At 45.5% G+C, this 576,716-nt stretch overlaps 1 protein-coding gene across 3 annotated transcripts; it reads left to right on the top strand.

The window, feature by feature from the left end:
* The first annotated feature begins 100,702 nt into the window (after positions 1-100,702).
* SARNP (SAP domain containing ribonucleoprotein) lies at positions 100,703-533,019 on the top strand. Of its 3 annotated transcripts, XM_069230611.1 has the most exons (11): positions 100,703-100,832; positions 123,880-123,979; positions 130,501-130,547; positions 231,745-231,818; positions 262,954-263,005; positions 263,805-263,878; positions 279,053-279,081; positions 305,480-305,514; positions 317,206-317,274; positions 496,136-496,219; positions 532,864-533,019. In XM_069230611.1, the coding sequence occupies exons 1-11, from the start codon at positions 100,800-100,802 to the stop codon at positions 532,903-532,905; spliced, it is 639 nt and encodes a 212-aa protein (XP_069086712.1). In that variant the 5' UTR covers positions 100,703-100,799; the 3' UTR covers positions 532,906-533,019. The 3 variants fall into 3 exon arrangements, with proteins under 3 accessions (XP_069086712.1, XP_069086713.1, XP_069086714.1); XM_069230612.1 differs by lacking the exon at positions 317,206-317,274; XM_069230613.1 differs by lacking the exons at positions 100,703-100,832; positions 123,880-123,979; positions 130,501-130,547 and adding an exon at positions 179,284-179,425.
* Positions 533,020-576,716: the final 43,697 nt, after the last annotated feature.

The following is a 576,716-nucleotide window of genomic DNA, read 5'->3' as shown; positions in this document are numbered from 1 at the left end:
TGTAATTTGGGAAGCAATGTGGTGACAACCTTTCTTCTCAGGTTTTTACACTGCTGGACCTTACATATTTCACTGTTCACATGTGGAGACCACTATAGGTGACAGAGCAGCTGTGAAGAGAATGTAAAGATGCGTGTCTTTTTATGGACACTGAGATGGCAATTTGAATAAAAGCCCTCATTTTAGCATTTGGTAGCTAATGCGTTGCACTTGGTTGCAATGTGATGATGCACTTCTTTGGTGCACGAATTTTTGACTGTGGTGCACAGAGATCATTCGATGCTGACCATGGAGGAACAAAATTAGAGGGAACATTGGTCACAAGCCTGGAATATTACACGTTTGTCGTGCACTGGTGAGACTGTTTTTCAAATATTTAGTTTGATGTTTTGACATGAAAGGGGATTGTGATATAACTCACAAAATAGAAGGATTAATGGAAGTTAGTGAACTTTAAAAGTGGAGGGGCACATAGTACATTTTACAGCAATAACGTTCACATAAATTGGATAACAATTCAGACTCCGAAGAAGCAGTAATTATTCCAATACTTTTGTGGTTTGCCAAAAATGGCTTCCCTTCACCCGGGGTCTTAGGATTCATCCTCCCAAGGGAATGTTGGATAAGGAGTTTGCTTTGAAATTAAAGTCCTCTGAAAGATGGCTAAAAATCGGTAGGGATTACACACAGTCAGGAAAAGCTAATTATGAAAGTTCAACTGGTCTATTGTTTTTTCCAAAAGTATGTAGTATTTCTTTCACTTCATTTTACTATTTTGACCCTTCCAAGTAAATTACCCACTGTATACTGCTGCTGAGGTAAGTAAATCAAAGGTTTACATAGCTTACAACTATAGAGTGTAGACAGCAAAACCAAAAACATCTTTCAGGATTACACAACAGTGACAGTTCTCATTTACTTTGACATCATAGGATCAGATAACAGAATGGTTGCACCTGTTTAAACTGCTCCAGGCTTAGACAGCAGAAGTGATAATTTTGTAAAAGGTTATTAATACAGATGATAAAATACCTCATTACAAAAAAATACCATCATGACAAGAAGTGCCCTCAGGTGTCAAGAAACTACATTCAGAAATAAGGCTCCAATACTCAGCATCCCTATTATGCCAGCTTGATAAACGTCACTAGCGCCAATCGCCCAGGAACTCACATGAAATCTGTCTCCAACACAAGACCCTATTGAACCCTTACTCTCCTCCGAATTCCATTTTCCTCCAAATCAAGTACAGATTCCCCTTGAACTTCTCCCACATTTCCCAGTTGTGGTTCCCTGGGCCATCATGATGAATTCCATGCAAGGTTTTAAATCCTGTTCAACCATCAGCTGCTATGGATTTCTATTGGATGCTATGGCTCCTTACCTGGTCTACCTGTCTTTGCTTTTGGGATAAATCTGGTGACAAGTAAACTAGCATGTTCCCAGTGTAACACATTGCTGACATATTGTATGACCTATCTTATCATGCTGAAGTATTATAATTTAGTACCCAAATGAGGTGCATTGGTTTCAAAGCCTTGCAAAGAAATAACTAAATGTATCTGTAACATTTCAATGAGTTGTTATATGTAGATCACATGAGATTTAATGAGTTGAATTTCATGTGATCCACATATAACACCTAACCCCAAAGAGCAGGTTAAACTTACTCACACACAGCACCAAAGCCATAAAGTTGCAAAGCTGTCCCCAACAGCACAATTGCTTCTATAGTCCACAATAAAAGAACATGCAAGTCTGTTGGCACTCTCATAAGGCATGAAAGCCATCACTCCTCACGTACAGAAATAACAAAAAATCACAACCAATCAGAGAGTGTATCTGTATTCTAATGAGCATCATGCGGCTACACTGTCCTGCATCAGCTAAAGTAATGCCCCCCAAAAATAGCATATTCTATTCCTCACACAACAATCTCCAACAGCTCAAAAGAAAGTAAAACATAGGGCACTGAAGCCACATTAATGGCAATAGATGGTAACACCATGGCTCAGACAGAAAACTACATTTCAATCTGATAAAATGAGATTGCCAAAAAAATTCAATAGTTAATAACACTGGTTCCTCATATAAACACACCCCATGAAGACTCACTGCAAAATGGAAAACTTATTTGGTATACATCACACTAAACATTACATCACACGGATTATCACTGAACAGACCACACCGCACAGATGAGACCCAATGGCTGCCTCAATGATTACAGTGAACCATAAACTTGGAAACGATGAAGAACACACAAATTAAGAAAAGCTGCAGTCAGAGTAACATCCCAAGCAACTAACAAATGGATACCCCATGGATGAGCCTGTTATGGCAACACCGTAAGGTATCACCGGTAGCTCGGAAGAACAGGGAAGGCCTTCAAGGATTTTGAGCTTTCTCAAGCAGGATAAAGGCAGTTTGCTCTACCTAGGGAGAAGTAGGCGAGGGATAGAGGCAGCTCTCTTCAGCACCTGACAAGATCAACTCGGAGTCTCAGGTCTTCCAAGGGAGTCAACTTGAATTTCTTACATAGTAAGATGTTCTCCTTTACTACCTTGATTATCAATTAGAACTCTTTTTTTGGCCTTGAAGATTTCCAGCTAGTCAGAGAACCCTAAAACATTGCTCCAATCATACCTCCGATTCCAGTGGTTCTTCTTGATATAAAATGGAAGACTGAAGAGCTATTGCCAAGGCAAAGGTTTACATCCAAAGTAAGGACATTTTCTAGTCAGGCGGTGTGTAATGCAATCAGCAACACTGGCCCTGAAGCAATTCTATTATCTCCATAGAGCATATTTGACCCAAAAGAGACTTAGCAGGTTCTACCTCAAGCGACAGGCTGACTGTGTACGGTGTGGTGAGTCCCCTGCCGATTTTATCCATGCCAAGTGGAGTTGTAGAGTATTGCACTGTACTGCACATGAGTCATACGCTTGCTGACCCGGATAACTGGCACACGTCTTCCCAAACGATCCTACCCTGCCTCCTGAGCCTTCTTCTGCTCCCCAAGGAGGGCGGAAAAATGAGTTACAGGTTTGCTTTCCTTGGCTTGGTGCTTGCCATTTATTGGGCATGGGTGGTGCCCCTGACACATAACAGATGGAGGACAGACGTACTGGAGTGGGCAGTAGCGGAGGAGGTGCACCTTTGGAGTGTCCACATGAATTAACACGTGGAGAGGAATCTTGGGAAATGGATCATGATGGAAGATTGTGTGGGGGGATGACTGGGAGGAGGTGATAGAGGATCCACCTGAGGGATCACCAGATCATGCACAGACTCTGCCCAAACAGATGTTATACAGTCAAGCTGTATCACCTGGCGGGGATCACCCCTCTGTGGTGATCGAGACACAGGTTGAGTGAATTGTGGGATATGTCCCTGAGTGAGTGTGTTGTGATGGGTTTGAGCCATTGGGTCTCCGTCGTCTTCCCTTGCTTTCTGACCCCCCCCATGGCTTATAGGATCTTTCTGAACAAGTCCCCTAATAGGTGGACATGGCCCTCTTTTGGAGCAACCGAGATCCTCCCCTCCCTCTACCTGCTCCTCTACCCTCCACCCCTGTCGCTCCTATCTCTAGATACCTACCACTGAGTGTCACTGTTGGTGGAGAGGAGGAGCAAGTGTAACAATACTGAAAATAATTTATGATTAAGAAATGTTAATAAAGAAATACTTAAAGAAAACTCATCTTGGCCCTCTGGTCATTTTGAAGTGCATGGTCTTTTACGCATTGAAAGCTAGCACCACCAACTTGTCAAATGTTTCTTTGATGTAGACAACTGGTTGTACACTGTTGCCATATTTGCTCAGAAACTGCCTTCCACCAAACAGGACAGAGGAAGGAGTGAGGGCAGCCATGTCATTGCCATTCCAGGAGTTAGTAAGGCATAGTTCATCTTTATAAAACCAGTTTTAACTGAGATCAAGGTGGTTCTTTGCTAGACACTGGCTATGTAGATTTGAAGTGCCCTAACTCAGACTATGGAAAAGGAATTACCTGACAGAGAAATGGGGACTTCAGATCATAGAGGACACGCATGTTCTGTGTCTTACAATGGAAACCAAGATGTTGGATCTTCGAGTTCACAGTAGGCGCAATTATACACACTCAAGGAGAAGTGAAGCTTCCCCATTAAGGGAAGCTAAAAGAAATGTTAAACTCAAAACCAGCAGGCAATTCAACCAACAACGAGTCAGACGTGAAAAGTATTGCACCTCTGATCTACTTAATCAGTGTCGCCAACTATCAGTATACCTGCATCTTTGCCTGAGGAGGGACTAATTACCATCTACAAGATAAAGGGTGAATCTTAAGTGCTTGACTCTGCCCAAGGAATAGTATTCAACAAACCATGGAGCACCTCTCAAGGAGGAAAACAGAGCTGGAAATGAAGAAATACGTACAGAAGGGCACGCTTTGACTGTGCCCTGTTGATACTCGACCCACAAGCAATTAAAATGAAGCACAACACAAAGTAACGTGTTAACACCTTCTGGTGCCTGAATACAACCATAGAAATGTTTCTAATGCCAAAATATATAATGCCCCACTGACCAAGGTTAAGTTAGGTTTGACAAAAGAGGGTGGCATTCTGTGGCAGGGCAAGTGGGTGACACATACAACACTCCTACTTAGAACAGCCTTCATCGCTCGCTACCCATTTTCAGTTGTTAGGTTAATACATGTACAGGGGGGTGGGACTGTTGATTTAGTTAAGGAATGAGGAAAGAACAAAGTGGGGAAGGGGGGAAATCATCTGATGCCTCTGTCAAGGAGAGCCTGAGCTACAAAGGAAGGAAAGACCAAACAATACAAATAACTCCAGCTGAGAGAGAAAATTCAAGGAAACAATGTCAGTCACGGCATACAACATAAGGAGATTGAATAGTCCCACCAATCGGACAAGAATTCTACATGAGTTACCAACATAGATACTGCAGAACTTAGTAGAAGGTAGTAGCAGTGGCAATCCTCCTTAATCAGGACTGTAGCTTCCAGGTAAAAGGCCACACAAAGGACAAGGTGAGACGGTGGGTGGTAATCAAGAGAACACACACCATAGGGGCTACTTCATACTAGTCTCTATTTACTGTTCCAAATCGAGGCCAATAATAACTCTTAGGACAGGCTGTAAGAGTTACATCAGAACTAATCAATTAATCTTAGAGCCCATTCATCGATAGAAAATGTGACACAAGACCCCATCACTCTCAGACAATGCTCTTTTCAACACACAATAAACAGGACTGACCAAGACAGGGGGAGATGGGGGGAACATAATGAAAACCTACTGAAGGATCCAGTAGTAATAAACAGCATCAAATAATGAATAGCGAACTACCTAGCAGGCAATGATATGGTGGAAAATAAGCACAGCCACAGTGAAGGACACCCTTAAGGCAGTAAAAAGAGACAAATTCACAGAAGAAGCAGCTAGGCCTAAAAGGAGATTAGCCCTGATAACCCAACTGTGGACATACCTGAAGGAAGCAGAAAATACACATAAATACAAACAGACACAATCTCAGAAAATATGGAGGATGGTGGTGGCACCAAGGGGACAGATCAGAAGCCTGCAAGTAGATTGGACTAATTATCTTCTGAACAGATTGGACCAAACATTTTATTAACTAGGCAGGAAACCAGGACGTCTGTTAGTTAACTTCAGATCAAAAGAAGCATGAAAAACTATAATGATTGCTCACAACAGAATAACTCTTTAAAGGCATTTGCAGACTACAACATTCTAAAACATTAGGATCAGACAGCTTATGGGAATTTTTCTACCAAACGGTTAGGTCAAAATTACAGTCCTGCTAAAAGTCTTTCAGGCAATGCACTGGTATGGAAATGTGAGACCAACGATGTTGGAAGCAACTATAACACTAATCCCAAACTGGGCAAACCATTAGATAAATGCACCTCATAAAGGCCAATATCTCTCCTTAAATTAGATGCCAAAATATTCAAAAAACTGTGGCACCCCATCCATCTGCAAGAGGTTATTAAAAATCTTGTACACTCAGACCAGTCTGGATCTAGTATAGGAAGGTAATTAAGTAAAACCACCAACAAGCATTAGCAAAGCCAATATGTCTTGCCCTTGAGACTATTGGCTTTGTTAATATTTTTAGCCATGTTGAACAGCATTGTAGCAGACCGAAAAGAAGACCTAATGATGAAACAATCACGTCATTTTGTGGGCATGTGCATGCATTCAAAGCAAAGGGCAAGATTTTATTCGTATTTGTTTTTATTGCAATTGAAAATGTTACTGTAGGAAAGTACCATCTTGCCTGGCATGTTACCCCCATATTTCACTGTATATATGTTGTTTTAGTCTATGTGTCACTGGGGCCCTGCCAGTCAGGGCCCCAGTGCTCATAAGTATGTGCCCTGTATGTGTTCCCTGTGTGATGCCTAACTGTCTCACTGAGGCTCTGCTAACCAGAACCTCAGTGGTTATGCTCTCTCTGCTTTCCAAATTTGTCACTAACAGGCTAGTGACTAAATGTACCAATTCACATTGGCATACTGGTACACCCATATAATTCCCTAGTATATGGTACTGAGGTACCCAGGGTATTGAGGTTCCAGGAGATCCCTATGGGCTGCAGCATTTCTTTTGCCACCCATAGGGAGCTCTGACAATTCTTACACAGGCCTGCCACTGCAGCCTGCGTAGAATAACGTCCACGTTATTTCACAGCCATTTACCACTGCACTTAAGTAACTTATAAGTCACCTATATGTCTAACCTTCACCTGGTGAAGGTTGGGTGCAAAGTTACTTAGTGTGTGGGCACCCTGGCACTAGCCAAGGTACCCCTACATCGTTCAGGGCAAATTCCCCGGACTTTGTGAGTGCGGGGACACCATTACACGTGTGCACTATATATAGGTCACTACCTATGTATAGCGTCACAATGGTAACTCCTAACATGGCCATGTAACATGTCTAAGATCATGGAATTGTCACCCCAATGCCATTCTGGCATTGGGGGGACAATTCCATGATCCCCCGGGTCTCTAGCATAGTACCCGGGTACTGCCAAACTGCCTTTCCGGGGTCTCCACTGCAACTGCTGCTGCTGCCAACCCCTCAGACAGGTTTCTGCCCTCCTGGGGTCCAGGCAGCCCTGGCCCAGGAAGGCAGAACAAAGGACTTCCTCTGAGAGAGGGTGTAACACCCTCTCCCTTTGGAAATAGGTGTGAGGGCTGGGGAGGAGTAGCCTCCCCCAGCCTCTGGAAATGCTTTGATGGGCACAGATGGTGCCCATCTCTTCATAAGCCAGTCTACACCGGTTAAGGGATCCCCCAGCCCTGCTCTGGCGTGAAACTGGACAAAGAAAAGGGGAGTGACCACCCCCCTGACCTGCACCTCCCAGGAGAGGTGCCCAGAGCTCCTCCAGTGTGTCCCACACCTCTGCCATCTTGGATTTAGAGGTGCTGGGGACACACTGGACTGCTCTGAGTGGCCAGTGCCAGCACGTGACGTCAGAGACTCCTTCTGATAGGCTCTTACCTCTCTTGGTAGCCAATCCTCCTTCCTTGGTAGCCAAACCCCCTTTTCGGGCTATTTAGGGTCTCTGCTTTGGGGAATTAGTCAGATAACGAATGCAAGAGCTCACCAGAGTTCCTCTGCATCTCCCTCTTCACCTTCTACCAAAGGATCGACCGCTGACTGCTCAGGACGCCTGCAAAACCGCAACAAAGTAGCAAGACGACTACTAGCAACCTTGTATCGCCTCATCCTGCCGGCTTTCTCGACTGTTTCCAGGTGGTGCATGCTCTGGGGGTAGCCTGCCTCCTCCCTGCACCAGGAGCTCTGAAGAAATCTCCCGTGGGTCAATGGAATCTTCCCCCTGCTAACGCAGGCACCAAAAGACTGCATCACTGGTCTTCTGGGTCCCCTCTCATCCTGACGAGCGTGGTCCCTGGAACTCAGCAACTCTGTCCAAGTGACTACCACAGTCCAGTGACTTTTCAGTCCAAGTTTGGTGGAGGTAAGTCCTTGCCTCCCCACGCTAGACTGCTTTGCTGGGTACCGCGTGATTTGCAGCTGCTCGGCTCCTGTGCACTCTTCCGGGATTTCCTTCATGCACAGCCAAGCCTGGGTCCCGGCACTCCTTCCTGCAGTGCACAACCTTCTGAGTTGTCCTCCGGCATCGTGGGACTCCCTTTTGTGACTTCGCGTGGACTCCCGTTCACTTTCCTCCCAAGTGCCTGTTCAGGTACTTTTGCGTGTGCTGCCTGCTTCTGTGAGGGCTCCCTGAGTTCCTGGGCGCCCCCTCGGTCTCCTCCTCCAAGTGGCGACATCCTGGTCCCTCCTGGGCCACAGCAGCACCCAAAAACCTCCACCGTGACCCTTGTAGCTAGCAAGGCTTGTTTGTGGTCTTTCTGCGTGGGAACACCTCTGCAAGCTTCATCGCGGCGTGTGACATCTGTCTTTCCAAAGTAGAAGTCCCTAGCTCTCTTCTTTCTTGCAGAACTCCAAGCTTCTTCTATCCGGTGGCAGCTTCCTTGCACCCTCAGCTGGCATTTCCTGGGCTCCTGCGCACTCTCGACACTGTCGCGACTATTGGACTTGGTCCCCTTGTCTTACAGGTACTCAGATCCAGAAATCCACTGTTGTTGCATTGCTGGTGTTTGTTCTCCTTGCAGAATCCCCCTATCACGACTTCTGTGCTCTCTGGGGGTAGTAGGTGCACTTTACACCTACCTTTCAGGGTCTTGGGGTGGGCTATTTTTCTAACCCTCACTGTTTTCTTACAGTCCCAGCGACCCTCTACAAGCTCGCATTCCACTTTTGGAGTATATGGTTTGTGTTGCCCCTATACCTATGTGCTCCTATTGCAATCTATTGTAATTCTACACTGTTTGCATTACTTTTCTTGCTATTACTTACCTAAGTTTGGTTTGTGTACATATATCTTGTGTATATATCTTATCCTCATAAATGGGGTACTCACTGAGATACTTTTGGCATATTGTCATAAAAATTAAGTACCTTTATTTTTAGTACTTCTGTGTATTGTATTTTCTTATGATATTGTGCATATGACACCGGTGGTATAGTAGGAACTTTACATGTCTCCTAGTTCAGCCTAATCTGCTTTGCCATAGCTACCTTCGATCAGCCTAAGCTGCTAGAAACACCTCTTCTACACTAATAAGGGATAACTGGACCTGGCACAAGGTGTAAGTACCTCTGGTACCCACTACAAGCCAGGCCAGCCTCCTACAGTTACTAACTGATGTGGGTGAAGCAAACCGAAAAATAGACCTTGTACAGATGGTGGCAAAACACAAAACTTGTTAGAGGAATAAGATGTACTGCAGGAGTGGAGTGTGTTACAGAACAAGGTGTTACACAAATTTCCAGGGTGTGATCTCAGCCCCAGTGGTGCTGGTGGTGCCCCCAGTAATGGGCTGTGTTGCCCTTGAGGATCTTTGAGTCCAAGAAAATGTTCTTTAGGTCTTGTCTCCAGACAGTTCAGCTGTCTAGTTTCAAAGATCAAAGGTCAGCTCCTTGATCTAGATGGACTGCTTCTTGTATATCTATTTGCCTGCTCTTAAGTGATGAGTTTCATCCTATTCTTAGTTTCTCCTATTTCTGGAGCATTTCTTCTCCATTGTGTTCTTATTTAATAACGTGTCCTTCAACTGCTGAGCTATTTTTCATGGATTTTACCACTCCTGGGGACAGCATGTCTTTCCTTACTCTCTTCCACACTGCTGCCCGTGCAGTCTGCTTAGATCAGTGTCACCCCCATGGTGTCACCCCGTATGCTCTTGCTGATTGATGAGTGTAGCCGGTTACATGCCAGGGGATTTCCTTAATAGAAGTCGCACACATGCCAACATTTTAGAGTAGGCGAGTGGGAGATTTCTATAAAATAGTCGGGAAAATGTATTTTCCCAATTGACTTAGACTGAAGCAGAGCCAATTTGTGTATGTATGGTGACGATCAGCATTTCATTTTTGTCAGTTTAATAACATAACACAAACAAAACAGAGTTTTTGTATGCACTGTGTAGAACTGCCAAAAGTAAAATATTGAGGCCTGTCACACCCTCTAATCCCCCGCTCCAAGGATTAAGGGCAAAGCGTTCTGGCTCAGGATATATATTTTTAAGCTTAAAATGCCTTGTTTCCAGCAAATCATGGTTCGGGAACCCGAATGGAGGAATCAGAAGGCGGAACCCTAGCCATGAAATCGGTAGCCTGAATCAGGAGAGTTGGCATGTATGAAATCAGAATGTCCTATGGTTTATCCTGACACAGATTAGTAAACATTCAGTTATGCATGTAAAGAAGTTGGCTTTCATTTGTCTATAAAAAGAAGTTTGAAAGCAGAGCAAGTAAAGCTGCATCTGTTTACTGCAACCACAGAGGGGTTCTGTAAATTCACTTAAAATACCATACTTTCGAGCACTCTGTTTCAAAAGTAATTACTATGTGCAAAGTGACAAAATAGAAAAACTTAAAGGGAATCTTACGCCCCTAAAGAAAATATTGTGTACATTGGGAATAGAGTTAGTGTTTCTTTTTAATAATTTCTTTACGTTAAAAACTCCAACAAAGAATAAAATATTAATAATTAGGCAGGGACAGAAGCTGTACACAAAAGATTAGAAACAAGATCACAATGCAAAGGGGAACATTGGTGATCATTACAACCCTGGCGGTTGGTGTTAAAGCGGCGGTAAAACCGCCAACAGGCCGGTGGTAAAGATTTTGGAATTATGACCGTGGCGGAAACCGCCAACAAAGACAGCCACTTTAACACTCCGACCGCCACGGCGGTACAGACAAACAGCGCGGCGGTCACCGCCAACAGACAGGCGGAGGACAATGTACCGCCCACAGTATCACAACCTACCAATCCGCCACCTTTTCCGGGGCAGATTTACCGCAGATAAAAACACGGCGGAAACAGCCATTTCAAAGGGAAAACGCTCACCTCTACACACTCCAGCCGGAACTCCATATTCTGCCAGCGATAGTCTTCCTGCTCCTATACGAGGATCAACAACGACGGCGGCGAAGACCACGGTGAGTACTGCACCTACGACATAGGGGAGGGGGAGGGAAAAACACAGGGACACACACAACCAACATTACAACCCCCACCCACTACAACACACACATCAATGCATATCCAAACATTACAGTAACAACCCCCAACCCCCCCGGAAGAATGCAAAAACAAAAGGAAATGAGTTGAACCATTGTAATATATCAAAATACAGTAACCAAATATATACATATATATACACATTAAACAAAATATACACCACGATTAGTAGTGCAGGTAATGCACCATTCATTGTCCGTGGACCACTGGGCCCAAAGTGCATGGGCGAGGCCCACACTAGATACCTGATCAAAACGGAGAGAACACTGCAGGGGCATCAGATAGAAATACAACAGGCACCTCAGGGGGAAGGGAAGGGAGGGCACCTCAGCCGGACGAGTGCACCAGGCCATATCCACGAGGGGGCTCCATGCCCATTGATGTATCCTGGTGGGTGGTTTGCCCACTGTACCAATCTGGGGAGTGCAAAGCCACAGTCTCTCAAGTCTCTACAATGGGTGGTTTGCCCACTGTACCATCCTGGGGAGTGCAAAGCCACAGTCTCTCAAGTCTCTACAGTGGGTGGTTTGCCCGCTGTACCATCCTGGGGAGTGAAAAGCCACAGTCTCTCAAGTCTCTACAGTGGGTGGTTTGGCCGCTGTACCATCCTGGGGAGTGCAAAGCCACAGTCTCTCAAGTCTCTACAATGGGTGGTTTGGCCGCTGTACCATCCTGGGGAGTGCAAAGCCACAGTCTCTCAAGTCTCTACAGTGGGTGGTTTGGCCGCTGTACCATCCTGGGGAGTGCAAAGCCACAGTCTCTCAAGTCTCTACAGAGGGTGGTTTGGCCACTGTACCATCCTGGGGAGTGCAAAGCCACAGTCTCTCAAGTCTCTACAGTGGGTGGGTTGCCCACTGTACCATTCTGGGGAGTGCAAAGCCACAGTCTCTCAAGTCTCTACAGTGGGTGGGTTGCCCACTGTACCATCCTGGGGAGTGCAAAGCCACAGTCTCTCAAGTCTCTACAGTGGGTGGTTTGCCCACTGTACCATCCTGGGGAGTGCAAAGCCACAGTCTCTCAAGTGGATGCATGTCTCCACTGGTTCTGGAGGGGGACTGGTGCTCAGAGTGCTTCATCCTGTGCAGGACAGATGGAGTGGATGCATGTCTCCACTGGTTCTGGAGGGGGACTGCTGCCCAGAGTGCTTCATCCTGTGCAGGACAGACGGAGATGGATGCATGTCTCCACTGGTTCTGAAGGGGGACTGGTACCCAGAGTGCAGCACTCACCCCGTGACGGTCCCAGTTGCGTCACTGCCCCTGCCGCTAATGGGACAGCGGTGCTCGCCTTGGCGGTCTTTGCCCTGTTCAGCGGTGCTTGAGTTGGCAGTTTCTGACCTGTTCAGCGGTGCTTGCCCTGTTCAGCGGTGCATTCCATGGCGGTCTCTTTGCCCTGTTCGGCGGTGCTTGAGTTGGCAGTTTCTGACCTGTTCAGCGGTGCTTGCCCTGTTCAGCGGTGCATTCCATGGCGGTCTTTGCCCTGTTCGGCGGTGCTTCAGTTGACAGTTTCTGACCTGTTCAGCGGTGCTTGTCCTGTTCAGCGGTGCATTGCATGGCGGTCTTTGCCCTGTTCAGCGGTGCTTGAGTTGGCAGTTTCTGACCTGTTCAGCGGTGCTTGTCCTGTTCAGCGGTGCATTGCATGGCGGTCTTTGCCCTGTTCAGCGGTGCTTGAGTTGGCAGGTTCTGACCTGTTCAGCGGTGCTTGCCCTGTTCAGCGGTGCATTCCATGGCGGTCTTTGCCTTGTTCGGCGGTCCCTGGCCTGTTCAGCGGTGCTTGCCCTGTTCAGCGGTGCTCGCCTTGGCGGTCTTTTCCCTGTTCGGCGGTGCTTGAGTTGGCAGTTTCTGACCTGTTCAGCGGTGCTTGCCCTGTTCAGCGGTTCATTCCATGGTGGTCTTTGCCCTGTTCGGCAGTGCTTGAGTTGGCAGTTTCTGACCTGTTGAGCGGTGCTTGCCCTGTTCAGCGGTACATTCCATGGCGGTCTTTGCCATGTTCAGCGGTGCTTGAGTTGGCAGTTTCTGACCTGTTCAGCGGTGCTTGCCCTGTTCAGCTGTGCATTCCATGGCGGTCTTTGCCTTGTTCAGCGGTCCCTGGCCTGTTCAGCGGTGCTTGCCAAGGCGGTCCTTCATTGCCCAGCAGGCCTGTGGCTGGCGGTCCTTCATGGGTCAGCTGGGCTGTGGCTTGCAGGGCCCTCCTGGCCAGTGACGATTGGGCTGGCCTCCTGGGCAGTGACTCTGGCGGTGGCCTCCTGGGCAGCGGGGATGATGGCGGTCTTCTCCGCCGTGCTGCTCCTCCCAGACTTTGGAGATTTCTTCTGCCCCTTCCCCACCTTGGGAGGAGTCACAGCTGAGTCGACACTACCCCCGGGACTCTTGTGAGTGGCTTTGCTGGCTGGAGTCTTCCCCCTCTCCCGCCGGGCACTGTCCAACTTCTGGTGCTGGCTGGAGTCTTCCCCCTCTCCCGCCGGGCACTGTCCAACTTCTGGTGCTTCACAGGGGGGGACTGGCTGTGCTGTGGCTCCGTGCCACACTGGCTGGCCAGTGCACTCCACATACCTGTAACAGGCACCACTGGTCCCGGCGATTTTTTGGCTGAGGTGCTAGTACAGGACCTATGAGTTGGAGGGGGGGGGGGTGAAAGAGGTCAAGGTTGGCCAGGAAAAGTTTCTTAGGAACACTGGGACGGGTAGCTGAAGGGGGTTTGGGCGTGGAGGAAGAGGTAGTGGTTGTAGGAGGTGTACGTTTGGTGACTTTGGGTGAAGGTGCATGGGCTGGAGGCTGTCGTGAGGTGGATGGCTGTTGGGTGGGTGTGTGACTGCGTTCGTGTCTCTTCGGAGGGGGCGTCACAGACACACTGGGAGAGGACACAGGGGACGTGTAAATGGGAGTGGGGGTGGTGAGTGCAGCGGGGATGATGGCGGTCTTCTCCGCCGTGCTGCTCCTCCCAGACTTTGGAGATTTCTTCTGCCCCTTCCCCACCTTGGGAGGAGTCACAGCTGAGTCGACACTATCCCCGGGACCCTTGTGAGCGGCTTTGCTGGCTGGAGTCTTCCCCCTCTCCCGCCGGGCACTGTCCAACTTCTGGTGCTTCACAGGGGGGGGTGGGGACTGGCTGTGCTGTGGCTCCGTGCCACACTGGCTGGCCTGGTGGCCGGTGCACTCCACATACCTGTAATAGGCACCACTGGTCCCGGCAATTTTTTGGCTGAGGTGCTAGTACGGGACCTATGAGTTGGGGGGGGGGGGGGCGAAAGAGGTCAAGGTTGGCCAGGAAAAGTTTCTTAGGAACACTGGGACGGGTAACTGAAGGGGGTTTGGGAGTGGAGGAAGAGGTAGTGGTTGTAGGAGGTGTACGTTTGGTGACTTTGGGTGAAGGTGCATGGGCTGGAGGCTGTTGTGAGGTGGATGGCTGTTGGGTGGGTGTGTGCCTGCGTTCGTGTATCTTCGGAGGGGGCGTCACAGACACACTGGGAGAGGACACAGGGGACGTGTAAATGGGAGTGGGGGTGGTGAGTGCACGTGAGCGGGGTGTGGTGGTGGGTGTGCTGGTGCGGGACGTAGTGGCTGTAGTGGTAGTGCATGCAGGTGAGAGTGTAGACGAGACTGGGAGGGAGGAGGGAGACGACGAGGAGGGGGACACAGTGGAGGCAGTGGATGCTGGTGTGTCTGTATGTGTGTGATGCTTGCATGAGTGCCTGTGGGATGTGTGGTGCTTATGTTTGCCTGAGCTTCCCTTGTGTGGTGAGGTGTGAGGTGTGTGCATGGTGGGCTTGGGATAGGCTGGGGTACAGGGGATTGGGTCTGGGTGGAGGAAGTTGGAGGGGGGAGGCTAGAGACAGGGACAATGGCTGCCATCAGTGCTGAGGCCAGAGTTTGCAGGGTTTGATGAAGGGCAGCCTGACCAGAATGAATGCCCTCCAGGAATGCATTTGTGTGTTGCAATTCCCTTTCTACACCCTGGATGGCATTCAAAATGGTAGACTGCCCAACAATGAGGGACCTGAGGAGGTCCATGGCCTTCTCACTGAGGGCAGCAGAGGTGACTGGGGCAGGGCCTGAGGTGCCTGGGGCGAAGGTGATGCCCACCCTCCTGGGTGAGCGGGCACGGGGCGAAGGCTGAGGGGCTGCTGGGAGGGCGGTGCTGGTAGGGAGGGTGGCGGCTGTACCTGTAGAAGTGGGGGGCACAGATTTTGCCGCTACCACAAGGGAGCTCCCATCGGAGGATGAGTCCGTGCCGCTGGTTGCTGATCCTGTCCCCGCCGTGAAGCTCCCCTTGCCCTCCGTCCCACTGGTGTATTCCGAGTCCGTGGTGTGGCCTTCCATGGCCATGTGGGATGCAGCTCCCTCGTGCTCTGGTGCCACTGTACCTCCGCCTGATGATGCTGATGCACACAAGAACAGGGAGACCACAAAAAGGGGGGGGGGGGAACGACAGAAGAAAGACAGGCTGAGTGCATGGCTTACCGCTACCGTTGGTGGACAATACAGACACAGCAGTCCCCTGCACTACGTCGTGCTGTTGGGCTCTACAGATGCAATTCCTGGGATATATCCTACATGGCTATGGTCGACATCTGCACACATAGATGACACAGGGGCATGTATACCTGTACTTGGCACTCTACAGAGGTGGGGTGGTGTGCCACATGGCCTGCATTACGGAGGGGCCTAGCCTACAGAACTCGCCGTGGCCTAGGGAAACCCACAGCCCTCCTCCCCCACCCAGACACCTTCACTGCGCGCAAAGTCCACTGAATGATGTTGTACTCACCCCCTTGTGTCTGCTGTGATGTCCTCAAGCGCCCATCCAACTCAGGGTAGGCCACCGCCAGGATCTGGAACATCAGGGGGGTCATGGTTCGACAGGCACCTCTCCCACATTGGGAGGCCATCCCCAGCTGAGCCTCCACCGTCTTCTTGCTCCAGCGGCGAATGTCCTCCCATCTTTTCCGGCAGTGGGTGCTCCGTCTGTGGTGGACCCCCAGGGTCCGGACGTCCTTGGCGATGGCACGCCAAATAGCCTTCTTCTGGTGGGCGCTGACCTACATGACATGTACAGGGGAAGAAGAGAAGTCATTACCAACTGCACCGTCGAAGTGAGTGGCCCCCATCTTGCCATGTGGCACATGCATTCACAGTCCTTCATTCACGCAGAACTGTGCCCCCTTCATTCTTACAACCAGCCCTCTCCACACAGGCATAGCCTATAAAACGTGCTCCCTGTGTACTTACCTGTTGGTCTGGAGGACCGTAGAGTAGCGTGTACTGGGGGAGGACCCCGTCCACGAGCTTCTCCAACTCCTCTGCAGTGAAGGCGCACTGACGCACGAGCCATTGTCTCTTCCAGACCGAGGTCACAGCAGCACTTGCAGTGTAGGTCCTCTCCTGTCGAAGATCAGGTATCGAGTGATTGAAGAGATAGAAAATGGCGGTCACGTCCGCGGCGGTGCGTACCATCACCGCCGGCGTACATCGTCATTGTTCCCTGGGACCCATAGGGTCCAATGTTAACCAATGCAGCATTGCGCTGCAGTTTTCGACCGCCTACCGCGACGGTGTACAACGCCAGCGCAGTTACCTCATATCCCATTGTCCCACTTTAGAGGTCAGGCAGCCGCCATTTCAGGGGCCCACATGGCCTAATTACCAACTGCGTCACACAGACCTAGGCCTTGTCGCGCAACACAAATACAGCCCAGATTTTGTGTATGAATGGTGTTCTGTGTAGACTGTGGGTACATACCTCTGAGTTGTTTGACTCTTTGGTCGCTGTTGTCGTTCCTAGGCACCGTCCGCTGGGACATGTGAGGAGATGCCGGAATCCTCCGGTGTACCGACCGCTGGTGGACCTGTCGACAATGGAGGAAAGACATTTGATTATCACCTACAGGTTTGACCGTGCCACAATCCAGGAACTGTGTGCCCAGTTGGAGCCAGACCTGATGTCATCAATCCGCCATTCCACAGGGATCCCCCCTCAAGTGCAGGTGCTATCAGTGCTCCATTTCCTTGCAAGTGGGTCATTTCAAATAACAGTGGCCATGGCATCAGGGATGTCCCAGCCTATGTTTTCCAACGTGTTGTCCAGAGTGTTGTCTGCCCTGCTGAAACACATGCGGAGCTACATCTTTTTCCCTCAGGTGGAGGATTTGCCTACAATTAAAGGTGACTTCTATGCCCTTGGACATATCCCCAACATCATAGGTGCCATTGATGGGACCCATGTAGCTCTGGTCCCCCCCACAGGAGTGAACAGGTGTACAGGAACCGGAAGAGTTATCATTCCATGAATGTACAGATGGTATGTTTGGCAGACCAGTACATCTCCCAGGTAAATGCTATGTTCCCTGGCTCTGTGCATGACGCCTACATCCTGCGGAATAGCAGCATCCCTTATGTGATGGGGCAACTCCAGAGGCACCGGGTGTGGCTATTAGGGGACTCTGGTTACCCCAACCTGTCATGGCTACTGACCCCAGTGAGGAATCCCAGGACCAGGGCAGAGGAACGCTACAATGAGGCCCATGGGCGGACTAGGAGGGTGATCGAACGCACCTTCGGCCTCCTGAAGGCCAGGTTCAGGTGCCTCCATATGACAGGTGGTTCCCTATTCTACTCACCAAGGAAGGTGTGCCAGATCATCGTGGCCTGCTGTATGCTTCACAACTTGACTTTGCGACGACAGGTGCCTTTTCTGCAGGAGGGTGGTCCAGATGACGGCGTTGTGGCAGTTGTGGACAGTGATGAGGAGGAAGAAGAGGAAGAAGACATTGACAACAGGGACTCAGTTATCCAGCAATATTTCCAGTGACACACAGGTGATAACACATTCCTGCCTACTACAAGTACTTTCACACTTCTACCTCTATCCTGTCTGTCGATTTCAACCAATATATGGTAACTGAGTTGTACATTTCCCTTACGGTTTCACAGGTGTGGTTTCCAACGTGTGTCATCTGCTTAGATTCCTCATGGACTTGAGATGTGTGACATAGGTATGTTGACATTACATTTGAAAACGCATTTTGTCACTGTCATTGCTAATACACATTTTCGAAATCACAGACTGACTCCAGATTGTTTTGTGGTTCAAGGGTGGTTATTGAAGTGCTCAATATTGGAGGGGGGTTGTAAAATGGTGAGGGGTGATGGTGGAGGAATGTCCATGGCAGAGTCCAGTCTATTAGTCTCACAGGTGCATTGCCCATATGGGCATAGGAAATGGAGCTGGGGCAGTTCCAATATGGACAGGGTTACAAAGTGGGACAGTAGGATGACAATCAGGGTGGTCTCATGTCTTGGCGGGGGTCTTGGCATCGTGCTCTGTCTTGTTCCTGGATCTCAGGGACCGTTTGCGGGGTGGTTCTCCGTCTGCAGGGGGTGGGGTGCTGGTGTGGTGGTCCTGTGGTGGGGCGTCCTGTCCACTAGCGCCGGCGGAGGTGGTGGGCAGTTCTTCGTCCATGCTAGTGTCAGGGGCCCCTTGGAGTGCCACAGTGTCCCTCCTGGTGTTAAGTATCTCCTTCAGCACCCCTACGATGGTGCCCAGGGCGGAGCTGATGGTTCTGAGTTCCTCCCTGAACCCCAAATACTGTTCCTCCTGCAGCCGCTGGGTCTCCTGAAACTTGGCCAGGACTGTTGCCATTGTCTCCTGGGAGTGGGGGTATGCTCCCATGATGGAGGAGAGGGCCTCCCCTAGGCCTGTCCGCCCCCTGTCTCACAGCAGCCCTCCCAGTTCCCTGTGTTCCTGGGCCTCCGTCCCCTGGACTGTGTGCCCACTACCACTGCCCCCAGGTCCCTGTTGTTGTTGGGGTGGTGGGTTATCCTGGGTTCCCTGTAGTGGTGGACACACAGCTGATTGACGTGTCCTGGGGACGGAGGTATGGGCCCGCTGGGTGGGTACTGTGCTGGTGTTACCAGAGGGTGGAAGGTCTGTGGTGGCCTGTGACTGGGTGTGGGGAACCGACTGTCCCGAGGCCCACGATGGTCCGGGCTGGTCATCTGGATCCAGTTGAACAGAGCTTCTGTCATCACTGTGGGCCTCTGCTGTGGGTGGGGTGGAGATGTCTGGACCCTCCTGTCTGGTGACGTCGGGTAGTGGTCCTGCAGGGGTGTAAAAGCATGATTATTGCATCTGTGTGTATCATGGTGTGCAATGGGTGAGTGACCGTGTACCCCAGTGCTAGCATTCCTGTGTACGGGCTTGTGTGATGATGGTTGAGGGTGGTGTTATGGGTATGTGCCGTGGGCATGATTAAGTGATGGGTGTCCATGCTTTGTTGTGTCATGCAGGGCTTGGTGTTGGGATGGGTGGTTTGTGTTATTAGTACATTTGTGAGGAGTTGGAGTGATAGGGGAGGGGGCGAGGGTGGGGGTCTGTGATAGCATGCAGGTAGGGTGGGGGATATGATAGTTAAGATTTGACTTACCAGAGTCCATTCCTCCACAGACTCCTGCGAGGCCCTCAGGATGCAGAATAGTCAAGACCTGCTCCTCCCATGTTGTTAGTTGTGGGGGAGGGGTTGGGGTCTGCCGCCAGTCCGCTGTACCGCGATGTTGTGTCTTGAGACCACGGAACGCACCTTCCCCCGTAGGTCGTTCCACCTCTTCCTGATGTCGTCCCAATTTCTTGGGTGCTGTCCCACTGCGTTGACCCTGTCGACTATTCTTCGCCATAGCTCCATCTTCCTAGCTATGGAGGTGTGCTGCACCTGTGATCCAAATAGCTGTGGCTCTACCCGTACGATTTCCTCCACCATGACCCTGAGCTCCACCTCCGAGAACCTGGGGTGTCTTTGCCGTGCCATGGGGTGGTGTAGGTAATGTGTGGGGTGGTGTATGTGGTGATAAGTGTGGTGATATGTAGTGGTGTGTGGTGTTTTGTGCGTGGACGTAGTGTGTGTGATGGTGTTGTGTGCCTGTGGCTGCTAGTTTGTGGATGGTGGTGTCTCTCTCTGGCCTTCTTTCTGAATTTTTGGTCGTAGGGGTTTGTGGGTGATGTGGGTGTGTGTTTTATATTGTATTGGGTGTGTGGGAGTGGTGTGTGTATGTGTATCAGGTGTGTGTATTTTGAATTGTCCAATGTGGCTGTGTTTTGTAAGAGTGTGTGTATTTTGAGCGCACCGGTGTGCACCGCCAATGGAATACCGTGGTTGAAAGACCGCCGCGTGGATTCGTGGGTCGTGATAGGATGGGCATATTTCTGTTGGCATGACGGTGGAGGTTTTGTTTTTGCCAGTTTATCACTGACCTTTGGTGTGGCGGACTTGTGTGGGTGTCTGAATTTTGTCGGATTTCGGGATGTGGGTCGTAATAGCTGTGGCGGAAGTCCGCGGCCGCGGCGGTGTGTTGGCGGTCTTCTGCACGGCGGTAAGCGGCTTTTACCGCCAATGTTGTAATGACCCCCATTGTGTTTTCACACATACTATCCCTATCACTCGCACACATGCACTTTGATTTTCAGATAACATGGCCAGTAATTCCCTTTTCACCAAACATGGATGTTTAATTGTACCAATCAAAGCCCCTCACTCCAAACAGTCCCCTCCTAACCAGTGCAGGTGGTCATTTTAGTAAAAAACACAGGGCATATTTTCCCTGGAGACATCTAACCACCCAAAACGAAGAATGTATTTCAAACAATTTTCTTCCCCTTCCAATAGCCAACCAGTGTATGACCTCATCACATGCTTAAATCAGCTTGTATATATGCACATAAGCAGATCCTAAATTCAGGACATGTACCAATGGGGTAATGTGCCTGCTGCAGCTGTGTGAGCTCTCTAAGGGCCATATGTACGAAAGCTTTTTCCCATAGACACAGAATGGGTAAAATCCTTGCGTACATCTGGCCCTAAATCCTTCCTGGGCTACATGAGTGGGCCTGTGGCAGTGGGTTAATTCTACATTTAAAGAACTCACACCTATTGCAGCTCCTGTCCTGATTCAATTGTCCAAGTGCACTGGAACTTTGGCGTAAGCCCTGATTGAAACGTTTCTGTTCTGTTTAGGAACTATTGAGGGCTAGTCACAAAGGTAAACTACAATTTGTGAGTAATTTACATGTTTAATTTACTTTTACACTTTTCAATGACATTACTACTTTTAGCTGTTCACAAAATCCAAGTGTAAGCTTACATTCAAGGGTAGCCTTACACATCTGCATCCCCTGAAAAAGGGGTGGAGTCAAATTTACAAGTGTAAGTTGCTAAAAACTGACAACATCTACTCTGGTCTGTGCTACAGACGCAGGTAACCGAGGTAATTTCATTGTGAGGTTATACACAGACCCCTTCTCAGTACCCCCATTTCGTCTTTGTGCTGCTTTCAGTAACATACGTTTCTGTCATCACTTCAACTTCATATATTTTTACTTATAATTTTACTTCTAAGTGTAATAATTGTGGTTAAATGCATTTGTACAGGTTTTATTTTCAAGCATAGTGTTTTTCCCCCAGCATGTGACTCTAATTCCTCAAGTGTGTTCTGCTGGAGCTGCTTTAGAAAGCAGAGCACCTACCTGGTTCACGCTCACACGTGCAAAGTTTTTTACACCGCAGCCCAGAGACATCAGAGTGAAAAGTTTTCAAGCTTACGCATCAAGAATTTTCAATTCTACTAAGGACACGGAGGCAAGGATTATGCTTTTCTTTTCTTTACTACAACTTTCACAACAAAATCAACAAAAAAGTACATTACCTATGTGTCCCTGTATACACTTATCACATGCCCCAATCACAGAAGAGTAACCCCTATAAGTATGAATGACACTATATTGTGTCTTCTTTCTTTGTAGAACAGTCTCATAAGTACAGAAAAACTCCAACCAGAAAGTGCATAGTCACCAACAGGCTTGTGAGATCCAAATGCAGAGCAGACAACTTTCCAAACACTGTCCGACCAAGACGACCCACAGCTCAACTGGAGCAGGAACAGGCCGGCAACAGGAAACTTCCACAGGCGATGGAGACATCAGTAACCGGATTCTTTCTCGTGGAATAGACCAACAGATTTAGCCTGGTATGAGCATGCCAACCATTATTCTGGTAGTTTCCTGTAACAAAAAAATCACTAATTGTAAAGCTTGTGGAAAGAAGAAAATAATATAGAATACTGTATAAACTCTTCACAGGGTGGGGAAAAAATCATCATAATGTGTATCACAATTATGAACAACCTTGTCAATTAAACTCAAATAAATTAAATTTAAGGGTGGGATAATCCTCACTTCCGTTTCCTTATTAGAATTGAAAATTCTTGATGAGTACGCTAGAAAATGTTGCATTCTGTGTCAGGACCGGAGGCTCCAATTATGCTAGTTTAAAGCTGCAATACCACCACAGACGCCACATCAACAACAGGATTATAATAAAACTTTCGAAATGTAGGTTCAGAAGACCAATCTGCAGCTCTCATGATGTCCTCTAAGCGAGAACCTAAGGCATACAATTTTGACGCCATAGCTTCCCCAGAGGAGTGACCTCCAAAATCTGAAGTGTCAACACCAGCTTCCAATAATAACCATTGCATCCACCTGGCTAAATTAGCTGCTGATACTGGTTTAAAAGGTTTCTGAAGAGCAATGAGCAGTTGGCCACCAGAATCCTGCCTCAGATCACAAGTAACAGCTTTATATTCCTTCAAACATTCAACAACACATAATTGAGAATTATCTGAGAAAATCAGATAAGTTACTGGAATTAGTTTTGTTAGGGGAAGTAATAGTGAATGTCACATCTTCCGGGGAGAATACCCTGCATGTCAAATCTAGAGCACGATCACCAGATACTCTCTTGCATGAGATAATATATAGTAACAGTTAATTTAGCTGAGATTTGTTTACAAGACAATTACTTGTTTGCCAGCCACTGTTCTAGGCACTTGAGCACGACATTACGATCCCAAAGGGACGAATATTTGGGTTTAGTAGGACTGGACAATCGAATACCCCTCATAACCTTGCAAACCAGAGGGTGCTCACTGACCAGTTTAGCATCAACAGGTAGATGACCAGCTGATCCAGCCGAATCTAATTCTGAAAGAAGATTTAGCACCATGCAATATTCTGCCCCCACAGGATCATCACCCCGTTTGTACACCAGCTACACTATCTCCTCCAAGCAGAGGATAACGCTTGTGGGTACTGTTGGAAATGGCCCTTTCTGCAGGGTTATCCTCAAACGTTTGCCTTTCTCCTCCTATTGTTTTTGTTGGCTGTAGTACTCTGGGCACTTTACCACTACTAATCAGTGCTGAAGTGCATGGGCTCTTGCCCCTAAAACCTGGTATAATGGGCTTACACCTATTTGGCTTATTTAATTTACCTGTAATTCGCTTGTAAAGTGGTATACCATATACCCAGGACTTGTAAATTAAATGCTACTAGTGGCCCTGCAGCGCAGATTGCGCCACCCACAGAAGTAGCCTTTCAAACATGTCTCAGGCCTACCACTGCAGTGCCTGCATGAGCAGTTTACTGCCACACTGACTTGGCAAGTCAAACTTTTTGCCACAGCCTGAACTCCCTTTTTACTATACGTCACCCCTAAGGTAGGCCTTAGATAGACCTATAGGCAGGGTGCTGTATATGTAAAAGGTAGGACCTATATTTTTATGCATTACTTGTCCTAGTAGTGACAGACAACCTTTTTCATTTTGCACTGCAGTGAGTGCTGCTCCTCTATTAGGGTTGCATTGGGAATTGCCATATATAGTCTAAGTGGTAATTCTAATATGTGAGGAGTAGCGTGGGCATGTTAAATATGTTTGGAATGGTAATAACAAATCCTGCTTACTAATGTAGGTGGATTTTACATTGCAATTTTGGAAAAGCCACTTTTAGAAAGAGGGCATTTCTCTGTGCTTACAACCCTTTGCTGTCTGACTCCAATCCGCTTCTAGGGCAGGGTGATAGCTCCACTTTTGGCTCTCCAGACAGCCATCCATCAGGGAAGGTTAGGTGAGACGGGGTTACATCTGCATTCATCTATATACTGATGGTCTTCCTGGGCTGGGTAGAGGGGGAGGCAAGGCACACTTTACACTTGAATGGATTGTGTCCTGCATTCACACAAAGGGGCTTGTTTACCCCCAACTGATGTCTGGAGCCAGAGTAAGGGGGAAGAAAAATTCTTGGAACTGGTCAGATCTGGATGCTGGGCACCTGGAATATAAATACAGTGGCTCTTTCCCCATGATGAGAGAGCACTTTTGGAATGGGGACTGAACCTCTGTCAGAAGGACTGCTGGACTACACAAAGAACTCTTCTGGACTGCTCTTCTGTGGTTGCTCTGCTACCTGCTAATGCTGGGTGGCAAAAAGGACTCCCTGGATTGTTTTTCTGCTTGTTGCTCTGCTGCCAGTTGCTCCCCGGCTTTGGGGTTCCCCTAACAAAATTGGATTGCCAGGAGGAACTGCCACCTACTTGGCTGTGCTGTCCTGCCTGCCCCTTTTGTGCCCCTTGAGTGCCTCCCAAGGAGCCCAGTGGAGGGAGAGCTCTGTTTCCTGCTCCCTGGTTTCTCCTGCAAAAACAACACACAGAGGACACTCTCAACTTTCACTCCATTTGTGCACGCAGCACGTGGTGAGCACTTTGGATCATCCCTTTGCATGTAGCACCTGATGAGCATATTTCACGAAGTTCTGAGTGCGGGTGCTACATCCTTCATCCTCCCCTGTTATGCCAGTGTGGGAGAAGTGCAGTTCATAATCAGCGCTCTAGGGAGCGCTTTATAGTGTGGATCTGCTTTATGTTTTATGGTGTGGTGAGTGCGTTTGGTATCCAGCTCGCAGCAGTGAAGCGTTTTTGCATCCACAGAACGGACCCCTGCAGAGGTACCGCAACGGGCAACCTGAGGTAGAGCTTCCCATTCAGTGGCATAAACTCCTCCCTTCGGTATAACTTGGTTGGTCGTCTTAAACCCCCCATTGGGACCCTCTTCTATGAAGCTGCTGTTGTATGGGGAGAGGATTTCCTTCTGTGCCTACACGTCGGAGGACAGGATTGGACCTCAGGAGTTGCGCCTCCCAGCTGAGTTCTTTCCCACCAGTTGTCAAAAGTTCCACTGACACAGCCAACTCTGCCCCTCATGGCTGACAGCTGCCCCCATTGAAGAGGGAAGCGAGCGGGACCCCAAGGAAGCGAGGACCGCTCTGAGGACATCGGCCCTGGGGGGGGAGCCTTGCAACTGACTTGCGCTGCTAACAGGTACTGTCGGGCCGCATTTTTCCCTTGTAGTGACCTGGCCGTTGCCCAAGGGACAAAACTTGGGACATTTGCAGCTGCTGCCCCACACACTCGCGAAGCAGCAGCACTAACACTGGAACATGGGGGTGGGTAGAGCGGTCTCCCCAACCCATATAGCAGTTTGTGGGTCCCCCGTGGGGACACCCTTCTTCTCTGTTGTGGAGGATGTAATTGAATTGGGGTATTGTAGAATTCTAGTTTAAAACCTAGAATGGTCTCCAAGACCCAAGGATCTCGAGTAATTAGTCTCCAGCTGCCTGGGAATAGGCCCACTCTTTCCCCCAAGGTTACTTCTGAATAAGAAATAATTCTCACCAGAATATCCTGCATCTTGGATCACTCCTTGTTGTCTACGACGGGAGCCTTGCTGGAAGTGAGGACGGCTTCCTCTGGAATGAGTGGGATAGAAAGTGATGTCTGTAGACTCTCCATACCAGCCACCTCTACCTCGAGGGTAGTAACTTTGTTTAGAGCACTGGAAGAACCTTCGCCTGGCGCACGCCCTCCACAGCACTCAGCCCTGACAAAAAGGCCTCTCTTTAAAACATCTTATGGGACATCTCAGCTTTTTCGATAGTGGAGTAAGTGGAACAAAATCTGGCAAGTTCTTTAGCAAAAGGACCTCCAAATAACAGACCCTTGACTACGGGCCCACTTCTGACGTTTATAGATCATTAAGCTTTGTGTCTATTTGTATCAGGATAGATCTCTGATGATCTGTAGATATTGTGCAGTTGGTGTTTCCTAGATGGCATATAGCTCTCTGCGCCCAACCAACTAAAACATCAGTATCTACTGGGGAATGGGAATCTTTGGCGTTCTAAGCCAATTCTTGAATTTTTGTTCAGTGGCCAGCCATGTCCAGGAGCTTGACCTGGCAATTACACCACATTCTGTCCAGGCCCTTAGCATATTTCTTCATGAAAGTGACCATAGTTGAGTCTACTCCTGAAGTGTCAGCAACGTTTCCTTCTCAACCTGGAAGAGGACATTCGGCTCACAGGTGGGCGCGAACTTCTTTGTCAAAGCCCTGACAGAGATGAGACTAGACATATTTTCACACTTCTGTATGGGTAGTCCACTTGGAAGCTCTTGGATGAATTATTTCCATTGGATCTAAAGTAAGAACACAGAGAGGTTTAGAAGAAGCCACATGCTTCTTTTTACTGGGACCGGGCTTGTCTGCGTCGTCACTGTCCTCTGAATGAGAAGAATCAGATCCTTGGTGAAGGATTGTGAGAGGGAGGGGACCCACCTTGCCGAGGGGCGCTATAGTCATGTTCATTGTCTCTCTTGCAACGCAGTTTATCAAAGGCTTCTGCATGGGCCTCAGACTGAGACTAGGCACTAGCTTTGCCTTTTATCTGCTGTTGCAGATCCATCTGCAAAAGTAGGGGGCTCAGGAAGCCAACTTTGCTGGCGAGCGTAGTCACAGAGCTGTCCCGTGAAAGGACCTAGGGCCTGAAGTAGGGCATCATTAACAGACTGCTGCACCCTGCATTCTAGTGCTTCAACCAAATTCATTTCCAGTTGGTTGCCTGCTTTATCAGGGTATTCTTTATAAGCCTCAGAATGTTCCCACTGTGCCATTCTATTGAAAACTATTATTATTATGTAGACAAGAAGAATTCAATTCAATTCTAAAATTCTTATATAGCGCAAAGCCACCAATAGGTTTTCCAGTGCTAAAAATACATCTCAGGTTGCCAGCCACACCAAAAGGACTAAATCCTATGCAGCCAGGTTTCAAGGCCTTGCGGAAGGACAGTTCATGGTCAAATTGGCGTAGCTCTAAAGCAAGAGTGTTCCATAGTTTAGGTGCCAAGTAGGCCATAGAATGGCCTCCCCAAGGGGACCTATGGATTTTAGGAACATTCAGGAAGTAGGCTGCAGAAGATCTAAGAGGTCTGTGAGGGATGCAAAGAGAAATCAAAGATCTAAACAAGCGGGGGCCCTACTGTGAAGTGCGCTATGCACAATGCAAAGGGCATTAAATTGCATGTTTTGCTCCACCGCAAGCCAATGTAGTACTGCTAAAGTTTTTGGGCGGACTGGTGTCTCAGAATGTTCATGAGGAGGCAGACGGCAGCATTATGTACCACCCGCAACCTACTTATCATGTACTGAGGTGAGCCAAGATGTAAGGCATTGCCATATTCAAGGCACACGATGGCCAAGAGCCTGGACAATCAATCTTCTGGCTAGAAAAGGAAGAAGGTAAAAGACTTTCCTCAACTGCCTTAGGACCCCGAAGCAGTTGGCAACAAGCTTTTTTATTTGATGATGTATGGTAAGGCTGGAATCCAGCCATATCTCAAGGCTTTTTATCAAGCTTTTGGGGTCGGGAGGTTCCTCAGACAATCCAGTAGGAGCATAGGAGCCCTGTTATAAAAAGTTATTGCCCAATAACATGACCTTGATTTTGTCTTCATTAAGTTTTAATCTACAATTGGCCACCTCTTGAAGGCAAGGAGTCAGTTCAAGAAGGAAATTCAAGAGAGAATTCAAGAGGGAAAAGGGGTGGGGTCACCCCTGCCAGGCAAATTGGTCTGCCTCAAATAGAATGTGGAGGGAGCTACCTTGATACACATTCCAGGCTATGTCTGCATCAAGAAATATAACCCTGTGCTCCAAGGCAACTAGGGCGTTAGTGGAGCAAAACTCAGGCCGCACACGATAATAGATTGGCCCATTATGTATGGAGAAGCAACGCAAAAGCTCAGAATCAACTTTTATGACTGTTGCATGTACTTCTGCACAGACACATAGCAGCGCTGGTGTGGAAACAGACAGAGGACAGCACTCGTCAGAGACGAGACAAGTCTGTTTTCACATGACAGAGGGCGAGAGAGGCAGCAAGAGTTGAGTAAGTGAGCATCAGAAGACGCAGGAAGAAAAAAGGAGGCACACTGAATTGTACGGTGCGTTCCATTAACGAGCACAGTAACCAAAGCCTTTCAACAACTATATAAACTTGCAACATGTAAGCAGTAAAATGCGGAATAAGAAAAAAACAATCTGTTAGCGGCATTGATATTCTGTAGCAAAGCGCTGTTAAGGGATAATACAATGCAATCAGAATTCAAACGCAAATAAAGGTACTTTTCTGGCTGTGAAGCAGCAAAGAAAGAGGACACAATATGGTGGCATTCATACTTATAGGGGTTACTCTCCTGTGATTGGGGCATGTGATATGTGTATACAGGGACACGAGTAATGTTGTTTTTTGTTGTTGATTTTATTGTGATTGGCTGCTGAGATTTGTAGTAAAGATAAAAGAAGCATAATCGGAGCCTCCAGTCCTGACACAGAATTCAAAGCGACCTTTCATGAAAGCCAGCTGTCTGATGCTGCATTGCCATACTTGAACTGACACGCCCGGCTGAGTACACCCCCAGACCCATCTCTGTAACATGGTAAAGCAGGCCTCCCACAGCGTGAGAGCTTATATTCTCTGTGAAACTTTCTTTTTAATACCTTTATTGACTTCATTGTGAACTTGTATTTCCCTGCAGAACGTTCAATTTTATTAAACTTTATAAACTTTATTGTTTAGTTTAATTTGCATTCTCAGATTTAGCAGGTATTTCTGTGCATTATTATTTAGAAATTATTTGTAATTTAAAATAACAGACCCCTCCCAAAACGAGGGCAAGGATAACAGGAAGGAAATATTCAGGCACTATTTTAAAAAATGTTACTAATAAATCAGTGAAGTTTGTTGTCAGTGCCTCAATGGGCTCCAATGTACAGAACATTAGTAGAACAATGAAAGATATTATTACACTGTTCCTTACTTTTCCAGCAGGTAAATATTCACACCCTTATGAGGTACAAAATCCCTCCAAGCCCTTGATCTGAGCAAAGAAGAGCCAACCCTTTATAATGAATAAGGGGCTGTCAGATATAGCACGTGCCCCTGCTCACATGAGTTCTGACATTGTCAGAGAATTTATAGAAACTTTGTATGAGGACTGTGGTGGTATGCAAATCCAAAAACCCTCCAAAAGTCGAGTAGATAAATGTCCTAGAAGAATTCTCTATAAAAGATAAAGATCCTCTATAAAACTAAGCTGCTGATGAATCCAATGCATCCGTCAATACCCGGAGTTATACTCAGACACACAAGATGATTTGGACCTTAATTGGTTTAGCCCCATCAAAAACAAAATAAAAATATTGTTAAACATTTCTTTATACCCCCATCAAATATGTGATGCTTCAGGGGAACAATTGTTTGAGCCAGCCCCCGCTCAACTATCTGTTATCAATGGATTGGTCAACAGTCGCTCACGGGGATGAGTATATTCTCACTAAAATTAGAAGTCCTTTGCATAAGAAAATCAGAAATAAATTGAGGTCTGAATGCCCAACATCTTTATTTGGTGACCAGATTTTAATGACTTCTGTGATGGATCCAAGTTATTAACTTTCTTAAACAAATATGGGAAGGACCCTAAGAAGGGAATTGACAGAGTCTGGTTGGCTTGTCAAGTTAAATTGCTTTACAATAATGGGCTTATTTCGAACATTTTCAAGATGTCTGAATACAGCAAAGGAGGATTCCAAGACAATTGATACATCAGAACTTTCTAACTCAATGCAACAAGTTTTTTCTCTCATAGGCAGTACAAACGTTGCAATCTCTCCAGAAAGGTACAAGGGATTGCTGCTGAAGCTGGACTCCAAGTTCATGGAATTAGCTTTAAAAACATCTCCAAACATGTTAATACATTGAGCTCCATATATAAAGTATAGCTATCCCTTCAAAAACGTTTTTGGGTAACAAGTTTTATCTTGGATCAGCAGAAAATGAGATAATTTTCACGGTTGAGGCAAGTCTTAGTTGTACATCAGTTGAGGCCATTTCTGGTTCCAGTATAACAGGCCCATCTTGCATCCCCTAAAGAATTCAGAGGCTATACCAGATCAAACGTTGCCAACATTTTCAGAGGCTATACCAGATCAAATGTTGCCAACATTAAGTGTCAAACCATTTCCAGTGGTGGTCACGGGTGTCAAGATGGCGGTCGCACTCTAAGAGTGCTCTGGACCCCTCTGTCATCCGCTCGTGAGAGGCCTGCTGTCCCTGTGCCTTTCCGCATACCTGAGGGCCCCCCGATGTCGAGAGTGTGAGGGGGCAGTTGGAAGCATGCCCCTTCTTGAAGAAACCGCGGCAGAGCCGCGGACGGGCTCTGCTAGCTGGGACTGCCGCGGCTGGCCTGCCCACAGCCTTGGTGAGCGAGACGGGCAGGTCTCGGCGGCTGCTGAGGACGGCTGCGGTACCGGCAGGGGCACGCCTGGTGCTGGAGCGGCGCTGCCCTGGCTGGTGGTCTCACCACATCCGGTGGCAGGAGAGAGGGGTGGAGTCTTGGCCCCGGGACCGTGACATGTGATCCGTGCCGCAGCCCAGGTTGAGAGGAAGAGCAGTGCAGCAGGAAGAGGGGTTGGAGCCTCCCTGTGCTTGGGCCTGGGACGTTGCCGGCCCCCCTTGGTTTTAGCCTCGGCGGCGACAGAGAGGGTCTCCTGGCCCTCAGAGCTGTGGGCGGCGGCCGGTGCTGGGCTTAGGGCTCAGGAGAGTATCCGGGTGGCAGTGGAGAGCCCGGGGCACCCAGAGAGAGACGGCGGTGCAGACGGGGCCCCACTGGTGGTGAGGGCCGTGGCGGCGGAAGGAGAGTTGCCCCACGAAAGACGCGGCTGGATCTGAGGGGCCAGCGGCGGAGGACGAGTGGGCTGGACGCACCCAGTGGGGAGCCTCGACGGACCTTCGGAGGCGACCCTGGGGCCCCTGGCCCCTCTTTCTTTCCTCCCCATTTTCTCCCCTACCCACTTGTGGAGGCGGGGCCGTGCGGGATCGTCGGCGGCCCCCGGGGGGGCCTAAGTGTGGAGACAGAGACCTTTGAAGAGCTGCGCAGCCCGGGGCGGCATGATTGAGCCCTAGTGAAGGGTGTGTAGTACAAAGCACACCGACTAGAGCATGGAGCGGTGAACAACTGGTGAGTCCAGATTGGTGGTCGGGTGTGAGCGGTTCTAGGACTGCAGCTGAAGTGAAGAAGACCTGGGGCCGGGCGGGGCTCCCCGAGATGTAGGGGCTGTGACCCGCTCGCCTGCCTAGGGGTACCCTCCGGGGCCTGGAATGCACAGCTGGGGACCCCGCATAAGTTTCCCTCGTGACTGAATCAGCGGAAGGGGTTTGGTGACGTCGGTGCAGCCCTGATCACATACCTGATATGGGGAGAGACAAGGCGGGCAAGCAGCCTCCGCCATCACAGCAATGTATAGACCAATTTACTAGGCAAGGATCTTCTTGTGCGGAGAGAGAGCCAGAGCCAGAGACCACAGCGGCTGAGGGAGTGAATTCAATTCTTCAAGCTATCCAGACCTCGCAGCTGGCCATGGAGGCCAAGGTCATTGAAGTGAAGGAAGACGTGGGCCTCTTGCGACAGGACTTGCGGAAGGCGGTGGGCCGCATCAAGGAGGTCGAGGACCGCGTCTCCCAGGTTGAGGATGAGATCGCGGACCTTAAGATGAAGGTTGCCCAGCTGCAGACCCGTGCCGGCGAACTGCACCACAGAGCAAAGGATGCAGAAAATTGCTCCAGACGTAATAACCTGCGCTTCGTGTGTTTCCCGGATGGTGTGGAGACAAGCTCCGCGATTGAATTCCTGGAGCATTGGATTCAATCATGGGTCCCGGAACAGCAGCTCTTCCTGTGGTTTGCTATAGAGCGTGCCCATAGGGCTCTGGCGCCTCGGCTGCCGCCGGGTGAGCCCCAGAGGCCAATAATAGCAAGATTCCTCAACTTCAAGGACCAGGATGTAGTCCTTCGAGAAGCTAGGGCCCAGACGGACCTTTCGCTGGGACAATCATAGGATCCTGATATTCCCAGACTATGAGGTGCAGGCCAGGCGCCGCTCGTACAAGGGAGTCAAGCATAAGTTGCGGGCAATGCAATTGACATATATACTCCTCTTTCCTGCGCGGCCAAAGGTCATAATGGACGGGAAATCCTTTTTCTTTGACTCGTCGGAGGCCGCATGGGAGTGGCTCACGGAGGAGCGCAGAGTGACTAGGAGGAGCCCCCAGGCCAGGGAATGGACCATCGCGACAAACCCAGTTGGCTTCCCGGGAGCGTGGGGGAGCCGCAGGCACACCCGGTCCCGTCGGAGGAGGAGTGGTCTTCGTGATGATTCAGCGGAAGATGTTCAGCCGGACTTGACCCCCTCTGGAGGAGAGACTGCGCCGTAAGGCCCTGAGAAGAGGCCGACTCCAGATATAGAGGGGGAGCGCCTGAGCCAATCTCCCTTGCTCTCTTGATTCTGACTCTGTGTAATTGGGAGAGCTTGAGCGCGCGCTCCCACCCGGAAGTGAGGCGAGGGGCAGTGGCTGGCCACATTGCAGAACTCCGACTCAAATGGAGGGGTCCACCACTCCACACCTACTGTAATCACTCTATATCGACAGTTTAGGGAGGCAGATGCTTCTGGGGTTGAAGTATGAGGGGGAAGTTGGGGTGGGGCAGGGGTTGGTTAGCTGTATTTTGTTATGGTTGACCTAGTGTTTTACTTTTCAGGGATGGCTTAACAGGTCACAAAGAAAATGTCTGACGTACGCAACAGGACACACTGTCATTGATCCCTTGCTTATGTCCGAGTATTATCCTGGAATGTAAACGGGCTCCTGGATAAAATCAAACGGTCAGTGGTGTTTAGCACCCTCCGTCAATGGTCCTATTGCAGGAGACCCATCTACTTGGTACTCGATGCCCCATGCTGATGAGAGGGGGGTACGACAGGGTCTACCACACGGGTTTTTCCAGAGGCTCAAGGTGGACGGCCATCTTACTGCACCGTTCTTTACCCATGGTGGTTGCTACCTCCCACTCTGATCCACAGGGCTGATATGTGGTAACTTCCGGCTGTTGGGAGGGCGCCCCATCAATATACTCAGTCAGTCAGTCAGTCAAATAACTTTATTCGGCAATTGCCATAAAAGTACAAACCAAGACACATTTCCCAATCTATAAATAGTAAAATAAAACTTTAAAACCATTACTGGAAGCACCAGATGAACATCCAATCTAAAACCCCTTAACATACATAGATAAATATACTAGACATGATTAAAAATCACAAAGTCAGAAAAGTACAAATGTTAGCGTTAAAAAGATATACTATACGTACATAAAATATTTTAAAAGGAGTAGGCCTTTTCCTAATACGTAAAGAAGCTGTGACAAAGTCTAATACATGGTGACAAATTTGGATATTAGGCAATCTCTGAAGGTATAGCAGGGCTTCCTTATAATGAATAGGTCTAAAAAGACGTAACGTGGGTAAAATAAAGGCCCCTCTAGGTGCAGCATATAAAGGGCAAAAAAGAAAAAAATGCAAAGTGCTCTGGGTTGATTTGGAGTCACAGGGACAAAGTGGTAAATCCTTTTTCCAGAAACATGGTTCGGGGAAAGCTACCTTAAAATGAATTAGATTAAGTCTAAAAAGTGTTAAAAAGGAAATTATTCTAAAACTTGAAAACCAAGACAAATAGGGTTCAAGGCATGGAACAGTCACAATCCGAGAATAAGAATTGAAAGATTTCAATTTCAGGGAACTATAAAATCTCAGCTCTGATATGTGCTTGGAATAAGTAGACTTCAAAACAGACCTAGAGTTTGTGGTTAACAAATGGGGATCATCAAACATATATCTAAGCCCTAGGTTCTCAAAGGAGTTTTGCAGAAACATAAGCCAGGGAATCCTATTTGAGTTTTCCAATTGAAGACAATCAGAGATACAGTCTTGGACCAAACTTGCCATAGGGTTTGACCAACATCTGATCCAGAGCAGTAGGGGAGCCATAAAGACCCTGTCCTCCAAAAAGCACTGACCCAGTTCTTCATGGCAGATTATATTTGCGGTGCATTTTGGAACCAACAATAATCTGCGCAGGAATTTATTTTCTACACTCTGAAGAGACGGTATTTTATTATAGCCCCAGACGCCTGCCCCATAAAGGACTGATGCAGTGCATTTGGAATTATAAAGAGTTTTCAACTGAGCAGGGGGTCTGTGACCTAGTTTATTTGAAAAGCGAAAAATTGCTTCATTGTTCCTTATCAACTGTTGGAGCTTAAAATTAATATGTGTCTTCCAGGACAAAGAAGAACTCATGTACATGCCTAGATAACAAAATTCTTTGACCTTATTAAGAGTGTGCCCTCCCATAGAAAATAGTTTAGACTTTGTATTGCGTGGGCCACAAGTCATAACAAAAGTCTTGGGGTAATTTACTTTCAGATCAAGATTTAGCATAAAATCATAAAATACATCCAGTAGTCCCTGTAAACCGTTTGCAGTACGGGCAATTAAAACTGCATCGTCAGCGTATAATAAAACTGGAAGGTGTCTCTGACCCATCTTCGGTATGTCCTTTGCATGTTTTAAAAGTGAATCATAGAGCCCATTTATATAAATCAGAAAGAGAAAAGGGGCTAAGATACATCCCTGCCTTACGCCCCTAGTTGACGGGATGGGGGAGGTTCTCTGCCCATGTGAGCCGACCTGAACATAAATTGTTAGGTCTGTGTGTAGGCGTTTAATAAGCTCCAATAGAGGCGGATCACAGCCTAAGGCTTCCAAAATTTGCCATAACTTTGACCTATTAACCATATCAAAGGCACTGGTTAGATCAATGAAAGCCATGTGAATAGACTCTTTTTTGACTGTCACATATTTGCTGAGTATCAGCTGCAAGTTTAAAACTTGCTCAACTGTGCCTACACCAGGTCTAAAACCAAATTGAATAGGGGATAAAATCTGGGCCTCGGACACCCAGTCTTCTAACCGGGAAGAGATCACACTACCTAAAATCTTTGCCGTCGAATCAATAAGAGAGATTGGTCTGTAACAGGAAGGATCTTGTCTATTACCTTTTTTAAAGATAGGAACAATAATGGCCGATTTCCATGAAAGGGGCACATTACTGTTTACCACACTATTCAAAACATTTGTAACTAGCGGACCCCAAAGATCAATTTCTGATTTAAAAAGATCAGCGGGAACCCCATCGGGGCCGGGAGCTTTTCCCTGCCTTGATCTATTAATAGCATTTTTGACCTCGTGGAGGTCAAAAATAATGTTTGGGGCCTTAGTTTTGGAATCTAAATTGAAAAGTGCAGAAGGATTTACATGCAAATTCTCATAGGTTCCTGAACAGAAGACTTTCCTAAAATGAGTTAACCAGACATCCTCAGCAATAAGACAGTCATCGGCCAAAGAGTGGTGACCAGAAAAGTAGGAGTGATTAATCACTTTCCAAAATTTAGAAGTGTCCTTCTGCTCAGATGCAGCCAAAAGATCGCCCCAGGCCCTGGACCTAATTTCTGATTTCCGTTTGTCAATGGCAGCCTTATAATCAGCTCTGGCTATTTTAACTAATTGACGGGAGAGAGGAACTGCTTTAAGTGCATCTTTGAGTTTTTTGTGGGCAGATGAACACGCAGAGTCGAACCATCTGTGGGCCGCCGGCCCCTTCGCAGGCCTGTCCACCGCCAAGGCGCGTGAAATGTCAGTGCTTAAAAATTCAAATTCACGCACTATGCGGTCAGAATCTAACTGCTGGGAGAGACACATATGAATCGAGTCAGACCTACTTCTTACAATTTCCTGGTTAAAAAGTTTTGGATCTATTTTGTCCCATTTTAAACGTATGCCACAGTTTGGATTATAAACAGTAGCAGCGCCCATGCTTTTATTATTGGGTGCCTGAATAATTTTTAGGTCCAATATAATGCTAAGGGGGTTATGATCGCTCGCACAGTGGGGCGTAATCTTGAATTCTTGAATTACGTAAAAATCAGAGGAGCTGATAAGTATGAAGTCGATAATACTCCCCCTCAAATTCCCTGTAAAGGTTGGTATATTGCAGGCGTCGGGGGCCAATTTCTCGGTAACATGAACCAAGTCAAATTTACAAGTAAAAAGGTTTAAGGCATCTCCTTCAGATGTATGGTTAAAATGAATTACTGACTCTCTGCCCTCAGCAGGAAAGGCACACAGGTCCATGTGTTCTTTGCTGCACAGAGGAGTGTTGAAATCGCCCACCCATATAATAATTAGATCACTATTCTGCAAAGCATGTGAAGAATCTATAAAGTCCGTTACCTCTTCCAGATGACCCATAAGGAGGCCCCGAGGGATATTGTTATAAAAGTTTAAAATAAGGATATCCTTTTGGCCACAACTAGAGACTAGGACAACCATAAAATAAAGGGAAGACCAGATTAAAGACACATTTAAAAGCGGAAGATGTACGGAAACGAGAACTAAAAGGCCGCCACTAGCTCTCCCCATCTGGGAGGTTAATGCCGGCTGACACAGAGAGGTGAAACCGTTCAGGAGGAACGTATTTTTGGACCAGGTCTCCTGTAGACAGATTATATCGTAGGAGGAAATGAAGCTCTTCCAGTCCGAATTGTCAGATTTGGATCGCAGCCCTGCTATATTCCAGCTAAGCAGAGTTAATGGTCTAGACACAGGACAGGACATTAGAACTTTAGTATTTATAGGAGCTTTCAGGTCCAAATCAAGCTTTCCTGTGTCCCAGATACATTCAGCGTGGACGTTCCCAGCCTTCGGTCTCTCCTTTTTAGAAGAACAGGGGTGGGTCACCGATAGTCAATCGTTCGCGTCAAGGTGACTAAGAGTCGAGAACCGGTTGCTAGAGGGTACATTTACCTGTAAATGAAGCCTTTCAACATCTGGTCTGCGAATACTAGAATTAATGACAATGCGGTTTGGTAGGAGCACAGGGTCGTAAAAATGATACAGGGGATGTATTTGAATCCTGTTAGTTGACATTTTACAGTAGTCCAAATTGGTCAAAAAATTGTCTACTGAACGAGGATTAGCAAAATTTAAAACAACATAGTCTCCCTCCTCCAATACCTTGGAATGTCCTACCCTCCTCACTCTTCGGGCCATGAGAATCTTATCATTGTGGAAACAATTGGGTTTGAAATTGAAGTTCAACCAGTGACCAGCTTTTCTAATTAGGGAGTGGGTATCTTCTTGTTTGGAGCACTCCAGAGGAGGAACATTTGAGAGAACCAGAACGTACGGGTTGCAGGCAGGTGGTAAATGTAAAAAGTCTGCATGTTAGTAAGTTTAGTAGGACCTTTGTCATGCGTCCTAGAGGAATAAACTTCCCTTATCGGCCCTGATGCAGGGTTGTCAGCAAAAGATCCTTGACCAGAGACAGTTCGTGGATCAAGCAAAAAATTACTTACTCCTTGGGGTACCAAAGTAGGGGGAGGAGTAGATTGATGGGCTGGTTCGGGGCTATGAAGTATTCCCGTGCATAGAGGACCTGGTTTTAAAAAACTAGATAAAAACCTGGTCACGTCGTTACAAAAGCAGTCGAGCTTCCTAGCGATCAAGGTGGACATTTTTGCCTCAAGAGTTGCGCAAAAGGATTTGAGTGTCAAGTCAATAAAACTAGAAAGATCTTCAGGAGCATCCTTACTCAGAGGGCATTCGGGGAAGGAGACCAGGGTGATTGGGGGTTGGTCACTATGGGCCGGGGAGGTAGGTAGATTCTTTTTGGACCCCGGGGCCTTTTTTGTATTTTTGAGCTTTTTCCCGGCTCTCCTCTTCTTCAAAGGGGGAGAATCGGCCTGAGAGCAAGAGCTTTCAGGAGGAGGAATAGCTAAAAGGAGAGAAGAATTGATTTGGTCGGTAATGGGGAGTGTATCGGCGCCCAACTGGCTGGTATTCAGAGGCGAGATCAATGATGAAGGACCAGGCCTTGGAAAAGTGGAAATATGGACGGTAGGTTCCAAGTGGGGGTGTTGAACAGTACTTTGGACAGCCCCAATCCTTTCTTCTACATGTTCAAGTTCGGATTCAATGGCCCCCATCACAGAAGATAAATAACTAGTAATGGAGGACTGAAGGGAGCTGGACCCGGCTTCCCCCTTCTGAACATTAGACTTTCTTTTCCCCATATTTGATAACAAACTCACACAGTATCTGAAACAACACCCCGATGGAGTTACCACAGGCAGAAGGAGGGGGGGCCCAGCCCGGCCTCTTCCGGTTGATGACGGGCGAAGGACGGGCCCGCCCTTGGCCCGGGCTTTGCCCGGGCGCCGCCCCGCGCGCATCCCGCGCAGCGGGAGCGCGATAGAAATATAAAGGGCTCCTGCCCCTCCTTCACTCACGGCGCTTCCCGCGACGGCGGGAGCGCGATTGCAGAATTAAAGGGCTCCTGCCCCTCCTTCACTCACGGCGCTTCCCGCGACGGCAGGAGCGCGATAGAAATATAAAGGGCTCCTGCCCCTCCTTCACTCACAGCGCTTCCCGCGACGGCGGGAGCGCGATTGCAGAATTAAAGGGCTCCTGCCCCTCCTTCACTCACGGCGCTTCCCGCGACAGCGGGAGCGCGATTGCAGAATTAAAGGGCTCCTGCCCCTCCTTCACTCAAGGCGCTTCCCGCAACGGCGGGAGCGCGATAGAAATATAAAGGGCTCCTGCCCCTCCTTCACTCACGGCGCTTCCCGCGACGGCGGGAGCGCGATTGCAGAATTAAAGGGCTCCTGCCCCTCCTTAACTCACGGCGCTTCCCGCGACGGCGGGAGCGCGATTGCAGAATTAAAGGGCTCCTGCCCCTCCTTCACTCACGGCGCTCGATAGAAATATAAAGGGCTCCTGCCCCTCCTTCACTCACGGCGCTTCCCGCGACGGCGGGAGCGCGATTGCAGAATTAAAGGGCTCCTGCCCCTCCTTCACTCACGGCGCTTCCCGCGACGGCGGGAGCGCGATAGAAATATAAAGGGCTCCTGCCCCTCCTTCACTCGCGACGGCGGGAGCGCAATTGCAGAATTAAAGGGCTCCTGCCCCTCCTTCACTCACAGCGCTTCCCGCGACAGCGGGAGCGCAATTGCAGAATTAAAGGGCTCCTGCCCCTCCTTCACTCACGGCGCTTCCCGCGACGGCGGGAGCGCGATAGAAATATAAAGGGCTCCTGCCCCTCCTTCACTCACGGCGCTTCCCGCGACGGCAGGAGCGCGATTGCAGAATTAAAGGGCTCCTGCCCCTCCTTCACTCACGGCGCTTCCCCCATACTCAGTGTTTATGCTCCCCCGGTAGCGCTACAGTGTTTTCTTATGACCCTTAGGGACGTGGTGGCGGGGCTTCCCCGGGACTGGATTTTTTGGGGGGAGACTTCAACTCCGTACTGAACCCACAATTGGACATCATGGGGCCTTTGTCCTCGACTTGGGCTGCCAGAGCGTCAGGGTTGTTTATATGGGTGAAGGGTCTCGGTCTCTGTGATGTATGGCGGATATGGCATCCCCGTTTGCGGCGGTACAACCACATGTTGGCAGCACACCACACGCATGCCAGGATAGACCTCTTTCTTGTTCCGGCCCTCGACGTGCTTAGGGTCACGGGGTGGAATTGCACCCCCATGGGGTCTCGGATCATGCGATCTTGCTTCGACTGGATGACACTGATGCAGGTAGGCACCCGATGTGGCGGCTCAATGCCTGGTTTCTTCAAGATAGCGATTATGTCCAGGCTATAGGAGTCTGCCTGTTAGAATATTTCTCTATTAACCTTGGCTCGGTGTTGTCCCCGGGTACGCTTTGGGCTGCCTGTAAGGCCACTCTTCGGGGGCACACCAAACACCTTCTTCGCGTGCAAGAACGGGCGCGTAGTCAGACGGTGTCAGTGCTGGAGGCCCAGGCGGTGCGTCTGGAGGGCCAACTTGCTGAGGCCGAAAATTAAGCACTCACGAGGCAGCTCGCCCTGACTCAGCAAGAGAGGAGACATGTTATTCTTCAGACGGCAAAGCACGTGTGGCAGGCTTCTGTGGCTCCGGTTTATGGGTGGGGGGACAAACATGGTAAGCTTCTACCCTGGCTAGCAACTGGCCCGTAGCAGGGAGAATCGTTCCGGAAGTCGTGGACGAGTCAGGAACGGTTTCACGATCACCGTGTGAGATTGCACAGAGCTTTGCCGCCTACTATGCAAGATTGTACGAGGAGTGCCACAGAACCCAGGTGGAGAAGGATGCTCCTTGTTATATGAGATATCCTTTCCGAAGATCTCAGTGACGGACAGGCAGGACCTGGACAAGCCTATAGGCGTTGAGGAAATCGGAGCCGCTATTTCGGAGTTAGCTACGAGTAAGACCCCAGGCCCTGACGGGTTCCAGCTGAGTTTTACAGCAAGTTTTGGGATGTGCTCGCCCCTTACTTGCTAGCCATGTTTGAGGAGGCGGAGAAGACCGGGGGGTTCCCACCGGGGCTTGATCAGGCAACTATTGTAGTAATTCCCAAGACGAAACCCCCATCGCGGAGCTGCTCGGAGTACCGTCCCATCTCACTCCTTAACACAGAGATCAAGATTGTTTCCACAGTACTGGCTGCCAGATTGAGGAGAGTTTTGGCCTCACTGATACACTTGGATCAGTGTGGTTTTATGCCGAATAGGAGTACTAGGCATTGTATCAGACAACTGCATGTGGCTCTGGCTAACCGGGCCCTCTTGACCCCTCCGCTGGCACTCCTCCTTGTGGATTTCGAGAAGGCGTTTGATACAGTGGATTGGTCCTATCTCTAGGGGGTGCTGGAAAGGGTTTCAAGCGTTGGTGAAGCTCCTCTACTCTAACCCCACAGCCTGGGTGAAGGTGAATGGGGCGGTGTTGTATTAATTTCCCATCCAGAGGGGAACTCGTCAGGGCTGCCCTCGTCAGGGCTGCCCTCTCTCCCCGCTTCTGTTCACGCTGGCAATGGAGTTGCTGGCGAAGCTGTTAAGGGAAGATCTTTTGACTGACGGGTGGGCCTGGCCCACCGGTCAGGAAGACCGCATTGCGTTATACGCAGACGAGGTACTGGTGTTCTTGGCAAATCCAGCTAGCAGCGGGCCTCGGGTTTTGCGGCTCTTAGGCCTGTTCGCAGAGGCATCAGGTCTGTTAGTTAACCCCGGTAAATCTCTTCTGGTGCCACGGAGCCCAGACAGGGACAGGTATGATTGGCAGCATAATATTCCCCTCCGGCGTAACAGTTTCCGGTACCTCGGAGTGCATGTAGCGATCATACCTGAGCTGGCTTGGTCCCTTAATGTGATACCCTTAACTCAAAGAGTCAGGGAGGACCTCCAACGCTGGCAGTCACTGCCCCTCAATATTTTGGGTTAAATTGTGCTGTATAAAATGATGGTGCTTCCTCGGCTCCTTTATATGCTTCAAAACTTTCTGCACCATATTCCTAGGAGGTGGTGTAATGAGATGGAGGCGGTGGCCCAGCGGTTTCTTTGGTGTGGTTCGCGCCCCCGGCTAGCACTCCGTACTTGTCAGGGTGATGTCTACGAAGTGGGATTGGGGATGTCCAACCTCCACCTTTACTACTTGACAATGCATTTATTGGTCATCCATGACTGGTTGGGAGGGGGCTGGTTGGATCCTGCGTATCAGTTAGAACTCTTGATGGTGGGATTTTCTGGTCTGTTGGGGATACTGTATGGTGACCCCCCTGCCGTGTAGTGTTTCGGAAGTGACTCGGGTGGTGTTGACGGGGTGTAGGGCCACGCAGCGAATGACGGGGTGGTGGCGCCGTCTCACCCAGCAGACACCGATGTGGCAGGGACTGTGGCTGGGGGAGGTCTCAGCACTTCAGGGGTTCCACAAATGGGACCTCATAGGTATCTCCCAGCTGGGTGATGTTTAGGCTGGGCTGCTCCCACATGCAGTCCTTTCAGGACCTTCAGGAGCATTGTGAGCTTAATAAGTCCCAGTTTCACAAATATCTGCAACTCAGACATGCACTGCAGGCACATATTCGGGCGGGACGAAACTCCCAGAATTCAGCCCGTAGAGGCTGAGATTTATGAGGGCGCTCTGGGTAAAGCAGGGGGGGGGGGTGTTACGCATCTACCGCTCATTAGTTACTAACACAACCCAGACGCTTGATAAGATGCAAGAGCAATCCCCGATAGATGATGGAGACTGGAGGGAGGCGTTGATGGCCCCGCGGTCCCTGACCATGAACTCCTGGCTCCGAGTGGTGCAGACATACTTTCTTCATACGGCATACCTCACACAACAGGTTGTATAGAGCGGGCCTTAGCCCAAGGCGGAAGGTTCTCGATGTGCAAGCCCCAGTGCAGACTTCTTTCACATGGTGTGGACTTGTCCTCATATAACCAAGCACCTGCGGGCGGTGGTCAGAGAGATCTCAGGAGTTATACAGGTGGAAGTTGAGGTTGCTCCATTACTAATTCTCCTGGGTGTGCTTGAAGGGGTGGGTTCCAGCAGAGCGCACCGGACATTTGTGGGAGTGGCCTGCTTGGTGGCCTAGAGGAACATTGCAGTGAACTGGAAGGCCGGGACCGCCCCTGCGATTGTACAGTGGGGAAGGGGGGAGGACTGGTGCGCTCAGCAGGAGAAATTGGTCTACGAAGCATGAGGATGCCCAGCCAAGTATATTAAGGTGTGGGGGAGCTGGGACGGGGCAAGGAGCCTAGTTTTATCATAGGGGGATGTGTGCAGCTCTGCGAGTGTTGCGATGATTCCAGTATGTACATCAGTTTGTCATGCGTTGGATTTGTTAGTGCGTTTTTCTAACTGTGACGAATGTACTAGTGACCTGTTGGGATTTTATGCCGTTCTATATAAAACTAATAAAAATGGTTTACCAAACCATTTCCAGTGGTACTGGGGGAGAGGACGGGGGTCAAACTGCAATGTTTTACCAAGCATGACTTCAACTGTCCACAGGTGTCCTGGGTTTTATCGATGGCTATGGGATTCCATATAAAGTTTTCCCAATACAATCATGTGCTTGGTATCCTTCGTCGCAGGCCCTTAGACACTGCCTTGGCATCACTGACTCCCTTGTTATACAGGAGGAAATTATTTTATTTCGGAAACTAAAATAACCAATGCTGCTGTATGTTCCTGCTATGGGAGCTACAAGTATGGAAACACAAACGTACTTTGTGACAAAAATGAAGGCAAAGGCTTCCATGCTCCAGCCAGGCCTCAAGTCCTTGAATTTAAGGTGTTCAAACTACAGAGGCAGGCACCCAGATCATGTTCATGTGGACCAGGTGCACCTAGGCTGCTTCACCCTAGGCCATTGCCTCTAAACCATTGACCAATGGATGCTAATCAACCACCTGAAGCTCAACCTATCTAAAACAGAGATTCTCACAGGTGAAAAAAATACCTATTCAGAAAATTACAAAGAATGCAGCAGCGATCCCAGTACTCCACCAATGCCCCACTTCCTGTCCAACCTGCAAGAAGATACACATTGGTAGAATGTCCTTCTCTGTTTAAGCAGACCAAATCTGAAGCTAACATCACACAGAGATAAGCAACAGCCCAGACCACATGGAATTCATGAAGGCAGTAAAAACGTTATTGTTCCCTAATAGATACTATCCTTACCGTGAATCAGTGCCAGGCCCTAACAATCCCACAAACTAAAGTCTGTCACCCCCAAATAGAGGGTAGGCAGCATCAAATAAGAAAGAACTGCTGTCCTCTTGGCTCCAATTCAAGATTAGGAGCATTTCAAATATCGCTGCAACACAATAGGTGCATCCCTATGGTTATCATGCCTCATAGCAAATCACTCACTAAGGCCACACTATAAAACCACCCTGTAACAACTAAGCACAATGATGATTTGCAGAAGTGTAAGTTTCTATATCTCTCACTCATCTTCATTCCAGCCCCACCTTTGGAAAACCTACATACATGAGACATAACAAAAGGAGCATGTCACCGGTCCTCATCGCTCACACCAATCCTGTCTCTATTGCACACATGTAGCCTCTCATAACATTGAAAAGAATACATATTCAGCCTGGAATGTGCACTAGATAGCTATACATAGCCAGCGAATTTCACTTAATGAAAAGTTTTATTTAGGATTATAAGGAAATGACTCTTTGAGCATGATGACCCCCAAAAGTTTGGACTGATGCTGGTTTTTCAACTCTGAGAGTGCACTGAGGCCTGCTAACCAGACCTCAGTGCCACTGTTCTATCCCTTATAAAGTCTACATTGAATTGATCACCCCCAATTTACTTATAAGTCCCTAGTATATGGTACCAAGGGTACCCAGGGCATGTAAGACAGAGTGTCCCCCCAGCGATGGAGCACTGGTTGTGCCACCCTGTGTGCCACAAAGTACAAAATGGCTCGCAGCCTGGACGCGCAGTTTACTGCTAGTTTGATTTTGCCGTGTAAACTAATGGCAAAGCCCTCACTTCCCTTAACAATATATGTAAGTCTCCCCTAAGGAGGGCAGGGAGCTATATATTATTAAGTAGAACAAATGTTTTTAATCTGTCTTGAAAGTAACACTTCTAAATTGTGGTTTTGCTGAGGAAAAGTTAGAAGCCCCAATGGCTAACACAGAGTTACCCGCAGACCCCTCAGCCTGGCTAACTTCTGAATGAGAATACTAAAATGGGTATCAACTTATTTGTGGCATTAAATTCAACTTGTTGCCCATGTCAAAGTTAATGTCATTTTCAAGGAAGGCAACGTTTTCTAATTTGCCACTCTGTAGCCCAGTTTGCCTAGTGACACCACATTGGTAATGGCCAATAGACAGCTTTCTGCCCTTCTGTGTAGTTGTGCGAACGGCTCCCAGGCTTAGGTACAATGGTAGCCTGATACAGAGGAAGGTGTTGGCCCAAAAGGTGAGCTTCAAAGATGAAACCGGCGTTAGTAGTCAAATGGCAATTATACTCCTGAGGGGTTGCCCTTTTGTTCAGGTAGACAGGCTGGCGGAGAGAACAGAGAGGGGAGACCAGTGCCCAAACTAGTTTTTCCTGTGGGGGTATGGCCCACAGGTAACTGATGGAGCAGAAATGTTAGTGGCATCCTTCACATCACAAATGTCATCAGAATATGACAGTTTATGCCGTATGTTAATCAAAGTACTAATGGTTAGAACATAGACATTGCACTGACAAGTTTTATTAATGTGCATTCATTTATAATGTAGAGTTCAACATAGGGGGCATTGAAATTAAATCAATATTAAATTGATATTAATATGTAATTTAGGCTCTAGGCTAATAGAATATATTGACGCAGTATTTAATTTTTAATGATTAATGGTTTAAATATGTGTGCAAAAATAGAGAAATGTAGCTCTCCATGATATCTATTGAAATGCTTTATCAGAATCCTTTGCTCACTTAAAATTAAAGTAACATGCATATTATTGGAGCATTAATAATGATGAATTTATAAGTTGCATATTAAAGGTATTTTATTAAATCGTATTAACGAAATGTATTACTGTAATTCTCTTGTGTTAGCCTAAGTGAGTCCTGCTAAGTTTGTATTTCCTGACTGTGCAGGAAATGTTGATTCATTTTTTTTATATGTGAGCATTATTTCAGACTTTGTTTTCCATAAGATGAATGCTTTTGGTAATAGGTTCCACTGTTTAGGCATAGAGAGTAATGTAATTGTGATATCGGAACATTCTAATTAGACAGACTAACAAATTATACAACTGTTTCAACCTTGTATGGAGTCGCCCGGATGGAAGATTTACCCAGGACTTACTTAGGAAAGGACATGGATGTTTCAGTTTGGAGTCATGTGATCAATTACTATTGGATGATGTCCCTTCAACGTAACATGGACTGATGATACTTTTGGTGAATCAAATTGCTTTATGAACTTTAATATACTGATGAGCAGTTGGACTTTGGTCAAATGCTGTCAGAAACCCGACTAATGCAGATGTCTGAAGATGAGCTGCTGAGCCCCTTGGAGATTTATTTTCCTCTCTGCATTGTCCCTTTGAGATGCCCCGTTAACACTTAGATTTTTTCTCTCTAGCACCTTTCAGAGGACTCCTGACCGAGCTTCTGACATGCTGACACTTTCCCTTGTTATCTATCTTTTGCCCATTTTAGTTAGTTCCTGGTTGCCAGGGTTTTCCTTTTTCAAATTTCTTTTAATCCTTTTTTGTCTTTTGCCTACATGTGTTCCGCCCCACACATTTCAATCCCTAATTCGCCATGGTAGGATTTCCCCTTGTGCTCAGCTGAAATTATATTTTAATGTCTTTGAAACTGATTGATGCTTGCCTAACCTGAGCAACGCTTACTTTCTATCACGTTTCAAAAAAACGGGGCCAACCCAGTAACCCTGGGACCTGGGCAAGTAATCAAATAACAACAACAAATGGTCTGCCCGAGGGAAGTGTAATCCTCAACTACCACAGAAGTGGTTGTATCACTACAAAAAAACTCTAACTCAGTACAGTTTATTCATTTCCGTGTCCATTTTATTAGAAAAATATATTTAAATTGAACAGAGATCAAGTACTCTATCTGGTGCTCCCAAAAAGGGACAGCGTAGTGAAAGGGAATAAAGTGTCAATAAGGTGCAGCAGTGCCATTTACAAGGTAATAAAACAATGTGGCTAAGATTCTTGTAGTACACTTATGAACACCCCTAATGTAGGTGTCCAGAATCTACTGACATTTTTCAAAGTACAGACCGCATTACAATTTTATGTTGACGTTTCGTCCTCACATATGAAATTTAATTAAAGAGGGTCATCATCAGGACAGAATATTATTGTTGAAAGCACCCCTCACCACTTCATCAATGTACATCCACTTATCATTTCTCTGTTATATTACAAAATAAGTTAGGTGGCGAATCACCAATTTGCTGCCTTATAGCTTTAATATGTCATACTGTAATCTCTTTTGTGGCACGGGACCTATTTAGTCTAAGTGCCCGTAAATGAATAAGTTCAGAGTCACTTTCAGTGGCTGGAACAAGACCTCTCATTCAGACCCTTTCCTTCTATTACGTAACTGGAGAAACATGGCCAATCTCAAATGATTTCACCGATTGTCTATCTTATCTGAATAGTGGGAAGTGTGATGTCAGAGTTTTCCTTTTTCCAAATTCTTTTTATCCTTTGCCTACTTGTGTTCGGACCCACAAATCAATCACTAATTCGGCCATTGTAGGATTTTCCTTTGTGCTCAGCTGAAATTATATTTTAATGTCTTTGAAATTGATTGATGCTTGCCAAACCTGAGTTATGCTTACTTTCTATATCATAGCTGTTTCTATTGTTTTCTGAATTTGCTATTGAATGATTAGTATTATTAATTTAATATTTGTTTGACTAAACTTATTTCGTCACCTTGGGCAATCCCTGGCAATAATTTATCTTTATAATTTTATCCTGAGTGTAATTTACATGTCTTTGAGATTCGATTTGTAATAAATCTACTTAATTTTATTTCTGACTGGAGTTTTCATTATATAGCCAAATGGATCATACTGTTTAAATTTATTTTTTGTATTGAAATCGGTTGAATGGTTCTACCACACTCAATACCTGGGTCCAAAGGTTCGTCAGCCTCGATGAGCATTGAATCCTGCAAAGGATGAAAATGCTCCACATAGCCACACCTGTAGGGTGGGCTACCAAGAAACTAACATCCAAGGGCTCAGACATCTTGGGAGTGTGCAGAATAGTGCACCCTGGGATTGCTAGATGCCTCACATAGCTGGAAATTGTCAGAGGGCAGGAGAGATTCTGGTAGCCCATTGGCTAGTGACTGTATCACCCCCCAGGGTACTTTCTGGGCATTAATATGGCAGCTCCGGCACCCTGAAGATCAGATCACTAAGGAACTGGAGAGAGGACTGAAAAATGTATGCTCTGCTGACCCTGAGATCTGGCAAAGAGAATCTGCATTGTCTTCTGGACAGCACCTGCAGCACCTTGGGCTAGCAAAGCGAGGACTGTTCCTGTGGCTCCTGGCGTAAGGAAAAGTCACTTCCAAGTCCCAGTCCAAAGTCGTGACTAGGCCTTGGTGGAGTGAACAGAGTCCGGCTTCCTGGAATTCCACAGAGGTGAAAAAAAACCTCCATGAAGGCATAGTTCCGTGCCCCACAGAGTCCTCCTGAATGCGCCCATCTCAGAAGCACTAAGCAGGGTAAGGCCTGGTCAGCCAGGCCTGACCCAGCTTAGGGCTTCCAAGATGGGTGTATTCAGGAGGGCCGGAGGCAGTGAAAGCTGTAGTTTCAGGCCTCTTGTGCACTGGCCTGACCCTTCTGCAGTGCACACGGGGCAGGTCAGTGCACAAGAGGCCTGAAACAGCAGCTTTCTTTCCCTCCCTGCGGCCCTGCGCTGAATTCAGGCAAGGGCTGTAGGCAGCGAAAGCTGGCAGGCCTGTCGTGCACCGGCCTGCCCTGTGTGCAGTGCAGACGGGACACGCAAGTGCACAAGAGGCCTGAAACTGCAGCTTTTAGACCAAGGCTTTAGGCAGCGAGCACCGGGTTAGCTCTGCTCCGATGACAGGGCTAGCGGAGTTTCTTGGATAACGCTGCACTCCAAGCGGAGTGCGGAGTTTCCGAAACTCCATTAGTTTCACCAGCGGAGCGGAGCTCCCCGCATAGGACTAGTCGTGACATCAAGGGTGAGTCGGCTGACCACCTGGAACCAGGACCATCAAAACTGAAGCAGCCCAACTCTGCAAGTCAGTAGCCACCTCTGGAGAATCACTTCTGAGCGCTGATGGGCACCCCAAGAGACCAATCCTTGATGGCGAAAAGGTGCACCCAAATCTGCTGGGCCCAAGAGTGTCATCTGAGTCCAGATTGGTTGCCCAATAGTGACACTAGCCTCCACCAAAGGATACCGCTGGACCCGCTCTTGATGGAGATTGGTAGCCCAACAGCAGCTGGCCTACTTCTTGCTCAAAGAGGACTTTGAGCGACAATCACCCCTGTGGCCAAAGTCACCCTACCCAACTTGTGGACCGAACAGAAGCTGCAAGGCCACCCCCTGTGACTGCACAGCACCCAGAGCATTTTTGAGCATCCTCCATCTCTTGCATCTTCAGCATCAGGAGGTCTCCCTTAAAGTCTATGTCGGTTGTGGTGCAAAGTTCAGAACCATACTGGAGAACTCTTTGGTGCCCACGTAACTGTCAACATACTCCTTGGTGGGCCCCCTGATCTTGGTCACCCTACTCAGGCCAGAATAGCTGAATTCAACTCTTTCAAACTTTCAAAGGTTTTCAAACTTTTCTCAAGTTTCCAAACTTTATGGTTACCAGTGCTTGTTTGCAGTGGTGACTAAAAGAACTGAAATGTATATTTATTTTAAAAATCTATATCTTCAGAACAATCTGGTGGATTTTGCTCATGTTGGTCTCTAAAAATTCATAAAAATATCATTTAATTTAAAAAATTGATGTTGGATTTCTTTCATGTTGCGTGATTTTTTTATTTTGTTGTTTGTTGCGTCTAAATGCTTTACACTAGTTCCTTTGTTTAAGCCTTGCTGCTTGATGCCACAGCTACCCAGGGTTGAGCTAAAGGTTTTACAATCGAGGCTGACTGGATGCAAGACAGTTTTTGTGAATGTATTACATGGTAAGGTTGCACAACCATACCATATAATGCACACAAATCCTCACACTGGTGCCTAGCAGTGGGATCCAGGACTTGTGTTTAGTTGTACCAGATAATAATTAATTTGGTAACAACCAAAAAATCCGGCAAGTTGACATTGAGAAGGAAGTTTTAAAAGTTTTGCCAAGTTTTGTATATCTAAGCCACCATTTTCCAGGAGTTTACTGCCTAGCAGTAAGAGGTCACAAAGAGGACAATAAGTTCTCAAAAGATGGTAAAATTATTTGCAAAGTCTCCAAAGATAGAAAACATGGAAATCGGCTTGGCCATCTTGCCCACACCAAGGATTAACAATTTGAGGGTGCTGTGCAAGAATAGCAAAACCAGCCCAGGAACCACTGCGAAGAGGATGGACCTGGACAACGCCCTCAGAGCCTGGGAGGAAGACAGGGGAGCCCAAGCTCAACTGGCACAGGAGATCACCCATGACAGTGGGGACGAGGAAGATGGCAGAGGTCTCTTCGACATGGAGGGGGGCAACAAGAGTGTGGCCCCCCCACAATACGGTCAACATCAGGAAGTGAGAAAAGCTCCACTTCAGTGAGGGGGCCCAAGGACGTGGAAGCATAGCTCAGCCTCCTAGGGATCCAAGAGAGGAAGCTCGCTCTGGGAAAAAGGAAACTGGCCACAGCGGAGAAAAAAGTCAAGCTGGGGTTAAATCCCCAAGGCTATGATGACAGCAAAAAAGGAAGCAGAGGTAAATGCAGAGGGTGCCTATGATCCCAGGTTGCCCAAGGGTATTGTTTCTAAATATGTAGAGGGGGTGCTATAGACAAAGGGCTGGCATCCTATGAGAAGGCTCTCAGGATGGGAAGGTGGGTACCCAACATTGGAGGTCCTTGTTAAGAGAACTAGTTCCAGCAATAAGGAGAGATAGGCTGCTGACACTGGAAGATAAGGTGGCAGAGTCATACACGAACATGAAGGGGGCACTGATCAAGCTATTTGGTTTAACCTCAAAGGAGTACAGACAAACATTTAGGAACACACACAAGGAGTCAACTCAGACATGAGTGAACTTTGTAGATGCCTTTGTGAAGTCACTGGAAGGCTGGATAAAGGGTAACAAAGTGGATACCTATGAGGGGGCTCTACACTAGAATTTAGTAGACTCTTAAGCTATCTAGCCCTAGCGGGCTGGAGAAGATAGCTTTTGAATGGGTATGCACCAGGTTGCCCAAGATGTCCCAAGGTGGTGATCACAAGAAAGGAGGCAAGGACAGGCCCGGTCCCACTTCAAGGGAAAGATTGGGCCAAAAATTAAAGAACAGAAAGTACCAAAGAATCCCCAAAAGCAGCCCAAGGGGGAGAGCCCAGAGCCAGGTCTCATTCTAAAGGCAGGGGTACCTGGGAAAGAATTTTGATTCTACAAAGGCAGGGGTGTTCTATGACTTTAAACAGCCAGGGCACAATAGGGGAGATCCTGTGTGCACCAAAAGGTCATCCACTGGTGACCATCCCAAACGCATGCCAAGTGCAGGTATGGAGGTCAAAGTTGTCCTTGAGGGTTGCAAGAGATACACTAAAGCCACTTTAGTTTCCATGGGTAGAGAGGAAGTTGAACCTTTGGTCCACTGGCACTGAGGGATACAGGTGCCAGCATAACCATGATCATGCCAGCTGGTTTTCCCTGGGCAGATCATACCTTATGGGGTACGCCAAGTAGGTAACTCTGATAATGTTACAAACTCTCATCCTATAACTATGATAGACTTTGAGCAGGGAGGGATTACTGGCCCTAAGAAAGTAGCTGTATTACCCATGCCATCCCAGTGGAGTGTTTGCTGAGCAACAATCTTGAAACGTCTGCGAAGGCAGAGCTGGAGAGAAGGACTCATCCAGCAATGTTGGGTCTCTCTTAGTGGGTATGTGTCTTCACTAGAGCACAGAAGGCCTTAAAGGAAAGTCAAGGAACTTTTGAAGCCTGGAAAAAATTAGCCTAGGTCTTATTTCCAAGAGGAAGGGCAGGAAGTCTGGCAAGGTCACTTCCCAAAGTTCACAGGCCTGAGAGGAACCTAACCCTCAGGGAGAAGGCCTGGTGTCAGAACTGAATCTTTGAAGGATTTGCCTGACCTGGCAGAGCTCCAAGGAGCTGGTGGACCCTCCAGAGAGAACTTGAGACAGGGGCAAAAGATGTGTCTCACTCTCCAGGGCCTGAGAGAGCTGCCTGTCAATAGGAGGAAGGTGATCTTACTGAAACCCATAAGGTGTACTGGGACAAGGGAATCCTGTACAGTGAGGCAAGGGACCCTACACCAGGGGCAACCAGGGGAGTGGTGGTTCCCCAACAGTACAGAGAGTTCCTCCTTAACCTAGCCCCTGACATCCTCTTAGCTGGACATCTGGGGCAGACCTAAACCTGGGAAAGGTGGGTCACTACTTTTATTGGCCTTAAATGTCAGAAAAGGTGAAGGAGTTTTGGTGCTCCTCTTCTGTGTCACCTGTCAAGCAAGTGACAAGGCATGTGGCAAGCCAAAGGCTCCTCTTTTACGATTGCTTGTGGTGAGAACTCCTTTTGAGGGGAGGGGAGGGTGATACTTAGATACCCTGAAGCTATTCCCTATAGGACAGTAACTGTTCTTACAGTAGCTAGAGCCTGCTTGGTATCTTCACCGTGGTTAGATTCTCTAAGGTGGTTATTTCTGATAGAGGCACAAATTTCAGGTCTGTTTATCTGAAAGACACATGGGATGAGTATGGAGTGATTTATACATTCACTACTCCTATCATCCTCAAGGTAATGGTCTTGTACAAAGGTTCAACAAAACCATGAAAGGCATGATCATGGGTTTAACTTAGAAGCTCAGAAGTAGGTGGGATGTTATCATACCAAGCCTGCTGTTTGCATACAGGGAGGTTCCTCAGAAAGGAGATGGGTTCAGTCCATTTGTACTACTCTTTGGATACCATGTAAGAGGTCCTTTGAGTTTGGCGAGAGATGGATGGGAGAGACCTTTCATAGACCCCAAACAAGATATATTGATGTATGTACTAGGCATTTGCTCCAGAATGGCTTAAGTACACGAAGAAGGCAAACAGAAACTTGGAGGCCAGCCAGGAGCTTGTCAAGCACTGGTATGACCAAATGTCCTCCATGGTTTAGTACCAGCCTGGACAACTGGTGTGGGTTTTAGAGCCGGGGGCTCCCAGGGCGCTCTACGACAAATGGACTGGGCATTATCCTATCTTGGAGAGGAAGGCTGAAGTAACATGTCTGGTAGACTTAGGGATCCCTAGAAACCCTCACAGGATGATAGATGTGAATAGGCTCAAGCTCCATCATGCCAGAGCAGATATCCTGATGCTAATGGTGACAGATGGAGGGGAAGAGGAGCAATGTGAACCTCTCACTGACCTTCTGTCCACCAATGTCAAAGATAGATCATTGGAAGTAGTAGTTCTCTCTTCCACTTTTGACACAACAACAGCAATAGAGCTGCTGTAAACTGCTCAATCAATTTGCCACTTTTTTCACATTGATCCCCAGGGCTGACAAAATAGCATAACCATGAGGTACACACCGGTGACAGCTTGCCTGTCAAAAGTAAATATACAGATTGTCAGATCAGGTCAACGCTAGCATCAAAGCTGAGGTTGCAAATATGCTAGAGTTGGGGTAATTAAGCCCTCTAGTAGTTCATGGGCTAGCCCAGTAGTTCTGGTGCCTAAGGAACACTCCAAGGGAGGAAAGCCAGAAATGAAATGTTGTGTGGACTACAGATGCTTGAATGCTGTCATCAAGACTAATGCTCACCCCATACCAAGAGCTTATGATCTTATTGACCAGTTGGGGGCTTCAAAATATCTGAGCACCTTTGATCTGATTTCAGTTTATTGGCAGATAGTCCTCACACCAGGAGCCAAGGAGAGGTCTGCTTTTTCTATCCCTGAAAGCAGACAGCCCTCACACCAGGAGCCGAGGAAAGGTCTGCTTTTTCAATCCCTGAAGGCCACTTTTAATTCAAAATTATGCTCTTTGGGCTGAATAATGCACCTGCCACCTTCCAGAGGTTGGTGATAGAGTACCCTCAGATTTGGAAGAATGTAGTGCAGCTTATCTGGATGAGATTGCTGTGTTTAGTTCCACCATGGAGGATCATCAGGTCCACCTCACGGAAGTGCTTCAAGCCCGACAACAAGCAGGGCTGACTATCAAGGCATAGAAGGCCCATATAGGGCAAGGTTCTGCTGTGTACCTGAGCCACCAGCGGGTGGAGGCCATGTACAACCTCTCCAGCCCAAGATACAGACAATTCTGGCCTGGGATGCTCCTAAGACTCAGACTCAAGTCTGAGCTTTTTTGGCCTGACTGGGTAACACAGAAGATTTGTCAATGGTTATGTTGCCATAGTGGCACCTTTGACAGAGCTAACCTCCAAGAAACAGCCAGAAACATTATCTGGACTGTGGAATGTCAAAAGGCCTTTGATACCCTTAAGGAACCTTTGTGGTCAGCAGCTGTCCTAATGGCACTTGATTTTAGCAAGGAATTTGCTGTCCAAACTGATGCTTCAGAACATGGGATAGATGCAGTACTATTGCAGCTGAATGAACAGGTTAAGAATCAACTAGTTGCCTTCATCAGCAGGGGACTACTCTCCAGAGAGCAGCAGTGGAGTTTCACTGAGAGGGAAGCCTTTGCTGTGGCTTGGTCCCTGAAGAAGCCAGGACTTTACCTGTTTGGGACTCACTTCAGAGTTCAAAGTGACCACAGACCTCTTAGATGGTTGATGCAGATGAGAACAGAGAACCCCAAACTGTTGACATTGTCCATCTCTCTACAGGTATCGAATTTAAAGTGGAACACAGATCTAGGGCTGATCATGCCAATGCAGATGACCGGTCAAGGTTCTTCCACTTAGATTATGGGTGATGATAGGTAGTCTAATCTAAATAAAGGGTCCTGGAGATGAAGGCTTGCCAAAACAAGACCGGTGTTAGCTAATGGCCTGGAGGTAGTGAATTTGAGAACAAATACTTGGATACAGCACTCACTTGATGTCATAATCCCCATCTCTGCTCTAAGTAAGGGTAGGAAAGAGAAGTCCGCCCCATAGTTCAATGAACAATTAATGCTTCTAAAAAAAGGATTGTGACGGGCCGGCGAGAAACGGCCCGTGCACAAAGCCGACTTGTGCTGATGCTGCCCGTGGTGTTCTGGAACAGGACGGGCGAGCACCAATGGGAGGCGATCCTCGTCCGTGATATCAGGATTCCAAGCCAGAACCCGGAAGGAAGAGGTGGAGAAAAGGCCGGCGACGGCGTCCGGAGGGGTCGAGGGAGTTGAGGAGGAGAATTGCGAGGAAGAGCGAAGTGAGCCAGGGGAGACCTACGAGGAGTTTGGAGAGTGGTTTCTCCCCAGCCGGGGAGAAAAGAATGAAGAGGCAGCAGACGGAGGTCTGCAACCCGCGGTGGCCCGGAGGCGAAACCCTGAATCCAATTCTGGAGAAGCGTGGCTTACACAGGTGCGTGACCACGCCATTATAGGAAGAAGCCGGGGAAGGGAGGACGGGAGGAGCGGGATCAGTAAGCGTGGGGGAGTGGGCGGTGGGAGATAATCTGATGGGGAAAGAAAAGGGCACGTTCTAGTATCACTGGTATGTAGTAAAGGGACATTTTTATAATAGCACTCACTAAATAGAAGGCACTCACACTTATAAGTAAACAGAAAACAGGATAAAACAACGAAAGCAGAAAGGGCTTCCGAAGAACTATACAGAAAGCAAGAAGAAAGGAAAAGATAGTCAGAGGCTACGGGCAGAAAGGAAAAAGCCAGAGGATACCAAGATACCAGGAAAGAGCGGTACCGATGCTGAGACAGGACAGAGACAGAAGGAAGACAGTGAGAAGAGTAAACTATAGAGGCAGAAAGGAAGAAAGAGGTAGGAAAGGACGCAAAGACAGATAGTGAAACCAACCACTTATCAATACTTTTCTTCTTCTTCTATGTGTCTACGCATCCCGGGAGCCCTAAAAGAGAAGAAAAGAACCAAGTCGTCAAAGACCCAGGGAACTGGATCCAAAGCCCATCTGAGAACGACAAGAAACACAGCGAATAACCCTATTCCTCATTCACTATATTCATCAATAAATCACTTACCTACCTGACTCCTGAGCTACGTGTTATTCTTTACCGAGGCCTACCACAAGGATGTAAAAAGTTGGAAAGAAGATGGAGAGATCAATATGACAATGATGCTAAGACTGCCTATCGAGCGGCCACTCAATTTTACCCTCTAGAGATCAGAAGGGTCAAAGCTGCCTATTACAAAGACCTATTGGGCAAGGCATCGAATGCCCGAGGGATCCGTTTTGGATTGTACAATCCCTTAATACCCTTAAAAAGAGTAAACTTCCCTCATTCCCTCAGAAGAGCACTGTAATGAACATGCAGCCTACTTTCAGAATAAAGTGTCTGGAATCTATACAGAACTACTAAAGGGAAGAGAGGTATCCCCCACAACTGTAGGAAATGCACCCTTAGTAGAACATTCAGGTAATCTTTATAGCTCCCCCTCATCACAGACAATATTCTCCTCACCTCTCTAGGGACAGTAAAATCGGGCTCCCCCTTGGATGTGACCCCTCTGCATATCTTCTTGGAAGGAAGACAAGAAACACTACCTGTTATTTTAGATCTCTTACACCTTTCTGTTATGTCAGGCTTAGTCCCTCGGGAATGGAAAAAGCGGTAGTTAAACCACTGTTTTAAAAAGTTGGTCTTGAGCCTGCCCTACCTGCAATCCATAGACCTATTTCCCTGCTGCCTTTTTCTTGGTAAAGTTCTTGGGAAGCATATTAACAAGCACCTCTCTAATCATCTAGAGACAAATTTGCTACACAATCCAATCCACAATGGTTTTAGTCCAAAACAGAGTACGGAATCGGCCATACTGCTGGTTATGAAGGAGGTCAAAAATGAATTCTCGACTTTGTAACTGCAATCATCCTCATCAACTTGAGTGGAGCGTTCGATACTGCCAACCTTGACATCTTAGGCTGAGTGAAATAGGGGTAAAGAAGGATGCCTTAAAATGGCTGAATTCTTTTCTTAAAGACGGATCTTTTCAGATATGGGATCCTCCATGCTTCTCTGAAGTTTTCCTCCTTAAATATGGGGTGTCGCATGGGTCTGCTTTAAGCCCCATGCTCTTTAACATCTATTTGCAACCATTGGCAGCCATTGTTAAGGAATTTGCGGTATCTATCATCTCTCATGCTAATGATACGCAGCTGGTGGTCTCCCTATCCCCCAGTAATGAAACCCAGCATCGACTGGGGCATTGTCTAGAGAAGGTCGCCCAATGGATGGCAAGCTGCTCCCTGAAATTGAATGGAGACACAATGGAGCTACTTATGGTAGGGAAAAGTGCATCTCTTTGTAGTCCTCTGACCACATTAGACCAGCCAAAGAGCCTAGGGTCCCCTCCTGTGCCTTCAAATCCTATAAAAAGCCTAGCAGTATGGCTTGACAGTTCTCAGTCAATGGAAGCAAAGGTAAAAAATAAAAAATAAACTTACTTGTACATGTTTTGCCTTGCTGAGAATGCTGCACAAAATACTGGACCTCCTATCTTTGACATCTAGAAGAATCGTGGTCCAGGCACTAACATTGTCACACCTGGACTACGGAAATTCCTTGTATGTAATCCCACCTAAATCAGTCCCAAAGAGTGGTCCAAAATGCTGCGGCCAGGACTATGTTTGAGCTGACTAAGTGAGCCTCTGTGAAAGAGAAATCGGCCTGTTTCCATTGACTTCCAGTGGAAGAAAGAATAAAATGTAAGGCACTGTGTATCACTCATAGAGCAGTCAATCACAAGGGTCGAAGATGATTAGGGATCTTCTTACTCCCTACACTCCTAATTGGATGCTAAGGTCCTCCTTCACTGGTCTGCTGAAGGACCCTTGGATTCAGAGGGCCAGAAAGGGGGGATCTTTCTCTTACATATCCCCATAACTATGAAATACTATACAGAGGCGATTGAGAATGGAATCCAACAAAATTGCTTTCAGGAGACTTCCCCTCGAGTCTACCGGATCCGGGAGTGTCATCCGAGTCCAGATTGCTTGCCCAAGAGGGACACTAGGCTCCATCTAAAGATGCCACTGGACCATCTGTGGATGGAGACTGGTAGCCCAACAGCAGCTGGCCTTCTACTGTCTCAAAGAGGACTTTGAGACACCTAGATCCCGCTGCCCAAAGTCACCCCACATGGCCCAAGGAGTAACCGCAAAGGACACCACCATCGATCGCTCACCACCCAGAGCATCCTTGAGCATTCTCCTTCTCCTGAATCCTCAGCATCAGGACAATTCTGTTAAAGTCTATGGCGGTTGTACTGTAAAGTTCAGAACTGGACTGGAGAACACTTTGGTGACCAGGTAACTGTCTGAATACTTCTTTGTGGCCCACCTGACCTTCTACCTGACAGATTTGATTGCCCTAGTTGGTCCAGAGTAGCCAAACACAATTCTTTCAAACTTTATGGTTACCAATGCTTGTTTGCGGTTATAACTAAAAGAACTGACATTTTCATTTACTTCAAAAATCTATATCTCCAGAACCTAACTAAGGATTTTGGTAATCTTTGTCCCTAAAAATTCATAAAATATAATCTTTTTTTATAAATTGGTGTTGGATTTCTTTCATGTTGTGTGTCTTTCTTATTTTATTGTTTGGTGCTTCTAAATGTTTTACACTAGTTCGTTTATTTAACCCTTGCTGCTCAAAGCCACAGCTACCCAGCGTTGAGCTACAAGTTTTGTAAATGTGTCTGACTGGACCCAAAACTGTTTTGGCGAGTGTATTACATGGTAAGGTCTCACAACCACACCATATAATACACCCAAATCCTGAAAAAGAGTTAATGCTCCAATGGTGTAAACTATCACATTTAAAGTATATATCTCAAATATTCTGAAGTGCATCAGTTAAAACATTATGAAAACCTTCACTAGTTCAAAATGATTGTTATTCCATAAGACATGACATACCTTTATGCATTATTCAGGAAGGGCTGGGAAGTGCATAAAAGGTCATAATTTCAAAAAGCAACCTAATGAGTTTCAATACTTATGTAGATGCTGTTGTATGTTAAATGCTGTAAACGTAACTTTTATTTAAATGTATTTTTTCATTTAAGAAATGTATATTTTTATTCTACATAGCACTTGCTAGACCAGATTGTACAATTTTACAGCATTGAGAATATTCTCTAATGATATCCATTTACCAAGAACTGAAAGACGAAAGACAGACATGCATCCAGCTGGACTTTAAACTCATGCACTGTGGGTTTTAGATTTAGGAGCCATTTATACCAACCTAATACAGATGTATATGTGTGTTACCATTATTTGAGATTGCATTTATGTAGCACTTCATACCGGCTGATGAAAAATAAAACAATCTAATTCTAATATTTGTGTTGTAAGGTCATGCACAGTTCCAGCTGTATGTACTTTTTTTTGGAAGGCAAACATACCTCAGGCGTATCAATGCCTGAATGTTTAATTATCCAGCTTTTACTGCAGCAAGAGCGTTGGAGTGCACCGCTGCTGCATTGCTGTTGATTGGATGGCACGTGGTAATTGTAGCTGTTGGAAATGGCCCTCTCTTCAGGGTCACCTCTAAACATTTTGCCTTCCTCCTACTTTTTGCTGGGTTTTTGCTTGTTGCCTTCAGAATCTGTGTACTTTACCACTGCTAACCAGTGCTAAAGTGCTCATGCTCTCTCCCTAAAACATGATTTTATTGGCATATTTAATTTACATGTAAGTCCCTTGTAGAGTGGTATACCATATACCCAGGGCCTGTAAATTAAATGCTACTGGTGGGCTTGCAGCACTTATTGTGCCACACACTTAAGTGGCACTTTAAAACATGTCCCAGGCCTGCCATTGCAGACCGACTGCAGTGTGCCACTGCCATGTCAATGTGGCATTTAAAACTCCCTGCTAAGCCTTAAACTCTCCTTTTATTACATATAAGGCATCCCCCTAAAGTAGGCCCTAGGTAGCCATAGGGCAGAATGCTGTGTAATTAGGACTCTTGGTTTTATGGTATTTATTTTTTTGACATTTCCATCTCTATTTATCCATAGTAAATTTCCATATTTAATTAACCGAAAAATATTTACATTCTCATTTGAATGTCTGCCAGTTTTCAATTAAATTAAGAGCCACAGATGACAAATCAATACACTTTTAAGAAAATATTCAACTTTTAGTATCAATCTTATGCATATATGCAGCTCTTTGAGCATCATTATTAAAATTCTTTATTTTTTAAACTACTTACCTGTCAATCCACACAGCTATTGGTGTGACAGTTGTTACTGACAGTATTTAGAATTACTCAAGACAAAATCATGATTTCCGTTTTCATCCACATTTTATAATAAATACAGACAAGAAAATAAATTGCTTTCTGTCTGTATTTATCTGTAAAAATCAGTGAAAACGGAAAACAGGAAGCCTTACGTGAAATTAAAAAGTATGACATGTACTTTTAAGTTCTACATGTCCTAGTAGTGAAAAACTCCCAAATGTGTTTTTCATTACTGTGAGGCCTACCCCTCCCATAGGATAACATTGGGGATTTCTTATATTTAATGAGATGTAATTCCTAAACCAGAAGTGGTAGATATATCATGTTTGGTATCTATGAACTTGTAATGATAAACCCTCTTAAATGGTAATGTCGAATTTATCATTACAAGTTTGAAAATGCCAATTTTATACTACTGATACCTCCAGGTGAGACATGCCTTACAATCGGTGCTCCCAAGGGGGATGGAACTCCCAGAAGCCTCTCCCTTAGAACACAGACTACTAGAAGAATTATTGCATAAAAAAGCCAGCTTTCTCACCTGCAAACAATACTGAATAACTTGCAAGACACATTCAAACATCTTAAGCTCCAGTTGGAGTGGGATCTGGGCGAGCTGGTGGATGAAGAATGGGAGGGGGCCCTAGCATCCCAGAGGGAGGTAGGAAATCACTCCAGGTTCCGTTTGATTCAGTTGGAAATACTCCATAGAACATACCTACCATACACACTCAGGTTCAAAATGGACAGAGCATTGGATGTCTTGTTCCTAAGGAGATGCAGGCTAGAGGGGTCCTTCATACATATTCTCTGGGAGAGCCCGGATATAAGACACTAATGGTCCTCGGTGCTTGCATGCCTCAGTAATCTCCTGAAGGAGAATCCGTCTCCATCAATGAAACAGTGTCTACTAAATATATGGGAGCCCATGGATCTTGGGAGATCAGAGAAACTACTGGTAACATTGGGCATGGTGGTTGCAGAGAGAAACACTGCCAGGTTATGGGGATCCCCAGAGGTACCAGTGTTGAGAGACTGGAAAAAGGACAAGGACTGGTGTATGTTAGCAGAGAAGGTAACCTTTGTGAGTCGGGGGTGTCCAACAAAATGGGGAAAGGTGTGGGGGTGATAGAATGGGTACAGGGGTGGACTGTGTGCCTTACCCCCCCCCCACGACCACACCATGCGCCCACCAGGCATGGACAGCATGCTCCTAAGGAGAACCCCTAAAGAACGGGGACCGGGTTTGGGACTTCCAGGGAGAGAGGCAGATATGGGAGCCAAAGTTATGTCCTGTTTATACTGCTGTGTGTCGAGAAATATTTATAATGTACCATTTATTCTTGCCAAGTTTCCAATGAAAATAATTTAAAAAAAAGAAAATGCCAATTTTAGAAAGTTGGTATTTTCCTGACCTTAGCCCTCTGTGCCTGCAGCCTGCCTTAAGTCACATGACTAGGTGTAATTGACAGTTGACATTTTGTTAATTCATCTCAGACAGTCACAATTAGTGGGTTTAGCAGAGCCTGAATGGGTCACTAACTGACTTAATGCGGGGTGGAGCTAAGCAAAGCCCCACTTACACCTGAATAGGCTGGGCTTTGCCACCACACAATAGCCTTAACTACCCTGTATTGTCAGTGCAGCCAGCTAGGAGCCAGGGCAGGGGATGCAAGAAACTCCTCAAACTTCAAAGAACTCTTCTGGAAACCTCCCCTAACTTCTAGGAGCAGGACATCAGGGTATAAAAATAGGACTCTCAAACCCAGTCTTCTGTTCACTACTTGACCTGCAGAAGGAGTCTCAGAGGACTGCCTTCTGCTGTGACCTGTTGTGCATTCTGCTAGACTGCTGCTATACCTGAAAGGACTGCTTTGCTGCCTGGAGTCTGCCTTGAACCTTCAGAGGCCAACCCTGCTGTGGAGCTCTGCATCTTCACCTGCACCCAGGACTGCAGAAGTGACTCCAAGGGCTAGTTTAGCTGGCCTCCTGTTCAGAGCTACAGGGACATAACAGGCTCCCACCATCTTGAACCCACACCTGGACCCAGCCTGAGTGGGTCTTAAAGCCCCAAGGAGTCTCTATCCCCTCCTGGGCCCTTGGTTGTGGTGCTAAAGGTGCCTAGGAGGCCATTTTCTAAAACTGACGACCTTAAATTTTAAAAAATCATAACTACAGTTCTACTAGTTGGATTTCAATGGTTTTGGTTTCAAATATTGTGTTAATGTTTGGTCTATTGTTCTAAATTGGTTTAGAGTTTTTATTGTGTTGGGTTGTCACTGTATTGCTGTTTGTGTACTGCATAACTACTTAACACATTGCCTCTAAGTTTAGCCTGATTGCTTTTTGTGCCAAGCTACCCAGGATTAAGCATGGGTTAAATTAGTGACTTTTCGTGGTTCACCCTGCAAGGGAGTGTGGCTGTTGCTTGACCAGGGCTTACACCCCAGTCAACCAACAGCCCAGTTTCTCACAGCAGTTTTCATTCCTGATGCTTTCTTCATACTGGTGTACTAGACACATTAAAGGGCAGATCTACTAAGTTTTGGACCAAATCAGTGAAGCAACTAATGTTGCTGCACTGCTTTGCTTCAAAGGGCGAGGGAAAAGTAGTTTCATAGCTATTAACCCATTCGCTGCCAGGTCTTTTCCCCTCCTGTACCGAGCCTTTTTTTGGCTATTTGGGGAAGTTCGCGCTTAGGCCCTCATAACTTTTTGTTCACATAAGCTACCCACGCCAAATTTGCGTCCTTTTTTCCAACATCCTAGGGATTCTAGAGGTACCCAGACTTTGTGGGTTCCCCTGAAGGAGACCAAGACATTAGCCAAAATACAGCAAAAAAATTGTTTTTCAAAATAAAATGGGAAAAAAGGGCTGCATAAGAAGGCTCATGGTTTTTCCCCTGAAAATGGCATCAACAAAGGGTTTGTGGTGGTAAAATCACCATCTTCCTAGCTTTCAGGAACAGGCACACTTGAATTAGAAAACCCAATTTTTCAACACAATTTTGACATTTTACTGGGACATACCCTATTTTTACTATTTTTTGTGCTTTCAGCCTCCTTCCAGTTAGTGACAGAAATGGGTGAGAAACCAATGCTGGATCCCACAAAGCTAAACATTTCTGAAAAGTAGACAAAATTCTGAATTGAGCAAGGGGTCACTTGTGTAGATCCTACAAGTGTTTCCTACAGAAAATAACAGCTGATATCAAAGAATATTGAAATTGAGGTGAAGAAAACCAGCCATTTTTCTCCACGTTTTACTCTGTAACTTTTTCCTGCGATGTCAGATTTTTTAAAGCAATATACTGTTACGTCAGCTGGACTCTTTTGGTTGCGGGGATATATAGGGCTTGTAGGTTCATCAAGAACCATAGGTACCCAGAGCCAATAAATGAGCTGCACCTTGCAATGGGTTTTCATTCTATACCAGGTATACAGCAATTCATTTGCTGAAATATAAAAAATGAAAAATAGGTATCAAGAAAACCTTTGTATTTCCAAAATGGCCACAAGATAAGGTGTTGAGAAGCAGGGGTTATTTGCACATCTCTGAATTCCGGGGTGCCCATACTAGCATGTGAATTACAGGGCATTTCTCAAATAGACGTCTTTTTTACACACTGTCTTACATTTGAAGGAAAAATGGAGAGAAAGACAAGGGGCAATAACACTTGTTTTGCTATTCTGTGTTCCCCCATGTCTGCCGATAAAAATGGTACCTCACTTGCTTGGGTAGGCCTAGCGCCCGTGACAGGAACTGCCCCAAAACACAACATGGACACATCACATATTCACAAAGAAAACAGAGCTGTTTTTTGCAAAGTGCCTAGCTGTGGATTTTGGCCTCTAGCTTAGCCGGCACCTACGGAAACCTAGCGAACCTGTGCAGTTTTGAAAATTAGACACCTAGGGGAATCCAAGATGGGGTGACTTGCAGGGCTCTGACCAGATTCTGTTACCCAGAATCCTTTGCAAACCTCAAAATTTGGCCCAAAAAACACTTTTACCTCTCATTTCGGTGACAGAAAGTTCTGTAATCAGAGAGAAGCCACAAATTTCCTCCACCCAGGGTTCCCCCAAGTCTCCCGATAAAAATGGTACATCACTTGTGGGGGTAGGTCTAGCGCCCGCAACAGGAAAAGCCCCAAAACACAACGTGGACACATCACATTTTCACAAAGAAAACAGGGCTGTTTTTTGCAAAGCACCTAGCTGTGGATTTTGGCCTCTGGCTCAGCCAACACCTTGGGAAACCTAGCAAACCTGCGCAGTTTTGAAAACTAGACACCTAGGGGAATCCAAGATGGGGTGACTTGTGGGCTCTGGCCAGGTTCTGTTACCCAGAATCCTTTGCAAACCTCAAAATTTGGCCAAAAAAACACCTTTTCCTCTCATTTCGGTGACAGAAAGTTCTGAAATCAGAGAGGAGCCACAAATTTCCTTCCACCCAGAGTTCCCCCAAGTCCGATAAAAATGGTACCGCACTTTTGTGGGTGGGCCTACTGCCTGCGAAAGGAAATCCCCCAAAACAGTATCTAGACACATCAAAATTATCAAATACAAAACTACCTGTTTTTGCGGGGGGCACCTGCGTTTTTGGTCCTGGGCTCAGCAGCCTTCTAGGGAAACCTACCAAACCCAGACATTTCTGAAAACTAGACACCCGAGGGAGTCCAGTGAGGTGTGACTTGCATGGATCCCCCAATGTTTTCTTACCCAGAATCCTCAGCAAACCTCAAATTTAGCTAAAAAAATCAAATTTTTCCCACATTTCTGTGTAAGATCACCGCACTGGGACAAATTTCATACCACCCAATGTTCCCCTCAGTCTCCCGGTAAAAATGATACATCATTTGTGTAGGTGGGCCACGTGCTTGTGAAAGGGAAGAGCCAAAAACATGTCGATATTGAGGGGGAACCAAAGGGGGTCCAAAAGGGCAGTTTGCAAAAAAACATTTTTAGGCTGACAAGTACAGCAGAATTTTTATCGATATAGATGAAACAATGCTGGGTGGTAGGAATTTTGTGGATTCCTGCAGATTCCAGAAGGTTCTATCACAAAAACGTGGGGAAAATGTGTGATTGTTAGCAAAGTTGGAGTTTTGCAGGGGATTGTGTGTACAAAAATGGTGCGGGTGCATGTGAAACACACCACCCTGGAATCACCCAGATGTTTAGTTTCCAGATGTGTCTAGGTCTTGTGGATTTTTCTACATGGCAGCGTCCCAAAGTCCATAAAGTGCAGCCCTCACCATTCCAAGTGGGATGATTTTGAGAGTTAGCCGAGCTCTCATGGCCCAAATGTAAAAATAAAACCCAACATAATCAAATGTCTTCTTGCTTGCTGTGGGATAAGATGTTTTAGAATGCGGGGGAGAGCTGAAAGACTGTTACCCCCTTCAGTTGGGGTGGGGGCGTAACCAGGCCCATACTGGTTGGTAGCCACCACCCTGGCATCTAGTAGACTTTCTGCCCCCCTGGGGTGTGGATCAGGGGTAATTGCCCCATTTGCCCACTGGTGGGCAGAACAACTTTGGCCCCATTTATTTGGGGTGGGGGTATGGCCATACCCCCACCCTCTTATTTAAAAAAAAAAAAAAAACTTCCCTGGCCTCTGGTGGGCTTTCTGCCCCCCCCTTGGGGGCAGATGGGCCTTCCAAAAATAGGCCCATCTGCCCCCACGGGGGCAGATATAGCCAGCAGTAATGTGCCCCCATGGGGAGCGACCCTTACCTAAGGGGCTGCCCCCCTAAAGAAAACACATGCATACACACACCAATCCCTGGTGCATAATTGGTTTCTGGCCCCCTTGGGGGCAGATTGACCTAACAAAAATCATCCGATAATTTGCCCCCCAGGGGAGCGACCCTTGACTAAGGGGTCGCTCCCCACCTCTAAAAAAACAAACAAAACATTTTTTTTATTCCTTGGCGCCTAGAGGTTTCTGCCACACCTGGGGGCAGATCGGCCTAATAACAATAGGCCGATCTGCCCCCAAGGGGGCAGAAAGGGCCTAAAATAAATTCCCCCCCCCTCACCAGGGAGCGACCCTTGCCTAAGGGGTCGCTCCCCTTGCGTGAAATTGGCGCAAAAAAAAGATCCCCGGTGCCTAGTGGTTTCTGCCCCCCTTGTGGGCAGATTGGCCTAACATAAATCAGCCGATCTGCCCCCAAGGGGGGCAGAGATAGTCTAAATACAATGTGCTCCCCAGGGGAGCGACCGTTGGCTAAGGGGTTGTTCCCCACCTCTTAAAAACAAAACCAAAAAAAATATATATATGTATTCCTGGCGCCTAGAGGCTTTAGGCCGATCTGCCCCCAGGAGGAGCAGAAATGGCCTAAAATAAATTTGCCCAACTCCCCCCGGGGAGCGACCCTTGCCTAAGGGGTCGCTCCCCTTGCATGACATTGGCGCAAAAAAAAGATCCCTGGCGCCTAGAGGTTTCTGCCCCCCCTGGGGGCAGATCAGCCTAATAACAATATGCCGATCTGCCCCCGGGGGGGGGCAGAAATGGCCTAAAATAAATTTGCCCCCCTGCCCCTGGGGTAGCGACCCTTGCCTAAGGGGTCGCTCCCCTTATGTGACATTGGCGCAAAAAAAGATCCCCGGTGCCTAGTGGTTTCTGCCACTCTTGTGGGCAGATTGGCCTAATAAAAATCAGCCAATCTGCCCCCAAGGGGGGCAGAAATAGTCTAAATACAATGAGCCCCCCAGGGGAGCGACCCTTGGCTAAGGGGTCGCTCCCCACCTCTAAAAAACAAAAAGAAAATGTATTCCTGGCGCCTAGAGGCTTTAGGCCGATCTGCCCCCAGGAGGGGCAGAAATGGCCTAAAATAAATTTGCCCAACCCCCCCCGGGGAGCGACCCTTGCCTAAGGGGTCGCTCCCCTTGCATGACATTGGCGCAAAAAAAAGATCCCCAGTGCCTAGTGGTTTCTGCCCCCCTTGGGGCCGATTGACCTAACAAAAATCGGCCGATCTGCCCCCAAAGGGGGGGGCAGAAATGGTCTAAATACAATTTGCCCCCCAGGGGAGCGACCCTTGCCTAAGGGGTCCCTCCCCATCTCAAAAAAAAAAACAACAAAAAAAAAAAACACACAAAAAAAAATTGCGCTGGCGCCTAGAGGTTTCTAATAACAATAGGCCAATCTGCCCCCAGGGGGGGCAGAAATAGCCTAAAATAAATTCCCCCCCGGGGGGGGCCACCCTTGCCTAAGGGTTTGCTCCCCTTCCGTGAATTTGGCATTAAAAAAAAAAAAACTCCTTGGTGTCCAGTGGTTTCTGCCCCACTTGGGGGCAGACTGGCCTCATAAAAATAGGCCAATCTGCCCCCAAGGGGGGCAGAAATGGCCTTAATATTACTTGCCTCCTAGGGAGAGACCCTTGCCTAAGGGGTCGCTCCCCAACTAAAAAATAAAACAAAAACAAACAAAAAAAAGATCCCTGGCGCCTAGTGGATTCTACCCCTCATAGGGGCAGATCGGCTTAACAATAGGCTGATCTGCAGGCCTTGAAAAATATTGCCCTCCTGGGGAACGACCCTTGCCCAAGGGGTCGCTCCCCTCATGCCAGTTTCCAAACATAAAGAAACCCCTGGTGTCTAGTAGGCATTTCAAAAGCCGGATCGCTTTACAATCCGGCTTTTGAAATACTGAGAGACTTCCAAGGGAAGGAAATTCCTTTCCTTCCCTTTGAAGCCTCTCAGGGCCCCATCACATGATCGGAAGAGAAATGCTTTGCATTTCTCTTCCGATTGCAGCGCAATGGGGAAGTGGCCTCTGATGAGGTCAGTGCGCATTTGCGGGTGGGCGTCATCAGACGTCACTGGGGGGGTCAGGGGGGTCGGGGTGGAAGGGGAAGGGCTTCCCCTTCCATCCCTGCCTTTGAAACCCACAGAGGGAGCGCTAGCGCTCCCTCTGAGCTCAGTACCCAGGACGTAATGGTTACGTCCTCGGCACATGAGCACTGTGCCGCGGGACGTAATGGTTACGTCCTCGGCACATGAGCACTGTGCCGCGAGACGTAACCATTACGTCCGCGGCACAGAAGGGGATAAGATAGGGTGTTGTGTTTCTCTTCCCTAACAGCTGGCTCGGTTCAAGCTGCTACATGCTGATAATCAGACTCTTGCCCTATAGTGAAAAGGCATGTGCATTCTGTTAAGCATAAGTTTTGTAATAGATTGGGACCCTTCCAGTACAACAGCTATGCTTTAATACATTTCCTACTTTGCATGTGTCCTGTACCGCTGTACACTTCCTCCGCTGTAACACCTGTTTCAAGGAGGCATACTTTTTTGGAGAAAAGTCCTGTCACCAAATGTTTTTAGTTATATATTTGCATCAAAATTCAAATGTGGAGGCATGGAAATGCCCATGTACCACTCTTGGAATGCCCACTACTTTTTATCACTATAGGCAAATTGGTACTGCAAATCAAGATTTGCATTGGAAAGTAAATCTCACTACACTTTACAATGAGTTTTCATCACTTCTGGGATGCAAACTCAGCACAAGGTGTTAGTAACTCTGGGTTTAAGTGTCCATGTTAGTTCCCATATTGTTAATAGAACAGGAAAGAGTTAAGCAGAGCTGAGTTGTGCAGAGCAGCAGTTAACAAGTGAGAAATTAACAGAAATCTGACTTGTTTAAATGTTGTTTGAGAAACACGTGACGCACTTTCAGTCAGCAGTCCCAGCTCAGTCAGCACAGCCCACAGCAGCTGGGGATATCTAAACCCCTTTCAGCCCAGCGGTCGTTGTGCACCTGCCAAGGTTTATGTTCTTCACTGAATTGTTATTAATTAATGGACTCCTATCATGGGAGGTGTCCTTTTTAGGTCTAAGCACTATGGATATTGCAATTCTTTAATTGTGTTATGTTTTTATTGTCATTCATGCTAGCTGCTGGTAACTATGTTAAATAAATAGCTAGATGGAGAATGCATTTTTGCTTAATCTTCCACTCCCTAAGAGTGTTTGCTATTTCTTGGATCATGTGTTTCTTTAGTTTTGTGGAATACTCTCATATGGTGCATATTTTTTACTAAGTTGCATCCATGTGTTTATAATGGACTGTGATTGAGAGCTCTGGAGTTGAGGCTGAAGGTGGTGAAAGTTTCTCACAGTGGCTGTCACTGGGTCAAAAAGGTGCCTGGTCCTCCAAACCATGGCCTCTTCTCAGAGTGCACAAAGCAATTGTCATGTATGCCAGTTGCAACTTTAATTCTATACAAATGTGTGTGAAGGAGATAAACAGCGCCAAAATAGTTACAAGCTGTAAATAACAGCAGATGTATTGCTTACAGGTGAGTGGGTGTGTTGAAAAGGTTTGGTGGTGGTGAAGTGAAGGATATGCAAGGAAGTATATACAGGGAAGAATAAAAAGATGGTGCTGAAAAAGAAAGAGCTGAGGTGTGAGATACGCAGATTTAAGATTTCAGAAAGATGTGAAGAGCACAAAGACACGGGTGTCTAAAAAATATTATAGAGGAATGTGGTATGAAGGTGTAAGGAAACGTCTCTTTTTGAATGGTCACCCCCAAGGTTTTTGACTGATGCTGGTTTGTGGACTTTGAGAATGCATTGAGGTCTGCCAAACGCCCACAGTGCCAAAACACTGGATCTCCGTTAACCCACCCCCTGGCCTGCCTCTGTTCCGACGCCAAGATCCTCCTCCACCTCAACACCGGACATCTCAGCAACTGCTGCATCATCTCCCCAAAGGACACCCAAGGACCTTTCACCTGCAGGAACTGCAACTTCAGCGCCAGCCTCAACAAGCAGAAGGTACCCTCCACACACAGAGATACCAACAACCTCCACAACCCCATCAACTGCCTGCTCCTGAACATCTGCTCCCTTCACAGACACGCTACCAAACTCTGGGATTTGATTGACACCGCTCAACCAGACATCGCCTTCCCTTACAGAGACCTGGACCAAACCACCTCGGGACCAGACATCGCCATCGCCATTCCTGACGGATACAGCATTCTAAGGGGGGATGGGCTCTCCCGCCCGGGTGGAGGGCTCGCCATCGTACACAAGTCCTCACTACAAGTCAAGGCCATCCCAGAAGAACAATGCACCACCACGGAACACCTTCACTTCCTGGTCCACTCCAACCACAACTCCTCCATCACCGGCACCCTGGTATACAGGCCACCTGGCCCCCGCCCAGTTTTCATAGACGACGTTGTAGACATCGCTACCCCCCTGGCCCTGGTGTCAGATGACTACCTCCTCCTTGACTACCTGAATTTCCACCACGAAGACCGCACCAATCCAAACACCACCGCTTTACTCGACAACCTCGCCACCCTCAGCCTCAGACAGCTGGTCTCCACACCCACACACATCTCAGGAAACACACTGGACCCCATCTTCACCTCAAGCAACCAGATCACCATTGAGACCATCCAAACTCAGACTGGACCGACCACCACTGCATTCACTTCACAATCACCACTGTCAGGAAAACTATTGCCAGTGTTGTTAAGTTCTTCCCTCAGCAAAAAAGATTCCCCTTTTTCTTGTACCCACGTTGGTTGCAGCAGTTTCCTCACTCCTGGTGGCTCTTGCGGAGGCGGTTCTTAGAACTAGCTTCTTCAGGTTTAACTGCCACTCAAGATGGTGGCCGCAAATCTTTGTGAGGTCAGCGCTCTAGTGTTTCTACCTTAGTCTTGTGCTGAAACTTCCCTCCAGCTGTTTCTCTCTGGGTCCTGTGCACTTCAACTGTCATCCTGAGGAGAATGAGCAATGTTCCTGAGGCGCTTTGTTTCATAGACAATTCTTCCAGTTTTTAGTAATTAATTATTTTTCTTGTTACGGTGTGCACACCAGCTACTTTTTCCCTTCTGGAGAAGCTGAATTTCTTCCTTATTCCAACAACTGGCTATTAGCTTTCTGAGGAGAATTTGTTTTAGCTTAACAGAACTTCAAGCAACTGTAGTAAGGAATCCTTTTGTATGATTTCCAGACTTCCCAATATATATATACATACATGTACATATATATTCAAAAACTCTTCGTCTTGCAGACTTGACAGTCTCAGAGACAAACCTCAGTGCTCAGACTAATTCCTAGAGACTGTGATTGAGAAAACTGAACCTTGAGAAGGAGTTTTCTTTTCCTGTAAGAAATTAGTAGATTGTATTTTTATGAACCTTTGAACTGTTCTCCAGAAAACCTTGGATACCTCTGACTCCTGGAGAAAAGAAGATAGTAAGTTAACATTGTTCTCTTAGAGAGAGGCTAGTCTCTCAAAAGATTCACGTTAGAAGAACAATAGAATTGTGTGAATGTGAAAGGATGAACAGTTGAATGCGCAGTAGGAATGTACTTATCTATGCTCTTATCACCCTACTGTAGGTCATTCCTTTAAAGAAATCCCAATAAGAAGAAAGGTGCAGGTTACAGAAGCACACACTGAATATCCTATCTTCGAGTGGGAAACACAGGCTGGAACTGGATCTGGAGGCAGTCTCTCTTCTTCTATTCCCATTCCCCTTTCCCCCTAGCAGATGCAGGGTTCAGATAATCAGTAAAGTCTGAGCACGAGGCAGTCTCTCTTCTTCTATTCCCATTCCCCTTTCTCCCTAGCAGATGCAGGGTTCAGATAATCAGTAAAGTCTGAGCACGCGCCTGTTGGAGGGAGTTGGGTAAAAGGCATCTGCTCCTGTGGAAGTTTGATTTAATGGGTAATCTCCTGACAACCGCACTCAGCAACCACACCCACACCCCCAGAGGAAACTGAACGAAATCACCAACAAGCAACTCACCTCATCTCTCGCCAAATCGCTCCCTTCGATGATGCAAACACAGCAGCGTGCAATCTCAATGCATGGATAACTGAATGCGCCGACACTCTAGCCCCCCTCTGGCTGACATCGGCCAAACCCATACCTAAGAAAGCCAGCTGGTTCACCACCGAACTCAAAGAATCAAAGCATACCCGCAAACGTGTAGAGAAAAACTGGAGGAACAGCCAAACCAGCAAAGACCTCGCCTCCTTCAGAGCTGCAACTGCTGAAAAATCAAGAACGCAAGGAAGGACACACTCCAGGAGCACATTAACTCATCCGCAAACAACTCTAAGGAACTCTTCTCAGTCACTAACGAGTTCACAGATCCCCTCTCTGAAGTCAACAGCATCCCCCGTCACAGGACCTCTGAGACAAACTTGTCACCTTTTTCCACCGCAAGATCCAGGACATCTACAACAGCTTCCTCCCGAAAATTCCTGGCACCAGAACCTGTGACCCACTGGAGTCAACTGCGGAGTCCTCCAAGGATCCTCACTGAGTCCCACACTGTTCAACGTATACATTGCCCCTCTCGCAGCTATCATCAGAAGCCACAGTATGAACATCGTGTCATATGCCAGAGACACACAACTCATCATTTCCCTCACCGAAGACCCAGACATGGCCAAAAGGAATTTCCACTCAGGAATGGAAGCCGTCGCCACCTGGATGAGAGAAAGCTGCCTCAAGCTCAGCTCCGACAAGACTGAGCTCATCATCTTCGGAAATGTCACCTCAGCTTGGGATGACTCCTGGTGGCCCGCATTCCTCAGCGCTCCCCCTTCCCCTGCACCGACTGAGCATGCCTGCAACCTAGGCATCATTCTCAACTCCTCCCTACCCATGACCCGCCAGGTAAACTCAGTTGCCTCCTCCTTCTGGCACACACTCAGCAAACTCTGGAAGATCTTAAGATGGATCCCAGCAGTCGCAGCTTAGTCACAAGCAAGCTCGACTACGGCAATGTCCTCTACGCCGGCACCTCGACTAGAAACATCAAAAAACTACAACTCATGCAGAACGTCACCGTCAGTCTCATCCTGGACTTCTCACGCCGAGAACACATATGCCAACACCTGCGGAACCTCCACTCGCTCCCGGTTGAGAAACGAATCACCTTCAAGCTACTCACCCACATGTACAAGGCCATATACAGTGGAGGACCAGGCTACCTGCACCACCGCGTCTCCTTCCACATCCCCGCCAGATCCCTCTGCTCCACCCAGATGGCCCTAGCCACCATCCCTCGCATTTGTAAAACCACAGCCAGAGGACGATCCTTCACCTACATTGCAGCAAACAACCTCCCCCTGCACCTCAGACAAAGCCCATCGCTCACCATCTTCAGGAAGAACCTCAAGATGTGGCTCTTCGGATGAGGCCCTCCTCTTCACCACAAAGCCTTGAGACCCTCATGGGTGAGTAGCTGCGCTTTACAAAAACTGATTGATTGATTGATACATTGTATACGTTGTTCACATCAGCTGACAGTTTACAAGCAATGCTGCAAAATAAGTGAGTTATCACCAGACCGGTTAAACATTTAATAGCAACTACAAAACAGTGCAGAAGTAATTGATCAAAATATTTACTGTGTTTCAAGAGGTGCGACTAAGGCTTCACCTATAAAGATACCCAAGTGGAGATTCCTGTTGAAATGGATGTGAAACTACCTGCAGCAATACACAGAGAACATTCCACAATTAAAAGATCATAAAATAAGCTGACCGCTAACATTTGGCTGCTTGGGTATATCCTGCCTGGACACACAGGAGACAAAGGCACAGACAGACAAACTGCTAAGCCAGCACAGGCACACATACTGCTACACATACAGGCACACACACTCTGCTAGACACACACACTCTGCTAGACACATGTGCATAAGCAGGTACACACTGCTAGACAGACAGACACATTATTACACACATAGGCACAGATGCATAAACACTGCTAATGACACACACAGCTAAACACACTGAAGCACATACACATTCCTAGACATAGTTACACTGCTGAACAAGCACATACACACTGCTCAAAACACTTCAGCACACACAAACACACAGCTAAAACACACAAAAATACACTGCTGGACACACGGGCACAGAAAAACTGCTAGGCATGCATTGGTGCACACACACACACACACACACACTGCTAGATACACATGCACAGGCATGGACACATTGCTAGACACACTCAGGCACAGACACATTCACACTCCTAGACACACACACATTGCTAAACACAAATACATTTTGCAAGAGACACATACACACTACCACAAGCACAAAGGCACACACAATCCTAGATGCAGGCAAAGACACATTCACACTACAATACACACATATACACTGCTCAACACATATACACACTGCTAGACACATGCACACTGCTAAACACATACAAACACAGATACATTAAGCACACAGACACCAACACACATGCATTGCTAGACACACATGCAATGCCAGACACACATGATAAGCCAAACACTCATTGCTAAGGCAAAACCACATACCCAGATAGACACACAGCAATATGGGTACCGCAAACCACACAGAGGTACAGACACACACAAGGCAAGACAAGGCATACAGGAATCAACACACACATACTGCCTCAAACATTAATATTGCTGTTTTTAAGGTTGTTTTTCAGATGCTTGGTGGTACATACTGAAATCCCACTCCCACAAAGGCAGGTGCCGTGGAAAGGCACATAAGGCTGGGGAAGAGTTGGTTATAATATTATAATATTGACACGTTTTGTACACAGTGCTTCTTACCACGGTTTGAGTTTTCTTAATACTATGGATAACAAACTAAGTTACTATTAGAAGTGCAACTTTACTTAATTTACTTACAGTGGATTGATGAAAGGCTAAATTGCCCTTGACTGGAGCTGAACATGTGATCCACAGAGTCATTCTGGCCTATAGGGCAGTCTGGCACTGTCAGGTGAGCTGGTCTGACAGGCTAGTGTGTAGGCAGATTTTTTTGTTGTTGGCTGGCTTCTGGACTGATGAGTTGGTGCATGCAGCCATCCATACCTCGCAAAACACCTATACAGCATTTCATTACAAGTGCATCACTTCCCTTATTTGTAGAATGTATACCACTTTTTAGGTTTCACATGCAATGGTACACGTACTCACCTGCAAGGGCTATTCTATTGTATACAACAAGGGCCTTGCAGCCCGCTCATTTGCTTACCATTCATTGGCTCCAATATCACTTATTTGCTGCTTTCTAATTGGCAAGCGTGTGCTGGCTTCACTTCTTCTTTCAACTGGAGAATGACCAAAGTACTGAGTGATTCAGCTTGATTGCTGTCCTTCCGCTGATCACATTGTAATTGAGGTATTTTTATTTTTCTTCCTCCCCTGTCGTCCTTGTCCATGGTGATTTTCCCTCCCTTCCCCATTGACCAGGTTGCCTCTTCCCCTCCCATCCCGTTGTCTGATGTTTATTCCCTTCTCACCACAATGCCTCTGTTTGTTACTATTTCCCCCTTTATCCCCCATTTTCTGTGTTGCTTCTTCTGCCTCCCACGCCCCTGTTGTCTGTGTTACCCACCGCCCGCCCACCATAAGAACAAAAGTGCCATGGTGCTTTTTTTGTTCCATTCTCCTTTCCCTCTCACCCTCCCTCTTGTTATCAGTGTTGCCCATTCCTTAGTTGCCAATGTTGCTCATCTCCAATTACAATAGGAAAACAAAGTTCTATAATGTGGCCAGAGGGGGCGTGTCTTAGCATTTTTTAAATAGCTTTTAGGCTCTAACCACATGGCTAAAAGACAGTGCTTAGGCAAGACCTATTGGCTTTACCAATGCTTGTTTTAAAATGTTTACTTTCCTCTTCTACAATGTTGGAACGTATGGGCAGTGATAAGCCTCCAACTGTGTCACAGTCTCCGCCGCTCGAGTATGGTGGCACAGCAGCAAAACAGCAGGTAGTGGCACACTATATGAAGCACAGACTTTTAGTTCATATCAGTTTAAGCTGTGTCCATAACTACTTAGGCCACGCCCCTTTTAGAGACATCTCAGTTTTTTCATTCCACTCAAATCCATGTTTTTTCTTGTTGATGATTACCTGCTTATCTTTCATGTTAATCCAGTTCTTGGACAGATATAACTAACTTATATACACTATGGCCCTCATTACAACCCTGGCGGTCGGTGATAAAGTGGCGGTAATACTGCCAACAGGCTGGCGGTAACTACCGCCAAATTATGACCATGGTGGTGAGAACTCAGATAGACAGCCACTTTACCACACCGACCGCCAGGGTAGAAACAACAGCCACCACGGCGGTAGCCGCCTACAGCCAGGCGGAAGTCAATGTATTGCCCACCATATTAAGAGACACGAATTCGCCACATTTTCCGGGGCGGTACCAACAACATCAAAAGCCTGGCGGAAACAGACCTCACAAGGGTAAGGACTCACCTTTGGAGACACAGGAAACAACCACGCCGCCATGGAGCCTGAACTTCTGATCTTCCCAATGATTTTCTACGTCCTGCTCCACCACTAACACCAACGATGGCGAAGATGACCACGGTGAGTATTGCCTCCTAGCACACAGGGGAGGGAGGGAGGAAAAAGAGAGTGACACACACACACGCAACACACACACCCCCACCCCCAACACCATACACACAATCAGATGCAATAATAAAACAAATATATCCCGTACCCCAGGGGGCAACATGCCCTGTGCTTGGTCCTGGGGAGTGCAGGGCCACAGTCTCTCAAGTGGATGACTTGCCCACTGGTTCTGGAGGGGATATTGTGCCCAGTGTTTCTGATCCTGTGGAGGATGGGGTGAGTGAGTGTCATACCCACTGGTTCTGGAGGGGGCATCGTGCCCTTTGCTTCTGATCCTGGGGAGGATGGGGTGAGTGGGTGTCATACCTACTGGTTCTGGAGGGGGCATCGTGCCCTGTGCTTCTGATCCTGGGGAGTGGAAGGTCATAGTCTCAGCTGGGTGTCACACACACAGGATTTGCAGGGGGCAGGCCGCACAGCAGCCCATGGAGGCAGGGCTACAGATCGTCCACCGGTGGTGACGGATGCTCAGTGGTGGTGCTGCTGATACTGATGGTGGTTGTGGGGGGAGGCTAAAGTCCATCCTCTGCAGCTTCAGACGGCTGACCACTGCTGGTGGTGGTGCTGTTGCTGCTGGTTGTGGGAGAAGCTCCAGCCCATCCCCTGCAGCCTCGGACGGCTGGCCACTGCTGGTGGTGGTGGTGGTGCTGCTGCTGCTGGTTGTGGGGGGGGAGGCTCCAGCCCATCCCCTTCAGCCCCGGACGGCTGACCACTGCTGGTGTTGGTGGGGCTGCTGCTGGTTGTGGGGGGGGAAGCTCCAGCCCATCCCCTGCAGCCTCGGACGGCTGACCTCTGCTGCTGGTGCTGCTGCTGGTTGTGGGGGGAATCTCCAGCCCATCCCCTGCAGCCTCGGACGGCTGGCCACTGCTGGTGGTGGTGGTGGTGGTGGTGCTGCTGCAGCTGCTGCTGGCTGTGGGGGGAAGCTCCAGCCCATCCCCTGCAGCCTTGGACGGATGACCACTGCTGGTGGTGGTGGTGCTGCTGCTGCTGGTGGTGGTGGGGGAAGGCTCCAGCCCATCCCCTGCATCCTCGGATGGATGCACCACCATGGTTGGTGATGGAGGCTACAACTGAGTATCTGCACCAGGCCCCTTGTCCTTCCTGTCTGCTAGTGCAGGCCCCTTGCCCTTCCTGGCAGCAGCTGGGTATGGCTCCGTGCCCTTTTTGGGCAATTCTTGGGGCAGGCTCCTTGCCCTTTCGGGCAGCACTTGGGGCAGGCTCCTTGCCCATCCTGGCAGCAGCTGGGGATGGCTCCTTGCCCATCCTGGCAGCAGCTGGGGATGGCTCCGTGCCCTTCCGGGCAGCACTTGGGCCGGCACCCTTACCTTGAGGCTGCCTGGTGCCCTGGATCCTTTCCCACCACGAGTGGGTGTGGAGACTACAGGGCCCGTGGACTGGACGGCTGAGGTGCTTGCCTGGGTTTTTGCCTGAAGTGTCCGCCACCACCATGAAACTTCTATCGGAGGAGGTGTCTGTGTCAGAATTGCCCCCTCCAGTCTCCGTCGTGGTGCTCCCCTCGCCCTCCGTCCCACTGGTGCCCTCAGCGTCGGTGGACTCTGCCTCCTGGATGCAGTTCCCTCCGTCGCTGGTGCCTCTGCTCCTTCCACCAGATGATGATAATGCACAAACAGACAGGAAGACAAAACAAAAAGTGTTGGGGGGGGGGAGACAAAGGATACAATGGGTCAATGGCTGCACCAACACCACCGTTGGCGTACACACCACCGTCACACACAGGGAACAGCCCTACGCACTATGCAATGATCTACCAGTAATAATGCGAACCACCAGGGCAAGGGGAGGGGCACATACCGCCAACTGCAGCACACCTGGGACCCACACAGCCCTGAGCAGTAGTGGATGCCTGCAAGCTAGGTAGTAGGATTATTACTTCAGAAACCTGCCCAACATAGGACCTACTCTGCAATGGCAGGCCTGGCCTAGGGGCACCCACTGACACACATCCCCCACCCGGGTACCCCCTACCATGCGTAGGTTGTAATGATGGGAACTGTACTCACCCCCTTGTGGCTGCTGTGATGCCCTCAAGCGCCCATCCAGCTCCGGATAGGCCACCGCCAGTATGCGGGCCATCGGGGGGGGTCAGGGTCCCATTCCTCGTTGGGATCCCCAGCTGGGCCTCCGCTGTCTTCCGTGCCTAGCGTCTCAGGTCCTCCCACAGTTTCTGACAGTGGGTGCTCCGCCTGCCGTAGACCCCCAGGGTCCGAAAGTCTTTGGCAATGGCACGCCATATACCCTTCTTTTGATGGGCGCTGACCTGCAGAGAAATACACACAGGAAAAGGAATCATTCAGACCGTCCTGCCTGTTACACTTACGGCCCACCATACCCCTTCACATCACCATTTGCACACACACATAGGGCCCAGCACACAAGCTGCATGCTGCCCAGGGGACATCCACCAACCCCTCCTACATGAGACCCTGCACACACACCACTCCATGCATTCATGCCCCATGCATCGTGCTCACAGTGTACTCACCTGTTGGTCTGGAGGCTCATACAGCAGTCTGTACTGGGGTAGGACCCCATCCACCAGTCGCTCCAATTCCACCGAGGTGAAGGCAGGGGCCCTTTCCCCAGTCACACAAGCCATGGTAGGTTCCAGGCACAGGTCACAGCAGCACATGCAGTGAAGGTCCCCTCCTGTTGAAGGTCAGGTAGCAGGTGAGTGATCAGATAGAAAATGGCGGTTACTTCCACAGCGGTGCATACCGTCACCGCCGGAGTACGTCACTACTGGCCACTGTAACCCATAGGGCCCAATAATAACCAGTGAGGAGTTGCACTGCAGATCCCGACCGCCTACCGCAACAGCGCACAACTTCAGTGGAATTACCTCACTTCCAACTGCCCCTCCACACAGGACAGGTGGATGCCATTTCGGGGGGAGGGGGCCAGGCTCTGGATAATAACTGCGTAACAGTTTAAAATTGGACATACAGGACAAATGCCATTTATACATTAAAAATGAACATCATGCATTGTACTGTTGTGGCTACGATGTACAGTTTGAGACGGCTCCTCACTCTTTTACCACATATATTGCTACGGCTGCGGATGAATAGGAGATGGAGACATACCCCCATGTACAGACCCTGGTGAACTTGGCAACAATGGAAGACAGGCACATTATCCTCACCTATTAACTTGACAGGGCCACAATAATGGAACTGTGTGCCCAATTGGAGCCTGACCTAATAACTGCAATCCGTCACCCCACTGGGATCCCCCCCTGTTGTGCAAGTCCTATCTGTACTCCATTTCTTGGCAACTGGCTTTTTCCAGGTGACAGTGGGCTTGGCAGCAGGAATGTCACAGCCAATGTTCTCAATAGTGCTGGCCAGAGTGTTGTCTGCCCTTATTAAACACATGTGCAGCTACATTGTTTTCCCCCAGGTGGAGGATTTGTCCACAGTGAAAGCTGACTTCTGTGCAATGGGACAGATCCCCAACATCATTCAGCAATTGATGGTACACATATTGCATTTGTTTCCCCACCCCCAGCAAAATGAACAGGTGTTCAGAAATCGAAAGAGTTTTCACTCAATGAATGTCCAGGTGATGTGCTTGGCGGACCAGTACATCTCCCATGTCAATGCTAGGTATCCTGGGTCGGTGCATGATGCCTTTATCCTGAGGAATAGCAGCATCCCAAATGTGATAGGCCAACTACAGAGGCACAGGGTGTGGCTAATAGGAGAGCCCTTGTTCCCACCCAGTAGATGTTGTTGTATGGGTATGGTGTGGGCCATATGGGGTAGTGTGTGGCTAAATGTTGTCCCTCGATATTTGCAGGTGACTCTGGTTACCCAAACCCATCATGGCTACTGACCCCTGTGAGGAATCCTAGGACAAGGGCAGGAGAACATTATAATGAGGCACATTGGTGAACAAGAAGGATTATCGAATGTACCTTTGGCCTCCTGTAGGCCAGGTTTCGGTGCCTCCATCTAACAGGTGAATCCCTGTGCTACTCACCCAAGAAGGTCTGCCAGATAATAGTGGCATGCTGCATGTTGCACAACCTGGCCCTGAGACGCCATGTGCCTTTTCTGCAGGAGGAGGAGGCTGGAGATGGCCGTGGCAGCAGTGGACCCTGTGGACAGTGAGGATGAGGAGGCAGAGGATGAGGACAACAGAATTGCAGTGATTCGACAATACTTCCAATGACAAGCAGGTAAGATAGTGTTACTTCAAATTTCATTGTCAATTATTTGTATATCTTTGGCACTGACATGCTGTTATTTCCCACTTCTATGCCCATTTAGTGTAACCTTTGGCAACTAATTTTTCAGATGTTGGTGCCCCACTATCGCTCTTGGTGTGATCACTGCAGCCAACTACAGGTCTTTCATATTTGAACATTACTGTACATTTGAATTGCAATGTTTGAACCTGGTTAAACAAATACATACTTAAATAAGTTTGACATACTCCATACTTGTATTTTTTCAAAGGGTGTTTATTTAAATGCTATGAAATAGAGGGGCAAGTGCCTTGGGATGGGGTGATGATGGAGGAAAGTCCAGGGTATTGTTCCAGTCTATTTGTAGCACAGGGGCATTGTCCAAGGGGACATAGGAAGGGGAGCAATGGCAGTTCAAGGTGGACAGGGTGACAGAGTGGTGACAATCAGGAGAGTCTCATTTCCTGGCGGGGGTCTTGGCAATAGTGTCTGGCTTCTGCCTGGATCACAGGGAACGTTTGTGGGGTGGTTCACCTTCTCCAGGGGGAGGGGTGCTGGTGGCCTGTTGGTCCTGTGGCGGTGCCTCTTGTCCACTAGTGGCAGCTTAGGTAGAAGGCAGTTCAGATGTCTGGCTAGTGGCAAGGGCCCGCTGTTGTGAGGCTGCCTCCCTCATAATGTTGCCAATGTCTGCCAGCACCGTTGCTATGGAGACCAGGGTGGTGTTAATGGCCTGCAAGTCCTCCCTGATCTCCTGGTACTGTCCCTCCTGCAGCCGCCTGTTCTCCTACACGTTGCCAGGATCTGGCCCAGCGTATCCTGGGAATGTTGGTATGCTCCCCGGATCTCAGTGAGTGCCTTCTGGAGAGTCGGTTCCCTGGGCCTGTCCTCCCCTTGGCGCACAGCGGTCCTCCCAGTGTCCCTGTTGTCCTGTGCCTCTGTCCCCTGAACCGTGTGCCCACTGCCACTGACCCCAGGTCTCTGATTGTCTTGGGTATGAGGTGTGCCCTGGGGTCCCTGTAGTGGTGGACACACTGCTGATTGACGTGTCCTGGGGACAGAGTATGGATACGCTGGGTGGGTGCTGTGATGGTGTTTCAGGATGGGGGAGGTTCTGATGGGCCAGATTGGTCATCCAGATCCAGGCGACCAGAGTTGCTGTCATCACTGTGGGCCTCTTCTGTTAGGGGACTGGATAGTGATGGTACCTCTTCACCACTGACATTGGCTGGGGTAAATGCAGTGCTATTGTTTCTGTGTGTGACATATTGTGCAACAGTGGCTTGCCCTCTTTGGTTGTATTTGCCCTGGCAGCTTTCACTTGTGTAAGTTCGTATATGGTGGGCTAGCTGATTCTCTCTAGAGTGATTGCTTTGGTGATAGGTGTCCATGCAAGTCTGTGAGTGGTGTCCATGCATTGGTATGGCATGCAGGGCTTGGCACTGGGATGAGTGATATGTGATGGTGGGGTGTGTGGTAGGTGGTGGAGTGATGGGAGTGAGGGTGAGGGTATGTGATGGCATACAAGTAGGGGGGTGATAGTAATAGTGAGTCGACTCACCAGTGTCCAGTCCTCCTGCTACTCCGGCCAGGCCCTCAGAATGCATGATTGCCAAGACTTGCCCCTCCCATGTTGTTAGTTGTGGGGGAGGAGGTAGGGGTCCTCTGTACAGCGAGTTGGTGTTTTGCAGCAATGGAACGTACCTTCCCCCGTAGGTCGTTCCACCTCTTCCTGATGTCATCCCTGGTTCTTGGGTGCTGTCCCACGGCGTTGACTCTGTCCACGATCATCCGCCATAGCTCCATCTTCCTTGCAATGGATATCTGCTGCACCTGTGCTCCAAAACATTGTGGCTCTACCCTGATAATTTCCTCCACCATGACCTTTAACTCCTCCTCTGAGAATCGGGGGTGTCTTTGTATTGTCTTGGATGTTGTGCGAGTTGTGTGGGTGAGGGTGTATAGGGTGGTGTGTTGGGGTGTGTGATGTGGGGTGCATGGGTGGTGTATAGGTGATGGTGGTGTGTGGCTCTGGTCTTGTCTGTGGTCATGGTGTCTGCCTTGTGCCAATGGTTTGTAATCGTAAAGGGTTGTGGGTAATGTGGGTGGGTGTTTTATAGTGGTGTGGGTGTGGTGTGCATATGGGTGTCAGGTGTATATAGTTTGAATTGTCCAATGTGGTGTTGTTTTGTATGTGTGTGTATGTGTGTATTTTGAGCGTGGCGATATGTACCGCCAATGGTTTACCGCCATTGAATGTCCAAAGTGGTGATTCGTGGTCAAAATGTGATGGGTGTTGTTCTGTTGGCATAACGGTGTGGGTTTTGATACCACCAGTTTATCACTGACCTTTGGTGTGGCGGAATTGTATATGTGGCTGAATAGTGACGGATTGGTGTGTGTGTGTCATAATATGGGGAAATGGATATCCGCCGCCGCCACAGTATGTTGGAGGCAGTCATTGTGGCGGTAAGTGGGATTTACCGCCAATGTCATAATGAGGGCCTATATGTCTTGATTGATAATGTAGCTCCACTACAAAGCAAAAAGAAACAGGCCATACCCTCTGCACCATGGTACAAGAAGTCCCACTATGATGAAAGAAAAGAACTAAGAATCCTGGAGAAGAAATGGAGACACTCACCCTCTATCAATAATCTTACTTTCCTTCGATATGCAAGATCATCACGTTATCACAAACATATCATTAGGGAAAAATCAAATGACTTCAGAACCCTCCTTAACTCTGCCGAGACCAGAACAAAGAAACTTTATGACCTTATCAAAACCACGACACACCTAGGAAAGCAGAAGAATTTGTACAATTGTATAATGAAAAAGTTAAATTGCTCCTTGATCATGATTCACATCCAACCCTACATGAAGTATGCTGATCCGACGCCCATGGCACACTTTTGACGTTGTTACTGAGGATGCCCCTTTCAAGAACATCTTGAAAACCAAACCTTCAAACCACTCTCTTGACCCTATCTTAAGAGACATTGCAACTGATATCTACACTTACACTCTCCCCTACTGGACAAATCTAGGTAACCTCTTTCACAGCCTAGGGTCCTTTCCTGATACCCTCAAAACGGGTGAGGTGACCCCACTGTTACTCTATCCAAGAAGGGATGATGTCTCATCACATAAAACTGAATCCCTCTAAAATTGAATCCCTTCTTATTTCTTCCTCCAGTGCTCCACCTCCTGTTCAATCATGGATGGAGAGTCTAAACATTCTTAACAGTAAACCTATCATTGTTGACAGTTCTAGATCTCTAGGTGACATCTTCGATAACAGACTTAACATCCAATCACAAATCTGCACCATGGCCAAGAATGCATGCTTCCAACTGCATCTTCTCTTGGGGAACCGATGTTACATTCCTGAACAAGATCTGAAACATAATGTCCAATCCTTTGTACTGTTCAGACTGGACTACTTGCAGGCCTACCCAAGACCCACTTATCTCCTTTAAAATCCATCCTCCACTCGGCTGCATGCTTCGGCTATACTGCCAGAAAAAAAAAGGCCACAACACACCTATGCTGCTATCTCTTCACTGGCTTCCTATAGAAACCAGGATTATAATCAAGACTTCTTGTATCACCCACAAAGCCATTCACACTTCCACCACTTGCTACCTAGCCAACAAACTCAAAATATCAGGGGGCTCTAGACCGTCACGAAATGCTGAAAATCTGCTGTGTGAATCTCCAGCCTTCAAAAGGGAATGATTCATGGTGCAATCTTTTTCAGGCAACGCAACTAGAATTTGGAAATCCCTACCTCCAAACCTTTGCACCACCACCTCTTTTCGGATCTTCAAAAAGGACCTTAAAACTCATATCTTCCAAAGACATTTTAGGTCGAGCCTAGGCAGCGCATGCGTTGTCTCTGTGAGACATGTTGTATTCAGTATAGGGGCTTTAGCCAAGCCCACTCTTGCCATTCGTTCTTTGTTGTGCTTGGCTTAAATGGTTCACTTTTATTGGTGCATTGTGCTAAATGTCCCTTCTTTGTGTGCTAAGTTCCTGCCCAAGGAGCATTCACTAAGAGAACATTTTTGCTGTCCATCACACTACGTCACGCTTCCTCCTGTTACAGCATTTGATTGCACCTCCTCCATCCGGTTTCAGTTTTTCTTTTAATCAGAGCCGCAATCCTTTCTCCTCGCGGCTTAGCACAATGCTTCATGTTCAAAGGTATGTTTTTTTTTTAACAGTTGAGCCTTGTTAGGGTTGAGCCTGCGAGTGCATGCGCTAGCACGTGCATCTCGCTTGCGAGACTCTGTGTTGAATAAAGGACTTGAACACACGTCTTTTCTCCATTTCTTCTCATGTTTTCTTTTGTGTTTGCTTGTGGGCGCTGCTGTCAAACGATGACAATTAACTTGCTATCTAGTTCTCATTTCATGCTGCACTTCTGCTGGCTTCTAGGTGCTATAAATAACAGTTGTTACTATTTAACGACACTCCGTTATCTGACCTAAGAAGGCTGAGAGGTGGATTCTGGTTTGTCACACCTGAGGGCCCTGCAAACATCATTTGTAAACCTTTAATCCACTAATCTATCTTTAAATCACTTAGCCTTGCTTTGCTGGCCACATTTCAACCGAGCCAGAAGGGTTTGTCAGGTTATCAGGTAATGTGTGTCTGGAGACTTGTGTGGAAAGTGCGTGACTGAAGGTAGAAACGCACAGATTTATACTCAATACCACGGTCCATTCCAGTCCATGCGTCCCTCCATGCATCCTGTTTCTACTGATCCCTGGTGTACCATTTCCGGTGCTTGCCTGTGTCTGCTGCATACAAAGATGGACTCATTAAATCTTCTAGACTATCAGTTTTCCCACTTTCGCTGATTAAATCGTGATTAATTTATAGACAATGGGGCCACTCCTTATGCAAACGAGAACCAACATTTACTCCTATTTTTTGACGTTCCTGCAAGAACACGGTTTAAAATTATGGGAGACGGTTTATATGCATTCATTAGAGAGAGACAGGCACGAATATGCATTAAAATGAAACCCTTTACTGAAACCCGCATTGGCATTTCAATGGGCTTCTCAATCTTAATGTTAAGCCGCTCACCTTCCAAGCCTCACTCTGCCCTCATTGAACGTTGCACTGGATCAGCTGGCACCTCCTCCCCCTTGCAGCTTGGAATTCAAATTGAATGAATGAATTAATTAATTAATCTTTATTGCCTGATTAATTAAAATCATTACAACATATTAAAAAAAAAAAACCTGAAACTATAAAATAAATAGCAAGAAATACCCTTCCGATGCCAAACAGATGCCTAATCATAGCACCTTCTATAAAAAAACTATAAAGTACTATAATATCCAGAAAATTGCCACAACCTGGGGTCCCCAGATGTTAACCACAAGCTGTTACGCAAGTAAATACCCTTAGTACAACCTTTTGCAAGCGCCAACCAATTGTTCGCCTGTTGAACCAGATCCATTTCCAATATCCAAGACCATTAGGTGACGGGGGATGACTTGGGCGGCAGGAGCAATCTCGTCAGAGCCGTTTAATGGTGATGGGGCCAATTTTATCATCTAATACATCCAATTCATTGGGACCAGCGCTGTGAGCTTGATCCCCTACATATTTTATGTCTACATACAGATTTCTGACATGCCTTTCCCAGTTGCTGGCCAAAATCACGTTAGTGTTTATTTCGGAGTCGTAAAGCAATGTGCTAATGAAATCCCAAAATTCTCTACTTTCGGTGGATGGAAGCAATGATACCAGATGTTTCCAGCGTTCTTCCGTCTCTTTGGTCTTCAACATCCATAATAATTTTTTATAATTTTTCCGTGACGACTTTCTTAGTGCATCTGGGGCCAGAGTTCTGAGCCTCTTGGAATGCCTTTCTGCCTGCCGATATCTCTTTTTATATTGTGACCTGTCCTTGGGTACTAGCTGCTTTACCACCCTGTTCTGTATACCCCCAGTTTGACTGGCCGGCACTCTATTGCAGAGGTGAACATGAGGTTTTTTAAGCACCAGCCCCCACTGATCTATTATTTGACCAACCCCCTGATGAAGGTTTATTGGACCATTTGCCTTCTTACAAGCCTCATATTTTGTTTTACAGGGAGAAGACCATCTAATACGTTTTATAGTGGGGCCTTCTGCGGGTTGGCGACCACTTGCTTTATACAGGTCATGTCTCGTGGCCTCTAGATCAACTTTTATTTCTACCGGGTTGTGGTCACTTTCAGATCTGTAAATCACCTTGTGGCTTAGGTACCGGCTGAGGAGTGCTGGGCTTAGAAAGATATAATCTATTGTGGATATGTCTCTAAAAGTAGGAATACAGGTGCCCACTGCTATATTGCTACGATCAGTTGTTTTTATGTCATATTCATTAAAAAAAGCTTCTAAGGCCAGTCGTATGGGATCTCGAGAGTGACCCCTTTCCTTGTCAAGCTGGCAAGTATTAAAGTCCCCTGCCAACACATACTCATGGCCTGAATGATCATGGACAAACTCTTTCAATAGGGCTAGCGCAGATTTGGCTATCATCAATTTCTTATCTTGGTAGGGGTTAATATATATGTTTATCACTGTGACCAGAGTGATTTTTTTTACATAAGGCTAAGCCGTGTATTGTTAACAGAAGCATATTGCTAGTAGATTTCTCCCACATTACTAGTTTAATGGCCAGATCTAACTCAACATATGTAGCAAGGCCTCCAATACATCTACCAAACATTTTTTTTTTATAAGCCAGGGACTGAAATGCTATGAAGCCCTCTATAGCCAGCGGTTCTGCCGACCATGTTTCTTGAAAGCACATTATGTCTGCCTCATTTGCAAAGGTCTTGAAGCCAGCGCCGGTTAGTAATGAAGCCAGGCCAGCCACATTCCAGCTGATTATTTTAATTGGATTAGATTCAAATTTATTGGAAGTGCGTACAGAGCTAACTGCACTTCTAGATTTTGGTAGACAGTGCTGCAGGGAGCCAATCCCATCCTTGCGCCCTCAAAGTATCATGGCACTCATTTAGCCCACCAGATTCAGCCCTACCTATATTCTTAGGCCCATCCTGGTTGGAATCACCAGTTTTCCTTATCAGAAGTATGGTTATTTTTTTCCCTGAGAATAGTGGATTCATAACCGAGGTAACTCTCAATACATTAAGAGTTTCTCTCCCCAAAGATGGAGCTTGATTTCCAGCGGATGAGGCTCGTGGGTACCAATCTCTGACTTCCTTGCTAATTCTTATGCCCCAATTTTCTAAAAGGCATTCATATTCAAAGATTCTATCAATATTACTTTGTGCCGACCATGTGGTCAATGTTGACTCAAGCTCACTAATCCATGTGAGAGTGCTAAAGTTTACCTCTATTAAGTCTTCTGACATTAAGTTTGCAAATGCCGATATGTGATGTAGTAATCGTAGGATATTCGATCTATTGAGAATATCCCATGACCCCTGAGTGGCATATGATGGAGTAAAAATTTTGGTCGACAGATCCGTATGTTCTTGATAGATTGCAGGCTTTATCTTTAATACCCTAGTATATTCACAATCTGATTCCAGACGAATTTGACATCTGTTCTCACTACTCCAGACCCCCTCCTGGCCTGGCCTTAAACTTCCTGTTGATTGAGACCCCCTCTCAGCTGGCCCCATGGCCCCATGCAGTTCAGAGGTGGTGTCTACAAAGCTCAGATGCTGGTCGGTTGTATTGTCACTATTACTTTGTTTATTCAGACCTGCGACCCTGTTGGAGACACATTAACAAATTATTTAACTCTCTCTGGATTTCCTTCAATAATGCTGCTCCCACCCTTCATACCCAAAAGGTGAGGCACAGGGGTGTAATCAGTCACCTGTGCTATTTCCGTACTCCCTGTAGATTCTTTTCCCATCACAGGCGGCTCCCCTCCAGCTAGTGAAGGCCCCTTTGTTAGCCCTGGGACTGTAATTCTAACAGACCTAGCACCTACTATAGATGGTACTTGACTAGGTGCTGTGTTAGAGACACCCAACCCAGAGTTGATAAGTGGGGGCTTATAGATTTCTTTATTAGCCAAAACAGCCTTATTGTCATTGATTTGGGGTTTAAACTATATATTAGATGAGAAATCTTCATCTACAGGGCGGGCGCTCAGTGTGGAGGTGGCTACTGATCTCTGCATAAAATTTGGATAAGGGGCCAATGTATCTGCGGGGTTGCTAGTTTCGTTAAGTGGTCTCTCAGTCGGATTCCATCTAAGGTTTTTTTTGTGGATTTACATTGTTTTTTTCAATCTCTTCTTCTGTCTTCTTGACAAGAATGGCTGTTGACCATACCCCAGGCTCAACTTATGCGACTTGTTCGACTCTGTCTTCACAGTTTTCGCTTCTTGTCTACTTTTCCCCACAGGAATTGTGGGGGAAATTTGCAACACCATTGGGGAGGCTCATTTTGGGACTCTTTCGGGCCTATCTCTGAGGTTGGCTCTTCTAAGCTATTGTTTTCCACAGTAATGGAAGAGTGAGGTGGACACACCATGAGAGGCGAAGATTTTTGCAGCTGGTCTGCAGATTTAACAGCTCAGGGCTTTTTTTCTTCACAGTGATTACGGGAGATAGCGGGGGCACCGTAGGGAGAAGGTCAATTCTTACATCATACTTTATACTAGCCGACCCCTGAGGCTTGGATGCAGGGGGACTCCCCTTACGGGTGTCCTGCTTCTTGCCTCCAGGTGGCATACAGCTAGTTGTTTTTTTCCTTTTCTCTGACCCCCGCAGATCTGCAAGATTGAATTAGACTGGCTAACAGCTCTGGCAGGGTTGAGAGTTTATCCAGAATTGCTTCTGTGTGACTCCCATCCTGTCCCTTCCCCATTGGGCCACACTGGTCCCACCCTTCTAGCTTCCCCAATAATGCATTAAATTTATTATCTATCAGAAGCCCATTCTGAGCCATAATATGGATTAATCTTCATTTTATGGGATTGCCATGTCAGCGCCTTAACTGCTGCCAGCAAAGAATTATTGATAGTGGTTATAATGCAGTCAGTACTGTCCCCTGCCTCTCGATCTACACTGGGTACGTGATTTCCTTTTATTTTTTTCCCCAGGATTTCTTCCATAATCCTCTTCATATGCTTGTTTGTTGGGGCAAGGGTCTTGCAGGCGCAACCCTTCCTGAGTCAGTGAGCTGTATAAAACCTGTGGGACCCACTCAAAGCCCCATTCAGGGGAAGATGCGGACCAGCAAGTATCTGTTGGTTCTTAAGCCAACCGGGCCACTGATTGGGTTGGTGCAATATGATGAGACTCAACAGGTGACTGCCATCGACTATCCCTTACATGAATATCCAACCCACTGCATGGCAATCCTGTCGTTGGTGATAGGCTCTTTACTTTAGCTTGATGTTTTTGTGGGGTGCTGATATTATTGCCAATGATAGTTCCAGGGGTATCATGCTGCTGATTCTTGTTCTGAGTTGCCGGACTACCTCCTGTTGCGGTGTCCGCCAACTCTATCAGTTCCCCAATGAGTGAGGCATCCAGGCTGCTGTCTGTGCCTACAATGCCACAAGGCTAATTTTGTACTTGTTCTAATTACGTAGTCTTGCTTCCTGGATCGGACCATAAATCTTGTGTCCCCTTGTGGGAGGTGAAAACCACTGTTTCCCCTGCAATACCTGGATCATCCCCAGTTCTTGTAAAATAGTCATAGATGTATGATTGATTGACATCTCGAGCCTTTTGCTTCAGGCTTTGGTTTTGGGCCCTTCTGGTACTCCTGGACAAATCATTGTTGTGCGCCTTGCGGCTGGCCAGAACTGTGGGAGCTATAAGCTCTAAGGAATTCGCCGGTACTAAGGACTCCTTCTCCAGCAACATCGGGCCTCTTGGACATGGATCAAGCAGACTAGGGGGGTTATTGCGGCACCAGAGATTTTTTTGTTGCTTTTTTCCCATATTATGATTAATACTCAGGCCCAGAGCCTTGGGGGGACGTTTTGCCATGAGTGATTTCCTCTGCTGCTTTGGTTTACTATGATCCTTGTATCTAAGAAAAATTCTAAGTGCCAGTTTCCAATTATCACCAAAAGTCCTATGGACCCTCTGTTCTTTCGGGCCCTTGGGTGTGACCTCCTTTAACAGTTTTGCCCGCTTCATCTGCAGCATTTGCTCTCTTTATACTATTTATGCTGTTTTATGGCTCGGTTTTTATACTCTGATGTCCTCACAAGATAGGCACAAGCAAAAATCGGGCTGATGCTGCTGAGGCAGACTTGTTGCCGATGCTTAAGGAAAGGTAACACCACCTCCAAGCCTGGTGACTGAGCCTGGGCCTAATCTAATGTTGACTTAGAGCTCCTGCAGCTAGTTGCTAATAAAATACTAGTGATGGTTATTTTGAGCCTTATATGAGTGCTGGGTGCAATTTACAATGTGGTGTGGAGTGCTGTTTTCTGACAGTTGCCAAGGAGAAGTTCAGTCGCCACAGGCATAGAAGTACTAGGCGCCGCCACACCCCCTGCACTTACTGTCATTCCCCTTGTTTAACACAGTTTTCCTCAGACCCAAGGGGGGCACGAGCATGCTTACTTCTTTCTTCTTTCTTTCCTTTTCCCTTCTCAAATCTCCAGATAGTCTAACTCTCTTACTTGAAGAGTTGGACTATATCTGTGTCCAATGAGAGCACAGGCAAGTGTTCAGATCCACCAACAGGAAGAGACTAAATGCCACCACACCCCCTACTGCTTGCTGTCGCTTATTGCAGTGCTTGATTCTTAATCTTCCTTTCCACTACATTACTTATTTAATACTTGCTCAGTCCAAGGGGGGGCACGAGCATGCTTATTTCACCCTTTTCCTACGCTCCTGAATACTCTTAGCTTCTTGTTTACCAGAAAGTTGTGGGTATAGCTGTATACTGGCAAGCACACCTAGAGTACAATGAGTGTGCCTGTACCTACTCCCAGACTCCAGTCGTTACCACAGCTCCTACCTGGACTTGCTTGTTGCCTCTGTGGTTTCCGTATGGATGTGTGTAGATAATGGCATGTGGGTTATCGCACCTCCACAATGATTGTTGAGGTTGTCGCTGACTCTCTCCTTTACCAGACCAGGATACCCAAACCAGGTCACCTATTGAGGGAATGCACTAGCACCCCTGCGTGGCCCCTAAGTGACCTGGACCAAGGATGGTGGAAGGGGGGTCACAAAGGGTACTGGAGATTGAGGAGCCCAAGGCCTAATCTCTTCTCTTTCCACAGCCCACTATTCGCAAGTCCACAAGTCCAAAGAAGGGCCTAATGGCATCCCCTGGGGGGCTGTGGGCTGTGGGCAGTGGTTGAGGCTGACAGCAACAGCAGTAGGCAGCAGCAAACAAGCAAATAATGGACAGTAACCAACATTGCGAAGTCCCGGGCCAATCCTCCTCACCAGGCACCAGCACCTGGAATCCGACTTCCAACACCTGCAGCCTGATTCCCAGCGCAAGCCGCAGAGGGTCCACAGGCCAGCTCCCTGATTTGAAGCGGCAAAAAGTGGCAAGCGCCGGTGCAAGCCGGCCCCTTCGCCAGCCTCCTCAGCGCAGAAAAGCTCCCCCAGCGCCCGGCCTTACAGTATGGGTGCCGGGTGTTGCCGCGGGACGTGGTGCTTGGTTTGGCAGCCGGGGGCCGGGTTCCGGACGTTGCAGCGGGACGTAAAGCTTGGGTAGAGCTTGAGACGGCGGCCGTCAGCGCGTGTGTTGCGTTCAGAGCAAGTTGGAGTGAAATCGAATTGAAGCAATAATTATGTATTTTTTACACTTTACACTTTTGATCTTTGCTGGCAGGTTTCCTGAGGTACATGTTAATTTCATGAAAATCTAGGTCATCAAAAGATGGCTGTTTCACCTGCATCATCCCTACACAGAGGTGCTGTGGCAGTTTCTTTATGTTTATGACTAAAGGCCAACTTTGCTATTCAACCAGGTGTTTACCTTTCACTCCTCGTAAGCCTTGCTTTGTTTTTGTCACATGACTCATCTGTCACTCTCTAAGCCTGACATTGTTTTTGAATGTTTGTCCATTAACATAGTAATTACATTCCTGCAATTGCAAATTACATTACTTTTTAGGTCCAGCATGCTGCAGATAGAGGAAGAAGGTAAATGAAGTGCTTTAGCAGTGAAATTATGTGGCAGGTAAACAACAAATTATGAGGCATGGTTGACCAATGTATGTGGCAAGAAAAGTCCAGTTATAAATTTACACCACCAATAGCTCTAACTCAAGCAAACGCGAGACCTACTGTATTGCAAATGCTTGTTCTCAATAGCAATCCTTGTCAATGCCCCATACCAAGCATATGTCCTCACAATGTATAGCATGACCTTGACTGTTGCATGACACCCTCCTGAGCTATAATTGACCTTTCGCTCCAACTCTGTAAATATGTAAAAATGTATCTCTGTAATACACCCTATTCGTTTTATCCTTTCCATTATGTAATTTTGTTTTGATTATGTCCTTTGTGTTACTGAAAACCTGGAAAGAGAAGGCCCATTTTTGCTAAAGCAAGAGTTGGGAGGAAAACGTGCAGAATCATATGTGCTCAGAGAGAAATACAGGCCCCGAGTGTTCATGGCATCCAAGTAAAAGGCCAGTGCAGAAGACAGAGAAGAGAGACAAAGGCATAGTTATCCACAAAGCAGCTACACGTAGAAAGGCCTAGAAGCTTGCAATAATATAGTTACAGGAAAGGCACGCACTTCAAATCCACGTTAATGAGGAAAGGGAGTTTCTGGACAGGAATGTAAAAGCTTTGATGCTAGAAGGTCAGCAGCTGTGTGAGGGAGGCCAGACAGTCGGGGAGGGCTCCAAGCCTGGAGTTAGGAAAGGAGGAGCTACAGACAGCCTTTAGAACGTGAGATAAAAGGTATTGCTGTTTTTCAATAAATGTGCACGTGATAGATATGTAACCTTCGCTTTTCTGCAAATGTGTAATTAGACGCTTTCTCATGAGAAATGCGGCTTTATGCTGACGAAAGGAATGACACAATGTACCACGTGAGCGCTTAAATCAAAATGCATGACAAGTGATAAGATGCATTCAAGGTAGCAAAAGTATATAAAAAGGGCTGCTTGAGTTGATGATTTCGAGGGCAGTTTCAGACTTAGAGCTGTGCTGTCCTCCCGGCCGTTATTCATAAATGCTCATATTACTTGCCAAACTGAATCCTGTCTTTCTTTATTCGTGACCTGCCAACAACATTTGGCGCAGCCGAGCCAGGAGCCCTCCTTCTCTTCTCCGGACGCAGCTGAAGGAAAATCTGTCTGTACTGCTTGAATAGAACACTGCGCGCAACATAAACAGGTGAGATTACACCTGCCTATTCAACCAGGCAGTCGGAGATTCCAGATGTTGCAGCCCTAAAGGGGTAAAGAGAGGTCGGGCTTGTACCTTATTATTTTTAATTGCATGATTCTTTTTGGCAACTATAATATGACAAAATGCATGCATGATTTATGTGGGGCTTAAATGTTTTAATGCAATATTATGCTGTGTGCTAAAAAATAAATTGTGATTTCCCGGTTAGACCGGAAGACTAGCTAGGGGGTTAAAGCAATGTTTTGATGGTATGTTATTACTACACTGTGATTCCCTGGTCAGACCAGAAGACTAGCTGGTGTAATAGATAGTTGTGCATTACCCAGGGGGGTAGCCCCTGGAAGACTTTTAGAGTATTACCCAGGGGGGTAGCCCCTGGAAGACTTTTAGAATATTACCCAGGGGGGTAGCCCCTGGAAGACTTTTAGAGTATTTAGAATATTACCCAGGGGGGTAGCCCCTGGAAGACATTTAGAGTATTACCCAGGGGGGTAGCCCCTGGAAGACTTTTAGAGTATTACCTAGGGGGGTAGCCCCTGGAAGACTTTTAGAGTATTACCCAGGGGGGTAGCCCCTGGAAGACTATTAGAGTATTACCCAGGGGGGTAGCCCCTGGAAGACTATTAGAGTATTACCCAGGGGGGTAGCCCCTGGAAGACTATTAGAGTATTACCCAGGGGGGTAGCCCCTGGAAGACTATTAGAGTATTACCCAGGGGGGTAGCCCCTGGATGACAACAGTGTATTACCCAGGGGGCAGCCCTGGACGAAAGTAGTGCATTACCTAGGGGACAGCCCCTGGAAGAGACATTCATTTGGGAATGCCTAACAGATATTCTGGTTAGAACAGAGGGGTTAGAGTAGGAAATAGTGAAGTGGACCGAGTAACAAGTGTGCACATTTTGCTCTGATTGAGTCACACGCCCGGTTCACCAGATTCCCAGATTTACTAACCTCTGGAAGGCGTCTTTGAGGGGAAGCGACCAGGGCTGAAATATTAGTGAGAGTCTGAGTACAGTCAGACCCCTGGTTGCAGACCTGCAAAGCGCAATAGGGACTAGTGAATGCGTTTTATGAGTAATGAGTAAAAAAGAGGATAAAAATAATACTGTGTTTTCCAATCATAAAGGACAGGTTATAGAGAAGTGGCAGGTGTCCCCTCCAGTTGTCACGCAGTCAGATATAAGTGAAGAGGAGAGGGTGCGAGATCTCTGCCATATTTTTGACATCCCAATAGACACCCTTAAAGAGTTCTGTGAAGGGGCAGTAATTAGTGAAAATAAAAACGCAGGAGGCCCGAATAAATAACACCAAAGCAAGTAAAACTTGATAATAAATCCCTATGAGTGAGGCTAATAATTCTCTGTGGCAAGAAACAGATACACTTGAGCTAAAATTAGTATTTAAGTGGGCTCACGGTCAACCCCCATGCCCATGTAACACCCCGAGGTTTGAAATAATAACTCAATCACCCCTTGTATTAGAGGCTCTTCTTGATACATTCCTCACAGATATTCGTACCTTCACTACTTTAAATAATGAATGGCTCAACGCACCCCCGAGCACCCCAAATACTCATCTACATACATGACAACGTGATAACACGCATTGCTTCTGCTACTAATCCACTTAGACCACCCATAAATTCACCTACCCCAGACATCACCATAGAAGAAGTGTTACACAGACTAGCGATAAGCATGGCTGATGTCCATAGATACGGTCTTACAACAATATATGTGAAGTCTGGTAATACTGAGTAGGACTGACCTTACACAATACTGTTATAAGTTAGTGGCATAGTTAAAATACTCATAGGATAACAGACAGGGAAAAAAGAGCGATGGATTCAGGAAGTAGGATGTAACTGGGAAAATACGGGAGAAAATGCAATTTTGTTTTATAATGTATTAAAGCGAGGCCTTCCCACTGATATTATGGAGTGGTGGGAATAGAAGCTAAGCCGTGGCCTGAAATACAGGTCCACATAATACATTATTTTAAGCAAAAACAAGAAAAAGACAAGGAGAGGACAGAGCAAGCAGAAAGGGCCGCAGTGAAGTTGGTGCAACAGAAGCTTAAGAAGCCAAGCACAGAAGGGGCACTCGTGACTGTACCACCAATGTCCGTCACTATGCCAGTACAGGTGCAGACACCAGGGGGATAACCAGTAAGTGACATAAAGAAAGGACAGGGAGGAGGATGACACCAGACAGAGTACAGAGTATTAGGAATATGTCTAAGCCCACAACCACTAAACAGATGCAGAAGTTTTTAGGACTCTGCAATTATGTGAGACAGTGGATATTTGATTATGCCACCCTAACTGCACCACTTCTCACTGCCTTAAAAGAGTCCCCCGCAAATGCAAATAAAGTAGACTGGACCGAAGACAGGGAAACAGCCTTCCTGGAGCTAAAAGAAGCAATTACAAATGCTCCAGTGTTAGCCACACCTGATTACAAAAAACATTTCTACCTCTTTTGTCATTGTAATGGAAAAACAATGACAGCAGTACTGACTCAAAAGACATCTATGGGGCACGATTGCATTTACGCGAATTGCAAGAACAAGCACTACCTTATGAAAGGGAGCTGTGGGAGCAGCGAGGGTGTATACAGTCACCAACAGATTTTATATATAGGCAAGAAAGTACAGGCAAGCCAGTGATGCCTCAAGCCCTGCTGGATATTGCCCTTGATCTACTACACCTCCCTGCACACACTGCCAAAGAATACCTTCTTGCCACATTACAGACAGACTGGTTCATTCCGCAGTTATTTGAAATGATTACGAACAGGACGGCCTATGCCAACTCCCTTAACAATAGCTCGACAGCGAACAGATGCTCAAAAGACAGCTGAAGTCCTAGGACAGGAAATGAGTAGCTATCTATCTCAGTTATTGAAGTCTGTCAAGTTCTTCTCTAAACAGGTGGCATGACAAGAGAAGTGCACCAACGCAGCCCAGCAGACCAGTCCAATATCCGTGGGCCAGCAAGTGTACATCCGCAATTTTGTGCGACGATGGAAAGACAGCAAGTTCGAGGGCCCTTACTTAGTGACCCAGAGCACCCCCACAGCGGTGAAGGTGGAGGGCAGGAAGCCATGGATACACCTATCAGACGTTCGATTGTCCCGGGCTTCATGTCATACATCACCATCTTCACAGGAACATTTACAGCAAGACGAAGGACAGCGTCCTTCCTAAAGAGGCCAGCAGAACTTCTACTCGACACTACTAGTGGACAGTTATGTATTTCGATTTTGTTTTTCTGTTCATGCTTTGTTATGTTAGCAATTACCTTTCAATGGTATCTTAGTCCACGCATGTCAATGTGTCAGTATACTAAGCACTTGCAGAGAGAAGTATATAAATATGAAAATATATCTCACAATATTCATACTAGCCTATTAGACAATGTATGGTATCAGCACATGACAGAGATAGGCATGCAGACTACTAATGAATCATGTTTCGTTTGTTCTTTGATTCCACATGCTAGTGACACAGATAGGCTACATTCATCAAAAGAAGTATTTCCAAATATTACTCGATGTTTATTGCACTTGTACCTTTGTAGGATGAGAGCACGAATGCAGCCCTTACAGATAAGACAGGGAGCATTTCTAGTAAACACCACACAATATGAGGAGGAATTAGCCGATATAACAAATATCTTGACAGATCGGAAGGAATTAGTGGTGAAATTAGGAAGGATGGCTGAGACGGGAATAATGAAATATAAAAGTAGGAATTGGAAGAACAAAATAATAGAACAGGGATTCCTGGGAATATCAAGATCTACACTTTTCTGTAAACATTATTCAGCTTCACCCATGTCCCAAGATTGTCAGGAAAGACCATATTTTCGAGTAAATGGATCAGTGTATGTTCATGGTCAGTGGTACCACGGTGCAACATTTGGATGTAGAGCTCTCTCTCTCTGGAAGGGAAACCAGACTGATAATAGCACCCAGAAGAAGTGTCAGGCTATATGGGATAAAAATATATATAGATTAACATGGGTAGAAACACCAACAACTCTCCGAGCAGGCAGAACACCAATTGTTTTCTTTTTATGTTTCAGAGGGAATGGAACAGTCCCTGTGGGAAGGAACATCAATTGCATCACCACCGAGTACAATGCTGATATGCAATGGGGCACCTCCAGTCTGATGGACTATTATTGGCAATGCGGAGAATGGCTATATTCACGACTTCCTTCCGGATGGAAAGGTCTCTGTTCCTTAGTAACTGTGCACACCCCCTCCCTGGTGATACCAGGGGTGGACATCTCAAATTTTAGATCACCGCATGAGCCGTCCAACGACTTTATTGTGTCATCGGAAAAAGAGGTATGCAGAGTATATGGGTACTACAACCTGGGAAGACATTCCACAAGAGCACAGGCTGTTTAATGATGCCCAATTGTTCTTTGGGAGCATCTTTCCCTTTGTTCAAACAAAGGCCACGGCCCGCTGGCTGCAGATAACACGATGGGAACTGATGAAGACAATCAATGCACCTGAAGATGGATTCAGTGCAGTCAAGGAAGAGATGCGGGCTGTGAGAGTGATGCTTATGCAACATCGGTATGTGCTAGACTTGATGACGGCCATGGAGGGTGGGGTCTGTGCCAAGATCGGAACTGCCTGTTTTACATGCCAACGATGCAGACAATGGAACAATCACAGAGACCATGCAGACTCTACATAACTTGCGGAAGAAGATGGCAGACGAGGGGGGTGCCCCCAATGAATGGTTTTCAGGGTGGTTTGCATGGATACCATCCTGGTTATCAGGACTGATTAAGGGGTTATTCCCGATACTTGTGGTGATGTTATTGATGTTCTGTACCTTTCAGTTAGTGGTAGGATGCTGCAAGAAGGTTAGCCAGAAGATAGGTGGGATGTTCACTAGTTGGGCAGCCAGTGACGTAAAGGAGGATGAGGATCACGTATATATCCAAATGATTGAATGTAGTAGAGAGGGAGGAATAGTAGTTGAAAGTTCAACTAAAGGGGGGAATGTTACTGAAAACCTGGAAAGAGAAGGCCCATTTTTGCTAAAGCAAGAGTTGGGAGGAAAACGTGCAGAATCATATGTGCTCAGAGAGAAATACAGGCCCCGAGTGTTCATGGCATCCAAGTAAAAGGCCAGTGCAGGAGACAGAGAAGGGAGACAAAGGCATAGTTATCCACAAAGCAGCTACACGTAGAAAGGCCTAGAAGCTTGCAATAATATAGTTACAGGAAAGGCACGCATTTCAAATCCACGTTAATGAGGAAAGGGAGTTTCTGGACAGGAATGTAAAAGCTTTGATGCTAGAAGGTCAGCAGCTGTGTGAGGGAGGCCAGACAGTCGGGGAGGGCTCCAAGCCTGGAGTTAGGAAAGGAGGAGCTACAGACAGCCTTTAGAACGTGAGATAAAAGGTATTGCTGTTTTTCAATAAATGTGCATGTGATAGATATGTAACCTTCGCTTTTCTGCAAATGTGTAATTAGACGCTTTCTCATGAGAAATGCGGCTTTATGCTGACGAAAGGAATGACACAATGTACCACGTGAGCGCTTAAATCAAAATGCATGACAAGTGATAAGATGCATTCAAGGTAGCAAAAGTATATAAAAAGGGCTGCTTGAGTTGATGATTTTGAGGGCAGTTTCAGACTTAGAGCTGTGCTGTCCTCCCGGCCGTTATTCATAAATGCTCATATTACTTGCCAAACTGAATCCTGTCTTTCTTTATTCGTGACCTGCCAACAACATTTGTAAATAAGTAACTTTCATGTAATGCTCTTCCGTTCTATTGTAAAGTGCTCTGACACCTCTGGGTAATGCCTGTGCTATATAAAAATGCATACATAAATAACCTCACAACACAAAGAAAGAGGAGGTCTAGCTATAACCCCATTCATCCCAACAGAGATTGTCATTAGTCCATAATGTCACCCATATGACTCCAGAGCAGGGGTCTCCAACATTTTCTGTAATAAGGGCTACTTATGTGCAAAGAAAAATCATCCTGACCTAATATTATTAGTGATCATATCAGACAAGATTACATTTTTTTTAAACCAAATATCAGCTTATATATTCTAAAAATACACACAAATACACTCTTTTCGATTGACTGGACTGCATACAGGCAGGCTACTAACAGGCAGCTGGAGAGCTACCAGTAGCTCACGAGCTACTCGTTGGAGAAGTCTGGAGTGTATCTCCCTCACCTTGGGCCATATGTACGAAAGCTTGTTCCCATAAACACAGATTGGGTAAAATCCTTTGGTACATCTGCCCCCTTGTCTTTCGCGTGGATCCTTCTTCTCTTTCAACTGCCCGCTCCAAAGCTGCTGTGGGCGGTGCCTTGATCAATCACCTGCACTAATGTTGTCTAGTACACGTGAATCTTCTCAATACTCTGAGCGCTGCGCAGGATCTTCTGGGACTGGTGTTTCATGCTCATAGTGGTTTGTTATAAGTGGTCGACGGTGTGAGCAATGGGGCCTCTGATTGGTTCAGATGCTGAACACGGACGGCGGTCATTGGTGGAAGTGAGCAGAGTGCAGGCGAAGCAGACAAGATGGCGGACACCGTGGAACTCCACAAGCTGAAGGTGCGTGAGGGTAGTGCGAGTTGTTTCTCCGTGGTGTGGGGATATTCCTGTACTTGAGCATACCTGCAGTGATCTCGTGAACTTGGGCTACCCAGGGGATATTCTTATATGTGTGGTGGTAAAGGGGCTGTTGGCACTGGGTGCAATGAATGAGTCTGTCTTTGGAGTGTGAGCAGCATCATTGTAATGTGTTAAGGGAAAGCTAGTTCTTGGTAGCCTTATAGTCTCCCTTATGTGTGTTGTTGTAGGGGCGATCGGTATGCTTGGTTCGTTCTCACAGTTGTTGAAGGGATAGGATGAGCTATCTCCACTCGTTGACTTGGGGGTAAGATAAATATATCCGCATATTAAATTACTCGACCTGATTTGCCTTTAAACAATTTTAGCCGCTGTGTATGGCTGAACTCTATAGTGGGAAGGTGGCAGTGTACGGTAGGAGAATATGGGGGGCTCATTCGCTGTATGCTGTACTGGCAGGGCCCCCCTGCCTTCTCTTGGTATGTTCGGAGAGAGCTGCCAGTGTCTGTCCAATGGTGTGAGTGGCAGCCTGCATGTTCCTTGTTGAGTGAGACCTTTTCTTGGGATTAGGAGCGCTAATTTTCAATTGGTATTCAGAAGTACACCTTTTGCTTGTTGGGGCGTTTCGCAGAGACCAAGAGACTTTTCGGAATGTGCATGGTGATAGTGGGGGGAGGGGTAGCCTATAAATCATATAATGCATTTTTAGGGCTTTATTCCATAGCACCTTTCTTCCAAACCATGCCATACTAAAGATGTTACACTAGATTTGTAGGCTTAATCAGCCGTGAATACTGTGTCCCACCGTAATTGCGTTCCAACTGCCGCCCGGAGTAAGAAAATAACAACTCACTTAGTGAAATCGTGTTAAGACCAATGATCCTGCCCGGTAACCACCTATTTCCCCATCAGTTAAAGAAAAGGTCCCAATCTAGGCACGCCCTTTACTAGTTCTATGGTAATATTTAGGGTCCTTAAAATGGCCAGATAGCTCATGCTAGAAACGTCAAATCTGTTTTGTCATTGTACCTGAATGTGCTAGAAATAAACACTATGTTATAAATATGAGCAGGGCCCACAATACTGGGATTGGTAGCCGCCCCCCGCCCCCCCGCAATCGTGCCGTTGGAAGTCCTGCTAGTTGAAAACTAATTGAGACATGATTTTTAATCCTGCCCTTCCCAATTGACTACATTATATTCTGTTGGTCAGTTATATTTTGAATGTATTCCTCTGCCTCATTTTTTGCACGCCTGTCTTTGAAAACAAACTGAAAGTTACATGTAAGTGTGGTGTAACAAAAAAAAAAAAAACTAGACTGGATGCTATCTGGGGAAGGAGAACCGTGTCCGTCTCATTGTCTCGCCAAAATGTGACCTGGTGGTAAAGTAATTGCCCTTGGAGCAAGTTGTACTTTGTCTCCTTCATTAGCTGCTCTAAAGGGGTAGGTGCTTCTTAAGATGCGCTGCGCAATACCTTTCCCCTTTGCTTTGCAGGACTCAAAGAGTGAGAGTTGAACACTGCTGGCCGACTCACTGTGCCCCAAAGTCGGCTTAAAAAATGCTTGTACACCAAATATGGCGAGCTCGATGTTATCAGGGAGAGCTGTTTTTAGCACCTACTGGCCCGGCCTGACGAGAGACTCGCTGACAAATATAAGGTGTTCTGTTCATTTCATAAAGTGAAAGAGCAATAAAGATGCCTTCAAATTTTGTTTTTTTTATCTTGTCGCATTTGCTGTGTGTTCAAATACATAGGTCATATGCCAGATTATGTCTTCTTACAAATTGCTGCTTATTTTATTATGGAGATTTGTGTTTACAAAAATGTCTGACATTTGTGCTGGGGTGTAGGCAGTATCAAATTAAAGGTTATAGGGTGGCAGTTATTTTCTAACGCACAATATTTAAGTAGTTTTTAAATGAACTGTACAAATATTCCAAAATATATATTTCAGTAGTTAGGAAACCACTTTTTAAATGCTGAAGTGTGTTGAAAGCACAGATTTTAATAGGATCAAAACTATTTGTGGGCTGGATTTTATATTATGCCTCGATCAAAAGTTACTTTATGAAATCAGACAAGAGTTTTTGTACAATATACATGATGAACATACATATTTGAAGGTCCTCTTATATGTGAAAATGACGACTATAAAATAAAATATTTGCCTAGGATCACGCAATTTGTGACCAGTTTATATGACAAGAGCATTAGTTACCTGCAGATTTAGTAACATTTTTATGATTTTTCGAGGCCTGCTTATGGATACTCTAATCCTCCTTATGAGTATTTGCTTAGCAAAAAGTGGGACATTTAGTGTCACACAACAGGTCTGTGTGAGCAATGAGACAGACCCTTCAAAAGTAGAACTAACCATCAGGAAATGGGGCGATGTACCACCCTTCTTGGGATGATGTGGAAATCAGTAGCTATTTGGGATATAGCCACCATTGTGACTCTCTTTTACCACTTATGTCCCAGGACCACAGTACTAGTGCACTCAATTTGTATAACCAGGTTTCTCCCTTTGGGCACTTGACTCGCTCAAGATAAAAGAAAAGTAGCAAAGGCTTACCGTAGGAGCTGGTGGGGTGAAAAACCTCAGACACAAAACCTATCAGTAAATAACATTAACAAACATGAAGGTCTGGTCAGTATTTACCTTCAAGAACGAAAGGGACTCTACCAGATTTGTAGATACATTAGTTAAAAGTAAGATAAAAACAAAGCGTTGTGGGTGCAATACACCCTTAAATGTTTTTATAGTTGTAGTATTGTATAAAATTGGCCTGTGTCAGTGTTATGCTGTGGTGCTGCAGACATATTGCTACTGCCATGTTAAGGAATCCTGGAAGATTTTACTCGTGAACCACATTTTTTATTTTTTGGAAAGGAATAAGAAATAATTACAATCATACATCATTTAAGCCCACAATATACACCATCACAAAAGGAAAAAATTAATGCATAGCCCAGTTAGCCTGGAGGAGGGGAGCTTCCCTTCTTGTAAATTAGGGGGAGAACCAGATCAAATTGAATATTAATGGGCCAAAATCCAATCCTGAAATTGCCTCCATATTGCCTTCCCTTTATTCCTAGCCCCCCTCCCCTTGCGCTCGTATAGTGCCATTTCCAAATAAAAAACAGATAATAATCTACGCAGCCATTGCTGCCAGGACGGTGGGCGTGCGTCCAACCATGCAGAAGATATATATATTCGATAAACTGCCATGGCCACACAGATAAATGCTCTATGGTGTCCCTCCGTTTCCATCGTGACCCCTAGAGTCATAATCTCTGGGGTAAGGTCTAGATCATGCCCCAAGATCCCTTTCAAAACAGATTGAATACCATCTCTCAAAGTAGTTAGCTCCCCACAAGTGGCAAACATATGTACAGTATCTGTTCCGAATGTCCCGCATCTCGGGCAATTTGTTCCTGATGTGCTCCCTCATTTGGCAAGATGTACTGGGGTATGGTATAAATCGAACATGGTCTTATAATGCTGCGCTTGTAACGACGAGGAGAGTAGAATGGTATGTCCCAATTCTAGTGACTTAAAGAAGTTGCTGCTCCCATCGACCAACTTGTCTATCCACCTCTCACTGTACTTCTCCAAGTCATCAGATTGTTCTGCCATCATCAGTGAATATATTGATCTAATCGATATATCGGGCTTCAGCAGAATGTCATCCAACAGTTGATTGCTACCAAATCCCTGCGCCCCTCCTGTTTTTTTCCCCAGATAGTCCCGTATCTGTAGATATTTAAAGAAATCCCTTTGCTCTAAATCATATTGCTCTTGGAGATCTCCAAACGTCTTAACCCCAGTATTGTCAAAAAAGTCCCCTAGCCGTTCTATGCCTAGGGACGCCAATTTTTCCATATATCTGTCCCTAAACACTTCAGGAAGCAGTGGATTATTCTTTATTATAGTGTAAAGATTAAATCTACCAAGCCCATTCTTTTTTTTGCCATAATCGCCAAACTTTATAAGCCGCCTCTAATACCTTATATCGAACTTTCTTATAAAATCCAGGTTCATGAAATGTTAGTAAATAGCCATTGGCTGCTATTCCCACCCGTAATTCATAGATAATAGGACTGTCTTCTGCCTCGCTCTCCTCTTTCTTAATCCTCCATAATGGGCGCATATACTGAAAAGCTGCTGCCATTTGGTATTATTTCATATTGGGTAAGGACCATCCCCCTCTTTCTCGTGGAAGAGTCATATATTTGCTTGCCCTTCTACACTTGCCATATGCCCAAATAAATCTCATGATCAATCGGTCCATCTCCTTAAATCTAGAATTTGTAAAGCTCAATGGTACAGTGCGAAATATATACAAAAGTTTGGGAAGGAGGATCATTTTAACCAGATTGCATCTCCCCATTCTAGTCATATGTAGATTATTCCATCTGCACATATCCTTTTTAGCTTTCATGAGTATTGGATCTAAATTCAAGTTAATGATCTCATCTACTTTTGGTGTAATGTCAATACCCAAGTACACTGCATGTTCAACCCTCCGATTATCCTGAGTGTTCACATATTGATTTGTCAATAATTGCGTTTTAGTTCTATTTAACAAATATCCAGAAAACCTACCAAATTTCCTTGTCACCTCTTCAACTTCTTTTAATGCCAAGTCCGGATTGGGAGTTATAATGGCTATGTCGTCCGCATATGCTAGGACTTTTGTATCCCATCCATGCCTACATACCGGTGGAATCCTACTGCTCTCTTCCAGCTGTCTAAGCAAGGGGTCTATAGAGCAAACAGCGGAGGGCATGGACAACCTTGCCTGGTACCTCTCCTCACCTGAATACATTCTGACTGTCCCCCCATTAATTGTATTCTCACTCCCGGTGACCTATATACAGCCTTTACTGCTAAAGTAAATTTCTTCCCAAAGCCATAGTGTTCCATTACATACCAAAGATATTTCCAGTTCACCCGATCAAATGCTTTCTCCGCATCTAATAATGCGACTGCCATGGGGTCCTTTGCCATTGCTGTAGCATCAAAGAGCGTGACCACTCTTCGAACATGGTCAGTAGTATCTCTCCCAGGGACAAACCCATGCTGTCTAGGTGTAACCAATTTCTTGATCACCGAAGATAACCGGGCGGCCAGTATTTTTGAGTATATTTTAACATCGCTGTTAATTAGTGTAATTGGCCGATATGAAGCCGGATTCTGTGGAACCTTCCCTTTCTTTAACAAAAATCACTATATTAGCCATATCCCATGATGGTGTGGGTTTCCCGCCACTCTGTACCTGGATAAATAGCTCCATCATTATCGGGAGCAGTAATGCTTTAAAAGTTTTATAGAATTCTAAGGGGATCTCATCTGGAACTGAGGCTTTCCCAGTTGCAAGCTTGCTCAGTGCCTTATCTAATTCTGGGTTACATATTTGTTTTTCCATATCTAGGTGGTCCTCCTCCGTTAGTCTTATGATCTTATTAGTATTTAAAAATGTTAACATTTCTATATCTGAGAATACAGATGTGTCATTATATAATTCTGCATAATACCTCTGAAACACCTTCCTGATTCCATCCACATCTGAAACTATCTGTCCTTGCCAATCTCTAATCTCTCTGATGATCCCGGCTGCTGTTTTCTGTCTTGCCCTTATTGCTAGCCGGTGTCCTGATCTTTCTCCATAATCATATCCATCTGAACGTTGCACAAGGTTTTTCCCTGCTATTTTTTGTGCGGTAACCTCATTGATTGCTGCTTTCGCTATGGTAACCTCTTCCTGAACCTTATTTATGTCTTCCCCTGTTTCTTTGGCCAAAATCAATTGTCTTTCTGCATTCCTTAGTTTAGTCTGCAGGGCATTTATTCTAATTTGGGATTTTTTCTGCCTCTTGAGGGTGAAGCTCAGAGTTTCCCCTCGTATTCCTGCTTTCAAAGTATCCCAGACCATCTCTACTGAAGCTGACCCCTGATTAAATCCCAAAAATTCAACTATCCACTTTCTCATATAACTACAGTATTCAGGATCCTTGAGAAGCACTCTTTCGTATGTCCACCTCCTGACCTTATGCTCAAACCCATCCAGCTCTAAGTCAAATACTAATGGATTATGATCTGATATAATTCGTGGATATAATTCCATCCTTCCACTCTTTAAGAATTCAGTTGATATTAAAAAATAATCAAGTCGGGCTAGCTTTACATGAGGAGCAGAGTAGTAAGTATATCCGGGGTCTGGGCTACATAGCTTTATCCAAGCATCCACCAGACCTAGCTCTTTTTGGATACAAGCCATTGCCCTAAATACCCGAGGCTTACGTCCCTGATATTTCTTGGTTGTGGGTGTTAATAAATTCTGCAATCCATCCCAAGAGCCATTAAAATTAAAATCACCACACAAAATATAGGGAGGAGACCACCTTGTTAACTCTATAGGAAGTCTATCCAATACTGCTGGGTCGTCCCTAACTCCCCCATAAACAGAGCAAAGTGTAAAGCTGCCCTTCCCATAGCCACACTCTATGATCACCCATCTCCCGTTCCTATCGGGCTTCTGTCTAATGAATTTTAGTTTATTAGTCCGATCTAAAATTGCCACCCCTTTAGTTCTGACATCTTGTCCTGTGCAAGAAATCATTCTCATACAAAGTGTCTTGAGAATTTTGGAATTTTTATATTCGACATGTGTCTCTTGCAGACAATAAATGTCTGCCTTGAGAATTTTTAGATCTTCGGGAAGCTTTCCTTCTTTTACAGGGATCATTTAACCCACATATATTAATTGAAGCAATTCGTAGCCTAGTCATTTTCTATATTTCTTCTTTCTTTTTCCCTTCTTCTCCTCCCCCTCTTTCTTCAAAGTCGCGCTGAGTCCTGAATTCTCTTTCCAATTTCCTCCCCCTGTTCCTATCCTTTTGCTTCTCTTCATTTTGCTCCTCTCCCCTCCCTTTGGCCTTTCCTTTCCATTTTGCTCTCTTTTTCTCCCTGCCCCCCTCCCAACCTTTCCCCACCCCCCATCATACTGAGCAATCAGGCCCCCCATGGCCTGATCGTGGTGCTGTGCGAATGTGGGCCTACCCACCCACCCATCCCCCGATCTCCCTTTTGGCCCTCTATATTCTTTCGCTTCAATTTCTGAAGTGAAAATTTTTACTTTCCCATTCATTACTGTTTTAAGTCGAGCAGGGGCCAACAAATAGGCCTCCCCTCCTTTGTCTGAAAAAGGTTTAATGAGCTGTCTGAGCCGCCATCTCCGTTCGACAGTTGTGTGGCAAAAATCTGGCCGGATAAAAAAGGTAACCCCTTCCACACTGCGTGGGTTATTAGGGCGAGCTTTCTCAAAAATCTCTTGTCGCAATAGGTAGTTGCCAAAATAAACCAAAATAGCTCTAGGATACTTAGATTCTGCCAGCTGAGCTCCCTCCCGCCGAGTTGCCGGAAACCTATGGACGCGCTGAAGCTCATTCTCCCAGTCCCAATTACCCAATTCCGGGAAAGCCCCACGTAGGAGCTTAATCATATAACTCCGTATATTGTTTCCTTCCAGCCCTTCGGATATACCCAGAAATCGTAAATTGTTTCTTCTCAGTCGATTTTCAAAGTCCTCCAATTTCCATATTACATCTGTCAATTGATCATCCGTTGCTGCACTCTGCTGTTTTAGGGCATCGACATCCTCTTCAACTGCCCCTATCCTTTTGTCCATCATGCATAGCTTAGCTTCAATCTCTGAGCACGACTTTGCAACCTTGCGAACTGTTCCCTGCAGTCGTTTCGTAGCTACTCTTGCGCGCCGGCTTTCAATCCTGGTCTCTGTTTGAAATTCTTTAATTGAATTATATATTGACTGAAGCATCCCTGCCTCGGCGCCCACCAAACATACATTTTTTGCAGAACTTCCTGTATCTCCTTCTATATTGTTCTTGTCCGGCCCCTGTTCATTTATGGTAGGTGTGTCCATTAGTCTAATGCCAGAATAGTCCCACTTTAGAGACCTCCCCCCCGTAGCTGTCATATTTTCCAAACCCTCTTGAAGATTGGGCTGTGGTTTGGTGCATTTCCGCTGCCTACGTAGCTGCCGTACTGTAAGCTCATTGCTTGATGATTTATTTCCAGTTTCAGAGGTTACACTACTGCCGGATTCACTAGAGCTATGCTCACCTCTGCTGAGAGCGGATTTTAGATCTTTTTCAGTTTCCTTATTCCACCCTTTGGGATTTAGTGATATCTTCTGCAGTTCTCCAGTATCCAGTGTAGGTCTTAGGGTATTTGTGCCCCCTTCCCTGGTTTGATTCTCCGGTTGTTGCACTAGAGGCTGTGGTTGTGGTTGTGATTGAGGCTGCTCCTTTCCGGTGTTGGAGCCCAGCACCTCCTCTCTTATTCCTGTATTACTATCTCTGACCTCTGGCAGATCCTTACTACCTTGTGTATCTTTGATAAGGGGTTCATTGTTTTCAATAAGTCTTTTCGCTACTAGTGTCTGACTGGATAGTTCCTACTGCTGATGGACTGACTTCGGAGGGGAGGATTATATGCTCAAGAGAGCTGTCTCGTGCCCCTCCTGTGAGAAAGGTCATAATAATAGATTGACTTTTATCTTTTCCATTAACTTCAAGCGAGGGGGTAATACTGTCGTTCGTCTTTGCTTCTCTCCCTGTGCCAGGCATATTTTTCCCAGTTGATTTACCTATTGTCGACATGAGGCGCCTATTCGCTCCAGCTAGATCTCCTTTATCTCTTCCAACACGTGTTATTTTAGATCCATCCGACTTGTCCCCAGAATTCCGGGTGTTTTTAGGTGCCATACTTCTTTTCAGGGAATAGGGCAATGATCTCATAAATCCTACCCTTCCAGCTACTACTGCTATCACGTCAAATATTGCCCGATTAATTGCGCTCCTTACAGGTTGTGAGGGAGTGGGAGTGTGTAAATACATGAATGTACCGACTTGTACATCGAACAACATTGGGGAAAAAAACCTTCTCCTTCTCCTCCTTCTTCTCCTTCTCCTTCTCCTTCTCCTTCTTCTTCTTTTTTTTTTTTTGATTCCACTAAATATATCTCAATATTCTCTCCCCTCTGGATATAAGACACAAGTTACTTTGATTAGTTGTCAGAGAGCCTCTATTAACGCCCTGGTGCCTGGCTCTCGTAATTCTCCCACTCCTCACTTGCCTGGGTATTGTCAAACAGTGCCCATGGAGGTCGCTCCCTCGCCGCGTTCGTCGTTTTGGAGCCCAGCTCCGGGCTTCCAGGTTTAAAGGGCCATCACGGCCCAACCTCGAGAGGAGTCCAAACCACAAACGGGGCTTGAGCCGTCATGCTGCTCGCTCCGTCCTGTTTACTCAGCGCTGTTCGAGGTGCCGCAAGCCAACACCTCCTAGCAGCCTCCGTTGTAGGCAGCTAGCGGCTCCTTTCTCCGTGGTGCGCGGTCCGCACCGCGGAACCGACTGCCGCCTCGGGGTTCCAGGTGTGCGGGGCAAGCAAGCCTCGCACTCACTCAGCAGCCATATTGCTCTGAACTCCCTGAACCACATTTCAAAGAAGTCCGTGGTGCACCTCCAAACATTTGCTGGCAAATTTAGTTTTGACCCTGGACACTACTTTCAAGTTAAGGCAGAGTCAAGTGTCCCTGGAGATCTACACTTTAGTAAAGAATGAACTACTTTTATCTAAGTGGGGTAGATGCATTAGGCCAGTTTCCTTTATGGGGTTTCAAAAGTACATATAATTCTACAGACTTATATTGCTAAATCTACGGTTGCTGGCAAGATTTACCAGTAGCAAAAGCCTGGGCATGGGCACTACAGTTAACTTCACTAGGTCCTTCAAAAAATTGTGATGTGGCTTTTGAGTGCAGTTTAAAAAATGTATCTGTCCAGAACAATTTGGGCTAGAATGAGTGTTTAATATGTTCCAGAGTAGGGTCTTCCTCCCCTAGTCAGAGGAACCAGATGCAGAGACACTTTCCGGATCTTCTGAATCAGAGAAGAGGTGTAAATGTATAATCTGGTGGGGTGACAGTGTAGGCTCAGCCTGGCAAGAAAGACACGCAGCTTGGATATTTTAGTTGTTCTTTCATCTTAGTCTGGTAGGCGGTAGGGATCCTATGGCTTTTAGGCAATCTCAGTATCCAGAGCTGCCAGTCAGCTGTGTACTTGTGCAACTCTTGTTGGAATAAGGTCTGCTTCTCATGAAGCACATCCACGGAAAACAAGCTAAGATTCACACAGGCTTTCCACACTTGTACTGAGTCCAGAGGAAAAGTAGCTTCCCAGCAGAACTTCCACTCCTATCATGTTTTTTTTTTTTTTTTTTTTCCTGCAGCTCTACACAGCCCTCCTGGTATTCAAGGTAGGACGCAAGAGTCAACTGGTAGTTCTGCTTTGTTTACAAGTACAATCATTCTTCAAACCCTGGACACCTTCACCCATAAAGATTATAGTTTTCATGTGAGCGACCTGGCAGGAGTGAGGTGGACATGCTCTCTTGTCTAATGTGGACATAAAAAGGCCATCATCTTGTGTAAGGAGCAGTTCAAATACACCCCAGCATTTACAAAGTCCATTGTACACTACTCACACACCCTTCATACATCCACCCTTGATGAAGACACAACCTTAGTTAGGGGTAGAGCTAGTAGATAGTCTCACACACAGCTATCAGGTAAATTTCTGATGCCACTACAGACCGTGACTGCAAATCCTGGGTTGATGTGGCAGTTACTACTTTGGCTCAAAAGGCTTACTTTTTTGTTTACCCAAAGTCATCAAAGCACAACTCTGATCAACGAAAAAGTAATAAATGCGTCCATCAAAAGGTCTTTCCTCCCAGCTGCAATGCGTGTGTTTTGTAGTGTGATAGAGACTGCCTGACCTTTTGTGTGTCAGCTGCCTGACTTTGTTATGGGGGGGTGAGGTGTGTTGAAGGCAGGTTATGTTTAATGGGGGTGCTGTTTGCTCTTGATAGTTTATGGCTTCTTGTACCTGTTGGTCAAAGAAAGGGTATGTTTGTGCTTTGTAGAGAGAGATTTGGTTATTCGCAATTGTGGACTTTACCTGCCCAACAATAAATTGGAGATACCATTTGAAACGAGTACTGTGGCCAAAGATTTTTTTTGGGAGGGGTGCAGGGAGTGTGGGGGGGGGGGTCGCTTTTTGAAAGTGTTTACTTAAATACAGATTGCGTCTCACAACAGCATTGCCTTTTGCTAATACAGCCTTCAACAAAAACGAAATGTAAACCTAAATAATGTATTGTAGGCATAGGAGAATGTTTTTTTTTTTTTTTTTTTTTTTAAACATTTTTTCACATGTTGAAACATGTAGCATTGTAATCTTTTCATTAACTGATTGGACCGAAAGAAAATAATTTATCTATCAGGAGTTTTGAATTAAGCTTTGCTGCTGCTGAATGGTGATACTTTATCCCCTTCGCTGCCAGGCCTTTTCCCCCTCCTGTGCCGAGCCTTTTTTTGGCTATTTGGGGCAGTTTGCGCTTAGGCCCTCATAACTTTTTGTTCACATAAGCTACCAACGCCAAATTTGCATCCTTTTTTTCCAACATCCTAGGGATTCTAGAGGTACCCAGACTTTGTGGGTTCCCATGAAGGAGACCAAGAAATTAGCCAAAATACAGTGAAAAGGTTTTTTTTAATATATTTTTTTTAAATGGTGAAAAAAGGGCTGCAGAAGGCCGCTCGTGGTTTTTTCCCTGAAAATGGCACTAACAAAGGGTTTGCGGTGGCAAGATCACCATCTTCCCAGCTTTCAGGAACTGGCAGACTTGAATTGGAAAACCCAATTTTTCAATACAATTTTGACATTTTACTGACATTTTACTGGGACATACCCCATTTTTACTATTTTTTGTGCTTTCAGCCTCCTTCCAGTTAGTGACCAAAATGGGTGAGAAACCTATGCTGGATCCCAGAAAGCTAAACATTTTTTAAAAGTAGACAAAATTCTGAATTCAGCAAGGGGTCATTCGTGTAGATCCTACAAGTGTTTCCTACAGAAAATAACAGCTGAAATAAAAAAATATTGAAATTGAGGTGGAAAAAAACAGCAGTTTTTCGCCGCGTTTTACTCTGTAACTTTTTCCTGCGATGTCAGATTTTTGAAAGCAATATCCCGTTACGTCAGCTGGACTCTTCTGGTTGCGGGGATATATAGGGCTTGTAGGTTCATCAAGAACTCTAGGTACCCAGAGCCAATAAATGAGCTGCACCTTGCAATGGGTTTTTATTCTATACCGGATATACATCAATTTATTTGCTGAAATATAAAAAGTGAAAAATAGGTATCAAGAAAACCTTTGTATTTCCAAAATGGCCACAAGGTAAGGTGTTGAGAAGCAGTGGTTATTTGCACATCTCTGAATTCCGGGGTGCCCATACTAGCATGTGAATTACAGGGCATTTCTCAAATAGATGTCTTTTTTACACACTGCCTTACATTTGGAAGGAAAAAATGTAGAGAAAGACAAGGGGCAATTACACTTGTTTTGCTATTCTGTGTTCCCCCAAGTCTCCCGATAAAAATGGTACCTCACTTGTGTGGGTAGGCCTAGCGCCCACGAAAGGAAATGGCCCAAAACACAACGTGGACACATCACATTTTTCACAGAAAACAGATGTGTTTTTTACAAAGTGCCTACCTGTGGATTTTGGCTTCTAGATCAGCCGGCCCCAGGGGGGCAGAAATGGCATAAAATAAATTTGATCCCCCAACCCCTCCCCCCCCCAGAAATGGTCTAAATACAATTTACCCCCAGGGGCGCGACCCTTGCCTAATGGGTCGCTCCCCATCTCTAAAAAAAAAAAAAAAAAACATTTTTTTAGCCCTGGCGCCTAGAGGTAAATGGCCTAATAACAATAGGCCCCTCCAGGGGTTGCCTAAGGGGTCGCTCCCCATCTGTAAAACAACAACAACAAAAAAAATCCCCGGTACCTAGTGGTTTCTACCCCCCTTGGGAAGGACCCTTGCCTAAGGGGTCGCTCCCCATGCGTGAAATTCGCGGGAAAAAAAACAAACTCCCTGGTGTCGTAAGAATAGGCCAAAGGGGGCAGAAATGGCCTAAATATAATTTGCCCCCTAGGGGAGCGACCCTTGCCTAAGCGGTCGCTCCTCACCTCAAAAATACAAAACAAAACACAAAAATAAAAAAAATGATCTGGGTCCTAGAGGTTTCTGCTCCCCCCCCCCCCCCCCCCGGGGCAGATCGGCCTAATTGTAGGCTGATCTGCCCCCAGGGGGGGGGGCAGAAAAGGCCATTAAAAAAAATGCCCCCCCCCCCCCCCCCCCGGGAGCGACCCTTGCCCAACGGGTCGCTCCCTCATGCCAATTTCATTTTTAAAAAAAAAACATCCCTGGTGTCTAGTGGGCGTTTTGACAGCCGGATTGCTTGCAATCCGGCTGCCAAAATGCTGAGAGAGACTTCAAAGGGAAGGAAATAACTTTCCTCCCCTTTGCAGTCTCTCGGCCTCCTCCACGTGATCGGAAGAGAAATGCTTTTGATTTTCTCTTCCGATAGCGCTGGAAGCTGAGCTTCCAGCGCAATGGGAGGAGTCCTTGTGACAATCCTCGCGCGCTGATGTCTCGGGAGTGGAAGGGGAAGGGCTTCCCCTTCCATCCCAGCCTTGGGGTGGGGGGTGGGGGGGAACCCCACAGAGGGAGCGCTAGCACTGTGCCTCAGGACGTATCCATTACGTCCTGGGCACAGAACGGGTTATGGCTTATTCGCTCAATCCCGTACCATTTCTGCAATTAATGAGTATATTGAATTATGTTTTTCTATTGCTATTTTGTCTTCAGTTTTTTTTATTTTTTCCCACACCTGACTGTAACTTAATCATTTGGACATGAACCCTATTTCTAATTTATTCCATCACAAAGCGTGCATATATATATATTTTTTCCTTCCCTTCAGTAGTAGTGATGACAAATTTCCTAGCAGTCGTAATGGAAAGTTTCAATTCTATTAAGGACACAGAAGTGAGGATTAAGCTTTTTATTTCTCCATTTATTTGTCCAGCAACCATTAAGCTCTAACTTGACAAACTACAAGTTCCATGAGTCTTTGGGAGGAAGCAAAACTTTCATCCAATAGGGGCACTGCATTGTCCCTTAACTACCACTGAGGATCGTCTTCTCTCCTCTTTCTTCATGCGAACACAGCAGTCTCCTTCTAAATCACTCTTGCTTATTTTACAATCAAGTAAACAGTAATCATTTAGCCAAATTATGAAAGTGTAACTCATCACATTGCAAACGTTATCAGAATCAAAAACATCAATTTTGTCCAGACTTCAACCGAACTATGCACACTAAGAAGCCCACCTTACAAACGTTAACATTTTATCTCACTGGGTGGATATATAATGTAAAAAACAGAAAGGGAGGTATGGGCTAATACTTGCCTCTGTGACCTTAATAGAATTGAAACTTTCCTTTACAATTGCTAGGAAACTTTTCATTCTACGTCAGGACCCGGAGGTGAGGATTAAGCTAGTTCAAAGCTTATCCACCACTAATGTTGCCAGATTGGTTTAAAATAAAACATTTTAAAAGTAGAATTGGAAGACCAGTCTGGAGCAAAGGGAAAATGCTTTAGAGGCTATAGCGCCCCTCGCCGAATGCCCTCCAAAAAGAGAAACATCAATCCCCACTTCCTGCATGTCCGATCTGGCAACAGTAGGGGAAGAAACCACTTTGTGAGGTTTAGTTAATGCAATTACGAGCTGTCGCTCCCCTGGAGGACAAATACCTTCTGTCATTGACTCCTATGCTTTAATCGCCCTCACTTCACACAATTTCAGAACATCTGGAAACATTGGGTAGGACACAACTCTTGAACCACTTTTTGTTCTTCAAGAAATATGGAAAGTGATCCCATCCGGGGTAAATACTCTACATGTTATGTCCAGAGCTCGTACATCCGAAACTCTGCGGCACGAAATCAGGCATAACAGGGTAGTCAACTTCGCATAATTTGCTTCCTTGATAAATATATATTAGAAGTCCAGGATTTGAACAAACAAAGGATCCTATTGACGTTCCACAACGTGGAATATCTAGGTTTGGGACGAACTGATAGTCGGATACCTCTCGGAAGTTTACAAACCAAAGGGTGTTTCCCCACCAGACATACATCTGTTGGGGAAATGCCCACCGAAATAGCTGAGCGAAACATATTAGTAGACCTGTAGGCCATACCTTCTGAGGCCAAGGCAACCAAAACATTTAGTATATGGAGAACATTGGTCCCCAAGGAATCCAATTGTCGTCGTAAACACCAACCCAGCCATCAAGACCATGCAGATCTGAATCTTTTATATGTGTTATCTGTCCAAGCTTTGGTAAGTAAGCTAGCAGCTTCTTGTTCAATTCCTGGCACTTTCCAATGTTCCCTGTAATCCTCCAAGCCATTAGACCTGGGGATACTAAATGGTGACGACTGCCTTGGGGATCCCAGAGGAGATCTGGAAACAGGTAGAGAGATTTGAAAATCACAAAGTTCCATCAGAGCTGGAAATGAAACTTGAGACCTCCAGATTGAGGTGATCACTACCACATCCGCTGCTTGGCTTCAGACTTGAGTGCAGAGACGCATCGGCATTGGAAATGGAGCGAAGGCTTATCCGAACACCTTGCTCCAGTCCTGGAGAAAGACATCTGTGAACGATGCATTTGGGTCCGGATGCCAGCTGCAATATCAGTCTCTCTTGAAGTCCAGGCGAGAGGCAAATAGGTCTGTGAAGAAGGGGCCAAAAACGATCATGGATCTGACAAAACACCTCCAGATGGAGTCTTGAAAGACTGGGATATCGCCACTAAAGTGACTTTTATTAGGAACTGTAGGCAGATGAGGCGACTACCTCATACACAGGATATGATAACCTGCCAAAGACAATAGAAATAACCTTACCTTAGAGGTCGGGCCGTTCTGGGGCCATTAATATCAGCTGCTGAAGTCAAAGAAGCGATTAACTCATTAGCTGTAATTAAGGTTACAGGTCATGACAATTTACCTTTGGAGCTATAAAAGACCTTATTTAAAGAAATTAAGCAGGATCTGCTCTTGATCTTTTTAATAGCACAGACAGGGGAGATCCCTCTATTTTGGGAGGAAACTAATATTGTGGTATTTAGGAAGAAGGGGAAACCCCGGTTAAATCCAGGGTCATACAGACCAATCTCCATAATCAACTGCTGTGCCAAAATATTTACCAAAGTGTTGGCTAATCGCGTAGGCATAGTTAGTTTCTCTCTAGTATCACAATGATAACCTGGCTTTGTCCTGGGCCAGGGAACAGTAGACCATGTCAGGATATATTGGTGAAGCCACTAAGACCGAAATCGGCCTGGTGCTGCTAGATGCGGAAAAAACATTTGATTGGGTATCACGGGGATATCTACGGGCAGTTCTTGAATGGCAGGGACTTGGCCCTTGATTTAATAAGGCTATCAAGGCACTATATCAGACCCCTAGTGCAAGACTCAGAATTATGGTGAGTGAGTCGGAAAAGACTATCCATGCTGTCCATTATTATTTGCTCATTACATCGACTGCTTTATTAGTCTTCTAGTGAGGAATCCCCAGATCTTTCTGGTGGAGGTGAATCAGTTAACAAATAGTCATGGCCTATGCGGAGGACATAGTGTTGACTACCTCTAATCCCTCAATAGCCTTAGCGGAGATAGAGAAAGAAACAGATTCCTTTGAGGTGTACTCCAGCTATAAAGTCAGTGTAGCTAAGACACAGATTATATGTACCAAAGGAACTCGTCTCAGTGAGGTGAGCAAAATGTATATCTTGGGGTGTGGATTTCATCAGATGTAGATCACTTGGCTAGCCTGAATTTGGCTTCTCTCCTAGACCAGATAGGATAGGAACTTGGGCGAATCATTAGTCTACACCTCTCATTGGTAGGGCATTGCATTGTGCTAAAAATGGCAATTTTACCCAAGCTGTTTGTTTATTTAGAGCTATCCCCCTGGAGGTTAGCAAATCTTGGCTAGCTACATTTAAAAGTGTATGTTATTTTCCTCAGAGAATTTAGAAGGCATAGAAGAACTTCTAAATTTATGGTATTGCCTAAGGACCGTGGGGGCTGGGCTGTCCCCAATTTTACACTGTACTATTAGTCTTGTATGCTTCAACATGTGGATATATTGCAAATTTAAACCCAGCAGAATCTCCATCAGTTTATGAGCTAATACTGGGAACGCATGCCAAAGGCTGGCTCCTGAAAAATATTGAGCCCAGTTAATATGGAAAAAACATAAGTCAGAGTTTTTACACAGGGCATGCAAGGTCTGGCGAGAGGTCAAAAGAAAAGTTTGGCTTGTAATTACTATACACCTCTGTGGGGGTCACCGGCCTTACTTGAGCTGTTTCATGACTCACTAGGAAGACGGTGGGCACAGAATGGGGTCATGGTGCTGGGGAATATTTTCGAACATGGGCAGATGCTCTCCTTTTGGGATCTTCAAGAAATGTATGACCTGAGCAGGGCAGACTTTTTTAAGTTTCTCCAGATATGGGACTTTCTTAATAAACTGGATCAGACCCAGTTCTCACCAAGCCTGGTCCCTTTATTTGATGCTGTGGATAAAGAGGCTAGAATCGAGACAATCTATTTTCTATTGCAAGGTTTGCCAGATGATGTGGAGGCTCAAAATGCTAAATGGGGAAGGATACCTCTGGGAGTCATTAGATCTTGGCAGCAAAACACTGATTACAGTGGGGATAAAGAGACCGCACCATAAAACCAGATTTTAACTTTATTGTACTCCAGCAAAGATGTATAAGTGGGGTAGGAGGTCTGACAACAGATGTCATTGGTGCAAAGCTGATCCAGCTGACATTGTACATATTTTTGATGCCCATATCTGGACCTCTTCCTACAAAATATTGGCTCTGTCATGGACACGCCCATAGGGCCACATGTGCAAATTACTTCTACAGTGATGTTCTTAGGTGTAGTTAAAGATTCTTCTAGCACTAAGATTTTGTACAAAGAATCTTATTTTCCTTTTATTGCCATGCCAATGGTGCACATGTGTATAGCCTCTGATTGGTTAATTTTAGAGCCCCCTGTGTTTGCAGAATGGAGAACCAGACTGCTGTTCATCTGTAATGTGTAGGCCAATTTGTATGAATGTAAGGGGCGGAAGGCTCAAAGGCAGAGGGGTCAGATACGGTCTCCTATTAAATGCATGAGATTTTGAACTAGGTATTCCTATTAATAATTGTGACAGAAGAGTTTTTCTCTTATTCACTCACTGGAATCTTACCTGCGGTTACCATTTTTTCTGCTACTTAGCCAGTGCTGAGACGCATTTGATCGTACCTAAATAACACTCTGAATGTTTGCTGTTTGCACTTTTAGGGCAATGTATGCTATGTACTTTATGAAGAACTGCCAGTGTTCTGATGTTTGGTAGGAGGTGGGCATGGTGCTAAGATTGACTCGGACATGGGAGATATTCTAGTACCTTGCACCATTTGTTTAGGCAGATACCAAGCGCCATCCGAGGCTGCTGGGATACTTGCCCTTTCACTTTCATGTACTATTATAATACTGTACACTGAGGACTTTATGAAGATTTGTCACTGTAATGAATTTTGATCTATATATCAGGAAAGCTATTTATGAAATTAGGCTTGGTCTGTTTGCCTGCTAATCATTTTCTGTGTACTGTATCCAATACCTGTTCCTCTCACCCCTTGCTAATAAAGAATGGAAAGTCTGTGCTTTACTGTTTGAATAGCCCTCCGTGATTTTGAAATGCCCAACTTGTACTGTACTAGGTCGTATTTTTCAAGGAACTAATAATTATTTTCATTGATGAGGAGGTTGCCGACTTTCCTTGGCCTTAAAGTCATATGACATGTATCATAACTGCCCTGCATGTCCAGACCAGAGTTAATGGAACTGGCAGTTGTCTGAGTTCACTGGGCATCAGTAGTTCCCATTCTGCAGCGTCCTTGCCAAGTTTGAATATAACTATTATCTTTTCTGTGGCATAGACTGGGAGCAATGAAATCTGTGTTATGGAATTTTCTTAGTTTAAGACCACAGACTAGTTCCTCTTTTTCCTGTATGCCCTGAGGTATTTACACTCCTTGTATGAGACCATTGCTTTAACTTGCAGGGAGTTCCTATCACCAAAACAGACTTGAATGTGGGAACCTCGGACCCAAAGGCTGGCTTGCCCTTCAGGTCCCTTTTCTTGTCATAGAGTAAGGTCGAAATGTCAAGCTAGGTGAAATACTTCCTTCAAACCTCCACTGGTTCTATGAGAACTTGCATTTCTGTAGAATTTGCTGATGGTGGTTGGTTCTCCTGAAACATTGACATCCCCAGTCTTTGGCGGGATACCAGTGCAGTAATGATGTCCAATTAGATAAAGGTCCTTGTGGTCACGGGTACAACCAAGCCCTCTTAGGATAAGATCTAGAACAGTGATACTCAAAATACGGCCCAGGGACAGCATGCGGCCCCCTGCTCAACAGCAAGACTGGGCTGCTGTTTACTCAACTCTGCACAATTATTAAAAAGATGTTAAATTAAAGGCAAGACTTTATTTAAATTTTAATTGGAGCTAAAGAAAGGATGTAACTAGGTTGTCCTGCCCCTTTTAGGAACACCTTCATTTTTGAAGACATATTGCAGCAAAATTGAAAAATTATAAGGTCTCTTCAAAAATCAAAAACTGTATTTCATTAACATGCAGTCGTTTCAACTTAGTACATCAGATTATATCAGTGCACTGTTAGTATTTTCTTTTTAACTTACAGCTTTCAAACATAAATTCACAAATATTTGTCCCCCCCACCAAAAGCAAAGGAGGTGTTGCTTTCATTTACTGTTTCGTTCCATACACATTCAGCCTCTGAGTAAACTCCAGAATGGAATGACAGGTGTCAAGATATAGTAGTCAAGCAGCCCTGGTGTGTTTGGGTGGTGGCTGGTGGTGTATCTGGAAGTCTCCTGTACTGCTTCCTGCTCCAAGGCTATCTCCTCTCTGTAAGTGCTCTCAATGCAGCTGCCATCTGCACAGTGTTGGGAGGTGAAATCAGTTTGGTAGAGGGAGGAGGCTCAGGAGGGGAAGTAGTTTGCTGACTACCTAATTTGGCTGAGACTATGCCCAGGTAATTCATAACACGGGAGCCTGTGGGGCAAGTCTCTGGAGTCACTTGTGTGAACTGAAACGTGGCCCCTTGATCAGTGTTGAGGGAGAGAGTGGCTCAACCTCTGTGCATCTGGTCTACAGAACCTGACCCAGAAGAACTGAGAGACCCTCGCCTTTGGTGGAGTGGTGGCTGGGTTATGACCTGTTGTCAAGATTCTAACTCTTCTTCCAGGTGATGACATTACAGTTTCTCTATAGGGGTCAGTACAGCCTTATATTCCATGAAAGCCAGCTCCTTCCATGCAGACTTTGTACTGGTGGTGCAACATAGAATGCAGGCATACACCAAATGTCCGATCTCCAGACGAGATGCAGAGCTTATGCAGGTTAGCTGTTGCAAATAGTTGATGGCACAACACCATGGTTTCAATTGGGATCATTGTGACAAAATCTACCCACACTGAAGGAAGAATTGAATGGACTAAAAAAAAAAAAACGGATCCAAACGTTCAGAAAAGACTCCCAAGTAAAGTGGTTTGTGGGAAGGCACAGAATGCAGTTGACTAGAGAGAGTAAAGCAGTATCTGATACACTATTTGGCAGTGGAGGATGGCTAACTGGCGGGGGCATGTAGTGGTGCCCAGACATGGGTCACTTGCTCACTGAGCCACTGGATTCAAGCTAGCCTGGCTGATTAGGGGTGATACCCCAAAACCGGTCCCACAATGCTTGTTTGTTGTCCAGGGTGGACCTCGCCTGGTAGTTTGGGTTGGACTGTTACCATCGAGAGTAGGGTCAAGACTGATTTGTAGATGACTGGGTCTAAACTGGGATGGCATGGTGAGCAAAAGAATGATGGATTTAACCCAAATCTTTGACTGGGGGTGAGTGCTTGAAAAGTTTCAGCACTCTGTTCATCATCCTTTTGTGTTAATTCAAATAATTGTCAGTATCTAGATTTTAGCTGAAATACATTTTTGTGCTCTTGGTGCCTTACAGAGATACTTTGCCTAAGACTCTGAGAAAGAAGAATTTCTTCTTGGAGACATTGTTATACTTTTCTTTCTTCTGGAGCCCATCGTCCTTGTTCAGTGTGAGATTTGACTTTTCTTGTAGAACCTAATCTAACCCCGACCCTCCTTACTGGCACTGACATGATGACTGACCAGAAACTGTAAAATAAAATTAAATGTCACAAGTAATTTTACTCCTAAATCCCCAGAGCTGAGTGTAGTAGAGAGGAGTCCCCCCCCCCCCCCCCCCCCGCCCTCAGATCCCTAGTCATAGAATAACAGCACTGGGACTGCCTGTTTATACACAAATAAACATTAGGCCAACCCTTTTGAATACATGCTATAACTAAACCCTAAATTACTTGTATTTTGACATTGAACCCTGCTACTCTGTTGGTGTGCCAAACTATTCTTCGTTGCTATTGTAGACCACTAGATGCACAGTCAGTCACCCTTGCCCCATGTGCGCAAATTCATTTATTGACAACAAGAATTAGCAGAAGATTTCTTTGGAAAAAAATACAAATTATATCATAATGAAAGGTCATGAATACAAAAGTAATGCATCACATCCAAAACACAATAGCCATTTATTGTAAACATCACAAATCATAAAAGCCATCATCAGATGGAGAGGTGTCAAAGCAATTCCTGATGGGACTCATATAAATTATTAAACTGTACACAAAAGACAAAAACATCCAGTCTCTGCAGTATGATGGTTCACTGGGATGTTTTGTCAAAACCTCTAAGTAAGGTTCAACTTCCACAGGACGGAAAGAGAGATTAAATTTAGCGACTGATGTACTTTAGAGTCTACCAACCTGCTTAGTAGGTGGCACAGACAGTTCATCCTGTGTAACTATGGAGCTGCTAGAACACAATACTTATAACTATACAATCCAAGTACACGCTACAGTACAATCATCATGTAGTTTCAGCAATAATACTCTTCATAATATCACACCTTGTTGGTCCCACTGACTTGCAGCTGAAGGCTTGATGTTATCTCTGTGGGGTTACTCCTGATCTTCATACTCATTACATATTGACTCAACCCACATCAGTCTAGAGCACTTTGCATAAAAATAAACTAGCCAGTTCATTGGCTGATGTAACTGACGTCCCAGCAAACGTAATCTTGTACATTTTCTGCACAACCTCGCCTCTGAGCGTGGGGTGTTTCTTGTCACTCAAACAAGTGCTTTGATAGAATCCCAAGTTACTGGATAAAGTGTCATAAACGCCACTATTGTGTATTCAGGTAATACATTTTGCCCATGCCTGGGTCTCCAGTACTACTAAATTAGGGAGGGTTTTTGTCCTCTGTAGTTAAGAAAAAAAGCATATGAACGGGGTTTGGCCTGGGTTTCTTGGATCCCTCAATCAGTCAGCCATGTCACCTCCTCATAAGCGAGGAGTTAAAGGACAGATGATGTTCCCCTCAATAACTTAGCCACAAGAGGATTATTTATTTTCCTAAAGTCATATGGGTCAGTGGGAAAGCATGTTGTCCACCTTTTTTATGTTAAGCATATTCCCTTAATATAAAGGTTACCCAATGATAAGACTGATATTATCCACTAAAGGAGAAAGGTGACAAGTTAGAGGGGCAAAGAGCTTGTAATTGAGGATGAATGTCTATCCCAGGTACATCCAAGGTGTTGAAACATCCAGTCTTGCACGCCACTTCGATATCCAGGAGAACCCCGTTCTCACACTCTCTTCGGTCATACCAGCTCACAATCTTACCGTTAATGTTTATGAGAGAGACCGATGTGAGTGGAGTTGACTTTGGGAGGATTAGGCTAAATCAAATGTAACAGTCTGTCTTTTTTAATAAGGTATTCACTTCTTTGCTAATTGGAATTTCTTTTTTAGTTGGCTGAACTGAAGCAGGAGTGTGTTAGCCGTGGCCTGGAGACAAAGGGAAACAAACAAGATCTCATTAACCGCCTGCATGCCTATTTTGAGGAACATGGTATGTCTCAGCATTCCTACTGTGTGATGTTCATGGCACATGTGCAAGCTTTGTCTCATCAACGGCCTTATGATAGAAATATTACATTGTGTGTGAAATTTTATTTTTTTTCTTTGAAAGGTGAGCTCTTGGTGCATGAAGAAAGAGCATTGAGGAATGTAGTAGATCAGCATATCTGCTGTCACAGGTGTTCTCTTCTTTCAAACAAGTGGGGCTCTCTTGCATCTGAAAGTGGCTATGGTTTCAGGGGGTACTGCTGTGCTGCCATTCCGGAGCTATCACCCCAAGAAATGGTCGCTAGAATAGTATTTAAAAAAAAAAGGACATTAAATTGTTTTTCTTTAGTCTATTACATGTGTTATAATGATGTTTTAGAGGTCAGCTGTGCTTTTGATCAGAGCTGGGAGGGGTTGCTTTTGCTACCGCTTACCACTGTCAGGTGAGGTGGGTTGGCAAATTAAGTTTGCAGGCAAGGATGCAAATGTAGTGTGTAGATGTGTTTTTAGAATTTTGCAGAATGGGAGCATGTTGTTGATAGGGTGTCTGATACACTGGTAGTGTCTGAGGAGATGGGTGTTTATGGTGCTGTTTTACTTCATTTATGTTGCGGAGTCCACTGTTCTCAAATTCTTCTGGCAGGTAAATTAAAAATGTTATAATCACAGCCTGGAAAGGAAGGGGTGCACCACTGGTTATATGGCTTTCAGAGAACCATTTTGCTAAGAGCAGTTTGAGGTGCAGTTAGATAAATCCAGGCAGGGATGTTCCTCCCCCTTAAGCTGTAAGCTCAAAACTAAAAGTTAGAGGCTGCATGAGAGATTTTACTCTAGAACTTTTCAAGGAAAGAGAACTAGTATTTGCAGGGACTTTTGCTGGCCCGCTCCAGCACCTCTGGGGCTGTGTGGCAAGTTTTTTTTTTTTTTTCGCAGTTTTGATTCCGCTCATTGTCCCCAAAACTCCTGCAATATGCATTTTCTATGTGCCCTACTGTCAGGCTCTCTGTGCTTTGCCTCTCCTTTCCTAACTTTTTGTAGTCAGATGCGTGGAACCATTCCACCTTGTCCTCTCAACTCTTTCTTGAGTCCCTTTACCACCTCTCTTGACCCATAATAATGCTTTTAAACATCCTGGTATTACATACTATTCAAATAATAGCAATCACACCACCAAATGTTGTTTTGGAAAGTGTGACCTTTGCTGCAAGAGGTATAGCTTGTGGCCTCATTGAGGATATGTTGGTGGTGCAGCTTTCAAATGAAAAAGTATAGATCTCAGCAGCCTGTTAAGCATTGTTTAACCTCAACGGCAGCTATAGCTAATGTCTTGACTGATAAAGCAGTGTCAGGGATGGAATAGGAGAGGCTTATTCAACATCCAATCTTCTGAAATTTCTAATTTTCAGAAGTGATTTTTCTTAGGATCCCACTCTTCCTTCCATAGATTCCAGTCTTGTACTTGCCTGAACATTGGGATGGGCTATAATAGCAGCAGATTCAGGGGCTGGTCAAGGGGATTGGTGTCAGCATGGTGTGTTGCAGTAACAATAGAAGAGTGCACAGATGTCTTCCTGGCCAGTATTGTATTGCTTGGAATTTTTAAGTTTGTAGAAGGTTGCAGTCTTCCGCTTATTCAGAAACCAGTATACAGCCATATTCAGTCTACATACAACACACCTTACATGGATTTGTCCTCCTTTTGCATTAGCAAACAGTTGAACTCATACAAAAAAAGCAGCGGGATGGGGACATTGTTCATAGAATGGCATCAGAGGACATGCTCCTAATATTTACAGAAGAAGGTTGTAGACTTGTGATCCATTCTGAGTGGTGTGGGTGTGGATTGGAGTGGTGTGGACTAAACTGGAGTGGTGTGGGTGTGGATTGGAGTGGTGTGTAATGGAGTGGGTGTGTATTGGACTGGAGGTGTGTGGATTGGGCTGGATTGGACTGGAGTGGTGTGGGTGTGGATTGGAGTGGAGTGTGTGTGGCCTGGACTGGAGTAGTGTGGTTGTGGATGTGACTGGAGTAGGTGTGAACTGGAGTGGTGTGGTGTGAATGGATTTGACTGGCCTGCAGTGGTGTAGGTGTGGATTGGACTGGAGTGGTGTCGGATTAGATTGGAGTGAGGTGGATTGAAGTGGGGGGGGATTGGATTGAAGTGGGGGGGGTATTGGATTGAAGTGGGGTGGATTGATGTGCATTGGAATGGGGTGTGGGGGGGAATTTTGGTGGATTGGAGTTGGGTGGATTGGATCGAGGTGAGGCGGATTGGTTTGTAGTGGGGCAGATTGTTTTGGATTGGAGTGGGTTGTTTTGGTTAGGAGTAGGGCAGGTTGTTTTGGATTACAGGGGGGGCAGGTTGTTTTGGATTACAGGGGGGGCAGGTTGTTTTGGATTACAGGGGGGGCAGGTTGTTTTGGATTACAGGGGGGGCAGGTTGTTTTGGATTACAGGGGGGGCAGGTTGTTTTGGATTACAGGGGGGGCAGGTTGTTTTGGATTACAGGGGGGGCAGGTTGTTTTGGATTACAGGGGGGGCAGGTTGTTTTGGATGGGAGCGGAGCAGATTGTTTTGGATGGGAGCGGAGCAGATTGTTTTGGATGGGAGCGGAGCAGATTGTTTTGGATGGGAGCGGAGCAGATTGTTTTGGATGGGAGCGGAGCAGATTGTTTTGGATGGGAGCGGAGCAGATTGTTTTGGATGGGAGCGGAGCAGATTGATTTGGATGGGAGCGGAGCAGATTGTTTTGGATGCACATTTTTGGATTGGAACGGGGCAGATTGAAGTGGGGCAGATCAGAGTGGGGTAGACTGCGTTGGGGCCAATCGGAGTGGGGCAGATTGTATTAGGGTGGACTGGGTGGGAGTGGGGTGGACTGGATGGGAATGGGGCGTATTGTTTTGGGTTGAAGTAGGGGGGAGTGGAGTTGGCAGATTGTTTTGGATTGGAGCGGGTGCAGAGGGTAGTTGGGCCGATTGGAATGGGGTGGACTGGAGCAGATTGTTTTTGGGATTGTGGGGCAGATTGTTTTGGATTGTGGGGCAGATTGGAGGGGGGCATACTGTTTTGGATTGGAGTGCAGCAGATTGCAGTGGAGCAAATTGTTTTGGATTGAAGTGCAGCAAATTGTTTTGGGTTGGAGTCAGGCGGATTGGATTTGGGCAGATTGGATGGGGTATATGGTAGTGGGACAGCAGGTTGTTTTGGATTGGAGCGGGCCAGCAGGTTGGTTTGGATTGGAGCGGGCCAGCAGGTTGGTTTGGATTGGAGCGGGCCAGCAGGTTGGTTTGGATTGGAGCAGGCCAGCAGGTTGGTTTGGATTGGAGCGGGCCAGCAGGTTGGTTTGGATTGGAGCGGGCCAGCAGGTTGGTTTGGATTGGAACGGGCCAGCAGGTTGGTTTGGATTGGAGCGGGCCAGCAGGTTGGTTTGGATTGGAGCGGGGCAGATTAAATTGGGATCGGTTGGAAGGATTGTAGTGGGGTGAGGTGGACTGGATTTGGGTGAGTGGTGTGGATTGCGGTGTACTGCACGATTCTGTGTTAAAGCTTAATTAAAAAAATTACACATAATGAACAATGTTGCTTTGCAATATTTCAAACAACATAATTGTTATCTTTTTAGAAGAGTGCACATGAGCAAGAACAAAAGAAAAAAATGAGTGGAAAATGAGAAAAGGTGGCTTGGCAAAATAAAAGAAAGTTAACTATAAAAAAAAAAAAACTTTGCAATTTTGCTTGTCCTGCCAGGTGCTAATTTGCCAGTCACAAGCCCTTTGTTTGAAGGGCCCTGATAAAGTTGAATTAATCAGTGCCTGGTCCCTGCGCTACAGAAAGGAACGGAAGTGATGTCAGGCCTGCAGTGACAAATTACGAGGCTGTAAAGAAGAGTTTCACGCAAATGGTGAGCAGGCGGGCTCCAACCCCTTTACTGTACAAAAGAGTCTCGCAAATGAGGCGCATGCGCTAGCGTGTGCACTCGCAGGCTTGTCCCTAAAAAACCAAGTGCATCATACAACGATGGTAGGATTGCTGCATGTATCCTTGAGGTCCCATCCATTGACAATAGGGGCCTACAATGAAATCGCCATTTAGTTCTATTATCCTTGTTATTTTTTATGGAAAACTGATTCCGAAGAGTAGGATTGTTTATCTCCTACTCAAAAGCATTCCCTTTTATGTGTTTGGCATGGCAAGGATCTTCACCACTTGACCTTCCTTTAAAATATTGCATTTCACTGCCTTAGGCTTTAGTTAGTGCCCACTCCCACAGTTGTTTAATACAGTATTTTAGCCTCTTGCGCTCTGGGGGCATATCAACCATAGCTACTTATGACCACTAGATGACTGTGTGATAGAGAGTCAGAAATAAATTCAAGTTCAGCAGCTTACCACCAAATATCCACATTTCTAGTACAAACTATAGAAGCTTATTCAGCGCAAACTTTCATAGCTATTTCAGCAATTCTCCCTCACCAAAATTTCCAGCATCTAATTGAATTATTCCATTGTCACCCACATAGTCTTCTGCTGCAAAAACCTCTCCTCTCTTTCTGACAGGTCAAGTGTTATTAGACCTTTAAGCACTGATTACTCACGAGGGCACTAAGACCCACCTTTTCTCTCCTGTCTTCACTTCTTCTTTGTTGAAGTAACAGTACTCCAATCCCTCCTTGGCAGAACTCTGCTCTTATCTGCTTTAGTTGGAATCTTCCATTCCAAATATATTCTGCATGAGGTCTTTCTTCCTTGTGCCTGTGGTATCTGCAAGTTAGGGGGTGAGATGACTGTGTCCAGCTGTTAAACAGCACTTTATGAAAGTCAACATATTAGAACATACTGGATCTTCTAGTGGGTTTAAAAAAACGTTTCTTTGGCCACCATGGACATTTTATTCAGTGCTTTTAAATGGAAAGTTAAGATTTTAGTTGCCACTGCATCTGGTGGGCGAGTGAGCAGAGTTTCTGCCTTTTCTGCCATCTAGTCAGTCTTCTTACTAGTCTTATGTGTTAAATTTACCTCCTCCTGCTAAGCAATCCAGGCATGCTCTATAAATTGCTTTAAAGTTGTGATGAATATTTTTGTGACGTGGAAGGGTGATGTAAAACTTTATAGAATATCTTGGTTCTATTTTGCATTAGTTTGTGACCAGATGTCTTCACTGGTTCTTGACCTCACACTTCATTCCTGTAGAAGTAAGGGAACCACTCTGGAATGAATCCTGTAACTGAGGATTCATCCCCCTCTTTATAAGGCATCAGCTGTGAAGTATATCTAGTCGCAAAGGCTGCATTTTTCAGGGGGTACAGCTTAGATACAGACATGACCCAAGCTGCTCAGGGTACATATCATTCGGGGTAAAGCATTGACTGTTAAAATAATCCAGACATCCAGGCTATATTTCTCTAGGGACAAAGCTTTGATTGTTGACTGAATCTTATTGGCAAAGCTGCATTTTGGAAAGGGTAAGGTATTGAACTTGAAGTAAAATACAGATTCCCCAGTTGCTTTTCTCTGGAGTGTGTTCAATGTTAAATTTGGGTAGGTGCCCTTGCTGGAGAAAACAACATTGAGAATCTATCATAGTTTTCTATCTTGGGTACATTGTCTGGAACCATAAATGGGCCTGCCCACCACCACAGTTTTTAAAGGTTGCATTTGCACTTAGTTGCTTCAGAATGGCTTTTGCAGTGCCTAATGTTTTTTCGAAGTACTTTTGTGAGAGAGCACAAAAGTGATGGATGGAAATACAGCAGTCAGTCTGAACCATTTGTAATAACTCTGGACATTTGCTATAATATTTTTCCGCCATTTCAGAGAAGGCTAACCACATGCAAACCAGTGTTGGCGTTTCCCCAAAAATGAAGCCAGTGTTCAACTACAAGCTACAATCCTTCTAAATGCAAACACAAGCATCTCCAGATGGGTCTGCCTTATTTGCCTTCATTGGTGACGTGCCACTTCAGTTCTGTGTAGTACAGTGAGCTCGCTACTCACTTCTGGGCTTTTTTGCATCATTAGGGATGACTGATAGCATAGAAGGCCCAAGGTTTAGACTGAACCTCCCATTTTAATGATAGACTATGACTGATTTTGCATATGGGGTGCTCTCCTATGGTTGTGCAACATGTTGTAACATGGTAGAAAGGCAAAATACCTAAACTAATTTTGAGTGGTTACAGTTTGTTTAAGCATTTCCATCCATCTCTATTTTTACTACTTACCGACTTCTAAATAGGGCTGACAATTGAAAGGGACAAAGCTCTTATGGATTCTGGGCCCTCCTATTTATTTTCTTTTAACATTTTCCATCCGTTTTCTGAGATATTCATATGGCATGGTAGCAAAGCATAGAAATCCATGGAGAGATACCAATGTTGTAGCAGTATTGTAATAGGTAAGTTACTTTTCCTTAGAGAATCATATTGTTAAAGATACATGGGTTTGGAAGGATGTCATGCAACCATCTTCGAAGTCTCAAATTGCATCTGCAACTATCTAATGCACTTTCTTTCTGCTTCCCAGCGGATGAGACAGCAAACGAAGAGGATGTACTGGGAGAGGATACTGAGGTAACAATTATACATTATTTATTTGGTTTGTTGTTTACTCTCCCAAGTCAGAAAAAACATTTCAGCAATAGATAGTCCTTCCTATGTGCTGTTCACTGGGTAGAGCCATTAGGAGACTGTGGAAAATAAACTTCTTGGGTGCTTGCATGGTACCTGCATTAATGCTACACCTACCTATTCCTTCCTATACATGTGCTTCCGAGCCCCCTTCCTGGCAGTTATTTCAGCTTAGCAGTCAGCCTCTAGCCTCTTCCGCCCCTTGTTCCAGTCTCTGGTAGGGGAAGCAAGGGGGAACAAATAGCACCATTCCATCGAAAATATACGTATTTGTAATCTTACTACTTCATCAAAAGGTATTCCATCTGAATTGATTAAATGTAGAAAATATCTCAGCAAATGTACAAGGTCTGGAACACAGCTTTACAAGATTTTTTTAAAATATATTTCTAGTCAGTGAAACAATCAGAAAAATAACCAAACAGGCAAAATTCTTTATTTGTTTTTATATAGTAATTTTATTATTCCACTCTGCTTTTGGCTGAGGCGCCACATGAAGACAATGCACTAAACAAAAAAGTGGAAGAAGTGTCCAATATAACTACACTATAACATAGTGAAGACCCAGCCTATGCCTTTAAGTGTCTTGAAAAGCTGTACCTGGCATTTAGAGAGTTCGTCTTTTGAAACAAAAGTGAAGGAACAAAATAATTACCTGTAATCTGTGTTGTTTTTTATGGGAGTCTTCATCACAAGCACTCTATTGTCCCACCCATATGTAGGACCCTGCGGCATGTACACAATAATCTATATATAGCTATAGATATAGATAGAGAGACATAGATTATGTGTGTTCAAGCTGTTGCTGTAGGGAAAATGTGAATACATATTAATTGTTTTTTTTTCATCCTAAGAAAGGCTATTTATTTTTTCTTTTAAAATGCATCCAGTTGTTGAAAAATGGTCTCTACACTTAAAATGACTAGCAAATGTCTCTCACACATCTTTTTTTCAAAAAGTAAAAAAAAGGAAATGCACAACAGTGCTAGCAGACAGGCTTACACAAGCAATGTCAAAAAAGTGTCACTGTGCCTCATCAGTCCTCCGGTGTCCCATAATGTTCCAGAGGTGACAGGCCAGTTCATTGCTTCCGCTCTTTCAAACGGAATCCTAAAGCATTCAGAATATTTTGTTTTGGCTTTTTCTCTTCAAAAATCTTTTAAAACCTTGTTTAAACCTCCTTACTTGATGTCCTTCAAGACTAGATACGTTTTTCACTTGTTTTCTTACTGGAATCTTTCATTTTTCCAGTCACAATGCCTTTGCATTTTGTGAAGTGCCCTGACTGTGGCAGGTAAAACGCCCAGTCATACCCCAATGACGCCTTTATTATAGGTCTACCAGAGGATCATCACCCTGAAGACTGCAGACACTGTCGGAAGATGTCTAGGAGGTCTCTGAAGGACAAGCATAGGAGTAAGCTGCCCGGCATGCAGGAGAGACTCCAGGAAGCAGCTTCAGGGCGTTCTGAAGGGTGAGGAGAAGTTTTTCTCATCTACCTGTGCACCTTCCTCACGCCCAAGAGACTGCCCAAGATGTAAATCCAAGGAGTGTAGTCGAAAGGAGAGAAGATGACGTTCCTGTTTGATTTCGAGATCTGGTACTGTGACAGCATGCTCAGCATCAAGACTTGGGACTTCCAGGACGCAGATTTCCTCAAAGTGTAGAATACTTTGTAAGTCAACTTCAAGACCTCACTTGATCTTGAGTCAATTTTCGAGGTCTGTGCGACCTCCTTCAACCTTGACACCTAAGAGACCCTCTCCATCGATGGGATACCAGCAGCTTCTTCAAGACCACATTCTGTATCTCCTTCAGATTTGAGGCTTTCAGTAGACTGGCACCATCACCTCAGAAAGAAGAGTTCCATGGTCTTCTGACTTTAAGTACTCCAGAGTGTACTCTTGCACCAGAGAAGTCCTGTCTGTGGTCAGTTTGTCGCCTCTTCACCCTCCACGGAGATAAGTCTTGTTGCATTTTTTGCAATTTGTTGCATTTTTTGCAAGAACTACCTGCTACTCCACTATCTTTCGTATCACCACAGCGACTAAAGTCACCAGTGGTCCCTCGGGTAACACTGGTGCCTCAGAAGTGTGCACCTAAGTAGACTTGGCGCAAAAGGAGATTACACACTAGATCTAGCTTCCTTTGACCTTGTGGAGTGGGCTCTAGGCTTACCTTGCAAAAGCCTCCAGGCCTTTTCATAACATTAAACAATACTAAAAATTATCCATTTGCCTACGGTTTGTTTAGAGGACACAGACCGGTCTGAATTGTACCGAAATTGAAAGAGCTGCCAAACCTTATGAATGCCTTTAGTGTTATAAAAGGGATAAAATAGTATCCTTTTAATGGACAGGGTTTATGGCACAATATCAATGCTGGGATGATAGACTCAGGAAAAATGTAGCCAGGAAAATAGTCTGATTAATGTGAAAGTAAGAAATCAGTTTTGGGGTGAAGAAAATGAGTACCTAATGTAACTTTATTTCTATAAAATAGGGTGTATTCATTGTCAGTATTCAGAGCCTGAAGCACCCTTACTCTCCCTTTAGAGGTAATAGACAGAAAGTCAGTCTTCCAGTAGAAAAATGTTTCAAGGCAGCCTTATGTAAAGGCTTAGATTGAGAACGCATTAAATTGGAGAGTAATACATTCAGCTCCCAGCCAGAAGGTGTTCTAATTAGGTTGAACAACCTTCTTAAGACCCTCCAGAGAAATCCTTAATCATTAGATTAGTGAAGAGAGCAAATGCACATTTATTTAAAAAAATAGAAGCAATTTTGTATCCGATATAGAAGAAAAGACAATGCCTATTCTTCCTGGAAGGTTCTCAGTGGATACACCAAATGGAGAATCTCTTCCATTTGAAGGTATATAAAAATCTTGTGGAAGCAGCATTGCCTCTCTAAAAATTTCCATACAAACATTCAGCAATTAAAACTGTCCTTACTAAAGCACACTAGGAACCAGGGGGTCTATGTCCCTTAGAGTGGCAATTGCCTGTTCAGTACCGCATAGCGTTATCTATTTGCCTCTCCTGAAGAACAGTGGGAAGGTTTGTTTGTAGGAAAGACTCTGTAATGTGTAATGTGGACCGATGTTCCAAACACAGTGTTCATAGCATCCTGGGAGAGTGGCCAGTATGTGCATAGATTCAGATGGCAAGATCGCAAGATTGGAGAGAAAGAAAACAGCATGTTTATCTTTCCCTAAATAATGCAACAGTCAATGAAAAACCATTGTTTAGTACCTATTTGAGATGCTCCTCACTCACTAACACTAGTTAATGGCATGCTTCATCATCGGGTTCCCACATGAGGTGCTAAGTGCACCTATGGGTGCTTCAACGCCTGGTTCAGTGAAGTGACAAAAGGATGATTTTAAATTGCCTCCAGGGTACCAACCACTGAAGGTATTTTTAATGACAGTCCCCTGAGAACATTTTTAAAAACAGTGGTGGATGTGTAATGAAATATTAGTGATCTCTCACATCCTGGGCTGACATGTTTTAGCCATTTTATTCCAATGCCCACAGGGTAATTTATGGCTTTCTTTTGCACCAGTGCCGCATGCGTGATCAGACATACAGTATTTTAATCACAGATCTTAATTTACAATTGTCTGTGTCACTCCTTCAGTTTCTGTTGTGGATATAAGAGAAGAAAGGCACCAACAGTTAAATGGTAGCAGTGTGTGACAAGGAACATGGGTGCGGCGCTTGCAAAGCGCTTATGCCATACACTATGCTCCAAGCATGCTGGAACTTACGTATTCCACCAGAAACACTAATAGTGCATTTCTTTATCTCACTACAATAGTATTCATGCCATGAATTATTTTTGTTCCATTGTCAAAGCCAGAAACAAGCGTTTCCCAGCATTGTATTAACAGCGATGTTTATTTTTAAAAGGCAGCGCAATGTCTTTAAGCATGCATCGCGTACAGGCTTACAGTGTCAATGACTCAAATCGATGTAAAGCTTGCAACAATATACATGTGTTTTAGGTGCGTTTGAGTTGCCCAGAAAGTGCAAAACATACTTATTGTGTATAATTTGCTCACAACCTGGAGGCTCCAAGGGGATGGACCCTCTAGCCACACACGGTCATGGACACAAGTATATTCAGACATTGCTCTTCTCCTTTAGGGTATCGTCGCCCCTCCCCACCTTACTTCGTCAATGATACTCACTCTCTAAATACCTGCTTGATTCCCTGTGAACTCAGTATCTTACTCTCCCCATATCCACAACTGGCTAAATACTTTTAGCTGGCAACCGAGAGGAAAACTTCTGGGTGCGTGTCTTAGCACCATACGTCGAAACATGTTCAATGGAACATGGTCCTGGGTGTGGCTTCGTACTGTCTTTTATTCCCCACAGAGGGGTGTCAATATCTTCGATGTGGCACAGCATTTGACTAATCTTTATAAATTAAGTGGTTGCAATAAAAAAAAAGTGTACATGTTAATGACCCTTCGGGACTCATCATTGTTAGAACATTCTGGCATGTTTATTAGGATAGGTTACCCTGTGGGATAAACACATGTGTAGTTAAATGCGGATTGTTGTGTATTGTGCATTTTCTTCTACATAGTTAAAATCCACATGTATAGTTGGATTTGGATCGATGTTATATGTAGTGCATTTTCTTCTTCATAACTAAAAAATGCAAGTACTAAGATTAATCTTAACAGACCGTGATGGTATTGTTTAACAGGTCATGACTTGCACTTTATGTTCCATCTGGGCATTTTTTTTTAAAATGGGACCTGCTTATATGCCATTTAGTGATGAAGTTCAGTTAATTTGGCCAGAAGAGCTACCTATACAAGAGGGGGTGATGTGTGTTTTAGGTGATTATTAAATACATGTTAATATTTCTAAACCCTTCTGGTTGTCCTAGAGGATTGGGTACAGAACTAAGCCAGATTACAGTGCTACAGTATTGTGTTCCACTGGATGTTATTATTCAAACCTGTTTTGTGTGTGGCTAGCCGATATATCCAGCACTGTTCTTTCTCAAACACTAGTTTCTCTATATTGTTGGTGTTAAACTCTAGCTGCTCTATAATGACCCATTTAATGTTATTGGTAGTGTGACCTAATCCCAGGAAATGATCTGTCATTTTTGTAGTGTTCCGTTTGCACCGGATGTTGCTGCAATGCTCACATATGTCTTTTTTTTTTTTTAAACTTTTTTAAAAAAATTTTAAGTGATTCGGACCGTGCCAAAGCATGTGAATTAGGGTGCCTGTGTTCCACACTTGCCAGCATACATCTGATTTGCGGCCACCCCAGGAGTTCAGTTTTTCTGTTGTGTAGTTCAGAATGTCAGAACTTGCAGTATTGCTTCCTGCACAGATATGCACCTAAAGGTTGTGCTGTGGAATACCTCTTCCAGTATCCTATCTGAGAGTACCCTCCCCAGTTCAGTATCCCATCTCATCTGCTGAGGTGTTTTCCCTCACCACAGAGATGCCGAAGGTGTCCATATAAGTTCTAAGTCTCTTTCACTAGATATGAACCATTTTTCAGAGGGGGTTCAAAAGTATGCCAACCAAGTGCCGATTTTGTTGCTAAGCATCCAGTAATGAAATTTATAGTAATGGAGTTGCTTCGTTTCCAGGAGACTTTCTACCTTTTGTATGAATACCCAGAGAGAATCCAATGGTGACTCCATCACTGGTTTGAGTCCAGATCATACTAAGCTAGTAAAAGACCTGTTTATGTAATTCCAAATCCCACTTGGGAAGCCATTGGGTTTTATTTGGGCATGTTCTAAAAAGTTGATGTGTGTATCCATTTCACTTTGCTGTAGTTTAATATGTATAAATGACTGTGCAATAGCAAGCATCTCTCAGTAAGTGGAATGTTTGTCCTGTGAAACTAACCAGCATCTAATAGTGTTTGAATTGCTTTGCCAATACTTGTTTCTAGAAGGGATGGCCATCTTGTAATCATTTTGGAAAATAAACTTCTTCTTTTCCACTGGCTGCATCAACTTTTAATTGAGACAATTTCCATCTTTACAGATGGGAGATGCGCTGTTTGCCTTACCTCAGAATACTCTACAACAGCCATTTATTTATGCACAACATATCCACATCCTAGAGGTTTCTTGAATGAATACCGTTATTGTCCCCACATATTAAAGAACACTTTTCTACAGATTAATTATTTTTGAGAATTCCCTTTAATTACCAGTGTAAATAGCAGTAATACCGAAGACCGAACTTAGTGTAAAACCCTATACCAGTCTGTAAACCTTCTCTTCATTCAGCCTGTAAAAGCTTAAGATCATCGTTTTTGCCACTAACTGGGAGCAGTCCAACGTCATCTTCATGTGAGGAACAGATAAAAATGAAGTTCTTGAATGAGCTCGAAATGAGAAAACATGCAGGCCTATCTATTCATGATGTGTAAAGTTGTGTGGTAAAAAATCTATCTGAAACAGACGAAAGAAGATATAAACTCTGTTCTCCTCAAATGATTTAAACTTTAACCTGTTAACTTGATAGAATAAAGAACACACACACTTTAATATTTGTCATACGATCTTCAAAATGACAAAGTGGAACTACTAAAGTCATAACTTATATATTGTAATGATTTACATCCTTAAAAGAATGTCTTTAATAAAATCCAGATTTTACAGTCCCTACCTGCGAGGAAATTCAATGCTCTGTCAAGACACAAGGCTCATTTTATAGCACAAGTTCAGAGGCTGTGTCTTTGTGATGCAGGTTGGTTGACATCCTGTAGTAAAAACGTTTGGACTATTCTCTTTCTTACTGAATAACCTCAACAACACTCATTTACCCTCGCCTGCAACATGATCTCTCTTACACAGTGAGCAGTTATTGGAAATGAAACGTGTTTGTCTGTTTTAACATTCATATGTATTAATTCAAACTCATTATATTGAGACGCATAGTCCTTGAAAAAACCTAATTTAGAACTGGTATGAAATCTTTGCGATCAAGCGGTCTGAATTAATGTTTACTTTCTTTTGTACTTTACTTTGTGTTAAGATCACTTTGCAGTGAGCGTGTACTCAGCCTGGCCCAGAATGTGTGTTACTATTTCCATTGCAAGCAGTTTCCACCTCAAACTGAAGTGCTGTATTTGAGGACTTTTTATTTTATAGAAGAGCACGATACGTTGCTTGGCTACCCCAAGCATGTGTGAGGAGAAACCAGTCTTGAGATCCTAGTCCCTTTTGTAGATCAAAACGTAGGCCAGGGAAAGTGGCTTGTATGGGCTGCAGGGATAGGGAACAGCAGGACTCCCTTAACTTGACTGAGAGCTGCTTTTCCATATTATCTGAACGATTGGGCAGGACCACCAAATGTGGAGGTCCTGCCCCCTATCCACTAAGTCCTTCCAGTTCTTGTCTGACGCAAAGGCAATGTTGCTGGAAATCACATTGGTGCCATGCACCATGGGCTCACCAGTTTGTAATTTCCCTGTGCAGGATACTTTAAAAAATCAGAGGGATATTGGACTAATGAGTCAACCAATCCTCATCTTTGTACTCTCTTCAATTCTTTCCCATCGTTGCTGGTAGCACCACTTCTTTATTGGCTCACCCTTTTTTTTATTGGTCAGTATATGTTTGGGATAAGGTCTAGAGCCAGAGTAGGGCCAACTGTTTTTCAAAGTAGGTGAAGGGCTTAGTGGCTTCCAGTGCATTAGTGGCGTGGATACTCCAGTGACCAAATAGACGGTACTGAAGCCTATTTGATTCTGGTATAGCACAGTCTGCTTTGCATTGAATTAAGGATTTGATTCAACTGTGGTGAAATAGGTCTGACAGAATTCTGCGCTCTTTTTTGTCACATGTTCTGTTCCTTCAAAGCTGGAGTGTAATCAGTATTATGATGTATGGTGGTATGCGGGGATGGAAAGGAGTTCAAGCCATCCCTTTCTGCTATCTGGTCCCATACCTAGAGTACCATTTTCACTGAAGTTAACATAGACATTATGCGGACGCTGAGCTTTCCACAGCCAAGGTAAGTTGCACAGGGGAGCACCCCATCCATGAAGAGCCATCTGTTCTCATTCTGCCTATCTGCTCACTTCAGATTAGTATTGAGGGGTGTGGCCTTTTTTCTCTGGGCCATCAGAATTTTATTTCACAGCCGTACCTATCCATTTATAGGAGGGGCTTATTTCTAAAAAAGAAAATTAATTGTGGGTCATTGGATAATACCAGAGTACATATTTATTTAGGTGTGCTGAGTTCACTGACCGAGGGCACATCACATTCTAGTCAGTCATTAGATTCCTGAGAGTTAAAATACAACCATTATTTATACAACCCACCTAGTCAAAGTTGAGGCCTGTACAAACATAATGTTTTGTGGCTTGGTGAGCAGCCTGTCAGAGCAAGGCTTACAAGTAGAAACTTTTCCTGCTTCCCAAGATACGATAATTAGTAAAATGCTCTACTTTAGTCTTATATAGTGATGTTGAGCAATGTGTAGGAACAGAAGAAGGACACTACTTTAAGCTTGCACGTAAACATTCCTCATCGTGCCTTGTCCTATTTTTAATTCAGTCTTCAGTGTTTGATTTACCGAGAGCATATTTGTTATGATTTCTGTGATGTCCTTACCCAGGACTGCCATTAGGGTTGCCATACTGTCAGTATGAGGCTTTATAAGGGTGGATTTCAGTTAGTCCAGACAGTCTTTCAGGTCTCCCTTTTGTGATTGAGTCAGAGCATGTCCTAGCCACTTTCCTTCTGCAGCCTCATCCTTTAGCTTGCTAGAAGGAACATGCCGTGTGTGGGTTTTCTCGCCCTGCAGTCCTACAATATCACCATTTGCAAGAGTGGCAGAAGACCTCTGCAGTTGCTGCTAGGTATGTGTGAGCGATGAATTCCGCTCCGCTGGCAGTGTTTGCAGAGAATTGCCCACTCCACGCCCAAAAACTCAGTGGAGTGGCACGGAGCAGAGTTTTTCTTTGCGCTCGTCAATTGTAGGTTGGTGAGCGAGAAAAATCAAATAAGTCGCGCTCACGTTGAGGAATCTGCCATTTGAGTAGAACATCTACTCAAGTGGGAAAAAGAAGCAGCCCCCTCTTGCGCTGCGCAGTGTGCCGCTTGCGCTGATTTCACAGTGCAGGACAAACTCCCGGCGTTAAAAATCAGTGTGAGCAGTGCAACTTACTGCACTCTGCCTCTTGCGGAACTCTGCATAGCGCAACAGTTTTTTCTACATGTCGCAGAACTCCGCCCAGGCCTACTGCTGGGTAGGTTGTAGAGACCTTGAAGATAGTACGATGCAGCTGTCGAAAACCGTAAATAACTACAAGATTTACTATTGTGGTCATTGCCAACAGAGGGCAGTGGAAAACCCTACAGAGCGCCACCTGGTCTGAGCTCCCTAGAGTGTCACTTTTCAAGCCAGCTATATATCCACAAGAAAATTCTTCAAATCCTTTCTATCTGTATACATCTCTCCTGCGTCACCTGGAGTCTTAACTGCACAGTGTCACAGAGATGTGCACCCAAGGATGGATCAGACCTGAACAGGAATAGTTATCAGGGGTGTGGAATTTATTAAAATATCTACTTGTCCAGGGGACAGGTTGCTTCTCAAATCTACTTGTCCTGTAAAAAGATCTACTTGTCCCTTTGGTGCCATGTAGTATGGCGACAAATTATGGCAGCAATCTCATTATGTAATAGCTCTGATAATAGCCTCTCTGATTATGCCAGGGCTACTACCATGGTAGGGCTTGAATACTTGCAGTTTCAATCCCTACTGTAGCAATTTCCTTATTTTGTCACCTTTCTGCATATCTGCATACTGGGACTGGAGGAAGCAGTAAGCAATAGTTCAAGGGCTGGAATGCCTTTGAGTCTCAAACCTACTAACCTGCATGTTTTAAAGACTTTCACCAGCTTCTCTCTAATATTTTCCCATAATAAGAAAGGTTGGACATTTACTCCTGACAATGGCAGAATTAGAACTTCTTCCAGGGTTGGGAAGAAAGTGGCCGGAGGGAAAATGAACTTGCAAATGCTCAATAGATTTTCACATGAGCAAATACGACATATACCATGGGTGCACTTTTGTGACTTTCTTTAGGAATTTGGGGCCACATGCAGGTAGGTTCAGATTTGCGACCCGCAAATTGCGAGTCAGAGCAACTCGCAATTTGCGAGTCGCAAATCCGAATGTAGGATGATGTCCCTGACACCATCTGTGATTCGCAAGGGCTTCGCAAATGCCCACCTAGTGAATAATCATGAGGTGGGTCGCAATTTGCGACCCCCTTGCAAATAGTGGCCCTCGCAAGGATGACAGCAGACCACCATGTCTGTGACTGCTTCCTTAAAGGAAAATGAGATGCATTACAAAAACGAAAAATGAAACGTTCTCTGAAAAAATGTTTACATTGACATTCACAATGGGGAAGGGGTCCCACGGGGACCCCTTCCCTTTTGCGAAAGTATTAGCGCCCATTTGAAATGGGTGCAAACTGCGATTGGTTTGCGCCCGCGTTCGCGGTCACAAAACAATCCTACATTGCACTGCGAGTCGCAATTAGGAAGGGAACACCCCTTCCTAATTGCGAGTCGCAAACCCGTTTTGCGATTCGGTAACCAGGTTACTGAATCGCAAAACTGGGTTTGTGCATCGCAATGTGCTTTTTGCACCTCACAAACAGCGAAAGTCGCTGTTTGCGACATGCAAAAAGCTACCTACATGTGGGTCTTGGTCCCTAATTAGGTCTGGTGTTAACAAAGACATTTTGTTTTTATTAAATTTCTATTACTCTCTCTTTCGGCTGGCTTTACTGTGAGTGATCGCATTCTGCTCTTCCACAAGGAGCATATTGGCACGCAAAGTAGTTTTGTTCAGTGTCAGGAACTACAGTGACAATCAGTGACGTAACGAAACTGGAGGGTGCCCCTTTGCAAAGAACATGGAGGAGCCCCCTCTCCAGACTCACTCAGGGCAGGTGCTGTGCTGAAGGGGCCCCCTGGAGGGCAGCTGCGGGGCCTTTGTTATGCCACTGGTGGCAACGTGTGCTTTTAGAGTTCAAAAACGTTTTTTTTTTTTTTTTTTTGCCAGTGTTTGTTACAATGTTGAGGGCCTGGTAGCTCCCACAACAATAAAGTGTTACAAAAGCCATGTCCAAACAAGACACGCAGGGATGAAACTAAAATACTTATAAAAATATGTCAGATCAGTTGACTTTGTCAATGTTTGTTTATTTTCATGCTTCCCATATTCGTGTTGAAAATGGTTACACTGATTTTCCATTAGAAATATTTTTGGGAAATACTAGCATGCATCAACACATTTTACTAAATGACACTTCATTTGCATCTAATCAGAGAGCATTCTGGGAGCATTATACTTAGCCTCATAGCCTAAACTTTTCAAACATGTGTATACACGTTTTTCTTTTTTTTTGTTGTACTGGAACCAACGTCGGTAGTGAAGTGTGACCTTAAAACATTTATTTACAGCACTCACCCTAATAATGAAGGCTTTCAAATAATGAACCATAAATACAAGTTCGAACAGCATTATCTTTTGGAAACACATTACCTTAACTGCAGAGAGTTCCACTGTCTGTAAACAGGCAGCCAAAGGGTTTGTGCTGCAGAGGGTTGGGCCTACTTGTCCCAAGGACAAAGTAAACATAAAAACTTGTTGCCCTTGACCCCAAACAAGATGTCCCGGGCGTCGGGCAATAGGAATTCCACATCCCTGGTTGTTATCAAAAACGCTTACATGTGGAAGAGCCTTTAGAGTTCTTGGTTCACAGCTATGGAAGCTCTTTGTTCACTTGCTCCTGGTGGAAGACAATAACTTTCTGCAGATTGCTGAGAACTTGTGTTAGTGGTATGGATCTGTGTTCTGTTTTCTTGTTTGTGTTCCTGTTATCTTCAGACCTGTGATGATGGTGTGGTTAAAAAAAAAAAAAAAAAATTGTATAATTCCCACGTGGCAAAGTCAAGGTGAGCAAAGGGGTGACAAAGAAGGCTCATTAAATAACTCTTATAGATGATCAGTAAACTGATATGAAGTATGAGTTAATCAGCGCTTTAGCAGTGCAAAAGACCTAAATAATAATTATGTGTATATTTAGTATATGATATATCTGCTGGGGTGAAATTTATTTGGCGAAAGTGAATATGCTTAGTGGGAAGTAGATAGAACCATAAGTGGAGATAGTCCTGGAGGAGGAATGGGCAGTGGAGAGCCTGAGTTTCAGACAAATTCAGCATGAGGCAGTGTAACAATGATGCAGGATAGGGGAGCAGTTGCCGAGCTCATCCTGTGGGATTTGTTGGTGACTTTTGACACAGAGTATAACACAGTACTGCCTATTTGCTTCCTCAAGATTGGAAAGTTCATGACTGGCTTGTCTTATTTACAGGGTCATAAGCAGTCACTGTGCCACCCTTTACTCCTTATTTTAATACAGTTACTTGCAAAGTCCCACAGAGCTTTTCACTCAGCTTGACCCAATGGTAAGTTCTGTGTGGTACCTCTTATCAAACTGGATTGTTTTTATTAGCTTTCAGATGATGTGCTATGTGGACAACTCCCAAATAATACTAGGATTGGCTGTAGAGAATGAAGGTTACCAGCCTAGGTTCAAATTGTGCATATGCGCAGTAGCAGATTAGATGCAGATTACCTTCTATTCAGATAAAATTGCAGTTCTGATGGTAAAAGCGACTGGTTTAGTGATTGGTGGTCACCAGTCTTGGACATTTGTCACATTGTGGTAGAGAAATGTACATAATCTTGGATTTGTTTTCTATAATTAGCTTGTTTTCTCTGGTCAAAGCAAAAGTGACTTCCTCCTGTTTTTATCATGTGAAAGGTCTTAGAAAGATTCTTCTGATGCGTCCCTTGGAATCTAGTTTTTCCATTTCTAAGGGGTATTATTAGTACTCAATTCGATTATTTCAATGCATGTAAAGGGCTTGTGCACTTGTCACAGGGCGTCGTATCCCAATACCTCCTTCATGCACCTCCTTGATGCACAGGATCATTCTTCCTCACCATTCTTGTTGTAACCTGTGTTTCTCTGCAAAAAGGCTTATTGGCTAACCCCAAGGCTCTCAAAACCAGCTCCAAGTCTATGACTAACAAATAATGTATCTTCTGAAAATCCCAAGACCCAGCTATTTCGTAATTAATCTGCTTGAACCTTTTTTTGTATTCTTCCCAGTGTGGGTCTCACTCTCCACCTGAATACCTTCAGCTGTAACAGAGCACATTATAAAACTCATCCAATTTAAATTCAAGCAGTCCACTGACGAGTGGCATCTAGACAATCAGATATACGATATTGCAGAAAGGGTGAGAAAGTTGGAAACTATTTTTTTGTGTGTCATCGACATCTAGATGGTATGAGAACTAGAAATGGGACAATGACACCAAGGAAGTTGCGTAACTAGAGAAAAGGAGACTAGCGAAGATGGCTTATGGGATGTGAATCCATATAATTGCCTTTCCATGGGCAATGACCATTTTGAGAGGTGGGAACAAAACTATTTGGGTGCACGGTCCGCAATGCCAAGGGTTCCTATGCTGTCCGATAAGGTAAGGTGGCCTTTGGTGTTAAAATTATATATCCTGGAGTACAAAAAAGGATGAGAGTGGTTGTGGTGGGTGGAGGTGACTGTCATCTACATGTGTGGTGGCTGTCTCAGTGGAGTCAAATGCCCATAATCCAGTTGCCAGTGTCTTGAATAATTGTTAGAATTGAGTCAGGCGATTAAAGATGATGCTTTCAAGTATTCTGGAAGTTGGAACACTGGGCGATAGTTGATACAGGAGTGGGTAGCTGCTGCTGCTGTTTTTGTGTGTGTGTTTTTTTAATAGGGGTAGAGCCACCACATTTTCTTAAAGTGTGAGGGGTAGATACCGGAAAAGAGTAAGTAGTCCAATAGGAATCTAACACAAAGAAGAACATTTGAAGTTAGAGCAAGAGGATGTATCATTTGAAGACTGTAATGGTCAGGTGGGGTGCACCAAGTGAGTAGCAGATTTGAACATTGGAATAAGCTGTGCGGGAGATGCAGGGGTAAACTCATAAAGGGTAGCAGAGTGTACATTTGGAGAGTAGAAGGGATGCGGAAGGAGGGCTCCCATGTCTGATTGCGGTCATTTTTGAAGGGATGCTGGATGCAAAGAGAAACGATGTAGAACTAGTTGGTCTGCGTGCAGCAATAATTTTGTTATTGTATGTTTGTGTAGAACTGAAAGGCTTGAAAAACTGTGCCCATTGCTCACGTGCTGGAAATCGGGGGTGTGGAATTCCCATCGTTCGACACCAAGGTCATTGTGTTTAGATTCAAGAGCAGTTCTCCGGTTTAGTTTGTCCACTGGTCAAGTAGGCACTACAGCACAAGCCCTTTGGCTTCCAATACACAGTACTAGAGTATGGATCTGGGAAAGTGTTTTTCTGCCACAAAGGCAGGACTTCTATCCATTTACATAAGGTGTTCAAAGTTGTAAATATGATTCACTATTACAAAGCCTGTGCTATTATAGCTTTTGCACTAAGGAAGCACTTTGAGAACAGCTTCCATTACTGACATTAGTTTTAGTGTAAAGCAAATATATTTGCAAATTATAATAATCCGAGGCTACGTGGAATGCTCCCTGGTTAAATGCAAATAGGTGCAGAAGCGTAAAAACAAGATTGGCGTTTGATTTTAAAATAAAATGTCCACAAAAAATATGCATTTGGGAAAAAAAATGTTTTGCTAAATTGTGTAGTTTTAAGTACCAATCCAAGCATCATTAAATAAAACGTGTTTGATACGTGAAAGTACTTAAATACAGGTTTGATAATTGTGAATCGTTGTGGAGCTATCTTGGACAACATGAAAATAAATTAGGGACCGAATTAGTAAAGAAAATCATAAAAGTAAACCCACAGTCTGTCCTTTCACTGGTGCACATTTACCACTTTAAGGAGTTTACAAACTTAGGCCTGGAAACTCATAGCAACGTTTAGTTAATTCCATTTTAACAAATCTAATGAATATTTGCTCATGAAAAAATCTACTGAGTGATGGCAATTTCATTTCACTACACCTACTTTTCTCCACCCTGGAAAAAGTTTTTCTCTTGCAGTTGTCGAATATATTTCTAACCTTTCCCATTCTGGGAAGAGATTGGATAGAAGTTGCTGAATCCCTTTAAGTTTGTGTGGTGCACAGGGCATTCCATGGAACTTCTACTTCCCGCCTACTTCCAAGCCCTCTTGCGAAAGATGGCAAAGGCAGAGCCTTGGTAGAATTCAAACCCAGGTGTAATATGAGCCTTACAATAATCTGAGACGCTGTTTGCCGAGCTATGATATAATATGAACACTGCCTTAATTTGTCACCCTAATGTGTGGCAACAAACGTGACAAACTGATATTTTTCGTTTTAACTAGGCAAGTAGTTTGTCCCTTAGACAAGTAGATGTTTTAGAAAAGTCCACGCCGTGATAAAAACAGCAGCTTTAAAAATCTCCTGTCTCATTCAACTCGGTGATAAAAGCTTCGGGAACATGGATGAAGCCATCTTCAGAACACTGCTGAAACTCTTTGATTAAGGTGCTAAAGCAATGGGAACATAGTTAAAAGGTAACCCTTCTCTCTTGCTGTAGAACTCATTTTAGTAGGTCCTTAAAATTTGTTTTGTTTTTTTATAGACTCTTCCACAAATGTGTTCTGTAATCACTCACACATTATCATTTTCACAATATTTTGACTTCTAAATCGAACAGTCTGTAACCATTTAAGGAAGATGACTTGGGTCATTGTTCTCAGCAGACAAGTGGGGGTTATTCACTTATTGCAAGTTCGAATCCTGTCTCTTGTCGGGTAATACATACCAATGTTTACTTGAGAAGATAGTACTTAGAAGCTACAAAATGGTGAAATGAAGCACCTGAAAAAATCCATTTATTTGAGTGATTATGACTTTTTTTTTGTTTAGATCACTTCATACCACACCTCTTTTACAGCCAGATTCCAAAGCTCTGTGGTTCAATACAATTATTGCATAAAGATCATGGAAGAAGTACATTAGGCTAACTTACCAATTTAGATTACTAGACCAGCATGTTAAAGAACTTTCAAGGCCTGAAAGGTGAAGAGGTTTAGGAAGTAGACCGATTTGGCATTGTGAAGTGCTGTGTCTAGTTTATCTAGGACCTGTTTGTATGAATGCCGTTTTTCATAATCTTATTTTTGTGCCACTTACAAAGGAGTGTTGTGCATTAATGTTTGAAAGCTTTGAGGCTTTGGGAGCTAATGTGCACCAAGGACAATGAGTCTAAATCTTGTCGAAGGGCCTGATTACATTTTGTCCATGATGTATTCCTCTGGAAAGGGGGGTGGGGTTGTTGTGTATGTGTTCCATGAATGCAGGAAGAGAGTCAGTAGATAGGTGGACAGTAACCATAAAGAGAGTAAAAGGGATGACCTGTATGTTCTTGATGGCATGATCAGTGGGAACGTGGTAGAACCTTACTCCCTGGCCTATGGAATGGCTGCATTACAAATCAAGAAGATGGCAACAATTGTTAAAGTTGCAGAATGAAGTAGAGCTCACACCCTGACATTGGGTGACTTCTCTGAAAATGAGCTGCTTTAAAGATTTGACGGGTTTCCCCAGAATTGGCAATTAAGAGCAGTACAGATTTTTGACATCTGGCACACTTCATCAATCAAAGCTGAGGAGTAGCAGATTATCAACCTATGACACCTGGGTCATCAAAATGTTTTTCACACAAGTGTGTACATAGGGTAATAACTATGATTTACGGCAGCCTGTTGATGTCAGGGTTTTACCGTAGCGTGTTGGTGTAAGGGGGAACCTTGGTTATGTGCAACCAGATAGTCAAATAACTGTCAAATAATTATTAGCTGTGATGGCCCTTCTGCAAATGCCAGATTTAAATTGATCCAATTTAATGTGCTTTGTAGAGCATACTTGACACTGTTGAGGCTTCATAATATTAATCCAGTAATAACCAATCTTTGTTGCTTAAAAAAAAAAAAAAGGCGGCAGACTTTATACACTTGTTCTGGACTTGTCTTGGAACTTTCTAATTATTGGAAAGCCATCACAGATTGATCCTCTGACATACTTAGCAGGCATCATGTATGGCATCCAAAGACGTGTCTGCTGAGGCTCATAGCAAGGCTAAATAGAGCAACTTTGGAGGCTAGATTCATAGACTGGGTAGTGCTGCTGTCAAAGTGATATATAACCATGGTTTGTAAGTCAACAACAGCACTGAGTTTGTAAATATGAGTAAAAGCATTATTGAAGTGAGCTGAATTGGAAGGTGAGGCTAGAGGCTGTCTTACTAGTACTGAGGCAGGCCACTATACACCAAGGCGAAAAAGCATTGGATGGCCTGTTACTAGCCCTGTCAGAGGAGAATGATAGACCCCTGTGATGTGCATCTATATTATGATTGATTCTAACTTACCCTTCCACACGATGTGAACGTGTTCCAGCCATTTCTTTGTGGCTGATTGTTCCTCCCCCCTAAACGCACCACAGAATATATCAAGATTTCAATTATACAGCGGGCATTCTAGAGCACAAGACAGGCCCCTCCTGGATGAAAGAACTGTGGCAACATATTCACAAATAAGAATCTCCAGATACTGGTAGTAATAAATATGGGCAAACTTGATGTTGATATCAAACCCCAAAAGAAAAAGACCATTGATAGCAACACAACGAAGCATTGCTTATGTTATTGGCAAATGTTAATTATTGTTATGATGATACATATGCTTAATATTCTGTTCACACAATTCTGTAATGGAAATGTACATAGCTTTATTGTTAAATGTAATGATCAATTTTAAAAAAGTAATGTGTGGTGAAATAGGAGCTGGAAGGGGAGGGTGTATTGAAGTTGATAGCTGACCTCCAGGTTAGTCTTTCACAGTGATGAGGGGGTGCTGGATATTATTGAGTCGAGGACATTGTAAAGTTCTTAGGCTGTTAGGACTTTGGTGATAAAAGGGGTAGATGTTTATTGTTAAATGGGCTTTGTAAAAAGATGGAGGCTGGAATAGGGACAGTCATTAGTACAGTACTGCCTTGGGGGATATGGGAGAAAGTGGTGTGTTTAGTGTGGTGAGCTACAAGAGTGACTGTTTTTGAGATGAATCTGAATTTCATTGATGCAGGGAGGATGGTGGTAATCAAAGTATTCAGCGATTTAAAAGTTCTTGTTGCAGGCCATAAGGACATTCCAGAGAGGAAAATGGACAAGAGTAATTGCTAGAGTAGATCTCAATGTGCTCTATTTGTTTGAAATTTTATTTTGGAGGATTGGACAGATTGTAATGGGACTGGCATGCCAGCAGTGAGGAGACAACATGGATGGGATACACAGAGCAGTTGTATCGTTATGTGTGGCGGTAGAATGCATCTGTGACACTGGTGACCTCAGATTTAGGGCCATGTAAGAAAAAAAACATAGGTGTATGTCTGATTATTGGACCCAGCTGCTGACAGAGGCTCCTCTGGTTCGAGGAGATGTGATATAAGTGTCAGCAGTAGAGTTTGTGTAGAGCAAAATTACATTGTGGAGGAGAAGTACATTAGCAGTGACAACACACACCTGTGTCAATATGCTTATGGAGAATATTCATATTAGAAGAGGACTTCATTACACACAAAGGAGGGCACAGAAGAATTATCAGTTGTGCTGGTGGCAAAACATGGAGGGGTCCTGGCCATGAACCCGAGATAAACCTGAAGATGCCCAAATAGATAAAGACCGTGCTGTGGACCTTAGTGGTAACACCTGGCTATCACACCCTATTATGAAGACTTTTAGAGGGAAATTGGCAGCCAAAAGTCAGTGTCACATCATATGACACTGCATATTCTTCCTAGAAGGCAACCTAAAAAGAAAACATTTTGTTCATGGGTGATAGAGAACTGCTTAACATTTAAAAAGTGCTTGCATACCTCTCCATCTCCTTTGTATACAAAAATAACATCCTGAAAGGGTTACCATTTCCTTTTAGCTCTTTAATGACAGTCAGTTCTATTAGTTTAGGGGCTGCCTTCACCTGAATAATTTCACTATTTCTGCAATCAAAGAATCGTTGGCATTTCCTAAAAAAAAAAAAGAATCCGAGGCTTCTTCTGTCTTGTCTAGTATTTGTGATAATGGACTTGCTTTGTCCTGTAGTTTATTTTGATGAAACTTAACCGATTTTTCATGTCCCTTTCTGGGTTTTGACCAATTTTCAATCTACCTTGCCATTTTTTGGATCCAAAACATGAGTGACATGACACACAGATCTTGTGCTCAGTTATAGGGTACTAAACACTCAACACAAGTGCGTTCTGCTGGTAAGGCTCAGGGGGTTTATTTGTTTCAACTGAATATATTGTGGCGCGCTGTCCACCACTCTTGAGAACAGGGATGATGTACATCTCCAGACTCAAGCATAATTGAACAGTTTAAACCTGCTTACACCGGCACTGCAGTGACAGGCCTGAGACATCTTTGCAGGACTACTCATGTGGGTGGAACGCTCAGTGCTGCAGGCCCACTAATAGTATTTGATTTACAGGTCCTGGACACGCACTGTATTAGAGACTTACTAGTAAATCAAATATTCCAATCATGAATAAACCAATCACCAATACAATTTAGACAGAGAGCATATGCACCACCTTAGCACTGGTTAGCCGCTTTTGGAAATCTCAAGCTGGAAAAATTGCTTTTACTGCCTCTTCTCTTTTGGTGAATTTCACATACTTTCCAGTTTTATTTCACAACGGCTGATTAAAACGAAACATCTGCTGTTTATTGGGAAAAACAGCAAAGGGTGCTTCTTAACACAATGGGTATTTGTAATTACAATGGGTATTTGTAATTTCAGTGGGTGTATGCGCAAAATACCCCTCTATAGAAGTTCAGATCTCTTTCTGCATTTGGAGTTTGGGTGTATAGTCAGGTGGTTTCCTCTACTCAATGACTATCATGTCCGCTTTTCAAAGTACTTAAAATACAGCAAAAACATTACATTGCGTAGCATCACGTGGCATGATATGAGAAGCGTATCAGAGCTCCACATAAAAGCATAGCATTCATTAGTTGCTTTAGAAGTTGATAAAAACAATATCTACAACAAGAGTGCCATTAAATTTAGCAGCAGCATTGACTCTTGTATTCAATGCTTAGAAATTGCACCACTTTGGTAGCATGTGCTGTATAAGATCAAATCCTATTATTATTACAAAACTTAACACTCATAATATATTTATATGTAGATATGTGATTGAAACAACATTTCAGATGTGTGTGTACAGGAAGTTTGTCTGGCTTCATGTAATGGATACTTTTTTTAATCCATTAGAGTGGATTTTTCATTCAGTGCTGAAATTGGAAATGACTGCTGTGACGCTTTTTGTTTTTACTTTACTATAAGCTATGTTGCACAGCAGCCTGTGTTGCTGTCCATCATTTCTAACAAACATTGAAAAAGCCACTATGTCTGGCATAGACAACACCTATTGGCTCTTCCGGTGCTTATATGTGTTCGCTATCTCCATTTCATTCTGGAGCTACATCTTTAACTGTGTTAGACAACTTTCTGTAAACTGTCTGAAGTTATACTTGCATATCTCTCCCTTGAATCTTCAAATGCCTTCCCTTTCTTTAAAGGGCTTGAGACAGGAAAATGTGATTCTATTTCCAAAATTGTAATATCTACCTCAAAATATTAGATTATGGCTGCCTTAAGGAAAACTCCTATGACCACAAGATGTGAAAATTGATGTCACTGAATTCTAAAACCACCTCGTGACTGCTCAGTCATCACATCCCTTCTGTTCCAGTGTAAATCCCTCTCAATGGCAACCCTTAAGAAGGGCAATCTCCCTCCTGTAATGTTAGTAATCAGGTGATAGTTCTGGAGGGAAAGCAATAAATAATACAAAGCAGAATATAGAGCACCAAAAAGACCTACATAATGTACCCCCAAAAAATAGGTGAACTCAAAGTCGAAATAATTTCATTGAAAGAACCACAAACCATTCTGTGATTTTCATCACCGAATCACAGGACAAAGAAGAACACCTACAATATTAGAGCTATTTCTATAGATAGCTCTATGAGGCTAATTTGCATGGCCTGGAACTACCGGTACTTGGGGATGATGAGCACTTACTGCAGTTGTTGCAACAGTAAGTCAGGCCTGCTGTTTCGAAGGTGAATCTATAGACCTGAAAGTCGGTAGGGCCTTCAGCCTCTCTAGCAATGGTTTTAGGTGTAGTTTCAACTAATGAAGGAAAGGTTCTTTTGGCTGCCACAGTCTGGTAGACAAGAAGACAAAGTTATTCTAGCATCTACTGGCAAGACATGTATTAAATGCAAGTGAAGCAAGTAGAAAGGCCATATCAGATTACATACAGTCTACGAATGAACTCTATATTTTGGAGCAAATTCGCACTTCCTGTATGTTCTTTGAGAGCGTCAAAAAGAGACAACAATGATAAGGTAGATTATGAGATCGATATTCCAAGCTTTTTCATACTGTAGGCCAAATGTGTTCCTTTGTCTCTTTTACATCTCTAAATCTGATATTATATCAAACCCCCCAACCAAAAAAACACCCCAGCATAGTACAATTTTTAAGCCTGGCAAAAGCATACATATTTTGTTTGCTCAAGTTTGATATTGACTATCTACACCAATTTAATTGTACCACAAATAAATGGACCTGTATATTTTGCAGCAGAAGTTTTTTTTCTGTTTAAAAAAAAAAAAAAAAAAAAAAAATGTATTAACATTTTCTGCTCAACAGTTCGTCACCCTTAGAAATCACATTATACCAGAAACATTCAAATGGTCATCAGATGCCCTGGCTTTTGAATTCTGTGAGACCACACCCACACAACGACTTTTAGTCCCACCTTATACTTTATAGATGGCAATCCCCCCCTCCTTTCTGTTTATGGCATACCTTGGTAAAGTACCCATGGCTGCTATACATTTCTTCTCAATTTTTTAGGGCAGTTTCTTCCTTCATAGTTTTTCCACTACCATGCACCATTCCATCTCTATCTTCCAATCGTTGAGGTCGCTGGGAATTGTCGCACCCCACGATCTGGTAGTATTCCGCTTTGCCACAATTAGGCTTATGTTGCAGAATATCTATGTATACTTGGATATATCAGTTTGCCCACCTCTGCTAATGCATCCCTGTCCCATAGGGGTGCTTCGTTCTCCAGCATTCACTCCCAACCCAGGTGTGTGTCCTTCCAGACTGTTAGACTGTATGTGTGTGTGTTATCTCACCTCCACCTCTCACTGCTTGGTGATGGATAAGGTTGAACGGTATCCCATCAGGTCCATCATGTGCCTGTCTTCTCTTAAAGCTGGTTCCTCTTGTGTTAACCACTCCTAATAAGGCCGCCCACTTATAATTTTGAACATCCGTGAGTGCAATCCCTCTGTCGTAGATGCCTTTCGTCAGTTTGTGGAGTACAATACGTCCCATAGCAGATACTGAACTGCTGCTTCTACTTCTATAAAGAACCCCAGGGAACTATACACAACGTATTTTGGAGGATGTGGCGGAACCTGGGTAGGGCTTTTATCTTGTACCACCCGGCATAACCGTTGCAAGTACTGCCAATGTCTAACATCGTGTGTGAACCCCTTGGTCGAAGAGAATCGTTTGGACTTCCCTCGGTTAATCCTGTACCCTGAATATTTGCCAAGGATTGTTACTATTGGTAGCAGCCCGTCAACTGTCAAGTTGGGTTGTCCCAGCTAGAGAAGTACATTGTCTGCATAAGTAGACAACCTCATTCCCCATGCCCCCATCCCACCATAGTGAGGGGATTAGTGGGTTGGTTCATACCCACTATGCCATATTCCAGCGCCAGTGCAAAAATCATGCAGGGTAGAGGGCATCCCAGTTTTGTTCCTCGATCAAGAAAGTCATGGACAGGCACCATTAACACTTAACAGTTTAACTCATTTCTTAAAGTGAGGCCCAGACATCAGCCTCTTCAAGACCTCAAATGTGTAAGGCCATTCCAGGGTGCCAAACTCCTTGGCTGTGTCTAAAGAGAGGATCTCTGTCGCTTACACTCCACCCCTTCATATATTCCATGCTGCCATGCAGTATCTGCTGGTTGAGTTTGATGTTTTTATGGGGCATGAACCCTGGTTGATTGGGTGTACCAGGGTGGTGATTACTCGGCTCAGCCATGTTGCTAATACTTTTGCCAATACTTTTGCCAATACTTTCTCCTCAACTTTAAATAAGGAAACAGGCCTGTAGGAGGCACGTGTCTCTGGTTGCTCATCTCCTTTAAGTACAGTAGTGTATTTGTATAGCACTTGCTACCTACTGCATACAAGGTGTTGAATCGCTTTACCGCGTGTAGCATGCTACTCAAAAACCCAATGTTAGCGGTTAATCCAGTGGCTATTATGATTAGTTATGTGCTCTCATGAAAATATTGCATGTACTTTACTCCACACCTAACTGGTAATAATATAATCTATCAGTAAGAAAGAGATCATTAATGGGCTGTGTGGCTTCAGGTGGATGGTTGTTGACATAGATAGGTTAATGGAGATTAGGTAATCTTCAATTACGGGGATAGGGTTTCAATTACGGGGATAGGGTTTTAAAAGCAGAGAGGCTGTTATCTATGAAATGTATTAGCCAATTGCAGAATTGCAATAAGAGGAGTGAGGCAGACAGGATGAGGCAGAGGCAAAGCTGTACTCAGAAATAGAAGGCATGAAGAGGCTGGAAGGTAAGAGGGTCACTAAAACAAAGAAATTAGAGGAATCAAGGAAAAGTAAGTGAAGGTCAATTTTTCATGGAGGGTCTTAGGCGTATAGTGGCAGAAGGCGTTCTGAGATAGCTAGCAACAGGAGGATGTAAGCTGTAGAAAGAAACCACATTATACATAGTGCTACATAGCTGAGGCAGGCAGCTTAAATGAATGATTCCGCCGTGGACATCAGAGCCACAGCATGTTGTCAAGCCTAAAACAGTTCTTTTAAACATAGTCTAGAGTATCCCAACCTTGATACAGGGCCTGTATGCTGTACAAGGGGAGTTGGTGCTGAAAAAAGAAAAGGTCTCAATTAAAGCTCTAACCTCAGTGTTCTGTAATACGTTTGTTTTCACTCACAAAAAAATTGTAATTTGGCATAGTTGGGAGTGTCTTCTCAATACACAGTCAGATTTATAGCGTGTCACTTAATCCCATCCAAGTGTATGTTGTACGCGTTTGTGTATGTGGCCAGTTTAGTATATGCATTGTATTTTTAAGCAAAGCAGAGAGATCGAGTTCTGTGGGTTCCATTTTAAAAACCTGTGGGAGTGTATCAGGAGTGATGCAAGAGGGAGAAGACCCAGACAGTGAAGTGAGGACGAAGAAGATAAAGCTACTGTAGATTGTGACAATTGCGGCGGGTTGCAAGTCATATGGAAACATACACTTCTTAGCAGCCTCTGTAATCATTTGTAAGATATGAGGAGTGAGTATGCTAGCCGTCCATTTGCACATCCCCTCGGGGGATGTTTGGGTTTGGTGGCTTTCTCTACTGCAGGTCCCTAATAGGCTTGGTGACCTCATCAGCTCTTATATCCTCTCCCACCTCCACCCAGTCCTCCTTCTGGAATCTGGGCAGAGTAATGTTAGCCAAGAATTCTTATATTTCAGTAGATGTCACTGTGCTCAGGAACCTGTAAAGGTTCCAGTAGTACTTAGAGAAGGTCTTTGATCTGGTTATCGTGCACTGTAGTGTTCCCCGGGACCGAGTTACCATTGTGTTTGCTTCGTCTTAGTTGAGCCAACCGTTTCAGTGCCTTCCTTCCAACTTCCTACAGCCTCCTTTGGGAGAACAGGGCTCCTCGGGGTAGCCACCACCTGGGCAAGGGAGAGGGCCTCCTGGGGGTCACTCCTGCACTGGAGTTCCGATCCTTCAGGTCCTGGGGGCTGCGGGGGCAGGGTCTTTTCCAGGCGTCGGGATCTGGGAATCAGACAGTCGCGGTCAGGGGGAGCCTCGGGATTCCCTCTGCAGGCGACGCTGTGGGGGCTCAGGGGGGACAACTTTGGTTACTCACAGTCTTGGAGTCGCCTGGGGGTCCTCCCTGTAGCGTTGTTTCTTCACCAGTCAAGTCGGGTCGCCGGGTGCAGTGTTGCAAGTCTCACGCTTCTTGCGGGGATTGCAGGGGTCTTTAAATCTGCTCCTCTGGAAACAAAGTTGCAGTCTTTGTTGAACAGGGCCGCTGTTCTCGGGAGTTTCTTGGTCTTTTGGAAGCAGGGCAGTCCTCTGAGGATTCAGAGGTCGCTGGTCCTGGGGAAAGCGTCGCTGGAGCAGTTTTCTTCTGAAGGAGGGAGACAGGCCGGTAGGGCTGGGGCCAAAGCAGTTGGTGTCTCCGTCTTCTCTGCAGGGGTTTTCAGCTCAGCAGTCCTCTTCTTCGTAAGTTGCAGGAATCTGATTTCCTAGGTTCAGGGGAGCCCCTAAATACAGAATTTAGGGGTGTGTTTAGGTCAGGGAGGGCAGTAGCCAATGGCTACTAGCCCTGAGGGTGGCTACACCCTCTTTGTGCCTCCTCCCAAGGGGAGGGGGGTCACATTCCTATCCCTATTGGGGGGATCCTCCATCTGCAAGATGGAGGATTCCTAAAAGTCAGAGTCACTTCAGCTCAGGTTGCCTTAGGGGCTGTCCTGACTGGCCAGTGACTCCTCCTTGTTTTTCTCATTATCTCCTCCGGCCTTGCCGCCAAAAGTGGGGCCGTGGCCGGAGGGGGCGGGCAACTCCACTAGCTGGAATGCCCTGTGGTGCTGGAACAAAGGGGGTGAGCCTTTGAGGCTCACCGCCAGGTGTTACAGCTCCTGAAAGGGGGAGGTGATAGCATCTCCACCCAGTGCAGGCTTTGTTACTAGCCACAGAGTGACAAAGGCACTCTCCCCATGTGGCCAGCAACATGTCTCGAGTGTGGCAGGCTGCTAAAACCAGTCAGCCTACACAGGTAGTTGGTTAAGGTTTCAGGGGGCACCTCTAAGGTGCCCTCTAGGGTGTATTTCACAATAAAATGTACACTGGCATCAGTGTGCATTTATTGTGCTGAGAAGTTTGATACCAAACTTCCCAGTTTTCAGTGTAGCCATTATGGTGCTGTGGAGTTCGTGTTTGACAGACTCCCAGACCATATACTCTTATGGCTACTCTGCACTTACAATGTCTAAGGTTTGGCTTAGACACTGTAGGGGCACAGTGCTCATGCACTGGTGCCCTCACCCATGGTATAGTGCACCCTGCCTTAGGGCTGTAAGGCCTGCTAGAGGGGTGACTTATCTATACTGCATAGGCAGTGTGAGGTTGACATGGCACCCTGAGGGGAGTGCCATGTTGACTTACTCGTTTTGTCCTCACCAGCACACACAAGCTGGCAAGCAGTGTGTCTGTGCTGAGTGAGGGATCCCCAGGGTGGCATAAGATATGCTGCAGCCCTTAGAGATCTTCCCTGGCATCAGGGCCCTTGGTACCAGGGGTACCAGTTACAAGGGACTTACCTGGATGCCAGGGTGTGCCAATTGTGTAAACAAAAGTATAGGTTAGGGAAAGAACACTGGTGCTGGGGCCTGGTTAGCAGGCCTCAGCACACTTTCAAATCAAAACATAGCATCAGCAAAGGCAAAAAGTCAGGGGGTAACCATGCCAAGGAGGCATTTCCTTACACAAACCCCCCCTCCCCCCCCCCCAAGCGAAAGAGGATGAGACTAACCTTTCCCAAGAGAGTCTTCATTTTATAAGTGGAAGAACCTGGAAAGGCCATCTGCATTGGCATGGGCAGTCCCAGGTCTGTGTTCCACTATAAAGTCCATTCCCTGTAGGGAGATAGACCACCTCAACAGTTTTGGATTTTCACCTTTCATTTGCATCAGCCATCTGAGAGGTCTGTGGTCAGTTTGAACTACAAAGTGAGTACCAAAGAGGTATGGTCTCAGCTTCTTCAGGGACCAAACCACAGCAAAGGCCTCCCTCTCAATGGCACTCCAACGCTGCTCCCTGGGGAGTAACCTCCTGCTAATGAAAGCAACAGGCTGGTCAAGGCCATCATCATTTGTTTGGGACAAAACTGCCCCTATCCCATGTTCAGAGGCATCTGTCTGCACAATGAACTGCTTGGAGTAATCTGGAGCTTTTAGAACTGGTGCTGTGCACATTGCTTGTTTCAGGGTGTCAAAGGCCTGTTGGCATTCTACTGTCCAGTTTACCTTCTTGGGCATTTTCTTGGAGGTAAGTTCTGTGAGGGCTGTCACTATGGATCCATATCCCTTCACAAACCTATAGTACCCAGTCAAGCCAAGGAATGCCCTGACTTGAGTCTGGGTTTTTGGAGCTGCCCAGTCCAGAATAGTCTGGATCTTGGGCTGGAGTGGCTGAACTTGGCCTCCACCTACAAGGTGTCCCAAGTAAACCACAGTTCCCTGCCCTATCTGGCATTTGGATGCCTTGATAGAGAGGCCTGCTGATTGCAGAGCCTTCAAAACCTTCTTCAGGTGGACCAGGTGATCCTGCCAGTTGGAGATAAAGACGGCAATATCATCAAGATAAGCTGCACTAAAGGACTCCAACCCAGCGAGGACTTGATTCACCAACCTTTGGAAGGTGGCAGGGGCATTCTTTAAACCAAAGGGCATAACAGTAAACTGATAATGCCCATCAGGTGTGGAGAATGCTGTCTTTTCTTTTGCTCCAGGTGCCATTTTGATTTGCTAGTACCCTGCTGTTAAGTCAAAGGTACTTAAGAATTTGGCAGCACCTAATTTGTCTATCAGTTCATCAGCTCTAGGAATGGGATGGGCATCTGTCTTGGTGAGAGAATTGAGTCCTCTGTAGTCCACACAAAACCTCATCTCTCTCTTTCCATCTTTGGTGTGAGGTTTGGGGATTAAGACCACTGGGCTAGCCCAGGGGCTGTCAGAGTGCTCAATTACTCCCAATTCCAGCATCTTGTGGACTTCCACCTTGATGCTTTCCTTAACTTGGTCAGACTGTCTGAACATTTTGTTTTTGACAGGCATGCTGTCTCCTGTGTCCACATCATGGGTACACAGGTGTGTCTGACCAGGGGTTAGGGAAAAGAGCTCAGCAAACTGCTGCAGGACCTTCCTACAGTCAGATTGCTGTTGGCTAGAGAGGGTGTCTGAATAGATCACTCCATCCACTGAGCCATCTTTAGGGTTTGATGAGAGGAGATCAGGGAGAGGTTCACTCTCAGCTTCCTGGTCCTCATCTGTTACCATCAACAGATTCACATCAGCCCTATCATGGAAGAGTTTTAGGCGGTTCACATGGATCACCCTCTTGGGGGTCCTGCTAGTGCCTAGGTCCACCAGGTAGGTGACCTGACTCTTCTTCTCTAGCACTGGGTAAGGGCCACTCCATTTGTCCTGGAGTGCCCTGGGAGCCACAGGCTCCAAAACCCAGACTTTCTGTCCTGGTTGAAATTCAACCATTGCAGCCTTTTGGTCATACCAAAACTTCTGGAGCTGTTGGCTGGCCTCAAGGTTTTTACTTGCCTTTTCCATGTACTCTGCCATCCTTGAGCGAAGGCCAAGTACATAGTCCACTATGTCTTGTTTAGGCTCATGAAGAGGTCTCTCCCAGCCTTCTTTCACAAGAGCTAGTGGTCCCCTTACAGGGTGGCCAAACAGAAGTTCAAAGGGTGAGAACCCTACTCCCTTCTGAGGCACCTCTCTGTAAGCGAAAAGCAGACATGGCAAGAGGACATCCCATCTCCTTTTGAGTTTTTCTGGGAGCCCCACGATCATGCCCTTTAATGTCTTGTTGAATCTCTCAACAAGGCCATTAGTTTGTGGATGATAGGGTGTAGTGAATTTATAAGTCACTCCACACTCATTCCACATGTGTTTCAGGTATGCTGACATGAAGTTGGTACCTCTGTCAGACACCACCTCCTTAGGGAAGCCCACTCTGGTAAAGATACCAATGAGGGCCTTGGCTACTGCAGGGGCAGTAGTCGACCTAAGGGGAATAGCTTCAGGATACCTAGTAGCATGATCCACTACTACTAGTATGTACATATTTCCTGAGGCTGTGGGAGGTTCAAGTGGACCCACTATGTCCACACCCACTCTTTCAAAGGGCACCCCCACCACTGGAAGTGGAATGAGGGGGGCCTTTGGATGTCCACCTGTCTTACCACTGGCTTGACAGGTGGTACAGGAGCCACAAAACTCCTTAACTTTCTGGGACATGTTGGGCCAGTAGAAGTGGTTGACTAGTCTCTCCCACGTCTTGGTTTGTCCCAAATGCCCAGCAAGGGGAATATCATGGGCTAAGGTCAGTATGAACTCTCTGAACGCCTGAGGCACTACCACTCTCCTAGTGGCACCAGGTTTGGGATCTCTTTCCTCAGTGTACAGGAGCCCATCTTCCCAATAGACCCTATGTGTTCCAGTTTTCTTGCCATTGGACTCTTCAGCAGCTTGCTGCCTAAGGCCTTCAAGAGAGGGACAGGTTTCTTGCCCCTTACACAACTGCTCCCTTGAGGGTCCCCCTGGGCCTAAGAGCTCAACCTGATAAGGTTCTAACTCCATAGGCTCAGTTCCCTCAGAGGGCAGAACTTCTTCCTGAGAAGAGAGGTTCTCTTTTTGTTGTTGTGTTGCAGCTGGTTTCCCAGCTGACTTTCCTTTCCTCTTGGTAGGCTGGGCCCTTTTTCCAGACTCCAGCTCTACTTTTTCACCCTGAGCCTTGCACTGTGCCCTTGTCTTGACACACACCAGTTCAGGGATACCCAGCATGGCTGCATGGGTTTTCAGTTCTACCTCAGCCCATGCTGAGGACTCCAGGTCGTTTCCAAGCAAACAGTCTACTGGGATATTTGAGGAGACCACCACCTGTTTCAGGCCATTGACCCCTCCCCACTCTAAAGTTACCATAGCCATGGGATGTACTTTAGTTTGATTGTCAGCATTGGTGACTGGATAAGTTTGTCCAGCCAGGTATTGACCAGGGGAAACCAGTTTTTCTGTCACCATAGTGACACTGGCACCTGTATCCCTCAGGCCTTCTACACTTGTCCCATTAATTAAGAGCTGCTGCCTGTATTTTTGCATGTTAGGAGGCCAGGCAGCCAGTGTGGCTAAATCCACCCCACCCTCAGAGACTAATGTAGCTTCAGTGTGATACCTGATTTGCTCTGGGCACACTGTTGATCCCACTTGGAGACTAGCCATTCCAGTGTTAGCTGGAGTGGAGTTAGAAGTGGTACTTTTCTTGGGACAGGCCTTGTCTCCAGTTTGGTGTCCAGGCTGATTACAGCTACGACACCAGGCCTTTTTGGGATCAAAGTTTTTACCCTTGTACCCAAAATTGTTTTGTGAAGAGGCTCTGGGCCCACCCTCCTGTGCAGGTTTTTGGGGGCCTGAAGAAGACTCTTTACTATTTTTGTTTTTGGATGTCTCAACACTCTTCCCCTGGGGAGGCTTTGCGACCCCTTTCTTTTGGTCACCCCCTGTGGAAGTCTTGGTCACCCTAGTCTTGACCCAATGGTCCGCCTTCTTTCCCAATTCTTGGGGAGAAATTGGTCCTAGGTCTACCAGATGCTAATGCAGTTGATCATTTGAACAATTACTTAATAGGTGTTCTTTCACAAATAAATTGTACAGCCCATCATAATTATTTACACCACTGCCTTGAATCCAACAATCCAGTGTTTTCACTGAGTAGTCCACAAAATCAACCCAGGTCTGGCTCGAGGTTTTTTGAGCCCCCCCTGAATCTAATCCTATACTCCTCAGTGGAGAATCCAAAGCCCTTAATCAGGGTTCCCTTCATGAGGTCATAAGATTCTGCATCTTTTCCAGAGAGTGTGAGGAGTCTATCCCTACACTTTCCAGTGAACATTTCCCAAAGGAGAGCACCCCAGTGAGATTTGTTCACTTTTCTGGTTACACAAGCCCTCTCAAAAGCTGTGAACCATTTGGTGATGTCATCACCTTCTTCATATTTAGTTACAATCCCTTTAGGGATTTTCAACATGTCAGGAGAATCTCTGACCCTAGTTATGTTGCTGCCACCATTGATGGGACCTAGACCCATCTCTTGTCTTTCCCTTTCTATGGCTAGGATCTGTCTTTCCAAAGCCAATTTTTTGGCCATCCTGGCTAACTGGATGTCCTCTTCACTGGAGTTATCCTCAGTGATTTCAGATGTGCTGGTCCCTCCTGTGAGGGAAACAGCATCTCTGACTAGTATATTTGGAGTCAGGGCTTGAGCAGCCCTGTTCTCCCTAAGTAGGACTGGAGGGGGGGAATTCTCCTCCAAGTCACTATCTTCATCCTCTGTGTTGCCATCCTCAGAGGGGTTGGCTTTTTCAAACTCTGCCAAAAGCTCCTGGAGCTGTAGTTTGGAAGGTCTGGAGCCCATTGTAATTTTCTTTATTTTGCAGAGTGACCTTAGCTCCCTCATCTTAAGATGGAGGTAAGCTGTGAGGTCGAGTTCCTCCACATTCATCTCTGCACTAGACATTATGCTTCTAAAAGTTGGAATACTTTTTAAGAATCTAAAACTAGTTCTAGGTTCTAATTCAATCTTTCACAAAACTTTTAAACTCTAAAAGGAATGCTAAACAGGGACTAACACAAGGCCCTAGCAGGACCTTTAAGAATTTAGAAAAATAGTTCAAATTGCAAAAATCGATTTCTAAATGACAATTTTTGGAATTTGTCGTGTGATCAGGTATTGGCTGAGTAGTCCAGCAAATGCTAAGTCTTGTACCCCACCGCTGATCCACCAATGTAGGAAGTTGGCTCTGTATGCACTATTTCAAAGTAAGGAATAGTATGCACAGAGTCCAAGGGTTCCCCTTAGAGGTAAGATAGTGGCAAAAAGAGATAATACTAATGCTCTATTTTGTGGTAGTGTGGTCGAGCAGTAGGCTTATCAAAGGAGTAGTGTTAAGCATTTGTTGTACATACACACAGGCAATAAATGAGGAACACACACTCAGAGACAATTCCAGGCCAATAGGTTTTTGTTATAGAAAAATATATTTTCTTAGTTTATTTTAAGAACCACAGGTTCAAATTCTACATGTAATATCTCATTTGAAAGGTATTGCAGGTAAGTACTTTAGGAACTTTGAATAATTACAATAGCATATATACTTCTTACATAAAACACATATAGCTATTTTAAAAGTGGACACTTAGTGCAATGTTCACAGTTCCTGGGGGAGGTAAAGTAATGTTAGTTCTTGCAGGTAAGTAAACCACCTACGGGGTTCAAATTGGGGTCCAAGGTAGCCCACCGTTGGGGGTTCAGAGCAACCCCAAAATCACCACACCAGCAGCTCAGGGCCGGTCAGGTGCAGAGTTCAAAGTGGTGCCCACACGCATAGGCTTCAATGGAGAAGGGGGTGCCCCGGTTCCAGTCTGCCAGCAGGTAAGTACCCGCGTCTTCGGAGGGCAGACCAGGGGGGTTTTGTAGGGCACCGGGGGGGACACAAGTCCACACAGAAAGTACACCCTCAGCAGCGCGGGGGCGGCCGGGTTCAGTGTGCAAACAAGCGTCGGGTTTGTAATAGGAATCAATGGGAGACCAAGGGGTCTCTTCAGCGGTGCAGGCAGGCAAGGGGGGTGCTCCTCGGGGTAGCCACCACCTGGGCAAGGGAGAGGGCCTCCTGGGGGTCACTCCTGCACTGGAGTTCCGATCCTTCAGGTCCTGGGGGCTGCGGGGGCAGGGTCTTTTCCAGGCGTCGGGATCTGGGAATCAGACTGTCGCGGTCAGGGGGAGCCTCGGGATTCCCTCTGCAGGCGTCGCTGTGGGGGCTCAGGGGGGACAACTTTGATTACTCACAGTCTTGGAGTCGCCTGGGGGTCCTCCCTGTAGCGTTGTTTCTTCACCAGTTGAGTCGGGTCGCCGGGTGCAGTGTTGCAAGTCTCACGCTTCTTGCGGGGATTGCAGGGGTCTTTAAATCTGCTCCTCTGGAAACAAAGTTGCAGTCTTTGTTGAACAGGGCCGCTGTTCTCGGGAGTTTCTTGGTCTTTTGGAAGCAGGGCAGTCCTCTGAGGATTCAGAGGTCGCTGGTCCTGGGGAAAGCGTCGCTGGAGCAGTTTTCTTCTGAAGGAGGGAGACAGGCCGGTAGGGCTGGGGCCAAAGCAGTTGGTGTCTCCGTCTTCTCTGCAGGGGTTTTCAGCTCAGCAGTCCTCTTCTTTGTAAGTTGCAGGAATCTGATTTCCTAGGTTCAGGGGAGCCCCTAAATACAGAATTTAGGGGTGTGTTTAGGTCAGGGAGGGCAGTAGCCAATGGCTACTAGCCCTGAGGGTGGCTACACCCTCTTTGTGCCTCCTCCCAAGGGGAGGGGGTCACATTCCTATCCCTATTGGGGGGATCCTCCATCTGCAAGATGGAGGATTCCTAAAAGTCAGAGTCACTTCAGCTCAGGTTGCCTTAGGGGCTGTCCTGACTGGCCAGTGACTCCTCCTTGTTTTTTTCATTATCTCCTCCGGCCTTGCCGCCAAAAGTGGGGCCGTGGCCGGAGGGGGCGGGCAACTCCACTAGCTGGAATGCCCTGTGGTGCTGGAACAAAGGGGGTGAGCCTTTGAGGCTCACCGCCAGGTGTTACAGCTCCTGCAAGGGGGAGGTAATAGCATCTCCACCCAGTGCAGGCTTTGTTACTAGCCACAGAGTGACAAAGGCACTCTCCCCATGTGGCCAGCAACATGTCTCGAGTGTGGCAGGCTGCTAAAACCAGTCAGCCTACACAGGTAGTTGGTTAAGGTTTCAGGAGGCACCTCTAAGGTGCCCTCTAGGGTGTATTTCACAATAAAATGTACACTGGCATCAGTGTGCATTTATTGTGCTGAGAAGTTTGATACCAAACTTCCCAGTTTTCAGTGTAGCCATTATGGTGCTGTGGAGTTCGTGTTTGACAGACTCCCAGACCATATACTCTTATGGCTACCCTGCACTTACAATGTCTAAGGTTTGGCTTAGACACTGTAGGGGCACAGTGCTCATGCACTGGTGCCCTCACCCATGGTATAGTGCACCCTGCCTTAGGGCTGTAAGGCCTGCTAGAGGGGTGACTTATCTATACTGCATAGGCAGTGTGAGGTTGGCATGGCACCCTGAGGGGAGTGCCATGTCGACTTACTCGTTTTGTCCTCACCAGCACACACAAGCTGGCAAGCAGTGTGTCTGTGCTGAGTGAGGGATCCCCAGGGTGGCATAAGATATGCTGCAGCCCTTAGAGAGCTTCCCTGGCATCAGGGCCCTTGGTACCAGGGGTACCAGTTACAAGGGACTTACCTGGATGCCAGGGTGTGCCAATTGTGTAAACAAAAGTACAGGTTAGGGAAAGAACACTGGTGCTGGGGCCTGGTTTGCAGGCCTCAGCACACTTTCAAATCAAAACATAGCATCAGCAAAGGCAAAAAGTCAGGGAGTAACCATGCCAAGGAGGCATTTCCTTACACCAACCAAAGCATAGAAGAAGAAGTTTCCAAAAACTTTACCACATCAATAGCTGGTAGGGCTACTCCCCATTTCTTCTGAGCTGAGGACAAGCTTAACTCCGAGGTATCTAGTAATGCCTGATACCAAACAGCAATTTCTTTATGGACTAAAACCTGAACTAGTTTCCCTTCCCATACGTTCTTCGTGCCCCCCTCATCTTGGAGAGCAGCAGCCCAACTAACTAACTAATAATATTTAAACTTCAAGATCTTGTGTTCAGTTAGTTCCTGGAGCCTGCTCCAAGACACCAGCCTTGAATCTTCCAAAATTTGTCCCCACCGCTCCACCCCCTTCAATGGGAGCGCTAATTTATCAGTAAAAAATTCAGGGGTGCCAGGTGAGTCCCAGACCGGAGCCAAGGAACTATAATACTTAATTCCTAAAACTTGTCGGACCATCCACCACAATCTGGCAGCAGCTCTAAGGATCTTCAAACGGATCTTTTTAAAGTATTTAGGGTGACCAAACTTATACAGGAAATGCCTACCGGCCTCTAGCAGTTCCTGGAACACCCCAAAAACCTGTATACTCCAAACTGTCGTGTAGCAATACCCGCACATTCTTCAGATGAAAAGCCAAATAGTACTTATAAAAATATGGAGCCGCAATACTCCCTTTTTCTTTTTTCATACATCATTTTTGCCAGGCAATCCTGACCCCCTGAGATGACCACACAAACGAGTTTGTCTGCCTGTATCTTCCTAAACCAAGACTTCCTAAATTCCAAAGGAATAGTATTGAACAAAAAAAGTAAACTTTGGGAGGATAATCATTTTAAGTATATTGGTTCTCCCAATCAAAGACAATAGAAGACCCGCCCAGGTTCTAAGCAATCTGCGAGTTTCCATACAGATCTTATCAAAATTAATCTGAGCTAGTTCTTCAACACAGGGAATAACTTGGATCCCCAAATATCTGATTTGTTGTTTAACAAGGGAACTATTATAAGAGGTGTTCTAGCACATAATCTCGGTTTTCTCCGCATTTACTGAGTAACCCAACACCCTACCGAAATCCTCTATACGCTGTATAATTCTAGGAAAAACCTGAGTCAGGTCACGGGTGTAAATCATAAGATCGTCAGCATATAGGGCGACCTTTTTTTCCCCACATTGACATTGGAAGGATGAAATCTGATTATCGGCCCTAATTGTTACAGCCAAGGGCTCAATATATAAGTCAAAAAGAAGGAGGGACAGTGGACATCCCTGACTCGTCCCTCTCTTGGTCTTAAATATTGGGGATATTTTATAGATAACCAGAATACTGGCAACCGGGGCGTTATATATAGCCTGAATCGCTCTGATTAACTTTGGACCCAGGTTATATTTCTCCATAACAAATTTAAAAAAACGCCAATTCACCCGATCAAAAGCTTTCGCAGCTTCGAAGGTGAGAACCGACAAAGGGACTTTACCCAAAGTCGCCAGGTCTACTGCACCTAATAAATCATGAGTTAACTCATGCAGATGTCTGCCCCTGATAAAGCCCTTCTGATCCTCATGAATCAACCTACTAATCGACTCCTGGAGTCTTATAGATAAAACATGAGTATTAAGTTTATAGTCTGAATTCAACAAGGATATCGGCCTATATGAACTGCATCTTGCTGGGTCTTTCCTGGGCTTTAAAAGAAGGCTTATCACAGCCTCATCCCATGACCTCGGCATAGCAGCACCTTCCAGTAAAAGCAGATTAAATACCTCCACTTGAATTGGCACCAACTCATTGCATAGTGCACAATATAATTCGTTGGGCAGACCATCCGGGCCTGAGGCCTTCCCCTTCTTTAAATAATGTATTGCTGCCTTTACCTCCCCCCGGTCTACCTTCCTCACCAGTTGTAACTGCTCCACTTCCGTTAGCTTGGGAAGATGAACCCCCTCCAGAAATCCCCTGCCGGCTTTATCCGACAAATGCAGGTCATCGGTGTAGAGATCCAGAAAGAACGCTACAAAGGCCTCCTCTATCTCAGATGCGGCTGTGCTTAAGGCTCCGGTGAACTCTGACTTAATGCACGCAATGTGATTTTTAGATCTATCTGACTTAGTTTTCCAGGCTAAAAGCCTCCAGCAGCTTTCCTCATACTCATAATGTGCATACCGACTGCAGTCCCAACTCCTTAAATTTTTCTTCTCGAGAAATAGATGAAGATCTGTTCTAGCGGTGTCCAATTGGGCCTCCAAGGTGACTAGCTGACTTTCCTCACCTGGGAGGATATGAAAAACTGCCTCCTGCAGAAAGGCTATCTGGGATTCAAGTTGCTTTAGCTGGTACTTTTCCTCTCTATGTTTAAAGGTAGCCAGACTGACAAGCCTCCCTCTAATAAATGCTTTATAGGCATCCCATAAGGTCTGCAAAGTGGTTAAACCATGATTAATCTAAAAAAAAATCCCTAGTGTCCCTCCTCAGACCATCGACCACCAGCTCGTCCAAAAAAAGAGCTTGATTAGCTGTCCACCTGGGAGTGGGTGGTTGGCTCTTAAGGGAGTCATGCAATTTTACCGCAGAATGATCGGATAGGTGAGCCGGGGCATGGGCAACGTAACTCACTGCATCCCTTAAATTATTCTGTACTAAAAAAAAATCGATCCTAGAGCGATGGCCATACTTTTTGTTATTTAACGATAAGCTTAGACCTTCCCCACCTTTCTGATGCCAGATATCACACAAGCCCAGGTCTGCCATTGCTTGTTTTATACAGGAGCGAGTTTTGAAAGAGTTCACCCTCGGTCTTGAGGTGGACTTGTCTAGCCTTGGGTCCAATAAAACATTAAAATCCCTGCCTATTATGATCGGATGTTTTGCAACCAATAGGTGACTGTACAGTTCCTGGAAAGGTGCCGGATCGTCCGCGTTAGGCCCATAATATCCTACTACCGTAAGTCCGATGCCATTCAGGCCCGCCTCCACAATCAACCACCACCCCTTAGGGTCTCTTATAATATTTACCACGTTTTCCTTTACCGATTTCTTTATGAGAATCACCACCCCTTTCACAGCACGACTGATTTGTACGCGCGTTGAAACCCACCCAGTTCAGGCGATTAAGACAGTTATTCCACTCAGAGTGTAATAGATGAGTCTCCTGTAAAATGACCACCTCCTCGTCTATCCCTTTTTAGAAACTCAAAGATTTTTCTCCTCCTCCCTATAACCCGTAAGCCATTAATATTCCATGAAAGAAATTTCATCATGACCCTTTTGTCGCTAGCCATTATTTGCAAAAATGTAAACAGGAAAAAGACTGGGATCTAAATAAACTAACAGACCCTTATCTAGGCTCCCCACAACATACCTGAGGACATTTGTGTACCCAATTTTTTATTTTTCTCCCCTTGCTCCCCACCCTGTGTCAGAGCCCCACCATTCAGTGCCCTCCGCTGGTCCCTCCCCCCTAAACCCAATTTGGGGGTGCGATATCTTGGCACCCTAGAGACCTAAAATTGAGAGAGCAGTGCGGCGGCGCTTCCCCGAACCGTAGCCGATGATCGCCTCGCCTCGCATCCCGATTGACTTCTGCTGGCAGATATCCCTGCTGACCGGCCAGATTTTCATCTACAGTAATGATGTTGGTGTACAAAAAGAACATGCACCAAGTGAAGGCTATACAGCCGATGTTAACTCATGTCTTTCCCTGATATCCCCTCCTCTTAAGCCAGGCCCCATCCCTGCTTTCTTAGGAGCTCCAGAAAATTAGCTGCCTCCTGAACACGCTGAAAACAGTTCGCCTGACCTTTGTGTAAAACTTTAAGTTTTGCAAGTTGCACAATCCCGGCTGGAGACCCCAAACTTTTGAAGCGGTCTATTAAACCAACAAATTCACGGCGCCGATGTGCTGCTGCCGCCGCTGACATGTCAGAGAAAATACGGAAAGTAAACTGGTCGTCTGTCCTGAACTCTCTTACTTTCCTAGCATGGGAGAGAATTTGCTCCTTGATTCGAAAATCTCCAAAATTAACCAGCATGGTGCGTGGGTATTTGGAATTGGCAGGACGGGTGAAAGGCACCCTATGAGCCCGCATAATAGTGAGATCCCCTCCCAATCGCGCCCTTTCCAGGAGGACAGTTTTATGGATAAGTTCTGAGACTATGCTTGACACCGATGAAGCTGTTTCCAACCCCTCTGGGACCCCTACGAATCTGAGGTTAGAACGCCGGGTCCTGCTTCATCAAGTTTAAACTGCAGATCTTCCAACTCAGATTGAATCCGAGACATTGTCGATTCTCTACGAATCTCAATGTCCTCCAAGTCTGAGACCCTTTGTTCCACTTGTGAGACTCGAGAGGTAAGGAGAGTTAGATGGGTATTTAATTGAGTGAACTGTTCTTTCGTCTCTCTACGGGCCTCTTCCTGGGAGAGTTTTATAGCACCAAGTTCCCCTAGAATCTGGCCCATTAAATCCTCCATCGTTGAGGGGGGCCTTGGTTCCCCCTGCTGTATAGGATGGATTTAAAGGGTAAGGAGAGGATCCAAGGAGTTGTGATTCAGCATTAGTTTTGTCCTTGACTCCAAATGCCACGGAGGCTTCTACACACAACCCTTCTGGGACCGGATCTGGAGCCACGGGCAAGGGGTCACCTATACTTAGTTGGATTCCTCCGCTCAGGAGAGCTCTCTTCCCCTCCCCTCCTTCCTTTGCCACCCCCACACTAGAGATCAGTGCGCCTTTAACATTACTATTTGAAGTTACGAATAAGGGGTATGCAGGCCTCTGCAGTAGTTCCGGATTAAGTTGAGGAGGAGTTAAAGGGCGATTCAGGGGGAGCTCACCTGAAGTCGTCGGAAGAGGAGATACAGAGGAGAACTCAGAGCCTACTCCTGTCAGGAGGGTAGAAGGAGGTTGAGACGGTTGTTGAAGGCATGGCTCCTTTGGTCGTAGTGAACCCTCAGCCGGCGATTCGAGGTGCTGTCGGATATTAAGCTCAGGCGTGGAGATTGGACCTGAAGAGGAGAGTGGAAGGTTCACAGTCGGAGGGGATTCTCTAAAAGAGTCTGTCAGATCTCGTTGGTTAAAACTTTGCCTGTGCCTTCCTGCGGCTGGAGACTGGGTCTTAGATTTAAGACTTCTCTGGGGTTTACCCATTGCTCGAGATTGACCCTGTATCTTGCTCCATGCGTTTCATTGTAGAGATAACCAAGACAACAAAGGCACATTTGATGGCACATTTGGTGGCTCAAAACCAGGACCGGAAGGCCAAGATGAACAAAGATAAAATGAGGAACCAGGGAGTCACAACCCGTGACCACAAATATAGGCCATCTACCTTGGTGCCCCTATGGCCAATTGAAAGTCTTTCTGGCTAAAAGTCACTGGTGAACTCTTAAGGATTGCTGGAGGTTTTTCCCTTAATTTTGTTTTTTTTAAGCCTTAATTGGAGTTCAGGGCCAAAACTAATTCACCATTTCCAGGGGAAGCTCTCTCACTCTACCCCCACCAGCCACAAAGCACGTTAACACCGTATTTCTTTTTTTTTTTTAAAGGGATAGAGAAACCTCCCCTCAATATGCAATAAATAGAATTATGAAAGGACTTGCCTCATATCGTTTTCCCCACCGCCTCCTTTATGACCGTAGGGGGGAAGAACCTTCACAACCTTACCCCCGAAGGAGCCATGCTCAGCTCCTTTCTTCTGCCGGCATTTTCCTGAGCCCAGCACCTCAGGGGCCTAAGCGACCCGGTCCCCCAGTCCACAGGACGATTCCTGTATCAAGAGGAAGGAGGGGAGAGTCAGAACTCCGGTACAACCGATCCGGCGTGCCTTTTTTTTTCTCTGTATCCTTTGCTTGTTGCTCGGCGCCCGGTAGGGCTCCCTCAAGCCTCCCAACCTCTGTATATTGCTCGCCAGCCGCAGGAGAGGGGAAGAGCAGTGCCGCTGTCAATACTGCGGGGCTAATCCTACAGCGCGTCCTGCCCCATTCTACTGCTCCATCAGTCTCAGGCGCGGGGCATGACGGGAACCGCCTCCGCCATCCGTCACCAACAAGTTCCTTTATTCTTGTTGTATTATAGTCCTGTTGTGACCCATTTCTTCCTCCCTGAATGTTAAGTCTTCGGTCTTGGGTCTTAACGATTTCTGCCTTGAGCATCAGCTTGTTTCCTTTTTTCTTTTTTCACCTGATGTCAGCAAGATTACCTGCCTCCTAAGGACTATTTTAAAGGCTTCCTACCTGCATAAGCCTGAAGGGACTGCAGTAAGTATGTCCTTTAAAATGCTGCTTGCAGCTTGCCCTGTAAGCCTTCTGTCCTTTAAGTACTGTGTCCAATTGCCAGCTTTTCACATCCTGATTCCTCTCCCTCTACCCAGAGCATCTGAGATCCCTTGCACTTGAAATCTCACTGCCTGGAAGCTACCATCTTTATCCTCATTGTATGTCTCTTATCTAGAGTGTCCATTACTATGAGGTTAAGGTCTCCATCCAAGATGCTGTCTGGCATCCTCAGCCCCAGGACACCGTTTGCGTTCAGTGCTCTGGATTGGAGTTTGTGAGGAAGATACACCGAACAAAGGTTCAGGGTAGTCCCCTTCCAAAGCACTGTAAATGCAGCATATCTGCCTGAGTTACCTGCACATGCTCTGCAGCTGATCCCATTGAGATGTGTTTCCTGGATCATGACTCTATTGGGCCCATCTCTTTTTATGTATTCAAACACCTCACCTCTTCTGAACTTGCTTCCCTCTACCATTAACGTTCCGGGTTAGACTGTCTAGGTGTGTTGGCCCATTTTGTTTGAGTGGTTTCGTATGGGTCCTAGACTGGCTCCAATCCCAGCCCCTTCCTCTCTCAGAATTGCTGGACCCTACTTCTAGGAGGGCTAGGTCTCTGGTATTAGGTGACTGAGGTGACATTCTGTAGGTAGAGTTAACTATAACTACCCCTTTCCTGTGTCTCTGCATTATAGGTTTCTAACTGCCTGTGCCTGCAACCCCAACTGGCAGAGTGCCTTTCTTTCCCCATGCCCCCTCTCAACATGTTAAAGAGCAATCTTAATCTTAGCAATTTATTTTTTGCTCCTCCGCCATCAATCAGCCCTTCCTCTGCTATTGTTTGCAACCTGTAAAATCCTTTTGCCTGTGTAATTACCTTGTGGACTGCCTTTCACAAAGAAGGGCGTACCAGGGGTGAATGTAGGTCCAGCATGTGTGCTTCTATAAAAAGTTATGCAGTTCCTTAAGGGTAAAGAAAGGAGAATCTGGTACCTTAGCAATCACGGAATCGGAGGGGGGGGGATAGTTTCCTTAGGAACAGGAGCCCTTACACACCCAGATGGTGTCATATCTCCTCACAGGGTGTGCTCCTCATCAAGCCGGAGCTTCAATGCCCCCATGAGGGGGCACTTTATCGAAGCTCTTTTGTACCAATGCCTTAAGTGAAGTGAGGTGTAGGGCCGCTCGTGTAGATTGGTGTAGTGAAATATACTTGCGTGACAAGGAGCGTGATAAAATAGACTGAGTTGTCCTAAAAAAAAAAAAAATGATCAGTAAGTCTACTTGTCTAATTAAAAATGTGGTGGCTATCAGCAGAGGCAATGATCTCTGATAGCTCAACAGGTCTTTACCATTAAGAAACTGCATACCCTTTGTTAATATACTGTATGGACTGCCTTGTGGCCACGCTCAGGTACTACCTTTTGCCTGGACTCCACACACTCCCGTCCTTAATGAGTATTCAGCATCATTCACCCATTCATCATGGGCCAGCTGGTGGGGGTGATGGTGTATTTGTTTCTAGAACTTATCAGTGTTGTCCCACCAAATCCATTCATCTTCCCTGACACGGGGGTGGGCTTAGCCTGCTCTGTTGTGCCATTGCTCTCCTCCTCACTGCCAGTCTCCATCCCTCGATCCACTCTTAGGCTTCCACGGGATCTGAAAGTTAAAAATGTTACTGTTAATTGACATGTAGCTGGGCTGGGAATACCATCATATACTTGATGTCTCTTTCATGGAGAGCTCTTTTTACTTCCCTGAAGTTTTGTATCTATGTTCTCCTAATGTAGTTGTCAACAAAGAGAGGGATCGGGAGCATTAAAGGTCCAGTGTACATGCTCCCTATACATGTAATCAACAACAAAAGGTACACTGTTCCTGACTGTAGGGTGAACAATGAAAGTTTAGGAGCTAGAACCCTCACACACCCAAGAGGGTGTCATGCTTCATCATCGGGAAGCTCCTCGTCAGACCGGCCGGTGCAATGTCTGACGGGCTCCCCTTTCGGGGGCTCTTTGCCGGAGATCTTTTATGGTATGTGGTGGCTGCCGTTGAAGTTGTGGAGGTCAGACACTATAACTGGCAGGAGAGTGAACGGAATTTAAGATTGATTAGAAACCCCTAAACTTATTCTGTTTAATATCTATCCAGAGGGGTTACGATCAAGATTAAAAACACTATTAAGTGGAATCTGAGAATAATGCTCGACCACTTAAGAAAAGCCTAGAGTACTGGGAAATTGTCACCTCCCCCTAGGATCTGGTCAACATGTTTCGCGTAATATTGGTCGTGAAAGATCCTCTAACGCTTCATCAGGACCTACATCAAACTAGACTTCTCCTGGCTATATACCAAAAAAAGAAAGAAACACTATCTAATTATGTGTATGGAAGGTACATAGCAGTCACTTACATTCATGTGAACTGTCTCGTCAGTAGTCTGAAACAAAAAAGGTCACCCTAGAAAACAAAAACATATAATACACACAAAACTGAGAGCACGGTTATTTAGCCTACACCCCCAATGTGAATCTGTGCAAAAAATGTGGTGTCAAAAATAAAAGAAACACACACAACATTTGCTTACCCGCCCTCTTCGTGTAGGGGGCCCCTTAGGGAGTAGCACGGTCCAGCCTATAGCTTCTGGTAGGAGTAACGAGTTGTTAGTACAAGAAAAATTATATAAATAAGTCAACCATAAGAGGGGGACGAAATCTGCAGTAGAAAAAACCTTTGCAACAAAAGGTGTTGTCATTGAAATAAGTTAATATACTGTGCAATGTTAAATTACATCATTCTAACATCATCATAGTTACTAAATCTCATATCTGTAACAAAGCCATATGTAAATTCCTTTAGTTTTTCACGAATATCTGGTGGGGCAACTGAATCAATAAGTTAATGGTAATAGTCTGAATCAAAGGGTATTCCGTCCATCATTTCGGATAGAGCAGTCTCACTCTGACAAAAATTGATTGTTTTTGTTCTAAAAGTACAGAGCTAGTCTTTATCGAGCGCTATCCTCGAAATAAAAACCCCCCCACACTTACTTTGCTAACGGCGTCTTCAATTTGAGACACCTACCCGTCGGCGTGCTCACCCTGGAAGTGGAGAGCCGATGTTCGGTCGGCACATTATAAACGCGGTTTAGAAGCTAGTTGCTTCCGCGTTGTTTCAACGTAGGCTCGTATTTATTTCGAGGATAGCGCTCGATAAAGACTAGCTCTGTACTTTTAGAACAAAAACAATCAATTTTTGTCAGAGTGAGACTGCTCTATCCGAAATGATGGACGGAATACCCTTTGATTCAGACTATTACCATTAACTTATTGATTCAGTTGCCCCACCAGATATTCGTGAAAAACTAAAGGAATTTACATATGGCTTTGTTACAGATATGAGATTTAGTAACTATGATGATGTTAGAATGATGTAATTTAACATTGCACAGTATATTAACTTATTTCAATGACAACACCTTTTGTTGCAAAGGTTTTTTCTACTGCAGATTTCGTCCCCCTCTTATGGTTGACTTATTTATATAATTTTTCTTGTACTAACAACTCGTTACTCCTACCAGAAGCTATAGGCTGGACCGTGCTACTCCCTAAGGGGCCCCCTACACGAAGAGGGCGGGTAAGCAAATGTTGTGTGTGTTTCTTTTATTTTTGACACCACATTTTTTGCACAGATTCACATTGGGGGTGTAGGCTAAATAACCGTGCTCTCAGTTTTGTGTGTATTATATGTTTTTGTTTTCTAGGGTGACCTTTTTTGTTTCAGACTACTGACGAGACAGTTCACATGAATGTAAGTGACTGCTATGTACCTTCCATACACATAATTAGATAGTGTTTCTTTCTTTTTTTGGTATATAGCCAGGAGAAGTCTAGTTTGATGTAGGTCCTGATGAAGCGTTAGAGGATCTTTCACGACCAATATTACGCGAAACATGTTGACCAGATCCTAGGGGGAGGTGACAATTTCCCAGTACTCTAGGCTTTTCTTAAGTGGTCGAGCATTATTCTCAGATTCCACTTAATAGTGTTTTTAATCTTGATCGTAACGCCTCTGGATAGATATTAAACAGAATAAGTTTAGGGGTTTCTAATCAATCTTAAATTCCGTTCACTCTCCTGCCAGTTATAGTGTCTGACCTCCACAACTTCAACGGCAGCCACCACATACCATAAAAGATCTCCGGCAAAGAGCCCCCGAAAGGGGAGCCCGTCAGACATTGCACCGGCCGGTCTGACGAGGAGCTTCCCGATGATGAAGCATGACACCCTCTTGGGTGTGTGAGGGTTCTAGCTCCTAAACTTTCATTGTTCACCCTACAGTCAGGAACAGTGTACCTTTTGTTGTTGACTCCTAATGTAGTTGGCCATGTTACTTTGCTGCTTGGAGGATGGCATCTTGGCCCAAAATACTGTAGATGCATGAAGTGATCAGGTGTGGCAGGGCACCTAGTCTTGGTAGTGGGATTGAGGTCCTGTGAGCTCCCTTAATTGAGAAGAATTTAAGGAGTCCTTTTGGTTTGAGGGTGTGAAGTATAAAATCTTCAAGGGATAATTCAAGATTGGGGGGGCCTTCCGCCTGGTCTGGAATTTCCACCTCTGTAATATTATTCCCTCTGGATCCCTCCAGTTTTGCTTGTGTTATCACATTTTCCTTTTGGGAGTCTGGCTACCGCTGCTTACACCACCTTGGTTTCCATCTGTATCAAGGTTAAGTTCTATTTTTTGTCGGTGACTTTGTTATTTTCCTTTAAATAGGATCTGAGCAGATTAACTTCAACAGTGACAATCTATTTTGGGTTCTAGCCTCTGTTTTACTCACTGTATCGCAGCCATGATGCCTGATATGGATGACTCTGGATCTTCTCGGTTTCCATGCATTGCGTTTGTGGCATCCTCTACCCTCCCTGAAGGAGTCACCCATTGTTTTGGTGTCCTCAAAGACCTATTTCTCTCATTTACTTAGTTGCCACTTTGTTCTTGCTTCCTTTGCCCTGGTCCATCGCCAGTCACGTTCCGGTATTCTAGCATGCCTAGGTTCCTTATGTGTGCCAAGGTTCCTCTTTCTTCCTTTGTTTGCGGCTTAAGGAGGGTGTGGGTAGGGCACAACATTTGTGCTCCCACCCCGAGGGAGCCTTTCTGCTCCTGCCAAGTGGGAACTCAGAAGACTCACCTAGAGGTTGGGCAGGGAAACAGTGTCCTGGTGGATGGGATCCACGGGACACTGTCACAGACTTCCCGTGGCCAAATCAAATTATTGATCACATACCTGTGCATGACAGGGGCTTCTCGTGACCAAGGCTGCTAGTCAGCCGAAATGTGTTGAGTTTAATAAACTTACTCCTTTTGACCTCCTAAGAGTGCAGCTGTCATAAAATAAATTTGTTGCTGATATATATATATATATATATATATATATATATATATATATATATATATATATATATATATAAAATAGGAAAGCTGATTAATGTAGCACCATGTAATTTGAACACGTCCTTGAAAATATGAAGTATTAATGAATTAATGTATTAATGTCAGTGGGGTTTGTGGAAATTTATCGTAAAAGGATGTATGTTTCGGTTTCGGCAATGGTAGAAATGAACATTTACATACACAGTGGCTTTGAAAAAATGCAAAATGGATATTCACTTTGTAAACATGAAAGTATTGCACTTTGGAAATGCGTTTTTGGAGATTGATAATGGGACCTTGTAACTTTAAGGCCAAAGTATAAAAGGGTGGCCTTTGCTACCACGTGGTTATTTTCAAATTTTGACCAATCAAGTACCTATGATTAAGGCTTGTATGAAACAGCCGAAACGCGTCAGGAAAAGAAAGCTTGATGTATTGTTTGATATTGGGGAATAAAGTGCCTCCTTTGGCTGCAATCATGTGAAACGGCGTATCTCTGTTTGGAGAAAGTTGTTCGGATTCGAAGTGGGGTCTCTGTCCCCACAACGCCGTGGCCGCCCTGCAAGGATTAGGCTTCTGCGGAGAGCGTATGTTGGAAAATATATATATATATATATCAATCAGGCCTCGTAAAATCATAAAAATGTTACTAGACCTGCAGGTCAAGTAACTTAAATAATCTACTCGACCTAACTGTAATGTACTTGACCCTCAAATTATGTGATCCTAGGCAAATAGTTTATAGTCTCCTTTTTCTTGATTCTCACATATGATTGCACCATCAAATATGTGAGCTCAGCATTTCTGCTGTACAAAAAAACCTCTTATTTGATTAAGTAGTCTAAGGTTTGCTGCCTGTATCACAAGAATCTAGCTGACATATAGGGACACATGACCCATGACTTGCTCTTAGTTCACTAACAGCATTGCTATCATGATAGGAGTGTTTCTCACTTTATTTAAATGCTCACTTATAATAAATGTGTTACTAAACCGTAATGTGGTAGCATACTGTCATTTACATACAGCATATTTCCAAGAAATGTCCAAAAACCTTTCCACTAACTTGCAGCTTTACTGATAAAACTATATTTTGTATTAACAATCTGGGTTTCAGAAAATATACCCTTTGCACAGCAACACGTAAAGTATCCTATGAAAAGCCTGACACCCTGTATCCTTTTATTTGACACTTTAAAAAGCAAGTCACACAGTTCACCTTTCAAAGTCCTGGAACTCTGCAGTCATAAGGAAAATTAATTTTAAGATAAACTTACTTTTGACCTCTGTCTGTGAACACAGAGCAAATGTAACATAAGAACAAGATTTAAATGCATCTTTTATTGCTCCTCCACTTTCTGACTGAACAGAACACATGTTCTTTGTCAACTCGCCAGAAGGGGTGTGTAAGTCCTAAAAATCCTCGACCTGATCAATTATGACCTGCCGTAGCGAGTGGTCGAGTTGATTTTTTTGAGCCCTGTATATATATACACACACACACACACACATATATATCTATATATATTTTCACTGAAATAAAACAAAGGTTACAGGGACGTTAGAGTTAAGTTGGTTTTAACCGTACAAAACCATAGAAATTCAGCAGTTACAGTTGTATTTGTTAAGAAACTATCACTTGTTGCCTAAAGTTAGTTTCTTCAGATAAGTATAACTATAATTGGTGAATTTGTATGGTGTTGTACAAGTAAAATGTCAATTTAACTATAACTTCCCTCTGACCTTTGTTTTTTCAACGAATATATATATCTCACACATCCAATTATATCCCCTTCTGTCTGCCAACCAGCATATGGTAACAGTTGGAAAGGTATCAGAATGACAGTGTGGTGAGAAGGAGATTGAGAGCCTCCAGCTTTGGGGCTAACGGAGTGAAAATTGGAGACCTGCTCGCATCTCTGCTCGAGAAACCTTTCTGCCAATCTATACATGACTGCGTCTTGGAATATTTCCACAACATGCAATTGTCTAGACCAGGTTGATGGCAGTGGGGAAGTCTCGAAACAGCGGGTGAGGAGGTAAGTTACCGAGCAATGCGCCTTTCTGCCTAGGGTGTGATGAAGGCTGTTGTACTAATGGAATCCCCTTGATAGCTAAGAAGCTTATTTGGTCTTACTTGATGGCGAACCCGTATCATTGTGCAAGTAGTGAATGAATTATAAGTTGCCATATGGGTTACGTGCCCTGGATGGCGGTGTATTGTTTCCCATCATAGCTGTGTGTCAAAAGTCTTCGGTTTGAAAAAAGACAGGTATGCTTTTTAAATATATATTTTATGGCAGCTGTGACCTTCCGCAAAACCTGGCCGTTTATTTTTGTGTAATCAAAGTATGCTGGCAGAGTCACAAACCACAGACAGAAGAATCATGGGCTATTAGCCTTCTATAAGTCTTCCACTTGTTGGTCTTTAGCGCCCCCTTGTGGATACTCTTCGATAGTAACGTCCGTCGGGATCCGCGGTTTTCAGTCGTGGTGCGCGAGTGCAGCAACAAACCGTCGCTGCGTCTAGAAACACAAGCTGCGCAGCGCCTCGAACCGTTGAGAAATGCGGTATGGGGGAAGTGCGGAAATGCAGAAGCCCAAGGTGAGCGCTCTGTGCTGTCCAAAAATACTTAGTCTGGATCCTAGCAGACTGAGCTGCGCGGGAAGGCGCGGGTTCGCACTGACGGAAACGGCACGGAATTAAGGGCGGGTATCTTCGAAGCGCGTCATAATTGTTTCTCAAGCTAAAACCACCTCAGCTCCAAAACGTGTGAGCAGTGACCTCAGAATAACATGGTCTTGTGTCTTTTATGAACTCTACCTGTTTATTGCACGTCTAGCCTATTGTGGTGGATCACACTTTTTTTTTATTATTGGCCGAAGTTATTTCTTTGGTGAATCCAGTTTTTACACGCAAAGAAAGCACCTTGAGCCTCATGGTGCACATAGAGAAGGGAACAGCCGTTGACTGTGAAGCTAGCAAGCATCTCAGATGTATGAAATAAGCCTTTTCTTCATGGTCATGTCAGGCTTTTAAAAAAAATTCGTAGACCCTATATTGTTGGTAGCTTTGTAGCTCTGTGCATTTACCCCTGATAACCAGTAGTGAAGTGCCCAATCGCCCCTTTTAAACATAGTCGAATTTAGGTACTTATAATTGGTATATTTAACTTGTCTAAGTCTCGAGTATATGGTACATAATGTGCCCGTATCCTGGAAGTTTAATGCTGCCAGTGGGCTGAAGCACCTATGGTGCCATCTATAGTGGCAGTTAAACCTTAACTCCAGGACTACAGTTGTTGCCTTACTGTAACAGTGCTAAACATGATCAGTGACTTTTCAAAACCCTTTTGACACATTAAAACTTTAAATGAAGATTTTTAAGTCACCCCATGAAGGCCTTGTAGCCCACAAGACAGAGTGCATGCTATTTAAAAGTAGGACATGTAGAAATGTGACGTCAACATATCCTTACAGTGATTTGCAGTTCAAAGCTATTTTCACTGTAGTAAGGTTGGCTGGTCCTTAGAAAAACACAGGAAGCAATATTAATGACTAAGACTGTTTCTTGGAAATGGTACGGGCTCCAAAAATAATCAAACAGCTATTTTTAATGTTTATTCAAAAGTCAATTTAGTACTGGAGTCAAATTTTCAAAAATAAACCTTAAGGAAAAAGGTTAATTGGTATAATCTGCTGGTTAGCTTTTAAATAGGTTTAAAATATCTCTAGATGGGCCAAGTGGCTGACTTCAGGCATAGAAAATTATACTTTCCCTGTATAGAGTCATATTTTATCAGGTCGAGTTATTTTTAGGACCTACTCGCCCCTTCCGGTAGTTGACAACAAATAGGTGCCCTATTCAGTCAGAAAGTGAAGGAGGGCTTTAAATCTTGTTCTTGTCACATTTGCTCTGTGTTTAGAGGCAGAGGTCAAAAGTCAATTTGTCTTACAATTAATTTTACTTCCGACTGCAGAGTTTCAGGATTTTGTCAGTTTGTACCTAACACAACATTTAACCTCTTAAATGCGGGCGTCGGCCACTGGCCGACGCCCACACACCCTCCCTGGTGCGGGTCACGACCAGTGGCCGACACCAGGAAGGGCATTAATAAATCCTCGGGTGCGTCGCACCCGAGGATTTTTTTTTTATTTTCCCCCCCCCCCCCCGGGAGACACGGAAGCTACCGTGTCTCCCCCCGCCCCCCACCCGCCCCTTTGTGACGCGTTGCAAAGGTGTTTTCCCCATGAAAGCAGGAAGCAGCCTTGCGGCCGCTTCCTGCTTTCATGGGGAAAACGGCCTTTTTCACGTTCGGGAAGGCCTCGTAAGAAAGGGGAGAGTCTCCCCTTTCTTACGAGGCCTTCCTGAAAGTGTTTCCTGGCCCCCGATCGCCTTCCTGAAAGTGTTTCCTGGCCCCCGGTCGCAGCTGTGCTGCGATCGGGGGCCAGGAAACACTTTCAGGTTTCCTGGCTCCCCCGATCGCAGCTGTGCTGCGATCGGGGGGGTCAGGAAACATTTTGAAAAGGCCTCGTAAGAAAGGGGAGACTCTCCCCTTTCTTACGAGGCCTTCTGAAACTGTTTCTGGCCCCCGATCGCAGTGCTGCGATCGGGGGCCAGAAACAGTTTCAGAAGGCCTCGTAAGAAAGGGGAGAGTCTCCCCTTTCTTATGAGGCCTTCTGAAACGGTTTCCTGGCCCCCGATCGCAGCACAGCTGCGATCGGGGGCCAGGAAACCCCACTAGACACCAGGGATTTCACTTTTGGGGGGCAGCCCCCCCCCGGAAAACGGGCCGCCCCCCCCCCCCCCCCCCGGCATAATTTTCCTAAAAAAATAAAAAGGTAGGTGCCCCCTGGGGAGGGGGGGGGGGGCGCGATCGCGCCCCCAGGGGATTTTTTTTTTTTTCAAAAAAAAATAAAAATAAAAATAAAAATGAAATGACAGGGGGTCGCCCGTGGGCCCCCAAGGAAACCATACAACAACTAAAAAAAAAATATATGTATATATCTATATCTATGTAGATAGATATATCTAGGTACATGGATATATCTATAGATATATCTATGTAGATATATATTTATATATATATATATAGGTAGATCTGTATCAAAGAGATTTATAAAGCGCGCTACTCACCTGTGAGGGTCTCAAGGCGCTGGGGGGGGACGGGGGGGAGGGAAAGGGGCTAGGAGGTTCACTGTTCAAAAAGCCAGGTTTTGAGGCCCTTCCTGAAAAGAAGTAGGTTTTGGGTCTTGCGAATGTGAGTTGTGAGTGCGTTCCATGTTTTGGGTGCAATGTAGGAGAAGGATCTGCCCCCGGTGGTGGTGTGTTTGATGCGGGGGTCAGAGGCGAGAGAGAGGTCAGCTGAACGGACGTTTCGTGTGGGGGTGTGGAAGGTGACTCTCGTTGAGGTAGGCAGGGCCTGTGTTGTGGAGTGATTTGTGTGTGAGGATGAGGATCTTGAAGGTGATCCTTTTGTCAATGGGGAGCCAGTGGAGGGATTTGAGGTGTGGAGAGATGTGTTCGTGTCGGTGGAGGTCGAGGATGAGTCGTGCTGCTGAGTTCTGGATGCGTGTAGTTTGCACTTGAGTTTTAGAGTGGTGCCGGCGTAGAGGGCGTTTCTGTAATCAAGCCTGCTGCTGATGAGTGCGTGAGTGACAGTTTTTCTGGTCTCTGTGGGGATCCATTTTAATGTTTTTCAGTATACGGAGTTTGTTGAAGCATGAGGAGGTAAGAGCGTTGATTTGTTGGGTCATAGAGAGGGAGGAGTCTAGGATGATGCTGAGGTTGCGTGCGTAGTTGGCGGGGGTGGGTGCAGGGCCTAGCGTGGTGGGCCACCATGGGGGGTCCCAGGTTTTTTTGGTGAGGGCCAAAGAGGATTATTTCGGTTTTGCTTGAGTTGAGTTTCAGGTGGTTGGCTGTCATATATACATCACTTTTGTCAATATGTGTGTGGTTTCCCTGGGGGGAAAAGGGTCCGACTTGTCTAGTGGCAGTTTTAGTGCCATAAAGAAGCGCAGAAGGTTTATATGCCTACTGCAAAGAGCACATCTGTATTTTATGTAAATAGCTGAGTACATTAGTAAAGTCTATGGAGAGATGAAGGGCACTTTTGCTGGGTGGTAATGAGGGAATCCGAGGAGGAGGGAGTGGGAGCACCAATAATGATTGTTGGACTGGGCGCAGGAGGTGCTAAAGACTGTGACGAATGGTATGTGACAAGGTGTTTTTTGAGTGTCTTGAAAGTACGTGCTGATTGAGGGAAGAAGCGCAGGTAAGGTGGCCTCTACTGTTGCACGTATCTCACACACACCATCGATTTTGTGACTGTCTACGTAGGCTAGTGTTTTAGAGCAACAGTTTAGCCAATAGCAGAGATGGCATCTTGATGGATGACTGCTGCCTGCACTCGGGTTATAGAGGACCGCTCTGACATAGGATCAGAGACTGAGACATCAGATACTGAGACAGCATCTGAGGGATAGGACAATGGCGCAGACTCTGGGAGTGATTTTTCAGTCAGAGGAGTCCCATTCGAAAACTCCTCTTCCAGTACATTATGAGGGAGGTGATGAGGACAGTCCTGCTGTCCCTTCGCAAGCTGTTCGTGCAACTGGGTAATAGTGGGTTAGGCCAACCCAGAGAGCAGGTGAATGCGGCGGCAAGCAGAGAGAGAGTGCTCTCTTGGGAGCTCACCAATTTAGTTCAGCCCCAAATTCCACCACCCAAATCATATTGTGGAGACATCAAAATTGTCTATGGCAAAACAAACTGGTTTTGTAAGGCAGGCACCTGTGTTTTTGGTCCTGGATTCGGCGGCCATATAGAGAAACACACTAAACCCAAACATTTCTGGAAACTAGACATTCGGGGGAGTCCACAGAGGTGTGACTTGTGTGGATTCCCCAAAGTTTTCTTACCCAGAATACCCTGCAAAGCTGAAATGTTGAGAAAAAACTCTATTTTTCTCGCATTTCTGTCACACAAACTACAGGAATATGCTGGGATCCACAACATTCCTACCACCCAGTGACTCCTCACCTGTCCTGATAAAAACACTACCCCACTTGAGTGCCTACACCTAGTGCCTGTGTCAGGAATGGATCACCCCAGGGTCAACAGCTGCCTCACGTAAGGACCAACATTGACCGTTGTGTGATCTATTCCTGTCGCAGGCACCAGGCCTAACCACACAAGTGAGGTATCATATTTATCGGGAGACTTGGGGGAACGCTGGGTGGAAGGAAATTTGTGGCTCCCCTCAGATTCCAGAACTTTCTGTCACCGAAATGTGTGGAAAACGTGGTATTTTAGCCACATTTTGAGGTTTGCAAAGGATTCTGGGTAACAGAACCTGGTCCGAGCCCCACAAGTCACCTCATCTTGGATTCCCCTGGGTTTCTAGTTTACAAAAATGTGCTGGTTTGCTAGGTTTCCCCAGGTGCCGGCTGAGCTAGAGGCCAAAATCCACAGGTAGGCACTGTTTTCTATGAAAAAATGTGATGTGTCCACGTTCTGTTTTGGGGCATTTCCTGTCGCGGGCGCTAGGCCTACCCACACAAGTGAGGTATCATTTTTATCGGGAGACTTAGGGGAACGCCGGGTGGAAGGAAATTTGTGGCTCCTCTCAGATTCCAGAACTTTCTGTCACCGAAATGTGAGGAAAACTTGTTTTTTTGGCCACTTTTTGAGGTTTGCAAAGGATTCTGGGTAACAGAACCTGGTCCGAGCCCCGCAAGTCACCCCTCCTTGGATTCCCCTAGGTCTCTAGTTTTCAGAAATGCACAGGTTTGGTAGGTTTCCCTATGTGCCGGCTGAGCTAGAGGCCAAAATCTACAGGTAGGCACTTCTCAAAAAACACCTCTGTTTTCTTCCAAAAATTTGGATGTGTCCACGTTGCGCTTTGGGGCGTTTCCTGTCGCGGGCGCTAGGCCTACCCACACAAGTGAGGTATCATTTTTTTTGGGAGACTTGGGGGAACGCCGGGTGGAAGAAAATTTGTGGCTCCTCTCAGATTCCAGAACTTTCTGTCACCGAAATGTGAGGAAAACTTGTTTTTTTAGCCACTTTTTGAGGTTTGCAAAGGATTGTGGGTAACAGAACCTGGTCCGAGCCCCACGAGTCACCCCTCCTTGTATTGCCCTAGGTCTCTAGTTTTCAGAAATGCACAGGTTTGGTAGGTTTCCCTAGGTGCCGGCTGAGCTAGAGGCCAAAATCTACAGGTAGGCACTTCTCAAAAAACACCTCTGTTTTCTTCCAAAAATTTTGATGTGTCCACGTTGCGCTTTGGGGCGTTTCCTGTCGCGGGCGCTAGGCCTACCCACACAAGTGAGGTATCATTTTTATCGGGAGACTTGGGGGAACGCCGGGTGGAAGGAAATTTGTGACTCCTCTCAGATTCCAGAACTTTCTGTCACCGAAATCTGAGGAAAACTTGTTTTTTTAGCCACTTTTTGAGGTTTGCAAAGGATTCTGGGTAACAGAACCTGGTCCGAGCCCCGCGAGTCACCCCTCCTTGGATTGCCCTAGGTCTCTAGTTTTCAGAAATGCACAGGTTTGGTAGGTTTCCCTAGGTGCCGGCTGAGCTAGAGGCCAAAATCTACAGGTAGGCACTTCTCAAAAAACACCTCTGTTTTCTTCCAAAAATTTTGATGTGTCCACGTTGCGCTTTGGGGCGTTTCCTGTCGCGGGCGCTAGGCCTACCCACACAAGTGAGGTATCATTTTTATCGGGAGACTTGGGGGAACGCCGGGTGGAAGGAAATTTGTGGCTCCTCTCAGATTCCAGAACTTTCTGTCACCGAAATCTGAGGAAAACTTGTTTTTTTAGCCACTTTTTGAGGTTTGCAAAGGATTCTGGGTAACAGAACCTGGTCCGAGCCCCGCGAGTCACCCCTCCTTGGATTGCCCTAGGTCTCTAGTTTTCAGAAATGCACAGGTTTGGTAGGTTTCCCTAGGTGCCGGCTGAGCTAGAGGCCAAAATCTACAGGTAGGCACTTCTCAAAAAACACCTCTGTTTTCTTCCAAAAATTTTGATGTGTCCACGTTGCGCTTTGGGGCATTTCCTGTCGCGGGCGCTAGGCCTACCCACACAAGTGAGGTATCATTTTTATCGGGAGACTTGGGGGAACGCCGGGTGGAAGGAAATTTGTGGCTCCTCTCAGATTCCAGAACTTTCTGTCACCGAAATGTGAGGAAAACTTGTTTTTTTAGCCACTTTTTGAGGTTTGCAAAGGATTCTGGGTAACAGAACCTGGTCCGAGCCCCGCGAGTCACCCCTCCTTGGATTGCCCTAGGTCTCTAGTTTTCAGAAATGCACAGGTTTGGTAGGTTTCCCTAGGTGCCGGCTGAGCTAGAGGCCAAAATCTACAGGTAGGCACTTCTCAAAAAACACCTCTGTTTTCTTCCAAAAATTTTGATGTGTCCACGTTGCGCTTTGGGGCATTTCCTGTCGCGGGCGCTAGGCCTACCCACACAAGTGAGGTATCATTTTTATCGGGAGACTTGGGGGAACGCCGGGTGGAAGGAAATTTGTGGCTCCTCTCAGATTCCAGAACTTTCTGTCACCGAAATGTGAGGAAAACTTGTTTTTTTAGCCACTTTTTGAGGTTTGCAAAGGATTCTGGGTAACAGAACCTGGTCCGAGCCCCGCAAGTCACCCCTCCTTGGATTCCCCTAGGTCTCTAGTTTTCAGAAATGCACAGGTTTGGTAGGTTTCCCTATGTGCCGGCTGAGCTAGAGGCCAAAATCTACAGGTAGGCACTTTGGAAAAAACAGCTGTTTTCTCTATAAAAAAAATAGGATGTGTCCATGTTGTGTTTTGGGGCATTTCCTGTCGCGGGCACTAGGCCTACCCACACAAGTGAGGTATCATTTTTATCCGGAGACTTGGGGGAACACAGAATAGCAAAACAAGTGTTATTGCCCCTTATCTTTCTCTACATTTTTTCCTTCCAAATATAAGAGAGTGTGTAAAAAAGACGTCTATTTGAGAAATGCCCTGCAATTCACATGCTAGTATGGGCACCTCGGAATTCAGCGATGTGCAAATAACCACTGCTCCTCAAAACCTTATCTTGATCCCATTTTGGAAATGCAAAGGTTTTCTTGATACCTCTTTTTCACTCTTCATATTTCAGCAAATGAATTGCTGTATACCCAGTATAGAATGAAAACCAACTGCAGGGTGCAGCTTATTTATTGGCTCTGGGTACCTAGGGTTCTTGATGAACCTACAAGCCCTTTATATCCCCGCAACCAGAAGAGTCCAGCAGACAAAACGGTATATTGCTTTCAGAAATCTGACATCGCAGGAAAAAGTTACAGAGTAAAACATAAAGAAAAATGGCTGTTGTTTTCAGCTCAATTTCAATATTTTTTTATTTCAGCTGTTATTTTCTGTAGGAAAACCTTGTAGGATCTACACAAATGACCCCTTGCTGAATTCAGAATTTTGTCTAGTTTTCAGAAATGTTTAGCATTCCGGGATCCAGCATTGGTTTCACACCCATTCCTGTCACTAACTGGAAGGAGGCTGAAAGCACCAAATATAGTAGAAATGGGGTATGTCCCAGTAAAATGCCAAATTTGTGTTGAAAAATTCGGTTTTCTGATTCAAGTCTGCCCGTTCCTGAAAGGTGGGAAGATAGTGATTTCAGCACCAGAAACCCTTGGTTGATGGCATTTTCAGGGAAAAAACCACAAGCCTTCTTCGGCAGCCCTTTTTTCCCATTTTTTTGGAAAAAACAAAATTTTCACTGTATTTTGGCTATTTTCTTGGTCTCCTCCAGGGGAAACCACCAACTCTGGGTACCATTAGAATCCCTAGGATGTTGGAAAAAAAGGACGCAAATTTGGCGTGGTTAGCTTATGTGGACAAAAAGTTATGAAGCCCTAAGCGCGAACTACCCCAAATAGCCAAAAAAGGGCTCAGCACTGGGGGGGGAAAGGCCCAGCAGCTAAGGGGTTAAATAGCTAAGTCAACTGTACAAACACCTAAAAATATATTTCAGTAGTTGTGAAAGCTTGTTTGTACTGTGTGATGAAAAAAATGTTTTAATAGGATGAAAACAAATCAGAACACTTTACTGCGTGATGTGCAAAGAACAAGTGTGTTTTCTGAAACCCAATTTTCACAGATTTGTTAATACATTATATAGTGTTATTAGTAAAGCTGCAAGTTATTTGGAAGGTTTTTGAACATGTCTTGGAGATTTTCTGTCTGGAAATGACAGTGTGCGACCACATCGCGCTTTAGTTATATATTTATTGATTGAATGTTTCGGCATAAACCCTCCTCCCCTGGTAGCAATGCTATTAGTAAACTAAAATGCAAGTAATGGATCATGTGTGCCTTGTATGTGGGCTAGATTCTTTTTATACATGGAGCAAACATTTAGTCTTTTTAATCAAAGTTTTTTTTTGTACAGCAGAAATGCTGAGCTCACATATTTGAAGGTACACTCTTATGTGAGAATAATGTGAGAATAAGGCAAAAGGTGTCTCTGTAAACTAAAATATTTGGCTAGGATCACACAATTTGAGACCCGTTTATGGGTCAAGTACATTACAGTTATGGTTGAGTAGATTATTCAGGTTACTTGACCTGCAGCTATAGTAGCTTTTTTAAATGCTTTTTCGAGGCCTGGACTTGAATTGGCAGAGACAACTCCTCTGAGCTCGGTAGAATACGCAGGCCTGCTGAGCCTCACATAACACTCGAAAGGGAGTGAACAGGATGCCAAGACAGTTCTTGTGTGTCCACGGTCTGATTGCTGAAGAACTCGGCATTTGTCCAACAAGGCATTTGTCTCTTGGTTTATTGTGAGTACAGTGGCTGCCCCTAACTGTATTTTGGTGTTGGATGTGGGAGTACACTAGGATTACCATAGAACACTACCCTTTTATGCACCCAATCCTCAGAGCCCAAGTTTAGTATGTTGCATCTTGAAAATGCCCAAAGTAGGTAGGGCTTGCCCCGGGAAAGTTTACCCCATTGGTTAGGACATGCCCATGTGCAATATCCACTCAATAATTAGTGTTAAACATAAATGTGGCACCTCCAAGCACCCACCCTGGAACACTTCCTGGACCTGCGGATGATCAGAAGAGGATTGGACCCGCTGTCTGAGACCTGCGAGTAGCCCCTAGGGAATGGACCTGCGCCTCTTGTACCCAGGGCAAAGAAATAGGCTCCAAGGGTCATAAGGCTGACAATCTGTTCAAATTACAGGGACACAATAAAGCTACAAAAGACCTTTTCCTGAAAGTACCCAGCTGTCCAGTGGCAACAGGACCTGGATTGGACCCTGCAGTTGGCCTTTGCCTGGCTCCAAGTGAGTCTTTAAGTACCTCCACTGAGGTCCTGGGGCTTTCGAAATGTACTCCTTTGGTAGATTGAGACTTAAAGGACTAAAACCAGAAGATAAAACCTTTTCAGGATGAACCTGGTTGGTGTATCCGATCCACGCCCCATCCCGGTCAAATTTATCCTAAAGCCTGGTCTACAGCGGGCATTGACTAGCTATTGGTGCTTTGTGCTTTTTGGCAGAATTTCTAGCTAAAACTGTAAAACTTAATATCTCTGGTTCCTTTTATTAAATTTTTCAAATTTTTGTTGTGATTTTGTTTATTAATTTTTACTCTATTTTTCTAATTCGGTTTGGGATTTTTTATTGTATCGCATTTAGACTATTTTAGTACTACATGAATACTTTACACATTGCCCTAAATTCACATGTTTTTCTATGCCATAGCTACCAGGGGATTAAGGTCAGGTTGATTTAGTGACTTTTAGGGTACACCCTGGCAAGGGTTGTGATTATTCCTTGATGTTGGTAGTCACCCACTCAGAATAGTACATTTTTTTTTTTTTATCCGACTTAAGGAATTTGGGCGCAGAGATTGATAAATCCCAAGAAATTTCTTTAAACTTTCTTTTAGAGGCATATGTATAGTTGATTGAAGGGGCCAGTTTTCTTTTAAAGATTGCTAAAACAAATTCCATGGCGTTTGAACACATTAGTCAACACCGCCTTTGGAAAGTTATTTAATGTATTTGTATAGATGAAAACTTGTTACAAATGTTCCACATAGGTAAGTAGGTGAACCTGTGTTTACTTAAGGATGAATCATGTGCTGGTAAAACCACTATGGGCAGCAGCCTCAATCATGGCTTTCTGTTTGCACCTGCTTTTTTCAGTTTATTCTTAACAGACCTACCTTTCCATTTTGGGTCTGCTAATATTTCGCTCTCTGAACTACAGATCTCATTTGCCCTGGATACATACAAATAATTTAGTTGTTCTATAGGAGACCATATATGACCTGCAGCGATCATTGAGCTGTTTACCATCTTTTGTTCGCGATAACTGTCTCACAATAAGTCTGTCGCAAACTAACATTTTAAAGCTTTTTTGGAAATAACACAATTTTAGCTAGTTAAGCAAAACGTTTAACGTCGGGGTTGTCAAAATATACAGATGCCTCAGTGTGACTTTCACTTCATTATTGAATTCGACACCACAGTTGGTTATAAGTGAGCTGAAGATGTTCAGAGGCTGCAGCTGTTTAGAAATCTTTAGCAAATGTTTCTGTTGTTTGGTAGCTGAACAATTACTATAGACACCTACTTTTACGGAGCAGTCGTCCTATTACCATTAGTAAGTAAGATAGGAAAAAAGGTTCTTGACTTTTGGCTCTCCAGATTCCTGGGTGGGTGTCAGGCCTAGTTCGGAATCAGAAACCACCATGTTTGCTGTACTGAATGATCTCTATCTGAACCTGAATTAAAATCTCTTCACATGCCTCAAACTACTTGGCTTATCAACTGCTTTTGATCTGGTTAAGACTTCTATTCTAGTCAGGCAGACTTAGCAGGTGGGTCTAAGCTGGAACAGCCAAATCGCAGATTGTCTCCTTTTTGTTAGAAAGAATTAAACAGTAATCTCTTTCCCTAGTATAGCTTAGAGTCATTACTGGTGAGCTGTACTGCCCCATAGGCCTCCACTTTATTCTATTCTGTTCAGTATTCAAATCTTGCTTTTATACAACATTAAAACATTCAGTGCAGTCATTTACGCTGACAACACCCACCATTTTTGTTTTTAGACTTAATAAACCCCCTTTTCAAATCGAAGCTATCAAAACAGGACACCTGTCTGTCATCCTCCATGTAATGCACTGCATCTTTGTTTTTATCTTTTTAAGACTTAATAGCTCAAACTGAAATCCTTCCTTGTCTTCTGGCCTTCGATTTTGGGAGCCATGCTGATTCCATTGAACAAGATTAAAGCTTTAAGATTTGGACTGGAAAAGGTCTCACTCTAAAAGCTCAAATTAATCTTGTGTCCACTGCTTTATTTTTTTATTTTTTATTTTTTTGGTCGATGAAAATGCTGAAGAAAATCCTTCCTTTTGTCCCCTCTTGAAAGTACCAGTTGGTTATTCGGCCATCATTTCTAGACTGGATTATGGCAGTGCTTGCTCTCTTGCCCTCCCATTAGTCCCTTTCTGTAGATTGCAAAGAGTTCTGAGTGTGGGTGTCAGACTCGTTTTCAATCTGCAAAAATTCGACAGTGAATGAAATGCGTGCCAAAACTTGCATTGGCTTCCACTCACAACGCAAATATAGTTTAAGGCTCTGTGTTTTTTTGTCACAGGGTCTATTATGAGGCCAGATCTCTGTTTATTATTTTTTTTCTTCCAGAATCTGGTAACCTGATATTTCCCTAAGCAATCCTTGAGGTTATATTACTTTGACTAGCCAGCTGCTGGTCCTGCATTTCTCAAAAACTAAAATGAGTAGCTGAGTTTTTACTATTGTATGCCCTGTTTTGTGGAATTGACCCCCCCTCCCCCCCCCCCTCCCCTTAACATTGATGCTTCGAATAATCAAAAACAAACTTTTCTTCTTTTTTTGGGGGGGGGAAAAGACTCAAAACCTGAACTTGTTGACATTTAGTTTCCAGTTCTAGCATCATGAGTCCTTCAGTCGAAATCCACTGTTCAGGGGTGTGGAATCTAATAAAATATCTATTGTTCATGGGACAGGTTGCTTCGTAACTCTACTTGTCCTGTAACAAAATCCACTTGTCCCTTTGGTGCAATGTAGTGCGGCAAACCATGGCAGCAATCTCATTATATAAGGGCTCTGATAATAGCCTCTCTGATATTTCAGGGCTCATACTGTAGTAGGGTTTGAATACAAGCAAATCCCTTACTTTGCCACCTGTCCACAGATGTACATACTGAGGCTGTAGGTAGCTGTAAGCAATAGTTTCAGGTTTGGAATGCCGTTTTAAGTGTGCAAGCCTACAAACCTGCATGTTTTAGGGGTTTTTACCAGCTAGTCTCTTGATTGTTTTTCAGACTGAGAAAGCTTGGACATGTATTCCTGACAAGTGGGGAAAAAAGTAATTGGAGGGAAAGTGAACTTTCTCAACAGATTTTCAAATAAGCAATTCTAGGTGTACTTATTTGCTTGCGTTAAAATATAGTTCACAAATATTTTCTAGGAATACCATTTCCTGGCCAACTTCTGTAAATTCTTGGTAACTCAGAGTTGTAAATCTACACTAATGCAAAGACATGTACCATGGGTGCACTTTTGTGACTTCCTTTAAGAATTGGGCCTCTAATTATGTCTGGAATTAACCAAGTCATTTTGTTTTTAATTATAATTGTCTGTCTGTCTCTCTCTGTCTATTGGCTGGCTTCACTTTGAGTGACAGCACTGTGCTCTTTTACAAGGAGTATATTGGCACACAAAGAAAATTTGTTCAATACCAGGACCTACTGTGGCAATGTGTGCTTTTTGAGACCAAATAATATTTTTGCTTTTGCAAACGTTTGTTATTATAGTGAGGGCCCAGCAGCTCCCACGGCAATAGCGTTTTTACAAAAACAATGTTAAAACAAGACATGCATTGACAAAATTAAAAGACTGACAACCAATGTTAAACCCACTGACATTGACAATGCTTGTTTATTTTCATGTTTCCCATAATCTTGTTGAAACTGGTTACACTGATTTTTCTGTTATGGACATATTTTTTTTTAGAAATACTAGCATGCATCAACACATTTTTATGATGCTTCAGAGAAATGGTACCTAAAATTTCACAGCAGCTTAGCAATACATTTTTTTTCTCATTGCATTTTTAATGAACATTTTGATATCAAAGAATCCTCAATATTGCTTTTAAGCTTCTGCAAATATTTGCATCTAATCGAAGCATTCTGGGAGCATTATACGTGGCCTCAAATTGTTCAACTTTGCAAACGTGTGTACACATTTTTATACTGCAACTACTATCAGTAGTGGTATCTGAGCCTACTATATGACCTTAGCGGGTGCTCGCATTATTAATAAAGGCTTTGCATTAATGAACCATACATACAAGTTTGAACATCATTAACATATGGACACAAATGTTACCTTTAATGTAAACAATGCCCTTCCCTGACCCATAGTGTGGTACAGTAAACTGGCAGCCAAGGGGATGGTGCTGCAGGGGGTTGGGCCTACTTCTCCCAAGGACAAAATAAATGTGAAAATTTGTTGCCCTTGACCCCAAACCATATGTCCTGGGGGCTATAGGAATTCCACACCCCTGACTGTTTAATAGAAGTATAGTCACCTTCTATATGCAGTGGCAGAATACAGTAACATGCTAAATGCTAACCTCAGTTTGATTAAATGTGATGTTGATGTCAGGCATTTAACCCAACAGCCATTTTTCCGATTATACTTGAGAACAGTGGATGTTGGTTTTCTAGCGGGCTAAGCATCTAGAGCATTTTTATAGGGCACTCCGTGCCTGGATCACCTCAGTTATTGTGGGATGATTTAACTGTAAAGCATTGCCTCATAGGTATTATAAATGAGCAGCAGCCTTAGTGAACAAATATAAAGTACACAGGCCGATACAGAATTTGCTATTAGGGTAAAAAAAGTTAACTGTAAATAAAATCTGTTTTGAGCCGGCTCAGGACACATTTAGCCAAGGTGAAAATACATTCACATTTAAAAGTTTATAAGGCTCTAAGATCTCTGAGGTTTTCAATGGTTCCAGTAAACCCAGGTGCTCAAGCAGGCTTTATGTTGTTCCAGTTTAAGCATATCATGATTAATTCACTGCTCCCTGAAGGTTGTTTGGGCTTGTAAGAACACAGGTTATGTGGGCTAGAGAAAGAAAGACCTTTAGCTATGTGGTATAGATATGCCTGAGCTTGGTTGATCTGCTATGTCTCCTCCTAAACTCTCATCTGATATAGTGCACAAACTTTACGCAATGAGATAAATTTGGATGATCCAGGGATTTCTGATCAACTGTGTCTATAGCCCGTTTTCTTACATAAGCATTTAGATGATTGCAATATTTATGCCTAAATTAACTGGAAAGATTACTTTTGAAATTATTTCAGTGTGTGCAGTGGGTTTGCTGTATTTGAAGTAATGGAAGAATGTCACACTCTGGAAATGTTCTTCATATACTTTTGCTGATAAATCATATTTGAGTTTCTCTTGAGAGGGCCCAGCAACTTTAACTACTCCGTGGGTAGTTGTGATACATGTAGTCGTGGGGAATTTACCAGTAATCACTATGGTGGAAATACCTTTCTTTTCTCCATATATTGCTTTTATACACATTTTAAAATGCTGTAAATGTTTAGTAACTAGCCAGTTTTGAAAATGTAAATTAAAGCTGTGAAATGTCAGTACTTTTTAACTGTTGTTCATTGAACTCTAATACCTTGTGGGTTTTTTAAACCTAAATACAATAGTGAATTTTGAACCTGAAGCAGCCTGCTCAAATAAAAAAACAAAAAATAAAAAAACAACACCCTGCAGAGGTATAATCCTCAATTTTGCAGGCATAATTGTAGTTCTGGTGCCTGATTGGTACAATTAGATATTTGTAAATCAAGCGTCTGGAACGTAGCTTCCTAAGCTGTCAATTTACTGTAGCACTTACTCTCCAATTAGCCCTGGGAAAGAAGGTAAATGCACTGATATCTTGCAACAAAATTATAATAAGTCGTTCACCAGCTACCTTTATTGCTTTACCATATAGTGCTGGATAGAACTTAATTGTGGACTGATGAGGCAGCTTGGAAACAAATTCTCCCTCTGTCTTCCGCAAGTGCCTTTGATCTCCTCTCTCAAGAAGCAGAGTACAGTGTGTGTCCTTGTAGCTCCTCCTACCAGAGGTATGGCTGTTGACATTGCTCCTGAAAGGCAAAGTTTGGTCTAAGCACTGTCTCCTTATTTCTGCTTGGTATGCACAAGCCTCATGGGTGCTTACTTTATAAAAAAAAAGAAAAAACCTGGAGCTGGCAGCAGAGACACCTTAAATGATCTCAAATCCAGCACCCAGAACCTTCTGTAACAGTCCTCGCTCCCTAGAGAAAGCTCTTCGAAGGTCCTCCAACTTCATGTTTAAATTAGATCATACCTTCAGCTAAGCCAGATAGAAGTTCCCCTGTAAAACCATAGGTGTGTATCTTTCTTTATTTAGGAATATAAAAAAGCAAAATGCACTCTTCTTCACCTGCAAAGTTTCTCTCCTCCATTCCAGGACACTTGCTGCAGTGAGCAACCTATGAAGGTGTCAGATAGCAATGTTAACCTCTTCAACACACTACCTCCCTGGTGCGGGTCACGACCAGTGGCCGACACCAGGGAGGGTTTTTTTTTTTTTTTTTTTTTTTTATCCCTGGGAGACACGGAAACTCTTCCGTGATTCTGGGTAACAGAACCTGGTCAGAGCCCCACAAGTCACCCCATCTTGGATTCCCCTGGGTTTCTAGTTTTCAAAAATGCGCTGGTTTGCTAGGTTTCCCCAGGTGCCGGCTGAGCTAGAGGCCAAAATCCACAGGTAGGCACTGTTTTCTGTCAAAAAATGGGATGTGTCCACGTTGTGTTTTGGGGCATTTCCTGTCGCGGGCGCTAGGCCTACCCACACAAGTGAGGTATCATTTGTATCGGGAGACTTGGGGGAACGCTGGGTGGAAGGAAATTTGTGGCTCCTCTCAGATTCCAGAACTTTCTGTCACCGAAATGTGAGGAAAACGTGTTTTTTTAGCCACATTTTGAGGTTTGCAAAGGATTCTGGGTAACAGAACCTGGTCAGAGCCCCACAAGTCACCCCATCTTGGATTCCCCTAGGTCTCTAGTTTTAAAAAATGCACAGGTTTGTTAGGTTTCCCTATGTGCCGGCTGAGCTACAGGCCAAAATCTACAGGTAGGCACTGTCCAAAAAACAGCTCTGCTTTCTGTCAAAAAATGGGATGTGTCCACGTTGTGTTTTGGGGCATTTCCTGTCGCGGGCGCTAGGCCTACCCACACAAGTGAGGTATCATTTTTATCGGGAGACTTGGGGGAACATCGAATAGCAAAACAAGTGTTACTGCCCCTTATCTTTCTCTACATTTTTTCCTTCCAAATATAAGAGAGTGTGTAAAAAAGATGTCTATTTGAGAAATGCCCTGCAATTCACATGCTAGTATGGGCACCCCGGAATTCAGAGATGTGCAAATAACCACTGCTCCTCAAAACCTTATCTTGAGCCCATTTTGGAAATGCAAAGGTTTTCTTGATACCTATTTTTCACTCTTCATATTTCAGCAAATGAATTGCTGTACATCCAGTATAGAATGAAAACCAACTGCAGGGTGCAGCTCATTTATTGGCTCTGGGTACCTAGGGTTCTTGATGAACCTACAAGCCCTTTATGTCCCCACAACCAGAGGAGTCCAGCAGACATAATGGCATATTGCTTTCAAAAATCTGACATCGCAGGAAAAAGTTAGAGTAAAACATAAAGAAAAATGGCTGTTGTTTTCAGCTCAATTTCAATATTTTTTTATTTCAGCTGTTATTTTCTGTAGGAAAACCTTGTAGGATCTACACAAATGACCCCTTGCTGAATTCAGAATTTTGTCTAGTTTTCAGAAATGTTTAGCTTTCCGGGATCCAGCATTGGTTTCACACCCATTCCTGTCACTAACTGGAAGGAGGCTGAAAGCACCAAAAATAGTAAAAATGGGGTATGTCCCAGTAAAATGCCAAATTTGTGTTGAAAAAATGTGGTTTTCTGATTCAAGTCTGACCGTTCCTGAAAGGTGGGAAGATGGTGATTTTATCACCAGAAACCCTTTGTTGATGCCATTTTCAGGGAAAAAACCACAAGCCTTCTTCGGCAGCCCTTTTCCCCCATTTTTTTGGAAAAAAAGAAATTTTCACTGTATTTTGGCTAATTTCTTGGTCTCCTCCAGGGGAAACCACAAACTCTGGGTACCATTAGAATCCCTAGGATGTTGGGGAAAAAAAGGACGCAAATTTGGCTCTTTCCAGGCATGGGTCACTGCCTTCGTGTGAAGCAGCAGTGCCTGATCCTGTCGAGTGTCATGTAGCAGGGCCTCGGGGGGGCCTCCTGCCCTATCAGATGTCTTTCTAACCTATATGCTGGGTCCTGTTGGTCCCCAAACATCCAGTCATTGACCAACAAAAGGTGCGATGCCTAGTAATACTTCTGAATGTCCGGTATTGCCAATCCCCCCTCTAATGGTCCCCTCGGTGTCCCCCGCCCCCACAGCAATCTCCGCAATGCTGAGGCGATTGTGCCAAACACGTCACGCGGAATGCTATATGGGGTGTTTTGCAGGACATAGAGGAGTTGCGGCTGGCTCATCTTAAAAATCGCTGCTTTTTTGCCATCAAAGTCAGTGGGTCACATCTCCTTTAAGTCCCTCTAGTTGGACAGTCAAGTTTTTCCTCAGGAAGTCTCCAGGGGCCCTAGGTGTATATGTTCTTAAGTAGCTAAAGCTCCCCGTCTCCACCAGGGCCCCACAGTCTCCTGGGAGGCTGGGTTCCCCTCCCACCAGGGGATAAATCACCGACTTGGACCAGTTTATTGTGTTTCCAGAATGGCCGCAAAGATTCTAAATATTTGCATGAGCCTACCTACCGTCAGTGAGGTCCGTGAGACATAAAGCAGGGTATCATCCGCATATAAGGATATACGTTCCTCCCAGCCTCCCGATGTTTGGATTACAGTCACCAAAGGATCCTGACCGATCCGTGCTGCCAATGGCTCCAATGCTAGAGCAAAGAGCAGGGGGGGGCAGCGGCAACTCTGCCTGGTACCCCTCCCCAACTCAAACTCTCGTGACACTACTCCGTTAACCTCCAATTGCGCCTTTGGGGCGGCACACAGCAGCCTGGTCCATTTACTGAACTGCGGCCCGAACCCCAGTCTCTCCAGGGCCGCAAACATATAGTTCCACTCCCAGGAGTCAAGCACCGTTTTGGCGTCCAGCACCATCAGGGCTGCCTGATCTGCCTCTGGCTCCGCGGACAGATGTAGCACTCCAAACAAGCGCCGAAGATTAAGTCTTGTGCTTCTGTCCGGCATGAAGCCCGACTGATCCAGGTGCATTAGGTATCCGATTACTCGCCGCAACCTATTAGCTTACACTTTGGCTAGTACCTTGGCTTCCGTATTAAGGGGGGATATCGGTCTATATGAGCTACACGCCTCCAGAGGCCTTCCTTCCTTATGAATCACCACAATTGTTGCTGCCCTTTGGTCTGCTGGTAGACAGCCCTTGTCCCTGGCTTCCTTAAACATTTCCAGTAGTGGACTGGCAATTAGAGTGGCCATTCCCTTGTATGGTTTGACTGGGATCTCATTTGGGCCCGCGACCTTCCCCATCTGCAAGTCTTGCAATGCCAGGGTCACCTCTTCCTCCGTCATAACGGCTTCCAGTGCGTCTGTCGTATTTATTCAGTACCGCTAGTTGGATATCCCTGAGGAAATCCTCACAATCCTCAGCTGACATTTCTGTTCTGGAGGCATACAAGTTTTTGTAATAGTCTGCGAAGGTCTCTGCTATGGCTGCCCCAGTCGTTTGTGTGACCCACACTGAGTTCCTCATCTTCAGTACCCATGTATGTTCTCTGTCCCTCTGCTCGAGCCAAGCTAGCAACCTGCCCACCTTGTCGCCCACATCATACAGTATACGCTGGACTGCTATGGCATTTTGCTTGGCTTGGCTTCTTTGCCAGAGCTCTCAGCTCCGATAGTCGCAATTGCTCACGATCTTCTGGATTGTCGAAGCTAGAGCTGTCACTTCCTAGCTGAGTATCTCTTTCTCCGTGGTAGTGCATGATAGCCGCGTCTCCTTCTATGCCACCCCCAGGGCCGCCTGCGCTTGTCCCCTCAGAACTGTCTTGAAGGCTTCCCAAAATGTCCCCACCGACGAAACTGAATCCTGATTCTCTGAGAAGTAAAGGGTTGCCCCCTCCTGCAGGCTCTCTCTAACCCCCAGCTCCCTCAGACCCCAGACGTCCAGTCTGCCCAGCAGCGTATAATCCCCTTGTGGGCCCAGCAGTTTAACCCCGAGTGGAGAATGGTCAGACACACCCCTCGCTGAATAGTCGAATCGCGGAACTGGTGAGCGTGCGCACACAGATTGAAGATGTAATCCAATCTGGAGAAACTCCTGTGGGCTGCAACCTGTATGTGTATTCTCTCGCATGTGGGTTGCCTTCCCTCCAGAGGTCAGTCAGACCCAGTGCCCCAGCAAACTGGGAAAGTATCCCTGAGGCCCCACCCCCCTTTCCTGGAGTCCCAGATCTGTCCAACTCAGAGTTCATGGTCTGCTACAGGTCACCGCTCCAAATAAGGATCCCAGAGGGTAGGTGTAGTAGCAGGTCCCCCACCTCTACAAGAGTCGCTGCCTGTGGTCGAGGGGGAAGTTATACGGAGCACAGGTGGAGCGTAATGCCCTCAGAGGTCCCCGAGAGAGCCACGTAGCGGCCCATGTGATCATATCACAGCTGGTGCATGATAAGGGGTATCATTTTTTTTCACCAGAATGCCCACTCCCCTAGCTTCAGTAGTGTACCCTGCGTGTGCTTTGAGGATGTAGCCAAATCTGGCCAGTGCCTTGTAGTGATTGCCTCTCAGATGTGTTTCCTGATGTAGGACCATGTGTTGGGAGTGATGCTTTATATGCTGTAATACTAAAGTTAGTTTTATCCTGCTCCCCCTGCCCATTTATGTTCCAGGACCATATGGTCAAGTTTTGTACCGGACCACCCATCTCGCCCCGATGATTCTATATAGAGTCTGGCCCTCCTGCCACTCTATGCTTCCTCCTACGCCCTGCCAGGGAGATCCCTCCCTTTGAACCACATTGTGTGAACTCCAGATGTCCCCAACGTATGGCACTAAGAACATAACTATCCCTAAGTCCTTACATAAAACCGCTTGCTTCCCCAACTCCCCCTTCCCTGCTACTCTGCTCCTTGAGCTCTGAACTGCCCACCCCCCAACTTCCAGAGTGCCTGTCGCCCTAAACAAACTAAGGTTCGCCAGGGGTGTGCTGCCGCCAATGAGGTGTTGGTCAGCAGTTCTTATGTGGGCACACGCCCAATGTCTCCTTCCTTTATGCTGGCCGTTTGCCATTACCCTGGTCGCTATGAATCAAGACTCCCTCCAACCTTCCTTGTCAGTTCCTTCTGTGCGAAGGAATTTAGGCACTTCATTGTCTGCCTGATCTAATTGTTCTCAGTCCCCCTTCTTGAGTTGGACGCTTTCCATTCATCTCATCTGGTCCGGGTTTCCTCGTTCCCGTTGCGCCATTGGAGCGCAAGCTGTCCTTCCACTCCTCAGCTTATTTCCTGGTCTCCAGCCCTCCAGCCAGTCCGATGCATCTTCAGGGGTGCCAAACTACCAAGTCTTTCCCTCCGCTTCCACTCTCAATTTTGCCAGGCATAAGATCATATATCTTGGTTCCTTGGCCTTCAGCGCTTTTTTTATTTCCTCAAAGTTTTTCTGTTGGCGCTGTACCTGGTGGGTAAAGTCCGGAAAGAAACGGATAACAGTGTTGTCATGTCGCAGGTTCCTGAAGGTTCTAGCCGCCTGTAATATGGCATCTCTGTCTCTGTAATTAAGTATCCTGGCGACTATTGTCCGTGGTGGTGCTCCCGGTTTGGGTGGGGGTTGGGGGGCCAGGTACCCTGTGTGCCCTTTTCACCGAAAATAAGTTTTGGCTTTTTGGCTTGTGCTTGTTTAGTACTAAGACCTCCCACCCTCACGTTGTTCCTTCTGAATCATCCCTCCTGATCTTCCAGCCTAGCTTCCATTATTTTGCTCTTTTCGATGATTGACTGGACCTGCTCCTCTAGTCGTTTGGTTGTAGCCTGTAGGCCATCTGTGTGGGGTTCTGCAGCTGCTACTTCCGCAGAGATCTTTGCCATGACCGCCCTGAGGAGGTTAACATCGATCTGGACTGTCTAGTTTTGGTTCTAGGGGTGCAGTGGAGCCCCGGAGGTCCTGAATGGCTGCCATGATTGTTCTCAGCGAGGGCTCTGTCCGTGGTCCCTGGACTCAAGTCTTCTCTGGGGGCTCCACCGTACCCCCCCTCTCCCCACCTTGGGGGGAGCTCCCCTCCGCCTCCATTCGTACTGCGTACCTATCCAGGCTGTTTGTTTGTAGCTGCTTGAGAGTGCGGCCTTTGACCATAGTCCCCATCATCTGTATCTAGCTTTTATGGGCACAAGCCAAGGCTGCGCGCCTCCCTGCTGTCCCCTTTGAACTGCCTCGCTGATCAGGCGCTCAGGATGTCGCTTCCACTGGCTTACGCTTTCCACCGGGTGCTCGCCCACTTGCCACTTTGTGTGTGTCCGAGTCTCTCTTAGGCTCACCACAGGCCCCGGGACCTTCACTATTGTGCTTTGTTTATCTGGCAGGCTCCCTGTGTCCTGTTCCCCCATGCCGCTTGCCCTTCCTGCAGTTTGGTGGTTCTCTCCCTTCTAATTCTGGGGGTTTCCGCAGGATTCAGGCCATGAGAAGCATTGTTCACCACTCCGTCTCACTGTTGGGTCCCCTCTCTTGGCTGTTTTGACGTCATTTGTGTCCCCAGGGCCTTACTGTATAGCTCTCTATGTCTAGTGGCCCCAGGTTCTCTCCCCCCCCCCCCCCCCCCACCCACACACACTTTGGAGGTTCTGGCAATAATCAGGCCTGTACCCCCCCTCTCGCTGCTGGGGGGCTTGTCCACAGTCTTTAGGCCGCACGGGGGGTTCACTCTTAATGCCACCGCCCGGCCTGCATCAGCTTGTGCCCTCTTTTAATTATGCCTGTCTTCTCTGCCGCCTGGGATTCTTTGTGTGGGTTCCCGGGCACCAACCCCCCGTGTTGCCTCTGTTGCCTGGGGGGGCCTCCCGGCAGCCCACCTCTCTTCTTCACTGGTCCTGGCCGCCTTCTGGTTGGTTTTCCCCCCATCCCCCAAACACACACAGGAGGGCGGGAGGGGTGCTGCTCACCTTATCGCCGTGCGGCTGGCTTCGTTGTCGGACAGGTATCTGGCTCACCGCTCCCGGCTGCCTTGGCAAGGCTGGGCCAGTCCCACCGAAACCCAGGGGTGGATAGTGAGGCAGGCGGCAGCAGCGAGGGCCCTCTCCTTTTGGGCACCTCACTGTGATCAGGGCTAGCATCTCTCTCCCCGAACGTTGCTGGGCCGTTTTGCTCTGTCTGCTATTTTGAATTGAGGCAGTCGGAGCTGCTTCACCACCTGCAGCTCTCAGCCAGCCTCATCAATAGCTGGGCCGGTGCTTCCAGGATCGCGGGCTCCTGGCCTGCCCTGAGCCCGTGGTCGGCAGGGTATTGTCGGATTTGGGGGGGTGTTATACCCTGGCAGGGCCGCCTTTGTTGGTGCCGCCACCACTAGTGCGAAGAAAATTTAACTGCTTATAGAAGCGGCCCAGGGGAGTTATCAGGAGCCTAGTCTAATATTGCTTTAGTGACCTCATAGTCTCTAGTTAACTCTTCCGAATTGTCTCTTTTGGCTGTGGATAGCCCCAGATTGTGCACTGCTGTAATATAAGCTTCCGTTGTCTCCTGAGGGACAGGATCTTACTGATTCAGTTCTGTGTAAAAAAAAAAAAAAAAAAAAAAAAAAATGAACAAAGGCCCTTATATTATCTTAATTTTTATTGAGAATAGTCCCCCCTCTTCCAATGAAGGGGCCTTTTTAGAAGCTACCTGTATCCTCAGCCTCCTCACAGAAAGCGAACGTGTCTTATTGGACTGTTCATAGATTCTTTGCTGCAAGCACAACAGTGCATTCAGACTTTTTTGTTGCTAGAAGATAAATCTTTCCCTTTAAGGGAAATGGATTCTCACAGATCTTTTTAAGGAACACATGTTTGAATGTTTGAATGCCGATCTGACTCCGCTCTTAAATTTATTTATAAGGAGGCTGTGTATCTCTTATTAGTTTATTGCTGCTCCACTCTCAGCAATACATGGCCCCCCCGAGGACAGTTTTAATGCATCCCATACTTTATTTATTTGTGGTCACATCGTTTGTGCTTTTTCTGCAAAGTACTGCATTATTGTTTCCCTCAATTCCTAATTAATAAGCCTGTCCTTTGGGAGGGGTTTATCAAATTTCCACGTAGGGTGCCTGTTAGGGGTTACATGTCTCTTACTTACCATGCCACTGTGACATGGTCCAATATTGTTATTGTGCTCTGTATAATAGAGCTTGTGACTTCCACTGTATCTGATGTGCCCCACATCAAGTTGATCTATAAGTAGGATCTCTGGGCATGGGAGAAGACCTTCTACTCTTGCTTATCCGGTATACCTGCTTGTTCACAGGTCCATCAGGTCAAGGTTCATCATCCCCTTCTGCAGTATTGTTGACATTAAACCTTGCAAACATCTATCCTGCGTCAGTTGCCAATTTAAAGTCACCCATCAAAATCAGACTGATCGGGTAACCCCTTATCATCAGAAGTTAGGCAGGTAGTGGTCCTGGCCCTTGTTGGGAGCACACTGGTTAAAGATATTGTAAGCAAGCCCCTGGTGTTGCCCTTTAGGTATATATAGCATCCCAAGACAATCCTACAACCAACTCCATCCCTAATGGAGGAAAAGAATAGAAACATCCATAATGCGATGACGAGACACATTGTAACCTGCATCCCTTCAGGGGCCTTCCCCGACCGTTTAATGATTCCTAGAAACTCCTCCCATTATTATCACAATTAATAAAAGTATTAATTGATCCTGTATCTCCTGGTTCTAGAGTCATTTTGATCCAATTCTTTTATGGATACCCCACCATCCTCATTATAGCAGTGTACATAGTGTCCAAGGGTAATTAGGTTAAAACTGGGCATAAAAGTATTTAGTGTCAAGGTCTGAATGCACACACCCAAAAATTGGTTGCATAAAATGTTCAGGATAGTAATATCGTAGGTGAAGGCTCCATGTCATTTACGTATTGTTCATTGAGCCCCTTTGGGTTGCTCCCATTTTTCCTTGGCTTTCCAGGGTGTGTTGTTCTCCTTTGTTGGTGAAAGTGGGTGCTCTTTTGACAGTCCAAAGATTTGCTGAGCTTCGTCTTGGCTTGAGAGAGATCTTTATATGTCAAATTTTGTTTCTGAAAGAGAGCTGGTCATATTTCTTGGCAACCCTGACTATTCTATATTTTAACTGCGAGTAGCACAGTTTTGTTGTAATGTTGCTTGATCTTGCCCTAGACACAGGTCTTGGTACTCCATCTCTGTGTTTGCAAATGTTGGGGATGTCAAACGTTTGACTCTGAGAATGAAGCGAAAAGGCGTTTTTGCAAAACTGAATCGCAGTGTTGCCTTTCTCATTCTCCCTGGCATTGAAGATGTCGCACACGGTTTGACTTTGTTTTCAGTTCAAGCACCAGATTCCTGCATTTTGTTTTTTAAGAGTGCCTGGCTTAAGCCAATTATGTAATTTTTTTTGGGTAGCCAATCCTCCAGGGCCGTTCTTTCTTTGAAAACGTCAGACATCACAGATGATAGTCTGCTTTAAGGGCTTGCATGGCATAATCACCATGTTTAATAGTTTGTAGTGTAAGTCATCTAGGCAGGCTTGTAAGTCTTATTTGGTAATAAGTGCCTCCCCTTTTTTTTTTTTTTTAACTTTTTTTTTTTTTTTAACTGTATTTTTGTGTTCACAAACACGAAACAGAACAATTGTGTCAAGGAGAGGCAGTTCAGTGTAACTAAATCACAAACACTGTGACCAGTTATGGAACACAGAATTAGATTAACCTAAAGACAAGTCTGCCCCAGTGCACATTTGTCGTTTTAAGCAAATCTGTTGTCTGATAGGGAATACAGACTAAAAGTTTTACCATCACTAGACTGACGGGACAGGAGCTCATTGGTCGGGTGTCATACTCATCGAACTGCAGGCCACGCCCCCTTCCCGTTCCCCTTTGGAAAATTCTTCCATTTTGTGAAATTTAAAATGGTTACACAGCCCCTGATGGTGTCTTCTCCAAGAGTTGGGCTGACTCACTGCGCTTCTCATAGTCAAGTTTCTCATGTTGCTGTCACATTTTCATTTTGTCCTTCTAAATTACCCTCAGACCTATGATATTCCAATTTTGGAAATAGGTTTAATGACCCCACAATTGTGGTCATGCAGAATTTATTAGTTAAAGGAGAACTGTTCCTTTCCTGAGAGCTACACACCATTCTGAATTTGAATTCTTTGAAATTCCAGAGTAGGGGTATCTGGTTTCTCTAGAAGACCATCTCCTTTACATGAAAGATCTGGGGTTTGTCCCTTTCGTTGTCTTCCCATTCCTGCAGGGAAAAAAAGAATTCAACTTATGTGGGCCATATCAAATGAAGTAGCAGAGTAGCCCCCTTTTGGCAAGTAACAATTAGCATTGCCGTATCATGGTGGTGAAGATATTCATCAGATGGGAGTGGCCTATAGTAGATCTTTTTTTTTTTTTTTCTCAAAATTATATGTGGTTCCCTATTTTATGCATTTCTGATGGGTCACGAGTGCTCATCTGAGGGAGATGATTTCCTTCTTTTTTGGTTCGTGAAAGTTCTTTCCTCTGTTACTTCTCATTAAAGCTCCAAATCAAAACTAAAGTGCAAAGCCTAATTTAAGGGTAGCACACAAAGTAGCACAATATGGTAACTAACAAATATGCCCACATCGATGTACTCTGCAATCATGCAGATGTGCATATAAGCATGTTAAAATTGGCCCTGACGTGTATACAACATTGAAGAGCACTATGCTCCATTTCCTTGGTGACATTCTCTCGGACCAGAAGGTTTTGGTCTGGTGTTCCCTCAATAGTCCATAAACGGAACAATAGGTTTTTAATGGGGGCTTAATGCCAAACATCCAGTAAACTTGGAAAATGGAATCGGGTTAGGAAATGTAGTACCTTGTGCTGTTTAAATGCAGACTGTAGTCATGGCCTCAGGTCCACTCTTGCTTCCCAATGGGTTTAGTGAGCTCTCTCATAGTATACACGCCAACTGCCGGATGCACATTAACCCATGTGGCTGCAGCAAACGAGTGCAATTTTACTTGCTCTTCTTTTCAAACTTTGACATTTTTTTTATGTATTGATTTTCATATGTTAACAAAGTATATTATTTCTGTTTTGTAATCAATGCATTTTGTTTTTTTAAGGGTTTGGTTTAGGCCCTTTAGCATGCATACCATTTAGTATGTTTTCAAGTGACTTTACCAACACCAGTATGTTCTGTATGCATGTATTTTCTCCCCCTTCACCGTCCTCTATAGTCTTCTTTCATCAACTCAATGTGTGCCCATCAGGGGTCCCATATTTTATTAACATTTCTGGGGCATCCTCTCCCTTCATATACCATTTCTTTCAGCTTCTATACAATTGTCCATTGTCCAGCGTTTGATTCCCGCAGTGTTTCATGATGCCTTGCTTGGCCACCATGAATCACAGGACGCATGCAACATCTTGTAGCTTGTTAGTCTTTCTCCCCGAATCCCCAGATGGTTTGTTTAGGTGTCAGTTGTATCATTTTGCCTATTACTTCTGACATTATCTCGTCTAAACCTTCCCAGAAGTGTTGTATCAACTTGCACTTCCACAAACAGTATCATCCTTTTTTTACAATTAAAACATGTGCCCATGGGGGGACAGGCCTATCTTATGGAGACATTTTCTATGGCAGTACCCTCTGTAGAGTTTTGAACTGGATCAGTCAAAGCAGATCTTATCCCTATTTCTCTTGGGTGTCTGAGTGTATCTTTTTAAGTCTTTGACATCCATCTCTTGCTGGACCCTTTTCCATTTTTCTCTCAAGTGTTGTAGATTATATTAGGTGTTTTTGATAAGTGTTCTCGTAAATTTTGAAGACTGTGCCATTCCTCCAAAACATTTCTGTCTAGGACGATCTCATCGTAGATTGTTATCCCATCTTTCTCTAGTGTGTTGAGTGTGGGCAGGTATCTAAATTATTGTGATGGATGGAGTTTGTATTCCTCCAGAAGTTGTTTAAAGTCTTTTATCCCCTCTGTTGCTAACATGTTACCAAGGTTGAGTATGCCTATTTATCCCCTGTTTGGGAATCACTTTAGGTGCCACATTTCCCATTAGTCCTCCCTTTCACAGAGGGGTTTTTAGGGTTCTCACCTTGATTCATCCTAGAGCCGCGGTTGCTTTTTTTCCAGATTAATCGCCACCATCTGTGAAACCTAGTGTAGGAAAATACCTTTTTGTGTGATCACCCCAATTTTCTGGACAGATGCTGCTGTTTTTTCGAGTCTCTAGTGCACTGGGCACTGCTGTCTACACCCCAATACTTGTGCTCCGACTCTCAAAGTATGTGTACAATTGTCTAATACCTGATTGGCTTATATATCTTACCCATAAGACCCTAGTATATGGTAAATGGGGTACTTAGGGCTAGTAAGTTGAATGTCACTAGTGGATTGCAGATCTTAATTCTGCTACCACTACATTGACGAGGTGAAAACATGACTTTAGGCCTGCCACTGAAGCCTAGTCGGTCGCCTTTAAACCTGTCAAGTAGACTTGAAAAAAATCAACCATTTTACCAGGTCTTCATATTAGTAAGCCACCCCTAGGGAAGGCCTGGCTAGCCTGCAAGGCAGCGTGCCTAATATTACTAAGAAGGGCAGTTTTTTTTATTTTTATTTAACATCTGCTAATGGTGAAAAAACACAAAATTGCCATTTTAATTGCAGCAAAGCAAGTGGTCAAATTAGCTATCATGGAGTTTCACTACCTGCCGCGCTAAGTGCTAACTTTCATGAGGGACCACCAAAGAGATTACTCCAAGGTATCAAATTAATTGTTACATTAAACCTGCCTCTTTGCTGAGATCGGATCTAAGGTTACTTTTAATTGAAAGGTGACTTTAGGAAGTCACTGCTTTGTTGCCCAAACCTATTGTAGTATTTCCTGTCTATCTGTATCAGTTGTCATCAGAGACAACATGCTACCCCCTGCTACAGAACATATAGTGCTCCCAGGAACAGGGAAGGAGGTGTGTCCTCCAAGAGAATGACTTCTTGCGGTAGCCACAGATGGCCCAACCTCAAAAAGGCTGCTGCCTCAGTGAAACAAATGGCGATTAAACCTTCTCCTGCCCACTCCTTTGTGTAGGCAGGAAGCTGGTTTCTCTACCATAAGGGGAAAACCTGTTGTAGTGCTTATTTTTCAGGAGGAGTGACTCATTATGCTGGGTATTCCTGGGGGGTGTGCCCAGAGCTCCTCACAGGGAAGGCAGCTTGCACCATCTTGGTGAGGGGTAGAGAGGTGTATCCTGGGATTGTTTGATTTCCAAGCTTCCTGGAAATGACGTAAAGTTGTGAGGGTTGCCTTGTGAGAACTACTGCCCCATTGGTTAGTGTTCCCTCCCCCTCCACAAACAAGAAGGTGCCATAAAATTTGCACCATAGACACAGTACTCAGATCACTGCTGTACTGACAAGAAGACAGAAAGATTGCCCTGCTGCTCCATGCACCCAGCAAAGAGAGACTGCATCAAGAAAGGATATCACCTACTGAATTCAAGGAACTAGCAAAGAGGACTGTACCTGCTGTACTCACTTTGGAAATAAGGGCTCCACTTGTACCCCAAACTGAACCCCCCGCTGCTCCCTGGTCCCAGCAAAGCGAGGCTGCGCCCAATATTAGACTGCACCAGCTGAACCCAAAGGACTCTCCAAGAGAACTGTCCTTGCAGAAAAAGGATTTGCGTGGGCCAGTACAGAAGAAGTGACTCAAAGGGCTCGGTGGTAGCCCTCTGTTCAGCTCCATTAAAGCTGAAGGAAGGCTACACTTGTGATAGCCCAGCTTCCCAGGATCACATGCCCTCTCCTGGATGCCAAACTGACTACTGGGAGACTTGAGTCCTGACCCTGCCCTAGGTGTCCCCCAGATCTGTGGGACCCACAGAAGTTTTTGAAGGGGATTGTTGTCCTTCTGCTAGAAAGACAACCAATAGAGACCACTGTAACCGTCAACCAGTCAGCCAGTTAACCAGTGTCAGCTGAACCCGCACTGTACTTCACAGAGGCTTTGTGGTAGGTAGAGTGCTGAGGCCGGAGACGACCCCTGAAGTTCATGTACCTTGATGTGGCTCCAGGACTATGCGTGACATCTCTTCCACAGCTCCAGCATCTTCAGCATCCTGAGCTTCCTGCATCCTCAGCATCAGTACCTGCGCTTCGCTGGAGCTGCAATCCTGGTGAAATGTGCAATGATAACTCTAAGACTGCTGGACCTGCTGGGGAACTGTCTGTGTGACTAGCTTGCACCCCATGTCGCCAGTACAAGAGAGGGATTGCTAGTTGTGCTACCCATTGGCTCAAGTATCAAAACGCTGATTTACTGGAACTTAAAAGAATGTACTTACCTTTTTAAAAATCATCTCTGGTTTCCTTTGATGGATTTTTGTCATTGACGTATGCCCTACATAGTCCTCCTTTGCTCTGATTAATCAAAATATGACTGCTAATCTCAAATCCATTGCTTCTCGTTTCCATTTCCCTGCTAAGTTTATCAAAAGAGGTGCACCCACTGTAGCGCCTTTTCTCACATCCTTATGTAACTCCTTCCTGATTTCCAGCACTGCCCCATACCATAAGGAAAAAGAGGACCAATAGCACCATTGTTGACACAACCTAATGCAAAACCATCAACTATGCCTAATTATTGGCCATTTTCTTTGTTAAGATAGTTGCCAAAATCACCAAAACCATTGTTTGTCTTCAGTTATCATCCTATATTGGAACATCACTTAATTTGCTTGTAGTCAGGGTTGTGGCCAAATTGAAGCACAGAAACTGTACTTTTTACATGAAGCGCTGATATCTGAATTATTATAGGTATTGGAGATGTGGCTGCCTTTATTCTTTTAGAACTCTCAGCTGCATTTGATACCAAATCCCATGACATTCTTCTCAATCGGTTCTGTGATATTGATGTCCAGGACACAGTATGTTAATGTTTTCCCTTGTTTCCTGTAGACTGTGCTCAAAGTGTTACCCTTGCCTCTTTCCACTCTACATTTAAAAGCACTAAGTGTGGTGTTTCACAGATATCCTCCATTAACCCCCCTCTTTCTTCTTATGAAATAAAGTTATTTTTTTATTATAGAGATGACATGCTTTAGACTGAATGACACTGTTCAAACAGTGCAAAGCCAATTTAAAAACTCTCTCTCTATGGTAGCCCAGTGGATGAGTTCCAAGTCTTACACAGATAACACCAAGGTGCTTATCCTTGGCAATTTTTCAGCTTGGACTTCCAGTTAGTGGCCTGTCACACTTGGGCAATCTCCCATTCCTACCTCATTCCTTTCCATGCGAAACCTATTTTTGATCATAATCTGTTGTTTGAAGCCTTTATTAGTAAATTCATGCCCCTTTGTTTTCTTATGATGAACATCTGTAGGAAAATGCTCTCTTACCGAACATTCCAGGAAAATGTTTGGGTCAAGTGCTCATTCATAACTTTAAAGCTGGACTCCTGTAATTCATTGTTTGCTGGTCGCCCATGCTATTACATCATCGGGCTCCAGTTGATTTAAAATGCAGCTGCCAGTCTGGTCCTAGAAGTGTGCACATATTTCTATTCATCTGTTCAAATTACATTGGTTGCCAATCAAGAAATGCTGCTTGTCTACATCTGTTTTTCACCAAGCTCTTTCTTCCACTGATTATGTAGCTTCTTCACCAATAATTCTGCGCTTCAGCTGATTACACTTCATTCACATCCCTAAATTCTGAAAAACATGCATGGGAGGCTGCCCCTTCACGGGTAGTGAAAGCTAAAACTTAAAATGCTTTTCCTCTCAGCCTCAGAACTGAAAAATACTCAACAAAGTTTTGTTATTGATCTCTGAAAACACAACTATTTTACATGAAGTTGAAGTTAATTGGCTTTCAACAGCTTTATCAGACCAGCGCCAGGACACCCTTCTCCTGGGTATTCCTGCTTTGTACAGTTTAGTTCAATTCAGTCTGATGATTAAACTTTGTACCACCCTTGTGTTTAGTCTAGTGGATCGGGCTCATATAAATCCTGTTTGTCCCAGGGTCATCAAGTTCGCTATTTTACTGTAATGAGCCTGTTCATAAGTATTTATCCTCCACATTAAGTGTAGCTACTGGTGGTAGGAAGAGCACTTAATTTGTGGTTTGCCCTCTTTGTGTACCACCAGAGTTGTTGCTCGTCTGAAGTCATCAGAGAACCTTGCAGCTTTTTTCTCATTTGTCAACGTATCCAGTAGATTGGTCTCTAGCATGGAGGAGAATGTCTTTAACAGTTCTCCTGGTAAGCTGCACGGGCTTGGAGTCTTCTCTGTACTTAATTATGTAATAGTGGCCTCCACAGTCTTCTAGGGGTATTGGACTATTGTGCTACAAGATCCTGTGTAAATCTTGGGATTTTTATTTGTTGGACACAACTCAAGTCTTGGGTGTTTTCCTCTCACCTCTGTCACACTGTATAATTCTTCATACTGTTTGACAAACATCAGGGTGTTATCACTGTCTTCTTTTATTTTGGTCCATTCTCTAGTTCTCACTGCCTCACCCCATCAAGCTCCTTTCTGCTTTCTATCTAGCCACGCCAGTAACTTGCCTGCTTTAATAACAGACTAATTTAGCTTTCTCTGAGCAACTAGGTAGTGGGCCTTGGCGTCGTTATGTACCATAGATTTGCACTCTGCCTAAATGAAGGACAGTTGCCTCTAGGTCAGCGGATCTTTCTGATGGCCTATCTCCTTTTCTTTTTGTCAATTAATCTTCTGAATCTCTCAGTTATCCCCATCTCTGTGTCAGTGTTGACTTGAGCTATCCCCCGTTCTCTAGCTACTGCCTTGTAGCCTCCCCAAAAGGTCTCTGACCTTTTTACCATCTCCTTGTTTTTCTCGAAGTATCTAATTATGGCGTTTCAGAGTGCCTGTTGTCACTTTCTTGTCCTGGAGATCCTATTCATTAAGGCTCCATCCCATTCCTCCTCTCTTCACTCCCCTTTGTATTGTTCGTTTTAGTGCTGAATGGTTTAAAACTCCTTTTGTCTTAAACTCCCCCCCCCCCCCCATAATTCTCTGGAGTTCCATCGAAGGAATGAATAGGTACCACATTCTATCCCACTTTACTGTTCTCTAAGGCACTCTGTTCCATACAGTGCCACACTGCGGCACTCCTCTCCATGGCACTCCATCCATACAGTGCCACTCTTCTCTACAGCACTCCTTTCCGTACAGTGCCGCTCTTTGCCACACCACTCTGCCGTATGCCACGCCAAACAGCAGCCACACTGCTGTACAACATGGCTAAGAGACATTGGTAAAGCCAGAATCTCTCGCACAGGATAGCATTATTGACTTTACCAATACTTGTAAACTGCAGTAATGAGAACGTCAGCCACACGCTACTCCCACGTGTTTCAGCATGCTAAGCCCTGCCCACCAGTAGGTTTCTCAGTTTCTTTCCTCATTCCATGCCACTCCGGGAAAGGGGGAAAGGGCCAGCCAGCCCAGAGTTGCAAGTTCACTTTACCTCCGTTGTGCCCTTGCTCCTAGGTACCTTCCAAAGGCCCTACCCACTGTGTTGATTCTTCCTCCACCTGCTCTAATCTGCCTGGACACCTCCCACAGATCTTCTGCTCTGCTGACCATCAGCACTTTCTCCCCTGCTCCAGCCAACCACTGGTGTGCCCAGAAACGTTTCATGTCCAGGGATATGTGTAGGCGGTGCTGTTTGATTCAGGCCAGGTAGGCCATCTTCAGTTGTCTGTTCCAAGGAATTTATACCTTCTTTTTTGTTATTTACTGCACTGTCCCCTGGTTCCCCGACATGAAAGGGAATTTTGGGTAGCTCATGTTGCAACAGATTTCAGATTTTAAGGTATATTTGGGTGTTTCAGAGCCTCAGAGAGCTCTGTCCGCCATCTTCCTCAGCTCGGTCCACAACCACATAAAGTGGGATTTTTGTAAAGTAGAAATAAAGGCTAGTATATTTTCCTGCATAACAGTATGTTGTGTGCCAAAGCAATCTGTGTGAGGTTCCTGCTGGGCGACCTCAGTGCAGTAATCTCCAGGCATGATAGCTAGCTTCCTTCTTCAGCATGAGAAAACATAGTTTGCTCTATGCTGGAAGACAGATGGCTACACACACTGAGCTAAGTGATTTGCAAGGATTCTTCTCAGAGCTAATGTTTTATGGCAATCTCTGTTAGAATGTGCATAGAGCATGTTTTTCACAGCACTGCCTTGGGCTGAAACTGCTTCTTCTTCCCAGGGCTTTGAAAAGCAGCTGGAAGGGATGATTAAATCATATGACTGCCTCAAACATTATGTAGTCTGCTGCCTGGGTAGGTGTGGCAAATATGGGCTGTCAGGAATTCACATGTCTGTGGCTTTCTATTTCTCCGGATTAATAGAAGTAATGCACTGTAATACTCTGTGATCAGGCCCTGCTACAGATTTTACTGAATCCTGTGTCCTCCTGCAATGAAATGCACTCTAAGGGCTTTAAATTATGCCCACGTGCACTAACAGCTATTATGACAGTTTTTGTTTTTTTATCCATAATCCTTACTTTCTCTACATTGCTGTCCTTTTAAGTCTACACTAACCATCTGGATTGAATCAGTAACCTCCTTCTTTCTACCAAAAACTGTTCTAATTATTCATCAACCATTAGTATATTGGATGACTCCACTGACTGTCTGGATATGGTTTGTTAATTGCTTCAAGAAGCTCTGTACTTTAAAAAGAAGTTTCCACTAGCTGGCTCACTTGCATACTTCTGGCCTTGAAACGCTGGTCATATTTGAACAACCCTCTCCGAAATTTCTGCTTTGCACAACAAATAACTAGAAGGTGCCAGACCAATTTACCCATACTCCTTTTACTCCTGCACTAGACCTTCTTTATAGCATCATTTAACAGGCAACATATTGTGCCTGCAGAGACATCACCATCTAACCAATTCAGTTCTAGCACACTACTGTGCCGGAACCAGATATAGTCCTTATGAAAAAATATATCTAGTGGTGTTGAAACAGTTTTAAGAGTAGGTTGATAACTCGTCATATTAGGAAATAATTTTTCCTTCCAGTAGTTTAAACATCTCACTTCATTTTTAGGTCTTGGCTAGACAGCACATGTGTTGTCTCGAAGAGATGCATTGTCTTCAATCTTTGGCCTTCAGCCCGCCCATAAGCTTACCATGTGCTTACTCCATCGTCTGCCTTGTATCTTTTGTCCCCATTTGTCCATGGCATGCATGAGTCATACCTCCTCTTGCGTTTAGCCCTCCCCCAGAGCATGGACCAAGTACTTGCCTCCATCCACTGCTCCCGTTTTACGAGCTACTTTTTTCTTTGTGTTTGTGCTCTCCATACGAGTCCTCCTGTTTTTACAAGCTCCATCACTTCCCATCCGGGCTTCACTTTGAAATGCTCTTTTTTTTTTTTCTTTCGGTTCTTTCTTAAACAACGGCCAGGTTTCACTATATCTAGCAAAAGTAAAAGGGACCCTCGCTATTTCAACAATATCGGTCTGTGTTTTGAAAACATACCAAAAAAATAAAAGATTGCAATACATGTATGAAGTGGCATTATGCATTTCAATTTGAACGTTGTTTTACACTGTAGTGGGTCCCTCCAGTGCCTGAAAACTGAATATTGCTCACCATATCCCATCACATTCTGTTTGCATAATACACTGCAGGCTGGGTCATAAAGCTTTTTTAGGTTTCGATTGCACATCATTTGCGCTGTGCTTGCGAAATCTATTGTATTATTTTTTAAGAATCTTAAAAGGGGCTTAGAGCCCACCCAACACTTATGATGGGCTGGCTTCCACATCACACTACTTACCATTGGCTGGCTCCCATGTGTATCTCATTTCCTTGCTTCCTGTTGGTCAGCAGCTCCTGCTAGCCTAGGCTGTTTCCTACTATTTGGATTCTTTGACTCTTTGTCCAAGCTGTGGAGCTTCTTGGACCAAGTACTGCTTCGGGTGGCCAGTGTTCTTTCACTGGCAAGCAGGTACTCCTTTTTTGTATTTTTTTTTTTTTAATGTACTTCTGCACGTCTGCAGTCTCTCTCTTTCAGCTGTGCACTCCTTCCATCTCCCAGTCTGTGTTCTGTTTTTAGCCACCCCCGGTGTTTTGCCTTGTGCTAAAGGATTTTATTGTTGTAGTCCGCATTCCTTGTTGACACTGCCGGTTTACAGCCCTCAGGTAGGTTCAGACACCTTCTTTGCTTGCATCGCCGCCTCGGGTTGTAAAATGCTCTCTACATGTCGTGTTCCAGGAAGAAGACCGCAAGGAGCCCAACAGCTGCTCAACAGCCCTAAAACGAGTACAACACTGCCTAAGTGATGGCTGTCTACTGGCAGCTAGGGCAGCCATCCCTCCTTTCATCACATGCTCTGTCTACTCATACTCTCCCTCTGTTCCTAGCAGGCCGTCTCTCGCTTCCCTATTCCTCTTTTCTTCACATGGCCTGTCTCTTTTCCTCGTCCCTGTCTTCATTGCGGGTTTGGTCGCTCGCCTCCTCATCCTGTTCATCTTTCTTCACAAGCTCTTTGACTTTTCACTCTTAGGCATGACTTCTTGCGAGGAGTGGATGGACAAACTGTATAGCGCCAAAATATCTTGAGCTATACTTTTGGTGCTGTACACTACACACATTATAGTACGGTCAGATGAGGGCTTCTCCGCTCAGTCAGAATCCCTAATATATGAAGGAGACTGCGGGAGGGGGTAATCACGTGACAGGCAGATGTGCTCTACACGGTATAATTCTGTGATAGGCGCTAAAGAGCGAGTCCCCATCTCGGCCGCATGCATGGGATAGGGCAGATGTCCAGACTGACTGTTGGCCACCTTCGACAGGCTGATCGGGCTGGGGCATATCCAGTCATGTTTGTAAGTGCCTAACCCCTCTCTCCCTCAGTGTTGTCAGCAGTTCTTCTACAGGTCTTTATTTCTCCAAGGTAACGTTTTCTTTTCGTTGTAATTTTGCAGCAAAAGGAGAGAGAGGCAGAGATGCAGCTAAAATTACAGATGGCGTAGAAGAGAGAAAATAATAAAATAAACAATAATTGGCAGACAGTAGGTTTCACCTATACAAACTTTATTGGCTTTGTCAGTGATTGTTAATATGTTGCACAGCAGTTGAGCGTCCATGCAGCGTGGTCTAATGTTACAAAAAAAAAAAAAAAAAAGACGCTGTGATGTGACCTGCATTGATTGCATCGTATCATTGTTTTTTACAACTTTAAGCAGTGTTGCAAAGAAATGCAACATGAAAAAAAAAAAAAAAACAATGCCAAAGCCATTAGATTTTGCATAGGCAAAACCTATTGCCTTTGCCAGTGCTTGTTACATGACTTTCAGCCATCCTGCTGTTCAGCATGTCGAAAAGAGATTGACTTTGACAACGCCAGTATCTTTCAGATTGCCAAGACCATTGGCTTTGCCATTGCATGTTAAGCTTAGTAATCATGAGGCAGTTAATCTTTTGCAATGAGATATTTCTGATTCATATCTGTTGCTGCTTCAATCCCTAATGCATATTGTTCCCTGATTTATATCACACAGTAACAAATCCATTCTTATCACTGTAGTGATTCCTTGCTCCTCAGCTTTCTCATTCTACTTGTAACAACCATCCAAACATCAGTTTAAAAAAAGGTGTTTGCATACCTACATTTCACGGACCAAATCCATCCAGACTGGCCTTCTCTCACCTCAGTTGATCAGAGGCAGAAGCAATTCTAATCTGAAACGAATTCCCCAAAACACAATTTACACACGCATCTTTTCATATTCACTATTTACACTCATTCAAGGCTTAACTTATTGTCGCTTGGCCATCCCCCACCACAGTTTCATACTGGACATCATCAGTGATAATATGGAGACGTCTGTTTTTTCATTGTAGGGTCATGGGTAAATGAACACTCACAAGCTGTCATTGACTGAATAGCTCTGTCTGGGTATGAAATCATCCGAGAGAACAGATCTAATAACATTGGTGGGGGTGTTGTCTTAATTTATTGAAAACATTTTGAAATCATTGAAATAGCCTGAAATGCCACAAACAACTTTGTGATTAATCTGCGCACCATCTACTGTCACCTAGAGCCAACAAAACTTTCATTGAAGAATTCAAGGAATATATAACCTTCATGTAAGAGCTGAAAGAATACATAACAGAGCAACTACAGTTGAACTCCCATAATATTTTCCTTGCGTACATCAAATGGAACAACCCTTTTGATTCTCACACAGCAGCATTAATAAAGCTCTCCAGCCATATTAACCTTTACCAGGCTTCGCAGAAAAGGTAAAACTATTGATCTAGTATTTTAAGATCCATTGTCTTTCAAGTGCCATTCCTCCAGAGAGAGAAAATGGTCTGATCATTCTTTTATCAAAATCACCTTCCACTTTATCACCAATACACTGTCTCTTTGTGCTCAGAGTTCCTTTTACAAAAATAAAAACTTCAAAGGAGATGTGGTAACCAGCAGTCGGTAACATCGCTAGTTTAGATTTCTTGGCCAATGTGAAGGTCTACAAACAACAAATTGGAATCTTTTCCACTTTTGTGTAGGGTTAAATCTGCAGCGACCAAAATAAATAATTGAAGTACTTGGTTGTCAGTCAAACTATTTCAAATGATAAAGTAATCTCTGAAAAAATTAGAGAACCTGCGGCTCAAAGAAGTCTCTTCCTTTTCCTTCATACCTCAAAACAGTGAGAAGAAAATGCAAACCCATTACCAAAGCTGTATTTGTGCAAGGCAAAATAAATAATTGCTGAACTGTTTTAAGTGGGTGAAATTAAGCTCTACACTAGTTGTTTCCAACCTTTTGACTTCTGTGGAGCCCTACTTTATCATTACTGTAACCCGAGGACCCCCACTGAATTATTATTGGAATCCGGGGACCCCCGATTGAGTCATTACTGAAAGATGGGGACCTAATCTGTTCATATTATTTAATTTTCTAAGCAGTCGCGGACCCCCTGAGGAGGCTTCAAGGACCTCCAGGAGTCCCCGGACCACAGGTTGGGAACCACTGCTCTATACCTTCAAAAATCACTTCTTCAACCACAATCCACCATAGCTGAAACTTCTTTTATGATAAGATCACATGCATCGAAAACTCAGTTTCTTCCTCAGAATCTGCCACTCACATCTTTGCACTACTTTTGTTTAAACCTTCTAATGGAATACCTTCTCAGCGATTTGCGAGGATGATCTAAAAAATAATTAAAACTAACTTTTCACCTTGATGATGCCATTCACTCTTTCAAAGAGTGATGTTATTTATTCTCCAACCTGTATTGTTTGGTGAATGCTTCCCTCCAAGACAGTGTCTTTCCTGACTCACTGTAAACGGGTATGATTAACCCCATTAAATAGAATTGCAGACAGATCTAAATACATTTTGCAAATGTCTGATTTGTAATTCACCTTCACTAATTTAAGAAGATTCTTGAAAATTTAGCATTAATCCAGCTCAATAAATGCATTGCAGACCACAGTCTCTTTCCTCCTTAGTAGTCTAGCTTATGGTGCGGATACATCACCAAAACTGATACTCTGAAGAACCTCAATGTCATTCACTCCCAACTTGATGAATGCTCTATTTCTTAAATCATTTGGTGGCATTTGACACAATTGATCACAAGACTGTGTTGGAGATCTTCGAGGTTTGTATGTACACTAGGACTATATTATTAAAATGGTTTGCTTCCTTTTTTCCATTAATAGGAAACAGTTGGGATTGGGAAACCTATCTAAAGATGCTTGTGTGTTGTCCCTTATGGCTCGATCCTAGCTTTGATGCTGTTTAGTCTCTACAAGGAAGATCTCAGCGATTCAAGATAAGGCCTACAAAGAAACCTAGTCAGCATAAATGTAAAAACTGGATGTCTGCTAATCTTCTAAAGCTTAATCAAGGAACATAATGTACCTTCTAATTAAAAGCACACACCACAAAAATAAATGAGCACTGGCTTGCTGAACTCAACAGTGATGAGTTCTCACCAACTGTTGTCATTGAGTTGAAATCCTTGGGATTCTGGTTCAGCACTACACTTTTCTTTTTAAACCTGTTTTTATTGGATTTTTCAAAAAGAAGAGGGAAGGGTAGATAAGGGAGTTGAGTACAGTACTGTCACAGATTTCAAAGTACAACTTGTATTATAATTTGAAAATTTCGAATGAAGAACATTTAGAAGTAACAGTAGGCTGTACATCCGTCAGTGCAACTGCTCTATGTCATATGACAGTGTGTTTTACATGTGTAGATGAGAGGAGTGCGCAGAGCAAGTGAATATCTAACTAAGGGAAGCAAAATATATTTTGGGAAAGGGGGGAGTGAACATGCGAAGGTGGTGATCTGGTATACCTGTGGTCATGAGAGGGGCACTGGGCAAAAGAGTAGGATAAAATAGGAGACAGCAGTATGTCGTAGTAAATAGAGGGATACGCAGGAGGAGAATGATATGGACAAGAAGGAGCTATGGGGATGGTGGCTAGATGTGAACATAAAACAAAATGTGTGAACAGTGCACAGTTGGGGCATGCTTAGTGGAGTTGCAGCTGTGACAAAGCATGCCTTGGTAGCTTCAGGGCAGTAAGTGGTTGCTATGCACTTTCTGTTGAAAATCTGTTCCTAGGGTACCCCATTGCAGGGAGATGGGGTATTTTTGGAGGCTGAGACCTTCCCACATCAGAGCGCCTCCTGTTCAGCTGCGCCCTACTTGCTGAGGGCTCCATGCCAAGCCTCCACCAGTGGTTGGGCTAGGGAGCACCAGTGTATTGTAAGAGTGCATTTAGCAAGGAGGAGGGCCAGGGCTGTGAATCAGGTACACACTTTGTCTTTTTGTGCACTGAAGGATACCAAGAACGCATGCTTCCTATGTCTGCAGATCCGTGACCTCTTGTAACATAGTATGTATTGAATGCCAGAATCCCTGTAGTGCATTCAAGACCATAGGATAGGCTTAAGGTCTGCTTCTAGGGTGTGACAGCAAGAACAGGTGATGTGTGCATTGAGGTAATATCTGTTCGGTCGCGCAGGGGTAAGGTAGGCCTTGTGTGGGAGATTGAACTGGATGTTCTTGAAACATGAGTTAAGTGAAACCTGTTGGGGGTGTAGTAATGCTTGCTCCCATTCTTTGTCATGTATGTCCCTCCCGAAGTCTTCCTCCCATTTGTTTTGCAGTTCAGTAAGAGGAACATCCAAGAGTATGCGGATGGCTTTGTGCAGCCAGGTGACAAAATGTCGGCCTGAGCCCATTGTCAGGATAGTCTGTCAGACTGAATGAGTGGGGGGTTCTGGATTTGAGGCACCCCACAGGGCACGCTAGGTACTACATAGTTGCCAATATGTAAGGAACTGACCAGTGGTGAGATTATATTTGGTGGCAAGTTGTTCAAAGGAGGAAAACTGGCCATTGGAATAGAGATCACCATCTCTGTTAAGGGAAAAAGACCAGGAATCGAGGAAGGCATATTAGAGGGAAGTTGAGCACATATGTCGGTTTGCCACGGGAAAACACAGGTGAATTTGCAACATACATGTATGTGATACCAAGACCTGTAAGGACCAAGGAGAAGGGGACAGTGCCCCCGAAAGCAGGAGGTTACGCAAAGTCGTAATAGGAAGAATACCCCGGGAATCACAGGTCTCGCCCATATAGCGTTCCTCCGTCCATTGAGAGAGCTACTGCAATTTTACTGCCAGGAAGTATGCTTCGAAAGAGGGAGCACCAAGTCTGCCCTGGCCCACTGGGAGCTGGACTTTAAGGGCAACAAGACGGTGGTTAAAGCCCCAAATGAGTGTGGTAAAAGGGAACCTAGCTCTGCAAAGAAAGACTGTGCGGGAACTAGATAAAGGCTAGCAAAATAGTAGAGTAATGTTCGCAACACAATCATCTTGGCTAATGCTATCTTACCAATTGGTGCAAGTGGGAGAGATTGCCAAAATGTCATTTGTGAATGAATGCCCACAAGGGCTCCACATAAGTTCCCTTCATACAGGTCTGTGGGTGAATAGCTGGACACCAAGATAGCGGATTCCCTCTGAGCACCAAGTGAGTGATGTCTCGCCAAGAAAGATGTTATGTGTTGATCGATTGGGACAAAGTGGATAAATAGCACATTTGGACCAGTTTACCCGTAATCCAGAGGCTGTTGCTAAATTAAACAGGGCAACATGAAGCGGAGTAAAGTCCTGAAGGTAAAGGAGTAAGTCATCTGCATACCTAGAGACATCATGTGTGCTATCCTCCAAGGGAATATCCCAAGACTGACCATCCCTCTGGAGCCTTATAGCCAGTGGTTCCATCACTAAGACAAACAGCTGGGGAGAAAGTGGGCAGCCCTGCTGGGTACCACAAGATATGGGACAGGGGTCCTGAAACAGAGGGGGGGGGGGGCAAGATAAATTCAGGAAATTGGGTTCTGGAAGAGCAACCTGGTATACACAAGTAGATGTCTCCCAACACCGATTTCCTGAGCACTACTAGTTATTCCCATGAAAGCATTTTGAGTGCCTTTTCTAAGTCTAATATAAAACAGGCGGCGTGTGGCCTGATCCTAAATGTGGAAGAGGCATTGGATGTTCTGTGAAGTGTTGCTCCCCGGGGCAAATCTGTTTTGATTCATGTGCACAAATGAAGGGACAGCTTGAGAGTATCTAGTGGCAAGAATTTTTTCCCAAATGTTATTATTGGCACCTAAGATGGTGATGAGCCGACAGGGACCCCACACGGTTGGAATCTTGTCAGCTTTAGATATGAAACCAACAAGGACTCTCGCAGAGATCGGGCAGTTTTACACATTTGAGGGCGGCTTCAGACATTGCTACTGAATGGAGTGCAAGTATTGTGAAGAACGTTGAGTAATATTCTAGGGGAAGACCATCAAGGTCTCCAGCCTTAACAGGGGTCCGGTCTTTGATGACCCGTGTGACTTCATGTGTCGTTATCGGGGCGTCTAAGGACATCTTGGTTGCTGAGGATACGAATGGAAGTGGGATGTCCACCAAGAACTTCAGTGAGGCAGCTGGAGAGACTTCACGTGGGGGTTGGTAGATCGCAGAGTAGTAAGAGTGGAATTCCCGTAAGTTCTCGCTCTGAGTATGAACAAGAACTTGTGAGTGAATTTCTGTGATGTGAGTAGTGGCTGTGTCCTGCCCGCAAGCCAAGCAAGTAGGTGTCTGGCCTTGTCCCCCTCCCTTTGGACCCTGGCTCTATGAGCCACAAAGTTGAAATGCCGTAGGCGCTTGAGTAGAGCAGTGTAGTCGGACTTTGCTGCTTAGTGTGTAGGACAACAGTAGTGTCATTATCTGCCCTGCACCCTAGATCATCCAGTTGGGTTTCGGCAATCATTTCCCTTTTCAGGGTCTTACGCACCCCCACAATTTCTTGCATGCATATGCCCCCAATGACAACCTTAAATTAACCCCATTCTACGGATATGGTGGCAGTGTTGTGATTCTTGGTAAAATAGTACCTGATTTGTGTCTTTTGGGATGCATGAAAGGCGGGGTCTTCCAGGGACTAACAAGGGAAACGCCATAACGGTATAGGGGGCTTGGCCATTGTAAGTCCATAACATGGGCATCATTGTCTGAGATTAGGTGGCTTAAATAGTGTGTCGCACCTTGGGGAAGATAGAATTCAAACAAAGAAAACAATTGAGGCGGACATAAAGGTTATGTGGGATGGAGTGGGATGAATAAAGTCTAGTGTATGGGTGCAGTTTTTTCCAGGCATCCGTTAAAGACCAGTGTTGGGCCCAATTGCAGAGTCAAGTGGTTTGCATGACGGAGGGGAGCATGGTAGAGGGTGGAGCGATTTATCCAGGACGGTTTCCAGAACACAGTTGAAATCCACTGCCAAGGATCCCGGGACGTGCATCTTTCAGAACTGCCCTGCATTGGGTGCATAAATGCTACCAGTAAGTACAGGGTGACCTTCCACTCGTCCCTCCAGCAGGACATATCAGTCCTCTTTTTGTCGACTGTAACACCAAGTTCCTGGTAGGGAATCCCAGACCTAACTCATATCATGGCACCTCGCATGTAGGCAGAGTAAGTGGTGCCACGGTCAGTGCCTCGCTAACTCTTGCACATTAAACCATGTTCCTCAGCTGTAGTCTGGAATTCCTGAAGGAGAACAAGTTGGTCCCTGTGGCGTGCATCAAATTAATAGACTGCATAATGGTTCCTGGCCGTGTGCATCCCACAGACATTTAGGGAGAGTAATCTAATGTCATATAGCAGGAACCTCTGGAACGGTGTAATGACATGTTGGGGGTGTGGGAAGGAGGGAAGGAAAAGAAATGCCGCCGTCCCTGGAATCCGGCAAGGTTGTTCCGTGCCTTGGGTGTTGTGCTAACTGTTCTCAGTCACAGGACAGGGAAAGGGAAGAAGAGATAACCTATGATAGGAAGAGTTAAGAAAGGATGAGCAACTGGTGGAGCTTACCGCAACCTGTGATAAGCCCTACCAGTGCATAGTAAATACACACTTAGGTAGGCGAGATGAGGCTTGGTCTCTGCTTGGGGTATATGTTTAGTGTGCCTGAGGTGGCAAGTGGTATAAAGATGTCACCAGAACGCTGTAGGTGGTGTTGATTCATCCCTTAAGGTTTAACTGTGTAAAGACCTAGCGGGCCTTGTTGCAATAAACTACAGCTCTACAAGGGTTACTATAATTTGCCCTGTTAAAAGTAGAAAAACGGGGGAATTAGGAAACATAATCGTAATGTGTTCAGCAATATAAGGATATGTGAAAAACATGTAAAACAATAGCATCCAAGCAATGAAACCAATTTATCTGCTGTCTGTGGAATCACCAATGGGGGCCAGTGCGAGTCCTGATGGGTGTCTTCTCAGGCATCAGGGCCATCCTCAGGCGTGAAGATGTCGGGCACACCCCTACAAAGCTCAGGTTCGCCGCCTTTAAGGCCTTCTTTTAGTTTGCAATGATATGTTCTAAATCTAGGGAGGCAGATGTAGTCGGGCAGAGGGTGGTAGATACTCCTACTTTGCCTCTCCACGTTCGTCGAGGGCATTGTGGACGAGGGAGATTGTGAGAGTGTTGCGCCGCCACTGTATTGCTGATCCATCCAGTCCTAGGCTTCCTTGGGGTCCGTGAAGAAGGTAGTTGTTTTGTTGGAGATGACCTTAATTTGTGCTTGAAATAACGCATTTTGGAGTCCATGTTGGCAAAGGTGGCATTTGACCTCAATAAATGAGGTACATCTTTGTTGCACTATGCGGGTGTAGTCGGGGGAAAGCATGATGGTTTATCCTCAACGCAAAGTGGGGACTGCCTTTCGGTCCGCTCGAAGAATGGAATCCCAATCGCGGTAGTGCAACAGTTTGGCCAGCATGGGGTGTGTCGACGAGCCGGAACCCTGTGTGCCCTTTTGAGGGAGTAAAAATTAATGAGGTCTGCTGCTGGCGTAAATGTCTTAAACCAGTTCTCTAGGTAAAGGATGGGATCTGGGCCCTCAACTCCCTCTGGTAGGCCCAGGATCCTGATGCTCCCTCATGAGCATCCCTCTCCATCCTCTGCCCAGCTCTTGAACTGTTGCACCCTGACTTGCAGGTCCCATAGTAACTGCCCGATAGGGTCCAGAGGTGATCAAGTATGATGGATGAGGTGAACCCCCCAAAGGTACCACTCTAGGAGTAGACCCGGGGACTACTAGATGACAAAGTTGCAGCCCCCTGAGGCCACTGGTGGGACCATGCACCACGTTATAGTTCTTTGACACTGAGATCAGGCCATGTCATCCCTGGACCTTCTCCTGTAGCCCTCTCCACAGACCGGAATTCAGGGCCCACCCAAGTGCCAGTGGGCTCTAGATGTACAAGGTCGGGAAGGGAATCCTCTAACAGGTTCCAACTGTGAATTACAGTGTAGTAGGCCTGTATGATGTTGAAGCAACCCAGGGGAAATCTGAGGTGGGGCAGAGTCCAGACAATGTTGTGAGGAGAGCAAGTCGGTCAAGAGGCCTGGAGCAAGAACAGGCCCTGCCTGTGACATTAGCTGCAAGACCTGTCGCTTGCGGGCCCCAGGGAAGATCAAAAGGCCTGGTGGCACCCCCTGGCACCCCACATGGAGTCCTTAAATGGTCCCTGGGAGCATGAGGGGTGAGAACAGCCACCTCTAATGTCTCCCACAAAGAGATCCACCCCCCAGAGTGAGCTCCTACAGAAATAAGAAATTAGTTCAGGCAGTCGTTTGCTTCAAGCAGTCACATAGTATGGCATCTCAGCAGAAAGCCCAAGTGGGCCCAACAGAGTTTGTTATGGTGGACTCCTCAATAGGTGCACACCTTGTTCCTGGGTACTGGCACTGGCTAGTGGGGGCAACATGCCCGACGTACCCTGCTCCTCGCTGTAGCCCGGCCCCTGACTTTGCTTTGCTGAGGTCTGTGAAAGATCTTTAACAATGATTTTTTTGCACTGCTTTTTAGAGTGCAGATGGGCCGATAATGAGTTTGAGGTAGGGCCCAGCAGCAGAATATTGGCAGCTACTGCTCATCAAGGCAGCACGGTAAGGCACAGAGCCGGTCAGAGGATGTCCCATGCCTGGAGGGGTCCTCCGCAGCCAATGCTCACCCCTCTGCATGCCTCCAAAGGCTCTGGCAGGGTGTATCTGGGACTAGGAGCCGCCACAGGTGGCGCAGGCTGCCACAGCGGGATGTTGAGTCAGCTAGGTGAAAACAGTGATCCAGGCAGTACAGGATTGGTCTAGGAGCGGGGCAGACACTGAAGCGGCCCTCAATGTAAGTTGCAGCAGCTGCTTTGAGTTGTGAAAGTTAGAGACAGCCCCAGCCTCGTGGGCACCTCCGCACCTCTGGAGCAGCACCAGTTGTTTTTCTGTCTGCTTGTGGCTCCCAGAGGGTTCAGGTCTGTGCTCAGTGGTACACTTACATCCATTGATGCAAAATCATGCAGTCTACTGGGCCAGCAACATGGATGGTAATTGATTAAATGGGTAATGGAATGGTGTGCTCTGTTTGCATCCACTGTGTTGGCTGTCCATGCCACGATCCCAGCGCTGAGTTCTTGATAACACATCATGCAGAACAAATTGCTGCCAAAGCGAGCAGCTTTGTACAGTAGAGTTGGGTGAGCCACTTACGGTTGGTGCCAGAGGCCTGATGTTGGCTCAGCTCAAGGACCCCGAACCAAAAAATAAGCAGTTTTTAATGTGATTCTGCCTGCCGTTCACACTTTACCAGCATGCGTCAGGAATTAAAAATAAAGCATAAACCTTTGGTGCTAAAATTGAGAGAATGAAGTTGCCATCTAATAGATTAATACATGAGTTTGGTGTGCGCATTGTACAAAAATCATCTGATATATTAAGGGGGAATATTTTTTCATGTTAAAGAAATTACTTTTTTTATTTTAAAAAGGCTGTTCCATTTTCGCCTGTTAGTTGCATGATTTAGATGCCAACTATTTTCAGTGCTTGGCTCATACATTGGTCTTAGAGCCCAGAGAGACCCTCTGCTTGGCTCATTCTGTTAATTTACTGGCTTGCCCATCTCTGTTGTATACCATCAAAAAGCATATATTTTTCAGTCGTAGCACAATCTTTGATGCTTTTAAAAAATGACTATCATAAACTCTGTAGTAGTATCTGTGTCTTACTCCCATCTACCCCAATTAAAGCATAATGCACTGTACAGACAACATATGCCCATATTACCCCTCTCCTAAAAGACTTTCACTGGCTCCTCTTGAGCCAGATTAAAATAGATGTTGGGTTATATTACCGACATGTTATTTACCTTAGTACTCTATCATGCCTTTTCTTTAGCATCAGAAGACGTGGGAACAGCAAGAATCTAAGAATAACCAGTTGAACTAAAACTGGTCAAATCCTTATTGAAGTTTCAGAAAAAAACTGAAAGCTTTACTGTTCAGCCTGCACCTACTATAACACCCTTCTTAGCTCAGTGTTTCTTCATCTGAAGTACTTGTCCCATTTCTCTCTTCTATTCTTTTTCGTAGACTTTCCTCATTTTCCCCTCATCCCTCTAGCCAGTTTCTTCCAGTTGGCACCTTCCCTCTTCACCGCACTGCCATCAGAAATCTTTCTAAGGATACACTCCCAGAATGTGCGATGACTGTTCCACCTGTCCTTTGCTCAGCGTCCCAGTCCTGCTCCTGTATCTTTTTTTCTGTGTATTGTTGAAGTTGTTGAATTTTACCTAGTTGTTTGTACAGTGCACTGATCACTTTGGATTCATAGTGCTTTATAAGAAAGCATAATTATGAACTTCATGTAGACCCCATTAATTAACTACTTGTGCGTTTGCAACACAGCAACAATAATTTATACCTGGAGACGTTGCAGAAAAATGAAAGTATTCTGTAAGTGTTTTTATGATTGAAACTTGTACCAGAAACTCTACTCCTTTTACATGAGCTCTTCTTCCACCGTCAAGATAGTCTGCCTGCTCCTCACCACACCCTCCCGGTCCCCAATATATACACCTTGTATCTGAACCTTCTCCTTGGTTAACCCCCTTGACTGCATCGCACCTGCTGCATGGACCAATATGACATAGCTGTCTTCCAGTACTGCACTAATTCATGTAGTTTGACCAAACCTTTTGATTTGATATGTTCATTCCCACATTTCTATAATCTTTTTTGTTAAATTAATATACATTTAAATGTTTAGAAAAGGTTGGTTGGGTGTGGCCAGCCAAGAAAGCCGTCAGGACGCGTCTCTATGGACCTACGTTTCTCCATCTCCTAATCCTGTGACGTCCTGCAGTGATAGCCAGCAACCTGCCTCCACTGGGTGGTCGAGCGGTATCCTTTGGCCCCACGAGGGAGAAAGGAATGGATCTTCCGGAGGAACTGCAGTCCACATGATCCTGTGCCTGCCATATCACTGATTGTAGCAATTTGTGGTGGCCTCAAGAGGAGCCCCGGCACTCCAGAGCCAGGGGCAGCGGTGCGGAGACCCTGCCGATGATTGGGTGGTGCAGGAAAGCCCATTTAGAGAGGCCGGCTCTGAGGGGGCACCATGTTGCTGCAGAGCGATGGCTGTGTACCCCACCTGGGTTCCCTGGGCTTGGAGCTGGACGGCGAGACCTGTATAGTAAGAGAGGGGACATGAGGATTGGCTTCCCAGATCTTGCATTTACCGGCCTGGAAGGGCCTGTACTGCCTCCCACAGACCTGGGCGCTGCTGAGACAGGTATGCCTCTACAGCAGCAGCCAGTAGCCCTTTGCACTTGCTATGTGGAGACGTCCTTTGGCAGCTGTAGTAACCCCTGTGCAGGGTTCCATTTGTTGACAGCAGGAGGGAGAAATGGAGGGCAGAGCAGGGCAGCGAGGAAGAGCTCTGGCAGCATACTGGGCAGTGCAATGAAGCTGATTACAAGGAGCCCAAACTATGCAGCGAGATGAACTGTTGTCCCCTGCTCCACATTGTTTTTGTGACCTGACAGGAAACCTGCTGTGGATCCGACAGAGTCCTGTGCCTGGTAATGAATCGGGTACCAGACTGCCCAGACAGTGCAGAACCATCTGAGGTGGTAAGCCTACATCTCTGGGGTGTTGGGTTAAGGGGTAACCCTGGAGGTCCTTGCTCAGCTATTACACTGACTCTGTGAGGCCCTCGTCCCTTTACCCCTCTGCTCAGAACACCGCTTGGCCCTTTTACTGGAAGGGTGGTGAGGTGGAGCCCAGGGGAGCCTATTGCTCCTGGATCCCCTTTGGGACTTGTATCCTGCTTGCTCTGGGGGTGGCTCTGACTCATTCTAACGCTACTGCTTTGACGCCCTCCCTGCGGCACACCTGAGTGGATGTATTGATCAGTGGATGCACTGGTTACCTCCCTGGGAATTTTGTATTCTGCGTCTACGGAAGTTCCAAGAGGCCTATTTCACATCCATATCATGGGGCGCCTGTGACATCCTTTTCTACCTCCTGGAGTGACTGTTGTCTGCCTATGTGAGTATTGAGGGTGGAGGGGGGGCATATGCATTTCTCGTGGGCTTTGAGGCAAAACTAGTGCTCACATCTTGCTCTGTCTCACATTTGATATGGGAAAGGACAGACTCCAGAGGCAATTGCAGGGTAAACACCATCACACAGTACACATCTTCGTGCCAGACCACCCAGAGATTCACCAGATAGGGACGCCAGGGTACGCCTGAGCGCTGACTGGAGCGCCAGGGGGAGCCATTGAGTGCTGCCCTACTGGAGGCCATACAGAGGTCAAGATTGGCCCTGGCGGGCCGAATTGTAGGCTTATCTATCGAAGTAAATTTGCTCCGTGTGGATTTGCAAAAAGTAGCAGATCAAGTTGACAATGCGGAATCCAGCATCACCTCGCTCCAGGCAGAGGTACTGCAACTCAAACAGCAGGTAGCATGCTTGACTCGGTTACTGGCATCCTGGAAAACTGAGTTGAAGATGCTTAGGGCCACTCAAGGAGTAATAATGTATGCCTGCTGATCTTCCCTGAACTGGTGGTAGGACAGTCTGCTGAACATTTTCTGGAGCAATGGTGAGAAATGCACTGCAGACCGGGGGAGACAAAGGGCAGCCCTGGCACACAACCGTACCCATCACCTATGTGTCTGAACTTAATCGACCAGTCTTCACCCTGTCCATTGATTCAGTATATAGCAGACGCACCCATGCCCAAATATGCACACCAATCCCTATTTCCTCCAACACTCTCGTAAGGCAATGCCACTTTACTGTGTCAAATGCTTTAGCAATATCACTGGAGCCCAAGCACCAGTTCCTTCTCTTTACCTTCCGCCTCATGTAGGACACACATTAGTCGTCTCAGGTTCATGGTAGTGTTAAGTCCAGGGATAAAGACACACTGAGCCTCATGGATCAACTGAGAAATCATCAGCTGTAGACTAAGAGCCAGAGCTTTACAAAGTATCTTCATGTCCATGTTTATCATAGGTGAGCGGACGATGGGTGGAGGGATCTGAGGAGTTTGAGCCTGGTTTCGAAACTCTAGAATTGTAACCCTCTCACATAGACTGGGGCAGAACACCGGTGTCATGGACCCCCTGATATACCTCAAGCAGTCGCCGCATCAGGTGTGGTAGGGTTTTTATCTGATGGTATGTACCTATGTACAATGGAAGTCTATTTGGATTATCACTTAATATATGCACATGTTTAGAGCTATTACTGGCTCTAAAATTGTAACAGCAATTTGTCCACATAGCTTTGTGGTTATTCCATATTTCTGTATGGTACATAGATTATCTTTTTCTGAACTCACATTCTTAAGTAAAATTTAAAAAAACAGATAGCTTTCCTTGGCATTCATTTTCTATTCATATTATTTTAATGCACTTAGATGATTGGCACATACACATTGAAAAATCGGTGTAAGCCACTGGTCAGTGGTTTGGCTGTAGTTATCGTGTGTTCTCTGACAAACTATGAAAGTTACATATTTCTGTGGCTGAAAGACCAAGGGAATAATTGCTGTCTTAGATAGACATTTGATACTAAAATTACAGCGGTTAACCATAGTAGCAGTTTTTCTTTTTTTAAATGTACATTTTTGTGTGAATTCACTGGCAATGTTCTGTGGGGAACCTTCAACAATCTACACAAAGGAACCAATGATTAATTCAGAATGGTGTCTAGGTCTCCAATACATATAGTTTCCTGTTGTCACTAATAACTGCAAGCATGTATAAAGGACAAAAATAGACACATTGACCACCACAAAAAAGACGTCATAATGGTTATCTTTTTATTCTCCACTTAAGTTATTTCAGAAAGCGCAGAATAGGTTGAAATTGGCACTGTTCATCTTTTGTTGAGCTTATTTAAAAAAAAACAACAAAAAAAAAACACAAAAAAAAAACCCCAGCGACAGGGTTTTAAATTTGTTGTTATATTTTGAGTATCCTACAAGGCTGCTGCAGAACAATAAAGAAATCCTCCATATCTACTATACCGCCAGCATTTTAGGGGAAATAAGTTTCACATTTGATTTGCGTATAACTGTGATTGATTTTGACATAACTGTGAATTGACCCAAATGTCAAATAAAAATCTTTGTGTTAAATGGCTAAATGACTTAAAACTTTCCACACTTTCTGATGTTAGTTGCATTCTTGCTAATAATGTGAAAAGAAAATCTATTAATTTGACATTCAGGGATAACTATGGTACATAACATTTTCATTCTCCAAGCTCCTCCAGGCAAGTGAGCCTTTTTATTTGTAAGCATTTTATACTTTATGAATGGACTGCAGCAAGTAATATGTTATAATGGTGTTTGAGGAAAAGCAAGATTCCATGTTTTAGTTTAGGTTGTTTTGCCCTTAGACGTGTTTTGCTTTTTTGTGTGAATCGATGTATAGTGGGTATTTGCAGACAAGTAAAGGGCTATTAATGTGTCGGCCAGTCTAAAACCAACAGTGAAGCAGTTCTTGTATAGCTACTAAGACAAACCATGCACTACCCTCTGTTACTGTGGGATTTCACTCACTGCTCACTTCCCCACCCTAGGAGGAAGAACCGAAGCCAGTAGAACCTGCCACCAAAGTTGAAACACTGCCAACACCAGAGAATACCCCTGAAACGTAAGTATTGACTTGCTTCTCAGAATCATAGTCTTGTCTTCATTAACTTTGTTTTGAGAAATATGCCATTGTTCCCATGTAATGTGATACGAGTGGCTAGTGATGGATGTGTATAGAGTGAGAACAGATAAAGTACCACATGACCTATGCGATGTTGGTTAAGTGGTGACTAGAATAAGATGGAGCTCCCACAGGATTTTTGTTAGCCATATAAGTGGGGTCAAAAAAACTAAAATGTTCAATAAATGTTCAGCAGTAGATGTCTGATTCCTGTATTGATTCATTTCTTAAACTGAATGTTATTGTATGATTTAGATTGTGCATAATTATTTTGGATGCTTATTCACCTGAATGATGGTTATGTAAAACAATTATAAATTGTTTTAAAAACATTCACGTTAAGTACTTCTGTCTTTCAAAATCCACATTTCTATTAAAATGCACACACACCTAAATAATCACTGAAAACCTAGGGTTAAAATATATTGTTTGATTTTGTTAAAATACGGTAGCCTTCGTTTAAAACAACCCCAGAAAATCAATTAAAAACAGGTCGGTGCTGTAAGGGTTACAAATGAAACATTTCCTAGCTATCATAAAGGAAAGTTTCAATTCTATTAAGGGCACAGAGGCAAAAATTAGTCTTATTCTAATTTTTTTTTATTCATATAGCAGCCATGTCAAAACACATTAACTGAACAAAACTTAATTTCCCATAAACCTTAGGAAACATAAAGGTGACAGTTCATCCAATGGGAATTCACGATTGTCCTTACCCAGCTCAGTGCCCTCTCCATCTCCCTCTTTCTTCCAGTGACCAAAGCCGAACGCGGAAGATACTATTCCTGATTAGAATTATCCAAACCTGCGATAAACCAAGAACAAACTAAGATTTCGTCCTCTGCACAGATAAAAGCGAAATGCGTGAAGGTTATCACCAACAGTCAATGAATCAAAGATTGTAATCTTTAATCAGTCCTTAAACATAGAAACAATCAACAATTTGGATGAATAAGTTATTGATTCTAAAAGTGTTTTACTTACATGTCATAAATTGATTCCATGGCCTTGGGAGGGCAACGGGGATGTAAAAGGTGGGCTAATCCTCGCCGCTGTGCCCTTAATTGAATTGGAACTTTCCTCTACGGTAGCTAGGACATTTTTTCATTTGATGTCAGGACCCAACCCAGATGCGAGGATTAGGCATGTTCAGAGCTTATCTACTACCAGAGACTCAATGGAGAAAACTGGTTTATAATTAAACCTTTTAAAAGATTAATCTGATGACCAATCCGCCATATTCAAAATCTCCTCCAGACCGTTCCGGTTCCCTAGAACGAAAGCCTTGGAGGCCATAGCACCTCTGGTAGAATGTGCACCAAAACTTTTTGTGTCCGTGCCTGCCTCCTGCATGGCCCATGGAACTCATTGTGCAGTGGTAGGGGAGATCGCTCTGAACGATTTCCGAAGAGCAATGAGAAGTTGCTGCTCTCCATGAGGACGAAGGTCTTCTGTCATAACCTCGTATGCCTTGATACAATGTCCCACACAGAGTCATGGAGAACCCAGAAAGGAGGGTTAAGATATCAGGTATGAGTTACACTTTGCATCTTGAGAGGGTGGCCAATTTTGCCGATAATTGTTTGAGAGAGGTATTTGTTTCTGGGCCAGGCGATAAAAAGGTTCAGCACCTTACATGACCTGCTGGAATTGCTCATTGAAGGGTATTAACTAATCTGTAAACCATCCCCTCTTACGGCAATGGCGCTAAAAAATGTAGGATATGGACAATGCCCGTCCCCACAGGATCGAAGTGCCTTTGATGGCACCAGCCCAACCATCGGGACCAAGTCGATTGGTAGCATTTTGACGATGCTGTCAGCCCAGGCTCGGGAGAGGAGGTCCACAGCATTTCGCAAAAGCCCCGGGACTTGCCAGCGAGACCGGTAATCCTTCACGCCATAAGCTGGAGAGTGCTGTTCATCACCAGATGGTGAGGGTTCCTGGATGGATTGATGAGGAGAGGTAGATCTTGGGGTAGATGGGTCCTTGGTTCAGCACTTCACTGTGCAAGAGCCCGCAATCTAGTCCAGACAGTTTTATGTGGAATTATTGCTCATTGGTTGACTATCCGCCTGTGGTAAAAACCTGCTCTCCAACCAGAGCCTCTCGCATCTGATTGGATCGCAAAATCGGGTAGAAAACCGAAGCTGGCCCGTCTGTTCCAGGCCTCCGTGCGCATGAGCCACCGATGCAATTCCGTCGTGACCTGTTCTGGGGGGGGGGGGGTCTGTTGACAGTAAGTGGGAGGCCTTCAAGCGTTGAAGAGTCCGAAAATTAAGAGGGGCTGGGAAGATGGCCTGTATGGAGGATGATAGACGACCACTTTGACGCAGGGAGGTTGCCAATTTTGAGAGAGTTCTCCGTATCTGGTGCTGGATTCTGGTCATCTCCCTTGACGGTAGACTCTGGAAAGCTTCCACGAAGTTGATCTCAAAGCCTAGGAAGGTGAGACATTGAGAAGGAATTAGTGAAGACTTTTGTAGCTGATTACGAAACGCAGGGTTTAGAGGAGTTCCGCTGTCTTCCCCAGGCATTTTACTAGAGATGGTGCAGTTGGCGTTACTTAAAGAAATTATCGCCTGTGGGGACCAGCCGGATCGGATCTCAGAAGAAATCAAGGCCCTGGAGGATTTTGCATGGGACAGAGATGTCTAACAGGTTATCTTGGCACAACTGCCATGAGCCGTCAATACCTTTCTTGGGGTCCCTAATTTTATTTTGCCAGAAAAGTGCCTAATCTGGCGTCAATCCCGTGGCGACTGCGACCTTGCCTTCAAAGGAAGGCTGCGAGCCTTCCACCTTCCTCTAAAGATTTTCTTTCAAGCTCTCACAGCGAACTGCATACTTGTCCAAACAGACAACACAGCAACCTTGCATTACCTAAACAAACGGGGAAACTCGCGGTCATCCTCTTTCCCAAGAGCCTCAGACCATCTGTAAATGACTGCTGGCATGATATCTCACTATAACGGGCAACTATCTGCCAGACACTCAAACAATGCAGGGATACTATCTCAGTTGAAATTTGCAAGACAATCACGACTGGTTCTCAACAACGACATCTTGCAAGAATTCTTTCTAGAGTGGGGATATCCTCAAATATATTTGTTCATAGATGCCAACAACTGAAAATTCCAACTCCCCAATTTGCAGAAGAGGCACATACAACATTCCTTTGCGGAAAACCTTCACTTGGTACCTCTAGGGCACTTGAGTGGGACACCTTCAAGGTGGTTACCAGAGGTCAGTGCATTCAGGAGATAATGGGGGTCCGTGGAACCCTGTAGCTGGAACGAGTTGAAGCAGAAAGTCACCTTGCTGACTTAGGAAAACAGTCAGCAACTGCTGCTTCTGACCCTTCCTATTACGTAAATGTGAAGGATGCCCATGACAAAATGACACCTTGCGCTTGATACTAGAGCTCCGACTACCTACGGACTAGTGATCTATGAGCAGGAGGCATTCCTGTGGGAGTTCCATGCCTACGATGCGCAAGTTACAGAGATACACCCTCACCCCACGGCAGTACCATCCACATTTATATCGGACTTTCTATCCAGAATCCCTCTCCTGCGGTTCCCCTTGGCGACAAGGACTGCCCTAGACACCCCTGATAACCGTACAGGATTTCAAACAAGCGTGCAATAAATCCCCAGGTCTGGATGGCCTCCCAGTAAAGTGCTCCTCAGCCTTTGCTACCCAATTTGCCCCACGCCTGACAGAGATATATGCAGAGGCCCTATGTCTGGGGAGCCTCCCTGCTTTGGGAGTTGGTCCTAGTGTTCATCCCGAAACCTGCCTTCGACCCTGTCCAGCCAGGATCATACTGTCCCATTGCAATCCTGGGGACAGACTACAGGATTTTGGGTGAAGGTCCTTAGGAGCAGTTCTACACTTGTTCTTCTAGACCAGAATGGTTTAGTTCCTGGCTGGAATACTTCCCAAAACATCAGCCGGCTCTTACACGCCCAGGTCTGGGGAAAATTCCCACGTGTGGCATACTTGGTCCTGGACATAGAGAAAGCGTTCGACACACTCTACTGGGACTATTTCTTCCATGTCCTACCACGGATGGGCATTTGGATCTCTAGGAGTACGCCTTTACTATACTCTGTTTGACCTGTATGAGGGCAACCTTTGCGGGGTGTTTGCGGGCATCTGTTCTTAGATGACCTTCTGACAGTCACTCTCCCGCTCAACCCCATCGGCAGGATTGCCCTTGCAAAAATGTTAGTTCTACCACGGTTGTTATATTACTTTGCTAATCTTCTACTTACTCCAAACACCCCCACCCCTCTCCAGCTTTAAAGATATGGAATGGGGGCGCTTCAGCGGGCGACGAGGTAGGGAGGTCTTGGAGCGCCCTCCTTTGAGGCATAGTTACTGGCAGCACAGTTGCAATGGCTGTTGCACTGGACAGCAGGCTGATACATCGGTGAAGCATGCTATGGCTGAAGCAAAATTGCACCCTCTATACTACACAGCCTCTTATTCCACAAAGTCGTTCCACAACCCCCCCGACCCCCCCACCTCCCCACCACCCATGGCCAATACGGGTGTCAGTAGTGTGGTCCTGCATGCTCCACGTCCATCGCCTTTCATCAAATAAGCCCACTTATGCCCAGAATATCCCCCAATGGGAATACTTTGCTTTCCTGGATATCACACTACAACGTCTTTAACACGCTGGCTGTCTAGCTCCCTCCAAACAACCGGAGACCTTCATGCAGAAGGCCTCCTGATCCCTTTTGACCACCCTGTGGCGGACCGCGGCCTTCCGTCTGGCCAATTCCTAACGCATAAATATCTGCGCAACACAGTGCGTAAGCTGCGGGCAGCAGGGGACACAGAACCGCCCACACACTCAGTTGTATGCACCATGCTCACAATGGGCACGGGCAGACATCTCTTCACTTGGATATATAAGGCTATACGTGAGCTCCTACAGTTCCCCCCCTCACAACTCTTCATCATCAATGCGAAATCGGAAGGGACCATCTAGACAGGGAATGGTCCATGGCAGTGGTTCCCAGCCTGTGGTCTGGAGACCCCTAGGGGTCTGCGACTGTTTAGAAAATTAAATAATATTAACAGATTAGGTCCCTGGCTTTCAGTAATGACTCAGTGGGGGGGTTCCAGGATAAAGTAGGGGTCCACCGAAGTCTTAAAGATTGTGAACCACTCGCCCAAGGCATTACAGCAACTGCAAGGAGTCTCCCAGAACACTAGGCCTCATAACATTCAGTACTTCCGCTTGCACAAGGCATACCTTACCCCTGCCTGCCTGAACTGTTTTTATCCATCAGCCCAAAATACATTTGCGCGCTGCTCCTTTCTGGGGCGGATCGCTATCATATGCTATGATCTTGCCCTACACTGAGCCACTACTGGTACACGATCCCCCGGGAGGTGTCAGAGCTGAATAATTTGCATAAATGGGAGGCGACAGCCCTGGGCATTTTCAAGCACAGAAAAAGCCATAAGGTACGCAACCACTTCGCAGCCTTAGCATTACCATTGGTGACCCGTACACTATCACTACACCAGTGTGCAATGGTCCCTCCACCAGTGGAGGCATGTCAGGGAGCCCTAAGGAAGTGGGAACGACTGAAAAAAAGGCTCTCCGCGACAAGGAGGCAGCACGACTTCCGCAAGCGCCCCATTTCTGGTAAATGGACTACAACCCTATCCCATGTCCACCAGTCACCCGAGATGACGGGAAACCCCCTTGATAGGCACCACTATTCCCCTCTCTTACCCCTTGCCCAACACTCCTCATTGTATGAGACACCTTGGTTTCTCATTTGCCCACCTCACAAAGGAACAGCTATTTCTCTACAGACCCTGGCACTCTATGGCAGCCTCTCACCACAGTTGTCACTACATTGGGACATGACTCTCACCACCCTCTTACTCACTTAAACCTCCTAGTTCTCTTATCCCAGTTCCCTTACATTACAGTTCTTCTCTAGCAGATACCACGCCTCCCAGTTCAGGCCAAGATAAGCCCACCTTATGTCACTGATGCAGGAGTGTGGAATTTATTAAAATATCTCCTTGTCCATAGGACGTGTTCCTTCATAAATCTAGTTGTCCTGTATAAAAAAAAAATAAAAAAAATTGTCCCTTTGGTGCCATGTAGAGTGGCGCCACATTATGGCAGCAGTCTCATTATATAAGAGTTCTGATAATAGCCTTTCTGATTATGCCAGAACTAATACTATAATTGGGGTGAATACTAGCTATTTCCTTATTTTGCCACCTTTCTGTAGATCTACATACAGGGGACTGGAGGCAGCGATAAGCAAATGTTCCAGAATTGGAATGCCCTTTTGTGTCTGTGCAAACCTACTAACTTGAATTTCTTATAGCATTTCACCAGCTCTTCTCTAATCTTTTCTCGTACTGGGAAGGATTGGAAATTTACTCCTAGCAAGGGCAGAAGTAAAACTTCTTCCAGAGTTGGGGAAAAAATTGGTTGGAGGGAAAGTAAACTTGTAAACACTCAACATATTTTCTCATGAACAAATCTACACATGCACATTTGCTAGTGCCAAAATACAGTTCACAAATATTTTCTAGGAGTATGATTTCCTGGTCTACTTCTGTAAATTCTTGTGAAATTCATGAAATTTGAAAATCTGCACTAATGCAAAGACATATACCATGGGTATACTTTTGTGACTAGTTAGGTCTGGCGTTAAGGAAGACCTTTTGTTTTTATTAAAATTCTATCTCGCTCTCTTGCCACCTATTGGCTCGCTTCACTGTGAGTGATAACAATCTGCTCTTTCACAAGGAGCATATCGGCATTCAAAGTAGTTTTGTTCAGTGCCAGAAACTAGTGATGCAATGTGTGCTTTTTGAGACCGAAAATACTTTTGCTTTTTGCCATTGTTTGTTACAATGGTGAGGACCTGGCAGCTCCCACAACAGTAAAGTTTTACAAAAGGCATGACAAATTGATACATGCATTGACAAAACTAAGACTGACCATGAATGGCAGACCATTGGTTTTGCCAATGCGTGTTTGTCATGTTTCCCATAATCCTGTTGAAGCTGGTTTCACTGATTTTCCATTCTGAATATTTTTTGGAAATAGTAACATGCATGAAAACATTTTACTGAACGATGCTTCTAAGCTATGTTGCTTTACATTTTGCAGTCATTTAGTAAACCTTTTTTTCCTAGTTGCATTTTTGTGTGAATGTTTTACTTTGAAAGCAAAGAATCATCAGTCTTGCTTATAAGCTTCTGCAAATATTTGCATCTAATCAGAGAGCATTGTGGCACACATTACATGATCGTGTGCTGACCTCATCAGAGGCTAAAATTGTTTTAGGCCATATCTGTCCCCCTTGGTGGCAGATCAGCCTATTTTTATTAGGCCAGTCTGCTCCCAAGGGGGGCAGAAACCAGTAGACACCAAGGATTTTCATTTTTTTGCGTCAGTTTCACACAAGGGGAGCGACCCCATAGGCAAGGGTTGTTCCCGTAAGAGGCCTTATTGCTTTTGGCCATATCTGCCACCCTTGGATCAGCCTATTTTTGGAAGGCCCATCTGCCCCAAGGGGGGCCGAAAGCCCACCAGGGAAAATGTTTTTTGTGTTTTTTTTTTATTTTTTTAAGAGAGGGTTTGGGGTATGGCCATACCCCCACCCCAAATAAATGGGGCCAAAGTTGTTCTTCCCACTGGTGGGTAGATGGGGCAGTTACCCCCGATCCACTCCCTGGGTGCAGAAAGCCTATTAGATGCCAGGGAATAAAAAAAATTTAAAAAAAGTGGTGTGGTCACTACCACCCACCATGGGCATGGTTATGCCCCCACCTCAACTGAATGTAGAAACAATCTTTTGCTGTTCCCTGTACACTAAGGGGGTCATTCCGACCCTGGCGGTCATGGACCGCCAGGGCCGGGGATGGAGGAAGCACCGCCAACAGGCTGGCGGTGCTTCAGGGGCAATTCTGACCGCGGCTGTAAAGCCGCGGTCAGAAAAGGGGAACTGGCGGTTTCCCGCTGGTTTTCCCCTGCCCCAGAGAATCCTCCACGGCGGCGCTGCAAGCAGCGCCGCCATGGGGATTCCGACCCCCTTCCCGCCAGCCTGTTCCTGGTGGTTTACACCGCCAGGAAGAGGCTGGCGGGAATGGGTGTCGTGAGGCCCCTGGGGGCCCCTGCAGTGCCCATGCCACTGGCATGGGCACTGCAGGGGCCCCCTAACAGGGCCCCATTCAGATTTTCAGTGTCTGCAAAGCAGACACTGAAAATCGCGATGTGTGCCACTGCACCCGTCGCACACCAGCAACTCCGCCGGCTCCATTCGGGGCCGGCTTCATCGTTGCTGGGGCTTTCCCGCTGGGCGGCCTTTGGCGGTCGCCCGCCCGCCCAGCGGGAAAGTCAGAATGACCGCCGCGGTCATTTGACCGCGGTGTGGTCTTCTGGCGGTCTCCTCCCGCCGGGGTCGGAATGACCCCCTAAAACATCTTATCCCACTGCAAGAAAGAGGGCATATGATTATTTTGGGTTTTGGTTTTACATTTGGGCCTTGAGAGCTTGTCTAGCTCTCAAAATTGTCCCTCTTGGAATGGTGAGGGCTGAACATTTTGGACTTAGGGACGCTGCCATGTAGAAAAATCCATAAGACCTAGATGCATCTGAAAACAAAACATCTGGGTGAGTCCAGGGTGGTGTGCTTTACATGCACCCTGTACCTATTTTCTTCCCCACAGTGCCCTGCAAACCTCCAACTTTGCTGGAAATCACACATTTTCCCTACATTTTTGTGATGGAACCTTCCGGAATCTGCAGGAATCCACAAAATTCCTACCACCCAGCATTGTTGCGTCTATACAGATAAAAAATCTTCGCCACTTGTCAGCCTAAAAACGTTTTTTTTTTTCCCAAACTGCTCTTTTGGACCTGCTTTGGTTCCCCTTCATTATTGACATGCTTTTGACCTTCCCTGTCACAGGCACTTGGCCCACCTACACAAGTGAGGTATAATTTTTACTAGGAGACTGAGGGGAACGTTGGATGGTAGGAACTTTGTCCCGGTGTGGTGATCCCTCACTGAAATGTGGGAAAAATGCCCCCTCTCTCCCCACCCCTTACAGAAACAGGTAGTTTTGTATTTGATAATTTTGATGTGTCCACATAGTTTTGGGGCATTTCCTGTCGCGCGCACTGGGCCTACCCCACACAAGTGGGGTACCATTTTTATCGGGAGACCTGGGGAAACACTGGGTAGAAGGAAGTTTGTGGCTCCTCTCAGATTCCAGAACTTTGCAGCACCGAAATGTGAGGAAAAAATGATTTTGTTGCCAAATTTTGAAGTTTGCTAAGGATTCTGGGTAACAGAACCTGTTGAGAGCACAACAAGTTACCCTATCCTGGGTTCCCCTAGATGTCTAGTTTTCAGAAATGTCCAGGTTTGCTATGTTTTCTTAGGTGCTGGATGAGCTAGAGGCCAAAATCCAGAACTAGGCACTTTGCAAAAAAACGGTCTGTTTTCTTTGGGAAAATGTGATGTGTCCACGTTGTGTTTTGGGGCATTTCCTGTCGCGGGCACTAGGCCCACTCACACAAGTGAGGTACCATTTTTATTGGGAGACTTAGGGGAACAGTGAGTGGAAGGAAATTTGTAGCTCCTCTCAGATTCCAGAACTTTCTGTAACCGAAATGTGAGGAAAAAGTGTTTTTTTGCCAAATTTTGAGGTTTGCAAAGGATTCTGGGTAACTGAACCTGGTGAGAGGCCCCGCAAGTCACTGCATCTTGGATTCCCCTATGTGCCTAGTTTTAAAAAATGCACAGGTTTGGTAGGTTTCCTTAGAGGCCAAAATCCGCAGCTAGGCACTTTGCAAAAAACATGTCGGATTTCAGTGTAAAAATGTGATATGTCCATGTTGCGTTTCCTGTCGCAGGCACTAGGCCTAACCACACAAGTGAGGTACCATATTTATCGGGAGATTTAGGCGGAAACAGAATAGAAGAACAAGTGTTATTGCCCCTTGTCTTTCTCAACATTTTGCTAATATGCTAATATGGGGACCCCGGAATTCTGAGATGTGCAAATAACCACTGCTTCTCAACACCTTATCTTGTGCCCATTTTGGAAATACAAAGGTTTTCTTAATACCTATTTTTCACTCTTTAAATTTCAGCAAATGAATGCTTTATACCCAGTATAGAATGAAAACCCGTTGCAAGGTGCAGCTCATTTATTTGCTCTGGGTACCTAGGGTTCTTGATGAACCTACAAGCCCTATATATCCCCGCAACCAGAAGAGTCCAGCAGGCATAATGGTATATTGCTTTAAAAAAATCTGACATTGCAGGGAAAAGTTACAGAGTAAAACGTGGAGAAAAGTGGCTAGTTTTTTTCACCTCAATTTTAATATTTTTTTATTTTAGCTGTTATTTTCAGTAGGATCTACATAAATGACCCATGGTAAATTCAGAATTTTTTCTACTTTTCAGAAGTGTTTAGCTTTCCGGGATCCAGCATTTGTTTCACACCTATTTCTGTCACTAACTGTAAGGAGGCTAAAAGCACAAAAAAATTGTTAAAATGGGGTATGTCCCAGTACAATGCCAAAATTGCGTTGAAAAATGTGGTTTTCTGATTCAAGTCTGTCTGTTCCTGAAATCTGGAAAAATTTTGATTTTAGCACCACAAACTCTTTGTTGATGCCATTTTCAGGGGAAAAAACCACAAGCTTTCTTCTGCAGCCTTTTTTCCCCATTTTTCTTTTAATGAAATGTTCGCTCTATTTTGGCTAATTTCTTGGTCTCCTTCAGGGGAACCCACAAACTCTGGGTACCTCTAGAATCCCTAGGATGTTGGGAAAAACAGGACGCAAATTTGGCGTAGGTAGCTTATGTGGACAAAAAGTTGTGAGGGCCTAAGTGCAAACTGCCCCAAACAGCCAAAAAAAAAGGCCTGGCACCGTGGGGGGGGGTACGCCTGGTAGGGGGTTAAGAGAGTGCTTAAAATTCTACTTGGACAAGACCAAGGGTATCAGGAAATCAGACCATCTTTTCATTGACTGTTGTCCACGGAGAACAGGTTTGGCATCCTCTAAACAAACTATTTCTGAATGGATTGTTTCGTGTATTCTACTGTCATAGCTGCTAGCAAAAAAATCCTTACCTGCGCACTCTACAAGAAAAGCTACTGCTGCAGCTCTGTTGAGAAATGTACCTATTGCTGAAATGTGTAAAGCTGCTACATGGAAATCTGCTCATCCTTTTACTAGATTTTACTGCCTGGATTCAGGAGCTAAAGCATACACTCAAGTAGGGCAGGCTACACTTTGTGGGATGGGCTTGCTATTTAATTCAGTGCTTATGACTGTTGATGAGAATCCCCTGGAAGAGAAGGTAAATTGCTTACCTGTAATCCTAGTTCTCTTCCAAGGGAATACTCATCAAAGTCATAAGCAAACCTGGACTTGAAGGTATGGCAACCCTCTGTCTACAGGATTCCTTAGTTTTCCGTAAACTCACCTGACATACCTGTCACCTGTGGGGCATGAAGGGATACAGGGGTATACTGTGAGGTTCTTAAAGGCACAGTGCCAGTTTTATGTATTGGCAGCCTATTGGTTAATTCCTATTCCCTTTCCTTTTTCTCTTAAATGTTTGTGGAAGGATATCTATCAATCTATCTATGGCACCATTTGACGAATTTCCCCAGAAGAGTGTTGTGGTGATTCTTGTTGAGCATGGAATGTTTCAGGGTGATCCTTCAAGCGGGGACGGAGAAAAGGGGGCTTACAAAATATTGCGTTTCCCATGTTCAATTCCATTGGATTCTTTAGACACGGCTACAGACCGAACCACTGGATGGAATTACACCAACTTTGGCGGAAAGCTAGCTGTCGGTACGCAGATTACACTTTTGCTTATTTGGTGTGAATCTGTTCAGTAATTTTTGATACTGATATTAAAGGGAAAATAAATTTGTATTTCTCTGGCTGCAGATAATTTGCAAAATTCGCACATTTTTCGCACATACATGTGCGCAAAGAAGCGTTGCAATTGGGTGGTCACAACCTGACTACACAGTTGCAGCTGCCATTTTATTTCATTGGACATGGTCCCTGAGGGTGAAAATCCAAATTGAAAGTGGCATAAAGGGTCAGGGTGAAGGTACCCTGACCCCGGTAGTGTGTTATAGGTGTGTTTTCGGTGCAAATTGTGTTTAAAATAATCTTGCATCACAAGTGCGATATTTGTGAAAATGTCCTAATTATTTCCGACTATGGAAAAATTTGAAAGAAAAACCACTCATTCATACACTAATTCATTCACTCATATATGCACCCAGAGGCTCATGCGCCCAGTCACACACCCACTCAGACACTCATGAACCCCCTCAAACCCACTCAGACTCACACACCCACTTTCAAACCCACTCACAGATCGACTGACAGACATAGGCTCTGTGTGCCAACCTGCACTGCCCACAGCCAAAGGACATGTGTGGGTTTCGGTGGTTAGAAGGGCTTAGCAGCAAGGCCTGGCTGCGGGCCGGGCCTTGCGACCAATCTTGGCCGTACGTCGAAGGGGTTGGAATAACTTGTAGGAATTAAAATTGCTTTACGTTAAAAAACCATTGAAATTCACTGTAAAAACCAAAGGTTACAGGGATGTTATAGTTAGGTTCTAATTTTACTCATACAAAACCATAGAATCTCAGCAGTTATAGTTAGAGTTCTTTTAAGTAACTATAACTTGTGCCTTAAGATAACTATAACTCGCACCTTTGCCATGCACACCTAATTGCTCCGCATATTATATCATTGATGGGGGGCGTATCCAGCCACCTCAGATAGCGGACATGTAGCCGAGGAGCTTCTGGGCCCTACATCTGGGTGAAAATGTACCTGCTTCCAGCGATTCTCCTGCCCTGAGCCCTCCTTTCCTCCTCCCAACAGCATTGTGAGCCGTGGGGGTGGGGGGGAGAGGGATGGGTGGGGGGGGGGGGGTGGCAGTGGCAGATGGTGGGCTGCTGTTTGCCTGGGCGCAACCGGCATCAGGTGAGACCGGCACCTCGAGGGGAGTGGGGATCGGCCCCTTGGTGGGTGTGCAGCAGCTCCTGCTTACCCCTTTTCCAGTGTGCGCCATGTCTGGGCTGAAGGCAGGGGCGCAGTGGCCGTGCGGGCCCAGGGGTGGCGACTCGGGCATCAAGGACGTAGATGCCCGGCCTACTCCAGGAGTGGCAGCCATTTTGCGGGGACATGGTCTGGCCGGTGGGCCGCCATTGAGAGGGCTGCCAGGTGAGTGGCGGAGGGCGCCTAGACAGCGACGAGACGCTGTGCACCTGGGTTGACTCCCAGGCCCTGTGAATGAGCAGATCTACCTGGTCCGGGTAGCCTCAGATACGGCCCTCTGCTCTAGTAATCACCCACTGGGGGCCTCGCAGAAGGTAAGACCCCCCCCCTGCTGTGACACTTTGACCCTTGGCTTGTGCGGGATGTCCAGTGGCCCCAAGATGTTGTCTGCGCTGTCGCTGGCTCCGTAGCTGAGAGCCCGATTTTGTCTGTGGGCCTATTCTGAGCTGGCGATCTGCACTGGTTGGGGCCCTAAACAGCTTGAAGAAATAGGGGCTTGCCGCCCCGGCCTCTCTGCTTTGCCTTTCGACACAGAGCCCAGTAAGAAGCCTAGAATTGCAGGGGCTGGGACAGAATTTCAGGATTGCCATTGTGAGTTGCCGTCCTGGTGTCCGGACCACCCTCCACAGATAAACTGGATATCATCCTTCAAGAAATATGCAACTCCAGGATGGCTCGAGCAACAGCTTGGGGCCATCACCACAGATATCACCTTGATCAAGGAAGATCAGTGAAAATTGGCAGGCCGAGTCAAAGACACTGAACACTCGGTTTCTACCTTAACACCTGAGATGACTGAGCAGAAAGCTCGGGTGTCACAGCTACATAAACAAATTAATTTAGAGCAGATGATGCGGAAGGCCAAGCATGCAGGAACAAAGTTTGGATCGTGGGTCTGCCAGAAGGCCTGGAAGGACCCCAGCCCACTCAATACATTGAAATATGGCTCTGAACGGTTCTAGCCCCAAAGGCCCACTTGGACCTCTTCACGGCAAAAGAGTACACAGAGTGCCGACGAAGCTTCCGATCCCGGGAGGGGAGGGGGGTGTCCCCCCTAGATCCATAGTGGCACAAATACTAAACTTCAGGTACAGGGACCATTTGTTCCGGGAGGCTCGCGAGAGAGCGCTGCTGACCATTGGAGTGAAGGTCTCACTATTGCCAGACTTCGCGCTAGCAGTACAATGCAGTGAAGCAGAGATTGCGCAGCGTCGGTCTCTCGTATGCCTTAATTTTCCCTGCCAAACTGAAAATTGTCCACAACCAGTGTGCTTATTTCTTCGAGACTCCGGAGGTCGCTCTGGACTGCCTGGACCTACAATATCCAGATTCTCACAAGCGCACTCTGCAAAATTCTCCGCCGGCACAGCTGAACCACTCGCACAAGAGGAGGCTAAGAAGTAAGCATATGGAAACTCACACGCTCCAACTCCCCAACAGGTCCTGGAAATTCAGCTTGAAGCCATCTGCTCGGCAACAGCCCTTCGAGACCTGGATCCTCCCCTGTCCGCATCGGTTCATCCTGAGGCAGTGTTTCAGATACAGAGACAGAAAGTAGCGTAGCCCTGTTCCCGACAAATGACGGAACAGACTTCAAATGAACTATTTGGTTGATATAGGTGAACAGTGGCCTACTCTTGCATAGCTCCTCTGCATCAGAGTATCCTTGACTGAACACTAGAGGAGATTGCCTCCTTCCACTTGACTCTAGACGTGATGTGCCCACCAACAATGGGGGACACCCAACAGCATCATGCTGTGGTCCTTGGTCAACATCTTGGTCGAGAGGGCTTTAGCTTTGCTCAGTGAGACCATTGTTTTAGCCTATAATGTCATCCTGCGCCATGATTTCCCTCGTCCGGGCCCAGCAAAGGTGCCTTAACCACCCACTGTGCACATTACTTGCTCTGCAGTTGGATAATGGCTCCCAGAAGTGCAGGCATAGATGTTATTGTTGACTTTATATTTTGTTATAGGAATTCTAATGGTCGAACAAACGTTTCTTTGCTGGAACAAGTATTCGGGAAGTTGTTAATATTTTTGCCACTGCTGCCATTGTTATGGGTATGGAGAGTACTAATACCAAATGTGAGTGACACTCCCCACATAATCTACAACACACATGATAAACATGCGCCTGAATTGTTACAATATTCTCACATGGAATATACGGGGAGTAGGCTCTCTTTACAAATGACACAACACTAGCACAAATTCACAGACACAAATACACAAAGCATACCTTCAGGAAACACACCTCACAAACTCAGAGACTCAAAAGTTTCTCCGAAGTGGAGAGGCCAGGTCTTGTCCACAGTATACTCTGCTTATATCAAAGGGACCATGATCTGGGTGCGAGCTGGGGTACCACTGCAAATACTTGATTCAAGAATTGATACACAAGGCTGTTATGTCTTCCAATGGGGGTGTTTGGATGGGGTGTTTGTATGCCCCTAATCAAGATCAGGATACATTTTTCGCACATCTCACATCCATGTTAGTGGATTGGGCACACATACCCTGGTTCTTGTGTAGGGACTGCAATGCAGTACTGGATGTACACCTAGATCGCTCTCACCACCATCTACCAACAGCAGCCCTGACTAAGCAAGCCAAAATGTTGAAACAGTGGGTACAGAATTGGGGGCTTTTTGACGTATGGCGCAACAGTAATTACCGAGAATATTCATTCTACACGCCCCCACACTCCCGACTGGACAGGTTCCTCTGCTCCACCCCTTTGCCGCCACAGATCACACAAGCAACATACTTAGGCAAAACACTGTCTGACCACAACCCACTGGAAATTACCTTAAAATGGGGGCTTTCCTCTACCCAGATCTCAACATGGCAACTCAGATCTATGCACCTACAGTCCATGCAATATCTCTCTATGCAAATGATATGATCCTATACTATAAGGGACCTACGAGCCAACTTGGTCTTGGCTGCAGACATATTAATGGAATTCAGTGACCTATCGGATCTACAGAATCAGCGCTGATAAATCATATTCATTCTTCTTAAATGATACATTTGCGAATCTGACTGTGCACTTCGGAACCCTTACCATTAAGATAGCTCCAACCTGTTTTCGATACCTTGGGATCTACATATATAGAGACCAATCTGACATACTGGCAGGCAACCTACACAAAGCTATCGCAGGAGCCCGATCGCAGGTAGCCTTCTGGTCCTCACTTCCATTATCGGTGGTGGGTCACCTAGCATTGGCAAAAATTGTGATGTTGCCATGCTTATTCTATTTGTTTACAAACCTACCAATTGTGGTTCCTGCTCAAACATATAAGACTATCAATTCCATACTAATAGACCTGATTTGGGGGTGGAGAAGGGCAGGAGGGGAGGGGCTTAGGAGAGTGGCCCTTAAGAAGCTGCAGAGACCACTGGATGAGGATGATCTGAGAGCTCCAAATTTCAAAGCCTATTACATAGCAGGTCAATTGCAATGGCTCTCATATTGGCTAGCGGGCCACAATTTGGAAGAGATAGGCTACACTAGGGACATGCTGTGGCGTGGGCGGTTACACCGACTGTTATGTCTGGGTCCAGACTGCCAATATCTGTAGGCACTCTGTCAGCTTATATGTTGAGCCCTTGGGAACCTGATGAACCATGGATACTAGGGGACCTCTTCCAAGAGGGCATCCTAATGTGACACATAGACTTCATACAAACCCATGGACGTGATGCACTGCTAATTACTCCAGCTATTACAGCACTCTTAACAACTTTTATAACATCATTAAAAATATCAATGAAACATTAGCAGTCAAATTATTGAACAGAGAACTGTGCGTGGTGGGGGTGCGTAGTTATTGTTACCTTACCTTAGGGCATGAGTTATAGTTACTTGAGCTAACCATAAATCTAAGAGGTGAATTTCGATGGTTTTGTACATTTAAAATGTGAGCCTAGCTATAACATCCTGTAACTGTTGTTTTTCAGTGAAGAGAGAGAGAGACACAGAGAGAGAGAGAGAATGTGTGTGTGTGTGAGAGAGAGAGAGAGAGAGAGAGAGAGAGAGAGAGAGAGAGAGAGAGAGAGAGAGAGAGAGAGAGAGAGAGAGAGAGAGAGAGAGAGAGAGAGAGAGAGAGAGAGAGAGAGAGAGAGAGAGAGAGAGAGAGAGAGAGAGAGAGAGAGAGAGGTTTTTTTTTTTTTCCACCATGTTAATTCCCATAGGACCTTTGAACACGACTACAGCTCGAATCACTGGACGGAATTACACCAAATTTGGCAGAAAGCTAACTGTTGGTTTGCCGATTATGCTTTGGGTGTTTGGTGTAAATCTGTTCAGTAGTTTAGGAGAAATTAAAGGAAATCCAAATGTGTATATCTGATGAGGTTGCGAAGCCTTCACAAATCATAACAAGCTCATGCAAGGAAATGCAGACCTCTGATTGGCTGCCAACACTTCAACCTGGAAGTGCTGGCAGCCATCTTGGGACTCTGCTTCAGCCGAGTCTCACAAAAAAGCATAAAAAAAGGAAAAGGGATCAGGTTAGAGACACCCTGTTCCCTTAGCTCTGGTGTTTGGGTCCCAGATGGACCCCGCTAGGGCAAAAAAGCACTTTAAAAAAAACAAAAAACTGTGAATTTGCTAATTCGTGGTAGTAATTTAAACAAAACAAAGAAGCGGTGTCCCGCACTTTTAATTTTTTTAAGCCCCTTGGGGCCTATAAAATTAAAAAAATTAGGGTGGGTGGATGGAGCCCACATCCTGGGTTTAGTATTGTCCTGGGGACCGCCACCTCCCCAGGGTTTATCATTTCTAATATGCGGGGAGGCTGTGTTGCCCCCTGCGCCCCAGGGATTGCCACCTCTCCGGGGCTTCTTTGAAATATAATGCTGGGTGCTGCCTGGCTCACCACAGCCCCAGGGACTGTCACCTCCTTGGTGCTCAAATGTAATGTAATGTGGGGATGCTGTACAGCCCCGGGACCGCACTGAAAGCTGAGGGTTCTATTAACAGTGGGCCTGTGGTTGTTTTCTTTCTTTAATTTCTTTTAAACTTCAAAATGTTAAAGTTCATACTGAAAGGTGATCTCACTCTTTTTAATTGACAAAAACATTTTTTTCATAAAAATCATATAAGCCAAAAACACTCTATCCCTCTCACTATTTCTCCCTTTCATTCTTTCTCCCACTCACACACCCTCTCAGACCCTTACGCACCCACTCACACCCCTACTCACAGACCCAATTAGACCCTTGTGCACCCACTCACACCCTTGTGGACCCACTCACAACCACACTCAGTCCCTAGTGCACCCACTCAGATTCTCAGACCCACTGAAACCCTCACACACCGCTCACAGACACCAACACACCCACTCACAGACCCACTAAGACAATGACACACTTACTTGTACACCCAGACAGAAACTCTCACACCCAGGTACACCCTGTCACACCTATTCTCACACCCAGAAAGACAGACCGCGGCCAACTCCAATGGCAGTGCGCCATGTGTGGTTGGGTGGTTAGGGGGATTGGCTGGGCATTTCCCCAACCCCTGTTAAGCACGGTCGAGGCCATCGGCAGCGCGGCGTTGGGTTGTTATGGGGGTTGATAGCAGGCCTTGCGGCCAACCCCTGCTGCTCACGGCCAAAGGCGGTACACAGTGTGGGGTGGGTTATTATAGGGTTTGGCTGCAGAGCCAGGCCACAGGCCAAAGGCCATGTGCAACAGTGGTTGGATTAACATAGTAATGAAAATTACTTTACGTTTAAAAAACACAACTGAAATTAACTGGAAAAAAAGTTCACACTGATGTTATAGTTTATAAATAGCATTATGAAAAAAAACAGAGAAATTCACTTAAAAAAACAGAGGTTACAGGGACATTATAGTTAGGCTGTTACAGTTGGAGTTATCTCAAGTAACTATAACTCGTATTGTAAGGTAACTCTGTCTCGCTTCCTCGCCATGCTTTGCTAGTTACTCAACAAATTATGGCACTCATGATTTCCTTGATAACATTATTCATAATATCAATGTAATATTTGCAGTAAACGATTTTTTCCAAAAAAGTGTGCATGCAGTGGCGGGTGTTATAGTTACCTTACGGCACGAGTTATAGTTACTTGAGATAACTCGAACTATAGCAGGTGAATTTCTATGGTTTTCTACATTTAAAAAGTGAGCCTAACTATAACTTTCCTGTAACCTTCAGTGCAGCGGGCAGGATCCGCTACAAATTCAAACAAAACGATGCATCTCCGGGATGCTGCTTCTCTGAAACAAAGTTTACTCGCCTAAATATCTCAGGTTATTTTCACTCTGAGTTGAAGCCCATTCTCTCTTACAGGAAACATGTTAAAGGTCATGGACTGGGATAACATCCGCTTCAATGCTGCTTCGTACCAGCTATATTAACAGCTATGTTAACACTTTGCTGTACAACGGGTGGAACATGTTGATGTCCTTCTTGGTGCAAATTCAATAAAATAACGAAATAAAAAGCGCTAAACCCGGCGAGGAGATGGGGTAACATCACTGCTGACACGATAGTTTTGCGATTCTTGTACAAGATCGCTGTGGCAATACTAGCAGTGACTCTTCGCTTCTTTAGGAAGAATATGGATTCGACAGTAAATCGTTTTCTCTCATGGTAACCCTAAACAAAGTAAGAAAACGCAGTATTCTTGTAGTTAAATTTCGTAAGACTTTTGGTATTTTGAACGCTCGAACATCAGTGGCGGAAAAACTATGACCCTTTAGTGTAAACATAACGGAAGGATGCTAATCATGCATATAAACGAGCAGTCAAGAAACCAAACTTTTCTTTCTAAATAAAAATGGTTGTTTCGAATTTGGTAAAGAACTGAGAGATCGTCCTAAACAGTCACATAATCTACCTTCAATTTAAAAATTAAGTCAATTGTTCAATTTTATTTATAGGTCTGATCACTCAGTTTTCAAGGCTCTTAAGAGCAACATTTGCAGAGTGGTCCAATGCTGGTTATCACTCAGACTGATCTTGAGTCTTGTAATAGTGTCTGCCACTTAGGTGAAGACGATTGTTTGCCAATCGTGTTCGCCGACAAATCGTTTGGCTCCCCTGGGCAGCCACTTTCTCCTAAACTGCACAGAAGCTGTGTCACTAGACTCCGGCTACCTAAAGTTATTATTAACGCATTACAATCTACCCGTCTGGTCCCGATTAATTGAAATTGATCTGCTATTGGTCTGTTGTTCCTTTACTAAAAAAAAAAAATCGGCCCCTGTATGTGTTCATTCGTGTGTGTGCGCTCGCGTATGTGTTCGAGTCGGGTTGTATTACTGGCGGCAGGTAACTAAATGAACGTCACGCTTTAATGCCGGAAGGAGCTCAGTGCGCCACTTGAGAGCACGACATTTAGATATCAACAATACAGTGCGAACGGCGCTTGCAGAGGCTGCGGTAATCTGCGCGCTAGTGAAAAAAAAAGATGAACGATTCAAAGGGCGCATTGAGCTAGATATTATACTCACTTCTTTGAACTTGGCCTCATGGGCCGCCAGTTTAAAAGATTGTACAACATTATATGCAGCCTAGCCGAATAAAAATATTTTCCAAGGACATTGCTTCATAAGTTAGACAGTTGTCCCTATTTAAAATCTGTGTAATTTAAAAATAGTTGGAGTTCATATCTGGCAAAAAATACACACGAGACAATTGACATGCGCTTCTTCTGGCACCAATATTGGACCGTTCGCGTGCGTAATTTGTACGAATGCTCATTACAGGACACCGCAGTGGATAATACTGGCCACCAGAGGGCAGTCTTAGCCTCTGTTGGCAAGATGTCGTTAATGAATTGTCCAGGCTCCGATTTGTTGAGAATTTTGCTTCTCTTTTACGGAAAGAAATGCCGACTTCTGCGTAATAGCGCTCTGTTATGTATAAACGCATGCCTGTGGTGTGTTTTTTAAAGGAGCTCATGTATCACAAGTTGTCAGAGACTACGATTTTGTAGCTTGATGCATTTGGAGTCTACTTTTCATTGTTTAAATCTAATTTATTTACAGTGTGATTTGGGGTTTTAAGAAGTATGTCATTTTGATTATTTTAATGTACCCACGGTTATACGTACTCAAAAGTAACAATATCGACTCTGGGGGGCGGGGCTCGTTTACTTTTAGTTTTCTTGCTAGATTTCTCGTCCCACTTTAGAAGCAGCTTTGAGGCGTTTCACTGGGCTGCTAATGCGTGTTCATTTAGTCATCGTCCGCTGTAGCCTTTTAGTTTCCGACTAAACCGGCTGTATTGCATAAAGGCTGCTCAACAGGGTTCATTGCAGTGCGAGTCTCCACGTTCGCCCCGACTCCTTGTGTGGAACGGGCAGAGTTCGTTCTAAGGTTGTTTAGTGTATTAAATTCCAGCCTTCTGAGATGTCTTATTCGGGCATAACGCTTGTGTTCACATTTGCCAAAGTGGCGTGTATAGACAGCTTCAACAGGTGATGTTCTATCCCTTTATTGGTTTGCTTTGTCGAAAACATGCCTCACATAGGTACACTTTAAAATTAAGCTTCGGTTGAAGTGGACGTCCGGAGTTACGTGAGAATAGCGCATAGCAGTATTTTGGGTTCTTTTATTTTTTTAGCACTTTTTGGGGTCTTTATTTTGTATTATGTTGAGGAGTTGATTTGAAACGGTGACACCATGACAAATGGAAGCGCTTGAGTTTGACAGAGCCAAGCTAAAGCGTGTCTCCTTCCTGTCTTTAACAGCAAAAGCCAAAGAAAGAAAATCTTCCACAAAGAAGCGGGATGTGCTTTATAACGCACTGCACATTAGTGAAGGAAGACGACAGCTGTTTAATGAGAAGAGGCGCTTGCGAATTATTTACTCGTGGAGAAACTGCAGGCCAGCTGCAAGCCTGCCCTAGTTTAACCTGGCCGGGCAATTACTGTTAGTTACGTTGCTCGGATGAGCCAGTAAGGTGAAGACCGTCAGACCTTCCTCGAGTCCTGCATCGCTCCTATGTTAACCTGCACCTAGGGTAGGCCTTAAAGGCGCCATCTTGCACACACGGCTTTAGTGCATGGTAAATGCAACCAGCACAGCCTTTAAACTCCGCTTCCCTTTGCCATCGCCTTGAAACAGATGCCTGCTGCGAAGCAGTATGTCTAAAATAACCCTGTGCATCAGCGGAAACCCGATCCCTGATCTATCCACTGTGAAATCTAAGCCGCGTGCATGTATTCCCAGGGCACCGCTTTCCTTTGGCATCCTCGCCCTCTCCCGCCGCACAGTTTTATTGCCCTCATTTATGCTCACACCTGCAGTGACAGCTGCGAGAATGACTGCAGGCAGGGGCTTGTTAGAAGAATGGGCTGAGAAGTTAAAGAACGCTTCATGTCCCCCTCTATTAAACCGCTGTAAAACATCAGGATTCCCACAGGAAAGGGCTCATTAAGGAAGGTGGAGGACCTGTGCTGCTGAAGTGAGAGGGGAAGGGGGTGTGAGGCTTGGACTCAGGAGAGGGCATAGGGCGTGTGCGTGTATACACTGCACCACCACCCTGCCGCCCAGGCCTGGCACTGCAGCCATGCAGCACAAGTGCCACTGAGCAGCTGCAGCTCCCAGACCGTGTGCTGCCGTGTAAATTGTTAGGACTCATCTGTCATCGAGTAGGAGAGAGGATGAGGCCGGTGTCCTGGAGATAGCAGTGGTGTGAGAGGCAGACTCAAAGTACAGCACTCCTCATCAAGGCAGCAGAGGTCGTCAGGCCATATATCTGTATGCTACAACACACATTAAATACGTGTTTTAAATTGCAAAGTAACAAACATCATCTTGAATGCATTCCAAGATGCTATGTTTTAAGCAGCACATAAATACCTCGGAGAGGAGAATAATAAAATCCATTCGTGGGTAAGAGGTTTGTGCATATATTTATACCACTTCTTGGTTATGGTGAAGATTGGAAACGTCACTGGGTGTGGTATGTAGCTGAAAGCGAGTCCAGCATGGCATAATGAATCCCCCAAGTGTGTCTATATATGTGCTGTCCATAGAGTGCAGAACTTGCACGGTTTATAGTTCTCACTCACGTGTATATTTGGTTTCGCAGTGCATTCTTTCTACCTAGTGCATGTCCGATTCAGAGTCGAGCATGCTCTTGCCCATCTGCATTAGTGCTACAAAGCTGATGCCCTGCTGCTGTGGTAAATGTCAATTTTTGGAATGGTGCGCCTCTGTCTGAGTCCATGTCTGGTGAAAAGATGATGTATACCTTAAATACATTCCTGGTTCGTAGATGGTGCTGGGGTGGATGTGTACTTCAGAGATGGTGCTATCCTGTTCGAGTGCATGATTATTTTAGAGATGCATTACACGCAGATAAGTCACAGGTTTCTGTTGGTGAATGCTTGTCCATATTACACCTGTTCATTGTGCGATACTGGAATTTGTAGTGTTGATGCCTTCGTGCGCAGGTGATGATCTGATTCAGAGATTCATCCCTCACCCACAGTTACATGTCTTTCTTCTTTCCGACTTGTTTTCTGTCTTGTTAAGTGATGTATTCTACTGCTTAGTTGCATGTCTTGTTCATTGATGCTGTACTTCATGTCTAGGTGTATGTCGGGTTCAGAAATGTTAGTGCATGCCTAATTCAGAGACGCTTCGATCATGCCTTGAGTGCATGTCTGGTCAGAGGTGCTGCCCGCCTGTCATTTCCAGTTCTGGTTCACAAAGGCTTTCTTTCTACCAAGGTGCATGTCTAGTTCAGAAATGGTAACTTCTGCACTTGTGCATGATTGATTCAGAGTTGGTTTACTTGCAAGTGCTGCAGGTTTGTGTAAGAATGTGCTTGTCAGTATTGCACGCACTCAGTGTACAAGTGCTGATCTTGCACTGTCCGTCCCTCTTTCTCAGACATGTGTCTGACCCCGAGATGTAGCTCTCACCCTTAATTGCATGTCTCTTTCAGAGATGTCCTTTTCCAGCCTGCATGCATGTTTGTCTGTAGATAGTGCCCTACTGCTCAGGTGCTTGTCTGATTCGAGGACACTGCAATCTGCATGTCTCTTTCAGAGATGATGAACTCTTACCCATGTGCATGTCTGGCTCTGAGACGCAGGTGTGTGTCTGGTTCTGAGATGTTGTCCTACATCACTGATTAAAATCGCTTACCGTGAAGAAGACCTGCTATATTAATAGGATACTGTGGGCAGAAACAGCACCTATTGAGATTCATACAGATTTTTGGGGGGTATATTGATTTCTTGGACAGGTCGTAGACACTTCCTATCATTTTGCCTGTTCTCTTCACACTAGACTCTGACATTACACCACTTTGTTGTGTGAAAATACTTTTTCTACATAAATTCCCCGTACATGTATTTTGTTTATCCCTGATAATGGTTTGGTAACCTTTATAAATCTCCTGCTTGGCAGCACAGCTGTCGCAAGGCAATCAATTACGTGAACATTACTGGAGAGGGAGTTTGGCTCCGTCCACATGTTGGGAGCCAGGAGTGCGTGTTTTTTGATTGGGAGGAAGTTGTGTGCTTCCACAAAAAAATGTTTTCCCTCCACACAGCTGTGATTGTTTTGTTTATTTATCCAGCTGCCTGAGCTTGAACTTTCATGGGCACACGCATGGCATTGTAATGCTATTGAACTGTCTTAGATAACCAGATGAATGATTTGTGTTGTGTTTATCTGGCTGCAGCTCAGCCTAGAAGAGGGTATTCATTAACCTACATGGATTTATAGGCCTGGCTTGACAATGCAACTGACACCTAATCTTTTAACCCACACCAATATTATTCAACAGTTCTTTGCTTCCACACAAATACATATTCATTCCCATTCTGTGTACTTGTAATTCTTCGCATTACCATACAACATTAATTTAAAGCCAGACCTGTTGGCATTGCCGATGTTTGTTTTCTACAAGAAGATTCATTAATGTGGACTATAGAAAGTAAAAACAACAAGTGATGGACAGAATGCTGAACATTGTCAAACACTCACCCCCAGTCACAGATCTGGGTTTAATCCATCGTTCTTTTGCTCACCATGCCACCCCAGTTTGGACCCAGCCATATGCAAATCAGTCTTGACCCTGTTCCTCATGGGAACAGTCCAGCCCGAACTGCCAAGCCAGGTCCTCACTGGACCGGAAACAAGCATCCTGGGACCGGTTTCGGGGTTTCACCCCTCATCAGCCAGGCTAGCTTGAATCCAGTGGCATGGGAAGCACGGGACCCACGTCTGGGCATACCCTTCCCACTTAGGGCGACAAAGCAAAAACAACAAGTGATGGACGGAATGCTGAACATTGTCAAACACTCACCCCCAGTCACAGATCTGGGTTTAATCCATCGTTCTTTTGCTCACCATGCCACCCCAGTTTGGACCCAGCCATATGCAAATCAGTCTTGACCCTGTTCCTCATGGGAACAGTCCAGCCCGAACTGCCAAGCCAGGTCCTCACTGGACCGGACCGGTTTCGGGGTTTCACCCCTCATCAGCCAGGCTAGCTTGAATCCAGTGGCATGGGAAGCACGGGACCCACATCTGGGCATACCCTTCCCACTTAGGGCGACAAAGCAAAAACAACAAGTGATGGACGGAATGCTGAACATTGTCAGACACTCACCCCCAGTCACAGATCTGGGTTTAATCCATCGTTCTTTTGCTCACCATGCCACCCCAGTTTGGACCCAGCCATATGCAAATCAGTCTTGACCCTGTTCCTCATGGGAACAGTCCAGCCCGAACTGCCAAGCCAGGTCCTCACTGGACCGGAAACAAGCATCCTGGGACCGGTTTCGGGGTTTCACCCCTCAACAGCCAGGCTAGCTTGAATCCAGTGGCATGGGAAGCACGGGACCCACGTCTGGGCATACCCTTCCCACTTAGGGCGACAAAGCAAAAACAACAAGTGATGGACGGAATGCTGAACATTGTCAAACACTCACCCCCAGTCACAGATCTGGGTTTAATCCATCGTTCTTTTGCTCACCATGCCACCCCAGTTTGGACCCAGCCATATGCAAATCAGTCTTGACCCTGTTCCTCATGGGAACAGTCCAGCCCGAACTGCCAAGCCAGGTCCTCACTGGACCGGAAACAAGCATCCTGGGACCGGTTTCGGGGTTTCACCCCTCATCAGCCAGGCTAGCTTGAATCCAGTGGCATGGGAAGCACGGGACCCACGTCTGGGCATACCCTTCCCACTTAGGGCGACAAAGCAAAAACAACAAGTGATGGACGGAATGCTGAACATTGTCAAACACTCACCCCCAGTCACAGATCTGGGTTTAATCCATCGTTCTTTTGCTCACCATGCCACCCCAGTTTGGACCCAGCCATATGCAAATCAGTCTTGACCCTGTTCCTCATGGGACGGACGGAATGCTGAACATTGTCAAACACTCACCCCCAGTCACAGATCTGGGTTTAATCCATAGTTCTTTTGCTCACCATGCCACCCCAGTTTGGACCCAGCCATATGCAAATCAGTCTTGACCCTGTTCCTCATGGGAACAGTCCAGCCCGAACTGCCAAGCCAGGTCCTCACTGGACCGGAAACAAGCATCCTGGGACCGGTTTCGGGGTTTCACCCCTCATCAGCCAGGCTAGCTTGAATCCAGTGGCATGGGAAGCACGGGACCCACGTCTGGGCATACCCTTCCCACTTAGGGCGACAAAGCAAAAACAACAAGTGATGGACGGAATGCTGAACATTGTCAGACACTCACCCCCAGTCACAGATCTGGGTTTAATCCATCGTTCTTTTGCTCACCATGCCACCCCAGTTTGGACCCAGCCATAAGAAAGTAAACAATTTTTCAGATGATGGTAGGCCTCCTTCCTGGTGCTCAGATTCTTAGGTTCATCTACTCTCTCTCTGTTTTATTAAAATAGTACAACGTTATTTGCTTTGTGCATGGTTCACCCTAAAACACATCTCTGGTGGAACTCTTTGGTTCACTGGAAAATTCCTGAATTAAAAAAATATATATTAATCTATTTATCTGCAGTTGTTGGTAGTATACATGCACACTGTTGTTCGCATGGCCTACAATTATATTGCAACAAATGCAACTAATGTTTCCTGCTACAGTTTTGGAAGCAATCTAGGAAGCATCCACAGCATTCCTAAAACCCTGCGTGAAAAATGTCTTATACTTAAAACTTTCAATTGTCAACTCTTCTTGTTCTTTCAGTGACTTTTTCTGTTCTAACCTCTGCATGCCTTCTCTGTCCAAATACAGCCTACTTACTTTGTCACATGCCTGTTTTCTTTACTTCCCTCTTTTCATTTCAAAGGCCAGATCCTCTCCTTTAAAAGTCATGTCCCTGCAACCTAGCAATACCTAATCGCCTGTGGCTCATCTATTAATACCGTGAACCAAGGCATGATTTCACATATCCTAGTCTTTCACTATGGCTCATACTTAGCTCCTAATAATTTAATATATCACATAGAAACTTGAGTAAATTGCATGGCTTCCTTAAGAGTACAAGACTAATCCCAATAACCAACAATAAGCCAAAGGGAAAAAAAACCTACTAACCCTGGGTTCTGAGCAGTGTGCCTCCCCATGTTAAGATCTACAATACCTCTTTAGAGGTAGTAAGTGCTAAATACATGCAATGTAAATAAAACAGTGTGTAACACACTGATACTATAACACTCAGTGATTGGGCAGTCCATTGTAGTTCATACAGACTGCATAATAGTTTGCTTATACCCTTCACACTCATTCTCCACATAAGACAAAACTGCTAAGCGTCATGTCCATCACCCTGTACTGTACCAGTACACAGCAGTGAACCACCCACCACAAACATAAACAGGCATGGATTTACTTAAGAGATCGGTCACATGTCGATGGCCAACAGTGAACTTAAATTTAGTTCACCACTTCGGGTCCAAAATAGTTACATGCGATAACCGCCTTTTGCCATCTCACAGTGGCAATCAGATATGGGATGATAGTGACAAAGTCCATCCCAGCAGATCTCTGATCTTTTTTTCTCCAACTTACACCTGCTCAGGATCATAAACTTTAAACAGAATATCTCAGAATCGACAGCCCAGTGCAGTAACCAGCTAAGTAGACTATGACAATAAGCAATACCATAAAGGGTCCTGCAGAGCTTATAAAAGCTGCCAGCTTACTGAAAATGATAAAGTGCAAACCTGTCTCTGACACTTCATCCATCACACTGCTAAGCACTTGTCATTTAACATAACCCCACTGTGGTGGTCCTCACACCCGACATAGAAACACTTACCACACAGGATCAAAAACAAAGACAACACCTTTTCGACCACACACCGTACATGATGTAGCATGCTACCCATGTAGGCAAGCACTTTTGTGCCCCACATAGGGGTAGTGAGAGCTATGTCAATGTTGTAATACAATACAGCATTGGTGCATGTTTGTTTCGAAGTTGTGCCCCTGCTTCCTGGTGCAGATGTAGCTCAGAGTTGGTGCTGGGAGTACGTGTTAGGATTTGAGACTGCTCTCACACTCAGGTGCTTGCCTGCTTCGAAGATACCACCTGTATGCAAGCCTTGTTGGACAATGTCGCTTTTATGCGCAGGTGCATGTCTGCTTCAGAAAAGTTGCTTGCTACCCCCGAGAGCATACTTGAAAGTATTGAGTACCGGAAGGTGTGTTCTCCTTATCGGTTTGTACGCTGGATGTGCCCATTTAGCTCTGTGATAAGACCAGGTCTCTTATGAACTGTCCGTGGGAGTGTGACATTGCAGAGAGGGGTAGGAGAGAAAAAAGTCTGTTTATGTTATTGTCTGCCCTTCAATATATATATTTATTAATACTTTCATGAGAGCGCTCGTGTAGTTTAGGAAAACACCTGCCTCTCATTGACATGATATTCTGCAGAAATACTTGTAGCTATGAGCAGACATCATCTTCTTTTCAACTGGCACATTGGCAGCTTTTTGAAGGATACCCTTCTCCTACCTCATTGGCACAGAAATACAGGAAATACAAGGGCTACCCATTCTTCCCAATTGGAACCTCGTTGTGTACATTTTGGCACAGATGGCATATTGTCATTGTGCTTATCGAGATGCACCAGCATGTGCAGTTCTTGCCAGTCACATCCCAGGGGGCATGAACAATATGAGGACGCCTGCCTCCAGCCTGGAACAGATGGATAAAACAAGCATTTACGCGAGACGCCAAGCAGTGGGCATCAGAAGGCTACCAGGGGCATCCCATGAGTGTGTTAATGAGGCTACTAGGGCATCATGCCTTCAGCATCCATTTTCAAAGTCCCCAGTAGCACCTCGCAAGCATACCTACAGTAAGGCGCCAAGGACTCCCACGAACTTATGTTCTGAGGACTGCCAGGGGCTTCCACAAGATATTTCCAAGTGTTTCTGAAGTTCATGTTTAGAGGGATGCAAGTAGCATCCTTCAAGTCTCCATTTTGAAACCGGGCTACGATTGAGATATCCAACCCAGTAACCCTAGGTGACTGCTTGGCCATCAGGCTGTGTGATGCATGCAAGTTTGTCTGCTGGCTAGATGTATAGTAGTCATACAGGTACTAAAGTATGGGAAGGTGCTGACAGATCATGTATAGTGCATTCAGACACACGGCCTGCATGTGGGCCTACAGGGCTGAATACGTGGGCATAGAGAGCTAATGTGTTGGAGGGGTGACAGAACAAGCGTGGTGCATAATAACACGGCCTGCATGTACAAAAGGGCAGCCCTGGTGAATACATGGTCATAGAGGGGCTAATGCGATGTGGGGCACATAATCAAGAGTGCCTAGAGGACTGGCTGAATACGTGACCTTATACAAAATGAGCCTCTTTGTAGCAGGGTCGGTTCTGATAGCGTGAGCACACGTCCTTGGGGTGGCTGCATTAGATATTTTTCCAAAAAGATAAGCTAGTAGCCGTGCTCTGGTATAGATATGCACATCCGGCTCTGGTGCGCTGCCGACTGTACACTTGAGTTCTCTGTTTAAATGTGTCCATCCTGTGGGGGCTGCGTCTCTTCGCAGTACTGCGCTCTCTCCAGCGCAGCCTCCTTGTTTAACTGGCCCGCTTGTCGTTTCCCAGGGGAGGGGTGCCTGGACAGCCCCACCTGCCTCAGGATGAGCCAAGGTTCCCTTTGAACCATTGGCCTTGTCCGTAACGAGCGGCAGTAACAAGTGTTCTCCCTCAGGTGCTCGGTATTAGCCCATGCAGAATTACTTCCTGTGCAAATAGTTGTTAAACCATTACTGCCTTCACAAACACGGCAGCGTTTTTTCTGAATTGCTGGATCCCGGGACGGAAACATCACCGCCCTTGTTTTATGGGAAGCTTTGAGTACCTTCGCACCATTTCATTAACAAACTGTCCAGCGTGGGAAGCAGTCTGCAAACCCCATGAATCCCGCCTTTTATCACCGTCCTTTCTAAAAAAAAAAAAATGTTGTAGTCGCTGACTGTCCACCTGGGCACCTCTGCAAAGGCTCCTGTTCAAATGCCAGAACAGTCTGTGGCGCCTATTCGAAGATGCTAGTGTTGTCCTTCCTATAAGTACACTTTTTTTGTACCAACACCGCTCCTCCCGTGTGTTCCTCCATATGAAGTGAAGTCGTGGTTCGCAAACGTCTCTTCAAAGCGCTTCCCTTTCCCTCCTCTGTCATATCATTCCCTCCCATTAGATGACATTTCTGGTCCTTACGAACTGAGGCATACAATTCTTGCATCCTTGGTGTTACCTTGGTGACGAAACAGACGGATGTATACTTTTTTATACTCTTATCTGAAGGTGTCATTTTATTGCATTTTAAAATTCCCAAACCGTGAAAATATACCGACGTTCACCAAAGCCAAGACATTTGCTTACTGGTTATGTCAAATCTCATATTTAACAGCAATTATGATGATATTCTGTGTTTCAATGTGTGCCTAAATTGTTTTATTGTGCCCTTTTTTTTTTTTTAGAGGAAGTGACAAGAAAGTGGTGAAGATTTTGACAGGACTGCCACTGAATGAGGTATAAAGCACTCGTGGAAACGAGAAAATTAACCCTTTTCAAATGTGTGGAATGGAGGGGACCGGTCATTGGAGGAGTGGTGGCGAGATGGTGCCCTGCATTCTTGGTGCTTGTTCATGTGTCAAAGTAGGAGAGCCCAAGATAGTCCTTGAAGTGGCTCGTGAACGCTTCCCACTTGAGCATTCCAACCCTTTGAGGGGAGGGTATTTTCCTTTTCCGCTCGTCTGGTTAGCAAAAGTACTAATGAGGCAAGTGTGTTTTTTTGTGAGCCTAGCATCAGCCTCCTCTGTGAAGTGGCTGGAACACGTGACCGGTTCTTTTTCTAGTTTACAGATCAAGTCATCAGGTAGAATATTTGCGCCCTGAGCCTGAGGTGGTATGTCCGCTGAATGTGCCATGTCCGCTGAATGTGCCACCTTTATGTAACGAGGAAGGTCGGCGGCAAATAGCCTGCGATTCCTTGGGCATCCTGAAAGCCTGGACTGGGTTAATCTTTGGGAAAGAAATGCTCTTAAAATAAAGGGCATTGTGCGGAAGTCTTCCTGTAAGTCACATAAGCAGGAAATTCATCAGGTTTCAGGAGATGCCGGTAAGCAGGAATGCACGGTCACATCAGGCTTTTTGACCCAGATAACTAGCTAGGGTCATAAACACACTATGAGTCATGCAAAGAGCTTGTCCACAACTGGCTTGCTGTGCTATAAAATCTCCTAGGCCTCCCTTTTAAGTGGTCCCCTTGTTGTCTGTAATCGTATTGCTTTCGTTTGAGATTCTCAGGAATATATGATTTCTCTTTCAGAGACTACAGAAAAGGGCAGAGAGGTTTAATGTGGCCTCGAGTTTGGAGAGTAAGAAAGCGGCTCGTGCAGCACGGTAAGTCCTTTCTATTCACAGCTGCTGTAACAAGTGCAACACGAGTGGTAAAATTCAAAATGAAACCTTTATGTAAAATAAAAAGTACGCAACAATTCTAAGTGATATCAAGTCGAGTGAGAGACCAGCTTCCTAAGTTCTCTAGAATTGTAGCACATTTCCCCAAAAGCTTTCCCAAAATGAGTCACTGCATTACATTTATAGGTTGAGTGTAAGGGTACGACCTCTTGTATACTTTTAAGTATACTTCTTCCTGTGGCTTCTAGCTATTTCATTTGTTAGTTTGTGTAATTGCTTTCAAGTGGTCAGTTATGCCTCTTTGTTCCTCCTTCTGCGTGGGAGCAGGGACCAACTACTGTACAATTACACTCTGTCCTGTTTATCTGGTCTGTAGGGGACTTTTTTTAAACTTTGTTTCCTGTTCCTGTCCAGGGAAGCGTCCCTTTTCGTTTGCAGAGCATTCTTCCTCTGAGCTTAGCTGTAAACAAGGCAAAAAATCAGGCGGTTATCTTAGTCACATTTGGTCTCTGTGGGCTCTCTGCACCCTCTCTCAGCTGTCTGGCTCCTGCCCTTCCTTGGCTTGAATTTTCTTTAACAAGTGTGCCTGCTTGTGTGCTGAAAGCAAGGGCAGAGAATCACTTGCAATTGTTTATAGCCTAGGCACCCAGCTGTACCAGGGCTCTGCAATCCTTAGTGACGTTACCAACTTCTGCTTTATACTGGGATCCCACTCGCAGCTCTATCAGTGCACCGCATTTCACACACTCCAAGCGCTCACCTGTGTCAGTGCCAGGAACCCCACACACGCTGTCTGCCAGAGCACTTCAGTTCTTGCAGTCAGTGTACACTGCTGCTCCAGTACTGGGACCTTGGGCGCAGCTCCATCAGTGCACCTCAGTTCTACCTCAACGAGGTCACTTCCTTTCCTATAAAGGGACCCCACTCACATAAAGTTCCATTGCAGCAGCTCAGTTCTAATATTCGGTCCCACTGCCATGCCAATACTGGACACAAAAGAGCAAAACGCAGCTTAACCAGTGCACCTCAAGTCTAACATCCAGCGCCACTGTTGATGGGAATCACCACAGCTCCGCCAGAATACATCAATTCTAACATTCAGTGCACATTTCTTCTCAGTACTAAGGCTCTCACACACGCCCTTTAGGACTCCTCGCTTCTGTGGTTCGGAGGCAATGCGACTCCCATACTGGGCCCCACTCACAGTTCCATTAGGGCACTTCCAGGCTAACGGTTGGCAACACTGGCACGCCAGTACTAGGTCGCACTCATAGGTCCATTAACATACTTCACTTCTGACCTTGTGTGCCCATTACTATTTCATTACTCCAGCCCACATACAACTCTGTCAGTGCTCCTCAACCCTAACCTGCAACTCCCCATTATTCCAGTACCAGGCATTACACGGTGCTCTGTTTCTCGTTCCTCACCCGCTGCTTTGTTATTTCAGCACTGGGCCAGGGACACAGCTCTACCCCAATCCTGATCTGAAGCACCCCAATATTGCTGTATTGGGGTTCACATACAACTCTGCTAATGCACCTCCTGCTGTTCTGCAGTGCCCCCTGCTGTTCCACACTCTGACTTCTGTTTGAGGACGTGGGGAGACAAATCTATTCTTAGCTGCCATCTTTATTTGGGAGGATCTGTTTCACCCATCTCACTCCGTTCTTTCCTTTACTCTGTTTACTCTCAATGTTTTCTTTCTCTTCCACTTTTGTCTTTCCAGCTCTTAACCCCTTCCCTGCCATGGACATAGTGGTTACGTCCTTTGGCGTGGCGCTGAGGCGCCACGGACGTAACCACTACGTCCTGGTATAGGCCCTCGAGGGAAGCGCTGGTGCCCCCCCCCCCTCCCCCACTCCCTCCAGGGCAGGGCTGGAAGGGGAATCGCTATATATGTGTGGGGAGCGACCCCTAAGGCAAGGGTCGCTCCCCTGGGGGGCAAATTGTAGTTAAGCCATTTCTGAAACCACTAGACACCAGGGATTTTTTTGTGTATATACTTGCACATAAGAGGAGCGGCCCCTTAGGCAAGGGCCGCTCCCCGGGGGGAGAAATATTTTTAGGCCTTTTTTGCACCCCATTCTCTCCCCTTCCCCCCCCCCCCCCCCCCCCCCCCCACCACCACCACCGGGCAGATTGGCCTATTATAATTAGTCTGATCTGCCCCCAGGGTTGGCAGAAACGGATGTATTTTTGTTTACTTTTGTTTTTTTTATATGGGGAGCTACCCCTTAGGCAAGGGGGGGGGGCTAATTGTATTTATGCCATTTCTGCCCCCCTTGGGGGCAGATCAGCCTATTTTTGTTAGGCCAATATGCCCCCAAGGAAGGCAGAAACCACTAGACACCAGAGATTTGTATTTTTTGCGTCAGTTTCACTCAAGGGGGGCAGCCCCTTTAGCAAGGGTCGTTCCCCTGGGGGGCAAATGTATTTTAGGCCATTTCTGCCCTCCTTGGGGGCAGATCGGCCTATTTTAATTAGGATGATCTGCCCCCAAGGGGGCCAGAAATCATTAGGCACTGGGGATTTTTTTTTGCGCCAATTTCACGCAAGGGGAGCGGCCCCTTAGACATGGGTCGCTCCCCTGAGGGAAGCAGAATTTATTTTAGGCCATTTCTGCTCCCCTTGGGGGGCAGATCGGCCTATTTCTATTAGGCTGATCTGAGGTGGGGGGGTGGGCTGAAACCACTTAGGCACCAGGGATTGGTGTGTGTGTATATATGTGTGTTTTGTTTGGGTGGCAGCCCCTTGGGCAAGGGTCGCTCCCCATGGGGGCACATTACTGTTTCCCATATCCGCCGTCCCTCTCCCCCCTTGGGGGCAGATCGGCCTATTTTTGGAAGGCCCACCTGCCCCAAGGGCGGCAGAAAGCCCACCAGGGAAGATTTTTTTCAAAATAAGAGGGTGGGGGAATGCCACCCTGAGTAAACGGGGCCAAAGTTGTTCTGCCCACCAGTGGGCAGATGGGTCAATTACCCCCGATCCACACCCGGGTGGGGGGGGGTTTGGGGCAGAAGTCTACTAATGCCAGGGAATAATGGGCTGATGGCTACAAACCAGTAAGGGGGTAGCAGTCTTTCAGCTCACCCTCCGCACACAAAAACATCTTATCCCACGGCAAGCAAGAGGACATTTGATTATTTTGGGTTTTGGTTGTACATTTGGACTCTGAGAGCTTGGCTAACTCTCAGAATCGTCCCACCTGGAATGGTGAGGGCTGCACCTTTTGGACTTTAGGACGCTGCCATGTAGAAAAATCCACAAGTCCTAGACACATCTGAAAACTAAACATCTGGGTGATTCCAAGGTGGTGTGCTTCACATGTATCCCACACCATTTTCTTATCCACAATGCCCTGCAAACCTCCAACTTTGCTAGAAATCACACATTTTCCCCACATTTTTGTGATGGAACCTTCCTGAATCTGCAGGAATCCACAAAATTCCTACCACCCAGCATTGTCTCATCTATAACGATAAAAATTCTGCTGCACTTGTCAGCCTCAAAATGTTTTTTTTCAAACTGCCCTTTTGAACCCACTTTGGTTCCCCCTCAATTTCAACATGTTTTTGGCTCTTCCCTGTCACAGGTACTTGGCCCACCTACACAAGTGAGGTATCATTGTTCTCTTCCAGGGGTATCCTCATCAAAGTCATAAACATTGAATATTCCCGCCCTTGTGCGGGGACCCCGGAGCATATATAAAATATATACACATTATACATGTGTAACAAACAGTCATGCAGGCTATCATGTTAAAAACAGGCTAAAATGCTTTATTTCTATGAAGTTTTTTTTTTTTTTTTTTTTTAAATACTACAATAGAGCATAAATAAGTACCCAAGCTCCTAAAACTAGGCTTGGGGAAGTACGCAGTAGCAAACTCTAGTGAAAAAATAGAGAAAACTGCATTGAAAAACAATGAAGCATTCTTAGCCAATAGGCTGCATGTAGGTTAACACAGGAGAACCATAAAAACTTTGGCACTGTGCCTTTAAGACCCTGAGCACCTCCAGTATCCCACCATGCCTCAGGGGTGAAGGAAAGGTGACAGTTGGTTCACAGTTAGGTCAGTTCTTTTTTCCGGCTCCTTCTGAGAGGATCCTGGAGCATTGAGCTCTCAGTTTTTCTGAGTTTTTCCTCAGAAAAATTCTTTAAAAAAGCGTTTTTTCACTTTTCACTCGACAAGTAACATCTTTGTCTGAGCTAGGAAGGTTTTTTCTGACAGAAAAATGCCTTCTCTTTTTGTCAAATGCCCTGCTTGTGGGAAGAAGAAGGCCCAGTCAGATCCCCACTCTCTGTGCATAGTGTGCCTGCCTCAGAGTCACTGCCCTGACACTTGTAAGTACTGTAAGAACATGTCTAGGAGGACTCTGAAAGACAGAGAGAAGATCCGACTTCATGGGCTTCAGGAGAGGAAAAGAACATCGTCCTCCTCACTCCCCAGGCATCCAGAAGGCCATTCTCAGGAGAGAATGGCCCGGTCGACGTCGACAGGTAGGAAAATACCTGTTTGTTCACCGTCGACGTCGTCGCTACCACCGTCTCACCGGCATAGATCGCCGTCGACGGCGACGCACCCGACGTCGAAGGGAACGGCGTCGAGGGAACATCAGAGTAGGGGCAGGTCTCCGTCGACGGCAGCCCGCCGATCGACGTCGAGCCACCGCCGGCATGCCCGGTCGCCGCCAAAGGCCGTGCGCCCCCCGACGTCAGGACACACGACGTCGAGATCTCCACGACGGCACGGGAAACATCCGCCGTCAACCTCCCATCGCTCCACGTCGAGGCACACGACGGCGAGCAGGTCGAGGTCCAAGGAACGCCGTTCGACGTCAAGGCACTCAACGTCGAGGCAATCAACGGCGAGGCAGGACCAACCGACTGGGCGTCCTTCGACGTCGAAACAGCCATCGACGTCGACGCAGGTTTTACCTGTCCAACAGGGAGCAGAACATCGCCCCTCGCCAGACAAGGCTCAGTCTCCAGTGGTCTCCATACCGAGCGACTCTTCTCGGTCAAGAGCATCTCCTGGGCATGTCTCGCCCATCAACCTATCTCCGAGATGGCTGGAGAGCCTCAACAGACCAGCGGCCTCCCCAGATTCGCAATATTCGCGAATGTATTCACCCACTGCCTCCCCGCCAAGAACGCCATCGCAGACAGCCGGGGCAGAACGGGCTCGTTCAGCTCCTCGACAGCCGACCGCGAGGCCTAGGCGCTCGGCTACAGCGTCCCGCAGCAGATCTCGCTCTCAACGGAGATCCAGGTCGCGCTCAAGAAGATCACCCTCTTGGTCTTCATCAGGTTCTTCTGTCAGGCGTTACTCACCTACTCTTACAGATTCACCACCTGCTAGAGTCTCACCAGTGGATGACATAACCACTTTCAACGAGGTGTTGCTAAGAGGAGCACAGAAACTCAATATAGAGGTTCCAGAACCATCTACCTCCTCATCAATCATCTTTGAGACACTACAACAGAGATCAGCGTCGAAAAAGTTGCTGCCTCTAGTGCCTGGTTTGTTGCAGCCGACCATGGACACTTTTCTGGCCCCAGCCTCGCTTAAGTCTGCCCCGGCTCGGATTCTTAAAAAGTACAAGGCTCCAGAGCAAGACCCTTTATTCCTTAGGAAGGATCCGCCACCAGACTCAGTGATCATAGCTGCCGCCCGAAAGACCCACTCGGTGGCATCTTCATCCACGGTACCCCCGGATAAAGAGAGCAGGCATTTAGACTCTCTGGGAAGAAAGATGTGCGGGACAGCGGCTTCAGCAATGAAGGTCTCTAGTGCGTCTGCGCTCCTGGGCAGGTACGATCGTTCTCTGTGGGATTCCCTCAGTAGATTTACAGAAAAACTGCCCAGAGAAGACAGGCAAGATTTCCAAGAGATTCTACAGGAAGGATGCCTGGTATCTAACCAAGTTATCAGCGCGGCAGCGGATGGGGCGGATTTGGCGGCTCATGGGTACGCACATGGTATCTGTGCGAGGAGATCTTCCTGGCTGAGGCTCACTGGCTTGAAACAGGAGGCACAACAACGTATCCTGAATCTCCCATTTGCCGGGAATTCTCTATTCGGTGCCCATGCAGACGAAGAGATGGCCCGCATGAAGACCGAGGTGGATACCATGAAGGCGGTAGGCCTCGAAAGAAGGAAAGATTTCAGGCGGAGGTACAGACCGTACGATAGACGCCCTTTCCAACAGAGGGTTCAAACCCCTCATTGGTCGCAAAGGTCTCAGCAACGACAGGGACGCCCTCTGTTTCAGCGAAGAAACACAAGGGAGCGAGGGTCAAGTAGACCTCAACAGTCCACTCCAAAAGCACCCACTAAGCAATGAAGTCTCGCTTCCCTCGACACTGTACACCACTCCGGTGGGGGGAAGTATTATTGCTCATCTTCACGAGTGGCACTCTATCACAAGAGACAAATGGGTGCTCAATATTGTCGAACATGGCTATTCTCTCCTTTTCAAGCAGCCTCCACCACACTTGCCACCAACCAAACACAATCCGGCTCATCTCACCTTGCTACGCAAGGAGGCTCTCGCCCTCCTAAGAAAGAATGCCATAGAAAGGGTTCCACCTGCCCACAGAGGAAAGGGGGTCTACTCCCGTTACTTTCTAGTAGCAAAGAAGGGTCAAGAGGGCGTTTTCAGGCCAATCCTGGATCTAAGACTGCTGAACAAATACATAAGAAAGCAGAAGTTCAGAATGCTAGCGCTTCACCAAATTTTCCCTCAACTGCATCAGGGAGACTGGATGTGCTCCATCGACCTGCAGGATGCGTATTTCCACATCCCAATAGCTCCAAAGCATCGAAAATTCCTGCGCTTTCGAGTAGCGTTACAGCATTACCAGTTCAGGGTTCTACCTTTTGGCCTGAAATCTGCTCCAAGAGTTTTCTCGAAATGTATGGCAGTGGTGGCGGCGCATCTACGAAGACAAAGGATATACATATATCCATACCTAGACGACTGGCTACTAAAGGCTTCTTCTCCGGAGCAGGCGAGAAGCCATCGGGACATTGTACTAGGAGTTTGCGAAGCTCTAGGTCTTCAGGTCAATTACCAGAAGTCAACCTTGACTCCAACGCAGAGTCTTCACTACCTAGGAGCTATCATAAACACAGAACTACAAAAAGTGTATCCTTCGGAGGAACGACTGTCCTCAATAAATATGAAGTGCCAGGACCTGTTGAGAGCCAGCGCACCTACGGCACGTCAGGTGACATCACTACTGGGCTCCATGGCATCGTGCATCTTTATTGTCCCAAATGCCAGACTCCACATGAGACCCCTCCAAGAGGCATTGGAGGCCAATTGGAGCCAAAGAACAGGTCTCTGGGAAGACACAATGCGGCTACCGGAGGTAGCACTGCAGTCATTGAGATGGTGGATGCACAGACCTCACCTGTCAGTGGGCGCTCCGTTTCACCAGGTACTTCCATCCGACACTCTGGTAACGGATGCGTCTCTTCAGGGATGGGGGGCTCATCTGGGTCCTTTTCAAGCGCAGGGTCTGTGGTCAGACAAGGAGAAGCAGTACCACATCAATCTGCTAGAACTCAGAGCGGTCCATCTGGCTCTCAAGTCTTTCACACCGCTAATTCAGGGGAAAACTCTATTGATACAGACGGACAATACAACCACGATGTATTACTTGAACAAACAAGGGGGAACAAGATCCCTACCCCTTTCACGAGAGTCCCAAGCGATATGGCATTGGCTCCTGGCCAGAGGAATGTCAATCACAGCAGTTCACCTGCCAGGTCAGCAGAACGTAGAAGCAGACTTTCTAAGCAGACACCTGGAGGACGTTCACGATTGGGTCCTGCACGACGAAGTCGCAGAATACATCTTCGCGCAATGGGGTCGGCCTCAACTGGACCTCTTCGCAGACGATGTAAACAGGAAATGCCCAGACTTCGCATCCAGGTTCTACCGTCCAGGATCTCGAGGGAATGCCCTGTTGATCGACTGGTCAGGGACATTTCTTTACGCTTTTCCTCCGACTCCCCTCATTCCGGCAGTGATCAGCAAACTTTACGGATCCAGGACCAGAATGATTCTTATAGCGCCACAATGGCCTCGACAATTCTGGTACACGGATCTCCTCAACCTGTCGGAAAAACCTCACAGGAGGCTGCCGTGCAGACCGGATCTTCTGAGCAGAATGGAGGGCAGGATTCTGCATCCCAACCTACCCTCTCTGAGCTTAACAGCATGGCTCCTGAATTCCTGCAGTATGGGCACCTAGGACTCTCGCAGGAGTGCATGAACATCTTGAAAGAGTCCAAACGGCCTTCCACGCGGCGTTCCTACGCTTTTAAGTGGAAGAGATTCTACATATGGTGCTGTCAGCAAGGCCATAATCCCATACGGGCGCAGGAGGACGTCATACTGTCCTATTTGCTTCACCTAGCGAAATCCGGTCTGCAGGTATCATCTATTAAGGTACATTTGTCTGCTATTACTGCCTATCGCAAGTCACCTTCTCAGGAATCCTTCTTTACGAAACCTGTAGTCAAGGATTTCTTAGAAGGTTTGAAGAAAGTTTTTCCGCCAATTCGGAGGCCTTCTCCTCCGTGGGAACTGAACATAGTCCTAGCAAAACTTATGGGCCCTCCTTTCGAGCCTATCCATAAGGCCTCCTTACAACACCTTACGTGGAAAACGGCTTTTCTGGTGGCCATTACTTCAGCGAGGAGGGTCAGTGAGATCCAGGCCTTGTCTGCAAAAGAACCGTACACGGTTTTTCATGACAATAGAGTAGTTCTGCGAACTCACCCATCTTTCCTTCCGAAGGTGGTGTCAGAATTCCATATTAATCAGACCATAACTTTACCGACGTTCTTTCCCAATCCGGAAACTCCGGCTGAGAAAGCATTGCACTCATTAGACTTGAAAAGAGTGCTGAAATTTTATCTGGACAAGACAAAATCGATTAGAAACTCTAACCGCTTGTTTGTGAACTATGGTCATTTAAGGACAGGAGAAGCAGCATCTAAGCGAACAATATCAAGATGGATAGTCTCTTGTATTGTTAATACTTACCAGCTAGCTAATAGACAATTGCTAGCGCGGCCTAGAGCGCATTCCACAAGGGGAAAAGCGGCTACAGCTGCTCTCCTTAACAATGTTCCTATATCTGAGATTTGTAAGGCTGCTACATGGAAGTCTGTCCATACTTTTACAAGACATTATTGTTTAGACTCAGATGCAAGAGCGGATGCCCAAGTGGGGCAGGCCTCTCTAAGGAATTTATTTGTGTAAGACATGTCTATTCCTGCACTTCTATCGGACAGTCCGCTGGGTTTAGGGATGGGCTTGCTAATCTATTCAATGTTTATGACTATTGATGAGGATCCCCTGAAAGAGAAGGATAAGTTACTTACCTGTAAATCCTAGTTCTCTTCCAGGGGTATCCTCATCAAAGTCATAAACAACCCACCCTCCTCCCCGGACACACGTCTACTGGAAGTGCAGGACAGACAGTATTTTGATTCAATTATACAAATTGTCACCGTAAAAAGAACTGACCTAACTGTGAACCAACTGTCACCTTTCCTTCACCCCTGAGGCATGGTGGGATACTGGAGGTGCTCAGGGTCTTAAAGGCACAGTGCCAAAGTTTTTATGGTTCTCCTGTGTTAACCTACATGCAGCCTATTGGCTAAGAATGCTTCATTGTTTTTCAATGCAGTTTTCTCTATTTTTTCACTAGAGTTTGCTACTGCGTACTTCCCCAAGCCTAGTTTTAGGAGCTTGGGTACTTATTTATGCTCTATTGTAGTATTTAAAAAAAAAAAAAAAAAAAAACTTCATAGAAATAAAGCATTTTAGCCTGTTTTTAACATGATAGCCTGCATGACTGTTTGTTACACATGTATAATGTGTATATATTTTATATATGCTCCGGGGTCCCCGCACAAGGGCGGGAATATTCAATGTTTATGACTTTGATGAGGATACCCCTGGAAGAGAACTAGGATTTACAGGTAAGTAACTTATCCTTACCAGGAGACTGAGGGGAACGTTGGGTGGTAGGAAATTTGTCGTGGTGCGGGGATCCCACACAGAAATGTGGAAAAAATGTGTTTTGTTTTTTTTAGCTAAATTTGAAGTTTGCTGAAGATTCTGGGTCAGAAAACATTGGGGGATCCACGCAAGCCACACCTCCCTGGACTTCTTCGGGTGTCTAGTTTTCAGAAATGTCTGGTTTTGGTAGGTTTCCCTAGATGGCTGCTCAGCCCATGACCAAAAACGTAGGTGCCACTACCCCCTCCCACTCACCTCCCCCTGCAAAAACTGTTAGTTTTGTATTTGATAATTTTGATGTGTCTAGATAGTGTTTTGGGGCATTTCCTTTTGCGGACACTAGGCCTACCCGCACAAGTGAGGTACCATTTTTATCGGCAGACTTGAGGGAACACTGGGTGGAAGGAAATTTGTGGCTCCTCTCAGATTCCAGAACTTTCTGTCACCGAAATGTGAGAAAAAAGTGTTTCTTTGGCAAATATATCTTCGCAACCAGAAGAGTCCAGCAGACGTAATTGTATATTGCTTTCAAAAATCTGACATCGCAGGAAAAAGTTACAGAGTAAAACATGGAGAAAAATGGCTGTTTTTTTTTAACCTCAATTTCAATATTGTTTTTATTTCAGCTGTTATTTTCTGTAGGAAGCCCTTGTAGGATCTACACAAATTACCCCTTGCTGAATTCAGAATGTTGTCTACTTTTCAGAAATGTTTAGCTGTCTGGGATCCAGCATTGGTTTCACACCCATTTCTGTCACTAACTGGAAGGAGGCTGAAAGCACAAACGATAATAGTAAAAATGGGGTATGTCCCAGTAAAATGCCAGAATTGTGTTGAAAAATTGGGTTTTCTGATTCAAGCCTGCCTGTTCCTGAAAGCTGGGAAGCTGGTGATTTTAGCACCGCAAACCCTTTGTTGATGCAATTTTCAGGGGGAAAAACACAAGCCTTCTTCTGCAGCCATTTTTTCCCCCTTTTTTTTTTAAATGATTTTTTTCTCTGTATTTTGGCTAATTTCTTGGTCTCCTTCAGGGGAACCCACAAAGTCTGGGTACCTCTAGAATCCCTAGGATGTTGGGGAAAAAAAGGACGCAAATTTGCTGTGGGTAGCTTATGTGGACAAAAAGTTATGAGGGCCTAAGCGCGAACTACCCCAAACAGCCCAAAAAAGGCTTGGCACCTGAGGGGCAAAAGGCCTGGCAGCGAAGGGGTTAAAATCCACACGTTAACTGTTTAGTTCTACTCCTCTCCCTTTTTTTATTTTCCTCACCCTCTAGCTACCTCCCCTTTCAAACTCGCAAAAACTTGGTTATTTATTTTCTTGTTTCATTCTTTATTCTTCATCAGGCATTCATTCTTTCAATATTTTTCTCTTCCCTTCATTCTTTCTTTGTCTTTTTTATTTACTCTTTCCTTTGACTCGGAATGTGTCCTACCACTTTAAAAAAAAAAAATCTTTCTTCCTTCCTTTCTCTGGTGTTTTTCTTACCCTTTTCTGTCAATTCACATTTTACTATAAATCCCTCTCTTTCCCGTGAATATGTGGAAGCCACAAGTTACTTCTCGGGACCCGAAGCGTCAGTGGTTTTCCCATTCTGTGTCGGTGGGAAATGTGTTAGTACATACATGCCCTGGTTCTTTCAACTGCTTGTTTCGCTCACATCTCTTTTTTTCTCCAATGTTCGTTCTTATCTTTCTTGTCACAATTCTTTCATTATTTTTTTCTCTTTATCTTTCGTTCGCTAGCTTGCTTCCCTTTTTTCTTTGCCTCACACATTTGCTCTATTTCTTCTCTTAGTTGTGTTATCATTTCCTTGTTCTTTCTTTCCCTTTTTTCTTTTATTTCTTTGCGATCCCTTCCCTTTCTTACTTTTTAGCCTGTTATATTCCTTTCGCTTCTCTTTTTCTGCCCCATCCGCTTTCTTTCCTGAGGTCGATTTATCAATGGGGAACAGATGCAGAGGCACCAAGGCTCAGAGACCTATGGACCTCATTCAACTCTAATTACTGCTGTATTTTCCTACCAAAATTGCAGTCAACCATTTTCCTTTCTTACGCCAGAGCCCATGACACCGTTACTACACCACTTGTCCTCTCCATCTTTACTCCTGGCTCGCTCTTTCCTTTCTCCCTCCAATCCACCCCAAATTATATTTTTGTTATGGTGTTTTGAGCATTACACTCTGCCAAAAGTTTATTTCTGATAAAGGTTTACTTGATAATTGTATATGTTTTTAGATAGAGGCAGTAGGTAAATGGAAATGTTTCAGTTAAATGCTGTGTCTCTGGAATTATATGACAGGAAAAAACGAAATCATGAGGCAGGGTTGACCAGTTTATGTGGCAAGAAAAGCCCAGTTATGAATTTACAATGCTAATAGCTCAAACTCAAGAAAATGCAAGACCTATTGCATGGTAAATGCTTGTTATGTTATATTGATTTGTATAGAGAAATAAACACCTGAGAGGGTATCCAGGTGCTTGAAACATTGATTTTAAAAAGACCCATGGTGCAAAATTTCAACACTCTTGTCCTTTCAACAGTGTTAGTTACAAATAAACTTTAAAACATCTAAGCTGAGGGAAGCAGGTTTCTTTAGAAACCTCTTCCTTTGATATGTGCTGACACATTTCTTTTGTGCATTAACACATTGTGCCTGACTTTGGAATGACATATATTATGGTGTGCCTAGCGTGATGTCACATGATGGGCCCGCCCATACCATTGAAGCATTTGCTTGAACCTTAGTCAGCAGTCTGTAGTAGCTGCAAAATTTGGGTCCATATTTATGGCATGGAGTGTTACTCTAAAGAGTTGGCACATTTGGTGTGTAGTGGGGATGTTCTTCTTGTGCCCAGAAGGGTTAGTATATTCACTGTATTAGGTACATTGTGTGAGTTGGAAAGAATAGCATCCTCTGTGCTAATTGCGTTCTGTGATGTTAGCCAACATAGAGACCCTTTGAAGGGTGCATTGTGTGATGTTGACCAGCTTGCAGTTGTCTGTGCTAGTTTCTGTGGTGTTAACTAGCATACAGCATCTGACGTAGACATTGGTAAGTAATGTTGATAAGGGCACAACATGTATGCTTGGTACATTTTGTGATATTGACTGTCGTATAGCGTCTGTGCCTAGTAAATGATGACCAGGGGGCCAGTACCTGTGCTTGTTCAGGGATGCCTACCAGTGTACACAACACTTGTGTTTGGTAAGTGATGTTGACCAGTATGCATAGCCTGTGTTTGGTTAAGTGAATTTGACCAGCAAACAGCACCTGCGCTTGGTACATTGTGTTATGTTGGCAAGCTATGACTTTGCTATCTTAAGTACGTTGTGTGTTTGGGAGCATGTTCACCCCGCTCTTCAGTTTATTCACCCGTTTGCAAATGTTCTCTTCCCTGTTGTTGGTACATTATATGATGATGGATAGTATGCATTGTACCATGCTTGGTTTGTTGTGATGTTAGTGAGTACTGCTGGCTTGGGATCAAGTCCAGTGTGATAGTGGTGACAGTGGACTTTCACGAACTTGGTATCATCTGTGGTATTGGCCAAATTTGTCTTATAGTCCTAAGTCTATTCTGTGATGTTGGACAACTTGTGATTTCAAGTACTTGGTATACATTTAAGTTTGGAAGCACGTGTTCCCCTGTGTTTGGTATGTTCAGGAACGTTTAGCATGCACACTGAAATGTTTGGGAGCATGTTCTCCTTGTATATGAAATATTCTGTGAGATTGCCTAATGCATAGCTCCTGTAAAAGGTACTTTCTGTGATGGAGTCCTCTGCATAAGGTACATTCTCTTGGTTTTTGCCAGTGTTCACTCCTGTATGTTTAGTACATATTTGTTGTTTGGTAGCTTGTTCTTCTTAAAGACTTTGATATTGGGGAATGTTCGCTCCCCTTTTATTGTAGGTTGTGTAATATTGGTGAGCGTATGCTCACTTTGAGCTTACCACACTGTGATGTTGGGGAGGAACTTACTATGTTCCTCGTTTGTATGGAGCATCTGCCACTCAGTGCTTGGTATACCTTTAGTGGTTTTGGGAGCTTCTGTTACCCAGTCCTTTTTACATTTTGATGTTGGAGTATGGCCCCTTAAGTTTTCCATACCATTTGTAATGGTGGCTGTCACGTTTCCATGCGGTTGGTTTACTGATATTCTGAGGAGAACGTATTTCCATGGGCTGAGTTTACTGTGGTCTGATGTTGAGAAGTGTGGAGTCCCTGCGTTTATTACGTTTGCTTGTATTGGTGAGACACATGATTCCTGTTCTTGGTTGATTTAGTGAAGTTGGGTCTTGTGTTCTATATGCTTGGTATATTCTGTTCCTAACTTTAAACTCACCTATGCCTGATGTGTTCTGTATGGTTGGAGAATATTTACTTATTTGCCTTAGGATATTGACCAAAGTTGGGGAGTGGTTATGAGTTCTACTGTGCTTGGTTTATTCTCGTCATTGTTGAGGTGTTCTCCCTTTTGCCTGATGCTTTAAATGTGTTTGGATCACATGCACTCTCTTTGTTCATGGGGTGATGCGATTGGTACTTTCTTTGATGTTGGGGATGATGCACACGGTACATTTTTTGATGGTGGAGATGATGGACTCCCTTCTGCTTGGTACATTCTGTGAAATTGTGGAGGGTATTGAAGTCCACTGTACGTGCTTCATTCTCTGTGGTTGTGGAGCACGTTCTCACTGTGAGCTTAGACCATTTGTTATGTTGGTCAGAATTGCGTCCCCTGTGCTTGGCAAACGCACACCTGCGTCCTTACTTTGGGCAGTGTGTTTCTCTTGCATGATGCCAACTCAAAGTACCATTTAGGGTAACTTAAGAATGTAAGTGTCTCCATTTTCACAGTATTTTGAGGTATTGTCTTTTATATGTTTTGTAAACTTACCATTCTGAGATCCCTGCAGGGTTCCGTGTAGCAGATAAGCACAATGTTTTTGGACCAGGACTTCTTTTTTTTAACATGTCTCACTGCATTTGATTTAATTGGTAACGTGCACATCCTCAATTTGTAATGCAGGCTACTCTAGAGTTAATATGCTGCTATTTATTAAATAAGTGTAATGTGACTTTTCTTTGCATTCCATGCAGGTTTGGAATATCATCTCCTTCAGCAAAAGGTAAGAACATAAACACCTGAGCGTAGTAAACTGTGCGTTGGAGGGGAATTTCTCTGTTAGTTAAAATGTGCGCCACTTAGTCTTCGGAGATATTTGGTGTTTGATCCCAAACTTGTTAAAGAAATTCAACATGCCAAGCCCCTTTTATGGATGTCTCTGCACACTTGAACTTTCACTTTTATTTCCTGAAAGATGCCCAACTACAACTGAAACCATTTTCTCAAATTGCGCTTCTCGTTGGAGAGTTATGCAGTCTTTATAGATCTCTGCTGACTGCTTTCTTAAATATTCGAGAGGGTCATTTCCTCTTTTAATGGGCAGAAAAACTGTGCATAAGTCCCTTTTTAGGCACTTGATGTTACGGTGTGAAAATGTACATTCTCTTCCAGGGGTGCCTCATCAATAGCACCCATTTGTCTTTTGTTATTCCACGCCACTCGTGAATGAACGCTGTGATACTTCCCCCAACCGGAGTGGTGCACGGTATTAAGGGAAACAAATCCTTATTGTTTTGCAGGAGCTTTGGGGGTAGACTGCTGAGGTCTGCTTGACCCTCGGTCTCTTGTGGCTTTACGAGACTGGAAGAGTGGACGCCCTTGTTTCTGTTGTGGCCTCTGGTACCAATGAGGGGTTTGAACCCTCTGTTGGAACGGGCGCCTGTCGTAAGGCCTATATCTTCACCTGAAGTCTTTCCTTCTCTCGAGGCCCACTGCCCTCATGGTGTCCACCTCCGCCTTCATACGCGCCATCTCCTCATCTGTGTGGGTTCCAAAAAGCGAGTTTCCGTTAAACGGAAGGTTTAGGATACGCTGCTGCGCTTCCTGCTTCAATCCTGAGAGTCTTAGCCAGGAAGACCTTCTCGCACAAACCCCATGCGCGTAACCATGTGCTGCTAAGTCTGCATCATCTGCTGCCGCACTGATGACCTGATTGGAGACCAGACTTCCCTCCTGAAGGATCTCCTGAAAATCCTGCCTGTCCTCTCTAGGCAGCTTTTCTGTAAACCTGCTCAGTGAGTCCCAGAGTGACCGATCGTATCTGCCTAGGAGTGCGGAGGCACTGGAGACCTTCATCATGGAAGCCGCTGAGCCACACATCTTCCTCCCCAGAGAGTCCAGGTGTCTACTCTCCTTGTCCGGTGGAACCATGGAGGATGATGCCACTGAGTGCGTCTTCCGGGCTGCGGCCAATATGACTGAGTCCGGCGGTGGATCAGTCCTGAGAAACAAAGGATCTTGATCAGGTGCCTTGTATTTCTTTAAGATCCTAGCAGGAGCTGATCGGAGGTTGGCTGGTGCTAAAAAGGTGTCCATGGTTGGTTGTAGAAGACCAGGCACCAGCGGTAACAATTTCTTTGAAACCGCCCTGTGTTGCAGGGTTTCAAAGATTACGGATGAGGAGGTTGAAGGCTCCGGGACCTCAATATTCAGCTTTTGTGCTCCCCTGAGAAGCACCTTGTTAAAAGTTGTGATGTCGTCCACCAGGGAAACTCTAGCTGGTGGAGAATCCGTTAGAGTCGGGGAGTACCCTCTTACTGAAGACCCCGACGATGTGGACCAAGAAGGAGACCTTCTGTGATGGCGTGATCTTGATCTGGATCTTCTCTGGGAGCGTGACCTGCTCCGAGATCTTGTTGCAGCGCGCCGAGGCCTAGTGGCAGACTTGCGAGATGCAGAACAAGCCTGTTCTGTCCGCGCTGTTGGCGATGGTGTCCTCGGGAGAGAAGCCGAAGGTGAGTACATTCTCGAGTATTGCGAGTCTGGAGAAGCAGTCGTTTTATTAAGACTCTCGAACCACCTTGGCGATAAGTTGATGGGCGAGATGTGCCCAGACGATGCGAGTCTCGGGCGCCCAGACGAACCACTCCTTATGGAGACCACAGGACTTGTTGGAGTGTTCTTATCAGCCGGCGGTAGCCGACGTTCTTCTCATTGTGAGATAGGCAACACCTGTGTCGACGTCGAAGGGAGTACCACGGACTGCTCTGGTCTCGACGTCAAGCACCTCGACGGTGACTGGTGGTCCCTTGACCGCGACCTGCTCGACGTCGTGTGCCTCGCCGTTGAGTGATGGGCCCGCCGACGGCGGATGTCTTTGCTCTCGCCGTTGAGGTGATCTCGACGTCGTCTTCCGTGCCGTCAAGGGATGCGAGGCCTTAGACGGTGAATGAGCACGCCAGTGCTGGCTTGACGTCGATCGGTGGGTTGCCGTCGACAGAGATCTGCCCTTATGGTGGCTATGTACCTTCGACTTCGTATCCATCGACGTCGGTCGGGTCGCCGTTGATGGCGATCTATGACGATGTGACGGTGGCAGCGATGATGTAGACGGGGAACAAACAGGCACCTTCCTATCAGCTGACATAGATCTAGCCTGTCTCTCCTGAGAATGGCTTGTTGGCTGCCTGGGAAGCGAAGCGGACGATGTCTTCTCTCTCTCATGAAGTCTGATCTCCCTGTCCTTCAGAGTTCTTTTTGACATGTTCTTGCAGTGTCTGCAAGTGTCAGGGCAGTGACTCTGAGGCAAACACACAATGCAGAGAGAGTGTGGATCAGACTGGGCCTTCTTCTTCCCACAGGAAGGGCGCTTCACAAAAAGAGAAGGCATTTTCCAGTCAGGAAAAAAATCCCTTGACTCAGACAAAGGTGTGAAATGTCGAGTGAAGGTAGAAAAAACGCTGTTTTTAAATATTTTCCTGAGAAAAACTCAGAAAAACTGAGAGCTCAATGCTCCAGGATCCTCTCAGAAGAAGCCGGAAAAAAGAACTGACCTAACTGTGAACCAACTGTCACCTCTCCTTCACCCCTGAGGCATGGTGGGATACTGGAGGTGCTCAGGGTCTTAAAGGCACGGTGCCAGAATTTTATGGTTCTCCTGTGTTAACCTGCATGCAGCCTATTGGCTAATAATGCTCCATTGTTTTCAATGTAGTTTTTTCTCTTTTTTCAGTGATGTTGCTACTGCTTCTTTCCCTGGGCCCAGCTATGGGGCTTTGGAAAGTTTTTCTCTTATTGTAATTTTGAAAGGGACTGTTTAAAAAAAAAAACATATAAATAAAGCGTTTTAGCCTGTTTATGAATATAGTCTGCATTGCTGTTGTACACACGTATACATGAGTTTGGTATGAAAATAGTCTACTAAAAATGCTATATATATATTTTTCGTGCATATTTCATACTTTTACATGTGTGTATTTTATGTATGCTCCGGGGTCCCCACACGGGGGTGGGACTATTCAATGTTTATGACTTTGATGAGGATACCCCTGGAAGAGAACTAGGATTTACAGGTAAGTAACGTATCCTTCAGTAACCATTGAAATACTGTTGAAAGTGGGGCACTGATTTTTGGAGTGTGTTGCATATCATTCCCTTGTGGGTACATCAGTACTTCATGAATTGGAGAAATCCATGCGGACAAAGGTTTTATAAATATAGCATAAGGTGGCATATAAGAACATTGTGGCAGAGTTGGCATGCATAGATAAGATGGAGGAAGGATAAAGCCCGAGTAGTGACTCATCACGCAGAAACTGAGTGATTAAGACACTTGGTAAACAAAATGATGTATGCAAGGAACTGAAAGGAAGAAAAGACAGATAATAAACTAATGCTGTTAATTACTCAAAAATGAAAAATGGACATCCATTTTCTCGAGCTCTACCTGTAACATTTCTTTAGCCACTATCCACTTGGGTATTCAACGAAGACATTAAGCAAATTTATTAACCCTGGCTAAATCCAGTTGCAATTAGAAACCGACTTATGTCCGTGTCCTACTGGTAAAAATACCATCTGTAGGAGGCTGGCCCAGTGGGTGGTGGACACTTATGGTGTTACACTTCATACTGGGTCCAGACAACCCTTATTAGATAGTGTTGCAGTGTCTAGATAGCCAGGGCTCTCTAGTGATATCTGTGGTGAGCAGCCAAGACTTACCCAGGAGGAGTGTGAAGCACTTGCAATACCACAGTAGTCGCACAGTAACTTATCACACATGAAAGGAACCACACAGTGTTGCAAAAATAAAGGTACTATGTTACAGGAACACCAGACTAGATTACTATAGGTAACCCCCCTTCTGGAGGTAAGTTCACACGAAATATACACAGGTAAGTATTGGGAAATAGCATAAAATAGCAAGTGCCCTATAGTGGGGCCGGACCATATACTAAAAAAGTGGAACGCGAGGATGGGTCCCCACCAGAGGATATGGAGTCGTTAGTCAAGGGCTGGGAGAGAGTGGAACCCTCAAGAGCTTAGTATCTAGAAGATCCCCAGCGAATAGGAGAGGAGAGGTAAGTTACCTGGTTGGCCTGTAGGCTAACAAGGGAACTTGTAAATGGAATGTTGCAAAAGCAGGACCAGGCTGGGGGAACCCAATGGTGGATTCCAGATGAAGAAGACCTTCAAAAGAAGAGGGCAGAGTCCAGTCCATGCAGGAGTGTCAAGGTGGGGCAGGAGGCAATGCCTAACCTTCTTTGGGTGAAGATTCAGGTTGATGGTGATGAAGTCCAGCTGTGGGGCCCAGGAGCTGCAGGGGAGTCTCTGAAGTCACCTAGGAGCTGTCCCTCGTCAGTCACCAGGGTGCAGACGGGTCAGTGGTCAGAAGGACTACCAACAAGAACAAGCAAGTGCAACGGAACTGTTGGAGATTTGCAAAACTGAGGAGGACCAACAAGGTCTTGGGGACGCGACCCTTGGAAGGGAGTCCAGGCTGACCCTGAGGTTGTAGGATAGCTAGCAGAAGCAATCGGAGTCCCCATGAGCAACCCACTGGCAACAGGCACAGTAAGTCGCAGTGAGGCCCAGTTAGCACACCTGAAGAGTCCCACGTCGCTGGAACCGAAGAGGAGACTACCCTTGCGGAGGTAGAGTGCTGGGGGCCGGGGCTACTTTGAGCCTTAAGATGCCTCGGAGCAAGAGTCCACAAGCCTTAGTTGTTGCAGAAGTCACGGTGCACAGGGGTTCTGTCTTTGAGAAAGAGGCTAGTACTCGTCTTCTCCCAAGTTGGACAGAAGACAGAGAGGACCCCTCAGAACCACCACATGTGTTGGAGAATCTTCGCAGGTCCAGAGGACAGAAGATTCCAGCAGCCGGACGTCGTTGCCTGCGGATGCAGGGGAGTGACTTCTTCACTCCAAGGGAGATTCCTTTTTGCTTCCTTGGCGCAGCTGAAGTTTTGCTGACCCCAGAGGATGCACAGCCATGGAAATGTTGCAGTTTGCTGACAAGAGCAAGGAAACAATGTTGCAAGGAGGGGTCATCTCAGACATTGCAGTCTTGTTCGATTCCTGTGAAGTCCGGCAGTGATTACGATGACCAGTGGCAGAAGATGTCCTTGCAGAGAGTTCCTGGTGGAGTCTTGCACGACAAATGTGGGGACCCATCCGCAAGGAAGTCCCTAAATATCCCAAAAAGGGACTTGGTCACTCTCTGAGGTGACCACCTATCAGAGGTGGTCACTGATGTCAGCTTACTAACCTGATCATCAGATGCTCCCAGGGGACTCTGCTCATCTTGTTTTTGGGACGTTAGGCTCAAGTGGTCACCTGGAGGAGCTCTGGGCACCACCCCTCGGGTGGTGATGAACAGGGAGTAGTCACTCACCTTTCCTTTGTGCAATTTCACACCCGCTGGACTGGTGCAAACCGGATTATGCAAGAAGGGCATCAAATGTGCCCTTCATAGCAGTCTGGTGGTGTGGGGGGCTGCCCATCCCCAGCCCAGTAACACTTATTTCCATGGGAGAGGAGGTTGCATCCCCTCTGCCACAGGAAATCCTTTGATCTGCATTCCCCTGCTTGAGCTGGTCAAGCAGTAGGCAGGCAGAATCCTGTCTGAGGGGCTGCAGCAGTGTGGCTGCCTGCAGACCCTGGAAGACTGGCAGGACTATGACTGGGGGATCCTCTAAGAAACCTCCAGAGTGCTTGGAATCATGCCACAAACACTGGCATCAGTATTGGGGTATGATTCCAACATGTTTGCTGCTAAACATGCCCAGGTTTGGAGTTACCATCACGAGGCTGGACCACAGGTAGCAACCAATGGCCATTTCATAGCTAAAATGGCTTCTTTGCACTTACAAAGTCCAAGGAGATGGAACTAGAGTTTGTAAGGGCACCTCTGCTCATTCAGGGGAGCCCACACACAGGGACCTGCACCCTGCCCTCTGGGCTGAAAGGGCCTGCCATAGGGGTGACTTATAGTGACCTGGTGTAGTGACCTGTAGTGAAAGGATGCATACACGATTTAACGCAGGCCTGCAGACACAGTTTGCATGGGCTGCCATGGGTGGCATAATACATGCTGCAGTCTGTGGGGGACCTCTGGTGTACCAATGTACTAGGTACCTACGTATCATATACTAGGGACTTACAGGGGTACACCAGTATGCCAATTGTGGAGTGTAAAAAGTTCCAAAGCACCTACATTTGGGGGAGAGAGCCCAATCACTGGGGTCCTGGTTAGCAGGATCCCAGTGAAAGCAGCCTAAGCACACTGACCTCAGGCAAAAAGTAGGGGTAACCATGCCAGAAAGAGGGAGAGCTTCTGAAAGAATTGTATGCTAAAGTTTTAGAGGTAGACTTTCACCATCGCATAATCCATGGCTTATTTATGACACCTAAAGTGCCCTGTTTGTGACCTTGACAACTGGTATGATGATTGCCACAAAGCCAGTGGGGTAGATAACGTCTCAAGATCGTTTGTTCTTCTCCTCTCCAGGTCCAGACTCCGAGAACTCGGCATCCTTTGCTGTAGTTGTACGCAGAGCTGCGGATATTCTGGATCTTCAGCTTACTTGTTGAAGTCAAAACAAATTTGACTGAGGTCCTCAAACATGACCTGACTGCTTCTAAGCCTCTCCTACCCTCTAGCGAGGCCTTGCCTGATACTTTTTGGAACACTTCGACTAAGGCTTGCTTCTGGCCCCTACTTATTTTTTGGGCTGAGCTATTGTGACCATTGTAGCCGACTACATGCTTCGATGGGCTGCATTGGCTTTTTGGGAAATGTTCAATCCACCTTGATGAGCATGCCCTTTAAGGGTCTCATCTTTTCAAGGACAAGGCCGACTCGGCGCTGGAGCGTTTTTTCAGGATAGCAAGTCTACAGCCTGCTCCTGGGATGTCTCTACAGATGTATTCCTACTGGCTCCCCAGGTTTCCGCCTTTGCGTGGATTTGGCAGTGTGTTTCAGTACCATCCACAGACACTACCAGCCCATGAGCCATCTCATCCCCTTCGTGGCCGCTGCAGAGGACTTTCTAGGTCACAGGGACAGCAGAGGCAGCAAGTAGCAGAGTCCACTGCTCTGCCGGCTACTGAACCCCCAAGTCTTTTTTTTTTCTGGCCTTTCCGGCACACACCCACCCTGCTGGATGTACAATCCGTAATTTTCTGCCAGGGTTTGCAGATAATTATCTTTGATGAGTGGGTGTTTCAAATTGTTTGGCAGGGCTATGCCCTCCAGTTTCTGGAGCCCCGCCTTTCAAGTCACAGTACCACTAATGGCTGAAGCAGATCTAACTGTCCTAGTTGCGTCAGGCAGTGTCACCTCTTTTGTCCAGAGGGGCCATAGAAAGGGTGCCGACTCCTGAACTAGGTCGTGGATACAATTCCTGCTACTTCTTACTGCTGAAAAACAGCGACCTTTGTCCTATCCAGGACTTGCGTCTTCTCAACGCCTTCCTGAAGGACAAATTTGTGATGTTTACCTTGGCTCAGGTCTGGTCTCCCCTTCAGCCTGGCGACTGGATAGTTGCCCTGGATATGCAGGATACTTATTTTCACATCCCCATCCTGCTGGCCCACAGGCGTTTCCTGCGGTTCATGGTGGGCCACAAGCATTTTCAGTTCACTGTACATTCATGTGGCCTCACCAGTGTCCCTTGAGTGTTCACCAAGATAATGGCAGTGGTAGCTCATCGGTGGAGATTGGGGTTCCCAGTCTTACCATACCTCCATGACTTGCTGCTGAAGACTGGCTCGTCCTAGGCAGTCATCCTCCACCTCTAGGCTATGGTGGATCTTCTCACATCCCTGGGTTTCACTACAAACGTGCCAAAGTCACATCTGACTCCTTCTCAGATGCTCCCTTTCAGTAGAGCCATACGGGGCATGGTGTGGTTTCACGACTACACCCATAGAATGGCAAGTCCAGGACATTTTGGCTATGATACTGATGCCCCAAAAAGTCAAGAGAGGGAGGTAGAAGCAAAAATGAAGCGTTCACTCAGCTTCCATTCTAATCCTCCTATACATCAACAAGAGTTAAGCCTCTCCACATGTACCACTAGGGTTCCCTCATCAGCCATTTTCTACCAATGGTACTTTATCCTTTGGTGTATTAATGATCAATGGCATCATCATTGGGCCTTATTTTTAAACCTCCACCCGGGAGGAACGGTCACCACTAGTCATGGAGTCATATTGGGGTCTGTGAGGAAAGTGTAGTGAAAGTGAAGAGTGAGTTAAGATGACCTCTATACCCAGAAGAATAATTAATTTATTATAACTCGGATAGGGTAAAGATTAAAAAACAATGTGATGTGATTGGAACAGATTACTTGTCCTTCACATCAAATGGTCTGGTCGACATGTTTCAGCCTACTTGCGCACAAAAATAGGTTGTCCGCTTTCTTCAGGATCCTCCTAATACACATCCCACAAGACCAAGAAGGATCTTACCCCATGGAACTTTCTTACTTATGAGTGCAGTAACTTCGTGGACCTGTAGACTGGGCTGTTGATCCTCCGAATAGAAAGGTATTGTCCCCTTTGGGTTTTGAGAGGAGGCGAACACCGTTTCAGGACGGTATAAAAGCAACTTGCACGCACCCCGTTCGCAACCTTTCTGGACAGTTAAAGACGTAAAATGGCAAATGCAGGCTCTGCACTGGGATGTGAAGTCCCACTGGCAACAGCATCAAGGTTACTTCTCTACACTAATCCAGATTTAAGAGGAGACTGCAAAAGACCTGATGTGGTTGGCTACAGGGGTGTGATTTGGTCAGAAGCAGACTGCTCTCCCTTCCCCATCCAGAGGTGACAGTGATGATAGATGCATCACTAATGGGCTGTGGCAGCCATCTGGTAGAGGTGGAGCTCAGAGGTCTCTGGTTTCCGATGGAGGCTCAACATCATCTTGTTGAAGTTATGATCCTGGGCACACTCTCCCTACATGCTTGGTGATTGCATGGTGGCAGTTGAGAGCGTTTAATGTTCCCCTGAAGGTTGTGGATGTTATTCTTGTAGCCTGGCGTCCCTCTACCAAATCTGTATACAGCTGCCATTGGGACAAGTTTGTGGCTTGATGCTCACCAAAACATATCGCCCTGCATCCTGCCAAGCATATTTTTGTTTGTATTGTCCTTAGCCTGGCAAGCCCTTGCTAGGGACTATTTCAGCCTCTTTGCGGTTGCCGAACCAGCTTTAATTTAAATCACCAGTTTTGCATTTCCTTAAAGGGCATAAACATTTGTTTCCTCCCTCTCCTTTCGTTATGGACCAGTATGACTTGAATTTGGTTTTGATCTTCCTCATGTGTTCCCACTTTGAGCCCAAGCATAACTGTCCACTCACGTTGCCCACCCTTAAGACTGTATTTTTGGTGGCTATCACATCGGCCACGGAGAGTGAGTGAGCTTTAGGCTCTCTCCATTGCTGTCCCTTATACAACCTTCTATATAGTAAAGCTGGTTCTCTGAACTTGTGCATCATCCTTGCCCCCAAGATAATTGTGCTGTTTCACATTAGTCTGAACTTCCTGACGTTCTGTACTCCGCCTCACCCCTTTAATCTAAAGGAGGGTCCCTATCGTCTGGACCCAAGGAGCTTCTATATTGATCGTACCAGACAACACAAGGTGGACGATCACCTTCACCTCTTTATCAAGCTCGTTGGAGCAAAGAAGGGAAAGAGCACTGCAAAGTCGAACCAGCTCCTGCTGAATCGTGCTCTACTACTGCCTTGGCTTGCAGAGTTCCTGTCCTGTACATTTTCCAGGTTGCGACATGGCAGACAGAGACCCCCTCCTCTCAACCTCCCCCCCCTCCCCCCCACAAACATTCTCAAAGCATTGCTGTCTGAACAGCCTCTTCTGCCATGTTGGGCATTTTTCCTGTTCCATCCTTCAGGACTTTTTGCTTTGAGGCAGTTCACAGAATAACGTCCTAGAAAGTACTACTCTGATATCTATTCTAAGGAATCTGCTGTTAGAAGTCTCTATCAGAGCACAAGATGTTACCTTCTAGACTCCATCTAATCACACATTTCTCACGATCCTCCCTGTCCTTCAAAATGTTCTCTTTTACCTAAGATAAATCTGCACAGTGGGCACAACCAATTTGATTTGGACTCTTCGTCTGAGGGCGCAGAAGAGTCATAAAGGCAACTGAAGTCAGCACGCAAGGCTGGTGCGTATATAGGCCAGCGCACGTCCGATCCAACACGGGCGATGTGGATGCGGAGTTTCAGGCCCCAACTTCTGGCATGTAATGGTACACCTTCACAGTTTCTGGATACAGTCTGACGCCTCGGGGAGTATTGTAAGGTGAGTAATCTGGGGTTAGATAGTGTCTCCCAGAAAAGATGTTACGGAAGGCAAGTACCTTGTTTGTTTGAGGGGTTCTTAGTTTGATTTAAAATTTAGTAGTTTGTTCAGCACTCCTGACATACGCTTCAGAAGGGGGTAACTCCTCAAGCGCACATATGCTTTCAAATCTGTTTTGTTGGAGGGTTGGCATGCTGTACTTCCAACTTTGATGAGGGGTGGTAAATGGAAAGAAGTAGTGGTCACGGGAATATTAGCAAGCATTTTGATTTGCATTCCAGCCTTTAATTAGGGACTCGTTGCAACTAGCTGCAGCGTTGGTGTAGCCAGTGCCACGAGATGCTCTGTGCCATGCTGATCAATCAGACCCGCAACTGTGAATGACCTTTTACAGTGCATCATGCCTTCCTCAAAGTCCAGGTTATTTAGTTCGTCATGCCAGTCTCATAAATTCAATGTTTCTCTAGTCTCATGTAATAAACAAAATCATAAATAAAAATTACTTAGAGAGATTCTATTTGATCAGCCGTCTTCTTCCATCAGTCTGTTCAGCTGTCATTCAAATTTTGCTTCTGCCCACCACAGCAGGCAGTGGATCATCCTATTTCAGGCTTATTGAACACAAGTTCACATCTCCTTAAAGAGAATTTCTCATCAGTACCAGGGCTGGTGGACTAATACTTTACTGGTATTAGTTCCTTTCTATTCTTTATCCTCTTTTAGTTTCTTAAACATCCCTGTGTGTTTTCAGGTTACAGTAATTCAGAGCTAATAGCACATTTGCTTTGCACTAGCAAGAATAAAAACATTTTTGATGCACACTTAAGCTAAAAGTTTCTTTTACCTGGTATACAATGACAAGCCATACCATGCTATACAATAACTGGACATACCATACCAGTTTCAAGCCATACCATACTACACCGTACCGTGTCATAAAACACAATTAAAAAACACATCGATAAAGCCAATACATCGTGCAGAGGTGAGATCTATTGTCTTTGCTTGTTATGATTGGCTTGCCAGCGCAGTTGCCAGCAAAAGCGTGTAGTTTGATTCTGTACAATGCATACATATTGGACTTTCTCCACTCAGAGTAGTTTACTCTCTCACCTTCTGCTTTTTGCTCTTCAGTGTATCATTCTGCCTTCCAGGAAGTGCTTCCATTCAAGTGCATGAAACATTATTTTGCATATTAAAAGTAAGATTGATCAGCACACTGTTTATCACATTCCATATCTTCTATAGATAGTCTTTGCAGAAAGCATTCATTTTTGCTACTTTATCCAAGCATTGAAGAAAGGTTGGAGGATATGATACAAAGGAGGATGCAAGCTTTTAAAGCTACTAGTACTAGTCTGGATGATCCGAGGGTGTGCTTAGAGCGCCAACATCCAGCTGCAGGGGAATTCATGTGAAGTTTAGGCTAGACATGTTACCATTAGCAATGTTTAATCAAAAGTGGCAAGCTGAAGTCTACAATGCATTCCTTGCTATTTCGCCCTATCTGCTGTTCCCAAAGAAAACATGTATTATTCCGATATTTGGAATCTGATATCATATAATTATATTTCACGTATGCAAATCAGATGATGCTGCTCCTTTGCTCTGTGTTCTTCTGTTTTTTTTTTTTTTTTTAACTTGGACTGGAAAGTAAAGTTTGAAAAAGTGAGGTTGTGGATTCTGATGCAAGCATGTGTGTTGTGATGGGAAGTTGACACCTAATGGTAAGTTTTGTACTCATTGTCTTGTAAGCTTGTTGGGTGTTTTTGTAATGTGGTATGGTAGACTTGCAGGTTAGCGAGTTCTAAATGAATTTACTGGTCCGTGGTTTAGTTGCCTTCCAAAATGTTTTGTAGAGTTCAAATTTTGTGGGTATTTTATCACTCAAAATACAAGTTAAAACTGAGTTAAATAACATAGGGCAGGAATTTATACACGTAAAACTGGCTGAATGTGGTTTGGAATAACCAACAGTACCATAGTCACAATAGGTATGCACATCCCTGATGTAGGGCCCCCAAGATACATGATGGCGTAGTGTTGAAATGTTGTCCTGGCAGAGAGGCAGTAGTCGCTGGAAGATCAGTACCTGAAAAATATATAAAGAAATAACAATAATTTACTACAGACTTCCTGACTGGCCACCAGTTATCTGATGGGACAAAAAGAACCCATTTCAGAACACTCACCAGAATTGTAAACTACTGTTCCAAGGAGTGGCTCGACGGTCCTCCTGTCTCCTAACTGCCTGGCATGACAATACTGATAATGTTGATATGCACATTGGTATAGTGTGAAAAATGCATATGCCTGAAACTGTGTGTACTCTTTTTATTTGCACCAGGGCTGGAGATCACAAATATGCACAAAAAAACTATAGAATGAAAATTGCATTTGCATGTTAAAAGGTATAATAGGTTTTTAAATGCGATTTCAGTTTATTCTCAGTGAAAATCCTTGTCGGATTGATATAAAGAAATTAGGTGAGGCTGGGCCAGGTTAATAATTAGCATCAAATAGGAAGGCAGCCATAGTAGATACACAAATGAATACTTTTGTATGGTAATTGGGGAACTTTTTTGATCGAGGACTGGTGAAGGTGCATACCTAGGGGATGGCATAGGTTAACTGGCTTTTCTTCCATGGTCCCAATGAACCATCCTTCACTGTTACATTCAGTTGTGACGCTGAATTTGTATCACCAAGTGAAGTTGTGGTGTGCACGTGGAAATTCAAAGAGCTGCTGGTTTGCCTCCCTGAATTCTACGGCAGATATACTGAGGCATTGGGGAACAGGCCTGCACTGAATGTGACACATGGAAATCCAAAATTGAACATAATGGGTTGGTGGAAGAGGCAGAAAAGCTGAGAGAGGGCAAAGCAGTGCCTCCATATTTCCTTTATAGTTACTAAGTATTGCAAGGAGTGAGTGGACTTTGAAGGAAAAGTCCTAGTGATGCTGGTCACTGGAAGAGTTTAGGTTGATAACATTATATCGCCAGCTAATGGCTCTACATGGTGGACAGTGTACAAGGCTGTGTGGGGAGGGTTGGGGTAGGTAAAGCTTGGGGAAACTGGTCTAACCACAATAGGACTGATTTTAGGTTTCTGATGGCTGCTTATAATGACACAGCTTAAATTCCCCTATGCTCTGGACTAAATCCAGAACTTCTTCAGCAGTTACAACCCTGTGCTTGTAGATGGTGCTTTGCGACTCTGTGGCAGCTCTGCACTACACAGAAGTGATTATTTATTTATTTATATATATACATATGTTCGATGGCATGTGTAGCTGCAGATACACATGCTGTGCACATCCCGCCATCTGGTGGTGGGCTCGGAGTGTTACAAGTTGTTTTTCTTCGAAGAAGTCTTTTCGAGTCAAGAGACCGAGGGACTCCTCCCATTTCGACTCCATTGCGCATGGTCGTCGACTCCATCTTAGATTGTTTTTTTTCCGCCATCGGGTTCGGACGTGTTCCTTTTCGCTCCGTGTTTCGGGTCGGAAAGTTAGTTAGAATCTCGGAAAAATCGGCGGTATTGTTTGCGTTCGGTATCGGGTTAGTTACAACAAATCGACACCGACTTTGGAAGAACTCCGGTGGCCCTTCGGGTTTTTTTTTCCATCCCCCGTCGGGGCCTGGTCGGCCCGGCCACGTGTCTCTTCAAGGCTGATGGAACGGACCCCATTCCGCTTCTGCCCAAAATGTCATAACAAGTATCCATATACAGATCAGCATCTGGTCTGTAACTTGTGTCTGTCTCCAGAGCACAAAGAGGATACCTGTGAAGCATGTCGAGCGTTTCGGTTGAGGAAAACATTAAGAGACCGAAGAGCAAGAAGACTGCAGATGGTGTCGGCGCCGACAGGACAAGGGCGTTTCGAGGAGGAAGAAGAAACCTTCTCCATCCAGGAATCGGACTCGGACGAGCTTGATCCCGAAGAAACGCCAAAAACCGTGAGTAAGACGTCAAAGCATAAAACTCACGAGAAGACAACAAAAGCCCAGGGGACGCCACCGCCAACAGGCCATGGCTTAACCCGAAAAATAGGTGACCGATCATCGGCACCGAAAAAGGGCATGCATGTGGCGAAGTCATCCGACTCCGGTCGAGATACCGCCACACAACAATCTCGGGCCCGAGACAGCGGCTCCGAACAGACTCGACACCGAGACAGTGGCACCGAAATGGTTCGGCACCGAGACACGACGCTGAAAATAAAGAAGGTTTCCTCGGAGCCCAAAAAGGCGACCGAAAAGATTTCGATTTCGATTCCGAAACATCCAGCCTCGGAACCGAAAACAGGTTCCTACACAGGAACAGGGATTGTCCTCCCAGATGCAAGGACATAAGTTCGGGGAAGAACTTGAATCAGTTGAGCCAGACTACACTCAAAGAAGGCTCCACATTCAAAAAGACACAGGGAAGATAAGCACTCTTCCCCCAATTAGGATGAAAAGAAGACTTGCCTTTCAAGAAAAGGACAAGCAGCACAGGCAAAGGTGGCAAGACAAGCAACTCCACCACCATCAATGCACACATCACCGGTAGCCACTCCACCACTGATGCAATCCCCTACTCATACTGCAATGAGTCAAGATGATTCCGATGCACAGGACCTTTATGATGCTCCTGTATCAGATAACAGCCCAGACTGTTACCCTACAAGGCCGTCGCCACCTGAAGACAGTACATCCTACACGCAGGTGGTCTCAAGGGCAGCTGCTTTTCATAACGTCACCTTGCATTCAGAACCAATTGAGGATGACTTTTTGTTTAATACATTCTCCTCCACTCATAGCCAATACCAAAGCTTACCTATGCTCCCGGGAATGCTAAAGCATTCCAAACAAATATTTAAGGATCCTGTAAAAGGCAGAGCCATAACTCCAAGGGTGGAGAAAAAGTACAAGCCACCGCCAACAGACCCTGTTTATATTACGCAGCAATTAACACCAGACTCCGTGGTTGTGGGGGCAGCTCGCAAGAGAGCAAACTCTCATACCTCAGGAGATGCACCACCTCCAGACAAGGAGAGTCGCAAATTCGATGCTGCGGGTAAAAGGGTTGCAGCACAAGCAGCAAACCAATGGCGTATTGCCAATTCACAAGCACTTTTGGCAAGATACGATAGAGCTCATTGGGACGAGATGCAGCATTTCATAGAACACTTACCCAAAGAGTTCCAGAAAAGGGCACAACAAGTGGTAGAAGAAGGACAAAGTATCTCCAATAATCAGATACGGTCAGCAATGGACGCAGCAGATACGGCTGCAAGGACAGTAAATACTGCAATAACCATAAGGAGACACGCATGGTTGCGTACGTCAGGATTCAAGCCGGAAATACAACAAGCCGTGCTGAATATGCCCTTTAATGAACAGCAGTTGTTTGGGCCGGAAGTCGACACTGCTATTGAAAAACTCAAAAAAGATACTGATACAGCAAAAGCCATGGGCGCACTCTACTCCCCACAAAGCAGAGGCACATTTCGCAAAACACAATTTAGGGGAGGGTTTCGAGGTCAACCTACAGAGGCCACAACCTCACAAGCAAAGCCCACTTATTAAAGCCAATATCAGCGGGGAAGTTTTCGGGGGCAATATAGAGGGGGACAATTCCCAAAAAATAGAGGGAAGTTCCAAAGCTCCAAAACCCCTCCAAACAAGCAGTGACTTCAAAGTCACACATCCCCAACACATAACACCTGTGGGGGGGAGACTAAGCCAATTTTACAAACATTGGGAGGAAATAACAACAGACACTTGGGTACTGGCAATTATCCAGCATGGTTATTGCATAGAATTTCTCAAATTCCCTCCAAACGTCCCACCGAAAACACACAATATGTCAAAACAACATATAAATCTTCTAGAACTAGAAGTTCAAGCATTACTACTAAAAGAAACAATAGAATTAGTACCAAAACACCAGAAAGGAACAGGAGTTTACTCTCTGTACTTTCTCATACCCAAAAAAGACAAGAGTCTGAGACCTATATTAGATCTCAGAACATTAAATACCTACATCAAATCGGATCACTTTCACATGGTGACATTACAAGACGTAATCCCACTGCTCAAACAACAAGACTACATGACAACACTAGACTTAAAGGATGCATATTTCCATATACTGATACATCCTTCACACAGAAAGTACTTAAGGTTTGTATTCCAAGGTGTTGCCATTCGGAATAACAACTGCGCCAAGAGTTTTTACAAAGTGCCTGGCAGTCGTAGCTGCACATATCAGAAGGCAGCAAATACATGTGTTCCCGTACCTAGACGATTGGTTAATCAAAACCAACACGCTAAAAAAGTGTTCACAACACACAAAGTATGTCATAGAAACCCTCCACAAACTAGGTTTCTCAATCAACTACACAGTCACACCTTCTGCCATGTCAAACACAGCAATACTTAGGGGCGACAATCAACACAGCAAAAGGGATTGCCACTCCAAGTCCACAAAGGGTTCAGGCATTTCACAATGTAATACAGGCCATGTATCCAAATCAAAGAATACAAGTCAAAATGGTGTTAAAACTCCTAGGCATGATGTCCTCATGCTTAGCCATTGACCCAAACGCAAGGTTACACATGCGGCCCTTACAACAGTGCCTAGCATCACAGTGGTCACAGGCACAGGGTCAACTTCTAGATCTGGTGTTGATAGACCGCCGAACATACACCTCGCTTCAATGGTGGAACAGTATACATTTAAACCAAGGGCGGCCTTTCCAAGACCCAGTGCCACAATATGTAATAACGACCGATGCCTCCATGATAGGGTGGGGAGCACACCTCAATCAATACAGCATCCAAGGACAATGGGACAATCACCAAAAACAGTTTCACATAAATCACTTAGAACTATTGGCAGTATTTCTAGCGCTGAAAGCATTTCAACCCATAATAAGCCACAAACACATTCTTGTCAAAACAGACATGACAACTATGTATTACCTAAAAAAAACAGGGAGGGACACACTCAACACAGTTGTGTCTCCTGGCACAGAGAATATGGCATTGGGCGATTCACAACCACATTCGTCTAATAGCACAATTTATTCCAGGAATTCAGAATCAGTTAGCAGACAATCTCTCTCTGGATCACCAACAGATCCACGAATGGGAGATTCACCCCCAAATACTGAATACTTACTTCCAGAGTTGGGGAACACCACAAATAGATCTATTTGCAACAAAGGAAAACGCAAAATGCCAAAACTTCGCATCCAGGTACCCACAAGATCAGTCTCAGGGCAATGCGTTATGGATGAGCTGGTCAGGGATATTTGCTTACACTTTTCCCCCTCTCCCACTCCTTCCATATCTAGTAAACAAGTTGAGTCAAAACAAACTCAAACTCATACTAATAGCGCCAACATGGGCAAGACAACCTTGGTACACAACACTACTAGACCTCTCAGTAGTGCCTCATGTCAAACTTCCAAACATACCAGATCTGTTAACGCAACACAAACAACAGATCAGACACCCAAATCCAGCATCGCTGAATCTAGCAATCTGGCTCCTGAAGTCCTAGAGTTCGGACACTTAGACCTTACACAGGAATGTATGGAGGTCATAAAACAAGCTAGAAAACCTACCACTAGACATTGCTATGCAAATAAGTGGAAAAGATTTGTTTATTACTGCCATAATAATCAAATTCAACCCTTACACGCATCTGCCAAAGACATCGTAGGATACTTACTACATTTGCAAAAGTCAAAGCTGGCTTTTTCTTCCATTAAGATACATCTTACAGCAATTTCAGCTTACCTGCAGATTACGCACTCAACTTCTCTATTTAGGATACCAGTCATAAAAGCTTTTATGGAAGGCCTAAAGAGAATGATACCACCAAGAACACCACCAGTTCCTTCATGGAACCTCAACATTGCCTTAACACGACTCATGGGTCCACCTTTTGAGCCCATGCACTCTTGTGAAATGCAATACTTTACATGGAAAGTTGCATTTTTAATTGCCATCACATCTTTAAAAAGAGTAAGTGAGATTCAAGCATTTACCATACAAGAACCATTTATTCAAATACACAAGCATAAAGTAGTTCTACGGACAAATCCATTTTTTTTTACCAAAAGTCATATCACCGTTCCACTTAAATCAAACAGTAGAATTACCAGTGTTCTTCCCACAGCCAGACTCTGTAGCTGAAAGAGCACTACACACATTAGACATCAAAAGAGCGCTAATGTACTACATTGACAGAACAAAACTAATTCGGAAAACAAAACAATTATTTATTGCTTTCCAAAAACCTCATACAGGAAATCCAATTTCTAAACCAGGCATTGCTAGATGGATAGTTAAGTGCATTCAAACCTGTTATCTTAAAGCAAAAAGAGAATTGCCTATTACACCAAAGGCACACTCAACCAGAAAGAAAGGTGCTACCATGGCCTTTCTGGGAAATATTCCAATGACCGAAATATGTAAGGCAGCTACATGGTCTACGCCTCATACATTTACCAAACACTACTGTGTAGATGTGCTAACGGCACAACAAGCCACAGTAGGCCAAGCAGTACTACGAACATTGTTTCAAACAACTTTAACTCCTACAGGCTGAACCACCGCTTTTGGGGAGATAACTGCTTACTAGTCTATGCACAGCATGTGTATCTGCAGCTACACATGCCATCGAACGGAAAATGTCACTTACCCAGTGTACATCTGTTCGTGGCATTAGTCGCTGCAGATTCACATGCGCCCACCCGCCTCCCCGGGTGCCTGTAGCCGTTTAGAAGTTGATCTTGAACATTTGTAAATATATTACTTTAAACTACATTATGTACATACGTATTCACTCCATTGCATGGGCACTATTACTAGCATACACAACTCCTACCTCACCCTCTGCTGGAGAAAACAATCTAAGATGGAGTCGACGCCCATGCGCAATGGAGTCGAAATGGGAGGAGTCCCTCGGTCTCGTGACTCGAAAAGACTTCTTCGAAGAAAAACAACTTGTAACACTCCGAGCCCAACACCAGATGGCAGGATGTGCACAGCATGTGAATCTGCAGCGACTAATGCCACGAACAGATGTACACTGGGTAAGTGACATTTTCCATATATATATACATATATATATATATATAATAATCAGCCCTGCATTCTTGTCTTTCCATACCCTTGGACCTGAATCTGGATTTCCGCTCCTGATTATTGCTGGTGTCTTACTGACCCCAAAACTTTTTTTAAAATTTTTTGCGGGCACCTAGGGTGCTATCTCCCCGAGACAACACAGGTTTCAAACTGTTATTTCTGGAAACATGTTGCTTATGGACCCACAACATATCTGCCTGTGGTGATTTAGAGTCCTGCAAAAAATGCTCCCTGATGCACTTGGAGGCCTTCATGGGTGCGCAAGGCAAGCCTATACGTCACTGAGCACAAGAAGCGAGACAGGTTACGCTTTAAGCCCTATTCCCACTCCAAGTTCTGGGGCCAAAACTGAAGAATAAGTTAGAAGAAACATTTTGCTAAAAGCATAAGAAGTCTAAACCAGATTCTTCTCCCTCCTGACACTCCCTCTCAAGTGACAAGTCAAGCAGTTGCCACTTAAATGATCCAACTCAGCTGCATTGTCCAACTCTGAGCCTATCCCAGGGAATGATCTTAAGTGTCCAGAGTTTCCTGGGCCATCATCAACTCCACAGCAGCTAGAGGTCTTCAAAGAGGCCATGATGTAACTCTTATAGATGATTCCTGGCTCCCCTGGAACACCTTTGGGCCCCTTCGATCTGCTGGGGCCTCCTGTTGGACTTCCACAAGTAGGATTTGCCTCAGGGCTGACTCTGGTAGGCCTTCGCCTGGCCCCAGCCTTCACCATCACTTATCTCCACAACTGTGTTGGAGGTACGTCTGCTGTCTGGTTTCAGATCCGGAGCTGATTTCATTCCAAGCCAAGCCAAGCCACTGAAGTACCTAAGGTGTAGCCTTATGTCCTTGACTCCCATACTATTGGATGCTATAGACTTCATTTGGATCAGGTTCAGGCGATGTCCATGTCCTTCAAAGCGTTCCTCATAATGATGATAAAGAGGCAAATCATTTACTCCCAATCCCCCACCCCCTACCCCATGCTCACTTTTCAGGCTTATTCCGCCACAGCCAAATCTGTTACTATGGCATTGGTGTGAGGTGTTTGGATGCTGTACATCTCCACACCATTAGCCATTACAGTCTCAACGCTTGGGCCCTCAGGGAGTGCAGTTTTATTCAATCAGGCATGCAGGATTTCTGCCGTACGGCCCCGCCACAGACCCTCTAGCTTTGAGAAAATACTGGTTTAGGATCTTCTCAAAAGTTGGGGAATCTGTGGTTACAAGTGTCCATCAGAAGAACACGTTATTTGCTTTCAATACATTTTGTTTCTGTTGGATACCCTAACCGCAAATTCCTCACTGCCCTCCCTTCTGTGTTTTGTGGAGCTTTATGGTTCCATAAAAGTCCAAATTTAGGTTTTGCCCACTGTCATGGCAAATTTGCATCTGAGGGCTCAGAAGAGATTCAGAGAAAATGGACATTAGCATGCAGGAGCAATTGCTTAAAAAGTTCCTGATCTAGTTTATTTCCAGGAGATATTCTAAAAGTGAGTAATCTGCTGTTAAAATAACCACCATGAAGAGTTTCACTGAAAGTAAGTAATGTGATTGTTGGGGCGCTTAAGACTTATGGGAGGCAGCACTGCAAGAGCTGCCTAAGGAATGTAAATTGTGTACCTATTTTATGTGTACTGAGGGGTCCAATGTGAATACCAAATTTGAGCTGTGGCATGCAATCAATAGCTTTGGGTTTTGGAGTTGTTTGTGTGGCTCTGCATCTTGCGGAGAGATTACTGTTTGAAAGTAGGGTGACGTGGGGGCAAAGTTGTGTCTCTCTGTCTCTAGAGGTGGGATCTCGGATTACCTTCTGGGGCATGTCACACTTTGACCTCTCTGTTGACTACACATGCTTCAGTGTTATTGTTGATAAGTGGTTCTTTATGGGACTTAGCATCTGATGTGTTGTGGACCAGATAATGGAGGGGACGGGTGGATGTCTTGTTAAAGCATGGGGATTATGGCTCCTGTGGAGGAGGGAATAGCAAATCTAGAGCCAACTAAGCCAGCCTAGTGTAGCCTTGCTGAATGTTGTAAGATATGTGCAAGACAGTGCTCTAAAAAACGGTCAGCTGTGTAACCTGAAATATTTGTTGGCTAAGCAACCAACTGAATCAGCCTTAGTAGTGTATTTGATCAGACACAGGGTGAATATAGCAATGTTGCATGAGACATGTTTGATGGGTAAGAGCCACAGTAAGCTTGCCTTGGTCTTGGGGCTGAACAGGTGTTCATCATTGCACACCTCAGGTTAGAGTGCGGCAAAGGTTGTTGGACAGTAGATATGCACATATAATATTGCATTCAGTATGTAGGTTTTGTGTATATGAATTGGGTGCTACATGCCTTTGGGTGATATATACAGGGTTATTCAAGTATGCTCAGAATTTTCTGACAATATCTCTAATATTTATGTGGGTGCTTTAAGACATACCGTGGTGATAATTTTTTTGTATCTGATGCTAGATAAAGCAGGTAATGAGAAATTTAAGCTTTCTTGTGCTAACTCTTGGTGGTGGGAACATAACATGTCTCAGTGATACACAATTTACACATCAGTGTATGATTTATTGTTGCACCTGAGGTCCTGCAGATGATCATGGTATGTGACATAACACTTTGGGCACTATCTAAATATTTCCGAATTGCTATTCATTATAATCTGTTAGTTCCCAAGAGGGACACGAGTAATTGAAGGTAAAGTCAAACGCTGTGACAGATTTCATCTTTAATACATCCTCATGGATGAAATATGTCAATATTTTAAGAGAAATGTCACCACATGTACACACAAGTGTATACACATGCAGCTTTTCTATGAGATATAATTGAGAATCCCTCATGAGGGAGGCTGCAATAATGTTTGTGCCCAGTCCTAATAAGAAATTGAAAGAATGAGGACGTTAGATCCATTCTTTAATTATCATAGCTAATGGGTCTGACCTTCATGTGGTAAAGTATGCAAATAAATTTTGTGGTGCTAATTGCATTGGTAGGTGTAGCTGTACTGGTGGAGGTGGTAGTAATACAGTTTGTTGTGTTATAGCTTACACTTGAATCCCAATCCTGACAGAAACACTGAAAGAAAAATTACAAAAGAATTGCTTTCTGTGTACAGTGCATATGTGAAACACATTATTGTGAGATGCTTCTGTGTACTTTTGCGAAGTAGAATAGTTCTTCATGTATAGCGGTCTAAATACAATTTGAATATAGGTACTTGATATACGAAACAGCTTTAATATTGAGAGGCAAGGTAGGAACACTCTGGCTGAAGCCAAACCCACCTTAGGCTTGTGGAATAATTGGAGTAAGTCTGAGGTCTTCCATTTGGGAGTGGACTACAAAGTGTATGGCAGCTGAACTGCAAATGAGTCAGGACCCAGAGATCACCATTTATAAAGCTTCTAGCGACAACATTGACCACATTCTTTTTAGTGTGCTGAATGATCTTACTGAGAAAGTAGAGAAACTGGTTTGATGTCAGATTTCAGGGTGCTTGCTAAATTGATTCTATTTCTTAAAATTGTATGTCTTTGCCACTGTTCCAGCTACTCGTTCTAAGGTACTTTTAGTGCAGGCTAGGCAGTTATGGTCCAGATTATTTTGGAATAGTAAGCATCTCAGATGGGGGTAGGGAAGTAATAAATAGTCCAGTAGATATGGAGGTACTGAGTTAACCTAATCTCTTTTGGTTAGTTTGGGCTGGACAGTTTCTATTTGAGCAGCCATTTTGCACAAGAATCATTATTTTCTGGAGTGGCATAAAAGGCGAAAAATGGACTGGAATGTGGCCTCAAGTAATTACTGGTAGCAAACATTAATTTAAGATTTCCACCTACTACTTTTGTGCTTTTCTGGTGCAGCTAGGACAGCCAGGCCTGGGTCCCTTGCTCAGTGTACCATGACTCCAGATGAATCTCACATATAAGGCCCACAAGGCTGAAACCGTCTTGGGGCTCTTTGTTTCCTATACAAGAGATCTGATCTGGTACTTCAGGCAGGACTGTTCTATTGGAGCATCGTCAGCCTTAATTTGCATGAGGGTGGATTTTGTCTGGAGTGGCACAGTGAGCAAAACGCAATGGACTGGAATGTGGCCTGGGGTGATTAACAGTGGCTGATGTTAAGTAGGTATGTCCAGATGTGGGTCATGTGCTCGCTGTGCTATAGGATTCAAGCTGCACTCCACTGATAAGGCCCAGACAGGCTGAAACTGATCTGGGGTTGCTTATTCCCCTGTCAGAGGAACTCTGACCTGGCAGTTTGCACTTGACTGTCCCTATTAGAGCAGTACCAAGCCTAATTTGCAGTATCTTTTTTGTACCTTGATCAAACAAAAGAGTTACAAATGGATGACTAACTCTTCATGGGGTATGTTCATCTCACGGTGGGTCGTTCTCTGTATCAAGATATGCTAGACACTGGTGAAAAAGCAGCCTCCTGAGGGCTTACGAACTCATTCCGTCAGAGCAAAAGCTGCGACCACTGCGTTAGCACATGGAGTCTCAGTCCTGGACATCTGCCAGGCAGCAGCGTGAGCTTCCCTGCACATGTTCCAAGCCCTGCTGCCTAGACAGTCAGGTCTGCAGGGACAGACATTTTGCCCGTCCGGTCCTGCACGACTTCCTAGTTTAAATTTGTCTACAGACCCACCACTGGGGATGGTACTGTATCAGCTGAACACGTTACTTACCTTGGGTAATGCCTTATCTAATAGAGACAATATCTAGCCGCAGATTCCTTACCAACCCACTCATATTGCCCGCTCTGCAGACAGATTTCTAGGGTTAGGGATGATCCCATTTAGTGCCCTAGTCTGTACACACCAGTGTCAGTGCTGTTCATGGCTCCGTGCTTCTGGTGTCGAAATTTGTGAAAAGTAATTGACAACGCCCCAAGCGCAGCTGCCGCCATGCGCAGCCGACCGACCCCACCAACCGCATGCAGGGGTACTCAAGAAAAATCTCCCAGATACAGTATGACTCCTGGGGTGAATGAAAAGGTAAAGAATCTCCGGCTAGATATTGTTTCTACCAGATAAGGTGTTACCCAGGTCAGTAACGTTTTCAACAGGAATCACATGTAACAATGGATTGGCTCTTTTACCCGAAATGAGCATTGAGAATGCCCTGGTGTTTCCATATTTGTATAAAAAGAAGGGCAGTACCTCTGTAGATTGTGCATTCGTACTATGGAGGGATATTTTGTGTGTACTCAAACTCATACAGTCCATAGATTGCACTTTAGTTGACAGTGGGTTTAATTCTAAAATGTGACTGTAAGCTGATCAAAAAATGTGGACGCTGGGTTTTTAATAATCTCTTAAAATGTGGTATTTAGATAGAAACTAGGAAGTGTGTTTGTGTGTAAGAAAAGCTAGATACACCTACTGCCTAGCACTATAGTATGCACAGGTCCGATCAGCATTTGATGCTAAATGGTTAATTGATAAGAGTACTTTCAAACAGTGCAATATTGTGATAATGTTGAGGAATTGGAGGTGTTACACGCTGATTACGGACATTTATTTGATACTACGAGACGTGGATACTGCCAAACCTTGAAGGCTAACGAAGCAGGAACAGTAGCAGATAGCTTGAGCACATACTAAAGAGTATTGCAGGTTTCAGCTTGTTCAGTACGAGTATTTTACCAGGAGCTATATAGTCTTGCATTCAACTAGTTTCAGTCTGGACTACTGTTTCGCCCAAATTGCACATGCAACGACACAATTTCCCAAATTAGGGCCGTTCAGATTGAAATGCAGCTGGCCTTGATTCTGCTGGACCTTCTGTAAAAAAAAAATCCTGGAGCTTTTTGTGCGGTTTGCGAAACAAGTACTCTCCCTGCATTGAATGTGGTAGGCAGCCCCTATCTTAATGGAGACTTGGAAAATTGGCCTGCAGTAATGCTAGGCAGCATTTTAGCAGCCTCAGCCACCCTAAAGAGCACCTAAAGGATATCTGGGTTAGATTTGTAATGGTATTGAGGTCAGATCTTGTATTGAAAAATGTGTTGGGTTGATCCCTTTAATGAGTTCGATCTCTCATATGGCGGGGATTACTAGGCTCATGCTACATGCCATAATGCTTGTTGCTAACTTTACGTCAGTCTTGTATTTTAAAGTCTTTTGAATTTAGGTCTGGCCTAGAGACCGCTTTAGCCATGTTGGCATCCTCATGTTTAAAAAAAACAAAAACATACATTTATGCAAACTTACAGGGGCATTCAATCAGCTGTCTATGTCCACCATACCACATAGAGCAGTGGATTAGACCACTTAATGCATTGGCTGTCAGGGTCTGTGAGTGACTCAGTTTTGCCAGATCACAGATGGACAGCTGCCTGAAAAGGAGCTCACTTCACTGTCGGCTGGTTTGCCTGAGCTGCTGTGAGGCTCCTTTATTTTTACAGTTTGCTATTTTTGTACATTGTATGTGTTTTCCAACATTTTTGTGAAAAAAGAAAAACTGCCAAGGCTAGACCTTTGGCTTTAAATAATATTTGCACTATATTTGTGATGTATATGTCTTCTCTGCTTAACCATAACATAACCATTGCCACTGCAATATAAATATTTTTTTAAACTGCAGTTTGGTGAAATGCAAGGAATATGTTTCCAACGGTGAGTTATGTGGGTAATTTAGGCGCAATCACTATAGAGATTAACAATCTTCATTCTCTTGTCTTTCAGGCCTGTCCGTGTTGTCTACAAATACCAAGTCACCGGTAAGTAACTGAGCACACATTTTCCATTATGTTTCAGTCCAGTTGGCAACTGAGTTTGGGGTTGAAATGTAGCATGTTTCCTCTAATGCCAGAGTAACAATAAAGGTTGTAAGAGATTTGAACATTAAGATATGCAAGACATTCCTACCTCTTGATTCCCTGCATATAATATGGTAACTCCAGACCTTCCTTGGTGAGAACAATGTTACATAATACTGCTACTTGTCCTAACAGACTTGTACTTGTACATAATGTTAAGCATAAGCCGTCCTGCTCCCAAACTCACCTTTAAAGAATGTGAACAATTGACTCTGCTCCCAGATACTCTCACAGCAGGCTTCAGAGCTCTTCTGAAATCCCTCTGCTTATGTACCTTATGAACATTCCATACCCGTCTTGATCTTAAACTTTGTTTGCACGTTACTTCTCTAGTGCTGGTAAGTTCATATAAAGGAGCTAGTGACAAGTGGTAGCTGCATAGAGCACTACTCTAATCTGCCCTTCTGGTGATTTTTGACATTTTGGAATAAAAGGAAGGAAGGCATCCCTTCGATAAAATTGTGCAGCATAATTGTTGTCAGAAGAAAAGACAATGTGAATAAGACATTGAGGAAACATTAACGCTGTGGCCACTTTGATCCAATGCACACATATGTATTTTGATTTAAGGGGTGGGAAACATGAAGATTCCAATGTAAAGGCTCAGTGTGGTGACACCTAGCAAAGTGAGAAGACGGGTACAAGTGACTCCTGGGGTAAACCGAGGTTGAACCTAAGAAAAGATGGGTTACCATTTTGTGCAAATCATTGGTGCGGTCTTGCTCTTGAAGCCACATCTCTGTATGGATAAAAGAGAAAATGATGTTCATGGTGATTTCCGTATACTCCTTCCTTTTCCTCCTTCACAGCTCACCAAGCATAACACTGCTAAAGTAATGAACAGAGAGGTACGTCCGAGGCATGCTGTCCGTTTAAGTTCTGAAGCAGGCCCTTAACTCAGGGGCCCTATTTCCCTTCCATGCTTCTTCCAACATGAATGGTTGAAGCACGGAATGTGCTTAAATGCCATGTAAGATGAGGTTGCAATTAAAGGACAGCGAGGACCAAAAGCACCACAATCAACATGATTTTGTTTCTTCACTCTGTTTATACATTAGTGTTATTTTCCAACTTGTTGACCCTGACTGTAAGGGCTGAGGAGGGGGAGCAGAGAGATTCTATGTCAAACAGACGTTGAGCAAAACACTAAGAAGAACTTCCTAGGAAGAAGAAACTACATTGCCTGGAAGATGTATTTAGAGGAAAGGTCTTGCAAGTTGACTGTGGATTGCCCTTCTGGCCTCCCTTGGAATCTTGAAGATGAGTAGAAGCTGCTGGAAGATCACTGAGGGGGTGAGCATGAAGTCTTTGAGGAACCAAAAAACACTTGTTTTCACAACTTTACGAGATACAAGATACTGTACATGCAACAGGGATGGCTTCAACTGACCCATAGGCAATACAACTGTGCTCAGAATTTCTGAATGGTTTTGCTTGCTCCATAAAATTCTAAGGTGCTCTATGAAGATGTCAAATGTATATTAGGTCTCTTCTGCAGATCAAATACTGGAGGTGCACATCATTTAATGGCATATCATTGTGGTCAATAATGAAAGGTTATCCTACCCTAGTAAGGTAAGCTGCAGTGACTAAAAGTATTTACAGGAGAAGACACAAACAATCCAGTATCGGGAAGGAAATTGCTCAGTTTTACTGGAGCCATCAGAGAGTGAAGTTTCCATTTCAAGGCTCAGTGGTTAAGTATGTTCCACTTCGTAGAGCGTCATAATTAAATCATATTGACAGTGTTTATATCATCAGGATCTTTATCTGAAATTTCAAGATGAGATCTATTTTCATAGCCCAAGCCCTCAAGGTTAACAGTAAAAGGAATGGATGAATTGAGAACTGATCCTTTGTTGGAGGAACAGATTTTGGAATATGAAGAAGCAGCAGCAGTGTATTCTGACAACAGAGATCTGAGTATCATTATCGTCGAGGGCAGGCCCATAAGTATCTGCAAGCATCTTAAGGAGATCCTTAAATTTTGGAGGATTCTTTAAAAGAGTGCAGTTGGGTGGAAGGCAATAAGGAATGTTTTTGATCTACCTGGAAAGTGGCACTTTCCTCATGGCTTTCTGGGTGTCTTTATCAGTTTCTTCTTTGTGGCCATCCAGTTTATCTGATGAATCCTATTGTCTAAAATGTTGATTGAGAAGGTAACTGCTTTCATAATAATTCTTGAGGGGCTTCATGGATTCTGCTCTGTGTATACAGTTCCACATACTTACATTTTATATGGCACGTAAGAAGGAAATAATTGTTGAGATGGTGTTTTTCGATATCTGATTTTTCCAGTGGATGGAATGGTGTGGTTCCCTTAAGTAACTGTTTTCGGGGGGAAAATTCAGTAGTCATGTTCTCTATGAAAAATCAAAACCCCACTCCCACAGTGGGAGAGAAGTAAATGTGTTGCAATTCAATGTTCTTTAAAGAGGTTTGCCTTGCAGTTCTGCGACATGTACAGGCGTGTATGTGGATTTATAGAGCACAGAACTATCTACAAAGATGCTAGTGTCTTTAGTTCCAAGACATTTATATGTGCTTCCTTGTCCTGAAAATACATTCTGTAGGTGGGGTTCATCATTTTGCGTTACACCACTACGATAGCAAGGAGTCATTCCCTTATTTGCGTGGGAGCCTAGTCCAATACAAATGAGGAAACACTTTGCTCTGAAACCGTGCTGTGTTACAGACATGTTTCTAAAAAAAAAAAAAAATGGGGCAAACCCAGTAACCCAGGGACCTGGGTTCGTAATAATAGAACAACAAATAATGGTCCCCCTGGGGGGAAGTGAAATCGTGATTTCCACGGCAGTGGTTGTACCATGTAGGGAAATGCCTCCTGTGGCATGGTTACCCCCTAACATTTTGCCTTTTGTTGATGCCACTTATGATTGAAAGTGTGCTGGGACCCTGCTAACCAGGCCCCAGCACCAGTGTTCTTTCCCTAAACTGTACCTTTGTTCCCACAATTGGCACAGCCCTGGCACAAAGATAAGTCCCTTGTAACTGGCACTCCTGGTACCAAGGGCCCTGTGGCCAGGGAAGTTCTCTAAGTGCTGCAGCATGTCTTAAGCCACCCTGAAGACCCCTCACTCAGCACATGCACACTGCCTCACAGCTTGTGTGTGCTGGTGGGGAGAAAATGACTAAGTCAATATGGCTCTCTTAGAGTGCCATGCCCTTAACCTACTGCCTGTGGCATAGGTAGGTCACCCCTCTAGTAGGCCTTACAGCCCTAAGGCAGGGTGCACTATACCACAGGTGAGGGCATAGTTGCATGAGCACTATGCCCCTACAGTGTCTAAGCCAAACCTTAGACATTTTAAGTGCAGGGTAGCCATAAAGAGTATATTGTCTGGGAGTCTGTCAAATACGAACTCCACAGTTCCATAGTGGCTACACTGAAATCTGGGAATTTTGGTATCAAACTTCTCAGCACAATAAATGCCAGTGTGGGATTTATTGGAAAATGCACACAAAGGACACCTTAGAGATGCCCCCTACATGCCAGTCCGACTCCTAGTGTTAGGCTGACCATTTCCTGCCAACCTGCCGCAACCAGGCGCGTTTCTGGCCACATGGGGTGAGTGCCTTGGCCACTCTGCGGCCAGGAACAAAGCCTGCACTGGGTGGAGTTGCTTCTCACCTCCCCCTGCAGGAATTGTAACGCCTGGCGGTGAGCCTCAAAAGCTCACGCCTGTTGTTACAGCATCCCAGGGCATCCTAGCTAGTGGAGATGCCTGCCCCTCCGGACACAGCCCCCACTTTTGGCGGAAAGTCCGGAGGAGATAATGAGGAAAACAAGGAGGAGTCACCTACCAGTCAGGACAGCCCCTAAGGTACCCTTAGCTGAGGTGACCCCTGCCCTTAGAAATCCTCCATCTTGATTTTAGAGGATTCCCTCAATAGGAATAGGGATGTGCCCCCCCTCCCCTCAGGGAGGAGGCACAAAGATGGTGTAGCCACCCTCCAGGGCAGTACAGACAACAGAGGCGACAACTGACTTGTCCCCAGCCCTACCGGCCTGTCTCCAGACTCAAAGAACCTGCACAGCGAAGCATCCGGTGGGACCAGCAACCTCTGAGGACTCAGAGGACTGCCCTGCACCCAAAGGACCAAGAATCTCCTGAGAACAGCAGCACTGTTCAGAAACAGCAACAAACGTGCAACTTTAAAGAGAGACTCACTTCCCACCAGAAGCGTGAGTCTTCACACACTGCACCCGACTCCCCCGGCTCAAGTCCAGGACAACCAACACCGCAGAGAGGACTCCCAGGCAACTCCAATGACGTGGACAACCTGAGTCGACCTCCCTGCACCCCCATAGTGATGCCTGCATAGAGGATCCAGAGGCTCCCCCTGACAGCGACTGCCTGGTAACAAAGGAACCCAACACCTGGACCAAGCACTGCACCCGCAGCCCCCAGGACCGAGAGGAACCACTTACCAGTGCAGGAGTGACCAGCAGGCAGCCCTCATCCTAACCCAGTCGGTGTCTGGCCCGCCCCCTGTGCTCTACAAAACCCCCCTGGTCTGCTCCCTGAGGAAGCAGGTACTTACCTGCTAGCAGACGGGAACCGGAGCACCCCTATTCTCCATAGGCGCCTATGTGTTTTGGGCCCTCCTTTCACCTCTGCACCTGACCGGCCCTGTGTTGCTGTGGCTTTGGGGTTGCCTTGAACCCCCAATGGTGGCCTGCCTCCTTTACCTACCTGAAAAAACTAACCAATACTTACCTTCCCCAGGAACTGTTGTTTTTTGCACTCTGTCCACTTTTAAAATAGCTATTTTAACCAAAACTGTATGTACTACTGTTTTAAATCAAAGTTCTATACTTACCTATGTGTAGTACCTTCCATTTTATGTACTTACCTCAAATTTGAATCTTGTGGTTCTAAAAATATATTAAGAAAATATATTTTTCTATATAAAAACCTATTGGCCTGGAGTTAGGACTTTGAGTGTGTGTGCCTCATTTATTGCCTTTGTGTGTACAACAAATACTTAACACTACCATCTGATAAGCCTACTGCCCGACCACACTACCACAGAATAGAGCATTAGAATTAACTTATTTTGCCACTGTCAACCTCTAGGGGGAACACTTGGACTCTGTGCACACTATCTCTCACTTTGAATTAGTAGATACAGAGCCAAATTCCTACATACCACTAAAACCCTCCTACTCTGTAAGGTTCTTTTAATATTTCAACCGTTTTATTAGAAGAATTATTAGGTTAAACAACTCAGGCGCACCCTCAGTGAGGCACAACTTATTAGATACTAGGTGCTCCTAATAAGTGACGGACCAGTGCAGGTGCATAAAGTGGCAATAAAATGCATCAGTGTTATTTACAAGCCAGCGTATACAAGTGTGACTAAACATCATGTAGTATCCTTTGCAACACCCCTCATACAGTTTTCTAGAATCTACTAACAATTTTAAAACGCAGTCTGCGTTTCAATTTATATCGATGTTTCGACCCAACATGTGAAATTTATTTGAAAGGGTCACCATCAGGGCAGAAAATTGATGTAGGAAGCACACACCAGTACTTCATGGACGTACAACCATTAGTCGAGCCCTTGTAATGTAAAGGTTGTGAAGGCCCCAGAAATCTATCTATTCACACCAGCTGGCCATCAATGTCTTAACCCTGGATAATCACTTGTCCGAGAGGTCTCCTTATGTATGTGACTCCGTCCCACTGGTAGTAATTTACAGTCTCTAATTCGGACTGCTTTTTCCCATGGAATAGCTGGAAAATTACTGCCCACTCTCCAAACTGGTTCCCTCCAGACGATTGTTCAGTACCAGACAGGGCTGAAAAGCATGTTACAGACACAGGTGCTGTGGCAAAGGAGCTGTTGGGAGGTGCACTGACCACAAGGGTGCCCCTCAGATTGGGGGTGGGGGGGAAGAGCGCCCAGGGATCCTCTTGGCACCCCCTGCAAATGGACAAAGTCATTCACTGCATCCAGGGGCTCTCTCACTATCTTTTGAATGTAAGCTGTGTTGCCACTTGCTCAGTGAAAGACCCCAATCCAGTCACGATTTTGCAGCTGCGCTGGGGACAGTGCATTAAATGTAACAGGGCACAATGTGTCAGTCTGTGCAGGGAGCACCCAGTTAAAGGTGAACCCTACTTGTAATCCTGGCCCTGCTATGAACAGTGGGCTGCTGCGCAGGAAAAATTGGTAGCAATACTTGATGCAGAGTTATATTCAAGCGCAGAACTTTGTACTCTGAAATGCTGTATGTAAGTGGCAAACCTCTAACTTCTGATTAAACCACGTTCTTCTCTGCCGTCCAAACTTTGTTTGCTTGAGCAGTATTGTCTGCACACCAGAGTTTACTCTTTCTTTCGAGAAAGCAGCCTGTTCCACCACCCAGGGCAAGATGTAGACACCTATAGAAATTGGGCAGGTGCTTTTAGGGCATCTAGGAAAATTACATCTAGATTTTCGTATTAGAGCAAATGAATTGCATTGGGCTAACAGAAACAAAACTTCACTTGGAGGCTAAGGTGTAAATGTTTTACTACTTCTTTTTCCCAATTGCGCTTTCAGATGATGTTTTGCTCTAGTTTGTAATTACTGAAAAACACCTGTGAAAAAGCCAGTCTGACCTACACGTAAGTTCTGTACATGCCCTGAAACAAAAAGTTGCCTTTTATTCTCTTCACCCCAGCCATTAAAGTCCACCTTTTTGAGCTTCCCTGGTACAGTGGACATAGGTCAAGAAGAGAAGCACAAAGGCTAGTGGCCAAAGTTTGATTATATTTTGGTAGGAGCTCCATATCCTTTGGAATACCCTAGTCAGGATGCAGATGATGGAGGTGGGCAGTCTGAGACCATGGACCCGTGATGCTAGTGTGTTAGGCTCCTCCCCGAAGTGGGAATTCTGTTCTCCCACCAGTTTCCCTGTCCCTGAAGCCACATCTTACCATGCCGTGATTTGCAAGGGGGCAGACGTCTCAGAATTATCACAATCTCCTGTAGAGTTCAAGTTGAACTTAATGAATGAGGTGTTACACTCCACATCTCAAGCATCAGACCCCTTGCCCATGGGACAGGTTGCTTCTTAAATCTACTTGTCCAGTAAAAAAAAAAATCTGCTTGTCCCTTTGGTGCCACGTGATGCAACGAGAAATTATGGTAGCAATCTCATTATGTAAGAGCTCTGATAATAGCCTCTCTGATTGTGCCAGGGCTACTACTATAGTAAGGCTCGAATACTTGCTGTTTGAATCCCTACTATAGCAATTTTCTTATTTTGCCACCTTTCTGCAAATCTACATACTGGGGCTGGAGGAAGCAGTAAGCACTAGTTCCAGGGCTGGAATGCCTTCAAGTCTGCAAGCCTATTAACTTGCATGTTTTAAGGACTTTCACGATCTCTTCTCTAATCTTTTCCTGTGATGAGAAAGGTTGGAAATGTACTCCTTCCAATGACAGAAGTAGAAGTTCTTCCAGGGTTGGGAAAAAAGTGGTTGGAGGGAAGTGAACTTGTAAACGCTCAACAGATTTTCACATGAAGAAATCTGCACATGCATATTTGCTCGTGCTAAAATACAGTTCGCAAATATTTTCTAGTAGTACGATTTCCTGGTCTACTTCTGTAAGTTCATGTAAATTCATGAAAGCCACTAATTCAAAGACATATACTATGGGTTCACTTTTGTGACTTTCTTTCAGAATTGGGTCCCTAATTAGGTCTGGCATTAACAAAGACATTTTGTTTTTATTTAACTTCTATTTCTCTCTCTATCGGCTGGCTTCACAGTGAGTGATCTCATTCTTCTCTTCCACAAGGAGCATATTGGCACACAAAGTAGTTTTGTTCAGTGCTAGAAACTACGGTGGCAATCAGTGGTATAACAAAACTGGAGGTGGCTCCTCTGCAAAGAACACGGAGAGCCCCCCTGTGCGGAGTCACTCAGGGCAGGTGCTGTGCTGAGGGGGCCCCATTGAGGGGGGCTGCAGGGCCTTTGTTACGCCACTGGTGGCAATGTGTGCTTTTTGAGACCAAAAACCTTTTTATTATTTTTGCCAGTGTTTGTTGCAATGGTGAGGGATTGGCAGCTCCAACAACAATAAAGTGTTAGAAAAGCCATGTCAAAACAAGATACGCATTGACAAAACCAAAAGACTCACATAAAATGTCAGGTCAGTTGGCTTTGCCAGTGCTTGTTTTTTTCATGCTTCCCATAATCTTGTTGAAAATGGCTACTCTGATTTTCCATTAGGAATATTTTTGGGAAATATTGGCAGGCCTCAACACATTTTACTAAATAACGCTTTAAAGAAATAGCACCTATAATTTCATAGTAGTGAAACTTTTTTTTTTTCCTACTTGCACTTTTTCTGAACATTTTATTTTGAAAGCAAATAATCATCACTCTTGCTTACAAGCTTCTGCAAACATTTGCCTCCAATTAGAGAGCATTCTGGGAGCATTATACTTAGCCTCATATAAAATGTATATTTACAGCGCTCACCCTTATAATGAAGGCTTTTAATTAATGAACAATAAATACACCTTTGAACAGCATTAACATATGGACATGTGATTACCTCAACCGCAGACTGTTCCATTCTCTGTAAACTGGCAGCAAAAGGGTTTGTGCTACAGGGAGTTGGGCCTACTTGTCCTAAGGACAAAGTAAATATGAAAACCTGTTGCCCTTGACCCCAAACAATATGTACCGGGCGTCGGGCGATAGGAATTCCACATCCCTGCTTTCAATAAGACTCTCATGGAATCAATACAAGTGGTCTTCGAAAAACGTACCCCTGTCCTTGGCCATTAATTGAGTAGTAGCCAGTAGAGATAGCCCAGCCTTGCCTCTCTCTTCTTCCTCTTCTTTGCCACTGCAAAGAAGCAGCCTTATTCTGCCTTTTCTGAGCATGCAATGACCTTTCTGCTGGCCTGAATGGTCATAAAATCAGACCAGTGGGTTTAGCACGCTGTAGAATGTGAGTATGCTCCACCCTTCCAATAGGCCCCTCCACCCACTCCTCCATCTTCGCCCCCACCCTCCTTAGCAGACCACCTACATATCCTTCAGCAGCAGGTACAAATCTTGCTCCTGAAAGGGGCAATGGAATTTTTGCTAGAGCAGGAACAGGGCCAGTGGTGCTGCTCCTGGTACTTCATAGTCCTAAAAAAAGGATGGTGGCCTTCTTCCGATTCTATATTTCAGGATCTTGACCTGGTTTCTGCACAAAGATAAGTTTGTGATGCCGGACATTGGCTCAAGTATTACTAGTGTTGGAAGAGAAAGACTGAATAGTGTTTGTCCATCTGTAGAACATGTGGTTTCACATAATCTGCGTTCGCACAGAAAGTACCTTCATTTCACATTAGGATCAGTAAATTACCAATTTGCAGTGCTTCTGTTCGGCTATACTTCAGCTCCAGAAGTATACTTCAGCTCCACAAGTCTTCACAAAAGTGTTAGGAGTTGTTGCTGCCCATCTCAGACGTTCAGGAATTCAAATATTTCCCTACTTGAACAAGGGGAAAGACAAGTTCCTGGAGATTGTGTTACCATCTGCAGAGGATAGTCATTGCTGTCCGAACTGGGCTTATCAATTAACGGACCCAAATCTCACTCAGAGCCCTCTCAGTGCATCCTGTTCAAAGTCAGTACTGAAAACTACACTACTAGGTTTTTCCCCCACCCCAATGGCTAGGGATATTCAGGGCATAATTTGGATGTTTCATAATGAAGCACATATTCCAGTCCTGATGGTCCAGCACCTGCTAGGCCTCATGGCTTCCTGGATCTTATTGGTCACTCATTGACTCTGGCACGAGGGCACCTACATACTTGTAGATTGAGCAGGATCACATGGATGTTTCTCTTTACCTCCTAAAGTGGTAGGTCATCTTAAGTGCCCTTAGACACCACCTAAATGGTGTATGCTGAGAAATTGAGCAGGTTCATCAAGTGGGTAGATCCTCTCAAGCCCCACTTGATTTATAGTTTGCCCTGCCACTAGCTCAGCAGAGTTGTGCAGTGAGAATGGTAAAAGGCTTACCTATGCACACTGTCAGCCTTCATGTGTCTCCCAGATCAGCTGTCCCTGTTAAAGTTGTCCGTAGTCATGAGCTTACTGAAAGGTCTCACCAGAATGTTTCCAACTTCTGTTTTCATAATGACTCAATGGGACTTTAATTTGGTTTATAATTTTTTCGTGTGTTCTCCCTTTCAGCCTTTATACCGTTTCCAGTTGCAACTTCTCACTTCAAATAGATTTTCTAGTTGCCATTACATCTATTAAATGTCAGCAAATTACACAATCTGAATGTCTAGCCTCCCTTGACTTCCTTATTTCCGGGCTAGTTAGTTCTTAGAACCAGGGCTCATTTTCTGTCCAAAGTGATCACACCCTTCCACTTGTGGCAGTTTATCACCCCTCTTTCCACTCTACATCCTACTAAAGAGGAGAAGATGCTACCCAGGCTGGACCCTTAGTGGGCGGTTATCTTCTACATGCACGATGGACTTTAGGCTTGACGACCAGATTTTTTCATTGGCTCACTGGCAAGATGAAGGTAAAGCCGTCCAGAAGAGAATGTTAGAAAGGTAGGCCATCTTGTAAATCAAGATGTTACACTCCAGCTAGCTTACATGGAGCCTCCTGAGGGCGTTGAAATTCATTCCACCTGGTTAAAGTGTTCTACTTCAGCTATGGCCAGAGGAGTACCTGTGGCAGAGATCTGCAAAGCAGCGACTTGTGCTTCCCTTCACACCAGCATAAAAAGCTACTGTTTGGATTTGGACGTGTGGCAGTATGGTCACTTGGCGTGCTCAGTCCTCTGACTTTAGTTTAACCAGTCCTTCAAACCCACCTTCCGGTTGGGTACTGCCTGAGGATTCTATTTAAAATGCGGGGATTCAACAGGTTGCAATATGCATCAGAAGAGAAAGGTACTTACCTTTATTAAGTCTTTCTGGTGGCTAATCTGACTACCTGCAGATAACTCACCAACCAGACTCACTTCCCATTCTTGAAGACTGATTTTCCATCTTAGTCATGAAACTAATAAGTTGCCAAGCTTAGGTTTTGCACTTTACCTTGCTAAAGTGATATTGTTCTCATCCTGTCCACCTAAAAGATGTGTAAAAAACAGATGGAAAACTGATATCAAGGTACAGCTAGTGACGCTGTATGCCTGCAGTGGCGTCACAGTGGCGACGTTTCTGATGTAGATTGATCCAGTCAGATGCCTGGAATATTCAAAAGGTGAGGAATCTACAGGTAGGCAGAATATGCATCATAAATATCATTACGAAAGGTAAGTACATTTTTATTCTGTGCCAATTAAACGTATCCCAGCAAATGTTTATGTAAGTATTTTTTTTGACAGGCTTGAAAAAGGTAGACCTTGCTTCCTGAAAAGATCTTCATTCAGTCGTAACTCTACCATCACTCCTCTTACACACCAACACATTCATTCTCTGTACATCCCCTCTCCCCTTCGTTTTCATCCCCCACAAGGAGATTAATCCTCCAACACACCTGGCCTTTGTCATGAAGGTCTGGCACACTTACCCATTTGCTGTGTCTTTGTAGGTGCACTTGGATAAGTTAAAGGAAAGGGCTCAGAGGTTTGGGCTGAATGTCTCAGCAGTCTCCAGGAAGGTAAGGTGCATTGATCCCCCCCCTCGGATCCCTTCACTTTTTGCACCCTTCATGGATCGACAGGAGTCAGCATAGGGCAAGACACCTCTAAATTTAACAGCTATCTCCCTCCCTCCAAGGAACAGATCCTCAAGCCAATACAAGCTAATTGTGCAAACATGGAGGAGAACCTTACTGTAAGATCATTTTTTAACAAGTATGCTAGCAAAAGTGGAAGCTGCTATTGAAATATTTTTTCATCTTTTGCTGTACATTTATTCACTGGATGGAAACCCACGGAAGCAGATGTGACTGTATGATCAGACGCATAATATTCTTTTAGTACCCTTGATTTTCACAATTTCATTGTTCAGCCTTTCTTGACCTTAACACACCATTTGTTTGTTTGTTTTTTAGTAGAATAATATATTCTCGGATGATTACCGTATTAAAGGGGTATATAGAAGACAAAATTCCCTGCCAAGCGTACATGTCAATATAGCTATTGAACCTCTTGCATCCTAACAGATCAGTAGCAATAGAACTATTTTGGCTACTAGGTTCAGGCAGGGGCTGACTGACTGGAAGTATAGTACTGTGGATTAATATGTAGAGGTGTGCCTCAAAGCAATATTGGGGTGGGAGCAAAAATGCAGTATTCTGAAGATCACTAACCTTCATGGTGACTGTTTATACTTGTTCTAGGCATTCATACCCCTGTCTAGTTAACATGCAGCCATCTGCTGGTAGAAACTGCTTCTCAAAGCTGACAACTTAAGCTCAAGAGCTTAGAATTGCACATGTATGCATAAGTAACCACACAACCTTCATTTGGTTATGTACACAGTTTTACCAGTTGTTTAATAAAAGAGGGCTTCAGTGCAATCCTTGATGAGGACTGAGGAGTAGGTACAAAAGGGTTGTGATTAGGGTGGAGGCTTGGGCTGAGGGCATAACTGCATCTTTGGTCTCTAATTTTTAAAACTAATGGTTAGATTTACGAGCAAGTGCAATAAAAATTAAGAGGGCAAAAGGAAGCATCAACAGTTAAGTTTACTTAAAAGCAATACACAGGGCTTATTGTGCAGATTGGCACACTTAGAGAAAGCATTACATTTGTAGTGCCTATAGGATGTGTCTGTTGTAGCCTACATAGCCAACACTCACACATTTCTGATGTGTACATGCCTTGTGTAACACAACTGGCCCTCATCTCTGGTAGTTTGGTATGAATCTTTATCAGAGAGAATGGCTAATGCTAGAAGAGAGCACTTGTTCCAAAATATGGCCTTATAGTTGACATTTCTCTAATCAACACCACCATCTACTTAGAAAAATTGTACCGGGGAAAGAAATGTTCTTTTTGCATCTTAAATAGAAGTTGATGTTGTGCATAAAACTGATGGTATGAAGTACTCTTCAGTAATGGGAAGGATGAGTTAACCTAAAGAAGGCTGAATTATAAACTTGTTGTTTCTGGTGAAATAAGTTCACCACCTTTGATGCAAAGGTCTGGACGGTACACAAGAATAAACTGACAGTGTTATGTGCTAATAGGCGAAAATGTCTGATGCTAACTAATGTGTCTGCCAGAGGTAATGTATCAAAGCAATCGTGGATAGGAAGAGGCCGTTAGCTTAAATACTTAAGATTTAGAGCCCATCAGACTGTAGGTATTTGACCAAGGCAGCCAAGATGATGTCCTTTAATGAACTTGTTTGGAAAATTAAAAAGATTCCGCTGACTGGAAGCTTATATTTCAGTTGTAAAAAGTGCCTCCCAAAATATCAGTTAGGTAGATGAATGTTGCACAGATCAGATACATAAGTAGATGCTCCAGCATCTAAATTTCAGTGTATTGGCTAATTATGAAAATATTATTCCTGTTTTGGGCGTCATGTACACTTTTGTGGTGGGTTGGGCCTACTGCTCCATCAGTGTTGGAGGAGATCAACAGAATGTTAAATACCAGAATTCATAGTGACATTACAGATTTGTAGAATGCATGGCTGTAGATATACATTCTTTGCATTCTCCAGAAATTACCAGTTGTTTTTCTTCAAAAAATGTTTATAGTCAAATGAAGCAGAGTGACTTCTCCCTTAGACCACAATGTGCACGAGCCTCTGCTCCACCTTTAGATTATTTTTTGCTGCCATCAGGTTCTGATGAGAAAAGCAACAACTCCAATATCATCATGGCTGTGTGCAGCGACTTCAGGCTCTGCTTCAGTTCATTGATTCAAGAGGAAAATTATAACTGCATGTATCTGATTTGCCCTGTCTGCTATGTAGGCGGCATATGATCAAGTATGCCAAATAACTACATAGCAGCCTGCCTTGGAGAATGTCGGCAGATCGACCGGACTCTTTCCATTTGGTGCACACTATAATGCCAAACGTCTGTGGTCCTACCAATACAAGGTTTCTAACTTCTGTCTTTCTGCAGAACACCAAGAGTTGAACTGCAGCTTCCTAAAAGCATTGCGGTAAGGTGCAAAAAAAATGCTCAGGTATCAGAAAGAGAGACACACTAGCACACTGGAAGATGCAGGTCCAATCCCTGGAGGACTCCAGAACTCTTTGGAGAAAACTATTCCCTAGATATCAATGAATTATTGGCAGAGCCATAGGCCTCAGAGAAAACACCCAGCCCCAAAACATTATCTTCAGAGGTCACTTGCGAAGAACTCAAGCCTTCAGGGTCGAAGCAGAGAGATCCACCTACAAAAACACCCAGTCTGTGATTCATGACTTTGGGCTTGGGTGAAGAATGCACCTCTACAAAGCACAAACACACCAAAAGGGCTACAACTTTCATTTTCAGAGTTTCAAATACCACAAGTCAGGTCAGACCACAGATCAAAGCTAAGAGTACTTTTGACCCCATCTCCGAGACCTCAGAGGCCCCCATTCCAGAAAGACTAATGGAGGAGCTAGACACCTGACAATATCCCTTTTTTATTCACCCAGGCACATGCATAATTTCATCGAAACCTCACAGCAAATACTTGTCTCCACTCTTCCTCCCGTTACAAAGAAAAGGAAGCTTACTTGAATATGACAGTCCTTGACATGCAGCGTACAAAAAGTGGAAAGAGCAAGTGACACCTCCTTAGCCTCCAGCTCTGGCTATCACATCAAAGCAAGCCTCACAAGCTGCACTTTTACCAACTCTTCCTTCTTCACCACAGCCTCTTACACCTCCATTTCCACTCTCTAGGCTGGTCTCAACATTCTACCACCACCGCCACAGTCTCTTCCAGAGATATCATTACACTCCTTTGTAGACTCGGACAGCCCGTAAAGAAAAGGAAGAACCATATGACCAATCCACAGGGACAGGAGATGATATGTGAGTTGACTACAATGTTGATTTCCCTAAGGATTCTGACATAGAGCCTTACCAAGCAAAACCCTTTCCCTAGACAAAACAGCAGCATACAATGCTGTAATCTAGAGGGCGGCTCAACACAGTCGCACCCAGGGTTTTTATAGTAAATATAACGAAGTATTATCTTCCACCTCAGCAGGTCCAAGCCTTCTTATGAGCAGCCCTAAACGCTGTCATGGGAAAAGTTTACCCCAGTAATAAAGATGATGACATTTTAACAGCTTTTGCCTCTTTCAATCTACTCTCCCAGTGCCAGTGAGAATTTGTATTGAAAATGCTTCGGATGATGGCATCACCCATATTACTACATGACAGATTACATATGCACCCTATCCAAAAATGCCTTGCCAGTCCATGTCCACAAGTGGAGGGTCAGCTTGAAGACCTTGTGTTGATAAAGGCCGGTACTAAACACTCTGTGCAGTGGTGGAATACCAGTAATCTATTAGTAGGCTTGCTTTTATTGCACCCTCTGCTGCAGGAGACTATTACCACCACTGTATCACTCATAAAGTAGGGCACACTTCTTGGCAACATAAGTGTACAAGGTAAATTGGATTACTCCAGTATTGTAACTTTCATAGATTCACATGCTTGAATACTTCCCCGTCATCGAGATGGGAGTCCCCGGTGGAATATAAAACCAGGCCTGAAGATGTATGCACACAGTACATGAAGTAGGCCTCAACACATCATAGTCGTTTTGTAAAATAGACCCAAGCTCAAACTTGAACCAATCAGATTGCCTCACCCCTCTAGAACCTCCTATGAGGAGCTGCCTTCCCTCATATTTTTCACCACACGTTGTGCTGAGGGGTCTCCTTTGAGCTGTGCTCAAAATCTTCTGACAGAGGACCTGTTTCTACAGCTTTTGGATATTTCTATCTACTCTGATGGTTCAAACTGGTTGCCCTGTCAGAGACACCAAAGAAAGGCCTTTTCAGATCCTGTGCCTCATGTTTGAAAAAGAGATTATATGTAGAGTATCCACATGAGGAGTGTATTTACTGCCTGTACCCCAGCCACAAGACTAAGGACTGCAAAATCTGCAGGAAGTTTTCTTCTAAGACCCTGAAGGACAGGGAGGGTTGCCTTCTGTTGTGGCTACAAAGATATAAGACTGGACACCCTGCCTCTGATGAGGACAGTGCCTCTTCTTCTATTTCTGCCCCTAAAACACATCCTAAAAGAAAACAAGAAAGTTCTGAGGGGCAAGAGCCACCTAGGAAAATGGCGCAAAAGACATCAAAGAATCATGGCTCCCCACAGAATCCCTCAAAAAAGCAAAGAAAACTGCTTCAGAGCCGGCAACTCCTCCTCCTAAAGTGCTTGACAGGTTTAAGAAGCCTAGCTCAGCACCATCGACGATGCCATCGTCGTCGCTACCCTCGTCGACGACCGTTTCATCAGTGACGCCGGTGGTGGTAAACCATCTCCATGGGAGCGGCTGCAGGATCTTCGTCGGTGCACCCCATCTCGTCAACGCTTCTCTCGCCGATGACACTCCCGGCGGCGACACACCCGTCGACGATGATTCCGACGGCACCTCCGCTGACGGTCCAACCGTCGTCGACGATAATGTTTCCAGCGTCGACGACAAATGGTTTCTTGTCTTCAACACCAGGATTGCTTCCAACAAAAAGACAAAGACCATCTACGTTACTTTTGGGTCAACCTGCACAACATACTCCGCTTAAAAAGCTCTCTAAAGCTCGTTTAACACCTTCTGTTACATCACCGAGCAAAGTTTCAAGACTCTTGCCATCTAGGTTTTTAGATGACGATGATGATGAGGGATTAAATCAAGCCACAATGTTTGGAGTAGCTAGAAGTCTTTCACAGCTACACGTGAAATGCCAGGAGTACTCGGACGACGATTCATATTATGGTCATCCGTACTATGACCCAGTGCCTCAACAGGGAACAGTATCTCTTCCCTCCGGTCTAGTGTCCGAACTCCAAGCTAAACTGGCGGACTATAGAGAACGATTTTACCCTCCGCTGGGAAAAGATCCCACACCAGCAGTTTCTGCTCCAGCTACTCCGGCACCTCTGCCAGTTTTTCCTCCGACACCACAAGTTCCTCTTCAGGCTCCGCAGAGTCCTCCGATACAGGCCTCTTCTGATGAGGCGGCGGAGGAAGGAGAGGTTCTCTCCGACCAAGACGAATGGGTGAATATGTACTCCTGGCACCCCCTTCGCCAGAGCCATTAGCAGTCGAATCTCCTCCGGAGGATATTGGCTCTTTTCATAACCTCTTAGAGAATGCGGCAATGAGGTTTGAGCTGCAGTTTCCATCTACGCAGCAGGACTGTTTTCTGAATGATTTTAAAGAACCGCACAGAAAATCCGTTAGGGCCACCCCGATCATTGACCATGTCTGGAGTCAGGGGCTGAAGATTATGAAAAACCCGACGACAGTGCCAGCGGTGTTGCCAAAGCTGGACAAGAAGTATAAGGCAACAGAAGACGCTCCTGTGTGCCTAGTGGGTCACCCAAAGCCAGACTCTGTGGTTTCCCAAGCTGCCCAGAGACACTCCAAGAACCCTTCAGCGCCTTTATCGGCCCCTCCTGATAAGGATGGAAGTAACCTGGACAATATCGGGAAGAGGTTCTCTTCTATGTCGGCAATTGTGGTCCATGCAGCAAATTCCTTGGCACTACTGGGCAGATACGACAGGCAGCTGTGGTCTGACATCTCCCACGCTGTAGAAGATCTTTCAGATACCAACAAGTCAGACGCTAAAAAGATCATTATGGAGGGTCAACGAAAATCTGCAGAAGTAATTGACTGCGCCCTGGACATTGTGGCCATGGGATTTAGGCTTTTGGCCGTTCAGCCGTCTTAAGACGGCAGGGATGGCTCAAAGCCACTAATTTCAGGCCGGACTTCCAAACAAAGATCCTGGATCTCCCATACGATGGCCAAGACCTCTTCGGCAAGCATGTCAACAATGCTCATCAGGCGATCAGGGCTGATACTGATACTGCCAGGTCTTGGGATCCCTACAGTATAAGCGTACTGCCTTTCGGGGAGCCAGGGGTAGAGGCCCCTCCTCTTTTCGAGGTGGCTACCAGTCTTTTCGTTATCCAGCCTACTTCTCCCAGTATCAGTCATCCAGACCCCAGTATCATCAAAGGCAGCCTCCGGCGGCAGCATACAGCAGACCTCCTCCTAGAGGAAATCAGGGCGACAGTCCAAGGACGCCTTGCGTAGGCAATGACAGCCTCCAGGGGCCGGCTACCCCTCCCTCCTTGACTCGTCACCTGCGTCGTTGGAGTCAGATCACAAGCGACAAGTGGGTTCTGGATATCATAACTCATGGCCATCTCCTAGAATTCACTTCCAGTCCTCCCAAAACTCCACCTTCCCGGGAGTGTCAACAACATCTACACCTCCTCCTCCTGGAGACAGAGGGCATGTTATCCAAAGGGGCGATAGAGGTGGTACCCTCTTTGCAGCGAGGAAGAGGTTTTTATTCTCGATTCTTCCTCATCAGAAAGAAGTCCCGTATATGGAGGCCCATCCTGGATCTGAGGCAGCTCAACAAATATGGCAAAAAGCATTCCTTTCGAATGGTAACTTTGAAGGACGTACTACAGCTTCTCAACAGAGGCGACTTCATGGCTTCCCTAGATCTTCAGGATGCGTATTTTCACGTTCCCATTCACCCCAAGCACAGGAAATTTCTGAGATTTATGGTAGCTGGCCAGCACTTTCAATTCAGAGTGCTACCCTTCGGTCTCAAATCCGCCCCTTGGATTTTCACAAAGTGCTTAGCCCCAGTGGCTGCAGATCTGAGATGTCTCAAGCACCAGGTATTCCCATATCTGGAAGATTGGTTACTAAAGGCTCCAAACATCACTGCCCTACATCACTCCCTCACGACCACATTGCGTCTCTTCCAACAAATAGGTCTCACTCTCAACAGAGACAAGTCACGGCTTCAACCTACCAGAAGGATAGTGTTTTCTGGGTGCTATATTGGACACGACTCTTGTAAAAGCCTTTCCTGCAGAAGAAAGTCAACTCAGGCTTTTGTCCCTGGCAGACTCAGTTCGAAGAAGAAAGTCTCTTTCAGTTTGGAGGTTCAAATCATTACTAGGGATGATGTCCTCCTGTATCAGCCTAGTTCCACACTGTCGTCTTCGGATGCACCCTCTTCAGGAAGAGCTTGACAGACAGTGGAAGCAGGTGCATGGGTTTTTCGGGGACATCATTCACATAACACCAAGGATGGTCCACTCCCTCCTGTGGTGGTCAACGCCTGCAAGCATTTCAGTAGGTCTAGAGTTCCTGGATCAAATCCCTCCGTTCACGATCACGACGGATGCTTCAATGGAGGGGTGGGGAGCCTGTCTCCAAAATCTGCAAGTCAGTGGCAGATGGCCCAATTCTCATGCGACGCTGCACATCGACCTCCTCGAACTCAGAGCTGTGTACCTTGCACTACAAGCTTTTCTACAGAGAATCCGAGGTTCGGCGGTGCTGGTCCGGACGGACAATACGACCACCATGCACTAAATAAACAAGCAAGGCGGAACTCTGTCTCGCTTACTTTCCACAGAAGCTCAGCTCATCTGGACCTGGTGCATTCAGAATTCAGTGCAAATATACGGGTGGAACATCTCCCGGGAGTCAACAACACCACAGCAGACTCACTAAGCAGGCTAAGCACATCTTCACACAAGTGGGAGCTGAACCAGACAACGCTGGATGCAGTCTTCAGCAGGTGGGGGACACCGAACCTGGACCTCTTCGCGGCGTCTCAGAATGCAAAATGCCGGTTTTATGCAAGCTGGCATCCCCAACCAGGGCCGTGGGGAAATTCCCTTTAGATAGCATGGTCAGGGATTTATGCTTACGCCTTTCCTTTGATACCCCTTCTTCCTCGGGTCATCAGCAGGATCAAATCGGAGCCCTGCCAGATAATTCTAATTGCTCCAGCTTTGCCACGCCAACCGTGGTACACAGAGCTTCTGTTGCTATCCTCGTATCCTCCCATCAGGTTACACCCATTCCGGACCTACTCACCATCAGCCAGGGCCAGGTGAGGCATCCGGATCCCAAGCATCTCAGGTTATGTGCATGGCTCCTGAATTCAATGAATTTGGCCATCTAAATATTCCCATGGACTGTCAAACAGTTTTGGCTAAAGCACGTGCAGATAGCACCAATAAGACACATACCTTAAAATGGAAGAGGTTTTGTCTATGGTGTACAGGGAATATCATTAATCCGCTTACATCTGCTCCAGAACAAGTTTTACCGTACCTTTTCCACCTGACGAACTCTGGTCTCGCCCATGCTTCCATCAAGGTCCACTTACCTGCTATCTCCAGATATAGACGTCTGTCCAAAGGACCGTCCCTCTGGTCTCATCGACTGATGAAGCAGTTTATGAAGGGCTTATTCCGATCTTTTCCTTCAGCCAAACGACGTACTCCATCTTGGCAACTGAATACTGTCCTATCTCAGTTGATGAAGGAGCCATTCAAACCTATTCATAAATTGGACATTAAGTATCTTACCTGGAAGGTAGCGCTCCTATTAAAGTAAGGCAGAGTAAGCGAGATTCAAGCCTTTCATGAGATTTACAGACGACACAGTCATCCTACGGACAAACCTGAAATTTATCCCAAAGGTGCCAACTGATTTCCACATTAACGAGCCAGTGGTCCTAAAGACTTTCTTTCCGCGGCCCCAGACTGGGGCAGAAAGATCGCTGCATTCTTTGGACGTCAAACGATGCCTGAAATTGTATTTGCAGCAGACATCCTCAATCAAAAAAACAGTCAGCTGTTTGTGGCATTTAGTGCGCCAAGGAGAGGGCTTCCTGTTTCTAAACAAACCATCTCTAGATGGATTTTTAGTGCCATAGCCTTTTGCCACCACAAAGCTGGCCGACCGCTGGACACTAAATTTCATGCACATTATACCCGGGCAGTGTAGGAAGTTGGCTCTGTATGTGCTATTTCAAAGTAAGGAATAGCATGCACAGAGTCCAAGGGTTCCCCTTAGAGGTAAAATAGTGGTAAAAATAGATAATACTAATGCTCTATTTTGTGGTAGTGTGGTCGAGCAGTAGGCTTATCCAAGGAGTAGTGTTAAGCATTTGTTGTACATACACATAGACAATAAATGAGGTACACACACTCAGAGACAAATCCAGCCAATAGGTTTTGTATAGAAAAATATATTTTCTTAGTTTATTTTAAGAACCACAGGTTCAATTTCTACATGTAATATCTCATTCGAAAGGTATTGCAGGTAAGTACTTTAGGAACTTTAAATCATAAAAATTGCATGTATACTTTTCAAGTTATTGACAAATAGCTGTTTTAAAAGTGGACACAGTGCAATTTTCACAGTTCCTGGGGGAGGTAAGTTTTTGTTAGTTTTACCAGGTAAGTAAGACACTTACAGGGTTCAGTTCTTGGTCCAAGGTAGCCCACCGTTGGGGGTTCAGAGCAACCCCAAAGTCACCACACCAGCAGCTCAGGGCCGGTCAGGTGCAGAGTTCAAAGTGGTGCCCAAAACACATAGGCTAGAATGGAGAGAAGGGGGTGCCCCGGTTCCGGTCTGCTTGCAGGTAAGTACCCGCGTCTTCGGAGGGCAGACCAGGGGGGGTTTTGTAGGGCACCGGGGGGGACACAAGCCCACACAGAAATTTCACCCTCAGCAGCGCGGGGGCGGCCGGGTGCAGTGTAGAAACAGGCGTCGGGTTCGCAATGTTAGTCTATGAGAGATCTCGGGATCTCTTCAGCGCTGCAGGAAGGCAAGGGGGGGATTCCTCGGGGAAACCTCCACTTGGGCAAGGGAGAGGGACTCCTGGGGGTCACTTCTCCAGTGAAAGTCCGGTCCTTCAGGTCCTGGGGGCTGCGGGTGCAGGGTCTCTCCCAGGCGTCGGGACTTTGGATTCAAAGAGTCGCGGTCAGGGGAAGCCTCGGGATTCCCTCTGCAGGCGGCGCTGTGGGGGCTCAGGGGGGACAGTTTTGGTACTCACAGTATCAGAGTAGTCCTGGGGTCCCTCCTGAGGTGTCGGGTCTCCACCAGCCGAGTCGGGGTCGCCGGGTGCAGTGTTGCAAGTCTCACGCTTCTTGCGGGGAGCTTGCAGGGTTCTTTAAAGCTGCTGGAAACAAAGTTGCAGCTTTTCTTGGAGCAGGTCCGCTGTCCTCGGGAGTTTCTTGTCTTTTCGAAGCAGGGGCAGTCCTCGGAGGATGTCGAGGTCGCTGGTCCCTTTGGAAGGCGTCGCTGGAGCAGGATCTTTGGAAGGCAGGAGACAGGCCGGTGAGTTTCTGGAGCCAAGGCAGTTGTCGTCTTCTGGTCTTCCGCTGCAGGGGTTTTCAGCTGGGCAGTCCTTCTTCTTGTAGTTGCAGGAATCTAATTTTCTAGGGTTCAGGGTAGCCCTTAAATACTAAATTTAAGGGCGTGTTTAGGTCTGGGGGGTTAGTAGCCAATGGCTACTAGCCCTGAGGGTGGGTACACCCTCTTTGTGCCTCCTCCCAAGGGGAGGGGGTCACAATCCTAACCCTATTGGGGGAATCCTCCATCTGCAAGATGGAGGATTTCTAAAAGTTAGAGTCACTTCAGCTCAGGACACCTTAGGGGCTGTCCTGACTGGCCAGTGACTCCTCCTTGTTTTTCTCATTATTTTCTCCGGCCTTGCCGCCAAAAGTGGGGCCTGGCCGGAGGGGGCGGGCAACTCCACTAGCTGGAGTGTCCTGCTGGGTTGGCACAAAGGAGGTGAGCCTTTGAGGCTCACCGCCAGGTGTGACAATTCCTGCCTGGGAGAGGTGTTAGCATCTCCACCCAGTGCAGGCTTTGTTACTGGCCTCAGAGTGACAAAGGCACTCTCCCCATGGGGCCAGCAACATGTCTCGGTTTGTGGCAGGCTGCTAAAACTAGTCAGCCTACACAGATAGTCGGTTAAGTTTCAGGGGGCACCTCTAAGGTGCCCTCTGTGGTGTATTTTACAATAAAATGTACACTGGCATCAGTGTGCATTTATTGTGCTGAGAAGTTTGATACCAAACTTCCCAGTTTTCAGTGTAGCCATTATGGTGCTGTGGAGTTCGTGTTTGACAGACTCCCAGACCATATACTCTTATGGCTACCCTGCACTTACAATGTCTAAGGTTTTGTTTAGACACTGTAGGGGTACCATGCTCATGCACTGGTACCCTCACCTATGGTATAGTGCACCCTGCCTTAGGGCTGTAAGGCCTGCTAGAGGGGTGTCTTACCTATGCTGCATAGGCAGTGAGAGGCTGGCATGGCACCCTGAGGGGAGTGCCATGTCGACTTACTCGTTTTGTCCTCACTAGCACACACAAGCTGGCAAGCAGTGTGTCTGTGCTGAGTGAGAGGTCTCCAGGGTGGCATAAGACATGCTGCATCCCTTAGAGACCTTCCTTGGCATCAGGGCCCTTGGTACTAGAAGTACCAGTTACAAGGGACTTATCTGGATGCCAGGGTCTGCCAATTGTGGATACAAAAGTACAGGTTAGGGAAAGAACACTGGTGCTGGGGCCTGGTTAGCAGGCCTCAGCACACTTTCAATTGTAAACATAGCATCAGCAAAGGCAAAAAGTCAGGGGGCAACCATGCCAAGGAGGCATTTCCTTACACAACCCCCCCCCAAACGAAAGAGGATGAGACTAACCTTTCCCAAGAGAGTCTTCATTTTCTAAGTGGAAGAACCTGGAAAGGCCATCTGCATTGGCATGGGCAGTCCCAGGTCTGTGTTCCACTATAAAGTCCATTCCCTGTAGGGAGATGGACCACCTCAACAGTTTAGGATTTTCACCTTTCATTTGCATCAGCCATTTGAGAGGTCGGTGGTCAGTTTGAACTAGGAAGTGAGTCCCAAAGAGGTATGGTCTCAGCTTCTTCAGGGACCAAACCACAGCAAAGGCCTCCCTCTCAATGGCACTCCAACGCTGCTCCCTGGGGAGTAACCTCCTGCTAATGAAAGCAACAGGCTGGTCAAGGCCATCATCATTTGTCTGGGACAAAACTGCCCCTATCCCATGTTCAGAGGCATCAGTCTGCACAATGAACTGCTTAGAATAATCTGGAGCTTTGAGAACTGGTGCTGAGCACATTGCTTGTTTCAGGGTGTCAAAGGCCTGTTGGCAGTCCACAGTCCAGTTCACTTTCTTGGGCATTTTCTTGGAGGTGAGCTCAGTGAGGGCTGTCACAATGGATCCATATCCCTTCACAAACCTCCTGTAGTACCCAGTCAAGCCAAGGAATGCCCTGACTTGAGTCTGGGTTTTTGGAGCTACCCAGTCCAGAATGGTCTGGATCTTGGGTTGGAGTGGCTGAACTTGGCCTCCACCTACAAGGTGTCCCAAGTAAACCACAGTTCCCTGCCCTATCTGGCATTTGGATGCCTTGATAGAGAGGCCTGCAGATTGCAGAGCCTTCAAAACCTTCCTCAGGTGGACCAGGTGATCCTGCCAGGTGGAGCTAAAGACAGCAATATCATCAAGATAAGCTGTGCTAAAGGACTCCAAGCCAGCAAGGACTTGATTCACCAACCTTTGGAAGGTGGCAGGGGCATTCTTTAAACCAAAGGGCATAACCGTAAACTGATAATGCCCATCAGGTGTGGAGAATGCTGTCTTTTCTTTTGCTCCAGGTGCCATTTTTATTTGCCAGTACCCTGCTGTCAAGTCAAAGGTACTTAGAAATTTGGCAGCACCTAATTTATCAATGAGCTCATCAGCTCTTGGAATTGGATGGGCATCTGTCTTGGTGACAGAATTGAGCCCTCTGTAGTCCACACAAAACCTCATCTCTTTCTTTCCATCTTTGGTGTGAGGTTTGGGGACTAAGACCACTGGGCTAGCCCAGGGGCTGTCAGAGCGCTCAATCACTCCCAATTCCAGCATCTTGTGGACTTCCACCTTGATGCTTTCCTTAACATGGTCAGACTGTCTAAAGATTTTGTTCTTGACAGGCATGCTGTCTCCTGTGTCCACATCATGGGTACACAGGTGTGTCTGACCAGGGTTTAAGGAGAAGAGTTCAGGAAACTGTTGTAGGACTCTCCTACAATCAGCTTGCTGTTGGCCAGAGAGGGTGTCTGAGTAGATCACTCCATCTACTGTACCATCTTTTGGGTCTGATGACAGAAGATCAGGGAGAGGTTCACTCTCTGCCTCCTGATCCTCATCTGTTACCATCAACAGATTGACATCAGCCCTGTCGTGGAAGAGCTTAAGGCGGTTTACATGGATCACCCTTTTGGGGCTCCTGCTTGTGCCCAGGTCCACCAAGTAGGTGACCTGACTCTTCCTCTCTAGTACTGGGTAAGGGCCACTCCATTTGTCCTGGAGTGCCCTGGGAGCCACAGGCTCCAGAACCCAGACTTTCTGCCCTGGTTGGAACTCAACCAGTGCAGCCTTTTGGTCATACCAAAACTTCTGGAGCTGTTGGCTGGCCTCAAGGTTTTTGGTTGCCTTTTCCATGTACTCTGCCATTCTAGAGCGAAGGCCAAGTACATAGTCCACTATGTCCTGTTTAGGCTCATGGAGAGGTCTCTCCCAGCCTTCTTTAACAAGGGCAAGTGGTCCCCTTACAGGATGACCAAACAGAAGTTCAAAGGGTGAGAACCCTACTCCCTTCTGTGGTACCTCCCTGTAAGCGAAAAGCAGACATGGCAGGAGGACATCCCATCTCCTTTTGAGTTTTTCTGGGAGCCCCATGATCATGCCTTTTAATGTCTTGTTGAATCTCTCAACTAAGCCATTAGTTTGTGGATGGTAAGGTGTAGTGAATTTATAAGTCACTCCACACTCATTCCACATGTGCTTTAGGTATGCTGACATGAAGTTGGTACCTCTGTCAGACACCACCTCCTTAGGGAAACCCACCCTGGTAAAGATACCAATGAGGGCCTTGGCTACTGCAGGGGCAGTAGTCGACCTAAGGGGAATAGCTTCAGGATACCTGGTAGCATGATCCACTACTACCAGGATATACATATTTCCTGAGGCTGTGGGAGGTTCCAGTGGACCAACTATGTCCACACCCACTCTTTCAAAGGGCACCCCCACCACTGGAAGTGGAATGAGGGGGGCCTTTGGGTGCCCACCTGTCTTACCACTGGCTTGACAGGTGGGGCAGGAGAGGCAAAACTCCTTAACCATGTTGGACATATTGGGCCAGTAGAAGTGGTTGACTAACCTCTCCCACGTCTTGGTTTGTCCCAAATGTCCAGCAAGGGGAATGTCATGGGCCAATGTTAGGATGAACTCTCTGAACAGCTGAGGCACTACCACTCTCCTAGTGGCACCAGGTTTGGGGTCTCTGGCCTCAGTGTACAGGAGCCCATCTTCCCAATAGACCCTATGTGTTCCATTTTTCTTGCCTTTGGACTCGTCAGCAGCTTGCTGCCTAAGGCCTTCAAGAGAGGGACAGGTTTCTTGTCCCTTACACAGCTCTTCCCTTGAGGGTCCCCCTGGGCCTAAGAGCTCAACCTGATAAGGTTCAAGCTCCAAAGGCTCAGTTCCCTCAGAGGGCAGAACTTCTTCCTGAGAAGAGAGGTTCCCTTTCTTTTGCTGTGTTGCAGTTGGTTTTCCAACTGACTTTCCTGTTCTCTTGGTAGGCTGGGCCATTTTTCCAGACTCCAGCTCTACTTTTTCACCCTGTGCCTTGCATTGTGCTCTTGTTTTCACACACACCAGTTCAGGGATACCCAGCATTGCTGCATGGGTTTTTAGCTCTACCTCAGCCCATGCTGAGGACTCCAGGTCATTTCCAAGCAGACAGTCCACTGGGATATTTGAGGAGACCACCACCTGTTTCAGGCCATTGACCCCTCCCCATTCTAAAGTAACCATTGCCATGGGATGTACTTTTCTCTGATTGTCAGCGTTGGTGACTGTGTAAGTTTTTCCAGTCAGGTATTGGCCAGGGGAAACCAGTTTCTCTGTCACCATGGTGACACTGGCACCTGTATCCCTCAGGCCCTCTATTCTAGTCCCATTAATTAAGAGTTGCTGTCTGTATTTTTGCATGTTAGGCGGCCAGACAGCTAGTGTGGCTAAATCCACCCCACCCTCAGAAACTAGAGTAGCTTCAGTGTGGACCCTGATTTGCTCTGGGCACACTGTTGATCCCACTTGGAGACTAGCCATACCAGTGTTACCTGGATGGGAGTTTGGAGTGGAACCTTTCTTGGGACAGGCCTTGTCTCCAGTTTGGTGTCCATGCTGTTTACAGCTATGACACCAGGCCTTTTTGGGATCAAAGTTTTTACCCTTGTACCCATTGTTTTGTGAAGAGGCTCTGGGCCCACCCTCCTGTGCAGGTTTTTGGGGGCCTGTAGAAGACTCTTTACTATTTTTAGTTTTGGTTGTCTCATCACCCTTCCCCTGGGGAGTCTTTGTGACCCCTTTCTTTTGGTCACCCCCTGTTGAAGTCTTGGACACCCTTGTCTTGACCCAATGGTCCGCCTTCTTTCCCAATTCTTGGGGAGAAATTGGTCCTAGGTCTACCAGATGCTGATGCAGTTTATCATTGAAACAATTACTTAACAGGTGTTCTTTCACAAATAAATTGTACAGCCCATCATAATTACTTACACCACTGCCTTGAATCCAACCATCTAGTGTTTTCACTGAGTAGTCTACAAAGTCAACCCAGGTCTGGCTCGAGGATTTTTGAGCCCCCCTGAATCTAATCCTATACTCCTCAGTGGAGAATCCAAAGCCCTCAATCAGGGTACCCTTCATGAGGTCATAAGATTCTGCATCTTGTCCAGAGAGTGTGAGGAGTCTATCCCTACACTTTCCTGTGAACATTTCCCAAAGGAGAGCACCCCAGTGAGATCTGTTCACTTTTCTGGTTACACAAGCCCTCTCAAAAGCTGTGAACCATTTGGTGATGTCATCACCATCTTCATATTTAGTTACAATCCCTTTAGGGATTTTCAACATGTCAGGAGAATCTCTGACCCTATTTATGTTGCTGCCACCATTGATGGGTCCTAGGCCCATCTCTTGTCTTTCCCTCTCTATGGCTAGGATCTGTCTTTCCAAAGCCAATCTTTTGGCCATCCTGGCTAACTGGATGTCCTCTTCACTGGGGTTATCCTCAGTGATTTCAGAGGTGTTGGTCTCTCCTGTGAGGGAACCAGCATCTCTGACTATTATTTTTGGAGTCAGGGTTTGAGGGACCCTGTTCTCCCTAGATAGGATTGGTAGGGGGGAATTTTCCTCCAAGTCACTATCCTCTTCCTCTGAGTTGCCACCCTCAGAGGGGTTGGCCTTTTCAAACTCTGCCAAAAGCTCCTGGAGCTGTATTTTGGTAGGTTTGGGGCCCATTGTTATTTTCTTTATTTTACAGAGTGACCTTAGCTCCCTCATCTTAAGATGGAGGTAAGGTGTGGTGTCGAGTTCCACCACAGTCACATCTGTGCTAGACATTTTGCTTCTAAAAGTTGGAATACTTTTTAAGAATCTACAACTGGTTCTAGAATCTAATTCAAACTTTTACAAACTTTTAAACTCTAAAAGAAATGCTAAACAGGATCTAACACAAGGCCCTAGCAGGTCTTTTAAGAATTTAGAAAACTTTTCAAATTGCAAAAATCAATTTCTAATGACAATTTTGGAATTTGTCGTGTGATCAGGTATTGGCTGAGTAGTCCAGCAAATGCAAAGTCTTGTACCCCACCGCTGATCCACCAATGTAGGAAGTTGGCTCTGTATGTGCTATTTCAAAGTAAGGAATAGCATGCACAGAGTCCAAGGGTTCCCCTTAGAGGTAAAATAGTGGTAAAAATAGATAATACTAATGCTCTATTTTGTGGTAGTGTGGTCGAGCAGTAGGCTTATCCAAGGAGTAGTGTTAAGCATTTGTTGTACATACACATAGACAATAAATGAGGTACACACACTCAGAGACAAATCCAGCCAATAGGTTTTGTATAGAAAAATATATTTTCTTAGTTTATTTTAAGAACCACAGGTTCAATTTCTACATGTAATATCTCATTCGAAAGGTATTGCAGGTAAGTACTTTAGGAACTTTAAATCATAAAAATTGCATGTATACTTTTCAAGTTATTGACAAATAGCTGTTTTAAAAGTGGACACAGTGCAATTTTCACAGTTCCTGGGGGAGGTAAGTTTTTGTTAGTTTTACCAGGTAAGTAAGACACTTACAGGGTTCAGTTCTTGGTCCAAGGTAGCCCACCGTTGGGGGTTCAGAGCAACCCCAAAGTCACCACACCAGCAGCTCAGGGCCGGTCAGGTGCAGAGTTCAAAGTGGTGCCCAAAACACATAGGCTAGAATGGAGAGAAGGGGGTGCCCCGGTTCCGGTCTGCTTGCAGGTAAGTACCCGCGTCTTCGGAGGGCAGACCAGGGGGGGTTTTGTAGGGCACCGGGGGGGACACAAGCCCACACAGAAATTTCACCCTCAGCAGCGCGGGGGCGGCCGGGTGCAGTGTAGAAACAGGCGTCGGGTTCGCAATGTTAGTCTATGAGAGATCTCGGGATCTCTTCAGCGCTGCAGGAAGGCAAGGGGGGGATTCCTCGGGGAAACCTCCACTTGGGCAAGGGAGAGGGACTCCTGGGGGTCACTTCTCCAGTGAAAGTCCGGTCCTTCAGGTCCTGGGGGCTGCGGGTGCAGGGTCTCTCCCAGGCGTCGGGACTTTGGATTCAAAGAGTCGCGGTCAGGGGAAGCCTCGGGATTCCCTCTGCAGGCGGCGCTGTGGGGGCTCAGGGGGGACAGTTTTGGTACTCACAGTATCAGAGTAGTCCTGGGGTCCCTCCTGAGGTGTCGGGTCTCCACCAGCCGAGTCGGGGTCGCCGGGTGCAGTGTTGCAAGTCTCACGCTTCTTGCGGGGAGCTTGCAGGGTTCTTTAAAGCTGCTGGAAACAAAGTTGCAGCTTTTCTTGGAGCAGGTCCGCTGTCCTCGGGAGTTTCTTGTCTTTTCGAAGCAGGGGCAGTCCTCGGAGGATGTCGAGGTCGCTGGTCCCTTTGGAAGGCGTCGCTGGAGCAGGATCTTTGGAAGGCAGGAGACAGGCCGGTGAGTTTCTGGAGCCAAGGCAGTTGTCGTCTTCTGGTCTTCCGCTGCAGGGGTTTTCAGCTGGGCAGTCCTTCTTCTTGTAGTTGCAGGAATCTAATTTTCTAGGGTTCAGGGTAGCCCTTAAATACTAAATTTAAGGGCGTGTTTAGGTCTGGGGGGTTAGTAGCCAATGGCTACTAGCCCTGAGGGTGGGTACACCCTCTTTGTGCCTCCTCCCAAGGGGAGGGGGTCACAATCCTAACCCTATTGGGGGAATCCTCCATCTGCAAGATGGAGGATTTCTAAAAGTTAGAGTCACTTCAGCTCAGGACACCTTAGGGGCTGTCCTGACTGGCCAGTGACTCCTCCTTGTTTTTCTCATTATTTTCTCCGGCCTTGCCGCCAAAAGTGGGGCCTGGCCGGAGGGGGCGGGCAACTCCACTAGCTGGAGTGTCCTGCTGGGTTGGCACAAAGGAGGTGAGCCTTTGAGGCTCACCGCCAGGTGTGACAATTCCTGCCTGGGAGAGGTGTTAGCATCTCCACCCAGTGCAGGCTTTGTTACTGGCCTCAGAGTGACAAAGGCACTCTCCCCATGGGGCCAGCAACATGTCTCGGTTTGTGGCAGGCTGCTAAAACTAGTCAGCCTACACAGATAGTCGGTTAAGTTTCAGGGGGCACCTCTAAGGTGCCCTCTGTGGTGTATTTTACAATAAAATGTACACTGGCATCAGTGTGCATTTATTGTGCTGAGAAGTTTGATACCAAACTTCCCAGTTTTCAGTGTAGCCATTATGGTGCTGTGGAGTTCGTGTTTGACAGACTCCCAGACCATATACTCTTATGGCTACCCTGCACTTACAATGTCTAAGGTTTTGTTTAGACACTGTAGGGGTACCATGCTCATGCACTGGTACCCTCACCTATGGTATAGTGCACCCTGCCTTAGGGCTGTAAGGCCTGCTAGAGGGGTGTCTTACCTATGCTGCATAGGCAGTGAGAGGCTGGCATGGCACCCTGAGGGGAGTGCCATGTCGACTTACTCGTTTTGTCCTCACTAGCACACACAAGCTGGCAAGCAGTGTGTCTGTGCTGAGTGAGAGGTCTCCAGGGTGGCATAAGACATGCTGCATCCCTTAGAGACCTTCCTTGGCATCAGGGCCCTTGGTACTAGAAGTACCAGTTACAAGGGACTTATCTGGATGCCAGGGTCTGCCAATTGTGGATACAAAAGTACAGGTTAGGGAAAGAACACTGGTGCTGGGGCCTGGTTAGCAGGCCTCAGCACACTTTCAATTGTAAACATAGCATCAGCAAAGGCAAAAAGTCAGGGGGCAACCATGCCAAGGAGGCATTTCCTTACAGGCAGTGTCCACTTCTTGTGCACTCTTCTCTGCGGTATCCCTTCCAGACATCTGTTGTGCAGCCACATGGAGGACAACACACGCCTTCAGGAAGCACTACTGCCTGGATGCTGAGATGCTCCATGATGCCGCGGTGGGTCAAGCAGTTCTTAGACATTTGTTCAGATAAGGTGAGGTGTTTGTTTCCCTCCATCCGCTTCTGATTTAATTACATTTTCTGGTTATTATTAACGTACCTTTCTTGCATATTCATATATTCGTGTTTAAAGAGTTATTTTATTATTCTGCATGTAACTGTCCAATGACACTGTTTTATAATGATAGACAGTATTTCTTGGTACAGAAAATGTTACTTACTGCTTACGACTCTATTAAAGCATGTGAATCTATGAAAGTTCCAATACTTGAGTAAGAAATAAGTTACTTACCTGTATCTGTAGTTCTCCAGTATTGGACACTTTCATAGATTCACATGCGGCCCGCCCGCCTCCCCGAGGGAGCTCACCTTCTCTCTTATCAGTGTGCTGGGTTATTTCAGCACTTGTGCTCGGAAAATCTGAGGGAAGGCAGCTCCTCACAGGAGGTTCTAGATGGGTAAGGCAATCTGATTGGTTCAAGTTTGAGTTTGGGTCTATTTTACAAAACGACTATGATGGGTTATTGTGTTGAGGCCTACTTCATGTATTGTGTGCATACATCCTCAGGCCTGGTTTTATATTCCACCGGGGACTCCCATCTTGACTGGGAAGTATTCAAGCATGTGAATCTATGAAAGTGTCCAGTACTGGAGAACTACAGTTACAGGTAAGTATCTTATTTCTTCTCTTCAGCAGAACAAGTACATCAACTACCTCAAACTTCTAGCCAGCTTATTGGCACTCAAACCTTCTATCCACGTTTATGGAATGAAGTAGTTCTTGTAAAGACCGACAGCATGGGTGAATGTACTACATACAAAAACGGGACAGCAAGTGCACTTGTGCTGTCAGCGTTAGCACATCAGATTTTGGGCTGGGCTGATCATCACACCATACATCTTCTAGCAAAACTTCTCCCATGAGTTTGCAGACCTGCTAAGCATACCTCATCAACAAGTACATGAGTGTCAACTCCACCCTCAAGTACTACAGTAGTACCTTAACAAGTAGAGCATGCCAACAGTCGACCTTTACACCACACATGAAAACACAAAATGCCCTAGCTTTACCTCCAAGTAACCACATCCACTGTCCATCGGCAATGCACTATGGATGAACTGATAAGGGATATTTACTTACATTTGTTTGCCTCTCTAATCCCATGCATAGAAAGATATGGTGAGTCTCTATGACACTCATTCTAGTTGCCCCAAGATAGGCCAGACAACCATGGTACTCAGCGCTATTAGACATGTCTATCCCACCTTGCTTCCCATCAGATCGGATCTTCGCAGTCTACACCAGGGGCTGATCAGACACCCAAAAAAAGAAAGTTAAATCTTCCAATTTGGCACCTGTTGTCTTATAATTTGAATACTTAAGTCTTCCAGAAGAATGCATGGCTGTTGTGCGCAAAGCATTCAGAGCTGCCACGCATGACTTCCGCACAGCCAAATGAAAGTTTTTATTGCCTTTCAAACCAGCTAGACCGTTTAAACGTAAGAGCGCAGAAGTTGATGAACAATTCCCTGGATCCATTAGGTGCTTTGAGAGAGGCCTGGGAGGGGGACCGTGGGCACATTGAAGTTGATGACTGGGTGTTAGCAGTACAGATCCCCTGGGAAGTAGCAATCCAAACCCAATTTTGCCTCTCTAGTTTTGAATACTATATAGGCCATTCGACTCCAGATCACTTCTGTTTCACCTGGGGAGATGCAAGTCAGATCTGTGCACTAGAGAATGCGCCAGGTGGGGACATTCTATCCCATGTTGTGTGGCTGTCCTTCTATCCAGCCGTATTGGAGTGCAGTACCACAAATAATGGCCTGAGTGTCCGGCCTTACTGTCCCCTTAAATGCACGTTGGTGAATACTTCAAATAACGGGCGAGGCATTGAGGCCCAGACACCAAAAGATCTGGCTAACTCTGGCAGCAGGGGAGGCTAAATGAAATAGAGCAAGAACCTGGGGGGCGAACAGACCACCTAGAGTAGAAGATTGTGAAACCGACCTATATTGGTGCCAGCTTGCTGAGTAAGTGATATACCAAAGCAAGGGATGTCCTAAGAAAATGGAAGAAGGTGTGGGGCAATTGGCTAAACTACAGGGATTGAAGCTGGAGGGACATTGGACCCTGCTATTAAGATTGGGATTCTGGTACAGAAGCTGCGATGTTTATAATGTTTCCACTTCTGCTGTATCACTTAAGAATGAGCCTCCAATGCTGTTGATACTGTTGCTATCCAAGATGTACTGTGCAGGTACTTAGTGAAAGGATTATCCAAAAAAAAGTAAACGGTACAGACTATCATTTCCTGTCTTTTACAAAAGGCAGGATTGACATGTGTGCAGCCTTGGTGGAGATCTCTGTATGGTAAAGAGTGGGCAAAATTTAAAAAGTTGACTAAACTTCGAAAAGGTTTGTGGAAATATTTTGTTAATAATGTTAATTCATTGTATTTATTCCAAATGTAGAAGTAAAGAAAACATGCTCAGCCCAAGTAGCTCAATTTGGAAATAAAAATTAGATTAATCTGAATATATTGAATTATATGTATTATTCTGAAGCTTAAATTGAAAAGTAAATTCACACCCAAATAACTAAAATACTATGAATTAATAATTAAGTTGTGTAAATTATTATTTAATAGTAATATAATTTCATTTAATAAAAATGCATTATTAAACTCGTTTCAAATTCAAAGTTAACATTTCTCATATTTGAATACTCTGTAGTATTTTTATATTTTTAACATTTAAATTATAGTTATTTATGTTTGTACCTATATTAAATAGAGTTTGCACCAGTATTGGAACTTTCATAGATTCACATGCTTGAATCCTGCCCTGTTGTCGAGATGGGAGTCCCCGGTGTAATACAGAAGCTATACCCAATTGCACATTAAACATTAAATGCATTAGGCCTCTAACTTCTAAACATATCACAGTCATTTTGTAAACAAGCATTTTCAGTGCAACGGGTCTCGCATTTCTCAAGTTAGAGCTATTAGCGTTGTAAATAAAAAAAACGCAGCGCGATCGCACTATGTAAAATGCAGAAGCGATCGCGCTGCGTGAAAAATAAACAGATAAAGTTGTCCGGACACCATGCTGAAAACATCGAGCCTCGTATGTTTTTAGTAGTTTACGAGTGCTGTGGAGGTGGGCTAAACACCAGAAAAGGCATATGACGTATGCATGCCTTTCACAAATGAAAACAAGCGGATTTTAAAAGGCAAGCCCACTAACCAATGTAAGTGACTGATGTGACATGGGCGTGGTTGGAAGCCGTAAGAGAGATTACAGAATGGGACTGAGCACTTTGCGCTCGCCCATAAAAAGGACCAAACTCAAAGACAACCAATCAGATCACACCAATCTCTAGAACCCTCCTGTGAAGAGCTGCCTTCTCTCAGATTTTCCACTGCATGTCGTGCTTAGGAGTCTCCTCTGAGCTCTGCTCAGTTTTATGTATGATAATGTTTTTCTGAGGTGTTTGGATTAATATTTTCTTCAGAAATTCTCACATTTGGGTGCTTCAAACTGACAGCCATGTGAGAGGCACCAAAGAAAGGGCTTTGTAGAGCATGTGCTACCTGCATGAAGAAGAGGCTACATGTGGTTGACCAGCATAAAGACTGCACATACTGTCTCTATCCTAACCATAAGACAAGAGACTGTAAGGTATGTAGGACATTTTCAACTCAGACCCTAAAGAACACAGAGGGTCGTTTTCTCCTTTGGCTGCAAAAGTTAAAATCTAAAGAAGACCCGGACTCTGATGAGGACAGTGCCTCATCTTCTGTGTCTGCCATTAAGACACCTGTGAAGAGGCATGCTGAGGAACTGACGGCCGCTAAAGCACCCCCTAGAAAAGCGACTAAAAAGTCATCTGAGGGTTCCTCAAGGTTTCGTAGACCATCAAAGGAGGAGAAATCTACGAGTTCAGATTCCATCCTAAAAGCTAAAAAGAAAACCATCTCTGAGCCCCCAACGCCACCTGTGTGGATTAAGTACAGTTTAAAAAAAAAAAAGCCTCTGCACTGTTGACGCCACCATCATTGACGGTATCTTCGTTGACAGCTCTTCATTGACAGCTCACGACTTAAACTTCTACTGTCGTCACCATATCTATGTCGACGGCAGCTTCAACAGACTCTTCGTCGACGTTTTTAACATCCTCGGCGGTGCACCCCATTTCTTCACTGCGACTACAGTCCCGTCGATGATCCTCTTGTCAGCGCTTCCGTCGACGCAGCGCTCGTCGACCGCTTCACCGACGACAGCTCAATGACACCTCTGTCGATAGCACTTCTGTCGACAACGCCTCTGTCGACGATCACCTTGTCGACACCGTTGACGGCAACTTACCTCTCGTCGATGCTCAAGGAAGCACATGCTAAGAGATAGAGACCGTCTACATTGGCTCTTTTCTCGTCGATGGAACAGATTGGAATGAAAAAGATTACAAAGCATCATTTAACCCCATCGCTTATGTCCCCAAGTTAGGTGTCAAGATTGCTGCCTTCAGACCTTTTAGATGAAGATGACTCTGAGGATGATGGGCTATATGGGGTGGCCAGAAGTCCTTCTCAGTTACGGATCAAATATCAGGAGTACTCGGATGATGATGATGATACTTATTATGACCAGCAATATTACGATCAGCCACAGCAACAGCAAGGGCTGGTTTGTCTGCCTTCTGGCTTATTGTCAGATTTACAAGCAATGTTGGCGGATTACAGGGAGCGTTTCCCACCAATGCCTGCATCGGTGCAACAACTGACAATTCCTGCCATACCATTGACTCCTCAACAGTTTCAGCAGCCGCAGGTTGTAACTCCTCCTCGACCACGGGCTTCCCCCAAGTCTGTACCTGCGCAAGTACTAACCTCTTCGGACGAAGAAGGTCAGGATGGTGAGATCCATACACCACAGGATGAATGGGATGAGTATATAATTCCAGCACCTGCCCCTCCTGGAACACCTATAGTTGAATCTCGTGTGAATCAGTGTTTTTCCCAACCTGCTGGAAAAGGCAGCCACCCACCTCGATTTACTGATGCATTCAAGTCATCAAGACTGTGCTTCCTGTACAATTTCAAGGAGCCTCACAGGAAACCGGTCCGAGCTATTCCGATACTTGACTATGTTTGGAGTCAGGGTTTAAAGATAATGAGGAACCCGCGACAGTGCCTGCAGTGTTACCAACATTGGAGAAAAAGTACAAGTCCACGGATGATGCTCCTGCCTGCCTAACGGGACACCCAAAACGGGACTTTGTCATTTCACAGGTGGCGCAACGGCGCTCCAGAAATCCTTCTACACCACTAACTACACCACCAGATAAAGAAGTGAGACGCCTTGATAATATTGGGAAGCGTTTTTCATCAATGTCCGCCATTGTTGTGAGAGCTGCCAATTCCCTAGTGCTCCTTGGCAGATACGATAGACGGCTGCGGTCAGACATGACTCAGTGTTTGGAGGAACTTCCGGAAAGTGCCAAGATTGAGATAAAATAGGTGCTCATGGAGGGACAACGTTCCTTTGCGGAAATTATTGACTGCACACTTGACATCGCCTTGGGCTTTAGACTACTAGCTGGTTCGGCAGTTTTGAGGCATCAAGGGTGGCTCAGAGCCATTAACTTCCGACCTGAAGTCCAGACAAAGATTTTAGATCCTCCATATGACGGAGAGATGCTATTTGGGAAGCATGTCGGTATGAGCGGTGTGAGCAGGTGATGCCAGAGTGCGGGGCCCACAGGTCGCGGTGCGAACAGCGACTTGGGGAAGTTGTCCGATCACTGTGTCGGGCAGACCATGGTCGCGGTGCGAAGCGGGACAATGCGTCTCTGTGTGGCATCAGCAGGTCACGGTGCAGGCCAGCGCCGTCGTTGGCGGCGTCGCAGTGGTTTCTCCTCTCGAGCAGCACAAAATACACAGTTCCCAGTGCTGCAAGTCGAGGATACTGAGGTCTTTGGTGTCACTGAGACTTCTAACAGGAGGCAAGATCTACTCCAAACACTTGGTGAATTTTCTCAAGCAGGACACACTGCAAAGTTCACCCTTTGCACTCTTTTCAGGCAAAGGCAGCAACTGCAGGCCAGTCCAACAAAGCAACACAGCCAAGGGACAGTGCTCCTCCTTCAGCTCTTCTCCTGGGCAGAGGTTCGTCTTGATGCCAGAAAGATTCTAATAGTCTGGGGTTTTGGGTTGTCTTCTTATACCCAGTTCTGCCTTTGAAGTTGGCAAACTTCAAAGCGAAGTCTCAAGTGTTTGCAAGGTCCTTCCTTGTCCAGGCCCGGCCCCAGATGCACACCAGGGGGTCGGAGACTGCATTGTGTGAGGGCAGACACAGTCCTTTCAGGTGTGAACGACCACTCCTCCATCCTCTCTAGCTCAGTTGGCTCATCAGGATATGCAGGCTACACCCCGCCCCTTTTTGTGTCACTGTCTAGAGAGGTGCAAAACAGCCCAACTGTCAAACTGACCCAGACAGACTATCCACAAACAGGCAGACTCACAGAACGGTATAAGCAAGAAAATGCCTACTTTCTAAAAGTGGTATTTTCAAACAGACACTTTAAAAACCAACTTCACTAAAAGATGTATTTTTTAATTATGAGTTCAGAGACCCTAAACTTCACATTTTTATCTACTCTCAAAGGGAATCTGCGCTTTAAAGATATTTAAAGGCATACCCCATGTTAACCTATGAGAGAGATAGGCCTTGCACAGTGAAAACCGAATTTGGCAGTATTTCACTGTTAGGACATATAAAACACACTAGTATATGTCCTACCTTAAACATACACTGCACCCTGCCCCTGGGGCTACCTAGGGCCTAACTTAGGGGTGCCTTACATGTAGTAAAAGGTAAGGTTGAGGCCTGGCAAGTGGGTACACTTGCCAAGTCGAATTGGCAGTTTAGAACTGCACACACACACACTGTGATGGCAGGTCTGAGTCATGTTTACAGGGCGACTAATGTGGGTGGCACAGCCAGTGCTGCAGGCCAACTAGTCAGATTTGATTCATAGGCCCTGGGCACCTCTAGGGCATGTTACTAGGGACTTATTAGTAAATCAAATATGCCAATAATGGATAAACCAATCCACAGTACAATTTATATGGGGAGCACTTGCACTTTAGCACTGATCAGCAGTGGTAAAGTGCGCAGAGACAATAAACCAGCGAAAACAGAGTCCAAAACCAGGAGGTCAGAAGGCAAAAACACAGAGGAGACATGCCAAAAAGCTGCCAGGTCTAACGTGCACCATATGCATCTACAGCCACATATGCCAGAAATGGATGTCCACTGGGTAAGTAACATTTTCCTTGCCTGTCAAGTCATGTCAAGTGAAGTTGAATTGAACATCTACAGTCTCCTACGAGGGCACACTGAAAATTCCTTTGCAGTTATATTTGTGTGAGAGGAAGAGTTTCACTCTCCGGGATGACTTTAGTCATCTTATCAGTAGCAAAAGCTTTAGTTAGGTTGGAATAAAGTGAAGCCCTTATAAACTAAATGCAATTTTGTCATTAAGGATTATGAGTGTTAATGGAAAGTGCAGCTTGAAAAGGTCTGAAAAACTAGGGTCCGACTGAACAGGGCCAGATCCTGATGCGGAGCTCATATCTGGCATTCATCCAGTCAGGGATAGTAATGAACTATAATTCAGCTGTAGAAATGCTGCTACAGGTCTAGCAGATTGGTGAGCACTCTGTGAGATGCAGTCATACCCAAGGACAGCATTTTGTATTTAAAAAAATGGTGTTTGTGAGAAAGACTAGGAATTTTCTGTGAGCTTGATGCTCTTGCACATCGAACTTCGCATACTGCAACTTGAGTGAGCATAATATGTTGTCCTGACGAGCTCCAGCCAAATCTTAAGTAAATTGGACTACTTGAAAAAGATCCTGAATGGAAGAAATGCCTTTCCTTTCTTTGGGACAAGCAACAAACCTCACAGTTCAAGAGCAATCATTGGTTGTCTCATAAGGGATTTCCATGCATTGTCATAAGCACTGAATAGTCCCGCCCACGTATCATGACCCCAGAGCACTTCTTAATTGGAGATTTTTGCCTTTCTTCAGGAAGGCTGTAAAGACACTTAAGAAAGAACTCAGAGACCACTGATATCCCATCATGCACAGCTGGTGGCAGTTGCTTCAGTTTTTTTCCCGCTCCTGCTGACAGGACACTGGGGCATTGAGCTTGGCCAGTTTTTGATTTATTTCAAGAAAGTTCACCTCTGAATTTTACTGACTACCTATTCACTAGACGTCTTTGGTCTTTCCCTGCCTTTTTCTGTCATTTTCTGACAGGAATTTGTGTTTTCTGTCTTCAAAAATGACATCTGTATTTGTTCACTGCCCAAATTGTGGGAGAAAAACGTCCAAGACTGCCATCCCACAGACCTCGATCGGCATCAAGGAGCCTTGTGACAATGAGGCCACCTCACCGTTCACCGTCGAGATCTATATCAACGTCGATACATCGGCGATCGACAGCATGGTCAAGATTGATGTCGTGACACTTTTAGAGGCATACTCCGGTTTCAAGACATCAACATTGTTGGCCGTCGAAAAGTAGATCGATATCGAGGGAGCAAGGACATTTGACGTTGATGACTGTTTTGTCCTCCTCCAGGCTTCAGGAAGCACGCAGGAAAAGGAGACTGATCGGCAGTTCACCAGACTCCCAACTATTCTTGCATCTCTGTTATCGGACGCACCAGCTGATCCTCTGCCAGCGCCATCTCCACTTCCTCCTCCACAGCCTGCTCCTTCTCCACAAAGACCCAGAACGACTTCTCCACTCCCACCAACGCCACTCGCTCCTGTGAGATCCAGATCTCATTCATGTCATCACTCACGTCACTACTCCAGACACCATCAACATAGTTCAAGGCACGCATCACCATTGTCAAAGCAGTCATACCATCGGCACCATTCAGGAAGGCCTCGGATTAAGACACACCATTGAGACTGCCTCTACAAGCACTGGGAGATATTCACTGACTCTCTGACTCCCCACTTCCACACATTTCACCTGTGGATGACATTTCTACTTGTCAAGAAATTTTGGTCAGGGGTGCTAACAAATTAAACATTCTGATGTCTGCTACACACTGATGACATCAGTCATCTTCGAGACCCTGCAACATAGGTCAGCCTCACGTCCTTTGCTATCTCTAGTTGCAGGTCTCTTAGAACCTGTGATGGGCATCTTCTTAACCTCACCATTGGTCAACCCAGCTTCCTCAAGGCTTCAGAAAAAGTATGGGCCCCCTGAACAAGATCCGGCCTGCCTCCGTACGGACCCACCGCCTGACTCGGTCATAGTAGTGGCTGCAAAGCAACAACATGCCACTGCTCCTACTTCCACAGTTCCACCGGACAACGAGAGTCAGACTAGACTCTGTGGATCGGGAGATCTGCTGTAGTGCAGCAACCACAATGAAGGCTTCAAGCACCACTGCCTTATTAGGCAGATATGACTGAGCTCCCTGGGACTCACTGCAACAGTACTTTGAACATCTCACTAGAGACAAGAGCGAGGTCTTTAATGAAATTCACACTGAAGGCCAAATGGTTTTCAATCAAATCATTAGCGCAGCAGTGGATTTATCTCTACTGGCGGCACACAAATACTACCATGGCATCTATTGCCGGCATTCTTGGCCTTACCTCGGTCAAGCCAGAATCACAACAGAGAATCATCAATTTACCATTTTCCGGTACAACTCTTTTTGGCACTCACACCGATAATGAGATGGCGATAATAAAGATGGAAACGTGGAAAAGTCGTCAGCTTAGAGAAACCTAAAGAGCCAAGAAAATCTTTCAGGCGATTCCAATACCGTTTTTCTTCCCAGAGGGTTAATACCCCTCGTTGGTATCCGGGTCTCCAACAAACTGGTACACAGTCTCAACAATACTAACGAGCCTACCTGTCCTACGAGAGAGAGAGCAGGCTAGAGGAAGATCAAGTCGAGGCATCCAACTAACAGGATGAAAACTCTGAATAATTTCTTTCCCCCCTTCTCCGGTAGAGGGGAAGCATCTGACATTATCTGGAAGAGTGGTAAATCATCACTTAAGACGCTGGGTCCTTAAAATTGTTTGCAATGAATATTGTCTCACGTTCACCAGTCCTCTACCATCCATTCCTCCGAAACCATTCAGATTCCAACTTCCACAATTACAAGGAGAGGTAGACATCCTCTTACAAAAGCAGGCGGTGGAGCCTGTTCCTCTTCACCAATGAGGAACCAGATCTATTCCAGGTACTTTCTCATCAAAAAGAAAGACGTAAACAAATTCAGACTCATTCTCGACCTCAAAGCAGGCAACAAGTGGATTTGGCAAGAAAAGTTCCGGATGCTGGCATAACACCAAATTTGCCCTCAACTAAACTAAGCGGATTGACTCTGCTTCTTCGACCTTTAAGGCGCATTCTTTCATATACCAGTAGCCAGAAAGCATTAAAAGTTCTTTAGGTTCATAGTGGGGCACAACCATTATCAGTTACAAGTGCTTCTATTTGGTCTTAAATATGCACCCAAGACATTCTCCAAATGCATGGAAGTAATCGCTGCCCATCTCCAAAGACAAGTATTTGTCTACCCATATCTAGACGATTGGCTGATCAAGGCGTCTACGTATCATGAAGCTCAGCTTCACTACAATTGGATTTGCAATCTCCTACAATGCCTGGGCCTCCATGTCAACCATGCGAAGTCAACCTCTGTCCCAGTGCAGCTATTGAACTATCTGGGAGCATCCATCAACATCCTCCAAGCAAGCGTGTGTCCTTTGTAGGAGAGAAGCTTATCAAACCCTCAAATCTCAAGCTCTCATGAAAACCTCTCATCCAACCGTAAGAACAGTAGCCTCTCTCCTTGGCTTGATGGCCTCCTGCATATTTTTCACATTGAATGCCAGTCTCCCCATGAGACCTCCACAGGAATGCCTCGAGGACCAGTGAGACCAATTACCATGCAATGGGGGTGACAGGATTCAGCTGTCACATTATGCAAAGCTGTCTTTGAAATGGTGGAGCGCTCCAACCAAACCAATGCAAGGTACACCATTCCATCAAGAGATTCCTACACAGACCATAGTCACAGATGCCTCTCTACTAGGATGGAGAGCCGACATTGACCACCTCCAAATTCAGGACAAGTGGTCGCAGAGAGAATCAACATATCATATCAATCAGTCCATCTGGCACTGAAGGTGTTTCATCCATCATTCCGCTCTAACTCCCTGCTTGTTCAAACGGACAATGCAAAGACCATGTACTACCTCAACAAACAAGGAAGGATGAGGTCCGGCCTTTGTCTCACGAAGCCCAAACTGTCTGGAAATGGCTTGTGGCTAGAGACCTCTCGATCATTGTGACTCACCTTCCAGGTGTACAAAACACTCAAGCCGATACTCTCAGTAGACTCCTCCAAGAAAACCACGAGTCGACGACCAAGACATGTTTCAGCAGTTGGGCAACTCCTGCCATCGACTTGTTTGCAACTGCAGAAAACAGCAAATGCCAAAGCTTCGCATTGAGGTACTTCCAGCCAGGGACACTGGGGAATGCCCTATGGATCAACTGGTCCGGTAGATTTCTCTACATTTGTCCTCTGATTCCCCTAATCCTGGCAGTCCTCATCAAGCTGTCCCACTTAAGACCCAAGATGATACTCATAGCTCCAGAGTGCCAACTTTAATGATGGTTCGCTGACCTCCTTCACCAGTCCGTCTGTCCACATCTCAAGCTGCCATGCAGACCAGATCTACTGACAAAATTCGGAGGCCACATGGTGCACCCCATTCTCTCCTCTGAGTTTGGCTGCATGACTCCTGAGCTAGTGCAGTATGGACATTTGAATTTGCCACACGACTGGAGATCCTCAGATAGGCAAAGTGGCTTTCCACATTCTCTGCATATGCCATCAAAAAGATTCTTCCATACTTACTCTATTCGGCACAATCTGGCTTGCAATTCTCTTCTATAAAGGTTTACCTGGCAGCTCTTAATGCCTTCAGAAAATGTCCTTGCCAAGCCTCTTATTTTTCCCCAGAATCCCGGACATCAATGATTTCCTAGAGTGGTTGAAAAAGGTTGTTCTCCCATTAGGCGCCCTTCACCTCCATGGGAGCTCAATATAGTCCTTTCACGCCTTATACAGGAACCCATACACAAGACCTCTCTTCAGCACCTGACTTGGGAAACCGCTTTCCCTGTGGCAATCACATCTGCCCTCAGGGTTAGTGAGATTCAGGCACTCTGTATGCATGGAGCATTCAGTGTTTCATTTTAGCAAAATGGCCTTGAGGACTCACCCGAAATTCCTCCCTAAGGTGGTTTCGGACTTCCATGTCAACTAGACAACCTCTTTGCCAACATTTTTTCAGAATCCTTCTACTCCAGCGGAAAGAACCCTCCATTCCATGGATGTGAGATGAGTTCCGAAATTATTTCATGACATAACACAGGACAGCCGCAAATTGGACCAATTGTTTATCAGCTATGGTCTCCTCCGAATAGGCTTAGCCATCTCTAAGCAATCCATTTTGCGATGGATAGTCATGTATTTTACTATGCTGTCAAAAGACCAACAAAACACTCTGCTAGACCAAAAGCACACTCTACTAGAGGAAAAGCGGTTACTACTGCTTTGCTGCGCAGTATTCCTATTCCAGAGATTTGCAAAGCAGCAACCTGGAAATCAGTTTATACATTAATTAAGCGCTACTGCCTAGATTCTGAGGCTAGAGCAAATGCTCAAGTAGGGCAGGCTTGCCCCAGAAACCTATTCGCTTACGTTTTCCAGTTCATAATCTGTCTCCTCCTCCGCGCTCTGTAAGGATGGGCTTCCTATTCTATTCAGTGCTTATGACTGTACTTGGAAATCCCCTATGAGGTAAGGAACAGTTTCTTACCTGTAACTCCAGTTCTCTTGTAGGTGAATTTCCATGATAAGTCATAAGCAACCCTCCCTCCTCCCTAATTGAATAGACAGAGGTGTCCTTGCAAACTACATAGGTCTCACATTGCCTTCAGAAAGAACTGGAAAAACTGCCACCAGCTGTGCATGATGGGCTACTGATGGTCTCCGAGTTCTTAAAGGTACAGCCTCTATTTTAGGCATATATTGGCAGCTTACAAGGCTACTCTGTCCTAGTCTCCTTCATCTCTATAATAAAAAAAGGGGTTTGAGAGGGAGATTTATTTTGTTACAAATTAATCTCATACTATAATGTACTGGCCCTTTCTTGACTTCATGATGAAGACTTCGGCCAGGTTAGCCTATGTACATAGGCTGCATTATTTGTCTCTTACTTAAGTCTCTCTACAGGCCTTCCTGAAGAAAGTGAAAATCTCCACTTTAAAGAAGTGCTCCAGGGTCCCTGCACATGGGACAGACTACTCAGTGCTTATGAACTATCATGCAAATTCTCCTACGAGAGAACTGGAGTTACAGGTAAGGAGAACTGTTCCTTCTGGAGCCCAAAATAGCATGCACTGTTGAAAGTCTGTCCAGAGTTGCAAATTATGCCGACTGAGGACCAAGAAACTTTAATGGCAGTGTAGAGAAAACCATCCAATTCAAGTACTTCCAGAACTGGAAGTAGAGGAGGAAACTGGGCCATGCAGCAGTTTTGGTCTTCCCTCAGACAGTGATTTTCTTGGTTTGAGTGAAGCTGCTGGAAAACTGGCAATCTTGGCTGATTTGAATGATGGCTGAAATGTGGCTGGTACATACTCACATGGGTCTCTTTCCGGAGGAGGACTACTACTTCCTGAGACAACTCTATGAGGGATAGCTATCCGATTTGGTTCAGGAGACCAGTCTGTAGTCAATGACAAGGCACTGTGTTTCAACAGTTCTTCCAATTAAGGGTATTACTGGACTGATGAAAAAATCTTCCGAGTCCTCTGGCACAAATTCAAAGTCTACACCGTAGACATATAAAGAGACCTATCAAAAAACAACCCATTTCCATTTAAATCTACACCAGTAGAGGATGTCATCGAAAAACCCCATCCAACCTGCGCAAAGGAAAAGGACACAAGGAGAGAACTGCTAAAAGGTGTCAACTCCACATTAGAAGATGATTGAGGTTGAAAGGGGAGAGATAGGCCAGCAACATAGATAATGAGGCAACTCAGAAAACAGGAATTAAACAGTCAGTGTTGAGCACCTCGAAGAATAAACACACAGCTTCGAAAATAAGGACCCTGAATCTGTTAACGAGATAGAGGTTGCAAAAAAGAAAAAGGTGGCAAATGTCAAAATAGAAACAAATGAAAAAATAGTCTTTTTAGGTGACATTTGAAACTTAAAAAGGGGACTCCTTTGGTTGTTAACAGACTTTAAAAGGGACACTCTTGCTAATCAGGATATTGGAATGGACACACCAGATCATGTTTGGAAGGAAGAGTATGCTCAGTACGTTCTTGAAGACATTAACAATTGGCCAAATATAGGGGCAGATTTGCCAGTGGATGAGGATAAGGCTTACTGTAGAACCCTATTCCTCCTTATGACATTGCATATTATAGAATTATAAAAAGACCACCTGAGACATCTGGAGTTATAAATGGCAGTCAAATCTGAATATTAATGTTTTCTTCTAGGAACTTAAAATCATATACATAGAATGATTATTTGCCTATTTTTCCATGCTCCCAACAGTCAGACCTACAGCAAAGCAAAGGTATCTATGTTAAGCGTGTGGCTGCTTAAGCAGTTAATGGCTTGAGGAAAAATACCAACTTTTGCCTCAAGAGACTCCGTTTATTAAGTCTCACGCGGGGTCAGAATCGCTTAAAGTTACCAAAGCCAGAAAAATAATGCAAATACCCATGACACCTGGTCAACTACCAGATTGACAGTGTGTACTGAAGCAGTGAGGAGAAAGAGAGACAGCTTTAGTCACACAATGGAGCACAGATAACTCTACTACACTATTAAACATATGTATACTTCAGGAGTTGGAATTAATACAACATCTTCCAGAGTAGTATCAACGAAGGGGGAAAACTGTAGTGGAAGAAGGAAGAACAACAGCTAACACCTGTTGGAAATCCATACTGGACACTTCGGAAACTGTATAAAGACCATTAAAAACATTCACTGTTTTGCACAAGTATGGATAGTTTCCAGTTTCATGGGTTAAACCGAAAGTACAAGCTATTGTTCTTGATAAACTGTTCTCAGGGGAACATTTATTTAGTCCTGCAGGTGATAGCCACACTACACAAATAGAGCAATGGGGTACTTAAAGCAAAGGGTCGCTTTTGCAAGTAAAGAACACTGAACAGAAGGGAACCCTGGTAGCCAGACTGCGAAGGTGCCTTTTAAAATCAAGGCCAATGACAGCAAGCTTCCTAAAGTAGACCAGCCTATTAAGGAAGAGGTAAATCAAGAGAGCAATCAACAAGAGGACCTACACCAGCAAATAAATTATTTACCTATTCCACCCTTGAGGCCTCAAACACCTGTAGCGGTAGAGTAAAGATCTTCATATATTGGAGGTCCATAACAATTGGCAAGTGGGTATTAAATGTAATCACATTCAGCACTTGATATAAATCAGTGCAATAAAACCAAAGAAGCAGCATTACAAGGCAGAACATGCTTATTCTGTCTGCATCTACCGAAGCAGAAGTAAAGGACACTCCTTCTCTCTCATCGCAGCAAAAACCTAAATACCCTCTCCACCGGAATTCCGAATAGCCCTCAAGACCTGGCTGCTCGAATAAGCCCCTGGGACCTGCAAGCACCTGGATACCCTATCAGGTGATTAGCCATGCTTTATAAATTCCTATTGGTTTATTGAATAGCTGATAACAAAGGAAGATCCTTCTCAGTAAAGATGATCAGGGGAGTCCTCTGTATACTGCCTAATACCATAACAGGGCTGGCCTGAAAGATGCATACTTTCACATACCAATGCTTGCAGCTTACAGAAAGTATCTCAGGTTCTTAATGAAAGGTGCTCATTATCAATTTAAAGTATTACCATTTGGGATCAAATCAATGACAACAGTGTTTACAAGAACCTTGGCCAGTGATGGCAGCCTACATAATACATGTGTATGCCCTTATTTGGACGATTGCTTGGTGAAAGCAAGTTCCTTCCAACAATATCAAAAAAACATTTACAGGATAATAGATTTACTAAACCATCTGGGATTCACAGTGTTTATGAAAAATTGTTCATTTTACTACAATGAGAAAAGCTGTAATTTCCTGTTACAAAGAGCGTAATGGGATTGCATGGCATAATTGCAATGCATGGACAAACTTAGCTTTACCATAATTTTCAATATCGGTTAGTAAGAACAATGGTGATGTTACTGGAAAGATGGCATCATGTATTCATTTGATTCGTAAAGCTAGACTTCAGACCAATTCAGGAGTGGCTAAATGGTCAGTGGTCTCCAGTGAAGGGGTACTGGCATAGTCTACTGGTTGTAATAAACAAAAGGAATACAGATTTCAATAGATAAAACAGGCAGTATACCGAGGGGAAGGCATTTCAATACTTGCACCACAGACACCGTCATTACAACAGATGCATCACCTTTGTAGTGGAGTGTACACCTTTCCAATCTAAAGTTAAGAGAACAATGGTCAGAAAAGAAAGTAACATCAAATGCAGAACTAAACCCATCTTTGTAGATCTAAAGGCTTTTTAAAGAAAAAGTTGAGGGCAAAGTGATGCAGATACTTACATACTACACCACAGTGATGTCTAAACTAAAGAAAAATATGGTGCAAGATACTTAGGATCTATGTTCCCTCTAAACTGGTGCCCGCTCAGAAAAAGATTTATCAGCGCGCAGGAGGTCATGAAGAGCGCGCATTGCACAACATTTTTCTGGGCCATAAATTATTGAACAAGTGAAGAGATCTTTCCACCTGTGTGAAAAGAATGAAACAGAAACTGGAAATGCAGTCTGATTTCTCAGAAGTAAGTAAGGGTCTGCTTTTCTCACTGCTCACGCTTTTAGTCTTGTTCCGGTTACCAGTGCTTTAGGCTTCTCTTTAGAATCGTCTGCAGACCCAGGCTCCTTCGGGGGAAAATACACCAGCTTCGTTTTGCTTTCAGTATGTATGAGAATCATGCAGTCCAGAGGTTTTTAGCACTTTCCTATGTGCATTAGTGATTTATTTGTACGTGCAAACATGTCTAAACTGCCTTTTAATAGTACCACTTTACACTGCTATATCAACACAATATTGCAGATTTCGTGTTCGTAAGTAACGTGTGTTTGGGAAACAGGTTCTGGAAGGTGGCATTAAAACAATGGAAACAGTAGAATATACTTCTTGTAAGTTATAATTACTGTAATATCACATTAACATGCGTTTTGCCAGTTCCTTCCTCGCATGTATGACATTTTCTGATATCTGCATGGTGACAGTAAGTTACACAGAGTGATGACTATGGGAGTGATTAAGCGACTTGGTGAATGTGAGTATGAATAAGTGCACGAGACCGAGCAAAAGGAAGTGAAAGTGATTAAGCAAGATAGCAGACACATGGAAAGTTAGTGAGCAACAAATAAATACTGAGGGAGTTAAAAGAATGTATGAGCATGTGTGTCAAGATGAGTGAGAAAGTCGGTGTTACAGGGACCGTGTTATCTTCCAGCAAATCAATTTGTGTGAGAGAGCGAGTGGGTGACGGAGTGTGAGCAAATATTGACTAAGCATGAAAGACAGAGTAAGATTGGAGAGGTCTGAGTGAGAGCAAGTTTGAGGAGGGGCAAATATTATCGGACCATGGTGGGACAGAAAGAGAGAATGAGAAAGAGGACAAGAATTGTATGGCACAGTACATAACAGGGATTCTGTTGACTAGTAACCAATGAGTTAAACATACACAAGCGACACCTACAGTTTATAGCACATTTTACTGTTTTTCAGTCTGTAGCTGAAGTAAATTAAGGCGATGCATGTTGTGGTACATAAACTGTTTGACACGCCTTCTGTGGCACATAAAGGGAAGGGCAAGCAAAATAACCATGTGCATCTCCATGGAAACATTAACTGATAAGCACAATAGACACAGAAATTCCCACTGTATTAATGCTTGCTATTTTTTCTTGCTACATGTATTCTCATGGACGTTTCTCTGTTGTTTCTCTATTGTAACTGTCATGACTATTTTATCTCTTTTCACAAAATGTATAATTGGTGATATTTCTTCTGCATGTTGGTGCGGCAATCTTGATTTTTTTCAGATAGCCGTAATTTCTCATTTACCATCCATATGTTCTACAGAGCTTCTGATAAATATGTGGCTCATTATAAGTAAATATTTTTCTGCTGCAGAAGAATGTGCTTCTGGGAATATTGAAGTTTGAATGATTTTATGAGCTCCCATTGATAACAGGCTTGAATGTAGTTCGCTTTGTAGCTGAGATAATTAGAAAATATGCTTTAAAATGTACAATGTTGTACCATTTTATGTAAAATGGGGGCCTGACCTGACTTGACCCTCAAAATGATCACATAGAGTAGTGTATTGCATGCTCACATAATGTCTTACCTCAAAGTGCTGCGGCGCACACAGCAAAAAAAAGTGTGCCAATAAACAGTCTGTTCCCGCACACAGGTGGAAATAATTAAAGGGAACGTTGCTTAGGATGTATAAAAAAAGGAGTATCCTACAACTGAGATCTATGTCAAGCTGTAGTAGACACAGTTTTAAGAGTATTGAGGCAAACCAAATATGGAATCATTCACCAGAAAAGAAAAGCAAAATGCCAAAATTACACCTCGAGGCTTTACTATCCAAAATCAAAAGGGGTGGCTCTTTTGATAAGTAAGCTCAAGACAGTTGTCCACATCTTTCTCCCAATCCCACTATTCCCACACTATTTCCAATGGGGATAAACAAATTGAAAGCGTCCAGGATGACAATAATAATAGCACCCATATGGGTAAGACCAAAATGGTTTTTATATCAGTTACAAATAGCTCAAGACAACATATTACCAATACCGAAGAGCAAATGCACATTAACAATACACTGGAATGATTTTTCTCCAGGGCTCCATAGAGTCCTCAGCTAGCAGCATGGCTCCTCAAGTTCTAGAATCCCAGCATTTTAACCTTGTACAAGGAAATGCTGTCAAGCCAAATGTTCTAAAACAATTATCAAAAGCATATATCAGATCAAACATTATTGACCAGATGTTTCTCAATGAGCACATCTTTCAGCTATTGCAGCATATACAAGGGAGGGACATCTGTTACAAAGTTTTAAAATAACAGTTGTTAAAAGATTTGTCAAGTGAGGAAAAGAGACTTTACGTACAATTGCGTATTGCAGCTCAGCAGTGGAATTTGAACATTGTTCTTGTGATGCTAATTAAACCACCTTTTTGACCAGTGCACAAAGTACAGTTAAACAAAGTAAAATGGCTGTTTTTCATTAACCAGATTTAGTAAATTCAAATTGTCTTGTAGTGGATCCTATTTAGTTTTAATGGGAATCAGGAGTTAGGCTTAGCCTTCTGGCTTGCAGGCCTGTGCCCCCGTCACCTAGTGGCTTTTAACCTACTTAGTTAGCTTGCTCTGTTTTAGCCTATTTATTTAATATTTTGTTTCAACATGGCTGCTATGTTTATAGTTAGTGAAAGGTTTTGATTTTACGTTATCAGTGCCACTCTGTGAAGGCATCACTATCAGCGTCAAAGTTAAGTGAGATCCGTAGGTATTTACATCATGTCTCCTTCCCACTTACGTGCGACAGGAACATAATGTGCTTTTGGAGGGAATTGTTTATATAATTGCTGCCCCAAGCATGCCTCCTTATCTATTGTTTGGGAACATACCTGCATCAGGGGTCCTACAAGATCTATATAAATACATCTCTCGGAGACAAGGTTATCAGAGGGATTCCTACCAGATGCTATAAACGCCATCTAAGCTCCATGTCGCCTTGAAGCAAACCCAGACTCCATGTCACCACGGAGTCTGAAGGTAACAAGGGTTTGGGAGGCGCTTCTCATGGATACTGTACTAGCAGATTAGGTTTACCACACCTAGCTCTCTTTAGGTTAGAGATTAGGTTCTCCATGGTAGGGTTTTAAATGGTGAGGCTCTTTGTATTCACAACTCTCTTCTTCACAATTATGCTTCTTGCACTGTGCATTATCCTAATCATTGCTGCTCATGCATTTTACAGTAGATTGCAATCTTGTTAATAAAACATATTGAAAACTTTACTGCATATCCTTCATTGCCTGTGTTGTGATGAGACTTATTGCTCATGTGAGAAAATGGTACTCTCAGTTTAACCATGACTCCCCTGAGATGTCGCACTCTTGAGCCCATGTGTAAAGGCAGCCAGAAATCACCTTTTACTGTTTGTGTTTTTGGTGAGGTACTTCTTGTGAGCCAGGAGGGTTGGGCCAACAGCTGTGACTTGTTGTAAGATTGGCCTAGTCGCCTACAAACAAAAGTGCTGTCATCCCTAAACCAGCAGTTTTGCCTTGGAGCGAGAGTCCAGCTACGACAATCTGTTGGAAAGCCGTATATTAAGATAAATAAAGATTAGGGTGATCATGGGAGCACATCCAAAATTCTTTGTTATTGCAATCACTCATTTTCATTTAAATCAGGGTAATACACTGCCTTCTGTCTCTCAAAGCAAACAAACGCAAATGATGGATGGAATGCGGAACCAATCAAACATTCCCCCCGTCACAGATCTGGGTTTAATCCATCAGTTTTTTGCTTGCCATGCCATTCCAGTTTGGAGCCAGCCATATGCAAATCAGTTTCGGGGTGAATGTTTGATTTGCTCTGCATTCCGTCCATCATCTGTTGTTTTTGCATTTGTCACCCCAAGTGGGAAGGGTATGCCCAGACGTTGGTACCGTGCTCACTTTGCCACTGGACTGAAGCTAGCCTGACTGATGAAGGGTGACACCCTGAAACTAGTCCCAGGATGCTTGTTTCTGGTTCAGGGAGGGCCTGGCCTGGCAGTTCAGGCTGGACTGTTCCCATGGGGAACAGGGTCAAGGCTGATTTGCATATGGCTGGGTCCAAACTGGAGTGGCATGGCAAGCACAAAACCTGATGGATTAAACCCAGATCTGTGACTAGAGGTGAATGTTTGATTTGCTTTGCATTCCGTCCATCATCTGTTGTTTTTGCTTCTGTCTCTCAAAGATCGTGGACAGCAGCTGAAAGAGTGTTTCATCCTTTAGATTTTAGGGGAGCAATAGTTTCTCATTCAAGAAACAAAACAAACCCACACAAGTTTTTTGTCACACATACTGCAGAAAGTATTGGAGCCGTAGAAACCAAATGAACTGCTGTCAAGTGGATTGGTCCAAGCTATTGAAATTGCTTACTGATAGAGAGTTGGGAAGGAGTCAACTCAGCCAGTCAAGAATCATGCATAATTGCCCATATTCTCTGAAGGTGAGACTGAAATCCCAGTTGAAAAGCCCACAGCTCATTTCTCGAGACCTCAAAGTACTTTGTAGTATGACTGAGATCCACTGCTTTCCCTGTGCCTAAATCACAAACTGAGCTGTTGCATGGCCCCGATTCAGGTCGACCGGCGAGAACCAGATGGTTTCTCCAGAGCTGGGCACATATAATTTGCTCAGTTCCACTGCTGCAAACTGCTTGTGGCACAGTTTATACTAACCAGAGAATCCTGGTGCATTTTCTTCTCATCATGTAAAAGAATAGATATGAAACATCGAGGAATGAAAAACTAAGCTCAAAAACATGTTTTGAAGATGTCATCAGAGTGGAGCCAGTAAATATTGGGCACCTGCCCAAGGGAAGATGGAATGGTCACAAAGGTCCAAATGTGTAAGCAAGTATACATGGGCATTTTCCAGATGACAGTGGATGGCTTGGTACCTTAGGAGCGAGGCTAGAAGTAAAGGTAAATGTTTAGTGCCCTTGACGCTAGTACCTGTTGCCCTCATAATAGATTTATGCGGTCCAGTGAAGAATGCATTTTTGTGACAGAAAATGTGTTTGCTTGTTCTTCTGTTGTAGTGCTAAATAAACTTTGCCACAGAACCGAGGGCATGAAATAATCTTCCAGTAAACAGAAATGGGTACAGAATAGGGGGAAAGTAGTTGATTGTTTTACCTATAACGGAACTAGGTAACAAGTTTTCTGCACAGCTTAAACAGACGAGAGATGACACAATTGCGTCTCTGTTGGACCCCTATGCCACCGCAAGACTTAACCACTGTGCGGGTTTTTCCAATGTTGGGCTTCACAGTCAGGCCTGCTCTTGACTCTACTCCTTACACGCATTACAGTTCTTCATTGTACACGGCATAAACCAACCTGCTGCTATGCACAAGCTTGCCAAGCGCTTGAGGCTCAGCCAGGCGTGAAGGCAAGCGTTCATCGCTGTGGTTACGAGAGCTCCCGCCTTTGCTACCTACGTATCTTCTATTACAGCAACAAGCCATGGCAGAAGCATTTTGTGTTCTCCCACAGCGGGAGACAAATGGGTTTAGGAGAGGACAACAAAGCAAAACAGAACAAAATTGAATTTGTACAGTGGGGAGTGCAGATCCACTGATTTTTTTTTTTCCCTGTAGAGCAGTGACTTGCTTGTGCGATAAGGCTGAATCAGGCCGGTGACCCGTTGATTGCACCCAAGTGAGAAAATGGACCTGTGATTGAAAGGAAGCGTAAATTAAATTTCTTTGTAGGAGAGGAAGACAAACTAGGCTCGAAAAAAAGCCACAGGGGCATCTTTCCAGTATTTTACAGTCAATTGTTTTCAGTATTCCATGAAGCACTTGTCGGTTCGTGGGAATGTTACAGGTCTGGTTGTGGCAGCATTTCAAGTCCTGTTATTGCTGAAGGGCCAGATGAGACCCGAATAGCCTTTTAATATCTACCACTGTACTGGTTAATACATTTTTGCATTTGTAGTGTAACTCTTGAGTGCATAATTTCTTCAGTCACCGCAGGGTTGGGTGAACTGGCTCGTTTATTTAGAAGTACCTGACAGCCAGCCATCACCTTGGTGTCTTGGCAACTGCTCTGATCCCCATGTACGTGCCTCCCAAAATTAATTGGGTGCAGACATGAGGATGGGAGATGGGTGTCCCGCAAATAGTATTCAGAAATTAAAGAGAAAATACATTCTTTTCACTTCAGGTGATCCGGTTTCTGATTTTATTTTTTTGTTTGTGAACTCTGGAGTGTCTTGGCTCTGCTGCACAGGCGGTGGAAGAGGAAGGGTTGTCATTGCGCGGCGCAGGGTTCAAAGCGGCACCATGGGGAAAATGTTTCATGTTTTAGAGCTTTTCTCTTCTTCTGACCATTGCATCAAAAGGCCTAGTACTTCTAATTTTGTGGACTTATACTTTCCCTTTCAAAACAATGCTCCAAACTCGAACCCTCTATGCTGATTAGTTTGTCTGCTCCGTGATTCTTCTTTGCCCCCCACACACAGACACTGTTTTAGAGTCTTCACTCTTTTCCTCATCATGTCCCCTCTCCAGCCTCTCTCCTGGGTCATAGTGGGGAAGGGAGATAATGCGAAATATGGAGTCTTTCTGTCTTACCTAATAGATTGCACACTATCATTTGTAACTTCATTTTCTGTCTTACAACCCACGAGACCCCTTTCTTTTCCTACTGCTCCATGTCCTCCCCCGGAGCCCAAGTGGCATCGTTCAGAGCCTTCTCAGCTGACTGACATCCCCCTTCCTTTCTCTGCCCTGCAAGCTTGTACTAATTTTCCCTAATGAGGGGCTGCTTTACGTGCGTCCTGGCTAGAGTGACACTCATCGCCGGAGATTATCCAGGCAGATCTGGCAGGCGAGATATTACATGACGTTTATAGTGGCATTGCAGGGGCATAGGTCACTCACCTTGCGGATAATGTGTGTGTACAAAATAAAAAGGAGATGGAGGGGAGCATGAAGAATTGGGATGCATTTGTGAAACTCCTGAGCAACCTCTGTTGATTTCTGCTTATTTTACCCTCGCTTGAATCCCAGCTTTGGATCATTAACTGCTTCATGCCAGGGAATGGCCCAACTGCCCACAGGCTAATAATCCTGACCAAATACTCTGCAGCAGAGTTGCCACGAGCGTAGATTAGATTTTTTTTTCAAAACTGTTATTTGGTATTGATATTGGTTTGCCTTTCAAAATAACCTTTACTCAATTATCTGAACCGACAGGAGCCATCGGCAAGGCAAATACAGGCTCTTAAAAATATGTATTTCATGCTTGACGTTTGCCTCATAGTGGTTCGAAACTGAGTACATATGGTGATGGCATTGATACAGAAGAATGCACTCCACATATTTAGGCTCACTGTCATGGTGCAGACACTGATGAGTAGTACCTGGTCGGGGTTGTAGCGTGTACAATCAGGATGATCTTGTAAAAAAGATGGTACTTTAGGGCTTGTTGAGTTTGAGCTCATGTCAGTTCAAAGGAGTTATTCAAAACTGTAGAATTAAGTCATTATAGGGGTGAATAGTAGTTACTGATGTCATTACTAGTATGTCCTAGTTCATTAATTCTACCATTCCATTAAAGTTACATATTGATAACAAAGATGTGCTAAATCTACAACAGCCAAGAAGCATGCACAGCAGTGGCTAAATGCAGTAGTAATACATGTGTTGTGCAATCTCATGGTTAGCATTCATGCAGAACCTAAAACCTTAAGCATAAGTCTCACTGTGAAATCTTGGCAAGAAAAGTGAAAAATATTACCGAGCACGCTATTATGACTTACACCTTGGTATAGAGCATGTGTTACTATTTTCAACCTTTCTATGATTAATACCGTACTGACAGGGAGAGTGTAGGGATGAGTCTCTGGCATTCTAGTCTATAGTAAAGAGGGCTGTGGTGATATAGTAACTATTGTTATAGAGAAATTGGAAGGGGTAAGCGCATGGTATAGAAACCAGAGAAATCATGCCTTGATAGAGGAACCATGGGAAATATAAATTGATACAGGAACAAGAGAAAATATACGTCTTTGGTAATGGTAGCAAGGTAAACCTGCATCAGTCCGTGAACTAGTTTAAATTTGCCGTATAGGGAAACCATGTTAAATATGCCTTAAAAATGCATGGTTGGACTTCCTCCCAAGATGGTAGTGCACTGGGAGCACTTTTTTGCTTCACCCCCACTCCCAGCAGGGTGCCCAGTCACTGTAGAAGGGAACACCTAAGTGTGAGAGAGGATTCCTGGTGTCGTACTACTGTAATAGCAAGAGGACTGATGACGCCATTTGGGATGCAATTGAGCGGTAGGCTCTGCGGGCTAACAAAATGTTGGAGGGACCCTGATGATATTGAGGCTAGCTGCAAATTAGTGTGCCACCAATAGAAGGCCAGTTTGTGGCTGCTAAGGTCCCTTGGGAGCAGGAAGACTCAGATTGGCTGATGGCGATGCTGCTTCATCAGGAAGAAGGTATCAGATTGCCCTGCACTGAATTTCAGTGATTGAGCAGGCATGATCCTAATCTCCTCTGGGGGCTAATGAAATGTGGGTAAGCTACCAGTAAAAAACACTCTTACTGCGCAGGACCAGTAGAAGGCACTCCTGCTGTGCAGGAGGTGAGGGGAAAACTGTTATAAAGAAGTGGCGAAGGACAACCCAACTGGGCATGTCAGGACACAGTGGAGGAGCTCTAGCGGCAGCCAGCAGCAACTTAGTTGAGGGCACCATAGGTTCTGCTCCACTGGCGTTGTTGGGCTACCTGGGTATCCTGGGGAATTGCTGTTCATGGGCTGTCAGTGGACTCCCTCTTGCTACTTGGGGCTTAAGTAAAAACAGCAGCAGGCAGAAATGTGTTTAGTCCCTTTGGAAAGACATTGCATTGTAGAGGGAGTTAAGCTCTATACTGAAGCCTGGCAGTGTATGGACGGAGGCAAAAAAGACCTCTTTCTGAAAAGCAGCAAAGCCACGTCTGTCACAGTATTTTGTGTGACCATGGCGGTGAGAGCCCTCTATCATAGTTCACCAAACAAATTTCTATTTCTAGGAATATTGAAAAAACAAATCAAGAGCTAGAGATCAGAATAGTGAGAGCACATAGAGTGGTGAAGCAATTAGGCTAAAGTAAAATATAATCTCTGCGGTGAAGCTGCAATTGAGGAAGAGTTCAAACTCCTCATGTAAGAAGTTAGTACAATGGAACCAAAGTACTGGTGGACCTTCCCAGCAGCCATGCATTTCACTTTGCAGGGGAGATAGAAGAACTATTGGAGACCTGGAAGATGACATGCGCCTCTTGAACACAACAGAGCAAACTGTTGCACCCAGAGACTAGGGTTTTATGCAGTACTGGTAGGAGCCAGAGCTCAAAGTGAAGTTCCCCTAGATGTCAGAAGGACATATCAACAAGTAGCTAACATTCCATAAGAAAGGGAGTTAAAGGACACCAGCCCTAATAAAACAGATTAGTAATCCCATCAGGGGGAATCCGCTGTTACGGTCATAGAGGATAATAGGTTTATTCTGAAGACATTAATTAATTGGTCTGTACAAAGAGGTCTCAATCAGTTTTAAATATAATGGAGTGGGGTGGATGCTATGAAATTGCCAAAGCTGCTAAATTGTTGATTCTGCCTCCATATTTGGTACTCCTTCAGGCAATTGCAATGAGGGTTGTTTCCTGATTCCCTCCATGCACTGCAAAAGCGGCATGCCTACTAGAGTGCTTATGGTCGGTGGGCCGTGTTTAATTTAGTTTTAGTGTTTAATAGGTTATTCTGGAGGGTAAACTGGTACATTCAGAAGTTGGGAGGTAATATGGTTGTTGATAGCCTGGGCGGCTAAACACAATACAATATGACTGTTAAAATGAATATAACAATGTAAAATATCTTAATTCTCTCAGTAAGATACGAAGAATCTGGCACTGCATGTAAACAATGTGATCCAAATATGCTATTCATTAAGTGTCTATCGTGGGCAGATCATTTTAGGATGAGGCACAGAGTTCTATTCCCTTCACTACGGGGCCTTTGTCCATAAGAAAACTGCTAGAATAACCATCCTTCGCTGAAAAAAAAAACCCTCTTGGGAAACTAGGCAAAAATCATGTGGGAGAGCCCGCTCATAAAGGTGCGGTACCGTGAGGCATAGGGCTAATCGCGTCCACAAACTGCTATGCCACAGTAAGGCCTAAAGCTAATCACATTCATGAACCTATATGCTTTGCTGGAGGGGGTTCCTAAAAGATATGATTGGGAAACTTACAGAAGGTTTTGTAGGCAAAATTGTGGTTGGAGGCAACCTTAATCTTTTCAGGGACCTGCTAATGGAGAGGTCAGGTACGGGGGATGGGAACTCGAGGACATCAGCGAAGGGCTTGAGAAAGAAAATTTAGAAAGTGGGCCTTGAAGATGCTGGGTTCACCCTGCAACCCCAGGATACAGATTTTTCCCCTTTTTTTTAAATCGCGTCCGCAGGTCATACTTGCAAATAGATGCGACACTGGGGTTATTACATGCATTTTCCAGGACGGAGATCCTACGTATTTGTTTCCAGTCACTCACATGTAGAAGTGGAGTGGAAGGGTTGGGGACTAGAAGTGGCCTTGCTGTAAGATCCAGTATATAGAAAGGAAAGCACAAAATAAATGATTGTTCTTTGAGAACAACCGGGCTGAGGAAACTTCACACTCTACAAACTGGGATGCATTCAAGCCAATAGTTCAATGGATGGCAATTTCTATGTCGGTTAAAGCAGGAAGGAACAAGAACTTGCTGTGTCCAAACTAGTCAAAGAGTAAAGTGTTTGAGAAATGGGTAAGCTGAAAAGTACTGCAACAGGATGCCACTGGTTGGCAGTACTTGGAGGTCAGGTGAATATTTTGAAAATGAATAGGGCAGATCTTTCTCTCTCGTCACTGAAGCAAACCTTTTATTGAGGGCAGGGGTGGATGGCGAATTAAAGTAGGATTGCTGTTGGCCGAGAGGCTGCGGGAATCCAGAGAGCCATTGCCTAGGTAATGAAAACAGTTGAGCATGCAGGTAGCAGTAGAAACAAGGAGTCTTTCAGGACTCCTCTAATAACCTCTAGGTGCTTGTGGCGTGTCTAAAGAGGCAGCACAGGAATACTTGTTGACTGATGCCCTACCTCAGCATTCCACACAAGTAGTTGGCAGTGTTTTATAAGCCCACTGAGACTATGGAAGTATGTTGGGTAATCCAAGAAACATCCGAATAAAACCACAGGGCCCACTGGATTGCCAGCACATGTCCATAGTACGTTTTGTGAGTTATTTGAAGAGGCCATGTGCCAACTTTTTTAAAGCCTTACCACAGTGGGTATCAGGTTGTCACAAACCATGAAGGAAGCAGATATTAGTTTGGTATCCAAACTGGGGGAAAAACCATAGAAGACTCCACATCATACAGGTCGATAGAGCTCCTTAATATGGCAACATTTTCAGCAAGATACAGACCTATAGGATTGGTTTGTTAATGTCTTATTTGGTAGACTAAGTCCAAGTCTGCTTGGTGAGGATTATTCAAAGTCATGTTAATGTACAACGGATGGCATACCTCGTTGAAAAAATGCCCCTGAAAAATATAACAGTCCTACTCATTCTGGTTGTGGAAAAAGCTTTAGTCTGGTGAATTGGAACTTTCTGAGGGCAGTGCTGAAAAAATCTGATAGAGCCCCCTATATGACGAAGTGAGTATCAGGCCCCAAAAGTGAGGATGAGAGTCAGTGTCATGTATTCTGAAAACTTGATCTTCCAGAGGGGGCATGAGGCCGGGGTGTCCACTGTCTCCTTATCTTTGCCTTAATGGTGAAGCTGCTGGCAGACAGTATAAGGACACCCAGGAAGAAGTACATGGAGGGGGCCTCTTTACAGATTATACTTACCTTATTATACACTGAGAACTCAATCCAAGAGCCCATGAAAAAGCTACAAAATATTGAAGCAGAATTTAAGATTGCAATACACAGGATTTCTGACTTCTGTATATTAATCTCAATAGGAACAGTATCACGCTTGAGTCAAAGGTGCCCTTTGTGATGTACAACCAGAGCACTACGATATTTGGAGGTGAACCCTGCCACCAGTAATCTGGCGGGCTGGTATGCAGCCACCTGGTCTGCAGTGTGCTCACAGATTTTCAGTTGCCTCACAAGCATAGCATAGTGGGGTATATTAGTGTCCTAAAAATGAACATTCTCCACAGGCTGCTATTTTATTCCTAGCCCTCTCAAACCCCATCACACAAGAGGGATAGAAGTCAGCAAAGAGATTTGTTTGTTTGGGCAGGGAAGAATGCCTGATTGAATAAAAGCAAAAAGAACAGATGATGGACGGAATGCACAGCAAATCAAACATTCACCCCCCAGTCACAGATCTGGGTTTAATCCATCAGTTATTTTTGCCTGCCATGCCATACCAGTGTGGACCCAGCCATATGCAAATCAGTCTTGACCCTGTTCCTCATGGGAACAGTCCAGCACGAACTGCCAGCCCAGGTCCTCTTGCAGCACAAAAAAGTACTTTGGAAGAAAATGGGGAGCCCCTGATAACACAACTTCTTTGCAGAGGGAACTGCAACTGAGCTCTGGTCAAATTGAAAGTGCTGCAATTATTTTATTACATTTGAGAGGGTTGCTTGTAAGAATTCATTATGTAAAACTTCAGTCAGGTGAGGGTTTGTGGCAACTTTTTCTGTTGTAACGGATTTAGGTGTATGCAAGTTAAAGACCAACAACATAAACTTTAAGATTTGGGAGAGGTGAAGTGTTGGACAAAATAACATCTACTTTTAATTTGTTCACCATTATCACTGACACCCCAATAAAAGAATGAGTAAAATAATGCAAGGTTACACACTATAGATGCTTTTTTAATGTAATAGCAATTGTTTGTAAATGTCACAACTTCAGCCACACCATTCAATATCTGAGTATTGTCAAGATATTGATCTGCCCAGAAAATCGACAGAGGGTGAACTGCATTGAAGTCTAAAGCTGGAACACTTTTTTCAGAGTGGGATGCTTTACTGTGGCGTCTGCTTTCTAAAGTCACAAGACTTCTGAAAAATCTTGTTGATACCAGTGATTTTAGCAAATTTGTGTTATCCCTTCTGCAGCATAGTATAGGGTAAGGACTTGTGTTCATTTTATGTTAAAATATGTTTGTGGCATGTATAGCTGTAGATAAACATGCTCTGTATACTCCTGCATTCTAATGTTGGGCTTGGACCTGTGCAACTTGTTTTTCTTCAAAGACGTCTTTCGAGTCGCGAGGTATAGTGACTCCTACTAAGACTGGTAATGCTCATAAGCATTGGCTCCATTGTTCTGCTGACAGGTTCAGACGTGTATCCACTGAGCTCCCGGTCGACTCCTTGTTTTCATGGTTGGATGTTCTGTTCAGTTCTTCCACTCCTGCTGGTAAAAAGTCATCAATTTCAGTTCCTTTCCATATCATCGCAGCCTTCAAAAGGCTCAGTGACTGTTTTCTCTTTGCCCCTCTTGAGGCCAGTACCACTATTGGGGCCTTCAACTCCATCTTCTGGTTCAAGAATGCAGACTCTGTAATAGATAAGACTCCCTTCCATTACTGTCCACAGCGCTGTGCAAAATACCCCAGGACAGACCTCCATCAAGTCTGAAACCTCTGTCTGTGTCAGGGCATGGCAAGACCTCATGCTTCTCCTTCCTCGCAATACAGACAAGATCAATGCCTGGCTCAACGCACCATGGAGCAGCAGCAGGACGACAAAACCCCAACCTCTTTGGGGACCACAGCGTCTAGGGGGGAACCAGAGCTATGGCCCCTGGGTGATCAGGCACACCAGTTGAGCCTGGAGCTGTGCTCTCAGTCAAAGTCCGAGGCGGAGGAGCTGGAGGTCCAGGAGGCACAACCGTGTACCAAAAAAAATGAAGTGCCATATCACTCCCTCACCACCTCACACAGGCCTAACACTGTCCCCAAGGGGTTCGGGCATTGAGCCCCGAAGCCCAGCATCAGGCTTCTCGTCCACCACTGCCTGAAGGCTATGGTCGGCACTGACATATACAGGGAGTGCAGAATTATTAGGCAAGTTGTATTTTTGAGGATTAATTTTATTATTGAACAACAACCATGTTCTCAATGAACCCAAAAAACTCATTAATATCAAAGCTGAATATTTTTGGAAGTAGTTTTTAGTTTGTTTTTAGTTTTAGCTATGTTAGGGGGATATCTGTGTGTGCAGGTGACTATTACTGTGCATAATTATTAGGCAACTTAACAAAAAAAAATATATACCCATTTCAATTATTAATTATTACCAGTGAAACCAATATAACATCTCAACATTCACAAATATACATTTCTGACATTCAAAAACAAAACAAAAACAAATCAGTGACCAATATAGCCACCTTTCTTTGCAAGGACACTCAAAAGCCAGCCATCCATGGATTCTGTCAGTGTTTTGATCTGTTCACCATCAACATTGCGTGCAGCAGCAACCACAGCCTCACAGACACTGTTCAGAGAGGTGTACTGTTTTCCCTCCTTGTAAATCTCACATTTGATGATGGACCACAGGTTCTCAATGGGGTTCAGATCAGGTGAACAAGGAGGCCATGTCATTAGATTTCCTTCTTTTATACCCTTTCTTGCCAGCCACGCTGTGGAGTACTTGGACGCGTGTGATGGAGCATTGTCCTGCATGAAAATCATGTTTTTCTTGAAGGATGCAGACTTCTTCCTGTACCACTGCTTGAAGAAGGTGTCTTCCAGGAACTGGCAGTAGGACTGGGAGTTGAGCTTGACTCCATCCTCAACCCGAAAAGGCCCCACAAGCTCATCTTTGATGATACCAGCCCAAACCAGTACTCCACCTCCACCTTGCTGGCGTCTGAGTCGGACTGGAGCTCTCTGCCCTTTACCAATCCAGCCACGGGCCCATCCATCTGGCCCATCAAGACTCACTCTCATTTCATCAGTCCATAAAACCTTAGAAAAATCAGTCTTGAGATATTTCTTGGCCCAGTCTTGACGTTTCAGCTTGTGTGTCTTGTTCAGTGGTGGTCGTCTTTCAGCCTTTCTTACCTTGGCCATGTCTCTGAGTATTGCACACCTTGTGCTTTTGGGCACTCCAGTGATGTTGCAGCTCTGAAATATGGCCAAACTGGTGGCAAGTGGCATCGTGGCAGCTGCACGCTTGACTTTTCTCAGTTCATGGGCAGTTATTTTGCGCCTTGGTTTTTCCACACGCTTCTTGCGACCCTGTTGACTATTTTGAATGAAACGCTTGATTGTTCGATGATCACGCTTCAGAAGCTTTGCAATTTTAAGAGTGCTGCATCCCTCTGCAAGATATCTCACTATTTTTGACTTTTCTGAGCCTGTCAAGTCCTTCTTTTGACCCATTTTGCCAAAGGAAAGGAAGTTGCCTAATAATTATGCACACCTGATATAGGGTGTTGATGTCATTAGACCACACCCCTTCTCATTACAGAGATGCACATCACCTAATATGCTTAATTGGTAGTAGGCTTTCGAGCCTATACAGCTTGGAGTAAGACAACATGCATAAAGAGGATGATGTGGTCAAAATACTCATTTGCCTAATAATTCTGCACTCCCTGTAGCTTTGGATCGGACTCAGACCAACTACAGGCACGGAAACAGTCGCACAAGACCTGGTCTCCCTTGCCAACAACTTCGAAGCTGCCATTGACAACACCTTTGTTGCCAACACAGAAAGTGTCTTCGAATCCTTCCCGGCGCCGAAGCTCCTTCAGCACCAACTGTCCAAAAAACTAATCTGCGCCTGAAGATTTTTCCTCCCCTGGATCCTGGGAACCAGAGCAGCCCATCCTGCAAGTCCTCTAACACGAGCTCTACACACAGCAGAAGATCGTCATTTACCCTCAAACCAGTAGGTATGTCACCATACCTCCTCCAAAGGTCCATGACACTGTCCCACACAAGAAGAAACTCACATTTGAAGGAGGAGCTTGCCTGGGATCCATTGCTTCCAAACAAGGTCGTAAGGCACCAGAATAGAGGCCCTTGTCCTCAACCACCTCGGCCCGCACACCTTCCCTTTCACCTACAGCTACTCCCCATGCTGAAAGGCATGGTTAAAACCGCTCTTGAGACAGTCAAAGTTCTTCTGAAGGCCAGAGTAGTCACGCTGAGGGTCAGTTTTAAGAAATAAATATAAAACCTCACCCAGAGGACCCCCCCCCCACCCAGGGCCAACTCTAACCGGACTTCTTTAGTGGTCCATATAGGGCACAAGTGCCAGGTGGCGCACATCCGCCAGATAAGGAGAGAAGAAAGATTGACGCGGCAAGTAAGTGTGCAACCTCCCTATCGGTGACTCATTGGAGAATAGCCATCTTCATTGGACTTTTCTCCAGATATGTCCGAGCCTAAAGGGGTGTTGGAGAGAGTTTCTCCAGTCTTCCTCAGATCAATGTAAGAAACAGGGCCATGACCTTGTTTCTAAAGCTAAAGTAATCTCTAACGCCACTATTCATTGTGCCATAGATGCAGCCAATACTGCAGTGGAAGGTGTACATTCCTTTGTCCTTATTAGGTGCCATGCTTGTCTGCTTGTCTCCACCTTTAAGTCATGGGTGCAGCAGACCAGACCGCAGGTTGATCAAATGAAGGAGAAAATCGAAAAGGACATGGATAGAGCCAAGGCGATGTGGGCCCTCCAAATGCCTTCCCCACATGGTTCATTTTGTAGGTTCCAGTTCAATCAGAATGCCAAGACGTGAACCCATTCACCTTCAACATAGTCAGTTACTACCTTCATCCCCTTCAGATGTAGACTTTCCTAGAAGCAGTCTCCAACTCTGTACCGGGATAGCATACCCCAGCCAAGTTGTTAAGAATTAATTCTTATAGTTTGGCTACCTCAGTCTGCCTCCTAAAGGTATGCCTATCCTTAACAAGGCTCACAAATTCGTCATGCACGCCTGCTGTTTGGCCAAATGGAAAAGATTTGTCCATTACTGCCTCCCCAAGCTCTTTAACCCATTGAAACCAGTGGTCCAAGGCATAGTTCATCTGCTTCATCTCCAATCGCCAGGCCTAGCCTGCTGTAGGGAAATGCCTCCCTTGGCATGGTTACCCACCTAACTTTTTGCCTTTTGTTGATGCCAGTTAGGATTGAAAGTGTTCTGGGACCCTACTAGCCATGCCCCAGCACCAGTGTTCTTTCCCTAAACTGTACCTTTGATCCCACAATTGGCACAGCCCTGGCACACAGATAAGACCCTTGTAACTGGTACCCCTGATACCAAGGGCCCTGTGGCTAGGTAAGGTCTCTAAGGGCTGCAGCATGTCTTATGCCACCCTCACTCAGCACATGCACACTGCCTCACAGCTTGTGTGTGCCGGTGGGGAGAAAATGACTAAGTCGACATGTCACTCCCCTCAGAGTGCCATGCCCTCAACCAACTGCGTGCGGCATAGGTAAGTCACCTCTCTAGCAGGCCTTACAGCCCTAAGGCAGGGTGCACTATACCACAGGTGAGGGCAAAGTTGCATGAGCACTATGCCCCTACAGTGTCTAAGCTAAACCTTAGACATTTTAAGTGCAGGATAGCCATAAAGAGTATATGGTCTGGGAGTCTGTCAATTACGAACTCCACAGTTCCATAATGGCTGCACTGAAATCTGGGAAGTTTGGTATCAAACTTCTCAGCACAATAAATGCACACTGATGCCAGTGTGGGATTTATTGAAAAATGCACAGAGAGGGCATCTTAGATATGCCCCCAGTATACCAGTCCCATTCCTAGTGTTAGGCTGACCAGTTCCTGCCACAACCAGACGCATTTCTGGCCACATGGGGTGAGTGCCTTTGTCACTCTGTGACCAGGAACAAAGCCTGCACTGGGTGGAGGTGCTTCCTACCTCTCCCTGCAGGAGCTTTAACACCTGACGGTGAGCCTCAAAGGCTCATGCCTGTAGCTACAGCGCCCCTGGGCATCCCAGCTAGTGGAGATGCCCGCCCCCCCGGACACAGCCCCCACTTTTGGTGGCAAGTCCGGAGGAGATAATGAGAAAAACAAGGAGGAGTCACCCATCAGTCAGGACAGCCCCTAAGGTGTCCTGAGCTGAGGTGACCCCTGCCTTAAGAAATCCTCCATCTTGGTTTTGGAGGATTCTCCCAATAGGAATAGGGATGTGCCCCCCTCCCCTCAGGGAGGAGGCACAAAGAGGGTGTAGCCACCCTCCAGGGCAGTAGCCATTGGCTACTGCCCACCAGACCTAAACAAACCCCTAAATTCAGTATTTAGGGGCGACACTGAACCCAGGAAATCAGATTCCTGCAACCTACAACAAAAAGAAGGACTGCTGACCTGAAAGCCCCACAGAGACGACGGACACGACAACTGACTTGGCCCCAGCCCTACCAGCCTGTCTCCAGACTCCAGAACCTGCATAGCGGCGCATCCAGCGGGACCAGCGACCTCTGAGGACTCAGAGGACTGACCTGCATCTAAAGGACCAAGAACCTCCAGAGGACAGCGGCTCTGTCCAGAAACAGCAACAAAACAGCAACTTTAAAGAGACTCTCACTTCCCGCAAGAAACGTGAGCCTTCACACTCTGCACCTGACACCCCCGGCTTGAGTTCAGGACAACAAACACCGCAGAGAAGACTCCCAGGCGACCACGACGATGTGGACACCCTGAGTCGACCTCCCTACACCCCCACAGCGAAGCCTGCAGAGAGGATCCAGAGGCTCCCCCGGACCGTGACTGCCTGGTATCAAAGTAACCCGACGCCTGGACCAAGCACTGCACCTGCAGCCCCCAGGACCAAGAGGAACCACCCACAAGTACAGGAGTGACCAGCAGGCGGCCCTCATTCAAGTCCAGTCGGTGGCTGCCCTGAGAAGCCCCCCTGTGCCCTACCTGCATCACCAGAGTGACCCCTGGGTCCTTCCATTGCTTTCAACGCAAAACCCGACACCTACTTTGCACACTGCACCCGCCGCCCCTGTGCTGCTGAGGGTATGTTTTGTGTGCTTGTGTCTATTCGAGTGTGTGTTCCCCATTTATTCCCTGTGAGTCATTCTTGGGAATACTTTTTAAAGTTTTTTATTTCTTTATTAAGAATTAAAATCAAATTGTACAACAAAAGGTGCAAGTTAATTAGAACACATTCACATGAGCATATTAGATTACAGTGACAGGAAGAGAGAAACAGACTGAAAACTACTGCATCACCAATACCTACCTAGAGGATATTCGAGCAGGTTCAAAGATAACCTCTCTAAAGAAACAGAGGACTTCCATCAAGACAGCTGCAAGGCAGAACAGCCACTATGCCAGATCCATTTACCAGTGACACTGTCAAGGGGATAAAGTGAACAAGTATGCCCACAGCAGACTCATATGTCCCTGGGTCTGGACGTGGGTGGATTGAGTTCGGCATGTCATTCCTGCTGGTCATTGCAATAAACAAGAGAGTCAAACAACTTGTTTTTATTGGATCGTCCTCTGCCCCAGGAGCAGTCCACCTGTCTCTTGGCCAGCAAGTATGACAAGGCAAGAAATTTCTTATGCAGAGTGAATGTTCGCTCTACCCAACCCAATAGGACGACCTCAGTGTCCACAGGAATTCCAATATCAAGAATAGTGTACAGGGTTGTTATAACTTCATTCTAGTATGCATTTGCTTGGGAATACTTGCAGGGATTTGTTTTAAAACTGGACTTAGGGACATTCTTCAGCACCTTTGCACTAGTGTACAGACACAACCAATCTTTTTAAATATTACTTGGTTATAGAGTAGGACTTTCGCAACCCACCAAAAAGGGCATGCAACCCACCTGTGGATCCTGGCCCACAGTTTGAAAATGCTAATTTAGTTGTTCAGCCTGGAAGTATATTTGATTATAAAGTTTTTAAACTGTGCACGTCAACCAAGACAGTCACTGTAGCTCACTCACTATGATATTACCATGAGAACAAAATGCCCCAATACATGGCCTCTATTTTAAATTTGTTTTTCCTCTTAAGTTCTGAGGTGCTTGGCGTAAGCTCTCGACAAAGACATCGAAAACTTGCAACAAGAAAGTTGCATGTTTTCTTTGAGTGCACTTGTTCTTGTTTGATGACATCCATGTTTTTTTAATCTCAGGTAGCAAATGTTTTGTCCCCTAGACCTTTTCAAGGCTGTATATAAAACTGATTCTGTACAAATAACATACAAGTATGGGCAGACTTCTTGCGTTGCATCCAATGCTCCATTCCATGGCAATTTGTGTATCAATTCATGCCACAAGGTTTAATCACATATTTAAGGTGGCAAGTCAAATGCTGACTTGTAGTATTGCTTGCAATAAATTAGTCGTTATATTGCTCTCATTAGTGTGCTACTAAAATATTTGAGGAATGGTGTCCTTAGTGGTGGATTCATGAGTTGGAGCCTCTGACATGTCAAACGACATGTGTTTCTGAGTTTGTCTTCCAAAGGCATCTGAAGATCTTCCAAGGTTTTGCCCTTGAAAGCTAATGAGAATAACTTGACTACTAGAACTCTTGACAGTGACTGGTGTGCAATGTCTGTTTCACCCTCTAATTTTGAATTATAAATGTGATTTAATATAGGAACAAGGATCAACATATCCTGATTCAGGAATCAGGGTAAACATGTCTCAAAGGAACAGGGGTGCATCACTCTCATGCAGAAACAAGTGTGAACATGAATGAATAAGTTAAACGAAGTCATATAGAACAAAAACAGGGCAAGGTGAACTTAATAAGGAAAAAAGATTAACCAAACCTGATAGAGATCCCAGTAAATATAAACTTATATAGAATTAAAAGTAAACCTGTCCTGATAACTGAGTCAGACTAAGCATGTTCTAATACAGGAACCAGAGTAAACCTTCCTAGCCTTAACCTTAACATGGTAAACTTGTCAAGCTTAAATCTGTCTTGTTAAGGGAGTTGAGTATAGGAACACAGCCACCTTTCTACTGAAATGGATGCGTTCTATATGCTAAATATATTGAGATATTTTTACTGCAGAGTTTGCGTATATGAGTATTAATTGTAGTTCTAGGTAATCTCCTTTAAATAATTTTGTGGCAAAGTCTGTCAGATTTATTTATTTAATCTTAATTCCAACTTCTGTTAAGGAGGTGGGTAGGAATTTTGCGATCAGAAAGTCTTATTTGAAGAAATGCTTTTTGCTCTGAGGTTAATTCTGAAGTCATTCTGTTTTATATCGAAGCAGAGATGCCCTAATCACTTAGTGATTGTTAGGTGCAGTGGTCTTGACAGGGGAGTGGAACATACCCTCATAAAAGAGGACCAGTGCCAGCTGATACTCACCTGTGCAGCGCACAAGCAGCTTAAAAGCACCTTAGTTGGATGTGTTCACACAGACCAAGTTGCTGTGGGTGAATTGGATTATATTGCAGTTGCATTGATATAGAACTTAAGAGTACTGATGAGGCACATTTGTGAATAGGGAGTAATATGGTTGTAAAATGTCTGTCGTATATTGCGCTTATGGGTAGTGTTTTGATGTCATACCTGAAGATCAGACTTTTTCTTTTTTCTTGATTTGTCACTAAATTTGGATGCCAGGCTGGTGTGAAAAGAAATGAGGAATAGGACACTTAAGTATTAAAGCAGGTGATTGGAAGAGTAAAGAGCTTGTGAGAGCCCAGGGCCTATATCAAAAAGTATCTTCATGGGAAGTATGTGCGGCCAGTGAAGTTCAGACCAGGTTGCCAAAAGTGAGGCTGCACATACTCAAGTGTTTTGAGAAGCATGTGAAAATAGACACAACCATGCAGGCATTTCCGTATGGACGTAGCTACCATCTTAGAGTGATCTGCATCATACAAATAAAACTACACAGAGCGTGAACTGCTGCTTAGTGTTTCATGCTACTTTCAAATATAGTAAGCCTTGGCGCTGGCCCATGCAAAAACACACAGTACAGCTTGTAAAGTATGCACTGGGAAGCCTGGCCAAGACGTGGCAGAGAGAAAAAGAACTCAGTTGAATAGGTGTTAGGCAACCAGTTGTACTGTATGATCTGGGAATCTACTCCATTGTGGCAAAAGAGTAACCTAGGTGAATGGGTAATTTCTCTCTCGCTATAGTGTTTCTTCTGGAGTTGGTCCAAGAGCAGTAGAGGAGCAGCTCTTGCGAATAGCTATTTTGTAGTATCTTGTTTGAGTAGCTGTATTAAATACTCTCAGACATGAGTCGTGTAAGAACTCCTTTATATGACCTGTATGAGCTTTGACTCCTAGTTCAGGAGTGACACCTCGGTATTCCATAGCTGACTGAGAGAGAGTAGTGCAGCCCGAGGTAGCCTGGCTTCCAGGTTCTTTTGGAGAGTCTAAAAGTTCTAACATTCCAGTTGTGCAATTGTTTCAGAGCATTAGCAGCCTAATTGTGCAATTCAAGTCAAGTTTAAACAAATTCATTCATGTGGTAATAGTAGGACATCAGTTATATTTTATGGCAGTGGTGTTGTTTTTACTGGCATATAGACTTAAAAGAAAATTTTAATTGAGGGTCTGCGTACAGGTTTATACAGCATGTGTGTATCATACAATTTTACTGCAGATGGTCTGTAAGAAGGTTAGATAATATAGTTACACTTCATTCCATTTTAGGTCAAGCAGGGTTTAAATAGGATAAAGGATGATGTGGTAGTACAGCTGAAGACATTTTATGGTGGTTGTGCTGTTTATACAAACGTGAGCATCAATTACAGTTGTATGGTGCTGTTCATACAGTGGCAGACCTTCTGTGTTTAAGTTCCTGGAATGCTTTTGATGGCTCAGATTTTTTAAATATAGTTCTGAAGCTCAGTTGTGGTAGCTTGTGATCCCACCAATACATTTCTTCATATAGGCTGACAGGATACTGTGTTGTGCCATGCTGGAGCAGTGTGTGCTCTCCTATAAGTTTCTTTGAGAATAACTTGGCACAAGAGAATACATTTCAGAAGTGTCCCCCTTGTCAGTGTTGGGAGGTACAAGGCAACATCTAATGTTCACTGACGCCTTCAGGATTTATAGTACTAGATGTATACGAGCTGATTAGTCCACACATCTAAAGGAGCATAGGCCTCAGTATTTCTCCCTTCTGTTGCGTTTGATGGTTAGATTTTATTCATTGTAACATCATCATGGGACGAGTCTGGCCTTCACAGCCATTCTGAGTTGCAATTGGTTTCAAAGAATATCTTCAGTGAAATTGAGTTTAGTCTCTTGCACTGAGGATGTTATTCTACTGATTGGAATCTTCTTATGTCAAAGGATGGTTAGCTGTGATGCTGGTCTCAAGCGGAGTGGTCTCTTCGAATATCTTGTGAGTTTCAGGTAGCTGAATGCTTGGCCTTTACCTTTAATGGCCCTTTAGGTGATCTCATTTATGAAACAGTTTTGGTTGTCTGGCCGTGGGAATCTGTGTAGTCACAGTAATGAGATTGAGAACCCCTGTTAAAACCTGTTTGCAGGAAGCATGAAGGAGATGATCACCTGAAGCGCCTGCTGGAATCCTAAATGTGATAAAATTTGTCTTGAAGAACTGCATGGCACAGAAGGTGGTTTTTGTCACTTGGTTTACTTTCAGAGCCAGGGATAGGCTGGAGTCCATGATAAATTCCAGGTTGCTCACTTTTGTCTATGTTGGCTGTGATCAAGTCTGTGGGGATAGATTTAAGAGAGATTGTAGCTCTACCCATCGCAATATCTCTGTTTTTGTTAAGGCAGATTTAATGGTTATAGTCAGAATCCTTTGGTAGCCTTTGGGGTGTTAAATTGTTTTTTTTGGGCATCTAGTTAAAGGAATTGACAAAATCAGGGATGGACTAATGTAGACATTGAAGAGCAGAGGGGCAATTACCAATTCTTGGTGTATACCTAAGCTCTGAAGCTGAAATATGTTGATGTTAGTGGGGGAAGAAAGCTTTATCTCTAAGATAAATAGGAGGAGCTTATGTCCTTTTATGCAGAGTTCTGGAGATCTCTCTAGAGTGGAACGATGGTCAACTGTGTCGGTTGCTAAGAGGCCCTATATAAGAAGTACAACAACATAATTTTTGTTCCCCTCTGTCTAAAGGTAGCCGCAGATGGCAATGAAAGCTGATTCTGTGTCTCTCATGTGGCAGAACCCTATTTGTTGGAATGAGAGTAGGTTGTTTTCTTGAAGAAAAAAAAATGGCAAAACTTGATGAATACTGCTCTTTTAGTTGTGCAGGGAACAGGCCATTCGATAGGCCCACTAGCTTTGACCAGCCCTTGGAATTATGAGATCACAAGATGCTTGAATGAAGAACACTTCTGGGGTCTGTTGGTTAGCATTGCCCTCTTCGTTTCAAATATCTTGGTGGTGAGATTATTGCATCATAGCCTTAGCCACAAATTAAAGTGTAAAGGAGTTAATGAATTCTTAAGACTATCTAGCCAAATCATTACCAATCAGTAGTGTCTTAGGCTTGCAAGAGGTTCCTAAATGCCTCTAATTTGATTGCTCTGAAAGCCTTAATTCAAGAGTTCTATTTTGCTCTCTGAAACCAAATCCTCATTAATTCTCTGCAAAACAGATTGATATGATCCTTTTACTTTTATCCCCGACTGCTGACTCAGAAGTTGCAAACTTGGGTTTCCTTTAAAAATACTTTCTCCGACTTCCCAGAACACGTTTATGAAATGTTTTCAGTTTTTAAATTTTGAATGAAAAGAGGCTACATGGTTTGCTGTTAACGTAATAGTTAAACTAAATCAATTCCAATACATCTTATGGAAATTTGTTTAAAAGGGAAAGAGTTGAGAACATTGATTTTAAACGTAGGGTGTACAGTAGTGAAAAAAGTCACTCCCACTTTAAGGAATCCTGGATAAAATTAAGTCAAGCAGTTCATTTTTATAGGTCAGTTTAAGAAACGATCTGTCCAGAGCCAATGTGAGCAGTTTCAGAATGTTTAAAATGTTAGAGGTCGTGCATACATAGTTACGGTATACAAACCAATTTAGAATGCCTACAGAGAATTCAAAAGGGCATCAAGAATTTTTAACAGAATATAAAATCAGTATTAATAGCATTGCAGCAGTACACATTTGATTGAGAATTATTACTTAATTGACTGCAACCTTCCTAATACCACATCCGTAAATTTTATAAACATCCCCAATATACAGCTATCACCGACACACCACCTTCTTCTAGCCTAACAACATCTACATCTGTCTATTGAAAGACTAGAAGGTAGCAAGTTTACAACTTAGATGACAAGGTTCTTGCTTTGTCAAGACTGTTCACATGATCGAAGGTATAGAAACTGAAAAGCAGGGGTGCCAGTATGCACATTTCAGTCTCTGTTTTTTTTCTGAAATGGCGGACTTGGAGCCAAGATCCATTCTAACCTGTGTGTTGCATGTAGTCAATTGCTCTCAGGAGGATCTATAGGATCCCTCAATTTCATAATGTGACCTACCAGGTGTAGTAACAAAGCAAAGGCTAATGAGTTATCAATCAATTGTGCGACGGTTGGGCTGATGTACAGGACCAGGCAACAGTGTTACCATTACAACCAGTCCTTCAAATAAGCGACTATTTCTTGGATCACTAAGCAACGTATGAAAATATGGAACCCATTTGACACTGTTCAAGACAATCAAATTGAATACAAAACTGATAGAATTGGGTGATCCATCAGGACCAAAAATATACATGTTCCTTAAAAAGGATTGTTGTCACATGTAATCCCTCACTCTCACTCTTCAGTGGGAAATGGCTGCACAAAGGGGTAAACTTACAGCAATATACTCCAGTAGAGCAGAACTCACCCTCATGGGTCTCAGACAAACCATGTATGAAAGGGGCAATAAGGTGAGCACTCATTTAGCCCAACAACTGCTAGCAAAACAGGAAAAAAGACTATATAGGCCCGATTCAGGCAGCAAACAGGACTTTGACGTGTACGAAAGAGAGGAAGGCAGGAATCTTCAGAACCTTTTATAAGACTCTCTGTTCAAAAGACCCAGCGAATACCCACATGCCAATGGCATATTTGGCAGATAGCAGACTCCTCACAATTTCGCCAGCCCAGCAGGAGCTATTAGAGGAACTCATTAATGCGGAGGAGGTCCAGTTGACAACAGATTCTCTAAAGCTACACAATAACAGTGCTATAAAGATGATGATACTGCCAAAAAATGTTCTCTTCCAGGGTCTTTCTATTGACATAGAAAATAACTTCCTTACACACCATGCTTACCACCTTCTTCTGGCAAAACCGCAGAGCCGGACTACCACATAAAATATTGACCCAAACTTCCCCCACTATTATAAAGTGGCACAACTCGGGAGTAATCACGGAAAGGTCCATGAGGGAATCAGATAAATATTGGTTAGACATGGACAGGGCATTAGTGTGGAGAATGATTCAGGAGGCCCTGTGGAATTCATACCCAACCGCCCACCGCCTACTTAAGCACCCTAAGTCAAACTACACTGAAAGCTTGGGATGAGGCAATCCGCCGACATAGCTTGATGACCTTTCACTCACCTTACACTCCTATCCACTACAACAAGAGCCTTCCCGCCAGCACCAGCCCCGGGTCCCTTTGACTTCCAGAGGGAGGGGCGGGCTGTCTCACTATCTCTGATCTTTTCCACAGGTGGGCCATCGTCACATTCGTCAATTGTCACTGTGATTTCAAGCTACCAGCTTCAGAGCTACCATTAAACCCAATTAAAACACTGGGTAATGCAACTTGAGGTCCGACAAGCCGCCACAAGAGACTTGCTCCCTGAATAGAAATTTGTACGTAGCGAGGGGGGCTGAGGGATGGGAGACAGGGTTCTAGGGGTTGTATCTTGTTTTGCTATTCTCTCTTGAGTTCCTCAGTAGACGTCCCTATTCCTCTGCATAGAAACCTCTGGGACCAGAGGCTAAAGACGTCCATTACTTTAGAGGTTTAACCAATCAATGGGCCTTAGAGAAGCCCATTACAAAATAATTAGATGAGTACATCCCGCCAAACTACATAAAATATACTCAGGAACATCTGATAGGTGTTGGATGGGTTGTGGACTCAAAGGTGATTTCTGTCACATATGATGGGACTGCCCACGATAAAGTGCCCAAGTTGGAATGGAATTTTAGGTCAGATGAAAGACATCCTGGATTATCTTCTGCCTCCGACTATACCCTTTTGGGGCTACCCTCCCTTAAGCATCAAATAGTTGGGAATAGATCCATTATATGGCTGTGTCTAGGCACAGCTAAGATGGGTCTTGCAGCAGCTTAGAAGAAACTTACAACCCCCTTCATGTTCCAGTGGCACACTCATCTTTGGCAGAGCCTCACCATGGACCGCATGACAGATAAACTCATGGACTCCCGTAATGACTTTGACGACATATGGGAACCACTGGTGAGGTATGTCTGTGGGTCTTCCTCTATTCTCCTGCCCCACTCGCACAAGAGCACTCCAACTCTTCCAGACTTGAGTCCTCTCACTCCATGCAGCCCTCTAGTCATGATCCTCCAGCCGCGCAGTTGAGATAACTCAATGTCTGCCCCTACCTACCACGTTAGTAGACAATTTTGCCACTCTGTACTTGCAAGTTTTGAAGTTCTGTGTTTTCCCTGGTCTAAGGATGTTGGAGCGAAGGGGTTATATTGGGCTTCTACATAGTTCTTTGTGATAAGCTCCATGACTTCTTTGTATTGAAAAATTTGTGAGTGTTGTCATCTATGTAGGTAACCAGTATGTATGAAACTGTATGGGCTTATAGCACCGCTGTAATGTTTCCTCCTGATAAGTCATGTTATAATGCTATCTTTCTATGCCCAAGAAACTAATAAAGTCGGTTTGAGGATTAAAAAAAGGATTGTTGGCAGTCAGTTTGGTCCATGAGTACCTGATGATCTAGAGCTTTTAATGACACTTTTGACTGTGTCTTATAGAGACTTCGATTTTTACATCTGCCGCGCATCCTAGTGGTAGCATGGAGAGTTATGGGTTCTTTTTAATGTAGAGCAGCCCGATATGAGAAGTCACAAAGAAAAGCATTAATGACAGACCCCGGGTCCCTTTTAAATAAAGTTTATTGTTCAAGTCCAGACCTTCTTGCCTTCCCCTAACTTGCACACCCACATCATTCCTCAAACAGCTTATTTCATTTCCTCCCAAATGGATCACTTATGGCTTTATAACTCTGTCTCTAGCAGTGTAGAAGGCCTATGGTGGGGGTTAAATAATTCCCTCACTTTCTTATCAAAACATTTATATCCTTAGATAATAAAATCATTAATAGAGCACATGGCTGCATCAACCAAAGTGTCCTAGCGCTAGTAGAAAGTGACCCCTAAACCTGACAAAGCAGCTTAATGAGGAAAGAGTGACAGGGCTAATGAGCTGACCTAAACAGCCAGGCTTTGAGTTTTTTCTGAAACAATAGTTCTGACGGTTGCTATCTGATTGAGAGGCAGGGAGTTTGATCGTTTAGCTGCCAGAAAGCTGAAGGAACAACCTCTAATCTGTGCTTTTGTTAACCCCGGGAACTGATGCTAAATGAGACCCAGCCGATCTTAGGGTCCTAGTAGGATATAACGGCTTAAAAAAGGGCGCAAATAACTGGGCCTCTTATTTCTAAGGACCCTGTAGCAATAGCACATAGCTTTGAAGGTAAGCTGTTTTTCAAGTGGCAGTCAGTGCAATTTTGATAGAGCAGGACGCAGAGACGACCACCTAGGGAGATTCAAAAGAAGACAAGCTGCTGCATTTTGTACACGCTGGAGTCTCTTCAGCCGTGTCTGTCCTACTCCTAAGTAGAGGGCATTACTATAGTCCAGCCTTGAAATAACCAAGGGCTGGACTACTGTCTTTCTGACATCCTCAGGAAGAAATCCCAGAATCTTGCTAAGAACTTTCAGGATCTCAAGTACTTGCCTGCTAGGGCTATGATATGATTGTGAAAGGACAGCTTGGCGTCAAACCAGATGCCAAGGTTCCTAACTTTCGGTTTTGCAGGGGCTGAAGGACCAAGCACTAGACCAGATGGATGGCTGGTTCCCAAAAAATAAGAACCTCTGTTTTTCCAGCATTTAATTTGAGGGAATTCAAGTCCATCCACTGGGCCACCTCCACCAAACAAGCCCATAGTAGCACAGCAGTGTCGGAGGGTGACGACCAGTTGCCAGGTGCTGCATATATAGATTGGCTAGAGTGGGCTCAGAGAGGTCCCTCCCGCCCTCCTTTCCCCCTCCCCCAATGGGAGGATCTGGGATTGGAAAAAAATTGTCAGCACCTGAAGGGATCGGCCCTACAGGAAGGAGGATAATCACTGCAAAACCATGTTCCGGACACAGCACTTCCACAGTTGTTCAAGCCGAAGGTTGTGTGACAGTGTCAAAGGCAGCGCTGAGATCCAACATCATCCTTACACCATGCAGAAATCAAGAGGCATTCAAAGCCAGTGTGTCTGAGTTTGCGATAGGCCATGATAGAGAAACATTATTTGTGTAGCATGTCTAGATGTAGATCACATGCTTTGCACACTCCTGCCACCTTAAGTTTGGCTCCAAACATTGTGTTTTTCAAAGAAAAGTTGCAAGTTTATGGTGAGTCGTGATACCTGCCATGACACCAACAATACACCAGGCCACAAACTCTGGCTCATTTTTTTTTCCCACCATTTGGCTCTGGCATTTTTATGCTCTGTTGCAGCTACTCATCGGAAAAGAACTTTAAACCTCCTAATACAGCATTAAGGACCATCAAGTAACAGCAACTGCCTTTTGATAACATCATCAGAAGAGCCTTGGGTTAGGTCCTATGAAGGTAACTTGTTCAGGGGAGGGTATGGAGAACACTGTATTCAAGTTTTGCCCCTCTTGCAATAGCAAGTCCCCATAGCCAGACCAACTTCTGGTCTGTAATCCTTGTCAACCCAGGCTCCACAATAAAAGCACCAACTCGACATTTAGTGATTTCCACTTCAAAAAGACCCCTCGACACAGATGTAATTCCCCTCAACACAAATGTAATAGAAACCGGGCACCTTAGGTAGAAATGCAGTGCCAATATTCTACTTAACCGCCTTCTGCTGCTGTAGCTTAGGACATTGATGACTTTGAATCTGTGAAGACGTCCAGTACTGTAGATATCCCGTGGGAGCGGAATCCTATTTTTTTCATACCCATATGACTCAGACTTCGGAGTCAAGTGGTCTTCAGATCCCCATTGAAACCCACACCCAGGACAAAGACTGCCCCATGGATTTCGGGCACTAACATAGAAACTGATCACAATATCATTGGCCTCTGAAAAAAATCCTGGTGTTCATTAAGAGGATCTTCTCTCTTGGGATCAGTCTTGAAAATGTCCTCAGGCCAATGGTACGAAACAGTCCGAGAGCGCCGTTTCTTATTGAACACACTGCCTCTGAAAAAGGCTCAGCAGTTAGCACAGCCCATTGTTTTTAATCGGCCAGTCCAGATGGCGCCCTTGATAACCCAGGATAGAAAGCTGAAAGGACACTATCAGCACTAAAATCGTCCTTGAATCTGAACCGCACTCAACGTCTAGTGAACCCTTACAGATTGAGCACCAGATCTCCGGCAGATGACTGTCTTGACACTGGACACATTGCTAGACCACCATAAAGTTCCCAACCACTCATCAAAAAAACATAGATCACATTTCAGGGAACCATTTGGGAAGACATCAAGGCATTCCCTATACCAAAAAAAGGAAGACCGGCCTCTCCACCACACCTGTATAATCTGTCCACTCATACTACGAGGAAGAGCCACCATTTGATATAAAGCTATCTCATGGTGATCTGAGCCTTATAGATGAACAAGATGAATTGTCTTTGGAGCCTTAACTTGTAAGGGCCTCCCTGTCCGCTGATGTCTACCTATCATGTGGTCATTACGAGGGCTGCCTTACTTCATGGGGTACAGTTGAATGTTGAGGAAAGATGCTTACATAAGCTGAGCACCAATAGAACACAGTTCTTCCGAATGCTTACAACGGAGCTTAGATGCTGCAGGGGGAATTTCCAGGACCAAGTAAAAGAGTGGTAACACCTGTGATGGAGAAAAAAAATAAAATGCCACAGCACTGCTATTTATTTACCGTCATTTAGCACTCAAATCTGTTCTACATACTACCTGTAAGCAAGCTTTAATGCAAGATGCAGGGAATAACTCCGTACCAAATAACGGAAGAACATTGATGTAGCAGGCAAGCATGACAGTGGGAGCTAGTACTAATAGAGCTACCTCAGTGGCCCTTCTCTCAAGGTATGCTAGACTTCAGAGGGAGGGGATTGAAGAACTCACGCAGCACTTTCCAAATACTTATAAAAATAGGATAAAGACAATGAGAGTAAAGTGCTTATAAAAATGGGATGAAGACATTGAGAGAAAAGTCATCTCCAATGCAAATATTAGGGGTTTGCCAAATGTGGCAGACACTGCCTTTAGGCAAGGAAACACAAGGATAATAATGTGCCAAGATGTCTGGCTGTATATTTCTTGCCTTGTCCTCAGATACAACAGCGCCTCATTGGCCTAACATTTGACCGGGAGCACCTATTTCAGTCTCAGGTAGACACCATGTTAGTGAAGGGTTAAGGAGAACACCAGTACTAGGGTTTGGGTGTCCTGCAGCATAAACAATCCAAGTCCGGGTATCGTAGAGCAAAGAGAAGACCAGCACCAAATGCAAGACCTGATACTTCCAGGTAGCCCTGTAAGCAACAGCTATCGTCTAGAAGACAAGCAGTCAGGTGGACAAGAACATCCTTTCATGGAGACGGGAGAGGCAGAGGTCCCCTGGGTATATTGCGGAAATTCACGTTTCCGTACCAGGACACCTTGCTGATAAAGGGGTTCAAGTCCTTCACAACGCATTGAGCAGGTGATTCTCTCGCCTCGTATTACACTTCACAGTCGATGCCAGACAATGTGTGTGTCCAATACAAACGCAGTTTCTTAGGAGCTACATTCAGTTCACTAACAGCGAAAGCCTATCCCAGCCACGACGATGATGTGATTTCAAAGACTTATTCTCCTTTTACCAGGCATCGTTTTTCCAACTGAGAAGTATAATATAAATATTAGTAATGATGGCATAATGTATTGACATAGGAAAGCCAAATAGAGACCTATTTAGTGGCTGATTTGTATAAAATGAAACCAAAAAAACCTGGATGAATCGTGGTTTCACCGCCTAAATAGTATGATCTTAGACAAATATTTTGTTTCAACAAAGTTTCTTTTTCTTCCTTATCCCCAGTGAAAGCACTTTCAAATATGCGAGTTCGCAATACCAGTTGTAATAAAATCCATTGTGTTGGATTTAATAGACTATAATGTTGTCATATAATAATCTTGACCACATACGGGGTTTACATAACAATTGTATTGCCTCTTAGTTCACTAATAGTTAATCTTTAAAAACTCACTTTTCAGAAGTATTTCTCAGTGCAGTGCTATACTTGTGGTATTATTGTCAAAGCTTCCACATGTTAAAGACATATACTTTTTTTTGATTTAGAAGAGATTTATCATATTTTATGTGATGTTTGTTGTATGATTTTCATATCTTAATATTCTGGGCTCCTGCACGTGCTCTAAGAGCAAAGCCAGATCCTGGCGCAGCCCTCCCTGTTCATTTGTTGGCTCGTCCACCTCTAATGTCCAGCCTCCATGTCTTACAGTGACCGCCTTAGCTAGGAAAACATAGCAATTTTTTGTGGTCTTTGCACACCTCATAGACAGCCTTTTCTCAGAGGCAGGGCTGGTGTATTGGATAGTCAAATGTATTTAGTGATTGTGCCAAAGCAAAGCGTATATTGCTTCCATACCAGTTGTGCATTCCACTCGCAAAACGGGTTCCACTGTGGCATTTCTGGGGTTGTATGTTGTTATAAGATATCTGCAAGGATGACACTTCAAGTTCTACCGCCACATTCTGTAAACATTGCTGTGTGGATATTTATTTGATGAGAGACTGTTGGAGAAACAAAACTCAAAACATTATTGCAAGCGTCCACCACATTTGCTCGCAGAGCATTATGAGGATGGGTAGTACATTTCAGTCTGTGCACAGCATGTAATTTACATCTACAAATGATGCAAATGGAAAAAGCTCTCTACTTGTAACCATCAGTAGTAGCTACAAACAGACTGCTTCCGTTTTTCTCATTATGAGTCTAAATATTAGACCTAATACTGCTTGCCATTATTGCACAGTCTCAAGTGAAAAGATTTCCAGCATAATTGTTTTGCCGCCTCAGACATGCTTTAATTGGATTTGTGTTTGCAGAGACTCGGTTTCATTTTACCCTCTTCATATGGCGCTTTACATTATCAGACTTCCTTCCCTGGAGTTCACCTCATCACGCAACAACACTAAAGGCAGATGGTCACTTTCCCAAAAGTGCCTGAAAACTTTGAGTGGTGAATGTGTGGCCTGTTACTGATTAGCATCCTTCATGAGACGTGTATAATTGATTGCTACATCTGTGGTAACCTGCATTGGGTTGCCCATATTTGGAGACTATGAAATGGTCATATGCCTGTACACTGTATCTTTCCCTTGCAAGTGCATCGAGGCTTCAGGGGGTACCACATTTAACACTGCAGATAAATCTAACTTAAGTCTCTACTTAGGATGGTTTAACTTAAATTCTCCTGTCACTGTTCTCATCATTGCAGCATTTTATTCTTAAGGGATGTGAGATACTAATCAATTGACTTGTGTATGTCCCACATTAATCAAAATATTTACACACAGTTTTACAAGTGTCCAAATGCTTGTTTAAGTATCCAGCATAAAATCACAGTTTAAATCCAAGTATCACACTTTGAAATTGATATCCAAGGTAATATATATTGGCAGATGCCTTAACGTTTATTTTACCATTTAACTGCTGGAAAGTATTTTTGGTAAGGTATCAATAGAAAGGAGGGGGATGCCCAAGTGTCCCGACCACCAAATTTGTCAAACCCCACAACATTTGTTTTACCTTATTATCCGCAAATAATTTTTGGAAACTCAGCCACATTCCATGAAAGAAAAAGAGTGCATGATAAGCACCAGGGCTGGAAACATAGTGCTATCGATTAGGACAAAAATATGTACAAGTATTAGGGCATCAGCAACCGAGCTCCAGTGATCACCCCGAGCCAAGATGGTTATGAATTCATCATTGCCTCCAATTGAGTGCATCACAAGAAATATTTAGATTTAATTTCCCTACATAAAACTTCAAAGGTAGTCCCTTTACATGTCTTAAGACTGCCTAACCATCCCCCCCCCCTCCTCCTTCCCCAGGAAGCTGTATTAGCAGCATGTTTGTGTGGTACTGCTTCAAAACTTTGAATGCAATATTTCTTTTTAGAAAAAGACACTTAAACTCTTCTCAATTATTAATTCAAAAACGAAATACTTTAAAAAGGAACACTTTCCAAACTGTGTGCACAAAACATACTGAAGTAAGGATAGGATGAAAAAATGTTAAGGGTTGGATGTCAAGGGAATATGGGTTTGGGGCATAGGAATATGGGCCGGAGATTTAGGGGTCATGGGGGGTTGAAGGTTAAGGGCACAGTGCTAAAGATATGTGTTAAAGGCTTGTAGAATAGGTTTAAAGGTTTAGAGTAGCAGAGTTTGGAGTTCATAGATATTGGTACAAGGTTAAGGGTCTTGGACATAGATTGTTTAAATTGATTTATGGATTTAAAGAGAGCTAAATACACCACCCATTGGCTTTTTGGAGCTAAACCTCTTTTCTAGCAAAAGTTGCAAGGGGCCAGAGAGATGGCCCAGTCTCAGTTAAGAGAGTTATAATGACGTTCTTGAAGCCAAGATGATTCTGAATTTGTTGTAGAAAGATTGGTAGCTCATTCCATACCTTAAAGGCCAAATGTCAAAAGAACTTGCCTCCACATGGTTATTTAATTATTCTCAGAATCTGCCAAATAAATTGATCAGGCGACCTGGAGATCTTTGTGGAGTATACTGCTTGAGATGGTCACTCCCACTAAACGGAAAGACTTTTGATAGGGTTAAAGGTATAAATATAGGGATAACATATACAGGGAGTGCAGAATTATTAGGCAAGTTGTATTTTTGAGGATTAATTTTATTATTGAACAACAACCATGTTCTCAATGAACCCAAAAAACTCGTTAATATCAAAGCTGAATATTTTTGGAAGTAGTTTTTAGTTTGTTTTTAGTTTTAGCTATGTTAGGGGGATATCTGTGTGTGCAGGTGACTATTACTGTGCATAATTATTAGGCAACTTAACAAAAAACAAATATATACCCATTTCAATTATTTATTATTACCAGTGAAACCAATATAACATCTCGACATTCACAAATATACATTTCTGACATTCAAAAACAAAACAAAAACAAATCAGTGACCAATATAGCCACCTTTCTTTGCAAGGACACTCAAAAGCCTGCCATCCATGGATTCTGTCAGTGTTTTGATCTGTTCACCATCAACATTGCGTGCAGCAGCAACCACAGTCTCCCAGACACTGTTCAGAGAGGTGTACTGTTTTCCCTCCTTGTAAATCTCACATTTGATGATGGACCACAGGTTCTCAATGGGGTTCAGATCAGGTGAACAAGGAGGCCATGTCATTAGATTTCCTTCTTTTATACCCTTTCTTGCCAGCCACGCTGTGGAGTACTTGGACGCGTGTGATGGAGCATTGTCCTGCATGAAAATCATGTTTTTCTTGAAGGATGCAGACTTCTTCCTGTACCACTGCTTGAAGAAGGTGTCTTCCAGGAACTGGCAGTAGGACTGGGAGTTGAGCTTGACTCCATCCTCAACCCGAAAAGGCCCCACAAGCTCATCTTTGATGATACCAGCCCAAACCAGTACTCCACCTCCACCTTGCTGGCGTCTGAGTCGGACTGGAGCTCTCTGCCCTTTACCAATCCAGCCACGGGCCCATCCATCTGGCCCATCAAGACTCACTCATTTCATCAGTCCATAAAACCTTAGAAAAATCAGTCTTGAGATATTTCTTGGACCAGTCTTGACGTTTCAGCTTGTGTGTCTTGTTCAGTGGTGGTCGTCTTTCAGCCTTTCTTACCTTGGCCATGTCTCTGAGTATTGCACACCTTGTGCTTTTGGGCACTCCAGTGATGATGCAGCTCTGAAATATGGCCAAACTGGTGGCAATTGGCATCGTGGCAGCTGCACGCTTGACTTTTCTCAGTTCATGGGCAGTTATTTTGCGCCTTGGTTTTTCCACACGCTTCTTGCGACCCTGTTGACTATTTTGAATGAAACGCTTGATTGTTCGATGATCACGCTTCAGAAGCTTTGCAATTTTAAGAGTGCTGCATCCCTCTGCAAGATATCTCACTATTTTTTACTTTTCTGAGCCTGTCAAGTCCTTCTTTTGACCCATTTTGCCAAAGGAAAGGAAGTTGCCTAATAATTATGCACACCTGATATAGGGTGTTGATGTCATTAGACCACACCCCTTCTCATTACAGAGATGCACATCACCTAATATGCTTAATTGGTAGTAGGCTTTCGAGCCTATACAGCTTGGAGTAAGACAACATGCATAAAGAGGATGATGTGGTCAAAATACTCATTTGCCTAATAATTCTGCACTCCCTGTATACAGAGTGTAGTAAATGGCATAGGGGTGTAGGATTAAGGGTATAGTGATGGGGTTAGTAGAAGAGAGTTAACTTTCGTGATTACATTTACAAAGTTACACAGTTAGAAATGTGTTTAAATGAAAATGCACTGAAGAGTGTTCACTTTTTTTCCATCTTGTTTGCACAAGGAGAGATAATAGAAGGGTTTTTACAGTAACAGTACGCTTAAATTAACTTCATTGGAGCTTACTTCATTTCTTAAGTGATGCAATTAGTGTTAAAAAGAACAATGCTTTTTCTCAGTTAAACAAGGTGCAATCTTATGGGTATATTTCATATATAATTATTCCACAGTATGCAGATCTCGTTTAGTGCCAGTATGCAATATCTCCTTTTGTCCAAGCGGCTACACCATCTTCTTTATAGTCATCTCCATAAACCTTCTCCAAATCAATGCATTTTATATCACCTCCACTTTAATGACTTGTAAAAGACGAATGAAGTTAACCCTATTCTAGACATCATAAGCACTCCATGATCTATACTCTGGATAGAAGAGCTTTTAGGAATAACTTTGACTTGCTTCCGGGGGCCTCAACAACAGAGCACAACCCTCCAATTAAGATGTATTCTCTCAACAGTATTTTTGCACAAACCTCAATGCCAGTACAACCTTCTTTTGTTCTGAACCAGCCTCCGGAGTTATGCTTAACTCTGTCTTCAGTGCCCCGAATTGAGAGAGTACCTTGCTTGTGCTCACATCTCCTTCTGATTGGTTATCCTTTATTGGTAGTCGGACATCACTTCTAGCGAAGCGCTCTGATCTCCACTTGTCATGTTCTGCAGGGGTGCTAACCATCTCTCTAATGTATACTTCTAACTGCAGATTCCTCACCTTTTGAATTTTCCCATGTGATAGATTGGATCCAGAAGCTCTTGATCTTTTCCAGGAACCTCTTCTGCATGCGCACCACTCCTGTGCACCTATTGCCGCTCCTATCTTTCAGCGCCCTTCATGGATCCAGAGCTCCTCTCTCATTTTTGTCTGTGTCTTACTGACCCTCAAAACGTTTTTTCGAAACTGTGTACTTATCTCCCCCCAAAGACCACATGCTTTAAACTGTTACCACTGCAGCAAATCAATGTCAGTTACGTACACACACAATGTAGTGTCCGGGGCCCAAGCTTGACTCAAGGTCCTGTAACATGCTCTCTGGTGCACCCGTAGACCATCAGGGTTTGCGAGATGAAATTATATATCACTCAGCACAAAAAGTGAGATGGATCAGTTCCAAGCCTGTCCCACTCCAGGTTCTGGTCCTGCTCCAAGTCTCCATCGTCAAGTAATTTGAAGATGAAATTAAAGACCAGTCTCGCCATAAGCCAAAGCATTCTGAATAGGATTCTTCTTCCTTCCATCACTCTCGATAGAGGACAACTTGTGCAGTTGTTATTTAAAGGTGCTGACTTAGGCACCATTGTCTGACTCCTATCCTGTGGCTGATCCCGACATCATCATAGTTTTCCAAGCCATGGTTGGCCCTGCAGCAGGTTCAGTAAGGCCATCCTGTAAGTCTTCTGGAAGATTGGGAGTCCTTCTGAAGCCCCTTCGGGCCAAATGGATAAACCAGGGTGCCCTGTTGGACTTGCTCTGTCGAGTATGCCCTAGTGCCTTCTTTCTGTGCTGCCTCTTCCCCCGCTCTCTACCTCGCCACTTCCATCTGCAACTGGGTTGAAGGCAACTCAGTTCTGAATTCCCAGACGCCAGCATCTGTTCCAGCAGTATCAACTCTGCAAATAATCCTGATGCCTGTTTCGGATCCTGAGCAGACTTCGATATGAGCCTGACTAATCTCTCGTTATGCAATAAGTAAGGATCAGCCTATGGTCTGGGAGGGGTCCCAAACGGCAGCGTTAGCTCTATGCCAATACCAGGGGAGGAGGAGGAATAGGTTCAGACGCTGTCCATGGCCTTCAAAATGTTCCTCATACTGGTGATATGGCAGAATAATTACTGATAAAGCATGTATTTAGGCTTATAAAATGCTGGTGGATCAGCTAGTTCTCTTTAGACACAGTTGGCCTCCCCATTGGGCCAATATAGAGGAGAGTGCTTTTTTATGTGTAGTAGTCCTCAGAGTGACAGAAGTGTAGTTCCCCTGTGTTAGAAATCAGGGCAAGTCTGTTGTCTATCTTGCAACTTGCTCCTGTGATTGCATAGCCCTTGCTGCTCTTTTTGAAAAGCTCTAATAGAATTTTGATGGCGACCTTGTCTAAACTGTGTGTTGCTCCCCTGGTGAAACTCTCTGTAGCCAAGAATCAATCTTGCCCCCTGGAGGCCCTTTCTTTCTGACCCAACACCTGACTCCTAAGAACCTGGTAGTTGAGGCTTCCATCTGCAAGGTCAACCCAAATGCATTCCTCACTGCCCCGCCAGACAGAGAATAAAAGCACATTGATGTGTTTAGGAAGATTTCTCCACTGCCAGTAAAAGGGTGCTATACACATACCATCCGAGGTATGACCAGTGGGCTTTTACTTGCTATTCCAGAGGAATTCAGGAATGTGTTTGTATAAACAATCCTTGATGGACAGGACATGGTTAAATACATATTAAGAACAGGTATAGACTTGGCAAATTGTGTGGATTGCAGTACTGGCACCAGTGTGGTGATCAGACAGGTTGCATGGATGTGCACTGCAGAATTTTCTAGGGATGTCTATGCACCTGTTATGGATACGATCTTCTAAGAATGAGGTACATTCACCCTTTAAAACTGAAGAGCTCAGTGAATTTGAGTGTTGCCCTAGAGCCTTATTCATTATCTTGTTTATGTGTGGTGTTGATTATGAGGTTAATGAAAGAGTGTATGTTTAACCTTGCTACCCCTAGCGCATTGATAATGTGGGGACCCTTGGAAATTACAAACATGCAATGCATGCAACATAATTAATGACAGTGACACTCTTTCTGAATAACATGTCGCAGGTTTATTGATTACACAAGTTGGGTTAACTTACAAGTGATCCAGGTGTTAATTGTGAGTTCCTTGAACAGCCGACCCCCGTCCTGAGAAAGCTAGTGCTATCCTGTTGGTGTTTTCAGCACCAACTCATTTAGATTCTTTACAGCTTGTTCATTTAAAGTGGTCATGCTCCTGACAAGTAAGAGTGAGTCTCCACAGTTGATCAGTATTTTCAACGGTCTTTTATGGGATTAAGGAGTGCCATCGCTTCATCCCAGGTCCTGCCACAGTGACTCACAGTGAACTGAGGAATTATTTATTTGGCTCCAAGATTCACTTTCTGGAGGTCTTTTTAGTTGTTTAAAGCTTTAGGATCGCCCTGTAACTTTGCCAGGATGTGGGGCAATGCACTTTACAATACCAAGGTCCCCCCACCTGTGCTCACCTCACATTGCCGCTCAGATGCCTACGTAGTAGGCTATGTCTGATGAAACCCAATCCATGCTGCATTGTACATTTCTGTAGGGTCAGGTTAGTTCTCTAGCTGGACATTACAGTATCCACAGGTGATCTAGTTCCCTGCCACACCCTATGTAGGATGACTTCCAACCAAACTACCTCGCTGCTTCCCATTAGTGTGACCATATTGATAAGACTTTGTCGTATGGCCTCCAAAGCCCCCACAGGAGGTCAGATCATTTCCCCCCAGATGAATTATCAAAATGTCTGGTTAAATCAGTCTCTTCTCCAGAAGCCGGCAAAACTTAAATTCCAGCTCGTCCAATCTCATTCCTGGCCTTCCCATCCAGGACGACTGAATGATACTGAAACCGTGGTTCCAACATGTCTATCTGTCCCCCTGTTCCGCTCTGACCACATCCTAAATAAAACAAAAAGGTGCACATTACTACATACTTTTATTAACATCTGTGATTGGACTCAATTCAGTTCAACTTTTTTTGGTACAACAACCATAAAAGCACATAAAAAGAAACAGATAAAAAAAACATTTCATGGTATCGTATAATACTCAATCAGCCATATTCCACTACTATTAGCTAGGCATAAACAATGTTTGGCACCTGAGTCAAATATTCTCTAAAACTGCACCTCCCTGTAACACATACCCCCGCCCACTTCTTCAGGCAGAGTCGCCATTTACAACACATGCTGTTTGTTGAACAGTATTTTGGAGGACCTACTGCTACCCCCATGTACCCACATGTACTCTGAACGGAGGAGGTTTTGATGACAACCCTCCCTTGCCTCAGGTCCGGAAGTAAGATTTGTATCTGTAGAACTGCCACGTTCCAGTTCGCTTAATCGCAATTTGTGGCAAACCCTTCTTAAAAGCAGTGATGGCAGCCCCAATTCTATAGGAATGAGTTGACAATTTCTGTCCATGGTACCCTGACTCTGAAAGCACCCACTTCAGGATGCTTCTGTGTTGAAATCGGGTGAGATGCTGGCCAACCCGGTGAAGCAACAAGTGTCCTGGTTGTTTGGAACAGCATACCATGTACGTCCCGAGCAGTTCTATCGGGTAACGTTCAGGATCTCCCAATCTGGTTAAACGGACTACTGCGCCTTTTCACTTTTGGTCTGCTTTCAAACACCTCACTGTCAGTTCGGCCACATACTGGCCTTTCTTGAGGTCGCCCAACCTTAGTGCTCTATATGCTGGATCATTCTTTGTTTTTGCGACTACCTCAGAAGCCCTGAAGACCCCCAAAAAAAGGCTAGCAAAGATGTGGTGGAGAATAGTAGTTCCTCATAAAATGAGCCTCGGATGACTGCGAGTGTCCCACCATCCCTTTTAGCATGTCGAAATCAATGGATGCCCTTTGGTCTTGTGTCTTCACCTGTTGCCTCACTCACCCCTTCAGTTCTGCCCTCAGTGTCCAAAGAGTCCCAGCCCTGGAAGATGACCCCTTATAAGATTCCTTGTCCTTACTTCTCCCCTCCTAATGCCCAGGGCAATTAAAATAAGAGGTGGCCAGCCCTCTCCACCTACAGTGGCCCAGTGTGCTCAGCTACCATCCCGGCAGGGGAGCAACAATAGGATGCTGTCACCTCTGTCACTCTGCATGCTACATGTCCGGCTGCATTCTTTGCTGAAGCTGCCGATTTTGTATCACCTTCTTCCTCGGCCAGAAGTAGATTTGTTACAAAGGGTATCTTGGCAAGCAAGTGTGTTAACAAAGGTCTAGGTTGGGAATGCTGAGCTCAGTGTAAAGTTTTCAGCATCTCGCTTTTTCTCAAAATAGTTTGTGATAGGTTGAGTGTCAGTTTGTTTCTCTCTTCTTAAAAAAATAGACTACTACTCCCTTTACTTTAAGGATCATCTCAGAGGCAGTCCAGGTGCAGACCATGGGAATGTTTCATCTTATATATTTTTTTAAATGAGAAATGATTTTGAATAGAAATCTTTTACCTCCAATAATGCAACTCAATACTTCCCTTCCTGTGCCATGTGCACACCTTCATCAACTCACTGTGGCAGCTGCTGTCCGTTTTAGACTAGATCACCAATGGCAGCACTTTAAATCACTGGCTTCTTTCATTGCTAAAGGATCTTCACAGTACCACATTGTTGGTAAAGCAGAACACAAGTATGTGGGAGGGGGCGAAGGATTCCCCAAAACACATTTTGCCAGTAGGTAAGTTCTTGCCAGAGTCCATTGAGAAAGTCTCTGAATCTTTTTCATAAAATAGTTTGTGATAGCAGGGTTATCAGTTGGGTATATGCTATATGTCCTTAAAAAAAGTGTCTTATCTCTACTTATGCTCCTTGAAACAGCTTTGAGATGCACTAGCTCTAATAGTCTTTGCGCTGAAGAGTAAAGCTGGAGAATGGCAGTATCTGATAGAGACTTGTAGTAGCAGATTCCTTACCTTAGAATTTGCGACAGGCGTCAGTCTGAGTCTGGAGATTTTCTTGAGCAGTACACAAGCACATCGTTGGGTGCCGTCAGTCGAGTCAGTGTCTGTTGTCTGCATGGTGTTCACAGGATATGACGTTGCAGGTCCTGTATTGGCACCACCTTGGCGCACTGACATTCATTCTTTTCGCGCCAGCCTATGCGCAGATCCAAAGAAGAGCTACCCCTACAGTCAGTTTTTGGCTGGCCTTTTTGAAGTTTGTGAAAGCATTCTGGTGCGTTGAGAAGTCGTCACAGAAGACCGGATTCAAGCACTGCGACTCCTGTCACTGGATGATGTCCTTGCCGGATCCACGTCTTGTGAGTCTTTGGAATATGGAGTGCGACCGCGACCCAGAGTCGTGCTCTGAGTCTTGGGCCATGAACCGGAAGACTTTGATGGGGTGGTCCCTAAAGGTACTTGCTGCTCGGCTCCACGTCGCTCCCGATCTTGGTCGAGAGGAAAGTCCCGACTGTTTGTGGACTCTACACTCTTCCTCGTCCCACTCAAAATCTTTGGGACGTTCGGGTAAGCCCAAGAAGTTGTTGAAGAAGAGCAAGCGTTTTCTTCGACCTCACACTGTTGGTCGGATGACGTGATGCGAGGCAAGAGCGCCATCGCTCTAGGCCTACATCCTCAGAGCCACCTTCTGGGTCGGCTCCACACCTTCTTGAGTATCTGGGAGCCATCCCTACCCGATTGCAAGAGTTTTATGGGCCATGCACCTCTGACCCTGCCGGAGTGTCTTAGGAACCTGCAAGGTTGGCAGGGCCCCCTTCGGGTTCCACTCTGGCGGCTTCAACCTCGGCTGTGGAGGGCACTGAGGGATCAGTTTCCAGATCCATACTGGCATCAGTCGTACCATCAGAACCTTCCCCGACAGTGCAGACATCAACGCTCCTAACGCACCCTGGGCCCACACTCAGAGTCGATCCCATATTCATTCCCAACTCCGACACTGAGCCGGACCACCGTTGTTCGCCACCGATTCCGTCTTAGATGGGGTATGTTGCTCCCTAGGTTGTATCCTTACCCTTATTCTCATGGATATGGGTGAGAGTGTGGAAGGTTCGCTGGACCCTTTTGAATACCAGCTTGATGCCCCCCTGAACTGGGCTCAAGATCTGGGTGAAGCCAGTGGTCTAGGCACTTCCCCTGATGTTGGTATGCTCCCCCCCTTCACCCCATGGTGGCTACGGAGGAGGGAGCATCTTATTCAGTGCTGGTGAAGAGAGCGGCCGAGGTCCTGGGCCACGAGCTGCCTTCGGTGGCCGTCTGGACCAACCTCCTGACTGAGGTGCTTCAGCCTTGAGCGTCTTCTTCAGAACCCCTTTTGCCCTCTAATGGATTTGCAGAGGTAGAGTGCTGGAGGCCAGAGCTACTTGGAGCCTGAAGATCCCTCAGAGCAGGGGTCAACAAACCTTGGTTGCTGCAACAGTCGCAGTGCTCACGGATTCTGCCCTGGAGGAAGAGGCAAGGGCTCACTGTCTCCCAAGTTGGACAGAAAGCAGAGAGGACCCCTCAGAACCTCCACCTGTGTTGGAGAATCTTTGCGGATCCAGAGGACAGCAGATCTCAGCAGCGGGACGTTGTTGCTGTAGGTGCCTGCAGGTGCGGGGAGTGACTCCTTCACTCCAGGGGAGGTTTCTTCTTGCTTCTTTGGTGCAGCTGAAGTCTTGCCAACCCCAGAGGATGTACAGCTGTGGAAAGGTTGCAAGTTGCTGACAGGAGCCACCGAAACAATGTTGCAAGGAGAGGTCGTCTCGATGTTGCTGTCTTGTACAGTTCCTGTAGAGTTCAGCAGCGGTTCTGATGGCCAGGAGCAGAAGAGGTCGTTGCAGAGGAGTCCTGGTGGAATCTTGCATGCTGAATCTGGGGACCCACTCGCAAGGGAGTCCCTAAATAGCCCAAAAAGAGGTTTGGACACTTTGCAAGGTGATCACCGATCAGAGGAGGTCACAGACATCATCTGCCTAACCCAACCAATCAGATGCTTCCAGGGGCCTCTGCCCATCTTGATTTCAAGATGGCAGAATCAAATGACCACCTTGAGCCCTGGGCACCACCCCTGAAGGGAGTGATGGACAGGGGAGTGGTCACTCCCCTTTCCTTTGTGCAGTTTCACACCAGAGCAGGGACCTAAGGTCCCTGGACTGGTGCAAACCGGATTATGCAAGGAGGGCACCAAATGTGTCCTACAAAGCAAGCCTGGTGGCTTGGGGAGGCTACAGCTTCCCAGCCTTGTAACACCTATTTCCAAGGGAGAGGAGGTTGCACCCCTCTCCAGCAGGAAATCCTACATTCTGCCTTCCATTGCTTGAGCTGGTCAAGCAGAAGGAGGGCATAACCCTGTCTGGGAGACTGCAGCAGCTTGCAGACCCTGGAAGACCGGTAGGAGCAATTCTGGGGGTCTTCTAAGCAGCCTCCACAGTTCATGGAATCATTCCACCAATATTTGCATCCGTACTGGGGTATGATTCTGACATGTTTGATACCCAGCATGCCTAGTTTTGATGTTACCATAATGTAGCTAGACCGAAGTCCAAGAAATTGGAACTGGAGTTCATAGGGGCACCTCAGCTCATGCAGGGGTGCCCACACACACACACACAGGGACCTGCCCTTAGGGCTGGAAGGGCTTACCCATAGGGGTGACCTGGTATAGTGACCAGCAGTGAAACGGTGCATGCAGCTTTTCACACAGGCTGCAAATGGCAGGCCTTCAGACACAGCTTGCATGAGCACCCTTGGGTGGCATAATACATGCTGCAGCCCGCAAGAGACCCCTGGTGTACCAATGCCCTGGATACCTAAGTACCATAATAGCTACTTACAGGGGTACACCAGTATGCCAGTTGTAGGGTATAAAGTGTACCAAGACAAACAAATATAGAGGAGAGAGCCCAATCACTGGGGTCCTGGTTAGCAAGATTCCAGTAAAAACAGTCTAAGCACACTGACAACAGGCAAAAAGTGGGGGTAACTATGCCAAAAAGAGTGACTTTGCTACAATCCTTCAATCAGACTGCCCCTTAGAGAGGATCTTCTGTCACAGCAGGCGAGGACGGTTCTCCACCCGAACCTGCCCATTCTTTGCCTTCTTGCGTGTAGATTGAGCAGTGGCAGTTGACAGCTTTTGACTTCCTCCCGGAGTCTGTAAAATTATTTTGGCAGCCAGGCGTCCCTCCACCAAAACAATATATGCCTGTTGTTGGAGTAAATTTGTGGCATGGTGAACAGACAAGTCTATTGACCCCCCTCTCTGCCGCTTCATTAGTGGTCCTCTCATTTGTTCTTTTTCTAGCCGAGCAGGGCTCTGCTTTGGGCATCCTCAACGGTTACTTGTCTGCTATCTCTGCTTTCCTGAGATTACCTGACCAACCCTTCTTGTTTAACTCTCCTATCGTTTGTAGATTCCTGAAGGGTCTTACCCATATGTTTCCTCCTTCACAGTTCTTAATTCCACAATGGGTTTGAACTTGTGGTCCTTTCGAGCCACTTCATAACAGTCCACTTACCCGTCTTACGCTAAAAGCAGCCTTCCTTATAGCCATCACTTCTGCCTGCAGGGTCAGTGAGCTGCAGGCTCTTTCATTGAAGCCACCCTTCATTTCCATCCATCCTGACAAAGTGGTGCTTCATACGAGGGCTTCCTTTTAACCAAAAGTGGTCACGCCCTTTCATATAGGCCAATCCATCACCTTGCCTACTTTTCATGCGCCCCCACATCCTTCTAAAGAAGAGGAGAGATTCCACCGCCTGGACCCAAAAAGAGCATTGGTGTTCTATCTTGATTGTACCAAAGAGTTCCGGGTGGATGATCAACTCTTTGTGGGTTATGTAGGTGCGAAGAAAAATTGGGCAGTGCAGAAGAGGACCATCTCCAAATGGATTGTTGTCTGTATTAAAATGCGCTAACCATTGGCTAAGAAAGAACCCCAGGAGGGTTTGCATGCTCACTCCACCGAGCAACAGCTGCAACCACTGCGTTAGCACGCGGAGTTCCAGTCTTGGACATCTGCTAGGCAGCAATGTGTGTGTCATTGCACACATTCACCAAACACTACTGCCTGGATAGTCAGGTCCGAAGAGATGAGTACTTTGCCAATTCAGTCCTGCAAGACTTCCTTGTATGGTCTCTGAATATCTGTTTTAAGGTAAGAAATCTGCAATTAGCAGTCTCTATCTGATGAACAAGTTACTTACCTTCGGTAACAAATTGTTTGGTAGAGACATATTCTAGTTGCAGATTCCTTACCAACTCACCCATTCTCCCCATTCTGCGAACTGATTTCTAGGGACGGGCTTCCCTGTCAGGGCCCTGGTTCTGATGCACCAGGGTCACTGTTCTTCATCCGCTCTGTGCTTCTGCCGTGGAAAGTCGTGAAAAGAAACTGACATCAGTGCGCCGGGGTGGCGCCTATATAGGACCTGCAATGTCATACCCGGTGAACACGATGCCGACGACAGACACAGAGTCGACCAATGCCACCTAACGGCGCGAAAGAGTACTGCTCAAGAAAAATCTCCGGGTCCAGACTGATGCCCGGGGTAAATTCTAAGGTAAGGAATCTGCAACTAGAATGTCTCTACCAGATAATTTGTTACCAAAGGTAAGTAACTTGTTCTTCAGGAGTATGAATTTGGCAAGTTAAATACTGCCAGTGCTGCCATAAGGTAGCATTTTATTGAAAACCATTTTAAGTAATTGATAGTTAAGCAGTGTATTCCTTATTTTGCTGCACTGATGAGCTGTTTTGATGTGAGCTTTCACACCTTAACAATTCCTTTGAAGTCCTCCTTTTTGTAAAGAGATGCTCCACAAATTGCTCCATAATGTCCCATAAGGTTCAGTCATAGTAGCTTAGCGGGATGGGATAGCTAGCACATGTCTGTCATACTTTGGTTTTTCAAACACATCAATGCACCAATTTTTCTTTTTCAGATGTGGAAAATTATTTGTTAAGCCTCGAACATTGTGATGTTTTTGGGTTTTTTGGCAGTAAGGACTACAAAGTGCAGTCCTAGATTTTTCTTAATAATTTGGTCATATTCTGCTTCGTTATACATTTATTTTTATTGACTGTTGCTTAGTTTGCAATATTTTGGACATAATTGATGTCTGTCATAAGTGTGAAAGTGTTTTTGCCTAGACCACTTCAGAACCTTACTGAGACAGGTTGAGGTTATTTGTTGTCAGAGACATGATGGAATTTGGACTCTCTGGAGAGAGAGAGCGAGATTCCCAATAGAGGTGTGTTAAGTGACTGGATTTTTACACCATCTTCTGATAGGAGTAACAGGTATCTTTTTCCTAGGATGTTACAAGACGGTTTTTAGAGTTGTATCCATGGAGCTTAGATCTCTGTGATCTTCTATAGAGGTACACTCCTTGAACGTTATTCCGTAGGTTAGTTTTCTCTCGGAGGTCTTCTTTGGGGGTTCCTCTATGAGGCGATCCTTAAGGTAGGAGTTCATTAGATGTTTTCCCTTTTCTGTTTGTCTTTGTCATGGTCTTTTTTTGTCTTTGCGTAGTTAGTTTTTCCGTGATGCTTCAGGAGAAAGATGCTACCTATGACTAGGATTTTCTGATGTACCAGCTGATGGCTGAATTGCTCTGGGTGCTGCCTGTTGTAGTGCCCTGTGCTTTAGGAGTGAGACGAACATTTCTTTGCCAGAATATACACATGTACTTTGGCTACAAGCTCTGCTGGTTCTGTAAAAAGAGACAAAGGTCTTATCCATTTCCATGACCGAACACTTGGTATTTAAGTGCAGAGGGGGAAAAAAGCCCGCCTTGTCCTTTCAGATTAAGTGCTTCCAAGCTGGAATCACTTTCTCTTATGAAAACCTGTATGCCAGGCCATTAACACTTTGACCATCCTTCCAAGACTTCTTCCCATTGAAGGAAATATACCTGTCAAAGAGAGCAGGCATAGTGGCTGCAGACACACCCGTTGGCAGACTGATAAAACAGAGCGCTTCTTGGGGAGGGGCGGCGGACAATGGAAATGAAAGGTAGACATCAGGCAGAAACAAAGAAAACAAGGTTACAGTAAAAACAAAAGCCTTTTAAACTATCTGTTTTGCATGATGGGGCAGAGCAGCTTCCAGACGCCTTAAAGTGGCAGTGCCATTTACACACATGCAGCAAATGTGTAGACACATCATTTACTCATGCTTTTTTGTAACAGATTTTGGTGCTAGTGTTTTCAGTCAAATATACTTTGATTCATTTTACTTCATTGTATTGGACTTGATTGAAAGTTAAAAAAAATTGCCTCCTATAGACATGTTTTCTTGTTTGAAATATTTTCAAATGTATGTATTTAAAAAGTATGTGCATGGTCCCTATCTGAACATCCAGGAACTCATATACTATTAAGATATTGGAAGAGGTTGGTTATGAAAGATGGAATTTTGTGCAAAGCGGAAATCAACAACTATGATCTAAACTCCAAGTTAGTCTGGTCTGCTAATAGTGAACACTTAGGCATTGCTTGAAACATTAGACCTTTTAGGGTGGAGACTTCACTGGCCCTTCCTGGAAAAAAGATTGAAGCATATTGCAATAATTCTCCTAACTACATTGCTTGCAAGACATACTTTGTCCAGCTACTTACGGGGCACATTGACTTTCTTTCCTTATTGCTTGATAAAAGGGATTTAAAACATTATTGTGTTAACCAAGCATTTCACTAGTTATGCATAAGCTGTCCCTTCATAAGCTCAGAAGGGGTTAACTGATGACAAAATACTTTGTGAAAAGTTTTCAGTTCATTATGCATGGCCTGCTAGAATTCTGTCTGATCAAGAAGCATATTTTAATCCAAATTATGCAAACAAATGTTGAATTTAGTAAACATATAAAACACCGGAACTACCCCATATTATCCTGAAAGAGCTGCTCATGTGAACAGCTGCAGTGCAGTTGTGACATGCTGTGAACTTGAAAACAGAAACAAAAGCATCAAGGAGCCAATATTACACACATTGGTTCCTACTAAGAACTTATACAAAGATTCTGTTACTCAACCATTTTATCTCATTTTGGAAAGATAGTGATCCTTGTTTCTGGTTGATTTATGCTTTGGAGCCAGTCCAGATAAAGAAAGTGCAAATTTTCATTGGAAGTGCCTACAGAAACTGAAACAACTGAAAGAAGTATTTAACTTGCTGCTACAGCTGAACATGAATCCTGTTAGAGAGGGCAAGATATGACCAAAGAGTCAAACGACAAAGCATACAAGTTGGAGACGTGGTGTGTTTTTCTGTTTAGGATGTTGTGGCAGGGAAAGCAACATGAGATATGTGGTAGAAGAACAAGGTGTGGTGAAGAGTAGGAGGTTTGCCCTTAATGTATTGAGTCTTGTGGGAATCAAACTGAAGACCGTACAGAATACTTCATTAAAATCACTTTCCCCCAATTACATAAGTACAATTAACGTACTTAACTATGTCCCATCATAGGCCTAAACCGGATTTAGCCAAAAAACTATTAAGAGGAGAATGCTGCATAAGTAAATGTAGCTGAGAGTAGAAAGAATGTAAACCAATGTTAAGATCAGAAAATTATAGTGTTTAATTATCTAAAAAGCCACATAACGCTGTACAAGGTCAGAAATACAATCAAGGAGCGATAGTAAAGGTAGCTTCATCCTGAGACTTGAAATGCTACAGTCATGAGTAGAGTTCTTTCAAGTGGTGTTTTCAGCTCCTTCATTAGCTGGTTTGGGTCAGTCCTGGTGGATCTGAGGGTCTGACAGATAGGTTAAGGTGCACTAAATCAGACATGAACTTTCAGTTATTCTATGTTTATTACCAACTTGAGCCAGAAGATTTGACTTCACCATTTGTTGAAACATCAGTCCCCGAACAGTCATTGGATGCCGCAGAGGTGAAGAAACCCATAGAAGTAAACAAATTAATTTGAATTAGTTTCCAATTCAGAAACCACCATCGTATCTGAGGAGTCTAGGGCACGTACCACTAAATGTGAGGGTAAGTTTACAAACAATCTAGAAGATCATGGATAGACGTTAGCCTTTTAACACACCTGGAGTATAATCTGATGTACCAGTAATGAATAGAATTGAATATATATGTTACTTTGCTAGACCAGCACATGTGAGTAAATATAAGAACCCAGCAAACAGATTTATGGAAAATTTTACATTTGTTCTCTCTCGTGCACCAATATTGTCCTGAAGGCAGAGAGTGTTTTTGGAAGACGAGTGTAGCACCCATAAATTTACAGCTTCAAATTGATGATAAATTGAGAATTTACTCATGCATTTAATGTTTCTACCAAGAGTAAATCTGTTTAGGAGAAGGCAATATGTTGTTTCATTGAATATTTAATTAAATGCTCTAATATTTATAACATGCTTGCTTTGCTTAGCAATGAGTTGTGTACTGTTTTACATTACAGTACATTATGAGTAATGTGTATGTATAATATGTGATGTACATATGGTTTACTAGGCCTTTGAATACATAATGGTCTTGTGTGCCTTTAAAAGTAGTTCAGGAGTATGGAGTCCAGACTAGGCCCCAGTCACATTTTTGTATTTACAAGAGTTCAAATGACATCACAGACAGTCTAGAAAGGACATTGTCAGGGAAACTGTAGGAGAAACCTAAGTAAAGGAGTGGTGGAGGGAAGCCAGATTCATTAGTAAAGGATAACCATTATCCATGGGTGAGTGGTTTAGCTGAACAATTTCTAGTGACTCTGAGCCATGACAAAGCAACTTCAGTCTGCTGTTCCATTTATTCTGTCTTAAAAAGAGGCGATTGACAATAGAAGAGGCAGAGATGTTCCAGAGAATCCCATACAAAACCAAAAGGTGTTTCAGCAAAAGAGCTAAAGTGACTATCAACACTATCAGCTGTAATCAAGCACACATCCCTAATCACTCAAAATACTAAACTTTACTTGGTCACTCTCAGAATGCATTATACTCTGTCAGCATTTAAATTCCCAATGCAATAGAGTTAAAGTAGCTGTGATGTTATTTTCTTTTAATGTGGATATAGCCACTTTGTTGAATGTAAAGTTAAGGCTTACTGTAAAGCTAATATAACTTTATCAAAGCATTACAGTAACACACCGTACCTATTAACATTGAAACAGATAGTGTCAAACTCTTCATGTATTGCAACACTGGAGTGGCATAAAGTATCATTTTGTGCGGGAAAAAATAACATATCGCTGTTGTCTTGAAATAAGGGCAGCTGTCTTTGCTGGTAAACTGCTGAATGTGGCTCAATGTTTGTAGTATTACACCTGTCACTTTTTTTTTATTTTTTGCATTTCTTATTCTGGATACCTTACAATTACTATTTATTTAGAAGCTTCAACTTTTCATTACTGTAATTTATTTGTCATATATTTGCAAAATATATTTAGGAGTCTGTATTTTGACATTATGAGTAGTATAGTGTAGAGCTTGTTTTCTTAATAAAATGTATTAAATTAGATACTTTACCTTTTCCTGGTGGCATTATTCATTATTAGTAATTAACTTGTTTATAGTTCATTCACCATAGTTGTGCTTTTTTTATTAAAAACATGGGATTGTCTTTTGTTGCATATGGTGTCTTAAGTTATTTACAGGAATGGAGGTACTATTGCAAGTTGGTAATTGCATTCCTTGATCATTGCTATTTCTAAAACTGTTCCTAAAGCTTCTTTTACACTGGATAATATATAAATAAATGTAGGTCAGCTTACTCCAGTATTGGAACTTTCATAGATTCATATGCTTGAATCCTTCCCCGTCGTCGAGATGAGAGCCCCCGGTATATCAAAACAGCTATACATACAGGCTACTGCAATGAAAAAAGGCCTAAGGCCTTCACTTTAGTAGCCTGTCCTCATTATTATGAGCAAAAGGTCCAAAGTAAGGCCCTGCCAATCAGGCTTCCTCTCCCTCCAGAACCCTCCTGAGAGGAGCTCCCTTCCCTCAGATTTTCTACCGCACGTCGTGCTAGGGAGTCTCCATTGAGCTCTGCTCATTCCACATTTCAGAGAAGTTCATTTTTGGTATTTTTCCTCAGAAAAAGGATTTCCTACAGCAAGTAAGGTGTCTTCTTCTTATTTTACTAAAGGGAACTCTATTTTGGAAAGAATTCACCATGTCAGATGAAGAGAAGAAAAGCCTTTTCAGAACCTGTAAGACCTGTGAGAGGAAGAGGCTTCACTCTGAGGACCCACACAGAGACTGTATTTACTGCCTTTACCCTGACCATGTGGCCAAAGACTGCAAGGTTTGCAGGACCTTTTCTAACAAAACCCTCAAAGACAGGGAGGGTAGGCTACTAATTTGGCTCCAGAGTTTGAAGTCCAGATCTAATCCAGTGTCTGGCTCTGACAGTGAGGAATCTACAACTTCCTCCAGAAAGCTAAGGAAAAGAGGCAAATCTCCTCAACCTCACTCAGAAGATCTTCCCAGAAAGGCTCACAAGAAATCCAAAAGGGTGTCCTCTAACCCTGGAAGTCCTTTCAGTTCTCCTCAGAGGAGTTCTGTTTCTTCTAAAAGGCACTCAAAAGAAAGATCTGTCTCCTCAGCGTGCAGCAAAAGAGCCTTTCCTGAGCCTCCAACACCACCTCCTGTGGTGAAATGTTTTTAAGAGGCCATCCGGAAGATCTACGACGACGACACCGTCTACGGCATAGTCGACGAGAGCACCGTCGACGGCGGTGTCTAAAGGTGTCTGCACAGCATTGTCGTTGACTGCTACAACTTCTACAATATCTATGGCGTTGTCCTCTTCATCGACAATCGTGTCAACGACGTCCTCGTCAACAGCGTTCATGGTTGCCTCGCCCATCGCCTCTCCTTCGATGTTACGGCCTGTGAGACCATCGACGTTGACTCTGCTGTCGTTTTTGTCCTCGTCGGTGAGAATTTCTCCATCGATGTCTCCGTCGGCGCTCCCGTCGACGATGCCGTCGATGATGCTATCGACGATGTCGACGAGAGTTAAAGCACACAAGAAGTCTCCTTTCCTTTCATCGTACGTAACATCTCCAAGTAGAGTTTCAGCCTTGGTACCTAAGCATCTGCTGGAACAAGAGGACTCAGATGATGAGGGACCTTTCGGGGTTGCTCATAGCCCATCAGAACTACACGTCAAGTGCCAGGATCTAGAGGAAGACACCCAGCATGATCCACACTTACTACCCGCAAGCGCACCAGTATCCTTATCAGGAGCAGATGGTTTATTTGCCAGGATCACTCATAGCTGATCTACAGCTTATGTTGGACGACTACAGAAGGCGGTTTCCACCAGCTGCCTTGGAAGTTCAGCAGCCTGTTGCACAGTCTATACCTTCTACTCCTGTCCATCCAGGAATCCAACCATCCCATGTACCGCCACAGACACTGATTTCCATCCCTACGCAGGATTTGTCCTCCTCTGAGGATGATGATGACAGAGAGGAGGGAGAATTACCAGACGCCGTAACAGAATGAGATGACTATCAAATTCCGGTTCCTGTAGATTCCCCTCCGGGTGACATCAGCGGTTTCCACAACCTGCTTGAAAGAGCTGCTAAAAGATTTGAGTTGCCCATGCCCACAAAGCAAATGGACTGCTTTTTGTATGATTTTAAGGAGCCTTTTCAGAAGAGTGTTAAATCTATGCCGATTGTGGACTATATCTGGAATGAGGGCATTAAAGTTGTGAAGAACCCGGCCACTGTCACCCCGGTTCTACCTCGCCTTTACAAAAAGTATAAGGCGCCTGAAGACTCTCTGGCCTGCCTCACGGGCCATCCCAGACCCAACTCAGTTATTGCACAGGCGACACAACCCAGATCAAGGAACCCTTCAGCACCAATCTCTGCCCCACCTGACAAGGAGGGTAGGAGATTAGACAATATAGGAAAACGTTTTTCATTAATGGCTTCGCTTATTATAAGAGCTTCTAACTCTCTGGCTACCTTAGGTAGATACGATAGACCGATATGGGCTGACATTGCGCCCTATTTGAAGACTCTAAATTAGAAGCCAAGAAAGTCTTGCAGGAAGAGGAGAGGTCTTCTGCAGACTGCACTATGGGCATCGCCACCATGGCTTTCCGTCAGATGGCAGGTTCTGCTGTTCTCAGAAGGCAAGGTTGGCTTCGAGCGATTTCATTTAGACCCGAGGTCCAAAACAAGATCCTTGACCTCCCTTTTGATGGCGAAGCCCTTTTCGGGAAGCACATTGATGCGCTTCAGTCAGTCAAGACTGACACTGACACAGCCAGGTCCCTGGGCACCCTGCAGTTTAAAAGGCAGCCTTTCCGAGGAGCTCGAGGACGTGGCTACTCATTGTATAGACCAGGTTTTCAGCAGTATAGATATCCTTCTGTCTCTCAGGCATCCCATTCCTTCCGTCCGCAATTACATCAGAGGATGCCTCAACAAGCGACTTATTCAAGAGCTTCCCAGAGAGGAAAGGCTGGAAGACCACCAAAAGATACAGGCCATAGACAATGACTTGCTATCGTCTCGGCTACGAACCTTCACTTGCATTCAAGAATAGGGGGAAGCATTTCCCTCGACCTCCACAATTGGCAGACGATAACATCAGACCAATGGGTCCTAAATCTCATACAGTTTGGCCATACCCTGGAGTTCTTGCACTACCCTCCTACGAAGCCTCCCCTTCCTCGAAAGGTGAGGCACTTGCATCTGCTTAGGCAGAAGGTCGAGTCCATGCTTCTCAAGGGAGCTAAAGAAAGGGTTCCACATCGGGAGAGAGGAAAGGGTTACTACTCCTGATTCTTCTTAGTCCAAAAGAAACCAAAACATTGGTGTCCAATTTTAGACCTCCGGAATCTCAACACTTATCTAAAAAAAAAAAAAATTCTGTATGATCACCTTATCAGACTTTCTGTCCCTTCTAAATTCGGTGGATTTCATGGCCACCCTCGATTTGCAGGACGCATACTTCCATTTCCCTATTCATCTCTCCCACAGAAGATATCTCAGATTTGCAGTAGCTGGAGACCACTTCCAGTTCAAAGTCTTGCCCTTCGGCCTGAAATCGGCTCCCAGGATCTCCACCAAGTGCTTGGCTCCAGTGGCAGCTTTCCTCAGGAGACAGAACCATCAAGTCTTCCCGTATCTGTATGATTGGCTGGTCAAAGCCAGATCCAGATCTCAGGCTTAGAAGTCCACGAGAGCTTGTATCGAGCTGTTCACAAGCCTGGGCCTAACGGTCAATCGTGAAAAATCAACATTCCAGCCCTTAAGGAGAAGTACTGGACACCTCCACCAACAATGCAGCCCCTACAGAGGACAGACGGAGGAATCTCATCTCCCTCGCGAAGCGTTTACAAAAAAGAAAGGACATTTCAGTTCACCTCTTCAAGTCCCTGTTAGGGATGATGGCCTCCTGCATCCCTCTGGTGCCTTTCTGTCGTCTAAGAATGAGACCCCTTCAGGAGCAGTTAGATCTTCATTGGGCACAATCCATGGGGTCTTTCGACTGTCATCAGGATAACAAAGCCCATGATACTCTCTCTAGCTTGGTGGACTCAGGAGTCTCGCTTAGCAAAGGGGCTTTCTTTTCTTCCCCAACAAGAACCTTGGGTGATAACTATGGACGCTTCTCTCGAAGGATGGGGTGCTTTCCTCCAGCACCTACAAGTAAGAGGCAAATGGAAGCCACATCAGAAAGTCTTCCACATCAATTACCTCAAATTGAAGGCTGTTCGACTAGTGCTTTGTGCTTTTCTCCCAAAAATAAGAGGTTCATCGGTTCTCATCCGGACGGACAACACAGCGGCAATGCATTACATCAACAAGCAGGGAGGAACCAGGTCTCTGCTCTTATCGAGAGAATCTCAGCGCATTTGGGAGTGGTCTATCCGCCACAAAGTAAACCTTCAAGCGGAACATGTCCCAGGCATACAGAACATCATTGCGGATTCCCTGAGCAGATCAGTCGGCCAGCCACGAGTGGGAATTGGACCAGGAAGTCTTGGATCAAGTCTTCGTCCGATGGGGGAGACCAAACCTGGATCTCTTCTCCATCCCGCAGAATGTGAAATGCCATTTCTTCGCAAGTCGGGATCCACATCGGGGCTCTTGGGGGAATTCGTTTTCCATGGCATGGTCGGGAATTTATGCGTACATTTTTCCTCCCATTCCCCTGATTCCAAGAGTTCTGGCGAAGCTCAAGATCGAACGCTGCAAGCTCCTTCTGATTGCTCCAGCATGGCCTCGTCAGTTTTGGTATACAGAGCTCCTTCATCTCTCGCAGAGCCACAGCAACCCTCTACCAGTTATGCCCTCCCTGCTTACGATGAACGAGGGCCAAGTTCTCCACCCGGATCCGGCTTCACTTCCTGAACTGGCTCGTGAACACCATGAGTTTGCCCATCTAGATATACCATCGGATTGCAGGGCCATTCTTGCCAGAGCTGTAGCTGAGAGTACCAACAAATGTTATTGTCTAAAGTGGAAGAGATTCTGCTCTTGGTGTGCTCAGGTTCAGGTGCACCCCTTTTCTTCATCACTGCAGCAGATACTACCTTATCTTCTGCTACTAGCCAGATATGGTTTGGCGATTTCTTCGATTAAGGTTCACCGGGCAGCGATTTCCCTTTATAGGCGTAGAGAGAACGTGCCTCCTCTGTGGTCAGTGAGAGTCATAAAGCTGTTTCTTAAGGGTCTATTCAGGTCCTTCCCTCCGGTACGGCCTCCACCTCCTTCATGGCACCTTAATTTGGTCTTGTCTCAATTAATGAAACCACCGTTTGAGCCAATCCACAAGGCGGATATAAAGTTCCTATCCTGGAAAGTCTCTCTTCTGCTCCCTCTCACCTCAGCTAGAAGAGTAAGCGAAATACAGGCTTTCACTATCCAGGACCCTTTCTTACAGGTCAAAAAGGATAGAGTAATTTTGCGAACAAATCCAAAGTTCATACCTAAGGTCCCGTCCGATTTTCATATAAATCAACCTGTGATACTGAAAACATACTTACCTAATCCATCGACGCCAGCGGAGCAGGCTCTACATTCTTTGGATGTTCAGAGTTGCCTGAAGTTTTACCTGGACAGAACTAAACAGTTTAGACAATCTAACCAGCTTTTCGTGGCTTTCAGTGCTCCACATAAGGAACGAGCTTTATCTAAACAAGGAATTGCGAGGTGAATAGCAAATGCTATTAACTATTGTCATACAGCGACAGGTAAACCTCTGCAGAATCCATCGCAAGCACATTCTACAAGAAAAATGGCAACATCCATGGCAATTTTTGCGGGAGTGTCCATTCAGGACGGCTGCAGAGCAGCCACGTGGAAGTCTGTGCATACTTTCGCAAGACATTACTGTTTAGAGGAAACTCAGCAAGGAGATACGGCGGTAGGACAAGCGGTGTTGCGACATCTTTTCCAGTAACAGTGAGCTGTTGTATGTTCTTTATTCCTTTTTTCCTGCCAGCCCAGTTTAATTTGCACACATTGCAGAAGTTTGTTTCTTCCTTTACAGCTATCATATTCATAGTTTTGCCTGTTTAAGGTACCGTTCTATTATCTTGCTTATTGTTTGCCTAATACGCTATTCTTTCCTACGTAATCTTTTCCTTCAAGATTTTGCTGATCGATGTATGTTCCAAGGTGTATAGATGTAGTTTTTATATATATAATGTGTGTGTGTGTGTGTGTGTGTGTGTGTGTGTGTGTGTGTGTGTGTGTGTGTGTATATATATATATATATATATATATATAAATATATATATATATTTGTATATGCATGTATCAGTAACTATACATATGGATTAATGTTATGCAATGTGCTTCATTACTGCTTGCTATTCTGATTCAAGCATGTGAATCTATGAAAGTTCCAATACTGGAATAAGAAAATAAGTTACTTACCTGTAACAGTAGTTCTCCAGTATTGGAATCTTTCATAGATTCACATGCGACCCTCCCTCCTCCCCTGAAAAGCTCACCTTTTCCTGTCTTCTTCAGATACTCTTATACTCGTGCTTGAGAAAATCTGAGGGAAGGGAGCTCCTCTCAGGAGGGTTCTGGAGGGAGAGGAAGCCTGATTGGCTGGGCCTTACTTTGGACCTTTTGCTCAGAATGATGAGGATGGGCTACTAAAGTGAAGGCTTTAGGCCTTTTTTCATTGCAGTAGCCTGTATGTATAGCTGTTTTGATGTACCGGGGGCTCCCATCTCGACGACGGGGAAGGATTCAAGCATGTGAATCTAGGAAAGATTCCAATACAGGAGAACCACAGTTCCAGGTAAGTAACTTATTTTCTTATCCTCACGAAACTGAGAAATCCCAATGTTTTACTAACCACAATGCTATGGCATTGCTTAGCAAGAGAGTATAAGGGATTATAATATGTTGGCCACTTCTATATAATGCCTGCCCTTTTATGAAATTGTTAAATGTTAGTGCTATGTTGGCACACAATGTGCTATGTTGCCCATTCCTTGCACCATGCTGGTCCAGGCTAATAGTGGTAATTATTATGTTCTGAACTTCAGTTTAACGATGGGGCTCGCCCCTTGTATATGGAACCAGATTGCTAATTCATTATCTTTCAAAACAGCATCAGAATTGCCAAAAAGAACATTTTGTATAGTAAAACCATAATCTCTAGCCTCCCTCCCATCCTAAATAGGGGAGTAAACACAAGAGCACAGGGGGGGTCTCAGCAAATGAATAAGAAAGTATTTCACAACGAGTTCTTTCCCTCTTTGGTTAGTGTTACAGCATTTGATGATGTGGTCTCACTCTCATATCCTTTAACTTGTTATAAATTTCTGGAGCGCTTCAATAAACCTTCCGCATTGAGCCTCAATAATGAAACCAATTCAAGGCTCACAGACAGGACAAGATAACAGCAGCAAGCCATCAAAGAGAAATGCAGTCTCAAAAATGACTGAAAGTTTGTAGAACTGACAGCTAAGTTGCTTGCAGGGTTCCCCATTGCCAGTATGTTCTGGACTGTAATATGCCATAGAGCCAGAGAAAGGTCTGTCATTTTCCAGTGTGCTACTGAGTTGGCCTTCGCTGCTCCCACACAATTCCACATTAAAATTCAGGCTGTGTCGGTTGGTTGTTTTAGCTGGGGAGAACAAAGACCCGGGAGAACATTTGAAGGCTCTGCCCAAAATGTGCTTCATAGCTTTCAGTATTTCTTCCCAATAAGGTCTGGTAGTCAGTTCTTCCAAATATATTTTAAAAACCCTCAGCAAACCACAACCTATTCAGGTTTTCAGCCACTGTGAATTTTACCTGGCTCACGGAATTTTGAATTTCTCCAATGTATCTTAATCCATTTTTGATCCTACGTTATCGAGCTAGGTGTGTGCTTATTGGGTTGCCATGTTAATGAAAAATATTTTTTTCAGTTTAAGAAGGGTAAGTTTAGCTTTATTGGTGGCCAAAACGTTTATTTTGCCCACTAGGGATTTAATGTAATGCTGTAGGATTCTAGCTAGGCTCTTTTTGTGGTCACGCTTTATTTATATGAGAGAGACCTTAAATGCATCACACGTACAAGCAGGGTTAATATACTCTGGCGGGTTGTAGGAAGTTGGCTCTGTATGTGCTATTTCAAAGTAAGGAATAGCATGCACAGAGTCCAAGGGTTCCCCTTAGAGGTAAAATAGTGGTAAAAAGAGATAATACTAATGCTCTATTTTGTGGTAGTGTGGTCGAGCAGTAGGCTTATCCAAGGAGTAGTGTTAAGCATTTGTTGTACATACACATAGACAATAAATGAGGTACACACACTCAGAGGCAAATCCAGCCAATAGGTTTTGTTATAGAAAAATATCTTTTCTTAGTTTATTTTAAGAACCACAGGTTCAAATTTAACATGTAATATCTTGTTTGAAAGGTATTGCAGGTAAGTACGTTAGGAACTTTGAATCATTTCAATTGCATGTATACTTTTCAAGTTATTCACAAATAGCTATTTTAAAAGTGGACACAGTGCAATTTTCACAGTTCCTGGGGGAGGTAAGTTTTTGTTAGTTTTACCAGGTAAGTAAGACACTTACAGGGTTCAGTTCTTGGTCCAAGGTAGCCCACCGTTGGGGGTTCAGAGCAACCCCAAAGTTACCACACCAGCAGCTCAGGGCCGGTCAGGTGCAGAGTTCAAAGTGGTGCCCAAAACGCATAGGCTTCAATGGAGAGAAGGGGGTGCCCCGGTTCCAGTCTGCCAGCAGGTAAGTACCCGCGTCTTCGGAGGGCAGACCAGGGGGGTTTTGTAGGGCACCGGGGGGGGACACAAGCCCACACAGAAATTTCACCCTCAGCGGCGCGGGGGCGGCCGGGTGCAGTGTTAGAACAAGCGTCGGGTTCGCAATGGAAGTCAATGAGAGATCAAGGGATCTCTTCAGCGCTGCAGGCAGGCAAGGGGGGGCTTCCTCGGGGAAACCTCCACTTGGGCAAGGGAGAGGGACTCCTGGGGGTCACTTCTGCAGTGAAAGTCCGGTCCTTCAGGTCCTGGGGGCTGCGGGTGCAGGGTCTTTTCCAGGCGTCGGGACTTAGGTTTCAGAGAGTCGCGGTCAGGGGAAGCCTCGGGATTCCCTCTGCAGGCGGCGCTGTGGGGGGCTCAGGGGGGACAGGTTTTGGTACTCACAGTCGTAGAGTAGTCCGGGGGTCCTCCCTGAGGTGTTGGTTCTCCACCAGCCGAGTCGGGGTCGCCGGGTGCAGTGTTGCAAGTCTCACGCTTCTTGCGGGGAGATTGCAGGGGTCTTTAAAGCTGCTCCTTTGGATAAAGTTGCAGTCTTTTTGGAGCAGGTCCGCTGTCCTCGGGAGTTTCTTGTCGTCGTCGAAGCAGGGCAGTCCTCAGAGGATTCAGAGGTCGCTGGTCCCTTTGGAAGGCGTCGCTGGAGCAGAGTTCTTTGGAAGGCAGGAGACAGGCCGGTGAGTTTCTGGAGCCAAGGCAGTTGTTGTCATCTGGTCTTCCTCTGCAGGGGTTTTCAGCTAGGCAGTCCTTCTTCTTCTTGTTGCAGGAATCTAATTTTCTAGGGTTCAGGGTAGCCCTTAAATACTAAATTTAAGGGCGTGTTTAGGTCTGGGGAGTTAGTAGCCAATGGCTACTAGCCCTGAGGGTGGGTACACCCTCTTTGTGCCTCCTCCCAAGGGGAGGGGGTCACAATCCTTACCCTATTGGGGGAATCCTCCATCTGCAAGATGGAGGATTTCTAAAAGTTAGAGTCACCTCAGCTCAGGACACCTTAGGGGCTGTCCTGACTGGCCAGTGACTCCTCCTTGTTGCTTTCTTTGTTCCCTCCAGCCTTGCCTTCAAAAGTGGGGGCCGTGGCCGGAGGAGGCGGGCAACTCCACTAAGCTGGAGTGCCCTGCTGGGCTGTGACAAAGGGGTGAGCCTTTGAGGCTCACCGCCAGGTGTTACAGCTCCTGCCTGGGGGAGGTGTTAGCATCTCCACCCAGTGCAGGCTTTGTTACTGGCCTCAGAGTGACAAAGGCACTCTCCCCATGGGGCCAGCAACATGTCTCTAGTGTGGCAGGCTGCTGGAACTAGTCAGCCTACACAGACAGTCGGTTAAGTTTCAGGGGGCACCTCTAAGGTGCCCTCTGGGGTGTATTTTGCAATAAAATGTACACTGGCATCAGAGTGCATTTATTGTGCTGAGAAGTTTGATACCAAACTTCCCAGTTTTCAGTGTAGCCATTATGGTGCTGTAGAGTTCGTGTTTGACAAACTCCCAGACCATATACTCTTATGACTACCCTGCACTTACAATGTCTAAGGTTTTGTTTAGACACTGTAGGGATACCATGCTCATGCACTGGTACCCTCACCTATGGTATAGTGCACCCTGCCTTAGGGCTGCAAGGCCTGCTAGAGGGGTGACTGACCTATACTTGCATAGGCAGTGAGAGGTTGGCATGGCACCCTGAGGGGAGTGCCATGTCGACTTACTCGTTTTGTTCTCACTAGCACACACAAGCTGGCAAGCAGTGTGTCTGTGCTGAGTGAGAGGTCTCCAGGGTGGCATAAGACATGCTGCAGCCCTTAGAGACCTTCCTTGGCATCAGGGCCCTTGGTACTAGAAGTACCAGTTACAAGGGACTTATCTGGATGCCAGGGTCTGCCAATTGTGGATACAAAAGTACAGGTTAGGGAAAGAACACTGGTGCTGGGGCCTGGTTAGCAGGCCTCAGCACACTTTCAATTGTATACATAGCATCAGCAAAGGCAAAAAGTCAGGGGGCAACCATGCCAAGGAGGCATTTCCTTACACAACCCCCCCACAAACGAAAGAGGATGAGACTAACCTTTCCCAAGAGAGTCTTCATTTTCTAAGTGGAAGAACCTGGAAAGGCCATCTGCATTGGCATGGGCAGTCCCAGGTCTGTGTTCCACTATAAAGTCCATTCCCTGTAGGGAGATGGACCACCTCAACAGTTTAGGATTTTCACCTTTCATTTGCATCAGCCATTTGAGAGGTCTGTGGTCAGTTTGAACTAGGAAGTGAGTCCCAAAGAGGTATGGTCTCAGCTTCTTCAGGGACCAAACCACAGCAAAGGCCTCCCTCTCAATGGCACTCCAACGCTGCTCCCTGGGGAGTAACCTCCTGCTAATGAAAGCAACAGGCTGGTCAAGGCCATCATCATTTGTTTGGGACAAAACTGCCCCTATCCCATGTTCAGAGGCATCTGTCTGCACAATGAACTGCTTAGAATAATCTGGAGCTTTTAGAACTGGTGCTGAGCACATTGCTTGTTTCAGGGTGTCAAAGGCCTGTTGGCATTCTACAGTCCAGTTCACTTTCTTGGGCATTTTCTTGGAGGTGAGTTCAGTGAGGGCTGTCACAATGGATCCATATCCCTTCACAAACCTCCTGTAGTACCCAGTCAAGCCAAGGAATGCCCTGACTTGAGTCTGGGTTTTTGGAGCTACCCAGTCCAGAATAGTCTGGATCTTGGGTTGGAGTGGCTGAACCTGGCCTCCACCTACAAGGTGGCCCAAGCAAACCACAGTTCCCTGCCCTATCTGGCATTTGGATGCCTTGATAGAGAGGCCTGCAGATTGCAGAGCCTTCAAAACCTTCTTCAGGTGGACCAGGTGATCCTGCCAGGTGGAGCTAAAGACAGCAATATCGTCAAGATAAGCTGTGCTAAAGGAATCCAAGCCAGCAAGGACGTGATTCACCAACCTTTGGTAGGTGGCAGGGGCATTCTTTAAACCAAAGGGCATAACAGTAAACTGATAATGCCCATCAGGTGTGGAGAATGCTGTTTTCTCTTTTGCTCCAGGTGCCATTTTTATTTGCCAGTACCCTGCTGTCAAGTCAAAGGTACTTAAGAATTTGGCAGCACCTAATTTGTCTATGAGCTCATCAGCTCTAGGAATTGGATGGCGTCTGTCTTGGTGACAGAGTTGAGCCCTCTGTAGTCCACACAAAACCTCATCTCTTTCTTTCCATCTTTGGTGTGAGGTTTGGGGACTAAGACCACTGGGCTAGCCCAGGGGCTGTCAGAGCGCTCAATTACTCCCAATTCCAGCATCTTGTGGACTTCCACCTTGATGCTTTCCTTAACATGGTCAGACTGTCTAAAGATTTTGTTTTTGACAGGCATGCTGTCTCCTGTGTCCACATCATGGGTACACAGGTGTGTCTGACCAGGGGTTAGGGAGAAGAGTTCAGGAAACTGTTGTAGGACTCTCCTACAATCAGCTTGCTGTTGGCCAGAGAGGGTGTCTGAGTAGATCACTCCATCTACTGAGCCATCTTTTGGGTCTGATGACAGAAGATCAGGGAGAGGTTCACTCTCTGCCTCCTGATCCTCATCTGTTACCATCAACAGATTTACATCAGCCCTGTCATGGAAGAGCTTAAGGCGGTTCACATGGATCACCCTCTTGGGGCTCCTGCTTGTGCCCAGGTCCACCAGGTAGGTGACCTGACTCTTCCTTTCTAGCACTGGGTAAGGGCCACTCCATTTGTCCTGAAGTGCCCTGGGAGCCACAGGCTCCAGAACCCAGACTTTCTGCCCTGGTTGGAACTCAACCATTGCAGCCTTTTGGTCATACCAAAACTTCTGAAGCTGTTGGCTGGCCTCAAGGTTTTTGCTTGCCTTTTCCATGTACTCTGCCATTCTAGAGCGAAGGCCAAGTACATAGTCCACTATGTCCTGTTTAGGCTCATGAAGAGGTCTCTCCCAGCCTTCTTTAACAAGAGCAAGTGGTCCCCTTACAGGGTGGCCAAACAGAAGTTCAAAGGGTGAGAATCCTACTCCCTTCTGTGGCACCTCTCTGTAAGCGAAAAGCAGACATGGCAAGAGGACATCCCATCTCCTTTTGAGCTTTTCTGGGAGCCCCATGATCATGCCTTTTAATGTCTTGTTGAATCTCTCAACTAAGCCATTAGTCTGTGGATGGTATGGTGTAGTGAATTTGTAAGTCACCCCACACTCATTCCACATGTGTTTTAGGTATGCTGACATGAAGTTGGTACCTCTGTCAGACACCACCTCCTTAGGGAAACCCACTCTGGTAAAGATACCAATGAGGGCCTTGGCTACTGCAGGGGCAGTAGTTGACCTAAGGGGAATAGCTTCAGGATACCTAGTAGCATGATCCACTACTACTAGGATATACATATTTCCTGAGGCTGTGGGAGGTTCTAGTGGACCAACTATGTCCACACCCACTCTTTCAAAGGGGACCCCCACCACTGGAAGTGGAATGAGGGGGGCCTTTGGGTGCCCACCTGTCTTACCACTGGATTGACAGGTGGGGCAGGAGAGGCAAAACTCCTTAACCTTCTGGGACATATTGGGCCAGTAGAAGTGGTTGACTAACCTCTCCCACGTCTTGGTTTGTCCCAAATGCCCAGCAAGGGGAATATCATGGGCTAAGGTCAGAATAAACTCTCTGAATGACTGAGGCACTACCACTCTCCTAGTGGCACCAGGTTCGGGGTCTCTGGCCTCAGTGTACAGGAGTCCATCTTCCCAATAGACCCTATGTGTTCCATTTGTCTTGCCCTTGGACTCTTCAGCAGCTTGCTGCCTAAGGCCTTCAAGAGAGGGACAGGTTTCTTGTCCCTTACACAGCTCCTCCCTTGAGGGTCCCCCTGGGCCTAAGAGCTCAACCTGATAAGGTTCAAGCTCCAAAGGCTCAGTTCCCTCAGAGGGCAGAACTTCTTCCTGAGAAGAGAGGTTCTCTTTTTCTGACTGTGTTGCAGTTGGTTTCCCAACTGACTTTCCTTTTCTCTTGGTAGGCTGGGCCTTTCTTCCAGACTCCAGCTCTACTTTTTCACCCTGTGCCTTGCACTGTGCTCTTGTTTTTACACACACCAGTTCAGGGATGCCCAGCATGGCTGCATGGGTTTTTAGTTCTACCTCAGCCCATGCTGAGGACTCCAGGTCATTTCCAAGCAGACAGTCTACTGGGATGTTTGAGGAGACCACCACCTGTTTCAGGCCATTGACCCCTCCCCATTCTAAAGTTACCATTGCCATGGGATGTGCTTTAGTCTGATTGTCAGCGTTGGTGACTGTATAGGTTTTTCCAGTCAGGTATTGGCCAGGGGAAACCAGTTTCTCTGTCACCATGGTGACACTGGCACCTGTATCCCTCAGGCCCTCTACACTTGTCCCATTAATAAAGAGCTGCTGCCTGTATTTTTGCATGTTAGGCGGCCAGGCAGCTAGTATGGCTAAATCCACCCCACCCTCAGAGACTAGAGTAGCTTCAGTGTGGACCCTGATTTGCTCTGGGCACACTGTTGATCCCACTTGGAGACTAGCCATTCCAGTGTTACCTGGATTGGAGTTTGGAGTGGAACCTTTCTTAGGACAGGCCTTGTCTCCAGTTTGGTGTCCAGGCTGATTACAGCTACGACACCAGGCCTTTTTGGGATCAAAGTTTTTACCCTTGTACCCAGGATTGTTTTGTGAAGAGGCTCTGGGCCCACCCTCCTGTGCAGGTTTTTGGGGGCCTGTAGAAGACTCTTTACTATTTTTATTTTTGGCTGTCTCACCACCTTTCCCCTGGGGAGGTTTTGTGACCCCTTTCTTTTGGTCACCCCCTGTGGAAGTTTTGGACACCCTAGTCTTGACCCAATGGTCCGCCTTCTTTCCCAATTCTTGGGGAGAAATTGGTCCTAGGTCTACCAGATGCTGATGCAGTTTGTCATTGAAACAATTACTTAATAGGTGTTCTTTCACAAATAAATTGTACAGCCCATCATAATTACTTACACCACTGCCTTGAATCCAACCATCTAGTGTTTTTACTGAGTAGTCTACAAAGTCAACCCAGGTCTGGCTCGAGGATTTTTGAGCCCCCCTGAATCTAATCCTATACTCCTCAGTGGAGAATCCAAAGCCTTCAATCAGGGTACCCTTCATGAGGTCATAAGATTCTGCATCTTTTCCAGAGAGTGTGAGGAGTCTATCCCTACACTTTCCTGTGAACATTTCCCAAAGGAGAGCACCCCAGTGAGATCTGTTCACTTTTCTGGTTACACAAGCCCTCTCAAAAGCTGTGAACCATTTGGTGATGTCATCACCATCTTCATATTTAGTTACAATCCCTTTAGGGATTTTCAACATGTCAGGAGAATCTCTGACCCTATTTATGTTGCTGCCACCATTGATGGGTCCTAGGCCCATCTCTTGTCTTTCCCTTTCTATGGCTAGGATCTGTCTTTCCAAAGCCAATCTTTTGGCCATCCTGGCTAACTGGATGTCCTCTTCACTGGAGTTATCCTCAGTGATTTCAGAGTTGTTGGTCCCTCCTGTGAGGGAACCAGCATCTCTGACTATTATTTGTGGAGTCAGGGCTTGAAAAGCCCTGTTCTCCCTAAGTAGGACTGGAGGGGGGGAATTTCTCTCCAAGTCACTATCTTCATCCTCTGTGTTGCCATCCTCAGAGGGTTTGGCCTTTTCAAACTCTGCCAACAGCTCCTGGAGCTGTACTTTGGTAGGTTTGGGGCCCATTGCTATTTTCTTTAGTTTACAGAGTGACCTTAGCTCTCTCATCTGTAGATGGAGGTAAGGTGTGGTTTCGAGTTCCACCACATTCACATCTGTGCTAGACATTATGCTTCTAAAAGTTGGAATACTTTTTAAGAAACTAAACTGGTTCTAGAATCTAATTCAAACTTTTAACAAACTTTTAAACTCTAAAAGAAATGCTAAACAGGATCTAACACAAGGCCCTAGCAGGTCTTTTAAGAATTTAGAAAACTTTTCAAATTGCAAAAATCAATTTCTAATGACAATTTTGGAATTTGTCGTGTGATCAGGTATTGGCTGAGTAGTCCAGCAAATGCAAAGTCTTGTACCCCACCGCTGATCCACCAATGTAGGAAGTTGGCTCTGTATGTGCTATTTCAAAGTAAGGAATAGCATGCACAGAGTCCAAGGGTTCCCCTTAGAGGTAAAATATTGGTAAAAAGAGATAATACTAATGCTCTATTTTGTGGTAGTGTGGTCGAGCAGTAGGCTTATCCAAGGAGTAGTGTTAAGCATTTGTTGTACATACACATAGACAATAAATGAGGTACACACACTCGGAGACAAATCCAGCCAATAGGTTTTGTTATAGAAAAATATATTTTCTTAGTTTATTTTAAGAACCACAGGTTCAAATTTAACATGTAATATCTTGTTTGAAAGGTATTGCAGGTAAGTACATTGGGAACTTTGAATCATTTCAATTGCATGTATACTTTTCAAGTTATTCACAAATAGCTATTTTAAAAGTGGACACTTAGTGCAATTTTCACAGCTCCTGGGGGAGGTAAGTTTTTGTTAGTTTTACCAGGTAAGTAAGACACTTACAGGGTTCAGTTCTTGGTCCAAGGTAGCCCACCGTTGGGGGTTCAGAGCAACCCCAAGGTTACCACACCAGCAGCTCAGGGCCGGTCAGGTGCAGAGTTCAAAGTGGTGCCCAAAACGCATAGGCTTCAATGGAGAGAAGGGGGTGCCCCGGTTCCAGTCTGCCAGCAGGTAAGTACCCGCGTCTTCGGAGGGCAGACCAGGGGGGTTTTGTAGGGCACCGGGGGGGACACAAGCCCACACAGAAATTTCACCCTCAGCGGCGCGGGGGCGGCCGGGTGCAGTGTTAGAACAAGCGTCGGGTTCGCAATGGAAGTCAATGAGAGATCAAGGGATCTCTTCAGCGCTGCAGGCAGGCAAGGGGGGGCTTCCTCGGGGAAACCTCCACTTGGGCAAGGGAGAGGGACTCCTGGGGGTCACTTCTGCAGTGAAAGTCCGGTCCTTCAGGTCCTGGGGGCTGCGGGTGCAGGGTCTTTTCCAGGCGTCGGGACTTAGGTTTCAGAGAGTCGCGGTCAGGGGAAGCCTCGGGATTCCCTCTGCAGGCGGTGCTGTGGGGGCTCAGGGGGGACAGTTTTTGGTACTCACAGTCGTAGAGTAGTCCGGGGGTCCTCCCTGAGGTGTTGGTTCTCCACCAGCCGAGTCGGGGTCGCCGGGTGCAGTGTTGCAAGTCTCACGCTTCTTGCGGGGAGATTGCAGGGGTCTTTAAAGCTGCTCCTTTGGATAAAGTTGCAGTCTTTTTGGAGCAGGTCCGCTGTCCTCGGGAGTTTCTTGTCGTCGTCGAAGCAGGGCAGTCCTCAGAGGATTCAGAGGTCGCTGGTCCCTTTGGAAGGCGTCGCTGGAGCAGAGTTCTTTGGAAGGCAGGAGACAGGCCGGTGAGTTTCTGGAGCCAAGGCAGTTGTTGTCATCTGGTCTTCCTCTGCAGGGGTTTTCAGCTAGGCAGTCCTTCTTCTTGTTGTTGCAGGAATCTAATTTTCTAGGGTTCAGGGTTGCCCTTAAATACTAAATTTAAGGGCGTGTTTAGGTCTGGGGGGTTAGTAGCCAATGGCTACTAGCCCTGAGGGTGGGTACACCCTCTTTGTGCCTCCTCCCAAGGGGAGGGGGTCACAATCCTAACCCTATTGGGGGAATCCTCCATCTGCAAGATGGAGGATTTCTAAAAGTTAGAGTCACCTCAGCTCAGGACACCTTAGGGGCTGTCCTGACTGGCCAGTGACTCCTCCTTGTTGCTTTCTTTGTTCCCTCCAGCCTTGCCGCCAAAAGTGGGGGCCGTGGCCGGAGGGGGCGGGCAACTCCACTAAGCTGGAGTGCCCTGCTGGGCTGTGACAAAGGGGTGAGCCTTTGAGGCTCACCGCCAGGTGTTACAGCTCCTGCCTGGGGGAGGTGTTAACATCTCCACCCAGTGCAGGCTTTGTTACTGGCCTCAGAGTGACAAAGGCACTCTCCCCATGGGGCCAGCAACATGTCTCTAGTGTGGCAGGCTGCTGGAACTAGTCAGCCTACACAGACAGTCGGTTAAGTTTCAGGGGGCACCTCTAAGGTGTCCTCTGGGGTGTATTTTGCAATAAAATGTACACTGGCATCAGTGTGCATTTATTGTGCTGAGAAGTTTGATACCAAACTTCCCAGTTTTCAGTGTAGCCATTATGGTGCTGTGGAGTTCGTGTTTGACAAACTCCCAGACCATATACTCTTATGACTACCCTGCACTTACAATGTCTAAGGTTTTGTTTAGACACTGTAGGGGTACCATGCTCATGCACTGGTACCCTCACCTATGGTATAGTGCACCCTGCCTTCTATTGATTGCCTCTGCAAAGTCTCATAACGCTTTAAAGAATGAGGTCAAAAAGGGGCCTTACTCTAATTTTTTAAGTGTAAAACACTGTTGCTGTTAGTAGACTTATATCAAAACTCTCCCATCTTTGCCTTTTTTTGGGCATTCACTTTCAAAATCAGAAAACAGTGGAGGAAAAGGGCAACCCCCATTCTGTTTCGTCCGACCAACAGTGTAGCACAATTATATTGTATCACTTTTCCAGAGGTACTGCCAAATTTTATTTCTTATTTGTGGGACTTCAGTCCTTTCATGTTCGGTGATCATAAATTGTGCCATATGATCTAATATAATTTAGAGAAACCTATGTAAGATGCTCTGCAGGTCATCCAAAATGGTGAGGTTAGGTAGTAAGCTGTGCAGGTGTCATGTTTTTGTGCTTCCCCCCAATCCCCCCTCGTTTACACCCTCCTAAAAAAAGAAAAAAAACTAAAAGCAACGTAAATGTATGTGGTCCATTGGTGTAAGGGTGAACTCCGTATCTATGGGAGAATTCAGTGTGAACCCAGATAAGCTTGAAACAGTGAATCTGATGTTTGTGTGCTTCCTCCCCAATCTCCCCACGTTTCCACACTCCCAAAACAAACATTGTACTACATAACTGTGTGAGGCCTGTGCTGTATGTGTTGACCAAACCATAGCATTCTAACCACTGTGAAGGTTGGTAGCTTGGTCTGTTCTGAAGCAGTAAATCCAGCGTTCAACATTAAGCCCGCCCAGATCCTCATGTGCATTTGGAAATTATTCTCACCTTAGTATATCTAATTACAGCGCTTAATATAATTTTAAAGAAGTAGTCCACTTCTTAACAATATCAGCCCTTGCTTCCTGCAAAAAGAACAAGTGATGGACGGAATGCTGAACAATGTCAAACATTCACCCCCAGTACAGAGATCTGGGCCTAAAGCCATCTTTTTTTTTATGCCTATGCCATTCCAGTTTGGACCAGCCATATGCAAATCAGTCTTGACCCTGTTCCCCGTGGGAACAGTCCAGCCCGAACTGCCAGGCCAGGCCTTCCCTGGACTGGAAACAAACATCCTGGGACCGGTTTTGGGGTATCACCCCTCAGCCAGGCTACCTTGAATCCAGTGGCATGGGGAGCACGGGACCCACGTCTGGGCATAGCCTTACCACTTTCTTCCTGGCCACACAGCTTCTTTTTCTCTTCATAGGAAAGCATTTCACTCACCTGTCGAGACTAATTGTGGATTTATTCTCTGCTGGAAACTACCTCCCCATGTTCTTTCATTTATGGCTACTTTTGTTTGGTGCGGCACATCTCTTAGTGTCTCTGTGTATTTTGTTTGCGACCAAAGTTCAGGAATCTCTTTGGGGCTAGTTTTATTTGCTTCCTGACTATTGGTGGAACTATTCGCCTCATCTTGCAGAGAAATGCCCAAAAACACAACCGCTCTGTCTGTCTGAGAAGTGGTAGATCTTATCTTTGTAGTCATAGAAGATCCCAAATGGATATGTGCATCAATATTTAATATCGTCTTAGCACTGTTTCTTTGCGATGCGATGAAAGCTCTGGCTCCTTACATGTGTGTCAGGTGAGATATCATGATAGACTGAGTATTAGACATTTTGAAAAGAGAACATGTCCATTTTCTGGCGAGCGCATAGTACTTCCTACTTTTGTAGCTGTGAAATTTTAGCAGCCTGTCCCTTGGCCTGGTGATCTTCCCCACTGGTTTGAAACCTAAGCTATGAATTCTCTACAGTCTTACTTGAAGACGTCTGTTTCCCATGATTGAGGCAAGAAAGGCCAATTAGAAAAAGTCCAAGTGTGTTCCTTAAACTTCTTCTGCCTGGCCTCTCAGTTGTCATGCTTGTACATATTTCCAAGTTCTTCACGTTTTACGATTGTGGCCTCCCATTGGGATTTCAGGAGGCCCAGAGCTGTTTTTCAGTGCTTTAATTATTCTCCATCTTCTTAACTTTGACATTGGTTTCCAATACACTAGAGCCCAATGAGTCTACACCAGACCTGAGCCTATCTGTTTTACATATTAGGTCATCTTTCAAGAAAGATATTGAAACTATTTATCATGGCTGTCTTTATATCTTCCCTCCATCATTAAATGTTTTCAGACTGTTGAGTAGATCATATATTGTGAGCGCCTTGTTGAAGAGATCACTTAATATCTGCAAGTGGTAAGAAAGTCTTTTTATTTGAACAGTAGTTTCCTGGGTTGCAAGTGGAAATAGCTTGACACACTGTGTCTAGTTTATGTGGCATGGGGCCACATATTATTGTCACCCCTGTTAGCTGACATGAGTTCATTTCTTTCCGCCCCTACTGATGTGGATCTAGAGCTCTACTCTGATTTTTTTTTTTTCTAATGCCTTCTACAAATGCTAGGAAATTATGTACACACACAAAACTCAAGTTGGTAACCACGCTGATCGGACGTACTCTGTCCGCGAGCTGCTCGGAAGCAGCACAAACCGCGAACTGCTCCTGGGCCCAGACTGTGTGTTCTCTTTTTGAGCTGTGTGCGCCGCAGGAGGTCTGTGCACCGGGATCGCGTGGCTCTGCTCAAGCCCCCAGTGGACCGGGGGTGCTGGTCACCGCTGGACACTGCTCAAGAGCGGGGACCCCGCCGAGACGGACCGGGCCAAGACAGGTCGCAAGCCAGCCACTCCCAGTCCACAAAGTTTGCAGCCAGTGCCTGGAGCGAGCAAGTACCAGCGGTGGTGGCGGTTGGCGACAAATATTGAAGACATCAAACGGGGGCAGTACGTGCGAAGCCTTCCAGGTAGGAACGGAGGTGAAGCGGATCCAGGTGCAGGAGCGCGGCGCAGAGGCTATCGGAGGAGTTGGAGCTGGGTGTGCAGTGGTGAGCTGTGAACGGATTTTGTAGCCAGAGCATTGACGGCATTTGAGGCAGCATTGGAGTGACTCGAGTACCCCCTCCTCCCCCGAAGTTGAGCAGTGGGATAGTGGGGCAGCAGCGTCAGCAAAGTGGTTTATTGCTGTGCATTGAATGCGCTGTCTCGGTCTCTGCTGTTAATCTCCTTGCAGTCACTTGGCTAACAGCACCTCCCTGCATGCCCGGCAGCAACAAGTAACAAACAATAAAACTGAGCAAACCAAAGAAGCCTGGCCCGGTCTCATGCTGACACCGTATTGCTGCTGTCCACATTGCATCCTTACCCGCCATACCAAGAAGGCGATCAGTTACTCGTTAGCAACAGTGCAATATGGTGGAAGTAGTGCTGCACCTTCTGTGACCTGCATCTTGTATTAGAGTGATGCTGGTGTTGATTCACATATTGCTTATCACCAGGAGCACGGCCACAACTACAGTCACAGCCACAGCCACAACCTCCCTATAGTACAGAGCAGCTTAAGAAGCATGGAATAAGCAGACCTGACTCAACCAGGATTCAAGGCACCAGGGCTGCGCAGTAAATCTAATGTCTAAAACAGGAATCAAAGTATTAGTGTCACACGAGCCTCTCAAGCCCAGCAGGCCCTGCAAGTCCTATGAGTCCGGGCGACAGAGCCTACAGAATCAATAGAACCCATAGATCTCACAGATCTGAACATTTGTGCCGGTTATGTTAATGAATTGACCTTGGATAAAAACCTTAAGGACCAGAAGGATCCAAAGATGAGCCTGAAGCGAAAGGTCCCAAACATTAATGAAACATATACACACAACTATTTCACAAGAACAAGGAGTGGATTCGGCACCACGGGGGAAACAATTGAATCCCCTATTTCCGAGGGCAATCAAGGCTCATGGGCTGCCACTGCCTTGCCGAATCTGGCTTTTGACTCAGCAATTAAGTCAACGCAATTAGAGCAAGCACAAAACAAGACCAGTTGTTCTGCTGGCATAGACAACAGTCGGGACGCTTCAATTATTGGGGAGCTGATAGAGTTGGCGGACACCGCAACAGGAGAAAGCATGAGCATGCATAATAAGAACTGTTATAGTTGTACCACTGAAACTAACACTGGTAATAACATTATTACCAATCAGATGGTCGCTGTTTACCAAGCTGAAGCAATGAGATTAGCCCCGATGTCTAAACAGCCATTGAGGGGGCAGGCAGCGCTTCCAAGTAACGGGCCAACTACAAACAACGGCCAAGATCCACCAGTCAGTACTATCCCACTCAGTGGAATTTGCACGTACAAGAGCCCTTTGATAACAATCTGACCCATTCCCCTCCCCCACCGGGGTCACATGGGGTCTTGTGACGCTCATGTCTCGATAGCCCAGGGAGGCTGGAGACTGCAAGAAACAAGCCTGGAAGAACAAGGCCAAGAGGATGAGCTTAGGGGAGATCTCGGAGAGGATATAGAAGAATTCTCACCCAATGAGGGAGTGGGAGGCAGTGGGTAGTGCTGACTGCATCATAAATACTATTAACAATTCCCTGTTAGCGGCAGTTAAGGCTCTCACATGGCAATCACATAAGATGGAGATTAATTTAGAATTAACCCACATGTTGGCTCAGAATGTATTCCTGTTAGATAATAAACTGAACTTATTAATTGAGAAGATAGATAGGTGGGACCATGTACACTTGGGAAGGGCGTGGATGGGAGCCATACAGAAGCAATTATAGATAAATTATCGATACTACCAGAGCTGCTAACAAGCCTAATCCTATACTGCAAACCAGCTGGGGAGACCAATAAAACAACCAGTAGCATGTCGCCTGGAGGCAAGAAGCAAGACATAGCACCCCTCAAAGCAATTTGCAAAGGGAGGTCCTCCACACCCATACCTATAGCTGAGGGGGTGGAAAGCAAGGAGAATGAATCAAGAAATAAGCCTCCTTTCATGATGTACCCACTCTCCCCCACCATTATCGTGGCAAAAAATAGCCAATTCTAGAGATAACATCAAATCAGCCGTATTAAGTCTGATACTGGGCACTACCAACAGCCACAACTAACACGAAGACCGAAGAAGAGACTGAAGAAAACACTTAAAGCCACAAAGAAACCAATGGACAGAAACACACTGGGAAAACGTCTAGTGACACTAGTAACACCTCAGTTCTGTTGGAGCCTTATCCAATCTTTAAGCAGAGATCAGAGACTGCTCCCACAACGGACATTCGCTCAAATGGGGAAGACCGCCAGTGTCGAGCCTAAATTTCAAATTGCTGACAACAAGGACGTCTCGGCCAGCAAAGAAGATTATAACTCACTTCTGGCCAGCTGTGAGAGGAAGGACCCCACTGTAAAATGTGGCCAAGTACCCTCCTTAGCAGTAGGCTGGAACGTGGCCGGCTTGGCTTCCTTCATAGCCAGCTTCAGTATTAAGAGCTTTGCAAACAATGTAGATATTATGTGCTTCCAAGAAACATGGTTGGTAGAGCTACTAACAATACAGGGATTCACTACAATCCAGTCGCCCGGCCACAAAAAAAACTTGTTTGGAAGACATATAGGAGATCCTGCAATTTACGTTAAGCTAGACATGACTGTCAAACTAGCAACTTGGCGGAAATCAACAGGCAACATGCAAGTGATAACCATTCATGACTTAACCTTATATGTTCGATGGCATGTGTAGCTGCTGATACACATGTTGTGCACATCCCGCCATCTGGTGTTGGGCTCGGAGTGTTACAAGTTGTTTTTCTTCGAAGAAGTCTTTTCGAGTCACGAGACCGAGGGACTCCTCCCATTTCGACTCCATTGCGCATGGGCGTCGACTTCATCTTAGATTGTTTTTTTTCCGCCATCGGGTTCGGACGTATTCCTTTTCGCTCCGTGTTTCGGGTCGGAAAGTTAGTTAGAATCTCGGAAAAAAAGTCGGTATTGTTTGCGTTCGGTATCGGGTTAGTTACAACAGATCGGCACCGAATTTACAAGAGTTCCGGTGGCCCTTCGGGGTTTTTTCGACCCCCCGTCGGGGCCTGGTCGGCCCGGCCACGTGTGAATTCAAGGCTGATGGAACGGACCCCATTCCGCTTCTGTCCAAAATGCCATAACAAGTATCCGTATACGGATCAGCATCTGGTCTGTAACTTGTGCTTGTCCCCAGAGCACAAGGAAGATACTTGTGAGGCCTGTTGAGCGTTTCGGTCCAGAAAGACGTTAAGAGACCGAAGACCCAGAAGACTGCAGATGGCGTCGACTCCGACAGAACAAGAGTGTTTCGAGGAAGAAGAGGAAGCTTTCTCTATCCAAGAGTCGGACTCGGAAGAGTTCGAGGCCGAAGAAACCGTGAGTAAGACGTCGAAACATAAGACTCAAGAGAAACAAAAGCCCAGGGGACGCCACCGCCAACAGGCCATGGCTTAACCCAAACAAGCGGTGACCGAGCCAAGGCACCGAAAAAGGGCACGCTGGTGTCGAAGTCATCCGACTCCGGTCAAGATACCGCCACACAGCAATCTCGGAACCGAGACATCGGCTCTGAGAAATTTCGGCACCGTCACAGCGGCACCGAACAAATTCGGCATTGAGACACCACCACGCCGAAAATTACAAAGGTTTCTTCGGAGCCTAAAAAGACCTCCGAAAAAGTTTCGGTTCCGAAACATCCAGCCTCGGAGCCGAAAACAGGTTCCTATACAGAGGAACAAGGATTGGCCTACCAAATGAAAAAACATAGATTTGGAGAGGAACTTCAAGCTGTAGAGCCAGACTATACTCAAAGGAGGCTCCACATTCATCAAGACACAGGGAAGATAACCACTCTTCCTCCAATTAAAATAAAAAGAAAACTTGCCTTTCACGAAAAGGACAAGGAGCCACAGGCAAAGGTGGCAAAGAAAACAACTCCACCACCTTCTCCACCACCATCAGTGCACACATCACCAGTAGCAACTCCCCTGATGCACTCCCCGACTCATACTGCCATGAGTCAAGATGATCCCGATGCATGGGACCTTTACGATGCTCCAGTATCTGACAACAGCCCAGACTCGTACCCTACCAGGCCGTCCCCTCCTGAGGACAGTACATCTTATACACAGGTGATCGCAAGGGCAGCTGCTTTCCATAACGTCACCTTGCATTCAGAACCAATTGAGGATGACTTCTTGTTTAACACGCTAACCTCCACTCATAGCCAGTACCAAAGACTACCTATGCTCCCAGGAATGCTAAAACATTTAAAACAAATCTTTCAGGATCCTGTTAAAGGCCGAGCCATAACTCCAAGAGTGGAGAAAAAGTACAAGCCACCGCCAACAGATCCTGTCTATATTACAACGCAGTTAACTCCAGACTCAGTAGTTGTCGGGGCAGCTCGTAAGAGAGCAAACTCTCATACCTCGGGAGACGCACCACCTCCAGACAAAGAGAGTCGCAAATTTGATGCTGCAGGCAAAAGGGTTGCAGCACAAGCAGCAAACCAATGGCGCATTGCCAATTCACAAGCGCTTTTGGCAAGATATGACAGAGCTCACTGGGATGAGATGCAACATTTGATAGAACACTTACCCAAGGAGTTCAAAAAAAGAGCACAACAAGTGGTGGAAGAAGGACAAAGTATCTCTAATAATCAGATACGGTCTTCAATGGATGCAGCAGATACGGCTGCAAGGACAGTAAATACTGCAATAACAATAAGAAGGCACGCATGGCTCCGCACGTCAGGTTTCAAGCCGGAAATTCAACAAGCCGTGCTAAATATGCCATTTAATGAACAGCAGTTGTTTGGGCCGGAAGTCGACACTGCTATTGAGAAACTCAAGAAGGACACTGATACGGCAAAAGCCATGGGCGCACTCTACTCCCCGCAGAGCAGAGGCACCTTTCGCAAAACACCTTTTAGGGGAGGGTTTCGAGGACAACCTACAGAAACCACAACATCACAAACAAGGCCCACTTACCAAAGCCAATATCAGCGGGGAAGTTCTCGGGGGCAATATAGAGGGGGACAATTCCAAAGGGGTAGAGGAAAATTCCAAAGCCCCAAAAGTCCTCAAAATAAGCAGTGACTCACAAGTCACCCATCCCCATCACATAACACCTGTGGGTGGAAGATTAAGCCAATTTTACAAACATTGGGAGGAGATAACAACAGATACTTGGGTACTAGCGATTATCCAGTATGGTTATTGCATAGAATTTCGAGAATTCCCTCCAACAGTCCCACCGAAAACACACAGTATGTCGAAACAACATATAAATCTTCTATGATTAGAAGTTCAAGCATTGCTCCAAAAAGAGGCAATAGAATTAGTACCAAAACAAGAACTAAACACAGGAGTTTACTCACTGTACTTTCTAATACCCAAAAAAGACAAAACTCTAAGACCTATACTAGATCTCAGAATATTAAATACATACATCAAATCAGACCACTTTCACATGGTTACATTACAAGAAGTAATCCCACTGCTCAAACAACAAGACTACATGACAACACTGGATTTAAAGGATGCATATTTCCATATACCAATACATCCTTCACACAGAAAGTACCTAAGGTTTGTATTCCAAGGGATACATTACCAATTCAAAGTGTTGCCATTCGGAATAACAACTGCGCCAAGAGTTTTTACAAAATGTCTAGCAGTAGTAGCTGCACATATCAGAAGGCAGCAAATACATGTGTTCCCGTACCTAGACGATTGGTTAATCAAAACCAACACGCAAAAACAGTGTTCACAACACACAAATTACGTCATAGAAACCCTACACAAACTAGGTTTCTCAATCAATTACTCAAAGTCACACCTTCTGCCTTGTCAAACACAGCAATACCTAGGAGCAACAATCAACACAGTAAAAGGAATTGCCACTCCAAGTCCACAAAGAGTCCAAACATTCCAAAATGTAATACAAGCCATGTATCCAAACCAAAAGATACAGGTCAAATTAGTAATGAAACTCCTAGGCATGATGTCCTCATGCATAGCCATTGTCCCAAACGCAAGGTTACACATGCGGCCCTTACAACAGTGCCTAGCATCACAGTGGTCACAAGCACAGGGTCAACTTCTAGATCTGGTGTTGATAGACCGCCAAACATACATCTCGCTTCAATGGTGGAACAGTATAAATTTAAACCAAGGGCGGCCTTTTCAAGACCCAGTGCCACAATGCGTAATAACAGATGCATCCATGACAGGGTGGGGAGCACACCTCAATCAGCACAGCATCCAAGGACAATGGGACATTCAGCAAAAACAGTTTCATATAAACCACTTAGAACTGTTAGCGGTGTTTCTAGCTCTTAAAGCATTTCAACCCATAATAACCCACAAATACACTCTTGTCAAAACAGACAACATGACAACAATGTATTACCTAAACAAACAGGGAGGAACACACTCGACACAGTTGCGTCTCCTAGCACCAAAAATATGGCATTGGGCGATTCACAACTACATTCGCCTAATAGCACAATTTATTCCAGGGATTCAGAATCAGTTAGCAGACAATCTCTCTCAGGATCACCAACAGATCCACGAATGGGAAATTCACCCCCAAATACTGAACACTTACTTCAGAATGTGGGGAACGCCACAAATAGATCTATTTGCAACAAAAGAAAACTCAAAATGCCAAAACTTCGCACCCAGGTACCCACAACATCAGTCTCAGGGCAATGCACTATGGATGAACTGGTCAGGGATATTTGCGTACGCTTTTCCCCCTCTCCCACTTCTTCCATATCTAGTAAACAAGTTGAGTCAAAACAAACTCAAACTCATACTAATAGCACCAACATGGGCAAGGCAACCTTGGTACACAACACTACTAGACCTTTCAGTAGTACCTCACATCAAACTGCCAAACAGACCAGATCTGTTAACACAACACAAACAACAGATCAGACATCCAAATCCAGCATCGCTGAATCTAGCAATTTGGCTCCTGAAATCCTAGAATTCAGGCACTTAAACCTCACACAGGAATGTATGGAGGTCATAAAACAGGCTAGAAAACCTACCACTAGACACTGTTATGCAAATAAGTGGAAAAGATTTGTTTATTACTGCCATAATAATCAAATTCAACCTTTACACGCATCTGCAAAAGAGATAGTAGGATACTTACTACATTTGCAGAAATCTAAACTAGCTTTCTCTTCCATTAAAATACATCTTACGGCAATTTCAGCTTACCTGCAAATTACGCACTCAACTTCATTATTTAGGATACCAGTCATAAAAGCGTTTATGGAAGGCCTAAAGAGAATTATACCACCAAGAACACCACCAGTTCCTTCATGGAACCTCAACATTGTCTTAACACGACTCATGGGTCCACCTTTTGAGCCCATGCACTCTTGTGAAATGCAATACTTAACGTGGAAAGTTGCATTTTTAATTGCCATCACATCTCTAAGAAGAGTGAGTGAGATTCAAGCATTTACCATTCAAGAACCATTTATTCAAATACACAAAAATAAAGTTGTTCTACGGACCAATCCTAAATTTTTACCAAAAGTAATCCCACCGTTCCACTTGAATCAAACAGTAGAATTACCAGTGTTCTTCCCACAGCCAGATTCTGTAGCGGAAAGAGCACTACATACATTCGACATCAAAAGAGCACTAATGTACTACATTGACAGAACAAAACTAATTCGAAAGACAAAACAACTATTTATCGCCTTTCAAAAACCTCATACAGGAAATCCTATTTCAAAGCAAGGCATTGCTAGATGGATAGTTAAGTGTATTCAAACCTGCTATCTTAAAGCTAAAACAGAACTGCCTATTACACCAAAGGCACACTCCACCAGAAAGAAAGGTGCTACCATGGCCTTTCTGGGAAATATTCCAATGAACGAAATATGTAAGGCAGCAACATGGTCTACGCCTCATACATTTACCAAGCACTACTGTGTAGATGTGTTAACTGCACAACAGGCAACAGTAGGTCAAGCTGTACTAAGAACATTATTTCAAACTACTTCAACTCCTACAGGCTGAACCACCGCTTTTTGGGGTGATAACTGCTTATTAGTCTATGCACAGCATGTGTATTTGCAGCTACACATGCCATCGAACGGAAAATGTCACTTACCCAGTGTACATCTGTTCGTGGCATTAGTCGCTGCAGATTCACATGCGCCCACCCGCCTCCCCGGGAGCCTGTAGCCGTTTAGAAGTAGATCTTAAACATTTGTACATTTGTAAATATATTACTTGAAACTTCATTATGTACATACGCATTCACTCCATTGCATGGGCACTATTACTAGCATACACAACTCCTACCTCACCCTCTGCGGGGAGAACAATCTAAGATGGAGTCGACGCCCATGCGCAATGGAGTCGAAATGGGAGGAGTCCCTCGGTCTCGTGACTCGAAAAGACTTCTTCGAAGAAAAACAACTTGTAACACTCCGAGCCCAACACCAGATGGCGGGATGTGCACAGCATGTGAATCTGCAGCGACTAATGCCACGAACAGATGTACACTGGGTAAGTGACATTTTCCATATATATATATATATAATATATATATTTATTAACCCCTCTCAAGGAAAGAAACAGATGATGGTTAAATCAATTTTGTCCTTGCTTAATGAGTTTGTATACGAACATCCAGATCATGAAATGTGATTACAGGAGATTTTAACATTCGCCAGCTTGGTCAGGAAACAGGGCCCTGTTGAGACCTAGAAAGATCGGTTTTAGAATCTTTCTTTAACAAATATGATCTTAGAACGACAGACTGGAGCAGTATAGCAGCGGGCATACCCATTCCATCTTTTAGAAATATAGCCACAATAGATTATATCTTCTTAAGCCCAGCATTGATGTGTCGATGCTCAAGTCACAAGGTGATTACTAGAACTGAACGTGACCATAACCTGATGGTAACAGAAGTGGATCTTGGCGCAATGAGACATGAACCCTATAAAGCTAGCGGCCGTCAACTTACTGCAGGCTTATGCCCATTTACAAAATTAATTAAATGGAGCGGCAGCTTGCAAAACAAAATATGAGTCATGGAAGCGGGTTAACGGCCCAATAAAATTCCAACTTGGGGCGGGCCAGATAACTGACCAGTGGGGTCACATGCTTAAGAACCTTCAAGCTCACCTTTGTGACAGAGCACAGTCTGGTCACACCGGGGGCATAAAACAAAGTTTGGGCAAGCTGCCAGCAACCAAGTAATGTATACAGACCAAAAGGGGGTGTCAGTAGGCAGAAAGGCACTACAAGAGGAACAAAACTCCTGCAATGGAAGTCCTGAGAAGGCTGGCACAGAAAGAGTACAAAAGACCACTATGGTCATTGCAGGTAAAAGAGACTGAAGAATGCTGGAAACGCTTGGTTGCATTGCTGCCGCCTAATAAAAGTAGAGAATTCTGGGACTACATCAACTCTGCTATATGCACCTGAAACTACTGTAAAAGGGATCTCTGCCAGTGATTGGGGAAGGCACGTGGGAAATCTCTATGTGGGCCCAAAGTATGTAGAGGCCCAGGAACTCGCGGGTGGTACCGCGAAGCAGATGGGTTAGAGGATAAGACAGTAGCAGTCACCATTAAAACTGTGCAAATGGTCCTTGGTAACATGAGGCGAGATGGTGCTCCTGGCTCCAATATCCTTCCGGGGAGCATATTCAGAGACTATCAAGTTTATTGGGGCAAACCTCTGACCTCTCTGTTTAATAAATATTTGCACTACTCAGTGGTTCCAGATGCCTGGAAAGAATCATTACTTCAACCCATTTCCAAAAAAGGGGGTACTACTCGACCTGAAAATTATAGCCTTATTAGACGTGGATGGTAAAGCTTACGCAAGGGTCTTGCTACAAGAGTTAGAAAGCTGAATATCGGCAAATGATATCATTCCTTTGTACCAAACTGGCTTCAGACCTAGTTATTCTCCCTTAGATAATGTCTTTGCACTTTCATATCTAGGTCAAAAAGCATTGAAACCATCATCTCAGCCGCTTTTTGCATGTTTTATTGATAACAGTTCGGCCTTCGATGGGGTGGTACGCCACATCCTTAGGAAGAAATTGGCAACCTGGGGGTACCAAGGAAACTGCTTGCATCAATAATGGCACTATACTCCGACACTTGGGTGCGAATAAAAATCACAAATACCCATGTAACCAGGAAGATCCTTACCAACAAAGGTTTAAAGCAGGGCTGTGTTATTGCCCCCACCCTTTTTTATTTATACACAGCAGATCTGGGTGCCGAGCTGCTTAGAGTAAATACATTCCCTCCGAGACTGGGACAATCTGTGCTCCCCATAATTCAATACGCGGAAGATCTGGTCTTGCTTGCCCAAACTCGGATTGGGCTAAAAAGCGGTCTAGGTATACTGCACAGCTACAACAAAAGAAATGCCTAAAAGCAAATGCAGCAAAAAACAAGGTCCCTGTCTTTGGTCACCGGGTTAAAAAAACATCAGAGAACCTGGAAACTTGGACCACTAAACATAGGGATGGAAGATAAATATCACTACCTTGGAGTTAGGTTATCAAACACAGTGAGAATATCACACCAGGTAGTGGCATTGACATCTAAAGCAGAGAAAATCTCTTATGCATTATCAAAACTCCATAAACGGCTTAAGGCGCCAACATACGAACCAATAAGAAGAGTGTTAAAGGCGAAATTGCTACCTGCAATTACCTATGGCCATCTAGCATTCCCTGGCAGATTGACAACAACATTGGAGAATTGCCAGATGAGAGTGTATAAAAGGGTATTTAAGATCCCCAGACCGACTAGGCATGCAGGGATACGCCTGGAACTAGATATAATAAGAATGGACATGTGCAAAATGGATATGATAAAGCTCCATCAGAGTGTTTGCAAGGCAAATGCCAATAGCCTGAGGGAGGGTTCTGAAAGCAGTATTTAAAGACAAAATCAGCAGCTGGGCCATCTATCTAACACTGGCCGAGGAATAGTTCAATTTGGCTCCCTCCTATACTACAGACCCCTCTATCACGAAGGCGGTGCTAAAGAAAAGATTGAAAGAGATAGGCATGCAAGCCTCCAGGGACAAAGATATCTCAACAATCAGGGATATTAGAGGAGCTGATGGCTTACTTGAATCCTATGCAATCTCTAAAGGCTAGCCTTGTTTGAAAGCACCTTTAGGAGAGCGATCGCACCAGAGCATCCTGCAAATGCGCCTCTTAACTCTGCCTTTCTGATGGATACAACTACCTGTGGATTCCTCACCTAATGAATTCTCCCATGGCGCCAGCATTCGATGGAAATCTTCTTCCTAGTCTCTGCACGTCGACGAGGACGTCACTCTAGCCCACGCGACGCCGTCTGACGTCATACAGGCAATAAGAGGTCCTCGACGACGTGCCGACGTCAGTTCCCTTTTTTCCGTGCATTCGAAACGGTTATCTTCGAGGGAGCAGCTGTTACTTTTGTGGTTACAGTGTATTTTTGCTGCGTAGTCTTTCGCTGTGGTAATAATGTCGCAGAGAAAGTCTGGATTCAAGCCTTGTCGTGAGTGTGGAGGCAAGATGTCAGTGACGGATCCTCATTCCGACTGCCTTTGGTGTTTGAGCTCCGACCACGACGTCTCGACTTGTGATTCATGCCAGCACATGAATCCAAAGGCCCTCAAGGAACGTGAGGCGAAGCTGTTTATGGCGAAATCGAAAAAAGAGAAGCATCACAAAAAGTCTTCTTCGCCAACACATCGGCGTCATCGAGACTCCCGGCGCCGTAGAGAATCTCGGCGTCATTCGAGCAAGGAAACTCGTTCCAGGTCTTCGGATCGGCGCCGAAGGACATGGGAGATCAGTCCCACGGTTACGCCTCATCCTTCGACGCCGTTGCCCTCTCCGGCGTCTCCGACTTCACCTGGACAGGCGTCGGTGATTGAGGTATTGGAGCCTCAGGTGTTCTCCGGCGTCGCAGACGTCGAGGCCGGCGTCGCCTCCGAGACAGGCACCCCAGTATCCGGCTTTTCCCACCCCTGGAGCCGATAGTTCCGCATTCTTGAATGCAATGTATGCCAGCTTCCAACAGATGGCTCCAGGGGGTGCTCCGGCTGGGCCTTTGGCCTTTTCATTGGGTGATCCTGCGCCTCTTCGGCCGGCACCCTTTATGCCCTTTCTCCCTTTTGGGAACGTGGGCTCGGCGCCGGTGTCGGCGCCGGTGGCCGCTCCGGTGGCTTCAGAGGGATTGGCCCCGGGGATTTCCATCCCGTCGACGTCGGGATTTCGGCCTGTGACTCCGGTGGGTCCATCTGCTTCGACTGCTCTTTCGTCGGCGCCGAAGTTACCTGTGGCGCCAGACGCGGCGTCGGTGGCTTCTGAAGATCGGCGCCGATCTTCGACTTCGGCGGAGGCATTGTCGACTCCGCGTATTGAGCAACGGCTTCATTCGAGGAGACGTGCTCTCCGTGTATTAGAAGAGCAGGAGTACCAACGAGCCCTGGAAGAAGGAGAGCTAGAGGACTCGGGTGATGGGCTGCGTGGTCTGGAGTCGGCCAGTGGGCTGGACACTTCCCCTGAGTGGGATCTTTCGTCCCCAGGAGAATATACTGCTTCCTTTCACGCAGTAGTACGGAAGGCAGCTAGTTTTTTGGACCTGCCTTTGCCGGTGATGGAGGCAAAACAAAACCTTCTAACAGAGGTGCTACATCCGGCCTCAGCTGCGGCAGAGCCTCTTTTGCCATTTAATGACGCTCTGCTGGATCCGGTGTTAGAGGTGTGGAAGAGGCCGGCATCTTCCCCAGCAGTTCACAGGGCCGTGGCCAGGAGGTATCGGGCGGCTCCAACTGACCCTGGTTTTCTGTCTAGGCACCCTACGCCGGAGAGCTTGGTGGTGCAGGCCTCCTGTTCATCCAAGTCAGCTCCTGGTTCTTTCCCGACGGTGCCTGGGGACAGAGATTCAAAGAAGCTGGAGGCGCAGTCCAAGAAGATTTTTTCGTCCTGCAGTCTGGCGTTGAAGGCCACCAACGCAACCTGTATCCTGGGGAGGTATATTCATGCTCTGATGGGTGACATTTCCTCATCATTTACACAGCTTCCCCAGGGTCTTTTAGACGTTGTTTCAAATGCCCAGGCTGCTGCGACCCAGATTATCCAGACTGGACTGGATACGACCGACTCGGTGGCCAGAGCAATGGGCACAACTGTGGTGGCAAGGAGGCAGGCCTGGCTCCGTAACTCGGGCTTTTCTGCGGATCTACAGTCCACATTGTTGGATCTCCCGTTTGATGGGGACAAACTGTTTGGAGCCAAGGCTGATTCGCCCTTGGAACGTTTTAAGGAGAGCAGGGCCACGGCTAAGTCGTTAGGGCTCCAAGCTCCTTCTTCCACGGCCTCTTCCAGATTTTTCAGGAGGTTTCGTGGATTTGGGCGTGGCTCTTCCTCCTCTTCCTTTCGGGGAAGATATCAGCAACCTGCCTCTTCCCATCCCTATAGATCTTTTAGAGGGAGAGGTAGGGTCCGCACCAGAGGAGCCTCTCAGCAGCACTCTGCCTCTTCCTCATCCTCTGGCGGGGTGCATCAGGGGAAGCAGCCTTAGGCTTCCACCATTCCCCACTCACTCCTCTCCTGTAGGGGGAAGATTACAGCATTTTCTCGCCAAATGGAAGACTGTTACAACGGACACTTGGGTTCTCAGTATTGTGGGAAAAGGCTACACCCTTCCCTTTCGGGAGTTCCCGCCCCTCATCCCACCCCGCCCTTCTTATTGTTCAGAAGAACACCTCCTGTTGCTAGAACAGGAGGTACAAGCCCTCCTTTCAAAGGGCGCGGTGGAGTTGGTCCCAGAGCAGGAAAGGGGTCGAGGATGTTACTCAAGGTATTTCCTGATTCCCAAGAAGGATGGTCGTTTGAGACCAATCCTGGACCTGAGGATCTTGAATTGGTTCCTCAAGCAGGAAAAGTTCAAGATGCTGACCCTAGCACAGGTGCTTTTGGCGTTGAACAAGGAAGACTGGATGGTGTCTGTCGACTTGCAGGATGCTTACTTTCATATCCCGATACGCAAGTCACACAGGAAGTATCTCCGGTTTGTGGTGGGATCGCAGCACTATCAGTTTGCGGTCCTTCCGTTTGGTCTTACTTCAGCACCTCGAGTCTTCACGAAGGTGATGTCGGTGGTTGCGGCAGAACTCAGAAGGAAGGGGATAGCAGTATTCCCTTACTTGGACGACTGGTTGATCAAAGCCAAGTCCCCGGAGCTTGTGTCGCATCATCTGCAGTCAACAACCCAGTTGTTGTTCGACCTGGGTTTTTCGGTGAACGAGCCCAAATCTCACCTAGAGCCCTCTCAGCGCCTCCTGTTCATAGGGGCAGTACTGGATACAACATTGGGTCGGGCCTTTCCTCCGCCTCAGCGGATTCAAGATATTCAGGATTTGGTTCCAATGTTTCGAAATGGAGCGGTAGTTCCAGTCCTCAAGGTCCTTCGTCTGCTCGGTCTGTTTGCCTCCTGCATTCTGTTGGTCACGCATGCTCGCTGGCACATGAGGGCTCTTCAGTGGTGCCTCCGAAGGCAGTGGTCTCAACACAAAGGGGATCTAGAGAGTACTGTCAAGATCTCCAGAGATGCTGCTGTGGATTTGAAGTGGTGGATTGCAAGCAACAATCTTTCACAAGGAAAGCCGTTCGAGCAGTCGCCACCAGTGGCCACAGTCATAACGGATGCTTCAACTCTAGGGTGGGGAGCTCATCTGGGGGATCTGGAGATCAAAGGCCTTTGGTCTCCAGAGGAACAGATGTTTCACATCAATCTGTTAGAGTTACGGGCTGTACGTCTGGCTCTCAAGGCCTTCCTCCCTTCCCTTCGTGGTCAGTCGGTACAAGTTCTAACGGACAATACTACCACGATGTGGTACATAAACAAGCAGGGAGGAGTAGGGTCGTACCTTCTCTGCAGAGAAGCTCTTCGACTATGGTCCTGGACAAAGAACCATCAGATTTGCTTGATAGCAAACCATCTGGCCGGAGTCTTAAACGTGCGTGCGGACAGTCTCAGTCGCCAATTCTCGGCAGACCACGAGTGGCGTCTCCATCCAGATCAAGTCCGTTTAATCTTCCAGAGGTGGGGGTTTCCTCGGGTAGATCTGTTTGCCACTCGAGAGAACGCGCATTGTCCGTTATTCTGCAGTCTCCAGTATCCGATGCAGGGAGCGTTGGGGGACGCGTTTCAAATAACCTGGTGCGGCCAGTTGCTTTACGCGTTTCCTCCCATACCCTTGATTCCTCGAGTATTGAGGAAGATTCGCCAGGACCGGGCTCTAGTCATCCTAATAGCTCCGGATTGGCCAAGGAGGGTATGGTACTCCGACCTTCTCCAACTCTCAATGTGCCCTCCGCTCCGTCTCCCTCTCAGGGCAGACCTCCTCTCGCAGTCGCAGGGGCAGGTTTTACACCCCAACCTCCAGAGTTTGCACCTACATGCCTGGAGATTGAACGGGGCAACCTGAGTTCCTTCTCTCTCCCGCCTGAGGTAGTGGATGTTATATTAGCGGCCAGGCGACACTCCACTAAATCTATCTACGCTAATAGATGGTCTAAATTTGTTGCGTGGTGTGGAGAGAGGCAGATTGATCCCTTACATGCTCATCTATCGGACATTTTGTCTTTTGCTCTGTCTCTAGCGCAGAAAGGTTGTGCATTGGCTACCATTAAGGGTTATTTATCGGCCTTGTCAGCCTTCATATGTCTTCCAGACCAACCATCTTTATTTAAATCCCCTATTGTTATCAGATTCTTGAAAGGTCTTCTAAATAAATATCCTCCAAAACCATTCGTTATGCCGCAATGGGATTTGTCCTTGGTCCTGACTTTCCTTATGGGGGTCCCCTTTTGAACCTATGCATTCTTGCCCCTTAAGGTATTTGTTTTTAAAAACAGTCTTCCTGATAGCTATAACATCAGCAAGGAGAGTGAGTGAGTTGCAGGCCTTATCAGTAAAACCTCCTTATACAACTTTTTATGGGGATAAGGTGGTGTTGAGGACCAAGGCTGCTTTCCTCCCGAAGGTTGTTTCACCTTTCCATTTGGCTCAGGCAATTACTTTGTACTATCCTCCGCCTCATCCTTCCAAAGAGGAAGAAAGACTGCACCGTCTGGACCCAAAGAGGGCGTTGAGCTTCTTTATTGATAGAACAAAGGATTTCAGGCTGGAGGATCAGCTGTTTATTGGATACGTGGGCAAGAGGAGAGGAAAGGCAGTCCACAAGAGAACACTATCCAGGTGGGTTGTTCTTTGCATTAAAATCTGTTACTCTTTGGCAAAGAAGGATCCTCCTGAGGGCATTAGAGCTCATTCCACCAGAGCTAAGTCGGCCACTTCGGCCTTGGCCAGAGGTGTTCCTGTGGTCGACATCTGCAAGGCCGCAACTTGGTCGTCCCTTCACACTTTTGCAAAACATTACTGTTTGGATTCTGAGGTTAGAAGGGACGGCCATTTTGCACGGTCAGTGCTGCAGGATTTCTTGGTTTGACCATTTGGGCACCCACCGCCAGGCGTGGTACTGCTTTGGGACTCTATTCATTAGGTGAGGAATCCACAGGTAGTTGTATCCATCAGAAGAACGAGTTACTTACCTTCGGTAACAACTTTTCTGGTGGATACATTAGCTACCTGTGGATTCCTCACGGATAACGGTTCAGACTTGTACTCTGACCCCAGGATTCACACTGGTTCCTGATACGCTGATACCGGCTGTGCCAGAAGAGGATCCTTCGCTGACACCAATGTTGGAGAACAAACCGATTTTGGCTCGAGCCTGACCAGTGTCGAACTATGAAATGACAAAAGTGCAACCAGTAATCATGCAACCTCACTCTAAACCAGTGCCGCTGCCATGTCACACCTTTCAGCACACCTACCACCTCTCATGCGTGCAATACCTCGAGGAATGCCACCTTTATTACAGTGCCTCATATTGTCTGCGTTCCTTGTTCCCCCACATGTCTGCAATGCTCCTTCCCCCACATGTCCGCAATGCTCCTTCCCCACTTGTCTGCATTGCTTCTTCCCCTCCCTTGCCTGCGTTCCTTCTGCTCCTACTCCCCTTGTCTGTGTTCCTTCTTCCCCTCCCACCTCTCTTGTCTGCTTTGCTTCTTCCTCTCCTGCCACCTCGTCCACTTTGCTTCTTCCTATCCCACCCCTCATGTCTACGTTGCTTCTTCCTCTCCCACCCGCCCGTCCGCATTGCTTTTTCCCCTCCCACCTGCCTATGTCTGTGTTGCCTCTACTCTCCCCCGCTCCCATTTGTCCGAGTTACTTCCCCCTCCCTTCCCCCCCCCCTTCCCCCAATGATTTTGTCCGGGTTGCTTCTTCCCCTACCACCCCCTTTGTCTTTGTCTGCGTTGCTTCCGCCCTCCATCCCCCCATTGTCATCATTCCTTCTTTCCTTCCTACCCACCAATTGTCAGCGTTGCTTCTTCCCCTTCCACACCCACCTTTGTCATTGTTGCTTCTTCCCCCGCCCCCTCCTTTGTCTGCGTTGCTTCTTCCTCTCCCACCCTCTTTGCCTTGTTGCTTCTTCCATGCCCCCTGCCCCCCTGTGTTGCTTCTTCCACTTCCACCCTTGGCTGTGTTGCTTCTTACCCTCCTCCCCCATCTGTATTGTTTCTTTTCCTCCCACCCCATCTGCGTTGCTTCTTTTTCTGGGACTATTGGTTATTAACACCAATAGAAATAGTGGTAGCACCACTTATTCTGGATTTATCTGCAGCCCTTGATACCATCCATTATCAGTCATTTCTACTATATGTATTGAAATATGGTCTAGGAAGAAACACCATCTCCCTTTTACAGGCAAAGTACTGTGACAGTACCACTAGTCACTTCTGCTCTTTGCACCCCTGCACTCCAACATCTCACAAAGCTCAATCATTTTTCCACTCCTTTTCATCCTTTACTCTTCCCCTTACTGGACCAGATCAGTTCCTTTAGCCTTGCATGCTACAACTATACAGAACAGAGGCATGACATTCCTATAGGCCAATGCCTAGGACATATTGTTTGAGGTCAAGGACAACAAGTTGTCATATTTATTTTGTCCTTGGGACAAGTTGGCCCAAAACCCTGCAGCACGAACCCTTTGGCTGCTAGTTTACAGTACCACATTATCGAGCAGGGAAGGGAATGGTCTGTAGTTGAGGTAATATTTGTGTCCATATGTTGTTGATGTTCCAACTTGTATTTATGGTTCATTAATGCAAAGTCTTTATTATTAGGGTGAGTGCTCTAAGTAAATGTTGCACGCTCGGACTGCACTACTGACCTTAGTTCCAGTATAAATTGAATGTCTACACACATTTGCAAAGTTTGGCAATATGAGGCTACATATAATTCTCTCTGATTAGATCCTACCCTTGACCCAAGGGTAGGTTGCTCCCCCTGCCGCTGCAGCTCCTCCAGCTCTTCCAGGTTCCTGAGTTCCTGAGACCCACCTAACAGTAAGTACCCCCCACCTCCCAGCCCCTCGCTCTGCCCCGCGCTACTCACCCTCTCTCCTGCTTCTTTTCTTCTTTTCTTCTTCTCTGCTCTTCCTCCTCGCTCCTCGTCTGTAATCTTCTGCTGTACTCTTCTTTTCCCCGTCTTCTCTCTTCTTCTCTTCTTCCTCATCTTCTTCTGTGGTCTTCTGCCTTCTGTTCTTCGTTTTCTGTATCTTCTTCTGTGTTCTTCCGGTCTTCTGTTCCCTGTTCTTCCGGTCTTCCGGTCTTCTGTTCTTCCGGTCTTCTGTTCTTCTGTTCTTCCGGTCCTCTGGTCTTCTGCCTTCGGCTCTTCTGCCTCCTCCGTCTTCTTCTCCCCGCGCCTGCCCTCCTGCTCCTACCTCATCCCCCTCCCTCACTCGCATCCCCCTCTCTATCTCCCCTATCTAACCCGTTCACTATCTACCTCCCTCACTCCTCCTATCTACCTGTCTCTCTCTTTCTCTCTATCCCACTATCTAATCTCCCTCACTCTCCACCTCCTCCTATCTTCCTATCTCTCTATCTATTTCCCTATCTATCGATTTCTCTATCTATTTTCTCTATCTACTTCTCTATCTTTCCCCCCCTTCCCGCCACCCCCTCTATTACCTATCTTCCTATCCTCTCACTCTACCTCTCACCCTCACCCACCTCTACAACCCCCCCTATCTTCACAACCCTACTCCTATCTTTCTCCCTAATCTCCTAAACCTCCTAACACTCACCCCCCTCCACCCTTAAACCCCTCTCCCCCAGCTCTTCTCACTCTACCTGTCCCCCCCTCCCTCGCGCTTTCCCGCCGCGACCTCCTGCACGCCCCCGCCCCCCAGCTCCCATTCGCCCCCAGCTGACCCCTCCTACCTCATATGGCGGCCGCTGCGCGACAGTGGTAGCGACCCTTGACCCAAGGGTAGGTCGCTCCCCCTGCCGCTGCAGCTCCTCCAGGTTCCTGAGTTCCTGAGACCCACCTAACAGTAAGTACCCCCCACCTCCCAGCCCCTCGCTCTGCCCCGCGCTACTCACCCTCTCTCCTGCTCCTGCTTCTTTTCTTCTTTTCTTCTTCTCTGCTCTTCCTCCTCGCTCCTCGTCTGTAATCTTCTGCTGTACTCTTCTTTTCCCCGTCTTCTCTCTTCTTCTCTTCTTCCTCATCTTCTTCTGTGGTCTTCTGCCTTCTGTTCTTCGTTTCCTGTATCTTCTTCTGTGTTCTTCTGTGTTCTTCCGGTCTTCTGTTCCCTGTTCTTCCGGTCTTCTGTTCCCCGTTCTTCTGTTCTTCCAGTCCTCTGGTCTTCTGCCTTCGGCTCTTCTGCCTCCTCCGTCTTCTTCTCCCCGCGCCTGCCCTCCTGCTCCTACCTCATCCCCCTCCCTCACTCGCATCCCCCTCTCTATCTCCCCTATCTAACCCGTTCACTATCTACCTCCCTCACTCCTCCTATCTACCTATCTCTCTCTTTCTCTCTATCACACTATCTAATCTCCCTCACTCTCCACCTCCTCCTATCTTCCTATCTCTCTATCTATTTCCCTATCTATCGATTTCTCTATCTATCTATTTTCTCTATCTACTTCTCTATCTTTCCCCCCCTTCCCGCCACCCCTCTATTACCTATCTTCCTATCCTCTCACTCTACCTCTCACCCTCACCCACCTCTACAACCCCCCCTCCCCTATCTTCACAACCCTACTCCTATCTTTCTCCCTAATCTCCTAAACCTCCTAACACTCACCCCCCTCCACCCTTAAACCCCCCTCCCACAGCTCTTCTCACTCTACCTGTCCCCCCCTCCCTCGCGCTTTCCCGCCGCGACCTCCTGCACGCCCCCCAGCTCCCATTCGTCCCCAGCTGACCCCCCCCCCCACACCTCATATGGCGGCCGCTGCGCGACCGCGCAGCGTGTGCGCCGCTGGCGTGCCAGAGGCGCACCAGAGGCAAGCCCGTCTGCGCCTGGCCCGCGCCCAGCGCCACGACCCCTGGTCCCAAGCTCTCCCAAGCCCCGCCGATCCGCTACGACCCCACCACACTCCACGCCCTCAACCCAGAACGCTCCAACACCTGCTTCCAAGCTCACCCCAAACGCACCCATGGACTCTTCGCCTGCAACTCCTGCAAACGCATCTTCCACCACGCTACTACCACGACCACAAGCCCACGCGCCATCAACCACCTCAAGTGCATCCTAGTCAACGCTCGCTCCGTCCACAAACACGCCGTCGAACTCTGGGACCTCCTGGATTCCACAGCACCGGACGTCGCCTTCCTCACGGAGACCTGGATGAACGCCTCCTCTGCGCCAGACATCGCCACCGCCATCCCCGAAGGCTACAAGATCTCCAGTAAAGACCGCACCAACCAAGCAAGAGGAGGTATCGCCATCGTCTTCAAAGACTCCATCAGCGTCACCACCTCCACCGAAGACACCCCTCTCGCCGCTGAACACCTGCATTTTCAGATTCGCACCGACCTGAGGACCACCCTCAGAGGATCCCTTGTCTACCGTCCTCCCGGACCACGCGCCCCTTTCAGCGACGCCATCGCCGACTTCATCTCCCCGCACGCCCTCGCCTCACTGGACTACATCCTCATAGGCGACCTCAACTTCCATCTGGAACAAAACAACGACCCCAACACCACCACCCTGCTCGACAACCTCGGCCTCAAACAACTGGTGAACACCGCCACCCACATCGCCGGACACACGCTCGACCCTATCTTCTCCGTCAGCAAACACGTCTTCTTCAGCCACACCTCCGCCCTACACTGGACCGACCACAGCTGCGTCCACTTCACATTCCGACGCGAGACCCGCCACCTCCGCACTCAACCCATCCCTCATCGACAGTGGAACAAGATCCCTGAAGAGCAACTCTTCTCCGCACTAGCCGCCAACCAACCCACCCTCCCCACCGACCCCAACGACGCAGCCCTCAAACTCACAAACTGGATCTCCAACTGCGCAGACAACCTTGCTCCCCTCAAACGCACGCATCGACAGACCAACACCAAAAAACCTTTCTGGTTCTCTGACACCCTCAAAGAATCAAAGAAAACTTGTCGCGCCCTTGAGAAAGCCTGGCGCAAGGACCACACCGCTGACAACATGAACGCCCTCAAGAACGCTACCCGCGAACACCACCACCTGATCCGCGCTGCCAAAAGGAACTTCTTCACCGACAGACTGGACAAAAACAGCCACAACAGCAGAGAACTCTTCAGCATCGTCAAGGAGTTCTCCAACCCCAACGCCGTCACGCCCTCTCAGGATCTGTGCGAATCCCTCGCCACTTTCTTCCATCGCAAGATCAGCGACCTCCACGCCAGCTTCGGACACCAGACCCCACCAAACACCACCGAACCCGCACCCCCGGCCATCACCCTCAACAACTGGACCCACATCAACACGGAAGAAACCAAATCCATCATGAACTCTATCCACTCCGGCGCCCCCTCGGACCCTTGCCCGCACTTCATCTTTAACAAAGCCGACGACATCATCGCCCCGCACCTCCAGACCGTCATCAACTCTTCTTTTTCTTCTGCTACCTTCCCCGAATGCTGGAAACACGCCGAAGTCAACGCCCTACTAAAGAAACCTACGGCTGACCCGAGCGACCTGAAAAACTTCCACCCCATCTCTCTTCTGCCTTTCCCAGCCAAAGTAATAGAGAAGACCGTCAACAAACAGCTGACCACCTTCCTGGAAGACAACAACCTGCTCGACCCCTCACAAACCGGATTCCGAACCAACCACAGCACTGAAACCGCCCTCATCTCAGTCACAGACGACATCAGAACCCTGATGGACAACGGTGAAACAGTCGCCCTCATTCTCCTCGACCTCTCGGCTGCCTTTGACACCGTCTGTCACCGCACCCTAATCACCCGCCTCCGCTCCACCGGGATCCAAGGCCAGGCCCTGGACTGGATCGCCTCCTTCCTCGCAAACCGTTCACAAAGAGTTTACCTCCCTCCGTTTCCCTCAGAACCCACCGAGATCATCTGCGGCGTACCTCAAGGCTCATCACTCAGCCCGACACTCTTCAATGTCTACATGAGCCCCCTCGCCAACATCATACACAAGCACGACATCATCATCACCTCCTACGCCGACGACACCCAACTTATACTCTCCCTCACCAAGGACCCCGCCAGCGCCAAGACCAACCTACAAGAGGGTATGAAGGACGTCGCAGATTGGATGAGGCTCAGCCGCCTAAAGCTGAACTCTGAAAAAACGGAAGTCCTCATCCTCGGCAACACCCCGTCCGCCTGGGATGACTCCTGGTGGCCCCCGGCACCGCACCGACCCCCACAGACCACGCCCGCAACCTCGGCTTCATCTTGGACCCTCTTCTCACCATGACTAAGCAAGTCAACGCCGTGTCCTCCGCCTGCTTCCTCACCCTCCGCATGCTCCGTAAGATCTTCTGCTGGATCCCCGCCGACACCAGAAAAACCGTGACCCACGCCCTCGTCACGAGCCGCCTGGACTACGGCAACACCCTCTACGCCGGGACCACAGCCAAACTCCAAAATCGCCTGCAACGCATTCAAAACGCCTCGGCCCGCCTCATCCTAGACGTACCCCGCAGCAGCCACATCTCCGCACACCTGAGACACCTGCATTGGCTCCCAGTCAGCAAAAGGATCACCTTCCGACTTCTCACCCACGCACACAAAGCCCTCCACGACAAGGGACCGGAATACCTCAACAGACGCCTCAGCTTCTACGTCCCCACCCGCCACCTGCGCTCCTCTGGCCTCGCACTTGCTGCTGTCCCTCGCATCCGCCGCTCCACGGCGGGTGGGAGATCTTTCTCCTTCCTGGCAGCCAAGACCTGGAACTCCCTCCCCACCAGCCTCAGGACCACCCAGGACCACTCCGCTTTCCGGAGACTCCTAAAGACCTGGCTGTTCGAGCAGCGTTAACCCCCCCTTTTTTTCCCCTAGGGCCTTGAGACCCGCACGGGTGAGTAGCGCGCTTTATAAATGTTAATGATTTTGATTTTGATTAGATACAAATATTTGAAGAAGCTTAAAAGCAAGATTGATGATTCTTTGCTTTCAAAATAAAATGTTCACAAAAAAATGCAACTAGGAAAAAAAGGTTTTGCTACGCTACTGTGAAATTTTAGGTAGTTTCTTTGAAGCATCATTTAGTAAAATGTGTTGATGAATGCTAGTATTTCCAAAATATATTCATAATGGAAAATCGGTGTAACCAGTTTCAACAAGATTTTGAGAAACATGAACATAAACAAGCGTTGGCAAAGCCAATAGGATAGATATTGGTGGTCAGTCTTTTGGTTTTGTCAGTGCTTGTGCTATTTTGAAATGGCCTTTGTAAAACATTATTGTTGTTGGAGCTGCCAAGTCCTCACCATTGTCACAAACATTGGCAAAAAACTAAAATATATTTTGGTCTCAAAAAGAACACGTTAACACAGTAGTTCCTGGCACTGAACAAAACTACTTTGCAGATATGCTCCTTGTGAAAAGCAGTTTGCTGTCACTTACAGTGAAGCCAGCCGACAGATGTATAAACAGTGAAAGATAGAGTTTTAATAGAAACAAAATGTTTTGGTTAATGCTAGACCAAATTAGGGGCCTAATTCTTAAAGAAAGTCAAAAAGGTGCACCCATGGTGTATGTCTTTGCATTAGTGCAGATTTATGCATTTCGTGAATTCACAAGAATTTACAGAAGTAGAACAGGAAATCATACTTTTTAGAAAATCTTTGTGAACTGTTTTTTTTGCATGAGCAGATATGCATGTGTGGATTTGCTCAGGCGAAAATCTGTGGAGTTCACTTGCCCTCTAACTCCTTTTTTCCAACCATGGAAGAAGTACATTTCCAAACATGCAAGATAGTAGGTTTGCAAGGTCAAAAGGGCACTCCGAGTCTGGAATTATTACTTCTCTTCCAGGGGATCCTCATCAATAGTCATAAACATTGAATATTCCCGCCCTTGTGCTGGGACCCCGGAGCATATATAAAATACACATATATAAAGTATGAAATATTCACGAAAAATATATATAGCATTTTTAGTAGACGAATGTTCATACTAAACTCATATATACATGTGTAAAACAGCAATGCAGACTATAATCATAAACAGGCTAAAATGCTTTATTTCTATGGAGTTTTTTTTTTTTTTTTTTCTTCAAATTGTTCTCAAAATTACAATAAGAGAAAAAAATATCTACCGAAACCCCACCATTGGGCCTAGGGAAATCAGCAGTAGTAATCATCAGAGAAAAAAAAATTAAAAACTACATTGAAAAACACTAGAGCATTCTTAGCCAATAGGCTGCATGCAGGTTAACACAGGAGAACCATAAAAACTTTGGCACCGTGCCTTTAAGACCCTGAGCACCTCCAGTATCCCACCATGCCTCAGGGGTGAAGGAGAGGTGACAGTTGGTTCACAGTTAGGTCAGTTCTTTTTTCCGGCTTCTTCTGAGAGGATCCTGGAGCATTGAGCTCTCAGTTTTTCTGAGTTTTTTCTCAGAAAAATACTTCAGAACAGCATTTTTTCCATCTTTACTCGACATCTAACATCATTGTCTGAGTCGAAGTTTTTTCCTGACTGAAAAATGTCTTCACTTTTTGTGAAATGCCCTTCCTGTGGGAAGAAGAAGGCCCAGTCAGATCCACACACTCTCTGCATTGTGTGCCTGCCTCAGAGTCACTGCCCTGATACTTGCAAACACTGCAAGAACATGTCAAAGAGGACTCTGAAGGACAGGGAGAAGATCAGGCTTCATGGGCTTCACGAGAGGCAGAAAACATCATCCTCTTCGCTTCCCAGGCAGCCAACAAGCCATTCTCAGGAGAGACAGGCTAGATCGACGTTAGCAGGTAGGAAGATACCTGTTTGTTCCCCGTCGACGCTGCCACCATCTCACCATCATAGATCGCCGTCAACGGCAACCCGACCGACGTCGAAGGATACGGCGTCGAGAGAACATGGCCACCGCAGGGGCATATCTCCGTCAACGGCAACCCGCCGATCGACGTCGAGCCATCACCGGCGTGCCCATTCGCCGCCAAAGGCCTCGTACCCCTCGACGTCAAGGAAGGCGACGTCGAAAATCACCTCAGCGGCGAGATCGAGGACATCCGCCGTCGGCGGCCCACCGCTCGACGGCGAGGCACACGACGGTGACCCGGTCGCGGTCCAGAGATCGCCGTTCGACGTCAAGACACTCCACGTCGAGACACTCAACGTCGAGACAGGAACAAGCGGCGGCGCTCCCTTCGACGTCATTACAACTGTCGACGTCGACGCAGGTTTTACCTGTCTTGCAGGGGGCAGAGCATCGGCTACCGCCAGCGGATAAGACCACTCCATCTTCGGTGGTCTCCATAAGAAGTGGATCATCTCGGTCGAGAGCTGCATCGTCGGGGCATGTCTCGCCCATCAATTTGTCACCGAGGTGGTTGGAGAGCCTTAATAAACCAACGGCCTCCCCGGACTCGCAGTATTCGAGGATGTACTCTCCTACTGCCTCTCTCCCGAGAACACCGTCACCGACAGCACGGGCAGAACAGGCTCGTTCTGCTTCGCACCAGCCGACCACAAGGCCTGGGCGCTCTGCTACAGCATCTCGCAGCAGGTCACGCTCCCAGAGACGATCTAGGTCACGATCAAGACACAGAAGGCCTCTTGGTCATCGTCAGGGTCATCCATCAGACGATACTCCCCCACCTTAACGAATTCTCCACCAGCTAGGGTTTCACCGGTGGACGACATCACTACCTTTAATGAGGTGCTGATCAGGGGAGCACAGAAGCTAAACATAGAGGTTCCAGAACCGTCAACCTCCTCATCCGTCATTTTTGAGACTCTGCAGCATAGAGCAGTTTCGAAAAAGCTGCTGCCGCTAGTGCCTGGTCTGTTGCAACCAACAAGCCACCCTCAAATCAGCTCCTGCTAGGATCTTGAAAAAATATAAAGCGCCTGAACAAGATCCTTTATTTCTCAGGACGGATCCGCCGCCGGAGTCAGTCATATTGGCCGCAGCCCGAAAAACTCACTCAGTAGCATCATCCTCCACGGTTCCACCGGACAAGGAGAGCAGACATCTAGACTCTCTAGGGAGAAAAATGTGCGGCACTGCGGCTTCTATGATGAAGGTCTCCAGCGCTTCTGCACTCCTAGGCAGATATGACCGTTCACTGTGGGACTCTCTGAACAGGTTCACAGACAAATTACCTAGGGAGGACAGGCAGGACTTCCAGGAGATCCTTCAAGAGGGATGTCTGGTCTCCAACCAGGTCATCAGCGCAGCGGCAGATGGGGCAGACTTAGCTGCACATGGATACGCACATGGGGTTTGTGCAAGAAGGTCTTCCTGGTTGAGACTGACTGCATTAAAACAGGAAGTGCAACAGCGTATCTTAAATCTTCCGTTCAACGGGAACTCGCTGTTTGGTACCCATACGGACGAAGAGATGGCGCGCATGAAGACAGAAGTGGACACAATGAGGGGCTCACGCCCTTTTACAAAAGAAAGCAATAGAAAAAGTTTGTCGCGCACAGAGGGAAGGGGGTATACTCCCGTTATTTTCTGGTATCGAAAAAAGGCCGAGAAGGTGTTTTCAGGCCGATTCTGGACTTACGACTACTGAACAAGTACATAAAAAAGCAAAGATTCAGAATGCTGGCCCTTCACCAGATTTTCCCTCAGCTACATCAAGGGGATTGGATGTGCTCCATCAACCTGCAGGATGCGTACTTTCACATCCCGATCGCTCCCAAGCATCGGAAATTCCTGCGCTTTCGGATAGCCTCGCAGCACTATCAGTTCAAGGTACTACCATTCGGCCTGAAATCTGCCCCTCGCGTTTTCTCGAAATGCGTAGCAGTGGTAGCGGCACATCTACGGAAGCAAAAAATCTTCATTTACCCATACCTAGACGACTGGCTACTGAAAGCCTCCTCTCCGGAACAGTCGAAAAGCCATTGGGACATTGTGCTCAAGGTTTTCAGGTCTCTAGGTCTACAAGTGAACTACCAAAAGTCCACCCTGATTCCAACGCAGAATATCCAATACCTGGGAGCAATACTAGATACAGAGCTCGAAAGAGTGTATCCTTCGGAGGAACGACTATTATCGATAAAGAAAAAATTTCAAGACCTGTTGAAGTCCGACGCACCTACGGCCCGTCAGGTGACATCTCTACTGGGCTCCATGGCCTCGTGCATTTTCATTGTCCCGAATGCCAGGCTACATATGAGGCCTCTCCAAGAGGCGTTGGAAAACAACTGGAACCAAAGGACAGGCCGCTGGGAGGACAGAGTGCGGCTGCCGATAGCAGCACGACAGTCATTACAATGGTGGATGCACAGACCTCACCTGTCAGTAGGAGCTCAGTTTCACCAGGTAATTCCATCCGACACTCTGGTAACGGATGCGTCTCTTCAGGGATGAGGGGCCCATCTAGGTTCCCTTCAGGCTCAGGGCCTGTGGTCCGACAACGAAAGGAAGTATCACATCAATCTGCTGGAGCTCAAAGCGGTCCATCTCGCTCTCAAGTCTTTTGCTCCATCGATTCAGGGGAAATCTCTCCTAATACAAACGGACAATACGACCACAGTGTATTATTTGAACAGACAAGGGGAAACGAGATCCCTACCCCTATCTCGGGAGTCTCAAACAATCTGGCATTGGCTCCTGGCGAGAGGAATGTCGCTTACAGCGGTTCACCTACCAGGTCAACAAAACGTGGAAGCAGATTTCCTGAGCAGACACCTCGAGGACGCCCACGATTGGGTCCTGCACGACAAAGTCGTCGAAAACATCTTCGCTCAATGGGGTCGGCCTCAATTGGATCTCTTCGCAGACAAGGTAAACAGGAAATGCCCAGACTTCGCGTCCAGGTTCTACTATCCGGGATCTCAAGGGAATGCCCTGTTGATCGACTGGTCAGGGATATTTCTCTACGCTTTTCCACCGATCCCCCTCATACCGGCAGTGATCAACAAACTTTACAGATCCAGCACCAGAATGATTCTCATAGCTCCGCAATGGCCCCGTCAGTTGTGGTACACAGATCTCCTCAACCTATCGGAACAACCTCACAAGAGGCTGCCGTGCAGACCGGATCTTCTTTGCAGGATGGAGGGCAGGGTACTTCACCCCAACCTACCCTCTCTGAGCTTGACAGCATGGCTCCTGAATTCCTGCAGTATGGGCACCTAGGGCTCTCGCAGGAGTGCATGAATATCTTGAAGGAGTCCAGACGACCTTCCACGCGGTGTTCTTACGTGTTCAAGTGGAAGAGGTTCTACATATGGTGCTGTCAGCAAGGTCAGAATCCAAACGGGCTCAGGAGGAGGTCATACTGTCTTACTTACTCCATTTGGCAAAATCCGGTCTGCAGGTATCATCTATTAAGGTACATTTATCTGCCATTACAGCCTATCGTAAGTCACCTTCTCAGGAATCCTTCTTTACGAAACCAGTAGTCAAGGATTTCTTAGAAGGTTTGAAGAAAGTTTTTCCGCCCATTCGGAAACCCTCCCCTCCATGGGAACTGAACATAGTACTATCAAAACTTATGGGCCCTCCTTTCGAACCTATACACAAAGCCTCTTTGCAACACCTTACGTGGAAGACGGCTTTTTTGGTAGCCATTACTTCCGCAAGGAGGGTCAGTGAAATTCAGGCTTTGTCCTCCAAAGAACCGTACACAGTCTTTCATGACAATAGAGTAGTTCTGCGAACTCACCCATCATTCTTTCCGAAGGTGGTGTCAGAATTCCACATCAATCAGACTATTTCTCTACCAACTTTTTTCCCCAATCCGGAGACTCCGGCGGAGAAAGCGTTGCACTCCCTAGATCTGAAAAGAGTGCTAAAATTTTATTTGGATAAAACCAAGCTGATTAGACATTCCAACCACTTGTTTATAAATTATGGTCATTTGTGAACAGGAGAGGCAGCATCTAAACGAACCATATCAAGATGGATAGTTTCTTGTATTGTTAATGCATACCAGTTGGCTAACAAACAACTACTTGCTAGACCTAAAGCGCATTCCACAAGAGGAAAGACGGCTACTGCTGCCCTCCTTAATAATGTTCCAATCTCTGAAATTTGTAAGGCTGCTACATGGAAGTCTGTACATACATTTACTAGACATTACTGTTTGGACTCCGATGCAAGAGCAGACGCCCAAGTTGGGCAAGCCTCTCTGAGAAATTTGTTTGCATGATGCATATCTATTCCTGCACTTCTATTGGACAGTCCGCAGAGTCAAGGGATGGGCTTGCTAATCTATTCAATGTTTGACTATTGATGAGGATCCCCTGGAAAAGAAGGATAAGTTACTTACCTGTAAATCCTAGTTCTCTTCCAGGGGTATCCTCATCAAAGTCATAAACAACCCACCCTCCTCCCCGGACGCACGTCTCCTAGAAGTGCAGGACACACTATCTTTCGAATCGGCTACACAGCTTGTCACCGTAAAAAAGTACTGACCTAACTGTGAACCAACTGTCACCTCTCCTTCACCCCTGAGGCATGGTGTGATACTGGAGGTGCTCAGGGTCTTAAAGGCACGGTGCCAAAGTTTTTATGGTTCTCCTGTGTTAAACTGCATGCAGCCTATTGGCTAAGAATGCTCTAGTGTTTTTCAATGTAGTTTTTTATTCTCTGATGATTACTACTGCTGATTTCCCTAGGCCCAGTGGTGGGGTTTCGGTAGATATTTTTTCTCTTATTGTAATTTTGAGAACAATTTGAAAAAAGAAAAAAAAACTCCATAGAAATAAAGCATTTTAGCCTGTTTATGATTATAGTCTGCATTGCTGTTTTACACATGTATATGAGTTTAGTATGAAAATGTGTCTACTAAAAGTGCTATATATATTTTTCGTGCATATTTCATACTTTATATATGTGTATTTTATATATGCTCCGGGGTCCCCGCACAAGGGCAGGAATATTCAATGTTTATGACTTTGATGAGGATACCCCTGGAAGAGAACTAGGATTTACAGGTAAGTAACTTATCCTTACCGCTACCTCCAGCCTCAGCATGTAGATCTGCAGAAAGATGTCAAAATAAGGACATTGCTAGTATTCAAGCTCTACTATAATAGATTTTGCATGATTAGAGAAGCTATTATTAACAGAATTCCTATGTAATGAGATTGCTGTCATAATGTCACCGGGACATGTAAATTTTTTTTTTTTGTTTACAGTACAAGATGATTTTGGAAGCAACCTGTCCCAGACACAAGTAGATTTTTTTTTTTTTTTAATTCCCCACCCCTGACAGAAGACACGCCAGTTATCCACCAACTGGAAACCCCTATGAATATGAATGTAGCAAGATTTGACGAGTGTCTCCCGAGTGGAGGAAGTCAGACCATCTTAAATTCTGCTGTGAAAACTTAGACCATGACCTACGAACAAAGAAATAATCACCAGCTTACAGCAATATCGCCCACATTATTAGATGCTCTACTAACTAGATCTAGGAACGTAAGAAACCTTAGGATTGAGGGCACAAACCTATCTTTGATGTTTGATAATTTAATGGATTTTGTTTGCTTAGTGTGCCGGAGGTCTTGCCAAAATGCATAGGTGCTATATGGCATGTTGGTATGTGAATGCCTCCACTGTAATTTAATTATTATCCACCTTCTGTCTTACCTGTTCTCTCTTGGCTAAATGTTAATAGTTTAGTGTGTTCTATGTAATGGGGAGGTTGTGTGGAGGTTTTGTGTGGACGTACTCCACGGTTAGTGATGTGTCGTAAAACCAGCAATCACACGGTTCCCGACAGCACTTGCCAATAAGAAACACCAAGCAAGTATCCAATTGGACACCTCGTATATTAAAGACCTCTCAGAAATTCAATTCAGTGGGCAGTAGCATTGCTCCTAGCAGCACTCTGCACCCGGATAAAAAGCACCCACTAACATCCGCAAAACATATTAGTCAAAAAGCCTTGCAGGTATTCAGCATATGAATGTGGTGTCTTTGGCTGCAGTGGTGTCTTGACAGCTGTTGACCCCAAATACACTAGACACAAACAAGTACAGGAAATGGCAAGTTGCAGGCTCCGGAAACAAAAGCAAATTTCAAAGCCTCATGACACGCAAATCTTGCACCCACAGCTCAACGTGTGCATGGTCCAAAGCACAATACTCAAAACATATCACCACCCAGGAGATGAAAATGATTTGCAGTGGGGACGTCACAACCACATGGAAGTCCATCCTAAAGTTAGTCTCTGCTAAACATATGTCGGTAACCCAACATTAAGTCGTTTGAACTAGCCAAAACCTCTAGCATCCAGAATCGTAATGTAGTTAGAACGGCCGTTTTCGGCTCTGATAAAGTTAGGTGTTGCCTAAAGCCTGATTGTGTACTGTAAGTATGAGTTTTAGTACTGGTATCCTTTTTGTAACTCAGCTTAGCTACAAATGCGTGGCTGCACGCGTGAGATATTGTATTTGAGCTGCCTGTTCCGATGTGTGGATGAATTTCTGTGCAGGTGAAATGTGTTTTGAGATGTAAGTATTTTTGACATGCTAGAGTTGTGTGTTTGTGCTTTCGTGTTTTCCTTTAATTGAAGGTGCGAATGCCTGAGCTACTGGTGAACATTTGTGCTGTGTGTGTCTCTCTGGTGCCTGAGGTGTTGGATTGTTTTGGTGATTGTGGACGTCTGAGTATTTTATGCCGCACCACTTAGCGGATTTACGTTGTGTAATGTGTGTAGGTGTACCTTTTTGTGCTTATGTTGTGCATATGTGAACAAGTGGAGGGTGAAGCTGTGACCATCTCCTTCCTCTCCTTTCCTGGCATTTGATTTATTTTTTTACTTGGCGGGTCGCTGTTCTGCTCTCCGGTGCATGAGAATGTGTGAGGTGAATGTCGTACGTTGTGAGTGCAGAACATGTGAGGGGTGTTGTGTAATCCCCGCCGGTAACAGCGCTCACTGTCATTGTACAGGTGAAGTGGCAAGAGCTGTGCAGAGATGGGTGGCCAGGCGAGAGGGGGTATTTGTTAAGGCACTAGTGTGTTAGTTCTCCTTGGTCACCTCTCAATGGGGCTTGTTCCTTCCAAACCCTCCAAGGGGAATTGGAGGGGGCGGGGGAGTGGATAAGGTCCCTGCTTTAGAGAGCACAATGAGCAGACACACTGAACTCACTCCGCCAAGTCATCGGGGTCTTCTTTATTTATCCCTGCTGTGAAACAAAACGTAGCCCTTTGTCTTGGGCACAAATACATCTCCTGCCCCCTCCCCCTCGTCATTGTACCCCAATCAATGATGTCATGGAGTACACCATTCAGCCCTGGTTTAACCACTCTGCCGCGGGATGGGAAGAATAGGATTCTTCTGCTGTTTATTCAGCCCCTTTCATTCTCTTCCAGTGGTACGCTTCGGGAGCTGCCATGGATTCATTGCAGAGACCTCAAAACATTAAAATGTTCTTCATGGTGAACAAAGCGCGGGCTGCAGTTGGGCCTGTAGCACACTGGAGGATCCCCTGACGGTGAATTCCTTGAGCTGCTGAGCAGCCAACCAGGGTCCATCATCTCACCACCCCCTACGTCACCAACCCCAGTGGCCCTTCGTGTTCTGCAGACTACAGTGTGAAGGCCAGCCTCCCCAACCTATGCCCAGGTGGCACCGTGGTGCTGCCTCAGCTGTACCAGATTCTCGTGGCGTCTCACCACGATCTATCGACTTGACCCCAACCTGCTATCATCTGAAACGTTTTGTATTGTTGAAAGTAGTGAAGATGCTCCACCAAGTTGTACAGTGTGCTGCAGGCATACAATCTAGCATTGCAGTGTTCTATTAAATATTAGGTAGGCTAAGTCCTAGAGATGCTTACTTTTTGGCCTCCCCCTGTAAATGCTTTACGTTTGTCCCTCATTGGGGCAGTTTTGTTACCTCCTTTGCCATCGACCCCATTACATGGATAATTGCATGTTTGCCAATACTTTTGACTGCGAGCGAACTCACTTTTCCTTTTGTGTCTCGCTTTCGCGCTCACAGTGGCCTAGGTGCCTTGTATCGGCTCCTTTATATCAACTGTTTTACTTTTTTATTTTCAATTTATGTGGCAAGAAAAGTTCAGTTAGGGATTTACGACGCTAATAGCTCTCACTCGAGCAAAGGCTAGCCCCATTGCATTGCAAATGATTGTTTAATGGTGAAGCTAGTGAGACATGTTTCCCTTTTTGTTGAACCTGGCATCAGTAACCAGAGTACGTGGTAGGTCATCGTACTTCGAAACTGCTAAGATTATTGGTCTTATGACTGATGAGTTCCAAGTTAGTCTAGCTTCTCCTATTGATGAGTTGCAGACTGCTTTGTCCTAATAAAATTCCCCCTTGACTAGAAGAGTTGTTCTACTTTTTGTATCATTGACCAGGGGAGTCCAAAGGGAGTAGAAGGACCCTCCAGAAATAATGTGTACACTCAAGGCAACAAGAGCAGGTGAGGGTGACTCCAAACTATTCATGGAAAAAATATAGGTGTCGGTGTGTCTTAGTTTCTTTTTGTCCTGAGAAGAAATATGAGAAAAGCTTCAATGTCGGTAGAAAACGGAAAAAGGCCGCGATGAGAGTGTAGCTTATAGGCAGCTGTCATATGTTGGAGCTTGCTTTTAGGGGTTCCTTTCAGAGGCCAGAAAAGCCACTCCAGTGCACCTCAGCTTTGTATGCTAGATCCTTCTTGGCCCCTCCTTTTCTATTCCTCTTGCACACCTCTGCTGTGGAGTGGTAGTTACAAGTATATATCACTGCTAGTTGTTTGTGACTACAAAGTCTTTGTGTTTTTTGTTCTGATGAATTATGTTACACCACTGCCGAGGGGATTAAGCCCATCGGGCGGGGCTTTCATTTACATTTTATATTAAGTAGCAGGATTACGGAACTTGTAAAGCCTTTTCAGAATGGTACCCCTAAAGCTGATTCTGAAAAGATCCTGCGTACCCCCTGCCCTGGGGTCGTCCTCGCCCCGAGAGCGGAAACGAGTCCATGGTGGTGGTGAAAATTGCGCATTGTGTAAAGTAAAACAAAAAAAAAGAAGAAAAAAATACTGAAAGGGACCGGTGTGCTACGAAGAGGCTAGCGGCCGGGGGAGCCCACGGGGCTTTCAATGCCCATGTGCAGTGGGGTGTGCTCCACGCCATGCTTGGGAGTTACCGAGGGGGAAGGGCTGGCGTGTTGGTTTTCAATGGGTTTTTTGTTATTTTTTTATGGGAGACGAATGCGCATTTGAAAAGCTGCTCACTGGTCGCACGGTTGCTCCTTTTTAGACGCAGTGGGACCTTTCTAGGAAGACGTACTCACGGTGTTCAGCTGGGCCGCAGCTCCCATTTACACCCGGGTGTAACTCTTAAGAGCCGTCATATGGAACAAAGACCTCCGTCATGCCGGGGGGAGGGAGGGTGAAATATTGCGCTTTTTGCCCGTCCCGTTGAATCCCTTGTTTCGTACGTGATAAGCGACCAAACAACTCCCACTTTACTTTTGTGTTTTGGATAGTTTGTATTACAGCTTTGACTTACAGTAGTCCTTTTTGGAAATATGCCTCCCCGGATATAATAGCGTATTCAGCACTCCACTGTGTCCCAGTGGAAGTTGAGTGTTTTTAAGGGCATCTCTCCACAATCCCACCACGTCCTGTTATATTTTTTTAAAGCAACTTCCTTAATTATAACAGTTGAAACCACCGTATTTTTCTGGAACATCTTATTGTTATATGATCTCTCTCCACAACCTCATGTCCACAGTAGAAATTTCTGTTGTAGAGTGATCGCTATAGAGCTATATAGTAGCCCACCGGAAGTAATTCCCATGTTGAGACTGTACAGATCAGTAATTTCATTTCAAGGTACATCCTGTTAAGAAATCGATACACAGCCCCACTGTGCAATTTTGGAAGTAATCTTTGCAGGAACGCACAACTGCTGACATCACTGTGGTATCACCCACAGAAGACCATAGTTGCCACTAGCTATCCACTTTCAGCAGCAGCCTGTTCATGTACAACAAATAACTAGCATTGGTAAAGCCAGTAGGTCTCGCCTATGCAACATCTGCTGGCTTTGTCAGTGTTTTTTTTTTTTGTTTGTTTTTTTAGCCATGTTTTACAAGTGCGCAGCTCCTGTGCATTGTATATGCTGGTATGACCTCTGGTATATGATATTATATGGGCTGTCATTGTATCATACGGTATGGTCCGCCATTGTATTATTTAGTATGATATGGTGTCTCGTATGGTATGTCGTTGTGTAGTATGTCCTGTCGTATTGTATGGTATGGCCTGCAATTGTATAGTATGGCCTGTCATGTTATGGTACAGCCTTTCATTGTATGTTATAGTATTGTACAGTATAGTTTGGTATGGCCTGACATTGTAAGGTATGGTGTGGCCAGTCAGTGTATAGTGTGGTACGACCTGTCATTGTATGGCATGGTAACAAAGAGATGGGTCAAAAGCGAGAGAGTTTGAATAAAGGCACACAGTCGAAAGGTGAGTAGGGTAAAGGCAACACAGACACATAGTTGAAGAGGGGGCAAAGCAAAGGACTATCATGTCTGCAATACAATTGAAACAGCAGAAGTAAAAAAGAAATGTGAGAGACGTGCAATGTGAAAATAAACTTTCTCAGCTGTGGTGTAGAGTGTGTGAAGCAGTAGCAAAGGCTGAGATAGGAACAGAGTGGCCAAAAACTACAGGGACAGAGGGGGACAGAGGCATCACGGAAGGATGGTGGGAAGGAGAGTGTATAGTCAACAAGGAGGGGAACGTCTCATACAACTAAAGCAACACAATTCAGAAAAATATGAACATGCAGAGTCTGGAAATAACTTTCTCTGTCATTGTGAAACTTGTTTGAAGCAGGAGGAGAGGGATGGAAGGTGGTGGCCTGCAAACAGGTGCATCATTAAACTGAACCAGCATGTGCTAACCTAACAAAAGCGCAGAAGAGTGATGATCAAGCCAATCAATAGTAATCAGTGGGTCGCCTCTAAACCCCCTTCAAGCTAACACAATGTCTCACAAGCAACAGTGCATGAACTATCTCGGGAGAAACTTAAAACGTGTGATCTGATCCGTTACTCCGGAAGAGCCATTATCCCCAGCATCTTTTCACTTACAAGCGTTCACTTTCCAGCACATAGTCACTTCTAAAAACTGTTTTTTCATAGCACCTTTGCACTTAGAAAACATGTCGGTGATGTGTTAAACTGTAGAAGCCATTGGTCCTGACACCTGTTTCCTTATACCAAGTGTGAAATGATGCAACATAAGAGAGGGGTCCTTTTTCCTGACACCACTTCAAATACAGTTGTACATGATTTTACACTATGAGCCATTGCAACTGGCACCTATCCATTTATAATAATTATGAGGTACTGTACCCCAAGTCATTGTTTCCAGTACCTATTCACTTATAAGTGTTAGGGATAGTTTTACAAAGTAAACACTATTGTTCCCACTACCACATCACTTTTAACAAGTTTGTAGTGATTAGCAATACTGAAAGAGCCATTGTTTCCAGCACCTGTTCACCTTTACCAAAAGTGAAATGTTGCATCATTAAGAGACAAGCCTTTGTTCCTAGAACCCCTTCACTTATCTCGACAGAAATCTCTTTATACCACTGATACACCAGTGTCTTTAAAAATTGTGTGTTTTTTCACCCTCTTAAAAGTCTTTCTTTTTTGCGGTTGACTCGACGCTAATTTGTATTTCTGCAGAGTTTTCAAAAGAGGGTGTGTTAATTTAGAAGAAATCCTGAATTGGTACACACCTGTTTAAAGATCTAGTATTTTCAGTTTAAACTGCATTTTTAGTGAGACACTTGAATGGATTATATTTAACTGCTGTGGTGCTCTGAAGGATTTTAGGTTTAGCTTAACAGAACTGCTGTTATGTGATAAGCAGGAAAAGCTTTAAGGAGCAGCACTTAAATAGATGATTTGGCTCTGACCAAGTGTTGATTCTCTTTGGTGTAGCTTTTGGTTGAGCAGAAGGGAAAGTTGTGTGCTTGCACTGAAAGAGTGCTTGTATTGCCCTGATTACCTTGTGTAAAAGCTTATGCTTAACTCAGCAGGACTGAGTTGGGTATAGTTAGAACCATTGATAGAGGCTGTATGTCTCATCTGTTTATTGCGGAAAGTTATGACAAAGATAGTAATCCTGACTTACTTATTGTGAAAAGCATTTGTTAAGCAAGTAAGCCTTTAAAGGTGGAATCTTATTTCACTGTGTTAAAGCCTGTGGACAGCAGTTGTGTTACATGGATTCTCATAGATTATTATAATAAGCAAAGAGTCTGGTGGTAGATATCTGTGACAGAACACTAAGGGTAGATGATTTGTGCTGTGATAGACCCTCTTGGAATGGGATATATATATATATATATATATATATATATATATATATATATATATATATATATATATATATATATATGTTCGATGGCATGTGTAGCTGCAGATACACATGCTTTGCACATCCCGCCATCTAGTGTTGGGCTCGGAGTGTTACAAGTTGTTTTTCTTCGAAGAAGTCTTTTTCGAGTCACGAGATCGAGGGACTCCTCCCCTTTCGGCTCCATTGCGCATGGGCGTCGACTCCATCTTAGATTGGTTTTTTTCCGCCATCGGGTTCGGACGTGTTCCTTTTCGCTCCGTGTTTCGGTTCGGAAAGATAGTTAGAATCTCAGAAAATTCGACGGTATTGTTTGCGTTCGGTATCGGGTTAGTTACAACAGATCGACACAGACTTTTGAAGAGCTCCGGTGGTCCTTCGGGGTTTTTTCGATCCCCCGTCGGGGCCTGGTCGGCCTGACCACGTCTCTCTTCAAGGCTGATGGAACGGACCCCATTCCGCTTCTGCCCCAAATGCCACAACAAGTATCCGTATACAGATCAGCACCTGGTCTGTAACTTGTGTTTTTCTCCAGAACACAAAGAAGATACTTGTGAAGCCTGTCGAGCGTTTCGGTCGAGGAAGACACTAAGAGACCGAAGAGCAAGAAGACTGCAAATGGCGTCGGCGCCGACAGGACAAACACGCTTGAAGGAGGAAGAAGAAACCTTTTCCATCCAGGACTCAGACTCGGAAGAGCTCGATCCCGAAGAGACGCCTAAAACCGTGAGTAAGACGTCGACACACAAAACTCACAAGAAGACCACAAAAGCCCAGGTGACGCCACCGCCAGCAGGCCATGGCTTAACCCGAAAAATAGGTGACCGACCATCGGCACCGAAAAAGGGCACGCATGTGTTGAAGTCATCCGACTCCGGTCGAGATACCGGCACACAGCAAACTCGAGCCCAAGACAGCGGGTCCGAGCAAGTTCGGCACCGAAACAAGTCTGCACCGAGAGAGCGGGACGCCGAAAATAAAGAAGGTGTCGTCGGAGCCGAAAAAGGCTACCGAAAAGGTTTCTATTCCGAAACATCCAGCCTCGGAACCGAAATCAGGTTCCTACACAGAGGAACAGGGACTGTCCTCCCAAATGCAAGGACATAAGTTCGGACAAGAACTATAGTCAATGGAGCCAGACTACACCCAGAGAAGGCTCCACATCCAAAAGGACACAGGGAAGATAAGTACTCTTCCCCCAATTAGGATGAAAAGAAGACTTGCCTTTCAAGAAAAGGACAAACAGCCACAGGCAAAGGTGGCAAAACAAACAACACCGCCACCATCCCCACCACCATCAACGCACACATCACCGGTAGCCACTCCACCACTGATGCAATCCCCAACTCATACTGGAATGAGTCAGGATGATCCCTACGCATGGGATCTTTATGATGCGCCAGTGTCCGATAACAGCCCAGACTGTTACCCAGCGAGGCCGTCGCCACCTGAGGACAGTACAGTTTATACACAGGTGGTGTCAAGAGCAGCTGCATTTCATAACGTTACCTTGCACGCAGAACCTATTGAGGATGACTTTTTGTTTAATACACTATCCTCCACTCCTAGCCAATATCAAAGCTTACCTATGCTACCCGGAATGCTAAAACACTCCAAACAGGTGTTTCAGGAGCCTGTGAAGGGCAGGGCCATAACTCCAAGAGTAGAAAAAAAGTACAAACCACTGCCAACAGACCCTGTATATATCACGCAGCAATTAACACCAGACTCTGTAGTAGTAGGGGCAGCTCGCAAGAGAGCAAACTCTCACACCTCAGGAGACGCACCACCTCCAGACAAGGAGAGTCGCAAGTTCGACGCTGCGGGGAAAGGGTTGCAGCACAAGCTGCCCAACCAATGGCGTATTGCCAACTCACAGGCACTGCTGGCAAGATATGATAGGGCTCATTGGGACGAAATGCAACATTTCATTGAACACTTACCCAAGGAGTTCCTGAAGAGGGCACAACAAGTGGTGGAAGAAGGACAAAGTATCTCAAATAACCAGATACGGTCAGCAATGGATGCAGCAGATACAGCTGCTAGGACAGTAAATACAGCAGTAACCATAAGGAGACACGCATGGTTGCATACGTCAGGATTCAAGCCGGAAATACAACAAGCCGTGCTTAATATGCCTTTTAACGGACATCAGTTGTTTGGGCCGGAGGTGGACACTGCTATCAAAAAACTTAAAAAAGACACTGATACGGCCAAAGCCATGGGCGCACTCTACTCCCCACAGAGCAGAGGCACATTTCGCAAAACTCAGTTTAGAGGGGGGTTTCGAGGACAAACTACATGACCCACAACCTCACAAACAAGGCCCACTTATCAGAGCCAATATCAGCGGGGAAGTTTTCGGGGACAATATAGAGGGGCACAATTCCAAAAGAGTAGAGGAAAGTTCCAAAGTCCCAAAACTCCTCAAAACAAGCAGTGACTTCCAAGTCACAAATCCCCAACACCTAACACCTGTGGGGGTAAGACTAACCAAGTTTTACAAACATTGGGAGGAAATAACTACAGACACTTTGGTCCTAGAAATTATCCAGCATGGTTATTGCATAGAATTTCACAAATTCCCTCCAAATGTCCCACCGAAAACACACAATATGTCAAAACAACACATGGATCTTCTAGGACTAGAGGTCCAAGCGTTGCTACAAAAAGGAGCAATAGAATTAGTACCAATTCAACAGAAAAGAACAGGAGTTTACTCGCTGTACTTTCTCATACCCAAAAAGGACAAGACTCTAAGACCCATATTAGATCTCAGAACATTAAATACCTACATCAAATCAGATCACTTTCACATGGTGACATTACAGGACGTAATCCCACTGCTCAAACAACAAGACTACATGACAACACTAGACCTAAAGGATGCATACTTCCATATACCGATACATCCTTCACACAGAAAGTACTTAAGGTTTGTATTCCAAGGGGTACATTACCAATTCAAAGTGTTGCCATTCGGGATAACAACTGCGCCAAGAGTTTTTACAAAATGCCTGGCAGTAGTAGCTGCTCATATCAGAAGGCAGCAAATACATGTGTTCCCGTACCTAGACGATTGGTTAATCAAAACCAACACGCAAGAACGGTGTTCACAACACACAAAGTATGTCATAGAAACCCTCCACAAACTAGGTTTCTCACTCAACTACACAAAGTCACACCTTCAGCCGTGTCAAACACAGCAATACTTAGGGGCGACAATCAACACAACAAAAGGGATTGCCACTCCAAGTCCGCAAAGGGTACAGGCATTTCACAATGTAATACAGACCATGTATCCAAAACAAAAGATACAAGTCAAGATGGTGATGAAACTACTAGGCATGATGTCCTCATGCATAGCCATTGTCCCAAACGCAAGATTGCACATGCGGCCCTTACAACAGTGCCTAGCATCACAATGGTCACAGGCACAGGGTCAACTTCTAGATCTAGTGTTGATAGACCGCCAAACATACACCTCGCTTCAATGGTGGAACAATATAAATTTAAACCAAGGGCGGCCTTTCCAAGACCCAGTGCCTCAATACGTAATAACAACAGATGCCTCCATGATAGGGTGGGGAGGACACCTCAACCAACACAGCATCCAAGGACAATGGGACACTCAGCAGAGACAGTTTCACATAAATCACTTAGAACTACTGGCAGTGTTTCTAGCGTTGAAAACATTTCAACCTATAATAAGACACAAACACATTCTTGTCAAAACAGACAACATGACAACAATGTATTATCTGAACAAACAAGGAGGAACACACTCAACACAGTTGTGTCTCCTGGCACAAAGAATATGGCATTGGGCGATTCACAACCGCATTCGCCTAATAGCACAGTATATTCCAGGGATTCAGAATCAGTTAGCAGACCGTCTCTCTCGGGATCACTAGCAGATCCACGAATGGGAGATTCACCCACAAATACTAAACACCTACTTCCAAAGATGGGGAACACCACAAATAGACCTATTTGCAACAAAAGAAAACGCAAAATGCCAAAACTTCGCATCCAGATACCCACAGGATCAGTCTCAGGGCAATGCGTTATGGATGAGTTGGTCAGGGATATTTGCATACGCTTTTCCTCCTCTCCCACTCCTTCCATATCTGGTAAACAAATTGAGTCAAAACAAACTCAAACTCATACTAATAGCACCAACTTGGGCAAGACAACCCTGGTATACAACACTACTAGACCTCTCAGTAGTGCCTCATGTCAAACTACCAAACAGACCAGATCTGTTAACCCAACACAAACAACAGATCAGACACCAAAATCCAGCATCGCTGAATCTAGCAATTTGGCTCCTGAAGTCTTAGAATTCGGACATCTGGACCTCACACAAGAATGTATGGAGGTCATAAAAGAAGCTAGGAAACCAACCACAAGACATTGCTATGCAAATAAGTGGAAAAGATTTGTTTATTACTGCCATAATAAACAAATACAACCCTTAAACGCATCTGCTAAAGACATCGTCAGCTACCTACTGCACTTACAAAAGTCAAAGCTAGCTTTTTCATCTATTAAAATTCATCTCACCGCTATTTCAGCTTATCTGCAAATTACGCATTCAACATCACTATTTAGGATCCCAGTCATAAAGGCTTTTATGGAGGGTCTGAAAAGAATTATCCCACCAAGGACGCCACCAGTTCCTTCGTGGAACCTTAACATTGTCTTAACACGGCTCATGCGTCCACCGTTTGAACCCATGCACTCATGTGAGATACAATACTTAACATGGAAAGTAGCATTTCTAATTGCCATCACATCTCTAAGAAGAGTAAGTGAGATACAAGCATTTACCATACAAGAACCCTTTATTCAAATACACAAGCATAAATTAGTTTTACAAACAAATGCTAAGTTCTTACCAAAAGTCATATCACCGTTCCACTTGAATCAAACAGTGGAACTACCAGTGTTCTTTCCAGAGCCAGATTCTGTAGCTGAAAGAGCACTACATACATTAGACATCAAAAGAGCGTTAATGTACTACATTGACAGAACAAAACAAATTCGAAAAACCAAACAATTGTTTGTTGCTTTCCAAAAACCTCATACAGGAAACCCAATATCCAAACAAGGCATTGCTAGATGGATAGTTAAATGCATTCAAACCTGTTATCTCAAAGCAAAAAGAGAACTGCCTATAACACCAAAGGCACACTCAACTAGAAAGAAAGGTGCTACCATGGCCTTTCTAGGAAACATTCCAATTACTGAAATATGTAAGGCAGCCACATGGTCTACGCCTCATACGTTTACCAAACACTACTGCGTGGACGTGTTAACCACACAACAAGCCACAGTAGGACAAGCAGTACTACGAACTTTGTTCCAAACATCTTCAACTCCTACAGTCTGAACCACCGCTTTTGGGGAGATAACTGCTTACTAGTCTATGCAAAGCATGTGTATCTGCAGCTACACATGCCATCGAACGGAAAATGTCACTTACCCAGTGTACATCTGTTCGTGGCATGGGACGCTGCAGATTCACATGCGCCCGCCCGCCTCCCCGGGAGTCTGTAGCCGTTTGAAGTTGATCTTGAACATTTGTAAATATATCACTTTAAACCACATTATGTACATACATACTTACTCCATTATGTGCAAAGAATGTGAATCTGCAGCGTCCCATGCCACGAACAGATGTACACTGGTAAGTGACATTTTCCATATATATATATATATAATAATATAATATGGTTTTGCCATCTCTAATATTTTTTATAACTTTCCTTGTTGTAAATGTCAAGGAAAATGCTCAGTGGGCCATGCCCAAGGGTACAGAAGGTCAACTTTGTCCAATGCAGCAGTACTCTCACCATCATAGTCAACAATATAGCGATATAATAACAAAAAAGTGATGGCAATGGGGATAACCAGAACATAGTAAGTGTATGTGGGATCCACTGTTAGGTACTGCGTAAATGCAAACTAGTTGCCTATTATATCAAGCATGTCATGGCAGAACAGTCGGGTTCTGTGCCAAGCATGGTGGAGACATTGTACCGTAATACATGAGGATAACAAGGAAAAGAAACAGTAGGCAGTGAACTGCAAAGAAACAAAAGTGGGTTAGCAGAGCAGGGAAGAACAGCATCCGCTGCAGTAAGACGGCAACTCTGATTTTGTATTTGTCTAATTTTATGACTTACTTGATGATTACCTTCTGTTAAAGCTTTTGCTCAGTATAGCAGCCCTGAGTTGGTTATGGTGAGAAGTCTGTGATAAAGGTTATAGGCCTGATTGGTTGATTGGGAAAAGGTATGTGAAATTCCATAGGTCCGATCTGTTTATTAAGAAAAATTATAGCAAAGGTAGTAGGCATGACCCGTTATGAAAATAATGTGTTAATAGATATTTAAGGGAAATCAATATAATGCTTTTGTAATGCCTGTAGACCGGCATTTTGTTACACAACATTTCATAGACTATTGTAGTATGCAAGAATTTTGACGTTGGTTACTTCCTTTGACAGTTCTTGGAGGTATAGGTTTTGCACTGTAATAATCCTTACTAGACCACCTTAAAAGAGTCTGCTAGGTCTAGCTGTCCACCAGGCCCTTGTACTAAAATAAAACATAAACTCTACATACTTACACATACTATACGCGGTCTTTGGTTCAGCCCTCTTCAGTCTGATTGACTACCATTTACATCCTGTTTTTTCCCAATGACTGCATACCGCCTGGAGAAATAGGTTGGCCCATAGATGCGATTGGTTGTATTGCACTTTGAGTAATAATATTTTGCCTCATCACATGTGCACATCTACTTTAAAAAAATAGCGTACTTCAGTGCCTGGGCTGATGGCCATTCCAATAATGTTTTTCTTTTATGGGTCGGTTTTAATTACTGTAATTTTTAAAATCATCTTTCAGCTCTTCAGAAAGTGTTAATTGGACAGCTCACTTGCGCTTATTATATCTGCAGTGTACTGCATTGTGTGTGGTAACAATGTCTGATCTTGGGAACTGTCTTGGAATTCTATTGTTTATAGAGTATCCTTGTTTTACTGCTCCAAGATAGCCACCATTTTAGAAGGAGTATGTTTCTCTCCTGGGATGTTTACAGCAGTGTCACATTATACACATTAGCATTCGAAGATATCCACCCAGTTCGATGTTCAGTGAGTGGCCATATTGGGATACTATTTTGTGTGGAATGTCATTGTTTTTTCACTCCAATATGGCGATCAAGTTGCTTAGAAATGTGGCAGCTGTGTTGTAACTTTAAAAGCCACCCTGTACAGTACAGTTGCAAGATGGCTGCCCTCCGCTATGGCTCATTTGTTTTTGTATTGCAAACATATTCCCGTCAAGTTTAGTTAGCAGAAAATGTTCCTTTTTGTTTTTTTTAAATTTATCTTCTATGTGCTGTGGGTGAATGTAGGAATGAGTCACAGGATGGACAAATGCAGTCAAAGGCTGAGGGACAGCATGCATTTTTGTTGAATTATTGTGTGCCTAAGCTCATTTGTGACTGAAGAAACAGGTTCAGCAATAGGCAAGACTTATTGGCACTGTCAGTGCAGATTTCTTATGGGGCTTTTAGTGGTTCCATACTGTGTACGCAAGATAAGCTACGTGCCGACCAACAAGGGCCATGTTTTAAAGCCAAAGCTGGCAACCAAGAAAAATACATGTAAAAAAATCCTTGCTTGCGAGAACTCTGTACATGCTGGTAAATAACATCTTGCCTTTTAATGTTTTCTACATAAAGTCCCAGAGGTGTTAAAATGCCTACAAAATTGCCAAAGAGCATATTATATAAGTTGATTTTATTTGTGTAGTAAGCCACATGATTGATGTTTCATGCCATAGAATTCACCAGCTCTGCTGCTTGTTGACCCTACATTGATGTATAATTTTGTTGGCCGTACTTTTTAGCAGCGTGCTGTACTATACATTTAAATACATGACTTACATCTCCTATTGACTGAATAACAGGCATGAGCCCACCATGTACACTAAGACATAAAGCAAAGCGTAGGAAAGTGAGATGACACTCACTGACCTCACTCATGGGGTTTGGTCTATGGCCTACTTAATTGTATTCAGTCTACAGTGACATTGTACATCATTCGATTCCTTAATTGGAATAATGGCCTTTTACCATTTAAGTGAAGTGAGGTGATCGACCAGCTGAAGTGTTGTGCACCATACCTAACAATGTATAAGCAGAGTCAGGTGACTTTGTTCATCAGAAGCCTCACACTCTGTGTTTGTTTATGTATAGGCAGGATGAGGGCACATTTTGTACCATCTACAGCCTTCCTGATTTTGTTCAATGTGCAAATCGACTTTGCTGTTAAACGTCATCTTTTCCATTATCTTGGAAAGGAGAGCATTGCGGTCACTCCCTGATTTGGATTTTTTCCTCCTTGTCTGGTAGAGTACATACAATTAGCCTCTCTCCTTCCATCTGACAGAGACTTCTAGTTGCAGATTCCTTACCTTTTAATTTCCCCAGGTGTCAGACTGGATCCAGAGTTTTTTCTTCGACCAGTACCTCTGTGTGCTGCCGGGTGGCATCGGTCGACTCCGCCGGCATCGTTGGCGTTGTGTTCGCCGTGATGACGTCGCAGTCGTATATAGGCACCACCCCGGCGCTAACGTCAGTTCTTTTCTTTCCGCGCCAACCTACGCACAGATCTCGAGAGAGCAACCGCAGTCATTTTTTGACTACGTCTAAACTTTTGTCAGAGTTTTTTTATGAGCTTGTGGATGCGTTGAGGAATGTCCCGCATGACCGGATTCAAGCCCTGCGACTCCTGTCACGGAACTATGTCATTGATGGATCCGCACCCCGTGTCTTTGGTGCCTGGAGCCCGATCACGACCCGAAGTTGTGCTCCGAGGGTCAGGCCATGAACCCGAAAGCTTTGAGGGAGCGGTCCCTAAAGCTCATGACGGCCAGACACAACTCCACGGTGCTCATGGTATCGTTCGAGAGAAAGGTCTCGAGACCGGCTGCGAGTTACCACCACTCTTCGTCCTTGAAGTCATCGGGACATTCGGGTCACAAAAAAGTAATCCAAGAAGGACAAGCGTTCTTCAACTTCACCCCGTCGCTCGGACGATGCAGCGTTGGAAGAGCGTTGATGCTCTAGGCCTCTGTCCTCAGAGCCTTCATCTGGGTCGGCTCCACGCTTACCCAACTTCCCGGGAGCCGGAGCCACCCCTGCCCAGCTTAAGGAATTTGATGAGGCAATGCACCTCATTTATGGGTAGACCGACCCCCGTTGGCGCCCTCGGGCACAGGTGAGTTGCTGGGGTTCAAAGTCGTCAGCTTCGGCCACGGCTCCGGAGGGCCCCTCCGGATCCAATCACAGATCTGTCCCGACGCTTGTTGGGCCACAGCGAGCTTCCCCCGGCGTCAGTTCAAAGTAAACGCTCCAGACGTCAGTTGGGCCACAATGGACGTGGATCCCATCCTCATACCAGACGACCCGGAACGACGTCGCTCAACGCTAATTCTGTTCTTTATGGGCTCTTCTGGGCCCAGGGTTGATCCAGACCCTTATGCTTGTGGGTATGGATACGGGGAGAGTATGGAGGGGATGCCGGACCCTTTAGAATACCAGCTTGACCGCCAAATGAACTGGGTGCAGGATTTGGGTGATGCCTGTGGTCTAGACACCTCTCCTGACACTGGTATGCTCTCTCCTACTGTGGCTTCGGAAGAGGGTGCCTCTTATTCCATGGCGGTGAAAAGGGCAGCTCAGGTCCTGGACCTTGAGCTACCTTCTGTGGAGATTAGGCCTAATATCCTAACCAACGTGCTTTAGTCGGGGTCTTCCTCTTCCGAGCCCCTTCTTCCCTTTAATGAGGCACTGACAGACGTCATTTTGGGTACTTGGTCCAGACCCAGCACAGGAGCTCCTGTGAATAGGACGATTGCCTGCCGCCATTGGCCTGCTCGGTCAGACCCGAAATTCCTCACCCAACACCCCACACCTGAGAGCCTGGTCATCCAGGCTGCTTCTTCATCTGGCGCATTCCCTGCCGCACCCCTGGATAGGGAATAACGAAGGCTGGACAATTTGGGGAAGAGGTTGTTTTCTTCCAACAGTCTAGCGCTGCGGTCCGTGAACACTGTATGTCTTTTGGGCTGCTATTTCCATACTCTCCGGGATACAGTCGCGCAAGTGCTGCTTAGGGTTCCGGAGGAGGCCTGGACTATCCTTTCCGAATCCGTAACAGATGGGAGGGATGCAGCGTAGTTCATGATTCGTCGTGGACTGGATACGACCGACTCTCTGGGCAGATCGGTTGCATTGACTGTGGCATTGAGATGCCACGCCTGGCTGAGAACATCTGGCTTTTCAGGGGATGTCCAGGAATCTTTGATGGCACACGTATCTTCGGAGACAAGGTGGGGTTGTCGGTCAAGCGCTTTAAGGATTCCCGAGCCATGGCCTGGTCCCTTGGCGGTGCGCCCGCTTCTAGGCCCCAGCAGTCCACCTTTCGTGGCTATGGAAAGGGCACCCAACTGCGTCCTTTTCCCCCTGGCCATCGACCCGCGCATGCTGTACAACCCCTGCATGGATGCGGGATCCCACGTCCCCGGGGATAAGGGAGCCAGCGTGTCGCCCCGTCCACCCCCACCCCCTCCTCATCCTCCAAACCTTCCTAGTCCGAGGATACGCCAGGAACCAGGTGGCGGCAGGATTCGTCATCACCTGCCCCAATGGCAATCCATTACCTCAGGCAGGTGGTTCCTTCAAATTGTCCAAAGGGGCTACTCCCTCCCCTTCGAGACACCTCCAACAGCCATGCCACCTTCATACAATTGAATATTGGAAGATCATATGGCGCTTCTCCGTGAGGAAGTCCAAGCCCTTTTGGCCAAAGGAGCTGTAGAGATATTCCCGCTACTTTCTGGTACCAAAAAAGGACAAAGGTCTCCATCCTATATTAGATCTTCGGTCCCTCAACCTCTTCCTCAAAAAGGAGAAGTTCAATATGTTGACATTGGCTCAGGTCCTATCTGCCATGGATCCCGGAGACTGGATGGTAGCTTTGGACTTGCAAAAAGCATACTTCCATATTCCCGTCTTGCCGGCCCATAGACGTTACCTACAATTCGTGGTAGGTCACGAGCACTTTCAGTTTACCTTACTCCCCTTTGGCCTTACCAGTGCCCCTCGGGTGCTCACGAAAGTGAGGGGAGTAGTTGCAGCTCATCTGCACAGGTTAGGGGTTCTAGTCTCCCCCTATCTCGATGATTGGCTGTTGAAGGTGAACTCGCCTCAGACAGTCGTCTCCCACCTCCAGACTATGGCAAACCTTTTGCATTTGATTGGGTTCACTATCAACGTGCCAAAGTCATACCTGACTCCTTCTCAGACACTCCCTTTCATCTGAGCTGTTCTGGATACAGTACAGTTTCGGGCATATCCTCCTGAAAAGCTAGTCTAGGATATTCGGGCTATTATATCAATGTTTCAGCCTCTGTCCTGGATTTTGGTGAGAATGACTCCTGCATCCTGCTGGTTCGAAATGCCAGATGGCATATTCGGGCTCTGCAGTGGGACCTGAAGTTCAGTGGGCACAGCATAGGGGGAATCTCTCCGACAACGTCCAGATCTCAGAAGGAACTGCAAGAGTCCTGCAGTCATGGTTAACGAATCAGGATTGGGTCCAGGGCAGATCCCTCTCCTTTCCCCAACCTGATTTTACAGTTGTGACAGAAATGTCACTCCTGGGGTGGGGCAGCCACATGGGAGAGGCGGAGATCAGAGGTCACTGGTCTACGGCGGAAACCGGGCTCCATATCAATCATCTGGAGCTCCAAGTGATTCGACTAGCATTGAAAGCATTCCTTCCTTCTCTCAAGGGGAAAGCAGTGCAGGTGTTCACAGACAACACCACAGCCATGTGGTACAAACAGGGCAGAGTGGGGGTCGTGGGCCCTTTGTCGAGGCTCTTCGCCTCTGGACTTGGCTGGAACATCAGGACGTTTCCCTGGTGGTTCAACACCTGGCGGGCTCCTTGAATGCCAGAGCAGATGAACTCAGCCGATGATGAGTGGTCGATCATGAATGGCGTCTCCATCCGGAGGTGGCGCAAGGTTGTTTCCTTCAGTGGGGAGAACCTTGGTTAGACTTGTTCACCTCGGTAGAGAACGCTCAATATCAGCAGTTTTGCCCGTTGGAGTTTCCAAGGCTGCACTCTCTTGGCGACGCTTTTTGTCACGAGTGGAATTCAGGCCACCTGTACGCCTTTCTTCCCATACCACTTCTGCCCTGAGTTCTGAAGATCAGGCATGAATGGGCCCAAGTAATTCTAGTGGCTCCGGACTGTGTACAAAGAGTATCCCGAGCTGTTGAGCATGGCCATAGGTCCTCTGATTAGACTGCCCCTTCGAGAGGATCTTCTGTCGCAGCCGCAGGGGAGGGTCCTCCATCCGAACCTGTCCACCCTCCGCCTCCTTGCGTGGAGATCGAGCGGCAACAGTTGATGTCTTTTGACCTGCCACCCGAAGTCTGTCACGTTATCTTGGCAGCCAGGCGTCCCTCATCTAAAACTGTATTTGCCTGTCGTTGGAAGAAATTTGTGGCATGGTGCATTGACAAATCTGTCGATCCTCTATTTGCTCCTCTTTGTCAAGTCCTCCTCTTTATTCTTTCCCTTGCCCAGCAGGGTTCCACCCTGGGCACTCTTAAGGGATATCTTTCTGCTATCTCTGCTTTCTTGAGGTTACCAGATCAGCCTTCCTTGTTTAAATCTCCTATACTTGGGAGTTTTCTTAAAGGCCTCACACATCTCTTTCCTCCGATCCCATTCATTATGCCCTTATGGGATCTCAACCTGGTATTAACATACCTTATGTGTACCCCGTTTGAGCCGCTTCACAACTGCCCTTTACAGCTCTTAACTATCAAGACTGTCCTTTTATTTGCCATTACCTCTGCCTGCAGAGTAAGTGAGCTCCAGGCTCTGTCATCCAAACCACCTTTCCTGGCCATACATCCTGACAAAGTGGTACTTTGCACAAGGGCTTCTTTTCTACCTAAAATAGTGACACCCTTCCATGTCGGACAGTCCATCACCTTGCCTACCTTTTATGGAGCCCTACATTCCTCTCATGAAGAGGAGAGACTCCACCGTCCGGACCCAAAAAGAGCGTTAGCGTTCTACCTTGATTGTACCAAAGAGTTCTGGGTGGACGATCAACTCTTTGTGGGATATGTGGGTGCAAAGAAGGGGAAGGCGGTGCAGAAGAGGATCCTTTCACAAAGGGTACTCTTATGCATAAAAATGTGCTACGCTCTGGCTAAAAAGCAACCTTCTGAAGGTTTGCATGGTCACTCCACCAGAGCTACTGCTGCTACCACAGCGCTAGTACGGGCGTTCCAGTCCTGGACATCTGTCAGGCAGCAACGTGGGCATCTCTGCACACACTTACCAAAAACTACTGCCTGGACAGGCAGGTCCGAAGGGACAGGTACTTTGGCCGTTCGGTCCTGCAGGACTTCTTGGTGTGATCTTGCTTCGCAGCCCACCACCAGGGATGGTAGTGCTTGGGTATCTATTCAAAGGTAAGGAATCTGCAACTAGAAGTCTCTATCAGATGTACAAGTTACTTACCTTCAGTAGCGATATATCTGGTAGAGACATATTCTAGTTGCACATTCCTTACTGACGCGCCCATCCTCCCCGCACTGTGAACTGATTTCTAGGGACAGGAACTTCCCCTTAAGGGCCCTAGTTTTGGCGCTCCACTCTGTGTTCTCCATGGCTCCGCTCTACCGGCGTGGTAAGTTGTGAAAAGAAACTGACGTCAGCGTGCTGGGGTGGCGCCTATATACGATCGCGACGTCATCATGGCGAACACGACGCCAACAATGCCCGTGGAGTCGACCGACGCCACCTGACGGCGGCCAGAGGTACTGCTCGAACAAAAATCTCCAGATCCAGTCTGACGCCTGGGGAAATTCAAAGGTAAGGAATCTGCAACTAGAATATGTCTCTTCCAGATATGTTGTTACCAAAGGTAAGTAACTTACACATTTGAGGCAGCTGTCAATTCCCATGTCTTGAAGTGGGCCTCAAGCTCAACTTTCTTGCTTCTGCTTAAGTTTTCTCTCAGACTACTGGCCAGACTTATGTGGTGTATTACTTATATGTACTTATGTTTCACAAAAAGAAGAGCTTAAAATAATTGGAGATATAGTACTATTACTCTGCTTCATTTTGTAATCATGTATTCTGTATGTCATTAGTTTGATATATGTTTTTCATTTTTTTTTTTTTTTTTTTTTTAAGTTCAGCCCAACAAAATCTGAAATGTTGCTTTCTAGGCTTGAGTTCCTCCTCAGGCACGTGAGTCTTGTAGCCACATAGGATCTGATTATGTAATTTACCTAATGTCCACGTCAGGAACTTGAGTGAGGACACTGGGCTTGCTCTGACGAGACACTGAGCTTGCTTCTACGAGCTAGATTACTTCAGCTTCCAAGGTTTGCTTCTTTCATCTAGATAACTCTGGTGGATCCTTCCCTTGTTATTTATGCTGATGGTCACTGCATTGAATGCCTTTGTGTTAGCCCATCTGAACTCAGAAACATCAATTAACTTGACCTTTGCATTAGACTATTGTAAAGCTTCAGCATGTATGGAATCTGGCTTACCGCTTGTTAGTGAATTTGAGTGAAACTGTTCCTGCTTCTCAAGCAGTTTGTCACTTGTGTGGGCTTCTCCTTGAGAAGAGGATAGTTTTTCCATTCCTTTCCATTGATTATACTGCCTTGTGTGGTTCCAAGACAAGGATTGTCCTTTGAATTCTGCTGAAAGCCCAACCGGCACCTCTCCCATAGGATTGGTTACTTCTTAGGGTTTAGGCCGCATTGTTGCTTATCCATCTTTGTTTTACCTCAGGCCTTGAAAGCCCGGTTATATGTTCAATAGTGCTTGGGTTGATGCCACGTATAGCCTGAAGCCTCAAACTCAGCATTTCTTAACCTGTATTTGTGTGCGGTGACATCGCGCTCAGGGCACAGTAGCGGCGCCCTCCTTGCACAGGCCTGGTGCTAGTGCGCAGTCTTCACTTAAAGTATCGTCCTTGAATTGTACGGGGCTCTGCCCGACTGCCCGAAAGAAACCGAATCCCAGCCGAAACGCCATAACTTGTGAACTGGAAGCCATACTGTCATGGAGAGGATAATGGAGACGGGAGGGTGCGGGGTTCGCGGTCCGCAGCGCGCTGAGATGAATTCCAAACGAGGGGCTGGTGGGTGACAGCTGCGCGCTTTACACAAGCTCTTCTCTCAGAACAAAACCATCAGTTGCTGTCAGTCACCTTCCTGGGGTATGAAATTGGCAGCCCGGCTACCCTTGAGGAATCGCTAACCTTTACCTTTCAGGGGTCAAGGCCGCGTCCTCATTAATCTACCGTCCGCTGAAAGCCTCTTTTCATCCTGCCATCCGTCATGCACCAGGGACCTGATGACCAGAAGGGGCCATTCTTCATACATCCATTTCATTTTTCTCCTTTTCAGGGCGCGTTTTTTTATTTATTATAGAGGCCTGTACAGACGCACGCTTCTACCCTCCCCATATGGACTTGTGGGGCGTTTTCTCATTGGGCAACCTCAGCGCCACAAAGATTCTTTTGTGTTGCACAACCTTCCCAGACTGAGGGGACGGCATGAAGCCCTGTATTGCTCGGGAGGAGTCAGTACCACAAAGTACCCTGCACCCTAATGATCCGGTGTGTGATTAATTCCGCCGAGTGGATCTAACGTATTCCACTGTGCAGATTTATGAGGGGGTAATCTTTGCGCTGCGCCCATGCCCCAGGCCATGAGTGCGCTAAGTGGCTCCAGCATGGATCTACGGATGAATGGTGATGTTTGTAGTGAGTATGCAGCTTCTCACATCAGTGTATGGAATAAGGACATCTTTACACCGCACGGGTTCGTGAGCAGGCGCGAGGCGGGACGTTTACTGGTTTCAGTTGAGTAGACTGCCAGGGGGCGTTTCTTGGAGGGCGTGGACCAGAGTAAGCAAGGTCTCCGTATTTTTTCAAACCACAATGTTCTCTGGCTTCCGATATATTATAGCATTGCACTGAAGTGCTCTGCCATTCAAAGTGGTATGCCTGTGTATTCGGAGATATATGGGAGTTCACGTCTCCTCACCACAGTACCTCCGTTTATCGTCAGGGAGGAATGCCGAGGCCGCGGTGACTTCTCGCCCAGTGTTCCATACAGCCTTTTTCCGAGTTTATAGGCTTGTCGTAAATTCGCTCGTTTTTCTTGCTCCGACCTTTTTCATTTGCATGCACGGTTTTGCCTTTCTTACCTCACTGACCATGACCGTGGTTGCATTTCCACCACTGATTGTGATTATCTGGACACCTAGGTAGTAGACGCTATTTGCCATATGAATAAGCATTTGCAGTGCAATAGGTCTCACATTTATTGAGTTAGAGCTATTGGCATTGTAAATGCAAAACTGGACTTTTCTTGTCAACGCTGCCTCATAATTTCGTTTTTTCCTACCATATAATTCTAGTGGCCCTGCATATATCTAAAGCAAAAAGAACAAGTGATGGACGGAATGCTGATCAATGTCAAACATTCACCCCCAGTACAGAGATCTGGACCTAAATCCATTGTTTTTTTGCCTCCCGTGCCATTCCAGTTTGAAACCAGCCATATGCAAATCAGTCTAAACCCTGATCCCCAAGGGAACAGTCCAGCCCGAACTGCCAAGCCAGTTCCTCCCTGGACTGGAAGCAAGCATCCTGGGACCGGTTTCAGGGTATCACCCTTCATCAGACAGGCTAGCTTGAATCCAGTGGCACAGTTAGCAAGGTAGCCTCATCTTGGCATACCCTTCTCACTTGGGGTGACAAATGCAGACACAGCTGATGTTGGACGGAATGCAGAACAAATCAAACATTCACCCCTCAGTCACAGATCTGGGTTTAATCCATCATGTTCCGTTGGGATCTTTTGTCTTGAGATTGTCAACAAGGTTCTTTGATTAAGGGAGGCTTTGACTGTTGCAGAGAGCGGTTTGAAGAAGCCATGTTCATGGAAGAGCTTCATGATGGATGAGACAGGAATGTTGGCTGTCTTTGTAAGTGGAAACTTGGAGGGCAATGAAGATGTCTGGCAAATGAGTGTTCTTTTAATATCTAGGAGTGCTTCAGTGAGGTAGAAGCTGTAACTATGATTAGCTATTTTCATATCTAGTAAGTGATATACAGACAGATTTTCTAGCCAGGTGTGATGTAAACTCTCATTCAGAAAATAGGAACGTTTGCATACATAGAGTACTTTCTTTGTATGTAGAAAACCCGCTTGAGGAGTCTGCCAGTCTACAGACTCCTGAGAATGGATACGTGGAGGCCTACTTGCTCAGCGGGCCTCGAGGGCTGGAGGGCATCCCAGTGGAGGCCACAGAAGTATGGTGGTGCACACGAAAATGGTGGTGAAAGGAAAAAAAAATGTAGGGAGCCCTCCCTTACTTGCACTGCCCCCACCACGCACCCAACCTGTTCCATAAAGGAGAGGGACGGCAAAGTGCCAAAACAAAAGTACTGCAAATTTGAAAAAGGCACTAGCCATTGATGATCCATGACGCCGGTTGAAGGAATAAATGGTGATATGAGAAAGGGGGATTTAAGGGGCTGGGCAGGAACCATACCCATTTTCAGAGAAGGCTGCAGGGCACAAACATCTGCAGCCACAGGCTGGATTGCTAAAGAATGGACTATCTAGCGGCCAGCTGAAAGAAGCCACAGGCCACCGGAGGCCTCAGTAGCTAAGGAAACAGACGTGTGAGCAAGAGCGGGGAAGCTGTACCATTGTGACCCAGGTCGGACAAAAAGAAACAGCCGAAAAACTGGAAACCCAGGTTAGTCAGCAGCAGAGGGGATTATGTGATCTGGGTCCAAGACCAAAACTCCAGGAGAAGAGTGTAGCCAAGGAGCAGGCAGAGGCCACCAACTGGCTGGTGAAGTGACCAGAGTCCTACGGACTGTGACGAAAAAAACGTTAAGCAATCCCAGGAGAGCCAGCTCTGATAGAAACTTTCCCATACAGGCAGCTGTGGCTGGGTTTTCCCCGTGAAGCTGAAGGATAAATGAGAATACAGACTACAAGCTGTGTCATGAAACTCTCCCTCTGCCTTCAACTCTGCAGCCAGCAACAGGAGGAAGAGTCGCTGATAGTCGATCGGCAGAACCAGCAGCATGAGTAGTGTGAGTGGTGAGAAGCAGCAAAGGCGATCAGAGGACGGGCCTGACCGGAACTAAAATAGACTCGTGTTTGAAAGTTATCAAGGGGCTCCAGTCAGGATTTCTCGAGGTCTGCTCATTTACAAATGATTGCAGTTAATGCTGCTCAGTTTAACTCTGTGGGCACACAAGAGTCAGCACCAGCATGAAAGCGACAAGACTCCCCACAGAAGTGACATACAAGTGCAAGAGTGGTCAGACGACATTGGGGGCACACAGATTCCTTTAAGGGAGAGCAAAAAAAAACAATAAAAAAGTAAAAAGTGCAGCAGCCTAGGTAGATTGGAGACCGAGCACATCCGCACTGTAGATAACCTAGACATGAGCAAAGTGCCTCTAAAAGGTGGAGTAGGTGGTCACACCCAATGATCTTTTCAAGACAAGGATCATAACCAGTTGACTAAAGATACTCGAGGGCAGGATTACAAGAAATTAAAGCAAATTGGGGTGCCTTCTGTGATGGGGGCACACCAGTAAAACCCTAGGCTGCCCGACTACGCGCCAAGGACGAGCAGAAAAAGGGAAAAGTATGAGGAGACAAGGGGCAAGCATGGCAGAAGAGCTAATTGAGACCGACTAAGTCTTTGCTAGCATCATGAAGGCAGCAGCAAGATATGGTAAAAAGTGGGTAATGAAGCACCTGCTGAAGGATGTGGAGGAGGTTCTGAGCATGCGCAGCGGAACACGACCTAAATCTAGGGCAAGCAGTGAAAGGGAGAGCATGGGATTAGAGATGGAAGCATATGGGGACCAACCAGCTGAAGGCAACAATCAGCAGAGAAAACGTCAAAAGACCACCAGCAACAAGAGTGCAAAAACAAATGGAGACGAGGTGCAAGAAAGTGAAGGACCTGGCATCTGTAGCGAGCACAGCGGCGGCGGGATACAGCAGAAAGGGCACTAGCAAAAACAGCAGAGATGAGAAGATAAGTACATTTGTTCAAGAATGCCTCGAATCAATTGTGCCTGTGTTGTTCTCCAGAGAGGGGAGCGTAGCACAGTAAGGTACAACCAGTGGGAGCAGTACAGTCAGTTTGTGATCCTCGGCTAGGCAAAGAAGCAGCACAAAATGGGGCTCTTGGGTGGGGGCTCAGATAAACATCCCTTTTAATGTGTGCGGTGAGCACCCTCAAATCTCGGTTGGCAGGGCAGAAAGTGGGTCACCCATCAAATATGGCCACCCACACAGACAATGTATTAAGCATGGGAAGCTGTTCTTCCAACTGCTTTACAACAAAAGCACCCGTCACAAATGGGACTATTAATTTACACAGACACTCTAAGTGCAGGTGGAAGCCAACTATTAAGAGCATAGGGGGCCAACCTAAGCCCAAGTGGGTTGGTGACAAATCTGCCTTTGAGTGAACCACAGGCCAGTTATTATGTCAGGGCTTCCCTTGAGTAGCTGCACGATAATAAAATCAACAGGTCTAGCTAGCCACCTCCTTTTGGGCGATAAAAAAGCACATCTGGAGAAAAGAATTCATTGATATATTGTAGCTGTTGGAGATACAATTAGATAGCTTAGATCTAGTGACTTTGACAAGAAAGATGAGGATAAAGGGGAGAGAAAGAGGGTCAGAAAGAAGAGCATGCGGACTGGTTGGATGCCTTTAGGATCATGGCATATGTGATTGTTGAAAGGTTTCTACAGCACATAGCTGATTTGTGGCCCTGTGAGTTTAGGGTACATGAAACAAAATGCAAAGACTGTTCAAAGGGGATGCCTTATTATAATATGGCATGGGCTTTTAGTGAAGATGCAGCATGGAATGGGTAAAAGATGTGTCCGGTTGAATTCTCAAAATTATGGCAGCCAAGGAAGAGGGTGTCATACAAGATCATTAATTTTGTCATTGAAGTTTCAAGTCTAGTCAGGACAAGCCCAAGTTCTTCAATAAGACAAGCCCTTATCAAGGGTTGAGGAGCCAGGCATCAAGAAGGAACAGTCCAGCCATATGTTAGAAGTTTGAGCTGGACTGGTGCTCATGGTGGCCAGCCTTTAGATTCAGGCAATATGTAGTGCATTGGAGAAGGACAGCCAGGAGCAAAGCACAGCAGAAAGAAAGCAGGGAGAAAATAGAGGCACACAAGAAAAAATAGCCGGGAGAGATGGGGGACACTGGCCAAGAAACAAAGGAACACAAACTCCACATAGCCAACATGATAAGACTCGTTTTGACCACAACAAGGCAGATGCGCTGCTGCTGCTGCTGCTCCAGGGATTTGTGGAGTGCTTCAGGATCCCCTTTTAAAGAAACCGTAACCTCAAAGTCAACCAAAAATATCAGAACTGCAGCACAGCACCCAGGAGACGTGGAGCAAAAAATTCAAAAGGATAGGAGGTTAGGGCACATTGAACGTCCATTTGAAAGGTTGCATTTTAAAATCCTGTATGCAATAGGTGATCTAGTCCAGCTGGGTGAAGTGTCCATTAGTACTGGGACTCATGACGTTTATGATAAAGCCACAGTTAGATGGGAACCTGGGAGTCCGGGCAAGGCATGTGCCAGGACTAGAGAACTCACATGCTGATGTGCTTTCTCACTTCCAGATGGACAGATTCAAAAAGCTAGCCACTAAGTGGAGCGGACAATGTTTCCATCCCCAAAGGAACTGTGGAGGCTGGGCTGGCAGAGCAGACTTTTTACTACTAGTATGGCATAGAGCAGGTTTGTGGCCAACTTTGAGGGTGACAGGCACAGGCGACTTTAAGAATAGGCAGGCCAGGGCCACTTTAATAGATTGGTTCATAGGGTGGGCGCATATGCAAGGGAAGTTCAACCCCTGGGCTCAGACACACTTCACTGCAGGGGCTCACACTTAGAAATTGGAAGAAGATTATGACCTCCCTGGGTCACACTGCATAAAAAGTCATTAAATGATGGAGGGGTGTGGATGAAGTTAAAGAAAGATAAGCAGCTATCAATAGACTTCAGGAAGCTGAGGTCATTATTATCAGTAGTTCAGAAGGAGACAGCATCGAAGTTTGAAGCTGCATTGTTCAACATAGCATTCACTATTTCATTTTTTGGTGCGTTTAGATTAAGTGAACTGGTGGCACCAGCTAAAAATGTAGCAGGAGATCCATGCCTGAAAATTGGGGACATAGAACTGAAGGGCGGGCAGTGTGGTTGACACTAAGTTGGCCTAAGACAGATCAGAGGGGTAAGGCCACAAAGGTAGCATTAATGTGTTTGACTGACCACAGAGCTTGCCCTTTCTGCCTCTTCTGTGGATACTCGCTAATCCGTCCAGACGAAAGCTAACTGTTGTCTCTGCATGCTAATGGCTTATTCTGGACAAATTCCAGTGCATGACAATGATGAGTAGGACTTTGGCGGGACAGCACTATCATCACACCAGTTTGGGTCACATCCATTCCGAATTTGGGCAGCGACCACAGCATCAAAAAAGGGCATGCAACAGGCAGGGTTAGCGGTTCTGGGCAGATGGCCATCCAAGGCCAGCAAGACCTACATAAGAACCCACTTAGCATGAACGCTTCCCCCTGCCACCTCAACCCCACGTCGGGCTAAGATCTTTGTGCTTGTATTAGGTCGAGAACAGGTTGAATCAAACATAAGGCTTCGACGCCTCGCCAGGGGTAGTAAGCGCTATATAAATACGATTACAATAATATGGCTAAGTGGTCACTCATACATGGCCATGGCACAAAAGTGGACAACCCCAAACTACCCAAGGAAGCATTTTGGTTTTCAAAGCGCAAACATAGTGGCATGACGTCCCCAGAGTGCAGTAGAGGCAATTGGTACAAACCGTGGAGAGGGCTTTTGCAAGCACCTAATCACTGGACATATTAGTGATCCACTTAGGGGGGAATGATCCGGTGGCATTCAGGAGGAAGGAACTGAGTAGGATCAGGCATGACTTGGTATTAATTTAGACCAGATGATGGTCATCCTGCCTAAAATCCTGGAGACTTCTACCAAAGATGACATGGAGGAGGTGGACTTGAATAGTGCAGAAGAGCGAGATCAAGGCACAAACTGAACATAGCTGTCACCAAATTCTCTGGGAGCATGTTTTTTCAGTGGGAGTGCCGTGAAGGTAAATCCAGTCAGGAGCTAGATGACGGGTACCAACCCTTCCCGGATGCCTGAATTTGCCTGATGGTAGGGTTGACCGCACAGTAAGAGATTAAAAAGGGGGGGTCCTCAGCACAAGACACAGCACCCGCAGCCCAGGCTCTCCTATTGGCCAGCTACAGGACAAGCATGGTAGCAAGTTGAGTCTACTCATTAAGAGGAGTTGTCCAGGACCCGCACCCAAGACAGATCTAAAAGACTATTGCTGCATCATAATCATTTCTGTGAATAAACTTTGACAGATCACCTGTGAGTGGGCCATTACATGTTGATTATTGAATAATTATCAGCCTGTACTCCCACAAGAATGTGTTGGTTTTGAATGAAGTTGTTGTAGACATTTGCATAAAGAAATGTGAGTTGGCTGAGTGCCTGGGTTTGGAATTAGCAAGGGGAGTTTTGTAGGTGTCCTTTCCACATTGTGAGCCACCATATATGTCTTAGTTTGCATTAGGAATTCAGGTCACAAACCATTGAAACGTTACTGATTCCAAGTTGGGGTGGTAACACATTTGGAAAAAGGAAAGGATCCCCTTTGGACCCCGTCCTCTTTGAGAGGTGTGATCAGAGTTTTGGGAGTGGTAAGCAGTGCCCGTTCTCAGAGAAACTATTTTTATTTTTTAAGCAAAAAAAAAAAAATAGGCCTGTTTGCATCTGGCCTGTAGAGCTATAGTAGGAAGGAACAGAGCTGAGCGTTCTCTTCATATCTCGCAGTTATATTGGGAGCTTGTATCCCTAGACAGCTGGGAGTTCTCTCTTCATATCTTGCGGTGATACCGGAGGTGGAATTGGATAGATTTATTCCGGGCTGGTTTGGTGCTGGTATTTACGCCTGGTGCATCTCTGTGGCGAAAATTGGTGGGTTCATTCTGAAACGAGAAGCCTGGTTTCTTCACCTGTAGGAACAGCGTGGTTGAAGAGGTTCATTCACTCTTGCAGCTGCCCCCTTCTCCGGACCTGACACTGGAGGGCACTGCTGCTGCCAGCTGCACAGCGCTGGGAGCGCCCTTGGGCCGTTTATGGGCTGCTAGGTGCGCCTGGCGGCGGTGATAGATGCGCCCACGGCGGCCTCCCTCAGCTGGGCCCGCTGAGGCCATGAATCAGAGGCTGTCAGCGACAGCGATAGATGGAGTGAAGTGCATTGTACGCGTGCTTCTCGGCGACCCCGCCGTCCTGGGGGTCAAGTGTGAAAGATCATTAGGAGCCCTTGATTTAGTGGAACAGTTCGGCTGTTGCCCCTGCGCCCTCGGGGATTCTTCAGCAGGGCTCCTGCAATAAATAACGCCGTAACCTGCTCTCGTATGGGCCCGGCCAAGGCTGCCGGTAACCCGTCCTCTTGGTGCGTTTGTGATAAAGTTCCATTTACAGAAGGGAACCTGCAGTCTCTGTCCCTATAAATGACATTCTCGTGGCTTCCATGTGCAGCTCCAAAACCGGTGGGCATATCAGGTGTTGTCTCCTCTCCCCTGCCTTGGCCCTCTTGCTGTTTGCAGTGGCCACAGTTAATGCCATGGACACGTGCCGAGGAGGTTGTGAGAGTGGCATAAAAAGTGAAAATGCCGGACCATGGTGTCCAGGACGCACAGTAAGCGGATGGGCAGTGAGTGCCGTGGAGAAGGTGCTGCAGACGAGCGTGTATACCGTGGGCCCCGCGAGTGCGCAGTGAGTGGAATACCTGAAAATAGTGCAGACGTGTTATGGGAGTGATGAATGAGTGGATTCGTGGCGCTCTTGACCGCCGTGCTCCTGGGAATTGCTAGTGGGAGCCCATGGACGCTATGAATGCGCTGTAGAATTAAGGATCATTGCCACAGGCGGCCTCTTCTCTTCTGCAGCCCCAAGCACAAGTTCCATCTCATGCGCGTGTACGGTGATTGGCGAGTCACTGTCGCTGTTTTTCACGGTTTAATTAATTTAACATCCTTACAACGTATTACCAAACAGTGGGTGTAGAAAAAGGTACACGCGTGCCCCTATCGAGTAGAGACGTAAAACACACAACTTAGAGCGGTTATCACTTGTTCCACCGAGGGTGGCAAGCCTGTCTGAGCCAACCAGAGCGGCCTGGATTTTTCCAGCTCAGATTGCAGTGGGTTAAAGGACAGGTACAACTGGCAGTAACAATCCACTATTTCTTCCTTCTACACAGGTGGGGGGAAAAAGCTTAGCCCGTACAACTGCTGTACTGACCAGGCGGCTTCTCAAACTCTGACTTCCATGGGGCTTTTTCTGCTTTAATATTGAGCCGTCATTGTCCAACGTTAACCATTCACACCATCTGATGCCAGTTGACTGTCCACTGCTATCTACTCTTTCCTGGTTTCGGTTCCAAAGTAGTCCTTCAAGGGAGTGGCTGTGATTCTGTTGTGGAGAAGCAAACTGTGGTCCTTGCAAACTACAAGTCTTTTTGCAAATCTCCCACAACGCACAAAACTGTCTTTTGCATTCTGTTGAACTTAATTGTAATTTCTTTAAGGCAGGACATTGATCTCTAAGAAGTAACAAGTCAGATTTAATCTCTTTGTTTGACACTTTCGGCGTGACCTGCATGCTCTTATTATGTTGGTTCTCTTTGGCATTGGACGTCTCCAAGCCTGTCCATACAGATTGGTACTGGGGACCTCCATGATGGTGGGAATTTGATAATGTTAGGTGCGCCAACCCTCGTTTGAGCCTTCTCATCTGCACTAGTCCACGAGGCCGATTACTATCTCCGTGTCTGTGTTGTGTATTTCTTGCCCCTTGCTAGGTTAATTCACTTGTTTGAATTTGCTTTCTTCAACTATGCAAACCATACTGTGTCTTTTACAGCTAGGCAGTTTGACAGACTATGCAGATGTTAATGTTTTGTATTGTGCTTAGAGGAACTTTAATTGTTCGAATTAATGCATAATTAAATCAGTTGGGACCGCACACTCTTAAAAAGTACACATCTAGTTTAGTATTTAGTTAAATATCAGTACATTTAATATTATTTTCATTATTTACAAGATTTCAAAACACCATATTTGTATTCAGCGAGCACATTTCGACCTGGGATGCATTGGCTGAATAAATTCAACGTTGTATTTTGGAAATGTGTACATGATGAAAATAGTATTGTGTCCTGATATTTAACCAAGGAATACACTGGATTTGTACTTCTTAGAGTTGTGCATCCCCATCTGATTTAATATAGGGGTTTCTTTATGCTCCCCGGTGGAAACTGAAAGAAGTGATCTGTAGGGCATGAGCACCTAACACTGACAACTTGTTTGGTGTGCAGATAATTCACACCACTAGCTGCAGATCCAATGTGTCGTTATGCTAAGACATGACTTGGTGTTGGGTCCTGAATCCAACATTAAACTGCTTTGGCCTCGTTAATGGAAGGCTGCTTGCCTAGCACCTCAACGCCTTTGAAATTGTAGCACTACCGAGCCACTGGGTCTCAGCTGTGCTGCTGATGAAAACATACATCTTCTCCGCCACACTCTGTTGACTCCACCAGGCATTTTCTCGCATTGTCATGCATTTTTTGACTACCAACTCGAGGCCCTGTCCGCTAGATGCCCTCCTTTTTAAAACAGACGAGCTGTGTCTTCTGTCAAGAAAATGAACGGATGGGGCACTCCATATGGCATTTAGGTATGGAAGGCAATCGTAATTTACTGTAACCCTTGCGTTTCCGCAATAACTTTACGGACCGGTATATATGTTAGATAGGATTGCCCAAGCCGTACCTTTCCACTCGCAAGCGCTGACAAGCCTTTGGTGGCAGGCGCGCGCCCTGGGCGGGTTCGCCACAAAGCTGAGCGATAGCTGGCTGTGCCTCCCGCGTGCTCTTGGATACAAAGGCAGGGCGCGCACCTGGCTCGGGCTGTGCCAGCCGGCTGGCAGCTTGCGGGTTATGCCTTCCCCTGAGCCCTGCTTCCAGGCTTCGGACACATTCATCATTGGAGCCCGGTTACACCAGCTGCTTCCTGCTGTGCTCTGGGGCACGGAGGTCCCGAGAGAGGGAGGCAGGCAGCCCCCGGCGAACATACCACGCACGCCCCTTTAACTCAAAGGCGGCTATACATTTGCATACGTGCTGTGACAGATGACGATTTACTCAGCTATTTTTTTTATATAATTTAAATTAAAACTAAATCTTGTTTGCATTGTTACCCAGGGAGATGAACCTCCGAGGTTTGATGTGTTCTGACACGGTCAGCAGCGGAAAGGGGTGGGGGTGTTACCAGGCTATCACCAGCCGCAAAGGCTGATGTTATATTTTACTTCACGCTTGCCGCTAGTGGCCGCCCCTTTCTCTGTAGTCTGTACGTAAGCATTTAAAATATTTATTTGTAATTAAATCATGCCAACACGCTCACTTGCAGCAATATTGTGGGTGATTCATCCTGTAGTAGAACCTAACAAAACCTAACGACTCGTCACAAAAAATATATAAGCATAAAATGTATTCAGTAATTTAATGTTCCTGCTTTTGTTACTTGTCCGCCCCCGCTCCCCCCTTAAAATGCACAATGGACAGTCAAAGCAAAGAATTCCAAGTACCCTGCGTACACCCCACTGGCACATTTTTCATCATTGAATCATAATTGTAAGCCTACAGCTGGACCATACAAACAATGGTTTAGAAATCTATTTAGCTGCACGTAGTTCTGCTGCTTGCTTACCCGCCTGATCTGCGAAACACTTACCTGTCAGCCTACCTGGAGTGACAATTAAGTGCTAGCAGTTTGAGCCTGATAGCCGCCTTATCGGGTCAAAACTAAAGTGTTGAGGAATATACTTATTGCTATGGCCCGTTGCCTTCAGTATGTGCATCTTCATTTAGCCCGTTCTCTGCAGTCTTTATGCACTCATTTCAAATTGCCCCATTATCTACATTCTGTAGACAATCATTTTCATTAAACCATTTTATACAGTGTCTGTGCACTCAGTCCCATTACCCCACTCTGTACAGTATGTAAACAACCATTCATACATTCTCAGTCTCTATACATATACTTTCATTACCCCATTCCTTACAGTCTGTATGCACTCAAACCAAAGGGTTGGGGCCTTCACCGCTGCTCCATTAAGGTCACCGGCGCCATTCTCTACCCTAGACTAGAAATTAAATCTCACAATTTCTCGAGCCCACCTGAAGGCTGCAGTGCACCAGCCAAAGCCGTTCTTCACAACAGAAAGGTTGTTTCTTCGACCGTCATAGGTGTGTCTAAAGTTTCCATTTGACAGCCAACCCCTGTTTTGTTAAACATGTAAAAGATGCCCTACATGCAATAAAGGACAGCAGTAAGACTGCTGAATACCTTCATCACTACTATTTCTCATCCTGCCTGCAGGAGGGCTGCGACCAGAGAAGCTCTTACTCTGACAAATTCACACAACAGCCAAATAGACTTACTAACAAGTGTAATCTTCTTTTCAGTATGGGAAGCAGTAGCAGGCCATCAGCCAAACACCACTTAAAGGAAGAGGTGGCTCATTTAGTAGGACAAGTATTACACTAGGCTCACCTTTCTTCTCAGGGTATCTAAACCCAAACATTCCATCGGAGGGAGGATAGGGGCTTTCGGGTCATATAGCCATATCACCCCATATAATAGGGTTCTGAATCACTGCTGAAGTCCTTCAAAAAGGAACAGTAACTTCATCAGCAGGTTAAAGCATCAAGGCAAAGTACCTACACTTCTCCACTCTGCTGTAATACATTTAATAGGAGAGTACCGGCACTTCTCAGGAGAAAGCGGTAATCAAAATAGTGAGTACCTCCACTTCTATATTTCCGTTTAAAGCACTGTAAAACAAGCTATTGAATCCGTCTCAGTCACAGAGACACCATGGCTTTTATTTGAGGGTCTTCTTTGCAAAAAATCTCAGTAATAGGATCCCATCCTTGATCTTCAGGCGCTCAATATGTACATCAAACAGGAAAGCTTTAAGGTAGTCTCCCTTCTCAACATGGTTTAGTCCTTCAACGGTGGAGAGTTCATGTCTTGTATGAACCTGAAGGATGCATATTTTCACATCTGCACCATCAGAGTTAGTAGCTCTACATCATGGATGTAGTCATCTCTACCAATTTTGGATGCTAACCTTTGGTCTCCTTCATGAGCGTTCACCACGTGCCTCGCTGGGTGCCAGCCCCCTTTGATGTCAAGGTGTATGGGCATTCCCTTCTATGGATGGCTGGCTTCTGAAAGATTTCCAGAAGAACATGTATCTCGGGTGGTCCCTACAATGTCTGCTACCCATATAGGTCCTCACCTTCAGTGAAATAAAGTCCTTTCTCACCTCCAGCTGACAAGCATTAGTCTTAAGGGTTTGTGCATGGACCCACTGAAGACACCTCTTAAGAGTATGAAGAAAGGCTGACTCAGCAGAAAATCGCAATACGAAAAATACAAGGTCTTTCTAAGCATGATGGTATCCTGCGTTCCTTTCCCACAATTTCATCTTGAGATGTGGATTCTCCAAAAACTGTTTCCTTTCAGTGGCAACAATCAACAAGGCAAATGCCGAATGTATTGGGGTCCCACAGAAGGGCAAGCAACCAGTGACATTGTTTAAGGACAGCATTCCCATTCTAACAGCACAAGCCTGTACGAGATCCTTATTTGAAAGAGGGGTTTGCTCACCTGCAAAACTGTCAACAACTGCCCTCCTGACTCATTAAGTCGCCTGTCATTATGGAACTCAAGTCTTGATCTGAAAGCCTTCTCATCTTGCATCTCCTATCAAGAGGTGGCGTTCAGCTGAGACAGTAGGACAACTCTCATACACACCTTAAAACAAGGTGCACAACGTTTCCATTGCTGCCCAAGGAAGCACATCATCTTTGGCATTTTGTCCTACAACATTGTATTACTCGGACATGATGCATATGCCATATTTACTCAATAGCTTGGCAACACCATATATAAGCAGGCAAAATGCCTACTAGCACAAGTGGGAACTTGCTGCCAGGCGCTGTTCCAGAGATTAGACGCACCTCATTAGATATGTGCAGCAAAAAGGACCTCAAATGTTAGCTCTTCACCAACAGGTTTTGGTGCTTCGAGGTACAAGTGGAATCTTTTTTGATATTATGGCCATTGATCCCTACATACAATTTTCCACCAGTCCTTCTGATTTTGAGGGTACTGCGGAAACTAAAATGAGTCATGCAGACTAATCCTAATAGCAGCATCAGAGGCTAGACAATTCGGATTCACTTAATTCTGGGATCTACTGATGGAAAGGCCAATTTAGTTCAAAGTGAATGCCTGTTTCCTTACAGCTTATTGTATCTTCATCATTTTTGATGTAGGATGCTGCTGTACAGAGTCTCCCTTACCTGTTACATTTGGTCGTGTTGGACCTTACGTACTCCTCTTAAATGCTTCCTCATTGTTCGTTATCTCCTGCTACCTCTGGATGCTTAGTATTCAATTATCGTTCCCCATTATGGTCATAACAGCATTTGTGAACCCTAACGCCTGCTGGCACTGGAATTGAAGGCTGTTTTGGAGTGTCCCTTCAAACGAATTACCAAGGCTTCATTACACGCTGTTGTTAGACTGCTTTTCTCCTTGCAGTAACCTTTGCCAGACGTATTGGGGGAAATCCAATCTTTAAGCAGCCATCCTATTAAAGGTTCAGCATGGACAAAGTGATGCTTGTCACTAATCCTCATTTCTTTGCGTAAATATCTTTATCTTTTCACCTGAATGAGAAGTTCTATGAGCAGGTTCACCTGCCAACTTTCTTTCCCCTCTTATGCAGATAAGGCCCTGCATTCAGTAGATGTGAAGCACTGTCTGAAATTTTACATCAAAAGGACAAAGGATTTCTGCAAGGCGGGCTTAGCTCTTCGCTGCACTCAGCAGTTCCCACAGGGGCAGTCCTTTTTTGTAACAAGCATAACTGTTGAGTTAAAAACATTGCATTGACTTCCAGTTGGCAAACAAATTGTTTTTTAAATCTTATGCATGGGCTACAAATGCCTTTCTGGTCTGGTCAGACTCGGTTTTCCTCCGGGGAAACATTGCCCACTACTGTTTACTCAGATCCTGCGATCTAACAATAATTGCCAGCTGATTGTACCTTGTATGGTCCTGAGGTGGTAAAGTGTCTGGAGGTTCTCCGTTTTAGGCCCTTACCTTTAGAATTCGTTGATATTAGACAGAATTGTACTCTGCTCAACTTTCGAAAAACATAAAGGTCTTCCTGTTATTAAAAAAATTGCACTTCTATAATCTTATTCTTGTTTCCTCGACTGGTTGTCAGATTAACCCTTCACTACTATCCGTCCACTAGGGACAGGTTTGCATGTGTGCTGTATAAATAAATAAATAATGTTTATAGCAGAGAAATAAGAGGATCAGCTACAATAACCATTTACACAGAAGAGGATATGGATTGGTTGTCTGTCTCTTGCTGGTAGCAGTCTTGGGTAAATCCCCCTGTAGACCATGTTTCTTGCTTCATATAAATAAGTACAGTGCTGGCAGATTTTGCCCCAGGCTTGCCGCGTGTAGGCCTTTCTACAGCTGTTCCAGCATTAGGGATTCGGCAAGAAGTGTATGCAGATCTCTTCAACTGGAACCTGTGCAGGTGGTTGAGACTTATGTTTGTGTCTTTCTTTCTCTCAGGTCGAGGACGACGAGAAGTTGAAGAAGAGGAAGGAACGGTTTGGTATCCTCACCAGCTCTGCAGCCTCCACAGAAGACACAGAGGTGAGGGCAGTACCTTGGGTTTGCTTGACATTCTGGGACTTCATCGGAGGAGCTGGCAGTATCCTTCTAGCTCTCTGTGCTGGCCTTTGTTTGTATCCTAGGTTTTTACAGAGGTCCTCGAAGATAGTATTGAAGATTGAGTTCTAAGCAAAAGCTTTACTTAAAAAACTACATATGACCAGTTATACCCTATTACGTCTTTAGTAGCGTTTGATCTTCCAATTCAATTTACATGTTGTAGAATAGAAGGGCATTCTGTCCCCTGAGGGATTAATTCCACAGTGCACGTGAGATGCTGATCTCGCCCTGTGGATTACCCTAATGGCGAACATCTCTACTCCCTTTTCCATCCTTTCTGGCTAACTGATGAGTCCTCGAAGAGACACAATTCTCGAAACTAGGGAGGGAAGGTTCTGGGCCGTGTAACACCAATAGAGTAAAGCACGCCATAGAAATTCTCATGAACTAGCTCCACCCATTCTCACTTGTGTAGCATGAGGCACTGATCTGCTCTTTCACTTGTGTAACCAGAGAAGTAATATGCAGAGAGCTGTATTCGTTTTCGCTTAACTATACTGAGAACTAGCTCTGCTCTGTCACTTTGATAACCTGGTGGATCTCTGTTTTGCTTTCACACACTTATTCAACTTTAGCTTTGCTCTCACTTGTGTTCTCGGTCGTTCACCTAAGCTGAGGGATGCTCGCTTATGTTACCCGTAAGGGAGCTCTGTCACTTAAGTAACCTAAGGTTTAGTTATTTTTTTACTACATTGTTAATCTGAGGGGTAGTTGTCCTCTCCTTAACAGTGCAACTTGCAAGACACGTCTGATCTCCCTCACATAGGAAATTCCAGGAGTGGCTCTTCCTTCCACTGCTTTTGATACGTGAGGATCTGTTTTACCCTCTTGTTACTTGTTAAACCCGAAGGACAGACCTGCTCTATCACTTGGGTAACCCGAGGGTAGCTCAGTTGTTGTCAGTCTCTGCTCTCCATCACTTGTGAAACCTCTGTGACGCAAATAAAATCACTCCTCTATCACTTGGGAAACCCCAAAGATTGTACTCGCTGGCATTTGCTCTATCCGGGGGCTATTAGTCAGAAAGATAGCTCGCATAGTGAAGGAGCGCAAATTTCCTACGCAAAGAGAAGCACAGACATGCTGTTTTATATCAACTCTGGTTTCAAAGTAAAGAATGAGGCACGTATCACGAGTAATAATTGAGCAGGTAAGCTCGGACTGTCACAACCCTTCCTCACTCTTTCCCCTCTTCTTACCGCTCCCCCTTCCATATGTCCTGGTGCTAGACATGGTTACAGAGCAAGTGGGATGCGGGCGTGGGAGAAGTCCTCACGTCATGAAGCATGGAGGACGCTTCATTCCGCTGTGTACTGGACCAGCGGGACGAGAGGTCCGTTCCACATGTCCCCATCAACTATCCCAGGCAGACCACATGCTCATTGGGCCTGGAACAATGCTTTAAACGGAAATACAGACGTGCGCATACTCACTCTTTAGAGTAACTGGTTGCTCCTGAGAAGTGCAGGTACTCTCCCATTAAATGTATTGCAGCAGTGGTGAGAAGTCCCGAGACTCCCTTTCAAATTTAAAGAATAAAGGTACTAAGTACCGGACAGATATCTGCTCATTTAAAGCACTGGCCTGGAACTAAAAGCTTCATAACTGTTTTTTTGTTTTCTCACGCGTCCTGCAGTACATACATTGGATTTATACTCCTGAATAGGGTTTTTTAAAGATCTTTTTATTGTATTTTTTTTCTTTCCGAAAACCAAAACAGATCGTTTATAAATCTTGTTGTGTAATGCTTATAATAATATAGCAATTAAGATCTCCCCCTTTGCCCCATCACCCATGTAGCTTAAAACAGGAGAGTCCCGGAAAGGGAGATTATCATGGAGGTAGGAGTAGTAAGAGGGCGGAATACGTGAGAGCAGGGTGAGAGGGGAGAATGCTGGATGCTGTTGCTTCTAATGATGACACTCCTCTAGGACTCTAGGAGGGTTCAAAAAGTTGTAGGACCCTACCTAACCTTTGTGGTGTGAGGCTTCTGTATCCAAGCTGTCACATTTAGTTTATGAGGGATTGTCAAATTCGGGCAAACTTCTTATCCGTGTTAGCTAGATTGTACATAAGTTCCATGTCAAGGATCTGTCACATCATAGGGAACCATAAGAGACCCGGGGAATGGGGTAGCCAGATCAACAGGGATGGGGATATCCTGGAGAGTTCCCTTGACATGTCCCAGGATCTCGTTCCAGAGTATCTGGTAGAGACTTCTAGCTGCACATTCCATCCCTAAGAATTATCACCTGGAGTCAGACTGGAGTTGGATTTTTTTTTTGAGCCGTACCCCTGTGCGCCGATAGGTGGCAATGTTCAGCTTCACATGGCAATGTCTGATTGTACGAGCTAGAAGTGACGTGCGCGGTGCCTATATAGTTGCCACTCCAGCATGCTGACGTTAGTTCTTTTCTTTCTGCTCCAGTCAGCACAGATCCAGAGAGAGCTACCCCCAGTCATTTTTTGACTGACCTTTTCAACTTTTTGTCGAAGTTTTTCAAGATCATTTTTCCTGGTGTAACAGGAATTTCCACTAGAAAGGCTGGATTTAGGCCCTGCGGTGCCGGTCACCCAAAGATGTTGGGGACAGACCGGCACCATGTCTGCCTCTAGTGACTTGAGAGCATCCATGATGCGAAGACCTGCGTCAGCTGGCGCATCATGCACCCCAAGTCCTTGAGGGAGCTGTCCCTCAAGCTCCTTGCCGCTCGACATGCAACACTAACAGTCTCAATGCCAGTCGAGAGGAAGGTCCCAGGATCAGTGACGGAGCCATTTATCTTTGTCGAAGTAGTCCAGGCGTTCGGGTAATTCCCACAAAAAGAAGAAGAGGGACTAGTGGAAGAGTTCTTTGACCTCACCTCGTCTGTCACTGTCTTCAGACACAATGGAGCATAGTCATTCGAGGTTTGGCTCCACGGTAGAGTCTGCGCCTCCCCAAGTTTTCGAGAGCGACCCCAGCCCAACTCCGAGAATTCTATGAGGCTATGCACCTCATTGGACGTCCTGCCCTCGCTGGCGTGCCTTTCGACCACTTGGGTTCAGGAGGGGTCCCCACTGGTTTCCCTCCAACAGGTCCTGTGAATCCACAGATGTAGCCAGACAGGCGCTGATCATTTTACGTTGGTCTTCTTGGCACCGGTCCCGATATCCATGCTTCTGAGACCCTCTGGGGGTGACGCCCTGTTCTCATTCCTGACTCTGACACTAAGCCAGAGAGTCATCGCCAACTTGAGCCATACTCTCCAGACCAGAGTCTGAGCCCTATTCCTGTGAGCTAGGACTTAGGGAAGGTTGAGAGGCGCCACGGACCCTGAAAAATATCAACGCCTAGACTCTGACATGGACTGGTGTGAGGAATTGGCGGATGCCAGTGGACTGGACACCACTCCAGAACCTGACCTGGTCTCCTCCTACCATGGCTACGGAGGAGGATGCCACAATTGCTGTGGTTGCGAGGAGGGCAGTCGAGGTCCTGGACCTTCAACTACCCTTCGTGATTATTGAGGCTAATGGCTCAACGGAGGTGCTTCAGCAGGGATTTGACCCCTTCAGAACCGCTTCTCCCATTTAACAAAGCCTTCATGGATGTACTGCACGGGTCCTGGTCCAAACCCTGCACAAGGGCTTCTGTGAATATGACAATTGCCCACCACTATCTGCACCCCATCGACTCTGAGACTGCTGGGACTCATGGTCTCCTGCATCCTACTTGTGAAACATGCCCACTGGCATATGCGGGCCCTGCATTGGAACCTGAAGTTCCTGTGGACACAAGATCAGGGAAATCTCTCTTCATAGTTCAGATCTCAGAGGGCATTTCCCAACCATATCTAACAATAGTGACAGATGGCACTCTTAGGATGGGGTGGCCATCTGGGAGGTGGAGATTAAAGAACTCTGGTCTGCAGTGGAATCCAGATTCCACATCTTACTGTTGGGTCTCGGAGCAATCTGGCTTACATTGAAAGTCTTTCTACACTCTACCAACGGAAGGCTGGTACAGGTGTTCACAGACAACACCATCACCATGTAGTACAGTAACGAACAGGGTGGGGTTGAGGACCTTTTGTTAGGAGGCCCTGCACCCCTGGACATATCTGGAACATCAGGGCATTTCTCAGGTGGTTTAACACCTGGGGGCTGCCTTGAACGCCAGTGCGGTCGAACATAGCCGAAGAAGCCTAGCAGATCAAGAATTGAGTCTCCATCCAGAAGTGGTGCAAGATCTCTTTCAGCAGTTGGAACGGCCTTGGTTAGATCTGTTCACCACCTCTGAGAAAGTGTAATGTCAGTAGTTTAGTGTGCTGGATTTTTCAAGGCGGTTCTCATTCAGACACTTTTGGTCTCAAGTGGAGCTCAGGCATCCGGTACGCCTTCCCACCCATACTACTCCTGCCCAGAGTTTTCAAGCTCAGGAACAATCGGTTCCAAGTAATCCCTGTGGCTCCAGATTGGGCTTGGAAAGTCTGGTATACCGAAATTTTGAGCATGGTGCTCAGTCTTTCAATCAGGCTGCCTCTTTGGGAGGGCCTTCTGTTGTAACAGCAAGGGAAGATTCTCCAACTGAACCTGTCAACTGCCCGCCTTCATGTGTGGAGATTGATCGGTGGCAATTGACAGCTTTCAACTTTCCACCCGAAGTCTGCGATGTTATCTTGGCATTTCAGCGTCTCTCTACCAAGACAGTATACGCTGGCCCTTGGCATAAATCTGTGGCATGGTGTGTTAAGCAGCAGGTTCATCCCCTTTCTGCTCCCCTTTCTCAAATTCTTTTGTTCATTCTTCACTTGGCCCAGCAGGGCTTTGCATTGGGCCCCTTAAACGGTTATCTGCTATCTTTGCTGTTACTGCAGCACCCAGATTAACCTTCTCTTTTCAAGTCCCCCTTTGTAAATAGGTTCCTTAGAGGTCTGCATCATGGTACCCCCAGTTCAGTTTGGTATGCCTCAATGGGACCTGAGTATGGTTCTTATTTTCCTAATGTGTACTCCCTTTAAGCCGCTTCATTCCTTTTCTCTTAGGCTCCGCACCATCAAGACTGCCTTTCTGGTGGCAATTACATCTGCTCAGAGTGTCACTGAGCTTCAGGCTTTGTCCACTCAACCTCCCTAATTTCCATTTTCCCAGACAAACTGGTCCTTCGGACTTGAGCATCCTTCTTGCCGAAGGTAGTCACCCCGTACCACGTAGAACAGTCCAGCACCTCCCCTACCTTTTACGTCCCACCGCATCCCGCTAAGAAAGAGGAGAGACTCCACCAGTAGGTCCAAAAAAGAGCATTGTTGTTCTGCTTTGACCTCGAAAAACCTATAGAGGTAGACAATCAACACTTCCTGGGATATGTTGGTCCAAGAACGGAAAGGCTATGTACAAACGAACCGTCTCCCAGTGGATCGTGCTTTGTATTAAAATCAGCTACGCATTGGTCAAAAAGTAGCCCCTAGTGGGTTTGCATGCTCATCCCACCAGAGCAAAGGCTGCAACCACTGCGTTAGCAAGATGAGTTCTGGTCCTGGACATCTGGCTGGCAGCAACATGGTTTGCCTGTCTGGTCCTGCAGGTTGTTTAGTCTAAAATCTTTTTCACGACCCTTCTCCATGGAGGTATGTTTGGCTATCTATTGTAAGGTAAGGACTCTGAGGCTAGAAGTCTCTGTCAGAAGAACAAGTTATTTAACTTTGGTAACACCTTATCTGGTAGACTATCTAGCTGTAGATTCCTTGCGGACCCACCCATTTTTCCCACTCTGCAACCAGATTTCTAGGGTCAGGACTGACCCCCTTTCCTGGCTCTAGTTTTTCACACCAGTGGTCAGTGTTCTTCGTGGCTCCGGGCTCCTGGCATGGAAAGCTGTGAAAAGAAACTGATGTCAGAACACTGGGGTGGCACCTATATAGGTACTGCACACGTCACTTTCGGTGCAAACGATGCCACCCACTGGCGCTCGGGGGGGGTACTGCTCCTGAAAAATTTAATATGCAGTCTGACGTCTGGGATAATTCTAAGGTAATGAATCTCTAGCTAGATAGTCTCTACCAGATAAGGTGCTGCCAGAAGTAAGTAAATTGTTCTTTTGGATGTCACAGTCCCACCACACGCACATGAAAGTGCCCTGTTTATGGTTGCATCACCAACAGAGGGCAGAAATGGTGAGTTATGTGCTTCAGCCTGATCAGGTGAGCTACCATTAGTACATCACTTTGTATGCCGATTCCCTCCGGGAGATACTTCATAGGGATTTAACAGTGTCCTTCCACAGAAGATCCCAATCTTTTGGGGATGTATCTGTCCTAAAATCTTGTGCCCATCATGTTTGGTAAGCATGTGGGATTCTAGATTTGAATAGCCCGATACATTTTGGAAATCAGTCCCTTAATTTCCTCGAGTGACCTTACCAGTTTCTCCAAGTGCTTCAGCAGTCTAGTAGAAGCTGAAAGATTGGTTGGATGTAGCGCCCTGTTTCTAAGTTGGAATTTCCAAAGCTGCAACTTTTTCGATATGCAAAAGTCTTGTTTGAACAACTTTACGACGTCTCCCAAGAATAAATCACTCAAGGTTCTACATTTTCTCCTTTCCCATTCTGGAAAAGCTGTGGGGCACAAGGCCACCATGAGCTCCAGGTTCTTATTTCCATGTTGGGGATGGAAAAGTGGTGAGGCCTCTTCTGAGACCTATCTGGTCCCATAAGGACTGTCTGTTGGGGTGATGATGTAGGCACTTGTGAGTCGTGTGGACCGGGCTAGCCATGCTAAGTCCCTAAGAGGGTGACAAACTACCGCCTTGCCCATGTGTAGGCAGTGCTTTTTGTTTCCACGCACCACCCGTTTCGATATGTGGTGGAGATTAGCCGTCCAGTAGTATTCCAGGAGGTTGGGACATGCCAAGCCCCTCCTGTCCCTTGGGAGCATTAAGAGTTGCTTGGCGATACACATATTCTTTCCAGCCTAAAGATTGCACGTACGCTTTTCCACAAGTGAGTTCTCTTGGGTGGGTATGGAAGTTGGTGGAGCCTGGAATAGGTACAGAGCTCTGGGGAGGATATTCATGTTGACTATGTTAGTGTGCCCCAGCCGCAACAGATAGAGCGGCCTCCACTGGCGCAGGTCATTGAGTTTATTTTTGCTGAGTTGTGCCCAGTTGGCTTTCAGCCAGCGCTCTAGGTGTCATGTAATGATACCTTCTAGGTATAAGAAAAGAGGTTTTGGCTAGTGGAAGGGTCTGCAGATAGTGTCATGGTTTTGAGTATGTGAGATTTTCCAACAGTGTCCTTGAAGCCTGATACTATCTCAAACTCTTCTAAGATTGGAAGAAAGGAGGCGAGATATTCTGCGGAGTTGGTCAGTATAAGAGGGACATTGTCCATGAAGAGGTTAATCTTATTTGTGCAATCTCCAAATATGCCTGCTATTGTACCTTCCTGTTGTATCTTTATAGCCAGGGATTCAACCATGAGGGTGAAGAGAAGGGGTAACAAAGGGCACCTCTACCTTGTTCCCTAAGCCAGGATGATGGATGCTGTGCGCTGCTTGTTCACCCTAATCATTGCTGTAGCGTTTGTATTGACTGCTAAAAATGTCTGTATCATACCTTGTCCTAATTGAAGTCTGCAGAGAACCTCTGAGAGTAAGGTCCAGCTCACTTGGTCATAAGTTTCCTCCGTGCCAAGCAAAAGAAGTATTGCTGAAATATTGTGTTTGTGTACTTTTTGGATTAGATGAGCTAGGTGGCGGATGTTGCTGGCACCCTGACAATTGCAGACAAATCCCACTGGTCCGGGTCCAATAGACCACAGGCGCATAGCCAGTAGGTTTGTGTAGATCTTTGTGTCTGCACTTAGAAGGGCAGTAGGTCTGTATGGCACACATTCTGTGCCTTTGAAGGCGTCCCAGTGTGTATGCGGAGACATCTGAGGTGAAATTGTGGATAAAAGTAGTTTGACCTCTGTGTTTTTTTCCCTGTTCACCCCGGGTCTCAGTGTCTGTGGACTTAAACATCAAGGTGTGAAATGCCGAGGGGAGCTGGGGTCTCCCTGCCAGGTGAGTGTGGTCTTGGATTAAGATATCCAATATAGAGGTGGATTCCAAAGTGGCAAGGGGAGTGTGCATTATGAGGATTTAATCAATGTGGGAGTAGAAGGAGTGGAGATGTAGTAGAATGAATAGTCTTTCGAGTCTGGGTGGAAATAGCTCTAAGTGTCCAAGAGGCCCCGTTCGGCAATCTTTTTTTTTTCTCTCTTGTCTTAAAAGAGCTCAGTCGGGGTGTGACCAAGGATGCCAAGATGGCATTCACACTTTAGAAGTGCTCCCAATCCCCTCCGCTATCTTCCCGAATCCATAGCCATCGAAGCCCCAATGTTTACCCAGTTGCTTCCACTTACAACTTCTGGATGCCCCACTTGCTACGAGGGCTTCCCCTGGCAGAATCACCAGACCGATAAGCCTTGAAAAAGCCACAGTGTGACAAAACACGTGTTGGCTGTGTATGACTATATATACATCCCAAAGGCTATCACTATATATGGCCTATGATTGATCCAACTATACAAAGTGTTTGTTGATCCAAATAAATTGTTTACTGGAATACAAAGATTACTGTACTATTCACTAATGGACTGCTTACATCAGACTTCGCTTTCATGTTTGTAAATATTTGTGCTTTGAGTGCTGTGGTCTTAGCTGTTTTTATGTACATTGTGTGTTTCTTATACATACATTTCTTGCCTTTGGGGAGTAGGGCAATTGACCATTGAGCACCACTCTGAGTAGACTTACTCACATACCATATTGGACACAACAAGGAGGTACAGTTTTTTGCCATTACTACCTTTCACTCAGCTGTATACATATGTATGGACCAATACACCACCAGCCCAACTACCAGTGCCCTTGGAGAAAACCCATAGGGGAAATTGCCTGCTTCCACCAGTGACCTTCACCATCCTTCAGGTGATCCAATCCTCTTAAGTGGCAGTAGAGAAATAGGTGAGGTACAAGAGGATGTGGCCCTACTCCAACAGGACCTTTGCAACGCCTCAGCTAGGATCATGGAAGCCGAATCTCGACTCAACTGTGGAGGATGACATAGCCAGCCTTAAAAATCAGGTAACAATCCTGCTTGGCCGAACAAAGGAGCTCCATCGCCGTGCCGAAGACGCAGATGGGTGCTCAGGGTGCAACAACATACATGTGCTCAAAGTACCTGAATGGACCAAATAACAACAAGCAACAGACTTTTTGGAAACATGGATTAAGAGTTTGATGCCCTCTGACCAGTTGTCATCTTGGTTTGCAGTTGAGCAAGCCCACCGAGCCATAAACTCCAGACCACCACCTGGCGTGCCTCCCAGACTGATGATAGCCCGCATCTTAAATTTTTGAGACAGTGATACCATTCTCTGCGAGACCTGCAGTCACCTCAACCTTTGCTGTGGAGACACCAAGGTCCTCTTCCCTGATTATACTTGGGAAGTCCAACAAAGAAGACGATCCTTGGCAATGGCCTCCAATATCGCCTCCTCTTTCCTGCAAAATTTAGTGATTCAGGCGAATAAGACTCACTTCTTTGACTCACCAGGCCTGGCAATGGCTCACAGAGGAGCATCCATGTCGGAACACCAAAGGAACCCGCACACACATTTCAGTTGGCCTGGGGATTGTCGCCACTGGACCGAAACCTAACCCCCAGCACCATAGGACCCTCTCAAGGCGACGTGTCCCCAACTCTACCTCCCCCTCGCGGTCTCGTCGAACTCGAGATGACTCCACTCCTTCATCAATTCATCAACAGAGCCCACATGGGGAAGATCGCCAGTTATCATGTGAAGATAAACCCACCAGGTCACCACCACCGGCAGCGAACCGCAGTGATGACTGACTTGTCACCCAACCCCATGCTGTAATTATCATGTACTTACTTCGATGGCTAACACTTATCCTTCATAGATGAGGGGTCCACCACTCACACCCCTTGTTCTGATTTAGTGCTATGTTCTTTTTGTCTCTATGATGCAGGTTTTTAGGAGGGCGAGAAATGCTTCTGGGAGGGAAGTCTGGGGTGAGCCGGAAGTTGGGGGGATCGGACTCAGTAAACATTTGAGATTTCTTTGACATGTTCATTTTGTTTGTTGTAATTGTTCCTCTAGGACGTATCCACACACAGACACACCATTTGCACAACCTACCACACATTACGCGCTTTAGATGGCATAGAGCGCCGAGCGACACACACTTCTATTCTCTCCATTAATTACGGGCTAAGAGGTGGTACTTTTACCACCCCCACACTGTGACAATCGACATTGTTTTCATGATGGCAACTTTCCGAGCCCTGTCTTGGAACGTGAATGGCCTGCTGGATCAGGTGAAATGGACGACAGCAGTGCTCTCTTTTGCACACCAACACTCGCCAGATGCCCTACTGCTACAGTTGACTCACCTACTTGGTCATCACTGCCCATTTTTGGGATGTAAAGGGTTTGATAAGGGTCTATCATGCAGGACACACTAGAGGCTCTAGGTCGGTGGCCATACTATTGAAAAAGTCCTCCCTGATGACCGTCTCCCATGATGTACGAGACCCTCGGGCCGATTCCTAAACGGTACACTTGAGGGACGCACCATTAACGAAAGTATTTATGCCCAGTGGCCCTCCACACTTTCCTTTAAGATCTTTCCACACACTTGTTGGACATGCCAAAAGGCTTCACTTTGATAGGGGGCGACTTTAACGCAGCCTTAGCACCTGATGTGGATGCCTCTGGACCTCCCCTCAGCAACCCAACGTACTAACCCGCCACACCTCTCTGATTGGACTGCATCACTGGGACCATGTGATGTGTGACGGACATGGCACCCAAGACAAACACAAAACACACACACACACACACTTCTGGAGCCCACTACTGTCAATCACACATGGATCTGACCTTTATGTCAACACTGGAATGCTGTGGGGTGACCCAGATCCAAATTCTACAGAGAGGTATTTATGATCTTGTCCCCCTCCTGGTTTGTCTGGGCCCCCCCCAAGAGATGGCCTGCATCCACTGTGGTGTCCCAACGCCTGGTACCTCCAGGATAAAACATACAGTCCCGCATTTGGAGAACTTAAGAACTACTTCACCTGTAATGAGGGCTCGGTCTCCTCACCTGACACCCTATAGGCTGCCAGTAAAGCTACTGTACTGGGGTTTGCCAAAAGCTATCTCCAAACATAAGCTTGCTTGCTTCAAATTACACAACTAGAGGCCCGTGCTCTTCGTCTAGAGATTGAAGCTGCTGTAGGCCCCAGTGAGGACACAACCCGTAAACTTGATTTAATCAGAAGTAAAATATGCCGCCAATTTCTTGAGATGGCCAAACATATTTGGAGAGCCAAAACGGCCAGGATTTATGATTGGGGAGACAAGAATGGGAAACTCCTGTACTGGCTAGTCTCCCACCATCAAACCACCAGGATTGTGCCAGAAATCATCGATGATGAAGGCAACAGACTGCACACTCTACCAGCAGTAGTACAGACCTTTGCCTATTATTATTATTGTAACTTGTATGCAGCCCCACATAAAGATGATGCAGACTGCCCCATGCAATTCCTCGCAGACTTATGTCTTCCCAGGCTGACTTAACACTGACTTGGCGCTACTTTTTAAATTTATTTTGAGAATGCATTTGACTCTGTGGACTGGGACTAAATGGAGTCAGTTCTGATGCACGCTGGACCAAGACCACGTTTTCGCAAGGTTGTGCTAGCCCTTTACTCTAACCCTATGGCAAGGGTACAGATCTATGGGATCCTTTTGGACGCCTTTCCTATCAGGGGGGGGGAACCAGACAGGGATGCCCCCTATCACCCCTTCTATTTGCACTCACAATTGAACCACTAGCACATCTGATCTGTATTGATGCTCATATCCAGGTTTGGATTTGGGGATGGGAAAGAGAAGACTGTATTGAACTATATGCAGACGACATCCTTCTCTACCTCACCAATCCGGCTGTCACAGGCCCCGATGTCTTCATATCCTTCAGTGCTTTGGTGAAACATCGGTCCTCCGATTGAATCCCTCCAAATCATTGTTAGCACCTGCAAGGAGGTACTGTTTCGATTGGCAGACCAATATAACCCTCTGTAGACTTAGCATTAAATATCTGGGCATCTGGCTGATTCTACATCCTGATCTCACCTGGAATCTCAAACTGGAACCACTAGTGAAAAAGACCAAACAAGACCTCACCAAGTGGCAATCCTTCCACTAAATGTGATGGGCCGCGTTACTCTTTATAAAATGATGATTCTATCAAAGCCTCTGTACGTGTTGCAAAATACTCCACTCACCATTCCCCAGATATAGTTCCAACTCCAAGATCGTATGGCGACCCTGTGGCGAGGTACCCGGTCCTGACTGGCCCTTCAAACCTGCCAACATAACCCATATGATGGGGGCCTAGGGATGACTAATTTATATATTTATTACTTTGCCTCCTACCTTGTTGTGGTGCATGACTGGTTTAATGGCAGTTGGGAAGATCCCGCCTACAGCCCAGAACTATCACTTATGGGATTCCCCTCAATTCTCTCCATGTTGTATGGATCTCCAATCCCACGAAACATTGTCTCCATTACTACATTAGACCTGTCCTCCTGGAGATCTGCTCTGTAACATTTCCACTGGACAAACAAACTCACAAAACAAACCTCTCTATGGCTTGGTACCTGGCTCAGTAAATCCACAAAACTGCTAAGATTTCAGAATACAATCCCATAGAAGCTAAACTACTCATGGGGGCACTGGGAAGGGGAAAATATCCCTAATCGATTGCATACTCATCATAAAAACCCTGGGCAGCCTGGACCATCTTAGAACCTCCTGGGAAGACTGGATGGACCCCTTTGAGGAGGACGACTGGAGAGATGCCTTGATGGCACCCAGAACTTTCATTATCTCCTCCCAATTGCGACTGATTCAAAACTATTATCTACATGGTGCTTATCATTCACCACAAAACCTTCAGTGGGTGAGTCTCCTTTTGGAATCTAGCTGTCCTCGATGTGATGCCACCCCAGCCAACCTTTATCACATGGTTTGGATATAACCCAGATTCAAAGGTGCTGGTCTTCCATAATAGCGGAGCTCACCGAGATCTTGGGGTGGGAGGACCCCTTTGGCGATCCTACTGGGTATCCAAGAAAGTGTGGATGGCACGAGAGCTGACATAATTTACAAAAGCAAATTCAGGTTTAGCTGTCATTAAAGTATGCGTGTTACATACCATTGAGCAAGGTCTATCTATCATTTGTGTTCATAAGTTACTTAGTTCATTTGCATGTAAGCTTCTTCTTAGATGCTATATTTTTGTTAAGTGGTGTCTTAACCATTCGTAACCTCATTTTGGATTACAGGCATTAATGTACCTTGTTTGTGGCTCTTAAAAGTAAAGACTATATCGTTGCCATCTTTCCAGTACCAACCAAGGTCATCAAAGAGATATCTACATGAAACTAGATCGTCAGTAGCCAATCGGGAGGACAGGGTTAGAAACAGCATTTGAACTAGGTGTAGTACCAACTGGGAATTCAGTTGGTTCATGTGCCTGACACAGACCCCACAGTCCCTCGATTCCACCACCTCATTTAGAAGTCAACTGTTTTTCTAATGGCAGGGCCAAAGCTTGTTCCACTGCCCCTTGTCATTGGGTCATCTGCGTATGTTGTGCCATCTAATCCTTATCAGAAGGCCCAATTTATTTAGGGTCGGCCTTTCTGGGCTTTCATGTTCTCAATAGGAATGCTTGCATAAACGGGAAATCATGCCCTCTGCCCTGGAAGAAAGCTCCTTGTCTGTCAGGGATGTTTCTCATTTGTTTTTCAGAAACAGCTCCCAACATTAGTGAGAGAGGGCGGTTCTGAAAAAAAAGAATACTACCAGGCCGTCATTGCATTTTCACCAAAATCTGGTGGTGATATGCACTTTTACAGAAACTTGATTGGGAGCTATTGCTGCATGACGGTCCACCAAAAGTCTCCCTTTTCTAAGGGGCATTTAGTAATAAAAGAGTTTCATGGATAATCCTTGTGCATGAGAAATGTATGTTTTAAAATTCCTATGTACTAACCCCCAAAGTAATCGATGTGGAAATGAAAACGTTTCGAGATAAATTTTTTGTTACCTTTTTCATGGGCAATAATTTTCCCTGAGTCTTCTTCCCCCACAACTGCCATAAAAAACGGAATTCCGGTGCACATATTTCAGGGATGTAGCTTGGTCATTAATATTGGGGGGTCGTGGCCTTCAGATTTCCGAACAATCACGCTGACAGGAATAGATCTATTTACCAAGTTCTCACTCAGCACAGCAGTCAAAAAAAATGCTGGGCTGCGTGAGGAGGAGAGAGCAGGATCTTACAGTATTTACAAATATATGGCACTCTCCTCCCCTCTGCCTAGCACAGGCACACAGCCATGCACACATCGTTGCAGCGTAGTGCAACAGTGACTGCGTGAGTCTAGCATAGGTTTTGTACTCACAGGATACCCCTTCAGTGCAAAATACATTGCTTAGACTAAGTATAAAATGTTTCCCCCTTTGTATGTGTGCTATTCAGCACACATGTAAAGTCTGAAAAGAAAGGAGAAATGAAAGCGTTTCTCCTTGATAGTGCCTAATTGAAATGGGCGTTATCTTTCTTACGCAGAACTGTCTACTTATTTTTTTTTTTTTTTTAGAAAGGAGGGGTTTGCTTCAAAAACAACGGTGGTCACATGAGAATACCCCTACACCACCCATGAAATGCCCCCTTGGTGGTAACTAATGCAAAGCTGTGCAATGCACTTTTTTTTGCATTACTTTTAAGTGAATTCCCAGTGCAAAATAAGTTTTGCCCTGAAAAGTAAATTTGCGGGGGGGAGATTTTGTTGATTAGTGTCACTTTTGTGGGGCAAAACATGGTGCAAAATCTTAGTAAATGTACCCCATAACGTTAAAATGCATGATATGAAAAGCAGGGGACACGAGAGGGGCTTAAGAGGGAGTGGAAAAGGAGAGTAATTCAGATCGGTAGGGGTAATAAGTAAGTGAAAACGCATTATTTTGTTAAATAGCCAACATTGTTTTCGAGAGAGAGAGAGAGAGAGACATTGATTTGTCTGTGTGGGTAAAAAGTACTGGTGAAATTGACAGATGCCTCACCATACCTGACTTAAAATACCTGTAACCAACTATTTATCACATTAGGAGGGTGTAACACACCAAACACTACCCCCACCCACCACCCCCTCTTCCCAAGCCACACCTCTGCATATGTTCTGTAGTCCTGATTCATATAAGTGTAGGTATTGAAGTGCATATACCCAAGAGAAGATACCAGAATTATTTGTGTATACAAATGTCACCAACACTTAATAGAAACCCAAAATCAATAACTTACATATTTGGTCCTAAACATTTGCAGCATGTGTCAGTTAAGTTTCAGTTGTAAAAGGTATTCTTTTTGCAGCCAGACATTAAAACGTGAATTTGGGTGTGGGTGTACAGTCTATAATCCCTTTGTTTCACCGTTGCCTCGTGTGTATAAAAAGCTTGTTATACATTTCACACTTCTGGAAATCTGTGGACTAAGCATCTGGTTGAGTCCGGAAGTTTGCCTTGAGTTCAAAAAAACGAAATCGGTGTTGTATAGTGGACATTAGAAAACAAACAAAAATACAGATCCATAGATATTTGCTATGGAATACAGCATTTGGCTGAGAACCAGGCATTCAAACCTAGGTCTTTCAGTTGTGAAGTTTAGTTTAGCCATGAAACCACCCACATTCTAAAGAAATTAGGAGTATTAATCCTTAGCTTTTGCCATAAACCAGCTGAGGAACCTTTTGGTAATTTCAGAATGATAAATATAAATGGAGATTGTGACAGGTGCTTCCCTTTATATATGGTAGGTTTACAAAGCACATCTGCATTGTTATAGCAGTTTTGCTGTTTGACAGCATAATAACCATTTGAGCAACACATGCTCACCTAGCAGAAGTACTTTTTTTTTTGCTCAGTAAGCACCTTGTTGGGTAAATATGTACTATGTCCCCATTAATCAAGTAAAAGACCCACATGTGCTGAATGCAAACTGCGTCTTTGCTATGTGGATTTATACCACCTATGAACACCTTGTTCTCATGTACTACTACTTAAATGCCACAGTTACTGCCATTATTTAAGAATGGAATTCCAGAAAGTAAATCATACAATTCAGCTAGATACTTCTAACTACAGATTTCTCATATTTTGAATACTCACAAGGCGCCAGACTGGATCGGGAAATTTCCAAGTAATATACCTATGGCATTGTGTGGCTCTGTGCTAACTCACAACCTGACACCAATCCACAACTACCCTCAAGATTCTTGTATCACAAAAATGTGTGAAAGAAAATGAAACTTCCCAAATCTAGAGGGTATAACCCTTGTGAGGACTGTAGAAAACAGATATCTGTGACATATCCCCAGCTGGTATGTCTTTGGTGCTTGGTGTTGGTATACGACACCAGCACCTGCAACAAGTGCCCACAGATGAACCAGCGGGCCGAATATGATGATGGTGTTGTTTTGGAATCGCCATTCACTGAAGACAGTTGGTAGGAGGATTTGTATTTTGCCAATGGGCTGGCCACTTCGCTAGACACAAGAATGGTCTCTCGTCCTGGCCCTCCCCCTGAAGAAAGCAATTTCTTCACTGTGGTAATGCAAAGGGCAGCAAAGGTGTTGGGTTTCCAATTACCAACCATAGAGGAAGAAACTTTCTTGACTGAGGTCTTTTCACCTGGGCCAGGCTCCCAAAATGCCTCTGCTCCCTTTTAATGAGGACCTAACTGATACCCTAGTTAGCACATGCGCTAAGCGTTGTTCAGGATCCCCTTTCTGTGTCAGCAAGTTGTCCAATGCCATCACCCTGCTTCAGAGGATCTGGCTGTTCTAACACAGCATACAACACTGGAAAGCATAGTGGTGCAGACATCCACCAGTAGGGTCAACCATATGTGTTCCCCACTACTCCACCAAACAGTGAATCTAAGTGCAGTGAGAGGTTTAAGTGTGTGTTCTCATATGCTAACCTTGTCCTGTGCTCAGTCAGTGCATGTTGCATTTGGGGATGTTCTCTGCATACTCCCTGGGACCCTATGACCCAGTTCCTACCTGCTCTATGAAAAGATGCCAGTTGGCCCTTGCGCGATTTAAGAACGGTAGGGCCAGAGTGCTTCTTGGGTCTGTCTGCCCCAGTGAGACACTTTCACTAGCAGCTTGGCCTCTGCTGTGGGTTTGGTAGGAGCTTCCAGAACTGTCATCAGAAGTCACTGTTGGTTAACTAGGTCCTCCATCCCTTTCGTGGTCGAGGCAATTGGATCCCACAGACATGAACAGCAGGGGCAGCCCAGACCCCTCTGACTCTTCATGTACCACAGACTCAAAACAGTTTTTCTGTCTTCCTGGCACAACCACCCTTTTGGAGGCAGGATCTGGCATTTTTACCAGGGTGGCAAGCAAATACTTCAGAGAAGTGGGTGCTGCAAATTGGCCATTGGGATTATGCCTTCCCATTTATTTCCACCTCATTGCACCTTCCACCACCTTGAGGACAGCTGGCAAACGACCATCTGTTCATCTTACAACAGGAAGAGCATGCCTTTCTGGCCCAAGAAACCATTGAGACGGAGCCAGCTTTAAAAATGGGCACTGCCATTGGCTGTTACCTCCTTTAATTTCTGGTTCTGAAGAAGGATAGAGGCCTTTAACCCATTCTGGACTTTTGCCTTTTCAATGCCTTTCTGCAAAAGGACACGTTCAAGATGCTCACCCTGGCCCAATTCTTGAAAGCCTTTGACCTGTGAGACTGGATGGCAGCATTGGACCTGCAGTACGCATCCCCATCTTACAGACCCATAGGTGCTACTTGTAGTTCAATGTGGGGCAGGAGCATTTTCAGTCGTGGTGGTTGCAGCGCATCTTTGAAGGCCAGGTCTTGCAGTTGGTTGTCACCCACCCCCAGATTATGGCAAGCCTCCTAACATCATTAAGGTTCATTGTCAAAGTGCCCAAGTCACACATTACTCCTTAGTAGACACCCCCCTTGAACTTAGCTATTCTGGGTGTGGTGCAGTTTCGTGCCTCTCAGGGGAGCAGAGAGTCCACACTATGATCCCAGTGTTTCATCCTCTGTCCTGGATCTCAGTGAGAATGACTCTGAGGCTGCTGGGTCTCCCATGGGATCTGAAGTCCCAGTGGGCACAGGATTTGAGGGATCTGTCCGATTATGTCCAGATATCTGAAGAGGCTGCAAAAGACCTAAAGTGGTGGCTACTGGACCAGGATTGGATGAGCTACAGATTTCACCTTGCCCCACCAGGAGCAAACAGTGGTGACAAATGCATCACTTACTGGGGAGGCCATCTGTTAGAGGTGGAGATCAGAGGCATTTGGCCTCCAACGGAGGATCTGCTGCATATCAGTCTACTAGAGCTATGAGCCATCTCCTTGGTGTTGAAAACCTTCCTGCAGGGCATGGCCAGGCACGCCAACACGGCAGCCGCACTTTAGGAGTGCTCCGAATCCCCCTCCATAATCCATTAAAATAAGTAGCTTTTCGACCTGACAGCCTAAGGGTGGTCACCCCTGTAAGGAAATGATTCCTGGGCATGGTTACCCCCTGACTTTTTGCCTTTGCTGATGCTAAGTTTTGATTTGAAAGTGTGCTGAGGCCTGCTAACCAGGCCCCAGCACCAGTGTTCTTTCCCTAACCTGTACTTTTGTTTCCACAATTGGCACACCCTGGCATCCAGGTAAATCCCTTGTAACTGGTACCCCTGGTACCAAGGGCCCTGATGCCAGGGAAGGTCTCTAAGGGCTGCAGCATGTCTTATGCCACCCTGGGGACCCCTCACTCAGCACAGACACACTGCTTGCCAGCTTGTGTGTGCTGGTGAGGACAAAACGAGTAAGTCGACATGGCACTCCCCTCAGGGTGCCATGCCAACCTCACACTGCCTATGCAGTATAGATAAGTCACCCCTCTAGCAGGCCTTACAGCCCTAAGGCAGGGTGCACTATACCGTAGGTGAGGGCACCAGTGCATGAGCACTGTGCCCCTACAGTGTCTAAGCAAAACCTTAGACATTGTAAGTGCAGGGTAGCCATAAGAGTATATGGTATGGGAGTCTGTCATGCACGAACTCCACAGCACCATAATGGCTACACTGAAAACTGTGAAGTTTGGTATCAAACTTCTCCGCACAATAAATGCACACTGATGCCAGTGTACATTTTATTGTAACCTACACCCCAGAGGGCACCTTAGAGGTGCCCCCTGAAACCTTAACCAATTACCCGTGTAGGCTGACTGGTTTTAGCAGCCAGCCACACTCGAGACATGTTGCTGGCCACATGGGGAGAGTGCCTTTGTCACTCTGTGGCTAGTAACAAAGCCTGTACTGGGTGGAGATGCTTATCACCTCCCCCTTGCAGGAACTGTAACACCTGGCGGTGAGCCTCAAAGGCTCACCCCCTTTGTTACAGCACCCCAGGGCATTCCAGCTAGTGGAGTTGCCCGCCCCCTCCGGCCACGGCCCCACTTTTTGCGGCAAGGCCGGAGGAGATAATGAGAAAAACAAGGAGGAGTCACTGGCCAGTCAGGCTAGCCCCTAAGGCAACCTGAGCTGAGGTGAGACTGACTTTTTGAAAATCCTCCATCTTGCAGATGGAGGATTCGCCCAATAGGGATAGGAATGTGACCCCCTCCCCTTGGGAGGAGGCACAAAGAGGGTGTAGCCACCCTCACGGCTAGTAGCCATTGGCTACTGCCCTCCCAGACCTAAACACACCCCTAAATTCTGTATTTAGGGGCTCCCCTGAACCTAGGAACTCAGATTCCTGCAACCTAAGAAGAAGAGGACTGCTGAACTGAAAACCTGCAGAGAAGACGGAGACACCAACTGCTTTGGCCCCAGCTCTACCGGCCTGTCTCCCCACTTCTAAAGACACTGCTCCAGCGACGCGTTCCCAGGGTCCAGCAACCTCTGAAGCCTCAGAGGACTACCCTGCATCTAGAAGGACCAAGAACTCCTGAGGACAGCGGCTCTGTTCACCAAAGACTGCAACTTTGAAACAAAGAAGCAACTTTGCAACAACACACGTTTCCCGCTGGAAGCATGAGACTTTGCACTCTGCACCGACGCCCCCGGCTCGACTTGTGGAGAAACAACACTCCAGGGAGGACTCCCCAGCGACTACGAGACCGTGAGTAGCCAGAGTTGACCCCCCTGAGCCCCCACAGCGACGCCTGCAGAGGGAATCCCGAGGCTCCCCCTGACTGCGACTGCCTGCTTCAAAGACCCGACGCCTGGTAAAGACTCTGCACCCGTAGCCCCCAGGACCTGAAGGATCCGACCTCCAGTGCAGGAGCGACCCCCAGGTGGCCCTCTCCCTTGCCCAGGTGGTGGCTACCCCGAGGAGCCCCCCCCCCCCTTGCCTGCCTGCATCGCTGAAGAGACCCCTTGGTCTCCCATTGCTTTCTATTGAAAACCCGACGCTTGTTTACACACTGCACCCGGCCGCCCCCGTGCTGCTGAGGGTGTACTTTCTGTGTGGACTTGTGTCCCCCCCGGTGCCCTACAAAACCCCCCTGGTCTGCCCTCCGAAGACGCGGGTATTTACCTGCTGGCAGACTGGAACCGGGGCACCCCCTTCTCCATTGAAGCCTATGCGTTTTGGGCACCACTTTGACCTCTGCACCTGACCGGCCCTGAGCTGCTGGTGTGGTAACTTTGGGGTTGCTCTGAACCCCCAACGGTGGGCTACCTTGGACCCAAACTTGAACCCCGTAGGTGGTTTACTTACCTGCAAAAACTAACAAACACTTACCTCCCCCAGGAACTGTTGAAAATTGCACTGTCTAGTTTTAAAATAGCTATATGTCATTTATGTGAAAACTGTTTATGCTATTTTGCTAATTCAAAGTTCCTAAGTACCTACCTGAAATACCTTTCATTTGAAGTATTACTTGTAAATCTTGAACCTGTGGTTCTTAAAATAAACTAAGAAAATATATTTTTCTATACAAAAACCTATTGGCCTGGAATTGTCTCTGAGTGTGTGTTCCTCATTTATTGCCTGTGTGTGTACAACAAATGCTTAACACTACCCTCTGATAAGCCTACTGCTCGACCACACTACCACAAAATAGAGCATTAGAATTATCTATTTTTGCCACTATCTTACCTCTAAGGGGAACCCTTGGACTCTGTACATGCATTTCTTACTTTGAAATAGTACATACAGAGCCAACTTCCTACAACCCCCCCAACTTTGTGCCTGGCTCCCTCTACTTTTCTGATACTGTTTTTGCTGGTTTTAGGACTTTGCACACTTTACCACTGCTAATCAGTGCTAAAGTGCATATGCTCTCTCCCTTAAACATGGTAACATTGGTTCATTCCCAATTGGCATATTTGATTTACTTGTAAGTCCCTAGTAAAGTGCACTGCATGTGCCCAGGGCCTGTAAATCAAATGCTACTAGTGGGCCCGCAGCACTGATTGCCATCCACATAAGTAGCCCCTTAACCATGTCTCAAGCCTGTCATTGCCAGGCCTGTGTGTGCAGTTTCCCTGCCACTTTGACTTGGCATTTAAAAGTACTTGCCAAGCCTTAACTACCCTTTCTCTACATATATCACCCCTAAGGTAGGCCCAAGTTAACCCATCGGACAGGGTGCTTTGTAGGTAAAAGGCAGGACATACACCTGTGTGTTTTATATGTCCTGGTAGTGGAAAACTCCTAAATTCATTTTCACCTTCTGTGAGGCCTGCTCCTTTCATAGGCTACCATTAGGGATGCCTTCATATACTGTGAGTGCTAGATTCTGATCAGAAAGGGGTGAACAGGTCATGTTTAGTATGGCCAGAAAGGTAATAGAAAATCCTGCTTATTGGCGAGGTTGAATTTTATATTACTATTTGAGAAATGGCACTTTTATTAAGTGAGCATTTTTCTGCACTTAAAATCCATCTGTGCCTTAGCCTGTTTCAAATTAACACGTGGGCTGGGCTGGTTGACCGCTTTCTTGTGCATGTCATCCAGACAAACACAGGATACTCAGTCACACCTGCACTCATCTGCATACTGAATGGGCCTTCCTGGGCTGGAAGGGTAGAGGGGCCTGACACTTACATTTCAAAGGCTAGTGGCCTGCCCTCTCACAATGGACTACCAGACCCCCTATTGAGACCTTGGCAGACAGACCTATATTCAAAGGGGACCACTCTTTGAAGTCTCCCCCACTTCAGATGCATCTTGGGTATATAAACGGAGTCCCTGACCCCACCAAATCAGACACTTCTGGACCAGATCCTGGAACCTGTCAAGAGGAACTGCATGGCTGCCCAAAGGACTCACCTGGACTGCTTTGCTGTGAAGGACTGCTGCCTTGCTGTTGCCCTGCTGCCTTGCTGGCCTCTGACCTTGCCGAGAAGTGCTCTCAAGGTCTTGGATTGAGCCTGCCTCCTGTTTCTGAGGTCTCAGGGCTAAAAAGGCTTCATCTCTTCAAGGAAACTCCTTGTCGCTGGAAATCGATGCACAGCCTGCCCTGCGACGAGAAAATCGCTGCATAGCCAAACCATGCAGCCCGACTTCCTGAGTGAAGATCGACGCAGTGCCTGCATTGTGACCGCAAATCTGACACACGGCCCTACCGGATGGATGCATAGCCGGAACGACTCAGCCAGACTGCCTGAGTGAAGAATCAAAGCAATGCCTGCTGTGCAACAGAAAATTCAACGCAACGCCTGTGACTTCTTTCCGAACACCCAGGATTTTTCTCTGCATCGTCCCTAGGCATCCAAAGATCCCCGCATCACAGTGAGGAACCAAGTCTGCACGCTTGAAATCGACTCAAAGCCGCCTGCAGCGTGGAAAGAAATTGCACATCATCTGTGCTGCATCGGAAAATCTGATGCACACCTTATTTTTTTACGCATCTCCTCCTCTGGGCTCTCCATGCGTGGTAATTTTGACACAAACCAGGTACTTTGTGCAAACAAGAGACAACTGTTGATTTCTAAGATTTAAGACTCTTTTTAAACTTGCAAAAGTGATACCTCAACTTGTGCCGTTTTGACCTTAATTTAACCAGATAAATATCTTATATTTTTCTAATCCTGTGTGGTGTCTTTTTGTGGTGTTTTCACTGTTATTGCTTGGTTTATTGCACAAATACTTTACACATTGCCTTTTAAGCTAAGCCTGACTGCTCAGTGCCAAGCTACCAGAGGGTGGTCACAGGATAATTTGGATTGTGTGTGACTTACCCTGACTAGGATTGTGGTCCCTATTTGGACAAAGGTGAATACCTCTGCCAACTAGAGATCCCATTTCTAACAGTAGCCATCTAAATTGTTAAAGCCCCGGCAATCATATCGAGACCGCTGGGGACCCGCCTGAAGCAAGTGTGACACTGCGGAATCGCAATTACCGGCCCCCGATGGCAGGTGAACCAACGGCCGACAGACCCAACATGGCGGTCTGAAAGATCTGGGAAGATCAAGCGGTGAACTGATGATGTGGATGCAGGGAAAACGATGCGTGTGGACTGGAAACTTGCTGCACCCATAGATCTGGACCATATAGGGCCGATGTGCTGTCCAGGAGGAGCAACACCGAAATGGTGAGTGCGAGGCGTGCACTCCGGCCTTCCCGTCCTGAGACCTGAGGGCTGGAGAGTGAACAGGCCTGATGCACTTGGCCCAGGGAGTTGTGGCTTGGAGGCGTAGTGCCAGCGCTCATGTCTCCTGGGGCCCTTGAGCAACCCACTGCTGAGGTGCTGCAGACCCCATGCTGGCCTATACAGGAGCCAGGGACTAGACAAGAGGTAGTGCGGTGCTGGTGAGGCACCCCTTCTTCCGAATAGCGGACCCGCTGGCGAATCCAGCTCCATCAATACTGGGGGAGACTGCCCAAGACAATTGAGAACAGCTGCAGTGGGAAGACGTGACTAAGGACAGGGGTGTTGGGCTGCTTGGGGCCTCAGAGCGTCTCCACTGAGGGAGTTGTGCTCCTGCCGTGTGGACCTAAATAGGAACCAGGGCTCCTGCGGTAAAAGCCTGGTGCGGGACGGCAGGTGGTGGATCCACTGCTGGTCGTGGAGCCAGTAAACCACAGAGCTGGACAAGAGGGTATTTGTAGGGCACAACTGCCCTAGACCGTAGGTGCCCCCTGGGAGGGCCTTGTGGCAGAGGGTCTCAGTAGACGGGCCCGCTGGAAGCAGAGGGAGCCATGGAATGGTGGGCCCCCCTACTGCTCCAGTAGCATGTGGCTACATGCGGTGTCCATGGCCTGAGTGGACTAGGGAACTGGGAGAACCCCCAGGCGCGAGGATCTGAAGCAGCGTGCAATGTACAGGGGGCCCGGCAGCTGGAGAAATCACTTCAAGCGGTGTGCGCACCGCCACTCCCTGGAAAGCAGCTGGCACAGTGGGCCAAGATAAGCCACCCAGATCGACCACAGCACAAACGTGGGTGGATCAATACATTAGTACCCATGCAGCTACAGCCAACAACGATCCTTCAGGAGAGAACACCAAATCCTGCCAACGAATTTAATACTATTCTGCACGCGATACAGTCCTCTCAATTGGCAGTGGAAACAAAAATAGACGAAGTATGGCTGGATGTGGCCGTGCTCCGACAAGTCCGCCGAAATCCGTCTGCTAGAATCACTGAGGCTGAGTCCAGAATCACGACGGTGAAAGATTAAGTAGCTACCCTTAAACCCAAGTGGCAAGCTTATTGACCAAAACAACAGGAACTCCACCGCTGGGCAGAAGACATGGCGGGTCATTCAAGGCGCAACAATATACGTGTGCTTGGGAGTGCCTGAGGGGATGGAGGCACAGCAGGCTGCAGACTTTCTGGAGACATGGATAAAGAGTTGGATGCCACCTGAGCGCCTATCGACTTGGTTTGCGGGCCTTAATCTGAGGCCATCGCCGAGACCCATAATAGCCCGCATTTTTAAGTACAGGGACAGAGACACTAAACTCCATGAAGCCTGCAGCCATCCAGACCTCTGTTGCGAAGGTACCAAAGTCCTCCTATTCCCTGACTACTCGTGGGAGGTCCACAACAAAGAATATTTTACACAAAGGTTAAGCACAGCCTCCAGTACAACCTCCTCTTACCAGCAAAACACAGAGTGATCCACACAAACAAAACCCACTTCTTCGACTTACCAGCTTTGGCCTGGCAATGGCTGACAGAAGAGTGCCCAGGCAGCAATACCGGGAGTACCCCAATGCGTACCTCCAAAAAGCCACAAACTACTGCTACAGGCACACACCCCAAGCCCCAGGGCAGCAGAACTTGATCTCAGAGATGACGTCGGGCCCCAGTAGTGATTGTTTGCGAACTCCACTGAACCAAGAAATCTCCTTGTCACCATCTAGGGGTTCGAGGAGCCCAGGTGAGAAATCTAACCAGGCATCAGACAAGGAGGATCCTAGCGGCCCGCCCCCCAAAATACTGATTCAGATATATCACGCAGACCCCTGAAATAACTGTCCTTACGTTGATGGCTACTACTTATCTTTCAAAGAAAGGGGGACCACCAACCATACCCCCCTAATGTAACTTAACTTAGTGCTAACTGTTGTAGGTTTTGTTTTGTTTTCTTTGCGGGGTTATGTTGGACTTTTTCAACATGGTGGCAGATGCTTCAGGGAGGTGGGGGAGGTTTTTGTAGGTTTATCAGTGTAGGGGAAAAATGTGTTTTTGCCTATCTTTTGTTTGTCATACTAGGACACAGCTGCATAGAAAGTTATTACTTATGCACCTCAGCGAGAGGCACGCAATATAGCAAACATAACACACTGCATACAGGTGCATGTATGACAAACCGCAAGACACTGAGAGGAACCTCTGCGATTCGCTTCCCCCAAAGGCTATGGAAACTAACAAGAACTCCTCAATGGCAACCGTTAGGGTCCTGCCTTAGAATTAAAACGGCCTGTTTGACAAGGTAAAGAGTACAGCGGTGCCTCCATTTGCCCATCGAGACACTTACAGGACCAGAACTGCCAGTTCCTGGTGCGCAAGGGCTAAGACAGGGTGTACAATGCAGGGCACACTAGAGGCTCGGGGGTGGGAGGGGCATTTTACTGCCGAAGTCCAGTCCAATGGTGATCCCCCCATATGATACATGATCCGCAAGGATGATTCTTAATCTTAACCAGTACACTAGAGGGACGCACTTTGAACTTAGTGACTATATATGCACCTTCAATGGCACTACACTCTCCTTCAGATAGTCTCCGAACACCTTCTGAAACTGCCCCAGGGACTGACGTTAATAGGGGGAGACTTTAATGCAGTCCTGATACCGGAGATAGATGCATCTGGACCCCCCTGTCCCCCATGAACCGCCGCACAAATGCTCTACACTGCTTGGAGTGGTATACCTCACTGGCACTGTGTGATGTCTGGCGAGCTTGGCATCCGCGACACAGACAGTACACGCACACGTCCATGGCTCAGTCCTGCATTGATCTGATCTTTATGGCCATGCTGGACTGTCAAGGCTTCAACCAAATCCAAGTTTTTCAGAGAGGAATATCCGACCATGCCACCCCCCCCCCTTGCTAAGTCTGGAGTCTAATGGAGATACTGCCACTATTGTAGTAATTCTGAAATCGCAACTGGGGCAGTGGGGAGAAGGATGGAATTGACTTGTACGCTGACACTCTGCTATACATGGCCAACCCAGCGAAGTCGGGTCCTTTCTGCCTAAGTCTACTCCAAAGTTTTGGGGAGGTGTAGGGCCTTCGCCTAAACCCCTCCATTGGTGCTGATGCCACTTGCACCTGCGAAGGACTGCTTTGACTGGCAGGACACCATACCCCTCCGCAGACTCCGCATTAAATACTTGGGCATCTGGGTGATGCTGCTGCCATAATTCACCTGGAACCTTAACATGGAACCATTAGTGAAAAAGACAAGACAGGTCCTTGACAAGTGGCAGTCCCTCCCACTGAACGTACTGGGCTGTATCGCTCAATGTAAAATGATGATCCTACAAAGGTTTTTATACATCTTTCAAAACACCCCACTCAATATACCCCAGGTGTGGTTCCGTTCTCTAGAGCGGATAGCCACTTCTTTCCTGTGGTGTGGTACCCGAGCCCACCTGGCTCTTTGGACCTGCCTGCGTCGCCCGTATGAAGGGGGCCTTGGGATGATGAATCTTTTCTTCTACTATTTAGCACCTAGTGGCGGTGCACAACTGGTTTAACGGGGGATGGTCAGATCCAGCCTATCGTCCGAAGCTATCCCTGATGGGCTTTCCTCAAATACTAAACATGCTTCATGGATCTCCTATCCCTTGGGAAACCACCACCATCACTACTCTAGCGATCTCCTCCTGGAGAGCTGCACTAAGGCTTACTCGCTGGGCAAACATGCTTACTAGACAAACTCCCCTCTGGCACGGTACCTGGATAGGGTGCACTGCGCAGTTTTACGGCTTTAAGAAATGGGACCTGATGGGGTTATCGCTACTGGGCGAAATATGGACAGGAACGCACCTGAAATCCTTCCAAGAAATTTGGAAGGAATACACTCTCGCACCCATACAATTTTATAGGTACTTACAATTGCAAAGATCCCTGTCGGCACGGGTCCCACATACTGACCCACTACCATACTTTAACCCCCTAGATGCTAAACTCCTGATGGGCTCCCTGGGGAAGAGGGAAAATATCCTAGATATCCTTCCGAACACCCCGTACACCCTGGACCGCCTCCGGGTCCAATGGAAGGATTGGTTGGGGGTTCTCTTGAGCAGGAGGATTGAAGAGACACCCTGATGGCACCAAAGACTCTCACTATCTTTTCCCGATTGAGAATGATTCAGACCTACTATTTACATGACATGTACTTAACACCACAGAGACTGCATCTGGCGGGTCTTCTCCCAGAACCAAGATGCCCCACTGCAATTTCTCCCCAGCGGACTTTAATCATGTGACCTGGGTCTGCCCCCAAATCCAAAACTACTGGACAAGTAATACTAAGGAGCTCACTGAGATACTGGGATGGGAGGTCCTCTTGTCCCGCCTGATGGTTCTGCTGGGGGTCCAGGAAGGTGTGGGGAGCCCAAGAGCCGAAAAATCATTTTGTGGGAACAGCTCTGCTAATTGCCAACTACGACATAGCAACATAGTGGATTAACCCTATGGCCCCAGGACTGGGGCAGTGGCACTGAGGGGTTCACTGGTGCTCTCAACAAGAAAAAGCAGTATATGAGGCTAGAGGTTATCCTGAGAAACATGATTGAGTATGGGGGAAGTGGTTCGGGACACTTATGGAAAATTGAATCAGGGAGTTTTGGGGTTCTGGAATGGCTTTACCACAAGTAGATGTTACGAAATATGCTTCTTGATTACCTGTACAATGTAACTAATTTGTGCTTTGCTTCAATATTGAATGCAACCTGTGTCCTCCTGTTTTATTCAGATGTAAAATCAATAAAATTGGTTATGAAAAACAAAAAAGAAAACCTTCCTGCCATCCATAAAAAGAAGGCCGGTGCAGGTGCTCACGGACAACAGGGTGGGGTTGCTGACCCTGTTTCAGGAGTCACTGTCTCTCTGGAAGTGGCTGGAGCACCAGGGGATTTACCTAGTGGCACACCACCTGGTGGGATCTTTGAATGCCTGGGCAGATGAACACAGCTGGCAGCACCTAACGGATCTTGATTGGCAGCAAAACCTGGAAGTGCTGCATTCCGTGAATGGGGAGAACCCTGGCTTAATCTTTTTGCCACTGGTGGGAAAACATAATGTAAACATTTTTGCATGTACGAGTTAGCAAGACAGCTCTCTCTAAAATGCAGTCCACCTAGAGTGGAACTCAGGACTCCTGTTCCTGTTTCTGCCACTAACTCCCCTGCTTTGAGTTATAAAAAAGATCAGGAAAGACCAGGCACAAGTCATGCTAGTGGCAGTTGTTTGGGCAGGGAGTGTGTAGCACCCGGAACTTCTAGGCATGAGCATCTATCCTCGATCATGCTGCTGCTTCAGAAGATCTAGATCTTCTGGTGCAGCAGTGGGGTAGGGTCCTGCAGCTGACCCTGTGTTATCTCCATCTCCATGTTTGGAGTTTGAGCGCAGTAGCAAACTTTGTAAGGCATCTCTCTTGAAGTAATTGACGTCATTCTGGCAGCCAGGCATCCCTCCACGAAATTAGTATGTGCCTACTGTTAGAGCAAGTTTGTAGTTTGTGCAGTACTCGGCAGATTGACCCACATCAAGCCAAACTATCTGAAGTGTTTCTCTTTATATTTTTCATAACCTAGCAAGGACTTGCGGTGGGTACAGTTAAAGATTGTATGTTAGCGCTATCTAATTTTCTTCGGTTGGGTTAACAATATTTGGCTCCGCCAACACCTTTCATCATGCATCAGTGCGACCTAGTTGTCACATTCCTATTGTGTACTCCCTCTGAACCGCTGCAAAGTGGTCCATTGCAGTTCCTCATTCTAAAGACAGTTTTCCTTATTGCTTTTATATTGGTGAGCTACAAGCCATCTCCGTCAAGCTGCACAATATACTTTTCAGACAAACTACTATTGAAGACCCGAGCCTCCTTTTTCTCTAAAGTGGTAACTCCATTTCACATCAAGCAAAACAAAACCCTCCCAGTGTGTTTTTTTTTTTTACTCCACTTCACCTTAATAAGAAACAAGTCACTTACCTGTACACTGTGGATCTCCAGTATTGATATCTTTTATAGATTCACATGCTTGAATCGCCCCTGTCGTCATGGTGGAAGTTCCACTGTAACAGTAATAAAAGTAGTGCTGTAGGAAAGTGCCACTGTTGACATGGTTAAATCCCCCAACACACACACACTTTTTGCCTAGTGTTGATGCCAACTTTGATTGAAAGTGTGTTGGGATCTTGCTAACCAGGCCCCAGCATCAGCGTTCTTTCCAAAAAAACTGAACCTTTGTTTCCACAATTGGCACAACCCTGGCACACAGTTAAGTCCCTTGTAAAAGGTACCAATGGTACCTAGGGCCCTGTGCCCAGGGAAGGTCTCTAAGGACTCCAGCATGCATTATGATACCCTAGGGGACCCCTCACCCAGCACAAGTACACTGTCTTGCAGCCGTGTGTGCTGATGGGGAGAATAAGACAAAGTCAACATGGCACACCTCTCTGGGTGCCATGCCCACAAACCTCTTCCTGTGGCATTGGTAAGTCACCCCTCTAGCAGGCCTTAGAGCCATAAGGCAGGGTGCACTATACCACAGGTGAGGGCATAGCTGCATGAGCAATAAGCCCCACAGTATCTAAGTCCATTCTCAGACATTGTAAGTGCAGTGTAGCCATATTGAGTATATGGTCTGAGAGTTTGTCATTATGAACTCCAAAGCTCCATAATGGCTTCACTGAATAATGAGAAGTTCGATATCAAACTTCTCAGCACAATAAACCCACACTGATGCCAGTGTGAGATTTATTGAAAAATGCATACAGAGGGTATCTTAGAAAGGTCGCCTGTATGTTAGCCAAACTGCTAGTGTAGGACTGACCGGTCTGTGCCAGCCTGCCACTTTCAGACAAGTTTCTGACCACACGTGGTGAGTGCCTTTGTGCACTCTGTGTTCAGAAACCAAGCCTGTCCTGGGTGGAGGTGCTTCACACCTCCTCCCTACAGGAACTGTAGCACCTGGTGGTGAGCCTCGAAGGCTCAAGCCTCAGATTACAGTGCCCCAGGGCACTCCAGCTAGTGGAGCTGCCAGCCCCCTGGACAAAGCCCTGCTTTTGGCGGGAAGTCTGGCGGGAAAGTTAGGGAAAACATGGAGGAGTGACCACCCCAGCCAGGACCACCACTAAGGTGCCCAGAGCTGGCGTGACCCCCTCCCTGCAGAAACCTCCATCTTTGTTTGGAGAACAGGGACCAATAGGATTAGGTTTGTGCCTCCTTCCCAAAGGGAGTGGGCACAAGGAGGCTGAAGCCACCCTCAGGGACAGTAGCCATTGTTTACTGCCCTCTGACCACTAAAACACCCCTAAATCTAGGATTTAAGGGCCTCCCTGAACCCAGCTCACCAGATTCCTGGCAACCTACAAGAAGAAGAAAGACTGCTTAGCTGAAACCCCCAGCAGAGCAGAAGGAAGACGACAGCTGCTTCAAAGAACCTGCAAAAACACAGCAACACATTCAGCGGAACCAGTGACCTCTTCAAAGCTCCACAGGACTGCCTTACACCCAAAAGGACCAAGAACTCCAGAGGACAGCGGCCCTGTCTAAGAAAAACCAACTAAGGGTTCCCACCTCACTCCAGATGTCAGAGTCTTGACCACTACACTCGACGCCCACGGCCCGTGTCAAGGTGGTCCACCCAGCTAGAGAGGGTCCCCAGGCGATTGCGAGCAAGTACCCACCCAGGGTTGACCTCTCCACCCCTCCACAACGCCGCCTGCGGAGGGAATCCTGAGGACCCCTGACCGCGAAGCCCTGGACGAAGATATCTGACAAGATAAGAGACCCGCAGTCCTTGGATAAACCGACAACTGGTGCAGCTACGTTCATCAGGCGGCCCTCCTCCCTGTCCAACCGGTGGTGTGCCCGACACACCCCGTGGACCGCGCCTACAGCCTCTGAGTGGCCCACGGGGTCCCCTCATAGACCAACATTGGAAACCCAGCATCCTGTTTGCACCCTGCACCCGGCCACCCCTATGCCGCCGAGGGTGTGTGTTTGGTGCCTACTTGTGGCCCCTCCAATGCTCTTGTAATCCACCTTGGTCTGCCCTCCGAGTCGTGGGTACTTACCTGCTGGCTGACCAGGATTCCGAGTACCCCTTGTCTCCATAGGAGCCCACATTAATCTTACTCAACTTTGACCGCTGCACCCAGCTGGCCCAGTGTTGTTGGTTGTGGGTGTTTGGAGTTAACTTGAACCCCAACTGGTGGACTTCATAAAACACAGACCTGTAAACAGATCTAACTTTTCTTCCCCCCAGGAACTGTTTGAAAATTGCAGTGTCCATTTTTAAAATAGCTTTTTGCCAATAATTTAAAAACTGTATCACTTACCTATTTCAAACAAAGTACTGTTGATACCTGTGTGAAATACAAAACTTTTAAGGTACAAAACCTGCAACTTGAATCTTGTGGTTCTAAAAATAAATTAGGAAAATATATTTTTTTACAATATAAAGACCATTGGTCTGGAGTTAAGTCATTGAGTGTGTGCTTCTATTTTCTGTGTGTGTACAACAAATGCTTTGCACTACCCTCTGATAAGCCTAACTGCTCCACCACACTACCACAAATAGAGCTTTAGTATTGCCTATTTCAGCCTCTGGGGACCCCCTGGACACTGTGCACACTATATCTCATTTTGATATAGTATATAAAGAGCCAGCTTCCTACAAAGGTGAAATGTAAAACAATAAAAATCTCAAAACAAGTTAGAATATTAGAGTAACACTTATTAAACCCATTGACAAAAATCCAACAAAGGGAAGTGGAGATTTGAATTTGTAATGCTTTAAGTAGAAATGGTGCAAAGAAGCACAAAGGGCCACTCATAGCAGTAGAACACATCTTAGGATAAATTTTACACAGACCGCTTTGGAGTGCAGGTCAGATAAACAAACTAGGTCAAAGATTTTACTTTCTAACTTTAGTCCCTTAAGCACCAATCCACCACAGGAGTACATTTCTAAAACATCCCAGGGCCTCAGGATGCACGTAGAGACTTACAGGGTGCCAGGCAGAGGTCAACAGTAGAGTCCAGTCCAGGCCCAGCTGCTATTGGTGAGCTCGACAGTTGGAGGAAAAGGTAGTTTGATGTGTTACTGTCGCTTTAACAAGAGGTCAGCCTTATGACCCTTTGGGTCCAATTCTGTTTCCTGGACATCAGAGAGAACAGGTCAGGTCCTCAAGGGTTTTTCTCAGGTTGTAGAAAGAGACAGGTTCAGTCCTCTTCTGATCTTCCTCAGGTCCGGGAGTGTTCTGAAGTGGTGCCAGGAGATGCCACATTTATGCCTAGCGCGAGCTAGCGACCTAGTGGATGGGAATAACCCCAGGGGACTCCCTAACCAATGAGGTAAAGGTTCCTGGGGCTGACCCTACCAACTTCGACAATTTGCAAGATGTCTGAAGTCTTTGGCCACACTAAACCTGGGCTCGTAGGGTGATGGGCTACTGTGCTAATTCCAATGTCCGCCCACATCTAACACTAAAATCCAGTTTCATGCAGTTCCTGTACCTACAGCAACCAGAGAGAGAGTGAAGTCTGGTATAACAAAGCTGAGCTTTCAACAACCCCACAGTAGGTACACATTAATTGTTTTGACATTGTGTTTCCCTTCTTTGAAGTGCACCCCAAATGTTATTTGAAAAGCCCCAGCCGATCTGTGACATTCAAGCAGGACTTGACACTTCAATGTCAAAAAGCATCCTCCCAACTCCCTTGCACATTGTCAAGTTCAATGTGGTGTTATATTGCCCATTCAAGTCAGCCTGTTACTTTGTTCTTTAGAGCAAGTTCAAATATCATTCACACCTTTTTAAATGCTAATTATTGGCTGGCTGAAATAGGAGAGCAAATTGCAGATATATCTACCATGGGTTTCAGGTAGGGCAAAGGTAACTTTTTTTTATTTTAAGTTACCTTTTTAGAAAAATCAGACTATACCATTGACTTTGAATTTTACCAACCATTAAAATAGTTGTTTCATTATTTTTCTAGCTTTTTCCCATTCCCGAGATACAGGATTATTAGTTAATATTGCATCTGAGTGTTTTCCTATGGAACAACCAAACCTGCTACATTGAAAATAACTCTAAAGGCATTTTCACTGTATGGACGTTTAATGTTAATCTTTTACATGTCCTACACTTAAATACTGTGCCTCCCAGCCTTTATGGGCAGTGAGGCCTACTTAGGGGTGACATAAAGATTGAAAATGAAATTTTAGGCCTGTCAGAAGGTCTTTATTTGACAGGTCTAATTTGCCATTGAAACCGAAACAGCCAGGCTACTGCTGGGAAGCCTGCCATCATATCTGTATTGCAAAAACAACAGATGATGGACAGAATGCAGAACTAATCAAACATTCACCCCTAGTCACAGATCTGGGTTTAATACGTCAGTTTTCTTGTCTGCAATGCCATTCCAGTTTGGACCCAGCCATATGCAAATCAGTCTTGACCCTGTTTCCCATGGGAACAGCCCAGCCCGAACTGCCAGCCAGGTCCTCCCTGGACCAGAAACGAGCATCCTGGGACCGGTTTCACAATGGAAGCTGCAGTCCACTTGTGACATTTAACTTACAGGCCCAGGGTATACATTTATACTATATACTAGAGGCATATAGGTAAGTTGTATGTGGCAATAAGGAGTATACCAGTTTTACCATGTTTAAAGGAGGAGCACAAGCACTTCACCACTGGTTAGCAGGGTAAAGTGTACAGAGGTCTATAGCCAGCAGAAATAGGGTTCATCAAATATTCTCTGGGTGACCCTGCATTAAGGGTACATTTCTGACATCACTCCTCTAAGGAGGAAAGACTCCAGCTGAATTCGAAATGGAGGTCTCCGCTTTTATATTGGTTGTACCAGGAAACATTGTGTGGACGATAAGATCTATTGGATTCTCAGAGGCAAAAAAGAGAACAGCAGTGCAGAAGAGGAATTGTTTCTCATTGGATTGTTCTTTGCATCAAAATCGGCTGCACAGTGGATAAGAAGCAGCCTCCAGAAGGTCTCTGGTCTCAATTCATCAGAGCCAAGGCTGCTTCCACTGCATTGACACGCGGGTTACCTGTCCTGGACTTTGCCAGGCTGCTATGTGGGCATCACTTCATGCTTTCACAAAGAACTACCGTCTGGACAACCAGGTCCGAAAGGTAAAGGCACTTTACCCACTCAGTACTGCTGGCCCTTTTGGTCTTAGCCAGTTCACAGATCCACCACCTGGAAGATACTGCTTTGATATCTATTCAAAACATGAACAATCTGCTATTAGATGTGTTCATGAGAAAAACAAGTTGCTTACCTTCAGTACCGATCCTTCTGGTGGATGCTCTATATAACCACAGATTCCGAACCGGCCCTCCCATCTCAACGTTCTGCTAACTATACGGTTTCCCTTATAAAAAGGACACAAGTGTTGAGAGTTGCACACCGGTCAGGACCCATCTGCTATTGGGCTCTACTTCTGGGGAAGTGGACAGCCTAGAAAGCAAGTGATGTCACCACACATAGGTGGTGCCCATCACTCTCAGAGCAGAATGTTGACAGCGAAGAGCTGTGTGACGCAACCTACCCGCATGCAGGAGTACTACTTGAAAATATCCAGGTCCAGTCTGACGCCTGGGAAGTATTCAAAAGCTGAGGAATCTGCATTTAGATATAGTATCCACCAGAAAGAGCTTTACCAAACGTAAGTGATTTGTTCATCACCAAACAGTTGTGTGCATCATTCATACTGAATGCGGAGTGACCACCATATGGTTACTTCACACATGCTAGAAAGCAGAGCTACTTTTCTCTGTGCCAATAAACAGACTGTTCTTCAGAAAACTTTTCATTTTATTCAGCGTTTAAGATGGATCAGGCCATTGTGGAAAAAAAGGTTATTTCAGTGGTTTTATATTTTCCACAAGAGAAACAGTAACCTGAGAATGTAGCATGAAATAGGCCGAAGGGGTGGATAGTTTGGCAAATTGAGGGCACATGGCTAGACTGGTATACAAGGGCTCTGTGCACGAAATAGGAACATGCCTCATAGAGGATCTGGATGGTTTAAGGGATATGTCGGCACATTGGTGAAAAACGCAACATTTAGCAGCTGGCACAGCATTTGGTGCTCCAAACTGTGCCCATGTTTCTTCTCTGTCACGATGACTCCACTGGCTTCCATTCAGATCACACTTTAGTTAGTGATGCATGGAGCTAGCAGAGAGAGTCAGTTCATTAGTGCACCATAGACAAATCTACATTCTGCTGAAACTAAAGTAATTGATACCTCAAGGTCTCTTTGAAGTGTCATGATAGGAAGTCTGTCAATATATGAGGTTCAAACTCTGGAACCAGCTCTCTTTCGATATTGGATTCATAGGTGATCCTTTTAGGACATATCCTTATCCTGTTGTGGAATACGCAACCACTTAAATTTGCTGGGGTTGAACTGCTATATAAATGTTATGGTATGGCTTACAAAGCTGTGTTTGAGCCAGTCAAAGTAGATGTATGTGCTCTTTAATTGATGTTTCAATGCACTTTTGTTCTTAACATAATTTGCCGAGAGCACAACTTTGATGCTCATTGCCAACTCAAAAATAAAAGGGCAAATGGTTGTTGATATAAAGTGTTCAATTTCCCTTGAATTCTTGATTATGGCATCTACTTGTATTGTCAATTTCTTCTGCAACAGAGGTTTGTGTGTAGGTCATGAGATGCCAAAAACGCACTTCCTCTGACTGTGTTCTTCTGTCTCACTCTTTCCAGGCAAAGAAAAAGAAACGAGGAGAGAGGTTTGGCATCGTCTAACATTGAAGACTGATTCATCTTGAATGTTTTGTTTTGTGTTTTTTTGCTTCGGAAACTGAGATTGTAAAGGATTTTTTTGAGAAGTTTTTAAAAAAAATAAAATGTAATGTTGGATACCTGGTCTGCCCGTTATTGCCCACTTGCTTTTCATATTTGACGTGTAAATGCCTTTTCATGTGCAAAAAAGGTGAGGTAATATACACAGTTTATAACGTACAGATCGATGTGCACAAGTCAAGGTTTCGTTCATCTGGAAAAATTCTGTGGGAGTCATGAAAGGTGCTTTCCTGCACACGTTTTCCAAGTAATACTGACTCCATGTTGAGTATGCATAAGCCTAACTGGTTAATCAGGGCTCCCACCCCTTTGAGTGTACTGCCACTTGCCTTTTTTCTGTTGGCCGCTGGGTAACCTCCTCATTCAACATATTTTATGGTTATTTTTTACTCAAACACGTAGCTCTAGGGCTTTTTCTCAAAACGGGGCCTGACTGTAGAGGAGAAATCAGGTGTGAAAAGGCCAACAATATAATAGGTAGCCAAAGAAAAGGCAGGTGGAGCTTGGGTTTTGGGGGGGGGGGAGGGGTGACAGAGTTGGGGGGTGGAGGGCACACCTAATCCTACTTATAGTAGGTTGGTTAATTTGAAGGGCCATGCTTGAGCTTCTTGCAGAATACAAGAAGAGGGGGGGGGAGGCTGTCAAGTATAGTGAGTTCCTAGTGGATTGCACACGTGAAGTGCAGATGGGCTAGTTGTAAATATGCTTGGCAAAAACATCTGCAGAACAAAAGCTTAATGGAGAGTCTTCTGCGCTATGCAACCGAAAGGTTTGTTTTCTGTGCCGGATACTAGGTGCGGATCAGCTCTTCCAGTGGAATTCAGAAGGAGCTGGATCACATCACTGAGTCTCCATGAGTAAATACATCTTTACAGGGATTTTAAAAAACTATGAAATTGCACCACTATTCCAGTATCAACAATGTCTGAGAAGTCAATATCTAAGATGGGACATTTTAGAAAAATACCTGTTAATGTTTCTTAAGGCAAAGATAACTTCTTAAGACCCATAGTTGACATCTGTATGTTTCCAGTCCGAAAGGCATTCTCAACAAACGTTGACAGGAGTGCTTCAAGGGTGCAAGGGTGTATCTCCTATTCTCACACTTAGGATCCAAGCACCTGTCAATAGCAGCATGTTCTTGTCGATTGGATATCTGTCCTTTGCAGCTGATCCTTGGAGCTGTGGTCCGCATCCAGTCCCTCTAGTCCAACAACATTGATCTTCAACCATAAGTATTTAGAAAGGAAATCAGATTCAGAAAGGAATTTCAGTATCACAGTAATAGATAAAAAAACTCATGTCTGTGGTTCTCTCCTGTGCTACCCATTATCAACTGAGCCTGCCCAACACCAGGGCCTCTGCAACCTCGAACTGTATTTTTTCCTCTGTTACTGTCTCATACCCAGTGATGCATGGCCAGTGTACTGAATGCAACTTGGAAAGACTATAGCGATGGTGGGAAGAATAAGGCATCTGTGTACACACTCGCCTGTTGCCCTAGGTGCCTGATGACCTCTGGTGGTAGGATGGTTTTTGGAGCTTGTTTCCAGAGTGCATTGCCATATTTCATAGTGTTGAAATGCACACCCAACTCTCATTTTTCTGGTGGTCAGTCATTTTCTTGGCTGCCTCTAGCACCCTCTAGCAGTAAGCCCATCAGGGATGAGAACTGGTTTTTAGATGACAACTGAAATAGCTTGCATCCTATAGGATACTATTTCGTAGTCTCGCAAGACTTTGCACTTGAACATTGTGGTCAGCCTTGGCTTTTGTTCTTGTAGAGAGCCCAGGCTGCTTTTCTTACTTTCCCTTTAAGCTTTGTAATATAACTAATTAAACCTGTTACCCACTAAACTCTTTACACATTTCTTTGGCTCATAATTCTCCACCCTAACCTCATGATGTTCCCGGTCTGCTCCGCCAGGTCTCCTGCTGATACATGGAGAGCATATGTTATTTAGATGAGCCAGCCCCCTTAGAAATATTCTCCTGCATATCAAGATGGATGAAATGCCGTTTAAGTTATTCAGACTTTGACATGAGGATGAATTATGCCGAGGGGAAGAGATGCGTGTGATGGAGATAGCGAAAAGATTCACTAGTGCTTGAATGTAATTGCAACTTGTGCACCAATGCACTTCTATAAAAGGTGCAGTCACAGAAGCCTGGTCCATAAACAGGTGCACAAAATGTAATCAGGGCACCTATGTTAATATAGAACAGTGACTTCTCTCTTAGGGGAATTCTAGGTATAGTCATAAGCACTAAATAGTCCCACCCATGTGCAGGGACCCTGAAGCACTTCTTAAAAATATCTTCTTAAGTGAATGTTTTCGCCTGTACAGGGAGTGCAGAATTATTAGGCAAATGAGTATTTTGCCCACATCATCCTCTTTATGCATGTTGTCTTACTCCAAGCTGTATAGGCTCGAAAGCCTACTACCAATTAAGCATATTAGGTGATGTGCATCTCTGTAATGAGAAGGGGTGTGGTCTAATGACATCAACACCCTATATCAGGTGTGCATAATTATTAGGCAACTTCCTTTCCTTTGGCAAAATGGGTCAAAAGAAGGACTTGACAGGCTCAGAAAAGTCAAAAATAGTGAGATATCTTGCAGAGGGATGCAGCACTCTTAAAATTGCAAAGCTTCTGAAGCGTGATCATCGAACAATCAAGCGTTTCATTCAAAATAGTCAACAGGGTCGCAAGAAGCGTGTGGAAAAACCAAGGCGCAAAATAACTGCCCATGAACTGAGAAAAGTCAAGCGTGCAGCTGCCACGATGCCACTTGCCACCAGTTTGGCCATATTTCAGAGCTGCAACATCACTGGAGTGCCCAAAAGCACAAGGTGTGCAATACTCAGAGACATGGCCAAGGTAAGAAAGGCTGAAAGACGACCACCACTGAACAAGACACACAAGCTGAAACGTCAAGACTGGGTCAAGAAATATCTCAAGACTGATTTTTCTAAGGTTTTATGGACTGATGAAATGAGAGTGAGTCTTGATGGGCCAGATGGATGGGACCGTGGCTGGATTGGTAAAGGGCAGAGAGCTCCAGTCCGACTCAGACGCCAGCAAGGTGGAGGTGGAGTACTGGTTTGGGCTGGTATCATCAAAGATGAGCTTGTGGGGCCTTTTCGGGTTGAGGATGGAGTCAAGCTCAACTCCCAGTCCTACTGCCAGTTCCTGGAAGACACCTTCTTCAAGCAGTGGTACAGGAAGAAGTCTGCATCCTTCAAGAAAAACATGATTTTCATGCAGGGCAATGCTCCATCACACGCGTCCAAGTACTCCACAGCGTGGCTGGCAAGAAAGGGTATAAAAGAAGGAAATCTAATGACATGGCCTCCTTGTTCACCTGATCTGAACCCCATTGAGAACCTGTGGTCCATCATCAAATGTGAGATTTACAAGGAGGGAAAACAGTACACCTCTCTGAACAGTGTCTGGGAGGCTGTGGTTGCTGCTGCACGCATTGTTGATGGTGAACAGATCAAAACACTGACAGAATCCATGGATGGCAGGCTTTTGAGTGTCCTTGCAAAGAAAGGTGGCTATATTGGTCACTGATTTGTTTTTGTTTTGTTTTTGAATGTCAGAAATGTATATTTGTGAATGTTGAGATGTTATATTGGTTTCACTGGTAATAATAAATAATTGAAATGGGTATATATTTTTTTTTTGTTAAGTTGCCTAATAATTATGCACAGTAATAGTCACCTGCACACACAGATATCCCCCTAACATAGCTAAAACTAAAAACAAACTAAAAACTACTTCCAAAAATATTCAGCTTTGATATTCATGAGTTTTTTGGGTTCATTGAGAACATGGTTGTTGTTCAATAATAAAATTAATCCTCAAAAATACAACTTGCCTAATAATTCTGCACTCCCTGTATAGTCACTTAAGAAATGGACAGATGTAGGAAAGTGCCACTGTTGGCATGGTTACCCCCCCCTCCCCCCACACACACACACACACTTTTTGCCTAGTATTGATGCCAACTTTGATTGAAAGTGTGCTGGGATCCTGATAACCAGGCCCCAACACCACTGTTCTTTCCCAAAAACTGTACCTTTGTTTCCACAATTGGCACATCCGTGGCACACAGTTAAGTCACTTGTAAAAGGTACCCATGGTACCAAGGGCCCTGTGGCCAGGGAAGGTTCCCAAGGGCTGCAGCATGTATTATGCCATTCTGGGGGACCCCTCACCAAGCACATGTACACTGCCTATGCAGCCTGTGTGTGCTGGTGGGGAGACAAAGATAAAGTGGACATGGCACTCCTCTCAGGGTGCCATGCCCACACACCACTGCCTGTGGCATAGGCAAGTCACTCCTCAGGCAGGGTGCACTATACCACAGGTGAGGGCATAGCTGCACGAGCAATATGCCCCTACATTGTCTAGGTCCATTCTTAGACATTGTAAATGCAGTGTAGCCATATTGAGTATATGGTCTGGGAGTTTGTCATTACAAACTCGACAGCTCCATAATGGCTTTGTTGAATACTGGGAAGTTTGTTATCAAACTTCTCGGCACAATAAACCTACACTGATGCCAGTGTGGGATTTATTGAAAAATGCACCCAGAGGGCATCTTATAGATTCCCTGTGTATGTTAGCCAGCCTGCCACTTTAAGACACGTTTCTGTCCACTTAGAGTGAGTGCCTTTGTGCACTCTGGGGTCAGAAACAAAGCCTGTCCTGGGTGGAGGTGCTTCACACCAAGCCCCTACAGGAACTGTAACACCTGGCGATGAACCTCAAAGGCTCAAGCCTCGGATTACAGTGCCCCAGCGCACTCCAGCTAGTGGAGAGCCCTACTTTTGGTGGCAAGCCCATGGGAAAATTAGGGAAAACATGGAGGAGTGACCACCCCAGCCAGGATCACCCCTTAGGTGTCCAGGGCTGAGGTGACCTCCTCCTTACAGAATCCTCCATCTTGGTTTGGCGGACAGGGACCAGTAGGATTAGGTTTGTGCCCCCCCTTCCCAAAGGGAGTGGGCACAAGGAAGGTGTAGTCACCTTCAGGGACAGTAGCCATTGGCTACCCCCTCTAACCCCTAAAACACCCCTAAATCTAGGATTTAAGGGCCCTCCCTGAACCTAGCTCAGCAGATTCCTGGGGACCTACAAGAAGGACTGCTTAGCTCAAACCCCCAGCAGAGAAGAAGGAAGACAACAACTGCTTTGGCCACAGCCCTACCGGCCTGTCTTCTGCTTCAAAGAACCTGCAAAAGAACAGCAATGCGTCCAACGGGCCCAGCGACCTCTGCTCAGCTCCAGAGGACTGCCGGGCACCCAAAAGGACTAAGAACTCCAGAGGACAGCAGTCCTGTCCAAGAAAAAACAACAACTAAGGACTCCCACCTCACTCCAGATGCGTGAGTCCTGACCACTCTGCACCTGACGCCCACGGTCCAGGTGGTCCACCCAGCTAGAGAGGGTCCCCAGGCAATTGCAAGCAAGTGCCCACCCTGGGGGGACCCCTCCACAATGACGCCTGCAGAGGGAATCCCGAGGACCCCCTGACTGCAAAGCTCAGGAGAATGATTTCGGACACCTAAAGAGACACTGAACCTGCAGCTCCCAGGCTTTGGAGAACCCGACCTCTGGTGCTGCAACGTTCAGCAGGCGGACATTCTCCCTGTCCAACCGGTGGTGTGCCAGAGGCACCCCCTGGACCTCACCTGCAGCCTCTGAGTGACCCCTGGGTTCCCCTCATAGACCAGCATTGGAAGCCAACGTCCTGTTTGTACCCTGCACCCAGCCCTGTGCCGCTGAGGGTGTGTGTTTGGTACCTACTTGTGGCCCCTCCAGTGCTCCTCTAATCCCCTCCGATCAGCCCTCCGAGCCATGCATACTTACCTGCAGGCAGACCTGATTCCAAGTACCCCTTGTCTCCATAGGAGCCCATGTTAAAATTGCTCATCTTTGACCTCTGCACCCGGCCGGCCACGTGTTGCTGCTGGTGGTGGGTGTTTGGGGTTAAATTGAACCCCAACCGGTGGACTTCCTAAAACCCAGAGACTGAAACTGTAAGTGTTGTACTTACCAGCAAATCGAACTAACATTTCTTCCCCCAGGAGCTGTTTCTCAAAATTGCACTGTCTATTTTTAAAACAGATTATTGCCAATAATTCAAGAACTGTATATCTTATCGATTTCAAACAAAGTACTGTTGATACATGTGTGAAATACGAATCTATTGAAGTACGTACCTACAACTTGAATCTTGTAGTTCTAAAAATAAACTAAGAAAATATCTTTTTGATATATAAAAAACATTGGTCTGGAGTTAAGTCATTGAGTGTTTGCTTCTTCTATTGTCTGTGTGTGTACAAAAAATGCTTTGCACTACCCACTGATAAGCCTAACTGCTCGACCACACTACCACAAAAGAGAGCATTAGTATTATCTACTTTAGCATCTGCTAAGCCTCTGGAGAACCCCTAGACTCAGTGCACACTGTATCTCATTTTGATATAGTATATACAGAGCCAGCTTCCTACAACAGATAATGCAGTCTATGTACATAGGCTACGCTGGCTGAGCTCTTTATCCTAAAACAAAGAAAAGGCCAGCAGAATCCCCTTCACAAACCCCTTTTGCATGATAGAGATGAAGGAGAGGACGACAGAGTAGCCCTAGAGTATGCCATTATATGGCTGAAAAAGAGACTATACCTTTAAGAACTCCGAGACCACCAGAATCCCATCACGAACAGCTGGTGACAGTTGCTTCCGTTCTTTTTTCCGGCTCCTGCTGACAGGACCCTGGAGCATTGAGCTCGACCAATTTTTTGTTTTATCAGGAAATATCACTTCTGATTTTCAGTGACAACTCACTCAACGTCCTTGGTCTTTGCCCACCTTTTTCTAACATTTCCTGACAAGAATCTGTGTTTTTTTTAATATCAAAAATGGCATCTCTTTTTGATAATTGCCCAGACTGGGGAAGAAAAAAGGCCAAGACTGACCTCACTGAGCTTGTATTCTGTCTTCCAGATACTCACATACCTGACTCATGCCAAATTGGAAAGCCCTTTTCCAGGCACACCCTTCCTAAAAGGGAGAAGATTCGCCTGCAGGGTATGGAGGAGTGATGAAAGAGGAAGACCCCATCTTCGGGTGGGACCTCAGGGCGAGGAGAGGCATAGTCCTCTACCAGGGCTCCATCATCGGCCTCTTGAGGGTGCTCCAGTCAAAAAAGGGCTGAAAAACGTTGTTGGTTCCAGTCAACGTCGAGAAGCGATGCAGTGCTGACCTGTTGACCGTCTCTCCATAGGTCAACATTGAAGAAACGTTGCAGATCTACGCTGAAGCGAAGACCGATGGCGATGGTGACACTGCTGTCACACAGATGAGCATCAATATCAAGGAGTCCTTTGACTACGATGCACGGTCGGCGTTGAGGTCCTTATCGCCACATCATGGTCATTCACAAGCAAGGTTAAGATCAACGTCAGCAAGACTGCAACATTGCACGACATCGAGAAGTAGATCGGGCGAGGAAGATCAAAGTCGATCACTATTTTAGGCTCTTCACCTCAGGAAGTGCGCAGAAAGTGGAGCCAAATCTATAGTTCTCCAGATTCTGACTACTCGTGCACCTATTCTCCCTCAAGAGAGGAGCTAGGTGTCCCTACACCAATACCTTCTACGCTGCCACCTACAACGCCACCACCTGCCTCTCCTATGAAAACCAGATCTCCTTGTCCTTCAAGGCACCATTCTAGGCATCGCTCCAGACACCGTCAAAGTATGCAGCACTGTCCTACAACTCTAACACGCTCCCACCGTCAACGGCATTATACCAGATCTCATTCCAAGCATACCACTGATACCTGTTCCACAAGTACAAGGAGATATTCCCCAGCTCTCTCCGCCTCAATGCATCTTACTGATAGATGACATTTCTACATTTCATGAAGTATTAAAGGTGCAAGCAAGTTAAACTTTCCAATATCCACACTAGCGCCGACGACATCGGTCATATTTGAAACTTTACAGCACAGGTCAGCCTCATGTCCTTTGCTACTCCTGGTTCTGGGCCTCTTAGAACTGGCAATGGACCTAATCTTGACCCTGTCATCAATTAAGGTTGCATCTTCAAGACTTCAGAAAAAATATTGGCCTCCTGACCAAGATCCGGCCTTCCTACTTTCAGACCCAACTCCAGACTCGGTTGTAGTAGTGGCCACGAGAAAACAACATGCCACAGCTCTCACTTCCACATTGTCACTAGACAAACAGCCGTAAATAAGACTCAGTAGACCTAAAAGTCTTCAATACTGCAGATACTACAATGAAAGCAGCAAGCACCACAGCCTTGTTGGGCTGTTACGACAGAGCGCTATGGGAATCACTACAGCAATTTATTGAACATCTCCCTAGAGATAAAAGAGAGGACTTGAACGAGCTTCTCAATGAAGACTTAATGTAATTGAATCAAATTATTACCGCAGCAGCAGGCTTCTCTCTGCTAGCAGCACATGAACGCCATTCATAGCTTCACCTCATTTCTCTAAAACCAGAATCTCAATTTACCATTCTAAAATACCACCCTCTTCGGCTCTCACATAGATGACGAAATGGCGAGGATGAAGGCAGAGCTAGAGACATGAAAAGCTGTCGGTTTAGAGAAACCTAAGTACTCAAGAAAATCCTTCAGGCCTTTTACACGTCACAAAGAGCTTAAGCCTCTCGTTAGTTTCAGGGTCGCCAACAAACTAGAACACAGTCCCGACTATATCAACGGTCCTACCAGCGTTACAAAAGAAAGCAGGATAGAGGAAGATCAAGTCATTGGTCTGCTCAGTGTGGCAAACTGCTAACAGGAACAAAGCGCTGAATCTTCTCTTCCCCCTCTTCCATCAACCACTCCAGTAGAGAGCAACAATCTGCATTTCCTGCAAGATTGGAAAAATATCACACAAGAACCATGGGTTCTGAATATTGTTCGCAATCAATACTGTCTCAGATGTTCCACTCCTCCACCATCTATTCCACCAAAACCTTCCAAATTTAACAATTAGAAGCGGAGGTAGACATCCTATTACAGAAGCAGGCAGTGGAACCGGTTCCCCCTCATCAACGAGGGACTAGGATTTACTCCAGGTACTTTCTAGTCAAGAAGAAGGACAAGAACTAATTCTGACCCATTTTCAACCTTAAGCTGGCCAACAAATGGATTCTGCGAGAAAAATTCCAGATACTGGCATTACCCGAGATCCACCCTAAGCTACATCAAGGGGACAGACTCTGCTCCTTTGACCTACAAGTCGCATACTTTCATATACCAGTGGCTAGAAAACATCAAAAATTCTTGAGGTCCATTGTGGTCACAACCATTATCAGTACCAAGTACTTCCATTTGGCCTAAAGTCAGCACCCAGAACTTTTTCCAAATGCATGGTAATAGTTGCGGCCATGTACTACCTAAACAAGCAGGGAGGAACGAGGTCCAGGCCCTCGTCACACGAAGCCCAAACAAACTGGAGATGGCTTCTGGCCAGGAACTTAACGATAACCGCGACTCACCTTCCAGGAGTGCAAAATACCTAGGCCAATTCTCTCAGCAGGCTCCTTCAAGAAAATCACAAGTGGGTTTTAAACAATTAAGTCGTTCAAGATGTATTTCAATGGTGGGGAACTCCAGCCACCGACTTGTTCATAACCGCGGAGAGTGCCAAAGCTTTGCATTGGGGTACTTCCAACCAGATACCCTGGGGAATGTTCTATGGATCAACTGGTGAGGCAGATTTCTCTACACTTTTCCGCCAATTCCGCTAATTCTGGCAGTCCTCATCAATCTATTCCACTCAAGAGCCAAGATGATACTCATAGCTCTGGAGTGGCCACATCAATGGTGTTTTACGGGCCTCCTTCACCAGTCCATCCGTCCACAACTCAAGCTGCCTTGCAAACCACCTCTACTGACAAAATTCAGAGGCCGGATGGTGCATCCAGATCTCTCCTCTTTGAATTTGACAGATTGGCTCCTGAGCTAGTGCAGTATGGACACTTGAATCTGCCACAAGACTGCGTGGACATTCTCAACGGAGCAAAGTGGCCATTCACACTCGCTTCATATGCCTTCAAATGGAAGAGATTTTTCATATGGTGTTCATCTAAAGGAAAAGACCCTACCACCTGCCAGGATGATGTCATTCTTACAGACTTACTCCACTTGGCTCAATCAGGCTTGCAGTTTTCTTCTATAAAAGTCCACCTGGCAGCTCTTACTGCATACAGAAAACTCCTTCACAAACCTCTTTTTTCAAAATCCCTGTCGTCAAGGATTTCTTGGAGGGTTTGAAGAAAGTCTTTCCTCCCATTAAGTTTCTCCTCCACGGGAGCTGAATATAGTTCTTTCACGTCTTGTGTAAGACCCCTTCAAGCCCATACATAAGGCCTCTCTCCAACACTTATCTTACATCTGCCCGCACAGTTAGTGAAATCCAGGCACTCTGTTCAAACTAGTTGTACACCATTTTTTGTTCCAACGAAGGAGTCATGAGGACTCATCAGAAATTCCTCATGAAGGTAGTTCTGGATTTCCATGTCAACCAAACCATATCCTTGCCTACATTTTTTCAGAATCCCTCCACTCCAGCAGAAAGATTGCTACATTCCCTGGATGTAAAACATGTTCTACCTTGACAAAACACAAAGCACTCGCAAATCGGACCAATTGTTAATTAACTATGGTCCTCTCCGCACAGGCTTAGCCACCTCTAAGCAATCCATCTTGAAATGGATAGTGTCATGTGTTTTATTCTGCTATCAAAAAGCTAACAAAACACTCCCTACTAGACAAAAAAGCACACTCTACTAGAGGGAAAGCAGCTATTGATGCTTTGCTGTGCAATATTCCTATGCCAGAGATTTGCAAAGAAGCAACCTGGAAATCTGTTCACATATTCACTAAACACTACTGCCTAGACTCTGACACAGGCGCTCCAGTGGGGCAGGCTTTCCTCAGAAATGTACTTGCCTAAATGTTTCTAGTTCATCCTCTGTCTCTTCCCCCGTTCTCCGTAGGGATGTCCTTGCTATTTTATTCCGTGTTTATGACTATACATGGAAATGGAGTGGTTTCTTGCCTGTAACTCCAGTTCTCTCTTAGGGAAATTTCTATAAGTCATAAGCAACCCTCCCTCCTCCCTTGGAGAATAGACCGAGGTATCGATGCACACTGTACAAGTCTAACATCGCCTTAAAAAGAACTGAAGCAACTGCCACCAGCTGTGCATGATAGGATACTGGTGGTCTCCGAGTTCTTTAGGCACAGTCTCTTTTTTAGCAATATAATAGCAGCCTATGGGGCTACTCTGTCCTCCTCTCCTTCAACTCTCGCATGCAGAAGGGGTATGTGGTGGAGATTCATTCTGTTGACAAATTACTCTCAAATTAGAATGTGCTATTGCTTTCTTTGATTTAAGATGAAGAGTTCAGGCAGCGTAGCCTTTGTACATAGGCTGCATTATCTGTCCATTTCTTAAGTGGCTTTGCAGGCCTTCCTGAAGAAAGGTGAAAACTTCCACTTAATTTTTTTTTTTTTTAAGAAGTACTCTGGGGTCCACGCACATGGGCGGGACTATTCAGTGCTTATGACTTATCATGGAAATTCCCCTACAAGAGAACTGGAATTACAGGTAAGAAACCGTTCCATCTATAGGTACCTTTGGAGATAATGCTCATTGATTTCGGTGTAAAGGAAAGCACAGCCTGTCAACTTATGGTCACTTCATAGTGTTCTAAGATCTGCAGAGATACGAGCCATCTTTCGTAGATTGTTGACCCTAAGATAATTCTTCTGTCAAATGATCATGTTGCAATATCAAGTCTTAGAGTTCCAAGAATCAGATGTACTTTATTCTGCCCTCAGTGAAGCTACCAGAGCATAACAGAGTTTGGGACTCTGCACTACCACTGTTTATTCAATCATTTTTGTGCCATTTTGAAGAGCGCTATTGGAAGGGCCACAGGAATTATGCGATTGTGCAGCTGAGACGATTTTCACATAATTATAGATTTGCCGCATTTGCCAAATAATCTGCAGATTTTCACAAAAAGAAAATTGTTGAGAGCACTGACGGATCAAACATTACTAAAAATGCAGCAACATGTGTTTTCCGCGCACAGCAGGGCCCTTTGCAAAACTGGACTGGTCATCTTTTTGTTGCATATCACTATAATTGGGTATTCAAATGGTACTAATGAGGTGCAACCAATGTCTAGCTAGTGATAACCAAGTTAAAAAATGCCAAAATAATGAATTACTACAACACACCGTGCCACATTATGCGGCACAATTTGTCTTTTTTTGCTGCATAATATACTCAACCCTACCGCGTAATTTGGCACTCTCCTGCTACATAATTCCAGTGGCCCTGGGCATGGGGGAGTACTTCTGTGCCAATGAAATGAGATGCTAAACCAGGGTTATTTTCAGTAACTGATGGGCTTCTGTTTATCGGAAGCATGGACGTCTGTATTGATCTTTGGACCAAAGTGCATCTGAAATAGGAACTCCAGCAGGCACAAGCTCAGTGAACGCAGAACACCCACTAATTAAAAAGTTAATGTTCATCTAAGACTGGGAAACCAGCAGTAAGTAAAAAGTTACCTTTATGGTGACTCAGTTACTTTTATTCCATAGGCTCTTTACCGAAGAGCACCCCGCCACCTGGTCATAGGACTAGAAACAGCTTTTTAAAGTTGGTTGCATGCCAGGACTGCATACTCTTGCATTTTTCCTATGAAGGACCCCATCCCCAAACGTATGCACACGCTCTTCAGTTATTTTTAATTTGAATCAAAAGTAGTATCTTCTGATCGATGTCATAAAGGTCGGTTGGAGGCTGTTTTATTGATATGAAAAAAACGTGCATACTAGTCCGCAGAAAAGCTACATTTATTCTACTCTTGCACTCTTATCCCGTTGATGAATTCTGCAGCAAATGAGAATGGAACAGACAGCTAAGCGGAGGCAAATACGTTTCATGGAATTTTTTGACCAAGGCCTCGAGAACAGTGCCAGCTGAATGCATGCAACACTTGTAAACTGCCTTACCTACATCTGTGACAAGCACAAGCCTAGTGAATGCATGCTTAGCCCTGGTGGGGTGTGCCATGACACCTGGTGGAGGTTGGGCTCCATGCAGATTTGAGCAGTGACTCTTCCTTGCCAATTATCCATCTGGCAGTAGTGGCCATAGCAGCCACTCACCCAGCATCAAAGATCACAGATAATTGATGAAAGGAGACTGCTGTTCAGCCCAGGTACTGCTGGCGCTTCTTGTCCAGCATATGGAGGTTCTCTGCTACTCCGGTGGCAGGGGAACGTGAAAGAAAGTGTCATCCTATTTAGGTAGAACTTCATAAGTACTTCTCAGAATAGGCAGAGGTGAATGCAGGGAACTTACATGTCCCTCCTAAACATCATAATGGCTATGAGACACCAAAGTCTTGAAGCTAGTGTGTGTCTCGCCAATTTTATGGCCACTAAGAAGGCTACCTTTCATAGAAGTTATGCGTTGCAAAGTTTTAATGCTGCGGTCCTCCCCAATGGGAAAAAAAATCGCCCCCCCTCCGAATTTTTCACAATTCAACTATTAGACATTTTTAAATACAGGGAGTGCAGAATTATTAGGCAAATGAGTATTTTGACCACATCATCCTCTTTATGCATGTTGTCTTACTCCAAGCTGTATAGGCTCGAAAGCCTACTACCAATTAAGCATATTAGGTGATGTGCATCTCTGTAATGAGAAGGGGTGTGGTCTAATGACATCAACACCCTATATCAGGTGTGCATAATTATTAGGCAACTTCCTTTCCTTTGGCAAAATGGGTCAAAAGAAGGACTTGACAGGCTCAGAAAAGTAAAAAATAGTGAGATATCTTGCAGAGGGATGCAGCACTCTTAAAATTGCAAAGCTTCTGAAGCGTGATCATCGAACAATCAAGCGTTTCATTCAAAATAGTCAACAGGGTCGCAAGAAGCGTGTGGAAAAACCAAGGCGCAAAATAACTGCCCATGAACTGAGAAAAGTCAAGCGTGCAGCTGCCACGATGCCACTTGCCACCAGTTTGGCCATATTTCAGAGCTGCAACATCACTGGAGTGCCCAAAAGCACAAGGTGTGCAATACTCAGAGACATGGCCAAGGTAAGAAAGGCTGAAAGACGACCAACACTGAACAAGACACACAAGCTGAAACGTCAAGACTGGGCCAAGAAATATCTCAAGACTGATTTTTCTAAGGATTTATGGACTGATGAAATGAGAGTGAGTGTTGATGGGCCAGATGGATGGGCCTGTGGCTGGATTGGTAAAGGGCAGAGAGCTCCAGTCCGACTCAGACGCCAGCAAGGTGGAGGTGGAGTACTGGTTTGGGCTGGTATCATCAAAGATGAGCTTGTGGGGCCTTTTCGGGTTGAGGATGGAGTCAAGCTCAACTCCCAGTCCTACTGCCAGTTCCTGGAAGACACCTTCTTCAAGCAGTGGTACAGGAAGAAGTCTGCATCCTTCAAGAAAAACATGATTTTCATGCAGGACAATGCTCCATCACACGCGTCCAAGCACTCCACAGCGTGGCTGGCAAGAAAGGGTATAAAAGAAGGAAATCTAATGACATGGCCTCCTTGTTCACCTGATCTGAACCCCATTGAGAACCTGTGGTCCATCATCAAATGTGAGATTTACAAGGAGGGAAAACAGTACACCTCTCTGAACAGTGTCTGGGAGGCTGTGGTTGCTGCTGCACGCAATGTTGATGGTGAACAGATCAAAAAACTGACAGAATCCATGGATGGCAGGCTTTTGAGTGTCCTTGCAAAGAAAGGTGGCTATATTGGTCACTGATTTGTTTTTGTTTTGTTTTTGAATGTCAGAAATGTATATTTGTGAATGTTGAGATGTTATATTGGTTTCACTGATAATAAATAATTGAAATGGGTATATATTTTTTTTTGTTAAGTTGCCTAATAATTATGCACAGTAATAGTCACCTGCACACACAGATATCCCCCTAACATAGCTAAAACTAAAAACAAACTAAAAACTACTTCCAAAAATATTCAGCTTTGATATGAATGAGTTTTTTGGGTTCATTGAGAACATCGTTGTTGTTCAATAATAAAATTAATCCTCAAAAATACAACTTGCCTAATAATTCTGCACTCCCTGTATGTCTAGACTTTACATTTCTGTGAAGTTCTGTTACTGTTTGAAAATGCAGTCAAATACATGTTGCCAAAACATACTATTCTGGTCATGCAGGCCTCAACGTGTGAAAGTAGCTACAGTGTGATTATTAGAAGTGGGGGCTTTGAAGAGTGTTTGGAGTCCCTTCCCTCTTTACATATACTCCCAGCTTGGATATAAATGACTGAGCATGTTAATGATGGCCCATCACAGAGCGGTTTAGCGCTGCTCATTTTTTTCAGCTTAAAACAAAGCCCTGTTAACAGCATAATGCTTCTGTTGGCCAGAGCCCCCCTCCCCTTCAATATATTAATGTCCCTGGCCCCTCACACTGATTATAAGAGACACTGCTGGGTAGAAGTCATCAGGTTTTCAGCTTTTGTCAAATAACAAAGATTTCTGAAATAGTTGTAGCTATCAATGCAGCAGGAGTGGGTACTTAATGGGGAAGGTCTGAGTGGTAGGAGCAAGGAAAAGGACTTGTGGAGCAAGTTAGAGTACCCCATGTGTTTAGCTTCAAGGTGGAACCGCCTCTACTTTGCTGAAGAGTAGAACACCCCTAAGTTGCCAGCTCTGTAATGAGAGTCTTTGATAAAGAAAATGTTTTGCCGTCGGGTAACTGTGAACAGTGCAGTATAAAAGCTGTGTATTCTGTTTTGAGTCATCTAGATTTCCTTAAGTTGAAATGAACAGTAAAAATGACTAAACGCACTTGCCATGTCAATGCCCTGTTCACAAAGCAGTGCAAAAATCGTGTTTTGAAGCATGAGTTCTTTTTGGGATTCACATGCTGTACATTATTCCACCATCTAGTGTTTGGGTCCAGAAAAGTATTTTTTCCATTTTTATTTGGGGAGGTGGGGGGTAGAAAAGTACCCTCTTTTTGGCATGGTTACCCCCACGTTTTGTCTGCTGTCAGTGTGTCTTGACTGTGTTCAGTGGGATCCTGCTAACCAGGACCCCAGTGACTGTGCTCTCTCACTTTAATTTGGGTTGCTCCTGACTTAATACACCGCACAATTGGCATACTGGTGCCCCCATGTAAGCCCCTAGTACTTGGTACCTAGGTACCCAGGTACCCAGGGCATTGGGGTACCAGAGGTTCCCCATGGGCTGCAGCATGTATTATGCCACCCATGAGAGTCCATGCAAATTGTGTCTGCAGGCCTGCCATTGCAGTCTGCTTGAAAAGGTGCATGCACCCTTTCACTACAGGTCACTGCACCAAGTCACTGTAAGTCACCCCTATGTCACGCCCTCCTGGCCCAGAGGGCCAGGGTGCAAGTTCCTATGGGTAAGGGCACCCCTGCATGACACAGGTCACCCATGTCCAGCTACTTAATGATAACTCTGAACCTGGGCATGTTTGGTATCAAACATGTCAGAATCGTACCCCAATACTGTTGCCAGTGTTGGTTGTATGATTCCATGCACTCTGTGGCTCCTTATAGGACCCCAGACTTGCTTCTACCAGTTTTCTGGGGTTTTCTGAGCAGACTGTGCTGTTGCCACGCCACAGACAGGTGTCTGCCCTCCTGCTGCTTAGCCTGCTCAAGCAGAGGAAGGCAGAACAAAGGATTTCCTTTGGGAGAGGAAGGCAACACCCTCTCCCTTTGGCAATAGGTGTTACATGGCTTGGAAAGTGTAGCCTCCCCAAGCCACCAGTATTCTTTGAAGGGCACATTTGGTGCCCTCCTTGCATAACCCGGTTTGCACCAGTCCAGGGTCCCCCAGTGCCTGCTCTGGCCCGAAATTGGACAATGGAAAGGGGAGTGACCACTCCCCTCTTCATCACCACCCCAGGGGTGGTGCCCAGAGATCCTCCAGGTGGCCACCTGATTCTGCCATTTTGAATCCCAGGTGGGCAGAGACCCCCAGGAGCATCTGAGTGGCCAGGTCAGGCAGGTAACGTGTCAGCCCCCTCCTGATAGTTGGGCACTCTAAGTGACCAATCCCCCTTCCTGGGCTATTTAGAGTCCCCCTTCAGGGTGGTTCTTCAGATTCGACCTGCAAGATTCCAGCAGGACTCCTCTGCATCGTTTAATTCATCTTCTGGCCACTGGGACTGCAACTGGACCCTCCAGGAACAGACGATCTGCAACTCCAGCGACAACTCCACTTTGCAACATTGTCTCTCCGACTCCTTCCAGCAACTGCAGCATTTCCCTGGCAGTGCATCCTCTGAGGGCGACAAGTCCTCAGCCTGCTCAAGAAGCAAGAAGGAATCTCCCTTGGAGTGAAAGAGTCACTCCCCTGTATCCACAGGCACGAACTGCAGTGACAACCGTCTGTGTTGATCCAGCATCACAGGTGGTGATCTGAAGTGGTACCCTTGGTCCTCTCTACCAGCTGCCCAACTTGGGATACGGTAAGCCCTTGCCTCTCCTTACAGGGCGGTATCCCTGTGCACCGTGACTCTTGCAGCTAACAAGGCTTGTTGGCTCTTCTTCAAAGGGATCTTCAGGCTCCGTGTTGCCCCGGCCTCCAGCACTCTTCCCTGCTCAGCAAAGTCTCCTGCCTGCTGCTCCAGCAACCTGGGAGTCCTCTCCAAGTGTGCTGAGTGGGCTTCACTGCGGCTCCTGTGGGTTGCTTCTGGGGGCTGCATCCTCGTCTTCCGACTCTTCTCATACCTGTGACTCCCCTCCTTGGGTTGAGTCCCCCTGGCCTTTCCTGGTCCCCGGCAGCTCTGCAACTCTTCATCTGCGCCTTTTTCCTTTGTCAAGGCTTGTTGGTGGTTTTTCCACAGCTGACTTCTTGCCTTCACCGTTGACCTGGTCCTGTATCTCCAGAAGGATGGGTAGTGGCTCCTGCCCCAGCCGGACACTCCAACTCGAACTGGACTTGATCCCCTTCATTTGCAAGTCCTTTTCTGTCAGGATCCACCTTTGGTTTCTTCCAGTCTTGCTTGGGTCTTGCACAGTCCCTTTCAAAAGTTTACCATTGGGTTTTGGGAAAAAACAGGTACTTCCTCTTCTCTCCTGGTTGCTGAGGGGCACCCTGGTACTTATCTTTTGTGTTTCCTAGCTCTCCCAAGTCCCCTCTACAGATTAAACTGTCTTGGGTGGGGGACTGACTTTCGCATTCCACTTACTTAGTATATGGTTTGGTCTCCCCTAGGGTCTCTATTATTTTCTAATATTGCGCTTTTTTCTATTGCCTTCTATGCCAATCTCTGATTTCTAATGTGTATATATTAGTGTGCTTACTCACCTTCTAGTAGAGTATTCCCTATACAGTATTTTAGTATTTTCTGTTACCATAATAAAGTACCTTTATTTTGGTAACACTGTGAGGTTCTTTCATGTGTGTAAGTGCTGTGTGACTATAGTGGTACTGCATAAGCTTTGCATGTCTCCTAGATACGTCTAGAGATCCTGGCTTCTAGACACTGCCTACACCAGAAAAACGCAGTGAGAGAAGTGAGCGGTCAGAGCAACAAACTGTGTACGTGAAACCGAGAAAGGACTCACAATGCTTGTCTGAAGTTTTAGTTAAAAAAGAAGATAAACATCCCCAACCAGAAAACCCAATTTAAAAAGAAAAAGGTGGCAGCAGTTACAATCCGACATGCCACTCAAGAAGAGGGCTTTACTGAAGAACAGGAAGTGGGCACTGCTCAACAGTGCAGCAAAGGTCACAATAGTTCACCAGGATCTTCAAGAGCATCTGGAAGTGAAAGAGACTGATGACTACTTACAAGTTGAGACTGCGGGTATGAGTGTCCACACCCGATAGCGTGTACCAAATAATTATTCAGTTAGAAGGGGACATTGAACGTAATATAGACGTCATCTTTTGGGACTGTGTCATTACTGTTTATGATATTTTGCTGGCTGAAAAAGATTGGCCCCCAGAATTCATCCGCAATCTCCCTTATGGAGAAAATGTTATTGAAAAATCTTTCTTGCCCCTTGCTCCCAGAAAGCTTGTGAAAATGCATGCCATTGATGGGGCAGTGGCGCAGGCGCCTACGTTATATCGCAATCAAGTAGGATGGGACAAAGATTCCCCCTACCACGTAATACCAATAAAATCCCAACACCCAATAAAATATGATGCAAAAGCACCTATGAGGAAAATCCTCAACCAATTGGATTACCAGGGTTTCATTGAACCGTCAGACTCGTCCATGAATAATCCATTATTTCCAGTCATAAACTCATATAGAATAGTCTTAGACTAGAAACATTTAAACAGTCACACAAAAACATTTGCCATACAAAATGCACACAGCACTTATGAACCATACAAGATGACCCTGGATATATCTAACAGGTTTTTCTGCCAAAATATAGCACCTGAAAGTAGGGACTTATCAAGTTTTAGTGCCCTTGGCTGTCAGAAAAAAATCTGCAGACCCCCACAGGGGTACAGGAACAGCCCAGGACTGTTCTCAGCTCATGTAACATCTATTCTACACAACACTGACCCTGAGGCGTTGTCATATGTGGATGACATTTATCTCACAGACGACAACCTCATGCAACATTTAAGACAGGTAGCCGGATTTGCTGAAATCGGCTAGAAATTCAACTTCAAAAAAACGAAAATAGCCTTCCTTAGTGTCCTGTTTCTGGAATACAAACTATCTGATGAAGGCAGAAAAATGCACACAACTACAACCTCCAAACACAATAAAAAAGCTCCAGTCAGTGTTGGGCTTTTAAAACTTTGACAGAACATATATTCCAGATTATGCACAACGCATTAAACCATTGTACAACTTAATACGTCCTGATTTTACCCGCAAATTTTGGACAGTCGAATATAAACGCATTCTAAAAGCTTTGCAAAAAGACATGCTTGAAGCAAAGCACTTGCATACAAGGGACAATAAAAACATTTGGTCATTAGAGTAATTGCTGGTGCCGTTGGTTTCACCTATGTGACATTCAAAGAGGGTGAGACCGTCCCAATTGCATACAAATCATACTTACACTCTACAGCTGAACAACACTTTACTCCCACTGAGAAAATCCTTACTGCTGTCCAGATGGCAGTCCTTAAAGAGAGACCTGTTGCCCAGGGGAAGCACATTATTGTCGTATCCCCGACTCGAGCCCTTGAGGCTGTTACCAAAGCAAGCGTTCCAAACAAACATTACATCCACGAAGGATCCAATGGGCAACATCTCTGACAGCCACTAATGTTGATTATGTTTTTGACTCCAAATTACAGACCCAAGAATTCTTATAATATGAACTTAAATACCCAGTTCCAGCAAATACATTGCCTATTGAGCAATATCATAGAATCTTGTACACTGATGGTTCAGCCCAACCAGCAATAGGATTCAAACATCAGTACTCCGCAACTTGCGCAGCAGTGAGTGGTTACATGAAGGATGGCAAGTTCCATCCACAAAATACTTACACGCAGACTCTAGTCGATTACACTGCACAACTTGCAGAGCTGAAGGCTCTGGTGATCACACTTGAACATACTGATCCTGGGCAGATGACGTTGATTGTTTATGATTCGTACTATTGTGTCTAGTCCTTCAATGAATATCTGCATTACTGGAGCCAAAATGGGTTCAGAGATTCAAAAGGCAATACCGTTAAACACAGACTACTGTGGGGGAATGTAACAGAGCTGAAAGAAACGCTACCTAATGTCCATGTTGTGCAAACACTAGGACATCAGCATGTTGGAATACATGTTGAGGGCAACCCTCTGGCTGATGAAGCAGCCAAATCAGCAGCAGCCCTGGCTTCTGTTGTTGAGGTAACTCATTCTAAGCTGAAAGTGGATGAAGAAACACTGGCAATCGTGAAAACTTTGGCTGATAGCATGCCTTTACCTAAAGTATATCCTGCTAAATATTCCTATCGGATGGCAGGCATGGTTGATGCACAAGTAACAATACCAGGTGTGGGAGTTCGAGTGATTCCCAATAAAGACCTAACACCTGAATGAATAAAAACAGCGCATGTGGGTGTGGCTTCTGCTCATCCCGGTGTGGCTGCTATAATTTCAATATTACAATCACGCTATTGGTGGCCAGGTCTCTACAAACAGACCAAGCAGTATGTCCTTTGTTGTGACACCTGCCAGCAAATAAAAGGGTCCACTGTGAAACACCCACCGGAGACACCCCTCCTAATTTCCAACAAACCTTTACAATGTGTGTACCTGGACCATTGTGGTCTCCTGACACCAGATAGTGCATACAAATACATTCTAGTCACTGTTGACTCATGCTCCAGATTTCTGTGGGTTTGGCCACAACGCTCGGCTGACGCTGTAACTATTATTAAAGATTTGCAAGTCTTTATCAGCACATATGTTGTTGCGGCTTTCCACTTGGACCGGGGCCTTACGTTTGCTTCAAGGGCTTACAGGGACACCATTGCTTTGTTATGGGTCCAACTGCATTACTTGTCTCCATTTCATACCGAGGGAAATAGTGTTGTGGAGCGACAAAACGGGATTTTAAGCAATCCTTAACAGCTACAGTATTAGGCACAGGTCGTAATTGGCTTACACACCTATATGGAATCCAGAGAGCACTTAACAATCTGCCCAGAAGGTCCCTGGGGGGGCGTACATCATACGAATGCCTCTTTGAAACTCAAATATATGTTCCAGATCTTGATGGTCTTGGCGTGGAGGCAGCAGATACACCTTTTGACATAAATTAACATGTCACTGTCTTACAGGGCTTACAACAGTTACGCGATGACAACGCATCTGCCAATGCTGCTTCCTTAGGAATCAGGGATGTACCAGTAACATCTACCGGCTGGATTCCTAAACTTGGGAATCTAGTGTGTGAAAAGATTGCTGTGAAAAAGGAGTTTGGTCCTTCATATCGTGCACTGGTTCCAGTCCTGGGAATACATGGTACCAGAACTGTGATTCTACCACCGCTGCTTGGCTCTAAAGAAAATCGCTTTGTCTCCATCCACAATGTCAAGTTACACCAAGTGGCCAATTCTGCACAGCCCACCTAGAGGACTCCTGGATAGTGCCCAAATCGCTCCCACTACAGACCAGGATGTTCTCCAAAAAGTCTTCAACAGCAACATTGACACCTCTCCGAGCTTGGGGAGGGTGAAAAATGAGCTTTCATTGGTTCCACTTGCAACTACTTCTACAATTAGTAATGATAATAATGAGCAATGTCTTACAAATTCTACACAAACGGATGTCATAATTTTCTATGAGCCACCAAGGGAGACTTCAGCAAGTTCTTCCCTTCAAAACATAGCTCCAGTTTTTGCACAAACAGATTCTGGATATTTTGTCGAAGTTAACGACACTTTCAGTGACTCATCTGCCTCTACTGCAACAGAACTGTCAAGTGCACGTAAGCTGATACATTGGCTTAAAATTAACTATTTAATTTGTCCATGGATTCATCTATGGTTCTTATTGAATGTACTTGCCTTCCTTCTTTGGATTGGGTTTGTTATTGTTTTCTTTCTCCTTATGCATGGTCATTTTCTTCTTGAACGCTCTACAGTTGAACTGGTGGATGAGATCCTAAAACCACATTTTTCATCACACAAAATCTGCAGAGATTAGTCCCTAGTGAACACTAAAGCCATACCAATTCCTGATGGGATTGTTTGAGGTAATGTATTATTCGATATATATATATATGGGCCTACTGAGGCCATTCAAATGCCATATCTATTCAAACTCTATATGACTGATGTAATCACACCGGAGTGGTTTCTGATGATTGGGATGTGAAAACTGTTGATGCTATGATGTCTGATCTAAAGTATTATACAGTATTTGAAAATGAAGATGTGTACCAGTGTAAAGGAAATTGTGGATATATGTTCTGTTATAAGTATTATGGGCACTATTTCATTCACAGAGCAAGCACCCCAAAGACTATTTTTAAATATTCACAATGGTAACACTGCCCGACTCCACCAGTAGGCAGTTCTAAAACGTATACTGAAAAATTTGCATATTTTTTGGGGCATTTTGTTAAAAATGCTGAGTCATATTATTTCAAACTGCCAGAAATGAAAAGTCAATATGTGTTATTGACAAACACACAATTGGTTTATTCTGATTCCTTTGTTTCTGATTGGCTATAGGAGACTATGAGTACTGGTTGAAGTCAATTGTCTTGGAGTGTGTAGGGAACAAAAAAATGGCAATTAAGAGGAAAAAAGCTTTATTTAGAGCATGTATGATTCCTGTTCAAATGATATTTTTAAATGAAACAGTGCAACTAACAAGCTGTTTAGGCTTAGCAAACATTAAAGAATTGAATGCGCCCAGTATTCCTGCCCCTGCAAAATTTAACAAATGCGTTTGAAGATCAGCACAATGAATAGGTCCTGGATGGATACATATTACACATCATTTTCGCTTCCTGGTGGGTGGTTATTGCGGCCTGTAGACACCAATGGGTGCCATACGAGTTTTGTTAACTCCTCAGGGGTTTTTGAATGAATAGGCCAGACCCTCGCTATGTGTCCTCGGAACACTCGGGCATAGTGACAACATATGGTGTAGGGAAGCTGTACCAGCAATGGTTGAAGGGTCCCTCTCTGTATAGTGTCAAAGAACATCTAAGTCTCCTGTCCAATAACACAGATTTACAGGATTTATTGTTAGGCACCAGAAGACAATGCAGGAATGCTTCTTATATGCTGCATATAATGAACTATGGAAAGTTTCCCAAAAAGAAGCGGCCGCCTGGATAAGTCAGATAGATCAGGAAAATTTTCAGAAAGCATTAGCCGTTGTACATAATGAGATTAACACCTTGTCCGTCCGAATCTACACCTTGAGTCCCATTGTATCCTCTGCAATGGATAGAGTACAGAGTGCTGTATCATTTTTGCAACATGGACAAAGTCAACTAAGACCCATTATGCAGTTAGGTTGGACACTACAAACATTCAAAGCACGTTGCGTTCCCTGGCAACATGTGAGTGCAAGGGAATTTTTTTCAGCATTTAATTCAATGTGACAACAACAAATAATGGCTAAGAAAGAAGCAACATATGTGATGTTGAATATTGAAAGGTTAGAAAAGTTGCCTTTTACTGTGGCTGAAATACCATCTTCTGAATGGCTAACACATGGCGTTATAAATCTGCCCATTTCAACGCTTCAATTTACGTCCTGTTTGAAACACGTTCCAATGGGCAGATATGAAAGGTGGGAGAAAGTTACATGCACGAGGTCTAGGAGCTTCCTTTTTTGTACAAATGTTTCAATGGCATGAAAGAGGTCTTTCTAAGCGGTAGTGAATGCAAGATTTCTGTGAGCCATTCAATGGTTTTTAAACATTTGTCCTTGCATGGGGCATGTAATGCCTCTGTGGCAAATTTGGCTTGTTATCTGAAGGGAGTCCCAGTCCCCTTGATTAGACCTACATTTCAGGTCCTTTCAAATGGCAGCTATGTGCTCCTTAACAGTGAGAGCTGTTGTAGAATGCGAGCCGGAATAGCTTATGTTGTGTTGGTCTCCCAAATTGTTACGGGTAGCAAGAATGTCCTTTTCCCCCTTACGCAGCTTCAAGGAGATGCAGACGGTTGGCCTCATATTGCTACTTCTGATGTGAATTTTGACAAGTTGGCAGACCAAAGGCTTTGTTGTTTCAAAAACATGTGGCACTTAAATCTGCATACAAGACCTATGCGCTTCAGGTTGTGAGGTCATCAGTGAAAATTCAGTCCCTTTTAAGTACAAACTTTCCTGAGACTCTTTGGTGAACTCATTGGATAAATATTTAATGATTCCAGTACTAGTGGAATCGCCCACTTTTTTAAGGCTTTTGGCTCTGGTTTTGTTCACACCTTCTCCTCTGTATTTGGTTTAATACCATCAGCTATACATTCAATATTTTCAAGTATTTTCAGGGGATTTCCGATTACTTTGGCTATAATAAGTTGCACTTTGCAGTTGCTACTTTTTCTGCTCAATAGCTGTCCTGTCACAGCGAGGAGTACTGAAAGCGCTACCGCCAGCACAACTGTGTCGTGAACGCATGATGCAGTATTTCGGAGCACCACTCCTGGAGCAACTGGAGTGTGACTGGTCTTTATCATTCCGACCGGTTTTGGATTGTGTGCAGCCCGTGTTTCGATGCCTCTGGTGCCTCTTTGAATGTGCACTGAAAGTCTGTCTTTCTACGCAGTACTTACTTTCAATGGACGCTGATCTTTTGATGTTCTCGATGAGGGCTCATTATCAGACATTCGCGTTGAGGGTGCGTTTGCTACAGGAAGCCATTTATGAGTTGCCTTTTGTGGATTCCGCAACTCTTCAATCTATGGAGGACACGGAATGCTACTGCCTCAGCTGGAGCTGAGGCTTTGGAACACAAGTGCTCTGTGGCTTTCCTTGGATATGACCTGGATATTTTACCACCTGCTGAAGTAGACTGTTTCCTGGCTTCCATTGTCCCAGATGTAATTGCTGATTTCCAAAAGTGACACTGACTATTGAATTTGTTTTTTTTTCATCACTTGTTCAAATTGTCCTTTTCCTGCCCCTGTGTCTCTTAACTTTCACTATTGATATATGTGTTGTTTTTTCTGTAAGAGTTTATTAAATATCCTTTACCTTGAGTTTTTAAACCACCTTTGGCCGGCAATGGGATGGTGTTGTATAGCTATTTTAGCCATGTTTTAGACATGTTGTTTTAGCTTACTGGGCCTGCTGCTGTGCACTTTAATCCAGTTACATTTTATTCAGCATTTCTTTATTTTTATCGCAATGGACACATTTGCGGTGCTGTTTTATTTTCTTTATCTCATTGTACTTTCGCCTAGGAAAGCATCACTTTCTTAGTAGGACATTTATTTCACGTTGTGCTTTCTCCAATGCTACAGTCAGATAGGGTTGCCGACAAACATGGCATGCAGTGTCTCCAACATTCACAAAAAACACACACTCATACGTGGGGACTATTTCTTAGAATGTCAGCTGTTTTATTATAAAAACACCCCTTTGTCCTAGACGCGTTAGAGGGAGATTCCAGCCAGATGACCACAATTGTATGCTGACTGCTTCACTGCAGCTATTTGCTTAGACGGCCGGACTCCTGATCCACACTGGGACGGTGTCTCTCTAGACTACAGGCTTCTTCCTCCAGCTATGAGGGATAATGCACCCAAAGGGGGGAAACCCAAAGGGCAGATTAGGCTTTTTACTCTGTGGTCAAACATAGCTTAGGTAGGAGAAATGTGTCACTCCTAGTGACAGTATGGTAGGACTGTTCTTGTGTTTTACTCTGCTGGTCACCTGCTTGTTTCTATTGTGTTTTATCATCCTAGTTATTGCAATTCATGCCTTTTTATCTAAGATGCAGTTACTTCAATAAATCTTTATTGAACTATATTCTGCCTCTGTTGTCTTTGCCTATATGAGATTTTTGGTAACTGAGAGAAAGGGATGGGATCTGATCAACCACGATTCCCTCGAGGAGTGTTTCTTGTCATGCGCCCGGTTGCCACAATCATCTAGAACAGAGATGAGGCCCTGTTAGGCAGAGAACCTGGATTAGGCTGACAGGCGTCATGTGGTGTGGAATCATACTTAGTACCCACAATCCATGTGATCCTGTCTCCCAAATCCAGTAGCCTCATTAGTGTAATGAGAACCTACGCGACAAAGTCATGATGCACTCTAGTAATACTTGCTTTTGCAGGTCCCCGACGATGGAGAGGGGTGGGTGGTTGCAGGACTGGGACCTGTGGGACGCCCCACGCACTACCATACCTATCAGATTTCATTTTACGTCCAACCATGTGTAGCCTTAAAATCATGACATGGAATGTCAATGGGCTGAACAAGCATAACAAATAGTAGCAATTCCTAGGCTTTGTGAGGTGTCACATGCCATATGTACTGCTACTACAGGAAACTCATTTGCTGGCCACCAAGTGCCCATTCCTGGCCAGATATGGTTAAAATAAAGTTTTCCATGTGCGGTACTCCAGGGGCTCCCATGGGGTGGCTATTCTCCTCATAAGTGACTACCCATAGTGGTTTTCTGTATGGAGACAATATATTGCAAGTGAAGGAATAATCATTGGGCAAGCCTACAGTCTGATTAGTGTGTATGTGTCTCCTCAGTTGTCAGGGTATACGCCGGAGTGCAGTTGGTGGTGCTTCAACTCCCATACAAGATCATGATTGTAGGAGGAGACTTCACCGTAACAATGTTTCCACAGAGAGACTCCTTGACGATCTCGGGGACGGGAGGGTGGTGAATCAAAGCTTGAGACATGGGCATCAAGCCTCGAACTCTGTGACACCTGACTTGTCTGGAATCTGACTGAGAGTGAACATATTCATACCTCGCGGCTCAAAGAACAATGTTTGTGTTCATCTCTTTTTTTGCACGCCACAGGGTTACTCTGTACAACGTGTGCATATATTCTGCCCAGTGAAATCAATAATCACTTCCTGGTTGTTTTCCATGTTGAGGGCCCCGGGTTGGGTAGCCGCTCAATCAGGTGACTCTGCGCATGGTGCTTAGCAGACGGAGAGGTAGCCAGCTTACTTTTGCAGGAATTAAATGCTTATTTAGACCTCAGAGAGGGGTCTGTGGAGTCTCAGGGATTCTGTGGGTGGCCAGTGAGGCTTGAATGTAGGGAATAGCGAGTCCACCTCACGGCACTGGAAAAGTGGAAACAGTAACAAATAATGGAATTAGAGGTCTGTATTGGCTGACTGGAATAGGAATTGTAGGTGAGTGAAACCGAGAATCGTTATTTGGAGATAGACCGAGCATCTTTGAGACATCTCTGCCTCAACGAGAAACATCAATGCTGGATCGCCTCTGCCAGTCTTGTATATGAATGGTGCAACAAATCCAGTGAACTACTATATTGGTTGGTGACCCATTGGCTGCTGACAGGGTGTTCAGGGTAATCCCAGGCATACTGAGTGTCATCAGGGGAAAAGCGACAGAGGCCCAAGCGATTTCAGCCATCTTCGACTATTAGTATCAAGCCCTCTATACAAAGCGAGAGAGAGCTCCGAGGGAGAAGTCTGCATCTTTGATTGCAGACAGAAACTTAAAAACTCTGACCCCGTCAGAAAAGGGGGAACTAGACTGACCCCCTAGCATTGGAAGAGGCCCTCAGAGACATGAACTCAGGTTAAAACCCTGGGACCAGATGGTTTCCCAATAGAATACTACCAGAAATTCTAGAAATCACTCCTACCTCTCATTGTCCATGTATAATGTGAAAGGCTGCTTTCCTGCTGTCCAATTGTGAGTGGCGATCAGCTCTAACCTTACCTGCTATTCTTTACATATCCTGCAAAGAGAAGGAATACAGGGTCACCAAACTATGGTAATGTTTTGAACTTAACTTTAAGTGAGGAGTAGTTACATCATGTGTACATGATACTCTACCAGCTAATCTGTTGATTCAGATCCTCTTTATATTTATTCTGTTTAGCGATCTATACCTATTCTCTCTATTTAGATCACCACCTCTAAAGTTTGTTTAGGACCTTTTTCCAAATTATCCTCTTTAAATCTTTCCCATTATGACTCCTGTCTTTTTAGTGTATGACGAGGGGCAGCATCATTGACCTTGTCTGAATGTGTTTGCCAAAGTGAAACCTCATTACCCGTCCTTCACACAATGACAAATAATTAAATAAATAACATTCTTGTTGCTATAATTAGTTATCTACATAGGTTTTTTCTTGTAGCTATTCAACTAAACTAATTCACTAGTTTTTGCGCCTTCACATCACGACAGAGCCCGCATTTGTGCTTCACTTGCATAATGTCTGTATTCCAAAGATTGCCTCGAAGATTATAGTTTTTCTTTAAGTTTGTATGAAATAAAAGCCACCTAATTTTGCAAATAGAGGGTTTTCAAGATTTTTACTATTTTCTAGATTAAGAATATATCATTACCAGAACTGATCAATGATTTCCATCTCACATGCTACAACTATGCAGATGACACACAAATACTACTTAAATTAGAGTGCCCCAAAAACATTGAAAACTCAGAAATCTTCAGTTGCCTCAGAGCCGTTGATCAGTGGATGACCTGGAGCCATCTCAAACTAAATACCTCCAAAACAGAAATACTCATTTGTGGTGACTGGAAAAGTTGTGACCCTCTGTGCATCTGGCCTGACGATCTCAGACCACCTCCTGAATTATCCAAGGAAGTTCAAAACCTTGGAATCACCATGGATTCCAAGTTAACTATGAATGCCCAAGTGGACAAATTAGCAAGAACAAGCTTCATCACCTTGAAGACTCTACGACACATCTTCCCCCACCTTGGATTTCCACACAAGGTGCAAGCTACTATCTCTCTTGTACTATCTAAACTGGATTATACCAATGGCCTCTACCATGGATCATCTCTATCTATTATGAAAAAACTACAATATATTCAGAACTCCGCAGCCAGGCTACTATTACATGTAAAGCCGCAAGCCCACATCTCCCCTGCCTTGAGAGCACTACACTAGTTACCTGTTGCTAGAAGATGCACTTTCAAGCTGCTTTGTATCACCCACAAAGCTATACATGGAACAGGACCGCTTTTTATCAGAAACAAAATAACAAAATACATCCAACAAAGAAACCTCCGCTCAAGATTGGCACCCCGCCTTAGAACACCACCATCCAAACTATGTAATTCATTACCCCCAAGTATAAGAGCCACAGATAACTTTCTTGTCTTCAGAAAACTACTCAAGAGTTGGCTCTTTCATTCATAACCACCATATTCAAACAACTATGGGCTGCATATGCCTATGTTGATAAAAAGAAATTCTGCTTATGTGTCTATTTCTAGTTATGTACAGTTCTTTAGGAAATATGTATCGCTACTATGTCATAACAATAAAATACACACACACTCTTTAAACCTGTTTGACTAAGTATATTTACCCATGGTTCTAATTATGTATTGTATGTACATATATGTGTGCATATGTGTATGTATTCATGTATGTGTGTGTGTATGTATATACATATATATGTGTATATATATATATATATATGTATGTATGTATGTGTGTATGTTGTTCTGTGCTTGGCATGTTCATGGGTCATTGCATGGCTCCGGGGTGGGTTGTTATACTAGATATCTATGAATCCCTGCTCTCATCTTATAATGTGATACAGGAAAGAAAAGGTGAGGTCCCACTTTTAAAAGTAGTTATGTATTTCTTGATATCCAAATATCTGAAGGCATGTCGCATTTATCTACAAGACTAAAGGAAATTTCATGATTGTTGCAAGTCCAAGTTTATTTAAGGAAATTATTTGAATTCTCACTGGAAATGTAAACACACGCAGAGATGCAAAAGTATATGAATTTAGGCCAGCCAACATGTGTTTCGCCCCATGGGCACGTAAGCCAGGGCTTTCTCAAGGCAATTCAATTTGTAATTGGTTCAGACAGCCAAATCATTAGTCGACAATATAAGTCGTAATACAGCAAAATATCCCGTTTTCTGTAGGTATAATGTCAGTCTCAATCGTCGCCTGTAGAAAAACAATTAAAAATACAGGCGTCGTGTCGGATAATCGGCTCGCGTCTTTGGACGCGGCCGATAAAAGAATGATCTCTGTCCTGCCGACATTTTTGCTGTATTACGACTTATATTGTCGACTAATGATTTGGCTGTCTGAACCAATTACGAATTGAATTGCCTTGAGAAAGCCCTGGCTTACGTGCCCATGGGGCGAAACACGTGTTGGCTGGCCTAAATTTATATACTTTTGGATCTCTGCGTGTGTTTACATTTCCAGTGAGAATTCAAATAATTTCCTTAAATAAACTTGGACTTGGAACAATCATGAAATTTCCTTTAGTCTTGTAGATAAATGTGAAATGCCTTCAGATATTTGGATATCAAGAAATACATAACTACTTTTAAAAGTGGGACCTCACTTTTTCTTTCCTGTATCATGTTTTCCCATGGAGGACTAGGGCCCAATGTCCTCCGGTGAAGTTCCCCCGTACTTCAATGTCAAGGGGCATTTTCATATAGGGAGTTTTTGTGGCTTTTTGGGCCCCCTTTCTTTTCTTCCTCTCATCTTATCACACTTATCTACCCATCATCATATGTCATGTCTCCATCAATCTATCATCCATTCCCACTCTGACTCATCCCAAATCCATTCTACTACTTTCATCTCCTAAATAACTCTGCCTAAGCTCTTCCCTCCACTTCCACATCTAACTCACCAAACCTCACTCTACTACCATGACCTCCCAAACAACCCTACTAAATTCTCCCTCATTTATCTCACCCTGTTACTATGATCTCCCTAACCCTTCCACAGACTCTTCCCTCCTCCAATCCCCCTTTACTCATCCCAAGCCTTTGGGATGAGTAAATGAGGGATATACTCCCAATTAACACTTCTGGATTTCTTTCGTCCTCCAGCCCTCCATTACTCCAGGCAATCTAACTAACAAACTCTCATATCCGCGGCTCAAATGAACTCATAACAATACTAAAACTGTACTCATATTTCCCGATACTAATCCATCACTAATTCTTGTTTGGTTCCGGAGAAAGAGTGCTACTCGCCGAAAAGCGCTTCAACGCCTCGTCAGGGGTAGTAAGCACTATATAAATACAATTACAATTACAATTTAGAGTTAATCAAATCCTTAACTTTATTGTTGATTTGCAAAGGGTTAGTTACCATAAATATTTTGTTCTGCCTTTTCTTTGTACTTTCCTCGTGGAACTTACCATCTTTGTCAAAGTGTCTTTCTCTTTTTATGGAATGTTGGATTAATCTTTTCAGATATCCCTGCATCAGAAGTGTATTCTTCAGAACGTTGGTGTGTTTCAAATAATTTTCAACTTCCCAGCAGTTCCTTTACAAGCATAGGCTTCGAGTAGAAGTAAGGGTAGTGCTCTAGGGGGCTCTATGTCCCCCAGAAAGGGCTAAGAACTGTGCCAAAGGACTAACCTAAGGGTGGGTTATACCCCTGAAAACCCATATTCAGTTATAAGAAATAACCAAGGGTAAAGGTTAGTCATTTATAGTATATGGATCCAACTGTCAAATTCCAAATTGGGTTATTCTGAGTATATTAATAGTAAGTGTCAGTAAATTATAACATTATGTGTACATGTTTTATTAATCTTGTACCTCTTGCGGTGCAGAGCTGACACATGGAATTCCTGATCCCCGACTAGGACCACTACAACTAAAAACAATCTCTTGCCTGATACCCGGAAATTACTTACATTTTGCTAAGCTTGGATGATTCAATATATTTCTCGACAAAATACAGTTTTTGAAGATTCTAACCAATCCAATGCTTATTTGTTTATTGCCTTAAAAAAAGCCCCATGCCTGCACACCTTATGGGGTGAAACAAGTGTTGTCTCGTCAAAGTTTCCAAAATCTTGTATCAAGTCAACAATGTTTGAAGGACCCTAAGAGATACAAGATTAAAAAGAACGCTTAGACACAATGTAATAACTTATTGACAATTTTCAACATACTCTAAATAAACTAACTTGTAATTTGAATTATGTACTATTTATGACTAACCTATACCTTTGGATGTCCTTTACAAGCATAGGAACTGCCCAAACAGGAGTCCTTCTCATTGTGATTTTGGTTGGAAACTCGAGAAGTGAAGAACAGTATTTATTACATGCCATAGTTTGGTAAATAACCCCACCTCTAGTTTATTTTCCACTAATTTAGTCCAGATATCTGAAAGTTCAACTTCATCTTTACTATGTTTGGCTGCAAACCTAAGGTTTTTATCACATAGACTTAGCTGTATTAAAATTGTATCAAGTTGTTTCCCCTCCCCGTTCCATATTGAAAAAATATAATCTACGTAGCATTCATTAAAAATAAGATGATCCTCAAAATGACCCTTGTAATTGTTCCGCCGGTTGCACTGGTCGTTAGCATGCTGGTATGCTCTTTGTTTGTAAGACATTCATTGATAGTAATTTTGGGTATCCTGTACAGATAGGTTTTTATCTGTGGATCACAACCCCCTGATATGCCTCGCAGCACCCCTTGGGTGGAGGAGGAGGAACTCGGAGCCATATCAGAGAGAGAGTACCCACCTCTGGTCTAATGTTCACCTTTGGTGACAGGTGAGTGTGAACACGATCTGGGAATACCAGTGAGGTTGCAAGTGGTCAAACAACTCAACAGCTTACAACCATGTTAAGTGCACCATGGTACCAGAGCGTGTTTGTGATGTGTTGCATTGCTGTAGGGCTATGGGTACTTATGGCTTTATCTTGGTCTGCCGTTGAGATGGCGAGCACATAGCTAACTAGATGGCTTTGAGATGTGTTGTGTGCATAATAAAGGCAGGAGTTGTGTTTTCTAAGTACTGTTGATATTACTTAGATTAACTTCTTGCTAGAGCCTATTGAACGAAGGTGTGTTCTGTGAGAGAGATCTGCAGGATTTGCGGGGGGTGGGGAGCAGAGACCTAACAGACATACAGAACCAACAGTAGTCAAGTACTGACAATGCAAGTGTTTGGTGGAAGTGATTCAAGGTAAGCAAACCAGGCACATGGGATCATCCAACCAGAAGTATAGCAGCTCCATACATCTGCCTCATGATGGATGCAATGTCTCTATGGGAATCCAGGTATTTCTGCAGTTGCCAGGCGGCCTCACATTGATTTTCATGAATCCGTCATTTTCTGGCAAGGGAGTTTCAGAACGGAGTATAGAGCAGAGAGTAGAAACAGGATAGCGTATTGAGAGGTAGAGGAGGGGAAAGGCGCTTCTCAAAAGATGTACAGAGACCCCTTCTGGTCAAGGCCCTGAAGAAGAGGTGAACGTTGAGGCATAATCAATCTCTAGGCAATATACTGTCCACATGTGCACAGGAGAAGCTGTGGTAGCCTACGGCGCAGTAGACTAATAGTATTGTGAATCCAAAATGGAGCTTGTACAAGAAGCAGTGCAGGCTCAATCAGATAACAGAAACACTTTGCAGCACGAGTTTCACCTGATGCCAAGAGCTGCAACAGAAGACCCTTTTCTCTCTAACGCCTGTAGTGCAAGAGATGGAGTCATCATCTGTCCATACTCCTCAAGGCCTAAACTAACCTAAACTCACCTTTATCCTTCCCAATCGCCCAACCACAAACATCACGTAACCCCTCTGCTAATTCAGGACTAGGACCTGCACAAGAAGAGGTGCCATTGCATCTCAATCTTTTCTCGCAGCCCACCTCTTTGTTACTTCAGTATGGCCTTTGCTAATGGGCTTCAATCTAAATCTGTAGCCCCTTATCGTGCCACTTCTGCGCAACACACTATTTTCCAGCCCCTTTTATTTGGACCTGTAGCACCCTCACTGTTAATCCAGTGTAAGGGCCTAAACAAGAAGGTCCTTGGATTTCAGCCCCTTCTAGTCAGACTGTAACACCTTGCAAGATCGTAACTGTCGTCATTCCCCCTGATTCACTCCCTCCTTGACTCTTCAGTCCTCAGCCAGCCTCTCCAGCTGTGTCTTACTCTGCCACACATCCTTCCCTCCACCACCTCTCCTCTGCCCAGCTTTTCCTCTCCCGATGTTATCTCCTTCTCAGCCCCCCCTCTCTGCTACAAACTTAGTGATACAAGGACCAAAAACATCAGGATATGGTGACATAAGCAGACCTTCAATGTCACTGAAATGTAGCCAGGTAACCCCAGATTTCACAGCCAGGAAAATAGGAAGGCTCAGAGGAAGGTGTGAAGAGATCACAAAACCATAGGAGGAAGCAACCAACCCTTACAATAATTCTCCTTAGCAAATATTCAGGATGTTGTGTATGAGAAGCAACCACAGGGAATAAAAATTGCCCCCCATAAATAAATCAGTGAATATGGCCCCCTTGCTCTCATGCACAATCCTATCTAACAGCCACTCTTACAGCCCTATGGAAAAATCTGTTCACTCTATGCTGATGGATGACTCGAACAGATTTTCATGGTCCTGACTGTCATACTGATAATGTCCCTAGACAAAGTTCAGCATGGACCAGTATTTACTTGGACGTAGTCTGAATGCAGAGGCATAGCAGTCACATTCATGACAGCTGGTTACCATAGAAGTCCATAATGGTGTTGGCCTTTCCCGAGGTGAGTCTACCTGGTTATTAAATCTTCATATCATGTCTCCAGATACCATGGTTTCTTGTCCATGTGGTAGAACAAAGCTTTGTCATTAAAGGAAGCGGCCATGGGCTCCATCGAAACACCTGGGGGAATTCACAGATACAAAAAGTGGACATCTGTTGACTTATCTGAGATTTATTGAGCTCTCTGTTACCCCCAGGGGGTCAAGATGCGTTGAGATTAACTGGAAAACACCAGGAGGCTGCCCAGCAGATTACTGAAGAAACAGTCAAGTTTTAAGAGCAAGTGATTCCCTGGAGGGCAAAAGTCCAGTGGTAACTAGTTCCTGGTGTGGGCTGCATGGTAAGGACATGTGAAGCCACCTGCCTTGCATTTCTTCTTATTGGCACTATCACTTTGTGATGGAAAAAGGACCTTAGGCATTGGCTGGTTTTGTACAAATTTTAGGGGCCTCATTTACAAGCCCCTAGCGGCACTCTGCGCCACCGGAGCGTCATACCTTTTTTTTTTTACTCTCCAGTGGCGCAGTGTGCAAGCCCATATTTGCAAGCCCACGCAAAGCCATCTTGCGTGGCTTTTCATGTTCTTGTAAATACAGATCCTTTTCACGCATAATACTGTGTGAAAGAGGCATTCCATGGGTGTTGATTGGGGTGTTCCCACGCAACACCTATGGAACCCGAAAGAATCTGACCCATTCCCAGATTTACAAGTCTGGAAATGCGTCAGATTCCTACACCACCTCAGGGGTGGCATAAGAATGATGCAACGGGGAAAAATTTCTTTATTTCTCCCCATTTTTCCTCTTTCTATGTGTGCTGCAGAATAAAGAGGAAAACACCTCTTGTGATTGTTTTTGTGCAGGAAAGTGTCCCTTCCTGCACAAAAACAATCATCCCTTCAATGCAGGCATCCTTGCAACATGGTGCATTGGCGCTAGGTAGCCATTTGTGCACCAGTGCAGGGGGAGAGGACAGAAATGCATTGTTTGTTGTCGATACAGCACATTTCTGCCCTTTCCCAGTGTCGCAGGGCAGAGCAGTAAGGCATTTGCTGTGACGACCTGTCAGTGGCCTCATAAATGAGGCGCTAGGTTTCAAATAAATAGGACCTTGATCATTGACTGGTTTATGAACAAGACATAGACTTTTAAGCCTCAATCATTTGATTAGTTGGGGATTTTAAATAACATACTCTAGCTAATATAATGCCACGGACTAGTGATTTAGGACTAGTTAAGGGAAAAAAGAATCAGTTCTTTATGAGCATTTTGCAGTAGAAATAGCAGAATGATGTTTATCTAATTGGTTATAGACACAGTGATCACAATTAAATCCTAAATTGCTAAGTGCTGGGACAGAAGGAGGAGATGGATAATTTAACTTCTGATCCATCAGACCGTTAATCAAACCTGATAACCTTCATCTAATAGAACCTCGGTCTTGTCTTATCTAGCTTAAGTGCGTTGACTTACATTCTATTTGCAACAGCAACAAAGCACTATTGAAATCGTTTCAATGTATTTCATGTAGTATCATCACGTTGATAATTATGGCCCAATAACTTTGAGATGGCAGGCTGAGAGCAAGCCATTGTCCAATTCACATGGGCCTTATTGAGAATCTGGGCTTTTCCAGCCCTGGATGATCTGAGAGAGATAGATCAAGCAGCCACTAATGTGTAAATGCCCTTGTTTTCTGGTGTATTAGTGGACAGTGCCTCAAGGCCTTGTTCATGACTGCATGGTAGTGTCTGGTCAAATGCATGCCCTTGGGTTTGTCAATACCTGCCTCTAGATCAGTCCATTTCTCTTTCTGATGAGACCCTCTTCAAGGGAGGCAGCTAGAAGACGATCCATGGAGGAATCATCCATCTCTGAAGTGTATATGGGTGTGGCTGAGACCAGTGATTAAATCGATATCTGGACCTGGGATGGCAATGTCAGCCGGGCTACAGGGACTGCTGCCTTGGACTGTTTCTCTTGTTCATAAGCTGCACCAGGGACTGTGCTGGGTGAACCTCCTCGACCAGGCGCTGAATTAGAGTAATCAGATGCTAGGCCAGGATTGGAGGTAGAGGGAGTTGCATGGGTTTCTCTGGCACTCAACTTACAGTTCAGAAAATCTAGGAAGGAGTATGAGGAGAGAATTGCAGAACACATGGCTATAAATAATGTAGCCTTATGTTGTTATAGTATGCTATGTTATGCATATTTGTAAAGAGAACTACCACCCGCAAGGGTATCCTGGCATTGAGCAGGGTTGTGTGCCTAGCCCTGCCTATGGTAGGCTGGTTAATTGAAAAGCCAGGTGTTCAGCTTCATGCGAAATTCAAGAGAGGAGGCTCTGATGTGGAATTGGTTCCATACATTAGGAGCAATGTAAGAGAACTCTCTGGCTCTGCGTAGCTGTGGGATGTGTGTGAGTATGAGGTCTGTGGAGGTGTTTGGGTGGTTGGTGGAAGGAGATGTGACTGTTCAGGTTATTGGACCCTGATCTGTGTAGAGCTTCGAATGTGTGTGTGTGAAGTGTTGAATTGTAAGTGTTATCTAGAGGAGGTTGGGAACAGTGCTGCAACACCTGATTGAACTGCTTCTAGTCTGAATGGCTGGATGAATATAACCTGTCCTCTAAGGACACAGTCTCCAGAAGCTGACAGCTAGGGGAAAAGTTCACTGTGGTGTGTGTCCTATAAAGACAGACCCCTGATGACAAAACAGACGTCTGAAAGCCAAGCAATTGTGCTGGGCAAACCAGTACCAACTCTTCCTCCTCCAAGAAGCAGGTCGATAGACCAAGTGGTGGAATCATGAACTCCTTAGTATGGTGTGCCGCTGGAGTTATAGCAACATGCCACCATAACTGGTGTGGATGGTGCCCAGGCAAGCTAGTTTAGCATGGCTGGTGCTTTGACTTCTTCTTAAGCCTCTTCTGCTTCAAATGGGACCCCAGTCATCCCGACCACTATGGAAGGTCGGTAGGACCTGGGCTCAACCAAGGGGCAGAGATGGAGCCAACCCTATCAGGCTAGGACTGTGACACACCCTTAAGAATGTTTCCAGAATCACCAGCATGGAAGAAAACTTGGACTCCTGGTCCACACTTCTAGAGAGAAATGAACTCAAGCTGTCTATGCAGTGGATATGCAGAATAACACAGTCAGAAGATGAATCTGGCTAGACCTTGGCCCACCAGAGAAAGATGTGCAAGGTTCAATGCATGTGCATCAGATTCTCCAGGGAAAGGACTGGTCTAGGCCCCAATAGATCCTTTCTTCCTAGGCTCTATCTGCTTGTTTCCTGCTCAATCAATTAGTCAGATACAGTTGGATTAGAACATGTACTTACACGTCCCCTAGGGCCCTTGCATACTTGCACAGAGCCAGTGAAGTTAAAAAGTAGAAGAGTTGGTGAGCTTGGGGTGGTAAGCAGGATGATTGCCTCAATTCTTAACTGGTGGGAAGCAAGCTCAGTGTCATACCCAATGACAGAGACATAGTACTTCTCTCCTAACTGTTGCTCCTGGTCTTATAATGCAAAGTTTCTTTACGGTTATATACACCATCATTCTTCATGAAAGCAAGGCACTTCCAAAGAAGCCATATACTCATAATAGCACACAATATGGAGGCATATGACTGTTCTCCAAGCAGGAGCAGCTGATCTCATGAGGGTCTACTGCTGGAAACCATAGATGTCATAAAGCTCTTGGGAGTGTTGTGGCATAAGATACCTGATCCAAAAGAACCAGATGGATGGAAAGAAAAGCAAAATGTATTTAAAAAATCCCTAAGGTATAAGGGCAAGGCCTTGATTAGGGAAAATGCTGAGCATGAGAGAAGCAGGTTCCGATCAATGGTGTTTGATAAAAAAAGAAAACTGATGTGGGAGCACAGTAATGGGGGTATATTCCTTATAACCTACACATATGTACATGGTGGGTACTAGCATACAAAGCTCTATATTGACACAGCTGCAGAAGCAGTTTCTAGTCCAGCCATGTGTTAGTTAACATACTCACAGGTTCAGAGTGGGAAAAAGCTAGGTCGTAAAAGTACCAAGGTTCATCTAAAACGGAAACTACTATAATGTAAGGACCAAGGTTCTTCTAAAACAGGCACACCAGCAGTTACCTACTGACCAGTATTAATTTGTAACACAGTGCATGCACACAAACCTGCAGGGCAATGGTCATTGCAAACAGTGGCAACAGCTGTAACCAATAGGCCAATGATCATCTATATAAAGGGACACCTGCAGTGGCTAGTGTTAACAGAAGACAAGGAAATCCACAGTAATAATAGGGACAATGTTAATCTAACATAGATTCCATAGGTTACTCTGTAACCTGCAGACTAATGTGTATCAAAATGGCATGAGCAGTAATCAATTGACCAATATTAATTTAAAATGGGAGTGACCTACAGGCCAACTGACAGCAGATCCCCAGCCCAGTTGTATAGTTGGATAGCGCACTTACACTTGGTAGATATAGAAGGGCCCACCGGAAGTCCAGAACTTGCAATACAATAGCGAAGTGTTTGTGCTTCTAGCTTGTCATGTTCTTTTGTAGAGGGGTGTAACTTCGGGGGAGGGGGACAGGGGGTGTGTAGGGTGCTACTCCCCCCTTATAAAATGTTTTTTTGATAAATAGTTGGGTATATATATGCTTTCAATCAGGTACGGTGAGTTAGCCGGATTTCGCCAGGAGTTTTTCCATACATTGAGACAAAAAACGTGCGCACACTCTCTCCCTCTCAGTTTTTAAAGTCGTCAAAAATATTGGTGGCGGTAGGAGCTAAGGGGAGCAAGACTGTGTGCAGGCGCCACTTGTCTTAATCTGCCCCTTTGTGTTTTCTCTCACTTAGTAACCCTAGCAGTCCACATTCCTATCGCTTTCCACTGCCCCTTCGGCCCCTTCCATGCACCCTGCTTGTCTATAATGTGTTTAAACGTTACCTGCCAGTCTGGTTGTTGGAAAATCTGAAGTTCACACACACTCCAGTCTTACTGACCAAGCTACGCCCCTGGTCGCGCCCTTTAGTGCCTGTGACTCTTAGAGTGAGCAGGAAGTTCATCAGAGCGCCTTGAGATTTTGTCACGAGGAGCAGCTAAGCGAGCTACACACTCTTGGGCTTTTGGAATGTTCCGCTGTTTTGCCCTTAGACACTTCCCAAACTGCCATTGCCTGCTGCGAATGTTCGGGATTATTTTATTTATTTATTATACTTTTATTTGACTGTTTTTGGTAACTACTTTTTTCGGCATAGGAGGTTTGGGGGGGTTCGTATTGTCCCTGCATTGGTCACAAAGCGGTTTTGTAGCTTTTGCACATAAGACATTGGGCCCATGCTTCTGATAATAATGGGCCCAACGAAGAAGGCCCGTCGGTTTAAACGGAGTTTCGGGAGTGGGCTGTGGCATCTTGGGACGGTCGCCACTGACTGACTCAAAGTATGGGTAATCCGCTGCTGTATGGGCACTCAAGCAGTCATACAGTTTCATCATGGCCGATTCGATTTTACAGGGATTGTAAATGGGTTAAAACTGGCAAGATAATTCGACTGGAGCAATGCTGATCTCGTTCTTTTGTTTGGGTTGTAGATAAAATGTTAATATCGAAAATATAAAAAACTATACATTTTGAAAGTTGTTTCTTGATCTTGAATTTGGTTGTAAAAGAAAGGGGGTCGGGTTGAGACAGAGAATAGGCCCAGGACCAAAGGAAAAGTGGTTCACATTAGCTACTCAGATACCTAAAAAAAAAAGGTCCATATTGGCAAATCAGGGCAGTTTTTAACTTGTAAAGACGCTATATAAGTGATAAGCAAAGTATGAGAGACTGAACGCATGTGTGCTTATTGGCAAAATAACATAACTTTGAATATAATGTGGTTATGCGTGTTAAAGTAATATTTGTAAATAAATACAGCCCTAACTTTGAAAAACATTATTGACTTAAGTGCGTTCTCTCGGAGGAGGGCAGGCAGTCGAGTTCTCTCTGGCTCGGAGCCCAATCTGTCTAAAATGGGGGCATCCACATTAACATATGGACCAATGTTGATCTGAAACAGAGGCGTTCATGGTAACCTTGGGGCAATGTTGATCTAAAACAGATAGGAACTGTAATCTATTGACCAATGTCATGATAAAAGGGGGGCATCCCCCTCGGCCGATGACAGAAACATCCTACACCCGTGCCCATCAAAGCAGTACAGCAGCTGAGGAGCGGCGACATATTGACCAGAGTTAATTTAGAACAGGGACACCCCTTCGTGATCTATTATCTAAGGTTCATTTGAAGATAGGGATTGTGGTGTTATTCGTCTAACACAAACAAAGCCTTTCTCAGAAACTTTGGGGCCAATGCTCATCTAAAATCGAGACCCTCCACAGTAATGCGCAGCAAGAAGCTGAGTCCGCCTCAGCCCAGCTCCAGCTAAGTGGCTGCTACGAAAACCACCACTTGTCCCTTCGGGGTCTCCGAGGAACAATCCCCTAGTGTTCTGCACACCTGGCTCCCATTACCGGCGGGTATCTCCCAGCCCTGCTGGACAATCATGTGTGCATGTGCAAGGGTGAGACCCTGCAATGTGGCTCCCATTAGCCTGCTCCTGCCAGGGTTGCGGGGTTAAATGGGGTAGGTGTTGGGAATTTGTGCTCGGGGAGGGGTGCAACGAGACCAGGCCGTAACCTTGCTTCCTGAACAGCAAGCAGTCCCGCTACTCAACCCTGCTCAATAAATGCTTAGGGACATTGTAGCCATTGGTCTGAAATTATTGCCCACAATTAAAACAAGTTGTCTCGATAATTAGGCGCCCTGGAATGACGTCTGTTTGCACTATGCAGAATTCCATCCATGTGCACGAGAAAGGGACCTATGACTCGTGAAATGTTTCCAGGTTCATGCGGAGTCCTTGATTCATTCGTGTCAGCAAAAGCCAAGGCGCCTCCTATACTCTCTGCAGACAGGGACCAAGCTTCGGTTTGTGAAAAACACATAACAACTTCAGCAGGGTACATAATAGAGCTCTGTCCATACCGCTACCCCGCCTGTCTTTTGAGAAGGTGTAAGATGGTGGGCACATAGAACCGGGGTCTGTGGCAAGACTTCACAAAGAAATCTTAAACACAGTGGATAGAGCCCGAAAGAGCATTAGAAGACCTGCTCACTGCAAATACCAATAAGGGCGGCATCAAGGATCGCTTAAAAGACAGCGTTCCCCTTTCTCAGATTTTACCCATAAGAGTGTCCCCAAAAGCTTCTGTTAATAGTGCACAAACTCCATGCTTAACTCTCCCACATATGCATTGATTCCACGAGAGGAAATCTGCTCATTCTACGGCAGACTGCAAATAACTACTCTTTCATTATCAACCGAGGTGTAGCCTTTCAAGTGACGGTCCCCGTTCGCCACCCGCCGTTTGGCCAGCACCCCTTCCACCACCGGCCCCTCTGAAACCTCCCCTCCTGCTCCCACCTTTCTGCAGCGCTCTTCGCATTATAGGTAGATTCGCGCTAAATATACCCTCCTGCACACAGTGACTGAGAACCAGTAAGGCGTGTAAAAATATTTTGCATTCTATCCACACAATTACTCACGAACGGAGAATAACAACGTTACTAATGTAGAGAGAGTCAATTTAAGGTGTTTATCGAAAACTCACTGGAGCTATGCTGTGTTATGTTTCTTCGCCAGATATTGGCTTTCTTTTAAGCATAACAAAAGCTCACCTTGATTGTAATACTGTGCTCAGTAGGTCTTTTCGGTTGTTCCTAGTTCATTACTATGAGAGGACACGAGACACATACCTGGCATCACTTGCAGTAACCTTTCTATTGTAACGTTCTACAAAGTACAACAAAGCTTCCCTTGAGATATCAGTGTTTCCTTCCAGTGTTTCTTGTATCAGGCTCTTGAACCCTAGAGCTATTAGGCAAATAAATGAATCAGAAGAATGTGTGGAGCTTCTAAATACACAGGGGGAAATTTATCATTCCTGACGCAGTGCTGCGTTGTGTCAGAATGATTTGCGTCATGTTGTGGCATTTCTCTGCGCCACGGATACCCTGTATTTATTATATAGAATACCATGGCGCAGGATCCTGAGATGCGTCAAGCATCGTGACCCAAAATTGTTGGTAATGGCACAAAGTGCCATAACACAACTACCTTCTACGTGATGCAAAGTAGATTTGTGTGTCGTAAAACACCTTTATGTGCAGCAAATCAGCATTGCATCACCCTGAGTGCATTGCATCGTGGGAACGCTTGAAAAAGAAAACGGAGTAATATAATGTACACAACCAATATCCCCTAATATCTAGAAGCATGGAAGGAGCCTCAGGAAGCCAGGAGGCCAACAACCCTAACTCTGAAGACCTGCCAGCATCCTAGGGCAAAAGGAAGAGGAAGTCAAACTTCAATCAGGAGAAACAAATATTTATCAGCGAAGTGACGAA

Source organism: Pleurodeles waltl, chromosome 4_2, assembly GCF_031143425.1.
Source record: "Pleurodeles waltl isolate 20211129_DDA chromosome 4_2, aPleWal1.hap1.20221129, whole genome shotgun sequence".
NCBI lineage: Eukaryota > Metazoa > Chordata > Amphibia > Caudata > Salamandridae > Pleurodeles > Pleurodeles waltl.
The sequence above is the reverse complement of the archived record's forward strand: the minus strand, read 5'-3'. Positions and strand labels throughout refer to the sequence as shown.

Coding starts and splice junctions, on each gene's coding strand:
- SARNP (XM_069230611.1), top strand. CDS start 100,800: ATGGCGGACACCGTGGAACTCCACAAGCTGAAG. Junction 279,082..305,479: donor ATCATCTCCTTCAGCAAAAG/GTAAGAACATAA, acceptor CTTGTCTTTCAG/GCCTGTCCGTGTTGTCTACA. Junction 496,220..532,863: donor CCTCCACAGAAGACACAGAG/GTGAGGGCAGTA, acceptor CACTCTTTCCAG/GCAAAGAAAAAGAAACGAGG.